The 574,229-nt window shown below is 46.0% G+C and overlaps 5 protein-coding genes and 1 long non-coding RNA gene across 25 annotated transcripts in view; 3 read left to right on the top strand and 3 right to left on the bottom strand.

The window, feature by feature from the left end:
• The first annotated feature begins 3,837 nt into the window (after nucleotides 1-3,837).
• On the top strand, nucleotides 3,838-138,002 carry EXTL3 (exostosin like glycosyltransferase 3). Of its 5 annotated transcripts, XM_027733463.2 has the most exons (10): nucleotides 24,576-24,777; nucleotides 42,411-42,597; nucleotides 45,093-45,167; nucleotides 86,776-86,875; nucleotides 104,193-104,317; nucleotides 108,588-111,204; nucleotides 129,556-129,683; nucleotides 132,461-132,605; nucleotides 133,051-133,179; nucleotides 134,641-138,002. In XM_027733463.2, exons 6-10 carry the CDS (start codon nucleotides 109,057-109,059, stop codon nucleotides 134,848-134,850), a joined length of 2,760 nt encoding a protein of 919 aa, XP_027589264.1. In that variant the 5' UTR covers nucleotides 24,576-24,777; nucleotides 42,411-42,597; nucleotides 45,093-45,167; nucleotides 86,776-86,875; nucleotides 104,193-104,317; nucleotides 108,588-109,056; the 3' UTR covers nucleotides 134,851-138,002. The 5 variants fall into 5 exon arrangements, with proteins under 5 accessions (XP_027589265.1, XP_027589266.1, XP_027589264.1 ...); XM_027733464.2 differs by lacking the exons at nucleotides 24,576-24,777; nucleotides 42,411-42,597 and adding an exon at nucleotides 3,838-3,918; XM_027733465.2 differs by lacking the exons at nucleotides 24,576-24,777; nucleotides 42,411-42,597 and adding an exon at nucleotides 4,602-4,654.
• A 3,612-nt stretch (nucleotides 138,003-141,614) lies between these two features.
• INTS9 (integrator complex subunit 9) lies at nucleotides 141,615-204,180 on the bottom strand. 3 transcript variants are annotated; one of them, XM_039383385.1, is made up of 17 exons: nucleotides 204,122-204,180; nucleotides 199,480-199,607; nucleotides 195,125-195,185; nucleotides 192,855-192,917; nucleotides 189,069-189,208; nucleotides 187,331-187,417; nucleotides 183,030-183,150; nucleotides 181,230-181,364; nucleotides 177,965-178,076; nucleotides 172,098-172,278; nucleotides 169,844-169,904; nucleotides 162,567-162,738; nucleotides 157,620-157,744; nucleotides 156,259-156,450; nucleotides 145,579-145,677; nucleotides 144,208-144,345; nucleotides 141,615-143,252 (listed from the first exon to the last, which is right to left on the bottom strand). In XM_039383385.1, exons 1-17 carry the CDS (start codon nucleotides 204,128-204,130, stop codon nucleotides 143,076-143,078), a joined length of 2,001 nt encoding a protein of 666 aa, XP_039239319.1. In that variant the 5' UTR covers nucleotides 204,131-204,180; the 3' UTR covers nucleotides 141,615-143,075. The 3 variants fall into 3 exon arrangements, with proteins under 3 accessions (XP_039239319.1, XP_027589277.1, XP_039239320.1); XM_027733476.2 differs by having other exon boundaries at nucleotides 156,259-156,426; XM_039383386.1 differs by lacking the exon at nucleotides 192,855-192,917 and having other exon boundaries at nucleotides 156,259-156,426.
• Nucleotides 204,181-204,662: 482 nt separating this feature from the next.
• HMBOX1 (homeobox containing 1) lies at nucleotides 204,663-320,728 on the top strand. 10 transcript variants are annotated; one of them, XM_039383376.1, is made up of 12 exons: nucleotides 209,638-209,733; nucleotides 210,319-210,462; nucleotides 252,101-252,184; nucleotides 264,701-265,180; nucleotides 267,406-267,491; nucleotides 276,123-276,233; nucleotides 283,559-283,712; nucleotides 304,559-304,641; nucleotides 306,875-306,970; nucleotides 308,403-308,497; nucleotides 308,654-308,785; nucleotides 311,689-320,728. In XM_039383376.1, exons 3-12 carry the CDS (start codon nucleotides 252,162-252,164, stop codon nucleotides 311,824-311,826), a joined length of 1,398 nt encoding a protein of 465 aa, XP_039239310.1. In that variant the 5' UTR covers nucleotides 209,638-209,733; nucleotides 210,319-210,462; nucleotides 252,101-252,161; the 3' UTR covers nucleotides 311,827-320,728. The 10 variants fall into 10 exon arrangements, with proteins under 10 accessions (XP_039239318.1, XP_039239312.1, XP_039239317.1 ...); XM_039383384.1 differs by lacking the exons at nucleotides 209,638-209,733; nucleotides 210,319-210,462 and adding an exon at nucleotides 204,663-204,767 and having other exon boundaries at nucleotides 308,409-308,497; nucleotides 308,654-308,722; XM_039383378.1 differs by lacking the exons at nucleotides 209,638-209,733; nucleotides 210,319-210,462 and adding an exon at nucleotides 204,663-204,767 and having other exon boundaries at nucleotides 308,409-308,497.
• An 8,885-nt stretch (nucleotides 320,729-329,613) lies between these two features.
• On the bottom strand, nucleotides 329,614-457,818 carry KIF13B (kinesin family member 13B). Of its 4 annotated transcripts, none has more exons than XM_039383370.1 (41): nucleotides 457,736-457,818; nucleotides 447,165-447,258; nucleotides 408,688-408,703; nucleotides 407,124-407,184; nucleotides 405,428-405,520; nucleotides 404,625-404,805; nucleotides 404,151-404,238; nucleotides 402,710-402,844; nucleotides 400,909-401,021; nucleotides 400,168-400,279; nucleotides 395,698-395,910; nucleotides 391,741-391,851; nucleotides 387,459-387,593; nucleotides 385,195-385,325; nucleotides 384,045-384,131; nucleotides 383,461-383,651; nucleotides 381,783-381,993; nucleotides 378,555-378,717; nucleotides 377,418-377,564; nucleotides 376,789-376,938; nucleotides 376,015-376,143; nucleotides 374,553-374,723; nucleotides 373,470-373,627; nucleotides 372,368-372,500; nucleotides 371,223-371,357; nucleotides 368,307-368,336; nucleotides 367,179-367,278; nucleotides 366,768-366,894; nucleotides 365,293-365,348; nucleotides 364,145-364,269; nucleotides 362,892-363,068; nucleotides 361,266-361,358; nucleotides 359,940-360,092; nucleotides 358,684-358,761; nucleotides 358,010-358,063; nucleotides 357,127-357,147; nucleotides 350,151-350,268; nucleotides 349,755-349,888; nucleotides 339,022-339,084; nucleotides 336,534-337,554; nucleotides 329,614-334,102 (listed from the first exon to the last, which is right to left on the bottom strand). In XM_039383370.1, exons 1-41 carry the CDS (start codon nucleotides 457,788-457,790, stop codon nucleotides 333,810-333,812), a joined length of 5,856 nt encoding a protein of 1,951 aa, XP_039239304.1. In that variant the 5' UTR covers nucleotides 457,791-457,818; the 3' UTR covers nucleotides 329,614-333,809. The 4 variants fall into 4 exon arrangements, with proteins under 4 accessions (XP_039239304.1, XP_039239305.1, XP_027568236.1 ...); XM_039383371.1 differs by having other exon boundaries at nucleotides 408,688-408,700; XM_027712435.2 differs by lacking the exon at nucleotides 357,127-357,147.
• A 26,681-nt stretch (nucleotides 457,819-484,499) lies between these two features.
• Nucleotides 484,500-487,612, bottom strand: LOC113983377. 2 transcript variants are annotated; one of them, XR_003539068.2, is made up of 2 exons: nucleotides 487,253-487,612; nucleotides 484,500-484,718 (listed from the first exon to the last, which is right to left on the bottom strand). It is a non-coding gene; the product is annotated as an uncharacterized LOC113983377 (long non-coding RNA). The 2 variants fall into 2 exon arrangements; XR_003539066.2 differs by lacking the exon at nucleotides 487,253-487,612 and adding an exon at nucleotides 486,549-487,142.
• Nucleotides 487,613-550,017: 62,405 nt separating this feature from the next.
• LOC113983382 (mitochondrial peptide methionine sulfoxide reductase-like) overlaps nucleotides 550,018-574,229 on the top strand; it is a 163,623-nt gene continuing 139,411 nt past the window's right edge. Inside the window, exon 1 of the mRNA XM_027712439.2 lies at nucleotides 550,018-550,156. Coding sequence (XP_027568240.1) covers nucleotides 550,018-550,156 — 139 coding nt within the window. The remainder of the gene's footprint in view (nucleotides 550,157-574,229) is intronic.

Below are 574,229 nucleotides of genomic sequence, written 5' to 3'. Positions count from 1 at the left end.
GGGCTCCCTCCTGGTGGCCGGGAGGGCTGCGGGAATTCATCCCAGAAAAAGCAGCGTCCCCAGAGGCCGGCTGGGATTTTTGGTGCAATAGTGCCCCCCCGTGCACCGTGCGAGCCCCGCGCTCCCGGCGCCGGCGACAAGGGACACCGCTGGTCCAGGTGGCCTTGGCAGGGACACGGATGGGTGACAGGCAGGATGGGGGTGGCACTGGGGGTCAAAAGCATCCGGGGATGGGGAGACACCCATGGGCTCCACCCCCGTGGGTAGGGGTGGCACCACTACGGGAATCCCTCATTCCTAGGGCAGTTGGGATCCTGCCAAAATGCCTGTGGTTTGCATGGACACCACCAGAGCTGGAGAAACATGGGATGTGCAGAAATCACATCAAACTGAGTGATTTGTCGAGCTGCAAACGGGAGGTTTGTGCTGGTTTATGCTCTTTGTCTTTGCTGGTGCCCCACACCAGTGAGCAGCACCTGGACCACACAGTCCCTCTGCTCCATGTCCTGCCCTGGAGGGAGACGTGGGGGACAGACATGGGAATATCCAACCTCTGACCCTGCAAGAGGAGTCCTGTGTCTCCAGCCATTCCCAGAGAAACCTCACCTGGGATGTCTGGGATTATTTTGTTGCCCATAGGAGGGCTGAAGGGGAAACAATTGTTTTGTGTCTCCTGGACACCCCAGGGACCAAAACCACTCCAGTGGGTGTCTTCCTGACATCCCAGGGACCCAAAGATGCCTCAAGGTGCAGCTCAGCTCGTGTGAGATGAGCACCCAGGAGGAGGGAGCAGAGCCCTATCCCCCATTTCAGCTCCCCAAAATTCCTTGTCACGGGAGATTTCCATGCACCATCGCACCCCAACTCCCTCCATGCCCATATAGGCCATGTTTCAGGGCATCAAATGGGGACAAGAAGCTTTTGGGACAGGACCTCTGCTTCTGAGCGTTTTTAGGGTCAGGCCTTGTTGTTCTATGCACACACATAAGGGCACACGTGCAAATCCACAGGCCTGGCCTGTTGGGATGACACCCCCCATCCTACAGGGTCCATATGGGATCATGGTGCCCCTCAGGCTGGTGCAGGGATTTATAGGACAGAGGGGTGGAAGGAAGGAGCCCCTGGGCTGTGCAAATAAATAACAGAGGGGCAGGGGGGGATTGGGGAGCCAGTTTTGCAGGTGATTGCTGACGTGACACGCCCCCCCAGCAAGGCTTGAGGGGCAGCCACCTCCCTCCATTGGGATCAAAAAGGCTAATCCTTCGGGAATAATAGACCTAAGCCTCTTAGCCAGCCCTGCTGTCAGTGCCTGTCGCTGATGAGCTGATTAAAATGGAATGGAAAAGATTAAACTCCCCCTCCGGGTACCCCGGGAGCTGCCCCGGGGGCAGGAGATGGAGAGGGGATGTTCTTTGGTGGCTTCACTCTTCCCTGTCTGTCTGTCCAGACCTGGATGCTCCATAAGCAGGAGGAGTGTTTGAAGGCTTTGTAATCTCCACAAATCCTCTGCTCCGTGGGGACGTCCCGGCACAACCGGCCCCTTTGAAGACATTGGATTATCTGTGTCCAAGCTGCCACCTGGAGCCAGAGGAAACTGTGCCAGAAAAATCAGTTACAGGTAAAATTTCCCGTAAGGAACCCCCTGTCCCAGTCCTTGGCCAGTTCCAGGGAACATCCACAGTGTTCTATTTTATTTAAGCAGTTGTTCCAAATGGCCATTGCTGCTCTGGACACGAGACTTGGCAAACACACCGTGTTATAGCAGGAAAACAGGGGATTTCCTTGGATTTGAGACGTTTCTGCAGCCCTCCCCAGAGCCTGGCCAAGTGTTGGTTGGGAAAGGGACCCTGATCTCCCCAGAGTCACATCCCTGCTCCTGGGAAGCAACGGGAACATGTGGAAAGACATCACGGGAACAGAGCCTGTGGAATGGGAAATTTGGTTGAAAAAGAGGCTTTTTGAGTCAGAGTGAGCTATTGGTGGGTCTGAAATGTCACTTCCCACCTGCAGCAGACACAGGGTGGCATCAGAAGAACCTGCAAGGCCGCCCATGGTCACTCAGCTGCTCTTGCCATGGAAAAGAAGGGAGACAAGTGGAGTTCCAGCTGTGCACACAGCTGGATTGCTCGTGCCTCTGGTCCTTTGGCAATTCTCTGTTGTCACTGGTGGCTCTTTTCCAGGCTCCTTGTCCATGACCTGCAGTTGCTTCTGCTGTTAGGAAGGAAACAGGAATTATATTAGAGGAGCCCACTGTGAATTTGGGAGGTGAATCAAAGCATGTGAGGGCTCCTGCTGACCCTCTTTCAGAGCAGTATTTGGGATTTCACCCCATTTTTGGAGTGGATCCCACCCTGGCTGAGTGTGAGATCATCATCCCTTAGGGATCTCTTTCCTTGAGGGTTTTGCTGGATTATTGGTTGCCCTTTGAGCAGGATCCCACTGGGCCCAGCAGAGCAAAGCTCCTCCAGAGGTGACCCAGGGAGGTCAAGCCACGAATTCTCATTAATATTTAGTTGATCCTGATACAGAGATGCATTAATTACCCACCTGAGCTGCATTAATTACCCACCTGAGCTGCATTAATTACCCATTAATGAGCAGCCTGGGCACAGAAGAGAGGAGATGCCTGAGGGGAAAAGCAGGGTAGAAGAGTCGGGGCTGGGCCCCAGAGCCCCCAGATTCACGCTGACCCCACACCCTCCTGAAACACCCCTGGGGTACATACAGGACATCAATCTCCACATTTCCAGTACATCAGACTGTACATTTCTATAGCTACAGGCCACTCTGTGTTTGTGTCTAGTCAGCTCTCGCAAGGGGAATGCTCTGAACCTCACACTTCCAGCCACAAGTTACGCCCCAAAAGCTGATGTTCCCCAACATCTGCCCCTTCCTCCCCAAAGCAGCGCTTCCCACCTCCTTTCTAGAGATGTTTCAAGGCACCTTTTTGTGGGGCTGCCTGGGAACAGGTATGGAAAAGAGAAAGCTCCAGGGAGACCTTGGAGCCCCTTCCAGAGCCTAAAGGGTTCCAAGAGAGCTGAAGAGGGCCTTGGGACAAGGGATGGAGGGACAGGACACAGGGAATGGCTTCCCACTGCCAGAGGGTTAGATGGGATATTGGGAAAGAATTCTTGGCTGGGAGGGTGGGAAGGGGCTGGACTGGAATTCCCAGAGAAGCTGTGGCTGCCCCTGGATCCCTGGAAGTGTCCAAGGCTGGGTTGGACAGGGTTTGGAGCAACCTGGGACAGTGGAAGGTGTCCCTGCCCACGGGACAGGGGGTTGGGACAGGATGAGCTTTAAGGTCTCTTCCAACCCAAACCATTCTGGGATTCTGTGTCTCCATATCTATCTATAGCTATTAAAAAAATACACCTCTCCCATATATATCTATAATATAAATAATGTATATATAAAAATATATATGCATGTACATGTATATATATGTATATATCTATATATCTCTCTATATACATATATATACATATATACATATATATATACACACACACATATATATATACATATACACACATACATATATATTTTTATATATATATACATATATATACATATACACACATACATATATATTTTTATATATATATATACATATACACACATACATACATACATACATACATATATATATATATATATATATATATATATATTTATATATATATTTATACACCCCATCAGAACCCCAAACCAGCCCCATACCCCAGTGACCCCCCCGCCCCTTCCCACCCCAGGGAGCCCCAGGCAGGCGATGCCAGCAGAGGGCACTTCGCCCCCATTTTTGGGAGCCGCTTCCCAGAATGCAGCGAGCCGGGCCGGGGGCTCCGCGGGCTCCGCACGCCGGGCTGCGGCCGCAGGGACAGCGCCGAGGGGGCTCCCGGGGCAGCGCAGCCCCGCCAGGTAAGGGGGCTGGATGCTTTGGAAGGGGGGGAGGGGGGGAATATATTGTTTAATTTCATTTTACGCTATGTTATTTTATTTTATTTTCGTTTTAAAAAAAAATTATTTTCTCGTATCTCGTTTTTCTTAGATTTCTTATGTATCTTGTATTTCTTATGTTTTAGTATTGTATCTAATGGATTTGTGTCATTTCACTTTATAACCGCTTCCCCCTCCCCACCACACGGGAGGGGTGCCCCGGACTCACCCCGGGGAGCAGCACCAGCCCCTCCCGGGATGGGTCCGGCTTGGAGGGGACCCATCACTCCCTATCCCCTTTCCCCTCCCTATCCCTATCCCGAGATGTCCTCGGGGCTGGGGGTGTCCCTGAGCCTGGCGGTGTCCCCGGGGCTGGGGGATTTTTTTCCGTGGGATGACCCCTGGCTGAGCTGGCGGCTCGGTGGTTGGGATTTCACCCAGATCCCTAAAGTTTGGGGGAAAGTCGCGCCGGTGGCCCTGGGGGTGGCACTGGCTCGTCTCCCGCAGCGCCGGGATGGTGCAACATAAATTAGGTTTAATGTGACGGCGGCGTTTGAGCGGCGGGCGGGGGCTCCTCTGCCCCCGCTGGAAGTTGCTTTCGAGTTTGGCAATTTGGGCCATGGGGGGATGCGAGGAGAATTGGCGGCTGTGAAAGGTTTCCTGTGCCACGAGGAGAAATCCCTGCTGGGAGGGAGAGCCTGGAATGGTCAGAGAGGAGGTGAGTGGCCCCCAAAAGCAGAGGAGTGGGTTTGGCTCGCCCTTAGAGAGGCATCTCGGGATCCCCGGTGTAGGGATCCCTCTCCGGGGTTTGGTGATGGCTGCGTTCACTCCTCGTCCTGGGATGTGAACCAGGAGACAGCAGGGAGAGCAAAAGGACTTGGAGAAGTCAGGATGCTCCGGTCTCAGCTCCGTGCTCAGGTCCCCCTTCGTGTCATAGATCTGGGGGGTGCTCAGGACTCACCATCTCCCTCGCGTTGTGTTTTGGTCGGTCAGCTGGTTAAAAGCCTGTTTTGGCAGAAAAGCCCCCCAGACAGAGCAGCATTAAAGACGTTTTCCTGGGCCAGGGAGGGAAGTTGGCCCCGGGCTAAAGCAAATAAACTTGTATTTCATCATGCTGGGCTGGGTTTCTTTGTGTTCCGCTCTGCTCTGGGCAGTCTGGGCTCCCAGATGTTTCCACGTCCAGCCTTCACCTTCAAACGCGTCTCGGGGGCCGAGCGAAGAAACTTCTGCTCCTTTCTGCAAACCTGGCTCCCCTGCGGGGGCCGCTCGGTGCTCTGCCTTCCCCCCGAGCTCTTCCTTTGGGTGTCTCTGCCCCGGGGCTGCTGCGGGAAGGGGGTTTGCAGGGTTTCTTTTGCCGGGAGATGCTGCGGCCGTGGGAAGAGGGAGCATGGCTGAGCTGCGGCAGCCGGAGCAGCGAGCTCTGCCAGGGATGTGTGGCCAGAGCTGCTGGGCGGGGGGGGGGGGGGGGGGTAAAGGATGCTGCAAAGGAGGGAAAACTCTGTTATTTTTGTCCCTGGGAGGGGTGTTGAAAACAAAAGGTGCTGAGATATCTCTCTGCCCATCCCCGCTGCTGCAGACCTGGCCGGGTCCGGGAGCTGGAGCTCAGATGTGTCCCGGCGATGGTGGGAATGTGCCCCTCCAGAGCAGGACTGAGGGGTGAGGTGACTGGCACTTATCATTTATATGGAGCCGTAAATGTTCCCGATTGCCCGTGAAGAAACCTCGAGCAGGAGCTTTCTCCTTGCTGGGAGAGCCTGTGTGGTCTCAGGGATGCAGGAGATGCAGCCCAGTGCCATCCAGGCAGACGGCAAAGACCAGGAGTGGGGAAAGTGGGGTATTGGTAGGGGAAAAAAATAAGGAAAGATCAAAATGAAGTGATGTGTCGTGCCCTGATGTGCTCTGCTGAGGGGGGTGTGAGCCTGCTGATCCCATAGGAATGGGCCTGGAGAACCTGTGGCTTCTTCGCTGCGGCGCTGCGGGCGCAGAATCTACGGCTGAGACTGAAAATCAGTGTGATTTGTTAAATTATTCCATCTTCTCCTGAGAAAACAGGTGAAACGTAGGTGCCAACGTCTCAAGTGCCTGTGAAATGTTGTTACATCGGGAGGGAGGGAAGATTCTGACACACTGAGCAGGTTCCATCCATTACAATATTTCCAGCACTCAGAGGGGGTTTTAAACCACACGTGCCCTCGCATTTCCGTATAAATGGATGCATGGGAAGCAAACTCTGAGGTGACACGAGGCAGTGGAGAAACCCAGGTGGGTTTTTCCCCATCAAGAAGACCCTTTGTTGGGTCCTTTGAGAGGGCCCTCCAGCTCCAGTCCGTTTGTGGCCGGTGGAGGTGATGCTTTCTCATCTCCAGTACATTTTTGGCTTCCTTGTACCAGTCTTCGTGCTTTTGGGGGGAGGGAGGATGGAAATGTTGGAATTCCTGCTGAAAAGTTTGACATTTCACAGCAGATAATGCCAAATGTAGACAGTTGCTTGGATTTGGCTCTTTTTTGCTGAGTTTAAGGGAAGGCAGGATGGGATTCAGGCTGGAGGTGGAGGGAGGAGGTGGCACATACACCCCTCGTGTCACGGTGACATCCAGCTCTGGGGTTTTTAGCAGACATACAGCTCTGGGAACAGGCTCTTTACAAGTTGTTTTGTGCCCAGAAACTTGAGTCAGTCGTATCCAGCAAAAATATGGAGGTGAGAGAACCTCTGCTCCCGTGTCACCGACATCAGTTTCTGTGGCAGCTGTGATTTGGTCACTGGGGATCCCAAAAACCATTTTGTGCTTGTTGGGTGAGTTGGAATTGAAGGTTCACTTTGCTTCCTCCATCTCTTCTGTTTCTCTGGGAAGGAGGAAAGGGTTTCCAGTGCCATGTACCTAATTGTCTTTATTATACCTGTAGTTGATCTCTGGTGGGTGCCGGGAGCAGCTGCCTGGAAATGGTCAAACAGAAGGTTTTATGATCCTTGTGGCAGGACCAGGACAGGGTCCTGGTGACCCTCCAAGTGATGGAGGAGTGGTGGGCACTGGTGGCTTGCATGTGATGCACACATCTGCTGACTGCTCCCACCCAGGGATGGCTCTTTCCAGATGTGCCATTTTTTTTTTTTTTGGATTTCTTTCCCAAACACCCACTGGATTTTCCCAGAGGAGTGGTATTGGGATGTCCAGTTGCAGAAGGAGATGGTGGCACTTTGCCCAGCTGCTCTCTGGGCTGTGTGCTGTCTCCCTGCCCTTTCTGCATTCCCCTGGAAAAACCAGAGGGTTTGCCATGGAACGTGGCCTGGGGATGCTTTTTCCTCCAAAACGGGCCTGAACTTGCCCAGTTCTGCTGCAAAACCTCCAGCTGCTTGCGTGGGCTGTTCTTCAAAAACAAAGGCACTTAAAAACCTACTCTTTTCCCCCAAAATAGCGTTGGTGGCTGGGACTCTCCCTGGGTTGCATTCCTGACGGTTAAAGAGTGGGTGTATTAGTTAATAAGGCAGTAATCATTGATGAAAATCACCCAGCAATCCTGACCCACTGGGAACAAAAGGGATCCACCTCCAGAGGCTGCTACAGGGAGCACTGGATTTGCACCTTGCAGTGCTCTGTACCTGGCTGAGTTCTACAGGTTTGAGTAACTCCCTGTGGGGATCATATTTTGTATGAAAATGGTGAAAAAAGAGATGTTCCTGGATGCTCTGAGTGCTGCTGACCTCGTGCTCTGGGGTCCTTTTGCTAAGTCCTGGCTCTGGCCTTGGTTTGTGAATCCGAGATTTCTTACAGCCAAAAGTCTGAAAATTTTCAAACAGTTCTTTCCTCTGGCAGCTTTCATTTCACAGTTCACCTTTCCTTCCAGCTGTAATTCCTGCTGAGGCTTCCTAGAGAAAGGGTGGGGGGGGGGAAGAAAAAAAAGAGAAAAAAAGCAAGCAGGCATTTAATAATAGATCAAAAATGAGATTATGCAGTAAGTCAGCCCTCCCCTTCCCAAAATGCAGCCAAAGAAATTGCAAATCACCTTGAAAAAAAAGGAGAAGAAAACAGCAAAGATCAAACCTGGTGTTAAGAATAGATGAGGTGTTTATATTTAATTTAATGGCTGTGTACTGCCACTGTCCTAGAACAGCCTCCCGGCCCTGAATTCCTGTTTGTGATTAATTAAACAGTGGAGACGAACTGGGGTGGGGGAAATTCAGTGGAGCTCTGAATGTGAATGCAGTGAGGCCCGGGGAGGGTTTGCTGCTTGGTTCACCTGAAGGTCTGGGCACACCTGGGCACGTCGGTGGCGTAGTTGGAGGCAGCTCCCAAAAAATGGGAGGATTAAGGAGAGATGCTCCTTGTTGTCCATCCCTAGATCGATTCTGACCATGTTTGGCAGAGAGGTGGGGTCTCAGAGGGGAGGGAGCCCAGCGGGGAAGTGCCACGGTGGAGGGAAGAGGTGAGCTCATGTTATTAACGGGAAGAGCCTTTGGCAAGACTGGGACAGTGCTCAGTCAAGGCTTGATGAGACACGACTTCCCTGGAAAGGAGGCTCAGTCCTGGCTCTGGGCGCTGAGCCTGCCAACCCCAGGCCTGTTCTTGTTTGCTGTAACTCCTCTGGCTCTTCCAGGTCCTGGTTTTGGCGGGGCCGCTGCCACAGCCCGGGCGGGAGGTTGGGAGCTGAGGCTTGGTGTGGCCTCGGCTGCCTCACCAGCCTGTGGGGATGTTCCTCTCCTGGCTCATCCCAGAGGTTCCAGAGCCGGCGTGGACGTTGTGTTTGTGAGCTGGGTGGGCTCCAGGGAGCCAGGCTGGGAGGATTTGCGAGGGGAAAGGTCTCGCTCTTGCGCGGTGTCTCCACTTGGTGTGACCCACCCTGAGGTCCTGTTGGCACCCTCAGGGAATGAAATACCAGGAGGGACACGGGGCATAGACAGTCCTGTCCCATATTACCTTTGTCCAACACAGATGACCCAACCTGGGTCATGCCATGGGGATAGAGACCCACACAAGGCCACATTGGAGCAACCAGGATCTGCTCCGTGGGGCTTGGAGCAACCTGGTCTAGTGAAAGGTGTCCTTGGCCACATCAGGGGGTTGGAACGAGAGGATCTTTCAGGTCCCTTCCAACCCAAATTATTCCCTGTACTTGTGGAGTTGGAGGAGAATCTGTTTCATTACTTGCTGGGCTGCTGCTCTTCTTGTTTATTCCCCAAAAGGAAGAAAGCGAGGTGTGCCAGAGCTGAAACTCAGTAAAATAAATAAATTCAGACTTTGGAAACAACTGCTTGGAGGTAGAATGAGCCTCAACAAGAAAATGTTTGTCTTCCAGCTTTCTCCTGAGGCTGGCTGGGAATAAAGTGCCAGGAGAAGACAGGGCAAGGTTGACTTTCTTTTAATTTCAAATATATTCCGAAAGCGGAGCAGTTGGAATTTCTTTTTTTTCCTCTGAGTTGCTTTGCCAAGTTAGGGTGGAGAAAACCAGCTGAAAGCCTTGCCCTGGTGGATGTGGGATGGAGGCAGGAACGCATTTATTTTCTTTATTTACCTGTTTTTTACCGGCGAGGCCCCGAGGCGAGGAGCGGAGCCGCGGCTTTTCCCTCCAAATCCCTTCTCCCAGCACCAACAAGATCAGCACAGGAGATAGGGGATTGAGTCAGCAATGCAGATGCCATCAAATGTCTGCTTTATTCCAGTGGATGAATCAGAGCAGTGTCAGAGCCTCATATCCTGCATCTCCTGATAACAGTGCAGTTACTTCCAAGGGAACAGGACACGGTGAGATCCCATTATCCTGCCTGTTGTGAGCACCTCTGACTCCCTGGCACCAGCAGTGCTTGTTTGAGTGCAGCTCTTGCAGCAGCACGTGGAGATGGTTATTTTTTTAAATCCTGCATCCTGGAGCCATATAAGATGTTGTGGGGTTTTCTTTATATTTGCATTAAAAGCGACCCGACATCTCTACAGGCACAGGCACATGCATGTGAATATATAAATCTGAATATATATATATGAATAATTATATAAATCTGAGTGTGTTCTGCCACTAGTCCAGGTACTGGTTGCTCACTCCACAGGCTTTTCCAATGTTCCATCTCCTCGGAGAGGAAGAGGGATCGGCTTCATTTGACTTTCCAACCATGTGTTTACCTCCAAAACCAGCTGAATTTCCAGGCTTTAAATTTTTCCCTTTCGTTTCGCTGCGAGAATCACAAGCAGGAGTGAAACCCGTTGTCCTCAGAAGTTCTCTGCTTCTCCCTTGCCAGGCTTTTCCATCCCCAGCTCCTGGGTTGGGAAGCCCAGGCCACAGCCAGCCCAGGGACAGCTTCCTGCTATTGTTCCATGGGGACAGGCTCTGGCTCCCTCACAAGGGTTACGTGGGGCCACCGCCTTTTGCATCACTTGCCTCTTCTCTCCTGGTTCCAGGGGACCATCTGTGTCCTGTTCCTGCTGCAATCCCAATTCTGGAGCCGGTCTGGAAAGCCTCAGTGGGATGGAAGGAGGCTTGCAACATCCCCTAAAAACAGATAAACAGTGAAATTTTGCAAAGTTCTGGCTATATTTCCCCCAAGGGACATGTGGAGCTGTTTAAAAAAAGACATTTCCACCACTGTGGTGCTGGAAGAGGCAGAGAAGGACAATTTTCATCCCAGATTCCTCTTTTGAGGGGCTTGTTTATTCCTTGGGGTTTTTCTGCACCGGAGATTCCAGAAGTTGAGGGGATAAAAAACCACTTCTGTGGATTCCCATCTGTAGATTTGAGGGAAAACCAGTTGAAATCCACCACCCTGAGCTACCTCATAAATCTCACTGCAGAAATACAGACATTAATAATTAGGAGCTTGCACAATAAAGCACTGGAATATTTCACAAATGACACAACATCTTTGGATCCAGCTGATGCTGTGCAGAGATCTGTGTGAAAGTTTTGTGCAGCCAAGGTGGAGAAGCTTTTTGCTTCCATTTTTGCCTTTGGAAGGACAAGAAAATGGGGAGGAGCAGTCAAGTTGCACCCCAGAAGTGTTTGCTGAGGCTCGAGCGTGGGGGTTTTAAGGTGCTCCCCTATTAGAAAGTGTTTGTGTGTGCTGAGAGAAAATGATGCCAATTAATAGTTATCCTTTCCCTGCTTCCCACATCTTGAAATCCTTCCCAGTCAGCCAAGCTGCTTCCTATCAAACTTTCACACACACACACACAAAAAAAAAGGATCTGCTGGGCTGTGACAGAACAGGAGCAGTGTTGGTCCCCAGGGGTCCGTGTCCCTGAGGTTTGAGGGCTGCATGATAAGGGCTCTGGGCCGTGAGATGACAAATGTAACTCCACAGTTGCTCCTTCACGCTCCAGCAAAGGTTTGGTTTGGGTGTAGACATCTCCCAGCAACGAGATCTCACCAGCTCTTACAAGAAAGAATATTCTTCACCTTGTTTTTTCTTTTCTTTTTTTTTTTTTTTTTTTGGAAGTAATTGGAGGGCTGGTGATATTTTGAACAATTTATCCACCTGGGAAATTACAACCTTGGATTTATGCAATCAAATATTATCAAGATTAGGAGGGGAAATAGCTGAGCTTGTCAGTCACAAGGAATTGTGTTGCAGCCTGGGCTCAGATCCATCACCTGGAATCAGGAGGCTCTGGCAGGATATTCTTCATTCATCAGCAAGGGGCATCACAGCTAGATCATTTAACTGTAATTCATCAATTTGCCAGGCTGCTCAATTAAGAGAGGATGAAGGGAGTGATTCTGCCTGTTATAATGAATCTTTGACCACCTGAGGACTTTTTTTTTTGCTCATTGTTTGGTTGTGTTTCATGTTGCCTTGAAGGCCTCGTTAAAAGGCAGACATAATCACAATTCCTAAAGACTTGAAGGTGCTAATGAGTTACAGCTTTTATTCCACCTGCTTTGTGGGCCTGACAACTGTAGTCTGAGGAGATCCTGGAGAATCTTGGGGGGATACCTGCAAAAAAATGACTGAAGTAAAACTTGGAGCAGCCTGGAGGAAAGGGATGGGATTTCACAGGTCCATCTCAGCTCTGTTCTTCCCATGTCTGTGGCCCAACCCCAGAGCTGTTGGTGAAGCAGTTTGGGAGTGTGGTGCAACCTCTGCTTGTGCAGTGAGTGGTCCTGTCTGTGTCCTTGGCAGTGTCACACCAGTGCTGGCTGATGCCCTTCATTGGTCTTGAAGAAGCTGAGCTATGGATGTCTTTATGAACGTGTTATTTTAGACCTTTGCCTGTTCCTAAGTACATCCAAATACCGATTTTTCCCTGTGGCTACACACGAATCTTTGAGTTGCTGAGCTGTGGATACCTCAGTGCTTGGGATCTCTGCTGAGATCCACGACAAGACCCCCTTTTTTTGCCCCCACAATCAACACATCTGTGTTGTGTTCTTACAAAATGAGCCTCAGCCTCATCCACCCACCCGTGTGTCTGTTTTCACCACCCCAACAAGTTCTGAAGGGTTATTAGGGTTGCATAAGTTCATGAGGCACAAGGGATAGCCCAGGTACTCCCTGAGCCTGGGGCAGAGGTGCAGCTCCAGTTTGCCTGAGTGGATACCAGACAGTCCCCGTGAGGGAGAGAGATCTTCCAGCTGCTTTGGGAGCTCTATCAACCGGAGCCAGAGCTTTGTTGCCCTGGTGGACCTCAGGCCCGTGGATGCCGGTCCCTATTTGCAGTAAAACTGGTTTTTAGTTGAAGTGCAGTGTCAGTTTGGGCAAAAGTAGCCCCGGGAGAGGTGTAGCTGCTTGTCTGCTTTCTGCAGAGACACAGCAAAAGGCGTTCAGCAAGTCCAAGCACTCCAGATCAGGAAGCATTTCCTCCTGCGTGGGTTTCTCCCGCGTCCTATTGTTTTCTTTCAATAAAAGCAGAAGAAAAGGAGAATTCATTTGAATTTAATGCTAAAATACCTCCAAGGAGATGAAGCCAAAGGAACTGTTAGCCAGAGGAGTAGGTGGAGATTAAAAACACATTCTTTCTCTTGTTGTCCCTTGCACACACATTACACACATACTGATCCCTTCTCCTTGTGCAGTGTGGGAAAACTAAATTGTAAAGGAGACGATACAAATCAGGATGAAAGGGGGGGGGAGAAGAGGATGAGTCAGGTCTGCTCCTGCTTATCAAGACCGAGGGGGAGCCTGCCTGGTGCTCATGACAGATTTGTGCAGGGAAGATAATGCATCAGGTTGACTTATGAGATAGACCACGAGGTAGGAAAATTGCTGGTAGGTGCTCGAATGGCTCTGAGTGCTCGGGATGAATTGGAGTCACAACAATTTCCCTAAAGCTGTGTAGATTAACATAAAAATACCAAGGAAGTCCAATCTTTGAATTTTTATCTGCTTCAGCTGGAGAGTCAAACAGGGGCACTACAGAAGTGCCATCCATTTGAATCAATTGTCGCTGCAGCTTTTGTGGAAAGGCTGCATCTGGGTTTATTGATAACGTCCTTGAGGTGCTTAGAAACACAAGTGTGTTGGGTTTATTTTCCCTTTAGGAACTTATTCTTGTTTCTGGCACTTGGTTAAAATGTGTTTTTTAGTTCTAGTCTCCTCTGGAGATCTCTGCTCAGCGGAGCATTGGTAACAGAGATGCTCTGTGTGCCCGTATCATCTTCCCTCCAAGAGTTTGCTGTAAAACTGAATTTCTGTCGTAGCTTTCTTGTTAATTTTAAGGTAATTTTATTTGTTGGAGGAAAGACAGATGGAGGAGAGAATCGAGGAGTTGTGATTTACTATCCTTTAGTGACAGGCTTTGCTAGGTGCTATTTTTTTTTTTTCACTTTGTTAAACCACATCAGCTGAAGTGCAAGTTTAGTGGCCAAAAGTTCCTGTTGATCTCCATCGTGCCGCCACTTCACCCGTTTTACTTCCTCTGCTGCTCTGCTGATTGCGCAGAGAAGATACCAAACCAGTCTTGAGAAGTAAACCCACTTGAGAAGTCACTTAATATATGAGGTTTCGGGTTTGGGGGCAAGTGTTTTAGATTGTAGAGGTCTCCTGATGTGAGAGAAACCCAAGGGAAATTGCACCCAGCCAGGGGGCTGTGTCTGGGAACCCTGAATTTGAGCCTGGTTTTAAAATCTGCTTTTTAGGAGCTGTGGCCAATGACTTCACCAGTTTGCCTTTGTTCTCATCTCTATAAACAGCTCCTGCACCTAAGGAGGTGGTTGTGAGGATTAGTCATTGGGTTTGGAGCTCTTTGAAGGTGGCAAGTGGCGTATAACAGCTCCATGTTTATTAATGGCATGGCTTAGTATGATGAGGAATTTTTACAGCTGAGTTCTGGTACTTCATTGATCTCACCCAGCTGTGCCAGCTGCCAGTTCCCTGGCCCACCATCCCTGATCCAGGGAGCCTTCCCTCTCCTTCCTCCTCCAGCAGGTTCTGCTTCCACTGGCCTCCTGCCACAGCATACGCCGAGTTTAAATCTGGTTCTGTGCTTTTGGCTTCGTTCCCCCTAAATGTTTTCAATTTTCTTGGCTTTAACTGATCCCAGTGGCATCTTTTTATGATGCACTTTATTCTACTGCTTCAAGTGCAACAACACTCCTAAAGTTCAGCCTATTTTTAATTACCAAAAAAAAAAAAAAAAAAAGGCAGAGTGTAGTATTGTTCTGTCAGTGGTGGGAGAAAGGGAGGATTTTTCTTTGCCTTTAAATGTGGTTGAATTTAAAACTCGACACACGTAGTGGTTTTAGTGGAACTTTGCTGTAATTGGAGGGGCAGATTGTTGTATGTTCTTTCTCTCTTGGGAGCCAGGACTGGTATTGATTAAACACAAATATTGCCACGTGTTGGAAGGTCTGAAGGTACCTGAGGACCTGGTGATTGAGGAAGACTTGGAGAAGATCTTGATGAGGAAGCTGAAGCAGCTTCCTAAGGCTCAGACGGAGGTAACATTTACTGGGGACGATTCCTGATCCACAGGATGTATGTTCTGCCCCAGGTCAAATCCCTCACCACTCCAGCTGGAGGGATTTCCCTGTTTATTCTCCAGTTTGTCCCTCTTACTGTCTCCGTGAAGCTGCACTTTCACCAGGAAAAGCCTCCCTGCCTGGTTCTGTGGCCGATGGGATTTCAAACCGATGTGGTGGTGGAATTCCTGTGTGCAGGAATTTCTGGGGAGGGAGGGAAGGGATGGGAGGAGGACAGTGAGTGTGCTTGGGGTTGTGTGAGTGCCCTCTCTTTCACAGGTGGGTCAAAGAAAGTGTTTAATGAAGTGGGTTTTGCCACTTTTCATTTCACTGGAGCATCAGCTCTTCCTTTGCATGAGAATAGAACCTAATTTTGTTTCAAGTTCTGAAAACCTGCAGACGGTGCTGAGTAGAGAGAAATTGGTTCTATTTATAGGCTGCAGAATTCCTTTGTACAATAAACCAGTTTGTTTTAATTTAAACTATGTATTCAGCACATTTAGCTTTATTTTATTTAACTACAAGCCTGACATGCCTTTTTCCTGCATTCTAATTGTTTTTTCAAATTTGTGACATAAACCCTGAGTACAATTAAAAAGTCAGACGAGTCATTAAGAAACTTCATTTACCGTTTTTAACATCAAATGTGTTGACTTGCATAGTTTATTAATTTTTACAAGTGCCCAACTGTAAAAATGGGACAGCTTTGCAGTTCAGGGAAAGACCTGATTTATGGAGGAATAAGCCTGTGTTGTTCTCCACCAGCAAAAATCAGCCTTTCATTAAGAAAAAAAACCAAAAAACCCAAAAAAAGATGCAAAGTAAGAGAGTTTAAATCAATCAGAGTTGAAGTATTTTGCTCTGTTTTGCATCAATAAATCCTGTATTCACGGGAGAAAAGGTGGGATGGTTGAAGAAGGATTGGCAGGCAAGTTAGCAATGGTGTTCCTCAAGGCATAAAGAGCAGTGTTAATCAAGGTATTCACTAATGACAGAGCAGAAATTATGGGATTTGGAGATGTCATCAAAAGAGGAATAACTGGAGATCCCAGGAGAAGAATGGCTGACTTGAGGACTATTTGTCTCAAAGCAAATGTGAGTCCTTGTAATGCAAACTCTGATGGAAAGTTGGGGTTTCTGTGCGGGAATTGGAATGTCTTAATCAATCACAGCATAATTCTGATGTCCTGGTGATAAAGACACACACCAGGATCACATTTGTCAATGGAGTTATTTCCGTGAGTGCCAAGGAAATGCCACTGCAACAGGTTTTAGTGAGGCACTGCTTAAAATGCACTCTGCATTCCTTGTCCCCAGGACAAGGATTGATTTCAGCTTTGCAAGGGGCAGGGGAGGGTATCTGCTAGAAATGATCTGGAGAACAGGGAATCTGGTTCCCAAAATGGTTACAGGAGCCTGCCTGGTAAGGTGGTGACAAAAAAAGGCAGAGAAAAGTTATATTCCTTTCTCTATAAATACACTGGCGTAACCAGCAGAGAGGGAGAAGAGTTATTTAAATTAAACGACAAATCTGGCACAGCAACAAAAGGCTCTGAAAAAGTTGAGGCTGGAAAAGAGCAGAAAAGACCTAAACTAAGGGAGGTGCTTGAAAAGCCTTCTAATGGGAATTGTGTAAAGGGCTAAAAACCTGATTACTGTGAAGATGGAGCCTGATAAATGTATTAATGGGATTATGCAATGTGGTTGACTTCAGTATTAAGGGATCAGACTCCGGATTTCCGGTCCTGTGCTTTTGCAAATACTCTTAAGAATCCTGCAGGTAGGAGAGAAAAAAACACAGAGGGTTTTATTTTAAGGAATATTTTCGTTATGATTCAGCTTGGAGCCGGTTTCTCTGTTTCTAATGCACTAATAACTGAATTGAGAAAGGAGGAAATATCCTTCTGCACTGGGAAAAAGCAGCAGCTGGCACTTGTTTCCCTGTTTCAGTGGTGGGTTTTGGCAGCAGGCCTGTACCTCTTAGATATATATTTTTTAAATCTGAAAGCCCTTTGGTACATTGCAGTGAAGTGAGGCCTGGAAATAGATGGTGCTCAAAAAGCTGGCAATTATTTGTTATTATTTCCCTTTGTAACGACGCTTTTTAAGAAACCTGCGGCACTTAAAAGCACACGAGTGTTTATTATCGATCTCCTTATTGATCCCCATTTCCCCCCTTTACAAATAGTCCCCGGATTCCTTGTTGCATTGCTAAAATCCCAATAAATAAGACCAACTGCCTTTGTGGCAGAAGGCAGCAGTTACTTTATCAAAGCCGGGTGCCGAGGTGTTTTAGCACAGCGTAACTTTGATCTCACGGGGCACTTTCTGCTCCGTCTTTCCAGGCCTTTTATGATTTGATTCCGCCTCTGTTCTCAAGCCTTGGCTGAGATCAATAGCTGGGCCTTCCCTCCATCCTTAAGCAGAGATGTTTTGCGTGGAGGTCTCCGTGATTCCGGAGGGATGCTGGTCGGAATTGGCTGGTATTGACATGGTGCCATGTGGGGACAGGAGGACATCAGATGCACATTGGCACTTCCAAACACAGGGATGAAGAGGCTCATTCCAGCACTTCTAAGCTTTTATTATGAAGGTTTCCGAATTTTAGTTGAGGGACTGTGTGGATCTCTTAGAAATCCTTGCTAGGACTTGACTTTCAGCAACCTGGAAGAGGATGGAGAAAGTCAGTCGGCTTTTCCCTGGCGGGGGAGGTTGGAGACAGGTTTTTTTGGAGCCCACCCTGCCTTCACTCCAGCATTCTCTGCTCTCCTTGTTGCTCAAAGGCCTCACCTGTACCAGCAATAGTGTGACCATCAGGACCAGGGCAGTGATTCTGCCCCTGTGCTGAGCACTGCTGAGGCCACACCTCGAGTGCTGTGTCCAGTTCTGGGCCCCTCAGTTCAGGAAGGACATTGAGGGGCTGGAGCGTGTCCAGAGAAGGGAACGGAGCTGGGGAAGGGACTGGAGCAGCAGGAGCGGCTGAGGGAGCTGGGGGGGCTCAGCCTGGAGAAAAGAGGGATCAGAGGGGACCTTCTTGATCTCTGCAACTCCCTGACAGGAGGGTGGAACCAGGGGGGGTTGGGCTCTGCTCCCAGAGAACAAGGGACACGACAAGAAGACATAGTCTTAAGAGGTTTAGGACATAGGAAAAAATTTCTTCACTGAAAAAGTGATTAGACATTGGAAGGGGGTGCCCAGGGAGGTGGTCAAGTGCCCATCCCTGGAGGTGTCCAAGGAATGACTGGATGTGGCACTCAGTGCTCTGGGCTGGGTGACAAGGTGGGGGTTGGTCACAGATTGGGCTCTAATCTTGGAGGTCTTTTCCAACCTGGATGATTCTGTGATTCTCTGATCTCTATTCCGTCTGGGGGCTTGGCCATGACTATCTCCAATCTCCAGCATGTTCTCATTGCTTCCCACGTGCTTTTTATTCACTTTCTCCATTCAGGACGCAAATGGCAGATGGTTTTGCTTGTTTGCTTTCAAGGCCCTCTCATTGGAGCCTTTCAGCTTTTAAAACTAGTTCACTTTATCACCTCAACTTTCCTTTTTGGGACTGAAAACCTTGCGGACCTGCTTTTATTTTGCTTAAACCAGTTTGGGGCCAATAGGCTCGAATGGAGTGATCCCAAGCAGCTTTTATTACAACATCCTCACTATTTGCCAAAAGTCCACAGCAGAATCACCTCTGGTTTGCTCAGTGCCTACTTTGTGAAGAGGTCAGTCGGTGAAACATCCCAGACTTACAGGGCCCCGCTGCTGGGATTTTATCTTCCTTCTATAGCTGGAATTTAGGGCTCCCTAATCAGCCAATTCCTGGGTGTATTTCTTTCTCTCTCTCTAGTCGTTTCTAAAAGCTCTCTGCACACATCCAAATCCAATGGTGGGGTCTCCAGCGGACCTCTAACACGATCCCAGCAGACAGCCCTTTACAGGCTTTTCCCAGGGTGACTCTAATCCAGAACGACCGTTTCATGCCCGCCATCGCTTCGGATTTCCAGCAAACACGGATGATTCACTCAGCTCACAGAGAGAACCGTGGAACAGCGTCCCAGAAGATTATTTAAAGAGAGTTTGGGGAGTGGATTTGGGGCGACCATGGGTACTGTGCATGCTCGGGGCTGACTCTGTCTGTGGGCTCTGGGGGTGGGTTTTTTTCCCCTTACATGTTTCCCAGCTGCCTGTACTACATGGTGATGATAATGTCTAACAGATTGTTTTCCTGACGAGGAAGAATTATCCCTGGTTTACATTGCGGTAACTGAACCCGGGGACAAATGGAACAGCTGGCTTAAGCACAGGTCTGTGTGAGCCGAGCCCGCGCTCCCTGAAGTCTTCTGTCTTTTCAAGCACTCTCAGCGACCTGGCAGGTTGTCAAGGCCCCTCAGATCGTGTGGACTCGAGGGTGAGCTGAAGTGCTGGAGACTCGCAGCCTGCAACAAAAGACACGCTGAAAATGCTGCTTTTCTGTTCTACTGAACTGCTTGGTTTGCAGTCACTTTTAATTTAAGTTCAGACAGCGCTGGATGCTTAATTAAAAAAAAAAAATAAAAAAAAAAAGGCGCTTTTGGTAGATGAGAGTGTAATGCCCAAGCTCTGCTGCAGTTACAACATGTACATGTTTGAGGATTATGTTATATACAAGAGAAATGATTGGGTTTTAACTCCTCTTTAAATATAGTTCAAATTATGGAATATTTAGTGGAGCGGAATAAGCTGTTGCCTGCCAGCTTTTTCATACCAGTGGTTACCAGATGTGTCTGCGTGTAGAACCTCACCATCTGCTCCAGAGTGGAATTTGGGGCTAGTCTAGGTATGTGGATGTGTCTTTTTCCTTGGGTATCTCTGGAAAACTTCAAAGCATCTGTTTTGAGGTGAAGGGGAGGCATGGTTAGCTGTAATACTCAAGGAATTCCAGGGAATTTTACAGAAATGCAGCTGATTCCTCAGTGAGCAGGGTTTGGAAGGGGAAGGAGCCTTAAGCAAAGAGGTAGTGCTGGTATTTTGTGCCGTTACTCGGCCATTGCCAAGATCCCCTCGGAGTTTTCCTTGGCTGTCACCAGGCTGGGCTGCTGCTTCCTGCTTTGGATCGCGTCTTTCTGAAGAGAAACTCCGAAATGTCCGAAATTTCCAAGGCTGTTGCAGGGTGGAAGTCTCTCACGGGATTTTTTTGTAACTATTTCTGTAGATAAAATTTATTTAGGTAATTTCTTGTGCTGCTGGATTGGTGTAGAATTGCTGTGAGCTGTTACAGACAGAAGAGGAAGGAAACCTTTACCCACACACACCACATGGAGCTCCACCAAAGCCAGGAATTACCTGTCCTACTGAAACTCATTTGCTGGTGATTTTTGGGGATGGGGAAAACCGTATTTTGGTCAACAAACTACTTGTGGAAAATGTTCACCCAGTGCTAATAACAGCCTTTGGTTGCTAATGAACTGGGACATACTGGGGGAGGAGGGAACGCTCCATGTGTCTCTACCCACCCAGTATCTCATGGTTTATTTGTCACCGCTGCCCTAAGCTCTCAAAACTTTACTTCCATGTTGCTGAAATATGAAAATGACCCTTTTTGGGCGTTGTGGTTCTTATGAAGAAAAGAACATGGTGTTGTTATGGTTTTATAAACAAAGCACGGTGGCAGGGGGGTGGAAAGAGGTGATCTTTGATGTCCCTTCCAACCCAAACCATTCTGTGACTCTGTGGTAATACAGCCATTTGATTAATTTATCCGGAATGTTTGTTTTTAGTCAAACATCTGGTGGGGCAACCCGACGTGCTTCAAGGGTGACCCATAATATTCCACCCCGAACAAAACCTTCCACCCCATTTCTTGCCTCATGATTTTTCTTTTATATAGCCAGGTAAAATAAAAACACCAGCTGTGCCCTCATTAATAAGGGAACAGGCGTTTCTTTCCCTCTCCCCATGTAACCCCCACGCAGTGTCCTCCAGCATCTTGCCAAAAGCTTCCACTGCTTTTATAGAGTTATTTTCTTCTGCCACGAGGATCTGGTTCCCCCGTGCAGGATGCTGATAGTTCTTTGTGTTTGCTCTTTGGATCCCAGCTGGGGCCGCACCGGCTCCAAACCAGAATTAGGATTTGGGATGGAAGAGCCTTTATGTCTGTGTGTCCATTCCTCTGGTAACTTTTCCTTTTCTGGTTGGCACTGAGTGTTTGATTTTATGTTCCAGCCCTCGCTCTGCTTTATGGCCAGCAGTGGGTGTATTGTTACAACACTCCTTGTGCCCAGGGGTCTTCAAAAGCGCCTTATTTAACTGTCCTGAGATGCCTTCACCTACCCCTGAAATGCAGCTACTTCAGCTGCAAAGCCTGGCAGCTGCTCCAACAGCAGGAGCACGGCCAGGCCGCTGCTTTTAAGACATAAAGTAAGGAAAGGAGAAAAAAACCTAAATGCCGTATCCATTAAAAAACTGTAGGGAGAATGCAAATTGTCAGAATGCAATTACCTAAACTGGAGTTTGGCCAGCACTCCAGATTAACATTTCCTCCCGGAGCATGCCCTGGGATACCTGATGGCCAAAAGAAGTCGGAGTCTCAGCAGGATTAAAAATTGAGCTTTGCTGTGTAGTCCTCCAGTAGTGGCTGAGAGATGTAGATAATCTATTTAGCACCTACAGCACCCTGGGGCTAAAAAGTGGCTGAATCCTCTGAAATCCGATAGGAGTGTCTGAGGTTAAGAGTGCGGTCTGAAAACATTCCGTGGAACTTGTAAAATCCACAGATGGTCCAGCCTTGGAACTGTCTCCTGTGAAAGGGAGGAGAAAGAGGTTAAAAAAGATGTACCAAAAGGATTGCAGCAGAGAAAAGATTAAAGCTAAGGGTCCTCTCCCCCCAGACTGTTGTTCCATGTTTTTCCGAGGTTTATTTCAGGCCATGGAAGCGTGCCACGGAAATGTGCATTACCTGGCTCTGAAGCTCCTTAATACCTGCTTGAAATGACTCAAGGTAATTTAGAGCAGATTGGAGGCACCAGGATGCAAGACATGCTTAGGAGGAAGTGGGATGAGGAGCAGGGAATTCGATGTGGGTAAGGAAAAGAGGGAAAGTGGGGACCTTTTCGAGCAGAGGAGGAGGACACAAAGGTGTGATGGCATTCACTGTGTTCAGTTGCAGCTGCCAACTCTAGAGCTACTTAAAATGCAATATAAGGAAGATTCCCAGCATGAAATAATACAGGGATGTCTAAAGAAGTGGTTCTGTGAGCAGAATCCCTGAACAGTTTGGGTGGGAAGGGACCTTAAAGCTCATCCAGTTCCACCCCCTTCCATGGGCAGAGACACCTTCCACTATCCCAGGTTGCTCCAAGCCCCGTCCAACTTGGCCTTGGACACTTCCAGGGATGGGACAGCCACAGCTTCTCTGGGCAACCTTTGCCAGGGCCTCACCACCCTCACAGGGAAGAATTTCTTCCTAAAGGTCAAACAGAAGGGGCAAGATCTGAACTGCAGCTGGTTTTCAGTTGGCTTTGCGTTGCACCTGCACCCTCCCGTACAGCAGGATTAGTATTTCCAGACCTCCAAATCCAACTAAAAGTCAGTAAGGAGTTTCAAAGTCTTAACCAGGACTGGCACTATGCATTGAGTCTGTTTCTTTGGGAAAACAGGTTGAGAAGCTGGTAGGAGTAAAAAGCTTCTCCTTGCCAGGAAGGAATCAGGCAGCTTTCTCTGCAACTTATTTTCTTCTTTAAACTATTATTCATCATAGCTTATAGACTGTGTCCTTTAGGATCCACTTCTGATGTGGAAATTTTATGTGTGTTCTTGAATACTGTGTAGGAAAAAGCAAAAGCCCAGATAGCAGAAGAGGTGGGAAATGAGGGTGTTTGAACATGGCAGTTTTTCTGTTGGGATATACAGAAGGCAGCGGAGCAGTGGATTTTTCGCTTGGTAGAAGGGAAGCTGAGAACTCCCCTTTAATACTGATCTCCTATTAGAGTAAGAAGGGTAAGCACACAGAGAAGGGGATTAAATCTGAAGGTGTCTTCGTCAATATAATCTGTAATAGTCTTGATAGTGCTTTCTGAAAGAGAGACTTGCCAGACCGGCTGCTGATCCTGACAGCTTGTTTTCTTTAGGGAGCGGGGAGAAGAATTGGTCTCTTCAGTTGTGTCCTGAAGTGCACGTTCTCCACTGGTATTTCTTCCTCAGTGAGGTCCTGAAGGGAATTATTGTCTCCCCGTTTCCTCCTGCAGAGCTGCAGGTAGATCTCAGGGTGGAATACAACACCCCGAGCCCGAGTGGGAGCAGATGTGTGTGGTAGGACAACGTGGGTGTGTTCAATGATTCGGATGTTAATTTTGTCTTTATACTGGGCGATGCAGTCATAGGCTTTTTTTTTTTTTTCCCCGAAAAAATATGAAAGTATTGTTTCTTAGAGCCTTTGAACCTGCAGTACCTATTCCTGCCCTTCGGAACAGCACGTTCCCTGCAAGGGAAATTGGATTTTGTATTGTTTATCAAAGGGTAGACCTGTGCCCCCGCCTTACCCCTCGCTGCTTTTTCATCTCAGGATAAAAGTTAGTTTCTCCTTGCATTCTTTACACATGTGTAAATGACTGTTAAAAAGTGCAGAGAGATGGAAAAAGTGGGGGTTTTTCGCTGTTTTGAAGTGCTCATGTTTTATTAAAGCTGAGATTCCCGGAGCTTTGTGGCCAGAAATGCACCACCCGCTCTGCTCCTGGAGAGAAAACCTTGTTTCTTCCCGTGAAAAACTCTCTAATTTCCCCAAAGTTGTCAAGTTTGTGTGGCTTGGGGTGGGATTTGATTCCCATAGATATGACTGCCTTTCATGGAGCCCCTATAATATAAAATTAAAGCGCATAAACAGAGGATTGAATGTGTTTGACGTGGTTTTGTTGTGTGAAGATGCTGGCACCATTACTTGCTTTTTTTTAAAATCCCCTTTATTTCACTGTAGCATTTTTTTTTCTCTTTTGCTTCAGTCACCATCTGTTCCATGTTATGTTTGGTACTTGTCGCTGATTTTTACATAGATGCTGTGACTTAACAATGTCTAACCAATGATAGCATTTAACACACATATTTTAAGATACTTTGTTCAGAGTAAGAAGCATTTGTGCCCTTCACTCAAACCCTCCAGGTTGGATCTGGGTAGTATTTCGTAACAAACTCCAAGCCATTAGGGGTATTTTACTATCTTCAGATCAGCTTCCAGCAAGCTCAAGGGGTATTTGGGGGACACACAGTGCTCTGTGGCCGACCAAACTCCACGGGGGCACCCTCACAGGAGTTTTGTGGAACACACAGGGCTGCGTGGCCAGACTGAGCTCCATGGGGGCACCCTTATGGGGTTTTGAAGGACACACAGGGCTGCGTTGCCACAGGGCTGGGCTGTGGCCGCCCCTTCAAGGCGGCATCGAGCACTGACAACATGGCGGCTCCTCCCTGAGGGGCGGGGGGGTGTGAGGGACAGCGCGCCTTTTAGGCGGGAAAAACGCCTCGGCGCGGCGCGCGTGCGCAGTGGCGGGAGCGGAGCCGGGGGAGCTTCGGCTCTTCTCGGCAGGTTCCGGAGGCGGGAGTCTCCCCGCCCCTCAGGCCTTCGGCATTCTCCGCCCCTCAGGCCTTCGGCATTCTCCGCCCCCGCTTCGGTAGTCTCCGCCCCTCCTTCGGTAATCTCCGCCCCCGCTTCGGCTACCTCCGCCCTCCTTTCGGGTATCTCCGCCCCCCCTTCGTTAAGTTCCGCCACCACTTCGGCAACTTCCGCCGGTTCGGTCGGAAATGGCCGAAGACGTGCGAGACCCAGCGGTTTAAGGGGAGAAGACCGGCCGGCTTCTCGGAACAAACCAACTGTGTCCGGCCCGGAGGGGGGGGAGCAGGGGAGGGCGGACGGAGCGGGAAGACGAGGCAGCGGCTATGGCTCCCCCCCCAGCCCCTCGCGGCTCCGCCGGGAGGGCGAAGTGAGGGCGCCGAGAGGTGAGGGCGGACCGTACCGCGGACGGGGAGCGGGGGAGGGAGGGGGGAGAGCGGTAACACCACCCCCCCGGCACCCCCCCCGGCGGCCCGTGGGGCCAGGTGGGTGCGGGAGTGGTACAGTCCGGGGGAAGCCCCCTGAGTCGGCCGGGGGGGTGGGGGAGGCTCGGCTGGGGCGGCCCTGAGGGGCAGGAAGGGGTGGTGGGCTGTGAGGGGGTCTCTCAGGGTTGGGGGCACGGTGAGGGAGGTCCTTCAGGGCTGGGGAGGCTTTAAGGGGGATCCGTCAGGACGGGGGGGCATGGTGGGGGGCGTTCCTGAAGGCTGGGAGGGGGCTTTGAGGGGGAACCCTCAGGGCTGGGGGGGGCTGTGATGGAGGTCCCTCATGGCTTAGGCGACTGTGAGGGGGGTCCCTTAGGGCTGAGGGGCTGTGAGGGAGTCTCACAGAGCGAGGGACACTGCAGGGGGAAAAGGGTCCCCACAAGGCTGGGGGGGTTGCCCCTCAGGGTTGGGGAGGCTGTGAGTGGGTCCCTCACAGCGTGAGGGGCGTTGTGAGGGTCCCTCAGAGCGAGGGATCTGCGTGCGAGAGGGTCCCCCCACAAGGCTGGCGGGGGCTGAGAGGCGTCGTGGGCGTCTCACAGAGCGAGGGACACTGAGTGTGGGGGGGAGGATCCCCACAGGGATGGGGACCCTCATGGCAGGAGGGCTGTGATGGCCCCTGGTGCCCAGGAGCTGCTGATGGGCTCCAGCTTTCCTGCCTGCCTTCCCTCCTGCTTCCCTCAAGGATCCGGAGACTCCCTTGTCCTGCTTGCCCGTGCTTTGGGGGGCTCTTGTGTCGCCCCAGGAGTGCAGCCCCTCAGTCCCTGAGTCGTACTCCCTGCGGCTCTTGCTGGGGCTTTGCAAAGGACGAGGCTGTCGCCTCTCTGGGCTTCTCAGCACTGCTGGTGTTGTGCTCCCCGCGAGTTGTTTGCTGAAGTTGAGGTTCGTGTTATTCTTTTTTTTTCCAGCTGTTTTCCCCCACATGAGGTCTCTTCTTGCTCAAAAAAAAAACATCAGGGGCTTAACTCTACCAAAAATTTTACTAGTGTGGGGTTAATACATTACTGCTGACAGTGTAACACCCCTGTTATGCTGGTCCAAACCCAAACAATTTGGAGCCTGGAGGAGCTGGATATGGTTCAGAGAGTGTTTAGGATTCAGAGAGATGCTGGAAAAGCACTTAGATATGCTGTTCTGTGTTTAAATCCAAACACTGAGAACCTCAATGACCACTCTGTGACCTCTTGTTGCCTTTGCATGCACCTGATAAATCCTGTGTGTTGATATCAGGATACAATAACTTGCTTTTAAAATGTCTGGGTTTCTGTGCTGCAAGTCTCACATGTGTGTGAAGGAGATTAAATAACTTTGTTTCCTGACGGGGGTGTCACATGCAGGTGATTATCTTACAGATATTTCTGTTCTCGTGGAGGAATCTGTGATATCTGAGATAGTAACGTCTCTGAAGGTGGGGTGTGTTTTGCACGGCTTGTATCAAGCACTGAGTAACGTTCAGCTCGTTTCTATGCAGAAATAGCATCAGAAATGAGCCACAGCCTGATAATGTGATGATGGGGAGAGAGATTTGTCTCCCTCTGACAAATCCCTTAACTTCATGTAGCATCTGAGAGCCCAGTTGTTACGTGCAGCGTCATCTGTACCCACTCCTGGCTTTGGGAATGCCTCTTCTTTTCCGTTTTTCATTCCAGAATGGGGAGTTTGCATGGGTTCAGCTCAGTGTTCAGGGATTCTGGAGCAGGGCTAATTGACTTGTCTTCCCTGAGCAAATTTTTCCAGCAGCCCAGCTGTGGTACAGACAGTTCTTGAACTCCTTGATGCCTTGTTTTCAGGAGGGAAGTCCAAAACAGTCCTCTGGAATTCTCTGATTTTTTCAAGTGGGGACTGTTAGCTCTCGTGTTTGTTTACACGTGGGGATGGATTTTGGCAGTTGTCAAGTCAGAGCAAAAGCAGCAAATGCAGAGAACAGGAAAACCATGATTGTTGAATTGCCTTCACTTAGGCTGTGTCTCTACCAGACATGGCAAAATTGGAGGGTTGTTTTTGTGCTGCTCAGGTGGGATGGGAAATATCACCATCATCTTCTTCCCTTGGATATTTGTAGCGTGGATCTCTGGGATTGTCCAGCTGATGAGCTGAATGTTGTTGATGTATTCCCAGATTTTGCTTGCCCCTCCTGAGCCTGCTTTTCATCACTGTTACATCTTGAAATGCCACGACACCTTAATCTTAAGTTTTTAGAGTTTGGCTCTCTCCTTTTGGCTGTGTTTTGTACATATTTGTTCTTTTTTCCCTTCCATTCTTCAATGCCTGATTTTTTTCTCCTTGCTCTTTGACTCCCATCACCTCTCCCAGTTGCCTTGCCTGTTTTCCCAGGGCATTCCTCCTGCTGCCCACACTAATGATTTCACCAGGGTGGGAATACACCACCGTGGCAGGTGGTGGGAAAGGATAATCTTTAAGGTCCCTTGCAACCTAAACCATCCTGGAATTCTGGGATCTCTCCCAGTAAATGGACATCAGTTTCTCAGGACTCTGTTGACATAACCAATAGCACCACAAAGTGACCCGTCCCTCATTGCTAGAATCCAGTGAAATACAGAAAATTGAGATTTATAAAGCAACCAAATCAATCCTTTATGTTTTTTGGGTGTGATGAAACCCCAGCACTCCAAACCAACAGATTATCTGTGGCCACTAATGGATGTAAAGGACTTGGGTTTTTTTTAAGACACGTGTTTTAATGAGTCTTATAATTTCTTAGTTCTTACAATCAGTTTCTCAAATGGTTGCAGTCTTGTTGCCTGCAGTTGGGGGTGTGTGTTTTCTCTGCCTACCTCTGCCTTCCCCCCTCCCTGTGAATTTTGAAAATGTGTCACTTTTCTAATGCAAATGGCTACCCAAGAATAGTATCAGAAAATGGGATTAACCCACGAACTCTTAAGAAACCCTCTCAAGTTTCTTCTAATAGAAAATCTTAATAACATTTCCCAGTGCACAAATAACATTTTTATTCCCTTATTTTGCACGGTGTCCAGCTGGTTATTCCTTTCCCCGTCAGAGTCTCATAAAATGCTTTCTTTTATGATTCAAAATACTTCCAGGTATCTTCTCATCTGACTTTCATCTCAGGGACAGTGACAGTGCAGGGAGCCTGAGGTTTGTTGTTGTTCCTGCTGTGTTTTGGTACCAGCGTTGCCTGAGGTGTGGATTCCAGCACCTGGCTCTGTGGGATGATGAGCTGTCCTGCCTTTGGTGCTGCCCCTCAGTGGGACCCAGTCACCTCAGATCTGTGCCGGAGTACTGGTCATCTGGGGAGTCATTTGGAAGGGAATTGTGTTTATTTGAAAGCCAAATTGCCAAGGAGCAGGAAATCCTTTGCTCTACGCACGTGTCGCCTTCCTTAAGGAACGTTTCTTGACAGGTTGAGTAAATCCAGTCAAACAGATGATAAATTCAAGTTTGGACACTTAATGTAGGAATTGACTTCTCTGCATCCAACATCCTCCATTACGTTGTCCCACCAACACCTCTCCGTTTCCAACGTGAGGAGAAGCTTTTCTTTTCCCCATCCCATCCATGTGCATCCCACCTTCTGGGCCCAGATTGGAGTGTGATGGAATTCAGCGCGTCACTGGACGTGGGAAAAGACTCCTTTTATCTTCCCCACCCGTGACTCAAAGCCCCCCCATCGTATGTAAGGCAGGGCTGGGATTCGTGCACGTCTTTTAGCGTTTCTATTCCGGGCACGAGGAAGTCATTATGCTGCTGCAGGGCTGCTCTGTGTGGGCACTTAGTGGGAAGTGATGTGTTCTGGATTGTGGAGGAGATGCTGTGGAGCTCTGCTGACATGCAGATGATGCCTGGAAAAGGTTGGCATGGAAGCGTTGGAGCTTGTGACAGGGAGAGCTGCCAGCCGAGTGCGGAGCCTCGGAGTTGAGAGCAGAGCCTGAATATACAGAGCAGCGCTGGGAGCCTCTTGCTGAAGGGTCTGTAAAGTCTGAGCAGAGCAGTCCTGAATTCCCTACCAGAGCCTTTCTGTCTGCAGGGAAACTTGTAAAGGTCTGCAAGTAAAATAGGCCAGAAACCTTTGATAAAAGTGGAGGAGTGACATCAAAGCTGGGACGTGTAAGCAGCAGGTGGGCAGAAGTCAGGACAGTGTGATCCTGTGCTCCTCATTTCGAGCTAATTTGCTGGCCAGGGATAACACTGACTCCCAGAAAAGCATTGTACATCTTTAATACATGCCAGGGAACAGGTTAACATCGTTCTCAGATAATTAATAAAGATAGCAGTTCCATAGCAAATGGGAAGGGGAAAAAAACAACCCATGCATTGTTTAGGAGAGATATTTCTTTCCTTAGGCATCTCTCCTGGGAAGACCTTGGTACTTGTAAATGATTCTGCCGCCTACCTTGTGTACCTTCATTTTAATGTGGGGATGGGGGAGGAGCCAGTATCGGAAAACCAGCCAGAATGGATGCCTTGGAAAGCTGCCACTAATTACTGTGGCGTCTGACAATTAGCTGTTGTTAAGCCTTTCCTTGCAGGTTCTCCACGGTGCATCCCGAAACAAAAACAAGGACCTGGAGAAAGGAAAGGCGAGAGCTGTCCTTGTAATGATCTCGTAGGGTGGTTGTTGTTTCAGAGCAGAAGATGGAGTTGATTCTGACGTGGTTCCCTTCCAGCAGAGCCGGTCAGATTTGATGGATCCAGGAGCTCTTTGGTTGTTTGCTGCTGGGCTCTGTCGTAGCCTGCAAACTTCTTACACCTCCTCCCTCTAAAACAGCTTTGGGGCTGCCTTTCTGCATGGGAAAGCTGCACATCAGTAACGTCTGCAAAGCGTTATTGGTGGTGTTAATTGAAGAATTCTTAACGAAAATCGAGACAGATGAAAGAGATTCGAAGAAATCCTGCAGGTGGTTTCTCGCATTTTGCCTCCAGGGTCTTCTGACTTTGGTTTCACTTTGTGGCAGCGATGAATCGCACCGAGCCTTTTGCAAGTGTCTCAGGGGTGTCGTTAGTTGGGAGTAACGACTGAGCTGGAACTGGCAGGTATCTCAAGGCTTCTGTACTGAGCTGATTTCCTCCCCCCCCACCCCTCAGAGATCAGCCCTGCTCTTTCTCTGGAAAGAGGAAGAGGGGACCGTGGTGATTTTGATTAGAAAGGCCAAGCCAGGCAATTATTTCCTCCTTGTCCAAGGAGGTGTTTTTGCATCAGTCGAGTGTTTTACCGAGCTGCTGTTTCAGATGACATCGCTCAGGTGACCGTGCCCAGAGCATCTTCCAGGGTACTTTATACCAGCATGAGCCAGGCTTTGCACCGACTTCCATCTCTGCATAATTCCATTGCCTTGGAAGGAGTGACAGGTAATCTCCAGCCAGATCTGGAGCCTGTTTTAATGTGCACCCCTGGTCTCTGAGCCTTTGGGGTCCCACCAGGAGCAGCTCTGGCTGGGACAGAACGTGGCAGCTGTTTGACAAATGGAGTGGAGAAGGAGTTATAAAAAACAGCCAAAGTGAATTTCCTCCTCTCAAAACTGATTAAAGCAAGAGCAGCAGCATTGCAAATGTTTCTTGTGAGCTTTGGTGTTGCTTTTCAGGGGAGTCTTGCTTGGGCACTTTGCTGTCCCTGTGCCTATTCTTAGCCTGTTTACCAGGAGCTGTTGTGTGTGTGCATGGAGGGAGCTCCCTGTTAGCTCGTGCTGTGTACAGACTGTTTGTGTGGAGCCTTGTGAGGAGAGAGGGGATTATGTGTGAGCTTTTCTGTCACCTCCTCCTGCTCGTGTGCTTTATAACTGCTGAGGAAATGCAGGTTAAGGTTTCCATAGTATCTGAGTGTATCTCAGAGCGTGTGTGATGTGGGGAAGTGCTGCCTGGTCCTTGCTTGACACTGACCTTTCAATCTGAGATTGGTGACATGGTTGAACTGGTTTCATGGCTTGCTGCTAGAAGGGATGGCCTTGGTCCCTCTCCCAGCTCTGCAGTCCCTGTCACTTATATGATGCCTCAGTGAAGTGATTCAGTTTGATAATCCAAGAGCAAACTTGCTGCTTGTGGGGTTTGTAGGGGGTGTTGGGGGGGTTTCCTTAGTAGTAGCATGGTGGTGGTGGGAGTTTCTAGGCTCTCCTTCTCCCCTTTTCTACTTAGTTCATTGTCTTAATGCTCCTGCATTAGGATATTGCTTCCAACCTGGCTCTCTCAAGATGAGATACATGAACCCTGGCAGTGCCTGAGGAGGATCCACTCACATGGCAGGGACTATCTGCATTTAGATATTTTTACCCAGCTCTGGTGCTCTGAATTTTGCTGTCCTGAGGGGGAGATGGTCGGGTCCTGTCACTCAGGAAGGCAAAGTGAGAGGCAGAGGAGTGAGAAACTGGGCTTGGTGCTCCTTGGCTGCTGGAGGGAGGGGTACCTGCTGCTTGGCGTGGGCAGTGCCAACACAGAGTCAGAATTTGATAAGGCTGGAAAAGACCTCCAAAATCCAAACATTAACCCAGCACTGCCAAGGCCACACGTGCCACATTCACATACTTTTTGAACACTTCCAGGGATGGGGACTCCACCACCTCCCTGGGCAGCCCCTTCCAATGCTTGACCACCCTTTTGGGAAAGAAATTGTTCCTAATATCCAATCTAAAGCTCCCCTGGTACAGCTTGAGGCCGTTTCCTCTTGTCCTGTCCCTTGTTCCCTGAGAGCAGAGCCTGATTCCCCCCCGGCTCCCTCCTCCTGTCAGGGAGTTGCAGAGAGCAAGAAGGTCCCCCCTGAGCCTCCTTTTCTCCAGGCTGAGCCCCCCCAGCTCCTTCATCTTCACCTGCTGCTCCAGCCCCTTCCCAGCTCCTGGACACGCTCCAGCCCCTCCATGTCTCTCTTGTCTGAGGGGCCCAGAGCTGCCCCCAGGGCTGGAGGTGCCCCAGCAGTGCCAGCACAGGGACGGGCACTGCCCTGGGGCTGTGACACACCAGGGCTGGTCCAAACCAGGTACCACTGGCCTCTTATCACCTGGGCACAGCTGGCCCATGTCCAGGAGGGGAATTAATGGAGTGGGGAGGGGGGATTGTTCCAGCTGAAGGTGCTGAATGGACGGGAATAGTTGGCTGTTGTTTGTGACTGTGAAGGTCACCATCGTTTTTCAGCTCCCCGTTGCTGCTGGGTGAGCAGAGGTTTGTGCTGACACTCACAGTTCCTCTCAGTGGGGCCTGGACTGGCACTGAAGGAAGAAAATGCCCCGTTTTGAAGGCTCTTGGTAGCAAGACAGCAAGAAAAAGGTGCAACGGTACAAATCTTTTCAGGCTCTGGGGCTTCTTTTTATTGCCTGACTTTTTATTTTGAAGTCTTCTCGCTATGACTTCTGTTCTTGCTGTTGTAAGAAGTGAAATTAATAATCTCCTTTAGTTCCCATACATGGGAAGGAATGTTCTTCATCCTGGCCCAAGTTGAGTTGCAGATGGGATCTGTTTTTGGGAACTGTGTTATGCAAAAGCAGAGGAAGAGGAAACAAATAGTTTCCTACCCTCTTTGAAATGCAGTTTTAATGGTTCCTTGGTATTTATGTAATTATTTAATCTGCTGCCTGATCCTTGGGATTATTATTCTTTCCAAGTTGTAACTGGAGCAGTAAAGTTATCTTGTAAATTGGAAAAAAAAAAAAAAAAGAACTGGCATATGTTGTTTGCAGAATTGCATTTTAGTAATTGTTTGCAGTGACCTATTGGAATCTCGGAGAGAAAATTTGTTTGCTTGACCTTCTCCCAGATCTGCTCCTGGCTATCTCAGGATAGAGCAGAATTGAGTTGGTTTGGATGTTTTTTAATTACATTCTGACAGCAAAGCCTATTTTTCTGCGTGTGTTACAGTTGTGGCTTTTTTAAAGGTTAAGCTGTATTTAAACAGAACTTCCAGAGATGTAGTTTGCTGAAACTTGTTGGGTTTGTTTTTTTCCTTTTTGAGCCAGAATTCCTTGTCCTGGCTATTATTATGAAATAATGATTTGTTTATTGATTTATTTTTTTTTTTAATCTAAGGAGAAAATTCACATGTTGTTTTTGAATGTCTAGAAGTGATGGTGAAAGGACTGTGGGGTTTTTGTTGGTTTTATTTAGGGCATGGTTTTTGTTTCATGGTTTTTTGTTTATTTGTACTTTGTTTGCTTTTTTTAATTGGGTGGGTTTTTTTTTTTTTAGCTTTAGAGATTGTGAAGTGATTAGATCATAGAACCTTGCCAGATTTGGGGGGAGAAATATCCTTTTTTATTTTTTTTTTTACAAATTTGTAGCAGAAGTCTTTTGAGATCTCGTTCCTTGATGTCACTGGGTTGTGGTCAGAGCCCACTGTGGGTTTGGTGTGCAGGAAAATACCCAATATCTGAGGGCCTCACTCCCCACAAACTGTGTGTGAAACCTGCTTTTCTGTGGATGAGACCGATGGTTCTTCCTTTCACCCTTCCAAAATCCTGGCACTCTTCCTCCTTCCTCTCCAAAATCTGACAACTCTGGAGAGCTGAGGGTCAGAAAAACAGGTTGTGGGAAATCTCTCCCATCAACTCGGCGCTGGGAAGAGTTTCCACGGGAGAGCCCCTTGCACCGTGGGTTGTCTGGAGCTGCTCTTGGAGGGGCTGTGAGAGCCTGGTCCTTCAAACACACCAAAGAGAACTCCATGAAACCCTCACCAAGGAGCAGGTGCTGCAAAATTCGGGTTCTGCCAGGTTTGGAGAGAATTGCACTGATGGAGCTCTGAGCCTCTCAAGGGAAAATCAGCCTCCAAAATCAGTGTCCAAGCTGGAACAAGTGAGCAGACGCTGAAAAGTCCCTCCAGTAGCTCAGTTTGCAGCTGAGGCTGTTTCCCTTCCTCTCAGTCTGATCCCTTAAAGTATCCCGAAGGACTGAAACGCTGGAGTTATTTGCATAAGTCACAAAAGAGGGGAGGAATCAAATGGGATCCGGCCACGTCTCCTTAAATCCACACTGACCTGGAGCTGGGTGAGCAGGAGCCTGTGTGATGTCAGCCCCGTAATCAGGCTGGTTTTGCACATCCCAACTTGAAAAAGTGGGGTTTTTTTTTCATCCCTGAATCTTTATAGACAAACCTGAGGGGCACTTCGTGTTTCCTGCTAAATTCCAGATAAGATCTCTTGCTGTTTGAACTTGCAAAGCAGTTTAGGTGTGTGCTTTCCTGCAAAAAAGTTTGACCCACCCCTTCATTGAGTTGAGTCTGTTGGGAGTGAACAATGTTCCTCAAGCTGTGAACACAAGAATGGTTTAGCTTTTTTAAAAAAAAATAAAATACAAAAATCCCCCGCAAACAGATGATGTAATGCCCGAGCTCCTTGTTTAAACAGTAGCTAATTTGCCAGGGGATAAACCAGGGTGAAATCTGTCAGGCTTTCTAATTTCCCACATTCACCAGAGCTTTGTTCTTTGTGCTTTCAAATGCAGGGTACGTTTGTGTGTCCGCGGTTTTCTTCAGCTCCCGTAGCCAAAGACTTTGTCCAGGGGCGAGGGAAAAACCTTGCTGTAAACCTTGTGCTCCCATAAACCTCGATATGTATCTTTTTGTTCTTAAGTTTTAACTTTGTGACTGAATTAAAATCACAAACCGGCCCTTTGATGAGCTGCAGCGCTGCAAGACGGGGTTTATTCTGAATTTGGAGCTGGTGGCTTTGCTGCACCTTCCTTTGCTCGGGCAGGATTCACTCCCTGCAAGGTCCCCGGGGCGCTGCTGGGTGGGAGGCTCCGCTTTCTGCAGCTGGTTTGGCCTCACGTGGACTGTTTACTGGTGTTTGAACTCTCCTCTCCCTGCCAGTTCTGTCCAAAACAAGGAATACTTCGTTTTCTCACTTGTAATTTTGGCTTTTTATGGGCTGTCTCTGCTCAGGGCAGCTCTGACCCGTGTAAAGGTTCGGATCTGCTGACAGGCAGGGACTGACTCTGGCTGGTTGTGTAAGAGGGAGATTTGGATCAACACTCCTCCCCCTCCTCCCCGGGATGGGCTGTTTATTGGGATTTTTCACTGACCTATTCATTTAATCTTCAGTTTTGGCACCGTTTCCCTGGGCTCTTGTAAGCAAAGGGCTTTGCCAGCCAGCAGGATGAACCAGCACATGCAGCAGGGTTGGAGGGATCCAGAGGCTTTAGTACCTGCCTGTGGTGCTGGAGGAGGGAGGAAGGTGTGACATGAGAGATTGAAGTGACACTTCAAGGAATCGCTTCCAGCTTCGGCTTTTTACACTGAGAAGCAAAAAACTTCCATCCTCTAACTTGGAGCAGCTTCGTGTGAAAAGCTGACACAGTCTGGGGTAAACCTGTTTCTTGGGGGGGTGTCATCAACCAACCTGGCATTCTGGGTGGCTTCAGCAGTTTTTTCTTCCTCTAAACCGAGCTGGCAGAAAGCTCCGAGGGCGAGTTGTGCTGACGCCGCTCCTGGTCTGGAGATGCTGCTCTGGAAAACAGGCACCTGGGGGAGAGATCCCATCTGTGGGAGACGGCGCTGACTCACGGCATGGAGACCTGCTGGGATGTGCTGCTTTGAGGCAGCTGGATTTTGGGAGCTTAGGAAAATTGTGTAAGGGGTGGGAAGCTCAGGGACCGCCCTGCAACCGATGGGTTGTTTTATCCCGTGGTTCAAAACTTGAGCAGTGGGTGAGTTGCAGTTTGTGGTGAAGTTGTGCTTGATCTATTTATTATGATTCTATTCCTCACGCTCTGCTGATTTGACTCCTTCCTCTTTGGCATTGTTTGCACATAAATAATTGTCCTCAGAGTTTCCCTGGTCTGTGCCAGCCCTGGAGCAGCTGGGAAGGTACCAGCAAACACGGACTGCTCTGAAGGGCTGGTTTGGCCATGGAGACTGGGTTTAGCTGGAGCTGCTGGGATGGGGCTGCCCTGCCCCATCCCAGCAGTGATGGGGACGTGTTGAGAAGCCGTGGGCTGCACACAACGAGCCTTTTGTTTGCTTGCCTTAGCAGCCCTCCCTCTGAAAGCTGACATGTTCTCACTCACGGTGTTGTTCACTGGTTGTTTCTCAGGAAGCCTCCCTGGTTTGGAGGGCTGATCTCAGGAGACAGTGGTCCCTCTATCCCTCTACCCCTTTAGGAGGTCTCCTAAAGAAGCCTAAAGCAGCCTGTGGTTATCTCATGTTTCCCCCCAAGCAGCGTGTCCTGCTGACTCTCATCCTGAATTTAAATAAATTGTAGTCCTTGCTAAATATCTGTCAAATATTGACTTAGTCTGTAGGGTGAGCTGACTAAGCTGAAATTAATGGTCTAATTCCAGCTTGTTTGGCACGGGTGTTTAGGCAGTTTTATTGCAGATGGTAGAGGAAATGAAGAACTTACCTTGACTCCATCTCAAGGAGAGGAAAGAGAAGCCTCAGGCTTATATGGCATTAAGGAAAGACTTGGTGGAGACATAGAGGGGGGAGTGTTTGTAAAGATATTATTTGAGGGTGATAACAACTCTTCCTAGTTAATGAGTGAGGTCATAAGACAAGAATTGAGGAGCTGTTGTTAACTGGGTGCTGTTACAGATGCCATGAAATGATCTCCTGCCTTCTGGTCCCTTGCCATACCCCTGGGATAATTTTCCTAAATCTGTTGAAAATGAGATCCAAAAAAAAAAAAAGACAGACAATTTGGCTGGTTGAGGTTTTGGCACAGTATCTGCTGGCTTCGTGTGCTCACCCTCTGCAGGGATAAGGGTGTCTGTTTTGGCATCTCCTTTCCTGGGGCTCAGGACATGTGGACAACTCCATGTGTTCCTGAGGTGCTGCTGCAAAATGACAAAGCCCTGACACCTCCAAGCAGGCACAGAAAGGGAGCTGCAAAGATGTGTCTGGAGTGATCCCAGTGAGCTGGTGGCAGAACTGGAGCTAAAACACACAGCTTCCCTCGTGTTTCAGAGCCTCCACATGCAGCCTGTGCTTCACACTCCTGGGAAACCTGAGGGGTTTTGAGATTATTTTTGAGAGGTTCGTTGCTGGCATAAGGGAATTTTGGGATTCCAGACAATAAAGATGCAGCTTCAGGGCCAGTCCTGCCTGAGTGACTGCAGGGATCTCATTGTTGGAACAGGGAGTCTGGTGGAAGTTGATGTAAATGCTGAGCTCAGGAGTTGGTTTTTTTTTTTCTGAAAACACCTTTTTTCTCTCCACCCCCCCAAGTTTTTGCTGCAGGAAGGGAGATCTCCGTTGTGGCTTTGGGGTTTATGGGAGCTTTGTGCCTCCAATTGATCTGCTCCTGGCTGATCCTCAGTGGCCCGGAGAGCAAATGTAATGCAGCAGATTCATTATATGCTGAAATATTTATTGTGTTACTGTAAAGGTCATTGATGGCAGTGGAGGATACAGTCCTGAGTCTGTCACCACTCTCTTTGGAGAGCAGTGTCTCATAAAGTCCCTGGAATAACTTACCCTTGGCACATGCTTTTTGAGGTGCATTCCTGGATCTTCCATAGGTTAACAAATGACTGGGATAATGCATCGGAAAGCAAACAGCTGCATTTAATTTGCTGTGTGTTCTCTCACAGGCAGAGCAGGAAAGGAGCCTTAATTTAACCTTGTACCTTTTTGCCTGATTTAAGTAATTTGCAGAGTTGTACAATAAAATCTCCACAATCTCATTTCTATTCCTATTATAGTAACCTGGAACTGTTATTAATGCCCAAGGGCATTTTTGCTCCTACACGTGTGCCAGTTAATATTACCTGTTGCATAACATGATTTGGAAAGGTAGCAATGGAAAAGCTTCTGGGCAACGAGGTGGGCTGTGCCTTCCCTTGCCCTGCACCACAGAATGAGGTGTCCCTTGGCAACTGGAACCTCTCAGAGCCTTGTCAGGGGTGCAGGAGTGGTGGTGTTTGACAGCTCCCCGTTGGAGGGCCCTGGATGGTGTGGGATCCATGACTGACCTATTTGCTGGCAGTTTTAGCATCTGGCTGGGATTAGTTCAGCCAGCTGATACCCAATTCCGTGTGATAATGGTGTGACTTTAAGCATGGGTTGGATGATTGGATGATGAGGAGCATTTTGGAGTCTGGCCTTGCAAATGCAGCTTGTTAATTGACTCTCTGTCAGAGCTGCCTTTTGAAGCTGTGCTGTCTGTCCTCCTGATGATGTTCCAGCCTCCCTGCCTGCAGTCTGCAGCTCCTCTGCCAAGCAGAGGCTGCTGTTGTGCACATTTGTCACCTGTGGCCACTCCTCTGGCTCTGAGGGGCTCTTTCCCTGTCACACCGAGAGTTTTCCTAATTGGAAGTGAGCTCTGGAGGGGCCGCTCTCATTGTGGGGTGTCACGAGTGAGTTCTTCACCGGAGCGTGTTTCAGGCAGCTGCAGGAGGTTCAACAGCCCTGTCTGTCATGATCAGACAGATCTCTGCATAATCTAGCAAACCTCTTGATTATGAGGGTGGAAAATAATGTGCTTTGATTTTACAGATGTTGCAGCACAAAAAGTGCTGCTGTGAATTCTCTGAGTGGCGATATCTGGGGGGGGTGTTTGGCATCCTCAGTTTCTGAGTGCACCCATTTTCTGAACATATCCCGAATTTCTGCAGACTTCTCTGGACACTGCTGTTTTACAGACAGGCAGATTATTAATTACTCTTCAGTAGCATTTTAAGCCAAATTAAGGGATTAAAGTGGGTCAACAGTCCTTGAAGTTTTAGGTAAAAAAGACAAAAGGTAATAAGAGGCTGTTGCATTCCGGCTGATTTTACAGGCAGGGTTGGAAAGGGGAGGGAATGAAGCATGATTTTAATTAAATCCTCTAAACACCTTTTCCTTCTGTCCTTCAGGAAGCCGTAGTGAGTTTTGAAAACCGTTTTGCAGTGCCTGTACCTTGTGAGCAGTGGGAGGGGGAAGATGCAGGAGACACAGATCTCACCTGGGATGGCTCAGTGGCGAGGGAGCAGCAGGTGTTTGTGAAGGGGTTTTGAAGTGTTTCCTCCTTTTGGGCACATAAACTCTCTTGGTTACAGACTGGCAGATCTGCAGATTAGGAGAGGTTTTCGCAATCCCTCGAAGCTGTGGTACTCTGGAAGGAGGAGGAGTTCCTGTGGTCTGTCTCCTGGTTGCGTGGCAGACCAGTTTGGGAAGTGCCGAGATTGAATCTGAGCTCAGTTCTTGTTTGTGAGGTTTGTTGTCTCAGTGGGACAGGGGAGAGCAGACATGACAGGAGGGTAGAAATAAACTTGTTTTGGTCTGAAGAACTCATGGATTTATGGTGGTGGCTTCTTTTCTGTTTAAGGGAAGGGCACCATTTAGAGCAGGATACATTTATTTACATTGGGACTTCTACAGATCTGATTGCTTGCAAAGTGGTTTCATTTTTTTTCTTTCTCTGCTTTATAATCAGCAGTGAAAACCAACTATTTTTGCAGCACAGTTCACCTTGTCCTAAGCAGACATCCTGAACCAATCCAGTTTTCTGTGCTCCAGCAGTGCCTGCTGCTTTTGCTGCCTGCAAAGAGAGCCAGAGCAGCCGGTTCAGGTGTGATGGGAATCACATTTCTCAGTGGGAATTGGCCTATCCAAGGCCAAACCTTGGGTGCTGGGTGCTTTTGGACACTGTACCAGCTCCTTGTAGTTGCAACTTCCTCCTCCTTGGAAGGAGGAAGAGCTGATGTGGGCACTGGATCTGATTATACCCCGTGCTGGCAGGTCTGAGGTTTGAAGTGTGTTTCTGACCACGTTAGGGAGAGTCATTGTGTGATAGTTCAAATATCAGTGAAGAAATCTGAAGGGCTTTGTTTCTCTCCTGACCCTGGGAAGGTTGGCCAGTTTGTCAGCTGGGATCCATCCACAAAGGGAAAGCTCCAGCCAGCCAGGATGAAGTCCTGGTATCAATGTGGGTTTTACTGCGCCAGCAGAGGAGGGAATGAGATGGTGCAAAGGGTCTTTTCCCAGTGATTTTGGTATCTCTGATCAGACGTGCTCTGGTGGAGGAAATCCCACTGAAAACGACCACAGAGCTTTGAGTTTTAACTCCCAAACTCGAGCCTGGATCATACAAAGCAAACCCTCCGAGCCCGTGAAGGGGGTTTTGTGGAGGAATAAAGCTCATTGTCAGCTGCCGTGTTCAGACCCTTGGGAAATTGTGACCATTGTCTGGGCTATTATGGCTTAATAAAAGCTTTGCATTTCCTCATTCAGGGGCTTGAGAATCTGGTTCTGTGCTTTTAAAAATAACTCAGCGTGAGCCACAATTGGGAGCATTCACAGAGGAAATTCTTCAGCCGTTTAAAACAAAGTGAAGGGAGGGAAAAAAGCTCTCCTTAAAGTGCTTTTATACTTGTCCGTGAAGAGCGAGTGTGTCCCGGCCGTGCTTCTGGAGGAACCACAGTGAGGTTGGAGCCCGGTCCTGCTCCTGCTGAAGGTTTGTTTGCTTCCAGCCTTCAAGGATTTGGGGGATCTGCCCTGGATGCATCCTCCTGGGATGGAGGGATGGTCTGCCTCTCGTGGGTGAGCAGCTCTGGGCAGGTGGGACCAGCAGTCACTGGTGGGGTTTGAAGCATTTTGTTCTCGATGCAAAAGGCAGGAAAATGTTTCTCTTTGCTTCTTGTGCCAGAGTCTCAGCAGGAAGGGTCACTTTAGGCAAATGGAAACGTGGCCACGGGCTGAAGGATGTGCAGGATTTAGGGCACCCACTCGGCAGGCTCTGGGGAAACATCCCAAAGCTGTGCTGGAGTGGGGATGGGGACAGAGGAGGGGGTGCTTTGAGGTGTTCACCACCCTCAGCTTGGCTTATCTGTAGAGTTTTTTTGTGCTGGGAGGTCGTAGCCCAGCACAGAAGCCCTGAACTATTTTACAAATCAGCTTTGGAGGTTTGTTTCTCTCCCTTTGTGTGTTCTTGGGTTTATTTTCCTTCTCCAGCAGAAATAATTATATTGCTTGTTTCCCATGTTCTGGCTCTCGATGAGGAGGAATGTACTCGGGTTTTTTTGTGTTGTGGTGATGTTTTGTTTTGTTTGTTGTTGGTTTTTTTTTCCCAGTGCAGTTTGTGCTGTTAAAATATCCCAGACAGCAGTAGGTGCCCACGTACAGCACAGAAACGTGTGTTTAGTGGTTGCAAGACATGCTTGCTCTGGGCGTGCCACCCTGTTTCGTTCAGTGCCTGTGTGATTGGCCATCATTTATTGTTCCATCAGGCTCAGGAGGTATCATTTACATTAGTAATTTGTGCTCTGTGCAGGCCAGAGTTACATTTGATTTTGAAATAAGTTTTGCCTCGGAGCTGCCTGTTTCTTGCAGGATGGAGAAGATGAAGTGTTGTAGAAGACACTTGGTAGTGAGGGGGCTGATGGCTGGGATGTTGTCTTGGTTTTATTTGTGACAGCACATGAATTTAGGCAGAATACTCCTCTTCCATGCCTCACTTTCTCCACTGGAAAATAAAACCAGCATGACTTTTTCATTAGGAGCGAGCAGGAATTACTCTCCTCCCTCTTTGTGTCTCCAGTAGCATCTGTGATATGCACAGTCTGGGGACAAGCCACAGCCCTGCAGTAATTCTGCAGTAAATTCAGTCACACCTTTGTGTGGTTTGGTGTTGCTTGAAATTTTATAGGTCATGTGCCCCATTGAAATGATTTCCATGCCTGTGTTTGGACGATCTGCTGTGCCCGTTTTCCTTTGTATCCGTGTGACTGATCCGGGGCCATATGTTAACAATATAACTGCTTTTAATTTATTTTTTTTTTAAACCCGTTGGTGTCTAAATATATCTAATAAAAATGCAGACTGGAGCTCTTTAATGAGGCGTAAGTCATCCCTGCCTCTCTTTTTTTTTTTTTATGAGACAAAACCACCTCACACCCTGGCTGCTTTTTGTGGGGACTTCTGCTTTGCATTTCTACACATCCATCATCGAGTGAAGCCTCTCACAAAGGGAAATAAGAAAAGGCAGTTTAAGAGAGCGATTTGCTGTGCTTAAACCTGAACTCTTGCAAAGTGAAAACGCTGTGCTGTAGCCGGGGAATCACAGGCTGTGTGTGAGGATGCAAAGCGTTTTGGGGAGGAGAAAAACACAAAAATCGTGTAAGTTCAGCGCGATCGTGAATTGTGCAGGGGAGAACAGGAGACAGGGAGCAGTTTGCAAATGGAAAAATGTCCTTCCTTTGGCAAAGTGGCAAAATTTTCGAAGTGAGCGTTGGAAGTTTTTTTTTGCCACCCAAAGGAGAAAATCTTTATATTGTTGCTTGGCATAGCCAGGGGTCGGGCACTGGTGTACCGGATGCACGGTCTCCAGTTTCGGGTGTTTGGGGAGGAAATATTTTTCCTGCAGGAACAGCTCTGGTTTGCAAAGTGCCTCGTGCAGCAGCTGTGGCTGCGGTTTGACAGCTGAAGTCGGAGCAGGGTTGTGAAATCAGACTCCTCTCGCACGCGGTGGCCGGGTGGGAAATCCCGGGAGGCCGAGTGGCACCAGCGCCCGCTCCGGGTGGAGAGGTCTCCCAGAGCTGCCACGAACGCTCCTTCTGGCTGCTCCTGCCAGGACAGCTGTTCGTGGGATTGTGCTGGGAAATGTCTGCGTTGGAAAAAAAAAGGAGAGAGGTCGTGCTTGTTTTGGAAGGGCCTTTTCCCTTTCTCACAGGTTGATCCCGTGGTCGGTGTGGTGACAAACCCAGAGTTGGAACCCCAGTCTCCTTTTGCTGGAGAGGACACCAAGACTTGCCTCACTGGGCTTGAGAAGGAAGAGAAGCAGGAGAAGGGAGCCTTAGCAACTCCAAACTGTGAACAAGGACTGCAAACCAGTGTTTTGTGTATAAAACAATAGATCTGTGAGTAATTGCTTAACGATGAAGTAAGACAGAACAGATGGCAAAGAAGTGGATGAGTTTTCTGAAATGCCGGCCCACGTGAAGAGTTTCTGAGAGGGAGGGTAGTCAAGGTTGTGGTTTTTAATTAAATGACCTCTTTTCACGGGCAGTCAAACTTTCAGACTTAGCAAAGCCTTGCATAACAGGAGGTGCTTTATTTACAGGCTGCGCATTCCCTCGTGGACACAGGGGCACAAGGATAAATTATTTAATTGTAGATATCCAAAGGAGTGAGCCAGGCGCCTGCTGGGCCCTGTTGTCCCTGTGGTTTCCCAGCTCTGCCTGTTCCCTCTCTGGCTAATTCCCAAAATCCAGCCGTTTGCCCGAGTGGGCTCTCGGTTATTAATGTTAATTAACGAGGTTCTGCTCTATGAATATTCCTGTAGCTTTCCAAACACACCAAGTGCTCAGCTCCTCACCCGTGTAACGAGCTTGTACACAGCTCTGGTGGTAATTAGCTGCATCCCTCCAAGGACATGTGCCCCTCTTGGGGATGGGAGTTTTGTGGTAGTTACAGCAAGTCCCTGCTGAGACTCACTCGCAGACTTGTGCCAGGGTCGGGTTTTCAGCTTTTTTGCCCTCTGTTTTAATCATTAGTTTCTCCTCTGTGCATTCTACTTGCTGGGCAGCGTGGCTGTAGTATTAGTTCTTTTCAGATTTGCCATTGGTACCTTGTTTGAATCAGTGCTGGCAAAGTCCTGACTGGATCCGTGCTCCAGGTAGGGGTCGGATTTAAGTGTCCTTCAAAAAGCTTTTGTGCTGCAGGAACGGTGCTCCTTGTGCTGACAACAGTTTTGTATCTCTGCCACCTAATAACCAGCACCTTCTTCCCCCAGCAACTGTATTCGAGGGAGAAATTTCCCCATAAAAATGTGGAAGTGCTGTTTGTTCTGCCAAATCCAATTAGGGCTTTAGTATCTCTCTGATTTAATGTTCTCGCTGAGGGGCTGCTCCTGCTGTGGGTGAATCATGGAATGGTTTGGATTGGAAGGGACGTGAAAAATCATCCAGTTCCACCCCCTGCCATGGGCAGGGACACCTTCCATTATCCCAGGTTGCTCCAAGCCCTGTCCAACCTGGCCTTGGACACTTCCAGGGATGGAGCAACCACAGCTTCTCTGGGCAACCTGTGGCAGTTTGAAACATCTCTGAGAGGTGATTCTCTCTATAGCTTGGTAGAAGAACATTCTCCTCCTTTTTTAACACCCAGGGCAATAGAAGGGAAGAAGGTGGTTCTCTCTTGCTGTACAAATAAATAATATGACCGTAAATGAGAACCAAATTATATTTTAATTTTTCTATGTGTTCAGGATGGAACAGCGTTGTGAGATCAGCAGGTTTTTCCAGAAGAGGAGGGTTGTTCTCCAATATCTCTGCTTTGTCCCTGGTTTTATGTGTTCAGTATCATCCAGAAAACTCTTGGTTTGATTGTAATTTGCATTTAGATTGGCTGCCTGAAGGGAGTCGCTTTTGAGGGGAGATGGGGCTCTGTGGCTTCACTCTCTTGCAGATCTGGCTGAAAGTAGTGGCATTTACATAAAAACCATTAGCTCTGTTATTGATAAACATGAAAGGCATCTATTTCATTTAATTTTCTGATGAGGAGCCTTTAATATAAGCACACAATAGCACTGAGGTAGTAACATTCCTGCCCCCCATCCCTCCCTACTGACCTCTTGTTTTAAGGGCAAGTTTTGATTGGGATTTTGTTGGTGGGGAGATGGGAAATCATTTCTGTTCCAATTTCCTGAAGTAGCCAGTTGTCTGGCTACATTGTAGGGAATTATTTAATGCTCATTTTAAGAGGTGTCTCTATTAATTGAACGGGGATTTAATGTCTCCCTGAAGCACAATTGGTCTGTGTTTGATGTATAACCAACATGTACGTCTGGCAATTCTATGGATAATCTTTCCCTTAATCAAAATGGGTTTAAGCACAACTTCAGTGACTCCTTATTAAGGGGATAAAGTGTGTTGAAACAACAAATCTATTAAAGGGAACTTGTGTGGTGCCTGGCAGATCACAGCCCATGTCTGCACTAACATTTATGTAGCGCTGCATCGGTGACCAGGATGTGCCACCAGGAGCTGGGATTCACTGGCTCTGTAGTAACTGGCTTTGTGGAGCTCTTGCTGCTGCTCTCACACATGAATCTCTTGCTTTTCTCCTGGGCTGGGCCAGGGCTGACCTCGGGAGCCTCCAGAGGCAGCGGGTGCCACGGTTGTTTTTAAGCATCACAGCATTTGCTGGAGAGACCTTGCTGTGAGCTTTGTGAGCTCTTTCAGTTCTTGACCTCAGAGCTGAGGGGGGGTGTGTTTCTCTCTGTTTTGCATTCCTTACCTGGCCTGCTTCTTGATTTTTTTTTTAAATTTTTTTCCCCCTAAATTTTAAAAACGCTTCAAAATCTTTTTTTGTTGCTTTGTCCGTAGTTAAAACTCTTTTTCCTCTCTAACAGGCTCCAGACAGATGAGTAGGGAGCTGGCTACAGAAGAGGAACAGATTCCAGTTTTCCAGCTGGTCACCCTGTACAGTGAGTACCTTAATATTTCAAGAATAAAACTTTCTGCAGTGCCTGATGTTGGCCTAAAACTGCCTCCAGAGGGGCACAGCATTCACTCTGCCTGCTTGGACAGCGTTGTCTTGGAGATACAGGCATCCTTGGCTTAACTCTTGTTCTGGGAGAAGTGTTGCTCCAGCTCCTTTTGTCTGAGGTGGTAAATTGTATCCATATCCCACTTCCAGTAGCCTGAGCGGTGAAGTTATATCTTGGACCTGCTCAGGGCTGTGAGGAATCCACACCAAGGGTGTCCTGTGCTGCAGGATCAGGAGTGGAAATGGTCTCCAAGGCTGTTCCAGCCTCGTTGGAGGTGTGGGATGAGCGAGGAGGGTGGATGAGGGACCTGCCCCGGCACGTGTCGGGGTTACTCATAAAGGCTGCTGTGAAATCAGGCAAACGAGGCTTGGCCGGACTGGTGGGCGGAAAAAAAAGCCCTGGAAAGTGTCTCCTAGTTCATGGTGAGGATGGCAGGTTTTCCCTGGAAGTGGAGGAGAAAATCAGTGTTTCACGGGGGATTCTTGCCCATTAAAATGTCTCGCACGCGTGTTAATGGGCTGCAGTAACGAGCCTGTGCTTTATGAGGTGTCTGCCAACATATTCGGATGTGCAGGTTGTAAATGCTGGGTAATCAGAACATCTTGGCCCATCTGGTGCCAGACTGGAAGGGTTAATTGCCTTGCAGGTGTCTGCAAGCCAGGAGGATGCTCTGCTCCTGGGTGTAAAATGCAGGGGAGCGTGGGAGCTGCACCCACTGACTGAGACCACTGCTCAGTTCAGTTCATTGTGGCAGCCCTGGCAGGTGATTCCCAAAGGATACCACGGGATCATGAGTTTTGACATTGAAGGTGTTTGTTAATGAGAATCAAGGACGAAATAATACACTCTGAGACTCTGGGTTGTGTCATCAGGTTGGTGTGGATATATCCAGGGAAAAGGGCAGAGAATTCCTGTGCTTCTGGGAAAGAAGGGGAGAGAGAGGTGTGCTGATTTGTGGCTTCCTCACTGCTCCTGTATCCAACCAGTACATTGTGATGTGCAGGATGCCCTTGGTTCAGGTGTGTTACATATGGATGTAGCTTGTTGTACTTCTGGATTCAGGACAGCCTGTCTTCCCTAATTTTGTGCCAAAGACAGCAGCAGGGACTCTCCTCAGCTGATCCATCGCTCCTGTGAAAAACTCCAGGGTGAATAATAGCCCTGGAAGGAGCAGAGAGGTCACCTGAAGGACAAACAATGCTATTATTGACCAGCTGTGCCACCGTGCCGCGATCCTCATCGACAGCTCTAATCCCAGACTGTGCTCCCAGGCAGATCTGCTGACTCCAGGAGCTGGAACATCGATACCATTGAATTCTCCTTCCCTTTTGCATATCTTAGGGAGAAGGTGGTGAGTTGCAAGCCTGACAGCTGTGCAGTCTGCACAAGGCCAGGAGGCTGCACAGGCTTCCCCCAGGACATAATTTGGGCTGCACGACATTTATTGCGCTGGCGTCGTGTGCAGCAGGCTCAGCACTGACCTTCAGGAGCTGTTTGGGGGCCCATGGCTGGGGGAAGGAGTGTAGGAGACGAGGATTTCAGGCTTGGAGTCCTTTTTAGGGTGGAGGACAGTGATTAAAGCAAGAAGGCTGCCTGTGTGAATTTAGGTCAGTGGGAGATAGCTGAGCAAAGGGCTGCTCTTGGCAGGGAGCTGGAACAGAGGAGATGCTGGAAACAGCCCGTGGTTGCCGTTGGAACAGAGTGGGAAAACAACCTGTTTCAAGGGAGTCCTTAACAAGTCATTTTTGTGCAAGACTCCGTGGCTCTGGTTATCTGAATAACCAGGCTGGCACTGGAATCTAAAAATATTTTCAGGAGACTCCTCTTCAAACACGACCTGAGGCTTCCTGGCTCGGCAGCAAAGCCAAGAACTGCGGGGGGTCGTGTCACAGGCCCCTTCCTCTGAGGATGTGGCATCATCCCCGTGAACATGAGCGTGGGCCTGGTGCTTCCTGTGCACCACGTGGGCCTGTGTGGTCTGTCAGCTCACAACTGCAGTTAAGAAGGATAAGGGAGAGCAGTTAATTGGGCAAGGAGGATTTGTGCTGCCTGTACCTCCTACCTGCAGTTCTCCCAGGAGCTCTGGGCAGTGAAGGGGTGGAATTCCTGCTTCTTGGATGCAGGGCACTGGGGGAGTGGAATTCCTGCTTCTTGCTGCTCTTCTTCTCAGAAGATGCTGTAGACTCTTGTCAGCTTCTTTAACACCTCAGAACATGGGAGGCCACAGGTCCATCCTGTCTCCAACCATGGCAGGTAGGAATGTCCTTCATCTCACATCCATTTGTTTGTCTCAAGTGTGTTTTCAGGCTCTGTCCTGTCACCAGGCATTTCAAAGTTCACCTCTGTGTGATGAACCACTTCCTTTTGGTGACTGCACCAAAAGCCAGCCCATTTGACTGCAGTGAGCTCCTGCTTGGGGAATTGTTGTTTGCACATTTGCTGGTAAAATTCTGTCAATCCCTCCCATGTCCCCTGTCAGAGGCCTCTTTTCCAGACTAAAATGTCCTGATTAATTGACTGGTCCCTACAGAGTCTTTGACCTCCATGGCCTTTGGTCCCTCTTGTCTTTGTCCATCTTCACTATTATTTTGTCCTCTTGATGGGTAACTTTTGGTCATGGTGCACATCTCTTTTATTTGTTTTTTCTCCTCCTGAATGTCCTTACTAGAAGCCTGACAGAACCTTTGGGTTTCTGAGGGCCTGCCCTTTTCCTGCAGTTCTCTCTAGGTACAACCCTGGAAAAGAAACCAGGAATTTTGATGCTCCACGTAACAATAAGCCACAGACATTTTTTTTTTTTCTCTAAAAAGTGGAAGTTTATGTGCCTAATCTAAGAACTCTATCAGAAAAGCCATGAATGAAGCTGATAACATTCCAGTGCACTGAATCACTAGAACAATACAGTGTTCAACAAGGAGCTCTGGCTCCTTGTTCACACAAGGTTGTGTGAAGCTGTCAGCCAGGATATGGGATGTCTCTCTGGATCCTGCAGTGATTCTGTGGAACTAAATGGCTGCTGGTGTCTACTGCATCTTCTAAAAGGGGGACAGGAAACACTCTGGGTGTTAAACCTGCTTGGTTAAGAAATGAAATCAAAAGAGAGAGTTAGATATTAGGGCTTATTTAGTTAAATATAAATCGGTGTCATCAAACAGGTTCTGCAGGGGCAAGGCCTGGCCCTCCATCCCCTCTGCTTTGCATGAGTGATATTTGTTTTATCAGTGCTGTGGCTTCCCAAAAGTAGAACTGGAATGTGACGTGAGTGAGCTGTTACCTCACAGGGTTGCAGTCTCAGCTGCAGGGAAGCTCTGCAGCCTGACCTGCCTGGGGCTGGGACAGGCCTGTGGTTCTCACCATCTGCCCTGACTCACATCTGTGGCTTTTGTGCTGCCCTGGGGTGAGTCAGGGCTCCCACAGGGCTGATTAAAGCCCTGCCCTGTGGGCAGCCTGGGAAACCTGGGTCTCCCTTCAGCTGAATCAGAGCTCCAAGGACCATCCAGAGCAGTTTTCCCAAGTGTTGAGGCTTTTTCTTCCACGTCTTCAAGCTCCAGTGCTCTTTCTGCCACTTGGCTTTTCTTCTTTCCTCTCTGCTGCCTTCCCCAGTGCTTCCTTCCTGCCTTTAAAAGCAAAGAACCCCCAGAGCCACCCAGACCTGTCTGGGCTTTTTTGGTGGCTTCTGTTCTGCCCAGAGGAGCCAAAGGACCAAATTCTGGTGTCAGTTTTCTCCCCGGTGTGTGTCAGCAAATGCACCATCATTTCACTGCACAGATTTGTCCAGACACTGGTAATAAAACACCAGCTCCCTAAAGCCTCTCCTGACCTGCCAGGATGTGTCACCCCACTCACACAGTCCTGAATCCAAGGACTGTGGAGTCCTCCTGGACAGAGAACAGGAGGAGGAGGAGAGAGGGAGAGAAATACATCCAGAAATTATAGGATGGTTTCAAGTCTATCACTGCTCAGGGTGTCTCAGCCCCTGCTTGTTGGTGAAGACTGGAGGCTTTTTCTTTCCTTGCCTTCATATATATATATATATATAAAGATATATATGTATATAAAATATATATTTATGGTTCTTTCTCATTCTTCTTTTTACATTTCTGGGGAGCTGCACAGAGCCAGCTCAGCAGCCCACAGACATCCCACTATAAGAATTTAGCAAGATAGTAAATTAAGAGTAATTTCTAATCTGACTGGGAGGAGAGCAGCCAAACTGGCTGTTTCTCCTGTTGGTTTCAGCATTATTTTTGGCCAGGCAATCCTTGGAGGGTGTAAATGCACCAGACACGGATCTCTCTGCAGGAGGGATCAGCTCTTCCTGGACAGCACTGGAACACTGCAGCTCTTTATTTATATTTTACTCTTTTTTTTCAGTGCACTGGGTGAATAATACATCCAGTGTGGAAAGGGCTTGTAAAATGCTGAGTTGTGTGTTGGAATTTTGCTCTGCCCAGGAAAATCTCTTGTGATGAGAGAGTCTCCATGCAGGGGAAGCTTGGGGCGAGGGAAGGTTTGGAGACCTCGCCGGGATCCCTGCTGGGATCCAGCCACACCGGGGAAACGTTGTGCTATAAATGGGGAACTGGGAGAATCCAGCCCTTGCTGGGGACTTTTCCATTTAATGCAGCCATTGAAAGTGGGACTGGAGGCTGTGTGGGACAATGCTGTGGTGGAGGAGCTGGAACAGGCGGCCTTTGTGGCACCATCACAAAGCCACCAGTATGTGCTGGAGGGCTCCTGCTTGCTGAGCCTGTAATATCAGCCCAGGTCCTGTTCTCCTCCCCTCCCTGCCAGGAACTGGGTTGTATTTGGGGACAATAAGTCCCTGTTTGTGTGTTTATTTCTTTTCTGCTCACAGTTCTTCTTGGATCACGTGGGGGTTAGAGGAAAAGAGCTCAAGGGAGGAGAAAACCTCGAGGTGAGATCCGTCCCAGAGTGTTAGGGCAGGGCTGCAATGCTCCATCCCTCCTCCTGCTCTCCACAGCTCCCTGGCAGGAGGTTGTAGGGAGGTGGGGATCAGTCCTTCTCCCAGGGAACAAGGGGCAGGACAAGAGGAAACAGCCTCAAGTTGTGCCAGAGGAGGTTCAGGTTGGATATTCGGAAAAACTTCTCTGTGGAAAGGGTTGTCAGGAGTTGGAACAGGTGGAGACACCTGGAAATGTTCAAAAAACGTGTGGATGTGGCACTTGAGGACATGGTTTAGTGGTGAACATGGTGGGGGTGCTGGGTTGACAGTTGGACTTGGTGATCTTGGAGGTCTTTTCCAACTGTAACAATTCCATGATTCTTCTCTCGGTGTTTCTATTTTTTTTTTCATTATTAAATAACAAAGATTCTGTCCCAAGAATGGGGTTTGTAACCCTGGGGACTGGCCAGGTTTTGGTTTGATTTAGGAACTTCAAGGGCGTGTAGTGATAGACTCTGAGGAGGCTGTAAAGCACTTTCCAGAACCTAAAGGGGCTCCAGGAGAGCTGGAGAGGGACTTGAGACAAGGGCATGGAGAGACAGGACAAGGGGGAATGGCTTCCCACTGCCAGAGGGCAGGGAGAGATGGGAGATTGGGAAGGAATTCCTGGCTGGGAGGCTGGTGAGGCCCTGGCACAGGTTGCCCAGAGAAGCTGTGGCTGCCCCTGGATCCCTGGAAGTGTCCCAGGCCAGGTTGGACGGGGCTTGGAGCAACCTGGGCTAGTGGGAGGTGTCCCTGCCCATGGCAGGGGGTTGGAATGAGATGATCTTTAAGGTCCCTTCCCACCCAAACCATTCCATGACTCTCCTGGCTTCATTTATCCAGGAGCAGGTACTGGGAGCACTCTCAGCTGGGATTTTAAGTGTATCTGGACTTGGACACCTGGGAAGGGAACGTTGTTGAGACGAGAGTGCTGCAAGGTGCAAAGGCTGAGAACAGATGAAAACTTCTTTGTGATATGAAACTATTGCAGTAATTATTTCCTGAAATAAAGCTCTTTCAGAGCAGTTGAAGAGGTATTAAAGGGACTCTCCAGGAGGTTTGCATTACTGTGGCAATGGCTGGGAAGTTGGGAGCAATGTGCCAGTGGCACTGATTTGTTTCTCTTGAGTAAAAAAATCTAGAGACAGCCGGATGTAAACGCTTTCTAGATCCCCTCAGACTTGATAAAAACTTGACTAGGGAAACTTCAGTTTGGATAAAAGTGAACTGGCTCACTGAAGGTTTTTCTACACTGAGGCTTCACGTGGTACTTCGGAGGGAGGCCCTCGGGAGCAGCTGTGGGAAGCACAAGTGAAATCCTCCTGGCTTTTATGTGAACGAGGAAGTTTCCAGTGCAACTTGATCGCAGAAGGCCCTGATATGAAAAGGCTTTACACTGTGGAATTGTTCAGTCATCACTCAGCAGGATAATTGGTTTCTGATTAGGAAGAAAGTATGGCTGAAGGTTGGTGTTTGAGGTTCTGAAGTCCTCTTGAAAAGGCAAAGCTCTTGCTCGGTGCCAGAGCGGGATGCCGGAGACTCCTCCTACGGGCATGGATGTGACAGCTGTTGTTGTTTAAACAGCTCTTTTCTCCCTCCTTCACACCCCTTCCTCCTCTTCAAAGGTAGAGTGGGAATCAGTGGTGTTGTTTGCTCAAAATTAATAGCGAGGTTATTAAACCTTTGGCTGCTGGAGGTGTTTCTGTCACGTGTTTCCTGTGCTTGGTGGCTCTCGGACCTGTTGCTCCCTGGGTGTTTTTAGCTGGTGGTGCTGGTGACTGCAGGGGACTTATTTCTTCTCTTCCCACCTCCAAAGTGACTCAGGAGCCAAAAGCAAGCCAAAATTTGTGCCTCCCACAGGCAGCAGAAAGGCTGATGGGGAAGTCACGGGCATCTCGCTGTGGGGATGATGCTGAAAATCTTAGGAGAGGAATTCCAGGTCCAGAGCAGGGGGTGCAGCTTTGCCTCTCTGGGAAGGCTCCTGGGCAGAACAGGATTCACTTCTGCCTCTGCCAACAGGACAGCCTGGACCTGCATTAGACAGTGCTGCACAAAAACCTACCAGAGGCTTGGAATTCAGGAATATCCTGAGTTGGAAGGGACTCATAAGGAGTCCCAACTCCTGGCCCTGCCCAGGACACCCCAACAATCCCACCCTGTCCCTGAGAGCGTTGTCCAAACGCTCCTGGAGCTCTGGCAGCCTTGGAACTGTGGCCACTACCCTGGGGAAGTGGGACTTGAATCTTTGTTAGCAAACTATGAGGGGTCAGATTGTTATTTTCCATATTAGTATTGAAAAGAGAGGGGGAAGATTTTGGAAGCTGGTGCTGTCAGGCTGGATCAGGAATGAGATCAGTCGTTGCCTGGTGCCTCAGCCAGGGGTGGCTGCTCTTTGGACAGGATGGATCTTCCAAGACCTGAGCTATAGCCTGTGAGGAAGTTTCTAGGAAAGCATTTTGGGAGGAGAGATTGAAGCTGGGAGGGGTGGAGGGGGATTATGGTGCTGCACTGAAACTGCCCCTAAGGAAAGGAGGATGCACTTCTTCCCTATTCCCTACTTTCTATGTGGAGCCACCTGGATCCTCTGCTTCATCCTGCTGATCCAGCTGCTGCCTTTCCCTGTGGACAGATTTGGAGTCCTTTTAATTCTGTCTGGAGTGCTCACTGTGAGGCATCAGAGAGCTGATGCCTTTGAGGAGGGAAGGGAGCCTTCCTCAGGTCTCCAGGGAGCTCATTTATACGGATACTCCTGGGTTCACCAGCCGAGTGTGGCTTTGTTTCCACGTGCTTTTCCCTCTGAGATGGAATCCAAAGAGCAAGGCCAAGTGTCAGCCTGCTGCTGGGCTGCAAAATTCATCCTTTTGGAGCTTTAGCACGAAAAGGAGGGAGAATTGACAAAATATTTGAGCTGAATGGGATTTTTTTAGCCTTTCTGGTCAAGGTTGGGTTTTGTTGCTCTCTCTCAGCAAGTTGTGGATTCTTTCAACCTTTAACTTTTAGACTAAAGCACTTTTTAATAATTAGGTTGTTTTATCAGTGATACCAGCAGAAGATCAGAAAGGTGTGTGGGAAAAGAGTGATCTCACCCTTTCCAGCTCCGATGGGTATTACTGTGAGCTTGGAATTTATTTCAAGACAGTAAAAAATTGTAAATATTTAAAGAAGTAAAGTGTGTCACAGCTGCATTTTTTTTCCAAGCCATGATTAGAAGAGGAAAAAAACCATTGAGACAGAAATTGGCTCCTTGCTGTTGAACTGAGCTTTGCCTAATGGCCAAAATTAAAAGTTTTACCTGTGAGCCTTGAGCACGGTTCAGTCTCTCCAGAAACTTCTCGGAACAGAGCACAGCCCGACTGGGAAAGCTTTTAAAAAGCCTGTTGGAAATCCCAAATCAGCAGGGGGTAGATGGAAATATCAACAGGAGAAAACAGCCACATCTTCTGCCTGGATTTGTTTTGGGAGAGGTTTTCCCTTCTGTGGAGAAGGTGGATGCAGTGACAGAGGAGCGAGTGCTGAAACCTGATGCCACTGCTGGGTCTCCTGATGGTTTTTCTTGCTCAAATGAAGGCCCCAGCTTTATTTTTTCTCTTTCCTTCTGTTCATTTTATTCAGAGTAAGTGTTCCCATTAGACAGTGTGTGTGTGAAGGGCTCCTGGCTCCTGTCTGAGCTGGATAATAAAGGGAACAAGCCAAGAGCAGCATAATTTATTACATGTGAAGTGATTCTCTTCAGAGCACTAATGAGCGCTGACCCAAGCACAGGTAAATTGTCTGTAGGGTTTTTCCCCCCCCCCTTTCCTCTGAAACCTCTGATCATTTCCCTCCCCAGGCAACCTGTCTTTCACCACCATTAACCTTGTCTCAGTTTTTGTCTACATTCCAAAGTTGAACCACTTTCTCCACAATTGATATGTGCTCCCGTCGGGCGGAGAGCGCGACGCTGCTATAAAAGCATTTATAATAGAATGGCTCATTCCTGCCTTGGAGAGGGATAATGGACGTGGGATAGAGCTCTGGAGTTAGAAAGCTCTCTAAATTTAGAGTGAGGTCGTGCATTGTAGCTGAACTGATCTCAAACTGGTGCTGCAAGGAAGGGTTTTGCTCCCAGCCTTGTGCTCTCGCTGATCTTTTTGCGCTGATACGTCTTTGATTCCTTCCCTCTCAGTCCAGAGTTTCCTTCCAGCTTAACTCCCTGATCCAGCTCACTGTGGATCACTTGGAAGCTGGGGAAGAGATCCCTCCTTTCAGCAGCATCAGGCCATTAGAGCAGCTGAACAGCAACGTGAAACCACATCCTAAATGAAGCCTCTGTGCCAGGAGCGTGTCAGTCTTTGAAAGTTGTTTGCAGCCGTTCTGTTTTCTCCTCTGTGGCAAGTGCTGTGTGGGGCAGCCACGGTAAAAGCAGTGCTTTCCTGCTGCTTGGGTTATCCTGAGGGAAGTTACTCCTCCTGGAAACAGCTGCATTTGCTCACAGCCCCCAAAAGAAGTGCAGAGAACTGTGGGCAGGTCACGTGCTCTGAGATGTTTTGTCTGTTACAGCCAACTTGGAAAATAATTTAAAAAAAACAAAAGGTTTGGCTGTTGTTTTTTTTTTTTGCTGGATGTTGTTGGATAGTTAATGGAGTTAATTCCTGGAAGTGTTCCTTCCCCAGGGATCTTTCCAGAGTCATTAAACTGAGTGAAGGATGATCTGGAATAGTCTGCTGCTTGTCTGGAACACTTGCTGGACGTGGGAGCTGCAAAAAGGGCCCTGAGGGCTGCAGGGTGAAAACAGAGGTGAGGGGCAGCAGAAAGGTTACTGTAAATATGAAATACAGATGATGTGTGATTCTGTAAATATGAAATACAGATGATGCTGTGGTGCTGAAAATCCCCCAACCTTTAACTTCAAGGACAGCATTGAACCCCAAAAGGACAATGATATTATAAGGCCACAAATAAGCAGTGACCGAGAGTGTTAAAAGGTGATTTTTAGTCATGAGATGTGCAGCTTCCAAACAGTGGGGAAAAAAAAAAAGGGGAATTAGTTCAACAGCTGTTGGGCTCTTTCTAAAACATTTCAGGGAGGGCTTTGAGGTGGTGACTGCAGCAGGTTGTACTTGATGTAGGAGGTTTGGAGTTTGTTTATACTCCCTGGCAAGGTTCAAGGCTGAGCAATACCTGTTTTGTGTGATCTGTGTGTGTGGTGTTTGCCTCCCACGAGGGCAGGAGAGGGGGAGCACAGGAGGGATACTCGTGTCTAGAAGCTCATGACAAGAGCTGCAAGGTGGCCTTTACAAAGTCCTTCACCTTCAAAAGGATGTGGGGCAAAAATCTGCTGTGTTTTGCTCATTTGGGGCTTTGCCTTGTAAAACACTTTGGTTGAGGATTTAAATGCAATTTCCAGATGTCAGTGTGATAGTGTTTTTTAGTGCTGTGTTTGGAGGGGGCAGCATTTGCTGAACATAACCTTGGGCAAAGTTTAAAACAAACAAACAATCAAAAATAAAAAAAGCTAAATGGGAAGCGATGAAGAGTTGGCAGGGACACAACTATGGATTTGTGTGGGAAGGCCAAAGATGTGCTCTGGCTCTTATCTTAATGTGTGGAATAACAAGGCCTGGCCCCTGCCCCTTGCCTAGAGAGGCAGAAAAGGAGTCCCTGCTAGTGCTGCTCCTCCTGCAGCCTCGAGTCTGAGCCTCAAACCTCTCCTTGGGTTTAAGAACAGATGGCAAAGGGGCAGGAGAAGGCCAGAACCAGTCCAAACCCAGGAAATGTTTGTGGGCAGGACCCCAGAATATCAACCAGGAAAGGTCAGCACAGCTGCCTTGGATGGCACTGTGTGTTAGAACACAGCCACAGTTCTCAGCTGGAGCTGCTCCAATTCCAGGCTTGTCACCAAGGTGAAGTGGACTGCAAATACACCCGTTTCTGTGGGAATTGCTCTGAATGCAGAGCACCTTTAATAATGTCTCAATATCTACCTCACTGTGTGCACTCTTAATATAACCAGAAGCCAAGGGCACAGGTGGAATTATGAGCTAAAATGCTTTGACTTGGTCACTAGAAACTATTAAGTGTTGTTGAGAGGCATTATTTTAACCCCTGAGTGAGCAGGTTGGAGAAGCAGCTCTGAGCTGGATGGCAAAGAATCATGGAATATCCAGAGCTGGAAGGGACCACAGGGATCATCCAGTCCAACCCCTGGCCCTGCACAGGACACCTCAAAATCCCACCCTGTCCCTGAGAGTGTTGTCCAAACACTCCTTGAGCTCTGGCAGCCTTGGGGCCGTGCCCACTGCCCTGGGGAGCCTGTTCAGCACCCAACCACCCTCTGGGGGAAGAACCTTTTCCTGAAACCTCTGCATGGGAAGAGCACGAGGTGAATCTGGCACGTTGGGCTGGGTGGAGAGAGCATTTTGGGTCCTGCCTCCCTGGAGAGGTCAGACAGGGGGTAACTAAATGCAACAGCAAACACCTGCTGGCTTTACCCCAAACGTTTCCAATGTGTCCTGGCTGTGCCAGGTTACAGCAGCATTTGTAATACTGGGATTGCACATCCTGGTTCCCTGGTGAGGTTTCAGCTTTTCCTGGGTCTTTGGAGCTGCCTCTACCTTGGATTAGCAGGGAGATGGTGCCCCTGGGTGGGGCAGTGACAGAGAGCTGAGTTGCCAGTGATGCTGTGTCATGGTTTTGCAAGCCATACCTTCCATCTCCTGTGGAAAGTTGTTGTGACCATGGAAGCTCCCAGGTGAGGCACTGGATTAATCCAGGGAAAGCTTTCCACCTTCTCCTTTTGGTCTGAACTCTGCCTGCAGCCCTGGACAGTCCCCTGCTTTACTGAGCACAGTGACCAGATGGTGGGGAAGCCTGTGCTGTGCCCTTGAAGTTACACTCTAAACATACATGGAATATAAGTGCTACATCCATAAAAAGCATCATTAAATCTATTTCCAGCTGAAATAGATACTAAAATCAGCTGCTTCAGGGCTTGGGGTTTTTTTGAGCAGGGAAGAACTCCAAATATGCTTATTTTCATGGTAAGATCACAGGCACCGACCCCCACTGTGTATTTTGGTGCTTTAGTTCACATGTGTGTTTATGCATTTTCTTCCTGACCTTGCAGATGTTCTCAGCTACTCTTTGTAGATCCAACAAACTGACCCTTCCCCTTTTAAATACAGAATGTTCCATGTCAATTTAGCAAATAATTGAGTGGTTTTCTTTAGAGGAAAGGCTTTTTTTTTTTTTTACAGGACACAGTTCTGCCCTGCCAGTGCAAGTGCCTCAAATACTTGGAGGCTACAAAGTGGTGAAGGGTCTGGAGGGGCCCTACAAGGAGGGACTGAGGTCACTGGTGTGTTCAGCTGGAGAAGAGGAGACTGAGGGGACACTCTTTGGGGTCTCCAACATCCTCCCGAGGGGCAGCTCCCATCCCTGCTCCACGTGAGCGGTGCCAGGACCTGAGGGAGCAGCTGGAGCTGTGTCAGGGGAGGGTTAGGTTGGATCTCAGGAAAAGGTTCTCTCCCCAGAGGGTGGTTGGGCACTGAACAGGCTCCCTGTGGAATGGTCACTTCCCAAGGCTGCCAGAGCTCCAGGAGCGTTTGGACAACGCTCTGAGGGACAGGGTGGGATTGTTGGGGTGTCTGTGCAGGGCCAGGGGTTGGACTTGATCCTCGTGGGTCCATTCCATCTCAGGATATTCCATGATTCTAAGGCAGTATGGAAAGACTGAGTCACCTTTGAAGAGGAAAACCAAAGGAAGAGCAGCTGAACTGGGGTTTTTTTACAACTCACCAAGGGATGGTGTTGCTTTATAGTTTGTTTGTAGTTTACCCTTATTCATTTCTTATTACCCTCGTGGCCAGAAGTGGTTTGATGGTTTTTTTTTCTTCAGAGTCAAGAGTTCTGTTGGTCAGAGGGGAACAAGAAGGATCAGCTCCATCCTGGCCCTGTGCTCTGGAAAACTGCTGGACTGGGAAGGCTGATCTGTGTTTTTAACGGTGCATCCATGGGACGCTTCCTAAGCAGGAAGAGCAGATACCTGATGTTAAAAGTGCCTGAAAAAATTCACCCCTTTCTCTGCAGAACAAGGATAAATACTTCTTGATCCACCAAGAGGGGCTGTGTGGGTTTAATTAACGTTTGCCAAGTGCTTGTGGATCACATCTTTCATCTGAGAATCTGAAGGCAAAATATCTTCTCACTCAGCGTCGCAATTATTCCTCCAGCTGTCACGAGCTGTGCCAACAAAAACCACTCTCCTGTCATCAAGGCACTGGTGATGCCTTGTGACTTGTTTGGATTTTGATACTCTCTCTCCCCCTGCTTCTTCTCCTCACACAAAATACAGCGTGTCCTCCAGATTTCGGGGGCCACAAACTATTTGCGTCTCGTGTTCTGTTCGTTCTTGTGCCCCTTTTTTTTGTCTCTCAAAATATTTTTGATCTTGGTTTTGTTTTTTTTTTTTTTTGGCATCTTTTTTGAAATATTCCCATGATTTATAAAATCCCTACTGTGTTTTATTTTAAAGTGGATGTCAAATACAAGATGAATTCCTCCACTCCCCGGGCTCAGCTTTCCCCGAGTTCCTGCTCGTGGCATTTTGGGTGTGAAGACCTCCAGCTTTTTTCTCCCCAAATGCTCCTTTTATTGCCAGCAGTGCTTTGTGAGAGCCTCTTAAAAACCGATATTTCTCAATTTTAGTTTTAAAGGAAGGTTTGTACATGTATATTCTCCCAGAAAATAATGTTACACCTGCAATTTATAAATTAAATAATTACAGATTCTGTTGAGGTTCAGCCTCTCTACAAGACCAGAAGCACATCTGAGCCCCCCCACAAGTCTGTGGCTCAGGTAACTGTGGCTGTAACTGTTATCCTGGTGAGGATTCATTAATCTTGACTTAAAAAGCAGATGAGATTTAAAATCTAATTTTTTTTCTTTTATTTTTTTTTTTTACTTGAAGAAAGCTCAAACCATCATTTGAAGTCTTGGAACCTTTAAGCTCGTAATTATCTGTGGGAGTGACGACTACAAAGGAGTGACTTCAAGAGCAGCTGCTCTGGGCTGCTTTCATCAACCTGTGTGTTAAAGCTGGGTCTGTTTGCTTTAGCACTTAAACCCTCGCTCCTGTTTGCCCTTCACATGGAATAATGTGGGAGAAGGAGCTGGGGTCTGTCCCACCTCCCCTGGAAAGGGAGCTGGTTCTCTGTGACATTCCCTTGTGGTTTGCAAAGGGTTTTAGAGCCACAAAAATCAAATGGCAGCGCGGTAACTCCTTTCCTCCCCTTCAAATTCCGAGTCGTAAATCACAAAGTGTGGTCGTTCTCTGCCCTGTGCTTTTGGCTCGAGGGGTTTGATGCTCCAAATTGGAATTAATCTCCCTGGTTCCCACTAAGGGTGGGGGGAGTCGCGCGGCTTCTCCGAGATTTGTGTCCGTGTGTGTCGGTGTGAACTGCGCCGTGGGAGGGGAGACGTCTGACTCCCCCTTAAAGTGGGGCAAGTTCCTGCTTCCCAGAAGGGAATTCTGAATTCTGCCAAGTGTGTCGTTGATGGTTTGTAAAATCATAAATCTGACCATGGTGCATTCACTTCCCTCCTGCCCGGGGACTCGGATGTGTGGGGTGAGGACAGCGGGAGCTGGGATGGGATCCCCGTGGGATCCCCCACTGCCTCCCCGTGCTTTGGGGCTTGAGGGGGAATGGAAAATCTTTGACTTAACCAACAACTTTGATTAAAAAAGCTGAGATGAGCCCATCTGAGCACCCCAGTAATCCTTTGCTCTTTATGCAGCTGCTGAGGTCCGAGCTGTGGCAGCACATTCCCTGCTGCCCCTGGGCTGTGTCCTCCAGGGAAGTGCTGTTCCAAGAGGGGCATTCCCAGTGCTGCTTTCAGCTGGGGGAGGTTTTCTTGTTACTTTTTGGTAAAGAGCTCCTGATGTTTCCATGAGAAATGTCAGGAAGTGTTGCCTGGTGTTCAGAAATCAATTTGCCTTCGCTGTCTGTTTAGGAAGGGTTGGATTTTCCTGTCTCCCTTTGCCATCTGATGATTGTGGGCCCCATTTGTGGCAGTGCACTTGTCTTTTGTGGCAGCTTGGTTGTTCCTGACCAGCAGCTGTGAGTGGGGGAATCCCAGAATGGTTTGGGTTCAAAGGGACTTTAAAGCTCCTCTCATTCCACCCATGGGCAGGAACACCTTCCACCACTATCCCAGGTTGCTCCAAGCCCGTCCAACCTGGCCTTGGACAATTCCAGGGATGGGGCAGCCACAGCTTCTCTGGAGACAAGTGGCTTTGAGGAGAGACTTGGAAAAGGAAAAGAAGACAGATATAGGAGCTGTGTGTGCAGAGTTTGTTTCTGTAACCCCCAGCTCAGGTGATGGATGAGCAGAGTGAGAGGAGCCACCAGGGAGGCTGCAGAGCTGCACCCCTGGATCGGGAGCCAAACTGCTGCTCCACCTTGTGTCATCCTGCGGCTTTACTGCTGAAAACTGGGACTCCCACTGCTCTTAAAGGACTTTGTCGTGTTCCAGTAGCGCTTCATCACCCGAGGAGAGCTCAAAATCACATCTCTGAAACTGCAGTTCTGTCCTTTGAAGCACAGCCTGGCGTGTCCTCGACAGACGTTTCCTTTCTCTGCAGACACAGGGAGCCGTCATCACATGGTCCTGTTTTAGCTGCTCTGGGGCTCCTCTGTTCCTGGAGCAGAGGAGATCAACAAGAAACTTTGTCATCATTTGTTTCCTTCTGTGTTCCTTAATCACAGCACCTGAGAGGAAGGATTTTTCCCCACTCTCCCTCTTGTTCAGTTTATCTCATCGAAAGCCTTTTTGGGGTGGAATTAATTGGCGAGCCGTGTCTCGGGAGCTTCAGCTGGAATTTTAGCCATCCCTCCCTTTAAAAATTGGGTGGAAATCCATTTCTCCTGTCAGCCCTCTCCGCTGTGTGCCTGCCCCAGTGGCCTTTTCCCAGCACACTGGCATTTCTGAAGCCGGGTGAGTTATTCCCTTCCACCGCTGTGCCGTGTTCTCCCTAAACTGCTGTGATCGATTCCGTTCATTCCCTCCGAGCAGCCTTTCTCACTTAACACAGTCAACACACTGAAACAGGCTTGGAAAACAGATTTGTTATTCCTTAATATTTTCAAACTCCCCAGTCTCCCATTTTTATTTTATTTTAGCAGAAACCTCCTGTTGAAATCTTTTGTCAGAGCTTCGTATCTCGCCGTTTAACAACTGGCTCTGGGCTCCAGCACACGAGTAGCGACCTTAAGCATCACATAATGCTTCCCATTCCCAGGATCTCTGAGCCCTGGACACCTATACATTCCCAGCTCTGGAATTACAGCTGTTTGGGAGGTGGAAAGATGGTTCTCAACTGGAAGAGCAGCACCACGCTTCTGGCTGGGAGGAATGGCTGGGAGGTTCATGACTCATCTGCACGTGGATACACAGGCAAAATAATCACAGTTCAGCTCCTTGGGTTCAGTTGTTTGAAGTTTATGAAATTCAGTTCTTGCTCTGAATGAAATTTGCCTGGAGGTTTGTCTTAATTTACTTCCAGAGTCAAAATTAAGGTAATTCGAGCGAAGGTCACTTCTGCAAAGAGAGGGTTTGTGTGGTTGGACTAATTGACTTGGATTAATACCCTTTTAGTTAAAATAGAGTCATTTGCACAGAGCTGGGGGAGGACCCAGGACTTCTTGCTGCTGTCAAGGAGTTCTAAATTACCTTTTATTTTATTTCTTCCCTATTTCTGTGCCTTTGCTTCTGTATTTCTTTGTTGGGCACTGGGTGTTTGTATCACTGACCATGAGATCATGTAGGTTGTGCACAACAAATCCACCCCATCATCAAAAGAAATCTGCCCTTCCCTCTGCAATAAAATGTCTTAAGTTGAGTAGAGCAGCATTAATTTGAAATTTATTTTAAAGCCAGTCATGTTTTTTTTTTCTCCAGCGCAGTAAGAGGTAAAAACATCCTGGATACTTTTAGGAAATCACAATTTTGGCTTACATTCTTTTTAAAATGTACAATGAAAACAACGTTTGTGTGGAATGTAAAGGTCTTAAAGATGGTCCAAAGTGAAAAACGGTCCAAAACTCTACACTGGGCAGCTCAGGGATCTGTTTTCCCATGGAAAATGCTTGTGGATCTAGTAAAGGCTGGATAATCTCACTTAGAACTTGATTCTCAGATTTCAGGACAAGTCTGCTTTGACCCTCTTGAATCTGCACCCATAATTCATCCTTCCAGGCAAACAGGTGCTGATTTTCCTTGTAAAATCCATAAATGGAGATAAAGGAGAAAAACAAGTGCTGGGATCTCGGAGCAGGGGGCAGAGCTGCTGCTTCTGCAGGTCCCTGGGAGAAAGGACATTTCAGGCCATTTCCTCCTCTCAAGCTGCTGTTCTTTCTGTGCACATCAACTTGTAAATCTTGTTCCTTCTCCAGTTCCTGCAAGGAAAGGCTTTGCACGGAGCGGACGGCGTTGGGAAGTGTGAGCAGGAGAGAAGGGACCAACCAGTGCTCTCAAGCACCACAACTTAAATACAATTTCTCTCCACAAAAGCCACTCTTTAACATTAGAACTTGTGTGTTTTACCTGGAGTAGTCATCCTTTCCCCTGAATTATGGTGCTGCATTTTAATTGTAGTAAATAACCCAGCTGGGGTTTTCTTGGGGCTGTTTGGTGACCTGGGATCTCTCCTGCCTGACATTTGTATGGACAGCTTTGATTGGCATCAGGGGTTTTTGTCCTGGCATTGATGCCAGCCTGTGAGGAAGGACATGAAGCTTCTGAGAGTTGGACTTTTATGTGCTGGGTCCCTTTTTGCCAGGAACAGACACAAGGCAAGAGCCCCCCCCCCCAGCCAAAATCCAGGGTGAGCCTCTGGAGGAAGTACCGATTCCCGACTGCAGGAGCTGCAGGAACACGTGGTTTTGCCTCCTCTCCCCTCATGCTCATCTGCAAGCACTTAATAATAAATACAGTGGTCTGGTCTCCTGGATCTGCTGTTTTTCAGGGCTTTCAGAGTCTGCTCCAAGGCAGGGGAGACCAGGCTTGGTGTTGGCAGCACTTCCTGAAGGGAAGTGGAGGTGGAAGGCTGAGAACTGTGGATAATTCCATAAAATCATAGAATGGTTTGGGTTGGAAGGGACCTTAAAGCTCACCCTGTTCCAACCCCTGCCATGGGCAGGGACACCTTCCACTAGCCCAGGTTGCTCCAAGACCCATCCAACCTGGCCTTGGACACTTCCAGGGATCCAGGGGCAGCCACAGCTTCTCTGGGAATTCCAGCCCAGCCCCTTCCCACCCTCCCAGCCAAGAATTCCTTCCCAACATCCCATCTAAACCTACCCTCTTTCAGCCCAGAGCCATTCCCCCTTTATCCTATTACTCCATGCCCTTGTCCCAAGTCCTTCTCCAGCCTTCCTGGAAGGCCCCCTTTAGGTCCTGGCACTGGATAAGGGCATGGAGAGTGCGGTGGTTCCACACACTTCAGTTTGATGTGTTGGTTTCAGAGCAGTCTGGGAGAGAAGCATTAGCTTCATTTATTTTATTTTATTTTATTTATTTTATTTTATTTTTTTTATTCCTTAAGCCAGGGGTTTTCTTGGCCCCACAGGTCAAGGGTTTTCCCTGGGCAAGAGGAATTATCATCCAGAAGCCCAAAGCTCTCGGGACCAGGAGCACTTGTTCCCTTGGAGCTGAGGTGATGCTGGAATGTGCAGTGTAGAGAGAGCTTGAAGAGTCTCCAGAACTGCTCAAAGAAAGAGATTTCTCAGATCTTCTGTTGTACAAAGTGCATTTTAGTCATCCATGGTGGTCTGTTGGCAGGACCTTTGCAGTGAGAGCTCTTCCTTCTCCTCCTGGTGGGGTCAGAGTGTGACAGGCAGGACAGGGAGTCCTTCTAATCCCAGGGAGAGCAGTTGCTGTCCATGAGAGAGGATGGGAAAGAACTTCATTTTCTCTGTTTGGAGGAGTGTTTGTGTTCAGGGTTACACGTGCCCATGTTTATTTACCCACTTGTTTTTCCTTCTGTCACCTGATTCCTTCCAGGTGAGGGACACTCTTCCATGGGGACCATGTTCCAGAGACCATCTCTTGATGCACAATAATATTGTCATTAAATTTGCTGATAATGGTTGGTCTTTCCATGGCAGGATTGTCCCTGGTCCAGTTTTTTCGTGTCTGGCTTGACTGTAGGTGATACCTGATTGACTGTGCTGCTTCATCCCATGGCTTAAAACTTCAGACTTCACAAAAACTGGTTGATTTGGTTTGGGAATTATTTTTTTTAGGAGGAACTCAAGACTGAAACCTCTTCGATATTCATGTCTGAGGCACGTCAGACATCTAATGTTGGCAGAGCCAGACACAGCTAAAAGCTAAAAATGTAATAAAATGGATATTTTACTCTTGCCTGCTGTTACTATGAAATTCCCATTTCGGCTTCCTAGTCTGAGCAAAACGTTGCCTCTTTTTTTTATCCATAAGAGAGTTTTCAACCTTCAGATCCACCTTTCTTGGATGGGATTTCTCCTTCTAAGGATGTGAGACTCCCCAGGCTGTGACAGTGGGAGCAAATCAGTGGTTTTACTCTCTTTAAGTGCTCCTTCACAGTTTCTGCAGGCTGGAAGAGCTTCCTGCTAAAATCAAAAGGAGATCTGAGCCTTTTCAGCCTTGTGGTTCTTCTTTGCACAGCAGCAGAGATGTCTCAGATGGTGAAGTTAAACCCTCCAGCTTTTATCTGTGGGACAGTGTGTGTTGATGGCTTGAGGTATTGCAAATTCCCAACTAGTTCAGTGAAATTACCAGGAAATTCCCATTATTTAGGTCAGGTAAATGCCTTTGAGTTGCCCTTGGTGTGTATCTGTCTCTTCAGGAAAAATTATGGCTGAAGGAGTGAAGTGCTGGGTATGGATATGTGATAGAATCTTGGAATGGTTTGGATGGAGAGGGACCTCAAAGGTCATCTCATTCCAACCCCCTGCCCTGGGCAGGGACACCTTTCACTGTTCCAGGTTGATCCAAGCCCAGCATGGCCTTGGACACTTCCAGGGATCCAGGGGCAGCCACAGCTTCTCTGGGCAACCTGTGCCTCTCAGCCAGGAATTCCTTCCCAATCTCCCATCTCTCCCTGCCCTCTGGCAGTGCAAAGCCATTCCCTGTGTCCTCTCCCTCCAGCTCTTGTCCCAGTCCCTCTTCAGCTCTCCTGGAGCCCCTTTAGGCTCTGGAAGGGGCTCTGAGGTCTCCCTGGATCCTTCTCTTCTCCAGGTGAACCCCCCCAGCTCTCCCAGCCTGGCTCCAGAGCAGAGGGGCTCCAGCCCCCGGAGCATCTCCGTGGCCTCCTCTGGACTTGTTCCAACAGGTCAACATCTTTCTTGTGTTGGGGGCCCTCAACACTTCTTGTCCATGAGCACCCTTTGGAGCTGCTTATGGGAAGGGGACTGTTTGGAATAGCTTTGCTTGGGGGGAGGTCCCTGTGCCCAGTTTCCAGTGAGGGCCATGTGCAGGTGGTTCAGCTTTTCTGTTTACTTGACCCCGTTGGATCCTCTGTGGAGATTGTCAAGATTTGCAGCAGAAGAAATGGTTGCATGGAAGTCAAAGCACGAGGGTTGAACCTCCTCCTTGGGAATCCCAGTTTCTTTGTGGGGATCAGGTCTGGATGTGGGTTTGTTGTCCCCTGTTTGAACAAAGGTGAAGTTTGAGTTTGGGTTTGAGTGTATGTTGATCCAGTTCCCACCATCCTCAACACAACTGTAAAGTTTCCCAGGTACTGTTTTTCTTCAGGGCAAGGGAAACAGCCTCGAGTTGCACCAGGGGAGGTTTAGATTAGATATTAGGAAAGCATTTCTTGATGCTTGGGGTGGTTTGGAGCTGGAGGGGTTGGATCTCGATTTAAATGTTGTGGCGTTCGTTGGATTTTGCCTTAAGTGTTGTTGGTTTATTGGATCTTGACTTAAGTCAACTGTGTCCAGCTCTGGGCCCCTCAGCTCAGGAAGGACATGGAGGGGCTGGAGCAGGGGCAGAGAAGAGCAACAAGGCTGGGAAGGGACTGGAGCACATTTCCCATGAGGAGAGGCTGAGGGAGCTGGGGGGGCCTCAGCCTGGAGAGGAGGAGGCTCAGGGGAGACCTCATCCCTCTGCACAACTCCCTGCCAGGAGGGGGGAGCCGGGTGGGATCGGGCTCTGCTCCCAGGAAGCAACAGTAGGACAAGAGGGCTTGGCCTCCAGCTGTGCCAGGGGAGGGTTAGGTTGGATATTAGAGAGGAATTCTTTCCAGAGAGTGATCAACCCTTGGAATGGGCTGCCCAGGGAGGGGGTGGATTCTCCATCCCTGGAGGTGTTTAAGTTGAGACTGGATGTGGCATCAGTGCCGTGGGCTGGGAACCACAGTGGGGTTGGATTGAGCATTGGGCTCGGTGATCTCAGAGGTCTTTTCCAACCCAGCTGGAGTTCTGTGATTCTAAGTGCTGTGGATTTATTGGATTTTGACTTAAGCATTGTGGATTAATAGTATATGCTGAGTCAGCGTTGTGGTGGAACATTTTGTCCAGCTTGTGTGGTGTCCTGCTGAATTTGACCAAGTCCCCTTATTTGCTCCCCTAAATTAATAAAGAAATTCCTTGGGAACAAGCCTGTGGCTTATTCTGTTGATGCAGTCCCAAGGTATTACAGACCCCTAAATCTATAATTAAAACAAAACAGAGCCAAGGCCGTGGGCCGGCGGCTCCCGGGGCTTGGAGTCTTACAGATGTGTGTAGTGCTGGTTCCCCAGCTTAGGGCTTGCTCTGAGATGAGGCAGAACAGCTCCCTGGGGCTGGGATTTAAAAATCCAGGACTGAGAGAAGCTCTGAAGACTCCAGTTGTGCCTCCCTGGCTTGGAGTGATCCCAAGGCCGCGTCTCCCTGCTGGGCTGAGCGGCAGCTCCGTGGAGGAGGCTGAACAAATGGCTCATTTGCATGGTGGGTTCACATGTTTGCAGAGTCTTTTCGGGCTCTGAAGTGCTTGGCTTCACTTCTGAGGAGCAGGTGTTTGGCAAGGGAAGAGCCATCACACCCTCAGCTGGGATAGAGCAGGAATCTGCTCCCGGAGCGCGGATTCAGGAGTCGTGGCTGGTGTTCAGGAAACTTTCATTTGGAAGAGTTTTCTGAAGTTCTTTCCTTGCAAGTGAAATGAGGAGCTTGCTGGGCTCCCACTCCTGTGTTTGTGAATGGTGCCGGGCAGCAGGATCCGTTTCCAGGAATTCCTGGGAAGAGGTTGGTGATATGGTTAGCTGAGCATGTGTGAGGAGGGGGCGAGTCCTGGGTCGGCTCAGCTTCGTGTGCCACTGCTGCCCTGCAAACCTGTGGAATTGTTAAGGTTGGAAAAGGCTTTTAAGATCATCAAGCCCGACCGTCAAGCAGCACCACCACCATGGTCACCGTGAAACCACGTCCTCAAGTGCCACATCCACGTGTTTTTCGAACACTTCCAGGGACAGGGACTCCACCACTGCCCTGGGCAGCCCCTTCCAATGCTTGACCACCCTTTCCATGAAGGAATTGTTCCCAGTATCCAACCCCACCCTCCCCTGGCACAGCTGGAGGCCATTTCCCCTTGTCCTGTCCCTTGTTCCCTGGGAGCAGAGCCCGACCCTTCCCTGGGTCCATCAGGGAGTTGCAGAGAGCCAGAAGGTTCTCCCCTGATCCCTCTTTTCTCCAGGCTGAGTCCCCCCAGCTCCCTCAGCCGCTCCTGCTGCTCCAGCCCCTTCCCCAGCTCCATTCTCTTCCCTGGACACACTCCAGGCCCTCAGTGTCTCTCTTGTTGGGAGTGTCCTCAACCTGCCCCCAGGATTTGAGGTGCCCCAGCAGTGCCAGCACAGGGGGACAATCCCTTCCCTGGTCTTGATGGCCACATTATTAAATTAATTAAATTAATCAGTATCTCCTTGGCTCTTCATTATTATGGAACTGTCATGAGGCTCTTTTGCTCTCCAGAAGGATGCAGTTTTCCCTGAATCCATGTACAGGTGGCTCAGGTGATGGCTCTGCCTGGAGCAGGTGGGGCTGTGGGACTGTGGGATGCCACTCACTGTGTGGGCTGTTCCTCTCCAGCATTCCCATGTCCTCGTGTGTGGGTTTGTGTTTGGATTGGCGAGTGTGAATGATCACTTTTGGAATCACTCCTGCAGATTTCTGCATGCTTTCATCCTGAAAAAAACGAAGCCTGTCTGCCCTTTCCTCCTGGAATGGTTACAGAGGGGTTTGAACATTAGGGACATGCTGGACAAAAGATGCTGTTGGCAGGCAAAGGTGCAAATGGGATTTCCCTAAACTTGGCCTTGCTCTGGCTCTGGCCCTGCATAACGCAGTGGCAAAAATAGCAATTATTTTTGTGAAAACTGGAGCACCCTTGCAAGGTCCCACCCGCTCTCTGCTCTTTACAGTGCATTTTCCAGAGGGATTTTGGCTCTGTGGGATCTGGGCACGGCAGCAGCCGAGGAGATGGGGTTGTTGCCTGTCTGTGTGGCCCTTTTGTGGGGATAAGTAGGTCAGAGTCAGCGAGTGCTGCTCGTGACGCCTCACCCTGAAAGCAGAGCAGAGCTTTTGGGCTGGTTTTTGGCCACTCCCTTGATTCAGCGTTACGTGTTCCGCCTTCAAACGGGCACGTGGTGACTTCAGCCTGTTGCTGTGACACTGCCTTTCTCCCAGGGCTCTGAGCCACTAATCCCCCAGCACAGACTGATGAACTGCCTGGATCCCTGTGCTGCTGCTGGGCCTGGATAGGGAAAAAGAGCTGGGAGAAGATGCTGACAAGGGGTTCCCATCTCTACCCCAGCTTTTCATTCCAGATTACCCCACGTGGCTCCTCCGGTGTTGAAGCCCCTCTGAGGAGTTAACACATCATCTCAACAATTCACAGTTGATGTGGAGAGAGAGCTTTGGACTGGAAAGTGTATTATTAATTAATTTTGGCCCTCTTTTTGAGGACCTCAGAGCATTTTAGAAAGAACTACCCTTGCCCAGCAGGGTACTAGAACACATTCATTTCCAAACAACCCCCAAACTTCAGAGCTACAGGACTAAAGGGTCAGCAATGAGCACCCTTTCCTCCTTTTATTCTTGTGTTTAACTCCTGGGGGTTCACTCCCCTTTTTTGTTTTTATGTTTTTGAAGCTCAGGTTTGAGTTCTTGTGTGTTCCTGGCGTTTCCCATTCCCGTGCTCAGATGTTCTTTCAGAGCCAGAGCCGTGATGTGATTTAAGCCAGAGCAGCACAAGGTGATTCGTTTTTCCTGTCTCCCAAGATTATCTTTTGAGACTCTCAAGACATATGTCCTCAAATAAATTCCCTGGGAGTGTGGGGCTGTGGCTCAGCATGGCTGTTCCCTTTCCTTCCTATAAAAGTGGGATGGTCGGAAGGCGCCGATCCATCAATTTTGTGTCGTTACATCTTTTCCGTGGCCTTACAAACAAACGCGTGAGATGCTTTTGCGTCCCTCTTGCCAGGAAGTTGCTCTCGATCATATTTCTACTCTCAGTTGCTATTTGTGACCCGTGAGATCCCTGGTGAATTCCCAAGGAATGCTGCAAGCCAGGGAACCGGAGCAGATGAAGCGAATTCCCTGAGGTTGCGCAGAAGGTCTGAGGCACAGCTGGGAATCAAACCCCAGTCACCCGACACCCGGCCCTGGCTTTAACTCCTGTACAGGAATTCCCTCCTACTGTGCCTCTAATAGAAACTGCAGGGCCAAATTAAGAGGACAGATTGTAATCACTGCTGCTGAGTTATCCCAGCTGTGGAATTACTGCTCTTTGCTACTAATTTGGAAAGTTCGCTGCCTCTTCCCCCCCTCCTTCCAGCGCTCCACCTTGCCACATTCCAGGCTCTGCCCTTGTGGGAAAAGAGCCTGAGTGACCATAAAGAGCCCAGATGTTGTGTCCGGGGGCAGGAAGCACAAGTCAGCTCCCCCTGATTTGTGAGGCTAAAAATAGTGGGAGCATTAATAGGAATCTCTGCCTTCGGCTCTCTGGGCAGAGCGGCCTCTCCGGAGGCGTCTTCCTTGTGGGAGCCACACGGCACCGGGAGCGGGCAAGGCAGCTTTGGTAGATTAATTCCTCAGTGCTTTGGTTTAATTGTTTTATTTGCATGGCAGGAGTGCCTGCAGGCCTGAGTGGAGTTTAGACCCCCCCTCCACCCCCGAGTTAGGCGTGGCAGGCGATGATTCGAGCCTAAAGATGCTCTAGATGAGTTTCAGAGTAAACAAGTGTAGCGAGGTAGGAAGGGAACAGGAGCTGCAGCCACGTGGCACCGACCGGCCATAAACCCCGGGGTGAGTTGTTTGTTTGTTGTTACCAGCACAATTAGTGTCCTCAGCCGCGCGGAATTTCCCCTTCCTAAACCAGCACAGGAGGGTGGTGTGTGGAGGGCGGTTGCTTGGGACAGTCTGCCTGGACGGTGGATGCGCTGAACAACCTCTCAAAGTCGCTTTGAATCCCCTTTTCAGTAATTTCATGTCAGGGATAGCGAGTGGGAGAGCTCATGAAGGCATTTGGAGGGGCTGGAGGGTGTCTGGATGGCATTATCCAGCCTTAAGGGTGGGGTTGGGAGAGTGGGAACAGCACGATCAAAGTGGCTTTTGTTCCCTGCAGCATTGATTATAGTAATGTTGCTATGGCCACAAATCCCCCTCCAATTGCTTCAGCCAATTCATGAATTTCCTTTTTTATTACATCCTAACGCTGCCAGAAACCTCTCCCGGGGAAATCTGTCCCACTGGAGATGTCAAGAGCTGCAGGAGGGGTTGGAGTACAGGAGGTGTAAGTATTGCTGTACTGGGGGATGCTGTACAGAGAATCTCTTGTTGCTTGAACTTGGGGGTGCTTGTGAGGTGAAGTAATTAAATTAATCCTAAATATCTAGCTGCTCACTTAGATCCCATGGCTCCTTATTAATTAGCTATTCCTGTCTCCAGGGTAACTGGAGTATCAGGATACCTGAATTGTAGCCAGTCCAGTCCTGTAAGCTTGATCCTGCTCTTCTCCCTGCAGTGCTTTCCCAAGGAATCCGTGTGGTCAGGGAGCCTCACCGTCCCCAGGTGCCCTGAGCGCTGGGGTTCAGGGACTCCTGCTTGGGTTTCTCTCTGTTTTAAGTCAAGTTGTGCGTCTTGCCTGAAGTCACTCAGCCAGCACAACCCTTGTCTCTGTGGGCAGAGAGGGAGGGAATGGGGAGGAAGGTGGTTTTGGTGCCATCGCTTTGTCCCGGCGGCCCCCACGTGAATCGGTGTTGTGGGGGTTCTGTCAGGGCTGGAAACAAGACTCCTAAACACCACTCATTTCTCTGCCTTCTATGGCCCTTCTGGGCAAGTCATTTAGCTCTGCCTTGCCTTAATTGGCCTAATTACTGCCTTCAGGTAGCTCAGAGTTCTGGTGATTGGTGCTGCTGGTTGTGCACTGAGGTGATGCCAGGGGAGCAGGGGGGACACGTTCAGAGAGGTTCCCTGTTGGTCTGTACCCAAATAAACATCAAAACTCCTGTTTCCTGTGTTTAATGCAACAACTTGGAGGTGATGGCTGAGCTTAGAAACACAGAATCCCAAGTGGTTTGGGTTGGAAGGGACCTTAAAGCTCATCTCATTCCAACCCCCTGCCAGGGGCAGGGACACCTCCCACTGTCCCAGGTTGCTCCAAGCCCTGTCCAACCTGGCCTGGAACACTTCCAGGGATGGGGCAACCACAGCTTAACCCAGGGTTTAGCTGTGACCATTCCAGCACACAGGTTGTGCTGGTGTGACCTTATTGTCTTGAAACCTGATGTTCTTTGGATCAGTTTGTGAACTCTGTGCTCATTGAAACACATCCTTGGTGCTCGTCCCCTGCTGGATCTGTGGGTAGAGTTTGCTGTGGTTTCCTGTGACAGAGCACAAGCTTTAGTGCATGAAACTTTGTTCTTTGCACGAGCTTAGACTCATATTTTGGGTGTCTACAGTGCATGTTATTTGAGAAACTGTGAGATTTATGGTTATTAAACGTGGTGGAGCCTTTCTGCCCAAGAGGAGAAATCCTAGAATCACAGAATGGTTTGGGTTTGCAGAGACCTTAAAGATCATGTTGTTCCAACCCCCTGCCACGGCCAGGTTGTGCCTTCCAAGTGTCTGGGTTAAGCTTAGCCAGTGTTTTGGATCTTTTATGTTTATTGCTTGATTTTGTCAGGCTGCCTTGTTTTTGTGGGTATTGGGGGTCTCCTGTGTAGTGTCTCAGCAAGGATGAGCATTTTGGGGTGACTCTGCACAAAGAAGGAGGAAATCCTAATGCATCTAATGGAGCCTCTTGGAGCACTTTTGTGATGAGAGAGAGGACAAATCTGCATGGAAATGTCTAAGAAATGAAACGAGGATTGTGGTGGAGCTGGAAGCAAAGGAGGGAAGTGTCCTGGGCAAGGAATGGTGGTTGAGGAGACAGGTTCAGTTTGTGGGTAGAGTCCATGCACCCTGATCTCATTCCTTTTTTTTTTCCTTTTTTTTTATTTTTTACTACTTCTCGTGCCATTTGCACTCACCCCACTGACTCTTTCAGTTAATTTTGAAGAAAAGAAAAAAAAAAAAAAAAAGGAACAGTTTCTGCAGCTTCAAAAGCAGGAAATCCACATCACTGCAGTGTGGCCTTATCAGCCCGTGTCACGCTGGCAGCCTGAGCTCTGCCACCCTCCAGGCCCTTCCTGGGCTGCTGTGGGTCTCTGAGCTGTGTGTGTGGCTGGAGGAATCAAGGTTATCCCCAATGGATAGGCTTGGACAGCTCCAGCACCTGCTGGCCTGGTCAGTGGGATGGTTTGTTGTCCCATATCTGTGGGGAGTTCTCATGTGCACCCCACAAACCATCAATAGTCTTGTGACTGATTTGGAGAGAGGTTTGTCACCAGGGGAAGTCGTAAATAACCCCTTTCCCCACCACTCAGTGTCCTGAATGTTAGTGTGAGGTTTTTCTTCCTCCAGAACTGGAGTCCTTGGCATAAGGAAGATGCAGATCTGTTAGAGCAAGCCCAGAGGAGGCCACGGAGATGCTCCCAGGGCTGGAGCCCCTCTGCTCTGGAGACAGGCTGGGAGAGCTGGGGGCGTTCTCCTGGAGAGGAGAAGGATCCAGGGAGACCTTAGAACCCCTTCCAGAGCCTAAAGGGGCTCCAGGAGAGCTGGAGAGGGACTGGGACAAGGGCTGGAGGGACAGGACACAGGGAATGGCTTCCCACTGGCAGAGGGCAGGGAGAGATGGGAGATGGGGAAGGAATTGTTGGCTGTGAGGGTGGGGAGGGACTAGTCTGGAATTCCCAGGGAAACTGTGGCTGCCCCTGAATCCCTGGAAGTGTCCAAAGCCAGGTTGAATGGAGCTTGGAGTGACCTGGGCTAGTGAGAGGTGTCCTTGCCCATGGCAGGGGTTGGAACTGGATGATCTTTAAGGTCTCTTCCAACCCAAACCATTCCATGATGGATCCAAGTGTCCCAAATGTGTGTTGAGTGGGTCCTTCACAGCTGTTTGATGTCCTTCTGCAGAGGGCACAGCATGGAGCAAACAGCACACGTGATTCCAGGTATTCCCCACGAGAGGGATGGATCTGTTCCTCTAGGGCAGGTGATTCTCTCTCAGCAGCAGGTGGGATGTGCTGCTTCCCACCCAGGACTTGCTGCTTATTCCCTTCATTTGCTGCAAGACCCTCTCACTGCCCTCCTGCCTCCGAATAATATCAAGCTCAGGAGCTTTGGTATAAAAAGCTTCCAGCTCTAATCCCTCTGTGTGCCATCAAAACATAGATAACAAATACCCTGGGTCTCCTGTTGGAGCCAGAGGGGCTGGAGAATGTTTGTTTTTTTTTTTTGAGGAAGAACTGTGTGGAAATCTGGAAATCTTTGTTCTGTGCTTCAGCCCCTCACCTCTAACTCGGCTGTTTTGAGATTCCTTATCTGAGAGAGATGGAGGTTCATTATGTTAATTGGCTCTGAAATTACTACATCAAATGTCTGTAATTGGTGTTATTATTCTGGTCCTGTTGTGTCCCAGGGATTTCAGGGGGCAGAAATGAATATGGAAGCCTGTGCTTTGTGCTGTGGTTGCTGGCAGAGCCTCACGTGAGGTTGGGGTTTAAAGAGCCTGTTCTGGGATTTTTGTGGGTTTGGTGATGTGAGGAGGGTTTGTAAAATCCCTGCTTGGAGATGGCTGTGCTGAATCCCAGTTCCAGGGACAGCTCTCTGCTCCTGCTGAGGTAAGGACTGTGAATACAGGGAAGATGCAGCCACTTGGAAGGTGAAATATGACTGTGTGGTTGGAAAATCAATTTTAGGAGGGAGCAAGTGTGGGATAAGCTGATGTTGCCACTCCTGACTGCACTGCCTGAAATTGTTAGGCTGGATATCAGGAAAAGGTTCTTCCCCCAGAGGGTGGTCGGGCACTGCAACAGGATCCCCAGGGAATGGTCACTTCCAAGGCTGCCAGAGCTCCAGGAGCGTTTGGACAATGCTCTGAGGGACAGGATGGGATTGTTGGGGTGTCCTGGGCAGGACCAGGAGTTGGACTCGATGATCCCTGTGGGTCCCTTCCCCCTCAGGATCTTCTGTGATCCTGTAATGGATGAGGAATTTAAGAGGGTTGGAGTAGGAGCCAGGAACTGGAGCAAGGGCAGCATGAACAGGTAGGAGATGAGGTGCACGGGGAGGAAACGAGGAGAGGAAAGGGGAGGGAATTTGAATCTACTTCCAGTTCCTCCCAAGCATTTCTTTCTAAGCACATGGATTTGTTTCTGCTCTGTTCCCTGGTGATCCTGAGGGAACTGGCTCTGGCAGAGCTCCTGTAACCAAACCACTCCTAAGTTTGTCCTCACCAAATTATAAATACCTGTGGTCTGCAATACCCGGGAGGTGCAGATCCAGCCAGGTGCTCGTTGCACTTCTGCCCTCATGTGCTACAGGAATACAGCTCCAAAGATCCTGGTTTTATTTCCTCTGCCTTCTCCTGTTCTCTGCTTTTCCAAATATTACTTTCTGTGACAAAAATGGTTGGATCTGCTTCACCTCCCCAGCACCAGAATTGGAGAGGAGCTGGACCATCCTCCACTGATCCACGTTGAAAGTTAAATTCAAGCTCCGGAGGTTGTTTGTTGTGAAGGTGCTATGAGTTGGAAGGAGCATTAGAGCCATGTTAGAGCTGTATGGGATACTTAAAAATAATGGTAAATATCAATTTGCAGAAGGAAAACTTCTTGGAGGCACTGGATAAGAACACCAAGGGCAAGGGAATCCTTTTCCCACTCCAGCTGCCTCACGGGCGCCTGGAGCTTTGTAAAGAAATTTTCCACAGTCTGATGCACACATTGTGGAATTAAGGACAAACTTTGCTGCCACCATTTTGCAACTATTTCCTTATTATTTGAATCTTTTGCTCCAAAAAAAAAAGAGGAAAAAAAAACAACTCAAGGCTTTTTTTCACCATCCCTCCCAGTCCTCCCTGAGCAACACCAAACACTGTCGACCTTTCTGTGGAGTCAGATTTTCTGAAGCTTTGCCTCTATTTTTTTTTTTTTAATATTTTTTAAAATGAAATATTCTTTAGATTTGAAGTAGGAATGATACAGCTTCCATCTGGGAACTGTTTTAGGTTTAATTTGAAAAAACAGACTGTAAAACACACACTCGTAAAAACAGTTTGTCCTTCCCAATGTACTAGAAAATGACTCTCAGCAGCCTCCTAAGGCCCGGTGTTTAAGCTCCAGGAGATGCTCAGAGACATAGTTACAGTGGATTTTAATACAGGGTCAGACATAAATTTCCAGTATGGATCATTTGGGGAAGAATAATGAGGGGAATGTGTTAATGGGAAAGAATTTGAAGTCGTCGCAGATTTTGCAGCGCTCGGTGATGCCCGAGGAGCTCGGTGGCCGTGATGTCACTGTCCAGCTTTGCTTGAAAACGAGATGAACTCAAAAAATGTGCTTTGTAACTTGGGGAATCAAGTGTGCCTGGGGTTGTGCAGACACGCTCCTGCCTTGGAATCGCCGAATCCCAGAATGGTTTGGGTTGGAAGGGACCTTAAAGATCATCCGGTCTACGGGCAGGGACACCTTCCACTAGCCCAGGTTGCTCCAAGCCCCATCCAGCCTGACCTTGGACACTTCCAGGGATCCAGGGGCAGTCACAGCTTCTCTAGGAATTCCAGCCCAGCCCCTCACCGGCCTCCCAGCCAACAGTCCCTTCCCAGTCTCCCATCTCTCCCTGCCCTCTGCCAGTGGGAAGCCATTCCCTGTGTCCTGTCCCTCCAGCCCTTGTCCCAAGTCCTTCTCCAGCTCTCCTGGAGCCCCTTCAGGCACTGGAAGGGGCTCCAAGGTCTCCCTGGATCCTTCTCTTCTCCAGGAGAACCCCCCCAGCTCTCCCAGCCTGTCTCCAGAGCAGAGGGGCTCCAGCCCTTGGAGCATCTCCGTGCCCTCCTCTGGACTCGCTCCAGCACTTCCATGTCTCTCCTGTGCTGAGGATCCCCGAGCTGGACAGAGCACGGCAGCACCTCCCTGTGGAAGGGCAGTGCCATGTCTGAGCTGTTGCCCGTGGGCTGGCAGTGCTTCAACCTGCTCCTCCATCCCCTCCTGCCCCTCTGCTGGTGACTCCTTGGCACCTGCAGGGTTGGTGATCCCGGAGTTCACCCGCTCCGCACCAGCACAGCTCTGGCCAAAGGCGGTGGATCAGTTTTCCGCAGACTTCTGGAAACCCCTCCAATTTTGCCTTTTTAGCATTCCCTGTGCCTCCAGCTCTGCTCAGGGCAATTGGGTTTGTGGGATGAGGCAGGAGCGAGGCTTTCCACTTAACAGCATCAGGATTTACCAGCTGATCCCCTCAATTTTCCTTAGGGTGCCACTGATTTCCCAGCTCTGATTTCATGCTGTTATTCATGAGCATCTCCCTCACCCCTTGGAGAGTCCCTTGATTGAGCCATTCCTGCTTCATGGGACCTCCTGGGGAGCCCCTGCTGCCAAAAGTAATGAGCTGCAAAGCCTGGCAGTGTCAGATTTTATCTCCCTCCCTTCTGATTCCTCGTTATTCCTGGTGGGCTTGGTTACGGAGCCATCTGATTTTTGGGATAGGGGATTGTTTTGCAGCGTGGATGTGGAGAAGCAGAGTTGGGCAAGGATCATGTAAAACATCAAGGTGTCTGGCTGTGTTTGACCAGCCCATCTTCTCCTTCATCCCCAGCTTCGGGGTTTGCTGGAGACCTTAAAAAAACCCCAAACCCAAACCCCAAATTGCTTCTGAGGAACGTGAAATCCTGATTATGGAAATGTTAATTGTCATGGATTTGTGTTCTGCCTGCTCAGAAATCCTGCTGGTGGTCTCTGCCTGGACTGAAGGGCATCTAAGGAGAATTTGGATTAAAATGCACTTTTCAGGGTGTCTGTGTGAAACCAAGACCTAAAACCAGGACCTAAAATCCATGTTTTGGGGTGCAAAGCACCACTGGTGTGCTGAGTTTTATGGGCAACTAAAATATTGAGGTATTTTCCCAGTGTAGCTAAATTGGGTATTGCAGCAAGACAAACCAGCAGAGAAAGGTGAGTAAAGAGCCCTGAGAGGGGATTGATGGAGTTTTTTATCTGGGAGAGGGGAATTCCTAAGCTTTGCTTGTGTTCGAAAATCCCGTTTTCAGCTGCCTATATTTTGTCAAAACTCAGCTAGAACTTTCCAGCTGCAGCTGGGAGATGTGCTTTTTGGGGAGGTTCTAATGCAAACCATTCAGCTGATTTAGAGAAGGGGACTGAGAAAATAACCTTTTTTTTTAACAATGAAAAAGAAATACGAATAAAGGCCCAGTGACCATTTCAAGTCACGGTACCCCTGCCCCTGGGAGCAGTGATTTGATGTTTGGCAGATGTCTCTTTTGCAGTTCCCATAAAAATCCACCAAAGCTGGGCCAATTTGGAAACAAGTGAGGGAACAGGGGGCAGGGAATTAGAAGAGGGGGAGGAGGGAGAAAAGCTGTGTTGCTGAAGCATCCCTGGATACCGCCCTCGGGTTGGATCCTGTCCTTGCTGTTCCCACAGAGTGCGTCATTTTGGGGAAGCTGCTGGAAAACAGTCTCTTCAGAAATGCCATTCCTAGAGCAGTGTGTGTTTTTGGAGACCCTGGATCTCGTTTTTTTGGGTCCTCTGTGTGTGTGAAAATATCTATGTGTGTATGGTGGTGAAGGTGATAAAATATAACTACACTGAGACGTGGGAGTGTTCAGGGACAGGTTGGATGGGGCTTGGAGCAACCTGGGCTAGTGGAAGGTGTCCCTGCCCATGGCAGGGGGTGGGACCTTGGACACTTCCAGGGATCCAGGGGCAGCCACAGCTTCTCTGGGAATTCCAGCCCAGCCTCTCCCCACCCTTCCAGCCAGGAATTCCTTCCCAGTCTCCCATCTCTCCCTGCCCTCTGCCAGTGGGAAGCCATTCCCTATGTCCTCTCCCTCCAGCCCTTGTCCTAAGTCCCTCTCCAGCCCTCCTGGAGCCCCTTTAGGCTCTAGAAGGGGCTCCAAGGTCTCCTTGGATCCTTCTCTTCTCCAGGTGAACCCCCCCCAGCTCTCCCAGCCTGGCTCCAGAGCAGAGGAGCTCCAGCCCTTGGAGCATCCCCGGGGCCTCCTCTGAACTCACTCCAGCAGCTCCATGTTCTCCTCATATTGGGATTCCCAGGGCTGGAGGCAGCTCTGCAGGTGAGGTCTCACCTGAGTGGGGCAGAGGGGCAGAATTTTGTGCCCATCTTCCCCATAAAATAACCCTTTAACCCCAGGATGCCTGAGATGAACAGATCCCTCTGCAAAACTCACCCAGCAGGAATCAGTAATTGCATGAGGTGTTCCCGTGTAACAAAACAAACCAGCAAACAACCTGCTTGACTGAAAGATGGAAGTGGTGTCAAAATGCAGCAGGACTCTGGACTTTAAGGACCTTGTAATAAAGCTCTTGCACTTGTTGAAGTTACAGAGTTGAGCATCCTTGCTGGTGGCACCAGGCATTGTACATGTGGTGCCAAAGGGCAGTTTTTCAGGTAATTTTTGTCTGATAGGTGGTGGATAAGCAGATTCATTTTTTCTAAGGACCACTTCTGCTTAATCAGTTTTCTCTTGTCCGTAGTGAAAAGCAGCTGAGGGTGAGATTTGTGCTGAGAGGGGGGAGCAGGTTCTCCCTGAGCTGCTCCGAGAGGACCCACTTTTGTGTGACTGGGCAGCATCAAAGCTGTCGTGAGGGTTGTGTGAGCCCCTGTCTCTGCTCTCTTTCCATCAGGAGAGGAAATAAAAGTCATGCAAAGGCTGTGGTAAAGCTGTGGGGCTGTAAATGTGATCCTGGGAGTTCCTGGGAGTAGCACATCCCGGCTGCTGTTGGGCTTTTCCTCAAGCACCGAGGCCTTGCCAAGGAAATCTGTGGAGCTCCCAGATCTGATGGAGTAATAAATCCTTACAAGAATATGATAAATGACTTGGAGTACTAATCCAGATGAGTTGTAAGCTGGAGGGGGAGGATTGAGCAGAGTGGGCTGTGCCTGAGGAAGAGGCAGAAAAACAGTCCAGAAAAACCCCTGGAACAGTCGCTGTGGAAAGGTCCTTGTGGCTGCACCGAGCAGCCACTCACTGCTTGAACTCCCAGAATAAGAAGTGTTTGATGCCATCTATGGACATGTGAACTGGGAAATAGGAGCAAAGGATGTTTTGACTTCCAAAAAACTGCATTTTTGAAAATACTGGTGGAAAAAGCTTATTTAGCTCCCGTGTTGGAATTCTAAAATAGACGTGGGAAAAGCTACAGATCCCAGGGAAGAAGCAGCAGGGCAGTGATTGAATCAGAGGGAAAATATCTAGGCTTGAACTTTGGAATTCTCCCAGTTTGTATGGGTCAGGAGAGAGACTGGGACACGAGTCCCTGCTGTGGGAAGAGGGTGCTGGATCCTGCCGAGTCCTTCGGAGGGGACGGGGAGAAGCACCAACCACCTGGAAGGGACATTGAAAAGTAGACGTGGGCTGTGATTAATCATTGGAGCAAATTCCCAGGAAGGGATGGATCTGCTGCCTCTTTGGATGCATCTTTGGAAGTTGTACTTTATGTGGAAGCAGGCAACTAGATTTCCTGGGAATTCCCATTCCCTTTCCTGAAGGCACCGTTTTTGCTGTGAAAGCAAAGTGCCATCAGGACACAGAGGGTGGTTTTGCACCGTAAAATGCTGGAGGTTCTTGCTTGGACCACTTCCTTCTGAATGAATTTTGGCAGCAGGCATTTTTCTGGAAGGAAATTGTTGCTCCTCTTTGTGTTCTCCCTGTGGGAGAGGGAAGAGCTGTGCCTGTGGTGCCTCTTTGCAGCAGTTAGTTTGCCCGTGCTGAGCATCCCTCACTTCATGCTAATTCTTTGTGCCACTCAAGTGATTTAAGGTGAAAAGAGTTTGTAATATTCCCAACTGTGGCCTTCAGGGAAAGAGGGAGAACCTCAGTTTGAAGGTCCACTTTTTATCCCTGAACATCTTGAGCCTCCAAAGCCTGTGGGAAGTGGCTTCTTAATGAAAGCGTTTCTGAGCTATATAAGGGGGAAAAAACCTCCTTCTTTCCCTTCCTTCCCCTCAAAAGTAAGAATTATTTAGGTTGGGAAAGCCCTCTGGGATCACTGAGTCCAGCTGTTCCCCCAGCACCGCCAAGGCCACCACTAATTCGTGTCCCCAAACGCCACATCCACAGGGGTTTTAAATCCCTCCAGAGATGGGAACTCCACCACTGCCCTGGGCAGGACAACCCTTTCCAGGAAGGAATTGTTCCTAACATCCAGTCTAAATTTTGTCTTGTTACTCCTTGTTGATAAATGGTAGGAGTAACAGTGGCACAGTAAATGTCCTGTGTTCCTTGTCCATCCTCACTTGGATGGACATCCCTGTGCATTCCTCCTTTTCTGATGCCAAGCCCCACTCCCTATACAAAGCCCTCACTGTCACATCAGCTTGATTGGCAGGCTGAGGGTATTTAGGGATTTTTAAAGAGGCTCCTCATCCCTTTGGGGTTGAGATGTCCCTTGGCCATCCAAAGGCACGTGGTCAGGAGACATCAAAGGGAAGTGGTGGCTTCTGGAGTTGGTGGCTGAGGACACCCAAACCTTTCAGAAGAAAGTCTCCAGCGTGAGCTGCACCCTGCCTGGGGTGCTGGCAAGCTCCCAGTCCTCTGCCAGGTAAATTATTAGCTCAAATCCCTTTCCCTTCCGGTGAATCAGCAGCTTTTGGGGCCCCTCCAACCTGCCTGACTTTGGATCAGGAGTCTGAGCCCAGCCTGGCAAAGCCTGTGCAGGTAAAGGTTAAGGAGAAGGCAGGAGAAACTAATCCTTTGCTGGCAGGCTTGGACTTGACTCTTGAAGGGGGGGGGAGGTGGATAATTTCCCAATTTGTTTCTGGGAAATCAATTGTTTGTATTCAGGTTTAGGGAAGAAACTTAATGGTTTATCCTTCACAAGCCTTTTAAAATTCCTTTCTCGCAGCAGGATCTTAAACTCTTGGATTTTCTCTCAGCTTGCAGCGACAGGTTTTAATTTCCCTGTTTGTGGGATTTTGTTTGCTGAAGTGGAAGGGAGGAAGGAGCTCTCTGGGGTTTTCTTCTGGGGTTTTCTCCCCTTACAGGCCCCTCCTGCCTTATCCCACTCTGGCATAACAACGGGATCCCCAAACACTCCTTCATTTCCAGCTCTTTTCCATGTTCTTTTCCAGAGTATTGGTGTGCTGGGTACCCTCTGCAGAAACAATCCTACAGAGCAAGTGCAGTTAATGGGCCCAGGTGGGTTTATTCCCAGTTTTATGGGATATGTTGCCTGTATTAGCCTGGGAAACTTTCTGCTCTTCGTATTGCTCTTTTATTTATTTAATGTTTTGTGTTGTCCAAACTTCTGCTGGACTTAATGGCACTTGATATGGGGGTGCCAGGAATTCTTTTGGGAGCTCTGGATCTGAGCTTGTGTTGTTCCCATGTCTTGCTTGGGTTGGGTGAGGGTGTTGCATCCCAGGAATGATTTCCATGGGCATATTCCTGTGTTAGGCTGCAATATTTGTCTGCCTTAGTGCAGGACAACGAGCTTAAATAACCCACTGAAAACAAATTTTAGATATGGAGTAGCCCAGTGGGAAAAATCATGATGGGGCAGGCAGGGGAGGGGAAGAAAAACCAACCTGGATAAGAGCCTTGAAAAAAGAGAAAATAGGGAAGCAAGTGGAGATAATTGTCAGGAAAGGGTGAGATGGAAGCAGATTGGGATGTTTTTGTGACCAGGGGGTAAAGGAAAAAGCTTTTTGGTGGACACTGTGAGGAGAGCAGGAGAAAATGGACAAATTTCTGTGGCTGGTGAAGAGCTGAGGCCAGAAAAGAAAAGTGAGATGTTTAAATATCCCAAGATGCCCTTCAGTTCTGCCTGTTCCACCCTTGGCCTTCCCCAGCCCCCAAGAACATGGATTGCTCCAGGACACCTGGGGCTGCAAATCCCCCATCCCCGTTTCCTGCAGGGCAGGGGGAGATCTGTGTCAGTGTCTGAGGTGCCAGGTTTAATTTCCAGGAGGATGTAGGTCTTACCTGTTTATGTTGGAGCAGCGAGCTGGGGGGGCCAAGAGGAGACCAAGTGTTTGAGAGCAGGGCTGGATTCCCCAGGGAGCAGAGGAGCCTTCCTGGGCATCTCTCCATGGCTGCTCTCTGCATCAGACATGAAAAAAAAAAAAGCAATTTAAATGTTCTTTAAAAAAATGTAGCAACAGCAAACTTCTGTTTCAGAGGGTGGGGGGGTCCTTATGCTCCAAACACGTGATCCCTGTGATCTCCAGGCACCTTTGGGAGTCCAGCTCACCACATCAAAGGAGTGTCCGTGGGGCTTGGAGTCCAAACACGGGATGTGCAGATGGCACAGGGAGTTCACAGGGCTTGGAGCCCGTTCCCAGGGAACAGACACTCCCTTGCTGAGGCACCATCTGACACCTCCCCCTTCCAGACAACTCTGCAGCAAAGGTGACCTGGAAAACTTCTGTTAATGCATTCAAAGGGAAAGCTCCCAAACCTGAAAATCCCAGCGAGTCCAGAGGAGGCCACGGAGCTGCTCCAAGGGCTGGAGCCCCTCTGCTCTGGAGCCAGGCTGGGAGAGCTGGGGGGGGTTCTCCTGGAGAAGAGAAGGATTCAGGGAGACCTTGGAGCCCTTTCCAGAGCCTAAAGGATCTCCAGGAGAGCTGGAGAGGGACTTGAGACAAGGGCCTGGAGGGAGAGGACACAGGGAACGGCTTCCCACTGGCAGAGGGCAGGGAGAGATGGGAGATTGGGAAGGGATTCCTGGCTGGGAGGGTGGGGAGGCCCTGGCCCAGGTTGCCCAGAGAAGCTGTGACTGCCCCTGGATCCCTGGAAGTGTCCAAGGCCAGGTTGGTTGGGGCTTGGAGCAACCTGGGATAGTGGTGGAAGGTGTCCCTGCAGGGACAGATGGGAGATTGAGAAGGAATTGTTGGCTGTGAGGGGCTGGGCTGGAATTCCCAGAGAAGCTGTGGCTGCCCCTGGATCCTTGGAAGTGTCCAAGGCCAGGTTGGAGCAACCTGGGGTAGTAGAAGGTGTCCCTGCCCATGACAGGGCTTGGACTGGATGATCTTTAAGGTCCCTTCCGACCCAAACCCTCGGTGGTTCTGTCACCTGAGCTGGGTTTGGGGTCGTGCTGTTTGACCAAGAACGGCCCCGTTTGTTCCACCCTCCCACAAAGTAACAGCCCCCTCTGTTTTTCCGGGTCAGTTTTCCCAGTGGGATCTGGAATTGAGTCCTTTCCTGGCAGGCACCTCAGCAGTGGGATGTTCTCCCCTCTCCAGCCCTGACATGTCCAGGGCAGCTGGATGAGGATGGAGACCAGCACTTCTTCCCAGCTTGGCGTGGTGAGGGGAAGGGCTGATGTGAATTAAATGGCTTTTTGATCCGTGGAGGAGTCCAGCAGAACCCCAGGATGCTGCTGGGATGGAAAGCAGATGGGAATCTTTAAACATTCCTCCTCTGGCCAGCACTGTTTGGGGCTTTCCTGGCTTGGCTCAGCTCCAACCACGCTGTGCTCTGCTCCTCTGCTTGTCACCTGCAGACGTGGGACAGAGCCCTGCTGGCTCCCAGTGCTCTGTGTGTGTGTTCCTGTGGTTTGGCAGAGCTGCAAAAATCAGCATTTCCCCCATTTTACAGAGCCACTCTGCCGGGTGGGAATCACATTTAAAGTGTCCCCGCGAGGGAACGATTTGGTGGCAGCCAGGAGGTGCTGAGTCTTCAACAGCTTCTGCTGGTCCAGCCAGCTCTTTGGAAATTGGGGGCTTGGGGTATTTTGTTTTTGTGTTTAAATGGCAGCTTGTGATGGCCCAGATCCTGTTGTGACAGCGCCTCTGAAATCCTTAAGCTGCTCGAATCACTCCGAGGAGCCAAGCAATAAAAGAGCTGGAATCAAATGTATCCCACAATGTCCTTCACTTCTGCTGACAAGTGCAGTTTAAATTACTGGTGCAACCTTTTAGCATGGCTGGCTTGTAAAAACTAATAAAATATGAAATGAAGTTATAACAGCTGCTTGCCACTGCTTCTCTGATGGGGAGCAGGGAGAAGGCACCTTTTTTTTTTTTTTGGGTGAGCCTGTGCTGGGTTGCTGTCATTGCTGTCAGTGACAGTGGTCAGAATGAAATATGAAATACAATATTAGTAAATAAAATAAATATTAAATAAAATGTGCTGGAATTTTTGACATCCTATAAGTTATATGGTGTTTATTAGAGAAAAGGCTTTGCTTTTATCATAAGGTGGCATTTATCCCATGAGCAGCCTGAGGGTTTCCAGAGCTTACATTAGAATTAGGCTTTTAAAAAAAACCCAACCTGGATTCCCTGGGAAATCTTCTCCATGCCTTCTAGTGGAAGGTGTCCCTGCCCATGGCAGGGGATTGGAACTGGATGATCTTTGAGGTCTCTTCCATCCCAAACCATCCTGTGGTTCTCAGGGGAGTGGTTCCTTTGGCTGGTGCAAATTTGGGCATCCCATTTCCAGATGCTCTGATTCCTTGGGTCCTTTACCTGGAGTGGCTGAAGTTTCAGGGACTCAGAATAACTGGTGGCTTTGGAAAAAAAAACCCCATAATTTAATTACTATAAATATTTATTTTATAAACTGTAAGCATTCAGAGCTTGCAATGAAACCTTTCCAGACCTCGAGGGGTGGGAGCAGGTGCCGGGTCTGCGTGGCGTGCGAGAGTTTTGAAGTGTGTGTTTTTGCAGGTCATGTTGAAGTGAAATCCTCAGCTGGAATGAAATACTCAGGGGCTCTTGAGTAACATCTTCACTCCTGGTTTCTGGAGAACTCTGGGAAAAGCTTTACAGTCTGGGATAGAAGGGTCGTGGCTGTTGTTGTTCCTACAAACATCCTGTAGCCGAGTGCGGGTGGAAATCACCTCCCGCAGCCAGGAGAGCAGAGCCACCATCACCATGTGCTTCCTTGTTGCTGTCCTAGGGATGTGGGCACTTGGGAAACGTTTTGCCAGCTGGAGTGAGAGGCTTGGGAGCAGCACTTTATAACCAGCCCCAGCCCTAAGGATCAAGCCCCAGCTCCGTGCCGGGAGCGACGGCAGAGCCGGGATTGTGGGGGAGGCTGAGTATGGAACACATTAGTGAGAGTGGGGTGGGAACAGGGAGCTTGGGATGCTCCACTTGTGCCGCCTGCCAACACTGTGGCTGTCCAAGGGGCTGTGGAGGAGGATGGAGGCAGGGTGGGGATGGTCCTTTTTGTTCTGGAACAAAAGGAAATCCCACCAGTGGCAGCGCTGAAGGATGATCCCGGAGCCTTGGGCTTCTCTTAGCAAAAGGCATCTTATTTTCTTTTAATTTTTTTATCTGTTTGGTTTCTGAGTTCAGGCAGTTGTTTGCAGCAGAGAGAGGATTTGAGCCAGGGAAAAAGCTGGATGAAAAACTCCCTCTGAGTTAGTGGGTTTGAGGCTGGACCTGGCGGGTGGAGCTGGTGGTGTGTCACATAACGGGTCAGACCGGGTGGCTTTCAGTGGGTCCTCTCTGACCTTGGCACTTACAGACAATGGAGTTAATAATATTATTTAATCTTTTGTGGGAAATGATCCCAGGGATACAACCTGAGAGCTGTCAATTAATTGCCAGGTGTTGTAGAGGAGGGGTTTTCTGTGCAGGGAGCTGAGAACACCTTCAAGCTGGCTCAGAGCTGATGGAGCAGGGAACTGGGGACCCACATCTCATCCCTTTGAGATCTGAAACATCCCTTCTCCGGGTTGTCCCACCTGGGCCTGTGTCCTCACTAGTGTCCTCCAGCCTCTCACACTCAGACTGTCAAACCTCTGGGAGCTTCACAGGCCGACTGTGCCATTAATCATTGAATCCCAGAATGGTTTGGGAGGGAAGGGACCTTAAAGCTCATCCCATTCCACCCCCTGCCATGTGCAGGGACACCTTCCACTAGCCCAGGTTGCTCAATCCCTCAGCTGTTTGGAGAAGTCTGGAAGGAGTGTTTGTATCCATGTGCTGTTCCACGGCCTCTCCTGCACGATGCCTCGAGGCCATGCATGAAATGTTTCTTAAGTACATGTGGTTTTGTCTGTGTTTTTATATTAAACAGGAGAAAAACCCTCGAGATCAAAGCTGGGAGAAAGAAGACAAGTGGTGGAGGAGTCAATGTGTGACATGGAACAGGTCTGAGCCGAGGAGCTGAGGGACAGGTAAAGCACAAACGAGCCCTGCAGTGTCACTCCGTCCCATGCCTGGTGTTTGGTTGCCTCTTCCTTTGCTGTATTTGAACATGTTTTACCAAAATATATCATCACCCTTCTGGCAACACTCTCCTCCTCCCATAGTCCAGTTAAAGTAATGGTGAGATGAGGAAAACTTGTAAAACTAGGGCAGGACCACTGCAGCGTCACCCCCAGGGCATTAATCAAGCCCCTTACATATTTTTTTGGCCATCAGCTCTTCTGTTTAATCATCTATTATTTGTTGAAAGTTTTAGCCAAATTCATTTGGCAGAACTTCAGGGGAAGAAGTGACATTTCCCAAGGATCTGATTTCAGCAGTTTTCAATTCTGATTTTCAGGGCAGTGTGGAATGTCACTGATGGTCTGAGCTCTCCAGCTCAGTGTCTTGGGATCCAAATCCCTGCTCGTGGCTCAGGGGGAAGTCGAGCTCCAAATATTTTCTTCTTTAGCATCATTCCTTGGGCAGACTCATGTCCCAAAGCTCTTTGGAATGGAGGTTGTTTCACCCTGTGAGGATTAGTCCAGGGTGCTCTCACACAGCTCTTGAGGGGGTGTGTGGCTGACTGGGAGCCAAGCTCGCTGCAGAGGCTGGAATTGCTGCCAGCAGCACATTTCTCCCTCTCCAGTTTTCCTCTCACTCCGGTAAGGAAGCCAGAAGATGAGATTTTGTGCCCTGTGCTGAGCTCCTTCAGGCAAACTCAGGCTCTGGAGTGTTGTCAAAACTGCTGATGGGTTTGGGCTTGGGCAAAGGTGTCAAGAGCGAAGGGAAGTGGCTGGAGCTCGGAGCCACTTGTGCCTCTTCCAGGGAACGGTGTTTCCTGGCAAGGGACACCAGGACACCCACAGGAGGTGTAACATCCTACACAAAGCCTCTCTGCCAGCCCAAATTTTGGGGTGGAAGTAGCTTCCACGATGGATTCTTACCGGGAGCCACCATAGTTAATTCAAGTTGGGATTTGGCTGCCAGGTCAGACTCCTGCTCCTGGGAAAACTTGGATGAGATGGAATGGGCTGTGGTACAGCACAAGCAGAGCAGGTGCTCTCCAGGTCCCTTCTGGCCTTGGACTCTGCTAATCTGTGAAGAAATGCCAGCTGCATCTCCAGTGCCACAGCACCAGGTCAAGCCCCTGCTTTGACTTGCTGTCAGAAGGTTTCTCCAGGAGCTCCATGTCCTTGTGTGCTGTGTTTGGAGCATCTGCTCCATCTGTTCTTGGGCTGAACCTCTTCCAGCAGGTTTAGCAACTGTGCTGCTGATTTCCTCCAGGAAATCCAGCCATGCAGGACGGTGTTCAGCTTGTGGGACCGTAACAAGCCATCAAGGCCCTCTTAATTTGCCTTTTTTATTATTTTTTTTTGCTGCCTCCTCACCCTCAGCCTCGTATCTGTGCATCTGAGGAGTTTTTTTTTTTTTCCTGCCTCGTTCAAGGGAAAGAGTAAATCGTTTTTGATTTATTCCAGAGCAGCCCTCGAGCTCAGCTCCTGTGAGATCCTGCTGACTTGGAGTTCAAAAGATCTCTCGGCTTTGAGGCCAGGCTGTGCTCTTCCATCTTTGCCTCAAAGTTAAACTGAAAGAGAAAATTCCTTTTTTTTTTTTCTTAGAGAGAAAATCAGCCTGCTGGGTGAGGGAATCAGATTTACCTGCAGCAGCAGAGGATGCCAACAATGCAGAATTCCAGGTTAAAATCTGGTTGTTTAGCAAGGCTTTATTTTCAAGGACCGAGCGTGTTGTTCAGTGAAGTGTTCCATGGAGATAAATACTTCCTTTTAAAGCAGGGCTGTTGCCTGGCTGGGATCCAGCCTGTGATCCTACATTAAAGCATATTTTTTTTTGGTGTTTAAACCACTACATCACCGTGGTGGCTAGAAATGGTAGCTCTGGTCCCTAATCTCCTCCAGATCTGCTGGTTTAAATTAGATATTGGGAGGAGATTCTTTACTGTAAGAGTGGTGAGGCCCTGGCACGGGTTGCCCAGAGAGGCTGTGGGCTCCCAGTCCATGGAAGTGTCCAAGGTCAGGTTGGACAGGGCTTGGAGCAACCTGGGATAGTGGGAGGTGTCCCTGCCCATGGCAGGGGTGGAACTGGATGAGCTTTGAGGTCTCTTCCCTCCCAAACCATTCTGTGATTCAATAAGAGGTGCAGTGGCAGTCTGGCATATTTATATGTGCTCTCCCAGACTTGCTTGGATGGAATATAAACCTGGGAGGTGTTTTATCTATATTTTTCTAAAAAGCTCCACTGTTGGTATGACATTCTGGGGAGAAAATCAGCTTTTTCTCCTGCCTCCAAGCAGCACAGTGATCTGGTGACAGCTCAGGTGGCCCTCACGGGTGTGCTGAAAGTCTCAGGTCATGTTTTTTACCCAGCCTTTCTCATCAGAATTCTTCCAGAAACCCTTTCTTTCCAAGTTTTAGGGCCCTTGTTCCCATGAACACCTTGGTGTTTATACTCCCCTTCTGGGAAAAAACCACATCTGGAAAGCCGTGCGGGAATTCTTTGGCGTGTCTGTGCAGTGAACCCCCTCAGCTCAGGTGACAATAAAGGACAGGGAATAGTTTGACTCCTCTTCTGTCCCCACCTCTCCTGCTCTTCCTTCAGCACAGAAAACCCCCACACCCACCTTGTCTTCTGAGCCAGCAATGAAATAGGAAAATGGTTTTTTTTTCCCCCCAAATGTAATTTGAAACGTGATGACTGGACCGTTCTTAAGCAGCTTCCAACTTAACAATAAAGAAACTTCACCGAGTGCTTGGCAGGAGCCTCTGTACATAATTTAGATCATAATCAGATGCATTAACACATCTCATATGGATCTCCTGGGGGCCGAGGAGACGAGGTGTGCTGGGTAATTTCTTCCCAGATTTCTTCACCTGATTGTTTATTACTCTGGGGGACTTCACTCGTGGCCCAAATGTCACCGGCGGGGTCCTGCTGCTCCCTGTGCCTGCACTGAGTGACTGAAGTGCTGGGTTGTCATCAGTCCTTCCTCCTGGGGCTGTCAAAGGGAGGGTGGAGAAGGGTGTGGGGAGGGAGAGGAACAAAAGCACAGGCCCGACCCTGTGAACTGCTGAGCTCCCCCCGTGCCTGGAGTCGAGAGTGTTCCCCACCCAGCTGGAGAGCTGCAAGGGGGAGGCGCTTCCTCTGCCCCCCTTCCCATCTGAGCTGTTCCACGTGAGCAGCTCGGGTTTTATGAAGCCTCTGAAAGGTTTTTGACTCTCCCATGAGGAGAAAAGGCCGTGTGTCGTTTGCATCCCTTCGTTGTTTCGCCAGGAATCCGCCCATGCCAGAAACATCTTTGTGAAACCTCTCCTTTGACAGAGAACTCTGTGGCTGCTTTGATAACCGATGTTTTGGATGTCTCTGTGCTCTGCTGGTTTGTGTTATCCCCACAAAAGGTGGGAAGGGAAGTTGCCTGTCACTCCAGTGTCTCCTTTTATAGGTGCTGGAGGCAATAACCCTCCCCCTGTGGTTCCTGGGAGTTGATTCATTGGTGAGTGCTGTGAACTAGTGGGACACTGGGATTCCCAATCCTTCCCCAGCCAGGGCTCTGCTCCCAGGTGGATGCACAGCTCAGGAACAGGAGCCTGGTCACTGGGGCCTGAGGGGACACTCCTGGGCCCAGGGTGTAACACCCAGCAGTGACCTTGGCCCGCTGCCCCTGACCCACATGATTCTGGAGGTTGGCACCACCAGGAATCACATCCCCAGGGCAGGTCAGGTGTGGTCAGAGTGTTTGGGAAGGTGAGGAAGGGCATGGAAGTGGCTGGATTACACCTGCTGGACTTGGGGCAGAGAACAGGCCTGGGGGCCATGGCAGCCCATCCCAAAACCACAGAGCCTCTCTTTCCCCTTTTCCAGTGATAATGACACTGAAAACCGGCCCAGACCAGAGGAGAAGCACAGATCTATCTACCTCTTTCTTTCTTTCTTCCTTCCTTTCTTCCTTCCTTCCTTCCTTTCTTCCTTCCTTTCTTCCTTTCTTCCTTCCTTTCTTCCTTTCTTCCTTCCTTCCTTCCTTCCTTCCTTCCTTTCTTTCTTTCTTTCTTTCTTTCTTTCTTTCTTTCTTTCTTTCTTTCTTTCTTTCTTTCTCTCTTTCTCTCTCTCTCTCTCTCTCTCTCTCTCTCCCCCTTCCTTCCTTTCTTCCTTCCTTCCTCCCTTCTCCTTCCTTTCCTTCCCTCCTTCCCTCCTTCCCTCCCTCCCTCTCTTTCTCTCTTTTCTTCCTTTTCTTTCTTCCTTTTTTTTTTCCTTTCAGCCAGCCCAGATTGGCTGATACTGTAAAGCGAGACTTTTACCACAGAACATAATGATGATGAAGAAATGAGTATCCTTAAAAATCAGAGTTGATTGAGTTGTTGAATTGCCATTCCTGTCCCAGCAGGTCCCTGTGTCTCACCCCTGTCACACCAATGCCTTGTGCTGTCAGAATGTCGGCAGGGAGAGTCACCTGGGGCCTCTTCCACGAACACCTGCCTTTCCCTGGGTTTTCCAGCTAAATGCTGAGGAATGGCATTACTTGCAGGATAAAAGGTATAAAAGTTAGGGTCGTTGGGCTCTCCTGAGCAAATCCTTTCACCTCCACCTCACGATTCCAAACAAGCAGGAGAGCGTCGGCGCCGGCTCATCCCGGCTCCGAAGGGTTTGTGTGAGCAGGGCAGGCGGAACGCACAGGAGGGAGAAAATATCCCAATCCCTTTGCTATTTACAGCCAGTTCACCAGCAATTTCCTTGCTCCCAGTGGCCAAGTTGCCAGCTGTGACTGATGAATTCTCCTTAGGAGCTGATGGATTCTCCTTGGGTCAGCGACACGACTTGTCTGGACACACTTGGGGGGTTCTGCCTCCGGCTGATGGAGCTCACCCAGAGCATTCCCAGCAGCTCTGTCACCCTCTGGATTGGCTGGAGCAGGGACATGCTGGGCTGGGCTCTGGCAGTCTGAGCTTGCCAGGGTGGAGAAGGAAAAGGAGTGTTTTGTTTCCTATTTGCTTAAGATCTGCTTGAGCTGGACTTGAGAGTTATTGATGTTCACCCTGTCTCTGTACTGAAACTCTGTGACTGTTCAAACAGTTCTCAGCTGAAAATATTGGGTTGCCTCTTGCTAAAGCCTTATTTGATTTGGCTTGTTTTGTCAAACCTCCCAAAACAGTGGCTTGTTTTAGCCTTTTGTCTCCAGATAACATGCAAGGATCAGGAGGGAATGCACTGCTGTCTTCTGGGAATTAGAGGCACCATGGATCACCTGGAAGTGTCCAAGGCCAGGTTGGATGGGGCTTGGAGCAACCTGGGCTAGTGGAAGGTGTCTCTGCCCATGGCAGGGGGGTGGAACTGGATGAGCTTTAAGGTCCCTTCCAACCCAGACCAATTTATGATTCTATTTGGGGTTGCTCTTTAAATGTCACAAGGAAGGGAATAGACATAAATAAGGCAGAATGGGAAAGATAAAGCAGCTCTTGTGGTGGTTGGAAATGGGAATAAAGTGCCTTTTTTGTCTGCATCAGGCAGGAGGAGGATGCCTGTTGTGAACAGGTGTGGTTGCCCTCCACTGGTTGATGTTAGAATGACCTCCCTTAGATCAGAGCTGGTTTTGGGGGGTCAGATCATTGTGTTTCCTCAGACTGAAGAGAGTCAGGAGCGTTTTAGATGCTGAGAATCGATCAGGGCAACTCCTCAGCCTTGGTCTGCAAAGCCACCCTGGGCAAGAGGCGAATTCTGAGCTGCTGAAGGAGGACGAGTTGTCCAGAGCCAAGGGATGCACCAGAGTGGGTCACTAAACACGCCAGGGTTTGCAGAGGGCTGCAGGAACCTGCAGCAGGGCTTGGAGAGGCTACAAAACACAAGATGTGGCTCTGAGGAATCTGTCACTGAGGCCTGATGATCCCACAGCACATCCCAAAACCAGCAGCTCAGCCCTTGCCTCCTGCTCTGCTCAGCAGAGTAGGCTTGAGTTGTTCATCAGGCCTAATTATGTGACAGATTTAATTACCAAATCACTTGCTGGCCTTCAGCTTTATGAGAAGAGTCTAAAAGTGAGTTTATCAGCCCAGCAGAGGAGCAGAGGCTTAGAGGACTGAAGGGAGCTGCATCCAGCACTGGTGATTTCCACTCGGGTGCTTGTGCCGTGTCCTTGAAGGTTTTGCTGATGCTAAGCCAGGTAATCTGGTCAGCAAAAAACACTGACTTGTGCTTTGGGGTTTTTTTTATTTTATTTTCCATTTGGATCAGGACCAGCAAAGTCAGGGAGAAAGCTGTGGCAGCTGCACTAAAGGTGAAACCTTTGCTCTGCGTTTGGAACCGTTTCAAAATGCGAATCCTAGGAACTATGGATTTTTGTCTTCTATGGATTTTGGCAAGGCAGCAGCTGGAGCAGCTGAAAGGGAAATGAACCTGAGAGGGAACTTTTGACTTTGGTGAAACTCAATAGTTACACTTTCCAGTAACAGCAGAAGGCATTTCTAAAAAGAAGAAGAAAAAAAAAAAAGCCAGGCCTGGTGACACCTGGAATTCAGGCAGCACCTGCTCCATACTTTTTTTTCCCACTACAGCAACCAGACAGGATCCAGTGTGGGATGTGCACAGCCCGTGTGTTGGATACACGAAAGGATTTGGGGAAATGATTGTGTAGTGGCTGAGCGGGAGAGTCCTTAAAAGGATGTCCCTTAAAATGTTTTTTAGTGTCAGCCCAGCCCATTTAATCTCCCAGTGTTGCTCTTTTTAATGTTTTATCACCTCCTACAAGGATAAAGTCCTACAATGCCACTAAAACACCTTGAATTTTAGTGTGAAAGTGGTACATGTGTCTTAATTGTGCAGATTTATTCCTCTGTCCAGGGGGAAATGTTGGAGAGAAGGAAGCCCAGTGTGCTGGGAGTTGCCAGGTCATCCCGTCAATGACAAGCTTACAAAGAGTTACTTTTATTATCCATTGCAGCTTTATCCAGTCAGATACCTCCAGGAAAGGCTTTCACCTTCTCTTTGGCATTCCTTTGCATTGTAGAATAAGTGAGGTTGGGAGGGATCTCTGGGGGTCTCTCATCCAGTGTCCTGCCTGGGGTAAAGGCAGAGGAAGATGAGGTGGCTCAAGGCTTTGAGCTTTGACTCGTTGCTGGGGTGGAGGGTCCGCCAGCTCCATGGGCTCCTGTTCCAGTCACTTGTTTTCCTACTGGATATCCACGTAGGAGACCACATCAGGAACCTGGCTGATGTCAGGGTAACCAAGCAGGTCACTTGGGTTCAGAAGACAGTCGATGAGGGACAATTTGCCCGAGGTTCATCTGTGCTGCTCCCAGTCACCTTCCTGGGTAAGAAGGATTCACTCCATCCATGGCTGCCCACAGACTTCTGCTGGCAGCAAGGTGTTGCTTTCCTCTTTATTCCCACCTCTGAGGGACAGATTTTCTCCAGAGCTGGTTTGTGTTGTCAGAGTTAATGCTTGGACTGCAGGTAACCTTGGCTTCCTCTTGACTTGGCTGCTCCAGGGCTTTCACTGCCTTTGCTAATAAAGCCTTTACAATTGCTCAGAGACGCTTCAGGTTGTTAATGTTGAAATAAAGGGATTAATTCCGGGCCTCCCGCTGCTCAACTCGCACGTCTGGATTTTGAGGGAGCGCGTTTTCCCGGCGAGGCGCGAACAGGCTCCGGAAAACGGTTCCCTTTGATCAGCTCAGTGGGCTGGAACATCTCAGGAGGAGCTGTTGGACTCCTCAGCATCGATTTCCACTTGCCAGGCAATGGGAACAATTACCTTGGCTCCGTGAGGAACGAGCAGAGAGGGATCTCAGGGCAGGAATGCGGGCAGGGACGTCAGGAGCGCCTGCCCTTCAAACCTGCTCCTGCTGTTGGTTTTCCTGATGACTGAGTCACTATTTTAACCTTGTTTTCCCCACCTATGAATTACCTGTGCCTTCCTTTTGGGTTGCTGAGCACTGCTTGGCTGTCATGTAGAAAACTGTCAAGGTGGGGTGCCAAGCCCATACAAACCATTTTATTTTTAGTGCCTTTTGAAACCTTGGACATTTTGTTCTCCCTTTTATCCGTCCCTTTAATCACACGAAATGGAAATAAATTCAATCACAGCTGGTGCTGGAGAAGAATCATTAGGCCCATCCAGCTGGCTGTCTCGGGGCCAGTGTGGGATTGTTCCCTGCACTGCACTTCCAAAGTATTTTATCACCCCTAGTCTTGTGTGTGTGGAGTGATGAGAACCTTCCGCTCCTGTCAGCTCTGCTCATCGATCCCAACGGGAAGGGCTATTTTTAGGTGGCTGGAAGTAAATGGGCATCAGGCACCGCGGGAAGGGAGCGGGGTTATTTTTGGAAAGCCATCAGCAGCACTTCTGGCAGGTCCTGCTGCAAGTTTTGTCCTCGGTTGGGCTGGCTCAGGTTGTGGTATCAGTTCCCAGGGTTGTGAACCTGCTTTCCCGGGTGTGACTTGCAATCCAAGTCGGGAATTAGCAGCTGCTGGAGATTGATGGCATCGGTTTCTGGGATTTAATTCCCCCTCACCCCCCTAGGCTGGGTTGGATGGGACCCTGAGCAACCTGATCTGGTGAGTGGCACCGCTGCCCACGGCAGGGGGTTGGAACAGGGTGATCTTTAAGGTCCCTTCCAACCCAAACTGGTCTGTGGTTGTGTGATTCCAAGCCAGCCTGGCTCGGAGGGATGCAGGGTGGTGGTTGAGCTGGAGATTTTGGGGCAGAAGGTGAGATTGGCTGAGGGGCAACATGTGAAATACACCCCGAGTGGAGACAAACCCGTGGAGACAAACACACGGCTCCGGGTGAACATGCAGAAAACTTGGCATCTGTGGCCACACAGCAGGTTGGGTGTGCTCCTGGGAGTTTCCTTGGGATTGTTCTGCTCCTGTGGATTGCAGAAGGATGATGTTTCTTGCTTTTGCTTAGTCTTTCTCATAAAGAATTCTGTCATTTGGGGACGTGGTTCGGTGGTGGGACTGGCAGTGCTGGGGTGACGGTTGGACTCCATGATCTTAGAGGGCTTTTCCAGCCTGAATAATGCTGGGATTCCATGATTCCCTAAGCATTTTGGGACAGCTGTGCCACGGTTTGTGTGTGGAGCTGATGCTGCCTGGAACCATTAGGCCCTCCTGTTCCTTGGCTGTGAGTTGGAGCGGTGACCAAGCCTCAAAAAGCCCGAGCAGAAAACACTGGGAGTGTGATTTAGCTGCACATTATCTTCCCTCTCTCTCAGCAAAGTCTAATTTCAAAGGTCACAACATGCTCTCACCTGGGTGCTCCCAGCCTTTTATAGAGCAGTTAAAGGCCATTTCCTAAAATTAGCTTATGCTGGGGAAAGCTGATACTTGGCTCCCTGTTAGGACTCTTTCCAAAGCTCTGGATGGTCATTTACTTGATGGGCTCCTGTTGAAACTCACGGATACAAGGTAGGAAATGGAAAAAAACCAGCACCTGATGCTGCTTCCTAACTGAGAAGTAAAGTCAGGTGGGTTTTTTTGACAGAATTCCTCTTCTAGGTTGGTTTTGGAGGTGGTTTTTTTGGTTTTTAAGAATCTCTACTGAAGCTTCCCAGTGGGCTGCCTTTAGAGTCAGACTTACTTGTATTTTCCTCAAACTTCCCGGTGATCCAAACATGCTGGGGAGCTCTGGGGAGGGGGACACGTGGTTCTGAAGGAGACTGGGATGGCAAAGCACAGTCAGATCTGCTAAGCAACAGCATTGACACGTTTAAATAACTCTGCTGTTGACTAATGTGGAGTGACATATTGAGAGCAATTAAAAAAAAAAAAATGAAACTAGGCACAAATTTGGGAAATGAGTGGAATGGAAAGGGAACAAAGATGTTGGAGAGGAGGTTGGATAAAAGGGAGGGAGGGCTGCTCCACAAAGGAAGAGCCAGGGTGTCCATCAGGAAGGGGGAGACAATAGCAGAAGTGCAGATTTGTGCTGAAATTATCCCTTGGCAGTGGGATCCTGGTATTTCTGCTTCCCTGCCAGCACTGCTGGTTGCCAGGATTGGGAAGATTTATAGTGCCTGGTGCAGAGAGGAGCCTGCACCAGGGGGGAGTGTCAGGCAGCTCAGGGAAGGGAAGGTGGCTCTGGGAATGTTGTTCCTCTGGGTCTCTGTGGCGAGTTGGGTGTGAATCCTGTTGTGCCCACCCGTGTAAAGGTGTGGAATTAGGAGGGTTTGGATTTGTAGCTGGGAAAAAAATCACTTAGAAACATAAAACCATTAAATGGTTTGGGTGGGAAGGGACCTTAAAGCTCATCCTGTTCCACCCCCTGCCATTGGCAGGGACACCTTCCACTAGCCCTGGTTGCTCCATCCAACCTGGCCTTGGACACTTCCAGGGATGGAGCATCCACAACTTCTCTGGGCAGCTTGCAGAGCTCACCTGTGGAATTTGCTGCTGCAGGAAGCTGTGAAACCAAGTGCTGGATGTGGTTTTCCTTCTATTATCCCCCCCCCTTTTTTTATTAACAATTCAGACTTCGTACGATTGAGAATGTCTGTGATTGATTGCTTAAAAAAACCAGTATTTTTGTGGACAGCTTCTGTTCTTCAAGGGCTCATCCAGCTCCTGTTCGCTAACGATTCGGGGGAAATGGTTCCCAATAAGCTGCTCTGTGATTTATGATTATTTTGCACCAAAGCAGCTGGAAAGGAGCACTCAGGAGCGAGGGGCTGGGGGAGAACGGATCATTGGGTTGATCTGATATAGCCATCCTGGTGCTTTCTTATTATTTTTATTGGATTCTGTGCAGTGGTCAAATTGAGTTGTGAATTTTGTGCCTGTCTTAATTGACTCGGTTCCGGGCCGGTGCCTTCGTGGCTCTGCGTGGAGCTGGTGGCTGTGTCACTGAGCCCTTCGGAGCCCTGTGCTCACCAGCACGACTTTCCCAGCCCCTGGGAATGTGCCCCCCCTTTTTCCTGGCTGGGCATCAGGTGTTTGCTCTGGCAACAGTTGGCTCACACACTCTCCAGCCTCTGAAAGGGAGAGAGCTGTGCCGCCCCTCGGGCTGTTTTTGTGGGATCAGAGCCACTTATGAGGTGGCAGAGCAGGAGATGCTGGGCCTTGCTCTTCTGTCCGTGGTGACCGATGTGAGTGGCCAGAAGAGGCGTTTGTGGCTTCCTCATCCATTAGGAACTCTCAGCATCTGCTGTCTCCGTGTGATCCCTGCAGCTGGCATGGGCTGGAACCAGTCTGATCTTCGGGATGATGGCTGGGAGATGGATTGGAAGCAGTTGCTCCATCTGCAGGAGCCTTGTGCTGGCACAGTGTCCCACTGCCTGTCTTTGAGCCACTCTGAGGACACTTGGCCCCTCTTCCCCACAAAAATAGCTGCTGTGTGTGGGAGATTCCTGCCTGGAGTGTTTTTAAGCCAAAGTAGCTCCAACCTTCCCAAACACACCCCTTCTGCTAACATTTGGATTCCCTCCACCTCCTGTTGTGAGCAGGCAGGTGGGACTGAGTGCTGAGGATTACTGGACAGTCTCTGGAGTGCAGAGTGTATCCACGATATCCACAGCACGTGCTTTCTCTGGGAATTTTCCCTCCTGGCCACGAAAGTGCATCAGTGATGTGAGCTGTTGAAAGCTACGGACCAGCTCTGTCCTGCACATCCTGCTGCCAATCCAGGGAAGCTGTTAATCCATTAACTTGACAGAAACCTGCCTGGTTTTAGCTGCTCAGGAATAGCACCAGTGTGGCCACTCGTGGCTGAAGCGTTTGGGCTTCGGATGGTTGTGTCAGGCAGATTGTCTCAAAGCCACAAGGTATTGAGCTGGCTTGTGTGTTTGACACCAGTCCATAAAGATGTCTTTAAAAAGACACTGTTGTTGGCATTAGATGCTCTTTAATGTTGTCAGAGTGTCCTAATAAAGCAGGGCTTTGGCATCTGGGCTTGTCCGTTAGTCTTCCAATAACCATTGAATCCATCAGCTGTTTGCACTCAAATTAGAGGGATAGAGCTCACCAAAGCATTAACTCCCTATAAACAGTCTGAAAATAGGGAACTGAGGCTCTTTATGGAGTGCTGAAGACCGAAGGCATCAAACAGTAGGAATTCAGGCTTCCTTTGTGCTGCTGTTCCCAGCAGAACTTGGGGGGGTGCGTTGACCCAGCAGGTGACATTTTTCTGACCAAATAATCATTCCAGCTGTTTCTCCAGCTAGCTCAGAGGACGCCATTAGGCTCAGGAAAGCAGCTGGGAAGCGCCTTTGGACCAGGCTTGACTTGGTTTTGGGTTTCAAAGGCAGAGGACTTAAAAAATACCAACCCAACTCGCACAAGGAGTTGTGTGTCGATGCCTTGGCCTGGAAGGCGGCATTGGAGCTGGAAGATCTACTGGAGGGTGTCAATTTACTCAGGCTGAATCCTTCCCTGAGGATTGCTCTTGTTCTCTGGAATTAGAGGATAATGTTTTATTCCTTGATGTCTCCCTTTTGCAGTTCCTTGGCGTGAGCAGGGAACAAACTCCGGCAGAGACCGGAGTGGCACGAGAGTGATCCAGGGCTCTGTTGGACCAGGAGGTGTATGGAGGGTGCAGTGAAGCAGCAGAGCTGTGGGAGAGGGAGGACGGGAGAGACTCAAAGTGGGGAAAGTGGGATTTGGGCAGCAGAGGAGAAAGGTGGTGAGAGAGGGGAAGGATCTCAGCAGCTGCGTTTTACGCGGCCACTCCTGGATCCTGCAGCTGTTCATTAGGAATTCTGTTTATGCCACAGGGAGTTTTGGAGGCTCTGAAGCTGACACAGTTTTAATAGACAAAGGCATTTTGAGTGCAGCACATCTGCTCTGGGATGCTGAGGAAGAGGCTCCATGCGGCAGTGCCACTGGTCGGGGCGTTTTGTTCCTCCTTTTTTTTTATTTTAAGACCTCTCTTTTATCCTGAAAAGTGATGTTTGAGGTCAGAAGAAGTGCTGTGTTTGCTCATTAAGTTTGCAGCCCCTAAACAGCCCTGCCATGCTATTCCTAATATCCCTGAGTTCCCAACCCTAAGAGCTGGCAGAGTCACTTCTGGCATGGAAGGATCCCGAAGCATTTCCCAAAGGTGGCCATCGTGGAGGTGTCAGGCACAGGTTTGGGAATGGAGGAGAGGCCTCCCTTGGTCCATGCTGCATTATTAAAAATCTGGTGAGTAGGTCTTAAATGGATCAATTTATTTCCAGGCAGACTCAGTCTAACCCTTCAGCTTAGCTTTTATAACCCGTGGCTTTCCAAAGCCCATCTCATCTTGCTCGGTGATTGAATCCACCTCGTGCAGCTGGATAGTTAATTCCTTCCTTCACCTCCAGCTCTGGCCAAGTTCCTCGGATCCCTCTTTCCCTGACCTCTCTCTAGGGCCTCCAATAAACAGAACAGTGTCACTTTGCCCTTCCTAACTGGTCTGTTATTGCTACATCTGCCCTGCAGTGATTTTGGAATGTTTCCACCTCCCCATTCCGGTCGGAGAGCTCTCTGTGCCGGGCACGGGTGCTGAGTGGAATTTGCCGTCTCCCATCCTGCCTTTTCCAAGGACTGGGTGTTGTTAGTCTTTTCCAGCCACACAGCTTGAGAGGAGCTTTGTTTTTTATGTCTCTCTCCCTGCTATCCTGCAAGCAAAGCACTGGGCACCGGTGACAAGACAGCGCTCAGCGTGTGTCAAATTATCCGGCGTTCCAAACCCGGGCGGCAGCGCCGCTTTGTAGGAATTTAATTACCATGGATTCTGCTGGTGCTTATCTGCTATCATACACTCCTCTGCTGCTTAATGACTTCATTAAACACTCCCACAAACCTCAGGCACTGGGGTTTGTCCTCTCTGTGTGTTTTGAGGTGATGTATTTGTCCCTGTCCACACTGGCACGTCCTCACCTGGGCACTGCGAGGGTCCTGCAGGACCTTTGTTGGCTTTTCATAGAATCCCAGAATGGTTTGGATTGGAAAGGACCTTAAAGACCATCTTGTTCGACCCCCCTGCCACGGGCAGGGACAACTCCCACTATCCCAGGTTGCTCCAAGCCCCGTCCAGTCTGGCCTTGGACACTTCCAGGGATCCAGGGGCAGCCACAGCTTCTCTGGGCAACCTGTGCCAGGGCCTCCCCACCGTCACAGGGAAGAATCTCTCCCAAACATCCATTTTTATTATCCAATAATATTTTATTTCTTTATTTCATAGCAATGCCTGGGCTGGCAGAGCTCTTACCTGTGGTGCCTCTTGGTTTCAGGTGGGGGCTTTCTCTGACACGGGGCCTGGGCCAGCAGCAGTTTTACAGCACAGATGCTTCATGTTGTGCCAGTTCTGGGTGTCTGTGGGTGCCTGGAACAGGAGGGAGATCTTAGATACACAGAGATTCTCCGAGGGCTGGAGCTCTGGACCCAGGCTGGGAGAGCTGGGGGGGTTCACCTGGAGAAAAGAAGGCTCCAGGGAGACCTTGGAGCTCCTTCTACAGCCTAAAGGGGCTCCAGGAGACCTGGAGAGGGACTTGGGACAAGGGCTGGAGGGACAGGATACAGGGAATGGCTTCCCACTGCCAGAGGGCAGGGAGAGATGGGAGACTGGGAAGGAATTGTTGGCTTGGGAGGGTGGTGAGGCCCTGGCACAGGTTGCCCAGAGCAGCTGTGGCTGCCCCTGGATCCCTGGAAGTGTCCACGGCCAGATTGGACAGGGCTTGGAGCAACCTGGGCTAGTGGAAGGTGTCCCTGCCCGTGGCAGGGGATGGAATGAGATGACTTTAAGGTTCCTTCCAACCCAAACCATTCTGTGATCCGCATTTCCAGCTTGCTTGGCAATGGACTGTGTGGGATAAGAACCCTCCTGCTGTATAAATACGGGTGATTACAGCACATCAGGTGATTTAGTTATTTGGGGTGATCCATTGACCTTCTCTGAGGCAGAACAGCCCCATTTACTGTGATGAAGCTTCTCCCAAAAGTGCAGGTGACCGTCAGCTGTTAATGAGGCCGCGGGCGGCTGCCCATCCCACACTTCCCAGAGGGGAGGGAAAAGCTGATGTTGGACACACAGCAGCACGGACACACCCGGGGGAGCAGGTGAAGGAGCTGTTACAGGGAGGGAAGGCACACTTGGAGTTGTTTAACATGGTTCATTTGGCCACGGGGCGTCGATGAATGGAGTGTCACTGCACCTCGTTCAGATGTAGCAACTGGGGCTTCCCTGTTTCTTTAGGCTTTCCTTGGATATAAACTCCCCATCAGGACTCACTGCTGACCTGTCTCCTTGGCCTCTGAGGTCCATGAGAAACCATCCATGTGATTTTGTGCTTGTTAGAGGCCCCTTGATGGAGATGTTCATTCTCCAGCACTGGTTCATTCCCTGCATGTGGGAAATGGGCGAACTTTCCATAAAACCCCTGTAGAGGGATCATTCTCCACAGGGACCCTCCCTGCTGAGTGAGATGCTGTTAAACACCCTTTGTGTTTCTGTGCTCTTCAGGCAATATTTCCTTTTTCTTATAACCTTTCCAGGTCAGCAGAAAATTTAGATTTATGCTTAATTACGACCTGCAGGTTCTGTCAGAGGGCAGGAACCCGAACCTGCCACGGGGTTATTTCCTGCCGCGGAAGCAGCACCGAGGGTGTTTTAGGGACATGAGAGAGGTTTGTGGTTTTGCCTTGGGGAAAATAACCTGGCAACCACAAAGAATTCCAAGGACTTGAGCTGTCTCATGGAGTCAGCGTTTGGGGAATCAACCCTGTCTGGAGTTGACCTCTCCAGGCTTCTCTGGTGTGATGTGGAGCACCCGGCTCTTCACTGTGGTTTTACCTCAAGACTGCTCTTGTTCATTAATTAGTTCAAGGTAAAAGCCTCCCACACCCAATCTATCCCTTTTAGAAGTGTCTAAAAGCTCGCGCCGCTGCACGATGGAGAACCCTCGGTTTGCTTCCCGCATCCCAAAACACCTGAACTGGGAATGTGGTGAGCGCTCCCAACGCCAGCCACCGTGTGGTTGTATGGGTTTCCCAGCCTGCTCCTAAAGCTCTGCCCTGTGATCTCTTTCTCTGAGATTTGGGGAGGAGAGGAGTGAACCTTGAATCCAGGATTCTCTGCCGCCCAATCCCGCGGGACGCAGATGGATTTGCTCGTAAGCTGGATGTTCCTCTGAGCGGAGAAGTGCTTGTGTGCAGCCCGGGGGGAAAAAAATAAAACACTGTGACTGGTTTATTACCAGAAAACAACACTAAATAATAAATTTAAGAACTAAAAGCTCTATATGTAAAGTAGATTTCAGGATGCATTATGCAAACAGCAGAAAGGCACCAGAGGAGGGAACGGGCTGGGAAAAGGCAGGCTGGGAAGATGGATGATCTTGAGGACGGGACAATTGGATGTGGAGTGAATCCCAATCTGGGGTGACCTTGGGCAGGTTGTTTCTCCATTACCTGCTCTCTGAAAGCTGGAGGAGGTTTTCCTGTGGTGTTCAGGATTCCATCAGAATAAAGGAATGTTTATGGAGCACTTAGTTGAGCTGAGCAGGACAGGGCAAAGCATCAGGTACCTGGGAGCACCTGGGGGGGAGGTTTCTGCACCTTCTCACCACAATACTGAGCATCTCCTGGAGCAGGATCCTGTCCCTGTGCCCCAGGTGGGAACACAAAGCTGGGAGCCAGTGGCAGTTCTTCGCTTGTCTGCCTTGGAGCAGTTTGAGTTCACCTTTGCTGTGGAAAGAGGGAGAGGGAGGCCTGGAGGGTCCGTGATTTCCTCTGGTTGGTGGAGAGAGGCTGTGCCAGAGCAAGCACAGGAAGGAGCTCTTGGATGATTGTCCAGGACCCCTTTATCCCACACGTGCCCACGGGGATGGGCAGCACAGCTGGAAGCAGGTTTGGCTTCGCGTGGAGCTGCAAACACAGTGAATGTTGCTTGGTTTAGATAAAAGCTCCCTAAAGCTGGGGATGCAGTTTATCCCCAGAATTTACAGATTACAGGACCTTTTACCAGTGTGTTGATCTCAGCCTGGGAGAATTTCTCTGGGCCCCTGAGCTCTGGAGAAGGTACAAATCCCTCATGACAATCCCGAGGCTGCCGCATGTGGAGCGTTTCAGAGCAAATTTTCCATCTGCTCCTTTCAAAGAGCTGCTCTCAAATGTACCTTAAAGCACACACCTAATAGATTTATTCTCCTTGTTCAACTGCTCCTGTTCCCAAAGCAGTTGGAGATTTGGGGTGTAATCCTTTCCTTTGAGAGCTTTAGGAAGCAGAAAGTTATCGTTGCTGAAGGGCTGTTTGCTGCTCGTTTCTTTTCCATTACACCTGTTCTGAAAAGGGGGGGGGGAATATCCTGTATTTTTATTTTCTTTCTTGGATTTTATTTCTAGTGCTGGTCAGAGAGACTTGGCAGCAGAAACTGTCTATCCAAGCCTTCAGAGATAAAGCACAGGAGTCACTGACACACTCCCTGACGTCCTTCTCCGTTTGTCAGGAGGGAGCCAGCGGGACACAGGTGGGTTCATTCTCCACAGAAAAGGCCATCAAAGCAGGACTTTGTGAGGGTGACACAGCAGCAGTAGCACTGCAGAGCCATCATTTCATAAGGAAAGGCAGTAAGGATGGGTATGGATGTGTGCAGACGAGAGTTTGGGAGCTCTAATTTAGCAGATGCAGGATCCCCGTGGATTTTCCTCCCCACAGTGCAGTCTGTGCTCCGTGTTGTGCCTGATGGTTATGGATTGCTCTGCTAAGCCCTTAAAGACCACAAGTTTAAATTTTCCAGGCTCTGCTTGCAAATGTGCTGAGGAAGGAACAGCATTTCCCTAATTTTATCAGGAGATGGATAAATGGAGGTGCAAGCAGGGAGGAATAGTTGTTGCTCAGGTGTTTGCAAGAGGACTTGGAACATTTGCAGGGAAACGACTCCACGAGCACCCACAGATCAGACCAGCCTGGCACCTTCTAGAAATGCAAAATGAGGGACAACCTCGGGTATTCCCATAACTTCACCTGCTGTGGAGCTGGGGAAAGCTGGGAATGCAGCCTGAGCTTTGACAACGTGCTGGAACAGCAGTTTAGTTTCACAGCCCCGTTCCCTGGGAGAAGGAACTGCGGAGAGCAGACCTGTTGTGCCTGAGAAATCACTCGGGTTGGCATTTGGGAAGAGTCTCTGGTAATTATTGATCTCCTGATTTTCTAAGAGCTCTTCTTGCCTTTTTTTTTTTGGTGTGTGTAATTAGCTCCATCAGGCAGTGAAATCATGCTATAACATCGACAAGAGTTTTCAGTGTTGGGCTGGATTAAAGAACTAAATAGTACTTGGCAAAACCCAGCAACCAACCTGTTTCTCCTCCTCCCAGATTTCTTTTGGGGAATGACAGAAATCAGCAGCCTTTTTTCCCTGGTGCTGCTTGTTGCTGTTAAACACAACACTGAAGTCTCTCTAAGTGAAACCATGAATTGAGTTTTTTTACTTTGCCTTTTTTTCTTTTGAAGTCCTAATGACAGCGTGTTACAACCTCAGGCTCTGTTGAGTTGATGAGAAATAAAGTCTTAATAATGAAGAAGAGTCCAAGAGTGTGTCTAAAGCACTCACTTTATCACCAGCACTTATTTCATAGTGACAGTCAATACTTTTAACCGATCCCAAGCCACACATGGTGCATTTTAAATCCCTACTCAGCCTCCTCTGGTCTTTCCCATGTGGTGTTTTCCAAGAGAGCGACAGAGTCACTTTGTCAGCCTCAGCTTTCTGAGCACAAGGATGGTTTTAATTCACAACTCGCATTTTTAGGCCAAGAGGATAAAGTTTGTTCTGTGTCAAGGAAGGGAAGGACCAGGGGAGCCACTGGAAGGGTTGGGTGGCAGAGCAGCTGCTGAGGGTCATGTGTGGGGTGATGGATTTAGCTTTCCAAGGACCCCAGCTGCCATTTTAGGGAGTCCAGTTTACCATTTCATTACTGTTTATGGCTTATAAATGGCCAAAGTGGCCACAAAGGAATAAAATTTAGATGCAGTCTCACCTTCTGGGGATTCCTTTACCGCCTGTGGAGCTGCAGCTCTCTCTGACCAGCCCACAGCAACATCTCCATGTGCCCTCTCATTCTTTTTTTGGCCACATTTACGATTCCCTTATTTCTCTGTTGTCTCAACACCCTGCAGGGTTTGGCCCCACTTATCCCATGGCACCCCCAAACAAAAAATAACCAGCAGGGCTCGTTTTCCCCACGTGTGCCTTGAAGTTAAGCTGATTTTTAGATCAAGTGAGTGTGTGCTCTGGCATTTCCCTCAGGAAAAGCACTAATAGGGCAGCTCATCTCCTGGCCAGCTGTTTGCAGAAAACTGGTGGCAATTCCAGGATCTTTGCAGCCCCCGGGAGAGCAGGTGGAAATAGCAGAGAATGCCCGACTGGCACACACAGACACACAGCACGAGCTCCACTTGCTGCAGAGAGCTTAAAAAGGGGGGGAGAAGAAAGGGAAATAGACTTTAAAAGCCTTTTTTAATTAGTATTATTATTATTTTTGCCTTCAGTTGCCTGGGTTGTGCAGTGGCTCCTGCTGAAACCCTGCTGCTGTGGACCAGCAGTCCCGGAGCTGATCCCGGAGGCTGGAGCCTCCCCCAAGCCCTGCCAAATCCAAGAAAGCTGATTTAGCCTTTTGCTGACTTTTTAGCCTCTTTATCCTCCCAGCTTTCCAAGATTTACACCAGTGCTGTTTGCCAATGCCACGATTTTCAAATCTGCCTCAGTTTGAAGCATCCATTCTGCTGTGCTGCTCAATTTTGGGTCACGTTGGCAGGGGGTGGAAATCCCCTTTAATCGTGGGGTGTTAAATTACTGCCAGCAAACGGCCATGTAGCAATAGCCCTAAGAACTGTGCTTTATTACTCCACATATTCCCCCTTCCACGATGATTTTTCCTGTTTAAAATCAAATTTTCCATGTATTTTCCCCGACACTCGAGTACTGTGCTGAAAATTCCTCCTGACTTCTCCCTGCTCCTTTAAGGTGAACTTTTTTTTTTGCTTTGGCCCGTTTCCAGATCTTTCAGCTGAGATTTGCTTCCTTTCTGCTAATTCTTGATGAGGAGCTGAGAGGGGCATTAAATAGATTTAGTGAGAAATGACCGTCACCAGCGTGGATGACTTTCCTCTAATTAAAAATTGAAGTGGAAATGAAAAAGCTCCTCTTGAGGCCGTGCAGGAGCCCAGCACTGAATCCATCAGTGACGTGGCAAGTCCAGTGTGTGGAAGAATATCCCAGAAACTTCAGTGTCTTGGAGGATGCCAGTAAAAGGGAAGGGAGAGTTTCTAGTGGCAGAAGATTGATGTGGCCTAGATTTGAATCTGTTGGCCCAGGGCTAGAACTTGGAGCTGGGTTCCAGAGAATCAATGGTTTGGGTGGGAAAGGGCCTTAAAGGTCATCCTGTTCCACCCCCCTGCCACAGGCAGGGACACCTTCCGCTATCCAGAGTTGCTCCAAACCGTGTCCAGCCTGGCCTTGGACACTTCCAGGGATCCAGGGGCAGCCACGGCTTCTCTGGGCAACCTGTGCCAGGGCCTCCCCACCCTCACAACCAAACAATTCCTTCCCAGTATCCCACCTAAACCTGCCCTCTGGCAGTGGGAAGCCATTCCCCCTTGTCCTGTTCCTCCAGGTCCTTGTCCAAGGTCCCTCTCCAGCTCTCTTGGAGCCCCTTTAGGCTCTGGAAGAAGCTCCAAGGTCTCCCTGGAGCCTTCTCTTTTCCAGGTGTCCTCATGGATCCAGTGTGGAAAGGGACCTTAAAGACCAGCTCATTCCAGCCCTGACACCTTCTGCTATCCCAGGTTGCTCCAAGCCCCGTCCAGCCTGGCCTTGGACACTTCCAGGGATCCAGGGACAGCCACAGCTGCTCTGGGCAACCTGTGCCAGGGCCTCCCCACCCTCACAGCCAACAATTCCTTCCTAACATCTCATCTAAACCCAATCTCCTTCAGTTTAAGGCCGTTCCCACCACATGCCCTTGTGAAAACTCCCTCTCCAGGGACCTGTGCCATGTCCTTGATTTTTTATGCCTGTGCTAGGTAGGCACTCAGTGCCAGAGCAGAGTTTTCCAAGCTGATACCACCTGGGTGACAGGATACCCAGCAGATGCTGAATTCAGCACCTTTGCTTCGATGTGCAGTGTGGACTCTTCCAGTGTTGCCCAGGAACCCCCTCATCCGCAGCCAGCAGAGTTAATCACAGCCAACAGCCAGAGCGTTCCCTTTAAACTTCCTCCTGCAATGAATCAAAATTTTCCAGCAGGAAATGAAAGCAAAACACTTCATCTAAAAATTCCTCATCAGCTCTAGTCACTGGAGCAGAACAATGGTGATTACACTCAGCTGTGCAGTACAAATTCCCGGCGCTGCCGCGTCCCGGGATCCCAGCAGGGCGGGCAGGGACGGCAGGTGTGTGTTAATGTCTCCGTTTCCTACGTGAGGAGACGGGGCCTTGCAGGTGTTGAGCAGCTTCTGTGGAGCTACACAGCAGGACAGGGGCAGAAACAGGGATCCAGGTCCAGGGCTGGGGTGGTTGTGGGCTGGCAGTGAAGGAAGCGACCCTAATGAAGGGCAGAGTGCCTGGACAAAGCCACATCTGATGGATCCCATCACCTCCTCGGGTGTTCTGGTGTTAACCCCAGAGGTGTTGGCCATGTACAAAGGTTGTTCTTTTGAGACAGAGCAGTTGCTTTTAAATCTTGACGATGTTTTGGGTCATTTTGTTTGCATTGCCTGACCGGGTGGTTGTTCTCCTGCAGGAATGGCAGAGCGTCATCCCCGCAGCAGCGATGACAGAGACTGACGTTCCTACGAGTCTCTCCTGGCTCCTTCTCCACAATGGCCGGTGCATATTCATGGGACGGTAATGCAGGATGTCGGGAGCAGCGGTAGAGTTTGGCTCCGTCCCACTGCGTTTTCCTTCTGCCAGCTGGGACTTTGGATCGCCATGACGACGCCGTGACACTCCTGGCAAAGGTTGCCCGCTGAAAGGGTGGGCTGGGGGTGGGTGAGAAGGTCGATGACCGACTCCAGCGGGATCAAAAGTCGCGCCTGCAGCAAAACGACCGTGGAAGAGCCGTCGGCACGGCAAGAAGATGAAATTCCCCTTCCATTGGCTTCTCGCTGAGCAGGCACAATAACAGTTTTATCCAGGAGACTCGCTATACAAACTCTTTTGGTTATGGCTACTGATCCAACGTGATTGGGCGCGCGGCGACTCTGGAACTCATGACTGGATATACGATGTTGCGGAATGGGGGAGTGGGGAATGGAGGCCAGCCCTGGGTGTTGAGGTGGTCCAGTCGGATCCGGCTCACCTGGCTCAGCTTCACCCTCTTCATCATCCTCGTCTTCTTCCCCCTCATCGCCCACTACTACCTGACCACCATCGACGACGCGGACGACGCCGGCAAGCGCATCTTCGGGCCCCGGACCGGCAACGAGCTGTGCGAGGTGAAGCACGTGCAGGACCTGTGCCGCATCCGCGAGTCGGTCAGCGAGGAGCTGCTCCAGCTGGAGGCCAAGCGGCAGGAGCTCAACAGCGAGATCGCCAAGCTCAACCTCAAGATCGAGGCCTGCAAGAAGAGCATTGAAAATGCCAAGCAGGACCTGCTGCAGCTGAAGAACGTCATCAGCCAGACCGAGCACTCCTACAAGGAGCTGATGGCGCAGAACCAGCCCAAGCTCTCCCTGCCCATCCGGCTGCTGCCCGACAAGGATGATGTGACCTTCCCCCTGCCAAAATCCAACAGGAACTGCAGGCTGCACAACTGCTTCGACTACTCACGCTGCCCCTTGACATCTGGCTTCCCAGTCTACGTCTACAACAGTGACGATTACCCCTTTGGTAGCTCCTTGGACCCTTTAATTAAACAAGCCTTTGAGGCGACCGTCAGAACTAATGTTTATGTTACTGAAAATGCAAATATTGCTTGTGTGTACATAGTTTTAGCGGGGGAGATGCAAGAGCCCGTAATGCCAAAACCTACTGAACTAGAGCAACAGTTGCACTCTTTGCCGTATTGGAGGACTGATGGACACAACCATCTCATCATCAACTTGTCGAGGAAATCAGAGACTCAGAACTTCCTCTACAACATCAGCACGGGGCGTGCCATGGTCGCCCAGTCCACCTTCTACGACGCGCAGTATCGCCCGGGCTTCGACATCGTGGTGTCGCCCCTGGTCCACGCCATGTCCGAACCCAACTTCCTGGAAATCCCGCCCCAGGTGCCGGTCAAGCGTAAATACCTGTTCAGTTTCCAGGGGGAGAAGATCGAGTCTCTGAGGTCCAGCCTGCAGGAGGTTCGCTCTTTCGAGGAGGAGATCGAAGGCAACGCCCCGGCTGACTACGACGACCGGATCATCACCACCCTGAAGGCCGTCCAGGACAGCAAGCTGGACTTCGTTCTGGTGGAGTTCACGTGTAAGAACCAGCCCAAGGCGAGTCTGCCCACTGAGTGGGCTCTGTGTGGAGAAAGGGACGACAGACTAGAGCTACTGAAGCTTTCTACTTTTGCACTGATCATCACCCCCGGGGACACCCGTTTGGTGATCTCCGCCGGGTGCACCATGAGACTGTTTGAGGCTCTGGAAGTTGGAGCCATCCCGGTGGTTCTCGGAGAGCAGGTCCAGCTTCCCTACAACGACGTGATCCGGTGGAACGAGGCAGCCTTAATCATACCAAAGCCACGTATCACAGAAGTGCACTTCCTTCTGAGAAGCATTTCTGACAACGATCTCCTTGCCATGAGGAGGCAGGGCCGCTTCCTGTGGGAGACCTACTTCTCCACCTCGGACAACGTCTTCAGCACGGTCTTAGCCGTCATAAGGACTCGAATCCAAATCCCGGCCGCTCCCATCCGAGAAGAACCCGCCGTGGAGATCCCCCACCGCTCTGGCAAAGCTGCTGGTACAGACCCCAACATGGCCGACAACGGTGACCTGGACTTGGGGCCTGTGGAGACAGAACCCCCCTATGCATCCCCCAAATATCTCCGCAACTTCACCCTCACCGCGATGGATATCTACAGGAATTGGAACTCTGCTCCGGGGCCTTTCCACCTCTTCCCCTACACTCCCTTTGACCCTGTTTTACCCTCAGAAGCAAAGTTTCTGGGGTCCGGGACTGGGTTTCGGCCGATCGGTGGAGGAGCGGGTGGCTCTGGGAAGGAGTTCCAGGCTGCTCTGGGTGGCAACGTGCCCCGGGAGCAGTTCACGGTGGTGATGTTGACTTACGAGCGGGAGGAGGTGCTGATGAATTCCCTGGAAAGGCTCAATGGTCTCCCCTACTTAAATAAGGTGGTGGTGGTGTGGAACTCTCCCAAGCTTCCCTCCGAGGATCTCCTGTGGCCGGACATCGGTGTCCCAATCATGGTAAGGCAGATGGAGCTGTGCTGGTCTTGTTCCCTGGTGGGGTTTGTGTGTTGAAGTGGCTTTTCTGTAGTGTATCAGCTCAGCTTCGGTCCTGTGGGATGGTTGGAGGTGTCTGAACCTCATCTGGGTGTTGGAGAAAAACGAGAAGTTCCAGGTGTTTGGCACTCCTGGAACGGGAGTTGCTTGAGAGGAGCCCAGTGTGAGTCTCAAGGCTAAAAGCCAGGGATTCCTGCTCATTGGAAATCTTTCCTCAGGCTCCTGAAGTTCCTCGCTGCGAGGACCGTTGACACCTTATAAATACCTAAGTAGTAACTGTTTCTGCACTTCACCAGATGAATTTTTTATCAAAACAAAAGAGGGACCCACTGAATCCGTGTCGACTGCGAAGACCTCGGAACTCATCTCTCACTTTATATTACAAGGGATGGCAGGGAAGGAATTACAAGGCAAGGCCGACGTGGCTGCCAGAGCTTCCATGCTCCAAAGGTTGTAGCTGAGTTTTCCATAGGTTTGGGTTGGTTCTTTTTTTCCCCAGCCAAGCTGAAGGAGCGACACCTTCAAAGCCCAACGTTCATTTTCACACCCGGCTACTCACACATCGAGTTTGTAAGGGGTTAATTCTTAAATTATTATTTATGTATTAATTTTAGGACTTCTGTGTTGTCCCTGCATAACTTCCTGCCTGGCCATTGTTAACAATCAATATTAAATATAAATCTCCACTAAAGCACAGACACAGAACCACTGAGCCCACTGTGTGGGCTGAATCCGGCCGTGTTTGGAGGACAAATGGAAGGATAATGCCTCACAAATTAGGGAAAGGAAAAATAAAAGAGGGAGATGGTACTTAAGCAGGCAAACTGCGTGTGGTTTATGTGACAGGACACCACTGGGCTTAACAGCAACGTGAGCTTTATGCTGCGTGCAAAGAGATTCATTGATTTAATATTTCCTTTTATTATTATTGGGATGAATAAATCCTTCTGCTTGCATTTAAGAACCCTTATAGTCCAGGGACAATGAGGAGAGAAAATTGCTTGGATAATTGGGAAATAATCTTCCACATTAGTCCCCTTGAAGGTCTGAATTCCACGGAATCTTTGCATTGTGTCCGCTGGAAAACTGCGTCCTCCTTCGGAGCGCAGATTGTTCTCCTTGGAGTCGCTGATGGGTGTTATTTGTGAAGAAAAAAGATGTTTCTGTTGATGGAGGATAATGGCTTTTTGTGCCTTGCTCTCATCTGTTGTGTTGGAGCCCCAGTGGCTTTTTGGGGACTTGGACATAGGAGTTGTTGTTGCCTTTGAGGGGTCCGTGTGCTCTGGGGGATGTGCCGTGGGGAATGTTCGGTTCCGGGGAGGGAATTGTCCTGCGTCCTCTTGGGGATGTTGGATGGTAACACTGTGCTCGTGGCCAAGTGCCAGGGAATGGCTGGAGCACAGAGAGCTTCTACTGTGTCCTTTCTCAAGGTGTGATCATGTCTGCTTTCTTCCCATTTTTCTAAATCCCAGTTATTTTAAGAGCCGAAGTCTCCCGGGATCTCTCACAGGGAGAGGTTAACCCTGTGCAGCCTCCAGGCATCCATCCCACTCCTGTGCTTGTTGCTGAGTCTGTCTCCAGGCTGGATGTTTAACCCATGTTGTATTCATCTACATGGATGGTTTGGTGCAGGAATGGTGGAAAACTTACCTGGCCTTCATCAGGCAGCGACAAATCCTAAGATCTGCCGTGGAAAAGGGCACAAGAACTTGGGGAGCAGATGTGCTGGCCGAGGGAAGAGGCAGGTGGGGACGTGGGGTTGGAAGAAAGACAAGCCAGTGTCAAAAGAACCTGCAGAGCTGTGGATCTGATTTCCTTATGGGGAAAAAAAAAGCACCTTTTGATGGGGAATATCCAATTCTCTCAGATCTGGGAGCAGTGCTGAAAGATGTTTCAGTAACACTGGGATGCAGGGAATTGTCCTATGATCGGGTCCCAAAGCACAGAGCTTTGGGGGGAAGAGAAGGGAATGGGGGCAGATTTGGGGGCCCCTCCTTGTGATTGAAGTGTGTCCAGGCACCTCTGACTCCCAGGAACAACACAACAGCAGCACATGTGCCAGCATGATCCGTGATCAAAGCACCTGGAGCCGGAAGGTTACTGGTGAAAATCCAACAGCAGAAGGATGAGGAGCTGCTGGAGTGAGTCCAGAGGAGGCCCTGGAGATGCTCCGGGGGCTGGAGCCCCTCTACTCTGGAGCCAGGCTGGGAGAGCTGGGGAGGGTTCACCTGGAGAGGAGGAGGCTCCAGGGAGACCTTGGAGCCCCTTCCAGAGCCTAAAGGATCTCCAGGAGAGCTGGAGAGGAACTTGGGACAAGACCTGAAGGGACGGGACCAGGTGGAATGACTTCCCACTGCCAGAGGGCAGGGTTATTTGGGATATTGGGAAGGAATTGTTGGCTGGGAGGGTGGGGAGGTCCTGGCACGGGTTGCCCAGAGAAGCTGTGGCTGCCCCTGGATCCCTGGAAGTGTCCAAAGCCAGGCTAGACTTGGAACCACCTGGGCTAGTGGGAGGTGTCCCTGCCTCTGGCAGGGGGTGGGATGAGATAATCTTTAAGGTCCCTTCCAACCCAAACCATTCCATGATTCCATGTAAATCCCAGCCTAATGAGACAAACAAAGTGTGCAGCACATCTAGGGCTGAAAGAACCTTTGGAAGCAGAATAGAGTCCTGAGTCCCACCCGGGGGCTGCTGGTGACAAGAGCTTCAGAGTTCCTTGGTGGGACATTGAACTACATTCCAGCTGTGTTGCTCTGGGCTGGCAGAATTCCCTAAGGGAGAGTTGAGCTTCCTCCTGCAGCCTCACTGCATGGATTGACCTTATTTATTGATCAGTTCCTTGGAACTTCAGTTGCTTGGCTCTGGTTTGGTCCTCCAGAGCAGGTTATGTGGTTCCTTTTCCCTGGTGGGCTGGGAATTAATCAAGAGCAGAGCTCAAAGCTGCCTTCAAGTCTTTCATGGATAATGAGACAAACAGGGCTGCAGAATATATCTGATCTTTGGAAAAACTTTTACTTAAATACAGATTTCCTGTGATGGCATAATTTACTATAAAATCAGCGAGATTCCTGAGCTGCACAGGGGTCTGGTCAAACATTCTGACCCTCTACCCAGCCTGAGGGGACTCTGTGCAAACATAACCTGATGTGAAGTTGGTGTAACCACTCAGGGCTGCCCCTGGAACAGCTGTAGGTCTGTTACCCTCACTTTTAAAGTGCCTTTGTGCCAAAGCTGAGCTGTAAAAACCCGTTGCGGCAAAAAGCAAAGGCTGGGAACGAGAAGCCTTGTTTGTGTAACAAACACCCCCCTGTCCATCCCAGTGCTGTGGATGCTGCAGTGGTGCTGCTCACCCCTCACCAGCGACTGCTGCTGCTTTTCCACGTTTGTGGGGAAGAAAAGGGGGAAGGAGTTTGGATGAAACGCTGCTCTGAACAGCTGGGAAGGCTGCGGCAGGGTCGGAGTGAGTTTGGCTGTTTCTCCTTGCACATGCATTAATCTTGGAAAGGTTTCTGGCAGCAGAGCAAAGCAGGAGTCATTAAGGAGAAGGTCTGGCTCAATTTTGGGATGGAGGCTTCCAGCCTCCCCTTCCAGCCTCGCTGTGCTCAGGATTTCTAACCAGCAGTGACAGGAGGAACCTCACCCGTTCCTCTGCAATTCCTCCACAGCATTTTCATCCACGTGAGTAAAAGCAAAGGGAAACAAATGAAACAGAAACACTGAGGCAGCCACGGATCCAGTCCCCAAAGGTGGAATTCAGATGCACCCAGGAAGATTCAGATCCTGCTGTGCTTTGCCTGTTTCTGCTCTGCTTTTAATCCTAAGAGCCTAAAAAAATGAGTTGAGCTTGAACAGCCAGAGTTACCTGAAGGGAGTTTGTTTTTAATATGTTTAAGTGAGTCCAGTGGAGGCCACTAAGTTGATCACAGGGCTGGAATATCTCTGAGAGAGCTGGAGGTGTTCAACCCCTTCCAGTGCCTAGAGGGGCTCCAGGAGAGCTGGAGAGGAACTTGGGACGAGGGGTGGAGGGACAGGATACAGGGAGTGGCTTCCCACTGCCAGAGGGCAGGATTAGATGGGATACTGGGAGGGAATTCTTTACTGTGAGGGTGGTGAGGGGCTGGACTGGAATTCCCAGAGAAGTTGTGGCTGTCTCATTCCTGGAAGTGTCCAAGACCAGCTTGGATTGGTGTTGGATCAACCTGGGCTAGTGGAAGGTGTCCCTGCCCATGGCAGGGCTGTGGAATGAGATGACCTTTAAGGTCCCTTCCAACCCAAACCATTTTGTGATTTGGGGCTAAACCTTATTTATCCCAAACCAGTATTTTCACAACCTCTGCTCACGTTCTAAGTGACAGCCTGAACTTCCAGCTCCTCTCTCTCCCAGGTGAGTGCAGGTCCCTCTCTCGTGGCTGGAGTTTCCTTTCTCCTTCCTCAGGATGAGGTGGAGTGTGTTGTGCTGGAGCCATTCCTGAGGTGGTGTGTGTGTGCTGCAGCATTCCTGAGGATTTTGGCCGGGTTCAGTGCCAGCAGCAGCTCCTGTGGCTGTGGCAGTGACTAATCCTTCCCTCCAGCTTTGTCCCAGAATAAGGGGCTGGCTTTGATCTCTGCAGCCAGTCCAGTGGTGTGATGTCCTTTCCTGCCGACCTGGTGGCCGGCTCAGGGAGCTCATTCAGTTCAGCTGCTTGTTTGAAGAGGAATAATCTTTGGAAAATGTCTAATCCGGAAGCGTTGCTGGGTCAGCAGAGCTGTTTGGATGCCACGGGATCCCTTGAAATGCCATTTATTCATCGGGAGCAGGCTGAGGAGGGAATGCTGTCCTGACTTTCCCTGCTGTTGGGCCAGTGGCTGAGCTGGCTCTGCAGGGCCGGTGCCTGAGATTTTCACGTCCTGCCCAGCACAAACACTCCAAGGTGCTTTGGTATCTCCATTTTCAGGAGCACAACAGGATCCCCAGGTGGTGGTTCTGGATAAGAGAAGGGCAGAACCTGGTCAGTCTGTGACCTAGAGCTTTTCTGCTTGTCCTTCAACAAGGAGCAGGATCTCTAAGCTTGGTTTTCTGATAAGAGCAGCAGCAGTCACAAGGAGCTCGAGATAAACTGGAGTGGTGGGTGTGATCCAGGGTGAAATCCTCACCCTGGCCATGAGTTAAAAAAGGGAATAAAACCCTCTGTGCTGACCACAGCACCATTCCAATGCATCCCTTTCCCTCCTGGGAGCTTTGCATAAATACCAGCTCAGGGTCTGGCTCAACCAGGTAATTCAGCATCTCCCAAACCCTCCCTTGGTGACCTGTGCTTTTCTGGACCAGCTCACCTGCAGCAGCTCTTTGGTGAGTCACAGCTTTACACTGGGAATTCCCACTTCTCCCTGTGGGGAATTCACAGCCCTTGTGTACCAAATCAGGGGGAACCCAAACCAAACTTTCAGGTCCAGGGTTGCACGTGGGAGTGGGGAAGCTCCAGCTTTGCTTCCAGAAGGAGCAGTTCAGCAAATCAACCGAGGAGATCCCCTTGTTCCTTAGCACTGAGTCACTTCACACAAGAGATCCATGGGTTGAGCGGGTCCCACCCGCTGCACCAGCGTTCCCAGGAGCGCATCCCAGGTTTAGGAGTTCCATTTCTCCATGGGAGCAGTTTTACAAGGCAGGAGGTGTCACACAGAAGTGCCTGGTGCTGCTGTCGGGTTCGCAGCACCACCTGCTGCCGGCGGAGCCGGAGCTGCCCGTGACTTCCCACATCCCTGCCAGTTTTGCCATCTCAAGATGTATTTTTCCTGCTGTGCAGCAGGAGAGGAAGGAACAAATCCTCTGCTTAGTTTACCTGAAATCCTAAAATCCAGATGCTTGTCACTGCAGGGCCTAAGCAGAGGTGCAGCCGTGCGTGAACGTGGGATGATAATGTAACAAGCAGTGCCGGCTCCTCGGGGATTTGCACTGGGAATATTAACTCCAGCACCCTCACAATCCTCCCTGCTATTGCCTAAACCCAGCCCTTAATTCTCTCCTGTGCCATATGCTGGTTTCTAATGGCTTTTCCACAGACAAAACGTTGCTGCAGCCTCAGCTCTCGGAATTCCCTCGGCTCAGGATGCGGCAAATGGGGTTGGTGACCAGAAGGAAGGAGTATTTGGGGCACTGGGAAGGAAAACAAGGCAGGGAAGCATCCTGGCACACTGCTGTGGACATCACTGGGTGGGGTTTGTCACACATGAGAGCTTGGAGGTGTCACAGGGACCATTCCCCCGTGTTGAAGCACAAAAAACCCCCCCATCACCACAAAATCTGTCAGGGCATCTCAAACACTCTCAAGCAGCAGCAAAACACCAGTTTGTCCAGGGCTGGATTCTTTCTACTTTTAGGGTCTGTATCCTGGCCTGTTTAAATAACAACAGAGTTGTAATGTCCCCAAATTATTCCACAAGCATGGGGGGAGCTGAGAGTGTGGATGCATTTCCTCTCTTTTTTTCCTTTGGTTTTTTACCTTCCTTTTGTTCTCTGTGACTTTGTTATTGCAGCTCTTCCTTGGTTCTTATGGAATCACGTGCTGACATCCCTTTCACTGCAAAGCTACATCCTTCTCCTGATAAAATCCCAGAGCCTGGGTATCCATGTTTCCTTTCTTCCCGTGCTTTTATGTGTCCTGGTGGGGTGGTTTTGCTGTGTAAAACCACTTGGTTGTGCATTCTGGGCAGGCTGCCTCATTTTTGGAGGCAGCCTTGTCTCGCAGAGGAGCCATAACTTGGTGCTGTGCCACAAGGAAGGGATGGTTCCCCTGGCACAGGCGGGAAGGAGTGAGCTGGAGTCACCAGAACTTGGCTTTGTGAGATATTTGGGATGAAAAAAGTCTGTGATTGCTGGAACAGGAGGGACCCGTGGCATTGGGACATCAAAGAGGGGCATGAGAAGGTTGTGAAGAGGAAGGTACCTCTTGGATATGAGGCTGGAGAAGGAGGTGAGAAGCCAGAGGGAGGTTTTAATCACTGTTTGTCACGTGTTTGATGTAGCTCACAGATGCCTGTGGGTCGATCAGCAAAGACATTGCAGCTCTCAGGTAGAAGGGGGTGACTTACTCCCAGGTTTTCCAGAGGGCTGGGAACAGTATCAGTTGCTGTTCATACTAAAAATGTTCATTCTTTACCTCAAGATTATCCTCAAAACTTTCCCTACCTGTCCACCACTAAGCACCTCATTTTTACCTCAGAATACTCGTTCTCTACCACGGGGATTAGATCAGATGGTTCCCCCCAAAATTTCCCGACCTGCCCACCACCAATTGCCTCATTCACCTCAGAATGTTCATTCTCTCCCCTAGGAATTACCTCACATTCTACCCACAGAATTTTCCCTGTCCACCTCCCTCATTTTTACTTCAAAATACTCATTCTCTACCATGGGGATTACGTGAGGTGGTTCCCCCCAAAATTTCCCAACCTGCCCTCCACTGATTACCTCGAGATGTTCCTTCTCTCTGCTACAGATCACCCCAAGTTTACTCCCAAAATTTTCCCTGCGTGACCACTACTGATATAACATCATCTTCACCTCAAAATATTCATTCTCTACCCTTGAGTTCACTCTCAAAACTCCCCCTACCTGTCCCCCACTTCATTTTTAGGTTGTATTGGTCACCCCCTGGACAGTCCCTTACCCCTTTTTCCCAGAGGACCTTCCTGGATCTGGTGAGGAAGCAGATGCTGCTCTCCCTTATCCAACTGATGGATGCTTTTCCTTCCATTTTCGTGGAATCAAACTGTGCTTAGTGATAAAGCCTGACCTGGTCACTAAAGCACCCACTTGCACATCTCCTTATTAGCTCCCCGAAATGCTGTTTTCTCTTATTCCCAGATTTATGAGCAGCAGGAAGATGGGCAATCTGTTGAAGCTGCCTCTAAGGCTTCCCAGATAACACTTCCAGATCCAAATAGTTCAGCAAAGCCTTCAAGTTTCTGAATGCTTATCTGGATTGAACTCTGAGGGGGTTCCAGGTTCCTGTAGGGAAGGGAAATGGGTTTTGTTCTTGACGCTGAACTCTGAAAGCATTTTGGGTGGAGAGATTCAGTTTCCAACCTGGATGTGGAAGGGCTAATCATGGCTTTGATCTCTGAGCTGCCAAAGCCTGGCTGCTGAAAGCCTGGCTTATCTCTGCAGCAGGGGACAGCCCCATGTTTTACTGGGACAAAAAAAGAGCTGAGGGGGAGCAAGAAAAGCCTCAGAACAGCTCTGAGTTGGATAATTCTTTCCAATAAGGCTCGTTTTCCTCTGGCTCTGAGTGCAGGTGACAAAGCAATTTCGTTTCAAAACACTGCTATTAATTAGGTTGATTTTATCAGAAATTTATAGCAGGAATTGTTTTTAATTATCCCTCATTTATGTGAAGTGTGTAATTTCTAACACATGCTGCTCCTCAGTTCCCAGCCCATCCTGTGGGTTGTGGGAGGTGGGTCTGGTGGTCTGGATTCATCCCAGCCACGTGTTTGGCAGGAATGTATTCCCTGCCTCTTGGTGAAAGCATTTTTTTCCTGCTGGATTTTGTTTAACCAAGTATTAAAAGCCTTGGGATAAGCCAGGCTTTGAAGAACATGACATGGGGATGGTTGTCCTCTGCTCCTCTGGGTGGGAGATGATGGGGTGATGTGAGACAGGGATCAGGGCAAGCAGGATTCAGCCAAGGGATCCAGCAATTAGGATCCAGAAACTGAAGCCCAGGAGCAAAGGGAATTCCTCAGAAATCCATCTGGGACTTGTGTCCTGGTTTTTGTCATGATCTGGCTCAGCCACATCGAAGGAGAAGGAGCTGTGCTCTGCTGGAACAACAGGGACAACAGGGATAAAATTCCAATTAGAGGATCATGATATGGATTTCTTAGTTCTTTTATTCCAACATTACATAAGTAGCTCTCATCTCTAGGTAGTGGGTTTGAGGACAGACAGAAAGCTGTTTTCATTTCATCCAGGACTTTCCCAGTGAGATCTCTGCCTTCTCATCTAGGAGGTCCCCGAAAAGCTTCCAGTCTGGAATAAACCTGGAAGCCAAGAGTGAGTCTGTGTGCCTGAGAGCTTTATGGCTGCTGCTTCCAGCCACATAAACATTAATAAATCCTCTGTCCTCTTCCCATCAAAAAAATGACCCACCTGCAAACTTGATGGCTCTGCCTGTATCCAGGTTTATATTCCAGCTTTTTTAGTAGCTGCTCAGTGAGTTAACAGTCTGCCTCCAATTCCTGCCTCCCTTGGCTGGGATATAATGTTCATTTGGATGCCCTCAGCCCCCAGGTATTAATGCCTGAACTGAAGCTCTTGTGGGGTGGGTCAGAACAGCTTTGAAATGCTGCCCTACTCCATTGGGTGTGATGTGTTTGTGACACATTCCAAACCCTGGGATGCACCAATCTTAACAAATTCACAGAGAATGGCACCTGCTCTGCCAGGTGCTTTATTTTCCTGCTGCAGTGGAAATCCCTCCCATCTGACAGATCCCGAGGAGGAACCTGCTGGAGAGGTAATTGCGCAACAATCCAGAGGATTTGCACCACCAAAGCCTCTGTTAATTAAAGCAGCTGGGCTGGAGGCCAAGGAGCAAAGTGTGGAAAGATAAGCTCAGCCTCACTCAGTGAGCAGCAGCAAGGTATTCCCAATAATCCCCCGGGACCGCAGCCCTTGGCTTTCCAGCATTTTCTTCTTCTCTGTCTCTGTGCTGCACATTTCCCTGTCTCTGGGATGGATGTTCCTGTGTTTCCACGTTTCCTCCCCGTCCATGCTGGGATTGCACAGCAGCTGATGGCTTGGCCAGGGGAGGAGACCTCAGGGGTGCTCCTGACCTGCCTTCCTGGCTTTTCCATCTCCCTGTCTGGCAGATGGGATGTGACAGCCCTTCTCAGATCCGTCCCTGAGCTCCCAGGCCATTTGCTGCCAGCCCTGTCAGCACGGCCCAGGGACTGGCAACGTGCCTTTCCCAGGGAAATCAGAACTGCAGGAATTGGCTGCTGGAGTCTGAGGAGTGACAGGCTGAGGGAGGTCTGGGCTTTAACACTGCAGGAGTTTGGGGGGTTTGCTTGTTTGTTTAAAGGAGGTCGGGGAGCTGCAGTCTGTGAGTGGTTCTTCAGGCTCTCCTGTGGCTTTTCCAAGGATAACAAGGTACCGAGGTTGAACCTGGCCTGACACATCTTCTGACACATCTCTGAGTGCTCCACTGATCCTGCAGGCGGGGAAGCTGAATATTTTTGCCAAAATAAGGCCAGGGTCTCCCAGGCAGTTCCTTGTGCAGCTCTGCCCTGCCTGGTGCAGTGCCAGCTTCCCTGTGATTCCCAAAACAGACCTAGGAGACAGGAGCAGTGGTCACTTTAATCTGATGGGCTCCTCAGGCTCTGTGTGTCTCCAGGATGCTGCAGGATCTGAACCAAAGTCCTGCTGAATCCCAGGGGTCTGAGCTGGGTTCCGAAGGGTGGGATCTGTTCCCAGGCTCGCTGGCAGTGCTCACATCCATTCCTGAGCCGTCTGGGAAGTTTTTGTTACCCCCAAGTGGTTTGAATCCCTCATCCCTGAGCTGCAGGCAGTAACACTCCACCTTTTGAGTGGAGTTAAAAGCTGCTGCCTTGCCCTCCTCCTGTCTCTTCGTGTTCTCACCAGCGAGGGCTGGTCACAGATGGCATCTCTGTGACTTACCGGGTACAACAAAGTGGTTTTCGTGCAGACAGGGCAGGGCAGGTGTCCCCATTTCATCAGAACACGCTGCTGGATCCTGGCTGGAGAGAGCTCAGGCACCTGGATTGGGTGGAGACAGGGAGCTGGAGAAGGGATGCTGTGGAGACAGTGGGAAAAAGCTTCCCCTTGGGTTCAGTTTATAATCCATCAGGGATGGAAATGGGGGGGCTGATAAAGGCCTGGTATTTTTTCCTGTATTAAGTGATACAAAGCTGGGCTTCTCCAGCCTGGAGCTCCTGGGTCTCATCCTTATCCACCCCACACTCCTGTGTCACAGCTCCATTGGCGCTGCTCTGTCAGGTGTTGGGTGAAACTTGTCAGGATTTGTGACTTTGAATCTGAAAGGGGAACATTCCCGTTGTGTGGGAGCGACCTTTGAAAATCCTGGAATGGGATTTTTCCATCCAGAGGTCTTGGAGCTCTTAGGAGGCACTTGCCAATGGAACAGCTGCCCGGGGAGATTAGGGAAGGGAAGAAGATTTGCCAGGTGAGAGGAGGTTTGTGATGTTCATCCAGCAGCAGCTTGAAAGAGCATTGATAAGGAACCGTGGCACGTGTTGGAACATCACACTTGGCACGTGCTGACACTGCTGGGGCACCTCCAATCCTGGGGGCACTTCTGGGCCCCTCATGGCAAGAGAGACATGGAAGGGCTGGAGCATGTCCAGGGAAGGGAATGGAGCTGGGGAAGGGGCTGGGGCAGCAGGAGCAGCTGAGGGAGCTGGGGGGGCTCAGCCTGGAGAAAAGAGGGATCAGGAGGGACCTTCTGGCTCTGCAACTCCCTGACAGGAGGGGGGAGCCGAGGGAAGCTGGGCTCTGCTCCCAGGGAACATGGGGCAGGATGAGAGGGAATGGCCTCAAGTTGCACCAGGCAAGGTTTAGATTGGATACTGGGAACAATTCCTTCATGGAAAGGGCTGTCAGGCATTGGAATGAACTTCCCAGGGCAGTGGTGGAGTCCCCATCCCTGGAGGGATTTAAAATCCCTATGGATGTGGCAGCTGGTGACATGGGTCAGTGGTGGCCTTGGCAGTGCTGGGAATGGTTGGACTTGATCTTAGAGGGCTTTTCCAACCTAAACAATTCTACAGTTCCATGACCACACCTTTGGATATTCCCTATTTCACTGCAAAAATACCCCACCGAGCCCAAAATTGGAGTTATCAGGATCAAACCCCTGAGCAGGAGCTCTTTCCTCTTCCGGTGACTTTCCCTGGTTTCACAGCAAAGCAGGACTGTGATCCCAGATGTGCCAGTGGAAGCTGGATCCCTCTCCAGCTTTCCTGTCCCTCCATGCTCTGCAGCTTTTCCCTGTGAGCCTTCATGGAAAGCACAGAGCGGAGTTTTGGGAAGCTGAGGAGGGGGTGGGCTGCAGCAGTGGGAGATGAAGTATTTAAACCTGACAGTGTGTTATCCCAGGGACGTTCTTTGGAGCCAAATAATTACAGTTAATTGTAAAATAAATCCAATCGGACAACAACTCAACGTGCAGCTTTAATTGCACAGCCCCCAACAGCAGCACCCAGAGAGAGTGAAAATAAGGGAGTATCTGGATGCCTTTTAATGCTAAAATAGGAATTCTTCTCCTTTAGTTACTCTAGAAAGATGCAACAGCTGCTCCTGTCTGAAAATGAATAAATAATCAGCTTTATTTGTATCACAAGCTGTTTGCTCCTCTCGGAGATGAGCGACCCACTGATCACAGTTGAGGACTTTAAAGGGGGACCAAGTGTTTCCACATTTTACATTCATGGACACAGTGTCAGTTTAAAAATAAGCTTTTCCACTGGTATCTTCCTGTGTGGTTTTGTTCTCAGCGGGGGATAATTTATGCCGGGTTTTATGTTGCATTATTTAATTACACGTATTTTAAAAATGCATCTGTTTTGCCAATTTATATTCAGCCTGCGCTGCCTTTGGAGCTAAATACCCTTCCAGTGAAACACTTTCCATACCTCTGGAGATGAGTCTTAAAATAGTCTATAAATCCTTTTAATTCTGATTTTGAAAACGCTTGAAGTTGGAGGTGGAAAAGCGCGGGAGTCTGGAGGTTCAGGGTGTAAAGGAGCTGTTTCAAGGTGAAGAGGAGCAGGAGAATAATTAATACCTGAGAAAAGGGATAAAGGTAACTTCCCAATCCGTCTTTACAAGCAAAGATTAAAGGAAAAACCAGAAGGTGAAGAATTGCCGGGGGAACCACTAAAATCCAGGGAGCCACTAAAATCCAGGGACGTCTCAACAGGCAGTGGGTGACTGAAGGCACATCCCACTAAAAGTGTCTGGTTTGGGGTGGGAGTTCAGATAAATGACTCTTTTTGGTGCAAGTGCCATCAAATCAAGCAAGAGAGCACATTCCAGGGGATACAAAAGGGATGGGTGAGGGCTGATGTGGAAGAGGGTTGGGAATGAGCATGGGTGTCTCCTTTCTCCTGCCTGCTCTGCCCCTTTCCTGGATGCAGCAGGTGCTGCTGCAGCACCATCCGCACCAGGCATGTCCTGGGACTCATCCAGGCTGGCTGGAGTGGAACTGGGAAAGGCTGGGAATGGCTGGTGGGGAGAGACCAGTCAGGAGAGGAACACAGTCCCTTAGGGCTGCGCCTCGGAGGCAGGAGGATCCGAACACCCTGCATCCAAACAGCCTGGATCTCTCTCCAGGATGGCTTTGGACATGGGGACAGGGTTCTTTTAGGAGCTGTGGTCACATCCACGCCCATTTATCCATATCTTCTGGATCTGGGTGTGTAAACCCCGGGATAATGTCAGGATTGTCTTTGTCTTAACAAACACCTCGAGGAGCTGCTCTGTGCATCCGATTTTCCCTGTGCATCCCGAGTTTCTCAAACATTAATTATCACAAACACAGTCAAAAGAACATCCATTTTTTTTTTTGACATAATGCTCAGCACTGGCAGCATTTCTGGAAGGAGCTTTGACACCCTGTTTACACACGTGTCAAAACTGCAGGGCTGCCATTCCCCCTGGATCTGCAGCTCATCCGGAGCTGTCAGGAACACTCCGGAGTCCCACGTTGTGCTGGACTCATTTCCTCGAGTTTTTGGGTCTGAACTGGGAGTGAGAGTGTTGTTGTGAGGAGAAAAGGCATCATCCCAGGGGCTTGGTTATGGGGGAAACGCCGTGCTGGCATCCCATCTCCTGCCTGCCCACACAGCCTGGAAAAGTGCCGGGAAGAGCCTCGTGTTGTGTCGAGAGACGCCAGGTTTTTTTGTTTCTCAGGAGGTGAAGAATTGCTGGCTGAGCCAAAGGCTTGGATCTGTGCTTCTGGCTCTGGAAAGCAGGGTGCTGGCCAGTGGGAACTGGGTGGATTGCCATCCTCTGAGGGTTGTGTCGTGGTGGGAGTTGGGATTGGCGGGAGGGAACAGTTGTGCGTGGGCGGGGCGGGACACGGCGGAGCGATGCTGCTCTTTGAGGAGGCACTGGATGGTCTTCAATAAGCACCACCGTAGGTGTCCTTGGAAAGGGCAGTCAGGGAGATCTGAGGTCTGGGCTGAGGGCCATGGTGACCCTGCCAGGTTTTGTGGAGCATCTCAGCTCCCCCAGGAGCAGGCAGGGATAAAACGTGGAGAAAACGGAAGAAAAATTGTGGACTTGGTGAGACTTGTGTGATTTGCACCAATGCCACCTCACTGGGAAGGGGTGAGGGCTGCAGGGATTTTGGGTGGCATCTGTAGCCATGGCAACAGGTTCTTTGGCTCCTCCTTGGCAGCTCCTTGGCTTCTTGTCCTGGAGCCAGTGCAGTGCCTGCCTTGGGGTCGACCTCGTCTCCCTTCAGCTCCGACATGGGAAACAGGGGGAAGGTAACACAGAGGACAGAGAAATCAGGATCAAAGTCATCTTTGTGAGAAAATGAACTTCAGGTGTGTAGTTTCCATATGGGTCCTCTCCTAGTGCTAAAATCCCTGCTGTAGCTGGGATGTTTAGAGAATCATGGAATCATTTAGGGTGGAAAAGACCTCCAAGGTCATGGAGTCCACCCTGTGCCCAATCCCCACCTTGTCCCCCAGCCCAGAGTACTCAGTGCCACGTCTAGTCCCTTCTTGGACACCTCCAGGGATGGGGACTCCAAACTTCCCTGGGCAGTCCTTTCAATACCTGACCACCCCTTCCATGAAGAAATTCCTCCTGATACCCCCGGGACAGTGTGCTTTGTCCCTGTCTGACATCCCAAACTTGTCCAGACGGTCAGCGCAAACCCATTGACAGCTTCACTCCCAAAAAACATGGAGCTTCCAGGAGGATGGTGGTTGATGGGACCAGGCAGACTTGTTGTCTTCCTCATCCACATCCCTGGCAGAGAAGCAAGTGCCAGTCTGATCCAACAGCGTGGTTCCAGAGGGAGCAGGGAACGGAGTTGGCCGTGGTGATGAAGGATGTGATTGATCCTGCTTATGGATATTGAATCTGCACATGCTTCCCTCCTTCCAAGGAGTCTTGGAAATAATCCCAGCACTTGGACCTGATGTGTAGAGGGAAGGGACCCTGGTGTTTCTGAGTCTGTGGGTCTTAAGGGCTGATCTGGGCAACTTCCTTATCAAAAGGTGTCTGAATTTGTCCGAACTGGGAGCTGAAAATGAGTGTGGTGGATTCAGGGATACTTGGAACCTGTCGTTCCCTTTTCCTAGAGTTTGCCAGCTCCCAGAGTCCTCCAGCAGAGCCCTCCCTGACCCCTATTAAGCCTAGATTGGCTGATTTTAATTGATTCCTTTTCCACATTAGCAGCCACATGTGCACATGGGAGAGATGGAGAAGCCTTGGCTCCCCACGTGCTTTCCCCAGAAATAGAGGTGGATGGGAAGCAGCTCAGCTTGAAACAGGGATGGGATGAAGCTCATCAGCTCCCAGATGTGCCAATCTTACCTTCCTTGATGGGTGGGAGCAATGGTGGCACCTCTGGAGCCAAGTCCCAAGTTTTGGATGGTCGGAGTGGTCAGCCACCATCTGGGAGACGTGATATCCCTTTTCTTCATGGAAACTGAACTCCTGCCTGTTCCTCCTGGGAAGGAGCTTTGCCCCAGGTGAGGCTCTGGGCAGATCCCACCCCTGAGGTCAGTGCTGAGCTGAGTTTTGTTCCGGCCCAGTCCTTGGGACAGGGAACAGGACACATCCCTGGAGCAGCTCTGGAGCGTCACCCTGACTTCCTTCGCTTATTAACAAACTGTCTGAGCTGGTGCCAAGAAAAGGGATTGACAGGGCTGTAAATCCACATCCTCCCTGGAGGGCTGTGCTGGCAGGAGCTCCCTGCTTTCCCCTTCCAAGTGCAGATCCAGGTCAGCTCCTCAGAGTCGTTTGTCTCCGGCGTCTCCAGCCCCGTAATTCCCAGCTGGGCGGTCAGGGGGAGCGCGGGGTGTCCCCATCCCCCTCTGCTATTCCCCCCCAGCCCATCTGGCTTCAATTGGCACATCTTTGGGAATGATGGAGGCAGATCCTTCCCCTGAGAGCCTGTCATCTCCCCAAATTACCCTGCTCTCCTCAGGGCATCCTCCTGGCTTTTATTCCTCCCAAAAACCTGACAGGATCAATGAGGTTCCCGATTTCTTGCAGAGTTTGCTCTTTGCCCAGAAACCCAGTTCCCTTAAGCTGAGCCACCAAAACTTCTCCAAGGGCACAGACACTCTTCATGTTTTCACCCTCAAATTATAAGTAGCACTTAATTTAAAGCCTAAGTGTGAAGCCTCACTAGCAAGGAGATTGCTGGAAGATACTGATTTTCCTGCATTTTTTTTGTATTTATGTATAAAAACGCACTATAAAGTATCAGTTAAGGACATTACTGCTGGGCAGACTCGAGATTTATGCTCTGCTTTAGTTCTCTTGAAGGTTTTTTAAGATCCATTCGTCCAACGTGGCTGTGAGCGACAAAAACTGGGAGCAGATGGGCTTTGTGGAGTTGTGGGGCTTGAGTCAAAAAATCCCATGTGGTGGAACTGAATCACCTTGAGTTTGTCTCAAAAACCTGCAGACTGCTCAGGAGGTTCATGGTTTTGATCTCTGGGCCATTTAACTGATGGCAAAGTGTTTTAAAGGGAATTATTCCCAAGGAAAAGCCCAAAACAAGACAGGCAGAAGGACACAATCCGGGATGCCTTTGAGTCTGGAGGGGTCGGAGTTTGTGTGCGGGTCCTACCACTGGTGCTCTGCTCCATGTTTGGAGCCTTGAGGTTTGCTGTGAGGGAAGGTGGGATTTTTGGTAGGTGTGCTGGGGCCTCTGTTGTTGTCCTCTGGCTGATTTTGTGTCTTCCTCACTGTCTGAATCTCCCTGGAGAGGGAAACCCCCGACTCTGTTTTGCCGGAGCGCAGCATTTTCAGATCTGCTGAGGGAACATCTTTTGCTGGGTTTTCACAGAGCTCTTGGCTTGGGATTGTTCAGAAACAAGACTGTGGCAAAACCCATCCTTAAAATGATGGAAAAGTGGGAGAAACAGCCCTGGGTGAGGGATTGAGACCTCAGAGAGTGTTGGGAGCTGAAGGGGATGAGTCATGAGGAGCAGCATTAACGTTTGAGAGGGAACATCCCAGAGGAAAGGTGGATTCTCCCACTCTCAGTGTCTTCAAGGGGAGACAGGATCCCTTCCTGGCCTCCCCCAGTGACAGCTCAGCTCCCTGTGACCTGGAGCACACAGCAGGTTTGTGTAGGTGACTTATGGAATCCCAGGATGGTTTGGGTTGGAAGGGACCCTAAAGCTCATCCTCTTCCACTCCCTGCCGTGGGCAGGGACACTTCCCACTATCCCAGGTTGCTCCGAGCCCCGTCCAACCCGGCCTTGGACACTTCCAGGGACGGAAGGTCATTTCTCACCCGGCCTAATCAGCTCCTGAGTTGTGTTTGTGCCCATTTCATGCCCGAGAAATCCGGTGCTTTTGAGAGGCTCATTGAAATGTAAAAACTTTTTGGAGAGGGAGAAACGTTTCAAGCCCCTGAATTGAATTCTCTTCCCATTGCCCCTAACCTGTTTTTCCAAGGTTAGTTGCTTGTATTAAAGCGTAAAAGTTTCCCAAAAATTCACTTTTATCTTCCTCAAGAGTTCTGTTTTCTGGAACATGATACCCTCATTTCCAGAGCCCTGGGTGTGGTGTCGGGATCAGAACCCGGCCTGTAATCCCTGTAAGAGGGAGAGGAAGGGTGTGAAGCTGTGCCAGGGGAGGTTTGGGATGGATATCAGGAAAAAGTTCTTCCCCCCGAGGGTGGTCGGACCCTGAACAGGCTCCCCATGGAATGGTCACTTCCCAAGGCTGCCAGAGCTCAAGGAATGTTTGGACAACACTCTCAGGGACAGGGTGGGACTGTTGGGGTGTCTGTGCAGGGCCAGGGGTTGGACTGGATGATCCCTGGGGGTCCCTCCCAGTTCTGCATTCTAATTCTATTCTGTGATTCTAAGAGGAGGGAGAAATCCAGTAGGATTTGACAGCGGGATAAGGGGAATTCCTGGAGCTGATGGCAGAGTGAGCTGGTGCCTTTTGGTTGGAAAGAATTCCCCACCATGGGGGCTTTGAAGCGGCGCCGGAATGCGGCACCGCCACACTCGGAATGCACAACCCCAGCCCCCAGATCCCACCCCTGGGCACGGACACCCACCATAACTCCACGTTCCCCCTGCCAGGTTGTCCGTACGGAGAAGAACAGCCTGAACAACCGGTTCCTGCCCTGGGACGAGATCGAGACCGAGGCCATCCTGTCCATCGACGACGACGCCCACCTGCGCCACGACGAGATCATGTTCGGCTTCCGGTGAGACACCCTGGCACACACAGCCCTGGCACCCAAACTGGGGCTCTCCACATCCCGGGGAGGGCTTTCCACATTGCCAAAGGCAGGGCCAGAGTCAGGACCAGCACATCCCTTCCCATGGCTCTCCAGCTCCATTGCTGTGGAGGAACTCGCCTTCTGGGGCGGTTTAACCAGTGCAGGTTGTCCAGGGAACTCCAGTTCTCCCATTTAACCTCAACTCCTTGGCTTTGGCTGTGCTGAGAATGGGCCCTGAGCGGATTTCGGGGTCTGTGCCTCCCTAGGGTGGACGGGAACCAGAAAACAAATCCCAGAGGCTGTTGTGTTGCACTCCGTCCTTCACGGGCCGTAGGCAAGGCCAGGGCATTCCCGGCCACTCCAGGACGTGCTGCTCCTGTGCTGCCATCCCCTGCTCCATGGGACCCTGGGCTGGGATTTGGGCTATTTGGGCCTTTCATTCTGCAGAACATGGAAAAAGGAGATGTTCCCCAGCGAAGGCTGGTGCTGGTTGCTCTCATTCCCACTCCCCTTCTGCTCCAGCCTCTCCGTTTTCCCCTTGACTTTTCCCTGGCAAAAGGCTTTTCCTGAGCGGGGGGGCTGAGGGAGAAATGAGTTCCATGGGTTCCTGCTGTGGGAGGTTTGTGGCAGCTGCTCCTGCAGCTCCCACAGCCAAACCTCCCTGCCAAAAATGATGGGAGCAAGGATGGCACGAGGAGCGAGGACGGCACGAGGAGCAGCGGCCGCGATCCCGAATCCGGGAACACCCGACAGCTGCCCGGGGGTGGGAAACAGGGACCAGCTCTCACCAAAACACACTGGCTCGTGTCTGGGAGGAGGATTAAAGGGCACAAAGCACCTGGAAACCCACCAAGCTCCCTCAAAGGGATGAGGAACGAGGTGTCAGAGGGATGAAAGCACTGGAGGAGGCGTCAGGACTCCTGGCTTCCCTTCCCTGCCCCATTCCAGGCTCTTTGTCTCAACTGGGCTGGTTCCCCCCCCAATCCCCCCTTTGGAATCTGTTTTCCTTTGCCTGGAGAGCATCAAATGAAGATTGTAAGTGCTGTGTGTTATTCCCACTCATACCCCTGCTTACAGACACCTTGTTCCCACAAAGCCTCCCTGTTCCCACCCTCAGCCAAGGAGGAGCCGGAGTCTTGGCCGGAGTGACCCCACAACAAGTGTGTTTTGTCAAAGCTTTCCTTCAGGCTCTGGTTTTTGGGGCCAAAAGCCTCGTTTTTCCCGGTTTGAGGCTCGGGAAGGAGCTGGAGGCAGGAACCCTGAGCACACCCAGAACCATTCTCCGGAGAAATCCTGATTTTTGTGGCTGAGCCGGGAAAGAAAACGTGTCACGTTGGAAGGAGAGCGAGACGTGGGAGGAGTGAAAGGGAATAAGCGGTTTCGACTTCCAGCTTTTCAAAACAATCCCACTGGATTGACAGGAACAGCAGCAAACAAGGGCTGGGGGGGGAGGATGGAGCTGGGGAAGCTGCTGGTGATGTTAATTACTCAGGATTCATTTCCAGGTTATTTTGGAGTTTCATTAATTGGGGCAGAGGACTGAACAATGAAGGAAAACTCAGGGAATCTTGGTCTCCTCAGCAGCTCTCCCATGGCTCTCCAGGAACCTGGGTTGTGGGAGGAATTCACATCAACACAAGGGAAAAAACCCCCAAAAGGCCACTTTCTGCCCTGTTCTGTGCCTAGGGAAAGGGAAGAAACCCTTCTGTGTCCCACAGGGAGTTTGCTCTTGCAATCTGGAGTCACTGGGTTTGGAGGGAGATGGGATGGGATGATCCAAAGGCAGCCCTCACCCCTGCCTTGGAAGCTGGATTTATTTCCCAGATCAGGCCTTAGGCACTGACTTTTTCCTTATTTATTCCTGCCAGAGTTGCAGCTCCTGTGGGATTTCTCTCGAGGAGCTTCAGATGAGAGCAGAATGTTAAGCAATCCCACACTCCCACTCTCAGTCCTCGGGATTTAATTCCCTGTGGCTCCACCGTGAGTGTGTGTCGGAGTGAGGGACGTGCTTGTGGCCCCAGAGGATTTTCCTGTATGGCCAAAACTGGGGAGCTGCCAGGGGCTGGTCTGGGATGGGGAGCAGTTCCAGCTGGAGAAACCAGGCCCAGCATCTCAACAGCTTTCACAGAATCATGGAATCACAGAGCCCTGGAATGGTTTGGGTGGGAAGGGACCTTAAAGCTCATCTCAGTCCATCCCCTGCCATGGGCAGGGACACCTTCCATTATCCCAGGTTCCTCCAAGCCCTGTCCAACCTGGCCTTGGAGCTTTCCTAAAGGGAAGGTGATTTCTCCTAAAAACTGATTTCCTAAAAATTGGTTTCCTAAACATGGAATTTTTGCTCAAGGGAGATGGATTGACGTTATCTCGGCCCCACAGAGCAGGAACCTGAGCTGTGGGAGATGGAAAGCTGCAGGGATTTGGGGAGGAGGCCAGGAGACACTGGGCTTCTACCTTGGCTGCTCCCTACTTAAGTTTTCCTTTAAACCTCCACAACAGCCCTCGTGAGACAGAAAACCCCTGATTTATGGATTGGGAACTCTTTCCCTGTGCACAAACAACTCAAAGCCCATTTTAACAACGTTTATCCCTTCTGGACATCCAGTGGATGAGCAGCTGCCCAACGTTTTGATGCATCAGCTCCTCCACCTCTTGCTTCCCTCAGGAACCTCTGCTGGCCTCAAGGGCAGAGTCCCAAGTCGTGCCCAGCCCTGGATGGGCTTCCCAGGGCGGTGCCTCACCCCCAACTCTTGTGTTTGCAGGGTCTGGAGGGAGGCCCGGGATCGGATCGTGGGCTTCCCGGGGCGCTACCACGCGTGGGACATCCCCCACCAGTCCTGGCTCTACAACTCCAACTATTCCTGCGAGCTCTCCATGGTGCTCACTGGTGCTGCCTTCTTCCACAAGGTGAGACCCCCCCGGCTGCAACCACCTCTTCCTCCTCACAGGAGCTTCTTGGGAGGGGTGGAGTTCTTTTAAGGATGAATTTTGGAGCTCTCTGCTCATCTTCCCTCACTTCCTTCAAACTGGTCCTGAGCCATCCCAGTGCTGACTCCCCAGCAACAGAGACAGCAAGGTCTGGGGGGGGGACAAAACCCCCATTCCTCGGTTTCTGAGGTTCCAGGATTCAGAGAGGGTGGTGGCTGGGGGGTCAATTTGCTGCTGCAGGATTAACTCCATTACTGGGAATCTCCCCACTGGTTTCCTTCAGTTTTGAGTCAAACACGTCCCAACATGTCCCATAACTTGATAATTATGGAGCCATGAGGTGGCACCAGCAGGGGTTGGGCACTTCCCGCTGGGACCACCCTGACCGAGGCTGTGCCTTTCCCTGTTTCCCTGTTTTCCATAGTACTATGCCTACCTGTATTCCTACGTGATGCCCCAGGCCATCCGGGACATGGTGGACGAGTACATCAACTGCGAGGACATCGCCATGAACTTCCTGGTCTCCCACCTCACCAGGAAACCTCCCATCAAGGTAAAAGCACTGGGAAGGGTCTGTCCTGGGCTCGGCGTTGCCGGAGGAGCTGTGGTGGGAAAGGGGAAATCCAGCTCCAGGCGTGGAAGCTCAGCCCATGGAATTGGCCAAATCCCGCCATGGTGAGCGGGGGGATTGAGGTTTGATGTTACCAGACCAAACCAGACCAAGTTCCTGGTCTAGTGGAAGGTTCCCTGCCTTGGATTTATGGCAAGGGGTTGGAACAAGATGATCTTTGATGTTTCCCTCCGACCCAAACCATTCCCTGATTCTCTGACTTGTGCTGCAGCTCAGCCTGGAGTTTTCCTGGCTCAGCAAAGAGCAGCTGATCCCAAACCCACAGATTTCCTTCTTTCCAGCACAAGTCCCGCTGATTCCTTGCTGATTTTGTGAGGCTTTCCAGAGGCATTCAGGCTCATCTGTGTTTGGCCCAAATGCTGCAGCCGAGCTGGAATTCCCCTGCCCTGGGATAGCAAATGAGTGTCACAGTTCTGAGCATGGATTTGGGATGCAGATCATCCTGCTCTTCATCCCTGCTGGCAAAGGGCTCCCCCAGCCCTGCCAGTGTCACTGCCTTGGGCTGGGTGTGGCTGTGTTTTCCTGCGTGGCGTTCCCAGCTGGAGCTGCTGGGAAGTGGAGGCTGTGGGGTTTGGTGCAGCTGAGAGGAGAATCCTGAACCTGTTTGGTTCAGGACAGACAAAGAGACCCTTTAGTCAGTGAGTGACCCCTCAGCACCTCCTGGAAACTGGAGCCCTTTCCAGAGATCTTACTCTGGGTGCCTAAAACAAGGGGTGCCCCAAATTGCTGATTCTTCTGTGGCAACTTTGGGCAACAGTGAGGGGGATTCTACCCCTCTGCCCCCTCAGGTGAGACCCCCCTGCAGAGCTGCCTCCAGCCCTGGGGAACAACAGCACAAGGACGTGGAGCTGCTGGAGCGAGTCCAGAGGAGGCCATGGAGATGCTCCAAGGGCTGGAGCCCCTCTGCTCTGGAGCCAGGCTGGGAGAGCTGGGGGGGTTCACCTGGAGAAGAGAAGGATCCAGGGAGACCTTGGAGCCCCTTCCAGAGCCTAAAGGGGCTCCAGGAGAGCTGGAGAGGGACTTGGGACAAGGGCTGGAGGGACAGGACACAGGGAATGGCTTCCCACTGGCAGAGGGCAGGGATAGAGGGGAGATTGGGAAGGAATTCTTTGCTGTGAGGGTGGGGAGGGTCTGGACTGGAATTCCCAGAGAAGCCGTGGCTGCCCCTGGATCCCTGGAAGTGTCCAAGGCCAGGTTAGACGGGGCTTGGAGCAACCTGGGATAGTGGAAGATGTCGGGGTTGGAACTGGATAATCTTTAAGGTCCCTTCCCACCCAAACCATTCCATGATTCCCCCATATCCAAGCGCCCCCTCCAATACCTCGGGCACGGTCGGGGCATTCTGGGCAGCGCGACACTGCCCACCTCTGTCCCTCCCTGCAGGTGACCTCCCGCTGGACGTTCCGCTGCCCCGGGTGCCCCCAGGCCCTTTCCCACGACGATTCCCACTTCCACGAGCGGCACAAGTGCATCAACTTCTTCGTGCGGGTGTACGGGTACATGCCCCTGCTCTACACCCAGTTCCGCGTCGACTCCGTGCTCTTCAAGACCCGCCTGCCCCACGACAAGACCAAGTGCTTCAAGTTCATCTAAAGGGGAGCAGCCGGAGGTTCTCCGGCTCCCACCTCCGGCGGGAAGGGCGGAGAGGGGCTGGTGGCTGGGGCTGGGAGCGCAAAACGCCCTTCGCTGCGGATTCCGGCCCCGCTTCCCGCCGGGAATGTGGGACGGCCTGGATTGGGACGGGCACGTCCCGCCCCTCCTTTCCCGCTCTCCCCGCAACGACTCGACCGAGTGACGGGGAACGGGATCCCTCGATGGGGAATGGGATCCCTCGGCTCCTGTGAGGACACTCCCTGGGATTGTACACTGAGGAATGGCCCGTTGGCCGCCGGCTCTGCCCCTTCCCTGGCCGAGGGCGGCCGTTCTTTTTAATTATAATTATTGTTATTTAAAATGAAAGTGTTTTAGATTTGCCTCGTGAGGCGCTTTTTTTGTTTTCTTTTCTTCCCCCCCTCATCCCCTTTTCCCCTCAGGACCCCTCGTCCCACTCGAGGGGGTCGTAGCAAGGCCAGGTTGGAGGTGTTTGAGTGCAGCAGCGAGGTCACCACTGTTGTCCCCATCCCTTCATCCCTTTCCAGCCCTTCCCACTCACCACATCCCGGCTCCTCTTTCCCTGTGGCTGCTCCTGAGGACTCCCAGGTGTTGGCTGGTGGTGAGCCCTGGGCTCTGCTCTGCTCAGCACCCTGAGCCCTTGGGAGGGCTGAGGTTGGCCTGGGTGACCCTTCCCAGCTCCAGGACCTGCCATTCCCATGCCACAGCCCTGGGATGTTCAGTTGCTGTGCTCTTGTTCTCCATGTCCTTTTCCACCCCGTCCTGCTAATCCTCTAAAGACAGGGAGCGTGTTTGGGGCTTGGGGAAGATCCCCCTGCAGCACAGGCTGGGCTGGCAGTGCCCTAGGCTGGTGGAGCCCTGATCCTGATCCGTGCTCAGCCCAGCCGGGATGTGCCGGAGCCGCGGCTGCACCGTGGCCACAATTCCCGCTCTGCCTCGTCCCTCATTCCCTGTCCCAGAGCGAACCCTGCCCATGCTGGGTTGGCCGTGGGCCTCAGCATAACTGCCTTAACCCCATCCCATCCTCACCCCCTGGCTTTGGGCTGCATCCCAGGGTTAATCCCAGCAGGAGCTTCCCGTCCTGTGAACCAGGAGGCGCCGCTGGGATCGCGTTCATGGAGTGGTTTTGGAGCTGGTTTCCTGCCCCCCCAGAGCAAAATGCTGTGACACCTGTGACCACCCGACCTCCGAGCTCAGCTCCCTACTCCATCCTGCACCCATCCCAGCCGGCAGGAGGGAAGGACGCAGCATTCCCCTCGTGTGATGTTCTCCCTCGGCGCATCCCAGAGGGCTACGAGCAGCCTGGAGAAGGTTTTTCTGGGTAGGGGGGAAGGTGACACTTGTGTGATTCACCTCCATGTCCCTGCTTTTCCTGGCTCAGGTTGCAGCTCGGGATCCCAGCACCCAGCAGGACATCACCCCCTGGCTGTGTCCCTGGTGTGTCCCGGAACGGGAGCAGGGATGGTCCGTCGCTCCGAAGGTGAGCCCTGTCCATGCTCCTCCTGCACCACGTGGTGGGGATTCTGTGCTCTCTCCAGACACCTCCCAACCAGTTTTTCCTGTCAGCCCTGTGGATGGGGGTCACCAATATTCCTCCCTGGGAAGGGGAGGGAAGGAGCAGCCTGTTCCCAGCAGAGCCCACAGCTCGTGCCTTCACCAGCACCGTCGAGCGCAGCGAAATCCAGATCAAGGAATCTTTTCCTTTCTATGGTTTTTCTTTTTCTTTCCATCCCCTTTTTGCTTTAACATCAGATGCTCCAAAGGGAGCACGGGAAGGTTCACAGTCTCCTTAAAATTTCCATGGGAGACTCCTGCGAGGCTCTGAAACACCTGGAAGGACTTTCTGTGCTCCTGCTCGGAGTGGGAATGTGGCACTTTGTCAGGAGCTGCTCCAGCCCCAGCATCCCGAGGGGCCTGAGCTTTAATTCCGCCCTCATTAGGAGGTGGTTCATTAGCTCAGGTCCAGCCCAGCCTTGGAGTCGGCTCTGCCTTCCCAGCCCTCCCGGCCAGGCGGGAGCACGGAATGGGAATGGTTGGGCGTGGATTGCACTTTATACAGACACAGACCCTGCTCAGCAACTGATTTCCCAAAATCTGAAGGGAAATGTTGTCCTTCCTGTGCTGCAGGAGCCTGGGGAAGGCGGACAGGCTGGGAAGTGTTGGTGTTCCATGAGCTCTGTCGGCACTGTCAGAGCCCCAGGATGGGAATTCCGCCTTCCTTCGGAGTGTTTCTGTTCAAAGCCAGTCGAGATCAGGGATCAGTGGAGCAAATCCAACTGTTCCTCCCCCCGGGCTCTTTGGCCTGTTGCCCCAGTGTTGTTTTGTTAAAAGGATCTCCCTGTGCACTGTGGCTGAGCAGGGTTGGGATGTGTGTGGATGGGATCACTGTGGATATCGGGGGATGGATCCCAACTTCCTGAGCCCCCCGAAGGGGAAGGATTTGGGGGTGAAGGGATGAAGTGGCTGCTCCGGGGGGGGACATCCCAGGGAGGGATGGAATTCTGTGAGGAAAAGAAATGCCAGCAAGAACATCTGCTGGTGCTGTCCCTCCCATCCTGCTGCTGTTTCCCTCTTTCCCAAGTAACCACCAAACCCCCTGGAGCACTGACTTGGGATTCACAGCTCCTGAGACATCCCAGGATCTGAGCTGTCCCTGGACTTTTCCTCCACCACCAGGGAGCAGAGGGGCTTTCCTGGAGCGGTTCCACCATCCCAAACATCCTCCCTTGCTACCCCCCATCGTTCTCCCGGCATTTCCAGGGGGTCCCAGGCTCACTGCAAAGCTCAGGTTTGGTTGTAGGATCCATCCCAGCTCCCGGAGCCACTCTGGCCCCGAGGAGACGGGAAGGGCTCTCGGCGGCCGCCCCTTTCCCGAGGGAAAGGCCTTTTTCCCCTTCCCAGAGTTTTCCTGCTGCTTCCCCCGGGCGTGGAGCGAGGCCTTTCCCGCTGTAAATAGGATCGTCTGTCCCACGGCCCTGCCCCCCCACCCCGTGCCGCGGTTGTTGCTGCAGCTCCGCGAGCGCCAGGATTTAAAAATCCAACGAAAACGGAGGGACGAGAAACACTCCTTCGACACGAGCACAAATGTTGAGGTTTTTGTAAAAGGATCCAATAAAATGGAGAGTTTAACTTGGGAGCGGCTCGGCGCCTCTTTGCTGGGGTCGGGACAGGGGAGGGACCAGGATTGGGGCGGCTCCGGGCCCCTGGAGCATCCCAAAAATAAGCACCTCCCAGGCTTGGAATTCCCAAGGGAGCAGGAGCAAAGGGCTGCTCCGGAATGGTGGAAACTCCTCATGGTGCTAAACCCCCTCTCGTCCCTCAGGGAGCTCGTGGCCGGGCCACGGGAGCCCCCGCAGGGGTTGGACCCCTCTGTAGCTTCCCGGGATATCCCATCCCAGTGCCACGGTGGCACAGGGCTCCTGGTGGCATCGGGGACACCCCCCAGGGGGCTGGAAACCCCTGGATTTCTGCATCACCAACTGTACCCACCGAAGGGCACCTGACCCTGAGCCCACTCCACTGGCGGGATACAGCCATGGAATCTCTGCCCTGCGGGGACAGGGGGATGTTGGGAGCCACCTCGGGAAGAGTTGTCTGGAGATTTCCAGGCTGGGATTGCAAACCTGCCCAGCCCTGCCCAGGGATCCTGAGAAATCCTTTAGGGGCCGTTCCTATGGCATGGCCGGCTCGGGGGATGCTCCCGCTCCCTCTCCTGTGCCAGAGGCTGAGGTGGAAAACACAAACAGATCCATGGGATTTGTAAACAGATTTCCAGCTTCAAATCTGCAGAGGGGACAAACAGAGGTGGCTGGGCCACAAGCCATGGGCTGGAAATCCCACAGGATTTCCTGCATGTGCCTGGGTTCCCTCTCTTTTCCTTCCTGCTGGTTTTTTCTTTGCCTTCCCTCCCAAGCAGCCTCTTCCTCCGTGGTCACTTGTTCCCTCTGTTCCTGCCCTTGCTGCTGCTCCCCTGGGAAATGTGCCCTTTCTTTTCCCTGCTTCCTTGGGGTAGGGATTTGTTCGTGCCCGGCTTTATTTCCAGGAGAGGTTTCAGGGAACCCCCACATTATTTTGGTCCCGGAAGGCAGGAGGTGGATGCTCAGTCCAGGACCTGCCTCCCAAATTCCTGAGGTCTCTACCCAGAATATTGCAGGGAAGCTGAAATGTCGCTGGCAGTGAAGGGCACAGAAATACTGGTTCCAGGGAATTGGCCTGGTTGGGAAGCTGGTTTGGGATCTGGCTCCCCAGGGAGCCCCAACAGCATCTTGGGCACGGGCTCAGCTGAAGCCGATTTGATCCGGAGGCTTTTCCAGCCCTGGGGCAGCAGATAAAAATCTCTTGGAACTGCTGTGCCTGGTGAGAGGAGCCACAGCACCGGGGCTCTTGTTCCATTTCCTTTTTGCCTGGATGAGGGATTGTACCTTGGGATGAGGAAGCAGGCACTGGGGAGAGGAGGAAGCCATCAATCCCATTAATGATTCATTCCCTGCTCCCGGGAGGGAGGGCGGTGAGAAGTGCTTTACACTCCACTCCTCTGCACTACAAAGTGCCCTCGATGTTCCCCTTGGGATCACACATTCCTTGATAAAAAGCAGTTTCACTGGAATTGTCCTGTTCTGCCCATCAGTGCCATAAAATCCAGCAGCTCCTGCCAGAGCCCAGGAAAGGACCTGCTCGTCCCTTCCCAGCTGAGATGGGCAGCAAGAGGGAAATTACTGGGTTTGGTTTTTTTTTTTCCCCAGCTGGAAATGCAGGAAAACACTCCTGTGGGCCCCAAGCCCACACCGGGTCTGTCATTCCCAGGTGGATTTGGATGAGTGTTTTCCACCCACGAGCTGGAGCAGCAGCATCACTTTCCTGGTACAAGTGTTTGGGAATGGGATTGGCAGGGAAGGGGGAGCACTGGGGCTGCAGGGGCACAGAAATCCCAACATCCAGGCCCTTTTCCAGAGGGCCTGTGCTGGGCCTGTGCTGAGCCATGTCTGGGCTGTGCAGGATTTACACCTCGGGCTGGGAAGGGCTTTAGGGAGAAAAATGGGATTTTATCCCTGGTGTTTTAAGAAGTTTATCTGGAATTCGTTGCCAGGCTGGAAAGCAAAAGGGCTGCTGTGTTTCCATGGGTGGGGAAGTGGGGAAGGAGAAGGGAAGGGGAGATGAAAGAATGGGATCCTCAAGGGAGGGGTCACAGTTCATGGATCCTCAAGGGATTTGAGTCACAGTTCATGGATCCTCAAGGGATGGGGTCACAGTTCATGGATCCTCAAGGGATTTGAGTCACAGTTCATGGATCCTCAAGGGATGGGGTCACAGTTCATGGATCCTCAAGGAATGGGGTCACAGTTCATGGATCCTCAAGGGATTCAAGGGATGGGGTCACAGTTCATGGATCCTCAAGGGATGGGGTCACAGTTCATGGATCCTCAAGGGATGGGGTCACAGTTCATGGATCCTCAAGGAATGGGGTCACAGTTCATGGATCCTCAAGGAATGGGGTCACAGTTCATGGATCCTCAAGGAATGGGTGACAGTTCACAGCTCCCAGGTGACAGGCAACTGGGACCTGTTTGATCCCACCTTTCCCACCCTGACCCTGCCCAGGCACGGACGTGCAGCCAAACCCAAATCCCTCTGCTCCCATGTTCCCACATCTCCCCAAAGCTGAGTTGCTGACGGGACACAAATCCCCCAGTTTGCTCCAGCTTCCCCCTGCTCACCATGTCCAAGTGCCCACAGAGGTGACAGATCCCAGGGACAGATCCCTGGGTGACAGATCCCAGGGACTGTGTCTGGATATGAACCTGGAATTAAACAACTTGCTCCATCAACGGAGAGAAAACAGGAATATCTGTTCCATAAAAGCCATCTGAGTGCAGAAAGCTGATTTTAACCTTCCCTCCCCGTTTCTCCTGAGCCCTGGCTGTGCTGTGGGAGCACAGGGTTGGGAATCTCACTGGGAATTAATCCCCTGCCCAGCTGCAAACACCCCCCGCTATTTGTGTTTCATTTGGGGAGCAGCAGAGAGAGGCAGGAGGAGCTCAGGGTGGGATGTGGGATCCATGGAACAATGGAACAGGGGCCAAGGGCATTTTTTTTTCCCCTTTCTGGAAGAAAGAGAGTGAAACCAAGAACCTTTGCTGTTCTTTTCCCAGTAAACTGAGCATCTCTGGATAAACCCATCCCCACTCCTCCCCCTGCCTGGGCTGCCATGGTTACTCTGCAGGACTGACCCAGCACGAAGAAATGCTGCTGCTTTCCCTTCCTCTGTGCAGAAGGAACAAGCCCTTCCTTTTGCTGCTGTAATCCTGATTTTCCATTAAGGATTCCCCCCTCCCCAGGATGTTTATTTTTCCAGCAGGCACGACCCTCCTGTTCAGAACAAAACAATCCACTTTCACGTGCTGGGCTGATGGAACAGCAAGAAGTTTCCCTGCTCAAAAGGACAAGAAGAAAAATGTAAAAAAAAATCTTCTCATTTTTACTTTTTCCTTCTCAGGAAGGTGGGAAAGCCTTGGGAAAGCCGTGAAGACCATGGCAACCTGGGATAGTGGAAGGTTCCCCACCCATGGCAGGGAGTGGAACGGGACGAGCTTTAATGTCCCTTCCAACCCAAATCATTCCATGATTCTATGAAAACAAAGGCTCTGGGGCAGTGGGATCAACACTGGAGGTAAAAGGCAGAAAGATGAATTTATCCCATGGCCTCTGTGGGTTGGGAATAATCCCTTTGGAGATTTAATCACCAGGTGAAATATTCCCAATTCTTTTATTCCATCTTTAAGTGACAGTGAAGAAGCTGAGCTGCTGCAAATGCTGCAAAACCCTCAGGAGGATTCATGTTACTGCAACAAGTGTTTTATCCCATTCATGATCCTGTTTCTCACACACAAAGTGAAGGTGTGGATGCTGGGATCTGTGCATCCAGTCCACCAGAAATCCTTAATGGGATGTGGGAATTCCAGTGGCAAAAGGGTTTTATTGCAGGGCTGTTCTTGCCCTGCCCCAACCACCCCAAAGCCATCGACTGAAGGAGCAGTTGTGTTTCACAGGACACAGTGGATGTGGAATGGGCATGGAGATGCTTTTACAAACCCTGGGATGTGCTTCCCCCTTGGCAGTCTCACTAATGCTTTTTATTTTTTTGACACCAAATAAATACAAAACAACCCAATAAAAACCAAACAGCCGTAAATCCCAGAAATCGGTCGCCTGTGAAAGCAAAACTATTGACTAAGTTTAGGCCCCCAAAATATGTGATTTGGGGAGGGAAAACCCTCCCCAGGTCTGCAGTACAGGTGGCTTTGTGTGAATGACTCAGTGTTCCACCCAGGATTTGGGATGTGGGGGCTGGAAGGACAGTTTTTTGGAAGGTAGAAACAAGAGGCACTTAAATCTCCAAGGTTTTTTATGAGCACTAGGAATGTAACCACTTTATGGACTCCCCTAAGTGTCTTCCTGAGGTATTTCCTCCCCTGATGATGGAGGAAACCAGCAGGAACCAGCTTTAGTTTGGCTCAGTGAAGAGCTTGGAGCTCCGTGGACAGATGTGGTTATAAGAGGTGAAGCTGCAGCATCAACAAACACCTGGAATTCCTAAAGGATAAAGCTTTTCCAACATCCCTCTGCTTGTGCAGGGAATGGCCAGGCCCTTCCCATATTCCACATGTCCATCAGACCCCCCTTTTCTGCTTTTATTTCTACAATCTTTGCCTCACCAGCTTTCTGATCCTCCTCGTGCCAGTGCAGTACACGTGTCCAATGTGGATGGAGGACAGGAAAAACTGGATCTGGTGACTGGGAAGAAACAGTGGGAGGAAAAACAAATCTCTCAGGCCATTGTTTCCATATTCCTACAGAGTTTTGTCAGGGGAAGGACGGGGGCAGACACTGCTGAGGGTCACACAGAGGAGCAGCAGTTTACCCTGGTGCTGTTCACACGCACTGGAGTTAATTCACTCTGCAGTTCGTGGCTCCTGGAATATTCCAACTCCCAATTTTACACAACAGGGATCTCCTCCAAAGTATTCCAAAACAGCTTGAAAATAAGATTTAAAAAATAGGCAAATATTAAAAATACTTCCTTGCTTCTCCATGAAGGGGAAGGTGGTTTCTTGTTCTCTTTGAATCCCCAAATCCAATCTCTCACCAGAGAGCTCTGAGTCTCCCCGCTCTGGGCTCTCTCCTTGCAGGAGCAGTGGGATGTCCAGGAGCTAAAACTTCTGCAGGAATTTGAGGACCAGGTCTCTCAGTTTGACCCTCAGAGGCTCATCATTGTCACAGATGATGTGTGTGGAGTCCTCCTCGAGCTGGATGAGGGTCTCGGCCTCCTGCAGCAGGACAATGTGGCCCTTGGCCGTGTCCTCCACCTTCACGTCGCTGAACCCGTGCTGGGGTGGGGAGGGGGGAAGAGAGGGATGTTACCACAGCTCAGGAAAACAGGGAGAGATGAAAACCCAGGGCACAGGGGAGAGGATGAATTTCATGGGATCATGGAATGGTCTGGGTTGGAAGGGAGCTTAAAGCTCAGCCAGTTCCAACCCCGACCTTCCACTAGCCCAGGTTGCTCCAAGCCCCGTCCAACCTGGCCTTGGACACTCCCAGGGATGGGGCAGCCACAGCTTCTCTGGGAATTCTATTCCAACCCCTCACCACCCTCACAGGGAAGAATTTCTTCCCAATATCCCATCTATCCCTGTCCTCTGTCAGTGTGATCCATTCCCCCTTGTCCTGTCCCTCCATCCCTCGTCCAAAGTCCCTCTCCATTTTTCTTGTAGCCCCTTCAGGTACAGGAAGGCCACAGTCCTGCCCTTTTTCCTGCTATTTTTCTCCCAGAAGTCATTCAGACAAGGACAAGGCTCCTCAGAGCAGCAACCAACTGCCTGTAAGCTCAGCCACTAAATCCCCCATCCTGCAGCTCCCCAGAAAGCTGCTCCACCAGTGGAGACATTCCCAGGATCTCTTCTTCACTTGGTCACCTCCCTCTCACAGAACTTGTGGAAATGTAAATGCTTTTGAGAATTCCTCCCCACTGTTGAAGTTTACTGGAAATCAGCTGCTGAATCCAAAAAGTTACGTGGGGAAATTCACCCACCCAGAGTGACCCAAAAGCTCTGCTTCCATGGGAAAGCAGGAGGGAATGACTGACATGAAACCTCTATAATCAGGACACGACTCCACGGGGGACTATTCCCTCCAGGCACTTTCCATGGAATACTTTGCTAACCCAGCCCTTCTCCACTGCAAGCTACACTAGAATTATTTCCCCCCTCTCTGCCACCAAAGCAGCACATCTGAGATTAACAGAAATCTGCTGGATCCTCCCTTGCCACCAACAATCCTCACCTTTTCCAGAGTCTGCACAAACTGGTCCACAGGAATGGAGCCGCTCAGCAACGACTTCAGAGCTTTACACTCCGGCACATCATCACTCACTCGCTTCCTCTTCTTGCTGGCAGGAGGTTGGGGAGGCTTTGGAGGGAGCTGATGGATGAGAAGGTGCACAGGGGAAAAAAAAAAATCACACTCTGAAGGATGCAACAGGTTGAGAAATGGGCAAGTTCAGAGAAATACTCAGGGAAGGAGAAAAAAGGGATGTCAAGAGAATGCTGGCCTTGGAAAATGAGTCTTCAGGAAGAAGTTGGACAGACAGGGAGGGGGTGGCAGCTGCTGCAGTGACTGGAGTCACTTCACCAATCCCACCATTTCCCTGTTGGCTGGTGGGACTGTGTGCTTGGATCATGTCATTTGGGAATTAATCACTCAGATGATGCTGGGATCATAAACTGAGTTTTGGGGCTTGCCTACACAGGGGCTCTGCCTAACTCCAGAGCTCCCAGGCTCAGCCAGTCCTGACAGGTACCACTGGGCTGGCTCAGCTCCAGCCATTTATGAGGGCTCTGGCATTTTAAGGCCAGGTCTAAGTTTATTTGGCAGAAGGAATCTGAGTAAATGAACAACACAAAGGACAAAGCAGGCTCAGACCAATTCCACTGCAACAATTCCATTTTCCCAGCGCTGCTCGGTGTTTCTAGGGAACAGACTTGGAAAGAGAAGGACAGTCTGTCTGCTGTGCACTGACACAAATCCTGAACCCAGCTCTCTGTCCCTGCATTAAAGACAATTCCATCCTGGGCCCTCTTCCCAAGCATGCTGGGCCCAGGAGGAGAAGGGCTCTTCACTGAGTCCCTGCAGGCTCGTGTATCCAAGGAGAAAGGGGATCAGGACATCACCTCCTCCTGAGGAGCACTAATGCCAGGAATTCCACTGCCAGCCTGAGGGAGGTGGCAGGAAGGGATGTAACACGTTGTACAAGGATGTACAACCTGCCTCCTGGGGAACAGGACAACTGAAGGCACAGTCCCTTCCCAGGTCTGATGTTCCAGGTCATCTCTCTCCTCTGACCCTCAGCTCAGAGTCCACAGGAGACTGACTGATGCTGCTCCTGGTTATGGAAGAGAGCAGGATGATTTGTAGCCTCCCTTCAGGAATAATCTCACTTCCCCTTTTATCTCAGCCAGGCACATGGCCAAGGAAAAGAGGGCAGAGAGATTTATTTGCATCCCACTCCCCACTCCACGTGTAATTCCTCACTGGCACAGCCTCGGACAAGGATCTGCTCCGGTGGGGAAGGAGCTCCTCATGAGGACAGCTGAGATCCCAGATGGCAGGAGAGCCAGGTAAGGATATTTTTCCCCCTTTCCCACTGTCCTGTACCTGCAGCACGTGCTTGTTGTCCTTGGTGTGCAGCACAGCAGAGACTGTTGCCAAGGAAATGCCAGGCTTGATCTCCAAGGGCACGAGGGAATCTGCAAGCTGGAGCAAAAGGAGATTTTGGTCAGCAGGTGAGAAGCTCAGAATGTGCCTGAGCCCAGCTGTGATTTAAACTGGCAGCAAGGTGTTTTTAAACATGGACTAGTGAACTGTGAACACAAACCCACTGATACAGTGACAGAGGGCTCCTCTTACCTGCCCAGCTCTCCTTCCAGCTCCTAAAACTATGGATTTCATAGTGGGATCAGAGGTTTTCAGTGACCAGGGCTGGTCTCAGAAACCAGAAAAAAATAAAGAGAATCCTTGTTTAAAAAGGCAACTTCATTAATAATTTTAATTGGTGAAGTTAATGATCTAACTCAGCATCATTTATTATGTTTGTTACGTGGATGGGCAATGAAAAACCAAAGAGAGTTTCCTTCAGTTCCTGACTGCTGAATACCTGGAAGCAAAGGATTTGTCCTTAAAAACCCAATGGCTCTGTTGATTACTTTGAAATTATTCCTTACAATGCTGCACAAAAACCCTTCCACTGCCTTTTACACAATTCTTCCCTGAAAGACATAAAATTTAGTCTTGGCTACACCTTTGGATCCAGTGGCAACGTCCCAGACCTGGCTCTTCAGGTACCAAAACGCTGCTGAGCTCCCTGGTCTGCTGCAAATTCCAACCATGCAGGTGATCACTCAGTCACTGCAAACCTCTAATCCTTGTGGATACAGAACCAACTGAACTTGACTTCAGAACACCCCACTTCTGGTCTGATCCTTTTGCTATCAGAGCACTGAGAAGGTTTTCCTGTTGGCTTTCGTTGTGGCAAAGCTCAGCTACTTTTAATGACTTCTGAAAATCTCACCCACCACTATTTAAGGCTGCAGGAACGTTTTGAGAGCACCTCCTTGCAATAACCCAGTTGGTGTGTTGGAAAAAACGCAGGCTGCATTAAAAATCCCTCAATTTTGTACATATTCAGACCTGGTGAACCTTAGAAATCCAAATTTCAGGGATTGCTGTCACTCTGGGACTCTTCACAACGTTTAAAGCAGGCCATTTTAGTACAGCCTTCACAGTTTGTTGTTGAAGGCTGAGAGAATGAAAATATAATGATAATCATTGCTTCAGATTTCTCCTGGGACCTAAAAATAGCAACACTTGCAGCAGTGTGTGTTCTGCACTTGGCTGTGGTCGAAGGCACTTCCCATTCCCACCACATCCCAGAGGGAGATCGATACAAAGTGGGATCTAATGAAGAGCAAAGTGACAAACACTGTGAAGGGAAAGATCTTTAAAAAACAGGGAGCTGCTCAGAATCGAAGTCTGCTGCCACTGAAATATCTGGATATGAACGTCTGTGCAGGTTTTAACCACGCAGTTGCTAAACAGCAACACTTAAATTATTAACATCAGAAAGCCAGTGAGACAGACACTGGTTTTTATTTCCTCCAAGATGCTGCTGCAGCCCACAGCCCTCTCCGTGTGCCAGCCAATCCTTTTATTATAGAAACTCACTGACCCAAACCAAAAGGGTCATTTAATCACATCCAGTAATTCACCCTCCAAGGCCAGACAGCTCTGCTGCACTCCTTTCTGCACTCCTTTCAGCTGACCTCCTGCACACAGAAATCACAGAACTCTTCCCAAAATGCTGCATTAAAGGAACCCTTTTCACAGGGACAGCAAGTCTTGCCTGCACTCCAAGCTACAGCCACTCCACGTCTCCCCTCACAAGCTGTTTCAAACTTTAATTCCCCCTTTTGCAGCCAGGAAACCGTGGCTTATTTCAGGGTTGAATTTGTCCAACTTGCAGCTGCTGGATCTCGTTCTGCCTTTGTGTGTGAGATTGAAAAGCCCCCCACCACGCAGCAATAAATGAGTCTTCCTTGCAGTCATTATCACGAGCCTGGTGTCACATGCTGGCACCAGGAAAGGCACAAAAGCAGGGACACTGAGAACTAACAGCACATTAATCAGTCCCCTGCCTATGGATGAGCACTTGGACTGCCTTAAGACAAACTTGTGTGTGCACTGTTTCATTTTTTAGCTCGTCCACCCATGCTAAACCAGAGTAAAGGCATTTTTACTGTTGAATCTTTGCTGGAGGGATTGTGTTTTCCTCAACAAAATGGGATTTGACACACACCATGTGAGCCCAAACACCATTGTTGGCCAAACTACAGTTGTTGAGAAAGAAGAACACGGGTTAGGCCACTCCTAAGTCTCTACTAAGGCCTTCAACAGGGACAGGTTTAAGTTTGCAAGCTGTCTTCAGTCATCAGCCAAAAATCCTCCTGTTGGCAATGAGGGGCTGAACAAGGGCTGGGGATGGACCTGAAACTCTTACAGTAGAAAATAAAACTGAGGCTGAAAAATCAGTGAATAAAATCAGGGGAAGACCAGAATTTTAGCACATGTGAGGGATTTTCCCAGGGACAGACAACCAGTATTTTAATGGCCAAGTTGCAGTGATTTCTTCCTAGATTTTGGGGACACCTCTCCAAACTTCACCTCTGGGGAAGGTGCAGGAAGCCTGACCCAGCAGGGAGAGGCAAAGTTTGAGCTGAGTGGGGTGAGCTGGATCTTCACCCTCCAGGACCAGAACAAAGAGGGAGCACAGCAAAGTTCACCAGGAATTAAAACCCCCTCAACTTTCAGGATCTGAAATCACCGATGTGTCCATCAGATTACAGCACGTGTATTCAGAGAGGGACCCAGCTGGGTCTTTACATCAACACTTAATGTGCTTTTTTCCCAGGTTTGCAAACTGCACAAATGTGTGATCTCTGCATTAGAGGTGGGAGCCAGAGCTGCTGCTCTGGGTCAAACCAGAGAAACCAAAGCCATGAAACAGAGCTGTGACACCACTGGGCAGGACAGACCCCAGTTTGGACTCAACACCCTGCAAATCCTCAGGAAAAATAAGGCAAAAAAGGAAGTTGTGATACATTCCTTGGGCAGGGATCAGTTTTGTTCAGCTTGTGCAGTGCCCAGTCTTGAGGCTATTCCCAGTTTTTATTAATGACCTCAGCAGAGGTCGAGGAGAGTGTTCAGAAGGTCCCACTGGAGCTGGTAGAGGCACCTTCAACAGATGAGTTGAAGAACTGGAGTGAGAAAAACAAGCTGAAATTCAACAGCATGAAATGCCAGGCCAGAGACTGGGCTGATACAGAGAATTTCAGCTGCTGGAAAGGACAGAGGTGAGGGGTCCAGGTTTATTAGTCCATCCCATAAGAACTGGGAGTGACACAGCCAAATTAAACCGTGGAAAAGCCAAATTAAACCTCAGAAAATATCAGGTAATTCTTGCAGAGATGAGCCATCACTATTATATTGAGCCCAGCAAGATCCCATCTGAACTACCTGGAAATTGTGGGTAATTTCAGCTCAAGTAAGATATTCTGAAGGGTAGACTGGGGCAGGAGAAGCTGCCTGGTAAGAGGGAACTAAATGTCTTGGCAAAAAGAAAGCCCAAAGGGAGAATTTGATTATTCTAAATGAACACCACAGGGAAAATACCAACAAAAGGGGAAATGTATTTATGCTAAAACATGGTGTTAAGAATAAATGTGTGCAGGCCAGCAGCGAGTATGTGTGGGCTGGAAATGAGGAGGTTTCTGGCCATCAGAGACAGTGGGGGTCTGAACAGCATCGAGTGGGAACAGCAGGGGCAAAAGTCTCTGTAATTTGGAGCCAGAGTTTTACATTTTTTGAGGCACATTATAAAGACTATTAGTAAGTGCAGCTGGGTTCTGGCCAGGTAATCCCTGAGGGCACTTCCATTTCCAGGTGGGAATGGTGGCTCACAACCTGAGGGCTTGCCAGATTTGAAGAGATTCTTACCCACATCCCAGGCCCTAAACAGGATGGAAGTTGGATGAGACAGAAAAATATCCTCTCCCAATTATTAGAGAAACCCAAGGATTTTAAGATCCTGATTTCAGGAAAAGCCTGACTTCAGATATAGCCCACCAAGCCCTGGAGATCAGAGTTTATTCATAGAGGGTTTTATAAAAGCTAGTCCTCAACAAAACCTAAAAAGAGAAAAACCTGCTTTACCTCCATCCCTCCGCTCCCCTTGCTCCTCACACACACCAGATCCAGTTTCTGGAGGCAGAAAAGCATCTTCCCACTGTATCTCTGATTGGAAAAGATTGCCCAAATATTCCACCTGTTCAAATGCAGTGCAGCAGCCCTTTCACAAGCAGGGAGGATCTGTAGAGTCAGTTTTGTAAAACAAAAAGAAAAACCATGGTCTTCATCCTGTCAGTTAAATTTGGGTGGTGATGTGAGGAGGGGAAGACAATTTACCTCATCTCCTACCTCCCTGCCTCCTCTTATGCTTTCACTTTTTAAGAACCAGGAGCTCTGTTGTCCAGCCCCTTGTAACCAGACAGAAGAGATTTTAGTGTGGGCAGGAGAATCCAACAGATCCAGCCCTGGCTTTCTTTATACCCCCCCCTGCTAAATCCGGGTCTGAGTGCAGGAATTCTGCAAGTATCAGATCCTGCAGGGGGAACAAAAGACGTGTGGTCAAACACATGGAGCCAAGGGGAAAGGGCTGGAGATTTAAATATTCCTGTGGCTTCCTGACCAGCAAGCATATGGAACACGCTGCAGGCAGGATGGGAGCTGGGGAATCTTGCTAATGAGACTTAAAGGAAGAAAGGCTTTTCCAACAGAGAAGAGCATCCCAGAACTAAGGGCATCTGTCTGATCATCAGTGGGCGATCTGAGTCACATCTTGTTGGGGTTTCAGCCTCACATTTTACACAATCCAAGTGGTTTTAGTGGGATAATTCAGTTGTTAAACAAAGCCCAACTTAATGGATCTGCCAGTTGCTGTGGATCTCCCAAAATTCTCTGTGGAGCAGATTTTGAAGTCTCATTAACTTCAGTGGATGAAGAATCGTGCCATAAATAGCCAAGGGTTTGGCTATTACTGCTTGCAAATCTTAACTTTGGGCTTCCCCAGAGCTGATATCCAGTGGAGAAATAAAAGGCAGAAGGGGTAATCTGCAGTTTTGAGCAAGGAAACAAACCTCTTCTTTTCCATGTAAATGTTCCATGTGCAGCTAATGGACCAGGGCTCTGGATCAGCACGAGGAACTTTGTCCCCAGAGCCTGGAAACCAAACCAGTACTGAGCAACCAACAGGGAATAATCCCAGTTGGGAGTCCAAGCAGTAGACTCAGGACTACCACTGTGGCTTTTTGCCAAGCCTGTGCCAAAAGACAGTTGAAGGAGGTATTTAAGAAGTGTAATGAAGCAGATTTATGGCTGTTTAATGAAGCTCTTCCCCAGTAGCTCGGGAGCAGGGAACAGTTGTTTGAAGAACTTACAAGGGGATAGTGGAAAACAGAACCAGCAGAGGCAGAAAACAGCCTCAGACTGGAATGAAAAATGACAGGTAGGGGAAGCAAGGACATGAAATATCTTCAAAGTAAAGGCAGGCAGCTTGCAGATGCAAAAGATGAGTCATTTGAAAGATATAAAAATGGCATAAATCAAAATATTCAAAATACAGTAACCAGTTTATGGGTCAGAATGTCAAGTCAGGATGTGATGTTGTTGTTGAAGCTGGTTGGGAAGAGAGAGGTGACTGCCTGGCTAGAAAGGAGTGTTATTTTAAAGCCAGCCATCAAAAATGAAAGGAAAAACAAATCCAGACATTAATGTAGGCAGGCAAAGGCAGGCTGGGAGCAGGAAAGCAGATCCCAGTTTCATCTAACTAAACAGGACAATCTGTGGATAAGAGCAACCAGAGAAATGGTACAGCAAAAAAAAAAAGGGCAAAGGAAATGAAGGATAACACATTCCAAGCCCACAAAAGAGGGGAGGAAGGAGCAGAATTCCCCAAGGCTGAATGGCCAGGAGAGAAGAGACATGGGAATGAGGTGGGAGACAATTTGAGGAAGAAAATGAGGGCTGATTGCTCTGAACACCAATGATGTAAATCAGGAGGACAACAGACTGCTCTGGGGTCTGCCTTTGTCCAGGAAAAGGTTGGTAAAAGCTGGGACAAGAGCAGTTGTGGTGGAATGTTAAAAGGAGAGGTCAGTTGTGGTGGAATGTCAAAAGGAGAGGTTGAACTGCTAGAAAAAAGGAGAGACCCAGACAATTTTACAGTGGATTCAGTGAGCTTGGGGCTGCAGGGAGGGATGAGCAGCAAACAGGCAGGTTGTGTTTAATTTACTTTGTGTGAGATTGTGGCACAGGGACACCAGGGGGAATAGTCAGGGGGAAAGGAACAGAGAGGTCGGGAGATTGGACAATGTCAGCGATTATTGGCAATATTGGTGACTCCCTTATTTTGGGGTCACCAAAATAAGCTGAGGGTCAGAAGAAAGTCATAAATTAAAACTCCTCAGTCCCTGAAACCCGAAGGACATTGGAGAAGTAAGATAAAAGCATAAAAAGAGAAGTCAAGACAAGGGAATGGGGAGGGTGGAGTGAAAGCTCCATAACTCTAACAGAGCCGAGTGCTGCTTCCCTAATTCCCTCTGCAGTTTCCCTCCATGCCAGGCTGTGCCTTGCACATTCACAGCCTCCCATACTGGGCTGTGTCCTGAAGAACTTGCAAATAGAGTATTTTAAAAACACAGAGCCCTCGGTGAAGTGTCTGCTGCCACACCAAGTGATCCGCACCATTGTTCAGCTGTAATTAAACTGCAGGCACATTATTTGCTCAAACACTACTGTTTAATTTTATCTTTTTGCTCCAGAAGGTGTTTTCCATTTTCCCATCGTTGTGCCGTGAATAGACAATGCCTAACCAATTTCCAGGAAGCAGTCTTTTCTTTTTTTTTTCTTTTTATTATTATTATTTTTTAAAGTGAAAGGCAGATGCTGGGAAGAACAAATTAGTTCAAGTGTAAAGGTTTCCACAATCCCTCTGAGAGCCATTCCAGCCTGATGCCTTGGGACTGTTAAAACCTCTCTCCAAACAAAGGCTGCTGTGAGTGTAAATCTCATTATCATACAACAGCCCTGCTTGACCTGCCTTTGCTCCTCGGTGAAGTGATTGAAATGTAGACAAGCTCCAGCAGTAAAAGTAAATTTACATTAGTCTGACAGGCCAGAATCTGAATCACTGCAACAGTTTTGCAAAGGGAATTTCACACCACCAAACCCTCAGTCTGAACTGACTTGAAGCCACTCTGAGCCAATTCTTTGGTTTCCAGAAACTGGAAGAATCCAGACAGAAGTTGGAGCACATCCCCGCTGGGAAGGGGCTGTGGATTCAGGAGAGGGCTCTGATCAGGACTTCACTGCAACAGCCTTTCTTTTATGAGTGTAAATAAACACAAATCCTTGCCCTGGAGCAGATCTACCAATGACTTGTTTTTCCAGGGCGGATTTCATAATTCCACGTTGAGCTGACATGGTTTTGACAAATAACAAGCCACTGCAAGGTTCACTGGGAGCTATAAAATACCCTTTTCAGTTGCCACTTGAGCCTTCCCTGAACCCCAGGGCTGGTGGCAGCCTGAATGAAACAAATGCCCTTTCCTTGTAGTGTAGAAATTCCCGTATGTTTAGGAACCCTAAAGAGTCTTCCTGGATAAAACTACTGAAAAGGGGACATTAAGCAACAAATACTCCCCACCAGGGAGCCTCATGTCCTATCTGCAATCCTGTCTTGCACACCCCACTCAGTAGAAAGGGAGATTACACTGAGGTTTTGCCATGACCAGGTAGATCCCTGAAAAAGAACCAACAAGATCCCTCTTTGAGGGTGATTTGTAAATCCTGGAGCTGGGGAATGGCCCCAGTCTTGCTCTCAGGAGGGTCTTTTCAGGAGCATCATTACAGACCAAGGAGTTTTTGCAACATGTTGTTCAGTGTAGCTTTGGAACCAGGGAAAATGATGGAAGGGTTTGGGTGGGAAGGAACCTTAAAACTCATCTTGTTCCAATCTCCTGCCCTGGGCAGGGACACCTTCCACTATTCCAGGTTGCTCCAAGATCCATCCAACCTGGCCTTGGACACTTCCAGGGATCCAGGGGCAGCCACAGCTTCTCTGGGCAACCTGTGCCAGGGCCTTCCCACCCTCCCAGCCAGGAATCCCTTCCCAATCTCCCATCTCTCCCTGCCCCCTGGCAGTGGGAAGCCATTCCCTGTGTCCTGTCCTCCATCCCTTGTCCCAAGTCCCTCCCAAGCTCTCCTACAGGCCCCCCTGAAGTACTGAAAGGCCACAATAAGGTCATTCCAGAGCTTTCTCTTCTCTGGGCTGAACACTCAGCCTGGAGAACACCTGGACATGGAAAATTACAGGAGCTGTTTCTTCTTCCTGAGCACAGATTGCTTGGAAATTAGGTTGTTAGGGTAAAACAAAAAAGGCAGTTTCTGGGAATATTCCTGCCTGTGCAGGTTTCTGCTCAAACTCTCCAAGACAAAGTGAAAGCAACAGAAACCAGCCCTCATTTCCTTTGTGCTTCTTTTCCCAGGTTGGTGACTACCACATTCCCTACAGAGCATCCCCTCTCCCAGCAGTTTTGGGAAGTGCAGGAAGAGCTGGTATCCACCCCCTTCAGAGGTATGACACAAGGGACAGGCTCACAAGGGCTCATTTTCACTCTCACAGCTCAGGGGAAAACCCAAAGCTTCAGTGAAATCTAAATAAGAGCTGAGCCACCGGCTGCTGGATTGAGGATTTGTTTTGGTCGTGCTGGCTTAGGTTTCATAGGATCCAATAAAGATGCAAATTTCCCAAACAATTAAATATCCAGGCCATGATGGAGCTGCATCCAAGCATATTTGCCAATTAACCCCCCCTCCTTGTCTCCAAGCAGTGGGCTGGGCAGGCTCCCAGCAGAACGGGTGTGAAATGGTGGGAATGGGGGTCGGGGGCTGGCTGAGGGATTTGTCACCAGAGTCCCAGTTCTGTACTTCATATTTAGCTCAACTAAGAGTCCCTCCTCCCTCTGCTCTCTGAGGAAAAGCAGACTCACTATTCGAGTTTCCAAACCTGCTTGCAAAAAGCCACTGTCACCTTTGATCCAAGGACACATTTGTGCTGATTGGATTGTCAAAAAAATATTTTAAGCTCGTGTCTGTCGGAATGTGGGTCAGCCTTTGTGAGATGGGTACATTTGGATTTGATTTATGGGGTTAATGAATCATTAATAGATGTTGTGGGGATAAGTAATCCACATTTTAGATGCCTACAAGCAATCCATTAACCTGCTGGACTTCTGCAGCCTGTAGGAATTAACCATTTGTTGAAATTGTTGAAATACAAATGAGCCTTTTCACTGCTTCTTTAACATATGGCTGAACACTGCTCCTCACAGGGAAGGGTATTTGCAAGGAAGGAGAAAGACACCTCCTGACTACCAAGTCCCAGATTCCTGGGATCCTTTCCATGACTCTGGGGCACTAATTCAAACTAATTCACACCCATATTTAAACTGGAGGTGACCGGTTGCCTCACCTGTGGCTTGCAGTGATCACCCTTTGAATTGTGAGATGTGATATCCTTGCAAAGGACAATTCACCTGAACATATTTTTGCTTGCCCACTATCACAGAATCCCAGAATGGTTTGGGTTGGAAGGGACTTTAAAGATCATCCCATCCCACTGCCTGCCATGGGCAGGGTCACCTTCCACTATCCCAGCTTGCTCCAAGCCCTGTCCAACCGGGCCTGGAACACTTCCAGGGATCCAGGGGCAGCCACAGCTTCTCTGGGCAAGCTGTGCCAGGGCCTCCTCCCCCTCCCAGCCAACAATTCCTTCCCAATATCCCAAATAACCTTGCCCTGTGGCAGCGAGAAGCCATTCCTGTCCTGTCCCTCCATCCCTTGTCCTAAGTCCCTCCCCAGCTCTCCTGGAGCACCTTTAGGCACTGGAAGGGGCTCCAAGGTCCCTTTTCCAGGCTTAAGAGCCCCATCTCTCTCAGCCAGCCAGTTTTCAATTCCCATTAGCTGACACACTGAAATTCTCTCTCAAAAATGCTTTTTTCTTAGCCCTGCATTTGACAGAACGTGCTTTACAAGATCACAGTCACCAGTAAACCCCAGCCACAAGATTCCTTTAGTCAAAGGCTGCAAATATCTTCAGAACAAACATCTGTAGTTGTGAGGCTGCACCTCCAGGGCTGGGGGCAGTTCTGGGCCCCTCAGACAAGAGAGACATGGAGGGGTTGGAGATTGTCCAGGGAAGGGAATGGAGCTGGAGAAGGGGCTGGAGCAGCAAAAGAGTCTGAGAGAGCTGGGGGGGCTCAGCCTGGAGAAAAGGAGGCTCAGGGGGGACCTTCTGGTTCTCTGCAACTCCCTGACAGGAGGGGGGAGCCGAGGGAAGTTGGGCTCTGCTCCCAGGGAACATGGGGCAGGATGAGAGGGAACGGCCTCAAGTTGCACCAGGCAAGGTTTAGATTGGATACTGGGAACAATTCCTTCATGGAAAGGGTGGTCAGGCATTGGAAGGGGCTGCCCTTGGAAGGGGCAGTGGTGGCGCTTGAGGACACGGCTTAGTGCTGACCGTGGTGGTGCTGCAGGTTGACCGACGGACTCGACGCTCTTAAAGGTCTTTTCCAACCTTAACAATCCCGTGATTCCTACAGGGGCTGCCGAAGCAGCAGCTGGGCTTTGCAGCCCCCTCTCTGTCCCCCCGGCGCAGCCACTCACGTCTGGCATGATCTCGATCTTCTCGTAGCGGCGCTTGTAGGGCAGGGTGAGCACCTCGGCGCGGCGGTAGGACATGGCCGGGGGCTGGCAGTCCACCATCAGGTCCGTGCGGTGCGACTGGGTGGGCGGGGGCTGCGTGTACTGCTCCGGGCACACCACGTGCAGGGGCTGCAAAACAGGAGGAGCCGTGTCCTTTTGGCATCAGTAGTTGCCATAAGGAGAGAAAAAAAATGAGAAGCTCGAGTAGCTTTTTCTTCCAAATCCTTTGTCGTCTACGCTGGGAAGTAAATGGCTGTAGTGGTGAAGGCCATCCCAAAATTGTCATGGAGATGTGTTAACATGCAAGGGAGGGCACTTGGTGTGTTCAGCTGTAGAAGAGGAGACTGAGGGGAGACCTCACTGCAGTTACAGCTTCCTCGGGAGGCAAAGAGGAGGGGCGGGCCCTGAGCTCTGTGGGGACCAGTGACAGGACCAAGGGAATGGACTGGAGTTGTGCCAGGGCAGGTTTAGGTTGGATCTCAGGGAAAGGTTCTTCCCCCAGAGGGTGGTTGGGCACTGAACAGGCTCCCCAGGGCAGTGGGCACAGCACCAAGGCTGCCAGAGCTCAAGGAGCATTTGGATGATACTCTGGGGCACAGGGTGTGACTCTTGGGGTTGGACTTGATGATCCTTGAGGGTCCCTTCCAGCTCAGCATATCCTGTGGGTCTGTGAAAAACATCAGCACAACAAGCAGCTCTTTGAGCTTTCATGACCTGTCAGAGATATGTTGACAGAGCAGAACCAGGCTGGTGGCCCCAAGGATCACTGCAGGATTTAAGGAAGGCAAAGGAGAAGACAAGTGATTCTGCAAAGTGTTTTGGAGACGGCATAACACACCAGGAAAAACATGGGAGAAGATGCTTATCCAAAAGCAGGCTGTGGCAATTCTATCAGTTGTGCAGTGACAAGGCAGAACAATGAGAGAAAATGATCCAGGAGGTTTGGAAGAATATGTGTGAAGTATCTCTGAGTTCAACAAGCTGAGGGCAAAACACAGGGAAAAACTCAGCCAGAAAAAAAATCTGGGTATTACTTTAATTATGTCATGAGTCAGAAAGCAAATTTCAGTAGAAACAAGTGAGATGGACAAGGAGAGGCCACTAAAGCCCAAAAGAGTCAAGGGGGGAATGCAGAGACTCCAAGAACCCTCTGGCCTTTTTCCCAGACCTTTCCCAAAGGAGAGCTCAATGCTCTGTGATGTCTCATGGAAAAAAAAAAGGTGGTGTCCTGATTTTTGTTTAATGTATCAGTTGTTCACAGTTGATTTATTTATTACAAGTGTGTGAAGAAACATAGGAAAAGGCAAGAGAAAAACCCTTACCTGGACTTCTTTGAGTAATTTAGACACCTGAATAAAATTGAGCCTTGTGTCAATGGGACAGTAAACACATTTCATTGCCAAGGGCTGATACGGAGCCAGAGCATCCAGGTAAGAGAAATCAGGCTCTGGAAAGAGAAATGTTGGAAACACTGAATGTTTATTAACAACAAACATGGCCCAATCCCTCTTGGATTCCACATTCAGGAATTAAAGGAGCTGTTGTTCAGCAATGTTAATTCTGTTACACATCTCTCTTCCCTTCCTCCTCCCCTCACCCATTATTTTCAATTAATTTGATGAAAATTACGCCCACAATTAGTCTTCCCTTAATCAAGCAACAGAGCAACACTATTCCATTTGAACATGTTACTGCATGATTTTTAAAGCAAATTTAATCATGACAAAAACACCACCTCTTCTTTTTAATCAGATCCTGTAAAAGAAGGCAAGATGTGTCATTTTGGGTCTCATAAGGTAACCCAAATGGCAGCCTGGTTTTCACTATGATAAAAATGCAGCATAAAGATCATATTGTTGTGTATATATATATATATATATATATATATATATATATCTTCTTCTGAATCTAAGTGCCAGGTTTAGACTGGTGGAAAAGCAAAGGGCCTTTCATTACTGACTTTTAAAAATCAGATGAGAGGTTTGCCAGGGAAAAGTCATGCACTGAATGGGCTCTTACTCACACAGAGAGAAATAAAACATTGACAATATTACAGAAAAAGACAATTTTTTTGGGGTGGATGACAAATGCAGATCTCAGGTGACCCCGTGTAGGGTACATGTAACCTCTTGATTCTGGGGGTCACCAACTAATGATGTGGAAATGCTTATGCCAGCACCATCTACCTGATAATTGTGGGATAGAGGACACAAAGGGAATGCTGGAGAAAGGCAAACTGGTATTAGCTTGATAAGGACAGAATGGGAAAAAGGGAAAGGGATGCATGAAAGCCTTATCTGCTGGATTATCCTGAACCAAAGGACACCCTGCAGGGTGAAGTGCAGTTCAAGCCTTGCTGGAGGCTTTTCTCTGGTACCTGCTCAGGCTGTGAAAGGAGGAACTTAAAGGAGACTGAAATTCAGAGACTTCACTCTGGATTTAACCAGATGTTCTTCCATCACCCTGAGCAGAGCACGGGGCTGGATTTCTCCTGGAGACAGCAAGGGAAAATCTTCAAATTTCAGCACCCAGCAGGACATCCAACATAAAGACAAGTTAATTGCTCTCCCAAAAATCTGCTGCTGGCTGAGCACCAGTGAGTGATGGGAGGATATTTACCCTGGGAGAGCAGAATATGGAGCCAGCCAAGGATACAGGAGTTTGGAGCTGTTAAAGGGATCATTTTCCCAGATTTAAAGCAATTGTCTGGGAACATTAAAGTGAGAAATATTAACGAGGACATCTTACAAGATGCCCCAAAAGCCATGAATCCACAAACATGAAATACAAATTGTGCTGGGCAAAAAGCCACGTTAGTTAAAAGCAGATGTGGTGGTGGCAGTGAAACAAAGCCTAAAAATATCCATGTAAAAATGGCATTTAGTGTCAGTTAAATTTAATAGCAGTGAGCAGAAGTTTAAAAATAGGAATACTGGGAAGGTAGCTAGTTGAAGAATGATCAGTGATCAATTAGGGTTAAATCAGAAGACATTTTAAAAGTCATAAGGGGAAAACAAAGTTTAAGTCAGGTCGAGCTCCTCCGTTAGAGATGTGACATGAAACAGAAAAAAGTAAGTTAAAAAAGTTATCAGAAGGAAGTTTTTCCATCCCATCTGAGGAGATTTGAGGCAGCACCTGCTCAGATTGAGTATTTCTGAGTCAGAGGCTCAGATAATGCACAGACATGGATTTTTGATCCTGCAATCCCAAACGGCTTCCAGCCCATAGTGTGTCTCTAGGAATGTAAGAGCCTTGGAAAAGTGAGAAATTCTAACAAGGGAATTCTAACACAGGACTTGGAAAATCTTCACATGTGAAAAACGTAACTTGAGCTGGTCTCAGCTCCTGTGACCCACAGGAACTGCTGTTCTGAAACCACCACAAATCCAAAGTCACCCGTCCGATGGCAAACTGTGCTTGTCAAGGACACACAGTGACTCTTCCTGACAGAATCACAGTTTTTTTCCCCAAGACTCCTGATTCACTGCTGTGTTGACACCGAGTTATAAAACCTTCCCCTGCACAGCACTGATGTGCCATGAGCTGGTTTAAGATGTCCAAGGGAGTTGGTTTTTAAGGCACTGCTGTGACTAGAGCAAGAAGCAGCTTCTTTGTACCGTGTCTCCTTCCAGAATTTCTTTGTGGCTCAGTGGTGTTCAATATTTTTAATCAATAATCTCCTCAATACTGCTCCAGCAGGGATGTTTGCAATGACAGGAGCCAGCAGAGCAGCACCACAGCTCACTCACAGCTGGGGTCCTGCTGCTGCTGCTTTAATCCATATTCTTGTAGTTGTTTTTTACATCACAGATTGGAAAGGTGGAGACTACCTGGCTCCTGTGGACTGAACAAGCAGTGTCATCGTTAACAATGCTGGATGGCCTGTAGTTTAAAGGTCTTAATTATTAGAAACCAGCTGAAATGTCATCTGCTCTCACAACTGCTTCAGTGGTTCTTTCATAACCACAGATTTTAGCTTAAACCAGAAAAATAATAAAATAATAAATTAACATTAATTTAGTATTAATGTAATTTTATTGGGTATCAATGCTTCAGATTTTCACTGGAGTTACCAAGAACAGAAGAATTTAATCTGCTGGGAATTTCTACAGACATAGATCACAGAATATTTTAGGTTGGAAAAAACCTCTAAGGTCACTGGGTCCAGCTGCCAAGCCCACCACTAAACCACGTGGTTTTGTTCCAGCTGAGGCATCTTTTCTTGAGGGAAGCCAAAAGTCTTTAAAACTGAGGTTGCAGAAGTAGTTTAATTTGGGTAAACTGGAAGAAAGGGACAATTTCTACTTCAAATATTAAATGGAAAAAGTAGGACTAGGAGTAGAGAGTCAGAAGGAAGTAGGAACATCCTGCCCAGTGGATGTGCCTCCAGACAGAGACAAAAGCCACGGACAGATGAATTTAGGAAACGAACCACCCGGAATCGCTGTGCACTCCAAGGTCACCCTATCAAAGCAGCTCTCAACTGGTGCTTTATTTGAAGTATAAAGTGGGAAAAAAATCTCCCAAGACCATGACCTGATGCACCCACGGGTTGTTAGGACTGACATTCCAATGCCTTTAACAACCTGCCAGGCTCTGACAGAAGTGCTCGACCGCCTCGATCCACAGAGGATTAGGATTTAATACAGAAAGGTCAACTGCCTCTTCCCTTCAAGAAGACACAGAATGAGAGTTCCTGCCATTAAAGGCCAGTTTCTGACACCCTGGGCAGCACACTCAGAACATGATTAATGCCACTGATTCCCCAGGGATTCATGAAGTGCACACCCCAGCAAAGGCTCTGCACACTCGGAATGGAAGTTCCAGCCAGAGCAGAATTCACTATTTCCAAGACAATGCAGATCTATTTTGCAATTTTACCAATTACAGTAATTAGGGCTTGTCTCCTGAACTACCTCCAGGGTCAGGAGGGATGGCATTGCAGCAGCTGTGGGACCACACAACATTTCAGCACAAACAGAGTCTACATTGAAGTGCCCAGCAGGAGCCCCCTCAAATCTCCCCTCCCCTTGCACAGGGCTAATTATACACTTTTAATCTCCCCAAATTGGTTCAGCAGTATCATGATATTGTGACACTTTTTGGTGTCAATATTATGAAAGACTTAAAGGGACTTGCTTAAAGAAGTTAGAAGGAAGGAAATAACCCTTTCCCAGCCCTCTTTGCTTTAGGACATTTTGTGCTTTCCAGCAGTTTTCCTATTCACTAAAAAGAGAAGGAAAAGAAGCTTAACAGCAGGACTCCATCCCACCCTTGCTGTGGGAGTAGTTTGATCCATTACTCAGGATTCTCCTCCCCATCACTCTGTCCAAGTCCCAAATCCACACCTTTCTTACCTGGATAAGTTAAATATAACACACCTCCCATCACACCAGAGCTGGTTAGACACAAAATCAGTAGCAACAGCCTAAAGGATTATTATTTGCCTTCTCAGATCTGAAGAATTCCCACTGTGGGTCCTGTTTGGATGACACACCAGGTATAAATACACCTGGACATCAGTTTGAGGGAAGGCCTGGAAGTATTTTTGAGCAGGGCCAGCACTAGAAGCAGACTGAGGGAAGTGGAGGAACTTCAAAGACCTGTTGTGCTTCTGAGGCGTTGGGAAAAAACAGCTGCCAAGGCATCAGCCAGAGCTGCACCTTCAGCTTCAGCTACAGAGGTGTCTGCCAGCCAAAAAGCATCCAAGGAAAAGCTCAACCAAAAGGGAGGAACAGCCCAGACCCCACTGCCAGGTCTGTGTGGGGGGCACACTTCTGAAGCAGCAGAGACGACAGAAACCTCTCCAGAAACACTCTCTGGTTGCCTGAGGTTTTGATGAAAGGGCAGGAGAAGGGAGGAGGAAAGGTTTGTGGTTCCAGTGGAATATGGAAAAGAAGTGTTTCTCTTTCCTGACGAGCATCAATTAGGTCTTGCCTGGGTTTAACTTGCAGCCAGCTGCTTTTAATTCAAAACTTCATTTCCTGTAGGCATTTTACTGCTGAGCAGAACAAAGCTCTTGCTCAGACGTGGCAGGAACGGGCTCTTGCAAGGCAAAGGTTGGCTCTGCAGGGCCACAGAGAATTAAATGGCACAATAATTACATTTGGCCCTAAGGTCAGTCCTGGGGTCTTAATTTAGATAAGCTGCTGCTGAAGTCAGAAACTTCTGCCCCAGAATAAATGAGTAAAGCCCCAGGGATGTGGCCACACTTAACCAGAGAGCACAACCTACTGTTAATTTGATAATGAGATCAGCATTTTACTTACCTGTGAAGATGACAGTGTTCAAGCTGGATTTTCCCCACAACTCCATGAAATGCACCACGTCCCCAAACCTCAGAGAGGGATGCCCAGTGAACACAACACAGGGCTGCTTGAAGTCATTGCTAAAGTCCCCATGGATGCTGGGATAATGCTTCAATTTGTTTGTCTGAATGAGCTGAAATAAAAACAAAAACCCAGACATGACCAGCTTTTCAGGCCTGTGTGCTTCAGTGTGTTTATTTACATGAGATTACAAATATCCTACAGTTTATTTCTAACTCGATCACAGAGTCCTTTCCTGCATATCCCTTCCATTTTCCAACAAATTCGGTCATGACTGTCCTAAATGTTATGAAAAGGAAGTCAGAGCATGGGGCCAGGTGCCTCCAAGTCCTTGCTCTCATTTCTTTGGTACCAGCAGTTGGTGACTGAGAGGAAACTCTGCAAACACTCCCTTGCTTAGAGTTTCCTGGAGTGAACAGAGAGCTCAGCTGCCAAATTCAAAATAAGCTGCTTTCTCCTCTTTGCCATGCCTGCAAAGAGCTCCAGGCACATGTTTAACCTGCTTTTCTTCCATCCCAGCAGTACCAGGCACTTGTGCCTTCAGCAGAATGTTGCCACGAGCTTTGCTGGTCTAAAGGGTTCCCACAAAGTCAAATCTGCTGAAAAAGAACAGACTGACTTGCCCTTCCTTAACTATCTCTGAAAATAGTGATAAAAATGAATTAGGAGCAATAAGATGTCTAGCAAACAGTGCAATCAGCTCTGCAGGTGGAACAGATTTCTTTACTGAGATGGAGTTTATTTATCAAGGCACTTTTCAAAGAGTTTTGCTTTATTTCTCCTGCCACTGTTTTCTAATCTGCAAAACAAGCTGCAACTTAAAAGCAATTTAATAAACCAGACTGGGAAGCACTTTCAGGCAATATTTGGAAGTTTTTTTCTCGGTAGGTTTATGCTTCCATCTCCAGCTGGAAAATAAGTGTAAATACAGTTTTCTTAAAAGGCATGTAATTTAACACAGGAAATCACACACTGAGCAACTGAGAACAGACACAGAGATAAAGAGTGGGAACGAGGGGAATGGGGCTTCCTTTGGGAGCCAGTGTTTAAAGGAGGTTGGACTGGTCATGGAATCCCAGAATGGTTTGGGTTGGAAATGCTGGAAAGGACCTTAAAAAGCTCATCCAGTTCCACCCCCTGCCATGGGCAGGGACACCTTCCACTGTCCCAGGTTGCTCCAAGCCCCGTCCAACCTGGCCTTGGACATTTCCAGGGCTGGGGAGTCCACACCCTCTCTGGGCAACCCGTGCCAGGGCCTCCCCACCCTCCCAGCCAAGAATTCCTTCCCAATATCCCACCTAAACACTCCCTCCTTCAGCTTAAGGCCATTTCCTCTTGTTCTGTGTTATTTTTTACCATGGCAGACCTAACTCAGGATAATGTGCTTACTTGGAAATGAAGAGAAACTGAGAATTCTGATGATTCTCTAAGTCTCTTATCTTCTGTGTTATTTTTTACCATGGCAGACCTAACTCAGGATAATGTGCCTACTTGGAAATGAAGAGAAACTGAGAATTCTGATGATTCTCTAAGTCTCTTATCAACTTATGCACTCCAGAACTTATGGTTATCACACAATTCTCTGCAGGTGGACACAGCCTGTGATCTCCATGGGTCATGGAGGATGTAGAAAGGGGACTATACTTCACTACAGTTTACAAGTAATAGCTAATTCCTATTTAAACTTCAAGAGGGAGATTGGAAAAAAACCATCCAGCAACTGCTCTGGCAGTTGATATGCACTGAATCTCAAAAACATTCCTGCAATTAAGGCTGGTAAAGATTTCTGATTAACACATCTGGCAGGCAGGATTTAGAATCTAAACTTAGCTTCAGTAACACAAACTGCAGTTTAGCAGACAATGGGCCAACTGAATTTGAATCCATAAAATCCTGGCATTTAAATGAACTTGTGAGAAATGACCCCAAGAAGCTTTTCCGTGGTTTGGTTGGATTTTTTGGGGGGAAGACAAAAGTCTTTAAACTGCAGTTGCAAAAGTAGTTTAATTTGGGTAAACTGGAAGAAGGGGACAATTTGTACTTCAAATATTAAATGGGATATGTGACATTCCAGGGCAAAACTTTGCCAGGGACAGGCAGACAGTGAAGTGAAAGACATTTCTACAGCTACTATTTATGTAACACACTCCTGATAATCACAAAGTGTTCTTCCTCTTTCACAGGCTCCTTCAAATGATATATATTTGTGTGCAGCATTCAAATCTTTGTGAAGATGTGAGAGCAGCACTCCATGTACAAAAGCACTGAACAGCTTATTTCCCTGCTGTACCTACACAAATGTTCACTGCTTAGCAACATAAAAGCTGGATTCTCTTCAAAGAATTATGGAAGCTTCAAATTCCCTCCTATTACTTTGGAAGAGAGACACAGGGTCTCTAATCCACTTTTCACGGCCTCACTGGTGATGATTTTTTTTTTTCTTTATCTTTTCTTTTTACCTTGAAAGATCTTTCCTGAGAAGTCCAGTGAAGCTCCATAGTTTAGCTCCCAATCTCTGGCTCTCACAGGTAGACAGAGCAGGGGTGAAAGGCTGCAAAACCAACTTTGGAGACATTCTGTCCACTGCAGTGATAAAGCAGCTGGTGGATTTTAGTGCCTACAGCAAAGCCTTCCCTAATTACCCCATCCAAAAAATATGAGGCTGAAATGCAGGACAGGCCCAACAAAATTTCACAAATCATTAAAGGGACTGAATCTGTAATGATTTGTACTGTTTTTTTTTTCTCTGTGCAGATGAGCTGGGGTGTGTAAGCACAACAGCCACGGTCAGATCTCCAACCTGGGCCAAAAGCAATGCCTGGCATTGAGCCAGCCAGGATTTCCACAAGCTGGAAAGCAGGAGCAACACTCAGAGCATCTCTGCACAGAAAGAACCACTGCTGACTGAGAGCTTAAGAGACAGAGGCTGGTAAAGCACTGAAGCAAGACTGAGAGCTGTGTTTTTTCTGAAAATCCCAAATGGTTCTGCTTCCCTTTAAAGCTGTGGGCTTGATTTACAGGGTCAGCAACTGCTGCTATAAACAGGATAAATCTCCAGAGCCTTTGTGTACCCTTTGTTGAAGTGAGCCAAAACACACTGCTATTTACTCTGTGTGTGTGTGTGTGTGTGTGTGTGCTCTGGAGCCAGAATTTGGAACAAATGTGGTTCCTATCAGGGAATGATACGTTTATTATTTCACCTCCCTCACTCCCTCCATAAAATCAACACTAACAGGGGCCTAATTCTATCAGAGAATATCCAGAGTGGGAAGGGACCCACAAGGATCATTGAGTCCAACTCCTCTATAATAATTATTCATATTACAATTCTCTATAGAACTATAAACCAAACTATAATACTATACAATCACCTGATTCCAGGTATTTACTGAAATGTGTGTTACACAGGAACTGGTAGATGGGGGAGGGAACCAAAGCTGAAGAAGAAAAATGCTGGTATTTAAGACCACAGAATCAATATTACTCCCACTCTGGCTCATCTTTGAGTCAGAAAAAAAAGGATTTTTTGTAGCCATTTCTCTTAGATGTTGCTCACAGAATCCTTAATAAGAGCACAGTAAATCCAAATTCTTCCTCCACTGGCAAATACTGATCAATATAAATTACCTCTCAAATTTTATTGTTGCAGACATTTACAGAAGTCTGGAGTCACTTATCTCAGTGCCTGAAATTGTCCGTGGAAAGATCGACCAGAGAGGAAAAGGAGTTGAAAGCTCCTCATTTTGCCTTGCTGGAACAATTCAGCCATTAATGTACAAAGTCAAAAAAGGATGTTATGAAGTCAAAAAATCCATGGTTCCTGGTAAAATGGTCAGGGGGATGGCTAATTCCTCAGCTGTGCCTGTGTTGGGATGGGACATTCCCAGGTGGAATTTGATAAAAAAACCACAAGTTGGTTCTGGAATACCACAATAACATTTCTAAACAGAACAAATTACTGATTTATGGTCCAGAGCATTTCACCAAGGAATTGTGGAGCTGAAATCTGAGCCTATTTAGACAGTGGATCCTTGGATATAACTGATACAGAGGTTTGGAAGTGAAAGCCTCCCTGCCCCCCCCAACCTGCTGTATCCACAAACATTTGGGATCTCCAGTTTTTAACTTTGCAACATTTTCCCAGTTTGAGCTCCTTCTCCTCCTTTCCCCATCCCAGTAACTGCTGGTGAAAAACTGAATTTCCACTTCTGTTCCAGCACAGGGGAGAGCCACCCACAGAGCCACCCATCCCTTCCCTAACCATTCCTCCACTCTCCTGCTTTTCCTCCTGGGAAATGTCTGGCTGGAATGCACAGGAGTCTTGACCCATATCTTAAGTCCCTCCAACACAGTCACAGCAACTCTTCCCTCAGAAATGCCTTTAAAAAGAAGCTTTCTTTGGTTTGTGCACTGCTAAAAGGCTGCAGGTGGGACTTCACCAGCTTGTGTGCAAGAATCTGGACACTCCATTCATACCAATTTCAGCAGGAATTGATATCCAAATCCATCCCTACAAACCTGAAGCACTTTAACCCACGTGCCTCGCTCAGAGGGAAAGTATATTTATTCCCTCTTCATTCAGACTGGATGTTGGGAAACAAATTTCCACCTCAAAAACTGCACCAGTGACTGTGTAGGAGGAGATGGATGAGCACCTACTACTACAGTAAAGTGGCACTAACAAGGAGGGAGAAGTGTTTTGGGTCCTCTGCAGAGCTGAACACGTGTGCTGGTTTTATTCAGCACAGCAGAACAAGGAATGAGCTCAAAACATGCAAGAGAAACCATAAACCTGGAAAATTTCCACGCGAAGAGAAGGAAAAAGCTTCAAACAACTCAGTGGGGAGAGGGAGGAGAAATAAAAATAGTAATTGTAGAGACAATGAAGATGCTTTTATTTATCCTCTTGTGACAATAATAAAGGGGTAGTTAAGTGAAATGCCAAATACAATCCCAGCTGATTAAAGGAAGCAATTATTCTGTTATAATACACTGGAACTCATTGCTGCAAGAGACCACAACAAGGATTTGGGGGAATTTTTGCCTTGTTTGCTTTTAAATCTTGCTGTTTATACAACTAAGCAGGAACATCAAATTTCAGGATCAGCATTGCACTGGGCTGGGCTTGTTCTGGAGATAATTAGAAACTTATTTCCTGGCCTGTCCCTCTCTGATGTATCATGCCAGGCATGTTATTAATGCTTCCTAAGAACTAAGAGACATGTCTGAGTAATTCCCTATTTTCCTCCAACAACTGAGCAGTTAAAGCACATCTTTTCATGATGGGCAATTTCTGTGCAGGTTACACTGCACAACCCACCATTACTTTGAGAAAAGTAAAGCAATTCCCCACTAACAACCTGTCCAGTAGAAACCATCACTCACTGTCTGCTTCTCGTGCTCATTAAAAACCCCCTGAAGTGCCAGTAAGCAAAAGCTCCTGACTGGGAGGTTGTGGAGCCACAGGAAAAGTGGTTATATAGATGTTTTATATCCTGTGAGGTACACACACAGTGTCAGCTGCAAGATTTTGCAGATTTAACAAGGAATCCAAGGCATGTGCTGAGCACTGGGGCCCTGACATGGACATCTTGTGGATGGTCCCTGGAACAGGCACGTCCCTGAGCTGATCTGTGATCCCCTGCTGGGAGGCCTTTCCTGCATAATCACCTTGATCTCCACCTGAAGCACAGAGCAGTTTTTGCAAAGCTGCTTCAACAGCCACACAATAATTTGGCAAAATCTCATCATCAACAGGCCTCTGGAGAATATAAAACACCCTAAGAATGAGAGGACACCGTTATCACTCTATAATCACAAAGGCCCATCATAGAAGATGGGTTAATTAATCCAGTCTGTGACAGCTGCATGTTTGGCTTCTCTTTTTTTTGATGGGTTCTCACTTCAATCTGCCCGTTCCAGAGCATATTGTGAACTAGAATATGGGCTGTCAGTGAAAGCAACGACACTGTGGAACATCAAGGACACCCCAGAAAGCAGAGACGGAGGGGAGGAGAGTCTTGTACTCAGGGATCAGCCTTTGGAATTGATATATCAGTGGGAATAAATTTTTTTTGGTTAGAAAATAAGTGGTGAGCAGGTGGCTTGCCCTGCAGTCCACATTATTTCTGGTAACAGATTATACATAATTCACTGCACATCCTGCTTGAAATACGTTCAAGCATCTGGAAAGAGTGAGGGCTCCTGGTCAGATCCTGCTTCCAACAATGCCTTTGAAGCACCTACAGATGATAGATGTGATGGGTAATGGCAATTTCCAGAACAAATCCCTGGATGACACATTTTCAGATGGAAAAAAAACCCCAAACACGTCTGTAAAAGGATTTAATTTCTGGGCTCTTAAATCTGCAGTGACCACCCTGGATATCTCATGAAACAGTTTGGACCACAGCAACTAGAAGAGACAGTTTTCTGCACGCCTCAAATGGAGGAGGATTTAGCTAAAATTATTTCTCAGTCCTGTTTCTTCTTTTCCCAACCTGCCTCTCGTTTCCTTCAGAGGGAAAACCGCCTGTTCCCAGTGGAGAATTTCCTTCCTTGATACGTGAGATACCTCTGAAGGCACGAGCTCCTCCACATTTATTTAATGTCTGGTTGGCTAAAACCTCCCCTCAAATTCTTATTTTGTTGCAGGGAAGATCCTCCAAAGCCAGGAACCTCATTCCTCTTTGCTTCACTGCGATGCTCAAGTAATTCCATTTAAAATTGCCAGTGACAGCACCCAGTGCTGCAAGCTTGAACTTTTTATATAGAAACTCTCTTCCAAGGTACCACTTCTCCTGCAGCAAACAGGGTGCCTGTTCCAGGGAGGCAGGAGCTGGGATGACTAAACTGTCTCTGGTGACAAGTTCTTAGTTTTAGACTTTGGAATGAACTGCTTGGACACTGGGAATACTTGTGGTTGCAGTGGGATAAGAGCAAACACCCAACCATGTGTACATGGATCACATTCTGAGGGGAATGTGAGATACTGTGTGTGAGATACTGAAATAAAGATGGGAATTTTGGAGTTGAGGGAACACCATCATTCCTTCCTCCCCCACGCTCCCAAATTCATCACAGAAAGAAAAGGAAAAAGAAAACCACTTGTGTGAATAATGACACAAAACTTAAGGAGCTGTACAAGGGTTCACCCAAAAAACAACAGCCACACAGGACTGTGATCCAGAAACTAAACAAGACCATGGTTTACTTACCTCAGCATGGGGAAAAGGAGGTTCTGGAAGATACACCTTTGTTTGTTTGTTATGACACAACCTGTAAAAGCAAAGGAAACCAGCTGGGTTAGAGGTGCAGAACATCCTGCAGCATCTGCTGCCATCTACTGACACACTTTTTTTTTTGGAGAAAACCACGTTGGATTTCTGGCATCAGGTGCAAAATCACTGATTTGTTTTGTTGCTTCCAGTCTTTCTAGTTAGAGGATCAACACCCACATGGAACAACAACTCAATCACAGTGAGATCACGCAGAGAAGGTGCAAGACAGCTGAAGGTAATTCTGTACACACTGTAACAGATCCTTTGCTGCTGAAGGCAAATCTGTAACTCAACATGCCCATTTCCCAGTCCAGACCTCAGCAGTTTTTGCAAAGCCAAATCATCTGTCAACAGAAAAATTCCACTTGCCTCATCCCACTTCTCATCGGTGACTTGGTCCTTTTGTTCCTTGTAAACTCATTCTCCTGTGTATTTTGTTTTTGTAGCTGCAGTGTCAGTAAAATGCCTCTCACCACGGCCCAACACTCACAGGGACCTGCTATTTTACATCATTTATCTTTAAAACACAGATATTGAGAGCTGTTGATGAGCTCTATCCAGGCTCCTGATTCATCCTATTACAGAAGCTAAAGGAAGTTGTTTGTCAGAGGTCTGGGTGACAATTATCTGCAGTGACAATGTCCTAGTGGCTTTTTCTGGGAAACACTGCCTGCCTCATACTTTCACTTTATTAAAAAGCAATCAGCCTGGGTCAAACTCATTTTGATAAAGTCTAGGAGGTATTAAGAGCAGGACATTTTCTTCAGCTGACTAAAGGGTAGAACTGGAGGCTGGAATCCCTGAATATCAATCCCAGCTCTGCCCCCAAACCTCTGTTTTACAGATGGTTTTATCTCTGCCTCCATTCCACGTAAATTCACCAGATTTCAATCCTCTTTACAATTCTCCTGAGGGATCAAATCACACGGGATTTCCAGGGCCTCCAGACTTAAAATATCTGGAGAGGAAGAAAGAAAGGAAAAGCTACCTAACCCTAATAATCTAGAGCATGTCTCCATTTGTAAAAATTTGGAAAGAGTTCCAGGTGGTTGGGCTCTCCTCTCCAAGGCTCAGAATCACAGAATGGTTGAGGTTGGAAGGGATCTCTTGGGATCCAGTCCAAACCCCTGCTCAAGCATTCCCACATACAACAGGTCATCCAGGACCGTGTCCAGTTGGGTTTTGGTGTCTCCATAGAAAACTCTCCATGCCCTCTCTGCACAACCTGTTCCAGTGTTCCACAGAATCACAGAATCATGGAATGGTTTGGGTTGGAAGGGGCCTTGAAGCTCATCTTTTTTCAACCTCCTGCCATGGGCAGGGACACCTTCCACTATTCCAGGTTGCTCCAACCTGGCCTTGGACACTTCCAGGGATGGGGCAGCCACAGCTGCTCTGGGCAACCTGTGCCAGGGTCTCACCATCCTTTTAGTAAAGAATTCCTTCCCAATATCCCATCTGACCCTGCCCTCTGGCAGTTTATGCCATCACCCTGTTGGAATTTCATGTTTCAGTTTGTGCCTCTTGTTCTGTCAGTGGGCCCTGCTGAGGAGAGTCTGATCCCTCATCCTTACCTCTTCCCATCAGGTGTTTCTACACATAGAAAAGATTCCCCTGGGCCTTCTGCTCTCCAGGCTCCTCACCTCTGTGGCCCTGTGCTGGCCTTACTCCAGTAATCCCATATTCTTCCTGTACTGGAGACAGAACACTCTCCATGTGGCCTCAGCAGGGCTGAGCAGAGGAAGATCCCTTCTCCTGACCCAAGTGCTCTGCCTCATCCAGCCCAGGATACTCCTGCCCTTTTTTTTTTTTCCATGAAAATACATTGCTGGCTAAGCAAAATTACACCTGAAAAATCTATTTTGCTTATCTAGGGACACCATGGTAGAGTTTTGAGGGAGTAAAACACAGAAGCAGGGACAGCTAAAACTCCCTCAAGTCAGGAACATCATTTAATCATCAGCACAAGTACCAAAAAGCAGAGATTATTTCAGTTTGTACATTCTATAGGAAATGATCCTTCCCTAATTATAGAACATCTACTTACACCCACACCCACACCCCCCTGTGACTCCAGAAACGCCTCCACAATTCTAATCAAGTGTAAATTAGAACATGTCAGGCAGAGAGAACAATTTCTCAGGGCTGAGGGTGAGAACTGGGGCTGGTGGAGCAGCCCCTGGACACCTACCACTCGGCAAAGATCTGGGAGAACTCCAGGGAGCTGTTGGCAACAGGTGAGATGAAATAAAAAGGGACATTGGAGAGCCCTGCAGAGTCAATGTACTGGTACAGGCACTCCAGCAGGTCGTAGATCACTCCAGAGGGATAACAGGGAACCAGCACGTTCCCTCCGTTCCGGACAGTCATCGCTGCGGGGGAGCAAAATGACAGAAATCAATTACCAGGGTTCAAATTTAAACTTTTGAATACTTTAATCCAGCTGTTACATAAAAAGAAGCATGAATTAGCAGAGCACGTTGTGAACTGAGATGAACACTTCTGATCGTTAATTACATTTATTTACTGCCTCCTCCAGGTTTAGATCTCCATCTACAGCCTGAGCACATGGAAAACTCCCGACAGGAGAGGGCGGCCTTGCACAGGCACAGGAGGATAAATGAGGGACACAAACCACCTCCCCACCCAAATATTTGCTATCCAGCTCTTTGCTGTCCACCAGAGCGGAAGGACAGCAGCTCACAGGTCTCAGCCAAAAGCACAACACGTGGGGAACTGTTCTGTGCTCTGTTTTCAGCTGAAAGGCTGAAGATGTGGTTATTTCAAACAGAAACGGGTGATGGAGTGTTTCCCCTTTTTAAAAACTAAACATTTCCGTCCTTTCCACGTAACAAGAACAATTTAAAACTTGCAGACAGCATGGGACTGGAAAAAAATGAGGAAAAGGAAAAAGAAAAATAGGTTTACTCTGTAATTGAGACAGATCTGAGCACGACAGCAAAAGCAAGCACTGAGCAAGCACCAGTGTTCCTCTGGCAGAATGAATTACAAATTTCCCAGAACTTCTTTCTGGGAAAGGGGAAATACTTTGTCCAGCTCACTGAGCAATTCCTGCCTCACTAGGATTTCACCTGTGGACATGGGATAAACCCACCTACAGCTGTTAATTCCACTGCAGCAGCAGTAACATCATGCATCAAACATTCCACAGAAAAGCTGTGGAAGAGCCTGAAAACACAGGTGTTACATCCCAACATGATCACTTCCCTGACTTCAATTCCTTGACAAGCTCTGGGGGATAAATCTAGCATATTAAGGGTGTTTTTTCCCCACCTACATGCTCAGGAAAGACTTTTATGGCTGAATGTTTGCAAGTTTTATGGAGTCTAGGGAACTTCAAAGATTCCAGTGGGATCCTTCCCATGTATTTAGGTGCTTTATTCCTTGCAGCAGTCAGTGCCTATGACATGCTGGTGGTTAAAAGCACCATTTATATCTCTTATAACACAATTGTAGTGCAGTGGATTTATTTCTCCAGGTCACAAACAAACTACACCATCAAAATATTTGTGATTATGAATAGTAATACCTCACATTTGTCTAAAACTGGAGATGCCACCAAACATGCCAGCAATGTGGTACACTATGGGTAAGTCTAAACTATCCCAGCTGTAAACAGGATGTGAAGGGAGGAATGAGGAGATTAAGAACAACATTTCCAAAGCCATCTGGGGGTGGGAGTCAAGGCTCTGGTTCCAGGACCAGAACTTGCACTGTGTCATTACACACCCAGAAATTCTGCAGAGAGCAAAGGAAAGCACCCACAGCCAGAGCAGCAGGAATGCTGCACACACCAGCTGGGATCAGAGTGCAGGTTAAAGAATGTGTCCAGGCCACAGAAAAATGTGAGTTTCATTCCTTTGTGGTGGGTTGACCCAGGCTGGAGGAAATGTAACAAAAGGCTTGTGGGGAGAGTTAAAGACAGGGAAGGATCAGTCACTGATTGCCATCGTGGGCAAAACGGACTTGACTTGGGGAAATTAGTTTATTACCAATCAAATCAGAGTAGGGTTATAAGAAATAAAACCAAATTTTGAAAAAACACCTTTCCCCCCCCCTTCTTCCTGGGCTCAACATCAATTCTGATTTCTCTGTCTCCCCCCACCAGTGGTGCAGGGAATGGGGGCTGTGGTCAGTTCATCACATGCTGCCTCTGCTGCTCCTTCCTCCTCTGGAGAGGGCTCCTCACACTCTTCCCTGCTCCAGTGTGAGGTCCTTCCCACAGGAGCCAGTCCTCCAGGAACTTCTCCAGTGTGAGCCCTTTCCATGGGTTGTAGTTCTTCCTGAACTGCTCCAGTGTGGGTCCCTTCCATGGGGTCAATCCTTCAAGAACAGGCTGATCCAGTGTGGGATCCCTTTCCATGGGGTCAGTCCTTCAAGAACAGGCTGCTCCAGTGTGGGATCCCTTCCATGGGGTCAGTCCTTCAGGAATAGGCTGCTCCAGTGTGGGTCCCTTCCATGGGGTCAGTCCTTCAGGAACAGGCTGCTCCAGTGGGATCTGTCCCCCGTGGGGTCCCAAGTCCTGCCAGCAAACCTGCTCCAGCGTGGGCTCCTCTCTCCATGGGGACACAGGTCCTGCCAGGAGCTGCTCCAGCCTGGGCTTCCCACAGGTCACAGCCTCCTTTGGACATCCCCTTGCTCTGGTGTGGGGTCTCCAGGGGCTGCAGGTGGATCTCTGCTCCCTCATGGACCTCCCTGGGCTGCAGGGGCACAACTGCCTCTCCATGGGCTGCACCTCAGACTGCAGGGGACCCTCAGCTCCGGTGCCTGGAGCACCTCCTGCCCCTCCTGCTGCACTGCCCTGAGAGTCTGCAGGGTTGGTTCTCTCACATATTCTCACTCCTCTTTTCTCTGCCTGCAGTTGTGCAGGATTTTTTCCCCTTCTTAACTCTGTTATCCCAGAGGCTCCACCACCATCACTGATGTGCTCAGCCTTGGCCAGCAGTGGGTCCATCCTGGAGCTGGAATTGGCTCTGTTGGACCTGGGAAAGCTTCTGGCAGCTCCTCACAGAAGCCACCCCTGCAGCCCCCTCAGCTGCCAGAACCTGGCCATGCAAACCCAACACAGCCCGAATTCACAGCTCTCCCTCCCCACTCTGGGAACCTCAAGCCTTTTCTGGTGAAAACAAGCAGAAGTTCAGGATTCCTGAGGCCACAGGGGAAATAACATAAGGAATATGAAATCCCAATCCAGGGAGTGGAGCACCCTTCCAGCCAGCTGCCCACCAGGCCAGGGACCCAGGGTTGCTGTCCCATCAAATCCCATGTTCCTGGTGGCACAGGATGCACCCTTGAAACCAGCCTGGTGAATATTCCTATTCCTCCTAAGGGATGAAAACCTTTCCAAGCAAGCAGCAGGTCCAGTCTGGCTCCCTGCACAACTACAACAACTTTCTAGAGCTGTCAGTAAGAGGACACGTCTATTTGAAAGCTCTTTAAAGCCCAATTTATCTCCGGGAATGATGGATGCACCCTCTTGATAAAAAGTTGTATAATAATCTCAGCATTTCAAATTTAGTCTCCTTCAGTGGCTCCATCTCAAGTTGTTCAATTCACAACTCCCAAAGAGATCCTTGCTTTTCCAACAGCTGCCACCACAAGGTCAAGCTGGCACCTAAAAAGCAAACTTTGGGGTTTTTTCTGCTTTATTTAAACCAACACTCACACAAAATGTCCCAAACTGTCCCCACAGACAGTTTTCTGATGATGCCCAAGGCAATGTGAAAATGCAACTGCTCTCCCTGAGCTGCAGAACGTTGGTGCTGAGCATGGAAAAGAAGGGTTTGGAACAAACTGAGAGGGATTTGGAGACGGGACAAGGTGTGGTTTCAGTGCTGCACACACCACGTGGAGAGGAAATCATGGATGTGACTTGGGAATCATGAGAATCAGCCTCTACAACTCCACATGCTGGGATGAGAACAGGGATCAAGGTGCAGTTTTCACACTTCCACTTCTGTGCCTCATGACCCTTCTCCCCAACATGCTGTTACCTCCTCACACCCATTTTTGGTGAGTTTTGGTCTGCTTTAGAGCTTTCACCAAGTGAATTCTCAGCTGCTTCTGCACTCCCCTGAACATTTTGGAAATGGGAAAAACAGATGAAAACTACTGTGCTCAGTTTGCCTACTCTTGTTTTTCCCAGTAACCCACTGCTTTTTTCACTTTTTTACACATTTGAAAGTAAACTGACTCTCTGTTTTCTTCTCCTGATGTTGGGTAGATGTGTAACTGCTGCTGGTATCATGTAAATACTGTATTAATATAGAATTACTTAATTTCTTCAGATTGCTGGTTTTTGGCTAATACAAGTCCCATTCCAGATTCTTCCAATGGCATTATTTTAGGCGTGGAGTTTCCTTTGGTTTTTAACGACTTTCTCATTTCTCTGAGTTTGTCTCATTCAAGACAGAAGCTGGAAGACCTTCTGCAAACTCCTTAAAATAGTTCAGAGTGTTCCTGTCAACCAGAACAGCTTGTGGAGACAAACCCACCTGTACCAACATATGTAACAGGTTTATTTATACACATTCAACTTCTGGATTTTGCTGCGGCCCAACTGCATCTCTAAGACTTTAACTTGTAAAAGCATTTTAATTAGCAATGAGTAATTAAAATGAAAGGGTTTACTCAGCACGATGGGAGGTGATCATGCCACCATGACCTCCCCTAAAGGTCCAGGAGGGACAAATAAGTGGTAGCACATCTGGATCTACCACAGCAAGGTCACCAAAGCTGACCACAGGGTACTAAAATTACCAACAGTGCTTAAAACCAGTGAAAACACAGGTGGAATACACACATGTAAAACACACAGCATTTAGGAAAGGTGTTAGGAGTTAACACAGCTTTGAGGGAGGTGGAACAAATGCACTGAACTTCACTAACTACACAAAAGCCATGCTGGATTCAGGAAATTCCTGAAATAAAAACACTTGAAGGTTATGAGAGGAAAGTATCCTTTAATCTCACTCTGTTCTACTCTTCTCCAGGTATCTGCTCATGGATCCTGTTGGAGCCAGGATATTGGCAGAAGGATCTTTGGTAAAACCCTTGATTCTCACACTTACAAAATGCCAAAACGTGCTTTATTAAGAGAATCACTGAATGGGTTGGTTTGGAAGGAACATTAAAAATCACCCAGTTCCAACCCCCTGCCATGGGCAGAGAAACTTCCACTAGACCAGGAATTCAGTTTGATTTAGTCTTGTCATGTCTTTTGGTAACTTTTGTAAGGATCCTCCCCTCACAAACTTTTTAGTTTTCTTCACAAAAAGTGGTGAATTTAAAAAAAAAAGGGAAGATCTCAGGCAACATCCAGCAGGGCAGACACAAGAAAGTGGTTTGATGGAAGAAGGGTGAAAGCACAGAGGAACTGAGGTGGGGGAAGGGGAGAAAAGGAGAGAGCAGCACTGGATGTGACATTCCAAACAGGCTGGAAAATGCTGTCATTCACACTGTTATCACAGCTTTGCAATTATCAGCTTTTCCAGCTGTGAAAGCATCTGATTAGACTTTATATTTTTGGGGGGTCTATAAATATATCTTGACTTTTTTTTTTTTTTTAAACAGAGATTGTGCTGTTTGGTTTCGATATATTTAAAAATCAGGTGTAAGAAGGGAAGCAGATGTGCTTGTTTTCAAAACTGAAAGTCATAAAAAGGCACGTTAAGATTTTCACACTGGCTGATATACAGGAAGGAAATAGTAATATTTCAGCTGGGAACAATATCCAAAGCCCAGGCCACACGTAGCCTGTTGGCAGCCAAGTGACATACTTAGCAAACCAGGAGCAGCAGATGATTAAATCTCATTATACCTGTTCCATTCCAAAACATTTTAGGGACAACTTGTGTCTCTCCAAGCACTTACTGTATTAATGACATCAGGAGCACCTCGTAAAATCCAAACAGGTAGTTTAATGCCAGCAGCTATAGCTGGACAACTGACTCAATTCCAGGAATCTCAGAATTATTTCCCCCCCAAAGCCATGAATAAGATGATAAAACAGGCAGAAGATTTCTCTCTGTGACCTACCCAAGTTGCTGCAGAACTCTCCCACCATTCCATCGGGGTTGGCGGTGGGGATTTGGGTCAGACCCGTCAGGATGAGAACATCACTGTTTTTAAGAGAAGCCTGGTCCATGGGCTGGAACAGAGCACAGGGAAATAACATCAGGAATGGGAAGTTATAACACAGCTTTCTCTGGGCAGGACAGAATAGATACAGTGACCAAGAAGGAGAACACATGGAACACTTTAAACTTAACGTTCCTCCATCTGTGGAAACCTGACTGGAGTTAATAAAAACAGGGACAACGGTTCACCTGCATCCCAGAGCCCAAACAAACAGCGGAATTAGAACTGGATCCATCCCAGAGAATTCCCTGTAGTCTAATCAGTTCATGGCCTCAGAAGCTGAGCACTGAGAAGGCCATAATTTGCTGAGGATGTGGCAGTGAGTCAGGAAGGTTTGACACGTGCATTCTGAGCTCTGGCTGCTCTAGTTTCCAACTTACTTCCCTTTGCAAATCCAGGTGTCAGCTTTGATTTCCAGGGCTCTACAGGGGCAGCACCATTGTCCTCAGCCCTTCAGTGGATTCTCTTTGGAAGAGGTGAGATCAGGAAAGGCCTTTGGGCTTGAAGCTCTCAGTTTTGGGTATGAATCTGAATCATAGGATCACGGCATCATAGACTATCCTGAGTTGGAAGGAACCCCCAAGGATCATCCTTCACCCTTTTTTCACTGAAGTCTATTAATTAACGTGTTTTATACTGGTATTTTCCTAAAGCAGAATGAAAATGCAAACCCATTTCCTCCATTAGCAAACAGAGAGTAGATACTCTTTGCAGCCTCACCAACCAGGAAAGATTTCTGCCAGAAGAGACTGATGAAGAGATCACTAAACCTTGAAGACCACTGTGAGGTTAATTCCCCTGATTACAGTTCCCAGAGCCATTCTGAAGCAGTTGAGAAGGACCTTGCTCTGTTAAACAAACAGGGGAATTTCACATCAACTTTGACAGAAGTTTACACTGTGCACCCCCTTGTAGGATCAGACCTGACACCTGAGATTTATCCCCATCTCCGACTCGCCGTGGTGTGTCCATGAAAATGAAATGCCAATAATGGCAATAAAAAATAATATGGAATGTGCCTGTGATAATGTACATAATGATTATGCCATATTAGATCCACATAATTTCACATGCCATTGCACTGAGAGGGCCTGCATTGATTTTTGTGGGTTAATGTAAAGAATACGTCTTAAAAAGCTTTTAGTGACACGTCTGAACCTGTGCTGTCAACTCCTGTTCTCCACTTCAGTGGCAACGGTGTCAATTCGAGCCTCAGGAGAGGGGGAGGCAAAATTTCAGTAGAAACCATCTGCCAGAAGACAGAAAAGGGAACAATTAATGGTGCCAGGCCTAACTCCCAACTCGCTGGAGAAGTGCTCAGGTTTTGCTGCTGCTCAAAAAGCCCCGGATGTGCTTAAAGGATACCCCTTTTAACACAAAATGCAGCGACTGTTTTCACACACTGCTCAAAGACTGGGGATTTCATGATGAACTGCTCACCACCATTCTGTGGAGAAACAGGTCAGACAAACAACGTTGATCTGCTGAACACAATTCTGCCTCTGTGCCACTCAAGATACTGTTATCATTACATGTTGTCTGTCAAACATCAGAGGGATGAAGAGCTGGTTGGCAGCTCCCAAAAGCCACTAGTTATTACAGAATCCATATTGGAGCAGCCTGTGCTGGTGTTCACAGGGATGAACCTCAGGAGAAAAACTACCCATTGCCTTCAAAAAGCATCTGGGAGCAAATACAAGATGATGCTGATCTCTGGTAACGTCTGTGATGTGGCAAATGACAGGAAAAGTGCAAACTGAATGTTATTTTCATTATCTGGTAAAATATTCCTTCAAACTATGTGTTAGTGTAAAATTAAGCAAAGTGCAAGGTAAAAAATGGTAAAAAATGAGACCCTGGAAAGCATGTGGGACAAGCAGCACTGTCAGCAGTGAATAATCCCAGTTCCATCTCTTGTTGGAACAGGTCCCTCGGGTTTCAGGGAGGCTCCCAGAACCTTCTCCTGCACTTTTTAAGCTCCAACAGCCCTGTCTGATGCTCCCACTTCTGCTGCAGGTTGCAGTGAGTGCAGATCACAGCTCATGGGCTGTGCTCCTCCCAGGCAGTTCACTCACACCCCATTCCCTGCCACTGGGAGTTAATTTCCATAAAAACAAGGCTTTTACCAGGAGTTTCCAGAGAAATGTTCACCTTTGGAAAATGAAGGATGGCCAATCTGACCTGATAAAACTGAATCACCCCTTCACATCAACAAAGGCAAAACATTCCCAGTTACCAAACTACTTCCTACAGAAGCTTCTCCTCACAGAAATATTCCTTTTATACCTTGTCAAATATTGCTGCTCCTTCACTAGGAGGAGATGAGAGAGCACAACCCAAGATGGAACGAGGCTGAGGAGAAAAAGGGGTTTAGGGGCTCTTATACATTTTGTGCAGCTGAAGAATGGGCCAGACTATTAAGGATCCTTTCTCTACTGCAGCTGCTCAGCTCCTGAGAACAAGCTTTTAAGTGAAGGATGCTCAGAAGCAAAGCACTCCACAGATCCCCACCTTGGGGGAAATCACTTACTGATCATCAACCTGACACATCTGCTAAAATTATTTTTAAATACCTCCTCCTAATAATGCTTTTAACTATTTTGACAACTTCTGAAGCACACGGCCCCACCAAACTTCAAACCATTCTTTGCACTAAGAATTTATGGATCTGGAGAGAATTAATTTACTGGAAATTACATCTACAGCACTATAAAGACTTTGCCCTTAGCAGAGCAGGGTGGAAGAGTTGGCAGGCAGTTAGCCATCATTTCTCCCAAGGAAGGATGTTTCAGAAGTGATATAGAAGCAGTCTGTGAGCTGTCTGTGAAGACTCGTTGGTGAAATATGGATTTAAAAAAAATTCACTAATGCTCTATTGTTTAACTCTGTTGAAAATTTCCTGTTTAAAGAGAATTTCACTGTTATAAGTGAACATCAAATCACCAATAACACAGAATTTTAGTTATGTTTCCCTCATAACTACTGATACCTGTCACTTATCAGGGTGTGTCTTATCAATGCCCACTAAGCCCAGCCATTGATAACAGAATTACCTTAGGATGGCTTCTATCCTAAACTGGATCCCTGCTGGAATAAGCCCCTTTTTTGTTTTTAGCAAAGACATTTCCTTCTAAAGAAGACTAACAGAAGTGAGGGGCTGTACCTGAGGGTGTGTTGTAAGTAGAGAAGATCCTGAAACGTAGGAAACCTTCTCATAGTGCGACTGGATGATCCAGTTGGAACTTCCCAGAGCGTAGCCCGAGCTCAGGGGGGTGACCTGCACAGCACCAAACAGCTCCTGGAACACACAGCAAGACACATTAACTTGGGTGAGCCCCAAAACAGGTCATTTTGTCATCAGTGATGTGAATTTTAAAAGCAGTTCTGCTACTCAAAGCCTTTATGAAGCTGAGAATCACTCATGTCTAACAGGACACACTCTGACAGGTGCTTTTCCTGAGGCAGGGCCTCCATGAAGTCTCTTTTCCATGTGAATCCTGTGACATCTAACTGAGCTCAAACTTAACCATACCTCAAAAGGAAGGAATCACCCAGGGTCTTGGTTCTCTGCCTGCCTTTGCTGTATTAAAAAAGTTTGTAGGGGCTTTAAATCTTTGAAAACTCTCTTCTCCTTTAGCCAAATTAAACTGGTATTGGCCAGCAGGAGAGAAGGAAGGACAAGCACTTCTCCACTGACAAAAAACTCTGCTTGGGTTGCAAATTTTACTGTGGAAAACAAACTTAACCTCAAACTCACTCACTTTCTAACTTTACTTCTTTTTAGATGCTGTCTACTGGTGATTTAGAAACACCACCCTGCAAACTCAATCCACATTTTAGTTTCAGCACGAGCAGCCTGACAGTTGTCTCCTTCCCAGGTGTCATTAGAAACCTGCACACAGCAATGTGTTACCCTTGTTTGGAGAGAGGAAAATCAGCCTCCACGAACACCTCCCTAATGTGATCTGCTTTCTGGTTACTGAATAATGGAACAAGCACCCGATTCCTGCAATACTAATGATTTTTCTACCATCTCAATACACATTTGGATGCCTTGGAGAACAAGGCAGGGCCTCCATCCCTCAGAGCGTATAAACTAAGGCTCTAAAGTCTGGTTATAATTTTAGAAGTTAGCTTTGGGAGGAGATAAAATATGTTTGTTTTTTTTCCCATGGTAACTGTAAAAGAATGATTGGCTCAGATGCACAGAGGTAAAATTAGGAGTGCATCCACACCGTGAGGGTGGTTGAAAATGAAGAGTAACAACCATGGATACTGAGGAGTCACAACTTACTTTAACCCATTTTTTTATTTCTTATGGCCCTGAGCAACAAAAACAGGTACCATGACCCACACAGGAGCAGGGATCATGGCCATGTGCTGCCTGCAAACCACAAGGATCTGCAGACTATGGAATTGTTGGTTCAGTTCATTCTGGAAACTACAGTGGATTATAGTCAACAACATTACAGACAATGAGTGTTATCTGGGAGCTCTGGGAAGGGAGTTTCTGCAGTTCATGTTGAACCATTAGGTTTTGTTTACAATCCCTAATTTACAGCATGGAAGAAAGTGGAGGCTGAAGCACTCAAAAGACTCCCAGAAGTGAGATACGGTAACTCAGGAGGGGATGTGGCTTTACAGAGAGGATCCATCCATTCTCTGCATCCTCCCAGCTCTCAGTGGGCCGGCCATCAACTCCAAATTTGAAGGTACACTGCCTTAAAATTGGCCTCCCCAAGGAAGAGGAGAAACAAATGGATATTCCCTGATTTCACTGAACCCTTCCTGGGAGGCAGAGACTGTGGGACATTCCTTATAATCCAGTCTTGCTTTCCTAGGCTACGGTAACTAGATCTTACACAGGAGCAGGAGGGGAAAGAGAAAAGGGAGGGCATTTCCAGGGAAAAGATGGGAGACAAGTTGTTGGTGTTGACCTGAGGGCAGCTTTAGAGGTACTCACAATTTTCTGGGAATACCCCACGAGCTGGATCTTACTGAGGGCTGCATTCACTTCTGGCATGGTGTAGCACTTCCTCCACATGGACACCTCCACCGCGTCCTTCAGCGGCGCCGGCAGCAACCTGCACACACCAACACCTTCAGAATGTCCTGGTGGACATTTTACACCCCTCTCTGTTCTCCAGATCTTAGATTTCACTCTTTTTGTTTTCAATATGCCTGGTGCTTCTAAGTCAGGGCTCCTGTGGAGGAGCAGCCCATTCCACCCCACCCCAAGGACTGCTGTCCTTCAGCTCCTCGTTGCTGTTCTATCCAGCCTTTGCATCAAAGAAGGAGCTGTGACTGAGGTGTCATCACAACTCTTGTGGTGTTTTCATCACTGAAAAATGAGATGTCAACATGAAATGCACCACCAGCACTGGTAGAGATGACTGGGATCTTGGATCAGTGTCTATTTTGCACATCCTAATAAGCTGAAAACATATGAATAATCTAATACCCTAATAATCTGAGACAGTCCTGTGATTAAAATCAGGTACCAGACCATGACCAGGGGTGGCCCTGCTCTGATTTTTGTCACTGGTCTCTTCCAAGAGGACGTGTTCCTGCAGCTCAGCCTCCCTGCCTTCACCCCCCAGTGCACTGGCAAGGATACATGAGCTGACACTGCAGAGCTCTTTGAAATCCCCTACACGGAAGTATTTAAGATGTTTTACACCAAAGTAAAATCCATCCATTCTGCCCCTCACAGACATTGCAAGTGAGCTGGACAGCGCTGTCAAGGGAAGAAGTGAACTATAATGTCACAGGCTCTAAGAGGGATGGCTAACTCCTGGGAAATAAATCTTCCTTAGGAACACGGACTGAGGCAGGAAGCAGCACAGCTGCCAAATGCGTAAGAAGAATAGGATATTTTTTTTTTTTGTATATTAAACCAATGCTAAATCAAAGGCTAATTCAAACCAATTTCCAAAGATTTATGGAAATTGGTCAAGTTTCTTTGATCAATTTGTTTAAAGGAATTTAATTTATTGTTATATCTACTAGGTCAGTGAACTCCTCCATAATTTAAGATACTGAAGAAAGGATTAAGGGCAGCTCTTGCCAAGACCACTGCACAGGTCTGGAGCGATAACTGTAATTCCAGCACACGCTGGCTGAAAGCTCATTGTGCTTCAGGAAACAAACAAAGCCTTCAAGGTCTTTTTTTGGGAAGTCAAGCAACAAAAGGCCAAACAATGTGGATAGTTGTCCACCACTGCACTGAAGCAAATTGCCTGTAAAAGCCTTTAACCCACCATAAGAGGCATTTAGTGTTGGATGCTTTCAGGAGCTTCTCTTCTGGGAAGAGGAGAATATTTCTCCAGGTAATGGAGAAAGTGGGGAATTGTCCTTGTTGATAGAAGGAAGTTTCTATCAGCCTTGACTCTGTGTCTATGCTGTAAAAATACTCTGATCCCTGGCAGAGACCAGTGGCACCAGTCTCCAGTGGTTTCATTTGGGTGAGTGGCACAGGACGAAGTGCTGGTCCCTCAGATGTGCCCCCTGCTGCCACTCAGTCTGTCCCCCTTTAAAATCTGTAAAACCACTTTTAAAATCTGTACAGAGTTACTAGAGGATACTTTACAGCCTGGAGTAAATCTACTAAAATCATGGCAACACCCTGTTACGGATCATCTCCCAGCAACCAGATGTGTGTGGGCAGATGCTGGGACAGCCACAAGCAGGAGGGTACCATGAAGCAGCACCATCAAGGACACAAAATTTAGGCTTGAGAAACTCAGAGGTTTGTTTTTTTAACTGGGCATCTGCACAGAGACAGTCCCACCTGGTCCATGCAAAGGGTGATATTCAACATATGACATAAAAAAGAGAATTGTTTGAAGGGAGAGGAGGATGCAGCAGCAAACTAGATCAGAACTTGTCCCCCATTCAGCCTCAGGAAACAGCCTGTTTCAGATATTTTAGAGAAAGATATCAGAAAGCATCAAACAAGAAGTCAACAAAGTGCTTTTCATAAGGCAAACTTCCTCTTTGCCCCCTGAATCCCAATCAGTGTGAAAGATATCCTGGCTGACATCTACAGAGCTCATCTCAAATAAAACCCACTGGCAATAAAGCTGGCTAAGCTACTAGTTCAGATTGGATATGATAATGGAAAAATGTAAACCACTCTAATGAACTTATTATTACATTTTATACAGTGTTTGCATTTAAAATGCTCCAGTGCTTTATCTAATGGAGATGACAACACTTTGTGTTCTATACTAACTGTTCAGAGTGGGACCAGCTGAACTGCAAAGCAGTAATGGGGATTGATCAGCCTGAGAAACTCAAGTTACACTCAGAAGTAATAAATATTCTGTCCTAGCAACAGCCTGAGTATTAAAAAACCCCAATTCCTCAAGGATCACATTTGCTTAACTAACGGATGTCAGCCCAACCCTGCCTGTGCCATTAGCCAGGTGCTGATTTGTGGAGCAGTGGAGGTTTGCTCACATGCTCTAATAATCAGTTCCATTCACTCCTGCCTGACACTTGTCACCAGGAGCCTCAAAACACTTTGCAAACATTAATTAAGTCCCTGTGTGCCCTCTGGGGTGGGTGGGAGCTCTGTGTTACAGAAGCACAGGGAGGTGAAGAGGGGAACTCAGGGCAAAGGTGGAAAGGGAATTCAGATTTGTCTCCAGACAACACTGGTTTGTGGCCTCATGGCAGAGTTTCTGATATACAAATTTATGTTACTAAATAGCTGTTTAGTACCTCCCTGGTACCCCCTCAGAACAGCTACATGATGGGACCCAGGAAGAACATTAATTTTGAGGTACTTCCTCAGAAATACGAGAGAGGAAAATGTATTTTAAATACCACTTCAACAAGAAAAGACTGCAGCCTCCTCCAGCAGCTGGATCAGAACAAAGATTCCCTCTCTGTGCTTGCCTCTGGAATAGTCAGCAGCATGTGAAGTGCCAGGCAGCACTTTTCCTAAAATACGACCACCAGGCAAGTGACATTCTCTGAGCTCCGAGATATATGACCCTCCTTTAAACTGTGCATACAAAACATGCCACGGTGGGATGGGAATAATGGCTCCAGAACTCCCTCTTGGTGTGGTGGGAATAACAGCTCCAGAACTCCAGAACTCCCTCTCCACACACTGGGAGCTGTCTGGGGGTGTGATGGGAATAATGGCTCCAGAACTCCCCCTCCACACACCGGGAGCTGCAGGAGAGGGTCTGCTCAGGCCAGCAAAACTCCAAAATTATAAAAAAAAACCCACCACTATTCTGAGAATCCTGATAAACTTTACTTTCCTTTACATCCAAGTTTTACTTGCCTTCTTCAGAAGAGTGAGAGTGACAGTGCAAAGGCTGCTCCTAAGCTCAGCAGGGGAACACAATATACAGCTAAAAACACGGCAATTGGGATTTTTAATTTCTTTGCTTTGTGGTACCGGAAAATATCAAGACGACTTTTACAACATACGAAATAATTCCTTCTTAGGGAACTTTTCAATCAAGCCACCTTAAGAATTAGTGGTAGAAAATGGGAGATCAATTAAAAATGCACAAAGCAGCCTTTAAAAATAACTTTCTAATCAACCAACCCTATCTTTAAAATGTGCTAAAAACGAAAGTCTCTCCTCCAAAGAACATGTTGTGCACCTAAAATTGGTTTTATTTCCAAGGAAAGCATTATCTGCAATTAGTAAACTGTATGGATAATTTTTAGATTCCACAGGTTTTCAAAATGTTAGATGTAGAAGCCCTCAATTTTGAGCACCTTGTTTTGATGAACAGCTGGAATAATGGACATGGTGTTTCCAAATAACCTTTTTTATTCGGGTTTTGATTTGGTCTGAAGCTTTGGAAAGCCAAAAATCTCACTTCTGCTGTTCAGGTGTAAAAGAAGATGGTAAGAAAGGTAACACTGCTCTGTTACCTCCAACAGCTGTGTCTTGACTTTCTTAGTATTTCAGCGAACATGAACGTTAATATCATTTTAAATTTAAATTATTCCAATACAATATAATTAAGTTTAAATAGCCTGCTAATTTCAACAATTTTTTATGATGTTAATACAAAAATGTGCTGGTTTTATCCACCACCATGGAGCTAAACTAAATCAAGCTTGTGAGGTTGGAAGCCCAACAACGTGCAAATGATTTAGAGAAAGAACCGGCCCAAGTGAACCTTTTTCCTGGAAATCTCAAAGGGTGGGAGCTGACCCATCATTCCAGTGAATCCTACACTCTGGTTAGTGTTTTAGGACAGCCACCTTTCTCGGTGACTTGTTCCTTACCTCTGCACCTCCTTGTTCTTCCACATGGAGGCAGACTGAGCCTTTGGCACGCGTTCAATGGAGTTCACCAGTTCTTCCATGAGGAGTCTGAAAAGGTGATCAGGACTAAATTAGTACTGCAGCTTCTCACACAGGAGAGAGTTGAGAGCTTTGTCCCAAATCTTTCCAAAATACCCCACAAGCTGTTAACACTGTCAGGCAGTTTTAAAGAGGGATCTTCCCACAGAGCCATCGCAGCAATCACCCGACAACCAACACTATCCCTCTTTCTCCACAGAGCATTCCCAATTCCATCTGCCTGGCTGTGGCAGCACAGGATCTGGCCCATCGGGTTATGGGTTATTTGGAAAGGGCCAGATAATTCCTTCATTACTGACATAACCTGTCATATGGAATGAGACAAAATACACACGGAAAGCTCATTAGCTGGTGCCCGTTTATCACCTGGAGAAGCCAAGCACATCGTCAGAGGGAACTCTCCTCCTCTACCAGGGCACATTTGAGACAGAGAAATATGTCAGGCATTAGAAATTCTCCCTGCAGATTTCACTGCATCTGTAGCTGTGTGCAGGCTTGAAGGGAGGAAGTCACAGATTTACCTGCAGAATGGCATTTGGAATTACTTGGGATGGGGAGAACCACACCAGTACATTATCTTCAACTCTGGACCAACCCCAGAGCTCTATTTCTAGTTCATATTCATACAATTCCTTTCACCTACAAGGGCATTCAGTTTGTTTGTTTTCACACAATGAGGGAATTACTCTGGCATGGGAAGTTTGCACAGGACCTTTAACAGCCAAAGATTCCTGCTCTGAAGTGCTTACAGAGTAGTCCAGATACCAGGGTCTAAAGTGGGTCCTAATTACTGAACACAGCAGCTGCTCTGCATGAGGGAGGCAGAGACCACAAGGCCAGTCAGGCCTCATCAAGGGACAAACCTGCAGGGTTTGGTGTTGACCTATTCAACCAACAAGACAATTTTGTAAGAATACACTGGCAAGTTTGGTGACTGTTATGGGTTTGACCACATTGTCGGGTCTTAGATTTTCTATTTCAGTCTCCTGTTGCTGCTGTTTTCCTCAGTGCTTCTCTCTGGAGTTCAGAGCTTATGGATCTCCACTGCCATTTGAGGTGAAGTCTGCTTAAATTCCCTTCCATGGAGTGGAGGAAAGTGTGGTTATATGGAATCATAGAATCCTAGAATGGTTTGGCTTGGAAGGGACCTTAAAGCTCACGAGTTCCAACCCCCCACCATGGGCAGGGACACCTTCCACTAGCCCAGGTTGCTCCAAGCCCCATCCAGTCTGGCCTTGGACACTTCCAGGGATGGGGCAGCCACAGCTTCTCTGGGCAACCTTTTCCAGTTTTCTTACTGAAAAGACTCCTTTTGTTTAAGGGGATCAGAGAGGAGCAGGAGAAATCCCTAATCCATGGGGTTCAAAGTTGGCTATATGGCAATTGCTGCTCCAGGTGTCTCAGCCCACTCCAGATCTACTGTCCCACATCAACTGCCTGGATTCAACACCAAGCACCTGCTGTAAGTGTTGAAGATGGTTCCAGAGGTTGGGAAGCATTGAGTTAACACATTTGCAGCACTAAGGACTTGGCTGGTGTTCAGCTCCTGCCTAAGAGCCTCTTGGGAACATGAGACACCCCTGCTCTCCCCATGTTGTCCTTCACACCTTCTCCTGAGCAGTGAAGAAAGAGGAGTGGAGAACATTAAGGGGCTCTTTACCTGCCAATTTGAACAGTGGGCTCGGTGGCATAGACTGTGCCAGTGAACCCTGTGTACTCTGTGATGTAGGGCAGTGCCATCATGCAGTGATAGTTGGAGATCAAGATCACATCCACTGTGGAGAGGTCAAGCAGTTCAGTCTGAAAGGAGAGCAGAGAGATAAGCAACATGTAACCCTTTCATGCAGTTTAAGCAATGGCAGAAAAACTTCTTATTCTGTTTTGGGTGGTTTTTATTAATTTATAGTGCAGGAATGTAACCAGTTTATATAAAAAAAGTCTGTCTCGTGCCATGCCTCAGCTGTGGCAAAGATTAATATTTCCTTCAAACTAACAAGTTTTATTTAAAAGCCCCCTAAAAGGAAACCATGTCCTGGGTTTGTCTGTGTTTCATACATGGAAATGGCTGCTGTTATGAGATCCATGGTGATCACACTTTTATCAAAGAACTCATATGTGCACTTCCTCAGGGAGGAACAGACGCCAAAACTTCTGCAGCACTGATTTAGCAGGGTGGCTCATATTTTTTTTATGCAGCACATCCTACTGTACCCCAGGAGAGTGAGAGAGATGAATGAAGACTGTATTTATTCCTACACTTAAAATAATTCTATTTTCCCCAAGTAAACTCTTGGCATCTTTATCATTCACGTTTTCTACAGCAGGAGATGAAGCTCATTCATAAGCTACAACAAAACAGTTGGGTGGGTCTAATTTGTTTTGATGTGACAGTTTAGACAAGAGTTCTGAGAGCAACAGAAGATTTCACACGTTGTTAAAAGAATTTTAATTAGAAATATTTACTGGTAATGCTATAACACAAACGGTGTCAAGTCAGGAATTCACAAGATGTATGACCTCTAACTCAGTTATTATAGAGCAGCTAATGGAATTCAACACTCATCAAGCACATATTATCTGATTACAAGGCTTGGTCCAGCAATTTGAATAAAAAAGGCAGGAAAGTAGGTCACTCTGCTTTTCAGAGGGCTGACACAGTGCTCTGGTGACAAGCTGCTTAACTCCTCTCTAAGCACTCATGGTTTCAGTCCATGATCACAGCTAATGTTGGAGCCACGATCTCCAAGCTGGGAACAGGAGGTGAAACACCATCCTGGGATCCCTGACAGGGCACCTTTTATCTCACTGAGCTTCCAGGCAGAGACACACTCACTGTGTGGTATCAACGGATCCGCTGACGCCTCCTCCTGCCAAGGCCTGGTTCCTTCATGAACTGGTTTTCAGCTTGTCCAGAATCAAATTCTAGAGTGGTTTGAGCAGGAAGGGACCTTAAAACTCATCTCATTCCACACCCTGTCATGGCCAGGGACACCTTCCGCTAGCCCAGGTTGCTCCAAGCCCCATCCAACCTGGCCTTGGACACTTTCAGGGATGGGGCAGCCACAGCTTCTCTGGGCAACCTGTGCCAGGGCCTCCCCACCCTCACAGGAAACAATTTTTTCCCAATATCCCATCTCTCCCTGCCCTCTGGCAGTGGGAAGCCATTCCCCTTGTCCTGTCCCTCCATCCCTTGTCTCAAGTCCCTCTCCAGCTCTCTTGGAGCCCCTTTAGGCACTGGAAGGGTTTCAGAGGTCTCCCTGGAGCCTTCTCCTCTCCAGGTTGAGCCCCCCCAGCTCGCCCAGCCCATCTCTCAGAGATGCTCCAGCCCTGAGCTGAACCCCAGCCCAGGTGAGCCCTCGGGAGGATACACACCACCACTTTCCAGCCTTCAGCATCCCACATCTCAGAAGCATTTACTGAAAGGATGAAAAGGGTGTCAAAACCAAAACAAAGTCAAATCTTCCCTGGGACTTGCGGCGATCTCACCGAAGTGCCTTTGAACTAAAGAGGTTTCAAAATGTTCCTTGAAATGTGAAGTGAAAGAGCAGAAGGTTGCCAAGCAAAGAGAGGGCTGCACCCTGCACTCTGACATGTGTGAGTGTACTCTGCTGCCCAGACAGCCTTTAGCACCTTGTGGCTGCTGGATTAGATCCAAATCTTGGCTTGCTTTGGCAATGGTGTTCCTGGAAGCGATACGTGATTCTCCCACTAACTGCTTTTGCAGACAAGTTTCTTCAAAAGAAGTGGCGTGGAAGGAGACAAAGGGAAAGACAAAGCCTCTTTCACACGAGCTCCTTCTTATCCTGTGCTGCCAAACAGCAGCAACATTCCCACTGTGCTGATGCTTTCAGCTGACCGTGACACCCGAAACTCCTGCAGGCAGGTGAGCTCGAGGGGTAAGCTGGGTATCACCAGCACATCTCTTCCTGGTGCTCACAGAGACTTGGCATCTGTTGGGAACTTTGGAAAACATCTGGGAGGCCAATTTTTAAAGTCCCTGCAACGGTGACAAGTGCAGCTGGTTGTTGTAACATGGACTGCCGGGAAGCAGCTCCATGCAGTGGTAACACGGGTAAAATGAAGCAGCGACTCCCCGTCTGTCCTATGTGGGTGTTTTCCAGTCCAAAAAAGTAACCAGAAAGCCTGGCTGAAGCATCCTAAACCCCAGCAGATTATCCTTCCTGCACATGGTCTCAATTCCAAAGGGAATCCAGCACATAAAACTCTATCCTTCCCCAGATCTGAGCCACAATGGCATTTTCTACACATACAGATGCTTCCCATATTCCTTCCATAGCACAGTAACCAAAGAGATCACAAGCACCCTGTACTATTAGGGTTTTGGGTTGGGTTTTTTTTTGGTGTGATTGGATTATAACCATTCCAGATGGGATGGAATGGTTATAATCTGTTGGAATCACTTGCCAAAGCCAGTACCAGAGCTGCAAACTTGCTTGAAGAATCAAAGTGACAAGGGTCAGGAGCTGCCAGAGGTGAGTTACATGGGATCCACAGACAGAAACAGTATTGCCAGAGCCCCAGCAAGCTGACAACAACCTTCCAGGAGTGTTTTGTGCCTCCTGCCAACAAGGTCAGGCAGAAGGGGAAAAAAAAATTGCTGCCCAAAAGCAATTGTCTGTCTTTGAATGACAGAGAAAACATCCCAACATGAAATGAAAGAACTGATGTTATCACAGTCTGAACACACTGAGGGAAGAGGATACTATTCCCAGACCATTCCCCATCATTCACCTCCATCTCTCTCTGCTCAGCTTTTGACTCCTACATAGAGCATTACCCTGATCAGCCAGGTGACCTCGGGCAATCCAAACATCTTCAACAGTCTTGCTTTCTTTTTTTTCTTTTAAATCCATGAATTCTTGTAAAAACCAGCTTGAGAAGCAGCCACTTGCAGCCACGTCAGTGGATTTGAAGGCAGAGTTCTTCCCTCAAAGAGGCAGAGATGGGCAGCAAAGAAGGCAGCAAAAGTTTTTAACCTAAATGTGCTGCTGGCAGAAATGCAGCCCAGAAGAATCCAAACCTGGCTTAACCACACATTTAGCTCCCCAGAGAGCTCCACTGGGCAGGTCCTGAATCCATGGTTAGAGACAAACAGCATTCCTTGTCTTCATTCCCTGCCCTTATCTGGATCAGCACATGTATCCTGTCATATTCCAGCCCAGCTCAGTCAGATTGTCTTTGGAAGGCCCATAAAAAGGGACAGTTAAGTCTTATTCTTGTGTGAGATACAGATCTGCTCAAGGAAACCTTCCACACCTCCCAAAACCTCTGTTGAAAAGGGCTGTTTCCATCCTTTTCCCAAGTTTTAGCAGTGTTATTTACTGAGCAGTAATTAAATAGCAATAATCTGGTAATAATAATAATAATTTAGCAATTTTCTCCCACATGATTGAACAGAGCCAGATTTTCAGCAAAATAAACTCACCTCTGGCAAGCAGAACTCAGGCACCGAGTCCACAAACACGTGGCCAGAGCACTCCTTGAGCTCCTGTAAAAACCACACCAACAGAGAAGACACAAAAATACAACCCAGTGTTACTCCAGTGCAGCACATTTTGCACTTTCCAAACAGGTAATTTCCAGCCTGTTATTACATCATGTTTATGCCCCTTCTAGACACAATTTGGTGTAAGGCAGATCTGCTGAAATTCCTTTCATGCCAGATGAGGCTGCTTGGTGTCTGAAGGGATCAGATCCTTGTTGGGAGAACGGAAGGAGCACTTTGGTAGGTCAGGAAGGAGCCCTGGGAATCACTGCTGGGTGGTTTGGAAGGCAAGTTTGCAATTTAGTTTTGGTTTCAAACAACATCCAACCTCTTCTGTCTTATTAGGACCAGAATGCAATTTTTAGCCCCTTTCTCAGAGTATTTGATGAAGCAACTTTTGGGGATCTATGCTCCACATGGAACTTTTTATTAGATTTAGCTCCACCGGATCTCTAGTCCTCTGTTTTCTTCCTCTTTTTCCAAGGCTGACATCAAAAAGCTTTGTCACATAAAAAGTCAGGGCTATGTGTGGAACAAAAATATTCCCAACTCCACTCCTAAACACACCTCACAAGGTATCTCCCACCCACTCTCCTCTCCTGGATGCTTCCCTTGTCCCACAGCGAGGGGTCTCAGCCAGAGTCAGCCTGACAGAATTAAAGATTGAATCCAGTTGTTAATAATTACAGTGCACCTGCCAACTCCTAACGAATGAGCAATTACAGCTCGTGGCAGAAGTCTCCCACCCTCATCTCCAGGGAGTTCAAAATGATTAAAAGGAGATCTCAGCACATTTCAGTGCCTCTCCAGGACTGAAGTTTTATAACTGTCACTGGAACAGGAATGTCCACCCCACATGATGAAACACCCCCCTTTGACTCCTTCCCTTGCCTTTTTCCAGCAGGGGTCACAGAATTGACCATTCCAGGCAGTCCCAGTGGTCAAGGTGAAGGGAAGAGATGCTGCATTTGAATTTCTAACACATGATTTCCATTGGCACTGGGTGAGTTTGGAGGTTTCTCTCGAGCACATAACGCAGCAGCAGCACCCCAGAAATGGAAATACATCCCATCTAAAACTATACTGACAGTGAGTCCATTCTTTGGGAGCTCTGAGACCCAGGCTGGGGTTCAGGAGAAACATATTCCAGGGAATTCAAACTGAGCAACTCCGTTCCTTGTCCCTGAGCCTTTGCAGCCTGTGACTGCCAGAGAACAAGTGCTCTGAATAGAGCTGGTACTATTTTACCAACACAAATGCTGCCTGTACAGTTTCTTTTGTCTCCAATGAGAAGAAAAATCAGGTCTTTAATCTATGATCTTCAGCTCCCTTGCCTGTAAAAATCAGATCAATCCATTTTGTCCACCTCAAAGTCCCCTACATAACCAACTATTATCAGTGTTTCCTTTAATGTTCACATAGTCAGAGAACAGTCTATTAAAACACTATTTTCTCCACTGGTACCTATTGCTGCCCACATCTGAAATGTACCTGCCTATTTTACTAACTTCTGACATATTTTTCTGTTCATTGTTCCCCCCGTGGCAGATCAAGCTGGAGGCTGCAGTGCCAAGTTCTGGTTGAAGCCCCAGATAAATTCTGCCTACAAAACTGATGTAATGAAAAGAAGAGGGAAAAAAAAAAAGAGAAATTCTGTGTCTCTCATGTAGCTGAGGAAGTTCTGTGTCTTAGAATTAGGAGGCTGGAGATAAAATCCTCCCTGCTATGTCCAGCAGCAGAACACATGTTGACTTCAGAGGCCAAAGACAAGCTTTTCCTCTCTGAGGGACCTCCCATAGGCAAACCATTCACTCTCTCAGAGTCCTCCTGCCTCACAAAAGGTACAGTACCAACCTCATTTATAAGCATACTCTGAAGCTTCAGTGTCAGAAAAGTGAGACTGGGGAATAAAAGGCACTCTAAGAAGGCAAGGCACTATTATTTATGGAGCTCCATGAAATACAAAAATATTCATTCTGATGACTTCTGCATTTTAAAGAGGATTTTTTATAATCTAGGCTACCTCTGAAGACTGAGAGCCTGGAGTTGCTATTAGCATTTTGTTTCAAACCCTTCTGCTCTACAAGGACACTCTGGCTGGTAAAGGTACACACAGAAACCTTCAGGATGAGTCAGTGTGGAATATTGTTCCTGCTCCTAACCTGTCAGGGAGCTTTTGGCCTGGCAAGAAAATTCCAGAAGTACAGTACCTTGTCCAGAAAAGTGCTTCCATCTTTCAAAACCCAACCAGGAAGTTTGGACAGCCTGGGGCTGTAGAAAAAAAAAGAAGAGAAATTATTGGAATATGAACTGGCTCATGATCAGTGGCCAAGCACAGACCTCCTGTTTGGTGTCACACAGGCAGAGAACAGCATTCCTGTCTCAGGGAAGTAACAGTCTCAATAAAACAGACAGACAGTTTCACTGTGGGTAAGTGTTCACCAAAATGACTTTTACAAATCATGATTATGACACTTCCAAGTAAAAAGAATAAGAGGATGGGGCCTGCAGGGAGTTTGTAGTCATTTATGAGGAGAATTTCAAAAAGGCTCAGTGCTGCTCAGTTGCCCTGTGGTAAAACTGGATGAATAAACAGAAGCTGGGGCAGCAACAAACTCTGGGCTTGAAACAACACAAAAGCACCATAAAACTGCTCTGGGACAGAGGACAACAGACAAATATTCCCATTAGCCATGGCAGGGGAAGACTGGTGCTCTGGACAAAGTGTTTGTAGTCACAGGTTGGGATTTTAGATCACATAAAACACGGTTTCCTGCTTAGTTCTCACCCTGAGCAGCCACACCAAGAGCTGCACAGAGCATTCACCTCTGCTGAAGGACAAAGGGGCAAGGAGGTTTTGCTGGGAAGTGCATGTTCTAAGCAACAGCAGAGACCCTTTTTTTAATAGTCTCAAATGCTAATAAAGAAATTCCAAGGTGGACATTGTAAGCCTGAGTTTACAGTAGTACTTGCTGCAGCATTTCTTGCTGCCTTAACTGAGAGACTTATTCCACACTTCACTAACATTTGATTTTTGTGGGAGCCTCCAACTTAGCTCTAAAACCACTGTGTGCCCAGACTCAAGCACATCTACAGAAATCCAAAAAAAGTGGAGGTAACAAGAGAACTGAACCCGCCTGGAAACAAGCCCTGCAACAACCTCAGATCTGGAACCTGGTTGCAATGAAATCTGGAAGTGCTGGGCACTAAGTTCTACAGACAAACATGTTTATAGCCTACAAGGGCTTTCAAATGAAACATCTTGAAAATAGGAAGTGATTCGAGGGCTCAGAGGAATGTTGTGTTCAGATTAATGTGGATATGAAAGAACAAATTCTAACTGACACCCCAGAAAGTCCCAAGGAAGGAAAAAAAGGAAATCCAAGACTCAAGCAGTGAAGACAGAAGGTATGAGGGGAGAGAAGAAAGATCTGTCGTGGAAAAGCTGTGCCAGAGAAGTGCGTCCCATTTTGAGGATTAAGTCTGAAGAAGTCTGATGATGGAAAAGATGAAGTGGCCTAATGTACTCCACACCAACACGTTCAAAAGCACAATTTAGGAGCAGTAATTTGGAGATTGAGGAGGCTGAGGATAATTGGTGCAGTGAGACTAAAAGAGTTATGGAAAAAGCAAGGAAAAAGCAGGAACAAACCACTCTGATATGCAACAGCTTTGACAGATACAGGAGGAGAGGACAGAAAACTTGGCTGGAAGGGACATCTGGAGGTCTGCAGTCCAATGTCTCGATGACTAGGTCAGGTCGGTCTGGCTTTGTCCAGCTGTCCCTTGCAAATCCCTGGATCTTTCTGTGGGATCACCAGCACGAGGCAGAGCAGAATAAACTTCCCCTGATATTCTTGCCCTCATAATTTAGCCTCGTGTGAGTTTTGCTTTATTCACAGCGAAAGAGCAACTATTGACTGGTACTAAACTGGCATCCACTGAGGAGGGTAAGGCCTTGTCAGGGGAGGCAAAATCAGCAGCTGGATCTTGTGTGTGGCTGGAAGTGGAATGAGCAACACAGGACAGAAAGGACTCTTTACCTTGAAGCCAAGAAGCAACACAGCTCCTGCCGACACAGTTTTGACATTGTAATAGAGTGATTGATTAATCCAAAATAGCTGGAACTGTCCCATAAATAATGTGAGCAAGTGTGTCATGGCTAGACAGGAAAGGTTAAGAGCTTCCCACATGTTCATTTTACCGCTTTGCATTTGACTTTGGCGCAGGGGAGAAAACTCCCGTTGACAAACCTCCTTTGAAGTACATAAAGAGAGGGCACAAAGGGTTTGGCAACTGCAGGTGCCCTGCACGTGCTCCACGGGCTGGAGAGAACAAGGACTGCCACTGCCAGGGCAAGGGGGAATCTAAGTACCTTTGGATGGGCTTTTTTTTTGGAGAGCAAAGAACTCTAAAAAATGCCCAGTCCCTTTTGTGCCACAAACACTGCAGCACTTTCCTCTCTTGGAGATTAAAGCACAGGCTCTCAAAGTGTTTGCTCAAGGAGGGTCCCATGCCAGGTGTGACACAGGACTGAGCTGCATAGCAATGATCCTCTGTAATATCATTCCTTAGTGCTCTGCAGAGGTAAAAATTAGGGCTCACACTTGCAGAGCCCAAGCAGTTCCTGGGTCATTCTTTGGGGATCTCTGGATTAGAGGCAGCAGAGAGAAGTGTGGTTCCTCTCTGATGAAGATTTCACACGGGTCCGTCTCAGATTAGCACACCTGGTTCTGAGAGGACACACAGCTCAGATCTGACTGACCTGTGCTAAAATTCCTCAGGCAGCCAGTCTCTCCTGTCATCTCTCACCTGGCAACTGATTGCAATGTCACCCCTCTGTCACCTGCCCATGTCGTGTTGATAATGCACATTTGAATTTCAGAGGTGTTTAGACACAGACACCTGATCTATGAAGGTACAACTCCGAGCACTGCAGAGAGATAAGGGCTTTCCAGTGGCAGCCACATTCCTCCTCGAGTTTCTAACTCATTTCCACCCACTCTCTGCAGGACACCTGGTTTGTAGAGCACTGGAGAGATCAATTACTCGCCCAAGTCCATGTGCTCAGGCCAATCCCTGCTGGAAAGGCTGTTCAATCACCTCACCGACAAGATTGATTGGATTTAAATCCAACTGTTTGCTCCGATTCCACTGGGCCATCAGGGGTCAAATCTGACATCCTTTCTTATTGAGTTTGAGTCATTTTAGTGCCGACATTCTGGAGGTACTTGGGGAATTCCAGGTTGTGACCTGCAATTTGGCTGTTCATTCCCAGGGTCTGCTATCAGCAGACAGAGCTGGCATATCCCCAGGGAGTGCTGATTCCTGCCGTTCGAAAGAACCTCTTAAGCCTTTGTTCAATCACCTCATTTTGCTACTTGTTCCTCTCTCCACTTCCTTTTTATTTGGGGGGTGGGTGAAAGCTAATGCAAGGCAATTCTGCCTGTACCTGGATTTCCCAAATTTTCTGGATCCCTTCAAACTCTACTTCTGCCCCAGCAGCAGATGTTGCAGCCAACAACTGCATTATGGAATGGGACAAAAAAATCAGCTATCACACTGATCCCTCTTAAGGCATCTGTTGCCTCTCTGCAGCAGATCCTGAACTCCACGTTCTTGCAGAACAATGCAGACATTGTCTATTCTTTTCCTCTCCTCTCTGAAAAATAACAAATCATAGGAAGTGCTGGACACACTGCTTTAACCTCATTAGGTCACTTAGGAAACTCCCTTTCCCAATCATATTTTCCCCCCTCCATCAAGCCTCCTCTGAACCCAGAACATTCCTCACTTGTTTCCTCGTGGATCAGTTACTGAATGGCTTTTGAGAAAACTCCCACTGCTTCCCATCACTAAGAGTTACTCATTCCCACCTTTTCAGCTGTTAATTTTTGCCACTGATTCCATTTACTCAAGACATAAGTCATCCTAGCTGAATATCCAAATTAATCTAAAAACCTGGGGAAATACAACTTTGTAGTAGGGCATGGAAGGAGCCTTGATCTCAGGATTGTCTTCTAGACTCCTTTTCCCTGCTGTTCCAACCCTGTGCCCAGCTGCACTGCCCTTTTATTTATTTCATTTTTAAAAGGGAACAATTATGCCAAGGAGGCAACTAACAAGGACTGCTAAGTGCTATTTTCCTTTGCATTAGTCTGTGCTCCAAGAAAAGCCTGAGAAGATGGTGGTTGAACAGAACTGGGCTCCACACACTCCATCTCTGTTACCCATTTATCTCATCTTGCATGAAGAAGCCAGAAAGATGACAGATATGTGACCTCACTTGTGCTGAGCAGTTGCAGCAATACTTTACTGAAGCTTAGAATAAATTATCTAGAAAAACCAATCAATAAATCCATAAAATGTCTTCCGTCTACAGAGCCAAAGGACGTTATTTTGATAAAGAGAATTTTTAAGTGAACAAAGTCTATTTATGATATCAGATGATGCTGTTCATTTGTACCCATCTCCTCCCTCCTTCCAAAACCCCATTTCAGGCAGAGCACTCCAACTGCAACCCAAGAAGACAGAGACTTAAGTGCTGACAGGCCACAGAACTCACCTCTGGACCAGAGGCAACGGCAGGAAGTTGAGGGTGGACGTCATGTCCAGCCCACAGTCCAGCATGATGGTGGTGGATTTGAACTTGAGCACGTTGCATGGCAAGGTGGGATGTCCTGACAGGCAGTACTGAAAAAGAATGAGGAGTTAGTCCTGACCTTTACCAGCATGACCTTCTTCCCCTCCATCTGGGCACTGGGGAAGACACACCTCAAATCCTGTGTCCAGCTCTGGGCCCCTCGCTGCAAGAAAGACATGGAGGGGCTGGAGCGTGTCCAGGAAAGGGAACGGAGCTGGGGAAGGGGCTGGAGCAGCAGGAGCTGCTGAAGGAGCTGGGGGGGCTTAGTCTGGAGAAAAGAGGGATCAGGGGGGACCTTCTGGCTCTCTGCAACTCCCTGACAGGAGGGGGGAGCTGGGGGGGGATGGTCGGGCTCTGCTCCCAGGGAACAAGGGACAGAACAAGGGGAAATGGCCTCAAGCTGTGCCAGGGGAGGTTCAGGTTGGACATCAGGAGCAATTTCTTCATGGAAAGGCTGGTCAGACATTGGAAGGGGCTGCCCAGGGAGGTGGTGGAGTCCCCATCTCTGGAGGTGTCCAAGGAATGACTGGACGTGGCACTCAGTGCTCTGGGCTGGGTGACAAGGTGGGGATGGGTCACAAGTTGGACTCGATGATCCTGGAGGCCTTTTCCAACCTCAGTGATTCTGTGAACAGAGTGAACACCACTCCCCCAAACGTCTTTTTCCCCTTGTTCTTACACACAAGTTTCATACACACCAGAACAAAATCCCACTTCCCATGAATCCGTCTCACAGCCTGAGTGCTCCCTGAGATTTCCCCCTGGCAGGGTATCAAAGGGGCAGATTTTCTTCAGGCAGTTCTTCTGATCCCAAGGGTTGAGCGGATGGCAAAGCTCCCCTCTCTGATTTAGGACACATGTGGAATCTCTTTTTTTCTAGCAATCACCTATTTTCCCCCCAAATCCCAGGAAATCAGTTTCTTCAAAATTCAGTCCTCCTGGCAAAACCTGGCTAGAAAATTTGAAAACTGCTCGGAGTGCACAGGCAGGGAGAGAATCCCTGCAGGAACACAAGGGTTTTTCCTGTAAGAAACCTGCCTAAAAACAACCAGCACAGGTGCAGCAGCTCTGGGGCAAGTTCTCACCTGCTTTTTGTCTTGCTAAACACAAACAGGAAGCAGAAGGGACTGGACAACCCCACCTGAATGGAAGGGTTTGTGTAGCCAAATCCTAAAGGCTTTGGAAGCTTAATGAGCCGGTGAGCAGGTTATGTAGGGGGCACTTGAGCATCATTGAGATGCAGCCACCTCCTGTCTGGAGTGACAAACATTTAACGAGGCGCAGGAGCTCTGAATAAGAAGAGAACAGAAAGGTCGGCTTTAAAATGCAGGATTAGAAACCTAAAGGTCTGAGCAGAGCGTGGCCACCCCTGCGGGAGGGTTTCTCTGCTTGGAGGAGGGAATTTTCACCTGGAATCTCCCAGGTCTGGCCATCTGGCAGCTCAGCCACAGCTCAGGCAGTCAAACTTTAGCTTTTAAATTCAAGTTTTGGTCAATTAAGATGAAAAATACCACTTGTTTGGCCATGTAAGTGCACTACAAACAGACTCAGTCTTTTTCTAAGTCATTTATCCCACAGGCTTGTGTTCTGTACTTCCCTCTACCAACTGGAAAGAAGGGAGATTAATCATTTCATTTTGCACCTCTGCTCACAATAACCCAGGACTGCAACTGTCTGGATTAACAGCTCCCGAGGAGTCTATTTACATACATTCCACAAAAAACCTGCTTTAAATGATATTTAAATATTAAAAAGCTAAGTCCCGTATATTAAATTTCAAATATCACAAAGATTTTCCCTTTAAATTCACAAAGCCTTAATTATTAAGGAGCTACAGCACATTTTGCCTTTCTTTCAGCAAAGTTTAAAAATAACAAGCTGGTGAAGGAGTGAGGATACAAGGAAGGAATTCAGTTGGTTTAGTCACAAATGTAATATGCTCCTGTGAAATTAAGTTCTCACCAGAGCAGAACTTTGACAACTGAAGCTCTAAATCCAAGTAAATAGAAAGAAATGGAGGGAAAAATAAGGTCTATTTTTGCAGCTTTTAAACTATTGGTAATTAAAAAAGGCAATCAAATATCACCTCTTTTATCAGCAAAACATTTTCTTGCCTTTTTTTAAAAATCATGAGTAGGTTCACAACCCTGACACCTACGAACTAACTGGGAAATCTCCCTTTTTTCTTCTTTACAAGCAGCTAAAATCATCTCAATCTGTGGCTGTCAGGCTGTGGTAAATGGATTCCTGGGAATCAATGGACTCTTCCCACCAGCTTCAAGCAAACTGACAGAAAAATAAAAAAGCAATTCATATTTTCTATCCAGCTGTTTGCACAGCTGACATTTCTGGGCCTGCACCTCTGTTAGAATTTTAGATTAGGAACCCAAGAATTGGAGTGTTTGCACTCTGTATGTCCCCTATACACATTATAAATGTGGTTATTTCCACTCAGTTTGTACTTGTTACTGTTTAAAACAGATCCAGAGATCCCAGTCGTGTTCCTGACTGGATTAAAATCCAAGCTCTTTTTGCTCCAGGAGTTGTGTGCTTCCAGCTTTATTCCCTTACAGCTAAAGGCTGGTGCAGCCAACACATAAATGCCTCATCTCCTAACTAAAAAAAGTCATGCAAAAAAAGACACAAACCAGGCAAAACATGCCCAGCTCAGCTCAGAACTTTCCCGGCAGGGTTTGTAAATTGGATGGAAGTTTGACAGTGGGGCACAAGGAGCACAAATTGAGGGGTTAATTCCAGATGCTCAGGCCCTTGGAGGGGCAGGTCCTCCACAGAAATCTGGTTCCCACAGAGCATCCCTGGTGATCTCCTGCAGGTTAAAGCCAGTGCTCTGAATTCCAGCTGAAGGCAACAGATCCTGCAGTGCATTCCTCCAGTATTAGTGTCACGTGCCAGCTTAAAATCCGGGAGGAAATTAGGATCTGGAATTGCCCGAGCCAAAGCACGTTGGAATTTTTGGGAGTCTGACACTTTCACTGGATTCTGAATCAGGTCTGGAGTCACAAAAATCCCATGATGGTTTGGGTTGGAAGGGACCTTAAAGATCCTCTTGTTCCAGCCATGGACAGAGAATATTCCAGTAATCCATCACCTCTATATCTACCCTGATATTCCAAATTCAACCCAAATCTATGAGAAAAGAGGATGAAGACATCTATTCCTCCTCACACAATCCCGAGATTCAGACGCATCTCTGGAAAAATATAAGGTGAAGAATCTGATCTTATAATTCCCAGCCCCTAAATTGACACACAGGTCTAAAAATGCTCCAATACAGACTCCAGACAAGGCTGTAATTCCCTTCCCAACCCCTTCCCTCTCTCTGCCCCGATGTAAGACTCTAAATGTTAAAAGAACTCTGCATTTCCACTATGGTTTTTATTTAAAGATTTCCCACTTTGCTTTTTCCCACTGAATTATATCAGACTCTACAATCACATCCAGAGGGGTTTGGTTTTGCAGTGTTTGTGATATTCACCCATACCTTTATCCCACAGGTAAGATTATGCAGGATCAAGCTCTTTGCCCACCTGCCCATGGAATTAATTGTACACATTTCCACAGACAGTGATTTCCTGGAAGTCTCAAAACAGCCCAGAATCCAAGTTCACTTCTACGAGGCTTTGTCAAAACACACTGTGCAGCCTCGAAACCAAGAGACAATTTTTTACATTGAATAACGGTGTAATTTCAGGTTAAATAAATCAAGTGTTATCGTATTTTGAAACCTGCTAGGATTTTCACCTCCAGACCAAGAATTGCAGCACATTATGTGAAAGAGAAATTCGTCCTGAAAAATAAAGTGGTGTCTGAATCCAAGGTCTGTAGGAAGATTAAACAGTTAAAGAGGGAAATCTCGAGATACACCAATAACACGGGTAATGTATTTTCTGACAGAAGACTGCAATATCAGAACCAAAATCCTTGTCAGGAGCAAAGTGCACCCCTGGCAAAGCAGTTCCAGGCTGATTTTTTTTTTTTTATTACCTACTACCTGTACTATCACAGCGCCGATGGAAAACGACTTTATTAAGAACCACGAGGTTTTATTCCCATGGCTGGAGGAGCCCAGCACAAGCCACACGTGGAAAGCTCCACGCCAGGCTCGTATTTAAGGGCAGGAAGGCTGACAAACACCTTCTTCTCCTCCTGAATCCCACTGATATTTGATTCCATCCAACATCCTCGTCCCTCAGCCCCCTCCCCGCTTCCTCAACATCCCCCAGCTTCAGGATCGCCTCCCCCTCCGTCAGCCTCTCCCCTCCCCTCAGGATCACCCTCCCCCCTCCCCTCAGGATCATATCCCTCCTTCCTCAGCCTCTCCCCTCCCCTCAGGATCACCCCCTCCTCACCTCAGCCTCTCCCCTCCCCTCATTATCGCCCCCCCCAATCCCTCAGGGCCGCCTCCCCCCGGACCTCAGTTTCCCCTCACGCCCGGCGGGGTTGAGGCTGCGCAGCCCAGAGGCGACCCCGGTTCCTCCCTCGCCGCTGGGGGAAGGCCGAGCCCCCCTCCCTGCCCTCGCTGCCCCCCGCTCCAGGCACTCACCAGCTTCATCGCGTCCCCCGGTTCTATTTACCGGGACAATCCTGCCCCCCCCTTCCTGCCCGCCCTGCCGCGCCCCGCGGCATCATGGGAGACGTAGTCCCGCCGCCCTCCTCGCCCTGCATAACGTCATGGCCTCACCCCGAGGCACGCCGGGAGTTGTAGTCCGCCCCGCGCTCAGCCCCGCCGCCCCATTGGCGCTCCGCGCGCCCGCGGCACGCTGGGAGTTGTAGTCCCGGCGCCGCGGGTCTCCCCGTCACCCTGGGGAGGGGGGAACTACAAGTCCCAGGGTCTCACAGCTGCAGCAGGTGGGGGCTCGGATGTTGATATCAACATGGCGCTTGTCAGACAGACAAAGACAGTCGGTCTGGTGTGATTGAGCCAAAAAAAAAAAAAAAACCCCAGGAAAAAAAAAAAAAGAGGAGGGAGCGGGTTAGGAGGAGGGAGCGGCAGGAGGAGCGCCGGGCGGGGAGGGGGCCGTGTCCTCGGGGGGGGGGGGGCGGGGGGCCGAGGGATTTCCTCCCCCCTATTGTTCTCGCCCCTCAGCGCCCCCCGTTAATCCCCCCTCAATCTGGGGCGGGGGCGGGCGGGGGGACCCCCCCAGTCCCGCCGGTCCATGGTGAGGCGGCGGCGCCGGCAGCACCCAGAGGTGAGTGTGGACGGGGGGAGATGAGGGGGGGGGAGCGGCGGTGGCGAGGGGAGGGGGCGGGCGGGTGGGTGGGCTGGAGGGAGGGAGGGAGGGAGGGCAGCGGGAAGGGGTCCCCCCTCCCCGGCACCGCCGGGAGTCGCGCCGAGCCGGAGAGCGGGATGTGCGTGAGGGGGGCACCCGGGGGCGGCCGCGGGTGGGCAGGGGCAGCCCCTCAGCTCGGGCGGCGGAGTTGGAGCCGCGGCTTTGGGGGGCTCCGCGGAGAAGGAGGAGGAGAAGGGTGTCCCCGGGAAGCTGCTGCGGGAGGGCAGGGCAGCTTTGGGGGTTCGCTGTTCCTGCCGCTTATTTATTTATTCGAATTCCTCCCATCTCCTCCTGGGTGTGGGGGGCACGGGGCGGCGGCGGCTGAGCCCTCCCGGCCTGGGTGGGTGCTGGGGCTTGGGGGGTGTCCGGGGGTTTGTTCGCCGCGGAGTTTGGGGCCGGGCTGGTGCGACCCCCGGCGCTCCCCGTGCCCGGGACCCCCGGGGGCGGCAGGGGAAGGAGGGAGAGGCTCCGACCCTGCGGGGATGGAGCCCTGGCTGGGGGCGTGCGAAGGCTCGGGGGGCTCCTTTTGGGAGTTTTGTGGAGGTGGATGGACGGGGGGTCGGGGCTGCCCCAAACCCCGCTGGTTGCGGGATCTGTTGCAGCTCCCGAGGCTTTGGGGAGGGTTTTCGGGGAGGGCGAAGGCGTGAACCCGAAAAGGGTGTCTGGTTGCTGGAGAGTTTTAACGTGGGGACGGGTTGGAGGGGGGGAGGAGGAGGACCCGGAGGGAAGTCATTCCCAAAATGTGCGAGGAGAGCTTGGGTGGGGTGTCAGACGCTTGTTTATTTTGCACTCCTTGGGAAGAGGTGAGGGGGGGGGGTGGTAAAATGCTTTTCTAGCCGTGCCTGGGATCTTTTTTTTGGGGGGGGGCGGGGAGGGGGAGAGGCAGAACAGTGTGTTTGACCGCAGGAGCGGTCGGGGGAAGCGGCTGGGAATTCTGCTGGAAGTGTTTTCCTCTGCTCCGGGGTTAAAACTAAACAAGAGCCGAGCGTATTTAGGTGCAGAACACACACCCGAGCCAGACCCCGCCGAGTTCTTCGACCTCAGTTTTGTCTGATGGGTTCTTTTTTTCCCGGTTGTTAGAGCGTTTCTTGGTATGTTTGCAAAGCACTTCTTCGGAAGCATTTCGTTCTTTGCGATAGGTCTGGAAAAGGCTTGCTTGCATGTGCTGGTTTTTTTTCCCAGTTCCTTCGTGCTGGGGACAAAAAAAAAATGCTCTTTTGGGGGGTGGGGAAGGAAGAAGGAAGAGGAAATGAAGGTTTAAGCATGTTTGTGGAGTCAGGTCTCTCTCAATTTGTTCTGCTCAAGTAACAACTGGGAGTGTGACTCGGTGGCTTTTAAGTGCAGAACGTTTATGAACAAAAACTGCGAGGATTTAAACTTTATAGGGAGGAAAGTGTTAAACTGATGGGAAGGCACGCGTTTGAGAGAGCGGATCTCAGAGACACTACCTACGTGCCCCTGCTTCAAACTAGTGGGGATGGAGGGGAAAAAAAAAAAAGAAAACCGGTGGGGAAAAAAACCCAAAACAACAACCCTACAATTTGCATGAATGATGCCACGTAAAATACCGGAGCGAGGAATTGTGCTCTGCAGACGAAAGCCTGAAGTCCCGTGATATGACTCGCTCATTTCTGCAGGGCTCATCAGGTACAGGCTCTGCTTCCTTCCTGGGATGGTGCAGCTGGCATTTGATTTCCTCCATGGATGGTAGAGGAGGAGTCCTGTGCAGGTTTTTTTCCCCGAGATGATTGCATTTTCCTTGGCCTTGCTGTACCCGGCCTCATTAGTAGGAGCTGCATCTATATTTATTTACCATTATACCGTGTCCCTTGGGAAGTGGGGTGTAGTTTGGAGTAGGTATATATGGATTTATCACTCCTAACGTTTTTTTTTTTCCCTCCTGTCGTGGTAGGACCAAATCTGTCAACAGCGGAGAACAAACTTAATTTATTTCTGCGTTTTGCGTCTCCCTTTTTGCCATTTCTCTCCCAAATTGCTGGAGAAAACATCTCGGAGATGCAGACAGGGGAGAAGGAAGGAAGGGATGGAAAATGTTATCTGTGCAGGGATGTGTTTGTTGTCTGCATGTCCTGAGAGCAGCGGGCTCGGAAAGGGCAGGGTTTGATTCTGCAGGCGAAAACGGGGGTTTGGGAGAGCTCTTTTTTCCCCTTTTTGTGAGGATTATTCTTCACCCCCACGACGGCCACAACTTTTTGTGTCTGGTTGACAGAATTACCCAACGAGCCTGGGCATGAGGCTGGGAACGAGGAAACTCGAGTTTCACTCAGCCTGTGCTTCCTCCCCTTCTCACCAGAACAGGCATCAGCGTTTTTCCTCCTGTGTCATCCCACTGTTGGGAGCAGGTCTAGACGACATTGTGGTGTGCAGGCTGCCAGCTGGGCTCCAGGAATGCTATCCTAGGTGAAACAGCAGGATTTTTAGGGAGGGGTAAGGAAACCTAGAAGAAAACCCCGCGTGGATGAGGCCTGGTTATCTCCAGAACTGCTTTGCTGAGCAGTCTCAAGCGGTTCCTTTCATTTGTTGACCTTTCTAGACAACGTGCATCTCTCTGGAATTGTGATTCTAATAATTCCATGGAATTTGTGCCCGGTGTCAGCTGCAGAAAGCTTTTTTTTAAGGCAGTTTCAGCGTGAGTCTTACTGGTCTCTTTTAAAAGGATATTAAAAGTTCAAGGCTATCCAGTGTTTTGAAAATTAAATTATTGTGAAGTGTTTACTTTATAGTGATAATCCGTAAGTTCATGGGAGTGTTTGGTATGTTTTCTCATCGCTGTCTGGAGCTGGGAAAACAGTGGGGTTCTGACATTCACTTTTAAAGCTAATTTAATTTTTAATAAAATGAATTTTTAATGAGCATGACTGTCAGGAATTGTTCTGTCGTTAACTTCTGGGACTGCTCTTTTTTTTTTTTTGTTGTGTGTCAGTGGGGCAGTGGTGAAATTTGGGTCTTTGGGCGGGGAACTGGAAGAATTAATGAAACTGAGCCACGAGAAAGGAGGAGGCTGTGCTGTCCCTTTCACCAAGGGATCTCTGAAGATGTTTGGTTTAATGTGCTAGAAAATCAATCAATTTTCATGGAACAACAGCTCATTTTAATCTAAAGAAAGCAGCTTGAGCTTCACAGTGATTTCTGTGCAGAGCTTTTAGGGACATTGCAGGATGACACGTTACAGTGTTGGGATTCTGTGGCAAATATTTTTCTTCTTCTTCAAAGTTTAGGATTTGAAATCAAAATGCTGTCAGGTTAGGAGTTTTACTGCAGAAAAAAGATGCCTTTGTTCCTCCTGTCGATAACTTTGTGCAGCTCTGACAGTTCTAAAGTCCCTGAAGTTGATTCCATGTTATACTGATTTTAGCGGAGCAGGGATTGGATTTTGCATCCACGTCCTTGTGGGATTGAGCTTTAATTATACCTGTGCTGATAACTTGATCTTGTGGGTTATCAATGCAGTGAGACTGATACTGTGATTACAGCGGGATTTTTGGGAGGTAAGGAGGAGAATTTGATTTTTTGGGGCGTCTAACTCATATCTCTAAAGCTGGTTTCATACATAAGGTTAGTAATAAACTGTGTTTATCATTCTAATATTCCCATATTGAGTAAAGCTCCCTTCTGACTCCTGTTAAATGAGGATGGCTGGGGAGCAAAGTGTAGGAAGAGTTTGTATGTGAGCACTCAGTCATGCAAAGGGGCGTGTGGAGGCTGTGAATGCAATTCCCAGTGTTAATGCTAAAGATAAGTGTTTTGACAAATGCTTTTAATTTGGGGAACAATGCAAGCAGGAATGACAGGATATGAAAGGAAAGTGTTATTTTTCATCTGGCAGGTGGCAAACCAAGGTGTAGAGGGATTAACTTGCCCAGGCTCCTGCACGGAGTCAGCAGCAGAACTCGTAATCAGTCTCTGATCTCAGGGGTTTGCCAGGGCTTAAATCAGGGTTTTTCTTCCTCCTCTCATTAATTGGCCAACTTTCACATTTTGCAAATAACATCTAGAGATTATTTCTCTTTCCTCCAGTTTCAAACTTTAGAGCCTGGAGGGTTGTGGGTTTGTTTTTTTTTTTTTTTTTGTTGTTTCGTTTGGTTGTTTTTTTTTTCATTTTCACCGAAGCCTTGAAAACACAAGGTTGGAGAACTTGATCTGAGCAGCACCTCCCTGCCATATGACACTATCTCGAAACAGCCCCTGACAAATGAACCCTCTCATTGAAATCATGTGAGGAATTTTATTACTCAACTCTGAAGATCTTCTGGAGGAAAGGAGGTTGCAAACTATTAACTCCGTGGTCTTCATTGCAGGCTGGCAGATAAAATGTTCTTATGTGTTGGGGCAGTCATGTGGTTCCACAGCGAGGAGCAGTTGCTGACCAACTGAAAATCTCCTCTTGTCACTCTGAGAAACACATCTATTTTTGTGTTGTGCCTGCTAAAAAAGAGATATATTCACTTGAAATCTGGTCTTTTTTTAAACATGCAAGCGGTCGATTCCCTTCCCCTCTCGACCGGGCGCTTGCACGGCGCTAGCCCGTGACCGTAAAAGCACGTGGGGAAGATTTTCTCATAGACAGCCTCAAATTTTTGTGGGTTTGGGGTGCTTCTGTTCTTTGCTGCTGCAGTTGGGTTTGCCAGGGGCTTCTTGTTGCTACAGGCTGAGCAAAGGGCTCGTGTCACAGTTGTGGAGCTGCTGCCGTGACGGTTACGGCGTCACAAAACCAAAACTCATTTATGGCCGTAACTCCTGTGCTGGCTGGTTGAATATGGGTCTGCTGGTTCTCAGTCCATCACTGTGGCAGAGCCACTGTCCACTTTGGCTATTCCATGATAAAACAATGCTCTGTACCTTGGTTTGGAAGTGCTTGGCTGAGGTATTGACGTTTTAGAAACAGAAACCAGGGCAGAAGGGCCAAGTGACTCACAGAGGCCACGAACTGAGTCAGTGGCAGTTGGACACAGATGTCCCTTCCCCATCTATTCCACTTTATGATATATTGATATATATATATATATATATATATTAACTTTATAAGGAATTTATTGACTGGTCACTTAATGTGCTCATTAAGAGTACCTAAGTCAATGAGATTTTTTTACAGCGATGGGAGGATTTCTAATATTCCATTGACTTCTGTGGATTGACACTTCTCATCCTCAGTTATTCAGTTAATTTTTTTGCTTTTAAATCCATTATTATCCCCCCCATCAGGTCAAAAGCACTATGGGGTAAACTTTCTCCCAAGACTGTAAGGGATGCCCCCCTCTTTCTTCTGCTTCATTTAATAGGATTTTTTCAGTGTTGGGCTTCAGATCTATCTCAGGAATGCACATACATATTTATCATCTGTTTTGATTCAGACACCAAAAGGTTGAACAATCACTGTTTCAACTTGCTTCAAGAATTAAAAAAAAAGAAAAATCATCTCTAACTGGTTATTCTCCCTGTCTGTGTGCAGATTTCCCTTTCCCAGTTCTTAATCAAAGCTGCAGGCAGAGTCTGAAGTGAAAGTGTGCTCTTAAAACTGGGAACTGCTGTAGTGCTTCTGACAGAGTGTGCTCTGCTTTATCTTCCCTGTGCAGCCAACCAGGAGGTGTGGAAGGTCAGTTCACTTTTTCCTACAGAATTCCTCTCTAATGTTCACTTCATCATCTCCTCTTGGTTTCAGGGCAATTACCAGCCTGAAACTTATTACCAGGCAGAGCCCTTGGTCAGGTTGTACCTGTGAATACCCCTAAATCAGTTCTGTGATACCCCTGGAAAAGATCCGACTTCATGTGTACATCCATGGAATTCAGGCAGGTGGTGCTTCCAGTCTCTTTGTCCAATGGGTGGAGTGTTGCTTCTTGTGGAAGGGTTTCTTCCAGCCTGAGGAAACAAATTTTAACACCTGCTTCATGCACAGAGGTGGCATTTTTTTTCGTTCTCCATATGTACAGTATGTTTATTTAGGTTATATAAATTTATGAGAAACCCATTCATGAAAACCATGAGGTTTTAACTTGGGTGAAGGAAGGAATTTATAAGCCAGGTATAAAAAAATACATTAATTATGTTTGCCTGAATCTCAGTTGGTCTGAGTTCCTGGTGTTGGTCTTCTCCTCACTTTTGAACTTAATATTCAAAACCCTTCTTTCCTTTCCACTTCCTTACAGTTTTCAAGTTCAGCAGTAGAATAACTGCCACTGAAACAATACTGTGGGCACTCTTTCAGTGGCCTTGTGAACAGCCAGTTTTGTTCTCCTGATAAGCCCTTGTCCTATCAATTGGGAAGTGCAGCATATAGTCATTTCCTGCATTTCGAGCTGCCTGTTCCCTCCGAGCCCTGAACCAAGCACTGAATCTGCTTTTTGTTCTTCCCCGTGACTCTGATGGCAGAAAGCACTTAGTTAGTTCATCAAATACAAGAGCTGTTTCTACTTGGGTGTTTATTCTGACCTTTATTTTGGACACTTTCTCTCTGCCATGATCAGATTCTCTGATTACAATGTCAGCTTTCACCAGAAACCTCTCTGTGATTTCACTGCCAGGGTTTGGGGTGTGCAGCAGCTCTGACATGTAAGTGGTGCTCCAGTGTTGGAAAGGGAAGTTCCTGGCAAGGGAATTTCATTTCTAGGCTCTGCCTTAGGTCTTCTGTCATGACCCAGGGCAAACTTCTTGACTTGCTGATGTTCCAGTGTGTAATATGAAAATAATCCTTTTCAGGGCTGTCGAGGTGCTTTCACATTCACAAAGTATGTGGAGATTCTTGGCTGGATAGCAGAGTATAATAAACATCAGGAGTATAAACATGAGTGTCAGATTGTGGTTGAGAACTAATTATTGAAGCTAATACTGATTTTTCATGCCACAGCTGGGAGAGGTAAGTGGCTGATCAGAGTTTTCCCAAGTAAATTGTGTTCCACGTGGTTCCCAGGCATCGTAGTGGGTCATTCCCTGGCTGTTTGTATTTCATGGGAGCTCCATCTGTTTGATGGAGTGGTGCTGTTTAGTGATAAGTCTGAAAAAGAGGGAACTTGCTGAACTTGAAACTTATTCCTCCCTCTTTAATTTCCTGGTCCACAGAAGTCGAGTGATGTTAACATATTGGAGATTCATAAAATTTAAGGCGAGAACAGATAATTAAATTGCCTTCCCTGATACGTTTTATATGCTTTGTATCACAGGCCTTTAAATTTTAATCATTTACTCTGAAACTGAGACCAGTAAATGATGTTTGGCTAAAAACAATTTGAAAGCTTTCCAGCCCTGAAGTGTCCATCACTGGTAATTTCAGGCTCATCACTTCTCTTGGTAGTTATAAGTGGCTGATTTCTAATTTGAATTAGTCCAAGTTCTGCTGCTGGTTCTTGTTAGGATTTTCCTGACAAGATTAGAGCCCTTTAGTATCCAGGACTTTCTTGCCATGAAGGTACTTACACTCTGTAATCAAGTTACTTGATAGATAAGGGAAGAGAGTTGAGCTTTTAAGTCTCACTCTGAGGCATTTTCTCCAGCACTCAGATCATCCGGTGATTCTCCATGGCCTCTGTTTATTTTTAACATTGTGGAAACCAAAAAAGGTGCCTGTTCCGGCCTGTGCCTGATCCAGACCAAATTCCGAGGTGCCTTTATAGCCCTTTTTTGCTGCACAGCCATTTCAAAGGTTCCAGGGAAATGCTGTTCCTGAGCCTCCCTGCTCCAGCACTGACATTCTTTACTTCAGCAGTTCCAGTCTGCGTTTCTTAGATTATAAATTGGCCTTTGTATTCCGCCGTGTTTTGCTTCCCTGAGCTGACTCAAGGCAGGTATTCAGCCTCCTTTTTCCTGCCAGCCTTCCCTCCTGTTGTTCTACAGCCCTGGTGTCACTCACAGATTTTTATCTGCAGTGATAAAAACGTTGAGCTGCATCAGACCTTAAATTTAGTGACAACAACAACAAAAAATAAAAAAAAAAATGAGCATGATGCAATGCCAGGAAGTGGATGAAGAACTGGCTGACTGACAGCTCTCGGATACCGAGCGGCCGGCGAGGGTTTCCCCCAGAACCAGGGTACACTCTGTGCATGTACTTTCTCCTGTTCAACTACATTTGTAATCTCAGAGAACAAAGTTAGTCCTTTATCAAGACATTTGCCATTAGAACGTGCTGACTGGCACTGCTGCTGTCCTTGTTCTCCCGATTCTTCACTGGGAAAATCCGTGGTTTTCTTTGCCTGTTCTCTGCCTGGGTGGATTTACAGCTTTGCAGATTTGCTCCATCCCCTTTCTGGGCGTTGGCAGGACATGGACATCCACCAGGCCTGGGGGAAAGGCCCTCCTCAGGTTTTAGGCTGATTTAAAATGTTTCCCTGCTAATGGATTTGCTGGAAATCATCTTTTATTACTGGTGAATTTAGAAGGTTCCTCACATGACAAGGGCATGTTGCCCCAGTGTAACAGCAAACTGTTCCCAGTACTTTCAGTGGTTTTCCCTTCCACTGGAAAGTCACTGGGTCCTAAATTTTCTTTCTCTTATTATATTTGGGTTTTATATCTTGAATCTTGCACTTTGCTTGCTAAGAGGAACATCCCAAGAGCTTTTGTTCCTGGATGTCTGCAAGTATAACATGGCAGTGCTTTTTGGGTGGCTGAGGTGGGTCTCCTGCCAGATTCCATGGAAGTGAAGACCTTCCCAACCTTTACAAGTGTCCACTTCTGAAGACACTTGTGAATTATCCTACAGTTCGTGGGCATTATTCTTGTAAATGGTGGTGTCACTCCTGTGTCACACTCCAGTAAATTCTGATTTATTCAGAGCACTGTGCCTCCTTGCTTTTTGTTGAAAATGCAGCTGCCTTCGCTCGCTGGCTTGTTCCCTTGGATTTCCCTTTTCCTGTCCCAAACTGATTTAGCTTTTACTCCCTGGGTGTTGCAGCTGTAATCAGCAGTGCACAGGAATGCCTTTTTCTGTAGGACAGGCAGTATTTTTGCCATGGCTTTTTAGGATCCCGGATAATATGGGATCGGGCAACCAAACCTCATTTAAATACCTACTGGCAGGAGGAAGCGAAGTGTGTTGTGTTTTAGGTTAGTTGTTTGGGTTTTTTTCGGGGTGGGTGTTTTTAAGGACTTGCTCCCTTAGAAAGTCTCTGTTTTGAAACCTGCAAATTGCAGGCAGAGAGTACCTAAAGTTTGGGATGGGTGATTCCTTTGTGGCTTAAACAGGGAAGCCTGTTAAGGGCGATAGGCTTTGAGGAAAGGTGAGGAAAGGGGAAGAAAGGGAGGAGGACGGGGGCACAGGATCTCTGGGGAAGGCACTGTGGAAGAAGTCGTGCCATTTGTGCTCCTGCAGTTTGAGGTGTGGAAGTTTTGAGTGATGGAGACCCAAACCTGTGCAGTTTTGGTGGACGTGGATATTTCTTGCCATGGAAGCCTCAGAGCTCAGCCAGTGGCTCTCCTGCCTGCTGCCTAAGCCAGGATCTGATTTTTCTGCTCCTCTGCTGCCTTTTGCAGGAGTTGTTTATTGACTGAAATTGTTTCCATATGGCTGCAATGTAGAGCTTGATTACATTAAACGTGGCCCTTTTCCTGTGGCATTGCAGTGTTATGGAAAATCCATCCCTCTCTCTCACCTTCCAACCTCCCTTTCCTCCATAAAACCTTGGGTTTGGAACATGTAACCTCTTGAGGTATGATCTTCTTTCCCCTCTGAGGCTTGTAGAACTGGAAAACTGGGATTCAGATCTTTTTTGGGTCGTTGTGTTTGCTTGCTTAGGTGGATATAAATGACTCATAAAATAGTTAAAATGAAGATTAAAGTGGTTGGAAGTTGGGAGCATTACTAGATCTGGGGCTCCGGGGTGTTCAACAATGAACATGTGGAGTCTTTGCTTCGGGACAGTCCATTTAGATTGTATTTGTTTACAATAATCAATTTAAATAAATACTGCTCCAGGAAGGTCTTAAAATTCCTGTACTTGGAGCTTTGGGATGCTACAGGGCCAGATTCCCTACTTATCTGGAGCCCGGAGGCCATGTCTAGTTTGTGGGAAACAGATCTGTTTAGTGGCAAATGCATCTGTATCTTTGATAAGAATAAAAGCTGATTGTTGGCTGAGTTAGCTGATAAACCCAGCAGCGAAGCATCTCTACCTTCACTCTGTAATTACACCTAAACTCGAGTTCGTAACCTGAATTCGAAATTTGGCTTTTGCTAGAAATGTTTTCCGTTTCAATAGGTTAAAATATATCAGTACCTTTTTTTTTTTTTTTAAGCCTGTAAATTTGCTGTAATGCCTCCCTTTCTTGTGGACTCCAGCAGAACCTGGGCAATGTTTTTTTACTGCCAATGTCTCAAATCAAGTCAAACCAGTGGAGTGGTGGTTGTCACTCTTGGCTGAGCACATGAAACCAGAAGCTGGTGAACTAGGAAACCTGTATTTTTTTTTTGGACAGAAGAAGCCTCTTCTGCATATGCACAGAGAATATTTTCTTCATTTCTGTGTATTCAGATAGTTCATATCACAGACTACTTAATTCAAAACTGAGAAACCATTTGGGAGCCGTAAATGCCGAAATCCTTGTTTTCCTCCCCTAACATAAGGTGGAAAAAAGAACAATGAGGGAAGAGATTCAGTAATACTGAAATCTTTCCGTGGAGGACACAGCAAGGTTCAGTTCATTTAATAAAGAGAATTCATTTGTTTTCACTAAAGCGTTTTAAAATGCAAACCATGTTTCCGTAACCCTTTTATGCGTCCTGCACCTATGATGTATCATTCAAGATTAATAAAACTGTAATACATAAAAGCTGGCATTTAAAAATTGTTTTCTAAACAGTCTGGCTAATAACCCAGGGTGGAAACTGGAATGCAGGTAGGCTGCTCTTCGGGCCTTGGCCTGGCTGAGAGGGGGAAGCTCCAGGGTTTTTAGTGAGTTTAATGGAAAATGAAAGCTTTGAGAGGAGAAATAAATATTCCTTGTAGATTGGGGGTGTCCAACTAGTGAGCTGGCAGGTAAAAGGGAGACAGTGACCATTCCTCCGCTTGTCCTTAAAGGACTTGCTGCTGCCCAGTGCTTGGAGCAAAGGATGTGGGCACCTTTTCCCAGCTGGGATATCGTAAGGCTTAAAATTGTGCTCCGTGGAGCTGCCTCCCTTCAGCCCACACCGAGGGTGAATTTAAAACCTTTCCTTCTGCTTTGGGTTTCAAGGTGGCCATTTGTCCAGCATTTCCAACATCAGGAGGAATTTTTTTCATGGAAAGGGTTGTCAAGCATTGGAAGGGGCTGCCCAGGGAGGGGGTGGAGTCCCCATCCCTGGAAGTGTCCAAGGAATGACTGGACGTGGCACTCAGTGCTCTGGGCTGGGTGACAGGGTGGGGATGGGTCACAGGTTGGACTGGATGATCTTGGAGGTCTTTTCCAACCTAAATGATTCTGTGATTTTGGTTTTTGTGGATCCCTTGATAGGTTGGTTGCACACACTGTGAGGATAGAACTTCTGAAAGGTTGTGGGTCCTGCAGTGCAGGAGGATCCCTACAGATCCTGATTTATCTTGAAGATCTGCCCACTCCCTGCTTTGCAAAACGCTGTGGGAAAGGTGGGCTGGAGAAACCTTAGTTTTCTTCTGTCCCTCACAAAACACCCTGGCTAAGTGGGAGCAGAAATCAAGACAAGCACGTTCAGTTTTCAGCGTTGTCACTTCACAGGAAGGGAGAGGAAAAGAGGAGTTGTGACCGTCGCAGACATTCTGTTCTGCTGCTCACACATCAGAGCTGCTTTCTGCTTCTTTAGCTGGGTGACCAGCTAAAACAAAAATGAAACTTCACCCCTTTGAACCCCTCCAGAGCTGCCTTCAAGGAGCTCTTTTCCAGGGCTGAAGTTTAGCTGGTTTGCCGGTTACTTTTCGGTGATTTCCAGAACTGTCGGAAGGAGTTGATAAAGACTCTCTTGTGTATTTTGTGTGAGCTCAGATATTTGAATATGGAAGAGAAGGACTGAATATCTGCAGTTTCCGTTACATTTCAGTGCCTTTAAGGATGAGTCCTTAAAACAAGCTGTAACTAATGTTAGAGGGGGTGGGATTGCTCTCTGTTGGCTCTCCCAAGAACTGAACTGGAACTATATTGAGGATATTTCGTGGTTTTAATTAGCAGATCACTGAGTTCTAGGTCCTTTATACTTAAGAATAATTAATGCTCCATTGTTTTTGCTTCTGACAGACTTCTACTGTCAGTTTTCCAAAGGAGACATTGGCCCTTCCTCCAATTATTTGGCAAAACAATTTACAGTGAGCAGCCTTTCCCCCACCCCTCATGGTAGGAATTTGCCTCTGGTGTCCTCCTGAGTGCTGCTTTCCAGCTCTGCTTTGTGCTCTCCACTTCTTCCAGAGAAAACCTGCCCAGTGAAGGGGTCGAAACACTTAAACTCTCCTCGCCCACTCTTGAAAAACTCCATAGCTCTGCCCTTCCAGTGTTAAATGTCCTGCAAATAACTGGATAAAGAGGATGATCCTTTGGTTTTCCTCTAATGAGAATGACTTCTGAGAAGGCTGCAGGCTCAGGGCCATGCTGCCATTGCAGTATTATCAGTACATTTTGGCTGCAAATGCTACATCTTTTTTTTTTTTTCTTTAATATTAAAGGGAGGGGTTATGACTTCTGAGCTATAATTGTGTGGAGACATTACTTGGGGAGACCTCCTAAACTCTCCTGCATTAATTTGGATGTGCTGGATACGAGCTCTGTGCTCTTAGAGCTGCTGAGGAGAGTCTTGGACCGTGCCTGGGGCCTGCAGGAAGCAGAGAAATTGCAAATAATGGCTCTTGTTATTCGGTTTTGAGTCTCTCTTGCCTGATTTCTCTGCTCCTGTTGATGGTCTCGCTTTTGTACCTCCTCCTGTGCCATTTGCAGTCGTAGTTCCCAGTTGTAAACTTAACTTAAACCCAGTTTGAACTGACTTTTGAGTTTGGCCTAAGTCAGCCATGAAGCAAAAGGGATTTAGCAACGTTCTCTTGGGTTTCAGAAACCGTCAGGCTCAACCATCCCGACCCCACAGCTCTGAGACTGCTGGGCTTTGTAGGAAAACGTATTTTTTTAATCCAGTTGTAATCCAGGCACAGCCTAAATCCAGGTGGATCCATCATGTGCCTTCACAGGGATTTTTTTGGAGGAAGTTGCACCAGAAAAATTGCATTTACGGGGTGTTTAAACCTGGCCAGCTCAAGGGATGCTCTCCAACCTCTGCAGGTCTGTGCTATGTACAAAGAGGGAAATTAAACCAATAATTTCCACACTGATACATCCTTGTGGTTTTCATCCTGCCCCCTGTTCTTTCTCCCACCTGATTTTTGAAAAGTGGAGCTTTTGAAGTGTTTTGTGGTAGTTCTTAGAGACAGGCAGCTCTTACTGGGTTGGCACAGGGGAGAGGTAGAAGCCAGTTGTTTAGTTGGTGTTTTACATGGTAGACTTTGAAATTGGGGGTTCAGGGAGGTTCCTGCTCTCTTTCTGTAGAGCAGCAGTGGTGCACCCGCAGCACCGCTAAAAATAAAGAATAAAAAATTAAAAAATAAAAAGGAAGTAAAATAAAAATGAATAAAATAAAATATGAAATGAAAAAAATAAAATAACGTGCCCTGGAAAAGAATTAAAAATGTATTAATAATACGTGTGTATTATAATGTATAATTAATAAAATAAAAATATGTCCTCAAAGTGTTACTTCAAACTGGGCTCTGCTTTGCACCAACAAAGAGCTACGTTGGTTTGTACCTCTGGATATGGGCAGCTATAAAGTAATGTTTATGTGAGAGCTGCAAAACACAACATAAAGACTGAGTTCAGTTAAAACTGGGTTTAATAAATGAGTGGTCAGATCAGAAGTTTGCCTTCTCTCTGGCTCAAGGCTGGATAAAGGGGTAGATGCTGAGGAGAGCCTGGAAAAACAAGGCAAATATCCCTGGAAATACCCTCACAGTGTGCTGCAGGTATTCTTTGTATCCCACCTTTTCCAGCCAGAGAGGGGTCCAGGCATGTTAAATCCCCAGCCACGTGTCCATGATAATGTTTTCCACCTGCTGAATGTCACATTCCTGGGGCTTGTGAAGGGGGATGCTGTTTTTAGTTCAGTTCCTGGCGAGCAAATGCCCTTAATATCTAAATTAACTCACCTTTTTTTAGTTGGTTTGTTTGTTTTAGTCTTTTTGGGTGGTGGTGGTGGGTTTTTTTGTCAGTGCCTGTTGTCTTGTCCTGTGCCACTTAAGTCATGACAAATACAATATTTTAAACTGTCTACTGGAGAGTAAATCCCTCCTGTTACTGACAGGGCTGTTTAATAACTCTCTTATTTGCTTCACATGGAATTGGTTGGGATAACATGGACCTGTGTGTGACTTCATGCTTGATCCAACTGGAATAGTTTGGTTCCAAGGGGTTCAGGGAGTGCTCCAGGTTCCGAGCCAGCAGGAAGGACTCTCCAGGTGCTTCACCCTGGCAGGACACGCCCAGCTTGGATTTCTGACGTCCCTGCATCCAGGAAAACACACCTGTCCGTGTCCAGAGCAGCTGGAAAACCTCAGAGTGAGGGCAGGGAACGATTTCTCTCCATTTTAGGGCCTCTCCAAACATCTGTAGGGCTCTCAGTTACTGTTTAACTCCAGCTCTGTGTACCCTTCATGTGTAAGGACTGACTCTGCTGTCATTTAGGAAATGAGGGGAGTTTTTTTCTGCCTTGTCAGTCCCTTTTTGGTGTGGTGTGATTGCTATTTGGCTGTCATTTCTCCAACTTGTAAAGCTGTCTCCAGTGTATGCAGTTTTATATCCCATTAGCTCACTCTTCTTCATCATATCATACAGCCCTGTAATCATCTGGCCTCTTTTCTACCCCCAAATACTGTTTTCTAAAAAATCTTCCTCCTCTAAAATGCCTCTGTGTGAGACTTTCCTTTTTATTTCATATTTATTTTATTTAGGTTTTTTTTCCCTAGATAAGTATTTGATAATTGCAGCTTTTTGGAGCCTCCTAGTTTCCCTAAAAGGTTATTTTTTTTTAATAGGGTGTGTGTGAACACACTGTTTCAAACACAACAGGGGTAATTCCTTAGTAGGGGGAAGGAGCTGAAAAGCAGATTAAATTCCTGTGAGTTGCATCACTGAAAGCACAAGGGTTAATGTTTCTGTCACCAGATGTTCCTCTGTTTCCTGCTTTTACTTTAATGTCTGCATATAAAAAGATTTTGGTTTCTTTGTCCCTTTGCACTTGAACTAGAAACTGTAATCTATTTGTGGTGCATCGGAGAGAAGTTATTTTTTTAGTACTTTTGGTTTAACAGTTTCTCTGTGGAGGAAGAAAAAAAACCAACCAGATAGAGGCATCTTCCAGTGAAATATAAAATGAGGGGACTGTGATGTCTGAACTTCACCAATGTCTCTGCTAACAGGACCAAAGATGACAAACCAGCTTGAATGGTCCCTCATCCCTCTGTTTTGGAGAGAGCCAAGTTGAGGGAAATAATCTCCAGGTTAATGGCTGGGAATGACATTTGCATTTCTGCTGGCTGAGAAGTTGGTAACAGTTCTGCAAGGAATGGCTTGGGAATGGGTTTTCTTAACCCGAAATGAGTAGCAAGCTTAAATTTCATTGCTGCTGAGCATTTCTAGCCCAAGATTTCTGTTTTACAGCTGCTATTAAAAATTTATGGGGCAACTTGAGATCAAAGCAAATATATATTCTCTTTATTATGTAAGCTCAGTTTTGTGCAACATATGCATTGCATCTCTATGGTTTATGCAGGAATTCTTGTTGTAGTGAAAGGAAACAGCCTTTACATGGTACAGTTAGACCTGAGCTGTGGGAAAACAGGGTTATATCCCAGTGTTAGTGGTGATTTGATTGTCTCTCTTCTTTCCTCATCTCCCAAGTAACTCCTTAGGAACAGGAAGGTCTCTCCTGAGGTGCAGCACTTGCCTGGTTGCTGTTGAAATGTTCTGTGCTGTGCTTCATACTGAGGTTTTGTTGCACCTTTTTTTTGTGTTCCACATAACCCAGGTTTCCCACTGGTGTGCTGAAGGACTTCCTTGGACTACCTTTCACTTACAGCCCAGACCTAAAATACATTTATAGAGATACTTAACCTTATATGAGGGATCAGAATCTCACAGTTGGGGCTTTAGACTACAAGAACTTTCTGGGGAAGGGGGTGGCCTGTATTTCATGCCCAAGACAGCCCTCACTCAGGTTCTGGGCTCCTTATAAAACTCCAGGCTCCTTATAAATGCCTTCTGTTCGTTCATATTTCTCTGAATATCTTCTCCTTGCCCTCCATTCCCACCTTGCTGCATAGAAAAGCAGGCTGGCAATATTAGCATCTTTTATCAGATTTTTAGGGTGTGGGTTTTTTTTTTTTTCTTAAAGAATCTATTTGTTGTCAAACAATCTCAAATTTTACCAGGGCCTACGATATCAGTTTTGCAGAGAAAAGCTTAGATGTGAGCCCTCATGGTTCCAGTTGGAGAAGATTCCTGGAAAACTTATAATCATGGACTCATTTAGGTTGGAAAAGACCTCCAAGATCATCCAGTCCAGCCTTTGACCAATCCCCCCCCTTGTCACCCAGCCCAGAGCACTGAGTTCCACGTCCAGTTGTTCCTTGAACACCTCCAGGGATGGGGATTCCACCAGCTCCCTGGGCAGTTCCAGTGCTTAACAACCCTTTCCATGAAGAAATTCTTGCTGATGTCCAACCTGACCCTCCCCTGGCACAACTTGAGGCTGTTCCCCCATGTCCTGTCATGGTTTCTGAAGGGCTGTGCTTGCTGTGTTCAGGCAGCTCTTCGAGATCCACACGTGCCACTTCTTTTTTTGGTTTATATTCCACTTCTGTCCTGTTTTTGCAGCTGCCTGGTGGTCTCTGAGCTCTCACACGAGCTGCTGCTTTTGCACTTGGTGGGATTTGTGGGCCCAGTCCAGGGTGTAGCTTAGCCCTTGGTGTGCTGTTACTTTAAAGCGCTGATAAAAAAACTGGTAAATTGGGGGAGGGAGGGAAGGCAAAAATCTGAAAAGCTGCCGGATCTTAAAGATTAATCAGCCTGGTTCAAATAACAAGCAAAGCTACAGACATTCTTTTCTACACAGTGTGTTTTCTCCCATTCTGCTCTTGCAAAGTTGTTTCTCCAGGGGAAGATTTCAAGCTCCATAAGATTGTGCTCCTGTATTAGTGTCAGGACACGGGCTGAGATTATTTGTGTGAATATGTAGAAACAGTCCCATTACCTGGGGTTCCTTTCACGCTTTCTGACCCGGTGGAATTATGGCCTCATATTGCACTGTTGTGGATCTATTGCTGTTTATCCACATCTGTATTTACAAACTCAGCCCTGGGAGCTCTTGTGCATGAGCTGAGAAAAAGAGAAGTGCAAATAACAGCAACTTCCTACCCTGTGTAATGATAAAACCAGCCCTATTTATAAATACAGTGAAGAATATACAGCAGTGCTCTCACAAGAGGGGTGCAGTCACACCAAGGGTTGCTCTAATTTAGTTGGTTTGTGGGGGTTTTTTGGCTTTTTTTTTCATTTGAAGAGTACATACCCCCAGGTCTGCAGAGAGCTTCCTGCACCCTCATAACACACATAGATTTGTTTCAGTTCTGCTGCGAGGAAAGAGGTGATATGAGCAACCTGAAAGATGGGGCAGTTCCTAAAACACATCATCCCTCAAACTCTGCAGCCTGAAAGATGGGAGCAGTTCCTAAAACACACCATCCCCCAAACTCTGCAGCCTGAAAGATGGGGCAGTTCCTAAAACACATCATCCCCCAAACTCTGCAGCCTGAAAGATGGGGCAGTTCCTAAAACACATCATCCCTCAAACTCTGCAGCCTGAAAGATGGAGGCAGGTCCTAAAACACACCATCCCCCAAACTCTGCAGCCTGAAAGATGGGGCAGTTCCTATCCCCCAAACTCTGCACTGAAAGATGGGGACAGTTCCTAAAACACATCATCCCCCAAACTCTGCAGCCTGAAAGATGGGAGGCAGTTCCTAAAACACACCATCCCCCAAACTCTGCAACCTGAAAGATGGAGGCAGGTTCTAAAACACTATTGGCAGATCTGGCAGCCACTTATCCTGGTTTTCCTGGGACTTTTGACCTCCTCTGCTCTCCTGGGTTGACTTTTTGCCTGAGTAGCTTCAAAGAAGGGTTGTAAAGCTATGATGGGGGGCAGAGAATGGGTAGAAATGATAATTTATTCCTATACATTTTCTCCTCTCTTCCAAATTGATTACCAGTTGTGCTTACGAAGCACCATTTGCAACACAGATCAAAACCTGAGGAGGTCTTGTTTAAATCTGGATCAAACAGCAAATTTTCATATTGGTGTTAGTGACTTTCTGACTCTTGGTGGTCTGTGAGGTATTAGAAGGGGGGGGCCCTGAAATAATTGCAGCAAATTTAAATGTCCTGTCTCCTGGGCATGTCTGGTGTTGCTGAGAAGCAGAAGCTGAAGGGATGCAGAGTTTTATCAATATTTGTAATTAGGAAAATGTTTTGGCAGAAAGGTTAGTGGTTTTATGACTCTGCCACTTCTTTGTATCATAGGTGTTAGTGGGATACACAGGGTGGCCCTTGGAGTTGTTTCAAAAAAGTTGGACTTTTTTAAGGTAAGAAATGTGATGCTCTGGGCCCGAGGCAAAGGGAGGCAGTTGTGTAGAGCAGCCAGGTTGGCCAGCACACCTGAGGTGGTTGTCAAACCTCTGTGTGTGTCCTCCTGCACTGGACCATCTGTAAAGTTGATGTGTTTTGCCACCATCGAGGGTTGTGATGAGAATTAATAGTTTTCAGTGTGCTCTGGTGATAAAAATATATATATATGTGACATAACTGTAAGTGTCTGTTCATTTATAGAAGAGCATTTGATGCAAGATCAGAGTTTATATTTATGCAGCAGCTTCTTTTATCTCACCCCATGAAAAGCAGAGAGAGATGGGTAAGAGGGCAGGTGTGGATCACAGGGAGCAGGTAGACACTGGTCTGAGCAGATGGAAGCTGGACTGGGAGCACTGGGGAGACTGGTCGTGGTCCTTCATAGGCAGCACATCCCAGGATAGTGGTGCTCCAGCAGCCCGACCCTGTGGCAAAGCAGAACATCAGGGGTGATAAGTGGTGGGTGTGATATTTGGGCATTTATTAGGAAGGATTTTTCCCTCAGAGAGACTTAACTCTTGATATCCATCACAGAGTGATTCTCAGATCCCCTGGCAAGCAAGAGAAAACAAGGAAAAACAAGAAATCGTGTTTTCTAGCACCCACTGTCCTGTTGCTTCCCTAGACAGGATTTTTTTTGTTGACATTTCTTTTGCTGGACACTGGACTCACAGATCAGGCAGTTAAGGAAAAATAAGAGCGTTGGTTTTATTTGAAACGTCTCGGAAAGGAAACAGTCTTAAAGGCAACAATAAATGCTCTGGCATAATGCAGACTAAACCATCCTTAAAACAAGTCTATATCCATCACTCTGATATACTGAAGTCCCAATCTGCTGATTTGATGTCAGGATGATGAATTATGACCTTTTATTATTTATTTATTTTAAAGGTTTAGTTGCAGACTTTATAAAAACATAAAGTGTGTCTGGCTCTGGCTGTGAGGTTTATGGAGTGGCTGGGAGAAGCTTTTAGATTTGGAGCACAAGTGGTGGCTTGTTTTCCTGTATTTGTGTGTATTTTCGATGCACGCAAATGCATTTGTGTGCACATAAAATTGATGTTTATGTCTGTAACTTCCAATGGGTAAAATCACAAGCAGGTGTAAATCACTTTTATTCAGGTGCATGGCAGTGGTTAGAGGTCAATTTGTGGGTGTTGCCTCCTGTGCTTGGGAGAACTCCCACGTGTGGAGACACAAATTTAAGCTGGTAGGGAACCAATTTAAGATGGAGCAGTGTAAGACACTCACAGGGTTGTGCAGATTTATTTAAATTGCTCTGAGGTCTAGTTCAGTCCTCCCAGTTTGTGCAGACAAGGCCTTTGGAGAACATGGCTTTGCACAGCAAACACTCTACTGGGCTGCTCGTGGACCACTCCAGGGTACCCATGGGATGTGTTCAAACCCCAGTGACTGCTCTGTGTCCCAGCAAATGTGGCTCTTGAACACAAGTCCTGCAGTGTTCCATTGTGCAGGGCTGTAGAATCATGGAATGGATTGGGTTGGAAGGAACCTTAAAGCCCTTGTTTCACTCCCTGCCATGGGCAGGGACACCTTCCACTTTCTCAGGTTGCTCCAAGCCCTGTCCAGCCTGGCCTTGGACACTTCCAGGAATCCAGGGGCAGCCACAGCTTCTCTGGGCAACCTGTGCCAGGGCCTCACCACTCTCACAGCCAACAATTCCTTCCCAGTCTCCCATCTCTCCCTGCCCTCTGGCAGTGGGAAGCCATTCCCTGTGTCCTGTCCCTCCAGCCCTTGTCCCAAGTCCCTCTCCAGCTCTCCTGGAGCCCCTTTAGACTCTGGAAGAGGCTCTAAGGTCTCCCTGGGGCCTTCTGCTCTCCAGGTGAACCCCCTCAACTCTCCCAGCCTGGCTCCAGAGCAGAGGGCCTCCAGCCCCCGGAGCATCTCCGGGGCCTCCTCTGGACTCGCTCCAGCAGCTCCACGTCCTTGTGCTGTTGTTCCCCAGGGCTGGAGGCAGCTCTGCAGGTGGGGTCTCACCTGAAGGGGCAGAGGGGCAGAATCCCCCCTCCCCTGCTGCCCAGGCTGTGGGATGAGCCCAGAACACAGGGGTTGCACATGGACAGCCTCTCACTCACCAGCACCCCCAAATCCTTCTCCCCAGGCCTGCTTCCTATTTAATCAGGTGTGGATGGAAAGGTTACATATTACTGGTCCTTTGTTTTAAAATAAACCCCTCTGAAACAGCTCCAGTTGTTCATCCACGGGGTGTTTGCCATGTGGTTGTTGGACATCTCTGGCACCCTCATTTTCCTTGGCTTGTGACAGTTAAGGGCTTATCTTGGTGTCTTGAATGGATCTGATATGAAATGTCATCAACTGCCTTTTTCCTCATTTAGACTAAAACCTTCTCTGCTTCTTGACAGCGAGTAAATTGTCCCCTAAAATTTTGGACGTTGCTTTTGCTGCTTCCTGGCATGGGAGTGACCAACTCTACTTGCTCAAAGCACAGCTTAATAATTTGTAAACAACTTTTTACATCCGTTGGAGCATTTCCTTTATATCCCCTGTGATACAAAACTCACAGCCCCAGCCCCTTCATGCTCAAGGTGGCAGAAAAGGTGGTTTAATTTTCATTTGGATGTTCTTCCCAAAGGAATGGTGCATTTGTTTGCCCAAATTTTGCATTTTGAACAGTGAGGCCCAAATTCCTGTCCCAGTTGTCTTCCAGAATTTCTTTTGCTCCCCTTCCCTTACCTGCTTGGGGCAGAAGTAGGGCTGCCTCCCAGGGAGGTGATGATCCATGAGATCCATCCCAGAAGTTCTCTTACCTCCAGTAAATGGATCCCATGGATGCTGGATGAACCTGAACGTGGCTTCAGAGGGTGGTTGGACAAAGTCAGCGCTGCAAGGACGTGGGGCGATTGAAATGAAAGTGGTTTAAAGAGCAGGCAGGAAACTTTGGATTTGAATAACTGCTCCTTAGTTGTGTTTTGCACTTGTATTTCTTGGGTTCTGCTGAGAACTTCAGGGCTTTGCAGCAAGTGTGACCTCAAGCAGTGGCATTGCTTCCTATACATTTATTCCGTGCTGAATTAGAACATGGTTAATCCTGCATATTTCCCAGCTGATTCTTATTTAAAGTCATGTCAAGCTCCATTTGGATGGAAACTAATTCAATTGAAAGTGCAGTTTTACTTGATGTTAAGGCTGTGTTACACTTATGTCAAAATGCAGCTTCCCTTTTAAAATACGTTTTTTAAATACAGTGAATCTTGTCTCGATGAGCTAAATTTCACCTAATTTCTGGTTACCTTGTCCTTCAAAAACACAGAGCTGGCAGAGCTCATCAACCCACCTTATTTTTATTCCTCATTTAAAAGCGAGAAACTGTTTTCCCTGCTTTCTGAATTCCCAGCTGATTCCTCAACTTTGAAAGCAGCAGTCATTGAACTGAGCTAAATAAGCAAAGTAAAAAGAAAATGTTTGTTCTTTTGTACTTGCAGACAAGGATTTTGCTTGAAAGATGGGTTGGCACTTCATCAGACACTAGTTCCCAGTGCTTACCAAGTGACTTCCACTGCTTCACTGCCTTGATAGCATTTTCCCCTGGAAAATTTTTTCGCAAAAAAACATGCATCTTAATCGTTTTTCCAATTTAAATTGTTTTCAATTAGGAAGTCATTTTAAAGCTCTTTATTTTTAAACTGCATGACTCTGCAGTGATGCAGATGCACCTTTGCTTGTGAGTGTTGCAGCTGTGTTTGTGGAGTCAAGGGCACGTGTTGTGGCAGCCCCTTGGATCTCCTTCGGGTGGGAGTGGGCTCGACGTCGTGCCGCTGGCTGGGGATCTCGTGTGCTCCCAGCCCAGCACTGCCATGGCTTTGCTCCAGGGCCTCATATCCCACATTTGGGGGCGGCCTGTCGGTGGGATGTGGGGCCAGGGACCAGGAAATCTCAGAATCGTAGAATCAGAGAATCAACCCGGTTGGAAAGGACCTCTGAGATCATCAAGTCCAACCCTTGATCCAACCCCACCGTGGTTCCCAGCCCATGGCACTGATGCCACATCCAGTCTGTCCTTAAACACCTCCAGGGATGGAGAATCCACCACTTCCCTGGGCAGCCCATTCCAATGCCTGATTACCCTCTCTGCAAAGAATTTCTTCCTAATATCCAACCTGAACCTCCCCTGGCAGAGCTTAAGACTGTGAGGGACTGTGCCCTCTTTTCTTACTGAGAGTTGCCTGGGAGAAGAGACCGATCCCACTGGCTCCAGCCTCCTGGCAGGGCGTTGTGGAGAGGGATGAGGTCTCCCCTGAGCCTCCTCCTCTCCAGGCTGAACAACTGTGGAATCACAGAATAGGTTGAGTTGGAAGGGACCTTAAAGCTCATCTCATTCCACTCCTTGCCATGGGCAGGGACACCTTCCACTGTCCCAGGTTGCTCCAAGCCCCATCCAACCTGACCTTAGACACTTCCAGGGATGGGGAGTCCATAATCTCACTGGGCAACCTGTGCCAGGGCCTCCCCACCCTCACAGGGAAAAAGTGATGTAGTCCTGGAGCTGCAGAGGGGGAATATCCCCTGCTAGAAACTCTGTTACAGGGTCTTTCCCCCAGAGGAAAATCCTTGGAGTAGACTTAAAGCTGGACAATACTCTGAGCCTGAGAACGTGTGTTCATGGCATGTCTGGGCTCAGAAGAGAAGTGATCACTGCTGAGTGAGCTCTTCCCTTAAGGTGGTGCCCACATGAAGACCTTCAGCTGTTTAAATGATAGGATTTGGTTTTACTTCTCTGTTGTGCCTGCTCCTGAGTTTTCAGGATGACTCTGGAAGATTATTGGAAAGGAGCTGCTTAAATTGCTGCTCTTGAAGGATCTATGTTAGGGCAGGATGCTCACTGCTAACAGGGCTCTGCTGGCTATTTTGAGCTCGTTTATCTTTATAGATAATGCTTGTCCTGGCATCATTTGTTGTACTCCTTTAACTTTTAAAGGCTTTAAATGCAAGTTAAACATAGACTATCTACTTCTAAATCCTTCTTTCGAGCTCATATGAGATATTGAAGATGGCATCAGTATGGAACCATAAATCACAGATGGTTTGGATGGGAAGGGACCTTAAAGATCATCCCATTCCACTCCCTGCCATGGGCAGGGACACCTTCCACTAGCCCAGGTTGCTTCAAGCCCAGTCCAACCTGGCCTTAGACACTCCAGGGATGGGGCAGCCACAGCTTCTCTTGGCAACCTGTGCCAGGGCCTCCCCACCCTCCCAGCCAACAATTCCTTCCCAATCTCCCATCTCTCCCTGCCCTCTGGCAGTGGGAACCATTCCCTGTGTCCTGTCCCTCCATCCCTTGTCTCAAGTCCCTCTCCAGCTCTCCTGGAGCCCCTTTAGGCACTGGAAGGGGCTCTAATGTCTTCCTGGACCCTTCTCCAGGCGTCCTCATGGATCTGGTGTGGGAAGGGGACCTTAAAAACCCATCCAGTCCCACCCCCTGCCGTGGGCAGGGACACCTTCCACTGGCCCAGGTTGCTCCAAGCCATGTCCCACCTGGCCTTGGACACTTCCAGGGATCCAGGGGCAGCCACAGCTTCTCTGGGCGTGTCCTTTCCCTGACAAACAGTGGGACTTGGGTGGGTGGCAGAGCTGTGGCCTGTAAAGGTTAAAGTTGGGATCGGTGTGTAGAAGAATCATTTCTTATTCACAGATGGTTTAACTCTGCTGAAGGCAAGGCAGGCAAGTCTCCCTGCAGTCTCTAGAGCAGGAGCTCTGTTTGCAAAGAGAGCATCCTTGACAGATGCAGCTTCTGTGCAGCAGTTAAAAATAAACTGTAAGGAGTTTAATAAGGGGAAAAAAAAAAAGGTTGGGAAACAAATCTGGGCATCGGTTTAAGACAACTCTAGTTTTCTGAGTGTATTGGGGAATTAATTTCTGAGATCTTGAGGCAGGAAATGTCTGTGTGCAGCTGTAATAGCTTCTTTTGCTCTCCTTTTGGGATATTAACTTTTCCTGTTCCTTAGGCCTGGGCTGTTTGCTCTCCTGAAGTGAACTAAGCTCCATCTGCTTTCTAAAAATGAGAAAAACGGGGTTTTGCCACGTGGAATGTACAAATTGAAAGAGAGGAAATTTAGGTTGGGTATTAAGAAGAAATTTTTCCCTCTGGGGGGGTGGTTGGACCCTGGAACAGGTTGACCAGGGAGGTGGTGGGTGTCCCAACCCTGGGAGTGTTCAAAGCCAGGTGGGATAAGGCCTTGAGCAACCTGGGATCGTGGAAGGTGTTCCTGTCCGTGGCAGAGGGGGTTGGAACAAGATTATTAAGTCCATTCCAGCCTCTTAATGTTCTATGATTCTGTGTAGGGATCTGAGGTAGGGTTTTCTGGTGGTTTGTCCAGCAAGGACAGCATAATAATTTAATATTTATAAAGTTTGGTTTTTTGTTCAGTCTTGAACCAGTAAGTGCCTCTAGTATGATCTGAGTTTTGTCATCTAAAAATGTTCTCTCTTCCTGTTGCATATTTTGTTTTATTTACCAGTTAGTGACAGCTGAATAGATTATAAATACATGGATTCAGATAAAACTCTTTTAGTAAAACACAGACTATTTGTTTTCATTCCTTCCCTCTTAGTTTGGAGTCAAAAGCATAAAGCTCCTTAGGATGGATAGCTCCCTGGTTTTCTTAGGAACAGATTTCCTTTTCCTCCAGTTTCCCCCCCCCTCCCCCCATGTGTGTGTTGGAGATACCATTTAGGCTCTGATCCCAAAAATGCTGAAGTCTGCTGGTAATCCTGCTAAATCCACTTTGAATCTCCCAAGTGGAAAAGCTCCTGCAGTCGGGGCCGTGCGTTCTCTACCCAAGAACTTTTCAGTGTGGTAACTTTAGATGGGGAGCTGCAGCTCTATTTAATCTTTAAAAGTACTGTAATACTTTCAAATGTATTGTAATTGGATCAAAGTGACCAGGATAAAGTTATTGGCTTTCTGCTGTTGCCTTGAAATGTTTGCTTTTAAAAAAACCTGCTCAGTACTTGAGACTATCTTGGTTTTTTGTGTGTGCCAGTAAAATAGGTGAAAGCACTCAATGGTTATTCATCGTTTTTGAGAGCTGTAGGTTGGGCAAAATGTGGGAGCAAAGCATCCTTTGGATTCTTAGGAGATTCCTGTGCTGTCCCAGTGTGCTTGGTAGTTCATGGAATCCCAGAATGGTTTGGGTGGGAAGGGACCTTAGAGTTGTTCCACCCCCTGCCATGGGCAGGGACACCTTCCACTGTCCCAGGTTGCTCCAAGCCCCGTCCAACCTGACCTTGGACACTTGGGGAGTCCACACCCTCTCTGGGCAACCTGTGCCAGGGCCTCCCCACCCTCACAATAGTTGTTTGACTACAATTATGTCTGTATCATCCTGACATCCTTTGTGTTCTCACCTCCTTCCAGTTTCTCCACCATTCCCTTTCCTTGTTGTACTTTGAACCAGAGCCTGTTGGAGCAAAGGCAGAACCACAGAGAAGAGTTGGTGTGTTGAAGGGTGTCTTAGAAAAGGGTTTGGGCACTGTTAGAATGACTTGAAAGCTCAGATGAAGAGTCTGAGGGTGAAGGAACCGAAGCAAAAATGATGGTAACTGGGAAAAATCTATACACATCAGGAATAGTTTCTGTAGGAAAGACCAAAGCAAGCCAGGGAGAACTGGAAGGAAAATTCAGCTTTCAGAAGCACCAAGATGAATAGAATCATATTATGGAATGGTTTGGGTTGGAAGGGACCTTAAAGCTCATCTTGTTCTGCCTCCTGCTGTGGGCAGGGACACCTTCAACTATCCCAGGATGCTCCAAACCCTGTCTCCAGCCTGGCCTTAGACACTTCTAGGGATGGGGCAATCTGTAGGCTCTGGCAAACCTTTGTGTTGCCTTCAGAAGAGGCAAGTTTTTGTAGAATCCCAGAATCAGCTGGGTTGGAAAAGACCTCCGAGATCATCGAGCCCAACCCTGGATCCAACCCCGCCGTGGTTCCCAGCCCATGGCACTGATGCCACATCCAGTCTGTCCTTAAACACCTTCAGGAACAGTGACTCCACCTCTCCCTGGGCAGCCCATTCCAGGGTCTGATCATTCTCTCTGGAAAGAATTCCCCCCTAATATCCAACCTGCCCCTCCCCTGGCACAGCTGGAGGCCGAGCCCTCTTGTCCTACTGCTGGTTCCTGGGAGCAGAGCCCGATCCCACCCGGCTCCCCCCTCCTGGCAGGGAGTTGTGGGGTGGGAAAAGGTCCCTCCCGATCCCTCTTTTCTCCGGGATGAGCCCCCCAGCTCCCTCAGCCTCTCCTCATGGGAATTGTGCTCCAGTCCCTTCCCAGCCTCGTTGCTCTTCTCTGGCCCTGCTCCAGCCCCTCCATGTCCTTCCTGAGCTGAGATCCCAGAGCTGGACACAGTCTCCAGTAAGGAAGGAGCTCCTCCACGATGTTAATCCTGCTTTGCTCCCATGATCAATGCAGGAAAAGAGCCTGCTGTGAAAATTCACCCCCGTGGATCAATAACCCCTGGATACCCAACTGTATTACAGGGAATTGATGGGCTGAGGGATCTTGTAAACACTTGTTTGTCCCCTCAGCATGTTTGTGTGTTTGTTGATGGTCAGGACATCTCCAGAGCCCTGTCAGCTGGGATGTGGCTCCAGTTGCACTTGGGATTACAGCAGAATGTACATTCCATACATCCCTTTATCCTTTAAACCCCTTCAGCAGCCCAGGTATGATTAGACATCAGTAATGGAAGTGTTTGAGTTGATAGCAAATTTTATTCATTTTTAAGTAAGAGCACAAAAGCTTTGTTTATGCTGGATGAGTTGAGACTGAGAGAAACACCCAACTAACTTTGGCCCCTGGATGACATTTTAAGGGATAAACGATCAATGTGATGCAAATGAGTGAATTGATCAAAACTGGTGATTTAAATCACTTTGATTTACATCAGCAAGAGGGAAGCTTTGATTTAAAATCATTGATTTTAATCTTGTTTTGGGATTGTACTTTCATTATTTTCCTGAAGACAGGTTGATTTTCATTGGCCGGTGACTATTTGAAGCGTGCTTATTTGCAAACAGGTTGAGCTCTTCAGTTAATTCCTTAATTTCTTTCTTTGGGCAGGAGCAGGAATGCTTAGCTGGTAGGGAAGTGGGCAGGAATGTGTCCTGGAGTAGGTACATAATTCAAGAAATCCTCATTTAAATTCTTCAACATTTACATTTATAAATGAGCACGTTATTCCCTGTATCTGCCAAAGTGCTTGAGCATTTGACTCTCCTTCCCAGTGCTCCTGCTGTAGTTTTCACCAGTTCAGGACTGGGATTTACTTCCCTTCCTTTCCAGCCTCCCCAAAAGACAGCAATAACTAATGCTGCTAAATATTTTATGTGTAATTTTAAATAACATTATTGCAAGTTTGTGTTTTGGAATAGTTGATCAGAATTTTAATGGAACTTTGAAAAAAGCCAATTAAAATAGAATTCAAACACTTCTTTTTTTTTTTTTTTACCTCTTCCCTTATGAATTCTAATATGAATTCAGGTAGTTCCCCAGCATTTTTTTTTGATGGTGAATGCAACCCTGGTTTGATAATCAAGGTGAAAAATGTATTAAGGTGGTTTTCAGCACGGAATACATATTGAATTTCTTATTTCCTCTCTGAAGGAGTTCAGCAGCAGGTTTTTTTAATTTTGTGTCTGTCTCGCAGATGAGTTCAAGTGGTTTGGTCACTGTTTAAATTCCCCAGGCTAACAAGGGAGGCAGACACTGCTCTGTGTTCTTGGGATTAAAACCAAAACTCCTTCACACTTATATTTCTTTGTCCCTGGGCCACAAGACTTGTTGCAGCCACAGAACAGTTACAGTGAGGTTTGAATAAGCTCAGACAAGGGATACTGCTCTGCTCGGATTTTCTGTTCCTATTTGCTGAACATTCATGGGATGGTGATAGTTTTGTCTCAGCTCTAAAGAACACCTTAAATCCTTTGGTAATTTACTATTTGCTTATTGCTCTGCATCCTCAGCACTGTGTGAGGGTATATGGTGTGGGTATATATATATATATATATATATATAAAGTAGAAAGGCAACAGTTTTAGGATGAAGCTGATCATACCTTCCCTTCTCCAGTATCAACCCCACAATGCTTCTTACAGCCCAGTGCTTATACTCTGCTGAAAGCTGGCAGGATTTGGGTAGAAGATGCTTCAAGGCCTCCCTTTCCTCCTCTGCCCCCCCCTAAAAAAAATTAAAATTATTTCTTCAGGATGTGCTTTTTTGACTTTTGTGCTGCCTTAAAAACAAATTCCTCACCACGCTGACGTGCCAGCACTCCAGTGCTGGAGGTGCTGTGCTGTAAATCAGGGCAAAAGTGAGGTCCCAGCCTTCTGTCACTCTGGATTTCGCTGGAATTTTGTATTGTCAGGTCGTTCATTTGCTGCTGGTTGTGTTCCTGGGCGATGCTGTGATAAATAAGTGTCCCTGCCATCACTCAAGGGGCTGCTGCTGGAAATGGCAGAGCGCTCGCCAGGTTCTTGCAGATGTTAAGCTCTGCTTAATAAGTTAGAAAATGCTTAATTTCTTTTTCTGATGAGGGAAGGAGAGCGTTTGTACTTATTCAAAATGCTGCTGCTGCTCAGATCTGTGGAACTGGAAGGAGAAACTAATGGTACATATGACCTTACACCCTTGGGTGCTTCTGTCCCACATGCTGGATCAGATTTTTAATTCTGTCTCGAATTTTGCACATATAAAGCATAAGTTGGGGGCCAATACAACTTGCTGGGATGGTTTATATGTGTTGGAACATCCATTTGGATGAAAAACAAATCGAGTTTGAACAGAAATAACAAATTGTAAAGAGAAATTAAGTGGTAACTGCTGTTTACCCACAGTCATAATACAGGGAGTGGTAGGTGTGAAATGAAAGGGAAAGGAAATCCTTCAGGATATGTGCCAGCCTTGATAAAACAGGAGGATTTCTTGCCTAGTGCTGTCAAACACTTGATTCTTGGTACTGTTTTATGTCTGGTCCCTCAGAAACGTGGACATGGGAGTGGGTGTACAGATGTGCAGCCTTGTATTCCTGTTTATCAGTCCCCATGGATCCAGCTGTAGCAGGTACCTCCCCTTGGACAAGCAAGGAAAGATGGGAATGTGGGGCAGGAACAGGACTGGAAACAAGATGTGAAATTAATGTGGAAGCTGAGAATGTGGCAGGTAAAAGGAGGGAGAGATGAGTTCTGAGAGGATTCCTGCAGTGGGGGGAAAGGGCAGGGACCTTTCAGGTGAACCCACCCACTTGCCGAGAGTTGTGCAAACCCAACGTGGAAGTTTCTTGTAGGGAAATGAGGAATAGGACGTTTTCTCATCTGCTGTGGGGAGTACAAAGAGGAGTGGACCTATTTTCAGCAAAAAAATTGATACTAGGAAAATAATTTCTGTGCTGGCCTCCTGAAAGAGCTCACTGGGGGGGGGGGAGTCTTAATATTCTGGTTGCTCTTCCCCGAGTTGCCCTAAGCTTTTCCTGCCAGTAACTTCATCTCAATGCAGCAACAGTTATCTGTAAAGTCTTAAGTGATCCTGCAATAAAAGGGCCTTCTTAATCAAAGATGGTAAAGTCTGAGACAGTCAGTGCTTTCAGCATTGGCATCCTGTTCTGCTCAGGCCATCCCACGTAGGAGGAAGACGGACACAAAAAGTGATTTGGCTGTAATGCAGCAAAACAAATTCTGGCCAAATTGTGGACTTGGAGTTAATGGGTACACAGTGTTACTCTGCAGGCCTGCAATGCTGACTGGAAATCCTGGGGAGCTCTGTAGCCTGTTAACTACTCAGGGCTGCTTTGTTATTTCAAGTTTGGCTTCAGCTCGTGAAAAATGGGGCACTTTCATGTCTTATATTTCAAAAATAAAAACGTTTTAAGAATATTAAGGGCGAGTCTTACCGTGGCTCTGAAGCACTCCAGTGAGGCTGTGATCTAATCCATTTATATGCTTGTGTGTGTCATCCCTCTTTCTCTCCCCAGCCAACTGGATGGTGACTTATGGTGTCGGTTTTCTCCTTGTGGCCGTGGAGCGAGTCCTTCCCGACGCTCCCGTGTTTTACAACACCTTCACGCGCTCCCGGCTCTCGGAATGGCTGCACATAAATCGTGCCCGGGCCATTTAGGAACATCAGATCCCTGCAGGGTGAGACTGAGGGGCAGCCCAGCCCAGTAGCCAGTGTCTGATTGCGGTAAAACACGAATTGCAGACGCTCAGCCTTTCTCTGGCGGCTGAAGAAGTGGCAGAAACCAGGAGCAGCTTCAGTCTTGTCCCGGGGAACAAGGGACAGGCCTCAAACTGTACCAGGGGAGGTTCAGGATGAACATCAGGAAGAATTTCTTCCTGGAAAGGGTTATTAAGCGTTGGAAAGGGCTGCCCATCCCCATCCCTGGAGGTGTCCAAGGAATGACTGGACATGGCACTCAGTGCTCTGGGCTGGGTGACAAGGTGAGGATCGGGCACAGGTTGGACTTGATGATCTTGGGGGTCTTTTCCAAGCTAAATAATTATGTGATTCATAGTTTATGGCTGACAAAATTTGGGCCATCAGGAGTCCTTTCTCTGCCCCAAATCTCTCCATTACCAGTTTTCCCCAAAAGCTCCTTGACCCTCTTTCTGGAGCTCAGCTGCTGTGAGCTCTTCTCAACAAGGGCACTTGCTGATTCAGTCTCAGTCACAGGTAAAAGTGGCTCCCAACTAAATTTTTACAAGTTAAGAAAGCTTTTTAGACACAATCCTGTTTGTTTTTTCCCCCAAACCTTTACATTCCAAAGCGTTAAGGCTGAGCAGTCTTTTGAAATTACCTGTTTGTTATTTACAGCATCAAATATACAAAAAAAAAGTTTATAAATCAGGATTTGGTAACATGAAGGGCTTAATTCTGTTCTAGGGGTATAAGATTCACTTTACTCAGCTGTTTTTTCCCCCCTTTTCCTTCCAGTCATTTGACTCTGAGAACTGGAACTTAAAGAAGAGCAAATGTGAACTTTGAGTGTGAGGACAGTGAGAGAATGGATGAGAATTTTTACTTTCTGATTTGGATTCTAAAGAAAGTCCTAAAAAAAGAGACTGTCAGAGTTACTCCACTTCTCCTTTTCTTTTTCAGATCCTTAAATGGTTTTGTTAGTGCAAATCCTTGGTGGGAACTGAATGGAATCAACTAGTTCTCTCTAATTGTTAACCTTTTCCAGTGATCCAAGCATTTCACTGTAATCATCACACTTCTCTTGGAGAGCTCACTCTGTGTAATCCAGTCACTCCAGTGCCAGTTTTCCCAGAGAAACTGTGGCTGCCTCATCCCTGGAAGTGTCCAAGGCCAAATTGGACAGGGCTTGCAGCACCCTGGGACAGTGGAAGGTGTCCCTGCCCATGGCAGGGGGTTGGAACTCATGAGCTTTAAGGTCCTTTCCAACCCAAACCATTCTGTGATAATCAGATTCTTTTAAAATTCAGAATGACTCTAGGAAGATCCATCTGTTTTTTGCTGCTAAATGAGAGAGAACTCATAAACAATGTATGCACATCCCAAAAAAAATGGCTTTGATACTTGTTTAGAAAGGTGGAAATGGAGGGTGAGATGTAATTCATGGTCTCCAAATACCCTCAGAGACTCCTGTCCTGCTCTGTTCTCTGGAGGTTCTTGCAGCAGTCTTAGCGTGGTAACTTTGGAATGTCTTCCAGGAGTTGTTTAAATTTGATGAGTGACCTCAGCCGTGGGAATTTGGCTGTGTTTTGAGTGGTAAGTCGTGTTTAAACAGGGGTTAAAGTGGCTCAACAAATAGTATCCTTGTGTGGGTGGGAGCAGGGATTTATATAGCAGATAAATGTGCCAATGCATTGTCAGCTGGGTGTAAAGAATCATAAAGAACTAAGTAATATCTGAAGTTGAAATTCCCCCTTTATGTAAGTCAGTGTTTTGGATAATATTCTTAGAACTAACTAAAGAGAAAAAAAAGTCATCCTCCCGTCTCCTGTGCTTGGCAGCAGAACTGTTGGTCAGCAGGAATGTTCAGAACTTGGTGAAAAATTGTTTTTTAGATAATTGCCTGTTGCAGACTGTCTAGAGGAACTCACATTTTATTTTTTGGCATATTGCATTAAACAGTAGCTCTTACATTTGGGGAGTGATATGTTGATTTATATATCCTTCAGTGCCCTGGTGGACATCCAATTTCCAAACTTGGAGACCTCTGTTGAATAACCAGAGTCAAAATTTTTAGTCCTCAGATGAGAAGATTTAACTTTCCAAGGTGGTGTCTGTCCAGCTCCAAGGAAAAGGGGAAGGTGATGAATGGGACAGGTCTAAAAGCTTCCATAAGAAAGGCTTAACACTCATTCCCACCTGGATTTTGGTGTGTATGTGGGTTTGAATGACCCTTGAAGCAGATTTTTGAAGGGTGCTGGTGGCTCATCTGTGATATCCCAGCAGCTGGAAATCCAGGGATAGAAGCATCCATACTAAGAAGTCTTAAAACTCTCTTAATTGGCAACCAACTTCATTAACATCTGAATTACACTTGTGTAGAGCTGTCCTGGCCCTCGGTTTGTCTCTTGGTTTTGGGAAGTTTTTGGCTGAATGGGATGAGATTAACGGACTCCATCATTTATTTGGGTTTAAAATAAAATGTATGTGTAAAAATATATAAATACAACCCCACCCCCCCCAGAAGTTTGAATGGCAAATTATAAAGAATCTTCCCTAATCTTTGTAACAGAGGGTTTGGAGGCAGAGTAACAGAAAGACACGTCTGGAAATGAAAGTCAGGGCTGGAATATGAAATGTCTGAATGTGAGGAATAAATTAATGGTTTTTAGCTATTATTTTGGCCACTTTCCTGCTGCTTCCCTCAGCACCAGCCTGGGCCCTGTGTTAAAGCTAAGCCCAAATGTTTGGTCCAAAACCAGCTCTAGTGGATAATGCATTTTCTGCTTGTTTCTGGAAGTGGGAAACCCTCCATAATCAATCAGCTTCGAGAATAAATTGATGGCAACTCTGCCTGTCTTCAGTAGAGATGATGTGTTCCTAATTCCTCCCATCCCTTTCCCTCCTGTCTGTCTCTCAGTTACCAGGTTTCCTGCAGACATTGCCTGTATCCAGTTGCATTATATCTGGGCAAAAGGAAAGTTTTCAGAGGAGTTGGGAAGTGAAAATGGAGGATGTGATGGCAGCCAGAACTGCAGCCTTTGCTGCCAGTGACAGCTATAATTATATATGGGGCACGTACGTTCCAGCAGGTTTAAACCACACTGGTTTAAGCACAGCCCAAATTTAGGATCTGAGCCTGGTGGCCATGGCACTCACTAAATCTCTCATTCCATCTTCTGCCATTTACTGTCTCTCTCAAATTCTCAGTGAGGCTTTTTTTTCCTGGTTGTTCTATGGAACAGCTTTGATTTTTCTCACTTTGTGGTTATTTTAAGCTTCAGAAAACAATAAGAATGTACTTTTCTCTTATTTTTTTTTTCCTCCCTCCCTTCTTTCCTCTGTGCTTTTATGAAAGCAGAATCTGTGTAGATAAAGCACAGTTGATCTGTTAGGGATTACTGTTTCTCAGTTATTCTTTTGCTCTTGCATATCAGGCCTTTATGTAGAAGAATATTTAAAGGTGCCGAGTAGAACAGCGAGATGAAAGATTCTTTGTGCGCTGAAGAATCCTGGTGTCACAGGAGTCCACCTGTTCTCCCCTAACTTTTTTTTTTATTTTATTTTATATTTTTCAAACTGAAGTTTATTTAAAGTGATTTTCAGTGCTTGGAAAAGCTGCTGGGTTTTGACAGCCTTCAAGATTGAAAGCCTCGTCCCCACAGGTGGTGGCAGCGGCACCGTGGCCTGGAATTCAGGGCACAGGAGTGGGAATCAGAAGATCCACGTTCTGTTCTCATCTTGACCTTGAGCCAAGTAGCTGAGGCTCAGTTTTCCATGGAGAATTTAACCCCTGGCTCATGAGGACGTTGCAAAGATTTATCCTTAAAAAAAAGGATAAAAATCTTCTTGCATCATCATCAGGCAACGGAGCTCATCTCCAGTCGACCAGCCAGGAGGATAATTGGCACTTTTCAGGAGAAGGTATATCCAGCAGCCCATGGAAAACCTTGGAATAAGTGGGAATTCTTTTTCTCTGTGCTGAATTGTCCAGGAGGAGCCAGCAAAACCACGCTGGCTTCATGCAGGTCCAAAAAATCTGTTTCTGTTGGTGTCCTACATGAAATTGTGGTGATTTTTGTGGAGACTCGAGCTGGGTCAATCCAGGGGTCCATTTGATGTAACTTTGTGTGTCACAACCTGGCCAGTGCTGGACCATTAATGCACCCATCCAGCTTGCAAAGCTGTTCCTCTGATTAAGCACCAGAGGAGTTTTCTTTTTGACCCTTTCAGGCCATCAGCTTAATTCCCAGAAGCTTCAGATTTAATTACCCATATCATTACCACAGCATGCATAGCTGCAGATTTTATTAATGACCATAAAATTACTGAATCCTCTTTAAAATGAGTGTGGATTCCCAGCCAGAAGGTCCTTTCCCACCTCAGCTCTGGCACAGCTGAATCCACAGGTTGGTGCAGCTCCTCTCCTGTGTTTTTCCAAGTGCCAAGCTTTGCTCATCCCCCTTTCTGCACCCGATTCCCTCCTGATTTACTACACTAGTAATACCCTTGTGCAGTTTTGCCACCAAACTCAGGTATTCTTGTCTCTAAACTGATAGCTGGGCTGATGTTTTATTCTTCTCAGAGCCTGTTTTTATGCCTTTTAGCAGCAGCCTGACCTTTACACCTCTCTGTTTCAGATTCCTTCCGCTCACTCTGTTGCCTTTGCTCCTATCCCTAAAATGTTCTTTTAATCCATTTCAGTTCCTTCTGCCTGCACAATACTTTATGACTTTGTAAATCAGCCTGAGTGGTACAAAATCAAATGCTTTCCTGAGATCCTGATAACTTATGTCCACTGTTTCGCTCTTGTCTAACCTAACGATTTGGTCGTATAATAAAAAGGATTTCAGCAGATTTGTCAGGCATGACCTTCCTTTTATGAATCTGTACTGGATGTCCTCTACTAAATTATGCATTTCCAAATGTTCTGCAATTTTGGCTTTTATCAACACTTCCAATACATTCCCCCAGCTGAAGCTGGATTTTCTGTTCAGAGATTCAGCAAAACTCAGTCACAGCCCGAGGAAATTCATCTGGTTTTCAGAATTCTCCATAACACAACTCCTGCTTTTTGTCCTGTTCTTATTGAATGACTCTCTCTGAGAGAGAGGAGGGTTAGATGGGATATTGGGAAGAGATTCTTCCCTGTGAGGGTGGTGAGGCCGTGGCAGAGGTTGCCCAGAGAAGCTGTGGCTGTCCCATCCCTGGAAGTGTCCAAGACCAGTTTGGACTGGGCTTGGAACAACCTGGGATAGTGGAAGGTGTTGAGGTTGGAACTGGATGAGCTTTAAGGTCCTTTCCAACCCGAACCATTCTGGAATTCTGGAATTCTTGACACTGGAATCAGTATTTTGTTTCATAGCTCTGTCAGTACCGTGTGCTCAGGAAATAAGTGGCTCCCCATCTGCAGTTCAGGTCTGGTGTCACACATGGGATGAGTTGCTGAGTCTCAGCCCTGTCACAGGTGAGAGGGTGTAGGCTGGTAGCTCAATCTCAATATAGTTCCAAGCTGCCTAAATAATTCCACTTGAGATTGGAGGTCAGTTCACCTCTCTGTGCATCCATTTATTTTTCTTGCCCGTTTCCTAAAGAGTATTTTCTATTTTCCACTGCAGGCTCGTGTTGTGCTTTTGGCTGGTTTTATATATGTGAGGGGGGAAGGGAAACTCCAAATCCTTCAAGTGTTCTTACTTAAAGCCTTTATGCTTGTGCTTATACCTCCTTTGAACATATAGCTTCCCACTTGGGCTGTGCTTCCAAATATGGATTTCTCTTGGAGGTATGTTCTGACCCACCTACTTTGCACTGCTGATATATTTAGCAAAGTTTTGCCGTAATAGTCCAGTGGTGCTGTCCCAAAGCTGTCACCTGCTCCTCTGCCTCCCTCCTTCCCACTTCTCTTCCATGCAGCAAAAGCCACCTGCTGGAGTTCCATATAGGATAAGGGGGAATGGCTTTAACTGAAAGAGAGTGGGGTTAGGTGGGATATTGGGAAGGAATTCTTGGCTGGGAGGGTGGGGAGGCCCTGGCAGAGGTTGCCCCTGGATCCCTGGAAGTGTTCAGAGTCAGGTTGGATTGGGCTTGGAGCAACCTGGGCTAGTGGAAGGTTGGGGGTTGGGCCTGGATAGTATTTGGGGTCCCTTCCAACCAAAGCCATTCTGTGATTCCATGACTTCTTTCCCTCAAGCCTGACTTGTGCAAAGCCAAACCTGGTTGAGTTGAGAGCAGCCCAGGAGGATCCCACTTAGACCTACAAGTCCCTGACAGGAGGGTGGAGCCAGGTGGGGATGGGCCTCTTCTCCCAAGTAAAAAGTGAGAGGACGAGAGACCAGAGCCTCAAGCTGTGCCAGGGGAGGTTCAGGTTGGACATCAGGAGGAATTTCTTCATGGAAAGGCTGGTCAGGCACTGGAAGGGGCTGCCCAGGGAGGTGGTGGAGTCCCCATCCCCGGAGGTGTCCAAGGAAGGACTGGCCGTGTCACTCAGTGCTCTGGGCTGGGGGACAAGGTGGGGATCGGGCACAGATTGGACTCAATCTTGGAGGTCTTTTCCAACCTAAATAGTCCCGTGATTCTGTGACCACGATGCCAGAGCAGACCATTTGTATGGAGTATGTCCTAAGAGCACCAGGTCTTAAAAGCACCAGGCTCTTTTTTTGGCCTGGACCCAGCTTAGAGCAAAAATATCACTGGAGCACTGGCTGGGTGTGTGTCTGCCCTGTATCTGCTGTTTACTGCAGGAGGACATACCGCAGTTATGGAATTATTTAACTTACAAGAGAATTTGGGAAGATGCTGCGTGTAACGGGCTGGCTTTTCTTTAGGAAGCCGCGTTCTGCCTCCCTCCTCCACTCTTCCTGTTAGATGTCATCCAAGATGGATTCCAAGTGCAAAAAAAAAAAAAGAAAAAGAAGAAATAAATAACTAAAGCAAGCAAACCTGCACCGAGTGATTCATTCCTACTAAATTTAAACCACTTATTATGAGGAGGGAAAAAAAAAAAAGAAAAGAAAGAGGGAACTGGGCTTACAGGTTTAGCGAGCGTGAGCACATACTTCAGCATGGATTGCTGGATTTGCAATTGCCAAACTACTGATTTCTTGGAACTAACTCTGCTGTTAGCATTGTTAAGCACTGTTCCAGACAGTCACTCCTATAAATCCCTGGTAATATGTTAAGCAGAAGGCCTTTGCAGGAATAATTAGCCAGCGAGTGATCCTCGTTTGGGGGGTGCGGTCTGGGAGAAGGGGATGGATCAGGGAAGTGACTGTGCTTGCTGTGGGAATGTCCTGGTTGAGCATCCAGTTGATGTTTGGCCTGAATGTTATTGCCACTTTTTATAGGTGCTTAGGAATATTTTATTCATTTATTTGGATAAAAGTGTTGAAGAGGGTGTATGAAGGGGCCTACAGAAAGCTGGAAAGGGACTTTGGACAAGGAGGGATGAGACAAGTGGGAATGGCTTCCCACTGCCACAGGGCAGGGATAGATGGGATATTGGGAAGGAATTATTTGCTATGAGGGTGGGGAGGCCCTGGCACCTGGATCAGTGGAAGTTCCAAGGCCAGTTTGGACAGGGCTTGGAGCAACCTGGGATAGCGGAAGGTGTCCCTGCCCATGGCAGGGGGGTTGGACTAGATGACCTTTAAGGTCCCTTCCAACCCAAATCATTCTGTACTACTGTGATTCTGCAGGCAAATAATGAAGTGCCTCAGGCCCTGAAATTATGAAAACACGTTGCTAAACATCTTTTTTAAAGAAAAGTTTATTTTCATAACACCAGTATAAGCAACACATTTTTGTCACCGCCAGTCCGTTCACCAAAGTCATCTCTGTCTCTTCCGAACTAGTCAGTGGGCAGAAAGAAGATGAAGTGTCTGTGGTCCAAAATCACCAGAGTACAGCTTTACCTTGGACAAAAGGCTTGTCCTCCCCCCTTGCATCTGCTGCTCCACGTCCCTCTGCAGGGGTGGGAGAGCCCCACGGGCTTTCTGGCAAAACGTGGGAGAAAAGACAACTTTGCTCGGCCTGTTTGCGTGACACCGATGATCCCTTTGGAGGTGACACTGATGGAAGTCGGGGTCAGCCGGGAGGAAGAAGAGGGGAAAGCAGGAAAGGGGAGGGCAGAGGCCACGGATCAATATTTGAAGCAGAACAGGTTGACAAGGGCAGGGGGATGGAGAGGGCCAAGGGGGCTTGTTTGATGTGCTGCTGCAGCGAGGACACGTCTCCCAGCTCCCACCCCGGTTCCGACACACGGATCCTCTGATAACTCCCCCTGTTCTGAAGTGAATGACAGATGGGTGCCCTGTGCCCGGGCATCAAACCTCCAGCAGTTGGGAGCAGAGGGCAAACACCGGTCTCCTTTCATGGCACAATTTCACACAGGCTTTTGGGGGGGTGGAAAAGGGCTGCGTTCCTGTTTTTATTTTATTACGAGTAACTGAGAGCTTTTTAGAACAACAATTTCTATGTTTTGTAAAGTTCCTGACAAGTTTATTGTTTGTACAGCATTTTATCACGATACTCCCTGGGAAAAGGGGGAGGATGATCTTAAATCCAAAACATATTTTAAAACAGACAATACTTAAATTTTATGCAGAGAATTTGCTATTTTCAAGCGATACCATTTTCCTCTTATTACTTTTTTGTGCCACAGAGCAGAGCAAAAATAAAGGATTGTGTGGCATTACTTATTTCTCTGCTATGCTTGTTCCTGGTCCTAGTGGTGGCAGATATAATTCTGGTTTCTTTTCTTGGGTCGACAGCTGGGAGTAGGTTCTTCAGCTGAATGTGCATCTTGTATTAGGCATCTTCATACTCACCTAGGATTGTGTAGTAGCTGTTCTCTGTTCCTGCCAAGGGTTTTACATCCATGCAGATGTAACTTCCAAGCTTTGTGGACCACTCTGTGGAAAAATGCAGCTTTTAGAAGTGTTGCCCCGGTTTGGCAAAGGAAAAGTTCAAATCTGGTCAAATAAAAAGAAGATCAGCTTTGATTCATCTGACACGTTTCAAAGCCCCTGCCTTGCAATTAATCTCCCTCTCTCAAGTGACCTGATGCCAGGTACAGTTTCTGGGATTCTGCTAGAGAAGGTTTGGTGGCACTCACTAAGGTGAGTAGGGCTTCCCTGGAGAGTCACGGATGCAGGAAGGGCCCTGCCTGCCCAGGCAGGTGAACACTCTGATTTCTTAGAGCTGTTGTATATTCTGCAGTGCCTCTTGTTTTCCTGCTCTTGGCACTGCCTGACCTACATGGAATCTGAGGGTTAGCCTTCACAGTGAGCTCTGGAATCCTCTCTGGGACAAGCCAACTGCAGTGGAGGTGGATTCCCAGTTATGCTTGGCACTACAGAACCTCGTTCCAGTTGGCATGGCCAGTGCTACTGTGTCACCGTGTTCCTCGCAGAAAACCGTCCAGGTAATTTGTGTTAATTGGGATGTTTTCTGAACGAGCCTCTCACTTATTGTATGTTTGGCCCAGGCTGGGACTCCAGGACTTGGCAGTGTCCCATCTGCAGCTTTGCCCAGATGAAGGGTTGTGCCTTAGGGTGTCCCTGGAGTTCAGGGGGTCATGTGGAGGCTTTAAAGCTCAGTTCTGCTTCAGGGCATGTCCTGCCTGGTGTAACTCTGTAGGAGTCAGCTGGTGATGAGCTGCTGGACTGATCTCATCCTTATCCATTCCAGTGCTCAAACTGATCTGAGTGGATTGGGATAACCTGTTTGATCCCTAAGGAAGTGGCTGTTGCAGCAGTCATGTGCTATCCCTGCTAGTCAGGAATTTGTGCCTTGCTGTCTGTCTTCCACTGTCGACATTCACGTGTAATTTTAGCCAGAAAAGCAAATTCAAGTCTGGCCTTTGATCCAGGCAAGTTTTTAGACATGATTAGAGGGGACAGCATGGAGCAATTGAAGAGATACACCAGCAATGTTAGAGTTGGAAGCTCATTTGTAAGCAACAGTGAAAATACCACCCGGGCTCTCTGCTGAAATGTCTCTGCAGATGGAACTTGGTGACAGCATTTCATTTTCCAGCTGCCATTAAGGACAAAGCAATACTAAATTACATCCTTTTACTGGGATTGCATTGCCTTTTATGTATCTCTGGGACTTCTGGAGTAATTTGGGGTCCTTTCCAGTGAAATACAGATGAACTTTTCTGCCTTTCTGGAAGCCTTGGGTGAGTTTGGGAAACTTCAGGATTTTGTAACCTCAGTTTTTCGGTACAAAGGCTCCATTGCCAGTCTGCTTCAAAATGGAGCCCAGCCTCTGCTTTGCACTGGAGGCAATTCCACTAAATTTAGGTAAGGAGGTTTGTTTTGCATGGAATTGAAGAGGGAAAAGGAGAGAAACAGTTTTACCTGCAGTCCTTGGCTGATTGTTCTGGGGAGATCTGTGGGGCACACGGAAGCAATGATTTACTGACTTGCTTTTTTTACATTTACCAGCTGTGGCTTTATCCTGAGATTGAGGTGTGTTTTCTAAAGGAGAAAGGCTTCTGTCCATAGCTTTCCTTCACTTAGAGAGTTCTGAGAAAGAAGAGGGTCCCATAAAAATATTATAGGCTTGTAAAGGTGACAAGGTGCTGCTGCTCACCATGATCCCTCACCATGATCCCAAAATACGGCTTTCTCTTGGGTTGTACAGTGAAGGGTCTGGTGAAAACACAGTCACAGTAAGAATGAAAACAGCACTGGTTGGAGGGGACTTCTGAGCAGTTTTTTGAAGGATTTTTGTGTTCATAAAAAGTATGATCTCTTGCTCCTTTCGCTTCACAGGTTGCTCAGGGAACTGATGGAATCTTAAATCTTGGAGACACTCGAAAGGCATCTGGACACGGTCCTGGGTTTTGGAGGCCTTGCTTGAGCAGAGGGCTTGGATAAAAGGGCCTCCAGAGGCCCCTTCCAACCTCAGTGTGACTCTTAGGGGTGGTCCTGTGCAGGGCTGAGGGTTGGACTCTGATCCTTGTGGGTCCCTTCCAGCTCAGCATATTCTGGGATTCTGTGAACCTCAACTGCCTCGTTCTGTGCTGGGAAGGTCACAACCTGTCCCTTAAGGTGTTTACTGTAGCAGTTCACACCTTTTATTCCCTTCACCTGGTCTGCAAGGAACACTTGAGGTAGAACCTGCAGCAAGTGCAGTGACCTTTGTTCAGCAGTGGCTTCTGGCAGGAGTTTCCTGAGGGTCTGCACAAGACCTTGCTCAAGGTACAGCTCAATGAACTGACTTAAAAATCACAAAACATCCGGCACTGGAAGGGACCCACAAGGATCATCGAGTCCAACTCCTGGCTCTGCCCAGGACACCCCAGCAATCCCACCACGGGCCTGAGAACATTGTCCAAGCGCTTCTTGAGCTCTGTGATGTTTAAATACCTAAAGCAGTGATATTTAGATAACTTGGAGCCCAAAGACTCAAGAACCAGCTCTTCTCTTTGTGGTGCAGTGCAGTGACTGCACAGATCTGCTCAGGAGGTGGCAGTGCTTTAGGGAAGGTTCCTGACCTTCCTAGAGAAGGTTCCTAACCTTGCTTCCCAGGGCACAAGTGAAACACATCCTCAAGTCATATGGCAGAGCTTTTTTTCTTTTTTTTTTTTTTTTTTTTTTTTTTATTTTCCCAATAGGCCTATTTTGGGAAAATGGGCTAAAGAGTCCTAGATTAGCTTTAGTATTTTGGACACCAGTCCTACTTTTGTGCGTGCACCCAGATGAATTTATCTTTAAGTTTGGATACAAATGCAGTACCTGGAGCTTTAAAAGCACTGGGTAAATAACAGCCTGTCTGAACAGCTCCCAGGAATAAAGGACTTGGAGCTGGCAAAGGAAGGCTGCTGTCTGGAATCTGGAGCCAGACACATTCAGAGTAGAAATCAAGTACAAATTTGTAATGGAGAGGGTGATTAATCACCAGGATGAACTAGAGCTGGATGGATGGATCATTGGTCTCTTGCTGATTTTGAGGCAGGATGTCCTCTGGACAGAAGTTAAGCCAGGTGACTGTTTTACTTCAGTGTAAGAGAAGCCCATGGAATCCAGAATCATTTAGATTGGAAAAGACCTCCAAGATCATCCAGCTGGAATGAGTCCAACCTGTGAGTGATCCCCACCAGAGCACTGAGTGCCACGTCCAGTCGTTCCTTGGACACCTCCAGGGTTGGGGACACCACCACCACCCTGGGCAGCCCCTTCCAGTGCCTGACCACCCTTTCCATGAAGGAGTTCATCCTGATGTCCAGCCTGAACCTCCCCTGGCACATGTTTATAGACACACGTGTCCACACACATGAACACCCCTGCACAGAGCCCACCCAGAGGACCTGGCAGTTCCTACAGACCTTGAGCTGCACGTGCAGCAGAAGACTTGAACTTTGAATTATTTTTTTTTTTTGCTATTTCTAGGAGAGGATTGGTTTGTAATTCTGCATGAGTCGGGAATCTGGCCTTTACTTCGAGTTCAGCAGTGGTAGAACTTCATTCTTTGGGCTTAATTTCTCGGCCATCCAACAGATCAGGTTTGTCAGCAAGGCTGGAACTTGGGGGTTTGCATTTCTGGCATGACAATTGTAGTGGTGGGCCCATGTCCTCAGGCAGATTCCATGTTCAACCACTGATCCTGCCCTGTGTGGCTTTAAGCCAAGAATTCAGCCCCTCTCTTCATGTTTTCCTTATGTCAAAATGATGATGTTTGTCTTCCCCAAGGACAAAAGCTTAAGAACTTACCAGGGAAGGTATTAGTGAAATACAAAGTGATGGCTTTTTTTTTTTTTTTTTTGACTAGGTGAGTCACTCAGAAATTAAAAGAGAAAATGAATTTCTCTTCCAAATAAGTGATATCAGCCTCATCTTTACCAAGTGACTTTCTCCTTGCTTCTGCAGGGCATTGTGGATCAGGGTGAACTCTACTTCAAAACATTTAATTGCACACAGTGAGAAATGAAGAAAACTGAAGTGGATCCCAAGAATGTATTAAAAAAATCAGAACTAAAATGAGAATGATTTCATGTCAAGTGAGACAAATGCAGAGTTGATACTCCAGTGCTTCACACTTCCACTTGTCCTTGGCACTGAGAAAATGAGATTTTTAATATCTGAAAAACAGATTGCCATGAGGACTCATCCATTGTCAATTTAAGCTGCCTTTATAGCAAACTTAAGCTGGGGACAAGATTGTTCATTACATCTGATTCTACAACTGCAGCCACGATTTCCATATTAATAGTGACTTTTTTTTTTTTTATTATTATTGTCTGTACCAGCCCTGGGAAAGGGGAGCTGGTTGTGTTTTCTCTGGGTTAGCAGATCATTTATTTAATGAATAATGCCAAGAGGGCAAAGGTTTGTGAGCTCTTACCTGCCTATCACTACAGACAGTGGTGACACCTGCCTTTGCTGCTGTCTCAGGGCGGGTTTGGTGCTTTGGTTTGTGCTAAAAGGGAAAGAGAGATGTTGAGTCGTGGTTTCGGGGTCATAATTTGTTGGTGACTGAAGTGATGTTGGTTGGGATGGAATTTTTTTGACTAAAATTACAGGTGAGGTGTTGATTGTTTCCTGTCTGAGGTGCCCTTAAATGACAAAAACATTTCAGCTTCAGACTTGACGCGTGTCTGGGGGTGGGGAAGGTGTTTCTGTGCCCCTGAACTTTGGACCAATGTGGAGTCAAAGACTGTTTGTGCCCCTTTTCAGCAGCAGCCACTCTGTGCTGGCAGCAGCCTTAGGAAGCACCAGCTTCCTCCCCTTTCTCTGGAACTCCATTTGCTGTCAGAGCTGAGGATTCCCTGTCCTTCCTTGGTGCTTGGCTCAGTCTGGGACAGTTTGGGATTGCATTCTGAGTGCAATAAAAACCAACTCAGCCTTTAACATAGCAAAAACGAAGATCTTTTTCCTATTTTCCCATGAACTCCCTGCTGAAATCCCACCATCCTCTGTCTGCACTCACAGATCTGGAATCTCTTGGAAAAACTCCTCTTCCTCCGCTGTTCACATCCCAAATTTGGTCTAGATCCTAATGGCTCTTCACTTACATTTGAGGTCCATACCGTTTTTTTTCCTCTTCCATTACTATTACTAATATCACCCTCCTGCCTGTGTCATCTCAAAAACTGAGTTACTGCAGCCTTTTCTTTGCCTCTGTTATCTCATCTCCTCATGTTCCAGTTTTAATCCCGCGTTTCATGATGATGGAAAGTGATCTTTCCTTTCTGGGTTTCCTTCTTTGCTTCTTCCACGCTCCTCACCCTGGAAGCAAACCCTTCTGTGACGAATCCATTTCTCTATCATTAGCCTCTCTGACCTTCAGAAAGTTTGTATATATTTAAGTCTAATTTGTTCCTCTTTGGAAAACAAACCAGCTCTCTGTATTAAAATTTGGCAAGAAGTCAACAGCATGATCTCATATTTTTTTGTGACTGCCTCGGGGAACATGTTTAAAATGCACTTAAGAGCTATAACAGGGGAGGGGTTTGGTGTAGAAGTCTTTCTAAAAGGTTTGGGGTGGGTGACTGTGAGGGACCTGGGGGTTTGTCCCTCCCATCCATCAGTGGTTTGGTGCCACCGTTTCACTCCCAGGCCACAGGACATGACCTGTCACGGTCTGCCAGGACCGCTCTTCGTGTCTGTGACCTCTCTCTGGGTGACCTCCTTTCCTGGAGAGGAAGAGGCAGCTCCATGTGGGCCAAATGACTTGTTTTGGAAGTGGCAGCAGCCAGCTCTGAGCAGCTCCCCTCCCTGGGAACACCCAGCTTTCCTTGGCCGTGTCTGGGTGGGAGAAGGCACGTGTGGACAGGCTGGAACCTCCCAGGAAAGCTGGTGGCCAAAGCCGAGTGCTGCTGCCCCTGGGAATGCTCAGCCAGCCCAGCCTTTTGTCCTGAGAGTTCAGGAGTTTTTTCATGAGGGGCAAAGAAAGGAAAAACAATAAAACACAGGAACGATGGTGTCACCATTCCTGGAGAGCTTTAAAAGCCATGTGGATGTGGCACTTGGGGACATGGGTTAGTGGTGGCCTTGGAAGTGATGGGGAGAGGATTGGACTCGATCTCAAGGGAGGTGATTCTCCTCCTCTGCTCTGCTTTTTTGAGACCCCACCTGCAGAGCTGCCTCCAGCTCTGGAGCCCTCAGCACAGGAAAGGCATGGAGCTGCTGGAGTGGGTCCAGAGGAGGTCACCGGTGCTCCAAGGGCTGGAGCCCCTCTGCTCTGGAGACAGGCTGGGAGAGCTGGGGGGGTTCACCTGGAGAAGGATCCAGAGAGACCTTAGAGCCCCTTCGAGTGCCTAAAGGGGCTCCAGGAGAGGTGGAGAGGGACCTGGGACAAGGCATGGAGGGACAGGACACAGGGAATGGCTTCCCACTGCCAGAGGGCAGGGAGAGATGGGAGATTGGGAAGAAATTGTTTTCTGTGAGGGTGGGGAGGCCCTGGAACAGGTTGCCCAGAGAAGCTGTGGCTGCCCCTGGATCCCTGGAAGTGTCCAAGGCCAGGTTGGACTGGACTTGGAGCAACCTGGGCTAGTGGAAGGTGTCCCTGCCCCTGGCAGGGGGTTGGAACAAAATGATCTTTAAGGATCCTTCCAACCCAAACCATTCTGAGATTCCATGATCTTAGGGGGCTTTTCCAACCTAAACAATTCTGTGGTTCTGTGGTCTGTGTATGCCCAGTGGACTCCATCTGGGATAGGTGCAGTTCTTCTCGAAGCCTCCAGCAGATGTGATAAAAGAAGAGTCGTTCTGTAGTATCTGGACCACCTTTAACCACTTGGAAGAGGCAAGATGTGTCCATCCATGATTGCTGCCCCTGGATAGCAATCCATGAGTGCTAATATTGGACATCTCTTTATGGAGCAGAGGAAATCATCCCGTTGCAAATCCATGTGCTGCTCTATCCACTTGTTTTCTCTCCTGCCTCACCCATAGCCTGAAGTGTAAATATTGTCCCTAGTTCTTTCTACATATCCCTGGATGGAGCATCCTGCCTTTTCTCTTTCCCTTTGGTTAATAGGTTGACTTTTGGAGCACTTTCAGTCCATGTTTGTGGAGAAAAACGTGAGCAGTATTAGCTAAAGAAAACTCTATTAGGTCATTCCTCCTCAGAACACAGTACCTGTCTCTGAGCTCTCTGAGGATGTTGGCCAAATAATCCTTTTAATAGCTTTTGTGAGTTAAAAGGGTAGGTAACTGTCATAAGGCTAAATGATTGCATAGATTAATTTACTTGTGGCCGAAAGAAATCAATTGTAATTTAAATTTTTGTGTCTGGACTGATGACACCACCAGACTTTCTCCTGAGGAATGCACCACATGCACTGAAGTCCATGAGCCTCTGTGGGTCTGGATTAGTGACAGGTTATCCAGAATAATGGGATTGAGTCTCTTTGCCTTTCACAGACATCTCTAATTTGTCTTTTCCTTGTGTCTTACAGAATGGTGAATAACACTGAAGACCCTCAAGAGGCTTTATAACGTCCCATCCCCATGTAAAGTATGCTCAGAACTTTTCCAGTAGTGTAAGTACAAGCTGAAGAAGCCCAGAACAATTAAGATCATTTGATGGTATTTTTTTCTGTTAATTTGTCTAAAAAGAGCAGAGAAGTGGTTACATTGATTATGAGCAGTTGGCTGGAGAGTTCCACTCCTTTGGTGGAACATTTAAACCAGGGAATAGTAAAATAACCAGACATTTAAATCAGGGAATAGTAACTTTTAATTGCTCACTTGGTCTGGCTGATGTATTGTTTCTATTTCTACTTTTCTGTCTCTGAAAGAGAAAGAAAACCATACAGTTCTTTGAAACTTGGCCTTGATCAGAGAAAAATTAGTGTTAAAAGAGAGATCTTCATACATCTACTGAACATACTGGAGAGATACTAAAGGGATACCTGAGCTGGGCAAGAGTTTAGCACCCCTCCAGACTTGGCAAAAGGGATGAGAACACCATCATAATTCAGTGTTACATGGCAAAGGCAGAAAACCTGGGGCACCTCACCTCGCCTTAGAATTGGATGGGCTATTCCAAGCAGTGCTTGAATCCCAGGTGGAATTGAAGTTGTCTAAATCTCATCCTTGAAGCCTGTCAATTTTTTTTTCCTTTTTTTTAAATGGCTTCTGTCGTAAATCTTCAATGTCATTGGTCTCCATGCTGTTTCTTCAGTAAGTAAGCAGATGGATTCAATTGTTGAAGCTGAAAGGCTGAAAGGAAAGGCTTGACCTGTCCCTGTGCTGTCCCTCAGCTCCCACTGGCCAGTCCTGTTTTGCTGTTCCCAATATCCCTCTTGCTGGCACGACCAAATGCTTGTCCCCAGCAATCAGATTCCTGAGATACTTTGACCTCTTGGCTTTGGATTGTTCCTTCTGTCAGACTGAGCTGGGAAGAGAAGCCAGGTCTGCAGAATAGGTGGGAAGGAACTGGGCTGCTGTGAATGCAGCCACCTTTTCCCAGATGGATTATTTCAAGGATGAAGATTTATCCTTGTCACAGTGCAAGTGGCAGTGCAGTCACAGGCTTCTGTAGAGGGAGCCACAGCAAAAATAAGGCTGCCAGGGATTTTTTGTTGGAAACCAAACTCCAATGAATTTCCAAAAGACTTCTTGATACAACCCTTAATTAGTTATTTTCTGTTGCTGGTGGCTTTAGTCTGTATTCAAAACTAGTGGTTTCCTGCTTTGTTGCCAGTCCCTTGAGCTGGAAATATGTTGGATTTCAGTATTAAAATCACCACTTGAAATTGTAAAGATCTAGTTCACAGCAGGAGAGGAGGCAGGAGGTAAGGCCACGTTGCCCTGTGCATCTTCATTGTTCTGGTTAATCCAGAGTTTGCAGAGGGATCTCAGATCACTTTGTGTGAGCACAGGGACAGTCTGACAGCTTTGGCTTTGTGTCAGGCTTTCACCATAAATTTCCAAAGTGGGAATTGCATGGTGTGAGTTTGCTGTGCTTTGATTTCAGTCCCGTTCTGCCCCTGTGCAGTTTTCTGCCCTTTCATCAGCTGCCACCTCCCAGCAGAGCAGCAGCAGCAGCTTTTATTTATTCCAGTGTAGGTGCAGTTAATAGGATGCAGTGGAAGTAGAGGTAAACAATTTTTGACTGGGGGGAAACCAGGATGAACCTATTTGGAGGGGATTAGAGAGTATTAAATTAGAGCAAATGGGCCAAGATGATCCATTAAGGTGTAAAATTTCCAGATTAGACCATAGATATCTTTAAAAAAAGGGTAAGTGGGATCGAGAAGGGGAAAGAAGAAAATGGAGCCTTAAAAAAAAATTTAAATTTTGAACTTAAATTCTGAATAAGATAAAGATTGAACAGTTAAAACTACTGGTAAGGGAGGAGTTGGGTTATCCCTACACACAGAGCAGCCAAGTAGGAACCTGGCTGCAGTTACCATTTCTCCTGCCTAAGTTTTGTCCACAGTTGGATGGGAGTCAGTACTTGAGAGGAGTTTGGGGCACAGTGTGAACACAGAACTCTTGATTTTGGTCTCACAAGAATTTGTCATTTATCTGAAACTAAACCCTGTAGCCAACACAAGTTTATCTCTCTTGGGTTCTCCATAAATATAATGGGAGTAATTATTTGTGCTTCATGGGCTCATGGCAGTACTGATTAATTAATATGTGTTGGGAGCGAGCTGTGACCATCAGGATGTTTTGCATCCCTCAAAATATGAGTTCTGAGGGAACCAGGCAGTTGCAACGTTGTCACCTGAAGTTTACCTGAATTATCAGGCTGGTGCTTGTGAATCTTAATTGCCAGCAATGACAGGGCTGTCTGGGGAGTGAATAAAAGCCTTCAGAGTGGGAAGAGAATCAGGGTGAGTAATGCAGATGGAAAAGGACTGGGTTTTGAAGCCTTGTCATCATTTAGGGAAAACAACAGAAGGAGAAAAACCGAGGCTGTGGATGCTCCCAAGTCAGCACACGCTGAACTCCAGGCACTGGAGTTACAGTGGCTTAGAAAATAAAATCACAGGTTGAGCTGTAACTGTCCAGTGCCCTTGAAATGTGGCACAAACCACGTTAATTAAACTTGGGAGAAAGAGGACTCAGCTCATTTTCTCTTTTTGTCTTGCTTGAAAAGGTATCCTGTAAATAGTTGGTGGCTGTAGGAATATTCAGCTGGCTTTTTAAGCTTCCTTGGCTGAAACAATGCCCTGCCTGAGCCTGTGGTTTTACTTTAGGATAAACCAGATGAGTTAAGTCCTGATTTCACAGCCACTCTGAAAGGGTCCTTAAAAAAAAAAAAAAAAATCTTATTGAATGGAAAAATTTCTTCCCCAAAATTTCTTCCAGTGATGGATTGCCCTCCCTGGAGGGATTTAAAAGCCCTGTGGATGTGGCAATTGGGGAGGTGGGTTAGTGGTGGCCATGGCAGTGTAGGATGTAGATGGGTCTTCTCTATATCATGCAAAAGGAAATTTCCCTAGTTCAGGTCTAGACTACACAAAAAATTGTTGCTTTAAGAGCATTAATTAGGACATTTCTTTCTTTCTGAAACGCTTTTAACTAAAATAAAACTCTAATATGGAGGCAGCTGTGGCCAAAAGCCCATGTTTTTGCCATTATGATTTATATTCTTCAAGGAGACACCGTTATCTATTCCTGAGTTGTTCTCCAAGTGGAGTCTCTGTCCTCATTAAGGCTGTGCCAGTGAAACTACACTTGCAAACTCTTTTCCTAGTGGAAAATTATTTGCTTTGTAGTTAAGCACAAAATCAGGAGTAGGTGAGGTTCAGCTGTTTGCTGGGTTTCCATTTTAGTTTTCTGAACCAACAAATTTCTCTTTTAAGGAAGTGTTTTGGTTGTTCCTGCTGGGGATGGATCCTGAGGGAGAATGAAGGGGCCTGAAATACTTCAGGATATCTCTTTTCCTTCCTGTGTGGAAGAGGTGGTGGAAATCCTGGTGATGGCCTTGCTTGAAACTTGTCCTACACCTTGTCGTGTCTGGTGCTGTAGATGGACCCTGTAGGATTCCTTTGAAAAAACACTCAGAGTTTGGCCAGACACTGGCTCTGCCTTCTTGCAGAATTCCTGTGGAACTTTGAACAACTCATTCGGACTTGTCTGAAGTCCAGCCCCTCTCTGGGAGCTCTTGGTCGCAAAAATTAGTGTAGTTTTACTTCTCTGCCTCACAGGGATCTTCTGCAGAAAGATGTGTTTGAAGTATTTAGGTACTCCAGCTGGCAGAGTTAATGGAGAAGAGTTTGGAGATGCTGTCTGGATTTTAGTAAAGGATTGGTCAAGTTTTGAAGTGAAATGGAGGAGGCAGAACGCAGCACTAGGCCTGTGATCTTGACAGCTGAAAATATGTGACTTATCAAACAGTCCTGGAATGGTTTGGGTGGGAAGGGACCTTCAAGCTCATCTCATTCCATCCCCTGCCATGGGCAGGGACACCTTGCACTAGACCAGGTTGCTCCAAAACTCATCCAGCCTGGCCTGGAACACTTCCAGGAGTGGGGCCAGTCTGGTGTTTAGGTCAGGCCCACATTTCAGTTTTATTGTCCTTGACTCTTTGTGTTTTTTCACGTGGGTTAAAGGCAGTATTTCAGTGTGTTGATGAGATTTGCTGTAATTCAAGCACACAAGTCCTGCCCTGATTCTGTTACAGAGCTGATATATCCAAAGTTTAGTCTTTGGCTCCCGAATCCAAGAGCTCCTCCTTGCTCTTGGCACAGGTTTGGGCTTTGGGCCCTGGTTCAGCACTCAGCTGCCACCACAGCTTTTCTCTCTGTTTGTTAGTCCTTCTGATCCCTCAATCTGCCCTTGAATCCAGCCTCAGAGTTTGAATTCCTGCCTTGTTGCTGTAGAATTGCAACAATAGCAGGAAACCCAGATTTTGGAAGTGGGGAAGGTTAGGGTTAGACAGATAAGGTGTCAGTGTGAATCAGTCTGTGCCTCGAGTAGAATTCACAAGTGTCTGGCTGCAAGCCCTGTGCTTAGTCAGAGGTCAGTCCGTTTTGTAAGACTTGGATTATGATGATAATTGGCATTTATATTGTATTTTTGCCTTGTAAGATCAATCTCAAGTTCTCTCTCTCTTTCCCAAAGATGTAGAGCAGAGCGAGTTACTCACCCGAGCGGAATCAGTGGCAAAACCGCTGGGGTTTTCTCACTGTCAGTAAAAAAACCTTATCAGCAGAGAATTTCAGAGACTGGGGTGGGGAAGAACAGCTTCTGTGGAAGTGGTGACTGTGGGTTTGGGGCTCTTTAACTGACTGAGGATCTCAGAGCCTCCTGAAGGAATGATATGTTGATATTCCACTCTCAGCTCTGCCTCCCCTAATTTGTGGAGCGGGGAGTGTTTGATTACGCCGGATTTATTTTCAGAAGTTTCAGGCTGCTCTTATTAATTGTCCCCGTTCTGCTGGAAAGCGAGTGGCAGAGCTCTGCATTCCCGAGCCGGTGTTTTGCATTCCTAAACAGACCCTGTGATGCTGAACCTCCACGGATCAGCTTGGAGCCTGATTTCCCTCCTCGCTGCAGCGCCAGGCTTTCATTTCCCTGGGATGAGAGCAGTCATTACAGGGATTACATTTTGTTTGTGAATCAGGGTGAATGGGAGTAGAGTCCTTTTGGAAAATCAGAGCCCAGAGATGCCACTGCAGGAGATGATTATGGGATCGTATGGATAAGTCTGTGTGTTCATTGACGTGATGAGCACTTCAGGCCTGAGGTTTTTTCCTCTCTTGGAAGCTGGTGAAACTCCACTGAAAACACTGGAGTTGCAGCTGATGAGTGTAAGTGATGAGTCAGATCCTTAATCCTTTGTTGCTCCCCAGAATTCATAGCATCAACTCCTGTTTTAAGGGTAGCTTTGCTTAATGTGGTGCAAAGCTTTGAGCTGTCCTGAAATATTTGTGTTGGCTGTGAATCATAAAATCACAGAATGGTTTGGTTTGAGGGGACCTTAAAGGTCATCTCATTCCAACCCCTCTGCCATGTCAGGATGAATGGGAGTAAAGTCCTTTTGGAAAATCAGAGCCCAGAGATGCCACTGCAGGAGATGATTACGGGATCATGTGGATAAGTCTGTGTGTTCATTGACATGATGAGCACTTCAGGCCTGAGGTTTTTTCCTCTCTTGAAAGCTGGTGCAACTCCACTGAAAACACTGGAGTTGCAGCTGATGAGTGTAAGTGATGAGTCAGATCCTTAATCCTTTGTTGCTCCCCAGAATTTGTGGCATCAACTTCTGTTTTAGAGGCAGCTTCGCAAAGCTTTGAGCTGTCCTGAAATATTTGTGTTGGCTGTGAATCATAAAATCACAGAATGGTTTGGGTTGAGGGGACCTTAAAGACCATCTCATTGCAACCCCCCTGCCATGACAGGGATGCCACTCACTGGATCAGGCTGCTCCAAGTCCCATCTAACCTGGCCTTGGAGACTTCCAGGGATGGGGCAACCACAGCTTCTCTGGGCAACCTGTGCCAGGGCCTCACCACCCTCTGAATTAAAGGAGATTCACTTGTTCAGTAAGAACAGAAAAGGCCAAAGCTTGAATTTCAGAAGGCTGGGTAGTGTTATGACCCTAAGAGTCCCAATTGTCTTCCAGCAGTGCCTTAGGGGTGCACTGGAAGGGTCACAATCTTCGAACGTGTGTGTAGCATTTATTTTGTGATACATGTCAGCAGCTCTGTTTGTGCAACAGCTGGAGCTCAATTAAGGTCCTTCTCCTGAGCATCTTGTAAGAACCAGCTGCATCCTTTGGAATGGGTAAAGCTGGGTGAGACATAAGGCCAGGTTGGATGGGGCCCTGAGCAACCTCACCTAGTGAGTGGCATCCCTGGGGCTGGAACGAGATGATCTTCAAGGTCCCTTCCGACCCAAACCATTCTGAGATCCTGTGCAGAAAAGGAAGGAGCACTGAATGGAACTTTGCTTGGGTCCTTGGATCTTGTAAATACGTTTGGAGAGAGAAACAAGCTTGCATAACATAAAGCATGGTTTGAAAATCAACAGAATGGGCAGCTGGAGGTGAAGTTTCTTTGCAGTCCCTGGTTATGATTGGAAGCTTCCAGAGCGGTGCTTCCTGTGGTGAATTAGGTGGTCGGATGTCAGACTGGTTGATTAGCAAGTTATATTGCTTTGGGAATAGCAATGCCATCCTTAATACCCATTTTTGCCTCCTGCCTGGATCAGACCTCACAGAGAAGGGGTCCTGCCCTGTGCCATATCTCAGAGAAGGGTAGAAGTTGGCATCTCTCCCCGTCCTCTTCGCCCCAGTTGATGGGACTTTATCAGAATCATTCTTAAAGCAATTACCAGACTTAGGATCCTGTTCTGAACGCTTTGGCTCTTGCCCACATCCATATTATGCAGATTATATCAAACACAGGTCTTATATCAAAAAGCACAACTGGTTTTGTAAGTCTTGAGCTTTGCTTATTAGATAAAGCAGTGAATTTTAATGGAAGTTGGAGAAGGACCTCTGCGGAAGAGCATCTCCTCAGTGACGCTGGAGTAGTTCCTACTCATCTACAGCGAGTAGAAGAGTGGAAAAAGTGATTTCTTGTGATCATTAAAGAGTCCAGAGCCATTTTCTCAAGTGTTAGAGGTGTTAAGGCTGGTGTCTGGCCTTATTCCCAAACGGGTAATTGAATTGCTTTGAACTTCTGCAAGTTCAATTGGACATGGACTTAGCTCGTAGCTGTTTTTATGGGATTATTCTGCTGTGTTCCATCATCTAGAAAGTTAAGTGCTGGGTAAATGATTCCTGTGTCTGCGTGGGCTGGGGCTGTGAGAGCAGGTGAGAAACCCTTGATGTGTTTGTCCTTACTTTTCTCTGAGAGATGCAGGAAAATAAGGGAAGAGAAAATGTCTGTGTCTGGCCATGTGCCCCCACTTGAGATCAGGACTGTCAGAGCAGGGGAGCCCCATATCTGAAGGGTGAAATTAATAAAAAAAGAGGGTGAAATTCATTAAAAAAATCGGGTAAATGAATCTTGGTGGGATGACAAGGAAAAGCAAAGCTATTGAGAGCCCCTAAACAGCCTCCGCTCCTTGAAGTCCCTTTAGAAGTGAAGGAGTGAAGCTGCATCTGGTTGAGACCTGCTGGATATTTTATATCTGTGGATTTGGGAGGGCTAATAAATTCTTTTTTTATTTAGCCTCTTATAGTTCTCCCTTCAATCTGATGTTCAGGTACCTCATGTTCCTTCTGGATGAGCCATGAAAGATAAGCATGAAGGTTTAATGCTTTAGAGGTAGCAAGAGGCAGTGAGTGGGATCGGGTCCCTTTTCCCATCTTCCTTGGGGCGTGACTGCCAACTTAATGTAAGGAATGTAAATAACTTTAATACTTTCAGCTATCTTTTTTTTTTGCCTTTTCTTTTTTTCCTGTCAGGACCTAAAAAAACTTTCATTTTACGGGCAGGATTCATTTGTTAAAAAATCAGTCACTTGAATTTCGAGCTGAATCAGTCCTTTGCGGGGGTCTTGCTTGCAGAATTTCAGAGAGGAAAAAAAAAACCACATGGCCATTCTCGGGTGGTTGGTTCTGTTTTTCAGGTATCTCCCCAAGGAAATTTGGCAGCCCATGGTGAGAGTTTTGCTGTCTGATCAGCAGATAAAGCATGTGATTATACACGGAGATCTGCTGGGGTAGAGGATATTCTGCTCCACCAGCAGCAGAGTTTGCCTGCAGCAAAGCTGTTGGTCCATGGTCTGTGTTCTCAGGGAAAGTGTTTGCCATCCTTATTTCCTCCTGCACCCCCCAGTCGTTCTGCTTGTCTCTGTTTCGTTTTAATCCTTGTTACTTTTGCAGTTGATTGTATTTCACAAGGAAAAAGAGGGGCAAACAAATTGAATTATAGGCAGCCAGAGGAGCGCAGGAGGATAAGAGGCTCTTCCAGCAGTGTGGGGGGGATGAAGTGGTGGAGAATATCCACTCATTAATGAAATTATGATGATTCTAAAACATCTGTTTTACTTAACTACTTTGTAAATTGATCTTTAAACAGGGTAAGTTTATTAAAATGTTTCAAAAAGAGAAAGTAACTGAAGCCCTCCTGGAGTAACAGTTTGAAAAAGTGTTGCTGTAGTTACTCATTAAAAAGTCGTAGATAGTTGGCAATGTTGGAACATGTTCAGTAATTCCACGTTTTGCAATGTTTGTTTGGGGTTTTTAATGGAAAATTCCAAGTTTCTGCAGTTGTTTTAAATGCATAAAAACCACTCCAGGTGTCTTAAATACACAAAAGCATTATTTCCAGATCTCATGGTTGGGTATAAAAGCACAGGAAAATGGGAATTGGAGTCCCAAATAAGTAGAGCAATAAAAAGTGTGTCTGATGCAATATATGCTGAGTGTGTAAATATAAGCAAGGCAGTTTGGACATCTGTATATGACATTAGTGAGACCAGCAGGGACATACTCTGATTTTGGTGTTCTTATCTTTTTAACATTGAGAAATTACCCAGAAGTTCCCTAAAGGGGTTGGAGGGCTGGAAGAATACTTTGCATGGACAGACAGACAGATCATTGATGTTAGTTCAGGGTTTTTTTTTCAAATTTTCCAATAATTGTGTTAAACGCAGGAGAAGGGCCTGACTTTGCCAGTGGGTTTGTTGCTCTTAGATGACTTTCTGAACAAGATTCTGAGAAACAAGTTAGAAATCCCTGAATATCTTATTTTTAGGGCACAGGGTGGCCTTGTCCAGCAGCCTTTGCATGCCTGTGAATTGAAATTCCTGCACATGCACATCCCTGCTGCATCAAAGTGGGACAAATTGAGGCCAGAGCACTTTCCCCCATCCAGCCACGTGCGACAGAAGGTCACCCAGTGCTCGTGCATCTGAGAACACTGCAGTTCATTAGCTGTAATTCACTAAAGGATACTTGGGATTCACTAAATGATTATGTGTAATTCACTAAAGGAGATTAATTTGGCCTGGGAACCCAGATCCAGAAGCTGAGCCCTGGCACTTTTCAGACAAATTAGGAATCACACCCAGATTTCAAAGGGAATCACTGGCCATGGCCACCAACTGCTGCAGGAGGGTGGGGAGGCCCTGGCACAGCTTTCCCAGAGAAGCTGTGGCTGCCTCTGGATCCCTGGAAGTGTCCAAGGCCAGGTTAGACAGGGCTTGGAGCAACCTGGGATAGTGGAAAGTGTCCCTGCCCATGGCAGGGGGTGGAACTGGATGATCTTTAAGTTCCCGTCAACCCGAACCATTCTGTAATTCCGTGATTGTGTGAAATAAGTTCTGTGTTGCTGGACATTTTTGAACCATCTGGAAGGTCTTGTTTCTGTCAGATGTGAATTTTTTAGTTCACAGGGCTAGAAGGACAAAAGTTCTGGGTTTCTACATCTGTGACAAATGGGAGATTAAACTGAATAATACATGTTTTAGTATTAAACCTTGAAGAGTCTGTAAAGTAGGAATTTTGAGTAGAGGTAATTCTGGATGGAGGCTCTGGCTCATTAAATTCTCCAGTTCAACCTAGTACTTGAACACATGAAACTTGATGTTGGCAGATAAATGATTCAGGAAATGGTGACATTAGAAATACAGGTAAGAAATGCCCAAACCAGGTTTATCTCTAAGGAAAGGTGAGTTGGCATATCCAGTGAAAACCGTCTCAAGGCCAGATGTTTAAAGAGATTTTCTGTTTGAAAATGAGCTGTCACAGGGCCTTGCAGGCTGTGATGAGTCAGTAAGTCAGTGTGACACTTCTCCCAAAGCTTGGAGGAAAAGATTGAGCAGCCCTGCCTCCCCCAGAGGCCAAAGCTAGAACACAGAACACAGTGTCTGCTTCCAAATGCTCCTTGTCAAGCTGGGAACACCTCAGTCTGAGATGCCACTTCCAAATTGTAGTTGTTACAATTCCAGTCAGTTGCTGGTCCATTCCTGCCCTGCCTGCCCTGCCCTTCTTGAGCTGAATAATTTGGGTACTTGTCTTCTCAAATTTAAAATGGCCTGAATGGTTCCAGTAATCAGTTGTCCAAAGGACAGCACATTCCCGTTGGAGCCAAGCACTTATATGGATGTGGTCCGTCTGTCTTCTCAGTCATTTTCTTGGATGGGAGTCATCCCCTTGCCTTGTCCTCCTGCTTCCTTCTCCCTTGGATGGGAGTCATCCCCTTGCCTTGTCCTCCTGCTTCCTTCTCCCTTGGATGGGAGTCATCCCCTTACCTTTTCCTCTTGCTTCCTTCTCCCTTGGATGGGAGTCATCCCCTTGCCTTGTCCTCCCTCCTGCTTCCTTCTCCCTTGGATGGGAGTCATCCCCTTGCCTTGTCCTCCTGCTTCCTTCTCCCTTGGATGGGAGTCATCCCCTTACCTTTTCCTCCTGCTTCCTTCTCCCTTGGATAGGAGTCATCCCCTTGCCTTGTCCTCCTGCTTCCTTCTCCCTTGGATGGGAGTCATCCCCTTGCCTTGTCCTCCTGCTTCCTTCTCCCTTGGATGGGAGTCATCCCCTTGCCTTTTCCTCCTGCTTCCTTTTCTCTTGGATGGGAGTCATCCCCTTGCCTTGTCCTCCTGTTTCCTTCTCCCACGAAACAATGAAAGGGGCTCAGTAGTCGATGGATGAGGCCAAAGATGGGACCATCTCCTCATTTCCCTATTTCCCAGACTGCAAAAGGCATTTTTGTGGATTTGTGCATCTTGGGTGTGTAGGACCATAGCTGTACAGTTACACTCCAACTCCAGCTCTCAGTGTTCTTCAGCCCATATTACAGATCTCTAGTCACCCCCTGTCTCCTGTTGGGAACTTCTTTGTGCCAGTACAAAAATGGACATGAGGAGTCATCTTCAAAATCCGTGGACAGGAATAGGCAGCCCTGTCCCTGGAAGGTCCCACAGCCATCATCCCTCTCTTGGTTTTCACGGGGTCCTTGGAATCCTTATTTGACTTTTCTGAGTGCTCACAGGGATGGTACATTAGCTCTGTCACGTCTCCTGGAGTTTGAGTGATCTCCTCACCCTGCTCTCCTGCAGGAATGGTAATAAACCCTTGACTCATAAGAAGATTCACGAGAAGGATGGAAAATGCCTTGTTCTCCTTGCCAAGTTCTGTCTGCCCTCCATCTGCCATCCCTTCTTCTCAAGATCTAGAGCTCTGAAGGAGGTGATCTTGTTGTTTGTGTGCCAGTTGGATCTGTAGTGAGGAGACTTGGGAAAGAAAAGAGATTGAGGGAGCATATTGTGATTTTTTTCTTTTCGGTTCCGTGTCTGGGCTTTGCAGCAAATCCATGTTCATTGTTCTGGCACCTTGGGAAGTTTAGGAGTTAAAAATGCTTTTGATGAGCCACCAGGATGATTGAGTTACATGAGAGGGCTGCCTTTGGAGGGGAAAAGGCTGAAGACTTATTTCTTTAAATGAAAGCTCAGGAGTAATTGGATGTGCTGCACTTTCCTTGTCAGGGCAGGCGATCCGTGACAGCGTTCCAGGTTCAAAAGTTCCCAACTTCAGAAATCCAGCTTCAGAAACGGGACTTCAGTCAAATCAACTTAGGTCCTACAGGCCACTAGAATTTCCGTTAGGTTTGTTTTTATCTTCTTTTCTTTTTTTTTTTTTTCCAAGGTTGCAGCAAAAGTTAGGGCAACTTGAACTCTTTGTAGTTAAGATTTGAAAGAGTCGAGACTGATAAATCTCACGTCACAGCCGGTTAAAACTTCTGCAGAAAAACTCAACCGCTGGCCTTGACCGAACAGTTTTGGAATGTGGGATTTCTGCCTGGTGGGTAAATGGGGGCAAAATTTTGTGTGAAATCAAGTTGCAGCCTTAATAACTGAGCAACCACTGTCTCTGTAGCAGTGGTTTGTCCAAAGCAAAAGGGTACAAACTGCAGGTGTAGGGGATACCAGGAGAAGAGGGAAATGCTGTTGGAGCACTCCGAAGAAAATAAGCATTTTTGGGAGATTGCCTGCTGAGGTGGTTTGGAGGTGCACTTTTGTGCTGCCAGTTCTGTCGTGTGTGTGTCTTAAAGTTTTGGACCAGGATTGATCTTTGAGGCGTGTAAAGTACTTCCCGTGTGCCACAGTTGACCTGCAGTATTTGGTTTCCTGTTTTCCCTCGTTTTCAGCCTGCTGGAAACCATGTCTCACTACACGGACGAGCCAAGATTTACCATAGAGCAGATAGACCTTCTGCAGCGCCTGAGACGCACGGGAATGACCAGGCATGAGATCCTCCACGCTCTGGAAACCTTGGATCGCCTCGACCAAGAGCATAGCGACAAATTCGGGAGAAGGTCTGGCTACGGGGGCGGTTCCTACGGCAACAGCACCAACAACGTGCCGGCCTCCTCCTCCACGGCCACAGCCTCCACGCAGACCCAGCACTGTGGGATGTCCCCCTCGCCCAGCAACAGTTACGACACCTCCCCGCAGCCTTGCACTACGAATCAGAACGGGAGGGAGAGTAACGACAGGTTGTCCGCCTTCAACGGGAAGATGTCGCCCACCCGGTACCCCCTGGCCAACAGCCTGGCCCAGAGGTCCTACAGCTTCGAGGCCTCCGAGGAGGACCTGGACATCGACGACAAGGTGGAGGAGCTGATGAGGTTAGTGGAGGTCTTGTCGCTTGGATCTGTAGCGGGGGAGATTTAGGAGAGCAAAGAGGTTAAGGGAGCGTGTTGGGATTTTTTTTTCGGTTCCGTTTCTGGGCTTTGCAGCAAATCCGTGTTCGTTGTTCTGGCACCTTGGGAAGTTCGGGAGTTAAAAATGCTTTTGATGAGCCACCATGGAGTTTGGAAGGGCAGAGTGAGAAGTGCCTCAGAGGAGGTGTGTGTGTTGGAGGAGCGCTGTGATAGCCACAGAGGGTGGGAAAACGCTAGCCCAGGTTGCCCAGAGAGGTGGTGGATGCCCCATTGCTCCAAACATTCAAGGGCGAGTTGGTCTGAACTCTCAGCAACCTGATTTAACTGAAGATATCTCTGTTTATTGCAGGCCTTTAAAGGTCTCTTCCAGCCCAAACCATTCCATTGGGATTCAGTGATTATCAGGAGAGCAGGAGCTGCTTCAGAGCTGTTCCCTGCCAGTTCCCCAAGGGTCACTATCCCAGAACCTCTCATCTGCCTCTCAGCCTTGTGCAGGCAGCCCTGTGGGTATCCCACAGTCTTGCTATTGGAATATTTTTGCCCATGCTGTGCCAAAAAGTGGGATGGCACTAATTTTTCATCCTGCTTTTATTCAGAAGAATTCTGACTGAGTGTCAACTCCCATGACTCCTCCTCTACTGCTTCATACCCCTTGTAATTCCTTCCATATAGAGGGAGAGTAGGGAATCCTGCTTGGATTGGTCAGTGCTTTCCAGTGGGATCTGCAGAGGATGGATGTTTCCTGTTTGTAATTTGTGGCAGGGATTTGCAGAGGCTGCAGGGTTGGTGTAGGGAAATGCAAACAGTAAAGAAGAACAGAAGTTTTCAGTCAGAGCCAGTTGTTGGGTTTTTTCCCCAGCCTGACCTTCCTTTACTTTTGGCAGCTTCTTTTTCAGGCAAAGATGAAAGGAGGGGATTATACTCCTGAGGATGAAAGTCAGAGTCAGTGGGCTTTGAGAGCACAAAAAAAAATAAGAGGAAAGGCCAAATGTCTCAAAACAATTTTGGTCATAATACTGGACTATCTTTCCCCCCCCACCCCGAAATTGCAACATTCACAAAGTACCTGTGTGAGAACTGGGGTTTGTAAGCTCCAGGATGGAAATATGTTTGGAGATTTAGGGTAAAGGTATGGCTTTTGAGGAAGAAGATTAGAGATGAGCAGTGAGAAAAGCTGATCACCCTCATTCCCTGCTGGATGAGGGAAGGTACGTGCAGCAGAGAGCCAGGTTCCCATGGCTGAGGTTTAATCATCCCATTGAGTTTTGGGTTCCTATGCAGTAAGTCTCAGGTAATGCTTTTAGTGCTTATTTAAACCGAAATTACGTTTATTTGCAGGCATATGGAAGATGAGTGTTGGGTACAGAAATAAAAATGAACCCACAACATGACATTTATTTTGCATTTAGATTTGCAAGCTCGAGTCTGCCTTGAATGCTGCTGTGAGGGGAGAAGGGAAATGACCAAATAATAAAGGCTAATAAAGGCTGGTTTTAATTGTCTGCCCTTCTCAGGAAGGGAGGGAGGAAGAGAAAGGCAAAATATGTGTTTAATGCAATTGAAATTTGCTGTATATCACAGTCCCTGTGCAGCCCCCAATTTATTTGCTTTTTAGCACAGTTTTAGCCCCTTCTGAGCTACCTGTGCAGACCTTGTAAAAATCATACAAATACCTCAGTTCATTCAGTGCAAAATCAGGACTAAAGTGGAGGACTAGGGGGGTTCAGTGAGGGGACAGAGGTTGCAAAATCTCTTTTCCTTCAGATCTTTTCCTTGAAAGGCTGGAGGAGGTTGGTGTGTGCAAATTCATTTGGGTAACTAACCATGCAGCCCCTGCTATCCTTTATTTTTTATTTTTTGTGCCTCATTTTTATGACTGAGGTTTTTATGCTGGTGTGAGAGATTTATTCATCCCTGTGTAATGAAACTTTGTACATTCCATATGGCAGTGCTGCACCTAATATGAATTATATGGGACATGAGTCATCCATTCTCCTGCTCCTGTGCTCGGATCAAACGTGACACTTGTTAAAAGAAGTGTCCATTGCTGAGGCACTTGGGCTGTTTTGATGGCAGCCTTCCCCACTCCTGATCCCCTAAATAAAGGAAATAAAGCTGTTTTCCACCTTCACGGTGCCCTTTGGCCTGTCCCTCTTTTTGTGTGTCCTGTTGTTGTTTTGTTTTGGTAGGAGGGACAGCAGTGTGATAAAGGAGGAAATCAAAGCCTTCCTGGCCAACCGGAGAATCTCCCAAGCAGTTGTTGCACAGGTAACAGGTAAGAGCTCGGGGGGGATCCTTTCTGAATTTTGGGAAGCTGTGTCTAAACTGCCTCTCAGAGCACGGTGCAGATGTTGGAATATCACTTGGCTTTCTGCATTGCAGTGCAGATCTGTCAGCTTAGTCATGATAATGTATGCCTTTGATTTAAGACCCATTGTCCTGCACATCATGGAACTTCCCCAGTGAATCACTTTTTCCCTTTTTTTCCCCATTTTTTTTTCCTGTGGCTTGTGCTTGGAGATTTTATTTTACAGCATTAAAATAAGCCCGAAGTTCTTATCTTAAAATGAAAACGGTTTTCCTTAATTCTTAAATTGTTTGTTGAGTGCAGCAAATAGATGCCTATCTGCATCTCTGTGTATGGAGAGGGAGAGAGATAATATGCATTTATATTCTAAAAAGTATATGAATAGTCAGGAGATGCAGCTGTAACTGGTATCACTGCAGCCAGCAGTCGGATTATGAGAGTTGGAAGTTTTCTCCATCACTTACCTTTGAGTCACAGTTAAAATAAGATCTGAGTTTGAGGGGTGACCAGACCAGCTTTGATTTTACACAGGAGTAGTGTTTGTGCCCCCTGCCCTGAGCCTTCTCTCTTTCACATGCAGGATGAGTGAACACACTGCAGTGATATCCCACCTTCCCTGGGTGTGTTCCCAGAGCTTTACACAAAGAGTGACAGAGTCCTGCTGCTCCTCCATGGGGTGGGGTGTTATTAGTTCTTCTTTGCAGGCTCACACTGCTTATCCAGAACATCTGGTGACATCTTCAGAATTAGTTTGGTTGGAAAAACCCTCCAAGACCATCAAGTCCAACCATACTCCCAGCACTGCCGAGGCCACCACATGTCCCCAGTTGCCACATCCACACGGCTTTTAAATCCCTCCTGGGATGGGGACTCCACCACTGCCCCGGGCAGCTTCTTTTCCATGAAGGAATTGTTCCCAGTATCCAACCTAAACATGCCTTGGTGCAGCTTGGGGCTGTTTCTTCTCGTCCTGTCCCTTGTTCCCTGGGAGCAGAGCCCGACACCCCCCTGGCTCCCCCCTCCTGTCAGGGAGTTGCAGAGCCAGAAGGTCCCCCCTGAGCCTCCTTTTCTCCAGGCTGAGCCCCCCCAGCTCCCTCAGCTGCTCCTGCTGCTCCAGCCCCTTCTTCAGCTCCATTCCCTTCCCTGGACTTGCTCAAGCCCCTCAATGTCTGAGGAGGAAAACTTGATAAAATCCCAAAGCTCAATCCCATGTTACACCTCTAAGACTTAGTAATTTTTTAACCCAAGCTTGGATGAAGATCTTGAAATAGATAATTTTTAAGGTTCCTTGGTGACTGGAAATGCCAAATCAGCAGGAGGGAAGTTGTTTTCTTATATTTCCAGTATTTGAAATGTCATAAGAGCCCATCTGTCTGGGAGCTCTGGATTTGCAGACAGTTGAGGTGGGCAGGCAGGAACAAGTCTGGAGCCACGGAGCCTGGAATTCCTTCCACGTCTCCAACTCTTCTCTGTGATCTTGGGCAAAATTCCTTGTCCTTCCCTGCTTTCAATTTCATCTGGAAAATCATGAGATTAACATTTTGTGTAAATGTAAGGGATGTTTTCAGCCTTATCAGATGTTAGCACTAGTATTTCAATAGTTAAACTATAAGTCAAGTTGCTTAAATTGTGCCTGAACTTGGAAATTTTGGTAGTTAGTGGGTCAGTCTCCTGCTTTTGTGCATTCCCTGCCTGAGTATAGTCCTGGAATAACCCATCTCTGAATTAAGCTCTGTACAGCACCCTTCATGTCTGCCAGCAAGTCAGACCATCTTCCCCTGCAGGAGGAGTAATGCACAGAGGGAAAAACTGTAGGAAAGGACTCTTTCCAAAGCAAGCCAATATTTCTTCTGGTCAGTGGGGCCACTGAATCAGAATCACCACACCAAAACTAATGTATTGATGGAAGGAATGGATCTAATTATAATTAACTAGGTGGGCACATGTCTCTGATACCCCTGGGTCAGGCTGTAGGAAAGTCAAGCCCAGTCTCTTCACAGCTGGTGGTTTTTCTCCTCCCATCCTGAGCTGTCTCTCTTGGATTTCAGTTGGCATGAGGTTGGCATGTAGCCTTTGGGAGCTCAGATTGTTTCCTCCTGTGAATAAACGACTCCATCCACTTCAGACATGGCTGACTAAATTTCACACCCATCCCACTCAACTCGAGGGGAATCCAGGATGAGCTCCCACAGTGATCAGAGAATTATTGGAAGATGTCACTGGAGAGAAGGAGGACTGAGCTAATGGCACTGTGTTATTATCCTGTTGTCAGGCCAAATCAATGGGAAACCATGTAGATCTTTGCAGTTGATCTGTGTCATCCTCTGTGGGAAGGTTCCAGGAGCTGATTGATTACAAATATGACCTACAGCCCTGTGTAAGCAGATGTGTAGTACTTGCACGCCACCATCAAGTACATAGGGCTCTCACTTCCAGAGTTTTTTAGGCCTGATGAGTGCTGATTGACTTGTGTGTTCTTCAGATGTCTCCAGCATCCAAGAGGCTCCCGAGGAATGCCTGGAAAACCGCTTTTGGTTCATTAAAATAACAGTTTGTATAGACAGAGGCAATGCTTTGCAGAATATGTGATCCCAAATGGCATCATCTCAGTATTTACAGCCTTAGTCTTACTGGTAAAGGTGTTCTGTAAATAGTTACTTATACAAGAGGCAAATGAATAAATTAGCTTTTAGGCTTCAGCCCTTCTGCTCCAGGAAGAGGCAAGAAAGAAAAGAGAAATGTATGGCTGGCTCTGAACTCTCTCAGGAAAGTTATTTGGCTTGGCTGCCCCTGCTGCCAACTTTGTCCTTTCCCTCTCCACCAATTCCTTTAGTACTCTAAAAAATTCCGTGTGTGTGTGTAATGGGAGGGGATGATGGTATGGGGAAGGGGAAAGCAATAACAGTGAATCTGAACAGTGATATTGGACCTTTAGCTTGGAGCCCAGAACTTGGCTGCCTTGTCTTGATTGTGACTGGGTTTGAACCAGCCAGATTGGACATACAAGTGATAAACTTGAGCTGAACCAATGTGTTTGGACGTCTTCAGGCTGCAGATTTCTGATCAGCTCCTCAGAGGCTGTGATGTTTCCCCAGTGCTTACGACCTTATTTATCCCCACTCTGTAACTTGCTGTGCTCTGCCCTTGGGGCAGAAACCTGCACTGCAACTTGGACCCCTTGAAACTTCCATTTTGCCTTATTTTGCTAATTCTTCGAGCTCCTCTTTCATTCAGAAATCTATTTCTCCTTTTTCTCGTCTTAATTCTCATATTGCAAAGCACTTAACAGAATCCACGTTCCTACCCCAGCCTCTGCATCAGTAAACAGCTTTTCCTTTTGTTTTTCCTGCTGTAGCACAAGGGAAGTGATGGAGAGGGAGGATACATGACAGAGGAACGTGGAGCTGAAGGTTAAAGTCAGCTGTTGCAGTAGAACAATTTTTTAGGCTCCCTAAGTCCATTTAAAATTACCAGAAACTTTAAAAATGATTTAAATAATGAATCTGACGGGAAAAAATTAAACCTGGAAGACGTTCTATGGTGTACTGAGAGGGGAGGGCAGGTTGGAAAATAGTAACAGAGTATTAAATGGTGACTTGAAAATAAAGGAATGATTGATAAGAAGCGAAACCTTAACATAACACTTATTAGTGCTGGTCCTAAAAACAGGAGCTGCTTTTTATAGAAACTTTTTTAATGGTGTCTGTAATAAGATAAACAAGAAGCACTTGGGTTGGGCTCTGTATAAATAATCTCCTACTGATAAGAAAAATGACAGTATAAACAGGAGCTAATAATAGTTCCTGCGGAATTTCCTATCTTGGATTTGGAGCTGCTTTTACCAGGAGCTGCAGCTTTGCTCAGGGTGGGGGTTCAGCCCCATGTGGGGCAGGTGAGGGGCCAAATTTTTATCAGCCATAATTTGAAGTCTTGTGCTGCAATTTGCCCTAATTGCCACTGGGCATTTATTGAGTTCTGGTCAGAAGGCAAAGGGTAAAAGGAGAAATGTAAACTTGCTAAGAGATGCTGCCTGAGCTTCCAAATGGGGCTGGAAAGTGGGGGAAATGTTTTCAGGGACTGTCTGTTCTGTGCTACAGTAAAGGAGAGAGGGAGGAGTATTCAGGGATGAGCCCTTTGCAGGTGGGAATAAATATTTTGATGGATGATGCCTCTGCAAGGTTTGGAAATACTACCCTTCCCATTTTTTACACATAGGGAGTGAAGGAACACAAAAAATAAAAAAATCCTTATTTTCCTGAGGTTGCAGAGCAGAAATTTCAATTCAGATTTTTTTAAAAACCAAACCATTTAAAAAACCAAAACAAAACCCAGGAATAAAAACACAGAGGTCATTCTTTGTTGTTGTTTTTAAATACACATAGAGCTTTGCAGGGTGCAGTTCTGCTCACCTTCCCAATTATTCTGCTGGTACAGCCCAGCCCTGTCCTACTGTCTCTGTCTTAACTGAGATGAGAACTCCAGGAGTTGGCTTTCCATTATGCTAAACACACACAGCATCCAGTGCAGTGGAGGGCAGCCTTGGAGCACTGCTGGAACAAATAAAACCCCTAAAGGTTTGGAACCTACACACAGGGATGCTGAGCAAATGCAAATACAAAGGGAAACTTAACTAGTCCTGGTGTGTGAAGAGAATTTAGAAAGTTACTGAGTTACTGATCATCTGAAATGGCATGCCACTGGATTTTGAAAAACATTTTCCTTCCTTCCTTCTTTTTTTAAACTCATGACAACACAGGCAAAGCTTTTTTTTCCCCCCTATGATTTTGATCTTTGCAGGTTTTCTGTAAACAAGCTTTGCTAATCTCCTTAAATTGATAGGTGTCCTTTGCAAGCACTTGTTCTGTGGATGTAGGACTTTGCTTACAAAGTGAAGAATTAAAACACAGTCAGTTACTTTCTTCTCCGGGTCTGACGTGTTCCAGGTGCTTCTAAAAACCTCTCCTGAAAGAAACATGAAAGAAATGCAAAGCAGAGCCGCTGAACAAATCTGTGAAGGTGAAAACCAGTTCCCAAAGACTCGCTGAGTAGCAGCGTTGAGGGTTATGAGGAGATTGGTACTGCAGATACCAGTTGCCTCCTCTTGATGCTGTGTTTTGCCATTTCTTTTATATATTTGAAAGGGAAACTCTTTCCCCAGGTAGCTTGTGTAGCAGCCAGCAGGGCTGGCCAGAGGAGTGAGCGCGACCTGCCACCTCCATGGGGTTTATTATTAGGAAGCATAACCTGCCATGGGAAGGAGTGATGTGTGACACAAGAAGTCAGCATTTAAATTGCAACAGCCCTTTGTGAACACCACTTTTCTTCAGTGTTTTCAGTGGGAAAACTCATTGTGCTCACAGCCACGTGTTCGTGGCCCTGCTGTTGCTGGGCCCAGAGGATGACAGTCTTCCCCATTCAGTTTGGGAGTGAATTTCCTCAACACAGCTGGATTTTCAGTACTCCAGAGAAACTTATTTCATTAAGCTGCTTCTGGCAGCAGGAGGATTTCTTTTTTTCCTGCCAGTGCAATTTCCTAGAGAGCAATGATTAAAGACAACGTGCCGGCGCGGTCCCGGTGGCAGTACCTGGCCCTGGCCCTGAGGCACTTGAGATGCAACAAACTCTGACGTGACAGTTTGAGGGGGGTTGTTTTTTTAATTGAATAGAGTGAAGGATGGATTTGGATTAGAACACTGAGATCCAGAAGGTCCTGGATCAGTTCTGCTACGGACTTCACACGTGACCTTGATCAGTGAAGCCGTTGAAATGTGGTTTTTGGGCCTCTAAACCGAGCTGAGGTACAGATAAGTTTTATGCCTTAAGAACATTTTGCAGAAGCAGCTTTGTGAACTGTGAGGACTCCCAGTGAGTCGAAGGATCAGCTGCTGTGGCTAAATGACACCAGTTATTTTGCCACAGAAGGAGTCCAGCAGAGATACAGCTCTGTATTAGAGGACTTTGGTGCAGTTCGGTACCTTGTGACAGTGCAGAGTTGCTGGTAAGACAGATACAGGTTAAAAGATGGGGAAAGACATCGGAGCAAATCCAGAGAAGGACCATGGAGGTGATTAGAAGGATGGGGCACCTCTCCTGTGAGAACAGGCTGAAGGGATTGGGGTTGTTCAGCCTGGAGAAGAGAAGGCTCTGGGGAGATCTTATTGTGGCCTATAAGAAAGATGGGACAAACTTAGCAGGACCTGTTATGACAAGGGGTAATGTTTTTAAACTGAAGGTAGATCAGTTTAGATTAGATAGAAGAAAGAAGCTTTTTACAATGAGAACAGCCAAACCCTGGCACAGGTTGCTCAGAAAGTTGTTGGATGCCCCATCCTTGGAAACGTTCAAGGTCAGGTTGGATGGGGCTCTGAACAACCTGACCTAGTCGATGATGTCCTGCTCATTGCAGGGGGTGTTGGACTAGATGACCTTTAAAGGTCTTTTCCAACTCAAATTTTTCTGTGATTCTACGAAAGTGGACGTGGCAACACCCAGCTTGAGTCTTTTGGCTCCTTCCCCTTTGTGCTGTCCCAAGCACATGGTCTGGAGTGGTCACGTCTGTACCACGTTGTGACCGTGTCAGGCAGCCTTGTGAGGAGAATTCGGATTTTCCACTTGCCGAGGACATCTAATCTCTTATTTATAATTTTTATCTAACAGTGCTCTGTGTTTATGTCTTAGTTTGTTATCCAAGCACTCAGCACACACTAATTCACTGCAGTAAGTGTAAGTGGACTGTAGTAAACAAGTAAATGTGTGGTGCTGTTACCCAGTGATTGATGGGAGCCGGGCAGCCAAACCTTCGTGTCCCACAGCACAGTGTTCAAAAAATGGCTTTTATAAATCATAAGAGTAGGTCAAGAGCTGCAAATTTTCGAAACTTGGTCCTTTCACCGGTGATCAAGCATCTAGATGGCAGGATTTCAACTAGGCTCTTGAAGCTTTGGTCTGGGCCAGAGGATATCACCAACTTGAATTGACTTCTTTTGGTATTAACTTGTAACTTCCACTGTTACTTGATGTAAACTTGGCAGGATCTAAGATTTCTGCTTGGTTGAATAATTCCACTTCCCTTGTAATATAAACTCAGTTTTAGATCTCAGTGTGGGCCCTGGGGGTAGGCAACTCTTGGCTGCCCCAGCTGTTCCTGAGCTCTTTCAGTTGTGGGCAAGGCAGTCTCTGGGAATGGGTTTTAAGAAAATCAGGGTCTGTTTTGTGGGCACAGCCCTGGTGAATAGCAGTAAACTTCTGCCTCCGAAACAAAACATTCCTACCCCTTTTCCCCAGGATAATTAAAACTTCATAGCCTCCAGAATTCCGTTTAAGGAAGAACAATTAAGAGTATAAACCCCGTGATTTTAAAAATCTGGTTGGAGTAAACCCACCTGAATATGGTACCTGAGAGTCAAGTTGAGACATTCTGAACTTAACTACCTTCGGTGTTCAACACAGGAAAAAAGCACAGTAAAACCCCCAGATTGGAAGCAGTAAAACTACAGGGGGTTGTTTTTCATGAGTTAAATATGATTATGAGATCTTACAAAACCTTGATGCATCTCAAGAGGGAACAGGGAGTTTGGTTTCTGTGTGAGAACCAGCCTCTACCTGCCTGGGCATTATCACCAAGCAGGTGGTGGCACAGGTGGTGTTGGCAGTATATTGTTACTTGGAGCACCTCCTAAAACTTCACTTCTCAGGAGAGTCGAGATGTTGTTAACCCTTCCTGGTGGCTGAAGAGCCTTGTGGAAAGCACAGGGAGTTGTTCTGCCTGAAGTTCTGCTGCAGTTATTCAGCAAACTGTATACATTTGTTGATGTTGCCAAGTGAACCTACAGTTCACCTCCTGGTGCACTTTTAAACCTCTTGTTTTGTTTAGTTTCCCTCCTAATCACTTTTTGCCCTTTCTGCATTGATCCTTCATTTGCTGTCAGGCTTTGGAAATAACTGTATTACCTTCTATGATTTTTTCCCCCTTTTTACTCTTAGAAATCTTGCTATAAAAAGTGGAATATTTTGTCCCTAATCATACCTGGATACCTGGAACTTGACTCCTGCTTTGCTGGCAGACAGCTGCCCTTCCTGGGTTGTTTTCTGGCCGTTGTTCCAGCTGCTGACAGTTGGTTTGCTCCATTTCTGGGCTGATTTGATCTGTATCACACAGACTGTTTCTGTGTTTATCTCCCTCATTCAAGCATCGAGTGATAACGATCTCTTAACTATGTTATATGTGTGTAACAGTGGGGAAGGGACTTGTTCCCATTTCACAGATGAAGAAGTTTAAGAATCGGGGAAGTTGTGGACAATTCGAGTCGCTGGTAGATTTGGCTTCCCACTTTTGCACCCTTTTTACCTGTGGGTCGATTGGGCAGATTCCAGGATGTCCCTTGAGTAAGGATGAACAAAAAACACCAGGGGGAAGTTAAGGCAGTTTGGGGCAGGGCAGGGAGTCTTCAGCTCTGCTTTTCCTGGGATCCAAGCACTGCAGGTTCCTGGGCTTTGTGAGGCAACACCTTTTGTCAGTATAAAAACCACCTAAAAATGTTTTATATATAACAAGTTTTCTCCTTCTCCTTTTTTTGTGTTTTGTTCTGGTTTTTCCAGGGATCAGTCAGAGCCGGATCTCCCATTGGCTGTTGCAGCAGGGGTCGGACCTGAGTGAACAGAAGAAAAGGGCATTTTACAGATGGTACCAGCTTGAGAAGACAAATCCTGGTAAACAAATACAGCCTAAACATCTCCTGCTGTTTATTTATGGAATGGAAACCTTTTGTCACTGTTATGTCACTGATAATTTACTCCTTGTCTGGGGTACTCCAGAGGTTCTTCCTCTGACCGGTGTAATTTTTGGGAGGGTGGGAACAGATCTTCACTTCTCAACAAATGATCCAGAGCTGACTCATCCAGGTCTGTCTCATCCATAGCTGTCTGTCCAGCTCCTCAGTCATGGATACTTGCCTTGCCCTCCCACCACTAACTAAATCTGGGAATCAGAAGCAGTCAATGGAGTTACAGTCAGTTAATTAATGAAATACCTGCTGAGGCTCTTCAGAATGAACAATTAGAAAACATTAATAATGGCTGCATAATACAGAGTTGCAGCAAAAAATCCACAGTTTGGCAGAGAGGATCTTTGGGATAACTTCAGAGGGTTTTGAGTTGGATCTCCTGGATGGGATGTTGATAGTTCCAGTGATAAACTGGAGATGTGTCTTTCAAATCCCACCTGCCTCTCCAAATCTCAAAATAGATCTTGAATATAAAAGGAGAAGTAAAGCTCCTCATTATCTTTAACTAACCAGCAATCTTCAGCATCACAGTTTAATTAATTTCCTCACATTGTTCTTCTCCACAGATTTTGTTTGACCACAGTTCTTTTTTTTTTCCCTTTAGCAGTTTTATTGTAAAGATCAAAATATTTACGTTTAATTTCCTTTAAACAATGGCGTGATTAAATTAACTGTGTAATTGTTTTAAGGAATTTAAAACTCAGGCTCTCTAATGCGAGCTTGGCTTCAATACCCAGAACTCTATTAAGAAAAATTCCAGTGAAAACAAGAGTCTCAAAACCCCTGCTTTGTGTGTGAGCTGAAAATCAAGAGGCTCCAGCTGCCAATTGGCCTGAGACTGCCTCAGATTTAAGTTGGGTGGGTTCAGAGTGACAGCTGAGCCTGTTTCTTCTGTTAAGCATCTAGAAATTTGTTTTAAAGAATGAAAGTGCCAAGGAGCCTTGGTTTTTGCACTGGCTGGAATTGTGACACTCAGGATCAGCAAAGTTCCTGGGTACAACCATCCAGTATCAGCTCCGTGGAGAAGCTGCCCTGCAAAGTGACTCCCAGACATTTCCCTTTGATGGAAGGTGTTGCCTCCAAAGTAGTGGAGAAACTTAGAGGGTTTTGGAAAGTGTATTTTGGGGAAAAAAACCCACAAAAATCTGCTCCAGATGAAACCTGTTGTGTGGATCTTTCCTGTCACTTTGCATCTTTTCTTGCCAGTGTCACATGAAGCTGTTTAAGAAATCACATTCTGTGCTGGGATAAGAGAAATCTTGTCCAATTCAGCACTAAAATCTTTATTTCTTAACCTTCTTTCTTTCCCCATATCCACGAGCTCACATCTCCTTTGTCCTTTTGCTCTTGAGAAGTGTCTTAAGGAAGGAAGACTTCCAACACTGAAGGATGTGGCTTAAATTGAAATGAGTCCACGTGAACCTCTGCTTTTCTTTATGCACACATGGAAAACCTCCTGGAAGAGAGGTTGTTTGAGTGTAACCTTTTTCCCAATAAGAAATCTTAAACAGCATTTTCAAGAAGTGTAAAAGGCAAATTGTTTCCTCTGCCTAAGCAAAGGGACTATTTGGATGCACTTAAATTCCTTTTAGAACCAAATAACATTTGGTTTCTTTTAAGGCACTGAGGTAAAGGGAGGAACCTTCAGCTTTCCTGCAGCTGTGGGGAAAGTCTGCTTGAGGAAAATGGGGTTGTATTTATTTATTTATTGTAGGATCATCCACTGCTTTGAATTACTGCCATCTACTTTATTGCAGGTCAGAGCAGGTAGCCAGGAGATAATTAACAAGTGTCTTCTGGAAGGTACCAACCTTGTCCAAAGAATCCTGGATTTAAATCACTGTTACAAAATCAATTTGGAGCCAAAGTTTTGGATCCTACTTGGAGTATCCTGTGATTAGTAGACAAACCAATACATTCTGCTGCCTCCTCTAAAGCCAGAAAATGAGGAATTCAGTGGAACTTCCTGCCACGTTCCCAAAGAAGTGATGCCATCACTGCACTCTCTGTAGAGTGTGAAAGATTGTCCTCCTTGGAGGAAACTTGAGAGATTAAATGACTGGCATGTGCTTTTTTCTGTTTGCTTGCTTGCTGAGAAGTGGCATTTGGCTTTCTGTTCTCAGAATTCCCAACTTTTCCAATTCCAGCTGCTGGGGACAAAACCTCAGTCCTTTGAGTGACAGTGTCAGGTCTCTGTGCAGAACACCTGCACGTTTGAGTTACCAGTGGGCACAGTGAGGTCTTTGGGAACTAATTAGTTCCCCAATTTCTTTAATTCCTTATCTTGCAAAGCTCAGAGTAAGTCCAGACTGAATTTGTGTAATGGAAAAAAACCTTTCACTTGAAATTGAACCAGTTTTGAAGGACTAGGACAGCAGATAAAATCACTTTATAAACTGGGAAGGAGGAATAGTTGTTTTGTGTGGTAAGGACTGGAGATCTCTTGGCAGGCCTGCAGCCTTCCCTTGGCTCTGCCAGTTTTTCTGTACAATTTGTAGAATTCACCTTTCACTTTCCCATCTCCTCAACAAAGGTGAGCCCCATTCCCTGAGTGTGACACCCCTGCTTCGCCTCACAGCAGGACCTGTCTTTTACTGTGCTTATATAAGCAAAAGATAACTTATAAATATATTAAAAGAGATTTTATTTTAGTTTTTTTTTCAAATGTAGAATGGTCCTATATAATGCTTTAAATCATCCACAAGCTTTCCTGCATCTGCCAACCAAAGAATTTCATGTTGGGGAGCCTTAAGGCAGTTTCAGGACACTGCTGCTGTTCAGATGTTGCTCCTTTGTGGAAGAGACTCAGCAATTCCATCACTTCCATTCTTTTCCAGGTTTCTCTGACCTCTTGAATGTGCTGTTTGTTCCTTGCTTGGGTTTGACTGCTGGTTTGCATGGGCAGTTTCTGTATTTCTCCTGTCTCTGGTGGTGGGTGTTCAGACAGCAGCAGGCTGGAACGTTGCAAGAGAGACTGAAATCTCATGGACCAGGGGGAAAAAACCCACCCACTTATCCTACTGTTTGCAATAATCTTGCTCAAAAATGTCTTAACCAACGTTTTCCTGGTAGGAGTGATGTCGGAGTTAATGGCAATGCTGTGAATTCCAGTGTTCTACTGGTTGTAAATTTTTCTGGGAGGAGTTGCCATTTAGGGTGAAAGGTGGTTTTTTTGTTGAAGGGGAGAAGTCAGTGCTAAATGCAAGTATTTGAAAGGTCTTTAATCCAATTAATGGGGATGCTTTTCATTTAGGTGGCGCTTTTTTCAGACAGGCACCACTTGTCCTGTGGTTTGTGGAGGACTGAGAGCATTTTGGCAATAGATAAATAGTATATATTTCAGAAGCCAGTATATGAGTGCAGAGAGTCCTGCAACGTTCTGACTGATTTTTTTCAGAGCCCATGGGTTTTAACTAAATAAATATTTCTTTTTAGATTGGTAGTTGTTTCCCTGATTAGTTTGCCTGACACTGGGTCTTGGACAATGTGGAAAGTTTGTTATAGAGTAACTTTAACTTGTCTCTTGCCTCTTGTAGTGCAAAGTGAAGCTGGCACCCAGAAATGATGTGTTAAAGTTACAGATGGGTACAGACTGCTTCCATTTAGGCTGGGTATTTATTTCTGCCAGTCTTCTGTAATAGGAAGGCAGCTGTGGTCACCTTGAAGAGAACCCTCTGCTCTTGCTCCTTGAACAAAAGGGAAAAGGAGAGGTAGTTATTGACAAGATGTAGCATCTCTTGTGTTATTCCCACAGCAGTTCTTGTTGAGCTCTAAAAGAAAAGCCAACCCAAAATCAGGGGGTTTGCACTGGGAATGGATTGTTGATGATGTGCTGTTTCCCAGAGCAAACAGTCCCTGCTCTGATCCTTTTCATCCAGGGCAGGAGCTCTGGAGGGAACCTTTTGCTGTGCTGCTGCTGATCCAAATCTGCCCTGGCTCGGGAGGAACTGAGAGGTGTTTATTGTGTGATCTGGGGTCAGCCTGGCTAAAAATACAGTGAGACATCTGTTCTTATCAGTGCAGTGGAAGAGAGGTACTTGCTGCAAAGGCTTGCCAGGAAATGGTTCCTTGGAGCTGGGAGATGCCTGAGGCTCCGAGTTACCATCCTGTGCCTCGCCCCTGTGTCAGGGCCTCAGTGGGGCACGTGATGGGGATCAACAACTGCATGTGATGCTCTTACAGCAACTCCCTTTCTTCAGGATGGTGTCTGGGATGTGCCAAGAGGAGGCAGCCCTTCTCCATGAGGAATTCTGAATATAGAGAGAGCTGCATTCCAGTGGGGAAGCACCAATCTTGCCTCCTCTCCCCAGAAACCCACCTGCAGGATCCCCGAAGTCATACCTTGCGTTTGAGGGAATTCAGGTTTGCACAGAGAAAACCCAGCACTGCAGGAAAAGGTGCTCAGCACTGGCAGGGAGTGAGAGATGCCACTTTTGCTTTCCCTCTGTGAAGGCAGTTCTTCCCAGACAGTTCACCTCTACACCCCTGAGAGATGTCTGGCTGTTTGATGCATATACTGAGATGAAAATCTCATGCTGCATTTTCTCCACTCTTGTCTGCTCAGGAGAGAAGTTTCACTTCTTCTTCTTAAAAGCTGTTTGAGGGGTTTATAAAAAGATTCTGAACTGGTGACTGGGATGTAACTTAGTAAGTTATAAAGAAGTGGAGCTGGGTGGTGAGAAGGTTGGGATGAAGCTTTAGAACAGCAGAATAAATAGGATCCCCAAGTGCTCACTGAATTGAGGGGGATGAGGAAAAGCTCCAGAGTTACCCTACCAAATGTGGCAGCAGTGCATGTCAGGAATCCTAAATGGTTTGGGTTCCAGATCACCTTGTTCCACCCCTGCCATGGGCAGGGACACCTCCCACTGTCCCAGGTTGCTCTAAGCCCCATCCAGCCTGGCCTTGGACACTTCCAGGGATCCAGGGGCAGCCACAGCTTCTCTGGGCAACCTGTGCCAGGGCCTCCCCACCCTCCCAGCCAACAATTCCTTCCCAATCTCCCATCTCTCCCTGCCCTCTGGCAGTGGAAAGCCATTCCCTGTGTCCTGTCCCTCCATCCTTTGTCCCAAGTCCCTCTCCAGCTCTCCTGGAGCCCCTTTAGGCTCTGGAAGGTGCTGGAAGGTCTCCCTGGATCCTTCTCTTCTCCAGTTGAACCCCCCCAGCTCTCCCAGCCTGCATCCATGGCACAGGGGCTCCAGCCCTTGGTGCATCCCGTGTCCACTCTTTCCACACATACATCCAAGCTCATTTTGGGTCTCTTTATGCATTCAGATCCTTCCCTCTCTGTTTGTGGTACTTGCTTGTAATTCTCAGCATATTTTTCTCTTATCTGCTGCTGATATTGATGTTACCCCATAGAAAAGAGAAATAGGTAAATTGATCCAGCAGGGCTACTAAAACAAAAAAAGTACGTTATATTCAGTATGTGAACATATCAGTAGCAGCAGCAGCAGCAAATTTATGCATTCAATGCAGATTTTTTTCAGCCTCTGTCTGAAAAATCTCAGAAAAATTTCATGGAAGGACTTACCTTGATGTTGGTCATCACTGATTTTCCTATACTCTCCCTGTGAAATTAAACCTTCAAGTAGGGAAAGTATATTGCTAAGACAATGCAGGGAAAGTGAATTTCTTTTCCTGTTCTTCCCTGTCTCTTTTTAAATTTTTTTTTTTTAAAGAGGGACGTTTTGTGGTTTTTTGTTTGTTTTTCAATTTTTGAAGTGTATTTAAAGCTTGGCAACTTGACACCCACCCAGCCCCCTAAAGTGTGCAAGTACTAGAAAAACCAGATAAGGAGCTTTCCTTGAAATGGCCTCCCAGTAAAATTGGCACTATAGGAAATATTTCATGTTTCAATAAAACCCAAGTAATCTGTGTGGGCTCGTTAGCTGGGAATTAGTGAGAGGCACCGTGTGTTGTGTGTGCAAGGCAGAGATTGTGGGGCTTCACTTCCTACAGGCTCCTCCTGGGTAACATTTGTAAATTGTTTGGAGCTCCACTACCTGCCACGGATGCAGTGAGGAAAATACTCCGTGTGCATTTCTGGGAGGGAGCACAGCCAAGTGCCTAAATAGCTCATTTCTTGCTTTTTAGCTGCAGGAATTTGTTTATTGGTTAAACTCTTAAGTTCCCTTGACCCTTTTACCCCACTGTGTATTAGAGGAGCAGTGTTGTTTCACTACCACAGTCTTTTTGGATGATTAAATCCCAACCCAGAGGGGTTTGCTGTCTGTGTGTGCACAATTCTGTGAGCAGAGCTGCTCCTCCTGGATCTGCCCGGTGCAGGAATTCCGGTGGAGCTCAGAATGCTTGTGGGATAGAGGTGGTGATTTATCTTTTCATACACCTTTTTTTTTTTTCCTTTCTGTTTTGCACACAAGAGCAGCTCTTCCCTCCCTGTGGGGGAAGTCACTGAGCACAAAGCTGTCCTTCAGAACGTGCCCTGCTTTCCGTCCTCGTGTCCTGTCCCAGGTTCCCGTCCTCACCCGGGGATGTATGAAAGATCGATCTCCCAGTGTGTGCCTTGATTTATCTTGATTTATTAACTGAGAGGCTCCTGTGGAAAGAATCAGGGGTGAGTTTCAAAGGGGCCTTTCCTGAAGGCATCTTGCCAAGTCCCGTCTCGTGCTTGATGCTTTCCAGCTCAGAGCTATTGAAAGGAGAAATACCTCCACAGAAGGGGAGCAGAAGAGGAAAGTTGTGGTGTTAATCTGCTTTCAGTGACTTTTCCAGGCCCCCTGGCACCCGTGAGCCCATGTTTGCACAGGCCACAGGTTGTGCTTCTGTTGGTGGAGCTGCTTCAGGTGTTCCCTCAGCTCTTTGGACGCGCTGAAATACCGTTGGTATAAATTTTCCATTTTGTTTCCTGACACTGCTGTAAAATTAAACAGAACTTGCTGTTTCCCGTTTTGTGACAGACCAGGTGGCAGCACAGCCTAAATAAATCCCAGCTGGGGCACAGCTCACCTTTTCTTTACAACCCCTTTCCTCTTGATGAAGACAGGACAGCTCTTCTTAAGTGCCTGTCAGCTCAGTTATGTCTCCTTAGACTTCCATGGTCAGCTGGTACCTCTCTGGCTTGGAGGCTGGGGATGGCAACTCTTAGTGTATCTTTAAGGTGTCTCTGTTGGACAATGCTTTACTTTTTTAGTGTGAATGAATCTGTCCTGTCTTTTTTCCCACGAACAGGAATGAGAGGATGGGCATGACTTTTAACCCTCTAAACCCCACAATATTTGTTATTCTTAGGGGCCACACTAAGCATGAGACCAGCTCCTATCCCAGTAGAAGAGCCAGAATGGAGACAGACGCCTCCCCCAGTCACAGCTACCTCTGGGACCTTCAGACTACGGCGAGGCAGTCGGTTCACGTGGAGAAAGGAGTGCCTGGCAGTCATGGAAAGGTAGGTCACTCTGGGGCTTTGGAGGTGGGTGTTTTAAACCCAACTCAAGTGTCCTTTTGCCCGCTCTGGTGAACAGCAGCACTGTTTTCCTGGGTGTGTTTTAGCATCATGCAAGCCTGTAATTGATTCTAGAGAGTAGGAGGAGCTGTTTTACCTCTTGTGTTGTTTAAAAAAATGTAGCACTGCTCTGGACAATCTCTCTTTTTTTTTTCGTAGCCCCCAGGACATCATGTCTTTAGCTCAGTATTGGTGTTCAGCTCTTCCTTTGCTTTTGCAGAAACCTTTCCACTTAGCCTAATCCAGGCTCCCTCTTGGTTGGGGTCTGCACTCTCTTTACACTCTGCATTTCTCCTTTCCCGCTTTCCTCATTTCCCCTCATGGTGTATCCGGGTATTTTATAGTTGGTACTGGCATTTGGACAGCACTGTGATTGCTCAGGATGCAGAAGCAGTAGATTCCTTGTCCAAAAAGGCTCTTACAACCCTTTTGTATGAGCTGGGAGCAGCACAGAGCAAAGTGGGTCTTTCAAACACATCTGCAGAGGGGGAGGTGATCATTAGAGCTCCCAGCCCTCCAGTCCTGCAGAGACAGAGCACTCTGAGCCTGGGTGTGCTTTGCCTTTCCCTCTGCTCGCAGTAATGTCTCTTTTGTGGATAATGTTGTATAACAGGAAAGGGCCAGTGAACTCAGATGTAGTTTAGGGATGAATTCTTGTTTCTGTTCAGGGCTAAATGGCTGGGAAGAGTTTTCTCCCCTCTGAGGGCAGGAGGAGCTTCCTTTCCATGGAAGCACCATGTGTGTGCTGCACTCCTCTGGTTTGCAGTTCCAGTGAGACCTCGGCCAGCAGATCTGTGGGATGTGCTTTTACCATTTCTATGATGCTCCTCTTCCCTCCTGCTTGCACAAGGGCCTGGGGAACTGATTAGGAGCAGGAGCTGAGGTCGAGCTAAGACTGAAATCCTGAACTCCCTTGGGAACACACAGGATAGACACACTTCTGTGTGGTCACAGGCCATCACAGAGTCTTTGCAGGACTGGAACCACTAACTAAGTGTTTGTTTCCCTGTTCTGGCCTGGCACTGCATTGATGTTTTCAGCTTAGGCTAGATGTTTCCCCGAAGGAAATATTTGAAATCTGTTCTGCTTTGCTGGACTAAGCTAATGCAAAGTCCTGGGATCTGATTGTACAGGACTGTGTTTTTCTGGTGTCCCCCTCCACAGAGGCAGTACAGGATGTTTAGCACTTTAAAATGCTTGTATTACTGTCCTGATGTGTAAAATGACAAACCACCACAGCTCTGTGTGCCTTCAGGACAGCACCATCTCCTGATAAACCCTCTGTGTGTGAAATAGTTATGCTTGACGTAGAATTAGAGCTCTTTGGACGTGGCTGTTTTCATTTTTTGGTTTCTATCTGGCCTGTAGTGCAATAACTGCTGTGATTTGCTGTTTGAATCCTGTTTGTGCCTCAGACACCTCTGTGGGGGAACACAGAGCAGAGGAAGAGCTGAGCAAACCAGCACTACCCTTTCCTCCTCCACACCTCTCCTCAAGCCTGTCTCTGCTGAGACACTCTCAGAGAACCTGTGGTGGTTTGATGTGCCTGTTAGAAAGGTGTGAGATTTGGGTTTGGCTATGGAAAGAAGCAAATCAGTGCTGAGTTTGAAATCACCCAGTTGTGAATGCAGATACATAATCGCTCGATCTTAATTTTTCATTAACTTCTTTTCTTCTTGGTTGTTCTTGGTTTTGTTCTCTGTGTCTTGTGCTCTGTAAGGTCTTTGCTGCTGGGGTTTTCTTCTTATTCTGCTGCTGCCACATCGCCTTAATCCTGCCTTTAATGTTAATTTACCAAGCCCTTGGTAGGTCACCGTGAGCACTGAGTTTCCCAGCCTTGTGTGGGGGTACTGGAAATCAGGGCTGAGGAGTTTCATTCAAGGCAGGACCACAGTAAAAGTGCTGTATGGCAATAAAACTACACCATAAAGCAAGCTGGGAATATGGTTGTTAAACTGTTGTGCTTTAGTAGGCCTAGTGAGCTGGAGGGATGAGCTGTTTTATGTGACAGGTTCTGAAAGAGTGGGAGAAAAATGCTCTTCTGGGAGCCCCAGGAAGAAAGGAACTAATTTCACTTACAAGTCACTGGAGTCTTCCAGGCTTGTCCATAATGTGGCTCATAACAGCAGCAGGATAGGGAGGTAACCAGATCCCTGGCTGTCTGGCCCAAGAGGTTGGATTTCCTCCATGCCATAGGGTCAGGAATAAGCATTTGGCCACTAAAATGGTGGTTGGCATTGCCTGTGGGCTGGTGCTGTTTGTTGGGTAATTTGCATTTTCCTCCCAAGGATTAAATTTTGACTGGGAATGGAGGCATCTCACTTTAATGGGCTGTTTTCCTCCAGGAGGTGCAAGTTCCACTGCATTGTGTTTGTATGTCCTGCTGCTTTGGGACCCTCAGCTGATAACTGTCCAGCAAGGAGGAACAGAGATGCAGGAGAGACAATTCCATCCAACTCATAGGAGGGTTGTAGGCACTTCCCTCTCTAATTGCCTTCTGCACTTAGAACTGACTTTGGTCATTTAGTTTAAAGCCTGAAGATAAGAGGGTTGAATCTAAACCTTACTGGAAACTCTTGTGTAGGTAATGCAGAACTTCTTCCTTCTGGATGTTACTGGAAAGCTGCATAAACAATTTTTGGGTGAGGGTGGGGGTGTTGACCTGCTCTGTCAGTTAATTGTGTGCTTTTGAGTTGTATTCAGTTGGTGAGAACTGCCATCACTAAAAGTCGATGTGTCAAACCAGCTGAGAGCACTTCAGGGGAAGGACCTGAATTTGGTTGCAAAAATTAGAGGGATTTGCTTCCTGGAGCACTGAAAATGCACAGCACCAGTCAGGATTTGGCCCATGAGCTGAATGAGAAGGGTGAGGGTAGAAGGGCTCACTTCTCTTTTTTATTTTTTAAATATTGAAATCAACAAGAATTCCAGTGCAATTAATTATTATATTGGTGCCAACCTGATAGGATTAAGATTAGAGTTAGGGCCATATACTTAGATGTCTGATGTACCTAAGTGTCTGTGTACAGGATATGTGTATTAAAGAAACTAATTGGTTTATACTGGATTTCCAGAATGCTGCTTGTGGTTTGTGTAATTCAATTCTCCAGTCTTCCCTGCTTTTTTGGAATCCTCCCAGAGTAGTTTATTAGTCTCTGGGCTTAGATTTCGGACAATGGATTCGGGTCTCTTTTCTCCTTTTATTTATTTATTTATTTTTATTTTTTTTAAACATCTCTCTCAATATTTATGCTGTGAAGGTTAAGAGGAGCAGTAGTTCCAGAAAGTAAAGCTCTATATTTAACTGCAGACTAGGTGTGGTTCAGACAACTGCAGTGCAAAGCTCCTTCTCTCTGCTGTGCTACTGATACCAACCTTGACCTGTTCCCTCCTGGAGCCTCCTGCCCGTGGAATATGCTGAGTTTTGAGTGTGTCAGTGTTGTCGTGTGGCTCTGCCCTCCTTTGGGAACAGAGCTAAGACTGCAAGAGTCCTTTCTGTGCAAACCTCAGGTTAAACTTGAAAGCCTGTTTCTGCTTCACTTTCCTGTTCTTTTTCTGTTACTTTTTGTCCCACAGATAATTTTTCTTTTTCTTTTCTCTGCTTTACCTCTTCTTTTCAACCCCTCTTGTTAGAACCACAAAATAGAAAATTCCCTCAGGGTTTTCTCTTTTTTTTCTTTTTTTAAACAAAGCTGTGTTGTCTTGTTGTTTTATTTTCTTTATTATTTTTTTTTTCCCCAAGTGATTCGTGCTTCTCCTCTAATCATGTGTTGGAGTTGAGGTTTATCTTCTTTTTCAGGCAAACAGAATAACTAAGATTGGCAGCAGAATCAGTGACTTTATACCCGTTTTAAGGCACTTTTGTCGAGTGCCATTAAAGACTGGAGGGGGGGTTGAGTGTTGTTTTTTAAGTATACACTTTATCCAAAGATTAAATTAAAAAAACTGTAAATTCTGCCCTAAACAAAAATGAATAATTCATCAGTTGAACGTATTTCAGTTTGTCTGGGGAGCAGAGACTTTGCTTTCTGGTTGAGGGTTATTTGGTTTGATTTTATAGGTCTGATTTTTTTTATTTTAACACTTGTCTGTGCTTGTGAAACTCCTTTTGTAAAGGGTGTATTTAGATTAAATAAGACTAAGATGATATAGATACCCATTATCCCCATTTCATAGGTGGCAAAACAGAGTCAGGTGTTTCACTTGGCTTTATTCCCGAGAGAAATGGGTTTAGATTTCTCGAGATAGGAGGGTATAGTTTCATGCTATAGCTGAGCTGAATTAACAGTTTGTCACCAGCTCATCCTTAGGTGTTATCCTGCCTCACCACCCTTCTCAATTCCCCCTCCTCCTCAGTTTCCCTGCTCCTGCCCCCCTGCACTGTGCCAGATATGTTTCTTGTCTGATGGAAATAGCAGCCAGTTCATCTCAGTTCGGGGAAAATAAATCCTTTTTGTTCCCCCCCCCCCTGCATTTTCCTGAATTGGTTCATCTTGCTGTGCAGGGAGGGGGTGCCAGAGCTGTCCCAGGGCAGAGGACAGGGATGCACAGCTGGGAGCACAAGGAAGGGGAAGTTTAACAAAAGATGGATGGATTATCCATGGTGGTTTTTTGATCTGCTTGGTTTTGTTCTGGTTTTGTTTGGTTTGAGTTGGGTGAGTTCCTGGTTTCATTAAAAGCGTGGCCATACTGGCACTTGTGCTGGCATCATGGAAGAGGGGTCTTTTGATTTTTCCAAGGAGCAGGAATGGATTAGTTCCATGAGGATTAGAGAGATGGAGCACCTGTCCTCTGAGGAAAGGCTGGGAGAGCTGGGGGGGTTCACCTGGGGAAGAGAAGGATCCAGGGAGACCTGAGAGCCCCTTCCAGTGCCTAAAGGGGCTCCAGGAGAGCTGGAGATGGACTTGGGACAAGGGATGGAGGGACAGGACAAGGGGGAATGGCTTCCCACTGCCAGAGGGCAGGGTTAGATGGGATATTGGGAAGGAATTCTTCCCTGTAAGGGTGGTGAGGAACTGAAATAGAATTCCTAGAGAAGCTGTGGCTGCCCCTGGATCCCTGGAAGTGTCCCAGGCCAGGTTGGACAGGGCTTGGAGCACCCTGGGCTAGTGGAAGGTGTCACTGCCCCTGGCAGGGGGTTGGAACAAAATGATCTTTAAGGTCCCTTCCAACCCAAACCATTCCGTGATTCTACACTGTGGAAGTTTTACCCTCCTGAAAGAGGCACCTCCATCCCTGTTCCCGACGAAGTGGTACCGGGATGGGCCCAAGGAGTCCTGGCCATGGTCCTGGCCCTGGGCAATGTCAGCCCTGACATGGGTTATTAGAAATCCTTCCGATTGTGAAAGCTCTATTACTGCAGCTCTCCCGAGCGCCGGGGCTTCCACGGCTTCCCTGGGGAAAACGAGAGCTCTATTAGCTCCTGAAATCCAGTTAGGAAATTTTCTTAGTTAATTTTATCCCATTACTCTTAGTTATGTCTTCTAGCAGAACCTTAATACCGGCCCCATAGGGGATCTAAGTTTCCTGTGCAAGGCTTTGGAGGAGATTGAAGTTTGGGATTCATTGCGTCTCTCCCTTTCCAAGCTGCCAACAGAGCAGGAAGTCGTGTCCTTCGGCCTCTTCCATTAGGCTGGTACATTGTTAGGAACAGAACATCAGTTTCTCATCAATATAACGATGTCCACGGAGTGCTGCTGGTCTTTCTTGGCCTTGCTGGGAGGTTTGGAGTGCTGGGAATTGTGCTCTGCCGTCCCTGTGACCCTCAGATGTCCTTGAACCTTTTGGTGACTCGCTGTTCTCACTATAAAATATCTCCTACCTTCTCTGGAGCTGAGCCAGTCCGAAGGAAGGGTGAGCAAGGTGCTAAAAGCCTCCAGTTTTTGGGTTGCCAAGAAATATTTGGGTTAGGAAAGACTTCCTGACTTCAGGAATGGTGGAGCATTAAGCAGGTTGCAGGAATTATAGAACATTTCTCAGGAGCAAATCAGCTGAAATCTGTCAGGATGGTTCTGAGACACTTGATCTTAATGCAGAGGAAAACATCAGGTGATTTCTTTACATTATTTTCCAGCTCTTTCTACTCTGTCATAAGGTGTTTGTTAGTCAGCAACTTGCAGTGGGAGGTTCAACTTCATTAAGTCCTTTGAGACTCAGGGAGTGTGGTTTTTTGTTTGTTTTTTGGGTTTTTTTTAGGATCTTTGCAGTTCTTGCCTGTGAAATGCTTTGAGATCTGAGCGAGGGCACTTTGCAAAGGCATCCAGCAAAGTTCACTTTGCTGATCAGACCCAGGCAAGATCTTTTTATTGCCTGAAAGTTCAAGTGGTTTGGCTCAGGGTCATTGCTGTATGTCTTCATAAAATGCAAGAGCAGCCATTTTCTGCTTGACACAGGATCTTCCTTATTTTGCATCAGATCAAGCTCTGTTCCCTCTCAGACATGCATAATATACAAGCTTCCTATTCTAATCAGCTGTAAGCAAATCCCAGTTGTTGGGCAGATTGCAGGCAGTAAAATAGAATGCAAGGATGCCTGTCCAAAGTCTCACCAGACTGGTTTCCTCAAGGATCCAGCACTTAATGAGTTATTTTCCTTTTTAGAGAGCTCAGGTGCTTTTTCTTTCTTTGTGTTCTCTCTTTTTTTTTTTTTTTTTTTTTTTTTTTAATAATAAAAGAGATGATCTGTGGGAGGGGCAGCTTCTTGCAGCAGACTCTAGATAAAATTTTTGTATCTGCCAAGGTCAGAATAACTGAAATCAACATTTACAAAAAGGAACTTTGTCAGTCTGACCTGTAACAGCAGTGCCTGGTGCTGTAAACCCACATTTTAGGGATGGGAATTCTTCTCTAGTCCAGATACTCTCCTGCATTTCTGCAGGACCAGTTGAGATACTCGGTGTTCACACCTGGATAGCTGGTGTGGCTGTGGACAAAAGCTCTTATCTCTTATCCTGTATATATTTTTTTTTTTAATCCTGCTATTGTAGCTCTGGGCATTCTTATTATTCACATAAATATGTAATTCCTTCTAAATCCTGCCAAGGTCTTCAGGGTACTTCTGGAGAACTAATTATACCTGGTTTCATTTTAAATGCTAAAATGTGTTTAAAAAGTCCAAGGTCCCTTTGGCCTGAGTATCATGAGAAAGAACAAGGCAGAACATTGCATTTATCCCTCACCATTTGCAGTATGTGCTGCTATCAATGTGCTGCTCATTTATCTCCTCTCTGAACTCTCTTATCTCTTCTCAGATGCCAAGGCTTCCCTTGCCTTTAATAATATTAATTGTCAGTCTTCTCTGGACCTTTTCTATTCCTACATTCAATTTTTAGTGACCCGGGGCAGGTGAGCAGGGACCCGAGCAGAACTGATTTCCATATTTCCAGGGTGAATATTCCAGCTTATACAACCAGCTGCATCTGATTCCTGTTGTTCTCTGACCTCCAACCCAGCATCTGTATTTTTTGCTGATCACTTTTGTGTATTGACTGAGAGTATCTTTTCTCTGAACAGTCTTTCCTGAAGGATTACAATAATTTGGATGCACTCGTATATGTGAGGGGTTGGAATTTGTTCCTTTCTGTGTGCATTACCCTAAGGCAGCAAATAAAGTTGAATCATGGGAGTGTTAATTGCTGTGAATTTCAAAAATACCTGCTTTATTTATATCCAGTATAAATAATTCACCTTCCAGAACATTATTAACTGTTAATGCCAGTCATTTTAGGGCACAACTTCTCTGAGCCAAGGGCCTGTGCTCTGTCCATGCACAGAGCCCAGTGCTCTTTACAATCATGCTGAGACCTCTAGATGCTGTTTGCTGTAAGGACACTGTGAAAATCCAAGTCTGGTGCTGTGATTTCTCTCTCTTTGAGGTTTTTTTCTTTGCCAGCACTTGCTGTAATCCCTCATGGTGTTCTTCTCCCTGTGTGACTGCTCTGTTCAAAAGATGCAGAAGGAATTGGTAACAAAAAGCTCATATTAATCGTTATTAATTGCTGTTTTCTTAGCTGTTACCATGAATTCAGGAGGCAGGGCAAGCCAGGACATCCTTGTCACACAGACTGTGTGAGGTGGCCCCTGACACCTTCAGGTTGCATTTTGTGTGGCTGTTTTATAATGACTTTGTTAAGTCACTGTGACCAACAGTCACAATGCAACAAAAGCACCAAAAAGGCAAAGCCTGACAGGGCTGGGGATGCTGCTCTTCCCAGTCCTGGAGAAAAAGCATTTGAAAAAGCATTTGCCTATGGAGATAGGCTGGGAGAGCTGGGGGTGTCCAGCCTGGAGAAGAGAAGGATCCAGGGAGACCCTTCCAGTGCCTAAAGGGGCTCCAGGAGAGCTGGAGAGTGACTTGGGACAAGGGCTGGAGGGACAGGACAAGGGGGAATGGCCTTGACCTGAAGGAGAGCAGGGTTAGATGGGATATTGGGCTGTCCAGGTCCGAGTTTAGCTGAAGGAACAGCCATCCCTCACTGCGGGACCCACCTGACCTGTAACTTAACCCGTGGAAAAACCCACTGGAGTGAATGACAGGATTAAATCCTGAGGGATCTGGAAAGCATTCAGAAGGAATCAGTGATCAGGTTGGCACCTTGTCCCCTCTGCCTGTGCTGCATCCAGCTGTCAGCAAGGAGGATCCAGGAGCACCATCCAGCCCGAGGCACGGCTGGATTTGCCCATTCCTGGTTTCTGGAACTGTGCAGAGTGTTCCTGCTGACTCTCACTGCAGCTCCTCTCTGAACAGAGTCCAAACCTACCTCGGTGAAGGGAAATTCTCTGCCATCCAGTAACAGATGTGAGGTCTTTATGCAAGTAATAAACAGAGTAATTACAAGGAGAAGTGAGGGAGGAAAATTCCTAAGTAAAACTCCTTAAGTGTGTTGCATCATGTATTTATGGGCTCCTTGGTCAGGCTGTGGAGCACTTTAAAGAGACTAAAAAGAATGTTCTCTCAGAGAACTGTATGGGCTTTACCCACAGAAGTCACTGCCACATCCTAGATTCTTTTTTATTCCTTTTTTTAAATTTTTTTTTTTGGTGATCCAGGGTAGCACAACTGACCTTTTTTATGGTTGATATTCCTTTGGAACATGCATAAGTTTTAATTTGTTTTGAATATTGTGCTGTCTGTGAGGAACTCCATCAACAGAGTAGAAGACATGGACCTGGTCTGAGGAGGTTTTTTTAATATGAAAAAGAATGAGAAAATAGGGCATATAAGTACACAATATATAGAAAAAAGTCATCTGATTTGTTGCTTATTATGTACATGGGCTGGTGCTTTTTCAGTTGCTTAATGCCCCTTGGACAGGAACATTGGACTGAGACTTCCAGTTTCATGTTCAGCTTCTCTTGTTTCCCTGAGCCTTTATTACATCCTTTTCAGAACCTGATTAAATTCTCTGTCTTTGAGGCAAATACAGCCAAGGGCACAACAGCTTGATGGGGGGTGGCTGCCCAGCAGGCTCTTTGACGAGGAAAGAGTAGCACAGAATCCCAGAATGGTTTGGGTTGGGAGGGACCTTAAAGATCAGCCAGTTCCACCTCCCTGCCATGGGCAGGGACACCTTCCCCCTATCCCAGGTTGCTCCAATCCCCGTCCAACCTGGCCTTGGACAGTTCCAGGGATCCAGGGGCAGCCACAGCTTCTCTGGGCAACCTGTGCCAGGGCCTCCCCACCCTCCCAGCCAAGAATTCCTTCCCAGTATTCCATCTAACCCTGCCCTCTGGCAGTGGGAAGCCATTCCCTGTGTCCTGTCCCTCCATCCCTTGTCCCAAGTCCCTCTCCAGCTCTCCTGGAGCCCCTTTAGGCTCTGGAATGTGCTGGAAAGTCTCCCTGGATCCTCTGTTCTCCAGTTGAACCCCCCCAGCTCCCCCAGCCTGTCTCCATAGGCGAATGCTTTTTTTAATGCTTTTCCTTATGCTTTTCCTCCTGGATTGGGAATAGCAGCATCCTCTGCTCTTGTCAGGCTTTGCCTTTTTGGTGTTTTTGTTGAACTTTGTCTTTTGGTCACAGGACCTTCACAGAAAACAGTCTTTCCAGCCAATGATCTTTCTGTGTCTGTGGAGTTGTTCTTCCCTAAGTGGGTGACCTTGGAAGCTGCACCATTACATTTCTCTTTAGTTCTTGCCTCAGGATTGTCCATTACCTTTTATGGTGCTTGAATTCACTGTATTGACGTGGCTTCTGACTTTGTCATCAGCAGGTTTCACTGCCATGTGCACACTTTGTGGCGAGATCATTGAGTGTTTTCCTTCTTAAGGTGCTCCAAAGATGATACTTGAGGGGTATCACTGATCACTGCCCTCCAAGCCATTAGCTTCATTTTTTAGTCTTCTTCTTGTTTATATGTTTCTTTCTACCCTATCTCATAGTTGTACTCACCTTTATCTTTTCCAAAATTAGGAATAGTTCCCCGTTTGTCACTTCATCAAATACTTCACTGGAGCCCAAAAACGACAGGAATAATTAATTTTTCTAGACATACAGTCAACAACTCCTGAGTTGTTTTTGGAGCATCACTACCAGCATTGTTCAAATCAGGCCTCCCAGAAGGACTATTCCAAAGGAACTTGGCTGATCTGGAGAGTGACAATGACACTTCAGAGGAAACACGTGGAAAAAACCATGAGGGGACACAAATCTTGGGGTCAGGAGCTGTGGGTTGGTTTCTCAGCTCTGTGGCTGCTTTCTTGGGTCTGTATCTCTTAACTTTGCTGCTCTTCTACCTGTAGAATATTACCTTCTAATAATATTAATAAGATGAAAGAAGACAATTCCAGAACACTTTTGAAGGAGCTGATGGTCTGGGTATGGAAAGCACTCTTGGAATACAAAGCATGAAGGGTGTTGGTAAATGAAGTAACCTGTTGTAGTCCTTGGAGCTTAGCATTTCTGAGGTAATTCACAGTCTTATAGGCAAAAAAAAAAAAAGTAAAAAGTTGAATAAACCCAGCTATTTCCTCCCTATGGATGGTGAATGGCCACTGAATAATCTCTAGGAAATAAATAAAAATAAATGACAAGATGTTGCTGCTGCCCGACCTGAGAAGTGCTCTTCAAGGATCCCAGAGGTACCTGATGGCTTAAAACTTCCCTTAAATCTCCTCCTTTGCTGTGTTGTCTGCAAAGAACCCCAGGAAGTTGGTCTTGGCACCAAAGTAGTTCAATCAACTGGCATTGCTGGCCTGTGTTCATTCATTATTTCTCATTCTCAGTTGCTCAGATCCATCTGTTGTGTTGCATTCAGGTTGCAAGGCAGACAATAGATTGATATTAAAAAATTAAATACCTTTTCCTGCTTTCTGTCTGTACAGCAGTTAATGGGATAACAGTTCTAGCCCAGATCTTGGAGGTACCAGGCATTAAAAATACATGTAATAAACCCAAAATCAGATTTAATCCTGAGCCTCTTGACTTCAGGTGCTGGATATCCTGCAGGAATTTGCCTTGTCTTTGGAATCCTGTAGGATCCTCCTTTTTATTTTCTGAAAATGCAGCAGCAGTGATGACTGTCAGTGCTCTTCTGAGCTGAGCTGAGCTGAGTCTGGTCCAAGCCTGAAAATTGAAAATAAAAACTCGTGGATCTTTGAGGGGAAATGCTGGTGATGATGTTGGAAGCTGTCAGCTCAAGCCAAGCTTTATCACAAATCTCAGGACTGGGATTTTTCCCCTCCTGGAGGCTTAGGACAAAGGGAGACTTCAAGTTTCCCAGCCTGGAGGACTATAAAATTTTGGAAAACAAGACCTTACTGAGGCTAAACTAAGAATAACCTGAGGGGCCTTGCTGACATTATGTACACACATTTTTTGTTATCCAGTCCTGAACTTCCCATTAAAGCACAATTTTGAGGGAAGGATAGGCTGTTCTCCTGGGAATACTTAACTTCAGATGAGCTGAAAACTGAGTTCTGGCTCTGGTGAGTGTAAAATTTTCTTCAGGAGAGCAGAAAAAGATAGTTTGTGTTGAGCAGTGTAAAATCCAAGTTTTGCCATTTGTTCATGTGTCCATATAAAGCCTTGGAATCCTCTGTTGGCCTGCAAATGGTATCTCTGATAACCACGGCGTCAATCAGGGGACCTCTGGCTGGAATGGTGGGTCACCAACAGCCCTTCCCAGCAGGTGGGAACCAGCCAGGGCTGGTTTCTGCAGGGCCTCATCCCTTTGGAGATGTTTCTTCCATGGGCTGACCCTGCCTGAGCTCTGCTTGCCTCAGGAGAACCAGATAATCCAGAGGATGCAACTAAAATAACACTTCCCCTGCCCCAAGTCAAAAAATAAAGATGAGATGTTTGTCCCACAGTTGTTTTCATAAAGGCCTTGTTTATCAGTCACTGAGTCCAGAGGATTTAATGCACATAAATATCCCTGTAGCATGTAGGTCTCAATTTAAATATTGCCAGTAAATAAAAGAGAGGAAGAGATCCCATTATTCATGCTTGGATGCCTTGTTAGGAAGAGCTTTGAAGGTGCTGTTCGCTCACACCAACCTCCTGTTGAAATATTATAGAACAGTTCTCACTTTATCATGTTGGTTTCTTGCTGGCTTCAAAAAAATTCCCCTTGTCCTTTTGTTTTAGGAACAATTTAGTGAACACTGTTGACTTTGGGGGTCTGTGATGCCTCTAAATTTGAGGATAGTCCAAATTGTAGCTGTTGTCTGCTGTCAGGGCCTTCAAGGTGCCTTAAGCAGGAGGTACCTGTGTGTTACAAATTGCTCCAAACTCCAGATCTCTCTGTTCAGAAGAGGCCTGTTGTGTCATTTCAAAAATACTCTTATCACCAAATCCAATTACAAGGAAGAGTAAATCACCACCTCCGATGTCTCAACTATTCTTTTTTTTTAATTGTTAATTATCTCGACAGTAGGGTGCTGGAGATTAGGAGGCACAGATTATCTGCTGCAAGTGTGAGGCTTTCAGAGCTATTATCAATTAATTCTGTTTTTAAACAAATTCTAGGATAATATTAACAGCTTGATAGGATTGTGGTCCTTGAGACCGCTGTCAAAATACTGAGAAAGTGATGTTTAAAAATGAAAAGCTTGTTGTTGCATTAGCTCTGAAGGTCATACAGCTTCTCCACTCCGGCGCAAGGTGTATTTTTGGCATTTTAATCTACATTGTAGAGTAGATTCCTGCTAAGAAACATCAGTAAAATGATTGTCTTGGAGTTCAGGCACTGATTTGTAAAACCAGAATAGAGCCAGCTCTATTGTATGAAGTTTTGTAATGCATACTGACTGACATTGTGGAATTTGCACACACAAACACATCCTGACATGGGAAATAATTTATTTAAGTGCTCTAAGTGATCTAGTCCTGTTGATCTCCTCCAGATTTGCACTTGCCATGAAAAGAAGTACAGGAATGAAACATTTCTTACAATGAGAGGCTTAAAAACTGTGCTGTCCCTGGCAATACCTTGGGCTTGAAAGCTCGAGCTGGGAATGAGATGCAGGTTTTAAAAAAACGAGGTTTTTTACAGTTTAGTTTCAAAGGTGATTTAAAGTTATGGTAAAGGTTCTACATTGGATAAAACCCCAATTTTTCACGTAGGGGCTGGATATCTCTGTAGGTCAGACAGAAGATCTGGGCTTAATGCCAGAATAGCTGAGAAACCTCTGGTCAGAGCTGTAGAAGGTCGGGTGGTTTCTCCAGTCCTGTGGATCCGTGGAAGTGTGGAATCCATTAGCTAAGGGATAGTGCTGTGGGGAAAACAGCAGAGAACCGTAGGCACCGTGTTCAGCAGTGGGTTTTTCTGGGCTGGGGATTTGTTCTTAGGTTTGTTTTGCTGCAGGAATGGCAGAATTGCATCCAGAGAGCTGCACTTCCCAGCCTTGCCTGGTTGTTTTGCAGTCCTGGGGGAAGGAGAGGACGGTGCCTTCGGTGCAGTTCTCGGCTCCATCAGAGTTTATCTGTGCAGGGTGTTATCTCCGAGCTTTAATTTTGCTGTCACAAATAGAAATGACTTTATATTGTGGGGTGAACTCTTCAGTTGACACCCCTGTCGTTATTACAGGATCTGTAGAAATATCAGTAGATGAAACGGATGGTGTCATCTGCTGACCTCTCTGGAAATGGCATTAGGGATATTCTTGGCCAGTATTTACTGGGAAATAAACTAGTCATTACACTTTCTGATGAGATTATGCTTTGAATGTCACTCCTCTGACAGTCTGTCTCGTGCCACGTGGAGATAAGATCTGAGGCACAGATGACAGACCAACTTCAGAAATATTTCCATTGATTTGACAGCCTGAATAATAGTTCTGTTAAAAGCCACAAAGACTCAAACAGTGACCTCTGGCTGCTGGGTGATACTGGGCTGATAAATCTACTAATGAGAGATAAATAGGTAAGTGAGTAGTTTCTGTGACTTGTCAGTGGAAAGCAGAAGAAGCCTTTGGAGGGAAACTGGATAGGGAGCTGGAATTACAGCTGGAATTATCAGAGATAAAGGAGCAGCTTGGACTCTCTTGTGTATTTTCAGACAGCAGAGGGTTTGGCAGGGAGCTCCATTCCTGGGGACAGCAGGATCTTCTGTTCATCAGCAGGGGTCAGCTGGGGAAAACGGGCTGATCCATTTTTCCATCCATCCATCCCTGGAGCCCGTCGCTCAGGCTTTGCTTCCAGCATCAGTTGAGGAGGATGTGTGGGAGCTGCTGTGGGAGGAGCTGGTCCCAGCTGCCTGTTCCAGCCATCTCCTGCCTCCCTTGGCTGCACAACTGCTGCTCTTGGCACGGGTGGGAAGCTGGACCAGGGAAACAGCCGGGCAGAAAACATTCCCACAGAAAGGGAATGAAGGAGAGGATGGGATCGTTCTTTGGTCTGTGCTTGAATTGTGTTAAGCTGAACTGCAGCCTGAGTTTCAGGGAAGATGGACTTCCCATCCCTGGAAGTGTTCCAGGCCAGGCTGGATGGGGATTGGAGCAACCTGGGCTAGTGGAAGGTGTCCCTGCCCATGGCAGGGGGGTGGAAGGAGATGATCTTTAAGGTCCCTTCCAACCCAAACCATTCCATGATTCAGTAATTCTGTCTGGGATCCCAACAAGAGTGCTGGGAGGTGAAACTCCCACATGGATGGAAGTGGGAGCCCAGGGATGCAAACACAGAATTCAGGGAGGGACTGAGCCTGCAGCACATCTGCTGTTGTCCATTAAATACCCATCTGTGTATTCCTGCCTCCTGTTATTTGCAAGGTAAATCATCCTTGTTCCAGGGACAGTGCCCTGTGTGCACACACCTGGATGAGCTCACCTGAGAGCATCGCCGACGTGAATTGTTACCCTGCAACACATTTGAGCCTCTCCACTTTAAATCACTCCCCCAGTTGGCAGCTTAACCACTCTGTCATGCTGTAAACTAAGCATTTCCCCAGCTGGGGGGTCCGTGGGTCAATTCTGGGGAGTTTATCTGGTTGGAAAAGCTCCGAACCTGCCCATCCTTCCGCCGCTCCGTAGCTTGGGTTGTTTCAGACCTTTCCCTGGCGGCTGCAGAGCTGACACAAACCAGCAAAACTTCCACTGTGGATTATCAGGAACATGCTTAATGCATCTGATAACTCAGCCTGGAGAACAGAAGCAACAGAAAGAAAGATTGGCAGCTATTGCAGGAATTCAGAGAGGGGCACCTTGGAAAAGAGGGGAGGGGAGGTGTTTGCTTCCATTACAGAGCCCGGGGCTGAGATGGATTCCCTCTCCATCATTGTCCTAAGCACATTATCCCTGAAAGAAAGAGGGTTTCTCTGAATCTGCAATTTTTCTGGGCTTCAGTGTTATTGAAATGAAACCGCTTCAAGGATATCTACATTCTTTACCATCATCTGGATTCTCATCTCATGTAAATTATTTGGCCACTTTTCATTTTAATCCTCCACTGTCATTTTCTACAAAAGAGATCATTTGGTTTCTTCATGGAAGGTATTCAGCTGACAGCTGCCCTTTGTCTAGAAAGCAGTGTGCCTTTGCAGAGTTACTTGTGCCTGCTCTTTTTTCCCCTTCCTTTTAAGTTCATATCTCTTCAAATTTTTCATCTGTAGCTTTCAGGAACTTTTCAGACTGTGAGCAGGCTGAGGTTTGTAGCTGTGAAGAGAAATTCAGACATCCTGCATTCTTCCCCTGTCTACCTGGCTGATAAGAAAGAGGACTGGAGGCAGATTAATTAATTTACTGCCTGCAAGAAGAACTGTAGTCAAAAGAATTCACAATGTTTTCACAACCTCTACATGAGCAAACAGAATAGTCAGTGATGAAGTCTTGAATTTTTTTTCCAGGACTTTTCTATCTTGAAAACTCAGTTATTCTCTCCTACTTTCCAGAAACTGTAGGATCATAGAACTATAGAATTGTTAAGGCTGGAAAAGACCTTTAAGATCAAGTCTAACCATCAGCCCAGCATCATGTTCCTCACTAAACCATGTCCTCAAGTGCCACATGTTGAGAGGTTTTAAATGTTGTACTTTGTTTCCTGGTGGATCACCCACAAGACCCATTAAGACCTTGAAGGGATGGGAATGAACTGGGATGCTTTGGTAGGTGGGTGTGCAGAGAATTTGGGGGCTGAGGCTGCAAATCAGCAATTGGGGCTGAGGGTTGTATATTTTTGGTTACCTGTAGCTGTGAGACCTTTTCCTTTAAGAGTGGGAGCTCCTGAGTGTGATCTCTGGTAAAGCAGCTTGCACCCCATCAGAGGGTAAAAGCAGGATATGGTCATGGAGAAAAATATTATAGCCTTAATAATTTAGGTTAGATTAGGAAGAGATTCTTCCCTGGGAGGGTGGGGAGGCTCTGGCACAGATTTCCCAGAGAAGCTGTGGCTGCCCCATCCCTGGAAGTGTCCAAGGCCAGGTTGGCTGGGGCTTGGAGCAAGTGGAAGGTGTCCCTGCCCATGGCAGGGGGTGGAATGGGATGATCTTTAAGGTCCCTTCCCACCCAAACCAGTCTGGAAGGTGCCTTTCCAGCTCAGTTCTGGTACCCACTTGGGTTTGTGATCTCCGTGAAAACACCTTACTGGCCACAGGAGCTGCCTGAAAACCTCTCCAATTTTTTTTTTAGAACAGGAATTTAGGATGAAAAAAAATTTCAGATTTTCAAGTGGGAATCGTTTCTCTTGTAAAAACGTTTAGTTAAGAAATTTATGTTAGAATTTGAAGAAGATGTTTCAGAATACCAAAAAATACGTCTTGATCTAATCAAATAAGTTTTGCTTCAGCTGTAAAATGTTTAGAGGTAAGAATTACTGTTTTCAGCGGTTTCTAAATCAAAAAAAAATGATTGGACTGCACAAAACTTCCTCGTTTGCCAGCAGAGGTGCCTCGTTCATGGCCCAGTTCTGAAATTTAGTTCCATCATGGGGAGATTTCCTGTTGTCCCAGAGAATCTGTAAGTGTGAGCCTAAGTTTTGTTGTGGTTGGAAAACATGAGCTGCTTTGCTGGAGCCAGGGAAAGCCTGGCTGTGGCTTGCAAAAGGGATGGTGTTGAGTTATGTGCCAAGAGAAGGATCACTCTTGGCTCTTGTGTTGTCTTTGCTGTGTTAATTGATGTCTCACGTTCTTGCATCAACATAAGAAAGGGCAGTTCAAGTACAAACTGATTCTTAATTTTATGTATTTTGTAATTTTTTTCCCATCAATATTAGGCATTGTCCAGCAGCTTTGTGACCACAGATGATCTCGAGCCATAATATCAGATGATATCAGGGCTTCACCTTCTGTTTTTAGGGCATCTTTGTGTAGATCCATCATGTTTTCTAGTTTTGTGGGGTTTCCTTTGTGGTGTTTGCTCTTGGCTTTTGACAGGTACCTCTAAGTAAAATAAATAACATTCACAGAATGGTTGGGGTTGGAGAGGACCCCTGGAATCATCTGGTCCAGTTTCCCTGCTAAAGCAGGTTCAGTAGAACAGTTTGCACAGGATCATGTCCAGGTGGGGTTTGAACATCTCCAGAGAAGGAGACTCCACAGCTTCTCCGTTCAGCAAAGGGAGTCCATAAAACTGCTGTTATGGCTCCCAAAATGGGCTGAGTTGATTTTTGTACACATGGTGTTGACCTGGATTCCTGATTAGGAGTCAAGATCATACAATATATTCATGTAAATAATAGTACAGCAGTTTTCAGCTGTGATGTCTTAATGTTCCTTTATCCCACAGCACTTCCAAGAGGAAATTATTCTTGGCTCTGGACAGAGAGTGGAGTGCTCTGTAGGTGTGAGAGCTGAGATTCTGTCATGAGACAGTTGAACTGGGATCCTGAGCTTCTGTTCCATCACTGACTACTGCAAAAAGCATTTTCTACTCTGTTTTCCAAGTTCTTCATTCTCCAAAAAATGCACCTTTGTGCAGAACACGACCCCTTTGAACAGAAATTTGCACTTTCAGATAGACCCACACATCACTTCAAAGGCTGAAATCAGGGAAGGATGATGGATATGGAAGAGGGGAGAATGTAGTTTAAAAAATGACCATGTCCAGAGGGTGTGATGTTTGTTACAAGTTCCCCTCTGGTCGAACAAAGACACCAGTCCATGTGTCAGGGAACTCATCCTTTTGTTAGATAATCACTTTAATTCCAGCCACTATCCCACTCTGTAATAGTAGAAGCATTGGCTGGCAAGTTCTCAAACTTTACAAATAACTTCAACAAAATTTTAACAAGTTCCCAACTCCCACAACAAACTCCAGGTCTCAGAAGTGCTGGCTGACAAGCTCTCAACTCTTACAGCTTCATCAAGCTCCCAGTCCTTAGAGCAAACCTGGCCTTGGACACTTCCAAGGATGGGGCAACCACAGCTTCTCCGGGTAACCTGTGCCAGGGCCTCCCCACCCTCCCAGCCAACAATTCCTTCCCAATCTCCCATCTCTCCCTGCCCTCTGGCAGTGGGAAGCCATTCCCTGTGTCCTGTCCCTCCAGCCCTTGTCCCAAGTCCCTCTCCAGCTCTCCTGAAGCCCCTTTTTAGGCACTGAAAGGTGCTGGAAGGTCTCCCTGGATCCTTCTCTTCTCCAGTTGAACACCCCCAGATCTCCCAGCTTGTGTCCAGAGCCTGAGACTGGATCCAGCCTCATCCAACTCCTCTCTGAGAAGGAGTTTAGGAAACAAGGGGGTTCACTCTGAATCACATCCCCAACTTCCATAAAAATCCCTCTAAATGGATTCCAATTGTCCCTTATCACAGAATTCCAGAATGGTTTGGGTTGGAGGGGACCTTAAAGCTTATCCTTCTACTATCCCAGGTTGCTCCAAGCCCATCCAACCTGGCCTTGGACACTTCCAGGGATCCAGGGGCAGCCACAACTTCTCTGGGAAACCCGTGCCTCCAAATTCCCTTCCCAAGAGCAGCTCAGAGGTGCAGGGAAGGAGCAGTGGGTGTTCCTGTGGAAATGTGTTGCCTCCAAGGCCCATGTAAGTCATATGGACATGACCTGCCCTCCATTTAGAGAAGGTGGAGCTATTCCTGTGGTTCCATTTGCTCCCTAAGCCAGCAAATCCCCTGGAATTACATTAATGCAGCAACTCACTGGGTAATGTGGGATTTCTCGTTCTCGCTGAGCAGCAACTTTGGAATAGGCCCCTGTTTGTGGGGATAGCTGGGAGTGTAAATAACCCTGGGAGCAGTGGGATGAAGAAGCAGTGCCTGAAATCCAAACTGAGTGTTCAGAAAGTGGGACAGAAGCAGTTGCTGTGTGGAACAGAATCCAGATTTCCATAGAAAGTGACTGGGCTGGGGCCAATCCACTGGAGGAGAAATATGAGCATGGAAAATAATAATTGCCTCAATATGCCTGAATCTCCTGCTACCAAATGATCCACAATTAAAGGAAATATCTGATTTTCCTAATCTGGAGCAGCTGTCCAACAGCTGAACCTGCTGCTGATCAAAGCTGATGAAAGAATTCCTAGGATTATGTGTTATGGATAACCTACAGGAAAAAAACAGTGGTAGTCCCTGCTTGTGGTGTGATTATCAGAGTCCACTGAAGTAAACAGGATGTTTTGTTGTTTTTAGTGCAGATCTGATAAGCTCTGTGGAATGTAAATCAGTTCATTAAAATTTGTAAAGCAGTTAAATGAAGTGAAAGAGGAAACAGTTTTAACTTCTGTGGGATGTTTACTGCACATGAAGTACAATAAAATCACAATTATTCTGGAAAAAAATACTATTGGAAACGTGCTGTATGTACTCAGTGTGGTGTTCTGAGGAAGATTTAAAAATTTTAAATCGTGGTTTTTAAAACACATAACCTGACTCTGGAAACCTTCCTGTGTCAATTTTGTGCCATCTGCACACTGAAGTATTGCAGTATTTGTGTGTTTGTGGGTCATACATATTGATAAGTATGTATGGATTAACCCAGGGATGGAAATAAATGGTGAACATTTATTTTCACCATATTCGTGAATCCTTCTACCTAAGCTGGGGTATGGCAGGGGGAAAAAAAGTTACAATAAACAAAAACCATACTTTGTGGTGTCTAAGACATGATGCTTCACTGGATAGTCTTAAATCTGATACCCATTGAATTGTCTAAGTTGTTTTATCTCCATATGCTGAGGTGACACTGCACATGCTGAGATAATCTTAATTTATTTGAGGCATTTGGGAAGTTTCCTCCACTCCACGTGGATGCAAGTGCAAGCTGATGTTACCTTATGCATAAAATTTACTGTATCTGTGGTACCTCTCTAAGACTGGTGTATAAATTAGCAGTTTACACCTTTTAGTGGAGCTGCTTTGGAACCTTCACGCTCTGATTTCTGAAAAAAACTTGTTTTTTTTCCCCTCCTTGCAGTTACTTCAATGAGAATCAATATCCAGACGAGGCAAAGAGAGAAGAAATTGCCAATGCCTGTAATGCAGTTATCCAGAAACCAGGTGAGGAGCTGCTCCTGGTGTCCTTCCCAAAAAGCAATTTGATTTCAACGCCTTGGGTTCAGACTGATGTTTGCAGGAGATCATACATAAAATCATAGAATTATTGAGTTGGAAAAGACCTCCCAAGATCATCGAGCCCAACCTGATAGAGCAGGTCCTTGAAAGGAGCTCATCTTTCCTGGATTTCAGTTTTCTTCACAGCTTCCAGACAGGGATCTCGGATTAGAACGTGGATATTAATTGAGGACGTTGTATTTGGGTCAACAAGCTGCATTTTCCCTGTTCCTGGAGAAGTCAGACTGGGAGAGGAGCATGAATATTCAGTGTGGTGTTAGTGGATGCACCTGCCTTTGCTTAGGTTTGCTAACCAAACATTTACATAGATGTCAGACCTTGTGTTTTGGATATATTTAGATTTTATATAACCAGAATAAAAATTAATGAACGGAAAGCTAAAGCTTGAGTCATGAACATAAACCCACAGAAATATTTAGGATGGAAAAGCTCTCTGAGATCATCCAGTCCAACCATCCCCCCACACTGCCAAGGCCACCCCTGCCCCGTGTCCCCAAGTGCCACATCCACACGGCTTTTAAATCCCTCCAGGGGTGGGGACTCCACCCCTGCCCTGGGCAGCTGTGCCAGGGCTGGACAACCCTCTTGGTGAAGAAATAGTTCCCAATATCCAACCTAAACCTCTCATGGTGGAACTTGAGGACGTTTCCTCCCATCCCATCACGTGTTACCTGGGAGGAGAGAGTGATCCCCACCTCGTTATCCTTTCAGGTCGTTGTAGAGAGATGGGACAGTCCCAGGATAGCACTGAATCAGACCAGTTTAGGCTGGAAGTGACCTCTGGAGGTCATCTGCTCAGGCAGGACCAAGGTTGTTCAGGGCTTTTCCTAGTTCAGTATCTCCAAAACTGGAGGTTTTCCTGACTCTGGCCCCTATTCCACAAGGTTGAGCACTCTCATGGCAAAGTACTTTTTCCTAATACCTATTGAAAAATTCCCTTCTTGCAGCTTTTATGTCTTTTGGCTGTGGGAGCAGAAAGATCTGTTGGGTAGAGCACCAAAGAGGTTAGGATTTGGTTTGTGGAGCAGCTTGGAACAAGCTGCTGAAACACAGTCCTGTCTCAGGAGCAGTGAAATACTGTCAGTGGTGCTGATGCACCAGCATAGCTATCAGTTTCCAGATTTTTCTTTCTTTCAGTTGTCTCATCTCTCCTAACTTACTTAAGTGTGCAGATTGCTGCAATTACACAGGTGCTTTGTATGCTGAATAAATAAACTTTGAGAAAGACTCAGAAGCAGGGGAGTCTCATCCCTAAGGAGCCTGCAGAGCACTGATGCAGCTACATGGAGTATTTTATACAGGGACAAGGCCAACTGAAGAGGCCAACTGTGATACTGAACCCCTCCAGTCTCCCCTCTTTTATACTGATGACCAGAAAAAGGAATAGTTTTCCATAGGTCCCTTGTGGTTGTCGGGAATTTTTTTGCTGATTTAAGGGTAAAAATCCAGTGATCTGGTTTCCAGCATCCACCCCTCATTCTCCCAAAAGATCATGAGTGTCCTGGCACATCTGGGAGGGTGTGATGAGTGCTGGGGGTTGAGAGAAAGGAAAGCAGATTGCAGGGGGATGCCAAAAAAAAAATCTCTTAGTTCATTTTTCTGCTGAAGAAAACATGTCATTGAACTGGATCCTCGTGGCACAGAGTAAGAGAAGGAGCCCAAGGGAAGGGGGTTTGTGGCAGGGCTGTGAATTGAATTTGAGTTTTGGAATCTCAGTTTTGTGCTTGAACTAGAAAAGCAGCCCTCCCTTCTCCCACACCACTGGACTTAGTTGGTTGAAGCTTCAAAGAAATTCCTGTATTTCAGATTTTAAAAAGAAGAAAAAGAAAGGCTCTTTTGTTTTTAGGGAGATATTTGGCATTTAGTGCCGTAACACCTGGACACACAGGACTTTGATTCACATAAAATTCACTTTATTCTCAGTTACAATAACTTTTCAGTGCTGCCTGTGTTTCAGGGGTTTATCTCTTGGAATCACAGAATGGTTTGAGTTGGAAGGGACATTAAAGCCCATCTCATTCCAATTCCCTGCCATGGGCAGGGACACTTTCCACTGTCCCAGGTTGCTCCAGGCCCCCTCCAACCTGGCCTCGGGCACTTCCAGGGATGGGGGGCAAATGTCTGAGGGTCTTTATTTTTACTTCTGTTCCTTTCCTAGGAAAAAAGTTGTCGGATTTGGAGCGAGTCACCTCCCTCAAAGTGTACAATTGGTTTGCCAACAGGAGGAAGGAGATCAAGAGAAGAGCCAATATCGGTAATGTATCACAGAGCCTCTTTGCAGGGGCTGCACTTGCTCAGGAGAGGTGGCAATTACATCAGAATATATTAGTGGGAACACTGGAGGTTCTGACAGTCTCTGTAGAAGTGTGGAGGAATTATGAAAATCAGCCCCTTGCTGTTCCAGATTTTTTGTGAAATACGTGCAGGAGTTTAGTTTGTGGAAGCCCGTCATCAGTGCAGGAAAAGTGGTGCTTTTACAAAGTTTTACTGGAAGATCAGCTTTAAAAAGCAAAGTGAGAAGTCTGCTGTTGGAGTTGTATTTCCCTATGCTCAGGTTCCTTTGGGTGTCCAGAAAATCTAAAATAAAACCTCAAAATTGTAAATAAGGGAGATTGAAACGTTGGTGGGTTCACAGCCTTGCCATGCTGTTTATTCTGGTTATACCTCTGCTCCTTCCAGCTTGCCAAGGTTTTCCACAGTGACAAGTGGCTGGAACAAAGTAATTTTTTTTTTTTCTTGATGATCAGGACAAAACAAAAGTCACTTCAGAGTGAACTCTGCAGGTTTTTAGTGTGAGGAGTTGATCGTAAGGAAATTAGAAGTGACTCTGAACTTGTAAGAAGGATACCTTCTAATGTGGAAAAGACATTCCAAGGAGAATAAACTCACCTCAGTGGCCAGGATTAAACAAACTCCTGGCATTTATGCCAAATTTTATGCCCTTACTTTATGCAGAGTTACTTTTGCAGCACATGGATGAACAGAGATCCATACCTGCCTATTACCAGGATTTTTATTTCTTTCAAATGCTCTTTATTTTTGCTTTTTTTCTGAGTAAGAAAAAATTCTTTTTACATGATTTAATGTATTACTGAAATTTAACCTGAATTTATTTTTTTAAATGAGAAATTGCTTCTAGAAAAGACTGGAGGGAACAAAGCAAACTTAGTCCAAGGTGGGTGGAGTGGGAGTTGTATCTGTGCTGTTTGGGCAGAAGGACTGGAAAGAGATTTAAAAGAACCAGAGGAAGCTTTAGATGCATGGATCCTACTAGAAGATGGATATGTTTGTTTTTAAATCCCTTAAGTGCCTTCAAAAATTTCTCCATCTATTTGCAGACACTCCCTGCCCCCCTCAAGCCCTGCCAGTCCAAAGTATGTGGGAAGAGCTACAGGGAATTCTTTTGCCACTCCAGTACATTAGAAATCAAGCTAATTTCTAGTAGGACTGGCTGGAAAACAGGGATTCTCACTCTCCAACAAATCTGTTAATTGGCAGGGAAGGATTTCAGGCTAACCAGTGTTTGTACATGTGCTCCCAAATACTGGAGAGTGAAGAGGAAGAGGCTGAGAACTAACTCTGTTCCTCCAGTTATTCCAGCTCCTTGAAAAAAAAAAAACCACCTAGTTACTTTAAATTACCCCAATGCATCAGATAAATTAGGGATCCATTTGCTTTTTTCGAAGAAGCAGCAATCCTGGAGAGCCATGGAATAGATGTACAGAGTCCGGGAGGCCATTCCAACAGCGACGACGTGGATGGCAACGACTACTCAGAGCAGGTGAGAACCAGGGCTGAGCCACGGGGCCCAAAAAGGGAGATTCACTCACACCTCAGGAGGCCCTTGACCTCTTGAAAGTTATCTCTTGGTTTTAATTTGGTTTTATGTCATTTTAATGGGGAAATTCACCCCCGTGGATTTGTTGCCTCCCCACAGGACGCTTGGCAAGTACGCAACGGGGAGGAGGAGGGAAGATGTTCAGAGGGAGGCAGAGAAGCAGAGAAGGTAGAAGAAGACAGGAGGATCTGCTCCAAACAAGCAAGTTACACCCCTCAAACCACAGGCAGTGTATGATACACGTGGGGAGAGTGTCAGCTCACCCAGTGCCCACCACACCTTGTGCCCTCCTTGGCTCTGTTATAGTTACCCTCCCTCAGGAGAGGATGTACAGGTCTTTAAACAGTTGCTCCTGTAGATCAGGCACCAACAAGCTTCCCTGAAAACTGGGGATCTCTTGCACCTATTCTTTATTTCTGCAAGAAATGCCCTGTTCTGACCTGGGCTACAGCTGCTGTGAGCGGCTGATCTGCCCCCAGACACTGTGCCCAGGACATTTTACATTCCCTGTGTCAGCCTTCCCCGGCAAGAAAATGAGCACTGAGCACCCTCCTGGAAGGTCCTGAGCTCCCTCTGCTTGTTTTGTGGGGGAACCTTTCAGGAGCATCTCAGGATCCATCCCTAAGACACTGACAGACAAAGGGTGAAGGGTGGGGGGAAAGGATTTGATTAAGTTTGACCTTTATTTGGCCTATTCCCTATTGTTCTGCAGCAATGTGCCACTATTTGGATTGTTTACATATTACCTGTCTTCTTTTTTTTTGTTCGTTTTTGCATTTTAATTCTTGCCTATTCTCTCCTTTCTTGGTTATTTTTAACCCTTGACAGCAACTTCTTTTTTAAATTCTCTAGCAAAAGAATACCCCTTCCCGCACTCTGAGCCCTCACCTACCCTAAAGTTGGTGACCCTTCCTTCACACACCTTCCTGACAGGTATTGCACCCCCTTCCCAATTTTCCTCCAGTGTTGGCCAAACCCCCCCAGGGCTGTGTGTGTGCTTGGCACCAGTGGATTCCACTAGTTCTCTCTTGGTTTTGATTTGAGATGATTCTGTGCTGCCCCAGCATCTGGGGTGGGCACATCACTTCCCATTGACTCTTTTGGGGAGAATTAAGTAGCTCTCCCTCTCCAAAAGCTGCTGGTGGAGTGTAATTGCTGCTGAGTGTCCTGGAATGAGTCCCTCACACACTTGGCTGTGGCCCAGTACAAGGAATATCTGGCACAGGCATCCCCAGCTGCTCTGCTGCTGATGGGTATTAAGGCCTTTTTTATAGGTCATCACCAGCAGATTTGGTGGAACCAACTTTTCTGGCTCTGGATGAGGAGAAGCTGCTCTGTGACTGTCATGAAATATTTAGAAAGTGCTCTGAGCACAGATAATTCCCTGTCAGTCAGAAACAGGACTGGAATGCTGAGGTGAAACGTGGTGTAAACTCCCCAGCTGTGTTTTTCTTCTGTGCATTAACCAAAATACTTTGAAAAGAGTGATAAATTGGTTATTAAAATTTAAAGATCTTTGTTTAGAGGCCTTAAAAATGACATTTCTCAGTAATCTGGCTGGGCTCCTCTGTGAGCCGTAATTGGGCATTAGCAGCAAAGAGGATTAAATGGAAGTTCTCCCGATGACCATTTAACATCCCTGAGCTGTTAAAACCAGAAATTCTGTTTTCCACAACAACACTGAAACTCTAATAAAATTTAAAACACAAAATTCATTCAAATCCTAACAAAGTGCCTTAAAGTCCAGAATTAAGGGCTCTGTATTTCTGCAGATTACTGAGAGGCCCTTAAACACATCACAGTGTTTACCAGACACTTGTTGTAAATTAATGCATTCTTTTAAATAACCTCAGGATTTTACCAAATCCTGGGGTTTTTTTGTCCTCCTCAACATTTGCCATCTGTCATCTTCATTTAAAGATGCTTTATGCATTTTATTTTAAATCTCACAAGTTCACCACTTAAAGGCTGTTGGGAGACTGAGAAACGTTTATCATTTCCTTTCTGTAATTAATAGTAATTTTAAAACTGTGTGATAACTATTAGTATCCTGTTTTAAAAAGGGGAAAACATGATTTTGCCCTAAGTGCCATATTTGAATTATGGTGGTTCCAGTCCCCCACAGTCATTCCCTTTGTTTTCTTGGCAGCCCAGGAGTTTTTCAGCATCTTTTTCCTTATACCTGTGAGAATTCAGTGTCTTCACAGGATACTGGCTTAGGCTGGGTTTGTATCCTGGCTCTGAGCAAGATCAGTAGTAACATTTAAAGAAAAGGTACTCTTAAAGTACATGTAGAATTATTTCTTTATAGTAGCTTCGAGCTTGTGGAAGTCAGTACTTTTGAGAGGCTTCCTGAACCAGGCCATGCATCCACTTTCATTTTTCCTACTTTTTAGTAGACTAATTTTCCCTGGATCTTTTTTAATCCCTGCCTTTTAAAGCCAGTTTTACTTGTGTCTGACCTGAAAATGAGTGAATCCCAAGCTGAACTAAGTGAAGCAGTGCTTTGGAACACATTCCAGCGGGTGCCTTTGCTTATGAAATCATAACGAAGCCATGAACAATTGTTCTCTGTTTCCCAGTTGTTTGTAATAAACATTTACCATATCAACCATCAGCCATTTCTTTCCCAAACTGGAGGACCTGAGTCTGTTCAACCTCTCCTCATAAGGAAACCTCTTCCCTGGGATGTTCTTCTCTCTGCCTTTCTGGTTCTTTTGTGTCCTCTAAATAGAATCCGAGAGTCCCAGAATGGTTTGGGTTGGAAGGAACCCTAAAGCTTCTCTTGTTCCAACCCCTGCCATGGGCAGGGATGCCCTTGGGGTGACCAGAACTGTCTGTTCCATGAATTTGTGCAGTGCCTAATGATTCCTGTCTTAATTTGGTTTCCTGACTTACTCCGTGTATCACTTCTATCTTTATCATCTAATATTTTCTTTGAAAGGTGGGTCCCCCACTCCTTTGTCTGCACAGTGAGGGAAATCAATCCTAAACCCCCTTTGTAAATTCACTTTCTGCCCCCATAACCACCAGTCCCCTGCCCCGTAGCTCATTACTGGACACACTCATTTTACCCACCGATTTCCTACCTGTGGAATAACCCTGCTTCTCTCTCCTCCTTCCCACATTCCCAGGATGACAGCACTAGCCATAGTGACCACCAAGACCCCATTTCCTTAGCTGTGGAGATGGCAGCAGTCAACCACACCATCCTGGCACTGGCCCGGCAAGGAGCCAACGAGATCAAGACAGAGGCTCTCGACGACGACTGATACAAAGAGAGGGGAGGGTCAAAGCAAGAAGTAACTTAGTTTTAGACGTAGCACCTTAGCAGACTTTCCTCGGTCCTTAATATGTGTTCTTACAGTATAACTTTGCAGTTTCTTGTACGTCAGTTTAGCTGTTAGGGTCTTGTTCTGTGAAGATGGCATGGTGCCCTCAGCCTTTGCATATACTCTCTCAGTATTAATTCCCAATAAATAATCAATCAACCAACCAACCTCCCCTCTCCCGGCCCCAAGTGGCTAGAAAAAAAAAAAAAAATCAAAAAAAAAAATCTTGCTGCTCTGTCTTAGCATTCAAAGTGCTTCCAGGTATTTTAGACAGCCCTCGATTCCAAGTCTTAGGCTACACTTAAAAACCTTGGATAACCTTAGAGATCGTGTTGAAACAATAGTCCGTACGCTTTCCCTTCCCTGAGACTGAAAGGATGCAAGCTGAGGTAGTGGCACAGGGTCGATGGACACCACACTGGGAGCATCAACAGAGAGTAAAAAGAACACTTAGAACCCCCACTTCAGCCTGGGAATAAATGATTTCCAGCTGCAATAAGCCGTGCCTCACTGGTCATACAGTGACTTGATCTACTTTTGGGTGCTGTGCTGAGAGTGTCCATTGGAAACACATTCCCATATTTTCCGTTGGCGTTCACATATTCAACACAGACATCCTCTGCTCTCACAAGCTGCGTGGCTTAGTGGAGAAGTGCTGCCTTCTGCCTCTGGGACCATGGGTTGAAGCCCAGCCTGGGATCAAATGACAAATGAGCTGAATGTCTAATGGACAACAGTCCACTTCTCAGAACCACTATTCCTTTTTGGCATGGCTGGCAGTGCCTGCTCAGAAGAGGTCTAGACTCTTATTGATCTGTCATTAACTATTTCACCTTTTGTTCCTCCTCTCTCGCCTTCTCTGTCCCCACCCTCCTCCCCTCTCCACTTTGCCACTTTCGAAAGCAATGTTTTCCAGGAAGGTTGTTAAGGTCATAAAATGGGTGAGTGGATTTTTACACGTCTGTGTAACCGATGCCTACGTCCTGAGTAGCCTGAAAGGTTGTTGGAGAACTTTGACACCTGACCTTTGCTAGAGAAACCATCAGAGCATAAATATTCTCCTAAATATGAACTTTTTTGTTTGTTTAAAGGCAGGAGGATCTCTTACCTGAGAAATGGGGTGTGAATGTTTTGTGTTCTCTTTACTCTGTCTTTGTTAAGGTGTGAGAAAGCTATACTGCTACGAGCAATTTAATTAATAATTGGAAGCCATACTGATAATGGATGTGGTAATATTTGTAAAGCAAACCTACTTTAAGTAGCAGGAACTAATGGAATTGTTTTCCTTGATCATATGTAGCACTTTTGTTACTTTTTTCTTAAAGATATTTATATTTGATAAGTCTTTTTTTTATCATTTGAGAATTCCAAATACCAAACAGCAAACTTGCATTGCAGAGTCACCCTGCGATCACCTTGTCATCTTAGTATCTAAATGATGAACTGTGTGTGCATCTAAGAAAATTACATCTGCTAGCATTGTGTGGAAATGATCTCCTGGCATCCTGATAAAATGATATGTTGCTGCCGGTAAGAGGAAACATTTTGATGGAAACAGCACGGGAAGTGTTAGAGACGGGCAAGAAAAACGTTAACAAGGAAAAAAAATTTAAAAACCCGTGGAAATTTTTGTACGAGAGATGTATAAAAATCTCCACAGCGTTTCCTCGACATTCCATTTTACCTTCCCAGTTTATGTGGGAATAGCTTAAAAAAGAGGAGAACAGCTCAGTCTGAGGGATGGGCTTCCCTTTTCTCTCCCACTTTGGAGGCAGAGGGAACGAAGGGAAGTTGCTGTTACTCACCTTGTTCTCATCCCTTCCTCACTCTGAACTCTCAGAGAGCATCGTGAACCCCTAAAATGTGGCTGCTCAGCAGGTTTTTGGCCAGTCCAAACCCCTCCAGGCACAGGCTGACGAGATCAGCTTTACATCTGTTAATCTGGGGAAAACTGCTGACCCGAGTGTGGAGGAGATTTTGTGCTTTCAGAGGGCACCGGGTTGGCACCTCTTTGTCTCTGTACCTTTGAAGATATATAGGTAGGGCTTGGCCTCGACTCTCACTTATGGATTTCATTGGAAAATTTATGTGCTTTCCTTGGATATAGATCACTGAAGCAGAATGAAGCCGTCTTTTTTTTTTTTTTTCTGTTTTATTGCATTTCTCGAGTAGGCAAATTCATAAGTAGCACCGGGGCGGACTCAGGAAAGGCAGGACTGGGATCAGCAACGTTGCACCACTGCAGTTCTTTTCTCACTGCTTTGTATGAATGTTTTGGTACTAAGGAGCAAAAGGACGGGGAGAGCTTTTATTTCTATTTTTGCACAGCAGAATGATCGAGCAAACTCGAGCCTTAGTGGAATTTTACCTACTTATTCATTCCACAGTCACACACCGAGCTGACAAGCAACATCCACGATTTATAGTAAGGAGATTTTAATAATCGATGACCTCTTTACGTTGGTCTTGCCACCACCATTTGTTCTGGCTGTTTCATTTTAAAAAGAACAGACTCAAAGTGTTGGACAGCTGCAATTTTGAAAGAAATATTGCTTACTATAGTATCTGTAAAAGAAAAAAAAAAGTCGTTGTTTGAGGCGTTGCCTTTTTAAAGCAATAGGGGAGAATGAAAATAGTATTAGGACTTGTGTATCCTGGTTATAGGTTCATGTGATGCAGGATCAAAGTAGCACCACTGGAACTGTATGTCTGTACCATCAAATGTAGAATTATTTGGTCTTAATTCTGTTTGTCACTGTCAGGAAGCCGCTGACATGATGCACCAATATCCTCTCTGAAGGTTAAACAGGTAAACAAACCCCTGGTGAGCGACTGGAGAGGAGCAGATCCTCCTTGGCTGCAGCTTCCTGGTAAATCCCAGTTTTCTGCTTTCCCACATTTCCCTCTTACCAGAGGAAATAGCAAATAACTGGGGAATCAGACACTTGGTTCTGTGGTGTCAGTGTTTGGGTGTTTCTGTCTGCTTTGGCTTTTCTTTATGCGTCAAGAGGTACGAGGCAGGAGTGAGAGCTCGGCTGTTCCCGGGGTCTTTGTGGAAGGCTGTTTTCTTGATTTTGGAAAATTGCAGTGAGCAATTTGCAGTTAGTGAATTACCTTTTGGTTTGACATTAATTAGCCATGATGGAACAGATGCTGGTGTGATGGTACCAGGAGAAGTGAATGTGATCTGGAGTAAGTGAAAGAATTGGTGGAGGGTGTCTCCTGGAATTTAGCCTTTCTTCTGGTTTTTTTCCATGTTATGGGACTCTTCTTTGTCTTTCTGTCTCTGGACTTCCTTGGAAATTAAGCCTCGTTTTTATAGCATTGCAGTTCAGTTGTGGTTTGTTGTAGCCAGTCTGGAGTTACTGCAATTTGTTCTTGTGTGGGTTCCCTTGAAGTGGGTCTGGTGGCAGACCAGATCTACCTTTTTGTTCTGTGAATAGAGAAGAAATTATTTAAGATGCTCCTCCTCTGTGGTGGGCACAGGTTGCTTTTAACTTCATAGGGTAAGTTCTGGCTGTTACTTTTTCCCTCATAAAGTCCTTATACTTGAGTTGTTGTCTCTTGCCGTCTTCTTAAAACAACAATTTCTACCTCCACTTTTTTTATGGATTGTTTTTTTAATTCCCCCACCTTTTTCTCCTGAAGTATGAGATCCCAAACGTTTGCAAAAGCATTATGAATTGATAAAAATCAGCAGACTTGTTTCTGTTGATCTTCTGAATGCTCTATAAACATACATGTGATTATAATGAAATCCCATTACTCACGTGTTGGCTTTGAGTCAGCAGTGCACTCTTGTAGCAATTAAGGGACCTCATTAAGAGTCTTCAGCAGGTTGTGGAAAGGGATTAGACCTTTCTGTCCAGCATTTGTGGGACCCTTGTGTGGGCAGGAGGTGTGAGGGTTGGAGCACAAATTACGTGGAGGGAGATCGTAAGAGCTGGGTTTGTCCAGGCTGGCTCTGGGGACGTCCCGTATTTTGGTTTTTGACTGTCTTATAGGTTGGTTTTAATTGGGGGGGCCTGTGCAGGGTCAGGAGTTGGACTTCAGTGATCCTCATGGGTCCCTTCCAACTCAGGATACTCTGTGGTTCCAGGGGAGGCAGAGCCAGGCTCTTCTCAGAGGGGCACGGCGAAGATGTGAGGGACAGTGGGCTAAAGCTGCGTCAAAGAAAATCCCAGATGAATATAAAGAGAAATATTTTCCTTCTCAGAGGGGCAGAACAACAATCTGAAAAGGCAGTAGAATTCCCATCCTTGGGGATATTCAAAACTCAACTGGACAGGGTTGGATTAGAGACCTCCAGAGGTCTCTTCTGACCAAAATTATTCTATGATTCTGTAACAGAGCTGCTCAGGTTGGGCTGTTCCCTAGTTCTGATTTATACATGTTGACTTGTTAAAAGAAATCCTCTTAATTTGTTGGGGTTTTTTTCTGTTTTGCTGTTCATAAAAGTTAACTTTTCTAGTTTACTAATAGAGAGGAGCTTTATTTACAGGGTCTGGCTCCAGGCTCCAGTCAAGCCATAAGTTAGAACTTTCATTAATTATTTGCTCTGTTTACACAGTTCTTCAGGGATATTTGACTTAACTCTGTTTCATTGCCTAACATAAGACTGGTAAGTTTTTCATGTTTTTGTGACATTTGTGATTTGTAGATCAGTTTTTGCCTTCATTTGTGAGGGTTCATCCTTGTCTTGCTGCTGAAAAATTCCACATATTGGAGGAGAAATCGTGGTTCATTTAAGCCCACTGGTGACTACTGTGATAAGCTACAAATTCTGGGTCAGTAAATCACAAATTGATCATTATCAGAAGCTGAAAGGGTTTGATGGGGAAAAAGTCACATTATAATTACTTGGATCCTCTTTCCTTAAGTGTTTGCTGTTGGCCACTGCTAGAAAAAAGAAACCCATGGTACTTGTAACGGGGTTTCATAAAGAAAAAGGTTTGATTTTTCATATAGATAAAAGCACTGAAATTGGTGTAAGAATTTCCAAAACTCAAAATTAATTGCTGCCTTAATGCAGGATTGTGGTTCCCTGGGTGTGAGCTTAACTCCAGTCCAAAGCTGGAGTCACACTTTTCCCTGCAAATTACTAAGATTCAGTGTGAGATTTTGCCCATAATCCTGAGCTGTGGATGTTCAGTTGGAAAAGATCACTCTCCCCCCCCCTTTTTATCCCTGGAATTGAGCTTGTTTTAATTAATAATTTTCTTAGCAGAAGGTTTATGTTCCTCCTCCCAGCCCAGCTCATCATAGTGCAGCCCTCACCTCCCAGTGCTCATCAGCTTCTTTCAAACTCACTGAATAATTAACCAGCAGATTTTAGGAGTTTTTGTTAAAATAAACTTTACTCTTATTTCAAGCCTTGCACTCTGAAGTTATTTAACTTGATAATGTTATTTCAATCAAAGTCTTAAGCTTTGATTTGGCAATAATCTTTGGTTTGGGGTAGCTTTTGGCAGGACTCTTTGGTGGCAGGATTGGTCTTAAAACTGTGTTCCGTGTCAGTGACCTTAATATGTGTTGATGGCCCAGATTTGGTGTGTGTTTGTGGCAGCAGTCAGGGCTGTATCCTGATCCCAGACATTTTAATGGAGTTTTGTGGAGTTGGGAGTTTTCACTGTGATCCCTTGGAAGGGAATGTTGATGACCTGACCAGAAAGTACCTCGCAGTTCCCAAAAAGAGTTACAGAGACATTTCAAACTAGAGCATTCCCTGTTGGGCTTTTTAGCAGCTGGGATATTTACTCAGGATATTGGAGCAGTTCTTGGCCAACAGGCATTTGGCACAGCCCTAAAACCTTCGTTTTAGCCTCTCCTACTGTTGTCAAATTTATGGGGTTTAAACTGTCTGACTGAAGATGTTGCACATTGATGAAAACCAGAGGCTTTCTGGAGATGGCAGCTACAAATCCAAATTTGAAATACACAGAAATGATCTTCTTTGTGAGAAATGTGTTATAACCAGAAGAGCTGGGTTGGGTGTTTTGAGGACTGTCAATAACATGACAGTGATTTGATGTTGGTTTTTGTCCAACAAATATAAATCAAATCAGACCAATGGAAGTTATGTCAGTGGCACCAGTGAGACAGAGGCCTTGTCACTTAAAAATAGCCTGGATTTGTTTGTTCCTGCCTGTTTTCATGTGGCTTTCATCCAAGAATTGTGGTTTGGGTGTGAAGAGACCTTAAAGACCTTAAAGGCCGTCTCATTCCACCGCCCTGCCATGGGCAGGGACACCTTCCACTATCCCAGATTGTTCCAAGTGCCATCCAACATGGTCTTGGACACTTCCAGGAATGGGTCAGCCACAACTGTCATGGAGATAGAAAAGGATTTGCTATTTGGAGTGCAGGGGGAAAATTCACAAAACACTCTAAACGCCCCTTTTAATGAGGCTGAACCAGAAAATGAACTAATGGGTTGGATGGCTGCAGTGCTGGGCTCTATCCCATTCTTTCAGGAAGGTCTGGAGTGCTCCAGCCAACAGCTTAAGCAGGAATGAACCAAAAGCATTGAACTGGAGTGAGCTGGTGATGGGCCTTTGATGTTTCTGTATGTACAGTGCATCTCCTCCTCAGATGGCTTGGCAGGAGCCTCTCCCTGCCATTTATTCCCTCTCAGTTCCATGGCAGCGGGTGTATCCTGCTGATCAAAACACCCAGCACACTTGTGCTAAATCCTTTCAAACTGCAGCCAGGGTAATTGGGATGGGCAGGATAAATGCATGGGAGTATGGCAGGAGAAGTGATGGCAGCTCCTTTGAATGACTGGGTGTCCCTGACGTGTAATTAGCTGCTTTAGAACGCTGGGGATTGGCATGGTCACGATTAAAAGGATTTCTGTCTTTTCTGTGACTGAAAACAGGAGATCCTCCGCCCCCTAATTCTCTTTAATACCACTGTTATTAGTGACACTTGGAACACAGACCCTCTGTAAACTTAAATAATGACCTAAATGAATGGTGACTTACAACAGCAGGGGCTGAGCTGAGGCCAGTTTTCTATGCAAAGCTGCTTCTCCTGGTTTTCCGTTCCCCACTCCATGTACGTGTCGCTTCTCAGTGAGTTTTGGAGACAAAAAGGATGTTTAGATATGTGACAGATTGCCCAGGGGCTGGTTTAGCTCTCCTCGTTGTTTTGGGGTTGTAGAGGTGAGGAAGGTGAGCCATGAACTCCACTGAACTCATCTCATGTTCTCACCTCTGCACCGTTTGGTCTCCGGTCCCTTGGAGCAGGGAATGGAACTGGCTCTTGTGTCCTCCTCCAAATTCCCCTTCCTGGTGTCTCTTTGGAAGCCTCACCAGAACTTGTTGCCACGGTGTCCTCGAGCTCTCTGCTGTCCCAATTAACATGCTGTAGGGACAGGAGCTAACTCCCCTTTTCCTTAAAAAACCTCAGAATATCCTGCACCTGCAGGTTTGGCTGGACACCATCCCTGCCATTCACCAGCGGTGTGTGGTGGTGACCCAAAATGACACCATCATTTTTCCCTGACAAGTTGCTAGATTCTCAAAAAACATCTGCCAGAGGGTTTTCTGTGCCTTTTAATTCTGTTTCTGTGAATATTTGTTGGCCCTTGAGCACTGCAGAGCCTGAGCTCCATTTTTACCCTCAAGTTGACCAGATTTTTCCATAGTGCTGTTCTCCCACTGCAGTCACTTATCAGACAGGTTTCTGGGGTTTTTTGGTATGTGAAGAGATTCTTAGTCAAACTTACTAAAATGAGCACCATCAAAAAAGAATTTAGGAACTTCCTCAAGCTCTTATTTGAATCTTCCAGTTACTTCTCAGCTTCTTTTCACTGAAATCCTGGTGTGACTCTCACCCAGTGTCACTGTGGTTCAGAGCAGAGCTGTGGGTACTTCAGTTCTTCCAGCACTACACTCACAGTACCAATGGGAACAACTTCTTTTCGAGAATATACATTTTTAGGTGTTCACTTGCTGCTGTCACCGGCCTCAATTCAGCTTCCTGCCCTCCTCTCCCCTCTCCTCGACTAATTAAAGTCTTCCATGTAACGCTGAGATGGCACATGGAGCTTAAATAACCCACCTCTTTAATTAAGAGGTTGAATTCAGCCTTCTGAGATATATTTGACATCATTTGAGATTTAAAAATACATTTTACTTACACAGTTTATCCATCAGATCGCTCGAGGAGGGCAAAGAGATAATGAAAGTAAATTATTAATTAATATCTCTCACCCAGTATATTCCATTAAGATTATTAAGCATATATTCCATTCCTCAAAGCACATTTGACTTTGGATATATTTTTTTTTTTAAGTCTGCTGGTGAAGTTTCTGCCTCTCTCTTTGACAGGGCTGTAGTGACAGGGCTGAAAACATCCTTCAGGAGCAAACCAGAGCCAGGAATTCTGAGTATCAACTCATTGACCAGGTTTTCCATTTCATTTCTACATTATGGCAGGTGAGCAGATCTGAGCCCAGAGTGACATGGACTCTGCCTGACACATTCAGGCTGTTCTTCTCTTTAAAAGGTTTGATGGAATTTTGGAGTGGAACCAGCAGCAGGAGCATCTCACCTTTCAGCGTGTTGGATGGAGGGGGCTGAGTTTAGGTGGAGGTACATTAGGTCAGAGTGGTGAAGAGGAAATTCCACATATTGTTGGGAAAGACCCAGCACAAAATCTGTAACTGCTCCTTGAGAAGAGGAAACATCCTGGAATCTTTATTGATGTGGTAATTGAAGCAGTTGAGGAGTTGTCATGGGAATTTGAGCCATGCTCTTGTTCAGTTTGTTGCAGGGGCAGTTCCCAGAATCCCAGAATGGTTTGGATTGGAAGGGACCTTAAAGATCATCTCATCCCACCCCCTGCCATGGGCAGGGACACCTTCCACTAGCCCAGGTTACTCCAAGCCCTGTCCAGCCAGACCTTGGACACTTCCAGGGATCCAGGGGCAGCCACAACTTCTCTGGGCAACCTGTGCCAGGGCCTCCCCACCCTCACGGCCAAGAATTCCTTCCCCATATCCCATCTCTCCCTGCCCTCTGGCAGTGGGAAGCCATTCCCTGTGTGCTGTCCCTCCAGCCCTTGTCCCAAGTCCCTCTCCAGCTCTCCTGGAGCCCCTTTAGGCACTGGAAGGTGCTAGAAGGTCTCCCAGAGAGAGAGTTGCCTTTCAGTTTAACTAAACATTTCCGTCTTGGCACAGCTGCTCATTGGGCAGGAACTGGTTAATTCTACACCACTTCCTTCCTTTCGAGCTTTTTAAGTCACAGTCCTCTTTCTCCAGGTGCTTGGAGAAGATAAATGCTCTTGAGATGAGGGAATGTTTATAAATCCATTGGATATATATGGCCAAGTTTTAAAGAATGATGTGAAAAAGGCAGAAACTTCAATTAGGGGATTTTTATTTCTTCGTCGTCGTATTTGGAAGGGCAGGACGGTTTGTTCATCCCCTTGGATGAAGTTTATGGAACAGGGAGTTTGCATGAGGATTGTGGGAGGCCACCTGACATTCAGGGTCTCCTTGTAGGTGACAGACTGGTCCCTTCTGGCCTTAATTGTGTAAATCTGTGACTCCAAAGAGGTGGATCTGTCTTTTACCTTTATAACTTGTTCGTTACATTGAGTAATTTGTAGAGATTCGAGTTCTGCAGGGGTTCTGTGCAGCAAGAACTTTCCATCAGAGAACATGTTGTGCCTTATGTCTGTAACCCAAGTTCCAGTTCTGTTGATAAATCTCTTTTACCCAAAACCATTCAACATGAACCAAGTTTGATCAGTCACCACCGTTTCTTTCCAGCTGCAGTGCCTCAAGCAACCGGTTTCCACAAATCCTTTCATCAATTGCCAGAGTGCTTCAGAAATATCTCACAAGTCCTCTTGCTAAACTGATGTCTCCTTTCTTTCCTTCGTGGGGCCTGTATTTCCTTGAAGGAATTCCAGTGGAGTGTTCTGAGCTGTCCCTCCTCCAACATTCACTTTCAAGTTGATTCTTGGTCCTGAATTTGTCACATGTTATTTGCCCAGACTTCAATGCTTCTTCCACAGGTAGTTTCTTTTTATCTTCCATCCAAGCTCCTTCACATCCTGATCATCCTATTTTTTCCTGGTTTACCAATGGTTTTTTCCATACTGAAGTACTCTGACCTGAACCTGTTGTTTTTACAGTCCCCAAATACAGGATATATACTGTTTCCACCCTAATAAAAAGCAATCCAGTGTAGGGCTGAAGCTTAGGTTTGATCCAGCCTTATGAAATCTTCCTGACTTTCTGCTCCAGGGTTTTCCCAGCATGGAAAACTAGCAACTCTCCCTTCCCTCACTGCAGTTTGGATACCTAGATAAGAAAATCAGGGAAATAGTGACTTCTAAGTATAATAATTTAAATTATTTCTTGGACTTCCATGCCTTCTGTCCCCTTTCACTGTCTTGGTGACTTGTGCCATCTTCTTTCTCACAGAATCCCAGAATGGTTTGGGTTGGAAGGACCTTAAAAACCATCTTTTTCCACCCCCTGGTGTGGGCAGGGACACCTTCCACTATCCCAGCTTGCTCCAAGCACCATCCAGCCTGGTCTTCTCCTTCTGTTTTCCCTGTACAGGCACTTTATTACCTTCAAACAGTGTATTTCTGGTTAAACCTCTTTGAATTGCTTTAATATTTCCTCAGTCCAAGTTTAGAGACATTCACCTTTCCTTTGGCCTTTCAGGTGGTGCTGTATCCATTACTTAATTGAAGTCTAAATTTATATTGTCCACAGCAGAGAGTAAATATGACCAGTTTTGCCTACTTTCACCATTAAAACAAAAATTAGCTCATAAATTCAGCCAATTTACAACAGGTTCTTCACTTGCAGCCTCCTGTGTGAGAGAAGGTGGTTGGACCATGGAAGAGGGACAAGGTGGGAGCATTTTTTTCATGGAATCATGGAATGGTTTGGGTTGGAAGGGACCTTAAAGCTCGTCTCATTCCCACCCCTACCATAGGCAGAGACAACTTCCATAGACCAGGTTGCTCCAAACCTTTCTTGTTCCATTTTATTTTGTCTTGCTTGCTCTTAGTATTGGAACCTGTTTTAAATTGGAGTGGATTTTCCTGGTTCAGGTGCTGTTGCCTGCTTTAAATAGGAGAATTTGGGACAGGATGCTTGGATTTGCACAGCTTTCCCAGGAGTGTGGTGGTTCCCTTTGTCACTTCGTTCACCCAGGGTTTGGGATCACTTTTTGCAACCAGAGTAGCTTATTATTATTGTTGTTATTAAGTTATTTTAGATTTGAAGATGATTGGAAAAACTTGAAGTTACTTTTCCAAATGAAAAAGTAGAAAAAGCAGAGTTTGGATTTTGAGCTTCCCATCTTTCAGTGGATAACACTGAATTTTCTACTTCTTTTTTTGGGCTTCTGCCTGAATTTGAGTGTCATCTTGAGAAACTTATGCTGAACTGAAGGTGGTGACTCGTTTTTAATTGCTGTGGGACCAGAGCCCTGTTTGGTCTTTCCTGAGGGACAGATTTTCCATCCCATCACCCGTTGCAATACAAACCCAAAAGCAAAAACCCTTTTTGCCTTGATTTTGGCTCCGGGAATGTCTCAGCAAAGCCGACCCTCCTTAATTTTGCTGCCAGAGTTGTCCTGGGTGGTTCCAGGCAGCACTTCTCCCACCAGTGCTGCTGGCTTAGACTGGGAAAGCCCCATATCCCTCTGGAAGTCAGATGTCAGATCCAGTAGGATGAAGCCACAGAACCCCCCCGTGGGAAAGGCTCTTACCTTAAAGATAATCCAGGAATAACAGGTTTAAACTCCATGTAGTTCCATAGCAGTTCTGTCAAAGGGTGACAAGTACAAGTCAGTTGTGGCCATGGAGAGCACTATTTTCCTGACAAATTGCCTTGGCTGTCTTCCTCTTGGTCTTTATGATCTTCCCAAGGCCGCCGAAAGCCCGGGAAGTGTGAAATATGTGCAGTACTTTTTGAATTTTAGGGTTTTTTAGTTAGTGTCAATTTTAAAAGTGCCTAAGTGAGGAACAGGACTCCAGAGTGAGCTGGAGGAATAGGATTAGACCTCATTTCCCTCTTAAGAAAAGAACCCTCCCTGCATCCCTCCACACATCCCTCCAGATGAGTCCAGAGCCCGGCAGAATCTGGCTGGAAAAAACTCTGCTCCTTCCTCCTCTTGATTTTCAGTCTGGTGGGGGATGGGATCTCATTTCTCAACCAAACCTTTGCAATCTCTGATTTGGAGTGGATGGCAAAGAGGGGGGAAGCTTGGATAGGATTCAGTAGGAAACTGCCTCTTGGATTGCAGATCCAAAGGGCCTTGTGTGTTAAAAATCCACCTCTGGATAACCAGACTCTGGATGGAAAAACCTGAAATGCATCTTTAATCTCTCATTTTGGAATCATGGAATGGTTTGGGTTGGAAGGGACCTTAAAGATCATCCAGTCCCACCTCATGCCATGGGCAGGAACATCTTCCACTATCCCAGGTTGCTCCAAGCCCCGTCCAACCTGGCCTTGGACACTTCCAGGGATGGGGCAGCCAAAACCTCTCTGGAATCCCAGAGGCAGTTTCTTCCTATATTTTGAATTATTTCTAGGTTTATCATAGTGGCACCTGCTAAACATTTTATCAAAATAATCCTGACTGTTGGCAGGTGGTTATAATTTTGTAAAGGTGAGAATTTTATGTGGGTTTTAAAGAAAAAAAAAAAAAGATATCGATGGTAGTTTAAAAATTTATGTTAAAGGAGAATTTCTTCTGACCAGAGTGAAAGGAGATAACAGAACACTATGAAGGTGTTTTAGTACCACTTAAGGGTTCAGCAAATGAAAGCAATCCATATGTAGATGTTTTATTTTTCATTAGGAACAAAATGTTTTCACTCTGACAACTGAACATGCGAGGTGGGAAAGCCTGGGGAATGTCTGTTGGCAAGGAAAGCTGTGAGGACTCTTCTGCAGAGAGCAGAAAATCAGCCTGTAGGGTGTGGATGGGAGTTGATATAAGCAATGATCCTGTGGGGATCCTAATGGGAATCAAGAGTCTGTGGAGCCTGTGGCACACACGGACCCTTCCCCTGCTCTGAGATGCCTTTTTGAACTGATACTCTTCTCTGAACCAAGTGATTGTCACGGACAGTGGGTGACAACAGATCAGTGTAGGGAGTGTCTCAAACCTAGAAGCGAAAGGGTGGTGGAACAGCATCAGAGCCACACAAAAATGGACCAAACCCCCAGCAGAGCATGGGGGGAGGGTCATGTTCCTCCTGTCCATGTTTGTGTGTCTTGGTTTTGTCCCACTGATCTTGGCTTGGGGGTCGTGCCAGCCGTGTCTCCGGGCCGTGGAGGGGCGTGTGGGATGGCTCCAGTCGCCTCCTGTCACTCCACGTGTCACCAGATCAGTGATCCAAGAGTGTCCCATCCCTGCTGGTCGCTCCAGCGGGTCCTTTCCTGTCCATCCCTTCCTCTGTTGGCATCTCCCACCTTCCTGTTTGTTTGCCCCGACCAAACTGGCCCCTGTGTCTCATCTGCTGTAGGTGTCCCACCTACCTCAAGAGGCAAAACATGGGATCCTGGAGTGGTGTGTTCCCACTCTGGGCTGTTTTCCATGAGCACTCGCACACACACACACACACACACACTGGAATGTATATTCTCCTCTCCCTCGCCCCCAAATAACCTCTTGACCCGATCCTTGCTGTAGCCACCACCAACTCCTCTTGCAAATTGGATGCTGCTTTAAATGTGAAAACAAATGTTCAAGAAGCTATAAAACCTGAATGAAAGCTAAAGCTGAATTTATAAAGCCTTGTTGCATATGAGCCAAAAGTGCAAAAAGCTCTATATAATGAACTAACCTGCCACTCATATAAATATAAATATATATAAATATATTAAAATCAGACTGTTCTACAAAATTGTGTATTTGTATTTTTGTGTACGTACAATTTTCTGCTAAGCAGAAGGAGGATGTAGTATAGGATGATGTGAGAAGAGATTTTGTTTAATCATATTTCTTTGTTACTTATTTTTGTTAACATCCAGATGCCTGTCTTTGTCTTATGTGTATGACACTGTTCCAAAGGTGCAGTATCCCTCTCCCGCTCCGCCTTCAGCCTCCTCCACCGGGAACGAGTCAGGTGATGCTGCTCATCATCATCATCTTCATCATCATCAAACCCTTCAGGTACACCCCGGTCTTGATCTTAAGGGCTGCTTGTTCAGCTTAAAGACAAGATATTTCATGTTGCTCATCATCATCAAGTCAAATATTCCTGTGCTGGTTGATTCCTTTTCGTGTGGTTGTTCTCTGAGCACCATCCCCAGTCCGTGGTGTCCTTGCTGGCCCTCAACCTGACATTTCGGGGGGGAAAAACATGAAGTCGGATAAATGTGGGGGGAGGATGAACAGATCCTCGTGGTGGGAAGTTGTTTATGGATAAAGAGGTACCAGAGAAGCAGTGGGGTGTCCCGGGGGGTGGATCTCTGGCAACACCATGAAGGGGGTGATGGAGGAAGGGGCCACGGGGAGGTTTGTTCCCCACAGTTGGCTGCTGAGGGGGAGCTTTGCTTTCAGGAAGGCAGGTTGGAGAGGTGATGGGTTGTAACTCTCCCTGTGCTGCCTCAGGAACATCCTTCCATCCCAGGGGCATCTCTGGTGGCTTTGGGGGAGTTTGGGCCTCTGATTCAAGGACAGTTGGAGCAGCCTTGTGAGACAGGGTCCATCTGCTCACGATGCCCTTGCAGTGAAGACACTGATGGTTAAGAATATTCCAAAAACCTTCTCCAAATCACTGCCTTTACCTGCAAGGTGCCAATGGCTCGTTGCAAGGAGAGAAGGAATAGTTTAGAAAACTTGAGACCCCTTGGTGTGTTTGGGAATTGTTATTTATCCAGGGAAAGAAAGGGTCAGAGGAGAACTGGATAAAACAGGATGCAGTGAAATAACTAATGCAGAGCTTTGGGCACGAGGTGATGGAAGTTCCCCTTCAGTTCCACCCCAGACCCTTGAGGAAACCAGCCCAAGTGTTCCCACCCGAAATGCAGGTGAGGGTTTATGTCCATCACACACCTTCCTCTGCTGGCAGGTGCTGCGAAAACCCCAAGTATCAACCTCTTCCCTTGTGTCCTTTCCTGTTTTTTTTCTTTTTTAATTTAATGAGAATCATTCATTGTTTGAACCGACCCGCGGCCCAGGGAGAGCGATACTGCACCTTTACACGTAGGGCTCATATTTATAACAATGTGTAATGACTGTAGCAAAAGTCCTTGTTTCTGTATGTGAATGGACAGAGAAACAAGTGCTCTATTGTATTGATTAAAATAGTTCAAATGAGTCCTGTATCATTGTATCTCCTATTCTGGATTAGTGCCTTTTGGACAGTAGACTGTTCTGTAATTAAAATGTAGTATAACTGCTTTTTTGTACAGTTTTGTTTTAATAAAACTTTTTTTTAATTTGTGTTTATTTTAGTATTGTACCTATTAGAAAATAAAAATGTATAACTCAACACTGACACGTTTCTTCTGTTGTGCTTTCTGTGCAGAGCTAGTGCTTTCTGTGCAGAGCTAGTTTGGGGTGGGAGCCAAGACTGGGTGCAAGTGAGACCTAAAATGTGTCATGAGAACTTAGTGAATGGAGAAAATATTGACTTGTTTGCTCAAGGAGCTGTTGAAGGTCTGGAGGGAGCAGATTTCGGTAATAAAACAAAAAAATATGTTAATTATTGAGTACAGGTGTAATTTTGAGACGCCAAAGGCAAGGGGGGGCTGCAGTTGCCATTTTGTCCTGGCCTGGTTGGGCTCAGCATCTCGGGGGTCTCAAGCTCCCCCCCCCATCATCAGCTGCCAGACCTCCTGTGTTTGCTGGGAGGGTGGTTCTGAAGGGACCAGGATGGGGATCATGGACTCATGGAATGGAATTGGTTGGAAGGGACATTAAAGCTCAGTTCCAACCCCCTGCCATGGGCAGGGACACCTTCCACTGTCCCAGGTTGTTCCAAGTCCAGTCTAACCTGGCCTTGAACGCTTCCAGGGATGGGGACCATGGGCTTGTCATCACCTGTCTGCCCCTCCTGCCCCCCAGCTTTCCAAAGGGCACATGGAAAATAACAAAAAAACCAGGCCCTGCTGTAAATCAGTGCTGGCTCAAGATCTGGAATCAAAGGCTAAGCCCCCAGAACTGTTGGGTTTTGAGCCATTTTTATCATTGGATATGTTTTTTTTTCTTTACAAGTTAATCCCCAAACTGTTTCTAAGAAATTGCCATTATAAGGAACAACTTGGCCATTATGATGGAGCTCTTGCCCACCAGGGCTGGTTCTCCCAGCTCATTTTCTTGGGAGAAGGGGAATGTGGAAGGACTTGGACAGCAGGGATCGTGACAGGACCTTTCCCAGCATGGCTGGGTGCACATGGAGCCCCTTCCCAGGGAGAGCACTTTCTGTTGCTGCCATGGGCTGAGGATGAGGGATGAAACCCTCTCCTTGCTTCACAAATGAAAACTGGGAATACAGAAAAGCTCCATTTGGAGATCTTTTAAAAATCAAATAAAAAAAGATGAACAAACCCACCCTGGAGGCCTGTGCTTTGCAAAAAAGCTCCAGTCCAGCCCATTTTGTGCCTTTTTTCCCATGAGGAACTGGTTGATGAGGGCAGAGAGTTGGAAAAAAACAATAATTCATCAGAGTTTAGTGTCCAAAGGTGAGCAAAACCCCTTGTGAAATCCGCCCAGCTCATGCCTGGACAGTTCCTCACCAGGCTCCTCCTTCCCTCAGGGGCTGCTGAAGGCAAACAAGGTCGATGGAAGTGGCATTAAATTGAAGTAAAATGGGAAAAAGGTGAGTTGGTTTGTCTTTTTTTAATATTATTTTCCTGCTTGTTTTGATCGGTGCCTTTTCAAACCAGCTTTGGCTGAAGAACAGAACGTTGGCAGCACAGGGAAGGTGTTACAACCACCTTCCAGGAAGAGCAGGGTTTGAACAAAGTGATGCCACTTCAAACAGCTCCTGTGTTTCAGCCAAAAAGTGGTTTTTTTCTGGTTTTTTATTTTTTGTTGTTGTTTTTTTTTTTTTTTTCAGAAGGTAAAACATTAAAGGGAAGTGGCTTTAAAGGAGAAAAAAAAAAAAAAAAAGCCGTGTTTTCGTGTGCTGATTGCAAGACAACACCGATAAAAATACTTCTTTGCTCCCCGACTTCCAGTGGGGATGGTGGGATCAACGCGGTGTTTGTTGCCTAAAAAAAGAGCCAAGATAAAATAAAACCACCCCTCAAGAAAAAAATCAGTCAAACCCTGCCAGGTGTTTCCAACATCAAGCTGTATTCGGGAGAAAAATGGTGCCAACGAGAAAGGGAATAATGTGCCCCAGGGAGGGGTTTTAAGATCATCTCAGTGCCCTGGAATATTGAAGAGGGGACTTGTCACCCCGAGGCCTTTTTGACCCACAGGGTTGGTTCTGGCAGTTCCCTGAAGCAGCAACCTCCTCCCCTGCAGCTGTGCCCAGACTCCCACCTTGCCATGGATATGAGGAAAAATTTCTTCATGGAAAGGGTTGTCCAGCCCTGGCACAGCTGCCCAAGGGTGGAGTCCCCGTTCCTGGAGGGATTCAAAATCCTTGTGGATGTGGCACCTGGGGAATGGCTCTGTGGTGGCCTGGGAATAGCTGAACTGCATCTTGGAGGACTTTTCCTACCTAAACTATCCCTGATTCTAAACACTTTGGTGACACAGACTGGCCCAACAAAGCACAGACTTCCCAGCTCTAAAGAAGACGTTTATTCAGGTCCTGCAGGCGGCATCGCACGTATATAATACAATATTACAGTCATTTAGTTTTGTACAGATACAATTAAAAACTTTACAGCTCATTACAAAGTCTCTTTGGATTTCAGCTCATTTAAAGTACACAGAGCCCCCCCCTCAGTGGCAGTGACCCCTTGGTATGTACAGACCCCCGACACGGACACACGAGCTGGGACCGGCTCCCCTGGGGGGACAAGGGACATGGGTGGGGGCTGCAGGGAACCCCAGCGGTCCCTGGGTTAGGAGGAGGGTGGAGAGGGCAGAAAAAGAGAGGAGATGGAGGAACAAGACACTTATTCATGACCCCAGCTCAGGGTGTCGTGTAGTGTGACCAGCCTGCACCGTTCCCTATCGCCACCGTCCTTCCCTAAAATCCAGGCAGTCCAAGGCTGGGAGACCACCCGGCCTCTCCCCTCTGGCTGCTGCTCCAGGGATAAGGCACTGGGAAACAACGTCTTGTGCAAAGAACTGGCAGTGCCAGTGGAAGGACAACGCGGGCACCGACACGGACACAGCTCTGGCAGCTCCGAGACGGCACCAACTGGGATGTGTAACACCCAGGCTCTGTTCCTACAGGGATTCACCACTGGGTGGGAACAAGGGGGTTCTTGGTTTGTAGGAGAGCACAGGGGGGTTGAATATCCCACTTCCCAGGAGCTTCCACCTCAACCACGGACAAAACTCTGCTTAAGGACTCGGGAGGCGTTTCCACACAGAATCTGTTTCCATCAGTTTTCCTCAACTAAACCACATCATCAGCCACCAGAGAGCCAAGGCCCTTGGAGAAAACAGGCAGGATTTTGGACACGGAGATCAAAAAACCTCAAGAGCTGAACATAACACAGGAACAAGCCTTGGTTTGGAAAAAAACCCCCAAAAAGTCCCTCTGAGTGGCCTCCTCTACGACACCCCACATCCCATGGGGAAGAAGGGACCCACGTGGGGAGGAGAGGACCCCCCTGTGGACACAGGAATGGATGGTGCCTTTCCAACCCACCAACAATTTTCCACACCAGAATCCGAGACCCTGCAGTTCAGGGACACAGCCAAGATTGAACCCCCAAGGAGACACCAGAGATGAGACACTCACAACAAATTACACTTTCCTGCATTAAATATTCTCCTTCCCTGTATAAAGTGCATGAAAATCTTGGAAAATATGCATAGCTATTCACACAGCAGCCTCAGTGCTGGGCGGTTCCAGTTAAGAGCACCTCCTCCTTTAGGCTGAGAGTAGAGATTTTCTAATGTTAACAATAAAAAATATGTATTGTTACCTTCATGATGGTTTTTAACTGTTGTTTCTGGTTAGTTGGCTTAGCTGGTGTGAAATAACAGATGGCTTTGAGCAGAGGAATGTGCACTCACCGTGCCAAAATCTTGGAAAATATCTTTAGGAGAAACCTTGTGTGCCCAGGAAAGCTGCGGGGGAGCAGGAGGGAGTCAGGGAAGTCCTCCAGGAACATCCTCATGGCTGAATTTGATGAGTTTGGCTTTCTTGTGCTGCATCGGGGTGATTTTAGAGTGGAATTTGAGGAGAGGTTTAGTTTCAGAAGTCCAAGAAGATGGTGAAACCCAAGAGAGCTCTGAGACTCTCCCTCCACAAAGGCATCGAGGGCTCTGGTGGCAGAGCCGCTCGTGCTCATCACCCACTGATGCCTGGAAACATCTCAGCCCTACTGAAGACTTTTGCTTCCAGGACAAGTTATCCCAGAGGAGGCAGCAAGGATGGTCTGTTAAACCATCCTTCACACCCCTCTCCATGGTTCTGTAACATGATAGAGGGCAGGAGGAAGGCAATCCAGCCTGGATCAGTCGGGTGCAGCCTCCAACCACGTGCCCCAGGTGTGCAAACACCAAAATACGTCCTCACGTGGTCGGAGCTGGGGCACAAACAGGCCAGAGGAATTTATAGTGGGCAGCAAAGCCAGTGAAATATTAACCCAGCTGCCTTTGCTCGGGCCCTTCCCTCCTGCAACCTGGACACCTTTCCGTGGGTCCCACAGAACTCCTGGTTGCACAGACAGCGGCGCAAGAAAAGAGGCTTCAAAAGGACTTGGGCAGGTTCTTCCCTTCATACCTCCCCCAAAGGGGACACCAGACAAACATGGAGGAGTTTTAAAGACACCCCTAAATCCAGTAACTGAAATGCTGAGACTAAACCCACACAACTACAGGGGAGGGGCTGTTTCACGTCAGCTACTTCCAGCAGCCCATCGGAACAAAGTGCATCAGAAACGTGGTCAGGGTGGAGTTCAGGGAACTGACCAGGCAGTGTTTAAGAGGCATTGAATTCATTAGAGGGTGGTCTTTCACCAGCAAGACTCATCAGACCCCAGAGTTGCATCTATAAAACCAGTTTTAATTTTAAAACCCGGGATTTTAGCATCTGAATTCTTTACTCCCAAATTCCTGCCGTTTGCGGCTTGGATGCACAGGAGCTTCGTGCAAAGGAAAAGGAGGGAAAAACTGTACACTAAAAATATCTTTAAAAGCTGCTCTGTACATTTTATATTAAGATTTCTTGAGGAAAATTTAGGAAACACTGAAAAGTAGTTACACCAAGCTGGAAGGATACACAAATCCCTGGAAGTCCTATGCAGGCTGCATCGGAACCCAGCTCACTTATTTCAGCTACAGATTAGTTTCTATTTTAATTTTATTCCTTCTGCATAAATGATATTAATTACAGTAAATCAGCATAATTAGCTCCTTCTCTGAGCATCCCTATCTCCTCTGATGACAATGTAGCTTTCCCTTGGACCTCAGAACCAGATGGTTTAAGGCACTTGGATACCCACGGGCAGCGGCTGGATCGATATTAGAGTTTAATCATTGATTTAACGTCCTAAATAGTCCCCACACAGCTAAAACATCTATTGCTCAAGCTCTCCAGTCCCCCCAGGATGACTAAACAAGACACAAACAGCTCAGAATAGTAAAATCTGTGGCTTTTCCATGATTTGTTGGAAAATCAGTGTGTGCAGGTTGATCTGTGCACAGGTATGGACACACCTACGGACGTCACCTGTGCCACAGGCAGTTAAAAACCAGCCACAGTTACCACAAATAAAATCAAGTTTTATAAAAACTCCCACTTTAAAGAGGGAGCTGGGTTTTGGGGACGAGCTGGCGACGGAGGCACCTCCTCTTTGGACCGGTGCTTGGGATGGTGCTGGGAGAGGCTCCTCTGCGGATGATTGTAAAGCGCAAAACATTTCGTGTTTTAAAACAATAAATAAAAATAAATAGACTGGATTAACCCCGTTGTGAGGACAGAGATCCCCTGCTTTGCTTGACTGGTAAAATTTCAAGGGTCTCCAAAGGTTGGGTGGGAACATGGAAGCACTTGAGTGCTGATATCTCTGCAAAAATCCTCTTGGCCCACTGGGAAGAACCAAGGGGAAGGTCCTGCCACTCTGGGGAAAGTAAGAGGGGATCCTGGCACGGTGAGAGTGCACATTAAATGGATCAAAAATATTACAGAGCACATCATGGGCCTTCTCCCATTCCCACCAAACCAGGTGGAAAGACTGTGCTGATTTCCACAGGAGAGTGGGACAATGGGACAGTAACCCACACAGGCACTGGTTCCACTCACAAAACCCATGGGTTTTTTTAAATATAAGGGGTTTGAGGGTTCTTTATTTCCCAAAAAGTTCTCTGTTCACTTCCCTGCCTGTCTGGAATCATCCCAACTTCACCCTTTCACTGTGGATTCTGCCACAGAGACGCAGCTCTTACGGAACTGGAAAACAACTGTTGTTTTGGGGAGGTTTTTTAGAATCGCCCTGTACACCGAGGGCGGTATTTTGTAGCTGCTGGGAAGCCACGCCACGGTCTGAACAATTTACCTCTGGAAGTTGGAAGACAGGGAGGTCACACCCACCCACCGCCACGCGCCATCACCGGCCGTCATCGGTCACCCCCCGGAGCGCCACGATTTGTAACAGGAAACGAAGGATGGAGATCCAGCACCATGACAAGGCAAGGAATTATCGTGTCAATCACCCAAAGCAGAGAGAAGAAACCCTTCATTAGTGTTTGCCATCAACTGGGAGTTCGGATAGGTCGGTTTTCCCTTCCCAGAGCCGTCGGCTCTGCCGGCTGCGCCCCGCGGCCTTCGCCGCGTCGGGTTGGGCTGCCTCAGTTTGCCCAGGATTTCCTGTTCTCCGCGTTCTTCTGGCTCTTCTCCAGCCGTAGTGTGGATCCTCCCTCTGCCTTGGCCAGGGCTGTGAGGGAGGCCAGGTTGGAGGCTGAGCCGGAGAAGTTGCCGCTCCGCCTGTTCTCGGCGGCGGTTCCTCCCTGCAGCCTCAGCCCGGTGCTCCGCCGGCGCGTCGGGCCCGTGGCCCTTCTGACTCTGCCCGGTTTCACCAGCAATCCGTACCCTGGGTTGCACCTGAAGTACTGCTTCCCTCCGATGGAGCCGTCGTTCTTCCCTGTGGCAAGAGAACCAGAGAATCACGGAATGGTTTGGCTTGGAAGGGACCTAAAACATCACCTCATTCCAACCTCGACACCGTCCACTATCCCAGGTTGCTCCAAGCCCTGTCCAACCTGGCTTTGGACACTTCCAGGAGTGGGGCAGCCACAGCTTTCTCTGGGCAACCTGTGTCAGGACCCTCACAGGGAAGGATTTTCTTCCTAGAAAATGGGTTTTATTCTGTGTAAATGCAAGGAGGAGGCAAGGAGAACATTCTGGAAGGAGAAATGATTGTTCCCTAAAAATACAGCCCGGAGGTAAAACTTCTCTGCTGAACAACAGCAAAGCCACTGCACAGAGACAGTGACTCAGAACAGGACACTCCATCTTGTCCTTCCCTCCCCACTTGCTATTCAGAGGAATTCTTTGATTTCCCCAAAATTGGTAAATAATCTGTTCCATTAGCAAAGGAGCAGGAAGGAAGGGAAAAAGACATTTAAAAGAGCATTTGGCTTTCTGAGTTGATGTTTGTAGTTGAGAAGAGTCACTGTTTCCATGTCATAAACCCTCCACAGAACAGGAAGAAATCAAAAATCTCAGTTTCCCCCAGGACAGGGACCACTCCCATCCATAAAGAGAATGGGGAAAAAATCCAACAGCTCTTTAAATGACATAAAGTCACCCCATTTATTTTAGGGGTGTTTCCTTCTTTCTATCACCATCACCACATTGGATGTACCCTCATGTGGCCAGGACTTGGACTTCTATCCCTCTTTGCAGTGTGACAAAGACACCAGTTTTGTGACTGTATTTCCCAAGTGAAGCTCCAGATGTGCCAGAAGCCATTTAAGCTCCAACAAATCAGGGTCTTAATCCTTGTGGAAACAGAAGGGGGAAAAAAAAATCCAGTAACATCAGCAGTTGAGTTCTCAGCAGGTCAAAAATCTCACAACTCTTCCATGGAAGCTGATGCTTCTTGGGATGTGCAAATGGAATTAGCACCATGGGCTGGAGCAGCCTGACGGGGAAGGAAGGTGACCTTCCAAAATTGAAGTAAATCTGTAAATACATATATAAGTTTTATTTTTTTTTTTTTAATAAGGTACAAATTCAGGACTGAGAAACAGGACTAGAGCTTTCAAAGGGATCAGAGCTCCAGTTTGCTTTCCAGGATGGCAAACTCAGGAGGGTGTTCTGAAAGCAGCTGGAAACACACGGCCCAGTTTAGCTTTGATGAGCACACCGTGCACAGGGAAGATAACTGCTCCTTTCATGGGAGCTCTGGATCCTGGACACAGTGTTTATCTGGGTGAACAGCTCCCATCCCAGGGAAATGTGCAGCCTTGGGCACCCTGGGATGTGCTGATTCACCAAACAGAGCTGCACTGTAGACTGGGAATACTGCAGACTGGGAATGCTGCAGACTGGGAATGTTGCAGACTGACTAAAAGGATGGAAATAAGAAGCTTTACGTGCCCTGGGTAACCCAAACCCTCTCACTATCAAAGGCAGCTGCTGCCTGTCTCTTGGATTTTCCACTGTCTTTCCCAAATCCTGCCTGCTCCTGGAGAAAAAAAATGCCAGGAAAGCAGACAGGAACCTGCAGAGGAAAGGGGTTGGGAAGCCTGGGGCTCCAGCAGAAATCACATCCCAGCCATCATCTTCCTTTCCTCTTGTGCTGGAGACACTATTTTTCCACAACAGCACAGAGGAACAGGAACAGCCTCCCCAGGAACTGCACCCTGGTTTCCAAAAATCATGTATTACAGCCTAAATTCTGGGAATTCCACAATTGCACAGGTAAGAGTCAGACTGGGATGATAAATGAGAAGGTGAAAGAAACTTCAAATTACCTGTATGACCTGGTGGGCAGTGTATGATTATTTCCCACTGGTTTTCCCACATATAGGGGTGTGTATACACACATACAGAAATAGTCTTTTGCAATTTTACAGCTTATTTTAAAATAGATTATTAAGAGACCTATTATCTCTTAATACCTATTAAGAGACTTTGCAACTCATTTAGCCTAAAAGTCCCTTTTCTCAGTTAAATCCCACAACTCCTGCTGTGTTTGGACACCTTCATCCTCAGAGTAGAAGCCCAGAAGGGAATTCTATGGACACAAGGCCTGTCTCCTGCAGCTATTACTTCCCAAACTCCATGGAAAAGCAATCCTGGTTCCTACTTCCACTGCAAGAAGCCAAAGAAATGACTGAAAAGGGACAGTGAGGGTAGTGAATCATAGGTTGGTTTGGGTAGAAGAGGTTGGAAGTGAGAGCTGGTTTGGAAGAAGGTTACAGCAGGGAAAACCTTTTATATTTCCCTTCTCAAAATCCCCCCAGCAGTGGGTAATGAACCCCCCACCCCAAAAAAGCAGCCTTGGGATGAGCACAGTCAGCATGGACACACCGGCTGCTTCCCACCTGCTCCAGAAAACATTTTACCTGAAGGCAAATCCAGTTCGACACCAACCCACGTTCCCTCCTGGAAGTCTGTGGGCCCAACATATCTAACAATGCCTGTCTTATTGGTGCCAACTGTGACATATTCTCCCTCTTTCAGCCACTCGGGAATTTCATTGGCGTCTTCGGAGTCGGAAATCACCTCCAGCTTTTCCTCTTCCGGCTCTGATCCGTTGTGGTTCAGCCCACGGGAAGCAGACGCGCTCTTCCCTCCTTCTCGCTGCTCTTCTGTGTTTAGGGAACACGTGGGATCTGATCCCAACATGCTTGTGAAGGACTTCAGCTCCGATGTCTTGACTTTCTGGATTTTGAAGGGGGAGGCTGCAGTGCCAGGCTGGGACAACTGGTCAGGATGAACCTGTGCCTTGGGAAACCCCCAACCTTCTGAAGCCCCAGAAGCCACTTCTTTTTTCCTAGCTTGTCCTGCTGACTCCACTGATTGTTTGGACAACGACTCCTTCTTTGGAGTGGAGGTAGAGAGAAAGGGTTTTGCATCAGTGGCTACAGAGGCGTCGTGTCCCTGCTCGCTCGGAGTCCCAGGAGATGTGCAAGATTTTGATTTCAAACTGTTTCCATTCACCTCAGGGCCGTCTCTGGGTCTTGGGTGAGCACTTTGAAGGCTGAAGGCGGGTGGGCTCTCCCTCTTTGTACCGAAACAGCTCTCGGAAGCACCGTCCGAGTGTCCTGGAATGTCAGAGGAGACCTGAGCCACCGCGGGAGCCGGGAAGTCACTCCCTGCAGGGATTTGACCCCCTGGCTGAGCCCCAGCGTCACTTCCCGCTGCGAGGGCCTCCGAGAGGGTGGCTGTGGACACACTGTGGGAGAAGTACCCACTGGAGGCTTCACTCAGAGGGCTTGGAGGCCCCTCCTGGGAGTCCTGTGCTTGGGAATCTCCCATGGGCTGCTGCAAAGGCACTTTGGGTGTCTTTTCCGGGCTCTTGTCCACCTCGGGCGCCTGCACCGTGGTTTGGAATGGCTGTTTCCCTACTTCCTCTTGGTTCATCTGAAACAAAGAGCACAGGGAACGTGGGGCTCTGTTATCCAAAATATGTGGGCTAAAAGCACACGTACAAGACCTGTGGGAAGTCCCAAGGCCTTCAGCTTCTCTAAATCCCCGTGCAGCTGCAACTTGCAGAAGATGGAAGCTGATCCCAAGTCAGCTCTGCAAACCTGGGAGGATTGTCAGCTCATTCCTTCCATTAATAAGAAAAGTGTCAACCCCAAGAAATACGTCCCCCAATATTTACTGAGAAATTATTTATATTACAGGAATGGTCATTTGCTGTTTGAACAGCAGGATTTATATGGAATGGGAACCAGCCATGATCTATAAGTCTCTCACAGTTATTTGGCTTAATTCTCTGGATTGATAAATCACGTCTCTCCCCCTAAACTGTCATTTATGTCCCTGTTTCCAAATGCCATTCCCACCTCAACGCTGCCGGCACCACGCACTCCCAGAGTATGAAATTAACTGCCCCTCATGAGATTAACAGCCCATTTCAGTGATGTATTTCTTGGCTGTAAAGTTTACTAAATCTGATAGATCAATATCTTTTGCCAGCACATGTACTCTAAAAGATTAGGATGTCTCTAAATCTCTTTGGGAGGGAGGAGACTGGAGGGGGGTGGGGAAGAGAGATTGGAGGATGGCAGATTTGGACATACCCTGTCTCAGGTGGGCATTGTTGTTTATTATTCAAAATATTGTGATTTTTATAGTGGTTAAGTGTCCCAAACTACAGGATTTTCCTCTTATTCTCAAGTGTCTTTTCCACTGGAAGTGTAAGCAGCGTTTGGAGAAAGAGGGATTTGATTGGATTACAGGAATTTCAGAACCAAAGGCTGGCTATTGCTAAGTGAAACTTAATATAGAAAGGGGTTTTTTAAAAATATTCCTGCAGATTAAAGACATTTTTAGCTCTTCTATGGCCAGAGTGGTGTCTACATGGATTTGGGAGCCCTGCTCTCCCTTTGGGTTTTCCCTTCAGATATCACACAATTTTTTAAGACAATAAAAGCCCAGTGGGAGGAAGCTGAGAGAGAACTTCATGAGGCTGAAGTTCTGCTGAAAAGTGGGAGATCACAGGCTCTATCTTCTCTCCATCTTAGCAAGAGTACTTTTTCCACATTTTATCATGGTAAAATCGAGAATTAACTCCACACTTGGAAAAACAGACATGTTCTGTTTATGGACAGTGTCAGAGCCTAGAAATTTAGCCTTTAAAGCAGCAAAGCAGCTAAATTTTAGCTAATTAACTGCTAATTCTTTTAAGTATAAAAGTGTAACCAACAACAGAAGGGGAGATTTTAACAGGACCTAAAAAATTTCAGCAACACTCCCTGCATTTCACTGTGAGGCAACAGCAGAAGTGCAACAGGTTTTAAGCAGCTGATGCAGGAGTTGCTTTTGCCACCTCTGGAAGGTGAATGTAAAAAATTCCATCATCACATCCTGGGATGTGCTTACCTGTCTTATCCTGGCAGCACTGGCATCCACACTGGCTGACTGAACCATAATTCGTGGGACAGCCTGTGGGAAGGAAAAAAAAAGAGAATCAGTCAGTTAAAGGATTAAATATTGTCAAACTGGTGAAGACTAAAGCTTGTATTTGAAATTTTGGAAACATAAGTAAACCTCTGTCTTGAGATGATGGAGAACTAAACAAGACTTTCAGTATTGAAAAGGGAGTCCCTAAAAAAAGAGGGAGAGGGAATTTTTACATGGGTAGAGGGAAGAGTTTTGAGCTAAAAGAGATTTAGATGAGATATTGGGATGAAATTGTTCCCTCTGAGGGTTGGTGAGGCCCTGGCACAGGTTGCCCAGAGAAGCTGTGGCTGCCCCATCCCTGGAAGTGTCCAAAGCCAGGTTGGACAGGGTTTGGAGCAACCTGGGCTAGTGGAAGGTGTCCCTATGCATGGCAGGGGGTGGAATGGGATGATCTTTAAGGTCCCTTCCAACCCAAACCATTCCATGATTCTATAACTATTTTACTGCATTTTGGTGACACACTCTGAAGAGGTAAAATCCTTAACCAAAGCATCCCTGCACTGTAACACACAAACACCTGCAAGGACAAAATTCACAGTGGACAAAGTTTTCTTTCATGCAGCTGCTCAAAGGCAGATCCCTGAGCAACCAGATGACAGAGGGAGCTGAGGTGACCCTGGTCTGGCAGTGAAATCCTCAGCTTTAGTCCATCAAACACTGGAACAGCATCTTGCCTTTCATGGCACAGGCTTTGATATGAAGGCATTGACAAGGAATGTCCCTCACTTGCTCCATATTCAGGTTTTTATGTTAAAGATCTGAAATAATCACCCTCCTAAGACTAGAACAGCACAGTGTGACACTTGACTATAAATCTGAGGCTGTCAACTTGGGCTGTCGTGACACAGGAGGGAAAGGGACACCAGTGCAATGGAGAACCTTGGGAAAGGGAAGCATGAAGAAAAGGAGAAAGAAGAAAGAGGCAGAAACATCTCTCTAGCACTGTTAAATAACATCCTACAGGTGCAGGTGCACTTTCAGGGACAGAGTTCTTTAAGGGAGGCATATTAGACAATCTGGGAGCAGTTTGCTTTTATTCTCTTTTCTCCAAGTGACTCAAGAACTCCTTCTCTACAAATACACAGGCAGTGCCATCTCCCAGACAAGTGATTTCCAGAATTCAACAATCTATTTAAAGAACCAAAACCTTCCAGCTGAAGAGTAAGAAATCTTCTCTTGCATCCCTTCAAGTACAGGAAAGCAGGAATCTGACTAATCTTATCCCCAAGAGAAATAAACATGGCAGAAAAAAACAGCTATTATTTATACAGAGATTGCCAGGCATTAAAATAAAACATGGCAAAAAATATAAAGACAAAAGGTGGACAAAACTCCAACAGGGTCATAGGGGATCCAAACATTTTTTTTTTTTAAGGCATAAAAGCTTCATTTCAATAAAAGAAAGGAGGGAAGGGGTTTGCCTGTCATTAAACCTGCTAAATGGAAGTTCACCACTGAAATTGGATTCAGAGAAAACTGGCTCAATTTTGGGGGCACAAGGTATGAGCATTTTGAGGTCCTCACTGGGACAGGACCTGGGGCTCCAGGAAGCAAATGATGACTTGAATCTTAAAATAAACACAGTTTTGGGGCTCATGACCCAGGGGTTTTCACACACCTCCGTACTCCAGATCTTCACCTTCCTTTGGAATGAAGTGTTAATCTTCTAAGACAAAAGAATTAACCTGGAAACAACTGTAGGGCTGACTTGTGACCAAGCCCAGAGATAGTTTAGAGCAATAAAAGGTGCAGGTACTCAGACTCATCCTAAGCAGTGACTCAGACACACAAGGATAACTTGATTATTGTAAAAGCCAAGTCTTTCACTTTAATGAAGACCAGAGAGGAGAGGGATTAACTTCCCTATGAGAAAATCCTGCAAATTTTGGTTTAAGAGAGGCTTATCAGGGTGTTAAAGGGAGCAGAGTGTTTGGCAGAGCACTTATTCTCTCCTCTTCCACCACCTCTGAGCCATGGGTTGGTCCATTTTGGGAGTGTTATTAAATATCACCTTTAATGTCAAAAATATCCATAGTCACAAGGCTTTAGGGCTAATCCCTGGGTAGGCACTGACACAGCACTTTAAACCTCTGGCTGAACCCCAGTGAGGAGCCAAGGCTCTTGAATTCAAATTATCCTGGTTAAATATCTCCATGGCCCAGTACTAAAAACAGCATTTTGGCAGCTCACAAAGGAGGGGGAAAGGAAAAGCACTGTCTGTGTTGTTTCCACATCACTGTGTGTGACCTGACACAGGGACCAGGAGCTCCAGCCAGCTCCAGGCTCTCCCACTGGCACCAGAACTTGCTCTTTTTCTCCCATTTTCTCCCAGTAAATGTGCCACCTCCAGGATCTGCTCCAAGGTCCAGCATTATTATTCAGAGATAAGCACTCAGAACTGGAATAAGAAAAAGTATTTAAAGCCATTTCTCAGTTCCTTTGATTTCCATTTCTCCCTTTAAAACAAATAAAATGGAGAAAAAGTGGTTTTTTGGGGTTTTTTTATCTCTCAAACCCCCTCAGTCTTACAGCCTGCAAATCCACAAAAATCTAAAACTCCAGTTGGTATCAAATAGCAAAAGAGAGAAAATAGCAAAAGAGAAAAACTCTTCAATCACTCCCCATCAAGTTCTCCTCCTGAAAGGATGACAAATCTCCAAACTACAGCAACTTTGCCAAGCAACGTTTAGAAAAACACGGAGAAAAAAAGCAATTATGAGAAGTGGCACCTGCCCAACTTCGGTGTTGACAAGAAGCAGATGGGCAGAAACACCCTCAGTGGGGCAGGAAGGGCACCAAACCAGATCCAGGGGATGAAATGGAGTCAAGTTTCTGGGTGGGAAGGCTGAAAACAAAGTGTTTGACTTTCTGTGAAGGCATTACTGGATGAAAAATATTTCTGAATCGAGAGCCAAATTCTATCATTAAATGTTTGTAGACTGCTAAACGAGACATATATATATTTATCCATTGGCAAAACATGACCCTTTTACAGTGATAATTTTTGGCACAATTTCCTCAACCAAGCTGACAAAACATGGACTAAGAGGGACCATGAAAGCAATTCACTTTAAAGCATCTTTGAATCTTTGTAGAACAAAAATTGGCTTTTTCCTCAGAGCTGCAGTGAGTTTATGAGGATATAAAGGAGCTCAACTGGCAGCCCCAAAACCCTCCATGTCCTGGGGCTGATCCCACAGCGTGGGCAGCAGGGGAGGGGGGGATTCTGCCCCTCTGCCCCCTCAGCTGAGACCCCACCTGCAGAGCTGCCTCCAGCCCTGGGGAACAACAGCACAAGGACGTGGAGCTGCTGGAGTCAGTCCAGAGGAGGCCCCGGAGATGCTCCAGGGGCTGGAGCCCCTCTGCTCTGGAGCCAGGCTGGGAGAGCTGGGGGGTTCACCTGGAGAGGAGAAGGATCCAGGGAGGCCTTTCAGCACCTTCCAGTGCCTAAAGAGGCTCCAGGAGAGCTGCAGAGGGACTTTGGACAAGGGATGGAGGGACAGGACAAAGGGAATGTCTTCCCACTGCCAGAGGGCAGGGAGAGATGGGAGATTGGGAAGGGATTCTTGGCTGTGAGGGTGGTGAGGAGCTGGAATAGACTGCCCAGAGAAGCTGTGGCTGCCCCTGGATCCCTGGAAGTGTCCAAGGCCTGGTTGGATGGGGCTTGGAGCAACCTGGACTAGTGGGTGGTGTCCCTGCCCATGGCGGGGGGTGGGATGAGATGATCTTTAAGGTCCCTTCCCACTCAAACCATTCCATGATGATTCATAAATTTTTGATTTCTGAGTGCACATTTTCTGGTCAGATGAGAGGTCACTTTGCACATACTTTGAGGTGACCAAAAGAGAGACCAACCTGGTCTCTCTTGCTGAGCTTGAACAGGAAAAGCAATTGTGCATCTCACCCCACTTACAGAGGCACCAAAATTAATCCTGAATGAACTCTTTTTCATACCATTTTTACATATTTACAAGGGACACCTCTTCTAGGAGCTCAGAACACATCTGGTATTTCTGTGCCATTAAACATTTTGTAAAACACCTCTGGCAATTGTGACTGATGACTTCAGTACAAAGCCTTTGATTTCATGTCACTGGATGAAAATCCTTCCGTGTTAACACCCACTGTGGACAAAGTTCAGTGGCAGTGACAGAACAGATCAGGCCAGAGCATCCAAGAATTATCCTCCAAGCTCCAGAAATGGTTTAGCCAAGGTTTTAGCTGATGCAATCCTAAAAGGGGATTATCCAAAACTTCCACTGCTTTTTTCCTGTGCTTTCCCGTCCACAGACAGGAGTGACTGAGCTCAGGGACCCTCACACTGACTTATGATCACATAATTTTTTAACAGCATCTACTGGAAACTTCTGCAGTGGGACATAACAGTTCATTAAACACATTTAAATCAGTTTTGAGCACTCTGGGTAAAATACTTGCACAAGACATCCACAGAAATGCAGGATGAATTCCAAATCCCATAGGGCACAGCCAGAAAAAGTTGAATCCATTTTAAAAAGGTCCTCCCCCAACAATATTCCTCTCTAAATTATTTTAAAATTGAGGGGAAAGTCAATTATCACTCAAATAGAAATTCTCCTGCCTTCCAAAAGGTGATCTGGAACCCAGTACAAGTTGGTTTGATGATTTTTTTGGTGTTTGTTCATTTTATTCTCTAAAGACATTTAAATACCAACCCAAACAAACCCCTCTTATTCCACTCTCCATATGTGGAACATTTCAGCCTGTGACTTCTGAATTCCCCATTTCTGGTATATTTTATGCAAAATTAACCGTACCATCTTCTGTGCAGCTAAATTACTTCATTTCTAGGTCCTGGCAGATTAAAAGGGTAACTCATCACCATTTTTAAGTTGGTTCTTAAAGAAGTTTGAGTGGTTTGAAGCTTTCAGAGCCACTTTTCCATCCTCATTCTCATTAAAAACTATTTGTATGAGGATGAGAGCGAAAACTGAGCTCAGAAAGAAATCAAAACACCAACAACTGAGTCACAAGAAGGGGACACATATGAGCTCAGCTGGCCACAGAGGATCTGGTGAGCTATGCTGATTATAGCATTCAAATGAGTTTCTTTTTGAAACTCTGGAAAAAAAAGGGCCTTCAAGATGTTAAAGAAGGTTCTCCAAGGCCACATTATTTAGATTTGATTAAGGAATGTCAGTTCTAGCAATTATACTGTGCACCATGCCCATCCATGAAACTGTTATTTTTTTTAATGGACTGCCAGAAAAGGGGTTTTGTCTATTTAGAAAGCTTTTCATTAACTGCATTTCATTAGTTTTTAAGATTAATTACTGTGGCTGCATGAGAAGGTGAAAGAGAAAAGAACTGACAGCTGCCCTCCCTCTCTGTGTATCTACACCACATTTCTACACCATGAAACAAAAATGAATTACATTAGCACATGGATATTCAAGGAGTTTATTATTATTTTTTTTTAAAGATAGCTGTGATTTAAGATCTCTCATTTAGGCCACGTGCCAGCAAAAAGACATTTGAGCATCCAACGTGGTTCTTGAGTACGAAGGTGACCAAAATCCACTCACCAAACTGCTCACAGGAATTTTGCTCCTGCCACGGCAATGTCAAAATCCAGAAGCTGAATTTAATATGTACATTTTTAATGTTGGCACCCAGTGATGTCCTAAAATGTAATTACACGGGCAGTTCCTGGAGATCAACGGGGTCATAAGGGAAAGACCAGGAATTCTGCTTGGTGCACACCAGGAAAGCCTCAGCACCTCAGTAAAAAAAGGAACTTCAGTTCCTACATCATACAATTAAGCACAGAGAGGTGAAACCCTGATTCCTCACCCACCTGCGTATTTTACACAAGTATTTTGCACTTTTCCCCATCAGCAATGAGGGTCAGAAGGCTCTAAATCTCACACTCTGTGAGCTTTTTAAAGAACAAGTTGGGAAATAAAAAGCAATTCCAGCCATGGAAAAAGGTTTAAATATTTGGCTTTTTTTAAAATTTATTTACAGACTACTGGCAATTAATTTAAAGGCATCAGATAAGGGAGAAAATAGGCAATAGGCATTTTCTAACTTTAAAGTATATAAACAGCTTCATCAGAAACCAATCTTTTAGGTACATAAACAGCTTCATCGGAAGCCATTCTGCCAGTTACATAAAGAATCCTATTATGCCAAATTAATTCAATCTAACTAATTAGAGAGCAGGAAGTTCTTTCAATTATTTTATGTGCTGTCTGAGAAACACACTTGAATACGAGAGCAGATTTCATTAATTGCGGTTCATTATTCTCCAGATTAGTTACTAAACTTGCTTCAGAAGGTCAAAGACAGCAATTTTGTTCACTGCCACCACCTTGACTGGAATGTCTCTGCTTTTTTTTTTTTTTTTTTTAAACTTAAGCAACCACTACAAACAAAAACAGCACCAGGAAAGATCATTTTGTGAAGGTAATTCGGTGTGTGCTCGCTCGCTTTAAGGTTGATGCCAGTCTGAGCAATGACACAACTGAAATAAAAAGCTGGCAAAATAATAAAAATAAAATAATAAAAAAGGTATTTTGTATTTTCTCTGCTTCTTTTTGAAACTCAAGCAACCAGTACAAACACAAACAGCACCAGGAAAGATCATTTTGTGAAGGTAATTCGGTGTGTGCTCACTTGCTTCAAGACTGATGCCAGTCTGAGCAATGGCACAACTGAAATAAAAAGCAGCTAAAATAATGAAAAAAAATAATAAAAAAGGGTATTTTCAATTTCCTCTGCTTTTTTTCAAACTGAAGCAACCACTACAAACAAAAACAGCACCAGGAAAGATCATTTTGTGAAGGTAATTTGGTGTGTGCTCACTTGCTTCAAGGTTGATGCCAGTCTGAGCAGTGGTACAACTGAAATAAAAAGCAGCTAAAATAAAATAAATAAAATAATAAAAAAGGGTATTTTCTATTTTCTCTGCTTTTTTTTTTTTGAAACTGAAGCAACCAGTACAAACACAAACAGCACCAGGAAAGATCATTTTGTGAAGGTAATTCGGTGTGTGCTCACTTGCTTCAAGGTTGATGCCAGTCTGAGCAATGGCACAACTGAAATAAAAAACAGCTAAAATAATAAAATAATAAAAAAAGGGTATTTTCTCAATGACTGATCAGAACTGATCTCTTGTTTACTCACACAGAATCAGAGATTTGGCATCACATCCACTTGGAATATTGCTTGGTCATGATGAACTTCAGTTATAAACCTGGGAAAGGTGAAGTCCTGCTCCCTTGGAAATGATGCTCAGAAGCATTAAAATCACCTTAGCCATAAGATCCTGCTTACAAGGAGCACCAAAATGCATCTGAGGCTTTCTGCAGAGCTGTACAGCCACCTAACCCTGATAATTCAATTATACCATGTTGGAAATTTAATTCAACATCTGGGCCAGTCAGTTCACGATGGTTCACCAGCATTTTTCCAGAACAGGTTTAAATGACATTAGACAATTAAGTACCATCAAATAATGTATCAAAACATGCACTGAAAAAGGAGCTTGACAAGAACTTTGGACCTTCTCTTTCACTGTAGTTGTTTGAGGAATCAGGGGAAAGTACTAAATGGATCCACTTAGATTTTTGGTATTTATGCTCAAAAACCTGTTGTTACATATCAGCTCATTTGCTTTTCATAGAATCAGAGAATATCCTGCTATGGAAGGGACCCACAGGGATCACTCAGTTCAACTCCTGGCCCTGCACAGACACCCCAGCAATCCCACCCTGTCCCTGAGAGCGTTGTCCAAACGCTCCTTGAGCTCTGGCAGCCTCAGGGCTGTGACCACTTCTCTGGAGATCCTGCTCCAGTGCCCAACCACCCCCTGGGTGAAAAACTGATAACTAACCTAAACCTCCCCCCAGATCTCAGCTTTTAGCCAGGAAAGGATGATTTAGATCCTTCCATTTGCTTTGTCATTTCTATTCCCGAACCTTCCTCTCCCAGTTTGTTGTTTACAGCAAGAAAACTCCATCACTTCCCAGTTAGGGGTCAGATTCCTTTGCAATTAAAGCTGAAAAATCCTTTTAGGTTCTCCTTCCCTTTATACTTTTGTAGTTCATCACTCACCCACTCCCACCTTGCACATTCATTTATGTCCCCTGCCACTGTGCATTGAAGTTTTATCCTTCCATAGCACACATGATGCCCTGTTCTGTATTCTCTGAGACCCAGAAAGATCATTTTTGTGTCCTCTCCGTGGCACAGTTTCCTACAGCTGCCCAGGAACTCCTGGCTGGCTGCCCTGCCGTGGCAGGTAAGCGATGAGGTGTTAACTCTGCCTGCCCAGCAGTGACCCCCAGAGCCCCCACGTCCCCCCAGGCACCAGGGCCATCCATCACCCCCTCCAGCTCAATTCCTCTGCCCACATTTGCATCCTCAGGCCATTAGAAAGGAACAGCAAGAAAGATTATGAGAGGGGATATTTATGATCTTCCAGCCGGCCCTGCTGCAACAGCACCTCTTTATTTCTGTGCTGCACAAATTCTTCGCTAATTCTGGAGCAGTTCCTTCTGATTTTGCTCTCTCTTCTTTCCTTAGGTTGGGATTAGGGAAATATTCTTCCCCCAGAGGGTGGTTGGGCACTGAACAGGCTCCCCAGGGCAGTGGGGACAGCACCAAACCTGGCAGAGCTCAAGGAGGGTTTGGAAAACGCTCTCAGAGACAGGGGGGGATTTTGGGGTGTCTGTGCAGAGCCAGGAGCTGGACTTTGATCCTTGTGGGTCTTTTCCAACTCAGGATATCCAGTGACTCACTGGGATTTCTAACAAAGAGTGAAGAAACCATGTTTCCTTACTGACAGAGCTCCAAAGAATACGTAGAAACCTCTCAAACCACTGGATTTGTAATACAACTGATTTGTTCTATTACAAAACTAGAGAATAATTTTACCATTTCATTATGTTATACAGATCCAGTGGTCATGGAAAAACCTGGTTTGCTCCCCAGTGCAACCAAGCATTAAAGCATCACACTCCTCTTTATAGATCAGCTTTTATCTTTTTAAAAACCAAAGCATTTATAGCATTTTCCCTCCTATTAAAAAGTGTTGAGATCACGATCTGACTGACTTTCCTTAGTAATCCATAACAGAAATTAAAATCTCTTTAAAGAGATGTCTCTGTAGCTTAAAAAGTGACTTCCAGACAAACAATACATGACTGATCTTGAACAGTAAAGGAGTGGGAACAGGTGGTTAGACTAGAGACAGGAAATTAGGCCTCATTTCTCATCTCAACTCTCATTGGTTCAGTAGGAATTCAAGAAGGTGTGAAAGGCTCTCACTGCAATTGTAAAGAGCATCTATTTGCATCTTTTGATACCCAAATACCTGTAAAGAAAGCCACTGTCTTCATTTTAATTCCCTACATTTCATAAATGAGTAGGTTTATATGATTCCAGTCTCAACACCAAGCAAAAGGCAACATGAGAAGGCAAAGCATTAAATTAGATAAGTAAAATTTGCTCCTTTTGTTACTTTGTAGAGAATAAATCCCCAGTCAAACCAAAAATATTTTAAATCTGCCTTATTCTCATTTGTGCTACATGTGTAATAAGTTACTTCTAAAAATACTTAAGTGCTAGTGGATTTATTTTTGCTCTATTTACTTAATATTTACTGTACTTTTATGATGCCAAAACAACTTCCTGCAGTCCTGGGATGTTCTTGCAACGGTAAGTTTAGCTGTAGCAAAAATGCAACAGAATGCCTGGATACAACCACAAAAAAGAGTTTTTCTGAGGATTTCAGGGCTTACTCTGCTTTGTTTTGAGAAAGATACTCTTTAAAACATTTTGTCTGCATGGTAAGGGGTGAGGAGAGGTCTAAGTTAACAAGTTAGGAGTTTCCAGAACTTCAGACAAGTTGACAGCAGAATGACCTGGGTGGTTTAACATGAGATCTGGCTCCAGATTTATCTTCCCAACAGTTTGTTAAACCTTCCAGAGTTACACTACAGAGAACTATTGCTTTATAAATAAACCAGAACCTTGCAAATAAAGGAGATAATATTATTTATAATGGGATTCTGTGTTTCATCTGATGTTTTTTCAAAGACAGGAGCTTTATTTTTAGTCAGCTTGACCATGCATTAACTCAGAGCACAGAAGCCACATCTGGAGCAGGTGGAGCTTTGCTGCCCAACATCCAAAACAATAAGGGAATCAAGTATTTCCCTGACACGTGGAACAGATGAGAATGAACAAAAGCAACTGCCCAAAGTACAGAGTAGAAGATGGTAAAAGGTGACACGAGCTGGGGTAAGGGGTGGGAGGGAAGGGCATATGAAACAACAAATTAAAAATAGAATTACATTTCCCTCTTGGCAATACCCAAACAACACTAAGTGCACTTCATAAATTTTACTATTGTTGCTGCGAGTGGGAGCCCCATAAATCACCCTGGGAGTGGAGCTGGCACTTGTAAAAAGCCAAGTGGGCAGAGTGTATCAATAAGTTCAAACAGCTCCACTATCTCTGGACAGTGGAGGGGAAATGCATCACGAGGCTTTGCTGTGACTAAAAGCTTGGTTTGCTCTGCAACAACATATAAAACAGCACTTTGCCAGCAAGTCTAACAGCACTCACCAAGATTGCTGCAGAGCCTGGGTGATTTAATGCTTTACCTGCTGTGCAAGGGGAGAGGTTTGCCTGCCCTTTTTCTCATCTCTAACAGGAAAGAGAGACTTCAGCAGCTTTGGCATCTGAGGCACGAAGGACTTGACAGGATTCAGGTAGGAAGCAGCCAGGCTACCAATACCTGTTGGAAAAAAATAACATTACAAAATTACAATAGTTATTATTTGGGGAAAGAAAAAAAAAATAAATAACCAAACCCAACCCAACCCCCCCCTAACAAAATTTATCACACTATTATCTTTTTAGTCTGTGATGACATCTTCCAGTGGTCAAAGGATTAGCCAAGGAAAAGCACTCTCTGAGAGCAGCTCAGCTTTATCTGGCACTGCAGTAGCTTCACCTCACTTTCAGGGAAGTTCTCTTAGCTGTAAGAATTTCTTTACCTGGATCAGGAGAGTGGTTTTGCTGCCCAGAGCCCGGCAGGGAGGTACGAGATGGACTAATGCCTCTACTGGAATTTGTGGCACCTTGGGACACATCTTGCTGACTCTCCCATCGACCCTAGAGGGGGAAAAAAAGTTGTATTTTTCCAAGATGGCACCCCCAGCAAGAGCACAGCAATACTGAGACCCCACACCAGCCTGCACAGCCCCTTTGCAAAGGTCAGAATTCCAGAGCTGAGGAAAGACCCTTCCGCGGAGGCACTTTGAGGTGGAAGACCCAGCCCTGCAAAGATGGAGCACCCTCAGCATAAAGGCACAGGAAAAGTTTATTTATAGACCTCAAAGTGTTGATATTTCACTCAGCTGTGTTTTGGAAGTTGAGAATGTTACAACCAGGTGAAAATATAATACTCTCTACCCAAAATTCCTGAATATTTTGCGTATCTACTCATGAGTGGGGTCTGGATGTAGTGTCAGAGAGGGGTGAGGACACACAGAGCTCTGAACAGGACAAGAAATATAAGACCTAAAGGCTGCATGTTTGTGCCTGGAGTCAGAGAAAGGATGAGCTCAAGATGAACAGGAAGCAACTGGAGTACTGCAAGTTTTCTAACAGCCTGGAAAAGAGAGAGACGGAATATAAAAGAACAAGCTGTAGACATCAGAAGCCAGGAAAAAGATCCATCAAAGACAGGTTAGAGTTTTGACATGGTTAGTGAAGATGAAACATGATTTCAGACCTAGAAGAGGCTGAGTGGAGATGAGGTAGGGAGAAACAGAGACTGAGAAGCAGCAGGTCATCTGCCTTCCCAAGATCCCAGGGTTCTCTAGTTGGGTTTTCCCATGGATCCCAAGGGAGGTGCACACCATTCTGCACATGTGGGGGGATTTCTCTAGCTTTTACAAAGGTCCACTGTGGTTTTCATCTCAACCTTAGAGCCAGAAACTGGCTCAATGACAAAGATCTTGGCTAACAGGGAGAATCCCCAAGCACTATTTCACATCAGCACACGGGTGTCAAGAATCCACGTGGCCAAATCCATTTTTCCCCAACTCTATCATCCTTAATAGGTAAAATTTATCTGCAATGATTACACCAAGTGACTGTCCAGAGTGTGTCTCTGCTGGAAGTTTCATGTGGATACAGGACAGTGAATTCCTTCACCAATCTGAGCACATTAGTTGTGCAGAGGCACCAAAATCCACGTGGTTGTCCTGCAAACTTTTGATGGGAGGCACACATGCAATGCCTGCCAAAGCAGCTCCTTCTAATTTACTTAATTTATAGGAGACCTTGAGGCAATTCAACATCCATTTATGAGTCTAGGGGTCAAAAGCATCCAGTCTCAAGTGCTACAAGAAATCTCAGTGTCTCGTGGAAAAAGTCCTCTCAGGAAAAACTTGGAAAGTTTCACCTTTCCAGAAAACAGAGGTTGCAAGGACAGGATGGTGCAGTCAAACTGATTTTATCCCATTTTTTCAAAGAGTTTTTCTATGGCTGGTACAACATCTCTACTCATCTGGGTTATACTGTACCTAAACTTTGATTGTTTTTTAAAAGACATAACAGAAATAAAAATACTTTTGCAGTGAGATGGTACAGTGAACATACTCAAAAGGAGTAACAAGGGATGGATGGACCTGCTGCATCCCAGAGCAGAAGTTTAATATATTTTTTTCCTGGAGGAAGAGGGGGGGAAAGTGCCTTTTCAAGAAGCTTCACACTGTTGGATGCAAGGAATTAATCTGACCTTGAATGGAGAGACGACAGGCAGTTAAACTATTCCTAACTGTAACTCCAAGCCATGAATGTTTCACAAATAATAAATAAGCCAGGATAGGAGGAATAGATTTCTCCAATGGGTTGAAGGTCACAGTGAGCAGCCCAGGGCAAAAATCATTTCCATTTGGATCTATAGGTTAGTCCCATCAAAGCTCCCCTGCTTTGAATAGCAAGTAACTTGCACTTTGGCAGGACTTCAGACCTCGACCAGGACTCACATCCCTCCTGCTGGATGCAGAGACAGGGGCTGCATCTGGAAAGTAAAATTTGGGATAACTAAAGGCTGATGGATGTCTGAGTTCTGAGCCATCCTGAATGTCCAACTGAGAGAACCCAGGCTGGAACCAGCAGTGACACACCAGGGGTTTATTTAGTCTTGTGTTTTTGAGGACTTGGGTGTTTAAGCCCTTCCTGCTCTACCAGCACAGATGGCAGAGCTGTTCTACCCACACCTTCAGCCCCCAACTTCAGCACTGTCTTTGACCTGCAACTCATTCATGTCTTACATCAAAAAGTCTGGAAAATTCCACCAAATGCTTCTGTGAAACAGTCTCTCCTACTCCTCATCCACAAACTCCTTTTAGGCTTTTGCAGTCTTGTGTTTCTATGAGTGCAGGTTTCTTTCAGGTGGCCTCACCACGTGCAGCCTTGTCCCACTTCTATCCATTCCAAATACTGCTTCAGAGACTGCTTTTCTCATCCTGATATTTTAATAATTTCACGTGCAGACATTGAGAGCCAGCCTGGAAACAGCCAGCAACTTCAGACTGTGCTCAACCTGTCTTTTCTTTTTGGGATGTGAAATATTTCCTGAAGTCTCTGGCTCCCATTGGTGAATTAGTTTGCAAGAGAAGAGTCAAAACCATGAGAAAATGGTTCATACTCTCTGCAGACCGGGAAAATATCTCATATAATTCAGTATTTTTTAGAGGCACCAGCTCAGTGGTGCTGGTGGAGTTTAATAAAAAAATACAAGACTCAAAACAAACCTCAAAAGACTCAAAACAATCCTGAAATACCACTTGGTTTTGTTGCCTTCTGGTCTGTTCTGCCACCAGCCTGGCAGATGTTGGCATTGGATTAAGAAAAAGAACTATGGAAGAGTGAAAAGCATCTGAAAGCTTTGGTTTCGGAGGACATAACAAAGCTTGATTAGTGTTCCTTTTGTATCTCAGACAAATGGATAAAGGTGACATGTCTGAAGCCAAGTCTAAGTGCTTCTGGAGACCACAGAGACATAAGAAACAGCAAGGATATTACAAATACTAAGAATATTCCAGCTTACTAGGACATGGACTCAGTGCAGGTAAGGAGCAACTAAATCATTTCCTGAATCATGATTTGTTGAGTCAGAAGTGCCCTTCACTGACTGTACCAAGAAAAATTAGTTCAGGCAAGTCTCTTGACTTTCTACCCTGTTTGGGAAGGATGAAAAAAAAAATGGAGTAGGTAAAAATCAGCAAAACACTTTCAGAATATTCATTTCAGAATGGCAATGTTTAGTGTTTAGTGTTATGTTTAGGGACTTTTTCCTTAGGAAAAGCCTTTTTTCTCAAGATCTTTTGGAAATTTTGCTTTAGCTTTAATCCATGGATGACTACATTTTCTACATGATTTTAAGTATTTTTCCAGGTTAAATAAAATGAAGACAGGAATATGCCTCGAGAAAAGGACTTCTCTGATCATATACTTTAAGCATGTTGAGTTTTCAAATAACACTTGCTTTGGAGAGAATGGAAAGATCACCATTTTGGACTGAAGGTCAGATTTGAGAGGCTCAACTCCACGACGAAAGCAAACCATTAAAATCAGGTCAACCAGGGCAACAGATGCAGAAAGATTTGCAAAAGAAAACACTGGAGACAACTGAAAGGGTCAACTGTTGTGCACAGAATCTGCAGAGGCAAGAGGTAGTTCATGAATGACTGATTTTACTAAGTTGGGTTGAAAGATAATCCATCTCAAAAAAAAAAAAAAAAAAGAATTATTAACTATATTAACTTGATGAAGTTCCCAAGTTTTCCACCCGCACTGAAAGACTTAAAACTTTAAATCTAAGCAATGACTATTATTTAAGTGCTGTGAATCTTTCCTCCATCAAGAAGGGTGGTGAGAGAAAGAAAGGAAGCTTGTAAATCATTTGCCCAGAGGAGCCATCACTTCATGAATATATTTGGTCTCTGCCAAGTGACCAAACAGAGGTCAAGTGACTTAAATTAACAAATCAAAAATAGCCACCAGAAGAATGTGTGTCCCTTGATGTACTTTAAAGCAGAGCTGTTTATAAAGGGGTTTGTTTCTCTAATGCCTTCTCCTTCTTCTCCTCTGCCTTCCCTTCTTTCACACATCCCCACGAAAACCCCCAGGGAATTTATTCCAGGTCACCCCCAACATGCACAAAATCTTTAGGGCAAACAGGGGTGATCACTACCTGAGAAATCTGTAAGCTTTACCTGACAAATCTTTTCTTGAGGTTGACAGACCATTAAAAATGCAGGCACTGGGTAAGAGAAATGAATAGTTCTTGTGTTTTTATTATTTTAGCAGTTCAGCAAAGGCTTAGGAAAAGGTGACCATGTAGCACTTAAACACAAGCACAGAGCTGGGACACACAGCTGGGACAAAGGCACTTGTTCTCACGAACAGCAAGATTATTCAAATTCAATCTACCTGGTATCAATTTGCTGAAAAAAACTCTGGTTCCCAGAAGAACCTGAAGGTTAAGTGGCACAATCTTGTCTTATTTGGCTTTTGAGCTACATATACTGGACATTTTGGAAAGGAGGGATGATTGTCCAAGACAGGATGGCTCTTTGTGTAAAGGTGTTTTAACAACAACTCATGAAATTTTTCATCAGTATGTGATTTAGTCTGAAGAAGACCTGTAAAACAAGTCAGAGGTGCCTTCCATTCTTTGTGCATCTGATTCATCCAGCTAAGTCAACTCAGTTTTTAAATTCGGTTTCCAAGTAAATTTAATTAACTTAAATTTCCAACGCGAGCGCCCTGGAACACAAAAATTCATCTCTGTATCTTATATCACTACTGAGACACTCTGTGCTCCTGCATCACTGACATGTGCTGATGTGCAAGAAGGAATCAAATTCATCTCACTGTCCTGTAACCATATCTGTGGTGATAACAGGAGTAAAAATTGGCTTTTTCTCATTTAAGCAAGCAGATGGAACTTAAAAGGTGGGACCACATGGAGTCCTGTTAACAGAATATGAATAGTCCATCAGACTGTCTTCTGAAGTGAATTTCAAAGGTATCTCCTTGCCTTCTCAGCCAGGTAAGCAGCTTAATTTTATGAGTTATTATTTAAAAAAAAATCCCAGTGGAAGCTCTCTGTGGTGTCAGCACACAGAGATATCCTTTCATGTTTTTCTTCCAAAATGTGCCAAACCCACACCTCTGTTCCAGCCCTGGAGAAGGGCTTTTCCAGCTCTTCATGGAGGTGTGATCATCCATCTATGTTTTTAGAAAAAATCAGTCAATTGTGTCTGCAAGATGAATCCAGGCCATAATTCTGGAAACTTCCAAGCTGCCTGTTTTAGTTGCACAAACACCATCTTTACTTCTTATCCCAAACTGTTCAATATTCTTGTAGTTTAGGGGAATGAGTCCTGGCTCTTCACAGTGCTGGAGAATGAAGCAGCATCCACATTCCAAACTTTACCAGCATGGATGGTGCTTCATGTAAGAGGAATGAGACTCAAGAGCCCCTTCCACAAAGCTAAAAATCCATGGTAAAGGCAGCAGGAATGCAAGGAACAACCATGTTAAAAATAGAGAGAGAAATGAAGTCATGGAATAAAAGTTAAGGAGAGGAATAATCTGGAACATGTTGAGGCCTCCCACTAATATGAAATAATTAATTAATATTAAGTACACAGGTTTGACACATTAGTTCTGCACCCAATTCTAGGTGCTGTTACTACCCTGTGACTGGTGTTTCTTATGATATAATATATCCCTTGTTTAGATTAACTTCTCATAGTTATTTGTAAACAACACCAAATTCCTGGGAAAATAACCATACATGAATATTGGAGAAGACTTCTTTTCTAACCAACTCTCTCACCAAGTGACAAAGACACCCATCTTAGCCAGAGCTCTGCCTATCAAGCCATTCTCAGGTCCTTTATGCTACAACAGACAGGACTGGTATCACCAGGGAGCTTTATGATGTCTGTGTGCTACAGGAACATTTAAGAACTTGTTTAATATTTCACTGTGATTACAAAAGCTTTTGTTCATCTCCCTATGGAAACTGGACCATTGAATCACAGAATGGTTTGGGTTGGAAGGGACCTTAAAGACCATCTCATTCCACTCTCCTGCCATGGGCAGGGACACCTCCACTAGACCAGGTTGCTCCAAGCCCTGTCCAACCTGGCCTTGGAACCAGAGATCCATTTGAAACCACAAATTTCCAGCTGAGGAGTTTGTACCCTCCATGTCCTGAGTAACAAGTGCCTTGAACTGAAGCTCATTGCAAGCAAAGGGATGATCCCCACCACCCCAGCTCCACGTTCCTGCCGTACAACAGTGTCTGTCAGCACCTACAACCACGGGAAGAGCTGCCAAACCTCATGCAAGCCACTACCAGCTAACTCCAGTTAACCAAAACTTGGGACAAAGAGTCATTGCTCCGGGAGCATTAACATGAAACTAAGGATAAACGTGTTTTCCATTGGCCCAGTGTTACTTTTAAATCATTAGTTCATAGAAACCAAGAGCTGTTCACACTGAACTACAAAAGCCATAAAGCTTGAGAAGGATTTGGAAGGAAGTGTTAGGGTTTATCTTATCTCCAGGCCAATGTCCACATGACTGGCAGATATTTATATATTTGCTTGCTTTCATGTCTATTTTTTTTAGCTGAGATGGGGCCATTTCCAAAATAACTTCACCATGTCCAAAAATCTGGGCGAAATGGCACTAAACAGCTCCAGCTCTGTAACAAACCACCAGATGCACCCAAGGAGAAACTTCTCTGCTTTGTACCAGTTCACTCTGCATTAATGACCAGCTTTTCAAAGGAAAAACTCCTTTGCTGTGCACTATGCAAAGGAGACACCACCAGCAGCATCTTCAAAGCAGGAAAATAAAAGCACGTGAGTGAGCAAAATAAACTTTATAGTGAGATAAAATTATTATCCCACTCATTAGGTGGACCTAATGCATTACCTCTGCTGGGACCTTTGGACTCTGAAACATGCAATGAGAGAAATCATTGAGGGGAAGGGAGGAGAAAAACAGAAATCATTAAGAGCTCTGCCCTTTAAGTTTTGGCTTTCCAAACCTACAATATTGAAGCATCCCAGAGTTGTCTCCAAATAGAAGTTGCTATAAGCACTTTATCACCTGCACATGTTTTAGCATTCCCTACATGGATCAGATGTAGCAGATTTAGCAACCAAAGCTGGAGCACTACATCAAAATTCTATTATTCCATGCAACTGCATTATGCATTAAAATGCCTTGTCACCACCAGATTCTCCCCTTTAAAATGACTACAAGCTTGCTGGGCAGAATATCTATCAGGAGGGGACCTTTCAGTTTATCTAGGATTTGGAAAATAAGTTTAAATTTAATCTTTCCCCTTTTAAAGAAATACTTTGGATCTATCCTGGTGATTTTACAGAGTGGGATGGGCTGAATTATCACCCACCACAAGTTTAAGGCCACTGGAAGGTCAGAGACTCTCCTCATAGGACTTTTCTGTCCTGGATGTTGACCTGAACTTATATATGAACCCAAATCTGTCCCATACTCCCAGAAGATTTGCATCCACAGAGGTGACAGTTTTAGAAGAGCTCTTTAGCTTGACAATGCCCTTGTACATCCCACAGTGCTTGGGATGACAAAGACCTGGGAATTTTCCCAGAAAGGTCTAGTGCAGCACATCCAGACCTATTTACATCCTAGGAACAGTCCCAAGGATACGGGAGCACATGGATGTTGCCCCTGTTTTTTACAGATATTTCCCACTTAAGCCCCTGTAACTGGTGTAGTGGAGTCACTTCCTTTTTCCTACTGAAGATTCCCAAGATTTCCTGCAGGTACTCACCCGGTTACTGCTCAGGTTGTAAGGGGGTGCTAAATCTTGGCGGCTTGCAGAGAGCTGAAATAGTTAAGAAAAGTCAAATTATTTCTTAACAAGAACTTAAAGAACTCATAAATATTCCTCTTGACTAATAAGGCTGAAAAGAAATAGTTTTGTGGTTAAAGCAGAACTGAAATCCAAGAGAGAAAAGGTGAAATCTCAGTTATTGACCTGGGAGGAGCCACAATTTTAGACTAGTTTGATTACCAGTTCTATCAAAGGACTTATTTCCAAATTTTGGACAGCAGAAGACTCATTTTTCTTATGCACAATGCTGTTACAAACTCTAAGTTCAGTAAACACTCGTAACTTCAAATCTTCTAAAGAAAAAGGGAAAAAAATTCTTCAACTTGGCAAGTAAATGAAAAATCTCTGGTGTTCAGAAAAAAAAGATGCAAAGTTCTTTTTATGTCGCTTTTTCAGATATTCCAGATTTAGGGAGGTGCTTCCAAGCACACTTGCCTGTATGATGAAAGCAGGATTATGTGCAGGTTTTGTCTGCACTTTGATCTCAATCACAAATAGCACAGAAGGGTCAAAAAGAAGGAAATTCATTGCTATAGTCCATGACTTTGGCATCATAAGGACCTGGAATTGAAAGAGTGGACCTGGTGTAGATTCCAGCATGGAATACTCACCCTGTTCACGTTGGGAGAGCTCAGGCTCCTGCGGTAGAGTTTTCCTTTTCCCATTAGCTGCTCTTTCACAGCAACTTCCTGCCAATCACAGAGAAGCAACACAAAGAAAATATGATGTTTTGCAAGAATTTAAGCCCTGATCATCCCAGGATAGTTTTGTCTGTATGAGACAAATACTTCTAAACTGCCTTTTTTGCCCAGGTTCCTGCCCGTAAAATTTACTGTAATACAAAATCTGTATATAAAGTGGCTAAAATTTTAAGAGTGGATAAACTTTAACATCTAGTATTTTGCTGACTGGTACATGCAGGATTTTACAGCTAGTCCTGATTCTAGGAGATGACAGAGATGCAAAGACTGACTTCCTTTTCCAAGATGAGCTCCTATTTTAATCCTTTAAACTAATTATAAATGACACGAAACTTGCTTTCAGTATTTAGAGTGCATCACACTTCACCATGAATTTATAGCGGGCAGGCACAAGCTGGAGCTTGTTTTGCATAACTTTTCTTTTGTGCTTGCATAATTCATACCCAGAACAATTTTCCATAAATGTTTTTCTCTCCTGCATTTTTCCTGGTAAACAGATCGAGTTATAGTACCTAAAATTAACCCAATCAGTGTCTTTTTTTATTGACAGAATGGGGAAAAATGACAAGAAATCTACTGGTAACTTCAGAACTGCTACTAAAGCCTCAGAAAGCAAAAGCTAATGCCACACAAGTACTTTTTCTGAACCATAATGCAAAGACTGAAAACCAAACCAAGAATCCCATAACAGTGCATCCAATATAAAACTCCCAGACCTATCTGTGCTGCAGGGAGTTCAATGAGGACATCTCTGCAAAGAGATGCTTCCTGGGATATTTGCCACAGGCCCACTTTGGGACAGAATGGGTTTGGTTACTACAAGGTAAGATGTGGGGAAAAATGACAAGAATTCTACTGGTAATTTCAGAACTGCTACTAAAGCCTCAGAAAGCAAAAGCTAATGCCACACAAGTATTTTTCCTGAACAATAATGCACAGACTGAAAACCAAACCAAGCATTCAATATAAAGCCCCATCCATCCTGCAGGGGGTTGAGTGAGGGCATCTCTGCAAAGAGGAGCTACATTTGCTTCCTTGGATGTTTGCCACAGGCCCACTTTGGGAGGCTGAGGTGGGGTTTTTGGGTTGGTTGTTAGCCACTGTGAGCACTTAGGAGAACACTTGTGCTGCCATAGTGTTTCCTCTGCTCCAGCCCTAAGCCAGACCTGGCGCAGCCGATCCAGGGTGAGGATGTTCTCCACGGCCAGGACGCTCCGCAGGTACTTCTCAATATAGGCCTCAGAGTCGGCCGAGGCTGCATCTTCCACGTTTGCTGCCATCCTGGCCAGTGCCTCCCTCTCTTCAGCTCCCTGAGCATCCTGGGAAGGTGAAAAGAAATGACGGCTTTTAAAATAAAACAAAAAAATCTCCCACATCGGCCCCGAAAAAAATGTGTTTTTAAACCACGCGGCACCGATTTAACATCGCTTGCACTTAGGCTCTGGGGCAGATTAGAATCACAGAATCAGAGAATCAGAGAATCACAGAATGGTTTGGGTTTGAAGGAACCTTATAGTTCATCCAGTTCCACCACCTGCCATGGGCAGGGACAACTTCCACTATCCCAGGTTTCTCCAAGCCCTGTCCAACCTGGCCTTGAACACTTCCAGGGATGGGGAGTCCATAATGTGTTCCACGGCCTCACCACCCTTACAGCTAAGAATGTCTTCCTAATATCTATTCTAAATTTCTTCCTAATACCTAATCTAAGATTCTGATCTAAAAATAAGCCTTGTGCCACGGAACCTGCACGGCTGCTCCTACCCCTGTCGCAGACATCTCAAGCAATACCTGGTTATTGTTGGAGTTTTTTGGGGTATTTTAATCTGAGTCTCACAGCAAGACGTTGCTATTAATTAGCAAAAGGGCTGCATTCAGATATTTCATAATTAAAAAGTGCTCAAGCATTTTGGGGAGTTATCTAAACTGAGAGGAAAACAGAATTTCGAGTGTGTTGCAAGAAAAAAATAGAACGTTGCTAGAGAAACATTTCAACAGAGTGCAAATTGCAGCAGAACACAAAAGAGTCAGGCAGCAATCAGAGTTTTGGCTCTTCATGTGTTAATGTTTTTCCAAGTGCTCTGATAGAGCATCTCTTTGGAAGGAAAGGATTAGCATCTAACTAGGAACACGCTCAGGAATCAAGAGTTGCATAAAGACATCACGGAGAAAAAAAGCCACTTTGTCATGTTTTACAGATTCTCGTGCTCCCTACAGCAGGCACTTCACCCCCCCAGTTTTACTTCCTCTTTTTCCCCCCTCTCTTTAAAATGTTTCTTCAAGGAGCTGAGCAAATAGATGCTCAGTCAACAAAATACACAGTGACACTGATAAGACAGAGGTTGCTGCTAAGTCACAGCGTGTGAAGGAATATGCTTCAACTTTTACAAACCACAGTTGCAGCAGCAAGAGCCAGCACACTCAAAATAAGGGGAAAAGCAGAAAGGTAGAGGCTCTTAGCCCAGTTTCAGACACTCTGGTTTATTATTCACCTCTGGAATGTTTGAGACTATCTCAAAAGTGACACCACAGCCAGGAATGGAGCTTCGGGGGGACATCCTTCGGAGGAAACTCTGTGCAAAGCCCTGTGGGGAGGCAACCAAAGGAAAGCATGGGTTTAACAGATTTCAGCTGAAATAAACACAGTTTGCAATGAGAGAAGTCCAAGTGGAAAAGTGTAACCAATAAATATGTAAGAGTCAAAGATTTTAACTTGGAGAAAACGATTTGCTTGTTTGTATTTTAGATACACAGAAAATATTCACTCGCTTCCCTGCAAGGTGACTGCTTCACCAGCACACAAAGCATCTGCTAGTTTGAGAGGTGGGGTTTTTTTCCCTCTAACAGAGCCCTAGGTGACTTGTCTTGAATATTGACAAGTACAGACATTAAATTCTTGACCAAAGAGATCGTTATGAAGAATGATTTAAGGGGCATGGTCATTGTTTATGCTGACTTGGCGCCTTGCAGGGTTAAGAACTGGCCTGGTGAATTAATGCAGAGATGAGTCATTCAAAGATGCTGCTGAGAACAACACCCGGGAAAGGTTATTGAGGGAGAGTTTCAGAAAAACAGCCAGAAAGCCAAAGATTCTATGTCAAATGAAGGCAAAACCCAGCATTGACTAAACCTGTAGAAACCAGAATTGATGAAGACTTAACACAATTGGAATTATTGGCACGGTCAATTTATCTGTTCGATACTCTCCCCCAGTTCTAGATGACAAAAATTCACTGGTCCCTTGCTGAGAAAAAGCTTCTGCCTGGTCAAAACACCAAGAACTGTAGTTTTCTTCCCAGCACTGGGAGCAGTTTGGAGTTGCTTACAGGGTTTCTGGGTGTGACCGCACCTCTTCTCTTTGCTCTTGCTTCACATTTTAACTACACCTGTGCAACCAGAATAACAATTCAGGCTTTCTGCTTTGTCATTATCACTGCCAGGGGATTCTGAGACAATGCTGAACCAACTCTTCCTCCCCATCTTTCTCAGGATTTATGCATTTTTCAGGACATGATGCTGCAAATGGAATGACAACCTTGCTGCGTTCCATTTATCAAACACCCTGCTCTCACCTACACATTGCTGTAAGAGCACAAACCAACTGGAAAACATAAAAAGACCAAGAGCAATTAACTTTTGACAAATTAGCACAAAGAGATTTCTCCTCCAGCTATTCCTAGTTTATCTCTAAATACCTGGATGCACGAATAGAAATAGTCAGCAATGTGTGAACATGCTGCAGGAGCAGGGAAACACACACGTTTCTTCTGATGCAGTTTTGGCAAAATATGAACTTGTGAGAAATTAACTCTTCCTGCTTTAGTTTTTTGCAAAACATGAACTCCGAGCTCATGAGAAATTAACTCTTCCTACCTTTTCCAGTGATGGGGGATAAAACACTTAGGACTTAGCACAAATATGACAAAATTTCTCACTCTTAGGTGCCTTTAAAACCAAACTGCATGATCATCCACAATATAAGAGAGACTATGAAAATGACTTGGCAGCTCAGCGTCTCCATGGATGCCACGGACACGGTGCTTCCATTCGGGCAGAGAGGAAGGGAAAGACAGGAAAATGAGAGTCCTAGCAAGTGGCAAGGACTGGAAAAGCTCTACCTGTCTGCCATAGACGTTGACACAAATGCGCTTGCGCAGCACCAGCTGCATCTCTGCAGGGTGGCTGAGCTGGACAGTGGCTCTGACAATCAGATAAACCCTCTCATCCGCTGCCGTTCCCTTGCTGAGCTGGATACAGTCGTGGACTGTGGAGTCCCAGGAGGCTTCTGCTTTCACCTGCAAAGGGGAAAAAAAAAAAATGCATCCTCTAATAAGCATAATTAGGTGTATAATTAACTATAATTAATTAAGCATAATTAGGAAAAATACATAATACATAAATTTTGAGAGTCGGCTTCTCCGTTTCGCTCCCTATGAAGAAAAAATCCCCTGCACTTTAGAAGAGGCCATTTAAAAATCAAGATTAGTTCGCCAAGTGAAGACGTTGGGATTAAAAATGCCAACTTGCTCAAACTCTGGAACATTTCCTCTTGAAAAAAGAGCTTTGAATACCCAGGATCATTGCAAATAAATTATAAAATATGCAGAACTGCAGGACCATTTGGCCTAATTTATTAAGATAAACCAGAGAGCAACAGAGATTGCAGTGAAAATCTTCCATCACACCACAAAAATTCTCCTGTTTGTATTTGAGAAGTAACTTTGCTGAAACATTTCTAGCAATACAGCAAAAGCTGGATTTTTTCTTTCTGAATGTTAAAATACATATATGACTGAAGATTTAAGTGGTTTATTTTTAAGCCATAAGAAAAATAGCTTAGTAGCCATCTTTCCAGACTTTAAAAACAAACCAGAACAAAAAAACCTACCAAAACCACCAGGAATAAAGCTCCTGTAAAAATATAAGAAAAAATAAGTTTCAGAGAAAGGACCAAAATTTTAAGGAAAAAAAGTAAATCAGAGATTCTAAACCTAACAGCAAAAAATTCTAAACCAACAATTGTAAAGCTGTAAAACCAAGAGTTATGTGGCAAAATGGAGGACAACGAGTGTAACACTGCAGAGGTTCGTATGTTAACAATTAAGGTTGTTTGTTTTTTTCAGCTGGGGCTCCTGTACTCTAATTTGCTCAGGGGTTTTGGTTTGTTAAACACATATTGAATCTCAAGCTTTTGGAACGCTTGGATTTACTATTTTTCAAATCATGATTATGCTCCTAGTGATTATTCCCTAAAAACACAAAGTCACTCATATAAGAAACATCTTTGCTGCACTGCTTTCACAGGTGAATGTATAAAGAGAACAATTAAAAGACTCCTAAACTAAAGACACTGGTCTGTATCTTCACTTACCTCACTGTCATGATGCTTCACAATCTGCAGCTCAAAGAATTCCTCCTCCTCTTCTGCAACAAGAGTAGCATCCCACCCTCCAGCTTCTGGGTCATCCAGGTTGTCCTGGGAGCTGAAGTCATCAGCTACAAACAGAAGGGAATGTGGAAGGTGAGGAGACACAAAGCAATTATCCCCCTTTAAAAGCATCCGGTAAGCCACGAATTCACATTTTCGTCACCAACTCCCCAGCTTGGCTGTTTCCACTCCACCTACGAAAGAAAAGCTCCTGCATTGTTCCACTTCAAAAAGAGTCTCATTTCTATACAGAAAGTGTGCACAAAGATTTGGGGACACAGACTCAAACATGCCTTTTAAAGTCCTCTATTATGTGAGGACTCTCAGTTGCAAACATCCCCTCCTTGCCTGCAGGTATATATAAATATATATATATATACATACACATTAAATACATTGGTCATTTGCCATAAGCTAGGTGGTGTGGGATTTTTAACTAAAGATAAGTGGCTGGTTGAACAAGTGAAAACACAGTACTTTTAGATCATGACTAAACAAAACCTTAAATCTGGGGTTTGAGAAGCTTAACCTGTCCTAGCTTGAGTCCCTCCCCATGAATGAATTATTAACCAGCTCCTCTCTGAAGCCATTGGATCTGTGGATGCACTTTCCAAGGTGGACAAACCATCAGTGTCAGGAGATTGCAGCACAGATCTCCTCCCAACGGGCTGAATGCCACCTCCCCACTCTCACCTGACACTTCTCATCCAAATATTAACCCTCTTTTAAAAATCCTAACAAGGTTTTGTTTGACTGATTAGGCCCTGTTGGCTCCCTGGACTTGTTTTGGGGTTGCTGGTTTCTTGGTTCCAATTTCCCATTTTTGGTAGAAGTATCTGGCTAATACATTGTTCAAATTGGATCTTGTATTGGGATGTATTGAAACATGGGATTATTAAAACCTTCCATATATAATACTGTGTGTTTTGAAGCATTAAACAATATGTTTCAGTGAAAAATGTGCACTCTGCAGTTAATCTACCTGCCATCCCAGGCATTTCTTAATTTTATTAGTTTGCTGAAATTCCATAACGTCATTGGTTTATATAAAGTTTGTTTTGAAGTACTCTGTCATTTTAAGAGCCACTTACCATTCAAATCAAGGAATATAACAGGAATGTGAGTTTCCATACCAGCCACAGGAGTCCTAAAATGCAAGACAGGGACAATGGTGGCATTTAAAGTAAGAGATTTACCCAGCACACGTCTGTGATGATACAAACCCACGGGACATTACATTCGGTACAACTATAATTTGTAGCCAGACCACTGATAACCTTGGCAAACAGCTTTATTTTAATTTACTGTTGCTGAGTCTGAGAGACTCAAATAAATTGGTGTTTCTTTTATACCAGCTCTCTTAGAATTATGATCTTCTTTGGCCTCTTGCTTTCCGAAAAATCTTTTCCCCCCTCTTAAATGCTAATAGCAAAATTAAGTTTATTTACTTTGACACACACATTTATTAAATTCAAACTCCCCTGCATTAGTGATGGAAGACAGCAGAGAGAGAATCAGAAAAGCCAGTCTTAAAGTTTTCAAACTGACATTGATGCTGCCACTCCACACAGTTATTACTCATTCTTACAAAACACATATTTAAGAGCCAAACCCGCTATTTAAGGCATCTTTTATGTCACGGAAGAAGAGGTTACAGAAGTGGTGTTTTGTTTGTTTTTAGAATGAAAAACTAAGCCACACAGTATTAATAAGGTACTGGAAATGTAACATGGGGCACAAAAGAGTTTTGGGCTTTTCACGATAAACTTGATGAATTTATGGTGAACAGGAGCAGGTTGAAGTCTTATGTAACATAGAAGGTGCTTGAATCATACTGAATATTTCATTGTTTTCAACCAACACTTTGATGTGAAGGTTGATTTGTTTCCAACAAGAATTTGCTGGTTTTAGGTTTTAGCAGCACTGGCTTTAACAAACTCCAGCTTAAAACTCCACAACACTCAATTCCATCAATAAATACTGTTAAAGGTTTGCTCAGGAAAGATATTCAGGAAGTTGAAAGCAACTGAAGACAAGAGGTTTGAGGTGAAATAACCCCAAATCCTTATCTGCAGTTGTTCTTCACAGCTGATACAGCTCAGCAGTTACAGTCAAGTGTTCTCTACTATTTTTAAAGTTTAGAAAATTACATGGAACACTTGCTGACTAAACAGAGTTTGTTCTCAAACCAGCAGCACAACAAAATGCTCCTGGAGATGCAGTTTTATTAGGAGTGAGCAGCCTTTTAAGTGAATGAACTAGGTAATTAACATATTAGCTAATTTTTTAAAATAGTAAGTGCAGTGGTAATAAATATTGATTCGGTTTTTTCCAGAAGGTTATAATTACACCCTGATCAATAGCAGGATCCTTTACCAAACAGCATTTCTGCATTTCGGATACATAACCCAATAAAATAATTTAAGCAAGAAGCCTAATTTTAACAGCTTTGCTCATACAGTGTACAGGGGCCAGATTGAGGAAAGCAAAAAACTGGCCACAGTCCAAGGCAGGAATGCTCAGTGCATCATCTTTACATTCCTCCCATGGCAATGTGTGCTCATACCACTCTGCTGGAGCTCCAGGGATCCCACTGCCAGCAGAAGGGACCATCACAGCATTCCTTTCCTCTGTGAGGGTCAACCTCATCTCCAAGAGCTGAGCCTCCCGATCTGCATCATCTTCTGTTTTATCTGGAGAAGCAGGATGGCAACAGAGAGCAGCTCTTAGTGCCTCTATCACATACTGATGCTTTTATACCACCCAGAACAGAATAAATCCCATTCTGCTCAGAATTCAGCACACAAAGGAACACACAACAACCAATTTTATACAGGCTTCTCTAACTTTAGTTTCACTGAAGGCAAATTACCGAGTTCAGAGATTTAACTTGTTTTCTAAATTTTACACTCTATCAGGATAAAAAGCTGTATGCACATGTCTATCACATTATTACCCTGAACAGCATTTTCCTTACCAGGCTTCCCAACAAGTTTCTGCAGCTGCTGATCCAGGTACTCCTGGCGCTTCGTTAAGGCACAGAGCCATTTCCGACGGAGCCTCTCCAAGTCCCTGTCCTGCAAAGGGGGGAAAGGAATCATCTTAAATACTGACCCAGGAAAGCCAAGGTTTCCTCTCTGTGGCTTACACATTCCCCCAGCCCTTATGCTAATCCTGCACTCAAAAAGAGGATCAGGAAGACAGAGCAGACCCCCGATTAATCCCCTTGCTCTTCCCTATTTTCCTTGGCATGGAAACACAAGAGAAGCTGAGGTTGGAAGGGATCTCTGGAGATTGTCTAGTCCAACCCTCCTGTGCCCAAAGCAGGGTCAACCACAGCAGCTTGCTCAGGGGCTGTGTCCAGTTGGGATTTGAAAATCCCCAAGGTTGGAAACTCTATAACCTCTCCTGGCAACATGTACTAGTGTTTGACCACCACCATGGTAAAACAAAAAATAAATAACTGAAGTTTCCAATGTGGAGATTCCTTGCCTCCTGCCCTTTCCCTGGATTCCACAGAAAAGAGCCTGGCTCTGCCTTCTTTACCCCTTCCCACTTACACAGACAAGATCCCACCTGAGCCTTGTCTTTTCCTCGAGGTTAAACAACCCCAGTTCTCTTAGTCTTTCTTCACAAATCCCAACACTTTAACTTTCCACATCTTATTTGAAGTACTTTTTGCTTGCCAGCCCAAGACACCTCTTTCTCTAATTGTTTTTCTGTGCTACCCAGACGAAAAAAATTTCTTTTTATACAGTTCTTTGCCCCCAAACTACTCCCAAACTCACTAACCACCACCTTGTGGCAAAGCTGGAAACCTCAGTCCTTAACCATGACACACCACTCTCACTGATTCCTCCTATTAGGAATCCATCCCTGCCCCAGCAGTTCCCCCCAAAACCCTCAAACCAAAAAACAATTGGATTTTGGACTGGAAATACACATTATGGCATCTCTCTCATCCACCATAGGCTTTGGAGTATAACAATCTAACCAGTTCCCAAGTTTTTTGTCTCTTCTGCATATCAAGAAAATGCTGATCCTCCTCTAACATGTTTTAATCTGAAAATGCCTGCAATTTTAAGACAGAATTTAAGATTTTTACCTGATAACTGTCCATTTCATCCTCTTCTTCCTAGGCCAAAACATACAAAACCATGCCATTAATTTTTTTTTTTTGATAGCAGGAAACTACACTGAATGCAAAAGGTGTAACAATTTTAAGCAATTTTAGCTGTCTTACATAAAAGTGTGAACTTAGCAATGGCATGATCACAGAATTAAAACACACTGACATTTGCTGCTATCAGCTCATCTAAACCCAAACTAGAGCAATCCAATGATTACAGTGGAGAAATTCAGAGTAATAAAATTATTAGAAGTCTTAATAATTGAAAGCAAGTGGAATGCTTAAATTGCATCAAGAAAATACAAGACTTGTAGTGAAACAGCTTGAAACCTGTAGATCCTGGACAGGCAGGAGAAATGTGAATGTTACAGTAAGTGCTGAAAAATCAGAGTCTGGTGTAGAATCAGAGAATCATGGAATCGTTAAGGCTGGAAAAGATCTTTAAGATCCAGTCCAACCATCAAACAGCACCACCATCATGTTCACCAATAAACCACGTCCTAAAGTGTCACAGTTGCAACTTTTTGACCATTTCCAGGGATGGGGACTCCAACAAGGCCCTGGGCAGCTTTGCCAGGGCTGGATAACCCTTTCCATGAAGGAATTGTTCCCAATATCCAACCTGAATCTCCCCTGGCACAGCCTGAGGCTGCTTCCCCTTGTCCTGTCTCTTGTTCCCCGGGAGCAGAGCCTGACCCACCCCCGGCTCCCCCTTCCTGTCAGGGAATTGTGGAGAGGGGAAAGGTCCCCCCTGAGCCTCCTTTTCTCCAGGCTGAGCCCCCTCAGCTGCTCCTGCTGCTCCAGCCCCTTTCCCAGCTCCGTTCCCTTCCCTGGACAATCTCCAGCCCCTCTGTGTCTCTCTTGTCTGAGGGGCCCAAAACTGCCCCCAGGATTCAAGGTGTGCACAAAGGATTTGTGAGGCAAGTTTGATGCAGCATTTAAAGAAGAACTTTGATGCAAACATCTTTGTGAATTATCAGGGAATTGGGATGACAGCCACAGCAGGAGTCACAATGTAGACCTTCAACATTTTATTTCCCTTATTTTCTGATGCCAGACACCACCTTTAATCCTCGACCTTCACCACAAGCAGAGCCACTTGCACTGAGCACAACTGCCCCTCCTCACAGTGAATGGAGAAGGAATGAGGGCTCCAATCCTCATGGAGTTATCACTTATCTATTTAAGTAATAACGAGCCCCTGGAGTCTACTTTTGTATCTTAATAATGAAAGCAAAAACTTCGCTAAGCTAAAATTAAAAAGCCATATAGAAGAGGCATTTCCTCAGTTCAAGGTCTTTAGAAAATCTTTCACATTCCATAGATACTGATTTACTTGAGATAAGAGAAATGCTAATAAGGGGACTAAAAATCCAGGTGCTCAGGTCTGAAGGCCATTGTGAACAGCAGGGCTAATGAAACTTGGCTTTCAGTTGCCCTTTCCCATGGGGGTTATCAGTGTCAGGCACAACTCACTAGTCTCTCTCTCTCAAGTGGAGTTTAAGTCTTTCTTTTTTGAAAGAATGTACTATTTTGGGGATTGGCAGCTCTGTGGGATAAGATTGAAACTGGTCAATGGATCAGGAATTCACAGGGTGAGGCAGAGGGGATGCTCACCTGGGACCTGTCCTTACAAACCAGGCTAAAAGGGGCCCTTGTACATTGTGGGTCTGTGAGAGCTTTCAAGGAAAATTTGGAAGAATCAATCATCTTGTCTCAGGAGGGAAACATGCTCCATTCAGGAGTTTCCTTACTTTATAGGAAGGAAATGTGGGTATGAGGGACTGCTGTGATGCAAAGGCTGCAAGCAGAGTCACTAGGAGAAGAATAATGGGGAACAACAGCAAGAATTTGCCCAGGATGCTGCTGGAAAGGGAGATTTCTGCAAAAGTAGGAAAAAATTCCCCTTTTTGCACCCTGACACATAAGGGGAGGGGAACACTCAGGTTAATAGACAACAAAAAACCCCAAGTACCAATCTGAAAGGAAAAGCCATAATAATTCAGCAAAAAAAAGGGGAGCAGACATAGATTGAATCATGCTCTGTCAAAAGTGTAACCATTTTGGGACATCTCCTGGTTTTCCATAAACTACTTGACATTTAGTTGGCCTTGTCTCAAGCAGGGCTGTTAATCAAACAAGCCCAAAGACTTGCTCGTTCTGTTGCACCAGATTCTGGCTTGTTACCTCTGAAAAGCGATGGAATTTTAATTTATTTGTTGGGGAAAAAAATCAAACTGCACCAAAAAAACCGATGGGAGCACTGCAAGAGGACAATCCCTAAAAATAGATCCATATATTTGCTGTTTAACATGAGGTGCAGTTGTGTGTGAGGTTGTCAAACAACCTGGCCAACACATACTGTGGGCCACAACTGGCTCATGTAATTCTAACATTTGTAACTGGACACTATTTGAATATATGTTCAACTGGTTTATTTTAATTTGAATACTTACTTAAAATTGCTGCCATGTCTAATATTTTAAGTAAAAACTACAGGACAAACTCCTAATGAATTTTAGGAACACTGGCATTTCCTTTTCTTCTTTGAGTGGTGTGTTAAGGCTGTGGTGTTTAAGGATAGGGAAAAAAATCCAGCCAAAACCAGAAAAGACACAGAAGGTGGTCTTAAAAATATTCTTTTTGCCAGGGAAAATGATTCTTGATTAAGAGGAAGATCTTCCATAACACTTTCTGAAGGACAGAGGTTTAAACTGATAATTCATCTTGACCTTGATTTATATATTCAAGTAGGTTCAAAAAATATTCCCCCAAACCAACCCAAAACTTGAAATATATGGAGTTGACTTCAACTGCAGCAAACAGAACATCAGTTTATGGCTTTACATGTCTCAGAAATAGCCAGAACTGACATGAAATATTCACTCTTACCTGATAATTTTGTGACTTGACATGTTTTATTTGAACACAGCCAATGCCAACAGACAGTATTGATTCCTCCATCAGTGGCAAGGTCCCAGATTCCTGCACAGATCTCACTTCGACCTGAATCCGTCGAGATTGTCCCTGCCCAAAAGAACAATTTGAAATGCTTGGAAAAAAAGGCTTATAAAGTGCTGAAAGCTTAATTCCAGAGAGACCCCTACTGGCAGCCACTGGCAAGCAACATTATATTTTTATTTTGGGAAGAACAAAGTGGTGAGTTTGGGAATCCCAATGACCCAGTGTTCAAGAGATCCCCCTTCTGTTGCAAGGATTTATGTTTACAGGATTTATGTATTCACAGAAAAAAAAGCAATAGTTCAGCATTCAGCTGAACTCCCCAGTTTACTCTTCTGAAGGGTTTTCAAACACACACTTAAAGGAATCTATTTTTAATACTTCTGAAGGTGGAAAATAGGATCTCTTCCCCAACTACAAAAGAGGAGTGTAAATAATTTGGTGAGCTACTGGAATTTCAGTGAACTTTTCCTGACTCTGGTCTCCCTGACTGAAAATTCTGACCCACTGATGCTATCAGTGCAGCAAAGCAACTGCTCTGCAGTAAAACCATAAAGAAAAAAAAAAGAAATAATAATAATAATAATAAAAAAGAAAATAAAGATCTAAGGAGTTGGCAAGGTCAGAGGTGCAGCCTGTATCTAACTTTTACTAATTCCCTGTGTTCTCTGGGCAATGGCTTATCATTTAAAAATGTCAACTATTCAGTTAAGCATTAACAATTTAATGCATGTAGAACTCAAAGAACAAAGGAGTGCTTGGCTGGAAGGATCAAATAAAGGGGAACTCTGGACCTCTTTAAAAAATAATTAAGTTCAGTGGAGATTGGTGTCCTTTCTACCAGGTGCTATCACAGAACAGGGCAAAAAGATTCCAGGGAAGCCTTTGATCACCTTTACAGTGGAATTTTTCACACTGGCAGAGGGACTCCACTTTCTTGCACCTCATATGTGTTTTACACAATCTCATATTTTGTACCTGAGCTTGGACACGACCCTTTCACCACGCAAAATAAAAAGTTTCTTTGCTTTTTCTGTGCTTTTCCCACAGCTGAAATCCTCCCCGTGCCACCTTACCTGCCTGAGCTGGAAGATGCCTCCTGTGCTGACATCCTTGGCAGGAGTCACCTCCACTGGGCAATATTCCCCATTCTCATTCAGCTCCAGAATTTGAACCCACAGTTCTACTTTGCGGGTCACTTCACTCCACCTGCAGAACACATCAAATAGTGTTTCTTTTGGGTTCTCTTTCCCCAAATTAAAAAGGAAGAAAAACCCCAAAGCATTAGCTCAGGTTGCAGATTGAAGCAGCAAAGGACCACTGCAATAGATGCACCACTTATATGTAGGATTACTCATAAATTTTACTGATAGATATTTTAGTCAAACATCAGAATTAAGCCTTTTCTTGATTCCAACACGAACCCCAATCCCACATTTAAGTTCTGGTCTCAACTCCAGCCACAGAAGCCCAGTGTTGTCAGGGCAATCAGATTTACACAGAAGACAGCAGAGTGAAATATGACATTGTCTCACAAGTTTTCAAGATTCAGAGCACTTTCCTGAACTTCATCATATCACTGCCTTCTCTCCAATTCTTCCAAGAGCTCAAAGAAGAAATGGCCACTTCTGTAGAACTTCAAAATTTGAAAGGACAGAGGTACTCATTGCTCAGCTGCCAAACATAACTCACTATTTTACGGCATGTTTTCCCATCTTTTCTTTGCCATATATTCCTGACTTTTCTTTTAAACTTCCCCATATACAGCTTAATACTCAACATGCTCAACACAAGCTGGAAGTAAAAAGAGAAATAACTACCAATAAATTAAGATGCTGAGCTGCCTTCTAATCGGAGAGGCAAAACAACTCACTTTTAAGAAAATGCTACTATAAGTTTATTTTTGGGACAACAAATGGCTGCCAGCAAACAAGCAATCCCCTCTTTCAGGTTGAATTACCATATTGTTTGCATATTTATTTCAATTGAGATAATAAGCAATACAACTATTCCAAAGGAAGCACTACAGGGATGGCATTTCACGGCCAAGAATTAATGGATTCACAGTGGTCTTCAGTTCAACATTTGATTACTTCCCCCAAACCTGTTTCAAAACTGGGCACCTCAGACAGTGATTTTTCCACAGTTCCAACCTAAGGATCCATTTTCCATATTTACCTGTCACGAAGGCTGCGTGTTTTGGCCTGAATTATTCCCAAATCCCACAGGGCTGGATTTTTGCGGTCACCACTCTGCTTGTGCCCATAAACCTCGATGGCCAAAGCACCATCATAGAGGTGTTCCATGAAGTCTTCAGAAATATTGACAGAAACTTCCTGTGAGGGACAAATGGGGTTGATGACTGTGACTACACGACTTAAAGGCTGTGAGATTTACTGCCTTGACTTTAATATAAGCATTTAACAAAGTCACCCTGGTCCCCAAGACACAATTTAGAGGAAAGGAAGAGCTGCCAGCTCGGTTTGTAAAATCAGGAGGCAAAGTAAAGGTACGTGATTTTCTAAAGATTAAAGTCTATAAAGAGCTGACAAATGACCATAGGCTTTTCCAAGCCTTGATCCAGTGGTTCAAAAATAACGAAATCATATGTTCTAATGTTCAGAATCTGAAAATCAAAACTCCTCAGAAGGTGTTATATCTATTTCATGAATGATAAGTGGAATAAATTGCTCACTGTAATGAGGAATGATAGAACATGATGAGAACCGAGGTGATTTGGCTGGGATTCATCCAACTTGACTTTAGATGTCTCTGTTAAAGACACCTCCACTCAGCTGCTCCAAAGGCAATGGGAAGAAATAGTCTGTTCTAAAAATCCAACTTCAACATCTACATCAGGATAACAGGGATCATGTCCCAGGACTTGGACGTTTCTCTCCATTACATCAGTGTAGAGTGATCAGCTCAGCTATAGACATCAAATGGACTCACATGAATATCTCCTTCAATCACACTGAATTTTTACTGTGGGTAAACTTTAACCTAAGTCTCTCTGCTGAACAGATGTCTTCCTTTATTAATTCACTTCACCTCTGAGTTTTGTACAGGTGAACAGTGTAGAAGAATCAAACTTAAATGGACTCTGAACATGTTTAAGTCCTTATTAAAAACGGTATTAGTAAGGTACCAACCTCCTGAAATATTACAATGTGAGCAAAGAGGCAACTAAAACTGTTACAGAAGCATAAAACTGCTTTGCCTGCCTTAGAGTTTCATTAATAAAACAGAAAATTTAATTACATTGCAGTGATCAAAGACCACCATGCACCGTGGCTCCTTGCTGATGGAAGATTGGGAAGGATCCACCTCAGGTGCAACACTGACAGGCTCCAGTTGATCCCAGAATGTGTATTTGCAGAACACAAAGTTGGAGAGGTGCTGTGGCAAACCTGTAGCTTGAAGTATTTTAATCTAGAAAAGCGATGAGAAACACGGGAAAAGCATTTATTCATTAGGTACGGAATGAAAAATATCTCCTGGTAGAACAGTGTTAGTCTGTTCCACTGCAAAGGATAACAAAAAAATAAAAGCAGCAAGGCAGAAGATATTAGAAAATAGAATTTCTGCATTGAAACTCATTGGAGACAATATTTGAGTGCAGCAGTTGAACACTGTCACTAGATGTCACCAGACATTCATTCATATTTCTTGGGAGTAGAAACCAAGGGGATGAATTTTACAAACACACCAAAACATTTTGTTCATTTTTAATGGTGAAATATACACCAAAAACATTGTAATAGAAGAGGAATACATTAAAAATCTCATACTTCCACCACAATTGGCTCCGCTATTCTCCAAAAATCCTTGTTATAAAATACTGCTTGTCCTTATTCTGTGATGCAGGAAACAACACAAAACCAACCCCAACAATGCAAAAGTAGCCTGTCCCCTCTTTTTCAAAATCAAAGCCAAACAGAAACAAAAGGTTTTGAATACTCATTCTGATCTAAACAAAGTCATCAAATTAACCATGTATTTAATAAGCCTCTATTCTCCATTTGTCAAATTAAGATCAAATTAGTTAGACTTCAACAGTAAGGCAGCACTCAGGATCCTCAGGGGAATGTTTCCTGCCACAATGTCCCATCTTGCTTGTAAGGACATGGAGTTCTATGGAACAGGATAAACAAATGGGAAAAAAAAGTACAATTTCTCCCAAACTGTTCATATTGTCCAGAAGTCAGCAAGGTTGGGGACCACTCCCTCTAATTCTTTTGGCCTTTTGCTTTTTTTTACCTGTAGCTTGGTCTACCTTGTGTTTTACTACAGCACAGAACTGCTAGTAAATACTTCCTACTAATTTTCTTTTTATTATTAACAGTAATAAACACACTACATATATTTCACAGAATATTTAATATATAGAGAAAGAAATATTGAGAGAATGATTCACAAAATGATGGGAGTTTATTACATTCTGTGACTCCTTTTCAATTAACTGTTATGGCACTAATCCTAACACACAGATCTTCCAAGGCTTCCAAGACAGCAATAAACTTCCTGGGGTGAGACTTTGGCATTTAAACACAGTTAATGAAAGGACCAAAACCTACCTAATTATCTTGTATTATTTCAGCCTCCCCAGAAACAAAACGAGGTTACAAAGAGACATCCAAGAGCCAGAAGCCAAGAAGTTCTTTAAGACTTGGGATGGAAAGAGAGAAGGTTGCTCAGAGGTTGGGATACTCCTGGAACTCACCCTGCAGACAAGTTTTCTCTCCTGAACATCGTTTTCACTGGAACAGTCAGGACCGTCCTCACCTCCCACCAGCCTGTCGTCGATCTCTCCACTCACTCGAACAACTTCAACGTGGAGACGACCTGATACCTGGTAAGAAAGGAGAAAAAAATTACTTGTGTGCCAGAAAACAGTGACAAGTTCATCCCCTTCTACAACTACTGCTGCTTGTAGTCTGTAAGCAGCCAATATTTTATCCTTTTTTTATTGCTCTTGTTCTTGGCATTTGTTGCACCACACGAAGAACTTGCTTTGGAGCAAGAATCAAAGAGCCTTTGTTGTAAAAACCATGAAGAAATCAGCAACTGGAGTGACTTTGGGAACAATCTCACCTTCCAACCAGTCTCTAGAGAGTCTGCAAAGTGCACACATGAGGCACAGCACAGAGGATGTTGCCTGGGATGCTCTGCTGCCTCTGAAGTTGTTCTCACAGTATATATTTAAAAACTCTTGATGCCAGTCAGTGAAACCAGTGGAGCTATAGCTCATACTTGTTCTACTTATTTATTTTGGGCTATTTCACTCAAAAAGATGTTCACAAAGCCTTCTCCTTTCACAATCACTGTGCTGGGATTCAGAGCAACAGTCAGGTATTATGGGACTTGCATAATTCCACATTGTTAGCAAAGAGCTTGTGCACACGAAACTGGAAAGTATCTACCATAAACTGGTAATAAGACCCACAGGCTGTAATTAAACAGTTGAGTAATGATAGATTATAGGAGAATGACAAACCTCTCCCTTCTGATTGATGATTGGAACTGCATATTGTAGCTTCACATCATAGAACAGGCACTCAAGGAAAACATTGGCTACTCCAATAAGGCTGTGGTTTTCCTGCTCGTCGTAGAACGGGTCAGCTCTCCTGAAGTAAGATCTCATCACCTGCAAGCAAGTTCACAACAATGCAAGGAAATCAAACTTCCCATGAAGCACTTTCCTAAGTCTTGCACAACCAGCCTGGTGAAAGAAAAAGGGACTCAAAAGCAAGAGGACAGATTAGGTCACAGGAAGAATGGAAAAGAATTTGACTTTGGATTAGGCCCTTTTACTTTGGATAAGGCCCATCCTCAGCAAGTTCTCCTTAACTTTGTCAGATTCCTGAACATTAACTGCTGTTGTAGTACTTACTGCTTCTTATTATATGATTTGTTCTGTCACCAAACTATGCATGCAAACAGGCATCAAAGTGACAAGATAAGTGTTAATGAAATGCTGAAGATCCCCTCTCTATTAGGAAAAGCAAAACCTCAGGAAAACGTAGCTCTTTCCATATTCACTCCTCACCTCCACCCAACCCCCCTCTTGAAAATTTAACAGGATGTAATTCCATAAGAACAATGACTGGAGTAATTTCTACTTACTGGGTTGTCTTCCTCACAGTCTTTCCACTCCTGGTAAAGATCCCTCATATCCACCAATCGATTCTCCAGCTTTTCCAGTGACCAAATCTGTTTGCCTTTCCCCTTCCTTCTCACCTGGATAGCAGGCTCGCTGAGAATTGCACCTCTCTGGGAAGCAATTAAAGAGATATCACTGAGGCATTTGTGTCACAACAAGGAAAAAATAGTTTAAAATTAACACAAAGTTGAGAATATCTTTGGGAAAAGTCTGTTCTTTTTTTGTTCTGGCTTGAGCAACCAAATCCAAGCGTGACAGACTCTGAGTTCAGCTGTCACAGTGTATTTGTGTTCAGTTTAACTGGGAATCTAATCACAGCTACAGGCACTCGTTTTCCTGGATTTTCACCTTGCATAAGTGTTAGAAATGGGAACATTTAAGCATTTCACAAATATCCTCAAGTTACAGCAGGCCTGGAGTTCCAGCTAAAGTTACTACTGCCTGCAACTTTCAATTAGTGCAGACACTTAACCCCCTTCATCATCCTGTTTCTGGATGTGTCTTCTCCAGAGGACTGTGAGAAAAACTTCTAAAACAACTGATAAAAATTTTACACCTGGAATAAAATCCACGTACTGTACTAACAATGGCCTGAGTATCACCCAAATATTAACTTGAAGGACAGAAATAACACCAGCTTAGGTAGCCAGCCTGAGACAGGGAAGTCTGGGTTCAGCTCCCTCCTTCCAAAATTTCTGAGATGACTGAGAACAAATAATCCAAATCCTCTCTGCTCCAGGTGCTCCCTCCACAATGGGGGTGGCAGCATTTTCACAGCTCACTGGGATGATGCAAATGATGGTAAATACTTGAAATAGATGGTACCCAACCTGCACAGATTTTGTCACTCTGCAACAGAAGCAAGTGTGAACTTCAACACCAGTGGAAAGGTCTTGCACCAAAACATGTACCATTTATGGCACATTATAGGATTTTCATGGTATAAAATAAGATAAGGATGTAGCATGGTCTAACAGAGCCATACTTAATGCACGTGACTGGCAAAACATCTTGACCATTAAATTCAAAATAAAAGAAATATGAACACTGAGAGGCAAATTTACTAAAACAACAATATAATCCCATCAGGGTGACCTTACCTTACTGTTGGCATTAAGGCTTGAAGCTGGGATCTGGAGGGTCACTTTGTACTCTGTCCTCTTGTCCAGCTCCTCTCCGATAAAATTGGCTTCTCTCACGTACAAATTGGCTTTAACAATCTGCTCTCGCAGCTTCCTCAGGCTGTGGGTCAGCATTTCTTCTCTGAAAGAAGGGGAGTGGGAGGGGGAGACAGGAAAAATCATGATATTTAAGTACTGAGACTGAGTGCAAAACAAAGGCATGAGGGGCCAACTGGGAGCTTATTGGTTAGGATTAAAGGGAGGGAAGGGACAGGTGACATTACAGTGGGGGGAATTCAACCACCCCGGTATCTGTTGGAGGGAAAACACAACAGAACATAAGCAATCCAGGAAGTTTCCGGAATGTCTTGGTGATAACTTCTTTCTCCCAATGACAGAGGAGCCAAGGAGAAGTGCCATGCTGGACCTTGTTCTCATCAGTAAGGAGAGGCTGGTGGGGAGTGTGAAGCTCAAGGGCAGCCTGGGCTGCAGTGACCATGAAATAGGGGAGTTCCAGATCCTCAGGGAAGCAGGGAGGGCACACAGCAAGCTCGTGACCCTGGGCTTTAGGAGAGAAAACTTTGTCCTCTTTAGGAATCTGCTTGGTAGAGTCACATGGGATAACGCCCTGGAGGGAAAAGGGGCCCAAGGAAGCTGGTTGATATTCAAGGATTGTCTCCTCCAAGCTCAGGAGTGACCAATCCCTATGAAGATGCAGTCAGGCAAAAATGCCAGGAGGGCTGTGTGGATGAACAAGGAGCTTCTGGACCAACTCAAACATAAAATCAATTCTACAGAGGGTGAAAGCAAGGACAAGTAGCCTGGGAGGAATATAGAGAACCTGTCCAAGCAGACAGGAATCAGGCTAGGAAAGCTGAAGTCCTGACAGAATTAAACCTGGCCAAGGATGTCAAGGACAAGAAAAGCTCCTGTGTAGAGGAAAACTAAGGAAAATGTGGGCCCTCTTGGAAAGAAACAGGAGACCTGGTTACCCAGGACATGGAGAAGGCTCAGGTACTCAACAGCTTTTCTGCCTTGGTCTTCACCATCAAGTGTTCCATCCAAGTTATAGAAGGTGAAAGCAGGGATTGGGAGAATGATGAACCACCCACTGCAGGAGAAGATCAGGTTTGAGACCATCTAAGGAACATAAAGGAGCACAAATCCATGGGATCTGATGAAATCCACCTGTGGGTCCTGAGGGAACTGATGGATTTAGTGGCTCAGACACTGTCCATTATATTTGAGAAGCTGTAGCAGTCTGGTGAAGTTCCCACTGACTGGAAAAGCGGAAACATAATTCCCAATTTTAAAAAGGGAAATAAGGAAGACCCAGAGAACTGCAGCCTGGCCAGTCCCACCTCCATGGCCATCAAGATCATGGAGCAGATCCTCCTGGAAGCTGTGCTAAGGCACATGGAAGATAAGGAGGTGACTGGTGACAGCCAGTGTGGCTTCACTAAGGGCAAATCATGCCTTAAAAATTTGGTGGCACTGTACAGTGGAATATGGAGGTGAGGGATGAGAGAAGAGCAACTGATGTCATCCACCTGAACTCGTGCAAAGCATTTGACACTCTCCTGTAAAACATCCTGGTGTCCAGCTCTGGGACCCTCAACATCACAAGGACATGGAGCTGCTGGAGGAAATCCAGAGGAGGCCACGGAGATGCTCCAAGGGCTGGGAACTCTCTGCTCTGGAGACAGGCTGGGAGAGCTGAGGGTGTCCACCAGGAGAAGAGAAGGCTCCAGGGAGATCTGAGAGCCCCTTCCAGCACCTAAAGGGGCTTCAAAAGAGCCAGAGAGGGACTTGGGATAAGGGATGGAGGACAGGACAAGGGGGAATGGATTCCCACTGGAATAGGACAGGGTTAGATGGGATAATGGGAAGAAATCCTTCCCTGTGAGGGCACTGAGGCCCTGGCAGAGGTTGCCCAGAGAAACTGTGGCTGCCCCATCCCTGGAAGTGTCCAAGGCCAGGATGGATGGGGCTTGGAGCAACCTGGGATAGTGGAAGGTGACCCTGCCCATGGCAGGGGGTTGGAATGAGATGAGCTTTAAGGTCCCTTCCCACCCAAACCATTCTATGACTTTTAACACAAAAATCAGGTGAATTAAATTAAATTTCTTCTGGAAAAAAAAAATTATCACTATGAATTTAGCAGTATGAAAATTAGGATACTGCTGGCTTTGGAGACCTCTCCATGCATCTGCTGAACAGTCAGCTATTGTGTGGCTCATTCCAGAGCTTTCCCACCACAGCTGTGGATGTTCCATCTTACAGAGAAAGGTTTATTCAGACAACATGACCCACTTGCTCACTGGGCTTCCTGGCAAGTGTGAGAGAGAGAGTCAACTGTGCAGCACAGGAACCTGGAACCACAAAATATTCCAGCCACGCACCTCGCTAGACTGTCTCAAATATTTTCTACTTCAAAAGTTGCTTTTCTAACCCCACATATTAGATTTGTATTTTCTCATGACAATGTCTTTTTCATACTCATTGATTTAGGGTTAAGTTTCATCTTCCTCCCACTGCTGCTCTTTTTGACAGCAACACTGGAGAACATCATGGAGGGGCTGAAGTAAAAAACCTCAGGAAGAGGCAGAGAGGACAGTGACCCCTCTGTGGTTATTAAATTGCTTTTGCAATGCTCTGGTTTAAAATTCTTTGTACCATCCTCTTACTCCCTTTTCTTTCTGCACTCCTGTGGTTGTCAGGTCTGTCAGATCCAAGTCAAGAGGAAAAACAACCTTCCAGCAGCTGAATCATGATCCACAGAACAAACTCATACAGGAGTCTCAAAATTTCTTTCAATCACCTCATCTTTAGTCAAATTTGTTGCTGAACAGGATAGAGTTTATCCTTAAGAACAAAGCAGGAACTCATTCTTTCTCAGCTTTTCCACCATTATAAATCTGATTATTCTGAAGGTGTTGTATGGGGCTTGGAGCTGCTCTAGTGGAAGGTGTCCCTGCTCATGGCAGGGCGTTGGAATGAGATGAGCTTTAAGGTGCCCTCTAACCTAAACTATTCAATCATTCTACAATTCTTAGACTAATATTTCGGCCGTGTCCTCCCCAAGCTCTCCAGGAGTCCTGCCAGAAACCCATCAGAGCTTTGCAACACAATTAAAACCTTCCAAAATTCAGAAGCGCTGGAGAAACTTTGCCTGAATGCTGCTGCTGGTGAGATGTGCTGACCCACCTCTCCTCGGCCCACTGCCTCAGGCGCTGCTGGGCGCTGGGGGAGTGGAAGGAGAACCGGTCCATGCTGCGGAAATGCTGCTTCTCCGGCGACAGCCGCCTCCGGAGCTGCTCCAGCTCGTGCTCGTACATCAGCCTCTGCCTCTCCAGGGCAGATCTCTTCTCCTCCTCGTGCTGCTGCTCCAGGCTCTGCAGGATCGACTGCATCGGATCTGAGCAGACGTGGGAGATAAAGAAGGTGGCACAGTGAAATCCGTGTCAAGGAGTGTCCTTGTGATGTGTGGTGGAAACACAGTTATCACGGAAAAAGGGACTATATTTTTGTTGCAACTTCTCTTAAAATATTTAAAACATTTATGTGTTTTACTTATGGTTATATATTTAATATATAGTATTTATTTTATACATTAACATATAATATATTACACCTACTATATATTATATGTTTCTTATATATTATATATTTTTATATATTATATGTGTCATATATGTTATATTTTATACATTATCAGTTTCTTATATATATTTATATATTTCACATGTAGTTATATATTTTACATATCGTATTAATATATGTTTACTTCATATATTAACATATATTATATATTTTATATAATATATTTCTTATGGATTAAATATTTATTCATATTTTTCTTATATATTTATAGAGTATATATTTCTTATATATTTATATATTTTATATATTATATAGTTCTTACATATATTTATATATTTTACATATAGTATTAATATATATTTATTTTATATATCAGCTTATATATTATATTATATTATATATTTTTACATAATATATTTCTTATTACATTTTTATTTCTTATATTTTCTTATATATTTATACATTTTATATAGTATATACTTCTTATATATTTTTATATTTTACATATAGTTATATATTTAATATATAATATGTATTTTATATATTAGCATACATTCTACATATACTATATATTTTATATATTTCTTATCTGTATTTTTATGTCTTTATAGATTATATATTTCTTCTATATATCTATACATTTATAGATTTACATATTGATACGTAAAATGTAATAAAATACATTTTGTTATTTACTTATTTAATGTTTATGTTTTTAAACTTTAATATGTAAAGTATAATAAAATGTGTTTTATTTATATTTAAATGTATTTTTAAAAATATTTTAAAAATGCTGCTGAACTGTGGAGCAGAACAAACATCTACAGAACACACTGGACAGATGATTTAAGAGAATTAAGAAAAGGGACAGACCAAGTTGAAAAAAACCCTTCCTCCTGTTTCCCAAAATAATCCCATTCTGAGACAGCTACATAAGACCACAAAAATTAAAGAACATGCTTTCAGAGACAGAAATCCCCGCAGTTAATGCCTGAGTGAGACATAACACAAGAAAAATAAACAACAAAGAGAAAACACTTTGATTTGAGGCTGCAGTTCCACCAGTATTCCAGCTTTGGCTTTTCCCTCCACAAGAACTGCCAAAGCAAACAGGCTGCCATGGACATTTTTCCTCCTCAAGTACAAAGATGGCTGTGATGAGTCGCTCACAAGGAAAATTCTCCAGTGGGAAGTTATGAGGGGAAACGTTCGTGGTTGAGAGTCCCTGAAGATGGAACCTCATATTCTGTTCATATTCCCAATAATTTCTGGTGCTTCTTACCATTACTACCCAGGGCCTTCATAGTGACTTCCATCTGGGCATATTCATAGCTGAAGTTGATCTCACTGGACACTTCACTGGAATTGTCTCCATCTACATCCAGCTGCTCCACACTGTTACTGCACTTCATGGAGTTGTCCCGCTCCTCATCCTCATGATCTGTCTTCTTTTTCTTCTTTGGCAAATTCAGCCTTTAAATAAGAGGGAAATTGTTAAAGAACCATTAATTGCTCAACTCTGAAACACAGATCTGAAACCCAAATCAGTAGATTCTTCCCTTTCAAAATTTGTTGATCTCCAGTGAGTGTAGTTTGGGAGTAGAAGGCAAACTAACCAATCCATTCTGTACTCTATTAATAATAGAGTACCTGATATTATCAATTATGCATCATGAAATTTTTCAGTTGTTCCACATCCAAACAATTTAGAGGCAATAATGAACCGATATCTTGCTTTTTATGCAGATTCTTCTTTCAAGCATAAAAAAAACCAACGAAGTTTTAGGTTATCATTTAAATCCACTGATCTTTAAGGTATTTCAGAGGGTTGGTGCAAACATACAACTCCTTTGATATCTTTTGTACCTGAAGAAGTGGTTGTTTCCCCACAGGATCCTGTCTCCATGATGGAGCTGGATTGGACACACGACGGCAGAACCATTTACAAATGTCCTGTGAAAAGGAAAAAATCTAAAGCAAATGCATCTATATAAGGCTTAATTTTTTCCCCTCCCCATACTATTTTCTTTACTGGAACAAGTAAGGGTAGGAGAACAGGTTTATGTCTTGCAAACAGACAAAATATCCCCAGAAAGTTCACTGATCTACCCAGTTTCATACACTCCTCAAACTCAGCTTGTTTTGACCTCTTAAGCTTATGAATTTCAGTATATTTAGACAGATATTATGACACTGTGTCTGAGGAGTAAAATTAGAGCTTAAAAAAGAAGGGCCTGAAAAAAAAAATGTCACTAGAAAGAAACACTTTCACACTACTTCGAAATACAGACACAAAGCAGAAATTTTTGAATAAGATATTAGACACCTTTGCTACTGAAACAGCTTAAAGACAATAAACTAATTAAAATAATCAGAAACTACTTTTATTTCAGAGTCAGATTAAGTTTGAAAATAGGATTGTAGGATAACTCAAATTTGAAGGGAATCTCAGGGTGCCATCCACTCCAATCTGCTCCAAGCAGGATCAGCTACAGCTCAGGGTAAATGTGAAAAGGGTGAATTTTGTGTGTTAACAAGAAATTACTGGAGATGCTGACACTGCATGTCATCTTGTGATCAATTTGAATGTACCATCTGCTTCTCAAGTAGTGCTACTTAATCAAATAAAGTAACAAATGCTTCAGCAGCTCTTTGCATATCAAGAGATTTCCTAGAAAATTAATTCAAACTTGGATAGAGTTACATCTCTGCAGCTGCAAATCAGGGAGTATCTACTTGTTGAAAGCACATGAATTTACTCATCCCCTCTTTGAAAACTCGGGCTACAAACACCATCTCTGAGAGAAATCTCATTAGAATGAAGCACATGAATTGAGAACTGAGAGAGAGGCAGATGACAATTAAAATGTAAAATCAGGATACAAGAAGTAGAATTTTCTTGCTTCAGAACAGATAGAAAAGCTTATTTTCCAAGTATCTTTTTGCACCACTAATCATACTATACTAAATAAAATGACAATTATTATAAAACTGGAGCTGTATTTTTTAACTTTACCTAGTATTTTTTTGAGGAGTTAACATAACCTGGCCTTCTGGGGTGATGTCTATGATGCAGTGCTCAGGAAGAATTCCCATTCCACACAGCTGGATATCTTGGGAGTTGTCTGAGCCTATTAACGTGTGCTCCTGGGGAGAAATTAATTTAGACTTTAGCAAGGGATTGCAAAAGTTCACTAGTTCTATCTCCTTCTGGATGTATCTTGTCATCTAGTTCCAAAATTTGACAGCTCTTTAATACTTCCCTTAGAGGGAAAAAGAAGGAAGCATTGGAAGCAAATCAATGCTTTGTCTTACAGTAGCAAGCAGGGAGCACTCAGGAAAGTTTACAGGCAACAGTTAAATCCAAAAATGAAGAGGGTTTTATAATTTAATTGTGGAATTCAGTGCCTTGGGACGTTGTAGAAGCTAAAGGTATAAAGAATTCCAAAGAGGAATTAAGGGAGGTTCACAGATCCATGGCTATTGCACAGGTTCCATCCGGATCAGCAACTCCTTAGGAAAGAAATCCCTGAGGTACTAGAGGCAGGAGGGATTTGGCAGATGAAGGATCACTCCACACACAGAATTATAGAATAATTTAGGTTGGAAAAGACCTTGAACATCAAGTTCCAAGTGTTCCCCCAGCACTGCCAAGGCCACCACTGACCCATGTCCCCAGGTGCTACATCCACACAGCTTTTAAATCCCTCCAGGGATGGCGACTCCACCACGGCCCTGGGCAGCTTTGCCAGGGCTGGACAATCCTTTTGGGGCTGAAATTTCTTTTTTAGGCATCTCTAAGTAATTTTTAGGGAACAGATGCAACAGACAGGCCAGCTCAAGTTGTTCTTCAGTAGTTGTCAGACCCAGTGCATACACAGTTCAACACTGAAGGGAATGTGGGCAGCATACTCTGAGTTTAATCTCAGGATTTTAGGAAAACCAGGCCTAAGTCACTTTATCAAAAGAATTTCAAAGCAAGGGAGTTTCTACACCAAGATGCTCAACCAAAATTGAGTTGTTAAAAAAAAAATAATAAAGATTAACTGAAGCAGACAAAATCTACTCCAAGGAGTTTTCCCTAGAAAAGGAAAGCAGCCCAGAACCACCTGAGACTTTCTTGCTGGTACTGGTGGGCCAAGGCCTGTTTTCTGAGCAGGCTTTGCCTTTGGAGGGTCTTGTTCTGTGTTCCCAGTGACCACTGGGAGAACTGGGCTCTGCCTCAACATCTGCCACTGTCCAGGCTGAATTAGCAGCTGAGTCCCACTGTGGACATTTATGGGCAAGGTATCTCAGAAAGATTCCACTCTTCTCCCAGAACCTCAGCTCTTCTGTCCTTTTTAAAGTTTTTTTAGCAGCTACAACACTGAAAAAGTGTTTTTCCTCATTTTTATTGAGATATCACAGAGCCAGGATGAGTGATCTAAAAGAGGATCATGTACTTCCCAAGACTAACTAAACCAAAACCATCTTTCAGCCTAATTGCTGATTTTGTGGCTGTTTTGAGAGTTACTACAGACCACTTCAAAGGGAAGAGAACGATTTAATGTGAAGCTCAAACTGCTGATGTTCACTGCTAAATTTTTAGAACTTGCACTCCAAAATGTGACTTAAAAATTTCTCCTCCTGAGTCCTACACCTGTAATTTGTAAAAACCAGAATAAACCACCCAAATGTTTCAGCACAGAGTCCAAAAGTCACGTGTTTCATGTTTAATATCAGAAACAGGGGCTGCACATCAACAGAAGTGCTGAGCAGAACAGAGCTTGATTTTTACTCCTGGCAAGTTGCATGAAGAGGATTAAAAAAGGCATTTTATAAATTGAAGACAGGACTCAGAATTTGGACTACAAATGCAGAAGCTGATTACTGATATGCCCAATCTCTCTATAAAACAATTTTATGGGAAAAGGCTTGTGGAAGTTGGCACAAAAAAAACAACCAACAAAAAACCCCACATCCCAAAACAGGAGACAGTTTCTCAAAAAGAACATGTCTAGATTTCTTTCAAAAACACCCAAACAGAAACAAAACAAAAACATAAATCCCCGAACTTTCCTCTGCCATGAAGAATTAAATTTGAAATAAAAAGGTTGTACTCATATCAATTTTAATATGCACATATTTTGAATATATTTACTTATACTGTTTTTATAAAACTCTCGAAGTACACCTCTGCCAATGGCATTAGAGGCCCACTTCTACCATTAAAAATATATTTAAAATTATATTATAATAAACATTATTTAAATCATATTTATAATAAATACACATATTTACCTTTAAATAGTACACCAGAAGTTCATTGAGAGCTGGATCTGCATTCAAATTGACCAGGAAGCACTTATTATCCCCAACTTTTATTCCAGAAGACTGAAGGGATATGCCAAGGCTTTCCAGCTGTTTCTGACGCTCCTGCAAGAAAGCAGCCATCAAAATTGGGCTGACTGATGTACAACCCTCCGGAATTCCATTCCCATCTGCCAGAGCAACGGGACAAAAATGATGGATTGATGCTTCTACGACAGGTAGTTCTTTCTTCTGAGATAGATTAGACACAAAAGCCTCAGTTCTACCAAGGTTTGATCAGGATTATCCTTAATTTCTCCTGTCCTTCCACCTCTGGTCTCGGAGGGCTCCGTGCTGGGGTCTCACACAGTCCCATATTCCCAGTGGAAAAGGAAAGCAGCCGAGAGAGCAACACACTGCAGCTCTGTGGAGCTTCTCCATGACCTCACTGGGACAGCAAAATGCTACCACAAAGACATCTCTAGAGCCCTTTATTTTCTCTTTGGAGCTAAAAAGCAACAAGTTAAGTTAAATCCCTGCCAAGTCAAGCTCCATGTCTGTCTTTTGTTGCAGAGTAATCAAAATGACAAAAAACTGGCAACCTGCTATTTAAGTAATGCAAAGAACACTTCCTGCTGAACAAGAATAGCAGCGTTTTGGATGGTGTTTTGTTCTTGTCAATGGACTTCATAGAAATGCACAACAAAGCATTACTGTGCAAAAATGTCCATCTTTCAAAGGGAAGTGTTTGGGTGAGACCAGAGCAGTGAAAGAGGAACATTAAACGTTTCTGACTTAGGAACAGAAAGGGATTCTTCTACAAAAAAACACATTGGGATAGAAACCTCGAGGATTGTTCCCAGGATCAGACAGAAACTGAAGTGAGACTCACTGTCTACAAAAAAATTAAAAGTAAATATGGGAGGCTTCTCACAGGATTCCTAAGGGGAAGCAGAAACAGGAGAGGGTGAAACTAGTTAGTAAAAAAAATACAAGATACCTACAGTGCTTTGCCTGTGCTGCTGAGACTTCCTAAAAAATACAAAATTAGCAAAGATATGTAGGAATAATGCTGGAATGCTTATTAAAGTTCTGATCTTTGCCTACCAGTGTGTTTTGTATTTAAAAACTGAGTATGAATACTGCCGAGTGTAATTCTCTGTTCAGCACTGGAGTTGTACCAGGTCTAATGAAGATTAAATTGCAAAGAATAGCACAACCTGCTCTTGATTTTCTCTTCTCTGTCTCCCCACAGGCTCACAAAACCAACATAATGTCCTTGTAAGGAAAAGTCATGTGTGTGAGAGAGAGAAAACAAAGAACAGAGGAAAAACTGCAGGGTGATGTCAAAGATCCCTCTTCCGATCAGCAGTGCCAGGCTCCGAAGTTCACAGAATTCCTTATTATCTACAGAGATAAAGAACGTGATGCCCAAAGGAGAACTTGGCCCACAGTCTAAATCTCACAGGATTAACTGAAAGAAAACGAGCCAGTTTCTGTTAATTTTTGCTCAAGACATAAGTTAATAAACCTAAACACTCAAAAACACATTAAAAGTGTGTCAAATATTCACTGAAAATGTGAAAAATTGCCTGTTGTTCTTTGAGGCTGTGGAGCCTTATTGTCACTCCATCACTACAAACTGCCTCTTTGATGGTGTTTTATGAGGAATCATCCTTTCATCAAAGATTTACAATTATCTCCCCGTCCTACCTGCTGCAATTTGACAGACAGACGTTGGTGGATGCTGGCCAGAAACAAAATCACTCAACAAGCCATGGTATAAATGTCTTTAGCCTTAGACCTGCCTAAGTCTGCAGTATTGGGTTTGCATGGCCAGGTTTTGATAGCAGTGGGGCTGCAGGGGTGGCTTCTTGTGAGGAGCTGCCAGAAACTTCCCCAGGTCCAACAGAACCAATTCCAGCTCCAAGACACACCTACCACTGGCCAAGGCTGAGCCCATCAGTGATGGTGGTGATGAAGGGGAAAAAATCCTGCACAACTGCAGGCAGAGAAAAGAGGAGTGAGAATATGTGAGAGAACCAACCCTGCAGACTCTCAGGGCAGTGCAGCAGGAGGGGCAGGAGGTGCTCCAGGCACCGGAGCTGAGGGTCCCCTGCAGCCTGAGGTGCAGCCCATGGAGAGGCAGCTGTGCCCCTGCAGCCCAGGGAGGTCCATGGGGGAGCAGAGATCCACCTGCAGCCCCTGGAGACCCCACACCAGAGCAAGGGGATGCCCAAAGGAGGCTGTGACCTGTGGGAAGCCCAGGCTGGAGCAGCTCCTGGCAGGACCTGTGTCCCCATGGAGAGAGGAGCCCACGCTGGAGCAGGTTTGCTGGCAGGACTTGGGACCCCACGGGGGACAGATCCCACTGGAGCAGCCTGTTCCTGAAGGACTGACCCCATGGAAGGGACCCACACTGGAGCAGCCTGTCCCTGAAGGACTGACCCCATGGAAGGGACCCACACTGGAGCAGCCTGCTCCTGAAGGACTGACCCCATGGAAAGGATCCCACACTGGAGCAGCCTGTTCCTGAAGGACTGACCCCGTGGAAGGGACCCACACTGGAGCAGCCTGTTCCAGAGGGGCTGCACCTCATGGAAAGGGTCCCAGGCTGGAGCAGTTCGGGAAGAACTGTAGTCTGTGGGAAGGACCCACTCTGGAGAAGTTCCTGGAGGACTCTCCCGTGGAATAGACCCCTGGAGTAGGGAAGAGTGTGAGGAGTCCAACCCCTGAGGAGGAAGGAGCGGCAAAGAAAACGTGTGATGAACTGAGCACAGCCCCCATTCCCTGTCCCCCTGCACCACTCAGGGGAGGAGGCAGAGAAAATCATAAGTGAAGTTAAGCCAGTGAAGAAGGGAAGGGTAGGGGGAAGGTGTTTTAAGATTTATTTTTATTTCTCATTACCCTACTTTGATCTGATTGCTAATAAATTAAACTAATTTTCCCAAGTCAAACCAGTTTTGCCCATGACAATAATTGGTGAGTGATCTCTCCCTGTCCTTATCTCACCCCGTGAGCCTTTTGTTACATTTTCTCTCCCCTGTCCAGCTAAAGAGGGCAGTGACAGAAGAGCTTTGGTGGGCACTTGGCATCCAGCCCAACCCACCAAACCCGCTGAAGATGTCAGAAGGTTCCTTTATTGTCTTCCAACCAGTCCTGAATCAGCCTGTGCTGTACAGTCCTTACCCCCCTCTAGAAAAAAAAATCACTTTTCCAAGGCTTGTAAAACTCCAAGATCCAAAATATCCTATCAGGCTGGGAATTTAGAGACAGAGAGGACAAGAGCTAGAGCACACAGCAACATGCAAACATCAAGGAACATTTAATCTGTAGAGCTGAGCCCACTACTTCAGTTTTTCAGCCTCCTCACACACTCAGGATTTCTAGAAACTATTGTGTAGGATGAGAGCAGAAATTTTTTATTATTTTTGATTTTATTTTTTTACACAGGGAGGAAAATCCACGGTACCAATCTGCACTGAAAGCCAGGAAACCCTCAGAGTCACAAGCAGCACCTCTTACAATGGATCTTTAAAACCAAAGTCAACACAGTTTATTCTGATTGTGGCATCTACAAGAGGGCTTTGTACCAGAGGCTCCCTTCTCTCCTTATTTATTACACACTATTTATCACCTTCCAACCAGTCCTCCCCCTCCAGAGCTCCCCTCTGCAAATATCTACATCAGCATTTGTGTGGGAAGAACTAGAAGTGTCATGGAATCATCGTGGTGACCTGTGTCATTTTTCAACATAATCATCTTCAATTATGGTCTGAGGCCCTAAATATCAGTTTAAGAGCTATTAAAACACAGAGATGTTAAATCAGTTTAATATCAGTTTAAGAGCTATTAAAACACAGAGATCCTGGACAGCTCTAATTTTTAATATTCTGGATGTCCTTTGCCTTGTGCATTGAGCCTGTCAGCTCACAACCTTGCACTGAATGCTCCTGTCCCTCATCACAAACAATTTTACTGCCTGAAGAATATAAAATCCTTGTAATCCTCTCATCCCTGGATTATTATTTTTTTAAATAACTTCTCCATTTGCATACAGTGACAATTTACTATTGTCACTGCAATAGTAATCTGGGAGGCACCCATCTATCACAGGAATTAAGTGAAGCTTTTCAAAAGGGCAGCAAGCTTGACCTACTTACCCATAAATGTGGGGAGAGACTCAGACAACCCCTATGAACTGACAGACAAAGAAAACAAACCTATTTTTCATAAAAAATGGGGGCAGGGGAGAGGAAAGAAAGTAGCAAACCTGAGCTATCTCCTCAGTTTTTCGTAATTTTTCTTCCCAGGTCACAGTCATCTCCTGAATCAACTTCTCAGATTCCTCCAATCGTTCTTTTAATTCGGGTGATTTCATAGCCTGCAGGAATAAAAGGAAATGAAAGAAGAAAGCTTGTTGTGCTTCGTGTTTTTTCACATCAGTGTCACACAGATGGGGGGAAAAAAGGCAACATGACTCATTTTGCAGGGCAGACTTAGCAGTAAGTAAAGGGGTTTTTTAAATACATATTTCAAGTAATTGAGAATCCATCAGAAAGTTACTTTAATTAGTTTCAAGAACAAATATTAATGTGGAGTTTATAGACTTCAACACAAACCAATTAAATGATACTGGTAGATTTGCACAAAGATACTCAAACACAAACTAATCTCTTTTCTATCCCAATGTGAGTGTCCCAAATGACTCATATCAAAATCAATCTGGTTTCTCAAGATTCTGGTGATCTGGCTTGGCACCATCCTCTCAGCTGTCATACCCTCAAAATGACACTTCCCTTCTCAGTAAACTGCCATGCCACCAAAATATTTTTATTGTTCACTTCTATATGGCCTGATTGGTGTGATTTTTCTTTTCTATAGCAAATGTCCAGGTACCTGAGGTGTTCTAGTTGTCCACCTCTGCATTTAGAAATGCAGTTTAAAGGGTGAACATCAAAACAAGCTTAAAGTGTGCTTCAAGGCACCAAAATTCAATTTTCTTGCTAATCCATCACAGCTCTAATGTTATTTTGTGAAATATTTAAAGGCAAGAGTTTTTGTCCAAGGACTAACTTAAGAATAAGAGGATCCCCCCCACTGCCACCCATCAGACACTTCAAAAACATTGCCCCATCCCTGGAAGTGCTCAAGGACAGGGCTTGGAGCAAACTGGGATAGTGGAAGGTGTTCCTGCCCATGGCAGAGGGTTGGACTAGAAGAGCTTTAAAAGGTCCCTTCCAACTCAAACTACTGTATGATTTTTCTATTACATGTATTCTCTTCCTTCATTCTCAGTAATGGCATTTCCTCCTCGACTACCTTGATCCAAAAGCCTGTGGACTTTCTTATCTCATCATTTCATTACTGCTAATGATGAAAATGGTTTTGGCTGGTAGGTGTTTATGCGAAGCCAATTAAATAATGTAAGCATCGTTCTCCGTCAGATATTCCATTACCACAAAACCAAAACTCCTCACAGGAATCCAGATCAAAGAGTGGCCTCATTACACTGCAGTTTGTTCAAGAAAAGGAGCAAGTGCCAGGATTGGAAAATCCTGTTTTGAGACAGGAGTTTCCTCTGCCTCAAGACACAACAGTCTAGGAACTGTCAGCTGATGTGTCCTGTGTGGGTTTTTTCTGCTTCAAATGCCCAAATATGGGGTAAAAGGGAGAGGGGCTTTGGACAAGGGCCTGGAGGAACAGGACAAGGGGGAATGGATTCCCACTGCCATTAGTGGGAAGGAACTGTTGGTTGTGAGGGTGGTAAGGCCCTGGCACAGGTTGCCCAGAGAAGCTGTGGCTGCTCCTGGATCCCTGGAAGTGTCCAAGGCCAGGTTGGATGGGGCTTGGAGCAACCTGGGCTAGTGGAAGGTGTCTCTGTCCATGGCAGGAGGGTTGGAACGAGATGATCTTTAAGGTCCCTTCCAACCCAAACCACTCTGTGATTCTATGAATTCCACACAGGCAGGAAAGGGAAGCCAAGCCAATCTCCAGAACAAAGATGCATCATCACAGACAAAACATGATCAGTGCAAAGGGGCTGGACCCCACAGAGCAGGACAGGAAGATGAAGCCCAGATACTCTCAAGGTTTAAGTCTTGTCTGTCCATTTATTTGGACCCAGGGCAAAATCAGTGAGCATTTTCACATGCTTCAACTGTACAATGACCTGGGCAACTCTCCTCCCTCCCTGCAATTCTCATATAAACCCCAGAGATATGGGCTCAGGCTGACATCAGACCCACAGATGTGCTGCTCCACTGAAAACAGGTACATTCCCAGCTTAGGGAGGACAAGCTGGTGGTCTTGGCTCAGATAAATTAAAACATGTGATATTAATTTCAACAAGAAAATATCTAAATGTGTGGATTGAAAAAGAAAAAGGGAAAACAGGATAATGCCATACTCTTCAAGGGGGGGAAAAGTCAACTGTCAAGTTCTGTTCTGCCTTGGCTGTTCAAGAGAGAAAAGGCTACTGACACCAAAGGGTAAAAAAACCCAAACCCACAACTTGGCATCCTCTATATTTGGAAATGAGCTTGGAGAATGTAACCTGTCATAATGAGTCAGTGTTTTTGTTCACTTAAGGAAGTTATTTATGCACATTTCTGTAAGAACAATTAGATGGGCAACAAATGTAATGAACTGAAAGGAGCACAAGGCTGTGAATGTGGGGTTTGACCTTTACTGTGCAGACTTGTAACAGCAAATTGCTCTGGTTTTTCCCTGCTCTTTGTCAATGCCACTGAGATGACAACTAGGGTGGGATTTTAATACTTGGGAAAGGAAATATTTATTACTTCATCTTTAGGAAACATTACTTCATTATTTTGGAAAGCTGCCATTATTTGGGCACTAATGTTGGAAAATTAAACAAATGGGGGTTACTTGCAGCTCTCAGAGTACTGTTAAGTCCGTGATTGATATTTTAGAGGAATTTTTAGATATTTAATATTTAGATATTTGAGATACCTCAAAGAAACTGATATGCACATATTGGATGCTTAGGATATTAGGCAGCTCAAGTGAGAACAGTCCAAAATTCACTAGTCATTTGTAGTATCACAGCCAGCATTCCCTGCATACCTCATGAGGCAAATCCTGTAATCATAATTTTTCTGAACAGCAAAGCAGAGGGATTACATCACCACTGCTTTGCCCCATTTGAGAACAGGACTCAGAATTACACTAGTTCTTGGCCTTCATCTAACAGGTCATCTCAAAATTTCACTGAGGAAGCAATGCAGATATTAAAAATATTGTCTAGTGCCTCTAAGAGATTCAACTGAGAACAGTTACAGCTTGTGAACGAGCAAGAAAACTCCATTTAACTGAATTCACATCTCCCAGGCTACACTGTGTCTACACTGAATTCTTAAAGGCAAAGCTCTGCCCACAAACTACCCAGTCTTAAGAATCCACCCCTATTCCTGTCTCCATGTCCTCTGCAATACACCATAAAAACAAGATTGCTCACGGTGTTCAAACTGAACCTGGTATCTCATTTTTTAAGGTATCAGAGAGTGTCCAAAGGAGGCAACAAAGATGGTGAAGGGTCTTGAGGGGAAACCGTGTGAGGAGTGGCTGAGGGCACTTGGTGTGTTCAGCTGGAGAAGAGGAGACTGAGGGGAGACCTCACTGCAGTTACAGCTTCCTCAGGAGGGGAAGAGGAGGGGCAGGCACTGAGCTCTGCTCTGTGTGACCAGTGACAGGACCCCAGGGAATGGGCTGGAGTTGTGTCAGGGCAGGTTTAGGTTGGATATTAGAAATAGGTTCTTCCCCCAGAGGGTGGTTGGGCACTGAACAGGCTCCCCAGGGCAGTGGGCACAGCACCAAGGCTGCCAGAGCTCAAGGAGCTTTTGGATGATCCTCTCAGGCACAGGGTGCGACTCCTGGGGCTGGTCCTGTGCAGGGCCAGGAGCTGGGACTCGATGATCCTTGTGGGGCCCTTCCAACTCAGCATATTCTGTGATTGAACACCCACGTTTCAAGACCGACACAGAGAAAGGTGGAAAAAAAATCATATTAAGGAAGATTTCTCATGGGTACCCTGTAGCAGTATTATTATTATAAATATTTCACATATATATATATATATATATATATAATTATATAGCATCATGTAGTAGCATTGCCTTGGGGTATCTGCTTTCTAGAGCCGGGTAAGACGGCGCTGACCACGGGCTTCACAGGAACTCCTGGCTTAGTTCAAGGCTCAAATTTGTACCTCAGCTTTCGTGAGCTGCTCCCGCAGCTTCTCCACCTCCTCCCGGAGCTCCCGGATGATGCGAGCGTTGGGGTCCTCGTTGACCACGGCGTGGTTGACGATGTTCTTGGCCCTGTCCGCGTATCTCAGGGTGGAAAGGGTCTCATCATAGTTATCCGCTGCTGGGCTCACCGTTGCCACCATGGCAGTCTTGCTGTTCCCACCAAGGCTATCCTGGAAGGTGGGAGAGGTCATGGAATTAAAACAGCAGGCTTCTTTTGCTTTACGCAGTCAATAAACTCAGGCAGCGAATAATAACCCAAAGTTTGGAGTAGATGGGTGCAGACAAAAGCAGAAATACTGTTGGCAGTTCAAAATTAAATGATGTGTAAATCGAGAAAAAGTTGTAATTTTCAATATGATTTTTTTAAAGTACATTTAGGAAATGCCGTTCTTGGCTTTCAGAATCAGTTTTACTTGCAACAGGAATGAAAAAAAAAGTCCCTTTTTTGGGCTTTACAGTGCCTAGAAAGGGCTTCAAAAGTTTAATTCAATGTTTTCTGTGTAGGTTTATAAACTAGAAACATAAGCACTCCATCATTAAACTTCTTAGATACTGCCGAGGGAGCTCAGGAAAGATCATGATGAACTCAAAATATCTTATTTTAAAGACTAGAAGAGAGACCTCTCCAATAAATACTTAAATTACTAAAAGATCTCCTCATAAACAATACAGCTGATTCTATTCCTATAAACATTTCAGGATGGGGCTCTTCCCTTCCTCCCACTGACACAGCTCACAAACCTAAATCAAGTTACATAAGAAATTACCCTCCCGGAATTTGGTTGACAGAGAAGAAGGGCGTGAAACCACATTCCTGCAAGGCAGAGTGTCAGGGGCAGAGGAGGAAGGAAAAATGAAGGAAGGAAGGGTTCAATCTTTTTATTGATCATAAAATCGTGGTTTACAATTTTGGCCAGTCTAAAAGATAAAATATCCTGTTTTTTTAAATTTTGCAGCAGATTTTTTTTTTCGTTGGTTGGTTGGGTTTTTTTTTTTCATTTGTTTGGATTTTTGGGGGGGTTGTTTTGGTTTTTTTACCCGATATCCCTTCCTGAGATGAACCATGCTATTAATTTTCATCTCCAATAACCCATGAAATCTAGGTCAGGCATTGCCATTAGAACAATCTGACTGCATTAGCTGCCTGTTCAACCATTTCGATTACACAGCACACGTGCAGCTTTCCCCAGAAATCATTAAAACACCCCTTTAAGTATTTCCCCAAGACACTTTTTGGCTGGATGATGCCTAAAACACTTTGACAGCTGTCTGGCTGCTCCAGAGGTCAGACAAGCACTGGGCACACAGCCTGATGAGTTGGTAGCACTTTGCTGTCTCTTCTCATGCAAAAGCCCATGAAATTCACATAAATATAAATATATATATATGTATTTATAGTGTTCAGCACACTGAGATGCACCAGCGTGGTTAGCATGTGCAGGTAAGAATATTTATAAAGAAGTCAACTGCAAAAACCAGTTTGCTGTCTGATCCCACCGTGGGCTTTTTTCTCATCTGAGGAGCAACTAACATTTACTCCAATAAATACATGGCTTGGGAGGGTCCACTCTGTACCACAGAAGAATTTTTCCAAGGCAGCCACTGAAAACATGAAGACCAACAACAGCACATGTCTCATTTGATGGGATTTCTGGGCCAAAAATTAGGAATGACACCCTGCAACTGCAATCCCTGTTCTGCATAAAAAGGTGAAGTTTGGCAGGGAGCTGGCCAGGTACTCCCCTTCCAAACCCAACCTTAACAGCCTGTTAAGGGAATACTTGGGAATACTACTTGGGAATGCCCTTCACTGCACTAATTAGCTCCAAAATAGGATTAATTCATTATCTGAATTGCAACTCTGCTGTACAGGCAGCTGAGAACGCTGTAAGAGTGATACACCAGAATCCACAATACACCCTTTATAAGTTGGGTAAAGTCCCTCTTGTAGCAATTCAAGCCAATGCCAGACTGTCTGATAAAGTTTTATGTATAAAACCCTTGTGCTGATTTCACTGGTTTCTTTAATGCTAATCAAGAAAGGTGGACAAATAGTAAATCAGCCTCTCATTAGCAAAGACAGTGCCTGTAAACGACCCCAGCAAGGCTGGGCCTGCATGTGCTAGAGAGACAGAGTGGAAATAAGTAAGTTTAGTTATTTCTAAGCCTAAACCAGCCCACAGTCTTCTCTAACACCAAGATTACTGTGACAACAACTCAAAATGTCGAGATCAGAAATGATATTTTCAATAGCAGCCATCAGTAAGCCACGCAGGGCTTCTGATTATCAGGGGAAAACAAGATGTTTGTGCCAATATTTTGCTAAAAACAAGAAGTTAAAGGACTGACAAGCTATTTTGCTTCCTACACATAACCTGATGCTACTCCTCAAGCAAGAATATTTTTCACCCGGTACTTCTGCCTAAAGATCCTCAACAAAATTAAGCAAAAACCGTTAGATCTTGAGGTCTCCTGAACTCTACTGGTTTCTCAGATTTGTGAGAGACACTTTATGACAGATATTCTTACAACTAAAATACATATATTCTTACAGCTAAAATACATCAATGTATTTTTGATGCTTTGGTATCATAATTAAAAGCTGAAAGCTACAGAGAAAGACACCCTATCTCATGGCTTCTCCAAACAGGCCTCTTTACAAATAAATCTCTCCTTTGATCTTTAATTAAAAAAAAAAAAAAGTTTAAATTTTCCCCCTTTCAAAATAAAGCTTCAGTGAGCTTGTTTGTAAGAAATCCAAAAGCCCCAACCCTTTTGTTTGCACTTAACATGGCTGGATGTTGGACACAAAGAAGGTTTGCCTGAAAGAAGGCGGAACAAAAGTGAGCTCCCATTTCTGAGCCATTGGCATCGTGGCCACAATGCCTTGGACAGGTGCTAAACAGGAATTGCAGTCTGCTCCCTGGATTTGTTTAGCAATGGGGCAGCATAACTAATTCTAACAACACTAGAAATTCCTTAGGAAAGTTTCCACTCTGCTTGCTCGGGGTGTTACAGCCACATCGGGAACCTGAGCACACACGGCACTGGTTTTGTTCCCATCTCTGCAGAGAGCCAAAAAATCACTTGTTTATTATTAATTAGAGGAAAAACTCGGTGTAAATACACAGAGGTAAAAATATACTTAAAAACTAAAAAAGTCTTAGGGCAAGGGACACTGTGATATGAGGACTTATTTTACTCAGACACTATTTCTGTTGTGCCAGTTGGATTTTTACGTGGCCCTCGTGACTATTTGATGTCCAGTATTTGTGCTGTTCACACCAGGGAGTAGAGATAAATTGTTTCACAAGTCATGCTAAAAGGTTTATTAAAAGGCAGCATTGAGAAAAATGAAGGTTTGTGGTGTCAAGAGATTACAAGAGCAGAGATTTTATGTTACTTAAGCACTGAAGTCAACTTTGTTTTCAAATCTCCTTAAGAAAAATGTCTTTTTTTATCTCCACACCTCTGTATAACCTTCAAGTAACTTTGTATTTTTCTTTTCACACGTGCAGTTAAATCACAGGGACATGAAATTCAAACAACATCTAAAAATATTGCTAAGAATGGATGGGGAAGCCAAGCAGAGTAGTCAGGACAACAAAATGTAGCCAGAGCACCTACAAAAGAGGACAACAAAAGGCAGGTGGTGGCAAAAATCAGTTTCTTCCCAGATTACCTCTTTCTACTAACAAATAGTTGCTCCTGGATAACAATTAAACAGAGCACAAGGGAAAAAAAAGAAATTTGACATACATAAATCTCATATTTAACAATTTGGTTTTTTCATTTAGACCTTACAGGTTTTCAGCCAACTGCCATCAGGATATGTTCTTTTTTCCCCCCAAAATAATAACAGATAGAGCCCTATGCAGCTCAGAAAATGACTTAACTGCTCGTTTCACATGAATAGCATGTCTAAAGTCTTCTGATCTGTTCCTCAGACTGTTAACTGAGACAATGTTCTGCAATTATACTCTGCTGACAAAAGTATATTAACAAATATATGAGACAATCAGGAAAAGGTAATAATCTTCATAAAAATCTTTGAAGTTGATTCAAGTTGATTTCAAGTATGTAAAATTCAGCTGCGTGCAGAAACAGCCCAAATTAAATTAGCCCTGAGGTTGTGTGTGAAGCTGTACATACAGTGACCCATAAAAAACCACTGCTTTTAATTTTATTCCTAAAGTTCCTTAGTCTTTAGGCCACTGCAGGTCATAGCAGAAGACAGGGAACATATTTAGTCTGTAGAGATACTGATGGCTTCCATCCAGCTCATTTGCCAAAGACACTTATGGTTAACATCAAAGCCAGAAAATAAGGCAAAAAGAACAGAATTTCATTTCATTAAATGAGAATCTTTTCCCCTTTTTCTCTCTTTTATTTCACTTAAAAAAAAAAAAAACAAACAACTTACTTACTTTAAGTAACCAAGTGAGCACAGAATCACGATATGGAACAAATTTGTTCTTGTTCTTGCCAGCAGCCTGATCTGCCAGGGCAGAAATAACCAACCCAAGAGTTGTGAGGGATCTGCCCAGAGAACACAAGAAGTCATTAACGAGGGTAAATATTCATAAGCCAAATGCATATTTAGACAGTGACTTTCTCTCCAAAAGTGTGCTCCCAGGGAAAAGTTCCTAGTACAAAAGCTCCACTCCTTTATTTTCAGTATGTTTTCACCCTTAATAATCAGGTTTTCATGATGACATTTGTGGTAGTTGCAAGAACACAAGTATTTTTTAAATACTTATGGAGACCTCATTCAACTATCAAAGAGTACTGCATGTCAAAAAGAGAAACAGAGAGAAAGAGAGAAAGAAAGAGAGAAACAGAGAAAGAAAGAGAGAAAGAAAAAGAAAGAAAGAAAAAGAAAGGGAGGGAGGGAGGAAGAGAGGGAGGGAAGGAGGTAGGGAGGGAAGAAGGAAGGAAGGAAGGAAGGAAGGAAGGAAGGAAGGAAGGAAGGAAGGAAGGAAGGAAGGAAGGAAGGAAGGAAGGAAGGAAGAAAGGAAGAAAGAAAAAAAAGAAAAAGAAAGAAGAAAAAAGAAAGAAAACTGACTACAAGAGCTTATATTGACTTCAGCCTATTTTCCAAGGAGGCTGTGTTTAACAGCCATGATTGTACTGATAAAAAAGGAAAATAAATAATCTCAAAGCCTTACTTATTAATGTTGCTTCCTTCTTTCAGTCTGTCCCCTGCAGCACCAGTCTTAGTTGCCCTTTCACTCCCTGCTAAGTCCACCAGGCTCAGCTTGCCCACCTTCTCACCTGATGTCTGTGGAAGGAACCAGAGAACAGCCACTGTTAGTTTACTTATTTTAAGTCACATAGTTTGATGTATTTTCCAACAAGAATCAAGCATAATTTTTTGGTGTAAACTTTTGTTCCAACACCTTTGAGAACTGTTGGGATTGAACAGTGGCCTGTGCTAACTCATCACCTGCTGCTTCAGAAACCACTGAATGATCTGAAGCCAAGTCTGGGACACCAATATCTTCAAAACACCTCAGAAATCTCCAGAGGAGAGGTACACAGGGCACTTTAGTGAAGTGTTCAACCGTGAAAAATGCAGTTACTACAGGAAAAGGAGTCATAACCAGGGATGTGGGGTTTACAATCCCACCTTGAAAACAGTCTCCTAAAAATCTCAGATTTTATACCAGTTTTCTTCTGTTTTCCAGAGACTAAGAATGACCACGACAAGCAGCAATAATCTATGAAAATTATTACAATTGCAAAGTCTCTTATATCCTTCTCAGCCTCCTGGAATGCAATCCAAGCTACGAGAGTATTTAAACCTGTAATGCAGATTTTGTTACAAATCCTTTTATCTCATTTGACCCAAAATGACACTGTGAAACACTCCATGAATTTCCTACGTCAATCTGAAGAGCCAACTGCCTTTGAGAACAGCTTGCTCACATCATGTTCTTCTGCAGCATCTGCAACTTCAGCATCTCAGTATCACAAATGAATGGGATAATCAGAATCAATGTGCTTTCAAAAATGTTACCCTGAGCCTCTCAAAATATGGTGTGATCATCAAGCCACAGGGAAATGTGTCATTTCCAGGGCTGAAAGGACCAGCAGGTGGAAAAACAGAGAAATCTGTCCCAGAAGCTCACACAGTGGTCACTGGAAGATGTAGAAAAGATGGACAGTCAGGACGTCGACCACCTCGCATCCAGGCTGAGCAGGGCCACCCAAAAACTAAGTGTGATGAGCCTGCAGCACAGCCACAGAAAAACTGGAGTGACAAACCATGGAAAATCCAGGAGTTCAGCACAGTATGATGCTGATTTGAAGCGCAAAGGGGAAAAAAAATCCAAATAAAGAACGAGGGAAATGATGCAGATAAGAAGATCAGTGGAAACTGAGAAACAAGGAGGAAAAAAGTCCAAATGCTCATTATGTTTTTCCAATATATTCAATATTCAGGCACATACATGCCTTAGATTTGCTCCATGGACACTCGAATTTTCTCCAAGGCTTTGAAAGTATTAAAGAATTGCCCAAGAACAGAACCTATCAACAAAGTTTAAAGATACTTATTTCAATTGAATTTTATCAGCATGTTCTGTGAGGGACTAAATAATATTGACATTATGTATTTCACACATCACTGTGAGGCATATTTTTTTATAAGGAAACATAAAGAAAAATATTCTCACATTTAAATGTCTTTTAGATATTTAATACATACACATAAAATATTAATGGCATACAATGCAAAATGTTTGAAATCAGTAATTGTTTTTCTATTTAGAAAGTTGAAGATTTATATGTATTTGCATGAAATAACCTGAGGGACACTCAGGTGTTTTTCTATTTTTCCATCTACACATTCTGTCTTCCATATGTCCTACACACTGCTTCCTAAAAGGAAGTGTTTCTTTTCTATGAAATACATTAAAGAAACATATCCATGCTTGACATTTGGACCTTGTAAGTTGTTTTTCTTACCCCTGATTGTACGTCATAGAGCGTGTGGGTGAGGATAATCTTGAACACTGCGTGGGACCGACTGCTCTCCTCGTTCATGTTGGTTGCAGCCACTGTTCGGGATTTGTTGCCCTCAGACATCAAGGACTCGATGTCCTAGAGACAATTTTCACAGCCAGGAGAATATCTGCATTAACACTCTTCTCAATTATCCACGAAAATAATCTCATTTTGGTAAAATATAGCATTTTCTCATGGGTTTCCCACTGTTTATTCATAAAGTATGAGGGGTAAAATGTTGTGATCTCTCCTTTAAAGCCTAGAAATTACAGAGTCATGACACTCCCCGACATAGATATTAAATTATCATCAAAATTATGCACCTGCCTGCAGACAGAAACACTCAAAAGCAAAGAAAGGAATGAAGAATCAGCAATCCACATTTGAACCCTGTAACATTTTAGCCTCGGTTGTCAGACACGTGTTCTTGGAATCTGGAGGCTCAAAGGGTTATAAAACAGAACCAGGTTGAACAGGTCATTATATTCCTCCAAGTTTTAAAAGTTATCGAGTTTTTAGATGTGTTAAGCTGTGATACTTGAGGAAGGTGCAGGCCCCTCCTTCAGGGTTTTACAGTTAAAACTTCAGAGTCTTGGGCTTAACTTTTGTTTCTGCATCTCTACCTGGGTGATGCTAAAACAACTCAAAAAACAGTCAAACAACAGACCACCACAGACCATTTTGACTCCAAATGCTGGATTACACAAAGCTGCTGGGCAACATGGAAAGGCAAAGCATGAAATGTGTCTTGATTTAGCAGAAACCACCAAGGAGTGGTAAATGAACACCTGGAGAAACTGCAATAGGAGGGATTGCACCATTTTGGTGACAATTCAATTTCATGACAGAATTGCATCCCTTATTTATCCATTTTTCCCACAGTACATTGATGCTTCTTAAAAAATAGGGTGTTTTTTGAATGCATATATAAACATTTACTATCCAGCAAGCAAGTTCAGTGTGATGTTCTCAAATATTTGCTTTGTAAACAACCATTAGTTTATAATTCCACTGTGTGCTACTGGGAGGGGAAATTATTAGACTAGAGCACGACAGCCAAAAAGTGACACAGTGGGTACTGAGAGCCGGTCTCTGCTAAATCCTGGCTCTGTAATTAATCACAGAACACTTTCCCATGACAGCATACACTCATCTTAAGTCTGGGAGGAAATGTGTTTCATTAAACAGCTGAACTACTTCCAGAATTATTGAATAGTACAGGATGAAGTGAGTTTCTGCTCTTAACCCTGTTCTCCCCAGGGATCACAACACGACAATCCTCAGCTCTCTTGCTCTAAAATCCACAGTGATGAGGAGCAGCTTGACAGTTCTGTCCTGCTTAGGGGACAGTACCCTGGTGTTTAGGATGTCAGCACAAGCCTTTCATAAAATTGATCCTTACCTTGTAGCTAGCAACAGCTAGTTTGGATAGGCCATCTACGTAAGGGCCATAAACACTGTGTTCTCTAACCTTTAATGACTGACGGCTTCTGGTTGGGGAAAAAAAAGGTATTTATAAGCACATGACTGACTTGAGACAACATTTACACAAAGTCAATTCTCACTGACAGATCTCAAACAGGATGGTCTCGCAGATACTATAATAAAGCACAGAACATGGACTATAATGCAAACAAAAAAGCCTTATGTCTACACGTAAAAAGCTGGCACAGACAGTTTTGTCACTTCATAAAAGGTGGCATTAGGGCAAATTTACTCCAAGCTTTTAGTCCTACTACTTTATTTTGTTTTAAAATGAGAGGATGCTGAGATCAGGAAGCAGCAAATGCCTTATATGGGATCCATTAAGGCAAACTGGTTATGGAAAGAGAGTGGGACAACATTCTACAGTGCTGATCACACACAGGTTACTTACCCTTTTGGGTCAAGGAGATCTCTGACTTTCTCATTGTATATCTCCATGTAGGATACTTCCACTTTGAAACTCTGCTCTTCATTTTCCTCTTTCTGTGCTCTTTCAAAGAGTCCACTGCAAAGTTTAGGGATTAATCCAGGCTGGTCAGCAGTCCCCATCATTGTGTATGATTTTCCAGATCCTGTGTGAGGGAATCTATGATTAGTGTACATGCAACAAGGGTTCTTGCTGGGCAGAACATTGATAGGAAACAGAAGAGGTTAAAAAGTTAATTAATATCATTCAGTGAAAGATTATTTGTTCACTTTTCTACTTTAAATTAACCAAAATGCCACTGAGCTAAAGGCTATTTAATTAAAAGGAAAACAAGAAATTTAGTTCCAACTGCTGGAGAAGACTTTTTCAGGTAGATAAAGTAAATCACAGCCCACTAACATCCACAGATGGGCCATGATGAGAAAACTCTTCATGTTACTCTTTAAATATTACATTTCAAATGACAATTCAAGATCATTCCAACTGCAGAGGCAGAAAATCTGAGCGATGCTCCGAACTCAAGGACAACCAGGGTCATTCCAAAGATCATAATCTAAACTGTGAGAAATAAGGGTAGCCAGCAGCAACAAAATCTTATTTCTCATCCTGCCCACTTCATATCTGATGCTAGAGGAGAGAAAAACATTTCTTATCTACATTAGAAAGCATTTCTCCTGGAACAATGTCACAACAGGCATGAAAAGAGTCCTCAGTCAGGACAGTAACACCTTTTGAGGGAAGAATAATTTTGCTTATCTGGGACTTACCCGTTTGCCCGTAGGCAAAGATACAAGCGTTGTAGCCTTCAAAGGCATTCTGAAGAATATTCTCCCCAAGGCACTTGAAAACAACATCTTGACCTAAAAAATAAAACACACAGGCGAACACTGTAACACAGCAAGAGGTATTTGTCCCTTGGTTTGGAATCTTCAAGGATTATGTAAAAGCAGTTGGTGTTTTCCTGCTGTTGTTGCCTAAATAATATCCAGTGTTTGCTCCCTGGACAGGAGCAAGTCCATCAGCACCACAAGATGCTTCTGTAAAAATCTGGGATTATCATGCCCATACCTGTATGTGTTTAAAGCAACATCCTATCGATGTTATACTCCAGAGTTTTATCAGCAGAGAATCTGCTGCCACCTGCAGAATTTAATCCACTGGTGAATGATACCCTCTCAAAATATACTCTACCTGTACATTTTAACAACAGTCAGTTGATTTTAATCTAAGGGAATCACTAGAGCACTGGATAATTTTACTGTATCAGATATTAAATAACACCATGAGGAGATTTTTGCAGAGAAAGAATCACAACTATGTGGAAGATATGGACAAGTACAAGATATGCATTAGCAAAATACAGGGTGTATCACTTCTTTTGTAATGGAAATTTGAGCTTTTCAGTTCCTTTTCCACTCATAGGAAGAAAGGCTTAAAATGTTTGAGTAATATCTATTTAAAAAAAAAAAAAATCTCTATTTTGAGAATTTCTTTTATAAGCAGAACAAGACATGGTAGAACTTTATGGACTGAAAGTCCTCTCAAATAAGTTAGTGTTCCTTTAAGCTCTTCTTTTTCTCTCATTGAAGTTCATATCTTTATAGATCACTAATACCTGGGCCAAGCTAAGCACAGTGAAATGGTTTTGGACCAAACCCTTCCACTGTATAACAGACCATATTATAAGTTATATAGGCACCTCCACCAGTTTGAGAAACAAAATATATACCTGCCTATGTAATTTGTATGGTTGAAAGTGTCACATTTTTCTCAGTTCCTTGATTAATTATTATTCATTAGCTATTTGTTAAAGAAATAAAAATCAAGAATTGGATGTTCCTTTGATTTTTCTTGTGATTTTTTTGAAAATAAACAGTAACAAGTTCAACTGATCCCAAATTTTAAAAGATAACAAGTGTGAAAGGAACAGATGTCAGGAGTGTTGTCATATTTTACCATAATTATTTGCCAAAAGGAGTTAAAATAATACATAGAAAACTTTTCATTAAATACATTGCACACTCTCACCTGAGCATCTGAATTCACATTGTCTATATTAAATTAGGTTTTTATTAATATTTCATTATTAAGTTGTACTGTGATGCCAAACTCCCATCAGCACTGTGAAACCTGAAACTACACATAACAGTGCTCCTCAAATACTGAAAATAAATGGTTTTGATGCTTTTACAACGATGGACTTGGAAAAGTACTTTAAATAAAGGTGTAAATATGAGTAACCCATCAAGGTGATGGATTTCTCCATTCCCTACACTGCAAATGGGTGGCAGTGCCCGTTGCTGTTGTCAGAAACAGAAGTGACTGAAGATTTCCCTTTTCCTTTTGACAACAAACAGCCATACAGGGGACAGCACCTTGTGCCATATGGCCTGTGCCCTGTAGCAAAGACTATTTTAATTAGATCATTCCCACTTGGAGACAAGAAGCCACAATTAATATTACCTGCATATTTTTCTTTGACAGATTCATCCATAGACCAAAAGCAGTGATCATAAGCAAACACCTGTAGGGAGACAACCAGGACACCTCATAAAATCCGCTGCCAAATCAAACACATTATCCAAATTTTGACATTCTGAACACAATACACATTCCCACAGAATTACTCATTTTCTTGAAGCCTAAACAAACACTTCATCTTCCTGTGTGCTTCTCTTTGCTCCTTGTTTGTGTTTCTGCCTTTCTGTGCCAAACCCATTCCCTGCTCTCCAAAAGCTCTCCATGTGCCAACCGAGAGGATATCAAGGAGCACTGAGTATCTCCCTTTAAACCCATCCTTGCAATTCATTTCTCACAAGAGTTTCTATTTTGCAAACTGACAGATGTCCTCAAGCTGTTTCTGCCTCCCATCTCCCCCGTGCCTCTTGTCTGCATAAATTAAAAACAAGCCTTAGGGTTGGAACCTCTTTCCAATACAAGAGGAGCGTGTATTTATTCATATACCATGACAAAGCAGTCATCACAGCCTAATATTTGTAAAGAATAATATAAAACAAATTAGTTTTATCATGAGAGGAGTAGCACTATAATCTCCTTCAACAGAAAAGTTTTGATTTTGTGGTAAATCCATCGAAAGCTCCACAGGCACCTTTCATCCTAAAAGCTGACCTGAAACAAGACAATGCATATTTTGGGACAGATGTTTGCCAAAACAGCTCCTCTGGGTATGCATTTGCAAGGAAAAAAATTAATTAGGGTAATGTCTGACCTACATTCACATAGGCAAAATTTACTCTGTAGGATGCAGGAAAAGGGAAGTGAAATGTGGGGCTCTTTTGCTGTGGATTTCCCCTCTAAGCTCAATGGGAGCTGCTCTTTCCCCTTTGGATGTCCTGCATTGCAACTCACATTTATGAAAATGCTTACTGTAGCCAAATCCTTGAAATTTAAATAACTTATCTTCAAAAATACATTGTTTTTTTTCCCCATACTACACGATGTCCCAGCACCAAGAGATAAAAGTGGTTATTTTATATCCTCTAACTGAGGAGACAACAGCTCGTTTAGTTAAAATTAAGGCTTTTTTTTTTAACTTTGAATTTATTTTACAAATAAATGTATTATTTAAACATTTCATGCCTTCAGAACATTTAGTGAAACATCCTTGGCTACATGACCACATCAATAAAGTGAATCCTGATATGCCAGGGCAGGGAGAGACGTCTTCAAACCAAATACAAGTGATGGGATCGTAAGGAAAAAAAACCGAGTTTGCTTTAACACAAACACCAGAAAATGCTTTTAAAAGCCTACAAAGAACAAGTATCTTCCATTCACAGCCTGCAATGCTGAGTGTGGATGTTCTCATTTGTTCCTCTGACTCATTTTTTGGCACAGGCTGTTCAGAGCTTTTCCGCAGCAAGGAGATGCTTCGAGTTTCTTACTCAACAGTTGATCAACGGCAGAGCTGGTTTTCAAAATGCTTCTAATATTTGGATAACCCAAGAATAAATAAGAGATAGGACAATTTTCACACATTGATATAACCTGCAATAAAAGCCCTTACCTTTGGGTGGCTCCTACTGTTCCCCAATGCATCAGGAGCAGAAAGGATTTGGTACAAGGTCAGGGGAAGAAAAGAAAAAACAGAAACAAGGTCTGTTAGTTGTGATTTTAACTTAATTATGCTTTCACTAATCACTGAAATGCTGCATTTTAAAAGTTCATATTTCTCCTCAGATCTCTCCTTGCTTACAGACCCCAAGTCATTTTATAAACCTTTTTAGGAGGAAGATTTGAGATCCTGCTCTAAGGTGGCTTTAAATTCAAACCAACTAATTTTCCTCATGCTGCCACCACCTCTTCCTTGTTCTCTCCCAGGTTTATTTTTGTTGTGACAGCTCTCTCTCTCTCTCTGTCACTGCCTCTTAAAAAACAAAGTACCCAAGCAACATAAAAATTTCTAAAACCACTTGAACAGGAACTTCAGGAGTGTTATTCAAGAGGAAATTTCAGAGTCCAACCCTTGGCCTTGCCCAGCTCAGCTCTCTCACGGTTGCTCAGACAGCAGAGCAAACATTTGCTTCCCTAAAAGAATGAGCAGAGAACAGCAATTCCTCTCATTTGTTCTGTGCAGAATTTAAAAGTTTGGGGGTTTTTTGTTTGTTTTTGAACAAACAAATACAAAATCACTGGAGTGACCTTTCACAGCATCAGTCAGTGCCCTGACCCAGGTTAGGCATGTCAGAGACTGGAAAAAAAGCAGTAAACACACAACAAACCACTGATATTTTCCTTGTCCTGGACATTCCACGTGACATTAGGAAACTCTTGACATCAGTAACGAGTAAAGTCTTGTGACAAGCAACACTGATTCCTTTTGAACAGAGTAGGAGAAAGACGTGGGAGCCATACAAGATTACCCTCAGAAGTCTTGCTGCTCACATGGGTTGAGAAGCGAGCTTAAAAATAGTAATTTCATCATTGCCTCTCAAAAATAATTATTTATTAAACCCACCACCTCTCTTTACTCATGCCTGGATCTACTGTGTGTATGTGTGTGACAGACCAGGAACGAAAGTGGCCTTGGAAAGCTGTCGGCATGACCTGCTCTGCAGGATGATTATTTAAGTCAAGGTCACCCCCTGTCTCAGGGTCATTCATGTCAGCAGTAACAGCATGTCCCCTTTTCCCCTGCCATCTGGATCAGTTGGAATAAAAGCTCTCCCAAGGTCCTTGGCAGCACGTTTGGTGTGGACTGTTATGTTGCTCCTGGGGGGGACGTAGATAAGGAGGTGTATTGAGGGAATCTCCTCCACCAGGGCTTTGATCCAGACACAGGAGACATCAGAGAGCCCTTCTGGATTCTTCTATGAGAGACACGAGAGCATTTTCATGGTTTTCTGTGCTCCACTAAGCATTTTGCTGAAGGACTTTGCTGGAAACTGCTAAGTGGCTTTTCGGGGAGCTCCTGCTGACAGGGCAGGCTAATTCCTATTCCTACAGGATGAGCATTCTTGTTGTAAAATAAAGAGAATAACGAGCCTGGATTCAGAGTTTGAGTTTAGCACTCAGATATGACTCTGCTTTTCATTCAAGCAGCTGTGCTCACATTCCCCAGCCCAATTCCAAGGCGGGATTATATTGTGACAATGCAGTTGATCTTTCCAGCCCCCAGTAGGGGACGTATTATTGAGTATTTGGGTTAAAACAGCAATAAGGATCTAATCTGAGAAGTTCTATCACATATCCAGTTTTAAGAGGATGGATTATACTGGGCTATGTATCATCGAGCTTAATTTAAGGCATTTAGTCTGAACTAAGTATCTCATTTTCTCTAGAGCAGCACAAACACATAAAACCACGTCCCTGGTCTTGCTTAATCCAAACGTGAGCCCTAAGAAACCCAGAGCACAGAATTCAGGATACAGCACAGCTACACAGAGCTGTGTTCTGTGCACTTTTGACCACGAAGAGAATAAATGGGACAAATGTTTCCCCAAGGAAAGCATTAAGGGTGCAGCCTGCATGGCACAGCATTGTGCTGTGCACACACCAACCCATTAACGCTGCAGCTGCGTGCTGGGCCCACAAACCCATGAAAAGATTTCCAGCCTGATCCTAAATCCCTTGGGAAATGAACAGATAGGGAAATAGGGCACCCAGAGCAGGCTCTTTAGCTACAAGGACACACTGGGAGCGCTGGGTGTTTGTGCCCAAGTGCATCACCACAGTCCATGCCACGGGTGATGAAAAGGTAAAGACTAAGAACAGCATCACCTACAGAGCAGGGAAGTGTCTCCTACAAAAACCATGGATAACAGCAATGTTTGTAAAGAACAGGGAGGTGATTCTTCCCCCCTACTCTGCTCTTGTAAGACCCCACTTGGAGTCCTGTGTACAGTTCTGGTGCCCCCCACATAAGGAGGACATGGAACTGTTGGAGCAAGTCCAGAGGAGGCCACGAAGTTGATAAGAGGACTGGGGTACCTCCCCTATGGAAACAGGCTGAGAAAGTTCAGGCTGTTCAGCCTGGAGAAGAGAAGGTTGTGTGGAGACCTCAGAGCAACTTTCCAGAATCTGAAGGGGCCTCAAGGGAAGCCAGAGAGGGACCCTTTGTCAGGAACTGCAGGGAGAGGAAAAGGAGTAATGGGTTCAAATGGAAGAGGGGAAAGTTAGGTTAGATATATGGAAGAAATTCTTGGTTGTGAGGGTGGGGAGGCCCTGGCACAGGTTGCCCAGAGAAGCTGTGGCTGCCCCATCCCTGGAAGTGTTTAAGGAAAGGTCGGATGGGGCTTGGAGCAACTTGGGATAGTGGAAGGTGTCCCTGCCTATGGCAGGGGGTTGGAATGAGACAATCTTTCAGGCCCTTTCCAACCCAAACCATTCTGTGATTCCATGATTTCCTATGGATAAGGCTGGCATTAGCAAGAAACCCCAGAGAATCCCAACCCTGACAACTTGTAATGAATAGCAAAGAACCATGAGTAAGTAGTTTTAAAGCAGCAAAGGTCACTACAGTTGTGTCCCTGCAAACTGCTCACACCAGAGCCACGTCCAAACCAGTGTCTGCAGGGCAGGGAGGGAAAAGGAGCACATCAGGACTGTGATGGTCCCCAAGGATGCTGCCATTCCAAGGGACAGGCAGGACTCACTGTGGTTCCTTGGCTGACAGCCAACAATTCACATCTATCTCGAGTGCAGCAGAAACAGCCAGGACAGGAAGGGAAAACTTATCTTTTAGCTACTGAGGGATGTCACTGAGATGTTTTCAGCTACTTGTTTTCACCTGGATCCAGACTGACAGGGCTCTCTTTTGCCAGCTCCCCTCTTTTATCTCTTCTCAGCTCAATGTCAAACAGAAGCAGGGGGAGTCTAATGTATCTGATTTGATTCTAAAATTAAAAAGGGAGAAAGAACACTCTAAAACAACTGCCTCCATTTAACACTATTTTAGTTGTTGCAGCCAATGGTAGGGGGTTGGAACAAGATGGTCTTTAAGGTCCCTTCCAACTCAAACCCTTCCGTGATTCCATGAATATATCTGCTGTTTTGAGATTAAATTGAAGACTGACTAAGCATTTCTTTTTAAACTATCTCTTACACTGTGTAAATGTGTCCAGATCAAGTTTTTTGATCAGGACACATTTGTTTTCCTATAAACATGCTGGTGGCTCCACAAATCTTAGGCACAGTTTAAAAAGATGGATAAAATGAGAGCAGGTCCCAGCTGAGACCATCAGTATATGTGCAATATGCTCCTGTTTCTTTAAAGAAGAGAATAATTAAATTATATATTCAAACACAATAAACTCCTCTGTTCAATAACAGTGATTAGTGGCATTTTAATAAAACACCAGATCAGTTTTTCCCTGTTCAAAAGGGGAAGGAAGGTATAATGAGCTTAAGTACATCTGAGATTTTGCAAATCTCATGGGGAAAACACTCCAGCAGATGAGCAGAGGTGAACCAAGCCTGGGAAGAGGCAAGGACAGCTCAGCCCTTATCTCTTCTGTCTGGCTGACCCCACAGCTCCCAGATAGCAGCCAGCTGGCAAATCAGCACATGCTCTAAATCAGTCACAGCACATTTCCCTTCTTGTCTAAATCAGAAACGGGCAGATGGGGCAAAGGGAGGAAAAAGGTGGGAGGTGGCAAGGCAGGAAGCAGGGAAAAGAGGTACAGAGGCTGTAGGACATGAGCTGACACGCCAGGCATGGGTTTTCTCCTCTGTATTTTGTTGAAAAAGAACGTTTCCTGTGCCAACAGCGACTGCAACAACATCCAAACTATACATTTGGTTGATACTGCCCAGTGGCACAAGGTTATGATGGATTTATGGAGCTGAAACATAACCTTTTGTCATTTTCAGAAGGTTCTGGAATAGTAAAATATAACATGAATTTGAAGGTTAAAAAAAAAAAAAAAGAGAGAGGGAACAATTCCAACTATGAAAATCTCAGCAAATCTCCAAAAATTCTTATTGCCTTCCACTTTCAATCTTCCATAACCATTGCAAAAACAAGCATATCAAATTCCAGTGTAATTAGTGCTATTTTATGCCCTTCAGCAGGAGCTGCTTGGCAAAAACTCTACAAAGTAGCTAAAAATACAACTAGAAAAACACACTGAGGGGCAAAAACTCCTTGGGGCTCAGCAGGGAAAGGTGTTGGTGTCTCCCAGAGATCACTCCATAAAGCCACATCTTTCTGCTCCCAGCTGAGTTAGTTTGCCTTAAATCAACTCATATTCACACACATTTTATTTAAAGTAAAGTTGGCATCCTGTGTCACAGTAATTTACCCTTCAGATTCAGGAACAGCTCCACTTTGTAGGAAGTTCATTCTTTTGAAGTTTGTACGGATATAGTCCAAACCACTGCGCTTCTGATAGTTTTAAATCCAGGATCTGGTGGACTGTTCATACCCCACAGATCCTGTTATAACACTCACACCCATGATGCCTGCTCCATGCTTCCAGGGGAATTTGGAAGGCAAGTGCCATGTTGCAACTGCACCTATGTGCCCATGGGAATTGTAACACAAAAGGAAAAGCAGCCTCAGATTTGCTCTTGGTATCAAATCAAAGGAAAAACTCCAGTGCAGCACCTAAAGGACAAACGTCTCATGGTCTCCAGAGGTCCCTTCCAACCTCAGCCCTTCGGGAATTCTGGGATTTTATTGATTATATGTTGCAGATAGAAGGAGCACAACAACTACACCAGGTTCTGACACACACAACTTTATCATATATCAAGTATTCCCTGAAAGCAAAGAACTGCTGCTACACTGGGCAGATTTAGTTGTTCCTTGGCTAAGTATGGCCCAAAATAGTACCTGCATGGAAAACCATAATGTTTCACTGCTTTTGTGGCTCCTGTACACTGTTTTCATGGAATCACAGACTGCAAGGGACCTTAAAACTCATCTTGTTCCAACCTCCACCGTACTACAGGAGCTTCCAAGGCCAGAGAAGTTGGTAAGTGCAGCAGGAATTACTGAAGAGCTCTAGCACCAGCAAGTCTCAAGGCCAACAACTCAGGCACACAAAAAAAACATCAGGAAGATTCTGCATTTGTCTAAAGTTTGGCAGCCCAGTTATTTTTCTGAAGCAGATCCTTTAATTAGCAGTTCGTGTTTTGGTTTTATTCTGTATGAATAAAGAATCCAGAATAAGGTATTTCAAAGACCCAGCAGTTAGAAAAGCCACTGCAATGGTCAGAGTTTTATTGTTTAAATTTCAGCAGCAGAATTTCTTTCCTGGTATAAAAAAAAAAAAAAAAAAGCCAGCCAACGGTGAAATAAAATGTAGACAATAAATTTCATTATTTTACGAACACAGACATAACTGAAAGACAGTGGTTTGACAGCTGATAAGGAATAGTAGAATTAATTGAGAGGCTGTTTCCTCTCTTTCTGCATATCACACAAATACAACTTGTACCACATTTTGCTGCTGCCAGGTGTACAATGAGAGGAAAAGCCAACTAAATCAAGTTTGATCACTTCAAGCTTCTAGAAATCCATTTTCCCAGAATATTTCAGACTGTAAAGTGCTTCAGAGTATTGGGTTTAACAGTTTATAAATGCTCTTTCCCCAGTTTTACACCTAGGCCAAGTGGTAGCAAAATGCTGAGTCCCAGCAGACTCCAATTTTGGAGGATACCCTGCAATTAATACTATTCTTAGGGAGTCTCAGTTTTACTTCCACAGCAACACTGAGCTCTCTGGGAAAAAAACCTATTTGAGCATGAGATTTTTTGCAATCAAAACCAGCCTCTTTAAAACAAAATCCCAAAACACATTAAAAAAATAAAAAAAAAAGCAGCATGTGAAAAAGCATACACAGTTCAAAGCCTAAACTTGTGTAGCTCAAAGGAACAAAGGTAATCACTGTTCCTTGGAAAATTCCTCCAGAGCTCCAAGGCATTCCAGGCGTAGTTGGCGGTTACTTAGTTTCTACTGACAAAACTTAATTTTTGCCAGCTCACTCAAAACAACACAAAACAAAACAAACAAAAAAAAGGCCCTAAACCCCCCAAGAACTCGGGCTGAGCAGCAGCTTTGTGGGTTTGGGGTATTTTGTACCGGGAGCTAAATTTTCTGTATTGTTGGTACAATAATCTGCTTAGGCCCGACCACATTCAAGCGGTGCATGGATCCCATAAAGCTGCTGTTATGACAAGGGGATTACAACTTTATCCTTTTGTTTGTAAATACTTGGATGTCGGGATACTATTGTGCTCTAGAGAATGTTTGGTGAACAGCCAGTCCCCAAACTTTCAATTGCTATTGTGAATTCCAATATTTTTTAATAGAGGAGGATGTGGCCACCTTTTTATAACCACGGGAGGGAGAGGGGGAAAAAATGCCCCCTCATGATGTGGCAGCTGATTAACTCCTCCAGTAGATCCCAAATGGAAAACAACGGCAGGTGGAGCAGCACATGTGTGTCTGGAATATACAGGTGTCCAGGAAAATACATGATAATCTATATATGATAATCTTGTCCTCCAGCATCAACACACACAGCGTTTCACATCCAGGATATCCTTTAGCCGAGCCACTGTCACACAGCATTAATCCCAGAATTATCTGCTGGGCACTGTGGAAAGCAAAGGGTTGGCACTAAAAGGAATTATTAAAATACCCACCCAAGGCACAGGATAAATATAAAGTTGGAGAACTCAGAAAGGAGAGTTCTATTTCAGGCTACCAAATTATGGGGAAGCATTTTGGAGAAAATCCTCCACACCTGGTTGGATAACCAGTGGGATAACTGTGCAGAAAAGCCTTCTGATGTGGATATAATTACAAGCTGTAAAGATCCTTTCAGTATTTTACAGAAATTTGTATTTTACAGAAGAAAACTGTGTTTTCCCAAGGTTTTTTTTTTCAGTGGCACAACGGAGTCTGTACAGTGGCTGTGTGAGGATATCTGTGCCATTAGAATTAGTCATCATACTTATAATTAGGAAAAAAAAACCCAAACCCTTAATGGTGTGGCTGTAAGAAGGAGGAAACAAGCTCGAGAGGCCAGAGTTTGACATCTTATTCTGAATTCTTCAGGACTATCATCAGAGCTACCCTGAACACCCACCACAGCACCCAGCACCCAATAGCTGATTCTGTAGTTCCCTTCTCCCACAAAAAAATCCCACAGAAAACTCTTTTGGTTGTGATATTAGGATCTAGTTGCTGATTTTTATTTCTTACTAAACCAATCCAAGGTTTTGTGAACCCTGGTTCCAGGCAATAGAGAGAATTAACGTGCAATTAATACAGAAACAGTGTTAGGAACCCCAAATTTGAGAACAGGTACAATGCTGAATTTTAAGGGTTTTTTTAGGTTTTTTTGTAGGTAAGTTGATAATTCCTCATGCAACACAAGCTGCAACTTGTCTTAAGGCAAAGTTACAAGTTACAAACATTACTACAAGGACTCTTCAACTCAGGGAAACAAATGGTTCACCGAGAGCATTCAGAAAATTTTGGTGATGTTTTCTATTTCTTTTAAATAGGCACCAATTCCCTCTAAAACACAGTGTGTAGAAGAGGTGTCTCCTCTGCTCAAGTGTCTCTGCCTACTCTCCTTCCACTGAATTATTTACACCATGAAGAAGCTCTGTAGTACAACATCTACAAACAGACATTTTTTGACATCCCCAAAGAACTTTCAGTCATTTATCTCACGACCGTCCGTGCAATTTGTGTTAGATAATCACACACACCACAACTCAGGAGTCACCTTCCAGCTTGGAGGCCTAAATAATAAGTCAAATTACTTCCTTCACCATCTTTTTTGGTTCCACAAGTCTGCCTTGTCTCCAAGTGAAGAACAACACCCTCTTCTCTTTGGAAAGGGTGATGCCTCTTTGAGGAGACTTGGACTCAGTTCTCTGACTTCTTTAACACATCCACCAGGCATTAAAGCAAGTAGAAAATGTTTGAAGTGGCTGCAGTTCAAAAGAGAACATTGTTGTGGCCGCATTTTGTAAAGGAATCAATCCTAATGGGGGGTTTGTATATGCACAGTGTATTTATGAGATTGGGAATTTCACTGGATGGAGGATCCAGTCACTCTCTGAATCTCAGCGCAGTTTCAGCACCACTGGGTCTTCAGCTGATGAAGAGGGAAGGTCTGGGCACATGCATGGGGCCAAAATTTATATATCTGAGCTATTTTTGGTGTGTCCAGAACCAGGAGAGTGTTATTTTTATGTGGTAGGTCTATTCACAGCCTGTTTTGGATCCAGTTCCAAATGAGGGACTCCAACAGTATTTAAAAGCCCTCACACACTGGAAACCACAAATGATGTTGGTCTAATGGTGCACAGGGAAGAGGGAGAAGATAAGAGCCATAGGCAAGAAGGGTTGCTCATTAGCATAAAAAAAGTGATTTGTCTTGGCTCCTAAGTTCAGTAACTGCCTGAATTTCCTCACTTCAGCACAGACACATTCCATGATCGCAGGGATAACCCAGAGGTTGTTGCACAATATCTATGTGCTCTCAACTCAAACCTTCCATCAACTGCCAAGGAGCCTGGGAGGGTGAAAGAAGAGCACAACTCATCTGAACCACTCCAGTAAAAAGGGAGTCCAAGAATGGCAGCTTGTCGAGGCACTGTCATCTCAAAAAAAGCACTTCAAAAAAATCCTGACATATATTAGAAGCCTCAAACATTCTGTTGTAGTAAAAGTAGTGTTTATATCTCTCAAAAAAGGATAATGTGTCACTCTGTTTTTTGCTCTTCCCCAAGAGCACAGACTCCCCCTCCCCAATCAACTCTTTCAATGCTGTTTATATTCCTCCACCCATTTAAGACAATCTGACTGATAACACCAAGATAAGAAGGCAGGCAGCAATCAATAGCCTTATCACCATCCCTGGAGGGATTTAAAAGATGCATAGATGTGGTGCTCAGGGACAGGGTTAAGTGGTGGGCTTGGCAGAGCAGGGGGAAGGGTTGGACTCGATGATTTTAAAGTTCTTTTCCAACCTAAACAGTTCTACAATGCTGTGATTCCAATATCCATGTGACATCTCCCATATGTTGAATGTCAACAGAAATTTGAAGCATTTTGGCATACACTGATACATTACTTTTTCTTCGGGAAGGTTTCAAGCCCTTTTACTCAGCACCCTACTTATGCCAACGCCCTCAGCAGTTGCAAGATCATGGTTCTGCCAATCCCAAGAAGGGATTGTTTTCCTCACCTGCCCAGATCACGGAATCCTAGAAAACATTTGGCTTGAAAGGGACTTTAAAGATTATCCCACTTCAACCCCCTGCCATGGGCAGGAACACCTTCCACTAGCCCAGGTTGCTCCAAGTCCTGTCCAACCCGGCCTTGGACATTTCCAGGGACAGGGGAGCCACAGCTTCTCTGGGCAACCTGTGCCAGGACCTCACTACTCTCCCAGCCAAAAATTCCTTCCCAATATCCCATCTAACCCTGCCCTCTGGCAGTGGGAAGCCATTCCCTGTGTCCTGTCCCTCCAGCCCTTGTCCCAAGTCCCTCTCCAGCTCTCCTGGAGCCCCTTTAGGCACTGGAAAGGGCTCTAAGGTCTCCCTGGATCCTCCTCTCCAGAAGTCCTCATGGATCCAGTGTGGGAAGGGATCATAAATTCTGTCTCATTCCAACCCCCTGCCATGGGCAGGGACACCTTCCACTATTCCAGGGTGCTCCAAGCCCCATCCAACCTGGCCTTGGGCACTTCCAGGGATGGAGCAGCCACAGCTTCTCTGGGCAACCTGTGCCAGAGCCTCAGTGCCCTCACAGGGAAGGATTTCTTCCCAATTTCCCATCTAACTCTGCCCTTACGGCTGAAATCTTACCACTGGAGTACCTGGCATGAGGAAATAATTACAGACTTTGTCCCAAAGAAACGTAGGGTAGAAAGAACTGCTTTTCACGGCAACATTTTTGCACCAAGCTCTCTTCTGCCTGACCTAGAAAAGAAATCCTTATCCTCAGTCTCCCATTCCAATCAGCCCTTTTTCCTTCCCAGCAGGAAGATGAGAAATAAGCCATAATTGACCTGTTTGCTGAGAAGCAAGAGGAAAATACAGCATATTATGAAAATTACAGGCAAGCCTTCACCATGACAGCTCAGCTCCCATGGCCTGGCTCTGCCCTGCTAATGGCTCTGGACCGCTGAAGAAATGTCACAGTGCTCTAGGCAGAATTAAATATTTGCTTAAACCTAGAATTGCATGAAAGCACACAGATCTGCATCAGGAACTTGCTCTGAAGACAAAAAAAATAGCATTTTCGGAGTGAAAAGGAAAGTGAGACTCCAGGCACTGAAAAAATACTGAAGAAACATCTATTTCTTCAGTTTTTGGTGGTAAAAGCCAAGTTATTTCTTCCTAAATAGGTGCTGCTGATTCAGTGTAGCCCCTAAATTTCCTAAATTCGTCTTTTGGCCATATGATCTTACCCATCTGTTTGGTCTATTCTTCTCCCTCCCACCTCAGCAAATCACTGTGGTCATTTTTAAGTGCAGGAAATATTTGGTGAACTATTCTTGAGTCAACACACACCCCAGAACTATTTCAAAGCACTGCAGTTCTTTCAGGCCCATCGTGTTCCAACTGAAAGCTCTCATTTGGGGAATCAGATCATCCACTATTTAATGAGGAAGATCATTTTGAATAAGATCCTTCCTGTTCCAGCGGTATTTATTTATTCTTACGTACAAAAAATTCTTTCACTAAACACTTGCACCCAACACCCATCACCCCCAAAACCAACGTGGCAACTGCTTAAAGGCTTGTGCATTGCTGTTGGTAATTTATTCATGCTGGGGAAAAAATAGGAATGAGTAACAGGCATTAGCAGAAGAGTGTGACCAGTGGGACCAAATGCTGAAGCTACAGCGTAGAAAGTGTAAAAGAATCTGGCCACAAATTAATTCAGAAGTGACTTGGCTGGAATAGGCACTGAAACTGGGGTTGGTGAAGCCATACATCACTTTTGGCTGCCAAACATTCCTCCAGAGCCTGTGGCCTGCAGTGCTGTAAGAAGCAATCAGGGATTAAGTTATCACTTCATGCTCTGGCAAGAGAATGCAGATATTTAGCAAGGTGGAACACGCACCGCACCCCATCAGTTATCCCTTTTATCCAAATAAATTGTGTCAGCCTAAATCCCACCATGTACTTCCCTGCCAACCAACCTCCTGGGCTCTGGATTCCGGCCAGGGACTCGCTGGCTCCTGCCAACTCTCCTGTTGTCCCACGGCTGGGGCAGAGAAGTGTTTGGAAAGAGGATACAAATCCCACCCTACAGCAGAGGCCGGGAGATTGCTCCTGGTACTCTGGAATTAGATGAGGCATCTAAAAAGTGCAAAGACGAGGCCTCCAGCCTATCACCAACTTCTATCACATGTTGAGCAGTGCCTGAAGAAGGGATGCAAGGCCTCGGGCCACGTGATGAGAAGTTACACCCTGCAGGTTGTCAGCAAATTTCACTGAGTTTTTCCAAGGGAATTCAGGTAAACCTTTCCCCAGCAGCCTCAAAGCACCTACAGGCCAAGGTCAGAGGCTCTGCTGAATGTGCTGCAGCTGCCAACCAGATTTCCTCCTGCTCACTCTTATCACTAATTACTTCTAAGAGTTTCCCAGGAGCAACACCATCGACTCGCTTCCTGTGCTGCTCGGAGACACGGAGCTGTTTATCTCCCCAGCACGCCTTCTCTTTTGAAATCCCTTTCAACACCTCTCCCTCAAAAAAAAAAAACCCACCCCAAAAGGAGACTTAAACCCTTCCACAGCAGCAAAAAGCTGTTTGTAATCGTAGGTATTTTAAAAAGTCCTTTTCAGGACATTACACATGTGCTGTATTAATTTGTCAGTTAGAAGTTCATTGTGTGGTCAAGTGTCCTGTGCTGTAAGAAAGCAGCTCTGCAGTTATTTAGTGCCTACCCCTTACTTGTACAATATAAAGGGGCTGAAAATAGGGAAAATAGCACACAGAACAGGGAATCACAGGGTTGGATAACAAGAAATGATGCCCCAGGGCTGCGTGTGAACGAGTCTTCATGTAGCCACTGTGAACAGAGTCATAGAATGGTTTGGAAGGGACCTTTTAAAGGTCATCCAGTCCAATCTCCCTGCAGTGAGCAGGGACAGCTTCAACCAGATCTGGTTGTTCTGAGCCCTGTCCAACCTTGAATGTTTCCAGGGACGGGGCAGCCACAGCTTCTCTGGGCAACCTGTGCCAGGGCCTCCCCACCCTCTTTGTAAAAAACCTCTTAGATCTAATCTAAATGACCTTCCTCCAACTGCAGGACAGACCTTATGTTGTGAACTCAAAGCTCCAAACCTTTTTCTGGAGTAAAGCACCCATGATGTCCATCCTGCATGATGACACAATACTTGTCTGGCTTTTCTGTGAACTTCACCACAATAAACTGCTTTCATAGAAAGTTCCAGTGAACAGAGCAATCCACCACCCAGAAACTGAGACCTGGTTCCCACTGCCAGGAATGATTAATACAAAATGATTCCTTAGGTATTGAGGAAAATGTAGAGATATCTCTGTTCTCATCACTGACCATGTGCTGTAGACCTGTAAAATATTAGTTAAAGCTGTGGCACTGCTCTGGAGGAATCTGCACTTGGAATAGCTCGTGGCCTTTGGTACAGGGATGGCTTTCACCTTCATTAAACTTACAGAGGAAGTTTCTGTTGAGTGACATCAGTCAGTTCTGCCACAAAGCATGGTAATTAAAGAGAGAAAAAAAAATCCTAATAACCCAGAAAAGCAATCACATTTCCTTGCTGGAATCTGATGAAATTTCTTGTTTATACTTCTAAATTCTTCACCTAAATATGGAATCATAGAATCATAAAGGTTGGAAAAGACCTCTAAAGATCATCGAGCCCAACTGTCAGCCAGCACCACCACCGTGTTCACCACTAAACCACATCCTCAAGTGCCACATCCACACACTTTTTGAACACCTCCAGGGATGGCGACTCCACCAGTTCCCTGGGCAGCCTGTTCCAGTGCTTGCCAATCCTTTCTATGAGGAAATTTTCCCTAAGACTTCATCTAAACCTCCCCTGGTACAATTTAAGGCCATTTCCTCTCATCCTGTCACTTGTTACCTGGGAAGAGAGACTGACACCCACCTCCCCACAACCTCCTCTCAGGGAGCTGGGCAACTTTTGCAACCTTTAAAAAATAATCTGCCCTCACTAAAAGACCACAGTTATAAGCAAATGCTGTGTCATTTCTTTATGAAGGAAATGAAGCTTCCATGAGGGTTCTGTTACATTTTGGGCACAACACTCTCTGCAAAAGGTTGAAACTCTGGAAGCGTAAAAACCTAAAACAAGATAAAGAAAACAAATCAACTCCAACCCAAATTCTGAACTAATATTTACCTCCTCACACTGTTCTTTTGTTCCACAGTAGCCACCAGCACCAGATACTTGCTGGCAGCCGGTTTCACTCAAACTTCTCTCTTCCTTTTCCAAAGATCTGTTTGGGAGACAAATTGTGGTACGTGCCATGTGGAAGAGTTTAATATTTTGTGGTCTCAGTGACTAGATATTCTGATAACTCACACACACAGCTAAGGAGCTATTTATTTCCCTGAAAAATGCAACACAGAAAGGTGATATCAAATAAACTTTTCAGCTCCCGTTGCCAAGTTTGCACTGCAAAGGAGTTATTTTTAGCCTGCAAGTGTAGCTGCTGGTGTTCATAAACAGGGATGAGATGTAAGGCTTTCATGTGCACTGAACGGAGCCAAAGGATGGTTCCTGCTGGATTCTAACTTTGAACTCCCAGATTGCCTCCCTTCTCATTGCAACATCTTGCTTTTAGATGCAACTTGTTGCCTGCTTGACTGCAATTCATATGGGACAGCACATGCAAAAGCACTTTATATGACACGATCGTGATTTAGCATCGCACACAGCAATGCCCTAAAACAAGGACAAAAGCAGATGTTTCTACTTGTATCTTGAGGACCTCTTTTAATTAATTTAAACATACACATCACCAAGGAAAGCATCATCTTTGTCACTGCTAAATGAAATTTAGAGGTTGCTCAACGGTACCTGCAGCTAATCTGGAATTACAAAGAGCTTCTGTTCATATTGATGAACAGGGGGATATTGGAATTTTCACAGATGAACAGGACTTATTCTCAGTCTGAAGCAACTGCCCTCATAACCACCCACACCTTGACCCTCTAAATCCAAAAGACATCAGCCCATTTTGAGAAGCTGAAAGCCAAATAATAAAATTTCCATTAGTTTAAGATTATTCATCTAATGCTAAACACACAACTTTTCACACAGGATGACAAAGCAAAAATCATTAATCAAATGTGCTCCACTAAAACTTGTCGCTGCTGGACTCCCTGGTAGCTGAATGATCCACTCAGAGTCACTAAACAGCTTCTCAGTCACTGAAAAAACCCAACAGTCCAACTGGGAACACAACATGGAATTTGAGGGTTGGCTCTTCTCCTTCCTTATAAATACCTTATAAAATGTTTTGTAAGAAGAAACAAACCCAAAAGATTAACATCCTTTCCTAGTGAAATAGGGGGATGTCATTCAAGCTTCAAGGCCACAAGATACAAGCAGAGAAATCCAATGGGCAGCAGTCCCAACTCTTTACCACATAAATCAGTTAAACTCAATCATTGTCATTCCCAATTAGACATTTTCCTGACTGTAACTCCCCCAAACTGTGCAGATGTATCAACTCAGTTACTTCCTTACAAAACAAAACCCACCCACACATACAAGCTGCTAAAGGAAACATTATTTTCAATGGGTAACCTCTATTTTGGTGGGGGTTAAGGGTGGGAAAATGGGAAGGAGAGGAAGGAAAGTTATTGCATGAAAACGGGCCAGTGGTCTCAGTAAAAATAAACTGTGGAGTATTTGTGGATTAGCTGTTCCACAGAGCTCACACTTTGCCCACCACAATAAACCACCACATATTTATAAAAGCAATAACCGAGGGGAAAAAATAATAACCCCCCAACTGATGACTTCACAAAGCAGTTTGCTGGACACTGCCAGTTAGAATGTATTTAAAGAGGCAAACTGAAGAGATGCAGCACAAGGGAAAGCACAGACATGCAGCCAATATTTCCTAACTGAGCAGGGAGAGGGGGAAGAATCAACAGCCAAAATTATCTCCCAGTCACCACATTGTCTGTTCATCTGGAGCACAGAGCTGAGAGCAGGGAGATGTGCAGACAACATGGAAAAATCACTTTAAACAGCCTTGCACACACTTTCCTTTTTCACATTCCCTGCTCTTGCTGGCAAGAACACAACCCATGGTGGCAATGGCTGGAGAAAGAAGTCAAGTTTTTTAGCTGTTAAACCATCTACATCCTTTTTCTCTCCACTTAATAGAATCATAACAATTTTCTAAAGGGCCTGCAAGGCCAAAAATGAACAAATTTACATTTACAGAGAGCAGACTTCCTACTGCAGACCCTTCAGTGACAGTGCAAGACACTCATACCCCCCTCTCACAGCCTCCTAAAAACACAGGTTGAAACCAAGTCCTTTGGATGTGTCAGGCTATCCCCTCCTCCTCCTGCCAACAGGAAACAAAAAAGAAAAAGTCCTTAGTTTGCAGGAAGGTTGGGAGACTATCCAAGGTCAGCAGCTCTAGGATGAAGCCTGGGTTGCGAAAGAAACAGTTTGTTAACAGTTGTTTTCCCCAAAACACAGCCCTGAAAGTGGTGGGTAGAAGTTTCCCTCCCTCAGCACTTTTTTTGCAAAGGGAAAGAACTTGTAGCTTCTTTTGATCAAAAAAAAAAAAAATACTTAACACAAGGGAATTGAGTATCAGACTTTCAGATAAAAGCCCATGGACACCGTAGGAACTAAATATAAGGAGCTGACACATGAGAGGAAAGAGAAGTAAAGGGATATTCATGTAAAGATCAGATCACATGTTCAGCTCAGAATGTTCCTCAAAAATCAGCCTTTAACTCATTGCTTTGCTGTCCCCAGTTACTGCTATCAGTTCTTTCTGAACACAGGCTTGATTTTTACTCAATTTTTACCCAATTTACCTAATTTTGGTGTTATTCAACTGGTTATTTGGTTGCTGTTTTTTTTTTTATTTTTAGAAGCACCTCTAATTTCGAGCATCAAATTCTCAGCCGTGTAAATACCATTATTTTTCTTTAGAGAAAACCAATCTTATGACAGTTGTGCCCACATTTAGCAAAGCCCATATAAAAGTCCCTGGCATTCCTAAGCAGCAATGCCCTAAAAACTTCCCCATTTCTCTATTGTGTTCAGCTTTCTGCAATATTAAATCCATGTTTGCCACGCTCAGTAGAAAGAGAGATGATGAATTTCTAGAACCATTACAGATGACCCATTGTATAAAATTAGAGATTGTCAAGTCACTTGACAGCATTTAAAAGATACAAACTCTGAGAACTAATAAGCTGAAGCAGCTTCCACACCACACATTTGACCCATTCAGCCTATTCTCTCTCTCTAAATGTCATGAAATTACACGTATGCAGAAAAAACATCCTAAAATCAAAGTATTTAGATAGACACAGCAGAAAACGGACAGATTTTAGGTAAGACAGTCTAGTACCTTCATCACCTTGACAGTATTCCTTTAACCTCATTATTGTCCTGCAGCCAGGATAACAAAATAGACAAGATGTGTAATTACCATAATTTGGGCATTCTGGCTTATAAAATCCTCAAATGCTCATTCATGCAGCTGATTGAATGAGACTGTCCAAGCATAACAACAAACACGGAAAAGATGCTGGATATTCAGTTTGGTCATTTGATGCTACAAGAAAACAAGGACACAGTGAGAAAATTCCACTCTACAGGTACTGCAGCAACAGTTACTTGTTACTTGTTAGAATTGTCCATGCTCTTGGAACAAACAATCTGTGATTTCTGAACTAGTTCCCATAAAAATAAAGCCATACAGAAATTTAAGGGGCTATTTTAAGCACAGGAGGAAGAAAGGATGTTTAAAGATGGAGTGTCACTGCCAAGTCATCACACCCAATTTCTTTTGCTTAATTAATTAAGCAGCCTCCTACCAAACTTTGCTGAACAGCAGGACAAAGGGGAGTTTGCTCTCCTCATCTGCACTGTCCATGAGAGTTATTGCTACTACAACACGTACAGAATGAGCAAAGGCTGTTTATCCTTGCTGGAAACCTGTCCTGCCTCCAGGACAGCAGTGCTGGACTGAGGGATGACAGCAACTGCTGCTGTTGTGCTGGTTCCAGTGTCCAGGGAATCAGTCTCCAGGGAATAAAGCACTTTATTTAAGTGGTACAATTATAAACCAAAGGGATGGAGGGGGAGCATCTGCACAGTTCTCTCCCTCCTCCCCCAACATACAATCCATAAATTAGCATTTATGCAAGACTGGAGCAGCATGTTGGGATGCAGCTTCACCTTCTTGGCTGACAGGACTGTCCAGGCACTCAGTGCCATCTGGTTTTGGGCAGAACTGACACCAAAAGGAGACAGGTTTTGGAAACGCTCGAGAATCAGAGCTGGAAAGAATTCTGATACTTGGCCCACACAGAAGAGCTTCAAAACACAGTTTGGGTTTGGTTGTATGTTAAAAGCAAGTACCTGAAGACACCATTCCTTGCCTACACCTCCCTCCTTACACCTCTGCTTTTACCCTTGAACTTCAATTTTCCCATCAGCAATTTAATGACCGAATGCTCCCGGGGGAAGAGTTGGGTCGAGCAACTCCAAACACACAAGTTTCCATTTATTGTTTCACAGAATAAGAGGAAAGTCCAGCCTCTCCAAGCACAACAGAGCATTTCAAACATTACATTTGCCTTCCAGGGTTGAAAGGGAAAGAAATGTGCTCAAAACATGACTTGCAAAAAGAAAGGAAGAGAAAATATGTTACAGGCATAAAGATGCATTGTAGGAGGCTCCTTGAAAGGCTGCCAGTGCTGCAATTCCCCACAGCTCCTTTGTAATGCATACACATTACAAACTCAAGGAATACCTAATATGATTTTCTTTTTTAAGTTGAAGTGGGTCAGATACCAAAAGAGTGATTTTTAAACTCTCAGACTCTTTTGTGAGACTTTCAAAGGGTCCTGGCTTGTGTCAAGTCCAAGGCTCCTTTCAGAAATCAGGCAATGGACTTGGCCTGCCTAAAAATCACTGAGCAAACCCAATAGAAATTAGCAGGGGGAAAAAAAATCAGATCTCTCAGCATCCTCCCCAAGCTGTTTATTCTTCTTCAACTGAAACTTTTTAAGTTCAAGTGCTAAACGTACTTTTGTGATTTGAGTGCTTAAAAGAAAGGTTCAATACTAAAATCCTTCAAATAGCACAACCCTTCATAGCACAAGTTCATTAGAAAGAAAATTATGGACAAGCACACACATAAACATCCCTGTATTTGAAGCAAATAAAATAAAATAAAAATAACCCTGTTTAGTTTAACTAATGAGCCCAGAGATCTATCAATGACCAATATACAACGAAGCAGGCAGGCAGTATTTCAACCCAGTGAGTTCACTCGCTTTACAATTTTAAACATGTCCTATTGAATTATCACAGCATGTAGTTATGATGTTAAAAAATACCTACACTCAAATGTTATAAACCTTAGATCAGACAACGTTTGGGTTCTTGAATGCATTTGTCCACTGGTTCAATGGCATTAACTCAGCTACCTGTGCTATCAACACACAGATGATTCAAAAACCAGATTATTTAAAAGTGAAGCTTTATTTCTTTTTAAATAACAGAAAAGCACCACAAGTGTCTTGATGCCTCTTGCCTTTTTCCCACTGTGTGGATATGAGAAAGGGGAACAGTAACTTATCCAAGGCTGTGTGGGTTGGCAGCAGGGGCTGAGCTCAGCGTTCCTTATCCCTCCTCCCCTCTCCATGTTTTATTGCCTGTCATGACAACATAAGGAAGAGAATTTCAGAGCACAAGTCATTCTGTCCAGCATTTCAGGCTTTCAGAAAAAAGGCTAAAGGAAGGAGGTTGTATTTCTTAAGACCTGGTAACAATGTGTTGCCCTGCCTTTCCCCAGAGGAAGCCTTTCCTTCAACTGAGGTTTGTTCATGGAGCTCCTCCTGTCAACATAACCAGCCCCTTCCAGTGCCTAAAGGGGCTCCAAGAAAGCTGGAGAGGTTCTTTGGACAAGGGATGGAGGGACAGGACAAGGGGGAGTGGATTCCCATTGCCAGAGGGCACATTTAGATGGGATATTGGGAAGGAATTCTTGGCTCTGAGGGTGGGGAGGCCCTGGCACAGGTTGCCCAGTGAAGCTGTGGTTGCCCCTGGATCCCTGGAAGTGTCCAGGGCCAAGCTGGATGGGGCTGGAGCAGCCTGGGATAGTGGAAGGTGTCCCTGCCCATGGCAGGGGGTGGAACTAGTTGATCTTTCAGCCCAAACCATTCTGGGATTCCAGGACTCAAGGAGGTTATCAGACACTCCCACACGGCCCGTGTAAAACTTGTCGTAGTTGGTCCCAATAATTCCTAACCTTTGCAGTTTAAAATGCTTCAGATAAATTCCTAATTTCTATTTCTCTAGTTTTAGGCTTTCATACACTTAGACTTTCTGATACCCTTCCCTTCCTACAATGCAAGTTTCCAAGATGATGACAGCACTTTGTGTCAAGCACTGAAGTCCTGTGGTAGCTCCAGCACGTGAAACACTTCATGATTTATGATCCTTCAGCCTCTAAAGCCTGTGGTGTGAAGAGGTATTTGAGCAAAACAAAGTAATTTTAGTAATGAGACAATTACATCTTATCAGCATCTTACACTCAAGATTCCAGGTTTAACCTCAGTGCCAAGGTGTCTTCCACTTCCAAACCTTTTTATGAGCTCTCCACATCAACAAGTAAATCTAAAGAACCAAGAAACAAAGGATAAGCAGACAAAGGCACTCCATACTCCTGGACTAAAGCTATGTGACAAAGACTATCTGCTTTATATCATGGGAACAGATATTTTACTGTATTATTCCAATAAAATCCCAGGATGAAAAATGCCATGGCAAAGAGCAAACATGCAAGGCCACAGCACATAAAATGGCCTTGCTTTTGCAGAAGAGACCTTTTACAAGCCCTGTGCTTTCTGCAAAAAAAACCAAACCAAAACATAAAAAGTCGAATTTTCAAATACCAAAGGGTAGAAACCTATTTTTCTGTCTTTAGCTAAATAGAAAGCAATAGTCTATTAACATGTACTTCACATTTCTGCCAAGGAAGGTGCCCCAACACTCCACTTAAAGAGGAATCCCCAAATGAGAGCAGCACATACCCTCAGCCAAAATCTCTATAGTGTCAGAACAGTCTTGGGTGCCAGCAGATAAGCAGACAATATGAGTAAACAAGTGGGACAGAAAGTAGAACACAGAATAATTAATCACTCAGACTGTTAGAAAATATCTTTGTCATTTCAAACAACTCCATTGCCCCCTGTTTGCCCTGCAGGATTCAGAGTTGAAGTGAGCAGTGTTAGACCAGCACCACTTTGCTGCTGACACCACAGCAGTTACCAGCAGTACATCTCTCACTGCAATATGCAGTCTTAGATGATCAAAAATATTTTGATCTGCATCAGATCCTCAACCACTGCTAATTAAAAACCTGATGAAACAGAATAAACTATTTTGAAGCAGTGATTCATGAGATAAACATATTATATATGCATTGTTAGTTCTGTGTGCAAGGCCCATGAGTAATTACCAGGAATAAAAAAAAGGTATAGCACGTAGAAACATTAAAAAAAAAAAAATAAAAAAAAATCCAATTCAATCCACCCTTTCCAACTTTTTAAGGACATGGAAAGATTAGTTTAGTTCCCCACAGCACAACCCAGGAGGAACATACACACTGTCAAACTGCAGGACACAGCATTAAAAGGTGATTCTTAATAAAGATGCTTTTAAAGAATTCGAGCCGTGGAAAGTGAGTGTTTACAGGAAGGAACCTACTCTGCCTGTGGAGGCAAAGTCACTTTGAAGTTCCCTGTGGCTGGATTGTTTCAAGTGATAAATGGCAAAGTAAATCTTCTAAGAGGGCTAAAATAAAACCCCAGGACTTGCAGCTATTTTACAGCTCCAGGGAGAATTGTCAGCCAGCAGACAATTGTAGTTGTTTCTGTCCACTGATTCCATCAAATACTTCAAGTGCTTGGTGAAGTAATTCATGGCTCTGTGATACTTCAAAATTAATAAAACATTAATAGCATCTGTGGTTACAGGGGCAGGAACATCAGGCCAGAGACACTGCGCTTCCAAAAAGGGAGGTTCACCCAAGAGGACAAAAGATGCTGCTTTCTGATGCCTCCTAGGAAGTGCTCAAGTTTGGGGTTGGCCTTCTGGAACTTAAATAAAGACCCTGCATTCAGCAGCTCAGGGGTGGAAAAGTGCTACTCACACTCAGCACAGGACTAAGAACACACCAGTTACAACTACTCTGCTGAATTCAACAACTGATTGTAACCCATAAAATCAGTAACTCATCTCACTCAGCTGCCTTGGCAGCAAACTCATCTGCCAGACAAGAACTCTGTCTCAGCAGGAATGAAAACTGTGCTCCCCAAAAAACTTCAGAATTGGCTGCCCGGAGAAGCTGCAGCTGCCCCATCCCTGGCAGTGTCCATGGTCAGGTTGGACAGGGCTTGGAGCAACCTGGGCTAGTGGAAGGTGTCCCTGCCCATGGCAGGGGGTGGAACAAGATGAGCTTTAAGATCCCTTCCAACCCAAACCATTCTGGGATTCTGTTCCATGATTTCTCTTGAAATACGAATTTTCTGTTTAATTTTTACTGAGGGCAGCAATAGTCCTACTGAGGTTTCTAAACGGATTTCCCTACCCCTTTTTCTGTTAAATAATACTTAAAAATAATACCTAAACATGGTGTGGATCTTCTATGGATGTTCTAGGAAGAAATTCTTGGCTGTGAGGGTGGTGAGGCCCTGGCACAGGTTGCTCAGTGAAGCTGTGGCTGCCCCATCCCTGGAAGTGTCCCAGGTCAGGTTGATTGGGGCTTGGAGCAACCTGGGATAGTGGAAGGTGTCCCTGCCCATGGAAGGGGGTGAAACTGGATGAGCTTTCAGGTCCCTTCCAACCCAAACCATTCCATAATTCAATATATTCCACTCTGATCCAGCTCAGTTTGCTTACCCATGTTTGCACATCACATCCCCTGGGTAAAAGGGAAAGGAGAAGACTGGGAAAGGGGAAAAAAGAGGCACCTCCTGAACAAGCCTCCAACTTGCAAGCACAAAAACCACTTCCAATGGATTTTTCTTTATCCTTTGTGACGACTCCAGGTCCTCCATCCCTACAAATCATGCAGCAACAGATAACTGTCCATTTGGACAAATCTGCTTTTTGCTGAGAGCACGTCTCGGGCACTGGGCTCTTCCTGGGCAGAGGCAACACCATGGCAACAGCACAAGGTCACTCTAAAGGGAGTTCTCAAGGCCATTTCGGGGTCCCTTCCCATCTGCCACTCAAAAAAACCTTAAAGAGGAAGGTTTGAGACATAGAGGAAACCATCCCTCCCCCAAATTCAGATGCACCATTGGTATGATTTTTTTTTCCTTACATTAACTAATAGAAAAAAAGCTGCAAAGGAGTCTCACAGGAGAAGCCATAATTTGAATATATTCAGTTGGTTTAGCAAAGAAAAAGATTCCCTAAAGCATCAGTGGCAAAAGACTCCCATAAGAACAGGCTCCAGCGACTTGGAATTCAAATAATAAACTCAAGATCTCCTTTTAAGGGAGAACAAGCATCTTATACTGTACTCCTGCCATTATTACTCATTTTCCATACTGCCTTTGGTGCTGTATGCTAAGAGAATCTGATTTATAAATAGGTTTTAAAAGGCCTTCAAATGACATGCTTCAAATCACAATAAAAAATGTAGTAATTGTTTCAGCATAAGATTTTTCCTCCTTTTTCAGTAGATTTTCAAGTCTGAATATAAACTCATTATATTTCATTACAATCCTGTGCAAATGCAGATTAAAAACTTGCTCAAAAACTCCAGTCCTAATTCCAAGCACAGTCATTTGCAAAACAGCAAAGATTTTTCAATTTATAGCCATTTCATCCATTTTTATAATATTTTATAAACTACTGTATCCAGATGGGACAACAGCAGGAGAAACCACAATTATGCTGTAATTAGTTGCTTGTTGGCCTAAAGATGCCAGGACAGACTAAGTTGTCAAGTTACTTTCTTTTGTGATAAAAATTAACTTCATTTTTCTGCAAGGATGGATTTCAATACTTTTCCCTAAGGAATCAAGCTCTTGCTAAGCATTAATCCTGACAATAAACAAGGCTTAATGACTTTTATGCAACTTGGCAACAGCTTTAGAACTTGTTAGTGCCAGTGAAGCCTTTGGAATTATATCTGGCAAAATTCACAGCAAGTCTAAGGCACAGGCATGACCATGAGCTCCTCAACACTCACCTTCCTACCTTACCTGCAGTGTCTATGTTCAAATTATGCCTTCTCTTATCTAACATTTTTCCTTATATGATTTTTATAATACAAGATTTTGGAGGTGTGGATTTCACTCTGCAAGCATCCTTCCAAATACTCAGCAAAAAGATCTAAGCATTTATGCCTCTGGATACTATGAGAAGCAACTATTATGGGGCACACTATGTTTTTTTTTTAGGATGCAGTTCATCCAATAAATACCAGTATATTTTAGAAAGTGTAAAATTCTGTATAAATCACCTCTGGATTGGTTGTGCAATGGAAGTTGTTTCGATCCATCACGTGGGGTGATGAATTTGTTACTTATGCAGGTCTGGATCACTTAAAAGCCACTTTACCAACATCTGCCATTGTCAAGGTTCAAGGATCCAAGTAGTAGTTCATGTTCAAAATGTAAGGAAAAATGTTGTTTCAAAATCCACGGTAACGTGGAGTGTGTCTGGCAAATTTTAGTAAAGGTTGTAACCAATAATGTGCTGAAGACCAGCCCAGAATTACCCCAAAACTCAGGCAAGATCTTCCCCAAATGGCTGAAGGAAAGTAAAAATAATTTTAAAAATCCATGATTTTTCAGGACAAAGGACAACCTTCAAAGCTTGTGTCCCCAGAAGCCAAAGCAGCCAACATCCAAAACACAAGAAATACTCAGCACTGCTTAAAGTGGAATTTCTCTGGGTATCTCTTCAACATGAGGTCTCAGCTAAGTTTTCATTTAGAAAAGTATTCAAGATGAACACTGGGTAACTGTGATTAATTTTTATAGTTTCTGGATGGATGTTCTGTTAAATATAATTTACCAAAAGGTACAGACTTGTAGCCAAATAATCTCTTGCAAATGAAGCTACAATTAACTGCTGACATCACCACTGCCTTGAAAACGAACCTGTCTCTCACTTTCAAACATATTAATTATGGCCACAATTACACAGTGACAGCTGGTATTTATATTGAGTTCTGTCAGCTTAGTTCCCACATTTCAGCAAGGCAGGTGTATTCCAAATGGTACCACTCGGAATCAGGTCACCCCTCAACAGTATACAAACAACTTGGGGTTTTATTAATGTACAGAGAGCTACATAAATTGACTCTGAAGATATTAAAAAAAACATCTGGACATAATCTTGGATAAACAGCTCCAGGAGACCCTGCCTGAGCAGGAAGGTTTGGAGCAGATACCTTCAGAGGCCCTTCCAGCCTCAACTCGTCTGACTCCACATCACTGTGTTTAAGAGTGCCATGAGTAAGCCTGCCAGCACTACAGCAGCAACTCCAAAATATTCCAGGACTCCACTGCCTCTCAGATCTCCAACCTGGAGGCAGCCACCTGACCTCCCTGCTCAACAAAACAGCCTGTGCTGAGTGAGCAGAACATCAGCAACATCTTCTGGAAGGGGGTTGTTGGCATGACCTGACCTGGGAAAGTATCACCTAAGAAACCTGAACAGGGACTAGAAGACAAGGAAAATAAATGTATGAGGAAATGTTTGATTACAAGTAAGACTACAAAGTAAGATTACAAAGTAAGCCAACTGCATCCTGGGATGCATCCAAAGGAGTGGGACCAGCAAGTCAAGGGAGGGGATTCTGCTCCTCTGCCCTGTTCAGATGAGATCCCATCTGCAGAGCTGCCTCCAGCCCTGGGAATCCCAACACAAGAAGGATGTGGAGCTGCTGGAGTGAGTCCAGAGGAGGTCCTGGAGATGCTCCAAGGACTGGAGCCCCTCTGCTCTGGAGCCAGGCTGGGAGAGTTGGGGGTGTTCACCTGGAGCAGAGAAGGCTCCAGGGAGACCTTAGAGAACCTTCCAGTGCCTAAAGGGGCTCCAGGAGAGCTGGAGAGGAACTTTGGACAAGGGATGGAGGGACAGGACAAGGGGGAATGGATTCTCACTGCCAGAGGGCAGGGACAGATGGGATATTGGGAAGGAATTCTTGACTCTGAGCGTGGTGAGGCCCTGGCACAGGTTCCCCAGAGAAACTGTGGCTGCCCCATCCCTGGAAATGTCCAAGGCCAGGTTGGTTGGGGCTTGGAGCAACCTGGGATGGTGGAAGGTGTCCTGGACTGTGGCAGGGGGTTGGAAAGGGATGATCTTTAAGGTCCCTTCCAGGTAAAACCATTCCATGATTCAAAAGGCTCACAGCAATTGGCAAGAAGTTGTAGCAGGATATACATCACACACTATCAGAGAGCTCTACCAGCTTCACCTTGTGTCACCTTCACAAGTAAAATGCCTCACTACTTATCCATGAGAATTATTGTCACCAGAGATTGGGTCCTGGAGGACCATCCTATGCCTCCTTCCAAACCTGTGTCCAAGTGCTGCAGGAATTATTCAGCAAGCAGAATTGAGCTTGCTCTGTATCACTCACAGTCCACGTGAACCTGCCACAGTTCCCTAATTCCTGCACTGGGAACTTGCCAGAGCTCCTCCTGCAATTCAATTAAACTCTTAGCAGCAGCAAAGAAAGATATCTCAGTGGTGACAGGAAGAGATAATAACCACGTGTGAAAACTCTGCAGAGAGCAGTTGCACAGGCTGGAGTGGAGCAAGGATGGAAGGTTTTAGCACAAAGTTACTGCACAATCTATTTACTGTTGTGGGCAGAGCAGGTACTGAGACAATTTGCAGGCAGTAGAGATGTTTGTAGCCTCATCTGGTATATATGTGGTTTCAGCACATAAGTAAAACAACCAGATAATTGTTTCTTCCCAGAACCATCTTTATGTCTCTCTTCTCTGCCACAAAACCTGCATTGTGCTTTTTCTTTGTCTTTTGGGTTTTTATCCCCTCACGCCTCTGAAGTGTTTCTGTTCCTGCTCAGCACATTGTAATTTTTCCTTCCTGTGGTACCATGGCTGCAAACTCTGCAAAGTCATTACCTTTAGGTGCATTTTTGAGAAGAAACAAGAAATATGTGGGCTATCAGACAAAGGCTGGTGACAAATACCAAAGAGCTCAGAGGAGCAGGGAGAAGAGCCTTTATACCAAGAAAATATTGGACAGAAGAATAAAACTATGGATAATGTCACTGCCATAGAATCCTAAAATGGTTTGGGTGGGAAGGGACCTTAAAGCTCACCCTGTTCCAACCCCCTGCTATGGGCAGGAACACCTTCCACTATTCCAGGTTGCTCCAAGCCCCAACCAACCTGGCCTTGGACACTTCCAGGGATGGGGCTGTCGCAGCTTCTCTGGGCAACCTGTGCCAGGGCCTCATCACCCTCAGAGCCAAGAAGTTCTTCCCAATATCCCATGCCCTCAGTTTGATCAGAGGTAAATTTTGGTCAGAGTTGTTCATATTACATAATTTTTTAAAAGTAATAACATTTGTTACCAAGTATAAATAAAATTCAGATCATAAACACAGGCAAGTAACGCTTTAAAAAATTCAGAGAGCTGGAAGTGCTTGTCACTGCAGGAGTGTTCAGATAAAGCTGGGTGGATATCCTGTTCCTTCAGTTCATTTATCTGATCAGCACAGTGAGGCTGCAACTGCTGAAAGACAGAACAAAATGCTGGCAGGAGTCTACAAACCCTGAGGAGAAAGGAAGAAAATGCTATTGTGCTTTCCAAAAGGCTGAAAATTCAAGTAAGTGGAGCAGCCTAAGAACCTCAGACAATACACATTAAGATATAGGGTTTCCTTACGTCACCACCACAATATAGGGGCCCTGAGTTCTGGTCCCACTAAGTGATGTGACCTGATTAATTATACACCAGCACAGGAAGCTTCTTGCTGAAGGGAGACCAAAAAAAACCCCAAACACAAAAACCCCCAAGACAACAACGACAAAGAACAAACCAAAAACCACCCTACTCAAACAATAAAAAGCCACCATTCCAAACAATAAAACCCTTCTTGGACTAGATATCAACCAAAAAAATGGAAAAAATGCTAGATTTATTTTAGAAGCTCGAAATGGAAGAGAGGAATCTGCAGTGATTGTCCCACATTCAGATAAGAAGGATATGGTAGAGCTGAGGCAAAACCTAAATCCCCTTGTGCAGCCACTGCTCTCAGTGAAGTCCATCCTTCCTCTCCTGATATCTTGCAAATCCAACCCTCTTCCTTTGCAGTCATTTAGCCAAAAAATCACTACTTTACCTGATTGCTTCTCTCCTCAAAGGAGCACTGATCCAATAATTAGGCTTTGCAGCTTTGTAAGATGGCCTATGCTTATCAAAGCCTATGCTTATCAAAGTTTATGCCATGAACTTTAAAGCACTAATTAAAATGTTATTTTATTTCACGTACTCCCACAGCACAGGATGCAACACTTATCCCACAGCACTGCACAGGAAGCCAAATTTATATCCTCACTTTGTCCTGCTCCACACCAAATGAACAGATAAAGATACAAGTTATTTTAATGCAAATTACAACCAGGGGAGGATAGTTTGGTGATTTGGTGCGTCTAAATCTGCAACACCATCAACAAAAAGATTTAGTGCTCCTTTTAGGAGGAGGCCATACACAGCCATACTTCCAGAGCTTCTTTCCAGGAAGGACAGACATTCCAAGCCAGAGGGAAGGGTGCTGCCCATGCAAGAACAGCAGATGCTGCATTCCTGCAGCCCCAGCTCATGCAAGACAAAAACCAAAATACCTACAAGATGTTGAGGATTGATTTCTCCTCAGAGAAGGAGGAGAACAAACAGGCCTGTTACGTTTTCCCCATCTACTGAAATTCAAATAGGTAAAAGAGTATCAAATATTGAAGCAAATCTTGAGCTGCTACAGCATTTTCAACGTTCTCACCTTACTGCAACAAAGACACACAGAAACAAGTTCCTCTTGTTTCATTAGTTTATCATTAGTTTACTTATTCAGTAGTTTTATTTCAGACTTTACAGAGCTGGTGGCAGAGTCGGAATAATCCCCTTAAATGTAAGGAAGCATCAAGTGCAACAGTGCCATCCCAAAAATCAACATCACCACAACAAAAAAAAAGACAAATTACCTCAAACTGATGCGCTCAAGTAACTCCAAAAACTTGTTCTAAGTTCCTCAGGACAATGAATGTAAGACACCAAGATGTACAAGGTTTCTCCTTTATTTGTTTTCCATAATAAATTATAAATAATTTAGGAGACAAACCCTGGCAGTTTTATATTCCATTTTCAAAACCTAAGGAAATTAGAAGACTATATGTGATATTTTCTACCTGTGTATTCTATTTGAGCATAAAATCACTGGTAATATGATGAGGCATTTATCCATCTCCTCAAGAAAGCATCAAACCATGTCCTGCCACACATGCTCAGCCCTGAACATTCAGATTATTTTATTTCAAATTAGCTTGAGGGACACATCAAAGCAAAGGGCATTAGAATTGTTCAGCACAGACGAAGTTATTCTGGTTATTACCAATCAATCACATTGGATGGCAAGAAATACCCTCTTGTATCTTGTTCTGTTCTCACAATCACATTAGTCTGAGATCAAGATTTTGGTGTTTAACCTCAAATACCCTCAAAACAAGATTGGTGGGCATAAAACCAGTCTAATATATATATATAAATTTTAAGTTCTGTTCTAAAAATTGATGTGAACTTACTTGACAGGGATGAGAGCTCCCTGAAGGTGCCACATACTCACTGACAGTGCCAGGTACTCCCTGACACTCCAAACGCCTTCCAGCGCCGAGGTTTTAAAAGCTGTTCCTGAACTGCATCTATGCCCTTCCACAGAATCCAGCAGCTCCAGCCACTGAAATAATCCTTCAGCCTGCAGCAGAATTATTCAACACCATTCTGACAGCCAAATCCCTTTTATAGTCTTACCTCAACAAGCATTATTATTCCGGAGTTGGAAATTAGGATGAAATAACTTCACATAAACACTCACAGCTACAACATTCCCTTCAGAATATTTTTCCTCTGTCCTTGTGTACTTCTCCCACAGCTGATGGTCATGAGGTCAGTCCCCTATCTTTCTTGATTTGATATAATTAAATATACTTTAATGACTCTAGGTCTTCTGTTAACATATTAGATCAACACAGAAAAGAAATATTTCAAACTTAAAGCTCAGCTTTCATTGCCTCTCTTCAGCTCATGCTCTCACAGTAGCACAGAGTAATTTGTTGGGCATAATTTCCTTATTTTCATACATTCAGAGTTTTGACTTGATTTCAAACAATTACTACAATCAAATCAAATGTTATGCCCTTTTAAATTATTTTCACAAGAGATAAAGCTAAATTGCAGCAAAGTTTAAAAAGCCATTGGGCTGAACTAGAAAGCACTGGGTCAAATCCTAATTCCACTGGAAGCCAAGTCCAGGAAAAGATTGACACTGAGCCAAATTCCAAGCGACTCTTCTTAAAGCAAATGGATTTGTCTGTTTTAGCTTGTAGGTTTAACAAGCCAAGGAAACAATTAACACATTGAAGCTTCTCCTTGAAGCTTCAAGGACCTGCTACTGGAAGCTTCAGATACAGGTTGGCTTGAAAACCAAAACTGTTGACAGTTCTCTCAACATTGCTACAGAGAGTTAAATAAAAGCTACATTCCACCCAAAACCTAAACATGTTCATCCTAATGTCTTCAATATGCCACCAAGAGGGTTTTGGTTTTGTTTTGTGGTTGTGTTGGGGGTTTTTCCAAGGAAACAACCCAACTCTGGGAACTGGCCCCTGCTGCTGATACCACTTAGAGGTGGGAAGGAACTACAGATGACTTTCTGTTTGGAGAAGTCCAGTCCTCAGATAACTCCCAGTGAAAAGCCTTTGCCAAATCCAGAGGAGTTTTCCTGAAGGACAGGCTGCTTAGCAACTATCACCACCCAACTTCCAAGTGCTGTCTGCAAGCAGGTCAACGATGCTAAGGGTGCACAGTCTATTAAAAGCTTTCAAATCAATGAAGATTTACGGCTGCAGGTACTTCACAAATGTTTTGGGTTTTAAGGAGAAAAAGTACCAGAGGTTAGCAATCAATAGAGCACAAGCTGAAGGTTCTACTTCAGATCACATGACACATGAACCAAATTAATTTTTCATTTGTTTGCTCTTCCTCTCAAATTAGCAGGTTATTAACGACTTGGTCAAACCAGCAACAAGATCAAAAATGCTTCTTTGATGTTCAGCCAAGGAATATGAGGGGTCCAAGGATGATTCCTACTAATGAGGTGGCCACCCAGTTCTCATTTCAAGGGGATATGGCTCGTGTTAAAAGAGTAGTTTTCATTTGCCACATGGGCACAGAGTTTATAAAAAAACAGATAATCCTAATTAGCCATGACTATGTTTGCCATAAAAAAGGTAGAATTAAATAGGTGTGACCCAGCTGGTGGGAAGGGAATCGGCTATAAAAGAAACTGTTAACACAAGTCTCACTATTTGTTTTCTTGAGCAATACAAAATGGGCTACAGGTCTTTTTTTTTTTAAGCACATTGACACAGGCAAGCAGAATTCAAAGTTCTGTTTACTTTTTGTCCACCACAAAAATTAGTGGAGGGTTTCTATCTTGCATTTTCGCTTTCACTCCAGGCAAAGCACACGAGCTGTAGCAAACACACTTCCTCAAAAGCACAACTTGGAAGTGCAGCAACCCCCTTCTCTCCTGGCAGAACTCCCACTTCTCCATTTTACACCAGATAAATATTTTATATGACAAGCATTCACCTCCTTGAGCAAATTAATTCCTCCCTTGTGCAACCAAAGCCTCTGGAGGTGCAGTAACAGAGCCCCGTCCTTGGGACATCAACTCCATGCTTTGTCTGTCCTGACTCCTCCTTGATTTAAGATCTTACCAGGACAAACAGATGACCTTCACACTTCCAACAAAATGATTTCTAGGTACTGCAGCAACTCAGAGCTATTTACTAATATAATTTTTATATCAGAAGGCATTTTTGAGTAAAATAGATGACTGGCAGCTGGATGCAGTCTGGCTTTAATGCACAAGGAATCATAGAATTATTTAGGTTGGAAAAGCCCTCTGAGCTCATCAAGTCCAACCATCCTCCAGCACTGCCAAGGCCACCACTAACCCATGTCCCCAAGTGCCACATCCACATGGCTTTTAAATGCCTCCAGGGATGGAGACTTCACCACTGCCCTGGGCAGCTGTGCCATGGCTGGACAACCCTTCTAGAGAAGAAAATGTTCCCAATATTCAACCTAAACCTCCCCTGGCACAAATTTATAGAGTATACTCCATCATATAGGTTTAATACAACTTCCTACAAAAAAAAGTCTGATAACATACTGAAAAAGCAATGTTTTTAACATAATTTCTTTCACACATTTAAATTACTTTAAATTACTCCATCCATTTTAAATTACGCCTATTTTCTCCCTCTCTTCTAACTTATTTAGCCTGTTCAGTCACCTGATCAATAAAAACAAGAAATACCTACTTGAGGGAGCTCTTCAGAAACAATTATAATTTTAATGAACAAGTGAAACAAGAGTTGTACACAGAGATGCAAAAGAGCTGTGCAGGAAAATCTCAAGGCACTGTTTTTGCAAATATGAACTTCCTGTGAGCTGGTTTGTGCCCACAAAACACCAGTTTGGATATTCAGAGGGGCAAACTTCCCTTTCTTCTGGATGTCAGCTGCCAGTCTTGGGAATATAAACACATTCCCTCCCCCTATGACTTCCTGGAACTGCATTATGAAATGCTGCATAAATGTGTCCGCTGGAAGACAACGCTGAGGGAACATCTAACCCAGAAATTTAATTCTCAGAGTTTTATGTGTTAGAATGCACCCTCACCCCTGCAGGGAGCCAGTCCCCCTCAGTGCAAGGAGGTAACACAGTGTGTCCTCCCCACACATCCTAATCTGAATTGTTCCCATCCCAAGCAGTCCAGCACAGCAGGAATTAACACAATGCCAGGAAAGATAGGGAGAAGCAAAGGCACGTGCAGGGCAACCAGTTTGCACCCAACTTCAAAGACAATAATATTTCTTTCCTTAAAATTGCTTTGCTGTCAAACAGCAAGTGTACCACAGCCTGCAAACGGTTCACTGAGCTCAATATTCAATTTCTGGCTGAGTCCAACAGCTGATACTTCTCAGTAAAATGCACGAACAGCTGGGGACACACAGAAAACACGGCCTAAGACGAGGCAGCTCTCCAAGTGGCTCTTGCCTAACATCAGGCAGGATCCTGGGGCATTTTCAAGAAAATGTGGGCATTTTTCCATGACTATATACACCAGTAATTGCCTCTTGCTGTTTTCTTGGGGGGTGGATTTCAGCAGATTAATTCCATATATAGCACCGCCTTCACAGATCTGCCTCGTTTTCTGATGATGCACATTCTTTCCTGGGGTAGAACTGAAGTGTGCACTCCTGCATGCTCCTGCTACCATATTTTAAAACTCAAAATTTTCCTGGTTACTCCCACCAATCAGCTTCTCCAGTTCATATCTGTCTGCATATACAATAACCCCTATATCATGTCAGCATTTCCTCTCCAGGCACCTTGACTCCCTGCATGCTGCTTTGGAAGATATGAGAACTGACTCATTGTGCAAAAATTGTAAGATACCATAACACAGATAAACAGGATTATGATGTTTTCAACTTTTGCCAAACCTTCCTTTAACTGGGATTTTTGCCTGCCACTCCATATATATTACTTGTACAGTTCACTAAAATATGTGATATATACGCTTTGTCACGTCACAAAGAGATACTTTTAATTTATAATTAAGTTTTTCACTTAATACACACTTTCCCCAACCAACACACTCCCTTATTTATAATTTTGGCAAAAGAAATCAATTTACATGCACGCTTTACCACCTCATTATTCAGTCACTTCCACACTAAAATTAGCATTTTCCATTCTTATCAAGGGAGCACAAGGTCTGCAACGCTCCCCACAGCAAGACCTGGTAAGTCAGGACTTATTTTCAGCTTTTAGGCAGCTTTAAGGGAAGTCCTTGAGTCACGCTAAGGAGTCTCCCACACATCCCAGGCAGGTGAAAGGCGGCTTCACCTTGCTCTGTGCAGCCCCAACCTTGTGTAACTGCCCAGGCTGTGCCAAGCAGGAGCTTATCCTGCCTCTCCACATGCTCCTGCCTCCACATCACAAGATTCCAGGCTAGAGGGGAGCAGGGAGCTCGTGTGGGCTTGCAAGGACACCCCGTTCTATTTGTTTTAAAATTTAAAATTCCATGTGTTTGCTACCATTTGTTCACTTCACACTTAACCCTTCAAAACAAGTGAACGAAGGTTGCTTAGTCCTTGAGACTCCAATACTTGTTTTCTGGCAGCATTTTTTCAATACCTAAATCTTTGCCAGAATTGGTCCTAATCTTCATTTCTTCTTTAAAAGGATTAAAAGGTTCTTTGTAAGAAGAAAAAACTTCAGTCCAAAGACAAACTATGGAAAGTTTTAACACACTGGGTTGTTCACTTCAACCCAACCACTCCCTGAATTCCAGCACTCACCTGAAATCAGCAATTTATTATCTGCTTGAATCCTGGAATGGTTTGGGTGGGAGGGGTCCTTAAAGCTCATCCCATTCCACCCCCCTGCCATGGGCAGGGAGACCTTCCACTATCCCAGGTTGCTCCATCTCCCCACAACCTTCTCCATTTGTCTTGGAAAGAATATGGGAACTGGAATGGCAGAGGAATCTTATAAAAATATTCCTTTTTAAGTAAAATATACTTGGACTTCATCCAGTTCCTCCTCAAAGCAGGAATCATCAAGCTCAGCTGCTGCAAGGCTACAAAAATCCTCAAGTCTAAGATAATAACAAACCCCTTCTCCATTTCCAGAACTCCTTAAAAACAACCAAATTGAGTTTAAACATCACAGCTTCACAACCAAAAACATTGTCTGTGTGGGTACACAAAAGCAAACCGGTTTAAATCCAGAAACAGATACCTTAAAAGCAAATCTTCAATAAATATCCTCATTTATTGAATTATCTACTACAAAGCAGTAATTATAAAGACATTACAATAGCTGAAAAGGAAAAACCCAGCCTGGTTTAACACACTTGTCAGCTTCATTTAGCTGCACTCACTCCTTGGAAGAGTTTTTACCCTGTGCCAGTCTTTGGAATCTCTGTTCTGCAAAACAAGAGGGAAAGCAGCTAGAAACCTCCAAGTGCAACAAAAGTACAGTGAAGTCAGCCCTTGTTTCATTTTTATGCATTTTCTCTTAATAAAAAGGCTCAGAGGTGGTTTGTTGGGCAGATTTAATGAATGCTTTGCTTTACAAATATCAAGGCTGATTCATAGGCCTGTGCCAGACTAATACACAACTGATCTCTGAGCTCATATCACTTACACATCAATTACAGTTATGCCTGCAAGATATAATAAAACTTCTTTGTCTGACCTGTCAAAAAAAAAAAAAAAAATTCAAGTCTTTTTATGAGGTTTTGTTTGGGAAATACAAAATTACAGCACAAGCAAATTGATAGTTAAAAAAAAAAAAATGGCTGTAAAGGAACCTGGAGTAATTAGAGTCTGTTTGGAGGTTTTCCAAAAAAATGAATTCCTATAAACATTCCAATTGTTGCCCAGGACTTATCTATTCACTTCAATCAAAATGAGTTCACACCCTCTCCCAAGCCCCAGCCACCGAGCAATAATGCTGTGAGTAATCTTTGCAGCACAGAGTAAACCCTGAGTTGATAAAGGAACTTTAGCCTTGACCTTTGCAACAGGGAGAGCAGAGAACAGACAGCTCAGCAAGGGCAAACAAAAGAGGGGACAAGTCATGCTAATGATATTATCCATCCTGGAGGTTCACACATCCTCAAGAGGGGATATTTTCATTTACATCAAAGGTCATCTGGGGAAAATTGTGACAAAACTCGAAGCTCTGTCACAAATAATTTTGTGAAAGCAGCTAAAGAAAAGCCTGACCGTTTCCACACAGTGTAATTTTAATTTTCACTCAGCTCAACCAAACCCACCCCCCAATAGGCCAAGGTTAGTGGCAACACCTGGAGGTCATACACAGATTTAAAAATTGATCTTTTGTACGTGATCAGGTTACTGAAACCTGCACAAGCCCATCAAGGATTGCTCAATAAAATAACTGCTGCCTTGCTCTACCTCAGGAAAGGTCATTTCTTGGTTAAGGAATAACAAGAGAATGCCAGGTTTTTGAAGCCATATGAAAAGGGACTTCTTTTTTAAGAGTGTTTTACATCTACTTACTAACCCTCAAGTCTCTAGAGAAATGTGTAAATAATATATTCAGTTCATAGAGAAAATGAGGTCCATCAGTTACCACCTGGATTTTCAGAACATTCCTTAATTTTTAACGCCACATCTGAAACAGTGGAGACACTTTTCTGAAGACCTGAAAACGTTTCAGTGGTAATTATATCGACACAATTTGCTACCTCCAGCAGTCAGGCCCCAAACACCCCAAGCTGGGGTATTTATTTACACCCACCCATCTCCCAGACTTGGTTTCTCCCAGAAAGGATGGAAGTGGGGGAAAAAAAACCCCCACGTATTTCCAAAAGTCATGGGTTGTTTTTCCAAATGTCACTCCCTGCCAGAGCACGGCTGAGTCATGACAAGTGGGGATGTGACAGCACAGAGTTCTGTTTCTAAAATTCTTTTCCCAATTCCCAAATTGACTTTGGCATCTTAATGAGAAACACAGGAAAGCTCTTAAGGTTTTCAAACCTGTCCTGCCTTGCGAGCACCTAAACAGTGTATTTACAGTAGTATTTACTTTTCTTTTCCCTGTGAAGAGCACTCTGTGTTTGCCAGAACTCCTCCAGCTCACTTTAGACACTAAAACAGTCTGAAATCAGAAGGAATGATTTTGTAATGCAAGGAAAAGTAGTTGATGGATCTGGAAACAGAAGCAGAACCTGAAGGTGAATTCACCCCCAAAACTTAGAAAACCTGTAACTAAGACTAACCTTTTCCTTGAGCTGATATTTAAGACTGCTCTGACTGAGCTGCAGAAGCCAAGACAATTCAGCAGCAGCCTCCCAAGGGTATGATGTGCTGGATAGGACCCTGTTCCAAACCCAACTGTGTTTCTGAGATTATATTTTTGAGATATGTCGTCCCACCATTTGCAGGCAAACCTTTAGTGCAGTTCATGGGCCTCCACGTTTCCCTCTGCTGTTAAATCACCCCATATAACTTTCCTATGCTTCCTGCCTAGATTAGCAATGGCTATTTGTGAGGATGCAAATGAAGTATTCTTTGCTCTCCCAGGCTGGATTCTCACACTGAGCTCACCACCTTGTCTGGGACCTCAACACCACTGCCAACCCATCCCTCCCTTGCCAAGGGGCATGATTTGCATGATGTGTTTGCTCTATGAACATTTTTAAACACACATTAGGGAGGATAAACCATGCATTTGACTGGTTGCCACGTTTTAGAGAAACTATGAGTAACATTTTTAATCCAGCTGTGGCCGACTCAGCTTCTGAGAATCTCAATTTCCTGCCATTTTTAGCTGGTTTAAAGGCTCAAATCAACGCAGGTTTTTGGCAGCTGAACAATACACGTGTTTCTGGAGGAGGTGGATACCGACACAAACAAAAACACCCCCCCCACACACACACAGAGCCTGTTTGATTTTAAGTAACTTATTAAAGCTCCAGTCCCACTGTCTGTAATAAATCTCTCAGCTAATGACAATAGAAAGTAAATATTTCACCTGATGATCTCTTTGCTTTTCCATTTACTACCACTTGGGTTTGAGAACCTTAAATTATCAGAGATCAGTTAATGAATACTTCTACTGACAACTGATATACAGTTCAGCTTCACATGAAAATTTAAACACAGCTCTTCTATGTGTTTAACTGGGGGTTTTTTCTCCTTTCTGTTACCCTTACTTTTTACTTTTACCCTTACCTCTTCCTTTTTTTCCCCAGAAAACAGATGATTGTAGATATCCAGTAACAGGTTTTGCCTTTTCCTGCACCCCTGTTATTTTGTTTCATGCACACATTTTTTCATTTCCTCCCCTGGCATCAAGCAATAAATTAAACAGCCACAACCTTAACTCTATCAATTATTACATGACTTTTCAGTTTCACAGTAGTTTAACGGATTTGTTCCGACACGAACTGATCCCTACCCTTACTCACTTTTCCAAGGATTTTTGATGCATGGAATGCCCCACTGTCAAGAAACTCCTGGAGCTAAACCTCTCCAGCGTGTTCCCATTCCCCTTCTTACACCATGACCCATTATGAGAAAATAACTGTGAAAATTAATTTCATCCCAAAATGACAAACTGGGCCCCGCTCAAATTCTTTTGCAGATTTAAATTTCTCCTGTTTTTCATAACAGCATTAGGAGAAAAAAAGTTAAATAGTTCATGGACCCATAACCACTAAAACATTGTGGAGAACAGGAAGCAAATGCAGAAAGCACAAGGTTTTCAAAGCAACTTCCCAGCGTGACAAAATCAGCCTTATTTTATGGATGATGGCAATTACACTGCAGAAAGAATATATATTATTTTTTAAACTGAAAGCTTTCTATCAAGGCCTACATTTCCTAGTTGTTAGGCTCATATTTAATTTACGAAACCCGACCTTCCTAATTCAAAAAATCTTACCTGGCATCTCCTTTTGAAAGGTTGGTGTTTACAGGATGAAGAATAACCTTGTTTGCATCCACATCCACCACACATTTTGTATGCAGATCAAGCTCTATAAAGAAATGAGAGAGTGTCAAGTGCTGCTCCTAAAGCACTGGGATTATATACACCATTACTTCCTCCAGACACCAAATTTATTCATGCAGTCTGACAGCCACCCATCAGCTAGAGAATAGAAACAGGACTATTGCCAAATTCCACTTCTAGGCATATTCTGATGGGATGGATCCTGTCCAGCTTTAAAGCAAGCACTCTTTTCAAAACAAGAAAGAGCACTTAGGTTTCACTGAAGGACAATCAGCATATACAAGGGCAGTATGAAATTTCTTCTGGGGGAAAAGAACCATTTAGGCATGGTACCACTTTGACAGCTCTTCTTATTGCTCCCTCAATGCCTCCCAGCTCGCAGGGGAAAGCTGCCCCTGCCATCTGCAGCACATTTTCCCCGGCCACTGTTGTGATACCGCGGCGTGTGGTGCCAGCTGTCAGTCCTGGGGCACCTGCTCCGAGAAATTCAAGTCCCATCAAAAATAATTTAGGTGTGAGCACGTAGAAAAAGGGCTTGTCCTTCCCCCCACGGGCTCCCAGTCAGCTGGAAAGCCCAGCTTTTCCAAAGGACGCTCAGCAATGGGATGTGGACGATGAGTAATAAGGATATTTGGTGGGTATGAGAATTCTCGGCCGTAGAGGCGGGGAAAGCAAAATAAAAGGTTCAGATAACACTGACAACAGTCCAAAGTATCCACCCAGTGACAAATGCAGTTAGATATGAAATGAAGCACACGCCGCTTGCCCACAGACAGCCAGGACAGAGGGCCTGGACACCAAAAAGTCAGGCCTTATGACACAGACCCTGGAAAGTGCATCCAAGTGCTGATTCCAATGAACACACAACGACACTGCTCACACCCCGCCAGGATGACGAGGGGCTACGCTGAACAACCTCCACACAGGGTTCAACACCTCAGCTGAATCACCAAAATGAGCTCGTGTCTAATCATGTTAATTATAATCCTCATCCTCCTTCATCTCTGCTCTTTCCTCCTCTGTGTCACCTGTACTTGCTCTTTCACCTTACGGCACCTTATAAACTCAGACTGAAAATCTCCCAGGCAAAGACTGCAGATCTTGATTATTGCACAGCACCTTTTTTGCTCCTGCTAAAAAACATAATCAGAGGGAGTTTCTTGCATGGCAATTTTTTGAAAGAAACGTTACAGCTTTTTGCTGCTTGACACTCAACAAAGAAAGGCAAAGCTCGAGGTTACTGGTCATAGCAGGCAGTCACATGGAACTGAAATCCTTCTGAGCAAAACTGCTCCTCTGTTATTACCCTGTGCTTTTGCAGAAGGAAGAGCCAGACAAGTTCCAGAAGGCAGTGTTTATTTTAATTTCTCTCCACACCCTGAAAGCCAATTTACCCATCATTAATATGCAATACATGCTTGCTTAGATGAAACCATACTCCTCGTACGTCCCATATCCGACAAGGCACTTTATCTCGGGCTGGCTGGTTAGTGATTAACATTCTGTGTTGCACTGACCTGCTTTTCCCAGCTACTGAGGGAGGTTTTTACCTGCCTCATGCAAAGCGTAAGGTCTGCACACGCTGCCTGTAAGCAGCATGGTCTCTGTCACGTTTTTAATCCATCTCCTGAGATGCCCATGGCAGGTTTTGCATCCATGACTGCCCAGTGAACTCACGGTCTTACTTACCTGTATTCTTTGGGAAATACCCTTAAGGAAGCACACAGGCAGGATATGAGACTTCCTTCAAGTCAAATGTCCTCACAGGAAAAGAAGGAAAGATTCAAAGCCAATTTGTCTTGTGCAACACACCTTGTCTGATTATCACCCTGACACAGGTAACGTTCAAATCCCTCACCTTGGTGTGACAGACAGCACAGCTTGACAAAGATGGGGTGAGCCAAACTAACAGCTATTGCCAAACACAGAGGTCTCAGCCCTTCCTTCCTGTGCCTGTGGCTCAGCAGACTCCTCTGCAAGTCACTTCAAGTTGCTTCAACAGCAGAAAACTACCCAACATGAAAATGGATGTGGAAAGCTCCATCAGCCCAGTGACAGCTCAGAAGGACAAAGGCCATGCAAACAGTGGGTAGACCTGTACAGAGGGAAGAGACCTTGTCCCAGCAGGGTTGAACTGCTCCATCAGTTCATGGTGTCACATGAAATAAACCCCTAAGAAACAGTTATATTGAGCCTCTAAGCTGGGTCGTGCATCCAGACAGCCTTAAGGCTGCTTATCCCAGTTACCCTGGCCAAAGGCTCACATGGCAACTCTCCTTTTAGCCGAGGAAACAGTTTAAATCCTGATTTAATAGCACATCACACACTTTCTACAAATTCTGGCTCTATTACAAACCATGTTCTTTGACAGGTTTCTGATTTCTTTAATGCTTCCAGTAAATTGAGAGATGAATCTTACATTAGCCACTGCTGAAACTTATATCATCATAATTTCCACCTCATTAAGTTTTTAATATCACTTAAGCAGGTTGGCCTTATAGTCAAATTATCTGCCTGCTCTTTTGGATATGATCACACAAGGAACTCCACCCTTACTTTTACTAGTTTCAGTGTCTCCCAGGTAAGCTGTGTACCTGCTGCTCCTGAACAAGGAAAATCAGGATGCACCAAGATAAGATGATAACCATGCACATCAAAAAAACCCAATTAATTCATCCTGTAGTAAGGACTCACTTGTTGAAGCATGGTATTATTATTTTTTCCACCTATAATACAGGTGTTTTTTCAGGCAGCACAAAATTTAGGAGAAGTTAAAAGATGACAGAAGTGGCTCACTGTCAAACTTTGGACATTTATCCCAAATCCTGCCTCTCAAACAAAAATAAAATCTCCCCCATTATTACTGCCAACCTGTTCCTACCTTCAGTCATGAGCAAACACAATCAACTCCTCATTTGCTTCAGCAAATCAAGCAACTAATCAGCTAATTGCTCTTTGAAGAATTAAAACTCCAACTCCCAACATCAAGAAACATTTATTGCAGGGAATGAAAGTCTCTCTTTCACAGCTTTGGAGTAAGAGAGCTGTGACATCCATAATAAAAGGGTAACACGTATCATTTACATTTCACAGCCATGGAAGTGTTAAGCAAAGCTGGGCTGAGTGCAGGAATAATTGTTAAGTCCTGTGTGTCCAAGCTACTCACAGAGAGTCTCTTGGATGAGTTTTTATTTTACTTGTAAAACTGGAAGGTGGGGGTTGAAGGAAGCCACTCTCCCTTGATTTTTCAACTCCCCACAAGACTTTTCTAGGATGATAAAAACTGGGATTCGGGCAATGTAGATCTCAGCTGAAACCACTCTTGTGTAAATCCAAAATTACTATTATGCCTTTGGATAAAAGCCTTATGGGTGTTGCAAAAATAATTCATTCTACCCATATGACTCTGGGCTTTTTCACTGGCCTAAGAAATTCGGTGTGTTTCAAACAGGGTGGAAAAGTCAGCAAGCGAGAGAGAGCTGGAAAAGCAAAGCCAGGAGCAGCCTAACACCACATGGAATGGATTCAGCAGGCACTGGTCCATCCCCACAACAGGTAGGAGTTTAAATTCCCTCTGTAATAGCAGTCACGAGGCTGGTAATCATAAACTCACCCCAGCAGATTTTCCACAACAGGGTTAGGAAACACCAGCAAAGGTGCAACTTTAAAATGAACCAAGCAGGTTTGGGGCAGGGACAAGGAGGGGATGTGAATCCTGGGGGAAGGGGAGAGAAGTATTTTGGAAAATGTCAGCTGTTTTGACCTCTGAGAAATCTCTATCTTTGCTTATGGATCAGGTAGGGAACTGTTTTCAAAGATGAGCTGCACAGGCTGGATAATGTTACACCCAACTCACTCCAGTAAGACACGGATCAAACTCAGGCTGCATCACAAAAAAACCCACACTTGAACTGCCACCTTTTTCAGCCACTACCCTAAAAACCCATCCCATTTTAAGGTTACTGTATTTCAGAACCAAACAAAATGATCCTAACAGAGAGCTTTTACAGGGCAGCATGAAACAGTCTTAAAATGAAAGATGACACAGTAAATAAGTCAGCCTGCAATGGTTTAAACTGGAGTCTGGAACTAAAGGTTTTTAGTATCACAGCCAGGAAAGATGAAAAGTCTGTTACAACTTATGTGACCTTCCATATTTTCCTCTTTATATACCCATTTTTTCACATTTTATATGATGATGGCAGCCTTCCAGAGCCTAAAGGGGCTCCAAGAGAGATGGAGAGGGATTTGGACAAGGGATGGAGGGACAGGACAAGGGGGAATGGGTTCACACTGTCAGAGGGCAGGGAGAGACGGGATATTGGGAAGGAATTCTTGGCTAGGAGGGTGGGGAGGTCCTGGCACAGGTTGCCCAGAGAAGCTGTGGCTGCCCCATCCCTGGAAGTGTCCAAGGCCAGGTTGGATGGGGATTGGAGCAACCTGGGCTAGAGGAAGGTGTTCCTGCCCATGGCAGGGAGTGGAACAAGATGAGCTTTAAGGTCCCTTCCCACCCAAACCATTCTGGGATTCTATGAATTAAGGGAAAGCACTTCCCAATTAATCAAGAGCTTTTATTGCCATATGAATTTTCCCATTAGATCTCAATTTAACAAGCTGGTTTACGAAGGTTGACAGTTTTTCAGCCCTTTCAAATACCATTTGATCCTAAACCCCAATGAAACAAAGATCTGAACCTGGTGTTACAACACAGGTCAAATAAAAGCTGTGACAGATTCCCCCTGGTTCCACTACGAGGTTTAGGGCAGCACTGACACCCCAGGACCCCTTGGAGATGGACATCCAGCTCTGTAGAGTCACTGGGAACCAGCACAACAGCTCTTGTCGAGTTTCACAAAAGCTAGGGAAGCCAACTGAAGTATAAAAAATAAAATGTGAAAGGTTTAAAGTGCATGTACTAAGCTCATAAGCCAAAATTGGCCCCAGATACAAAAGCTCAGAATAATCTCCTGTAAAGACAGACGATAGAAATTTTATATTTTAAATTGCCAGTAGATTTTCAGGAGATTAACATTCCCTTGAAGGTTAGAACTGGAATGTTGTGGCCTGAGCCTTCAAGTTGCACTGAATAAGAAATTACAGTTGGTTCCTTGTACTTTTCTTGGTCTCCAAAAGCAAATGGCAATAACGCTGAGATGTTTAAATAGTAATCGAAAAATATTTAAAAGTTTGTTTATCACACAAATTAAATAAATGCCAACTAAAAAAAAAAAAAGAGAAGCTGTTGTTTGGGGGGTGGTTTTATTTTGTTGGGTTTTTTTGGGGGGGGGGTTAGATTTTTGTTTTTGTTTGAAAAAGACATGTGAAAGTAAGTTCAAAGGCAAGTCCTCAAGATTCCCTGCCAACATTTGTTTCCTAGGAGTGACTTTTCTCTTTGCCCTTTGCTACGTAGGAGCCAACACAAATAAATGAAAAACTGACTATATGAGTGAAAATAACTTGCATCCACATGACAACGCTAAGAGCTTATATAGAAAAAACAGTGTAAAAGCACTTTTAGGGCATTAATTACACGACATAATGATGATAAATTCTGACAGAAATACAGCAACTTGATTTGTCCCTTACATCTCCCCTACACAGGCATCTTTCAAGCTCCTCTGCTGCATGAAAACTGCACAAATATAAGTCATGAAAATTTCAGTTTGCAGCAATTAGAGCCCATTAAATATGTATGAGAGCATCTGGAAGGGCACACAATGCTTGTCGATGAGGTGGAAGTCAACTCAAGCTCATGAGCACATGAAATCAAGCCGCCCTCACACGTTAACGCTACGTTGTCCGAACGCTAAAAAATAAGTTTGATCCTTTGCTGTTTCATTCTCTGCAAGAAAAATGCTTCCCAAACAGCTTTAGTAAAAGGCCCTCGGTGTATCTTTACATGAACCTTACTCACAGTCAGCTCTGCTGCTGCTCAGCTCTTGGGGACTGAGTGAGTAACTCAGTCCAGTGACTCTCTGGTGCAGCTCAGAGAGCTGAGGAAGTTCAACACACAACTCCAGGCTGCTGCTTTCTTTCAGGCTTTGGAGTTCACAGGGATGAAATGCAAACCCGAAAGCCAAGGCAGAACTATTCAAAGCGTGTCCACCTGATCTTCTGTTGACTCGAGGAGGAGCAAGCTGCTGTGAAACCAGAGCAGCCAGGTAATCTCATCCTGCACTTCAGCTGTAATTAGCACTACAATTGTTTGCCTTTGTGGCTTCCACCTTGGGCTGCCTGGGAGTCTCTGGCTGTGGGGAGGAAGCTTGTAGCACCTTAGGAGTTTTTAAAATACAATTGCCTCACTGAGGAAGACAAGATGAAACATTAACTCTGCATCCTTTACCCTTTTGGCACCGTATCTCGAGCTTAATCCTGCTCGTACCACAAACACTTTTATAGGTTATCAGCAATCACCAGGAAATATTCCAAACTCTAGGCACTCGTGATAATGGTAAAGTCTTGTGGTTTCCATGTTGCCATCAGGATACAACAGGTGCCATTCCACTCACTCTAATACCATAATTAATCTTATAAGCCGGCTTGCACAAACTCCAGTTTATAGATAAATTGTTTCTGTTGTCATCTCCAAACAAACAAAAACATAGGAACAACCTCCACCTCCTCACCTCAACCCTAAAAACATTTCAAGTGGCTGGAAATGCAACCTCCTCCAAAGAGTGGGAGGACATAAAATTACCACCTGACACCATGGTCAGAAGCTTGTGCAGACAGAGAAGCAAATTCCTTCCTTACAAGCACTGGAAACAGAACCTGGGTCACCAAAGCATGAGAAAACCCCTGTCTGAACACAGAAACTAGCCTGGATAAATATACATGTTAACATAATAGATACCTGAATGCAAATTTACAGGCAATCCAGACGTTTAAACTGGAGCTGTAGGTCTTACACTACAATCCTAGAACAGTTTAATCCTGCCAGGACACAGGCAGTTCGTTTCCTGCCTTTTTTTTAAACAGAAAGGTATTAACCCAAGTGAGATGTAGCAACACAACAGCAGCTTGGACTGGCTTAAGGTGCCATTGACCATATCCTTGAGTGTAAATTGCAGTCTTTTAAAATGTAACATCTTTTATCAGCACTAATTAATGCTACACTGAATTGATTCAAAGGCACAAGGAAACCCAAGGACTTAAACGTACTTATGTGATGCCTATACCCCAACATCACCTGAAAACAAAGTGTTCAGTAAGAAGAATCTTAATTAAAAAGCCTCCAGCTGTCATTTGCTTTGCTTCATGGTATGGTTTGCACAGCATTTGCCTGAAGTATAATGAATATCTGCTAAGAGAAGCCAAACATCACATTCATAAAAGGAAATCCAGTGCAACTCTGAAATAAAACAGCAAAAGAACTTCCTGATTGTTATCAAGATCCCATCTGAATAAAGCAGTGCACTAGGAAATACTTCAGTGAATTACAGAGCCAAGAAAATAGAAGACTGTCTTATCTAACAAAACAGTGCTGGATTATTTAATTCATAAAAGCCTGTTAATCAAGATCCCAGTTTGCCAAGGAGAAAGGATGGAAAAAAAAGAGCCTCTGTCGATAACCAACAGAGCCTCCAACTTCAGACGTGGTGCTGCAACCACATTGACACAGCAATGGCTTTCCAAAGCAAGGCTTCCATGCAGGCTTTGTAGGATTGGGTCTAATTTGAAGCAAGATGCAAAAAAAAGTAGCCTAGATGCAAAAAAAACCCAAACACCAAAACCAGGAAACCCAAGTACAATTACAAATCCCTCCCCTCCCTAAAAATGAGTACTATAAACTTAATTTATAGATACCACACTGAGCGTAAGAATGATGCAGGACCCTCAGTATAAACACCCTGAAATGTGAGTGCTATAAATAACCAACTATTTGATAGAGAAATCCCTTCCACATGCATGGAAGGAACCCATTATACTTTTATGAGCTGTAAAAACGAGTAACAGTTAAGCACACCACTTTTATTAACCTAATAAGCCCTTGCCTGAAGAAATTCATAATTCAAACACCAAAGACAACCACCACCACCACCACAAGTAAACACTGAGAATATTTCAAAGCTTAAGTTTCCACAGTCTGACAGGTTTGCAATGTTAAGCCCTTTGGTGCAGAGGGAAGGAAAGAACATTACTCGTGATCCTGAAGAAAACAAATACTTGCTTCAGGTCCAAAGCCCCAGAACTTCATACAAATACTGCTCAGAACAAAGTATGCATGAGAGAGCTTCCAGGAAAGCTGCCTCTGGCCTCAAAGCCTGTTAAAAAAGCAGAGCCACGGAAGCCTCAAAAGTGGATGACTCTTCAGAGAATCAGTTGCACAAATTCTTAAATTTCAGATTAAACGGGTAAGAAAAATAGTAGCCTTGATATCAGTGTTTATTTGTATAAATTCTAGGAGCATCAGAAATACTACATGGAGCTAACAGTTGTTAAGACCTGACTGTGACAATCTGCTGGGAAAAAACTCAGTTCCAGGACATTTTGGTTGTTTGAGAGAGAAAAAGACATTGATCTTTTAGGCTAGACTTAAATGGATTTAGGTATCACTTACAAATAACAGGATGATTAATAGCTGCAAACTGCCAAGAAATGTGCCAAGAGTGAAGGGTTCATGTCCCTCTTCCCTCTGATGAGCACCAAGGACTGATACACAAATGTCTCTCCCTCCTGGATCAACCTCCTAACAACCAGGGCTCAGCCATCCCCTCCAGCCCATAACATTGTTAAGTTTAGAGAGAATAAAACAGAGCCAGAAGTTGGACTTCAATGGTCCTTGTAGGTCTCTTTCAATTCAGGATATTCTCTGATTCCATGAAATAGCTCAGATAACAAGATACAATCTTCCCTTCTCCCAGATTCCTTTACTTCCCTTACTTCTTGCCCACATATATTTCCTGCAGAACTGAGTCCCTGGCTGGAATCAGACACATGGACAAACTCAGGATGGAACAGATGTAGGATATACTTGGGAGGGAGAGGTGCATTAGTCATCCCTGGGGATTCACAGCTCCAGTGAAGGAGGCCCTGTGCAACCTCATCTCATTTGGCCTGCTCTGAGCAGTGCGTTGGACCAGAGACCTCCAGAGGTCCCTTCCCACTGGAATTACTGTCTAATCCCGGGGGTAAACCAGTCAGAAGGTGCCTGGGGCACAGCCAAGGAAATGACCTATGACAGGAAAGGGACATGAGCAAGAGGAAAGCCCACGTCTGTCACTGAAACCAGGCACCACCTTCCAGCTGCTCTCCCAGCTTCCACCAACTCTTCCACGCTGTCACTCCACTTCCTCCAAGCAATTCTCCACAAGGATGGGTCCCTCCTCAGTTTTGAGAGCTGAGACTTGAGGTTTAACAAAATGCAGGTTTTGGTCAAAATATCCCTAACCCACCAGACTGTAAAGACATCAACTCCATCTTTTTTTCTGGAAGTGGGACTCCAGAGCTCTTGTGAACTCCAAGAACGTTCCCCTGCTGTCGTTTTGTAAGGTATGGAAACTCTGTATTCAATATTTAACCTTTTTTTTTTTTTTCCCAATTGAAAAGAATTAAAAAGTTACTTTGTTTCAGATCACGTAGAAGATAAAGGGTTTCCCCCCTCCCTCCTGTTTTTTGCTTCAGCTATTAAACTGACTTCACTGGATTCCCTTTCCCCAAAAGGAATTATTGGCATACTCCTGTGAGAATAGGGGGGGGAAGCCACCCTACACGTTTCTTGGATTTTTGCCTTCTTCACCTTCCCATTCCTTGGCTGAAGCTGCCTTTTCATACTCACTTCCCCATCATCCAGAGCAAGTTTTTCTAATTAAGACAAGTAATAAACATTTAAACAGCTGCCCAGACCACGGTCTGATTAACATAACCCTTAGGCAAGTTTCGTGGAGGGGGGGGGGGGGAAAAACCACCAACAACCCAGCAACAACAACAAAAAAATATTCTCTTGTCAATTCACGCTTCCTTTTCTCCATTTTCCTTCTTGTTTTTGCCCCTGTGTCACTGTCATCGGGTTAAATCCGTCCCACTCAAGCGCCGAGGGGCAGGAATAGGGGCTGGAGAGCGACGGGATGGATTAACACGGGGCAAAATACAGAAAAAGAGGAATTTTTCCCCCAAAACCCCAAAGCAGGAAGAAGGAAGGGCTTTCCCAGCGGGAACCGGGCACAGCCCGGCTGTAAAGCAGGTGCAGGAGGTGTGGAGAAGGGGTGAAGTGCGCAAGGAGAGAAAAGAAAAGCCACAAAACTATGAAGATTTAAGAGAAGGGACGGCAGGAGAGGGGGGCGAGCGCAGCGCGGCTTCGCTCACGGACCCACCCGTGCCTATACAGGGTGTATTTATTTATAATGAACAAATAAATACACATGCTCACACCCCGATACACCCACCCTCGGGCACACCTGTCCCTACGGACACCTGTCCCTATGGATTGGCACCCCCGGGTCCCGCGTTGCTCTCGGGAAGGAGAAGGGAACGGGGGGTTCGCTGAGGAAGGAGGGTCTCACCTCGCCGGTTCATGGGGCGGACGCGCACCGCCACCTTCACTTTGGAGTCCCCCATCCTGCCGCTCCAGCTTTCCCGGCTCCCTCGTCCCTGCCCGGCTTCCGTCTGCGGAGGGAGAGCCGGGCACGGGGAGGAGCGGCGCGGAGGGAGGTGCCGCGCCGGGCCAATTCCGCCGGGACTACAACTCCCGGCGTGCACCGGGCCGCGCCACGCCTCCCTGCTCCCGGCGGGCCGCCGCGGTGCGCGCTGGGAGATGTAGTTCTTCCCTGTGTCCCCGCCTGGGTGGGAAGCAGACTGGCTGCGTCCCAGAATCAGTCAGGTTGGAAAAGCCCTCTGAGGTAATCGAGTCCAACCTGTGACCGATCACCACCTTGTCAACTCCACTGTGGCACTAAATGCCACGTCCAGTCATTCCTTGAACAACTCCAGGGATGGGGACTCCACCACCTCCCTGGGCAGCCCCTTCCGATGTCTGATCAGAGAATCAGAGAATCCCAGAATCGGTCAGTTTGGAAGGGGCAAGAGGGGGTCATCTGGTCCAACTTCCCTGCTCAAGCAGATTCATCTTAGGACACACAGCACAGGATTATGTCCAGACGGTTCTGGAATATCATAGAATCACAGAATGGTTTGGGTTGGAAGGGACCTTAAAGATCATCCAGTTCCAACCGCCTGCAATGGACAAGGACACCTTCCACTAGCCCAGGTTGCTCCAAGCCCCATCCAACCTGGCCTTGAGCACTTCCAGGGATGGGGCAGCCACAGCTTCTCTGGGCAATCTCTGCCAGGGCCTCACCAGCCAAGAATTCCTTCCCAGTATTCCATCCAACCCCACCTTTTGTCAATGTGAAGCCATTCCCCCTTGTCCTGTCCCTCCAGGCCCTTGTCCAAAGTCCCTCTCCAGCTCTCCTGGGGCCCCTTTAGGCACTGGAAGGGGCTCTGAGGTCTCCCTGTATCCTTCTCTTCTCCAGGTGAACCCCCCCAGCTCTCCCAGCCTGGCTCCAGAGCAGAGGGGCTCCAGCCCTCGGAGCATCTCCGGGGCCTCCTCTGGTTTTGCTCCAATAGGTCCATGACCTTCCTGTGCTGAGGACCCCAGAGAACCCTCACAGACCATAACCCAACATACAGATGTGGGTTTTGGTGATATCTGGCTCTGGTTTCACAGAGCCACCCCTGACTATCATTGACGTGTCTGGTGCTATTCACTCAGCAAAGACAGCTCGCTAAAAAAGCTCAACAGGAATAATCTGAGACAGTTTGAACAATAAACAATATTACCATTTATCCCCATTAGACAGATCAACAGTTCAACCACAGCAAAGACCGAGAACGAAACCGTAATGCAAAGATGCAAAAAAACCCCAAACCCTCATTTAAATGGTCATGGTTGAAAAGCCTTGCAGCTGCTATTTTAGTTCAAAACAAGGATTCTCTCTATGTTATTTTGAAAGGCCAGATTCCAGCAAGGACAGGAAATAAAACAAATTCAGAATTGTAGCCCTTTGGCCTTTCAATGTCCAACGAGGTTTTGTGACAGAAGTAAAAAAAATAACACATTTCCAATGGTTTTGAGATAAGATTTCGGCAGGTAGCACTTTTTGCCCAGGGGAACTGCACTTAATATTTATCATTTCATTCCTGCCCGGCCTGAAGAGTATCTTGTCAAGGCAGAGAGAAAACAAATATTAAGCTGGCATTTAAGTCACACTGAGATTAATGTCCATGTTCTTAAGAGCATCTCAAGTGAGCAGGAGGGTTGGGAAGATGTCTTGAAGTTTAAAAAAAAATTAAATAATAGGTCAGACCAAGCAGAGTGGCAAAAGCTTGAAGCAGAAAATGTGTTTTTATCTGTAGCAGGAGAAAGAATCTGCTCTCCAGCCCCACAGCCCCAAGCTGTGGAGGGTTTCTTGTTGGGAGTGGGAACATCCCGCTTCCAGGCTGCACAGTTGGTCCTTGCACTTGTGAACTTGAGGATCCAATTACAGGATGAAACCCAGCTTTGAACTTCTTGTGGTATTTTCCAGCTGGGGCCTCCACAAACTTCACCAACGTTTTCTGAAACCCAGTTATTCTCAGGGGAGATAAATATAGTTCCCGTTTCACAGCTGGACACCACCAGCAGCAAGGGGAGGGTGGGTCTCTTTTACAGAAGGTTGAGTCACCTGGAATTTGATTTAAAGACATGGGATAAAACCCATTGCCAGATGTGGGTACAGCTGGGCAGAGCAGGTGTCACCCAAATCCAGTTCTTCCTCCTGCATCTCCTCTCTTGTCTCAGTTATCATTGATTTTATGTAAAATTTAACAGTAAATCTTTCAGGGAATGTATTTTATATAACCTTTTTATTTATTCCAAAGAAGCTGTTTTAAGTGGACAGTAACAAATGCAATTATACAATTCTTACAAGTTTTGCTCCAGTTTTCTACTTGGAATGAAGAATTAATTTTTCTACCTGGAATGAAGAATTAATCTTTCTGCCTGGAATGAAGAATTTATTTTAAGATCCAAAAAATCACCCTTTGAGCCTTCCTTCAGTTCTAGCAGCCAGAGAGAAACCAGATTCACGTGTAATCGTTGCTACTTTCTGCAAACTTCTTCAAAGATCGAGACATCCTTAGGGCCCAAGGAACCATCTCAGTTTTGATACTTTTGATGGGATCTCTGGGAAGATGTGCAGGAGCAATAAATTCTGCTGGCTCTCTGCAGTCCTGCCTCTGGACTCCTCCTCTATTCAAGGCCCTGCTTCCTGCAATGAATTACAGCAATGCAGCTTCTCTTGCACTGGCACAAGGTACCTCAGTGTAATTACCCCACTGTGAATTCCCCGACAAGCCCTTTCCCTGGCTCAGGGTTTCACAATCTGTGGGAAGCATCTCCCTGGAGGGGCACAGCTTGGAGGGAGGATATTGTTTCCATTCACAGCACTGGAACATGCTAATTATGCTGGGAGGAAAGAGAGGGGGGGTGGCAGCTTTCACTTGGGAGGGACAGGCTGGGCAAATAGTTTGTGAAACGCCAACTTAACCCCATCTTGTAGGGAATTGTCTCCGGCTCTTTTCCCCCTTCCTAGTTACTGTAATGAGGGGCTGACTTCCCAGATTAGCTCTGGCTATTTAAATGCTAATTTAATTAACAAAACATCCTTGGGGGGGAGGCACTGCTTGTCCCTCCCATTCATTTATCGAGTTTCTGAATGCAACACTGTTTTCATCGGGTTGATGCCACAGTTATTGCTGTACCCACCTGGTCGCAGCATCGATTAAACGGGGACGTGGAGGAGAGAAAAACAGGTCCTTCATCTCATTATTTTTTTTAAGCAACTGATTTTTGAATGATTTTGTTTAGAAATAACCAAGCCAAAGTGATTTCACGTGTCCTGGGATGCCCGGGATGTGTGGATCACCAGCCTGTCGAGGAGGGAGTTGACTTCTGTTTTTCTCTGGATGAAGATATGAATGTTTTAGCTCTCACGTCATCCAGATAGAATTGTATCTCAGGACAAGCCAGAAAACATGACGGTCTTTTGAATGTCTCTTCTTCCAAACAACAAATCCAGTGTGTTCTAAATCCATTTTTCCATTTGTTTGACTGCGCATCAGAAGAGACGCATCAATTATGAATTTGCTGCAGACCTACTTTCTGCCCATGAATCATTCAGGCCTCACAAAGCTAAAAGAGTATCTTACAATTATTTAGTTAGTTGTATCCAAACTCTTAACTCCTTTGCAAGAAGCTGAGCATCGCTGGGACGGTCCCACTCACAAACTGGGAAGGATTCAGGGCATCCAGCAGCTCTTTGGCACCTTCAGTGCTCAGATCCTTGATATGAAAATGTTTGGTGAAGCATTTAAAAAAGAAAACCTGTTGCTGCTGTACATTTTCCAGAGATTTTTGTTTTGTCCAGTCCCTGGGGTAACGAGTTTTATTCTGATATGTGAATTTTGTCTTCAGTTTTATCTCGCTTTTCAACCTAAAGATATGAATATATAAATGTATTTCTATATACAGAAATTTGTAGGCACTTATAGGCCAAAACAGAAGACAAGTTTGTCATAAAATTATTTCAACTGTAATTGAGGAAGAAAGCACCGAGGGAAATCAATATTAAGAACAGGCCAAAAAAAATCTGGATAAAGCAGCAAATCAATTTCTCCAAATCAGTTGTGTCAAAATTCTGCTTGGTATTAAAATTTTATTTATTTATTTGTTTATTTTTAAAGAAATTGCTGAAATTTCTCACACAACTCTTTGTGCAAATGTGCAGGTTTGGGAAACTCACATTAATATTTGCAAAGCGCTTTCTGGGCTTTCTTATTTTAGTGGGAACTTTGTAAAATGGAAGGATTGATTGTTTCCAAGGTAATTTGTAGCTGTGAAATTTCCTGATCCCGAGATGGATTTTTGAAGGAATTTGTACGTGACCTCCTGCCCTCACTGTGAACAGGTAAACAAATGAAGCCTTGACATCCTCTTGTAGTAGATTATAACAGAGTAAAGCCTAAACCAAACTTTTTCTAGACATCTCTACATTTTTAAAGTCATTCCAAAGTTCAAAGTCCTCGTCATTAATTTCACAGGACATGATGCTCTTCCCTATAGTATCCAGAGGGGATCCCAAATGGATAACCAGGCTCTGAGTTCCCCATAAATCCCATGTGCCCTGTTTATAGCAGTGAAATTCCTTATTATTATAGCTGTAGGATTTCAGTACAAATTCCTACCTCTGGCAGCAATACAGGGCCAGGTAATATTAGCAATTTACGTGGTGGCAGAATGAGGCCCCTGATGAGAATTTTCTCATTTTATTGACTAAAAATCTGTATTATTCTTATCATGTGTTCAGTTTGCTGATACAGCGAAAGCGACTGGTTTTACCCGTTCATGTTGCATTTTATTGGTGTGGGTTTTTTTCCTCAGATAAACATTCAACACTGGATTTCATTTGTATGAAAACAAAATAGATTTTCTGTCTTTTGGAGCAAATGGAGAATCTCTAGAGAACCTGAAAAATACACCTTCAGCAGGAGAGTACCTTTAGCAGTTGCAGGACAAGTTTGTTATCTTAGAAAAGCAAAAACCCCCAACACAATGGTAATCACTGATACTCTGAAAAATGCATATTTAGAGACTTGTGTAATGTTTGCAGCCTTTATCACCTCACTTTATCTCCTGGTACTTCTGAGACTCAGGATCTGCCTTGACTTCAAAGCCTGGAATGTGTTACAGCTTCACCTGCTGAATAATGTTCTTCCTGCTCTCCTGCAAAAACCACATTTTTGGGCTTTTTCACCCATCCACACTTTCTGTCTTCACCTTCCCTCTCTCCAGAAGCTTCAAGGCATGTCCTAGTGATCCAGAAACCGGCCAAGCTCCTAATCCAAACCCAGATCTAAATTTTCTAGCTGCATTTACACTAATGCTAATAAAAATAATTTAATATGTTTTGCCTGTGTTTAGCAAATAACACCTCAGGCTAAAATGCCAGTTCCAGGTCCCCCCGGATTTAATGAGTTGGTGATGATTTGACGTGGAAACCTGGGAAATTATGATAAACAGGGATGATGCTGTCACCACTGGGAGCTGCAGGATTATTGATGAAATGGGGATTTTATCAGCGACCAAAAATTCCTTTCTGTCTCCACAGGCGAGAGTGACACCCGGTGGCTATGGAGCAAAACAAAATCAGCTCTAATTGTCATGGTCCCTTTTTCTCTCCTTATTTCCTACTTTTCTCCTGCTGCTTTTAAGGGTAGAGCTGGGCACAGGGGGGTACTTCTGCCTCCTGCATGAGCACCCGTCGCCTGGTGGCATCGGTTCCCCTGGACCAGCTCCTTCGGGGTGCAACTGGGAGAGCAAAGGGATGCTCTCAACTTTCCCATGGCTCCCAAAACACTGGAGACACAGATGGGGTACTGACACCCTGAATTTGGGCAAAGGATTCCCACTGATCCTGTCACAACCCTCACTTGGCCCTTCCCAGGGTTTTGTCTGGGCTCGGGGCTTGTGGTTGTTAGGAGAGGAGATGGGATTTCTTTTAAGCATATTTTATCTAAAATGGCAAGAAACTCATTAGCACAGGTTATCAGAGAGAGGGGAATACCTGGGAGCTCCTTTTTGCTTTGTGCCTACTAGGTATTGTTTATCATACACTAAAAATTACGGGACAAAAAGAACAAAACAGCATTTTTGGCGACTTTGTGGATGTAACCCGAGTACCTTCAGCTAAGTGGTTATTGAAGTGTGCTATGAATGGTTAAGCACTTCTCAAAGGAAGTGCTAAAAAAAGAAATAAATTAGTAATCTTTGGTGAAAAAAATTTACTTTATTTAGGCTTTACTTTGGACTTGCTGAAAATGAAAATGGAAATGCCCAGGTGATTACATCACTCGCTGAGCTGTGGCTTTAATAAATGTCAAGTGTTGGCAGAGCCCTGCTAAGAGCTGGTGTCATGGGCCTCACTGAACAAACAAACCGGTTTGGCTTCTAAATCAAAGTCCCTGTGGTATTTCTGTGTGGGTGAGCCTTGATATTCCGTGTTCCCTAAGGTACCCATCCACATCTCAGTGTGCAAATAGAGGGAACTCCTGTGTCTAAGCGTTCCAGTTCAGTTTACTGGGAAAATGAAGCTCAGCTCTAATACCTGGACCTTGCTGCTGACTCTGCTTCCAGTCCTCTGCTTCACTGGTGCTGCTGGTACCTGGATTTAGGAGCTTGGTGCTGCTGTTTCTAATGGAAAACATGGAGCAGGGGAGGACTTTTGGAGATACAGGTCAATGTGCTCTGGGCCCTCACTCATGGATGGCTGCAAACCTAAGAAACCACAAAAATCCTTTCTTTTAAAATTTGAGAGCCTCTCTCCTGAAATTCTCTCTTGAATGCAATAGGAAGGAGCATCATTTTTGTGTCAACAAGTTTTTAGAGTTTTCAGCAGGCAAAGAACCACATTATTACAAACAATAAGCACAAAGGAGAGGATGTTTCACAGCACAAGGCCATCCCAGCCAGAGAAACAAGGAGCAGTGTGTAGCTGCCAGAAGGACCAAACCACCTCTTCTGCCACTCCTCAGCTCCAAGATCCATCTCTTTGCAGAGACATCCCCCTGGCACAGAGTTGCACTGCATAGATGTTGTCTCTCAAGAGGCTCTTAGAATTGCAGAATCATTTAGGTTAGAAAAGACCTTTAAGGTCATTGAGTCCAGCATTGCCAAGGCCACCACTGAGCCATGTCCCCAAGTGCCACATCCACATGGCTTTTAAATCCCTTCAGGGATGAGGACTCCACCACTGCCCTGGGCAGCTGTGCCAGGGCTGGACAACCCTTTCCATGAAGGAATTGTTCCCAATATCCAACCTAAACCTCCCCTGGCACAACTTGAGACCATTTCCTCTCATCCTGTCCCTTGTTCCCTGGGAGCAGAGCTCAACTCCCCCCTGACTCCTCCCTCCTGTCAGGGAGTTGCAGAGAACCAGAAGGTCCCCCCTGAGCCTCCTTTTCTCCAGGCTGAGCCCCCCCAGCTCCCTCAGCCTCTCCTGCTGCTCCAGCCCCTTCCCCAGCTCCGTTCCCTTCCCTGGACACGCTCCAGCCCCTCCATGTCTCTCTTGTCTGAGGGACCCAGAACTGCCTCCAGGACTTGAGGTGCCTCAAACATCCAAACATCCTTCTGCCATTGTCAAACATCTTCACAGCTACAACACCGCTCCTAATATTTGGCAAATATTGGATCAAAAAAGGTGTGTCTGGAGAAAGTGGCTCCAGAGTGAAAATGTCCCCCAAGTTCTTCTGTGACAGGCTGCCCTTTGGCTTTTGCTTCTTAACCATTCCCTTCTCCATCTCCATTTTCCCTTCATGAATCATTGGTACTGGTGAGGATGCAGCAAAATGGGAGTTTTCTGAATCTTCAGCTCAGAAATCCCCAGAAATCCTTGCTCAGACTCAGTGCAGAACCTCAGCTCTCTGGGTTTCTCTGTTTCTTTCTCTCCCTTGTGAAATTAAAATAATGAAAAGCCAAATAAAGGCATCAAAATGTAAAGCATCAGGAAGAATCAACCAAGCTAACAAGTCCTAAGGCTGATACAGATGTCTCACGACAGTTGTGTTTGGGGACTCCCATGGAAATGATGTGCCCAGGGCTTTGCCAGATGCAGCCAACCTTCACTGCCTCCAATTATCTGAGACATCTCATGTAACATTAAACATCTCACTGTACGTGCTCCGAGTGCTAAATCACTGCTAATCTGTGGTCAAAGAATGAATTACCAGTATTAAAAAATGAGGAAAAGCTGTGGTGCAAACCAAGAGGCGAGTGGGATCTTTTCCTACTGCCTTCCACGGGAGGTCTTCTACTTCCAGCTTTGCACACCCCTCTCTTGACCACTTTTTGACTGTTCTGATGTGCGGGAAGTGACCAGTTCATGGGTGATGCTGGGGCAGCACTTGGGTCAAAATAGACTCCTACAAGTTGAATATTCACATGAATTAGCTAAACAAATTACCCTGCACAAGGAGCACACTTTAATTCACAGAAGAACCAGAAATACTGGAGTGGTGGATTCTAGGCTTGCCAGGGCACTCCTAGATTTATCCCATATCAGGATTTGCCTTTAGTGATATGTCCTAGAGCCAGGAGAGACCGCTGAGGTCTCTGACCCCTTCATTCCTTAAATCTTCGATTATTCCTTAAATCTTCAATTTCTTTCATAATCAGAGCTTCTGGTGCTTTATCTCCACTTTCAGTCAGTTTGGGGATTTTTTCTTCCAGTCTTCATATCATTCTGCCCTCATGATCCAAATCGTATATAAATAGATGAGATTGTTTGCTTCCCACTCCATCCTTTTTTTTCCTCTTTAATTACAGGAATGCTCTGAAGCTTGCTGAAGGCTTGGGTGGGAAATGGAGAGTACCTTTCAAACCTACTTCAGCTCCTAAAAATACAGTATCCAATCACAGAAAGGGTTGTCAAGCCCTGGAACAGGCTGCCCAGGGAAGTGGTGGAGTCACCATCCCTGGAAATGCTCAAAAAACATGTGGATACAGCATTTAAGGACGTGGTTTAGTGATGAACATGGTGCTGGGCTGATGGTTGGACTTGATGATCTCAGAGGTCTCTTCCAACCTTAACAATTCCGTGATCCTGTGACATTGGTTATCTCCCCTCCTTGCAGCTGGAAGAGAGAAGGAGAGAAGCACCTGGAAGAAAATTTTTTGTTTCTAAAACAGATGCCAAAGATCCAGGGGATGAACCCTTTGCTGGTACTGGTCTCTCTCCAGGGGTGACCTGCCTAGTGAAGATTTAGAGGACTTAAATTATAATCCGGTAATAATTTGGAATTTGGACTCCCGCTGCAAACAACGTGGTGGCCCTTTCTCCATGTGTGGGTTGCAGATCCGCAGTGTTTGCCATTGCAGAAATCAGTGGAGCTGCTTTTCCTCTGCCCTGCCAGCACCAATATGATTATCAAAATGTGTGGCTCTGGGAACAGGCTGATCCAGCCTCTCAGAGATGCTCAGCACGCTTCCTGATGTATTTTACAGGAACTTGGCACTTCAGAAAGTCATCCTGGCCCTTCTTTACAAGGGCTTGTAGTGACAGGACAAGGGGGAATGGCTTCAAACTGCCAGAGGGCAGGGAGAGATGGAATTTAGGGAAGGAATTCTTCCCTGTGAGGGTGATGAGGCCCTGGTACAGATTGTCCAGAGAAACTGTGGCTGCCCCATCCCTGGAAGTGTTCCAGACCAGGTTGGACAGGGCTTGGAGCAACCTGGGCTAGTGGAAGGTGTCCCTGCCCATGGTAGGGGGTTGGAATAAGATGAACTTTAATGTCTCTTCCAACCCAAACCATTCCATCTATCTACAGCTCTTTTCCATGCACTGATGTTCTCGGGCAGAAGGGGGAGCCCATACATTATTTTTAGTGTGTAATCATCTCAAAATAGTGACACAAACCCATCAGAGCAGTAGGGTTTTGAACAGGAGAACTGCTTGGTTGATTTTACAGCCACACACGACCAGGGGAAGTCGGCTCTCAGGGCCCCGACTGCCGTTATCTCTTCCTCTGCAACAATGAGAAATCAGGGAAGATTTGAATTCTAAACAACCTCATCTTGTGTCATCACGTTAGTTCAACTGCTAGAAAACAGAATTTAATTAAGAACTTGTTAAACAAACAAAAATACAGAGGGAAAACAGAGCCTTTAGAACTGGAGTAAGTCACAGCCGCATGACATTTATTTTTTGCTAATTTACTTACACACCCACTGGGAAACCAAATAAGTCATCTGTACAGCACTGCTGTGGTTATTTGTACAGAAACAGTGTGTCAGATGCTTCCTAAGGATGAATGTTAAACTGTTAAACAAGCTTTGGGCTTCTGTTGGGCATTTCTATCCAGATGAGCTGCTAAATAAAGGCACCGTGGAGGGTTTTTCATCCCTGCCCAAACCCCCTCCAAATCCTTTCTCAGCACAGAAACTCCCAGGCATGTCTTTAGTCACAGACCCTTCTCCAGACTATAACCAACATTTTGGTCCATGGATGTGCATCCAAGGAAACTTGTGAGTCTATTTTAGCTCTGAGAATCTCCACGGTTCATCCCCTGGGATGGTTTTCTTGTTAATTTTCTCCAGTAAAAGGTCTGATTGCTCTTTCTGATGAGTTGGAAAGCAAGCAGGTTCTACTGACTCATGGCTTTAACATCATCTGTACTATCCTTCACAGAATCCCAGAATCATTTAGACTGGAAAAGATCTCCAAGGACATCAAGTCCAACCTGTGACTGATCCCCACCTTGTCACCCAGCCCAGAGCACTCAGGGCCACGTCCAGTCATTCCTTGGACACTTCCAGGGATGGGGACTCCACCACCTCCCTGGGCAGCCCCTTCCAATGCCTGACCACCCTTTCCATGAAGAAATCCTTCCTGAAAAGATATTCTTCCTGAAAGATGGAATTAGTGGCATTACCCACCTGCTGGTGGCCATTGATACTTTTGAGAATGACACAAGGAAAGATTTTGGCCCTAAAACCTGTGACTACATGAAGTTATATGAATATAAACTCAGGCTACATTTAACCCACATCATATGTAAAAGTAGCTTTTTTTTCCAACCCAGTTAATTGATTTTGTGCTGGATTTTACATCCACCATGGGGTTTTTCTGGCTTAGATTTATTGATCAGAACTGTGGTTTTGCCCCATTTTTCTGGCTGTGCAAATAAACCTGCAGAGATGCAGCTGGACCATTAAATCATTTCTTTTGCTCGTGTAGCTCCTTGTCCTCATGGAATCGCTACAAAACACCCAATATGTATTGAGCTGGACTGGAAGTGCTCACACAATCTGCTTGATGATTCTCAATTTCTATGAGCTCTGAAGGAGATGAACTTCATTACCAGCTTCATCTTGTGCAGGTTTTCAGCCTCAAACAGTGCCCAGGTCTCATCTTGCCAAAGACAACATCAAGGATCTTTTGGGAATGATTCTGTGGTCCCTGTAAGGAAGGAGCCTGAGAGTTTTCTCCTGCCTGATATCCTCACCAGAGAAGAAGGATGGAACCAAGAGAGAACCACCAGGACCATGCCCATGGACTGCTTTGAACACTTTGTGCAGCTCAGAGAGCTCTGTGTGTTTGCTCTGCCCCCTTCAGTGGATAATCAAGGAAGAATTCACAGCAGCATGGACAAAGCCAAAATCCCCAGAAGGGGAACGTCCAAGCAATAATCTCATCTTTTCCAGAAGGAAAATGGTGCTGCTGAAACAGATGACGAGGAAAAATATTGTCACTAATTTAAAAAAAAAAATCACATGTCTGAGGAATTAGATTTGTTTTCATTTAAATGAAGAAGAGAAAGTTGGAGTGAGCCCAGAAGAATGCACAGAGATGTTCTAAGGGCTGGAGTCCTTCTGCTCTGGAGACAGGCTGGGAGAGCTGAGGGTGTTCACCTGGAGAAGAGAAGGCTCCGGGGAGATCTTAGAGCCCCTTCCAGAGCCTAAAGGGGCTCCAGGAGAGCTGGAGAGGGACTTGGGATAAGGGATGGAGAGACAGGACAAGGGGGAATGGCTTCCCACTGCCAGAGGGCAGGCTTAGATAGGATATTAGGAAGAAGTTGTTGGCTGGGAGGGTGGTGAGGCCCTGGCATAGGTTGCCCAGAGAAGCTGTGGCTGCCCCATCCCTGAAAGTGTCCAAGGCCAGGTTGGGCTTGGATCAACCTGGTCTAGTTTAAGATGTTCCTGCCCATGGCAGGGTGTTGGAATGGGATGATCTTTAAGGTCCTTTCCAGTCAAAACCATTCCATGATTCTCTGATTCTCAGTTGTGCTGCAGATCTGCAATGAGAACATATCCCTGGAAGGAGTGAAACTCCTAAAAGACATAAATTCTGTGTCAGAAATTTGGTTCATGGTAAGAAATTTGAGACTGTGAAATTAATGTGCAGGTTTGAAGGGTTAAAGGAATCCATGGTTGTAGTGGCAGCTGGAGCTGAAAGTCTCAGCTAAAGGCTTTTAGGAGATCCCTTAAAACTAGAAGTGATAATTTGGAGAATACAGAATATAATCAGCCCAAGAATAGAAATTTCAATCTTAATATAGAATTATAGGATCATAGAATGGTTTGGGTTAGAAGGGACCTTAAAGATGAACTATTTACATTATTAAATATGACTTGGATACTGGGGTATAAATTAATTTTCACTTGAATCTTCAGCTTAAGCTTTGCCAAGAAAAACCTCATCCCACTGTGCAGGGACAGGTTTCAGCCTATATGGTGGAGAGATCCTTCCTAGTTCTGGTGTTTCTGCAACTGATGTAAAGATAAACCCAAAAAGATAAACTGGAAATTGTTTCAGGAAATGGTGTGTCTGTTCAAAGGATGAAAATCTGTCAGAGTCTGTTGCACTGATGGGGATGATGTTCAGATAACAGGATTTCAGAGATGGAAAGTGAAAAATATAAATGAAAAGGAATCCTACATGGAATTAGAGAAATGGCAAAGGAAAGGCAACATTTTGAAAAGAAAAATGCCACAAATAAAAATTTAGGACATAAAAGTTTAGCATAGAGGAGCTCCATTGAAAGCGAGAGCGTGGTCCTGAAAAAAGTATTCCTCTTAGTAGTTTGATGGAAAGGAAAACAGATTTTCCCATAAAAATTAATGTAATAGAGCAATTCAAATGCACAGGGATATTATCCTGCAGCTTAAAAGCATTCCCATCCAAACCCTGTCCCTGAACAAAGGCACAAGATGGTAGTGTTGGTGTGATACTTAAATAACATAATGTTGAATTACTTACAACGTTGCACTGTGAACAACCGGGTGTTTGTAGGTATTTTAATGCAAAATAAATATTATCTCTTAAAAAAAATTGCTTTCACCACAATAATTTGGTGGCAGGAGGGTGAAGGACAGAAAAACAGTCTAATGACAGCATTTAGCAGAGCAGGGTATCAAATGATTGACAGTGAATCTGTAAAACACTGGATAGGTAAGTGATGGAGAGCAGGGTGTTACTGTGCTATTAAAGAGCTTCCTCCTTTCAGGAGAAATATGAAAAATTGTAGCATGGGAAAAAAACAGACAGAAGAGAAGAGGTTTATGTGTAAAGGTAAATATATTTAAGAAATCTGTAGGCTTTTGGCCTGAAGTGGCATAAATTTATTTGCTTATGCTGCTAGAAAATGCTCTGGATTAGAAACACAGATGCTGGGGATTCACATAAACAAAATTAAAGAGTTTACTCTGAGGGGACTGCGTGGTTTAAAGCCTTTGCAGCCTCAGAATAATGTATCTATGGCATTAAAATGTAGATAAATAGAGAAGCAGCCCATAGGGAAGTTGCTCCTCACTCCAGCGAGGAACTAGACAAGGGTAGATCTCTACATCCCAAGAATGACTGTCCTGGAGGAGGCTCAAAGTCCATCTAGCCCAGGATCCTGTCTCCAAGTGTGGTGGGAAAATGGTGTCTAGGGACAAGCAGAAGAACAGGGGGAGTGTACACGATCCTACTTCCCAGTCTGGAGATGGGATTTCCACGCACAGACTTCAGGGAGTTGGGAAAGTGGGAGGTACCTTCTGCATGGAGGGGAAAAAAGAGGAGGATTTTTCAATATTCAAGCAAAAAAACTGGAAAAACTCAGGCTGTGGAGCACCTGGACAATATTCCCAGCTGAGCATTTTCTTGGACATGGAGATGTCATGTTTTGAACTGTGTGGGCTGTATTGAGAGTTTTCCCTGCCTGTGTCCTTGCAACAGGTCACAGCAGCAGAGCTCTCCAGGAATAACTGAAGGAAATTCGGATTTGCTTGGCAAAACTATAATCTAGCCCAACAAAGCTGTACAGACTATTTTTTAAGAGTGGCTCTAAGTGATTTAGAAGATCCCCTCCCCAGATATGTTCTTTTATCCAGGTGCTGCTCTGGTAGTGGAGTTGCCAGCAGTACTTCCCAACCATGGCTCTCCAGCTGGAGCTGGGCTTCCCTGTCCCACTGCTCCTGGGGATGTCCCAGGACCTAATTTCTTGGTTGACCTTGGTTTGTACCCTCATGGCATGTGTGTCCAGAGCTGGTGTGTTTGGGACCAGCTGGGCTTGGACTACTGCCCCATGGGATAATCAAGGAATGTAGCTGAGCTCCCACAGTGGAGCATCACTGGATGCAGGTGCCAAAGCAGAGCAGGGTGTTTCCTTGTGGTTTTTGGGGCATCAGGGCATCCTACAAGTCTGGGTGTGCTGTCACATCACTGAAAAAATTTCTTCAATGCCAGAGTGGTCAGGCTTTGGAACAGGCTGCCCAGGAAGTCGTGGAATCACCATCCCTGGAAGTGTTCAAAGTGCACGTGGATGTGGCACTTGGGGATACGGTTTAGTGGTGGACTGGGCAGTGCTGGGTTAAGAGTTGGACTGGATCATCTTAGAGGGTTTTTCCAACCTTTAAATTTCCACGATTCTATGATAAGTGTCACAAATCTTTTGGGAGCAAGGTCTGGGTGCTCTGGGGTAACTCAGTGTATGGCCCCACAAACAACAGTAGCAACGTCCCTTCCTTTCTCCAGCTCCCACGTTCCCTCTCCAGTGCTGAGAAGTTGCTAAGCAACCTCAATCCATGTAGCAACCAGCAGCAGCAGCACCACCAGGAGGGTACCATGGTGTGGATGCTTGGGTACCATTTTGTCCTGCAGCAATTATTCCACCTGGGAAAGCCCCATCCTTCCCTTCCCAGCCCAGAGCAACCCCAGGACTGCCACAGCTTTGCAGACACACATGGGCAGACAAACAGATGGGAGATGGACAGACCTGATCTCTATATGGAGCACCTCACAGGGAGGCGTTTAGGGATGGATGGATTTTCATCAGCATGAGCAAAATGGGGCACTTGTAGGTCCTGCTCTTTGCTGGCACCCAGGTGTTGTGTGATCACAGAATCACAGAACAGTCTGGGTTGAAAATGACCTTTAAAATTCATCTACTCCAACCCCTTGCAATAGGCAAGGACATCTTCAAGAAGATCAGATTGCTCAAAGCTTCATCCAACCTGGCCCTGAATGTTTGGGGCATCTACTGCCTCTCTGGGAATCCCATGTCTGTGCCTCACCGCCCTCACCATAAAAAATGTCTTCCTTATATCAAGTTTAAATCAACCTCTTTTAGTTTAAAACCACCACTCCTGTCCTATGGCAACAAACCCTAATAAAATTTTGTCCCTATCTTGCTTATAAGCCCAGTTTGAAGTGATGGAAATTGCATGGGGCAGGTCAGTCAGGGGACAGGATGGGTGCAGGATCCAGAGAGACCTCAGGAGTGACTAACTGAGATGTTAGATATGTCCATCAGCCATCCCTGCAGCTTTAGCATCCTGAGCATGTGGCTTCCCTTTCAACTCTCCACTGATGAGATTTGTTTTCTCATGAAAAGTAAAAAGCTTGACTACAGGGGTGTAGCCACAGATATTTATGGCAGCTTACTTTAAAACCAGCAAATTGTCACTGTGTTTCTCTGACTTGTTAAAAAAATTGGCCATTTTTTCTCCTTGTGCTGCCTCCTTCCAGCTGCGCAGCTGTGCTGTAAGAAGGGTATCACTTCCACATGAATATTTAACAAATGGATGGATTGCTCTGAGACAGCACAATGGGGAACCACACACAGGCATTTTGGTGTGGATTCCTCTGTGCATCACTTGCTTCCATCCTTCTCCAAGCCTTTCTTCTCACAGAGTTTTGAGTTGCTCTTTCTTCCCAAAGGCTGCGAGGATTTTCCGAGTCCCACTCTTGGACTGAGCTTGTGGCTGTACAGCCCTGAACCCCCCTCTAGTGGCTGCTGCTCTGGAATGCTGAGGGATGCACTGCACATTCCAGCTAATCTCTGCTCAGGAATGGTCAGAAGAGCCAAAATCAGGTCCTCTGCCAGAGGTTGGTGGTTCTTTCAGCCCCACACAGCACCCCTCCCTTGTGCCGTGCCCTGGCTGCATTGTGTGGGATTTGGCCACATCAATGAGATTCCTGCTGTTCCTTGACTGAGATGAGCTATTTGCAATGCAGGATTTGTCCTCCTGATCCGCAGGGAGGGGTGTGAATGGGAAGAGCTGTGTCAGGCTTCCTGTCTGGGGCTCGCAGTGCGTCTGGTCAAGGGCGCTCCTCCTTCACGTGGGCTTTGCCCTGCGAACGATTTGGATTTATCCAGTCCAGACATGCCAGGGGAAAAGCTGGCTTCACTTGAAATCTCATTAAGGTTCCTCTGCGTTTCATCATCCTGCAGACACTCTGTTTGCTGCAGCATCACTCCTTGCAGCAGGAGGAATTGCAGTGAAATCCTCCATGGCTGGTGGGGAGGGAAAGGTACTGCAGGACTCCCAGCGAGTTCCCTACTTCTCCATCACTGTGGAGCTCAGCCAACAGGACTGTAGAGCCATTCTCAGGGTTAAATCACCAAATCTGGTACCAGCAGTTTATGGGTGGGGGTTTCTGTTGGAAAAAAAAGAGGTGGGTTTTTCTCTCCGACTGGGAGATGTTATGGAGGTGTTGGAAGACACAGATCCTGCAGGGGTGCAGGGCAGCATCTCCTCCTGCTTGGGTACCCAGAACAGCACATCTGACACTCCCTGGTATGTCTATACCAGTCTGGGTCCCCCAGAGGTGGGTACAGTATTGCTCATCTCACAGAGTCATAGATCCAGACCTGTCAAAGCAGGAATGGCTTGGAAACCCCAGGATGACCATTGAAACACAAACATCTCTAAACCTTCTGTTGATAGTTTTAACAAAACCCATCCAGACTGAAGGGGGCAATCAGTCTTGGTATCTATCCCCAAAACTCCTCTCCCAAAAAGCAGCACATGTGGCCATGCTGATAAATGCCAAGAATGATTTCTGCCCGCTGAAAACTTTGGTTATGGCTATTTTTTTACGATCATCGATCTTCCCTGGGTTATTTTTATTCCAATCTCAGTCTCAGGGCTGTTCCTTTTGCTAAATAAAGGACAACCATTTGTAATGACTGACCAAATTTTTCAGCACTCCTTGAGATATTTTGCAGCTTGACTGTTAAAATAAACTTGAAAATTTCCCAGTTGTTGCTTGCTGACTCCCAGGCACCGGCACAGAGCTGTGCTCAGGTATCTGTTGCTGCAGGGAACAAAAAGATTTGAAAGAAAGTCACCTCTCTCCTCTCCTAACAAGGTAGTTTCATCCAAATTGTCCCTTGGGAACAGTCCCATGCCTGTGCTGACCCTGTTGTCCCTGCACGGGAACTGCTTTTTATTGTCTGTACAAGAAAACGTTTGGATTTCCCTTCTCCTGCTGCTCGTGGAGCCTCTCTTGCATCTCCCAGCCTTTCCCTGCTGTGCTGCTGACTGGAAACTTTAGAAAAGAAAACCAGAGAATCCCTTGAATCCAGGAACTGGGTTTATGATGGTACCTGCACAGAGTGAGCCCGTCCTTGCAGAGCCTCTGGAGACACCTCTGAAGCTGGACATGCCCTGAAACCTCCATGTCCTGGGCTCATCCCCAGAGGAGGCCACAGAGATGCTCCAAGGGCCGGAGCCCCTCTGCTCTGGAGCCAGGCTGGGAGAGCTGGGGGTGCTCACCTGGAGAAGAAAAGGCTCCAGGGAGACCGGAGAGCCCCTTCCAGTGCCTGAAGGGGCTCCAGGAGAGGTGGAGAGGGACTTGGGACAAGGGCTGGAGGGACAGGACAAGGAGCAATGGCTTCCCCCCCCCAGAGGGCAGGGACAGATGAGATATCGGGAAGGATTTCTTGGCTGGGAGGGTGGGCAGGCCCTGGCACATGGTGCCCAGAGAAGCTGTGGCTGCCCCTGGAAGTGTCCAAGGCCAGGTTGGTTGGGGCTTGGAGTAACCTGGTGTATTGGAAGGTGTCCCTGCCCATGGCAGGGGTTGGAACTGGATGGGCTTTAAGGTCCCTTCCAACCAAAGCATTCCGTGATTCTATGCTATATATGGTGGAGTGTATTACAGGAGGTGTTATATCTGCTCCAGGCTGGAGTGAGCTGAGGCTCAGGGTGTTTGAGGTGTGATACAAAACATGACCATATTCAGATTAGCTGTGGAAACCTCTCTCTCAACACTGAAATACGTTAATAGCAGCACATTTGCCACCAAGGAGCCCCTCTGCCTTCCTTCGTGCTCCCCGTCTCCAGTGATGTTGGTACCGCCCAGCATCAACAGCAGGTCAGTCATTTCCCTGCACCAGGGTCAGGTATTTATTTATAGGCAGCAGATCTGGGCAGTAATTAGGCTGTAGGATAATTTCAACTTGCACTGGGACTGCTGAGCACTGCTGAGGGGAGCAGGAGATCCCTTTGGAAGGGACCCAAACCCCCTTCGAGATGTGTCACTCCTCAGATGGAGCAGAAGACCCCAGGTCGATGTGTCTGGTGACAATCCCTCCCCACTCATCCCTCTTGAAGGTCACTGGGGACACACAATGGGTAGAGAACAGTTCCTTTTATGCCATGTGAGATATTTATATAGCTAAAGGCTGCTGGTCACTGGGAAGCTGCCCAAGGCTTTAATGGTTTAATTGCTGTTTCCTGTACGTTCCCCTCTCTGTTGTTCATCACAGATGACAATTGTGGTTTCATGTCCGTGAGTCTGGGCTGGGTCTCCCTGGGAATCTCATCTCCTTGTGCAATTAGTGCTGCTGGATGTCTCTGCCGGTCTGGGTATGTCCTTGAAGTCTCCCCCCAATTAAGATCATCCATAAAGACTTTATTTCATAGTGGGAACTCCTACCAGATGATGTTGGTTCCTTTTTCTTACCCTGAGGGACAAGTGAGGCCAATTTGGGTATCCCCAAAATAATCCATAAAACCTCTGTGCAGGATGGGGTAAGACCAGGATGGACTGGAAACACAACAAAAAACAAGGGAGGACTGGAAAACAAGCACATTTTGGGTACTCTGGTACTCTCTGGTGGTGCCACAGAGCTGCATTAGTGTAAAACAAGGCACAATTAGATCTTTTAAGCCTTGTGTGTGCTGGCAGATAAATACACCATTTGCTCCACCCTGATATTGATCCTGAAATAAAACCATCCCGCCCTCCGCTCCCAGTTCCATTATCTCCAACCCCAAACGCCCAGAAATCACAGCAAGAAACCCCCAGATCACAAAATTGGTTCCAATTTCTTGATTGTATTTTTAGTCCTCTCTCTAATGTGCTTCGAATTTGCCTTCTGGATTTTTAGCTGCTCATGGCTCAGACATTTTGAAGGTTGGGGCTTTTAAAAAATGGGTTTTGCCCATTTGGGCCTGGGGCTGTAAGAAAAACAACACGTATGTATGTATATGTTTTCCTACAGATATTTATGCCTTCATAAAATGAGATGCATGGTAGAATTACATGAGCTGGTGACACAAGGATCTCTTTGAAAGGGTGACAAACCACCTACACCCAGCGCTCCGGGGTTTGTCTGCTTGGGATCGAGATGAGAGGGCAAATGTTGGCTGGGCTAAATCAGGCCCTGTCAGCCCTGATCCTTCATGTCACCAGCCTATGGGTTTCACATATGCACCTCCTTTCCATGCCTTGAAACACTAAGATATCTCCCTGACTTTGGACTGGGCTACAGCCAAGGACTGGATGTTTGCTCTAAATCACCAAGGTCTTCTCTGCCGCGCTTGAAAAACTGATCCTGGGCTGAAGAAGTGCCAGGAGGAGTTTTATCGGTGATAGGAGGGAGAACCTGACAAAGATTGCTATAAATCTTTCAGGGCATCAAAAAATAAAAAAATAAAAAAAAAAAGAAAAAGAAAAAGAAGGGTTGTTCTCCCATGGGCATTTCAACAAAGCGAGTTGCCCTGGGATTGAGCCGGTGCCCACCGTGTGCCCCCGCACGTGCCTCTGGTTAATTCATCTCCTGGCACCTTCTCCTCTCTCCAAAGCTGCCATTGGCACTGGCACTCAGCAAATCTGCTGGAAAAAGCTGCTGGGGAAGTGTGTGAGAGTGTTTGTGCGTGCGGGGACGGTGCCACCTCTGCCGTGGGCATTGCCAACCCTGCGGGGAGCTGCTCAACAGGCTGATCTTTGGGGAAAGGTCACAGCACCAGGACTGCTGCCAGGTAATCCCAGCCCAGGGACCTGCTCTCCTGCCTGCCCTGGCATCACAGGAAGGCTCTGAGCCTTCATATTTAATGCAAGAGGAGCGCCTGGATGATCTTTTTATAGGTGGTGCTCTCAGACTTCATTTTATTTTAATTGTTGGGCAATAAGCGCTTTGAAATTAGGGGTTTGGCCCCCCAGGTTGGAAGGAGGCATCTGTAGGATCAAAATCTGGAGCTAGAGCTTTGCTGGAGCCTATTCCTCATCCTGAGGATCAGGGGTCACCGGGGACCCCTGGTCCATGGATCATAGAATCACAGAATGGTTTGGGTCAGAAGGGACCTTTAAAGGTCATTTAATCCAACTCCCTGTGGTGAGCAGGGACATCTTCAACTAGAGCTTGGCTGCTGGTCTGGAATACACTGCTAAGCCAGGCAGGGAATGATGATGGAATGGTGGATTCGAGCTCCTTTTTTAAGCTGAGTTCACCCCAACTTCCCTTTCCTTGAAACTAAGGAAGATAATTTTTGCTCAAACTCTGATTTTATGCCATTGGGTTTTGCTTTAGAAGAATGGGAATCTGGAGATCTGGATCATACACTCTGTTTTGCTGATTTTGGTCTTGCTAATTTTAAGAGAAATCCTTGAATCCAATACAGTGCACCTGGATTTTAACCCCTGGCTCATGGAAGGCTGCCGGGTTGGAATAGGCTGCAAGACAGCTCTTATTATACAGATATTTTCAACGTCATGCAAATGAGGCAAAAAAACCAAGAGACAGAAATTAGGAGTTAATGTTAAGGGCATCTCAGCTGTAACCTGTCTTTTCCATTGGCTGCCAGCGATGGGAGTGGTACACAAAGAGCCTCTGGGATTTTAATCCTGATTTACAGGTCATCTGGATTCATGGACTAATGTCAGGTTGGAACAAGAACCTTGGATGTTACTTGGTCCAGCCCCAGCTGGTCCTTAGCTATTTTTTTAAAGCAATTTACTGTTTTTTCCAAGAATGATGGGAAATGCTGGGCTCTAACCCATGCCCTTGTTCCGAGGTGGGATCAAGTATTTTCTGCTGTCATTCCCAACACTTTTTTTTTCCTTGATATTAAAATCCCCCTGGAGCAGGGACTCCATCCTGGCTGCAGGGAACCCATCCCTGTGATGAACTAAGCTCAAGAGGATAAACTTTCCTAGTAGCAGGATACGAAACAGTCACAATATCAAATGAATCAAGCAACATCTATTTTACTGACTGTATCAGCAGCTGACCCTGGTTTTGTCTGGGATATTGGGATCATTAACTCTGGGATAACGAGGGCAGCATTGAGAGGATGCTGCACTGAGGAGTGATAAGGAGAGAGGATGGAGAGGTAAATTCAGGTACAGAGTTAATTCCTGCTATATGGCCCATTCCCACTACCCATCACATCCCATCACATCACCCCACGTTAAGCAACCCCGGGGCATTTGCCCTCTCTCCAGGAAAATCTGACCAGATAAATTCCTCGCTATCCAGCGGAGCTCAAAGCAGTGGGGGAAAGGAGGAGAAAAAGCAATATACCAGGCCACAATGTAGTGCTATCTATAAATATTTCACCAGGAAAGGTATGCAACTGGTATTTTGAACAAATCCCCAGCCACAGTTTTAATAAAGTGCCTTTAGCATGCCACTCTGCCGTGTTTAAATCTAATTCCAGTTGTCAGTCAAATCGCTGTGTGTTATTAACCTATGGGCATAATTGCCTATTCCAAGTCTGCAGCTCTAAGAGGCTTTATGTATGATTGTAATAAATGAAATAACTTTTATGATTCCGACTCATCGCCGAACACATTGACATTGAAAATTACACGTGCACAGGCATTACTTTTGTCTTTCCCTGCGTGAGACATTTATCGGAGCGGCTGCGGCTGCGGAGGAAGACCCGTGTTTCAGCAGGGAAATGACTGAGCTCCGCATTAGCTCATCTCCACAGCTGCTGCCACACGGAAACACTCGGGTTGAAAGGCAAAAAAATCTCCATGAAAATGAGCCAGCGTTCATAAAATTGCCACCGCGCGCATCCGAGGCGGAGAATTCCTCGTACCCTGCCGTGGCCGGGGCGATTTGTATCAAATTTAGGCACTGATGGATGTTGGTTCTCCATCCCCAACCTCCTCCCTCTCACCCATCATGTCGTATTTTGTGCCTCTAGGAGGAACTGATGCTGCAGGGGTGATTGGCTTGTTGGTTTATCTTTCATTTCTTGCCACTGGGGCAAAGTGAACATGGAATTCAAAGGGCAGAGACGGCGTTTTCCAGACTTTTTGTGCTGCCAGAAACCACAGCAGAAGTGAAGGGTCAGTGACTACCAAAGGATCTAGGTGCTGTGAGCAACAGATCCCCAAAAATATCATCTCGGCCGCTCTTGAGGGACTTTACAAGAGCAGTGATTTGTTGTGCAGTCTGGAGAGGAGAAGGCTCCAGGGAGACCTTGGAGCTCCTTCCAATGCCTAAAGGGGCTCCAGGAGAGATGGAGAGGGACTTTGGACAAGGGCCTGGAAGGACAGGACAAGGGGGAATGGCTTCCCACTGTCAGAGGGCAGGGTTAGATGGGATATTGGGAAGGAATTCTTGGCTGTGAGGGTGGTGACACCCTGGCACAGGTTGCCCAGAGAAGCTGTGGTTGCCTCTGGATCCCTGGAAGTGTCCAAGGCCAGGTTGGATGGCGCTTGGAGCAACCTGGTCTAGTGGAAAGTTTCCCTGTCCTGAGGTGATCTTTAATAGTCCCTTCTAACCCAAACCATGGGATTCTGGAGTTGTATTATTTTATAATCTTGGCCTGCTGAACTGTTTCCTGGGTTGGCAGAGAGATGGGAGTGTCTAGGGAGTGGTTTGTTTTGGAGACAATGGGCATAACACAATGGGATTCTCAAGTATGAAAGAATCTTTGGGCAGCTGAGATTTGACAGGGTGAATCCCCTCTCTGCAACTTCTCTGCCTCCCAAACCTAAAGGCTGTTGAAGAGTGATTGGGGCACTTGGAAAATACTTGCTGAGGACTGGACTTTGCTTACAGTACTGCTTACAATACTTAAATCCTCTAGCCAGGCTGCTTAGGCCTTGCCTTGGGTTTGGGGACAGGTTGTGCTGCTGGTCACCTCCAGTGACCAACCACTGGGGCATTTTATCCTCTTATTATCCAGTATTTTAACTTAAACAATCCCAAAATACTCTGAGAGAGACTCAGTGCAGCTTTCTCACTCGAACACACAGTGCAGGGCAGAAAGGGTCTGGGCTCCTGCTAACGTGGTTTTTAGTGCTGGGACAGGTTCAAGTCCTAAAATGAGGATGTTTACACTGAACAGTAGGATGGACATTTTATGGATGAGGGTTCCTGGGGCCAGCATAGGTGTGTTATTGTATCACAATCTGTAGGTTCACATGAGTGAGTGCTACCACTCAATCTCTCCTGGCATTGATAATGATTAAAGAACTGTGATTTCACTGGGCATTATGTCACCCTTGGATGAGGGTCCAGGTAGTGTCTGAATGCTCCATGCCTCTTAAGATCCTCTTATTAAACTGTAGTCCCGTCCCTAGAATGGTACACCCCATCCCTGGGAGTGTCCAAGGACAGGTTGGACAAGGCTTGGAGCAAACTGGGAAGGTGCCCCTTCCCATGGCAGGGGGTTGGAATTGGATGAGATTTAAGGCCCTTCAAACCCAAAACATTCTGGGATTGTATAAGTCTAAGAATCCATCTGACCTCATTGAGGAGGTTGGGATCTGCCCCTCCAACTGCAATGCAATGGGAGCCATGGGAAGCCCTCTTCTTTCCTCATCCTCTGGAACACAGGACCTCTTGCTTCAAATCAGCCCCATTCCCACCTCAGGACTCAGCCCTAGCTCCCTTTTCCCAATGTGCAGTGATTTTTGGCTCTGGGCAAAGCACACAGGGAGCATTGCAGGTCCTGGGATCCCACAGCATCACCACCATCCCGTAATCACAGAGACGGGGGACCGAACACACACACAACTGTGCAAGTACCATGGAAACGGTGTATCCTCCATCACCACCAGCCAGCAGGGAATGCTGGACACGCCTTCCAGCCCCGAGGTGGCAGGAATTGCCTCTCTCTCAGCCTCTGCTCCGGGCAAAGCTCATGGGCTTTGCTCCTTTGGTTTCTCCTCTCCCGGTCACGCCGTGCATCCCGGCAGCGCTGATCCTCTGGAGCCCCACGGCCTTTTCAGCGCAGCTCCTGATGGGAATTATTCTATTGACTGCTCAATTCTGGGCATTTTGGGTGATGGGAAAAATACATTTTGAGGGGTTGCTTTGAGATGTCATAACAGGGGAAACAGGGTGGCTGCTCAGGGTGTCCCCGCTCCTCAGGGAGCCGCCTTCGGCTTCCCTGTTTGACCCCTTAATTTCCAACAGTGATGTCACTGAAATGCCTGTTCGTGGTCTCGCTGCCGGGCTAAATTTAGAGTGTTTGAGATGATTTGTGACTCTGTTGCTGGGGGGAGGCGGGGCAGGGGGGGATGTCGGGGAATGACATGTGAGTCCTGTGTCATCGAGGCTTGTTTGGGCTTTGAAGACCGTGGAGTGGTGTGTGGAGATGACGGTGCTGTCCAGGAAGAGCAGAGAGGAAAAAGAATACGGGACTCTCTGCCCTTTTTGTAGTCTAAACAATTTAATCGAGCTCGTTGCTTAGCTGAGACGTTCAGAAAGGATTTTCCCCTCGAAACCTGATTAGATTTCCCAATAAAACGCCCACTTTGGCTGCTGCTGCTGGGGGATATGTTAGTTTGTGGTTCAAGGAGGCACATGGCGTAAAAATAAATGGAAAAAAGGAGCTGGATGTTGTGGGGATGTGGAGGAAAAGACCTTTCTGCTGGGAGACCATCATCCTTCATGGCTGGGTGAAGAGCAGAGCTGGATGGGGCTGACACTCAGTGGAGAGCTGGGAAATGAGGGAAATAGAGGAATTTCCCACATCTACCATTCCACCTCCCCGCTGGAGCCAGAGCATCTCAGAGCCCAGGCAGTGCTGCAGTGGCGAGCGAGTCGGTCAGGGGTGGGCGTGGGCAGGAGAAATAAAAGTGGCATAAAACCGCAGATGGAAGGATCTGCACGTCCCACTTCCCCGCTCCATCCATCCCTTCCCTCTCCCCACATCCTGGGTACCTGAGGGTCCCTGTCCCCAGCCCTGCCAGCCCCTTACAGTGCACGACCTTGAGGCCAGACGCCTGAAGGTTATTTGGGGGCATCCCTATGTTAATCAAACCTCCTCACAAGCTGCTTAATTCCCCCCTATAATCCAACTGGGGATGGAGCCTGGCAGGTTTCGAGCCGTTATGTTTACATCGGACTGCGGGTGGAGGGAGGAAGGAGGGGACAGGGAGGGAGGGGGGAGCTGACGTGCCTGGAATAAAATCGTGCCACCTCCTCCTCCAGCCCTCAGTGAAAAAATCAAACGCATCTGTCCACCCCCCTCCCTCCACACCATTTCCATTTCCCTTCCCAAAGTGTCCACCCAGAAGAGGAGGGGCCGTGCTGCAGCTCCTCTCAAGGGGGCAAAGGTCTTCGAGAAACCCCCAGCCTGATTTATTCAGGGCATAGCAATATTTCTTGGGATTAGTATTAATAAGAGCCTCCTGCCCCCTCCTCTCCATCCCCCTGGGCCGAGCCCGAGGGAGGGAGCCGGGCCCCGGAGGGGTCCCAGGCCTCCGGCCTTCGGATGCGCAGTGATGGTGTCTCCTCATCCCAACCATTTTTGCAAGACATGAACAGGTTGTTTATTTATTTGCGGTTATTTAGGTCTTGTTTTTCTCTCCCATGCTGCAGCTTTAGAGGAAAATCCATTCTGCTGGAGAGGGCCGGGTGCTGCCGGGGCCGGCGGTGCAGCAGCAGGATGCTCGGCGCATAGTGCGGCGGGGCAGGGATCTGCCTGTGATCCCAGACAGAAGGCACCCCAAAGCTCTTTCTTTTTTCCCCTTTTACTCATTAAACAGGAACCCTCTGGCAATTCAGACTCTCCTGGAGGTCCAGGATGTGGAGGCACCCGCCCAGGGTCGAACAGGCGACCGTGGTGCTGCCGAATTGAAAGGCTGAGGTTTTTTATTTTGGGGCGGATTTTAATATTCATCCCCCACCTGGTGCTGAGTGCGGGTCCTTCAGGGGGGTCCTGCCTCCGCTGCCGGAAAGAGACGGGCGAGAAACCTCCGCGAACAAAGGAGAGGATGCGGGAACCCGCGAGGAAAGAGCTTTATTGGCACGGCACGGCACGACCCGACGGGCTCCTTGCGGCATCCGCACCCGGCGGGAGGAGAGCCCAGGGAGGGCTGTCCCGAAATACCTGCAGCACCCCGCGGGGGGGAGCAAAGAGGCGTCCCAGGGACCCCGAGCCGCTGTCAGTGTTCCCAAGGGCACCATTCCGTAGGTGAGGGTCCGTGCGCGGAGCTGCAAAGAGAGATGGACCCCCCGCGCCGTCACCGAGGGCCCCCCAAACCCGGAATAGCTCCGAGGGGTGGGGGATTGTCCCCTCTGTAAGGCCCGTCCTCCCCCAGTGCGAGGCACCTGCTGGGAGCGCTGGGATGGGCCGGGATGAAGGGATGCGGGGCGGGTTGGCCTCCAGCTGCAGAGAGAAGGGAAGGAAGGAGAGGGATGGGAGAAGGGCAAGGAGGTGAAGGGGCCCAGCGGGGAGCAGGGCAGAGGGGTGGCGATGGCTAAAAAGGTGGAGAAAAAAAAATGAAATAAAAATAAAAGCGTGAAAAAGGAGGAGGGGAAATAAACCAGTGGGGTATGGGGGGGTGAGGGGGGAGCAGCCCCTGCGCTGCGGGAGGCTCTGGGGGGCACCTGCTCCGTGTTAGGCCGCGGGGTCACAGCATCCCTCCGGGGTCGCAGCATCCCTCCGTCCTCCTCCCTCCCGCCGCCTCCCGTTTCTTGAATTTTATTTTATTTTCTGAATAATTCAGGTGCTGTTTCACCCCCCTTCATCCCCCCCTTCCCCTCGGCTCCTCGCACACACACGCCTCTCGCCGGGGCTGTGTAAGGAGTATAATGAGGCAGCCGATGGGTAATTGGGATCTTTTGTAGGAAGGATGTATGGCCGGGGCAGCTGCTGGGGGGTGGGGGGGCAGCTGGGGGGGGACAGCATTACCATACAAAGGGAACAAATGACATGTTTATCCCTCCAAGAGATTTACGCCCGGCCTCGCCCTGCAGACACAGCGCTCCCCCCCTTCTTCTCCCCGGCACTTTTGATTTAAATTATAAGGATTAAAAGGAGAGGGAGGGTGGAGGGGAAAGACACACAAACAGCCACCGGAAAAAAATAATATATCATAATAAAGCTTTAAAAAATAAAGAAATAAAGCGGCTTTGCCTCAGCCTCCTCCCCCTCCTTCCCTCGCCGGGGGAGCAGCGTGAGCCCCGGTGACCCCAAGACCTGCCATTGCTTTTAGCAGGGGAAAAAACCCCATCGCTCTGCGGAGAAAAGGCGAAAGAAAAGGCAAAGCACAAAGCGGCGGCAGCGGAGCAGCCTCGGGGGCAGCAGCCGCGACCCCCCCCGGGGGCAGCAGCCGCGTCCCCCCGAGGCCCACCCGCGGGGCACCCCCGGGTGACAGCTCCAGATTCCGCACCCCGGGCGCCTGTAAGACCAAGGAACCCCTCTCCTTCATGCCGGGGACCCCCGCAAAAGCTGCCTTGTCCCCTCATCCCATCCCATCGCATCCCATCCCATCCATCCCTCTCCGCCCCCTCCCCGCGCTGCGGTGCTACCTGCGCCGGAGCGCAGCGCTGCCTGCGCGCCCCGCGGCCGAGCTCAGGGGGGTATTTGGGGAGGGCTTAGGGGGTCTGGGGGGGCGTGGGGGGTTCCGCGGGTGCGGGGGAGCCGCGGAGCCGCCTCCGGCCTCGATGCTGGTCAGCCTCGTTCTTGGCATTCACCGCGTGCCTTAATTGTATGGACATTTAAATCAAGGTCCGCTGTGAACACGGAGAGAGGGGCCTTTCCTCGGGAGCAAGAAAATGCATAGAAGAAGAAGGGGAAATGGGAAAAGAAAAGGAAAAAAAGGGGAGGGGGGGAAGGAGGGGAGGGGGGAGAGGGACCCCGCGGAGCCCAGCCTTTGTTCTCCGCGCCCCGCGGAGGCTCCGGCGCGCCCTTCCCCATGGGCGGGGGGGGGGGGGGGGGGAATAAAACCCAACCGAACCCCCCCTTCGGAAAAAACCCTCAATGAAATCAAAGAACCCCCGGGCTGTGGGGTTGGGGGGGCGGCGGGGGGGCCCCGTTACCTGCCCTCCGTCTCTGCCCGCCGCTGCCCGCTCTCTGCCGCCTGCCCCGAGCCCCGCCGCGCTGCTATAAACGGGGGGGTCTGGAGGAGCGCAATAAACCTTCCCCCGTTCGCCTGCTGCAGTCAATCCTTTCGCTCAGATCCCAAGTGGTGCAAAAAAAAGAGGAGAGGGGCCCATCTGGCTTCTCATCAGCTTTGTCAAGTCTTGCATACGCTAAAATGCTAATGACCTAGATAGCTCATGCAAAATGCAGCAGAGAGAGAGAGAGAGAGGGAGGGAGCAGCGAGGGAGGGAGGAGGGAGGAGGGAGGGAGGGAGGGGGAAAGGCAGAGGGAGGGGGAGAGCCCGGGTGCATCACCCCCCCTCCCCATCACCCCCCCCAGCCCTTGCTGCCCAGTGCACCTTGGTAGGTACGAGCCGGGCTTTGATTTGAAAGGTCACCCGGGTACGATGCGGGGGGGGGCGGGCAGAGCCCATGGATAAACCGCCCTGGCTTCATCCTTCATCCTTCATCCCCCCCGCCTCAGCCCTCCAGGGGGGAAGAAAGGGCGCGGGGAGGGTGAGGGGCGACCTCAGCCCCCACTGCATCCCCCCTCCCCCGGGGGGTGCTGAGGGGTGTCTTGTCTATCCACTCCCCCCCCCGCCTTCCCGGCCCGACCCCAACCCCAACCCGCCCCCCCCCAAGAAGAGCAGCGAAGGAAATACCCCCTGTGGCAGCCCCGCCGTGGTCCCTCCGTCCTGCAGCCGGTGCGGAGCGCGTAATCCCGCGGAGGATGCTCGGGGAGGCGGGGTGTGGGATGCGGCCCCCCCGCGCTATGCGGCGGGAGGTGGAAATTATATCTATATATATAGATATATAGATATATAAAATATATATATAGAAAAGAAAAGGGAAGGGGGGAGGAGGGGGCTGGAGCCAGGCCGGCGGGTTGGAGAGGAGCGGGCGGCCGGAGGGTGCGGAGGGAGCGCGGAGCAGCCGGGCGGGCGCTGCGCGGAGCGCGGAGCTGTCAGCGGCGCCTTCTCATTTATCATTAGCCAGCCCTAATCTTGCTCGCTGTCCTCCTTCGGTGATGTTGATCCACTTTCCCTCCCTCCTCCCCCAGCTCCCCCCCCCCCCTTTCCCCGCACACCCCCTCCCCGTAAAGGATTATTCAGCCAAAAAAAAAAAAAAAATCCCAGCTGCTGACTCCGTGCGCCGCAAACAAGGCGGCTGCAGCCCTCGCCCCCAGCCCCGCTCCCGCAGAGATGCTCCGGGTGTTGTCCGCAGAAATGCTGCCTTTTAAAACAAGCAGCGACCCGCGGGGAAAGAGCCTCCAGCCCTGCCCAGCTCCCCCCGCACCCTCCACCCGCTTTGGGGGGGATGCCGGGGGGGAACCCCCTGCTCTGACTCCCCCAAACCCCACTGCAGAGAAAGGATGCTGCAGAGCTGGGTGCAGCTTTGCAGGGGGAGAGAGAGAGAGAAAAAAAAAAAAAAGATATTAAAAAAAAAATTAAAGCACCAATTTTGGATGAGGCTTCGCTCTCTCCCCCCTCCCCACCCCCAGCACTGCTGGTTTCATGGCTACGCTACTGTAATTATGAATTCTTCTTCTTGCACTCGCGTGTGTGCAGGGGCTGGGGGTGGCAGTGGCTGTGGCTGCGGGCTGACATCACTGCAGTGGCGTGGGGCTGACAGCTCCCAGCGCTGCGCAGCCTGCAGTGCCTCCTCGGCTTTTTTTGCAGCCTCTCTGCTGATAATTGTGGGGGGAAAGGGGTGGCGAATAATAATAATAATAAAAAAAGCCCCAAACCAACCCCAACCGGCAAACCCACCCCGTCTCACCGCGTTCAAGGTGAATTTCAAGGAGAGGAGCGCGCTTTTTGTTTACGGTGAGGTCCTGCCGGTGAGGAGCGCACGCCGTGGCTACCTCAACATCTACACCAGGGATATCTGTGCGTTCCCGGCATCAGCGCCCTGTTAGACCCTGTAACCTTGTCAGGGCGCTGCGCAGCCTAACCCAGGCTAAACCCCCGGCTCAAGCAGGCTCTGAAGGCAGGAAATCCTTTATTACTCGCCGGGTGATTTCGTGTCAAGGGCATGTGCCCGCTCCTGGGATCTCTCCGCACAAGCCGCAGCTCCGGTGCCGCTGAGCTCATTCCAGCGACGCACCCGCGCCGCAGCGCACGGATATTCCTTCCCATTGCACGGAGACAAATACAACCCTCTTTTCTTTTTTTTTTTTTTTCCCTCCCCAGTCGAGGCCTAGAAGTTGCTGAGAAAAACCTGCATGGGAGCAGGAGCAGGCGGCTCCTACCCCGAGAGTGTGTCTGTGTGTTCAGGGCTGGGTGGGAGCGTCCGGTTCTGAATAAGCACAAGAGCACATTGGGCCCCCCCAGATGTGGTTGGGAGCCTTGGCCCTTTCTCCTTAGTGTTTCCCATTGCTATTAATGACATTTCATCTGATGCACCAAATCAGAGGAGTTTTCAAAAAAATTCGATGTCAAAAACTGTCCCTGAGAGCACAACAATCTCCCCGCCTGCCCTTTTTAATATCACCCCCCCCTTCCAAGGGTGACACAATATTAGCTTAAAAAAAAGCAACCCAACCCTATTTACTCCTCATATACCTCCTTTGAGCTGTTTGCAATGCAAATAAGGAATCGTAAGGAGCAGATTTGAAGGTCTGGCTGACAGAAGCCAACAGCCAGAGCATCCCTCTGAGACCGCCGCGCTTCCAACCGCAGCTGGAGCCACGGGCCACGGGAGCCTCCGTCCCTGCCCGGCAGGCAGCTGCCCGATGGGGAGCAGGGATGGGGTCACAGCGGCACGTAATTCATCTCCTCCTTGGTTCCCTGCCTTGGAGATTTATGGAGAGCCGAGCTGTGTTATTTAGAAATAAATAGATGCGTTTCATGGGAGGTTGGAGGTGAAAAGTCGTCATTTCAATACCCCTCCAAAATTGCTTCTCTGTATTTTTTTGTAAGTAACAGGGTTTTACCTCTCGGTAAAACCTTCCTTTGGAGGATCCCAAAGTGCTTTGGGAATGTGGATAAGCACCAATCCCAGTGGCAATTTGAAGGAAGGAAATGCAATGCCCTCTTTAAGCGGGGAAACTGAGGATCAGGGGCCTTGGGGACATTTTGCCGCTCATCCTTCCTGGCTTCAAATGGAAGTGGGATGCCTGAGCTGAGCCATGGAGTCGGACCCATGGATGGAAGGCATGAGGGATGTAGACCCAGGACAGGGATTGCACAGCCTGGAGCCCTCAGCACTGGGCAAAATGGCTTTGCCAAATGGACACGGGGATTTTCTCCCTGAATTTCAGCTCACACGGAGCTGGATGCCGTGTTATAAACCTGCACTGGATTAAAGCTCAAAGGGATCTTCCAGGGTCTTTTCCAGCTCACCCTCCTGCCCATCGCGTTGGCCAGGGATATTTAAAGCCCACTCTGACCCGCTCAAAAATACATTACGCTCCCTTAAAAACATAAATCCTTGGACTTAACTGATGATCCATCCCCTCCCTCTGCACTATTAGCACATTAAGAAATTAAACTCCCAAAGATCCGATTGACCAGGATCGCGCCGCTCCATATGGCACGGCATATGTGTCCGGCCCTCCTGCGCATCCCAGCCGGGATCGCCTGGATTCTCACTCAGGCAGGCTGGGATGGGAAAAGGGTTTCCAGGCAAATTCGGATGGATTTAGACTTACTTTTTTTTTTTTTTTTTTTTTTTTTTTTCTTCACGACATTTCACTTCCCTGCTCCACCCCCAGCGCCAGAGGAAAAGCTGTGGAGGTGATGTATGTCCCTAAATAAGGATGCAGAGCTTGGCTCTGCTGGAGGAGGTCAGGTGAGGCTATTTAACACTTTGCAGGCTCCTCCAGGATGATGGGCTTTAGAAAACAACTCCAAACCCCAAAGGTACATCCCCACAATCAGCTGGAGCCGATGGCAGAGGTGACACCGAGGGAATGGGTCCCTGCAGGTGGGTGCTGAGCACCCGGCTTGGGGGGAAAAAAATTCCCTTTCCTGCGCTCCCCGCTCCCTGATAAATCCCATTGCAGCAAACAAAAGGCTCTGGGCCTCACTGAGAGTTTTCCCTGAGCCACAACGCAGGGTTTCTAAAAGGCTTTATGAGCTTTTTCCCCGCTTTGGTGGAATCTAAACCTCGTTTTTTGAATTTCTCTCAAGGGTTCACCTGAATTTTTAAGTGCTGGGAGGTGAGATGGGAGCTTGGTTCATCCCTGTGCCCGGCACTGTGGGATGGACGGACACAGCCTGTACCACAAAACTTTAACTCTAAACATGACCTAAACCAGCTTAGCAGGGATCTACATGAAGGAAGGGATTAACCCTCCTCGCCCCCCAACCAGGAGCAGCAAATCCCATTAACACCCCATCCCTGGGAGGGAAAACTCTGCATCCCCTGGTCCCCGAAATAGGGACCCGTTGCATTTGTTGAGTTATTTATTTCAAATAAAGATCCCATCCCGTGGCAATGTCTCCTGGAGAAGCTCTGTAGTGAGAATTAGGGATTTTTTTAGTGGGAAGCATTGGCGTCGCTGCGAACCAGCCTGGCCGTGTTATCCCGGAGCGACGCCTGTGTCGGCTGCTCACCTCCTAAATAGTTAATTCCTGGAGACTGCAACAAGGTTAAACATCGGGATCAGATGCAGTCACCTATAGCTCCCCTTCCTGCAGGATTTCTCGGGGTTATCAGGAGCAAAATTCAGCAAGAGGGGGATGAAAAATCTCCCTCTGCTTGAAAATCCCGGCTCGCTCCCAAGCCATTTGCTTTAGAGCAGGAGAATTACTCACCGAGGTGATAGGTAGGAACCGTGCAAAATACAGTGGGGGGAGAAAGAAGCTGTTCGAGACAACAGCAGGAGAAGAACTCTGTTATCTATGGAAACAGTCTGGAGACTGATTTATCCAGCGTATAAATAGAGCGGGAGAGGCTTCCGCGATGGAGACGCTCCGATGGGGAAGCGAGTGTTGATTTTACCCTCCCTTTCGCGTTCGGCTTGATATGAAAATTTCCCATTGATGTGGCAGCTCCGTGGAGTGAGACATCGCACCGAATTCCGTAGGAAATGGGCCCAAACTTTCTCCTATTGACGCTGGGCAGACACGGGATGTGATTCCAGCAGTCCCCCCCTTCCCATTCATCTCGACCAACATCCCACCTCCCCCCAGAGCTGCCCACTGTGAGCCCCCAGATATTATTGCTTTGTTTGCTACTGGGTTGTATGGAGGATGAAAGACCAGATCCCTATTCCAAGGGTTTTTTTTTTCCCTTCCACAGTTTAAATACTATTATTTCATCTACTGGCTGTAGAAGAAAAGAAGAATCCAACAAACAAAACACCCCAAATCTCTTGTACTCCGTGATTTATTTCTGAATTTTCCTCGAGGGGAGAAAAATTCTCTGAAGGTCTCTAAGCTTTAAGTTTAAAATAATGCATCAAATTTGAGGAAATTCTATTGGAATGAGCACAAGGAAAAGAAGAAAAATGCAGTGTTGGGCTGAAGCCTTGTTAAACCATTTGAGGAACATAACACATATTTTAGAGAATAAAATGTGGGAGTAGAAGGGAGGTTACACGGCTTGTCTCAACTATACCTGGAATGTTGGACTTTGGGAGCCACAAACCCCATCTTGTCATTTGTCCCCTTCATGTTTTGTGCCTCTATCAATTTTATGACTATTTGCAAAACTGATTAAACCCCAAAACCCTCCTTGCCTTGCTGGAATTCTCCCTCTATTTTCCAAGCTGCCACAGCAGCAACGGCCTTGAATTCCCGCTGCTCCCGTTTTCCGCAGACATCTCCCGGTGTCTGTGTTATCCCGGCTCCCATTGTTCCAGAGGTCAGCCCTGAATCAGGTAAAAGCCCTTTCCCAGTCCCTTTTGTGCCGTATCCCACACTATCAATGTCTGCTTAGTGTGTGTTTCCCATACGCAGATTCCAGTGCCATGGAGCAGCAGATGGCTCAGGTAGCGGATTTAAAAGCTGTCCCAACCCACCCCCAGGCCTGACCTATATCCAGGATGAACGGATGGATGCCAGGAATACCTTTGCTTTCCCCTACGTCCATCATATATCTCCAGGATTTTTTTTTTTTTCCCCTCCCCGTCATCTGTCCAAAAAACAAAAAAAATTAAAAAAAAAAAGAAGAGAAAGGATAAAAAAAAAAGGAAAAAAAAAAGCATTACCTTCCTGCCTGATATTTACACAAGTAAATATTTTTTATGTATATACAGCCAGTATGAAATGATTTTTAATGAATTATCTGTGAGTGAAAACAGTTCTGTAAATCAGCAGGGCTGCAGGCAATTTTTACCATATGTCGGCTCGCATTTGTGTCACGGAATTTGTTGTGGCGAGGACGGAATATCTGCTCTTCTTGCCTTGCTGATGTGCTAGAACTGGGATCTACATAACTCAAAGCATTTAAGCAGGAATATTGTCTGGTTTTATTGGACTATTATTAATGCAAAGGCGGCTGCTCCCTATACTGAACGCCCAGGCAGCGAGAGCTGCACGGTTGCAGGGAGAAGCCTGAATTACATCAAAAATCCCTTTTTTTCCCCCCATAAAGCTTCCTTGAAACCTTTCTCCGGGAGGTTTCTTACAGTTAATCAGCAACTTGCACAGCAAAAACAGGATATATGTAAAATATAAGCTGTGCTCTGCACATATCCATCCTCCCTTCCCCCTCCGTAATATAACATCTGAATTCCTAATGGCAATAAGGATGAATTACTTAATGTATGGAGGGGGGAGATCAGGCTAAAAACACATCCCAGAATAATGCTGGGCTTTAATATCACTATATTTACCCCTAAAGCAAGGAGGTAAAACAGAAATCAGAGCCCGAAATGAGGAACTGCCACTGTAACACCCTGCAAAATGCAGGTTGAAACTTCTGCCTGATCCAGGGTAGGAATAAATGGCTCCTAAATTCAGGTGTGGAACCAAGATAAAAAGTAAGGGGGGGGTTTGGACACAAAATCAAACCAAAATTGGTATAGAAATCAGTTATTCCTGCTTTATTCCTGAATTCTGGGGATTCTATTCCGGAGCTGGTAACACCAAGGAGATGTTTCAATTCTATTTTATAAAACAGTGTCGCAGTAAAAATCCAAAGCCAGGTTCTCCATCGTTTCTCCAGGGCTGAATGGGAGGGCAGGGGGATGTCAGCCAGGTTGCTCTGATGCTGGGAGGGAGGGAAGGCCTTTGGAAAGAGTGGTCCTGGATCTGCACCCCAAACAAAGAGAGGTCTCCCCTATTTGCATCCAAGCCCTGTCCCTCGAGCGATTCGCTGACTTCCATGGGAACAAAATGATTCCCTTTGCCCACAGGGATGTTTCTCGAGCAAAGGAAAGAGAGAGAGGTTGAAATTTTTTTTTTTTTTTCCCCCGAGAGAATAAAAATAACAAATAACAAAATATTTAAAAATCCCAATTTTTTTCTTTCTGCCCCCGTCCTCACCCCCTCCCCTCTCCCTCTCTCCCAGGCCAGGACGCAGCCGCAGGGCAGAGGCCTCTAATGACGTAATGCTTAGATGGAAAATGTCATAACCATTTGTCACCAAACGCCCCACGTCCCCAGGATGAAGCAAACAGTATGAGACTGACAGGGCTGATGAAAAACAGCACTTAAGCTAATTTTTTTTTCCCCCGCTAAACTCTGTTGTGCACTATGCAAATCTGATTGCGAAAAGTGGGACATTATCAACACTTTACCGCTAGTTAACTTTGGGAGCTGCTACTCAGAGCAATCAACATAAACTTAGCATACAGTAACTTAAATAACAAAAATGTTTCCCTGCTCCGGCGGCGCTGGCATTTGGTTCCAGCCATGTGATGGATTGTGCCGTGCCTGGGAACAAATTAAAAATACAGCGCTTCAGATCACTTGTGGCAGCAGCGCAGAGGAACTGGGTTTAAACCGGAATAACAATAATAGCAATTAGATCCCAATCTGCCCTGAATCATCTCGCCCTGATAGCAGTTATTGATTATTAATGGGGTCATATTTGCAGGGACCTCATCCCTCATCCTGCACCAGAAAGAACTGACTCGCTCCCAAAAAATCCAGCAGCTCTTAAATTTATCAAGCTCCTCAACAGCCTCTTTTTCCCCTAAAGGTCCAATTCCTACTGCCATGAGGGAATCGCAGCTTCCCATTCCTTTTTCCCCTGGAAAATAAATTTCTCTTTATCCCTCCGAGCTGTGCATGAAAACCCTAAAGGTCATCCTCCCAAAGAAAGGAAGGATAACCCACAATTTGTTATTTTTAAAAGCTCTCAGCGGTGGGGAGAGAGAGATGAACCGATTTAGAGGAGAGGACGGGACATGCATCTCCCTCGGTAAGCATTCGCCCCGTTCCCCCGCAGCAACGGGGAATGATAATAATACCTTAATATCTCCCAGCGGGGTTCAAAGGAGCTGGAAAAATAGGATTTAGAGGTGTGAGCCGGGAAGAGAAACAACAACAAAAAAAACCCCCACCACATCCCTCGCTAGAGCTGAAAAGTTGAAGCTGAATTTTCTGTCGTGGTGTTATTGATTGGGATGTTAACAAACCCGGAGCGTGGGGAGCAGGGGGAGGTTGGAGCACAGCCAGCTGCTGCTGCTGGCCCAGACCTGGAAGGATGCCTGCTCAGATACAGCAACAGCCACTTCCCCGGCCTAGGTCTTCCCAGGGTTTCTTCAAAAATGTTAATTAAGACTCACACACTGAGTAAATTACAGGGAATTAGCTCTATTTTGCATATGCAGAATAAACGTGTGGGGAGAAGCACCTGGATGAGGGTGGCCCAGGGAGTCCATCAAGGATTGAGCTCTGTCTTCATGGTCTGAGCCTCATCTGGTCCCCTTAGTTGATCAAATCCAGTTCATTAATGAAACACAAAAACTCATAGGAATTATTATAGACTGGCAGAAAAAAAAAAAAAGGCTGCTTTTCCAAAATTTGGGAGACGTGTCAACACACAGAGTCGTGGCAGAGGTTAGAGGCAAGCAGAGCACCAATCTACCATGGGAGGTCTGGCCAAGGAAATAGTTGTATCCAAGGAAAATTCCTCCTCCTTGTCTCGAGGGATGGCTGGTTGCAGAGATGCACCAAAGTGCAGGGGTTTGCTCCTTTTGGAGATTAGGGAAGGCATTTTATGGGTGAGGAAACCAAGAAGGATTCTGCTGGATTTGGGGGGTCAGCTCTGAGTTGACACCAGCTCCATGGAGCATGGGCAAGCCTTGCTGCTGACAGCTTACCACCAGGGAGCAGAGAAAACCCTGGTTGGACCCTTCTTCATGACCTAATTTATTAAAAAAAAGTAAAATGTGCTTTGATTCTTTGATAGAGCTGAAGAACAAGGCTTACACATCACCCAGGTCTTCCTGCTCATGGTGGGGTGGGATTCACCTCTCCAAACCCCAGGAATTTGCTGCCCAGTGTCAAGATCTTCTCCAAGGTGTCTCTGAAGCCAGAAACAAATTGAGGGCACCAAAGAAAGGCTGAGACTTACATGTGCATCCCATGGTCAAAGCTGCCCCACCACAAAGACGTGGCCTCATAGCCAAGGAAACAGGCTCTGGAACTGGTTTATTTATTCCTGTAATTTATACACCCCTGGAAGTGTCCAAGGCCAGGTTGAACAGGGCTTGGAGAAACCTGGTCCAGTGGAAGGTGTCCCTGCCCATGGCAGTGGATTGGAACCAGATGAGCTTTAAGGTCCCTTCCCACCCAGACCATTCCATGATTAATAAATGCATAGTTAAATTCTGCAATTTATCCCAAAGGATCTGCAAATCTGCTCTGGTACTGACCAGGGTTGAATGAGAGATGAAAAGCAGAGCGGTCCAGCTTTTTTGGGTCAGGGATGGGGCATTTTTGGTTCATCAGCTGTGCTACCTCACCTTGATGCTTTACTCTGTTTCAGCTCCTTATGCTGTGCTGGAAGGACATCAACAAAGTGGTCACTGAAACCAGGGTCTTGCAACCCCCAAGGTACCCCCAGGGCAGCTCCTTCCACCTTCCCCCATGTCCAAGTGAGACTTCACTCACCATCTCTTTGGAGCTCCAACCTCCAAAGGGATGTAAAGGGATGCCTGACCCTGGGACAGAGGAGAATGGGCAATGAGATGCTGGAAAACAGTGCCATGGAAAGGGCCCTGGGGGTCCTGGTCAGTGGTCAGTTGGCCATGAGTCAGCAGTGCCCTGGCAGCCAGGAGGGCCAACTGTGCCCGGGGGGGCATCAGGCCCAGCATCGCTGGCCGGGCCAGGAAGGGGATTGTCCCGCCCTGCTCTGACCTGGGGTGGCCTCACCTGGGATATTGGGGCAGTTTTGGGCACCACAATGCAAGAAAGATATGAAGCCATTAGAGAGCATTCAAAGGAGGGCAACAGAGATGGTGAAGGGTCTCAAGAGGCCATACAAGGAGTGGTTGAGGGCACTTGGTCTGTTCAGCTGGAGAAGAAGAGAATGAGGTCAGATCTCGTCATGGTCTGCAGATCCCTCACAAGGGGCAGAGGAGGGGCAGCTCTGATCTCTGCTCTGGGTGACCAGAGACAAGACCCAGGGAACAGCTGGAGTTGTGCCAGGGGAGGGGTAAGTTGGATATCAGGAAAAAGTTCTTCCCCCAGAGGGTGGTTGGGCACTGAACAGGCTCCCCAGGGCAGTGGTCACGGCCCCAAGGCTGCCAGAGTTCCAGGAATGTTTAGACAACGCTCTCAGGGACAGAGTGGGATTCTTGGGGTGTCTGTGCAGGGCCAGAGGTTGGACTGGATGATCCTGGTGGATCCCTTCCAACTCAGGATATTCTGTGATTCTATGACCCTGGGAAGTAACTGGAGACCACCTCCCGGTGGCAGGAATGTTCTCCTGTTGCCGTGGCTGCTCCGGAGGGGAACTGAGGTGAACCAGCACACAGAGCTCTCCTCGTTCTCACCCAGCACAGAGGCACTTCACCACTGCAGTTCTGAGGCTGTAACAAGCCCCGTTTCAGTCCCCAGCTGCCTCTCACGGCCATCGGCAGGTCCTGGAGTGAGAGCATAAATGCACTCGTTCCGCCTCCCTAAGTGCAAGGAAACTGTCTCAACAAAGAGGATGAAACATTTCTTGTGGTTTTCTGTAAATGGAGGGAGAGAGAGTGAGGAGACGGCAGCCACCCCAGCCACTCCACCCGGGGTTTGAAGCCTACAAGAGCTTTGTGGGAATGCTGGGACAAGGCTTTTCTGCCGTGGATGAACCCGCTGCCTTATCATCTCTGCCCAGATTCTCTTCCCTGCTCTTCCAGCTCTTGGTTTCATAATAAATTGAAGTATTTGAATGATCCTCTGAGGCACATGGTGTGACTCTTGGGGATGGTCCGGTACAGGGCCAGGAGCTGGACTCAGTGATCCTTGTGGGTCCCTTCCAACTCAGCATATTCTGTGAAGGATGAGCAAGAACAGTCCCCCAGGGCCTCTTGCTCTGCTCTTCATTGTACCCCTGAAATCCATGTCACTCTCTGCAATGGATTTCTGCATTGCCAGGAGCAGCTGGATGCAGGAGACCACCACCACCATTAACCCAAAAATCAAGAACTGTGCTATTGGGGTTGCCTTGGGCCTCATTTTCAATAAGGCAGAGATTTGGACACAATGGGGTTGTGTCCTCCACCAAGTCCACCCCAAAGAACCTCTTTCAAAGTCCCTTCCTGCACTTGAAATGGAGGCCAAGAAAACATCCCAATTGCTGTCACATCATCTCAAATCACTGCTGGGTTTTTTGTCACTTTAAACGACCAGGATCCTCTCTCGTCCTGTGTTTTATACACAGTCAGCAAGAGCCAATCTCCTTCATAACAGGGCAGGAGCACATCCAATTAAACTGGCAAACAATATTACATTTTCCTATTACTTTGTGTAGAACATCCTTTCTGGTAAAGAGAAGCCCAGAGGTTATAGAAATTTTAAGGATTTCTTTTTCAGCCTCTTGCACAGCTGAATCTGTGATCTCAATTTGAATGAGCTGGTACCTGCTGCTGGGGCTGTTTGTTGTTAGATGTCACCAGAGATGGTGATGCCAGAGAGGCTGGAACACAATAGACTCAAAAGGACCTGAGGTCAAGGGCAATGAAGTTTAAAATACAATCTCTTCTTGCTCGCAGATATTTTTGCACGCATATATATATATATATATATATATATATCTCCTGAACAGAAAATTCGGGAGAATAGTGCTTTCAAGCACAATCTGAATGAAGTCACAGGGAAAAAGGCAATATATTTTGTAATGAATTCGTTTAAACAACTCAGGTGATATTGTTGATTTGCTGCTCCCTGGATTGTAATTTATTAGAAATTGCTTCTGATGTTTACAGGATGCATAAAGAGCAGCTCAATGTAAATAAGGTGCTGCTGGATGGTTAAGTGTCCCTTCTGGTGAATTAAATAACTTGGTGAAAAGACTTCTTGCTTATATTTATTCCACTTCCTACTTCAATGTCATCTTGGCTCAGTTAACTGGAGGAGAAAATCCAGATTTTCCCATTTTTGACAAAGCCATACTTAGATGTGGTTTGGAAACCCCCAAATTGCCCTGAGTGTTCTGCTGTGCTACTCAAGCCCTCAGCCTGATCACCCCAGGGACATTTTTGGAGGGCAAGATGCTTCTGTTGAAGCAGGAATGGTCCCTCCCCTCCTATGACACTGAGCCAGCACCAAAATGCTGAGTCCAGCAGACAAAAACCTGCTGCTGCCAAAGCAGGGGGGATGTAGCACAAGGCCTCTACAAGACAGCTCCTGAGAACATTCCAGAGTCACCTTTTTGGTGGAATGATTTGCTTCATTTGAGGCTTTCTTTCCATGTAGAAATAAATCTGAAAATCTATATATACAACTGTCTCCGATTGATCAGGCAAATCTTGCATAGCCAAGGCCAATCAGAAGGAGTTATAATGCATGGATTCCTTAAAGCACCTGGAAATTAATGCCAGGATCTATCCCAGAGCTAGGATTTTTTTCAGAGTGCTTAAAGGGCGTTATGCAGACATAATTTAGCTGGATCAAACAGCCTAATCTGAGATTTACATGATTGGCAGTGCTCACTTCTCCAGTAATCAATCCAGGAAGGAGCTCTGGAATGTGCAGCCTTGGTGGAAAGTGCATCCATTCTTCCCAACAGGTTTATTCCTCCACCAGTTGTATGTTGAACATGACTTTGCTTTACATCCTCTCAGACAAACCCAACAGAGCAGCTCTGTTTGTTTAACTGATTTATAGTCAAACTTTAAATACCAGCACTTGCTTCTATTATTAACCACCCCTCCTCTTCATGCAGGAACACCTTACAAGCCCCCAGCCAGCTTTTATTCCACAGCATCCCATGTTTTCTCCCAGCAGTGGTGCCAGGCTTCTTGGACAAGTTCTGATCTTGTTGTACATGGTGATCATCCTCCTCTTGGCTCAGCACAAGCTCTACACCCCTCACTGTCTTCAAAACATAGATTTTTTGATTCATTTCCCAGTGTCACCCCAATATTACTGAAAGCCCTTTAGCAAACATGAAACCATCTCTCCTTCAGCTCAGTGTGTGATTAACTTTTTCCTGGTGCTTTACTTGCCCTGAAGGATTTGGGCAGATATGGAAGCTGAATTTGCTGAGGCTGCTCTTGGAGTCATAGAATGATAGAATGGTTTGAGCTGGAAGGGATGTTCAAGACCATCTTGTTCCAACTCCCTGTCATAGGCAGAGACACCTTCCACTATCCCAGGTTGCTCCAAGCCCCATCCAACCTGGCCTTGGACACTTGAAGGGATGGGGAAGCCACAGCTTCTTTTTCCACAGCCATGTCCTGTGTCTCATGTTGCTTCTGTCAGTGGGAAGAAGACAGAGCTGCTGGCAAAAAAAAAATAAATTAAAAAAATTAGCTACAGATGGGGGTAATGTTGTAAACTTGGTCTAAAAGAGGGGAGATTCAGACTAGAAGTAAAGAAAACATTTTTTATGATGAGGGTGGTGAGGCCCTGGCACAGGCTGCCCAGAGAAGCTGTGGCTGCCCCTGGATCCCTGCAAATGTCCAAGGCCAGGTTGGATGGGGCTTGGAGCAACCTGGGCTAGTGGAAGGTGTCCCTGCCCACAGCAAGGGGGTTGGAATTAGATGGTCTTTAAGGTCCCTCCCAACCCAAGCCATTCTGTGATTCTGTGAAATCAAAATCTCTTCTCTTTCTTCCTCTTCCATCCTCTGTGACCATATGCTGTGTTTGGCTGTCAGAATTCAATCCCCAGTGCTGGTTCCTGAAGCAGAAGAGACTGTAACTTATTCTTCCTCCTGTATCCAGGCAAAGAGATGCTTGTCACACAAGCTGACTTAGAATTAGACTTAATCATATTCTCATTTTTTTATGAGTAGAAGCATAACATTCCTCAGGTTTGAATTTGCAAAATGCTGGTTGCTTGGTCCTGATCTGTGATCAGAAACCATGCAGGGTAACTTGTAGCGTAACTGGAGGACGTTTGCAATGTGCATATAAATTCTGGAAAATACAAGATGTGCTGTTAACAAGAAGGAGTTTGTTCTAGTGCCAATGCTGGGTCAAAACACAGAATCACAGAACCACAGAATCACAGAACTGGGTTGGAAGGGACCTTAAAGATCATCCAACCCCTGCCACAGGCAGGGACACCTTGAGCAGGAGCTCTGTCCAACCAAGGAAGTACCGTGTCCATGAAAGGTGCTGTGCTTGTGGAAGAAGGAATGTCCAAGTGAGTCATGTGAGCTGTGAAGAAAGAGGAAAGATGGTGTTTGCCTCTGTTGATGCTGCTGACAAACACAGCCTCCTTCGTATGAAATTAGGGCTCTGGTGTGACTTTGTAAGTGATTTGCTGTGACACGGAAAGTGGTGCCATCCCAACAGGATCACAGAATGATAGAATGCTTTGGGGGGGAAGAGACCTGAAAGCTCATCTCATTCCAACCCCCTGCCATGGGCAGGGGTGCCACCCACTAGAACAGGTTGCTCAGGATGGGGACATGCACTTGGACCTTGCTGTCTCTCCAGGTCCTCATCTTCTGTCCTGCTACTGGAGCCGTGTTGAATGGCAAGAGGCATCATCTTTTTGCAGTTCAAATGCTCTTAGATTTGGCTCTTCTGGATTCTGGTGGCCCAGGAGAGAAGAAAGCAGAGATGAGATCAGAGGGGGAAGGAGCTCATTAGTGGACAGAGTGCTCCTGCTCTCTCCTTTCTTCTGATGTCTGATGAACGCCACAAATAGGAGAAAAAAAATTCCGAAATCAGCTCTGGGAGTTGGGCTGGGATCCTGCCATCCCACAGCTGAGCTGTGGCACCATGGAGCACAGACCTGCAAATGAAGACCCCCCTGCTATGCTGAGCTGGTTCAACTGAGCTGAAAGTTCCAGCAGGCAGCACGGAAAGTTTAATATTTATAACCTGATTTGACCACTAATATATTCAGCCTATTTTTAAGCTGCCTGGCTCTGCGTGGAGAGACAGCTCATGTATGGAAAGTTCCTGGCTCCTGGAGGCACGTGGAGGAGATTTGCAGCTGATGGTCACACTTGAAGGACAAAGTTTCCCTCTTTGCTTTGGCTTTCCAGCAGTGGGAGAGGAATGGTGCCAGTTTATGGATATGGGATGCCTGGGAATGGCACAGGCTCTGACAGGGCAGGGCTGGATGAAGTCACATCAGATGTGTTCACACAAGTTTGCTCTGGTTTGTGTTATCTTGGAAAAATTTTGGTGTTGCTTTAGGAAGAATTTCTCCTGGAAGAAATTCCCAACAACAGGTCAGTTTATTTACATGAAGGATTCAGATAATGAGAAAACACCACTGTGAGCCCAAATAAGCATGAAATCAAGTATTTGAAGCAGGAAATCATCTCCCTGCAAACCAACTAGCTAAAATTCAGGTTCTAGTGAGAGACCAGAAGGTAAATTTGTAGTGAGAGAAGCTGAAACCTGTCTTGTCTGGATTATGTGATTAGAAGTTTTACTATTTTCAGTATCACTAATCTGAAAAAGTAAGCAATGTCAGCAGAAAATTAGTCAACGTGGGAGGAAAATTTGGGTGAGTATTTTGGGGTTTATTTCTGCGTTGGAAATCAGCTGTTGGCTGAAAAACACACAGGGAAATTCAAGCAGTTGATGTTTCACTTCTGTTGCAGTCAGAGCTGGGAGGAACCTGTGGCTTTTTGGGAAGGACTTTGCAGGGGACATGACAGCATTTCCTTTCACTTGAATCCTTTTGTCTTCAAATATGGATTATTTTTTTTTTTAATGAAATTTTGGGGCTTGAGAATTATTCATCATCAAGTGTGTCAAAGAGAAGTGGTTGGTTTAGAGGAGGCCAAACTTCATGTCCTCAAACCAGCCTAAGTGAGATTTGTGCCTACACAGACCTTCACAAGTACCTGTGTGTTATTCAATAAGTGAATAAACGATCCCAAACTTCTCAGACAGTGAACAGGACAGTGAGAGGTGCCCAAATCTGGGGTTAAGCCAAAAATTTGTGTTTAACCCAAAATTATTAATAGTTCAGGATGGATTTTGAGATCAGTGATTTTTCTTTATAATTAATTCTTTCCCATCTCAACAACAATGTAAACCAGGCTTAAAACGACTGTGCAGTATCAAATCCTTCCCTGATTTGCCCAGCGGTGCAGAGGTCTCTAAGGACAAACCCTGTGGGTGACTGTGCTGGGAAAGGGCTGAAGAAGAGTTGTGGATTTAGGAAATAGTATTTCAATGCACCATCCCAAGTGAGCACAGCCAGAGCTGCCGAGGGGTCGGCGATTTCCTCAGCAAACCTCAGGAACAGGTGGAACACTTGGAGCATCATTCAGCCAAACTTTTAAAATAGAAATCTCCATAATAGGATTAAAAGGTGCCAACCAACAGGGGAAAGGCTTGGAGAGATTAGGAGGAGTATCGGGAGGAAGGATTAGCGGGAGATCCAGCAAAAACGGAAGCCAGGGGAGCACTTGGAGCTAAGGATGAGCAGTGCCACGTGCCACACATGCCTGGGGTTAGTCAGGCAGCCTGGAGTCACCCTCCTCATCCTCAAGAACAATCCCTGTGCTGTGCCTCATTTCCCATCCTCATCTGGCCACCAGCTCGTGCCCTACACTGGTCCAACATGGTCCAGAGTTCCTGAGGACTGAAGGTTGTTGGGAGAGTGGACGGATATATGAAGAAAAATATAGGATTTAAGGCCACTTCTCTGCCCTTTTGCAGCCTGGGAGCCATGGAGGGAGGGTTCTCTCAACTACTCTTATTTCTCATCCCAAAATGCCCAGATTGGTGTGACAGCAAGTTCAAGCACCAAAAATAGCCATGAGAGTGTGGCCCTAAATTCAGGCTTTTGTTCTCCTTGAAAAATGAATCTGTCAAGGTATTTCTTCCCCACATGATGCTCTCAATAAACTGGGTGGGAAATACCTTTTCCCCAGCCCCCCTCATGAGATTTACATCCTCTCCTGGTCATGTTTTAGCCACAAACACTGGACTGGAGAAAGAAATGTGGAAAATACTTGTTTCGGTAGAAATTTATTCTTCAGTGAAGAGACTGAGGAAAAAGAGAAAGGGAAACTGCATTTGAAAAACCTCCTAAATCAATCCTTTTTTTTTTTTTTTTTTTTTTTTTTTGGTAGAAAAAGCCTAAAATGCTGGTTGAAAAATTATATAGAATTATACTTTTTTTTTGTTTCTTTCCTTTTTACAATGTCTTTGCAAATATGCCTTCAAGCATTTCTGACAGGCTCTGAAAATAAACATAGTCAAACAAAGCCTAAGTCAGCCATCCATAGAGACATGGATATGTCAGGATTGCTCTGTCTAGACCCAAATTTCACATTTTTTTTACCTAATACCATTCAGATTCCTATGCTGACCCATTAATATAATACATGAGCTTCAGTCTGTTTCTGAATAGGAGCTGCTCCATCACTTCTGGGGATAAAAGGAAGAGCTCTACAGGTGAACACTGACATCCTTCTTAGGAATGTATTCAAAAAATGTAATTTTGAGGGAAGAGGAAGAGAGCTCCAAGAGGAGAGCACCAGCTTTTGGAAGCTCCTGCTCTGCTGACTCAGAGAATTGCACACTCACAGAATCAACCAGGTTGGAAAAGACCTCTGAGATCATCGAGGCCAACTTTTGACTCCCACCTCTGAATGTCCTGAACCTATCCAATATAGGGGATTTCTTGCCTCCCAGCAGAGGCATCCCAGCAACACTCTCTATCCTCATGACATGTAAAAAAGGATTTCTGCACCATATGGGTCTCCAGCTGCTGGGCTGGGTTGAGGGCCAGTGCCAGCCTCTACATCCTTCAATCCTGTGCTGAATTTCAGAGCGTGATGTCCCCAAGTGCTCCTCATCTGTGGCTGAATTTCCTTGCAGATGATCAGGTAGGGACATTCTGTAACATGAGATAATAAGAGCTTGACAAAGGCTGAAGGGCAGCCACGTTTTCACTGGCCCTCATTTAAATTTAAACCTGGTCAAGTGGAAGTTGTCCCTGCCCATGGCGGGGAGTTGGAATGAGATGAACTTTAAGGTCCTTTCCAACCCAAACTATTCCATGATTATGTGATTGCTGCACACCCCATTAGCAAACAGCTCCAACTGATGATTCTCTTGTTTTACCCAAGACTGAGTTTTGGCCAGAGAGGTGGCAAGTAGCCAGCCCTGGTCAGGTTGATGACTCTGGTGAAGCCTTGACAGACCAAGACCCTCCCATTGCTGCTGAAGTGGGTGATCCCACATAGCTGCACTGAGATCCTTATGGATCCTGTTAAAACTGGCTATACCACGGTCTCCTTGGCAAATCTAGGTTGGGCACAAGAGATATCACATAACCCTTCACCTCTCAAGGAGCTGCATATCCTGGTTGGCTGAGTGTGGATGCAGCTGGTGAGCCCTCGTGGTGTGCTGTGGGTTATTTTTGGAGGAAGAATCACGGAAAAATGCTGAGGACCCTTGTTTTGATCACTGCTGCTGTCCCTTGATGGTCTCAACAAGTTCTGATTTGCATCCACAAGCGCTGTCCCATACTCAGAAAGCACAAAGATGTTTTCCACTGTGTCTGTTTTGCTTAAAACCCCACAGAGGTGGCTTATAGGGGATCATATCAGGTTCAGGCTCCTCATCCCCATCTTAAAGGCTTGTTAATTGCTGTTCTGCTCTCCATTCTACTCTGCTCTCCTAAAACCCCACCTGGAGTACTGAGTTCACCTCTGGGGTCCTCAGCATACAAAAACATGGATCTGTTGGAGTGAGTTAAGAGGAGACCATGGAGATGCTCCCAGGGCTGGAGCCCCTCTGCTCTGGAGACAGGCTGGGAGAGCTGGGGGTGTTCACCTGGAGAAGAGAAGGATCCAGGGAGACCTGAGAACCCCTCCCAGTGCCTAAAGGGGCTCCAGTAGAGCTGGAGAGGGACTTGGGACAAGGGCCTGGAGAGATAGGACACAGGCAATGGTTTCCCACTGCCAGAGGGCAGGGTTAGAAGGGATATTGGGAAGGAATTGTTGGCTGTGAGGGTGTTGAGGCCCTGGCACAGGTTGTCCAGAGAGGTGGTAGATGCTCCGTCCCTGGAAACATTTAAATGGTTGTTGGTCTAATTTAAGATGTCCCTGCCCATGGCAGGGAGTTGGAAGGAACCTTTAAAGGTCCCTTTCAACCCAAACTGTTCTATGATTCTCCAATGCACTTTCCATGTCACTGCAGGCTCTCTGTGTGGCTATGGAATCATGGAATCATAGAACGGTTTGGGTCAGAAGGGACCTTAAAGATCATCTTGTTCCAATGTCCTACCATGGGCAGGGACACCTTCCACTGGCCCAGGTTGCTCCAAGCCCTGTCCAACCTGGTCTTGGACACTTCCAGGGATGGGGTAGCCACAGCTCCTCTGGGTAACCTGTGCCAGGGCCTCACCATCCTCACAGGGAAGAATTTTTTCCTGATATCTAAATCTAAAATCTCTCCCCTTTCCATCTAAAGGCATTTCCCCTTGTCCTGTCTTATACTTTAAACACATCCCAAATATCAGTATAGCAAATCAGAAGAGAACAGGAGCTGAGAAGTTGCACATCTACCAGTGACTTTAAAAACCTTCTTAAAGGACTGCATTGGACTTTTTTTTTTAAAGGATGGAGCCCCTCCTTTGGGACCTGCTCTTGGTATAAACTTTGTGCTGGTACAATCCAACACCTAAAAGAAGTCTGAAATAAATCTGAAGTTGATGCAATCCTTTCAAGCTTATTCTTACAAAACTCCAAGTACCATCCCCACCTGGAATTATTGTGTTGTTTTATTCCACCTCTGGGTGCAGCAGAGGATCTTACTGACCTTTCTTATAGGGCTGAACACTGTGTTCCCATCTAAAGAATGTTCCTGTTGTGAACCTTGAAGGTGGTTCTGACACTTCACTTTTCCCTCGTGAGAAACATGGGCTACAAGATCGTCCTGAACATTCTCTTCATATTAAAAAAACCCAAAACATTTCTTCAATAAATTCCCTGAAAATGTGGCAAAGTAATCTCATCTGTTTACTGAAGTGTATATCATGTTATCCACACCAACATTAATGTATAACTTACATGGGGGCAACCTGGATCCAGCCCACTCCTACCAGTTTGATGCCAGGGGCAGCAAGGGATGCCTGGAGAGGGATCACAGGTCAGCAGGAGAACACCTGAAGAGCAGCACAAATGAATTCCAGCCACTCCAGGCAGGAAATCAGCTTTACTGGGGGCCCAACTTCAGTGCTATGGGGAATAAAAAAGAGGAGTTAGAGACGTGCACACACCTGAAGGTCTAAAATCTTATTGGCGTCATGGATGGGGTGAGATGGCTCCTGTGACTGGAGTGATGGAATGGAGGGATACAGGCTCTTTAGGAAGGGCAGGCAGGGGAGACAAGCAGGTAGTGTTGTTCCTCTCTATCAGAGAGTTCTGCCTGGAGATGGATGAGGAGCCAATGGAGAGCACAGGAGTCAGGACTAAAGGGGACAGAAGGGCGGGGACAGGTGACATAATGGGGAGATGCCACAGGTTGTCCAAACAGGATGACTGAGGGGATGAGCCCCTCCATAGACAAGAACAGCATCATGTTCACAAGCCCTGGTCCTCATGGGAGGCTTTAACCACTCCACCATCTGTTGGATGGACAACACAGCCGGGTACAGGCAATCCAGGGGGTTCCTGGAATGTGTTGATGACAATTTTCTTCTCCAAGTGACAGAGGAACCAAGGAGAAGTGCCATGCTTGTTGTCACCAACACGGAGGGGCTGGTGGGGAATGTGAAGCTCAAGGGCAGCCTGGGCTGCAGTGACCATGAAATAGGGGAGTTCCAGATCCTCAGGGCAGCAGGGAGGGCACACAGCAAGCTCAAGGTCCTGGGCTTTAGGAGAGAAAACTTTGTTCTCTTCAGGGATCTGCTTGCTGGAGTCACATGAGATAATGCCCTGGAGGGACAAGGAGCCCAGGAAAGCTGGTTGATATTCAAGGATCACCTTCTCTAAGCTCTGTTTCCACTGTCTTCTGCCTCATTGGAAGCAAGACCCAAACTTCCCATCCTTGGGCACCAATATTCATCTCACAGAAGGTTCTGTCAGAAATCGTGCATTTAAAGTCTTTTGGAGCCCAACAGTCACTGGCAGCAGGACCCTGGAATGTTTTTGGCCTGGGATAAGTAGTGCTGAGCTAAGGGGCTCTGAAGATGTCCCTGCTCATGGCAGGGGGTTTGGACTAGATGACCTTTAAGGATCCCTTCCAACCCAAACCATTCCGTGATTTGATGACTCCATGGAATAGTCCCCAAACCTGGATTAGCACAGATTGTTCTTGACAGTTTCTCTGGGTGAAACCACCCTGTTTAGGGGCAGTTTGGATGTGGCCACATCACCTCAGCCATGCTGGGGCCAAAGAACAGACCCTGGCACTGTTTCTTTTACCAGGACAAATGTCCTGGCATCCCAGCCTGTCTTTAGAGCAGCCATCTTTCAGTGCTAGTGTGGATTTATTTTATCATGGGCTTGATCTGTATTTTCCAAAGCTGTGCTGTGAGAAAGAGAAAGTTGCAGTTGGAGTCTTGAAATTTAATTTAGTGGTTGCCTGGTTGTCGGGCAGCTTTTCTGCCCATCGTATGCCAGACGTAATCATATTCCATCAGAGGCAAAATGAGCCAGGATGTCCTTCACTGCTAAGTGCAGCACAGGTTTATTGCCTGCTGGGTTTCCTTGGGTTTAGGTCTGTTGTTTTGCTGGTTTTTTTTTTGTTTTTTTCTCCCATGACACGTACATATTTGTTATTGTGACTCTTGTCTGTGGACCTTGGAGCGTTGAGTAAGGACAGTAAACGGGGAAAGCAAAAAGGAATGGTGAATATATCAAGGTGGAAAGGCCAAGCAGTGGTTTAGGTAACATAAAATAACAGACAACCTCAGCCCTGTGGTTGTCATATTGCAAATAATATATATTGTGCCAGGACTGGGAGAGGGACAGAGCAGAGTGAGGGAATGGATGGGAGCTCATGTTAGAACTGAGACTGGACCAGAAACCAAGGGATTTAGTGTCTGAGTGCAGGATCTTCACTTTGCCTGCACTCCTGAGATAAGATCAGCTCCAGGGGATGTGGCAGCCTGGGTAGAAGTGGGACACAGTCACCTCCTCTGGCTGTCCTGGCACATCCATAGCCAGGCTCCCTGCCCAGCTGGATCAGCTCAGGGCAGTGGTGAATCTCTCTGCACCCATTTCTGCTGAAATCCCCATAGAAACCCCAAACAGCCAGAAAGTGAAGTTATCTGGGCTAAGGTTCATTTTCCAAACCTTCATGGAATGTTTGAAGCACAGGGAAAACCCACATATTTAGGTCGTTTCTGCTTTTATTACGTAGCTGTAAATTCAAACAGATAAATCTGAAGGATTAAAAGGAGCAATCACAGATCCTGACACATTCAACACAAATGCCTTTAAGAGAAAGCCATCTGAAATTAAAAATTAATTCATGGCTATCCCTATCACAGCTTAAATTTATTAATAACCACTGAAATTATGAAGTGACAACCCTATCACAGTTTAAATTTATTAATAACCACTGAAATTATGAAGTGACAACCAACAGCAGCATTTAAGCTGTGCCTATTTGTGAGCTGCTGCTGGGGAGCCTGACCCAGGTACGGGGGAAAAGTTGATTCAGGTTTTGACAAAAAAAATATTATTATTCTGTGGATGCAGACAGCATATTTTGTCTGGTCACTGATGTCAGCACTGGAACACGACGTGGGGATGCTCCCTGCTGGAGGGCTGCTGGGAAGTTTGTGGAAGATGCCCAGATCCCTTGGAGAAACTCAGCTGTGGTCCCCTGGCAGCCGCCTGTGCCTGCCAGTGGTCCTCAGTTGACATTATCTCCTGGCTTCACCTCTCAGTGCTTCTCTGTCCTCTTTTGCTCCCTGTTGGAAGCCCTTTCCCTCTGGCAGATTGGTGGTGTTATGGGGGGTGTCCCCAGTGGCTGTGCTGCCATCTGTCCCCCCTCCCGCTGGCACAATCCAGACGCACCATCACTTCGGGATGGCTTCCCTGAGCGCTTCCAGAGGCCAGGTTCTCCCTCTAATGATTGCTGAGTGGAGCAAATATCTCTTGGTGGGATGCAAGCACCTCAAAACTATGTCCAAGCACGGGATAGACGAGCATCCTGCCTAGTGAAGACACAGCAGAGGCATTATAAAAATAACTTATTCCAAGACAATCCACTCCCAGGAGGGAGCAGAAGTCCTGGTTGCTCTTCTGGCTTCATCTTTTATCCATCCCTGTGGCTTTTCCCTCCCCTGCCTGCTGCTAATCAGCATTCCTTGCAAAGAGCAGCTGCTAATCTGCGGCAGGAGTTGGTGTGTGCGGCGCACGGGGAGGTGGTCGGGGCGATGAAGCGACTCCCTCCCGGCAGCTCCTGCTCCAGCATCACCAAAACACCCCCTTCCCAAAACCATCGTGGCTAAAACGGACTCAACCTGGTGCACTGAGCCCCGAAAGAAAAGCTGTTTTGTAGCACTTGATTTCAGGAAGGAAAATAAACGCATTTGTCTGTGTGTGTTTGTGTGCGAGCCCGTGTGTATATATAAATACATATATATATTTTCCCCTCTGAAACAACTCGCTTCCCTTTGGGAATAAAAAGGGGATCTTTAAAAATGCAAAAAATTTCCTTCCAGACAGTTTGTCATGTCTTACTAGAAACAGCAGACCCTATTAGCAATTTAAATGATGTCTCCTATTAGCATAATTTTTAATGAAGCAGAGCACGTGTTCCACAGTTGTGTTTCCAATGCTTTGGGGAGGAGGCACTTGGACACTCAATGAAAGTCATAGGAATTGGCTTTGAGAAGACAAGAGTGATGCTGCACATGTGATTTCTGGTCCGGACATATTTTAGATTGTTTTCTGCAGGTGGGTTTGCCTTGAAGTAATTTTCCTGGAATTTCAGAATGGTTGGGGTTGGAAGACACCTTAGAGATCAACTCGTCCCAATTCCAGCACCTTCCACTATCCCAGGTTGCTCCAGGCCCCATCCAACCTAGCCTGGAACACTTCCAGGGATTGAACAGCCACAGCTTCCCTGGGCAACCTGTTCCACCACCCTCAGAGTGAAGATTTGCTTCCTAATATCTCATATTTTCTCCAAATTCTATGTATAATTCAGTGGAGAAACTTCACTGACAAAAAAGACCATGGGAATAAACCACCATTGCAGTGGAATATTTTTAGGATTCAGAAAAGGTTCCGAAGTGCCCATTGTAGAATGTGCACAAAGAAATGGTGGGTTTCATTTAATTTTTATTTATTTTCCCAAAATCCTGGGAGTAGAAGGACTTTTCTTCTCCGTTGTCATTCCTAAAGTCTTTGATAGCTTTTAATCATGATCCAGAATCTTCCTCAGGCTGTTGCCCTCCAAGCCAGGCTATGATTGCAACCCTAAGTCCTCCTTATCCATCTGGAAGTCCCAAAGGCTTTAGCAAACCCGGAGTGACTGATGGCAATAAATGCTAAATAAACCCACTTTGCCATCCCAGATGTGTTATTATTATTCCAAATTTTCATTTGCTTTACAGCACCCCCCTGGCAGCGCGCGGGAAGGGAACGCCGATGGGTTTTCAACTTGATCAAACATCAGCTAAAACAGGGCTGGGGTTGGGTTTTACTGCTGAAAATTGACATGACGAAATAGTAACTGAAATTTTTCCACCTTTTTTTCTCTGTTTTCCCCCTGTTTTTCCCATTTCTCCCTGCAATGCTGGGCCGTCGCACTATGCCAGGTCCTCGCGCACGAGCCATTTGCGACGTTAGAAGGGAAATTGTGCGTGGGTGTGAAATCTTGTGTGCACACATGTTCCACATTTTGTTTGCTTAAAAGCCCGTGCAAAGCTTTGATTTTTTTTTTTTTCCCCTTTCCTTTTCCTAATGGGAAAATACTCCTGGGACCTGAAGTTACACAGGCAATAACACACGACAGAAACCGGTAACCGATCCTTCCGGGAAGGGCAGGAATGCCCTTGTGCTGGGCCACCCTTTGGGAAAGCAGAAGGTCACTTGGACCAACCTCTCCCCCTGCTCCAGCCTCCCTGTCTTGTGTGTGGATGGTCTGCCACGACACAGAAACATCCTCATTAGGATAATAGGCAGATTTCCAGGATCCACTTCTGATTCCCTCGTCCTGGAACGGTCCCAAATATCACAGATGTTTTGACGGCTCTCCCAGAGGGCGGCAGCAGCTCGTCCTCCACTTTCGGCACGCTGAGCCCTGGCATGCCGGGAGCAGCTGATGCCCTGCTCTCTGCTGGGCATGGCAGTCACCCCAGTGCTCCCAGTGAACACAACACCTTCAGCCCAGCAGAACGAGGTCTCCCAAACTGGGGCAGTGCCCAGCTGGGCTTCTTGAAGCCCTGTGGATTCCTCGACCCGCAGTCTCTGGCCTGTGCACGTTGCAAGAGCTTCTGGGGAAAAATATGTCTTTTTAGGGCAGGAAGTGCTGCTTTTGGAGTGGGACGTTGCTTTAAGAAAGATGCAGAGGAGATGAGAAGGATTGAATGCAGGTTGATGCTTCTTTTCCACAGGAAAGCAAAGCACTGAATTCCTATAAGGTCAGTTTGAGCATTAGGGAAAAGCAGGGAATGAACCTTCAGCATCGAAATTCTTTTCCACATCAGGGGGACTTTCCTTAGTCTCCCCCAGCCCCCAGCAAACACAGCCCTGATTTCCATGCCTTGTCCCATCCTGAGAGCAGGAGGATGAGACAGTGAGTTCAGAGAGAAGAAACCACATTTTGATTTGCTGAAACCTCAGGAAATTATTTCCCTCCCGTCTCCCCTCCCGTCCTCCCTACCTGCTGCAGGAGAGGCTGTGAAGCTCGTTTCACTCAGGATTGCAAAGTGCTTGGGAAAGTTCAAGTGAAAGGCAGCACAGAGCTTTTATTGTTGCTGATGTTTTATTTTCCTCTGCCAGTCAATTTAGGGGGCAAATGTGGCAATCAGAAGTTATTCATTGCTCTATATAACAGCCTCTTGTAGGATATATCTTCCTTGGGAAGAAAACAAGAGCTCCATGTTTATGAGAAGACTGGAAATACCAGAAAGTAAAAGAGAAGCATCTTTTTTCCCTCTATTCATTGGAAAGAAGTTAAAAAAAAATCTGGGGCCACTCAGCTTTGCTGCACTTAGTTGAATGTGTCCTACTCAATGAGATGGCTGTGGATTTTGTGGCATGGCAACAAACCAAAGTTCAAGATAAAATTAACAGATAACTGGGAGAATAACCATCCTTAGTGTCATCAAGGCCAGACTGGATGGGGCTTGGAGCAACTTGGGATAGAGGAAGGTGTCCCTGCCCACGGCAGGGGGTTGGAACTAGGGGAGCTTTAAGGTCCCTTCCAACCCAAACCACTCTATGATTCCATGATTAGTGCTTGCACACCTCATAACCTTTGCTGTGCCTTTATTCAAAGCCCTTTATGATTATTAATCCAATAAAATGCATTGAAAGACTCCGTGCATTAAGTTAGGGAGATCAGGGTTGTATCTTTGATGCTGGCTCTCAGGCCAAAGGACCACCCATCCCTGGGGCTGTCACCAGAGTGATCCTGCTGGTGCTTCTGGGAGGTGTCATTTGTGGTCCTCAGGTTGTCCTCTCACCTACACTCTCACGGCTCCTGGACCTCGAGCTCATCCTGCATTTATGGAGTGAGAAAGTGATTCAGCAAGTGGTGTGTGATACACCAGGGCAGGCACATGGTGGGATGCTTGGGGCTGTCCTGGGCAGGGCCAGGAGTTGGACTTTGATGATCCTTGTGGGTTCCTTCCAACTCAGGATCTTCTGTGATTCAGTGATTCTGTGATTCCATTGTCATGGAGATAGGCATAAAGATTCACTGCTACCTCAGGGCTAAAATACAGCTCTCTCCCTACCTTCCCCAGGTAGATTTTTCCTTAGAAAGAAAGCCTATGGCCACTGATGGTGGAGAGGTATCCATGAACGGCCATGAGACGGGATCCCACGTGCCCATGATGAAGACCCCCCTCCTTAGGGCACCAAGCTGAATTCAAGTCTCAGAGAGAAATTCCAGGACAGACTATAATTATTCAAGTTAGAGCTTCACCAGAGCATTGGAGTTAACTCTGATAAGAAAAAGATGTGCTGGCACCATAAGTGATTACAATGGTTACAAGCCAAGCTTGACACCTCTGGAGGCTGTTGCCATCGGCAGCACAGACCTACCCAGGGCCATTCCAGCACAGACAGGAAAAGTCACCTGCAATGTTTGGAGTCAGCTGGAGGCTGCAGATCCCAATGTTGTGCAGCCAGGATTTTTGGGAATGTCTGTAGAATAAGGAATGTCCACCCAATACAAACCAACCAAGTGACAGAACTGCCTCTTCCTTCTCAGAAGACCAGTTGTCCTGAAAGGATGTGGATCCAGCCAACACAGGGTTCTCCATATGAAAGGAATTTAGGAAATGCGTTCTGTCCAAAAGGGGTCTTTAAACTGGAAAACATCTTTGATACTCACACTGCTACCTCTATAACAGTTCTTACTGAAACCAATGATAGGAGTCTTCCTTTTCCCCCACAGAGGGGGGAAATCTGTCTGTCACAAAATTTCATTTATTTTATTGTCCTCATTTATCTGCCAGGTGGACGTCAAGAGGAAATATTCTATTTTCTTTTGGATTTTAATTTAGAAATATCTGAGTTATCTTATCTGATTGAAGTTGACCCCTGCTTAATATTTCAGAGGAAGGAGCAAAGCAGCCATTAGTGAGTGAGGACAAAATTCCTCGCTTGTCAGTAAAGTTTCTGCAAACCTTTCAATCAAAACCTTTGATTTTGCAGCTGAATGATTACTTGGGTGGGGGCTGTAACTAAGACAGTGGTGCAAGAATATATTTGTCCTACTGTTAGGATTCCCTGGTGCTCTCCACTTTCTCCAAGTGGTTGCTTGTTCCTGCTGCATTTTGCCGTCATCTGGAACACAAACTGATGGTAATTGGCCTTTTAATAACACCAGCTCATTGTCCAGCATGACCAAGTGCCAGGACTGATTTGGGCTTTATTATCATGCAGTCTTCCAGAAAATTAATTGCTATCTCTGTTAGTGACAATCCAGACTCTTTAAGATGAGTAACTCCTCCTGGTTTGAATAGTAAACCTGTTGAAGGAGTGGTTGCCTTTTGCTTCCTTTTTTTTTTGTTTAAACAAGATTTAATTTGCACTAAGGAAGATTAATGCAAATGAGAATTTAACTTCAGAGGCTGAAACTTGGGTTTTGATATGAGTTTTCCTTCCTTTCTTCTTTCCTTCCTTCCTTCCTTCCCTCCCTCCCTTCCATCCATCCATCTCTTCCATCTTGTCCATCTAAAAGCAACAAGACTCCCAGCGATGGGGAGACTCCAGGGAGCAAAGAAAAGGTTTCATTCCAACTCCTGCCAATGTTTGGATCTCTCACCCAGCAGGCAGCTCCTGCATGTAGGTTTTTCCACCGGGCAGTTTGTTAAATGCACATAAAATGCCTTTTGCAAATGTGCTGCAGAGTAAATGTTTTTTCCTGCTCATTTGTCGCCGGGCTAATGTTGTGAAGCAGCAGAACAGGCCATTTGCAAGTGTAATGCTGAGCAGCCAAGCACAAGCATGTTTCCATCTAATGGGGGCTGCAGGGCCCGAGGATTGGCAGCTCACACTTGAGGTATAGCCCTTAAAGCTTATTAAATTGATCAGTCTTTGGAGTTTAAGATCTTTCCTACAGCGTCATATTTATGGGCGCTTGTGCCAACCGGTTGCTCTGCAGGGATTAGTTGGCCTGCCTTTGTGAGGTCTTAAATTTTGAGCCAATTGCCATCTTCACAAAGTCTTCTGAAAGGATCTTTGCAATCATAGAATCACAGAATGGTTTGGGTTGGCAGGGACCTTAAATCTCACCTTATTCCACCCCCTCCCCGCCATGGGCAGGGATACCACTCAGTAGATCAGCTTGCTCAGGGTCTCATCCAGTAAATCCAATAAAGAAACCAATTTTGTTACAAATTCCTATTGTTGACCTCTCTTGCACAGCCACAAAGAGGGAGGGACTGGGTCAGGACATTTCCATTGGCTGTGAATCCAAGAACTTTAAACCTCCAAGCCAAAGCTTCAAAGTCAGAGCCAAGTCAATGGGAACCAAATTTTGCACTGAGAAATCCTAACGGAACAAAATGTGAGAAAAAAGATGGTGAAGAAGCAATTCCTTCAACAGATAAGTGCCCACAGTCCCAGACTGCCAGGGCAAAAGCACTGTGCCAATAACCCACTTTCAGAAAGACTTTCCTAACTTTAAATGAATCCCAGTTGGAGATCCATCCAAACCTGAGAGCTTCACGCAATATGGAGTGTTGGTGTCTCTCCTTGGATCACAGAGACACCCTGACTTACAGCTCACAATGAGCACCACGATGGTGGTGCTCCAGAACATTTGGCCCATTTCTTGTCATGAGAGGACAACAGGTCTTAAAGTTTGATCTACATTTGCTTTTCTTGGTGATACGATATAATAATGCCCTTAATGCCTTTAAAAAGACATCCTTGTATTCTCTAGACTTCCACTGAAGCACACTAAGCTTTTTAAGAACCACAGTTACACTTTGTCTCCTTTCTCAGCAAAGGGAAGTTATTTCACTTTATTTTTCTTGTTTCACTCTGCTGTGGCCCAGGAAGAGGAAATTCATTGGGCTCTTATGATGTTTGCAAGGGGTTGCCTTGGCACTGTGGGGTTTGGAGAAGCGATGGGAGGATTCAGCAGCCCCACCTGACGTTGTTCATGGAGGGGACAGTGCATGGATTTACTGTCCTGTGCAAACTGCTTGGCAGGAGCACAACTTCTCCCCCACAGGGATGGTGGGAGGTGCATCATCTTCCTCTCTGCAGAAATTAATGTGACCATATGGAAGTAGGCTGCAGATCTTGACTGTCTAACACACTGCACTTTCCAAAATCATGCTCCCAACACAACAGCATCCATAGGTTGCTCCAAACCCAAGGCTCGTGGCAAAAAGACAATTTTGCACCTCTGCATCAGCCAAGGTACCCTCGGGTGTGAAGGATATAGGTCTCAAGCAGTTTATAACTGCTAATGTTCTGGCCCTGAAATAATCATGGGAGACATTTGATTTTCTGTTTATTCCTCCTGCCTTGAAGTGAATCAACTTCTGAGCTCGCACCATGTGACGGTGGCAGTGGCTCATGTGTTTTCTGTGCCAGGAGAGTATCCAGGCAACTAGACCAGATATCAAAATCTTGTCAGATCTTTCCCACCCTGTATTTTGTCTGTTTTACAGCCCTTATTACCACTGAATTTGGGACCCGTTGATCTCTAATGAATTAATCTCACAGCTGCCTTTTTCAGACAGAGCGACGCCTCCGTTCTGCAGGTGGATCCTGGAGACACGGACAGTGTTGGAAAGTCAGCTGAAGTAGGGATTGAAGTGGGATATTCCAGGTCATTAACTAGTACCAGAGACCCTTGTTTAAAGGTGGGAATAGTTCTGAGTGTGAGAGGTTCAAGCCAAAGAAGGGAAATTACCAACAAAGTGTTGTCTTACTGAACCGTAGGAAGAGGACTTAGGAAGTCTTTGGTCCAACCTCCTCTTCAAAGCAGGGTCAGCCCTGGGTTTAGACCAGGCTGCTCATCCACTTGGGTCTTGAACACATCCAGGGACTCAGAGTGCACAAATGGAACCATCCTTGGAAGTATTCACGAGTCATGTGGATGTGGCACTGGGGGATGTAGTTTAGTGGTGGGCTTGGAAGTGCTGGGTTAACAGTTGGACTCGAACTTGGAGGTCTTTTCCAACCTAAATGATTTTATGATTCTACTCTGATGACCTCTCCAAGAAGATTCTTAGACTGTCCATAACTTCTCTGCACTTGTCACCCATCCCTGGGCAGGAAAACCAGATCAATTCACCTGTCATTGTAATTCCTTCCCTGTGAGTGAGACACAAAAGCCGAATCCTACAGCGTTAACTTTCAGTGCTGATCGGTTTTGTTCCTGCTTTTTGTTCAGCACTTCATTGTCAAGAGGAGAAATTGAGGAAGACAGGCATCATTTCTTGAATGACCAAACAGCCAGAACCAAGATGGAACACCTGACTTTTTTTTCCTGCTGTACAGTTAGGAATGTGGAAGTCAGTCATGGACATTGTCATGGCACAACAGTGGCTGGATACTGCACTAAATTAGACTTTAACTAAGTGGAATTTTGAAACCTGAGAATTATTTGTTATGTTGCAGAGATTCACCACCCTGTCAGGAAAATAATAAAGTTTCTTCTCTTATAAGTTAAAAAAAGTGATGCCAATGACCCAACAATCTCAAAATGATCTGGAAGGGGTACAGGAAAATCATATACATTTTTAACTCCTTGTCATTTTATTTTAATTTCTTTAGCAATTCTTAAATGTGCTTGTTCCAAAGCCTGTGTCCTAATTAAAAAGCCCAGTGCCCTGAAATAAAAGAAGGCACACATAAGTGTCCCAAATGAAGAAAAAGAAATGAATAAAGGGTCTGTTAAATTTTCTCCATAATGCCCATGAATGAGGAAGCATCCCCCTCTTCCTTTCTGACCTATGGATATCATTAATATGGACTGTTCCAGCACAATGAACTGGAAAGAATGGTAATATTTTTAATTTCCTCTCTTTGGGAGAAATAGATGCTTTACCACAGTGATGTTCACATGGGTAATACACTGACATGGAATGGGCCTTTATCTCAGATTTTGTGGGGATGGTAGAATGCAGTCTGATTATTCTGGGAAACAATGTTCATGCTGCAAATTCTAATCAGTCTTCCAGAGACAACTCATGGAGGCTCCTCCTGAGTGACCTAGAGTGGAAAACAACTCAAATACTCCTATAGGTAGCTTGGCCACCCTTAGGTATAAAGTCAGGGGCTTGGCTAACAAATCTCCACTTGGTAGCAAAATTATGATTTTGCAGTAAGTTACAGGTGTAATTCAGCCTTCATGAGTTTGGGAGGAGAGTACACAGAAAGTCCTGTGCACTTTCTGCTGCTGCAGGAGTAAAGACAAAGGGAAAGGGAGAAAAAACATAGACTTGGGGTTTTTTTGCTACCAAACAAAAAATACAATGATGTGGCATGAGAAGATCATGCACTTGTGAAAGGCTGTTCTGGAGCACAGGTTGTTCCCCAGGAAAAGGACTGGAAGAAATAGGCTTTATTTGGGGCATGAAGATTTAGTCTAGATATTAGGAAACCTGTTCCAGTCTGGGAGTGGAAGAAAACTTTTTCCAACATCTTGGAAAAAAACCAATCACAGAATTGCAGAATTTGCTGCGTTGGAAGGGACCCACAAGGATCATCCAGTCCAACCCTTAGCCCTGCACAGGACCATCCCCAAGAGTCACACCATGTGCCCCAGTGTATCATCCAAACGCTCCTTGAGCTCTGTCAGCCTTGGTCCTGTGACCATTTCTCTAGAGAGCCTTTTCCAGTGCCCAGCTACCTTCTGGGTGAAGCACCTTTTCCTAATATCCAACCTAAAACTCCTCCAACACAACTTCAGGCCGTTGCATTGGTATGGTTGTGACCTCTTCAACAAGAGCAGCTTTGGCTGGGATGGGGAACTTCCCAGATCTAACACAACTCACGTCATGTTTCATCCATGTCCTGGTTGTAGGGAATCACTGTCCTATGTTTTTGTGTTGGTGTGTGGGAAGGACCCTGAGAGCCCTCGTTGGGATGAGTCAAATATCTGCTGAGCCCGTTTCTTTCCACCTTGGTGCAAGCGGAGGCTGGGCAGTGGCTGGGAAACTTTTGGACGCCCATCCATCCCTCCATCCTTCTGTCTCCCAGCCCTTGGAGCAGCACTGAGCATTCCCCCTCGCCGCACAAAGCTCGGGAGATGGAACACGCACACGCAGGAGGGGGCACGGCTGCAGCATAAATGATCAAAGGGCAGAGCAGGCTGATGTGCATAAACACTCTGTGATACAGCAGAAGAGATCCCCTCCAGCCCTCACTGATGCTAATGCATATATTTACCTCCTGATTGACTTCATAATTAATTGACTACATGGGGCAGATCCTTCTCTGGTTCAGGAGCAGAGAGACACGGGTGTAAAACGGAGCCACGCAAGGCATGAACAAGGCCTTTTGTCTTCATTTTCTCTGCAAGTGCACAGAATCCATAAGGAGCCTGTAAGGATAGAAATGAGGGCAAAAATGTATTTCTTTCCATCCCTAAACTGCAGCAGGAGAAATCAGCACAGAGAAGGGCTTAGGCAGCGGTTAAAAAGAAGAAGAGATTGTATTTTCATATCTAAGGTGGATAGATTTTTTAAAAATACAGCAGAAAAGTAGGGGAAATTAATACTTCCATCCCAACCAGAAGAAGGAGAAGGAGCATTTGTTATGCAAATCTTTTCATTATTGCAAATCCCGAGTGCTGATAAGAGATAAGCGTTGTTGTAGCTTTATTTCAAGTAGCTCCTGCACAGACGCGGGGACGTGATTGTGTTGCCGCGAGAGAAAGAAACAAACACGCACATTTCCCCCTGTTACATTTATTTCTGTTACTGGAACACGAATTCTGGAGCCCGCCTGAAAAGGCATTTGGTCCATTGAGGCTTGTTCATTTTACTGCTTTGTTTTCTGCTAAGGTGACATCTGCTCCTGAATGACCTTCGCATCTTTTCTCTCCGCAGCCTGGCCCGGGTGGCCGCTCCTTTTATGCGCATACATTAACGTTCGGGTGAATCGCAGCTTCATGAGGTCTGTTCTTTATCCTTTTCATTTTCCCTAATCCCGAAGTCTGCGGGGAACAAAGGGCTGGATCCTCGGCGGTGTAAACGGCCAGACCCCACCGTAGGGATTTACATCCGCTACGGCGTGACACCGGTTATCTCCAAAACCCATTCGCTGCTTTACCATCCCCGCCATCAAATTCCTTGTCCTTGTTATCGTTTATTGCTTTTTCCCCCCCTTTTTTGTCTGTCTAGGAGGCAGCTGGAAAATCTGTGTGCGGCAGTGACAGCTCCCACCCCAGGTACCCCAGTCCTGGTCGGACATGATCCCGCTGCTGGAGCTTGTTTATGAGCCCCATGAATGGCACTTTCTGCTTTCGTCCCCATCGCTGCGCTCCATATTTCTGTAGTCCCTGTCCAGGATCTCTCCCCATCCACTGCTACCTTCTTTGGAAATCAATGAGGTTTGCTCAGCCCTCCATTTAGCTGAGCCTCATCTCTCTGTCTGCCTCGCTATTAAATTACTTTTCCACGTGACAACAGAGCTTCCAAAGTTTGCAGCATATTTTCAGCCTCACATGCAGCTCTTTGAGCCATTTTCCCCCCTCTCCCATTGTTTTCCCGCTCTCTCCCCATCCAGTGGCTCGATGTTGCAACAGGAATATTCCATTTGCCCCATCTCCCTTTATCTGGCACCTTTGCTTTTTCTGCATCACCACCAAACAAAATCAATTTTAGAACTGATTTCTCTGCCCTGGCACGGCAATGACATGCCGACAGTTTCTGCTACAAATTCTCCTTGCTGTCCATAATAAGTTACTTAACCATTCCATTATTTCATGCCGGCTCCCGGTGGGTTTTAGCTGCACAAGGCGTCTTTCTGATGAAATTGGCACCGGCTTTTAAAAAATCCAAATCAATTATATCTCCTGGGCCTCGCTCAAGACTTTAAAAGAGGTTAGTTAGGCAGCATCTTCATTTTGCACATCTGGGTGGAAAATGCACAGGCATTTTTTTCTGGTTTTGCACTGTTTTTTTGTATAAAATTGTTTATCATTGGGAGAGTCAGGAGCTCACTCCGGGAGGAAATTTGGCTGATTTTTATGGCAGGGTTCCAATGGCTTTAATGAAGGCAATGTTGATCACTCGAACAACAGGATCAGCAATATGGCACGGCTGCGATAGCCCTTTTTTTCAATCCTGGATATAAAGTACCAGATAACACCGTGGTGTCAGAGGGCAGCTCCCAACGGAGCGGAGGAACCATGATCTGGGTGTCAGATCTGGTTTCTTCTCCCATCTCCAACAGGAGTTGGAATTAGGTGATCCTTAAGGTCCTTTCCAACCCAAGCCTGGGTCTTCTCCCTAGCAAGACTATCTCTGGAGCTAATCCAATTCTTTTTCCATCCAGAGGGTTATTGAAATCCAATATTACCTATCCTGGCAAGCTTTCTGGTGACAATTGGAAACAATCCCAATGAACTTTTTAAACACCAGTTTCACTACATTCCTCAACCTTCTCAAGCAAGTCTTACTTGATCTATTTTCTAAATGAATACTGAAATGTTCATTTAGGGAAAATAAATCGACTCCCTCACTTCTTCGAGGTCATGTCGTTATGCAAAAACCCACATGTGCACAACTTCCCACCTTTTTAAAAAATCAAACCTAAATTTGACTTGTTCTAAGTACCTAATGGGAGCTGCAATTTCTTGCTAATTATATAATTACTCCAGATTGTTATGTAGCACTGGCAATCAAACACTCAAAATACTTTTAGCTTGAAGAAAGTAATTACGTAATTCCAGCGAATCCGTGCAAGAGAAGCTCCATTAGTTGCTGCTCCCTTTCCCCTATGACTTCATGTCCACGTGGAAGATGCAACAGTGAATTCCTGAGCTGCTGCAGCACAACAGAGCTCAGCCAATCTTGGTACATCACTTTATAGCACCTATAAGGTGCTGTAAAGACCAAGCTGGGTATGAAGTAAGGGCTTAATGTGAAAAAAATACCTTATTTATATAAACAAAGTGATATGGCTGTGTGTATACAGATATATATGTATATATATGTATTATATTCTGGTTTTAGAAGCCTTTTTCTTTTTAGAGGCTAACAGGGCCACTCCCAAGGGAGCATCCCAGGAGACCTCCCTGTCACACTGTCTGATATGGTCCCAGTCCTTGGACTTTCAGTGGATATTTTCACAGGAAGTGTTTGCTCAGACCCAAAATGGAGTGTATTTCGTGGCGTGCGACAGCTCAAGTGTGGCCTGACTGCTGTTCACCCCTTCCTTCTGTGCACCTGGAGCAGGGCCCCACAGCTATAGATGTCTGAGTAACCCAGGAAGAAAAATTCCCTTGTCTCCAATACCTCAGGGTAATGTCCCTTGACACCAAAAGCTTTTAATTCAGGTGATATTTCTGTCTCTGGGGTCTCCACAGTCCCTGCTCTCTATGACAAGGTGCTCAAAAGATGCTTTAGTCTTCCATCCTATCAATTCCTCCCTTTTCACTGCAACCCTTGTGGAGAACGAAGCTGTGTTTGAGTAAGAGGTGGATGAGATTTCAACATTGCATTAACTTCCTGGTTCAGACTTCTAGTAACTTTTGAAGACGATTGTCAGGTTTCTTATAAGGAGAAGGGGAAAGTAAACACAACCTAAAAATAAAGAATAAAACTAAGAATAGTTAAACAACAGGCTGACTATTTAACAGAAAGAAAAAAGGCTGGGACTTGATGCCAATCAGTTGAGAAGAACTCATTGATGTCCACTGATTTCAACAAGAACCTCCCTGCTGTATTGCTTATATGGAATTTATCATGACACAGACACCAGGGTTTATAATGGATTTTGTTTCTGTCTCTGTTTATATTTCATGGTCCCAATGACTCTTCCTTCTTGCTTGATTTCATTTCGGTTATTTGTTGTTGTGGTTTTAGGGTTTTTCTTCACAGGAATAAAGACTGAGAGCAGACCCTCTAATTACAGAGTCACAGAATGGTTGGGGTTGACAGGGGCTTCTAGAGACCATCTAGTTCAACCACCCTGCCAAATCAGGTTCAATAGGGCAGGTTGCACAGGATCGCATCCAGGTGGATTTGTAGTATTTCCAGAGAAGGAGACTCCACAAACTCTCTGGGTAGCCTGTCCCAGCGCGGTCACCCTCAAAGTAAAGAGGTTTTTCCTCAAATTCAGATGGAACTTCCTGAGTTTCAGTTTGTGTTTGTTGTCCATTGTCTTGTCACTGGACACCACAGAAAAGACTCTGACCCCATTCTATTGACACTTGCCCTTAAGATATTTGTGTGCATTGATAAGATCCCATTTCAGTCATGAGGCTGAACAGGCCCAGCTCCCTCATACTTTCCTCCTAAGCGAGATGCTTCATAGAATCATATAGAATCTAGAATGGTTTGGTTGGAAGAGACCTTAAGGTTCATCTTATTTCAACCCCCTGCCATGGGTAGGGACATTGTTCACTATCCCAGGTGGCTCCAAGCCCTGTCCAGCCTGGTCTTGGACACTTCCAGGGATCCAGAGGCAGCCACAGCTTCTCTGGGAATTCTATCCCAGCCCCTCACCACACTCACAGTCAAGAATTTCTCCCATCTCTCCCTGCCCTCTGGCAGTGGGAAGCCATTCCCTGTGTCCTGTCCCTCCATCCCTTGTCCCAAGTCCCTCTCCAGCTCTCCTGGAGCCCCTTTAGGCACTGGAAGAGGCTTTAAGGTCTCCCCAGAGCTGCCTCCTCTCCAGGTGAACACCCCCAGCTCTCCCAGCCTGGCTCCAGAGCAGAGGGGCTCCAGCCCCTGGAGCATCTCCGTGGCCTCCTCTGGACTCGCTCCAGCAGCTCCACGTCCTTGTGCTGTTGTTCCCCAGGGCTGGAGGCAGCTCTGCAGGTGGGGTCTCACCTGAGGGGGCAGAGGGGCAGAATCCCCCCTCCCCTGCTGCCCACGCTGTGGGATGAACCCAGGACACGGGGGGTTTCTGGGCTGGGAGCACCCACGGCCGAGGCACGTCCAGCTTTCCCTCCACCATCACTCGGTGGCTCCCTGTGCCCTCCCCGCGTCCCCCTCACGATCCTCGCCGTCACCGTGTGCCCGCCCTGTTCCACCCTCCCTGAGGCGGAGCCGCCGCTCCCCAGTGCTGAGGGCTGAGGAGGGCTGAGGAGGGCTGAGGAGGGCTGAGGAGGGCTGAGGAGGGCTGAGGAGGAGGGCTGAGGAGGGCTGAGGAGGGCTGAGGAGGGCTGAGGGCTGATGAGGGCTGAGGGCTGATGGCTGATGAGGGCTGAGGGCTTTCTGCCCAGGGTGCGGCTCCATCTCCTCTCCGAGCGCTTTCCCTTTCAGTGTTGCTGCTTCCGGAGAAGTCCCTCGCCCCAGAGAACAACTTCAGAGGGTTTCACCTCGGACTTCCAGCCCACCTCGAACTCCCAGTCCCCTCATCGTCTCCATAGCATTTCTCTGGACCCGCTCCAGGAGCAACATGTCTATTTTGTACTGGGAAGCCCAGAACTGGGCACAGCATTCCAAATGTGGCTGAGCAGAGGGGAAGGATCACCTCCCTGACCTACTGGCAAAGCTCTTCCTAATGCGCCCCAGGGCACTATTGGCCTCTTGGTCCCCAAGGGACACTGTTGGCTCCTGTTTAATCCCTAATTCTTGGACACTCTTGCAAGAAGGCAGCATGAGCTTGTACACTCCCTGAGGCTACTTTGCTGCAGAAACTTTGTCAGATCCCTTCCTCTCTATGCCACCCTCATGAAAGGAGAAGGCTCTGGGGAGACCTTAGAGCCCCTTCCAGTGCCCAAAGGGGCTTCAAAAGAGCTGGAGAGGGACTTTGGACAAGGGCCTGGAGGGACAAGACAAGAGGGAATGGCTTCCCAATGCCAGAGGGCAGGGTTAGATGGAATATTGGGAAGGAATTCTTGTTTGGGAGGGTGGTGAGGCCCTGGCACAGGTTGCCCAGAGAAGCTGTGGCTGCCCCATCCCTGGAAATGTCCAAGGCCAGGTTGGACAGGGCTTGGAGCAAGCTGGGATAGTGGAAGGTGTCCCTGCCTATGGCAGGAGGGTTGGAACAAGATGAACCTTAAGGTCCCTTCTAACCCAAACCATTGTAGGATTCTATGTGAATCTACTGCCTCTCTCCTCTGGGAAACGAAAACTCAGGCAATGCCTTTCTAGGCCTGGAGACTGGGGCAGTGACCCAACCTCTGCAGGGAAAATCTCATCTCACCCTTGAAGCCTTGATGTGATGCTCTCCCATGTGTATTACAGGGACCACAAAAAGGTTTTGCAAAGGTAACTGGAGATCTCCATGCCAAACTTACTTCACTGATGGAAATGTTTGTCTTGGCTTGACTCCAGCAGTCTTGCTAGTCTCTGGATTTTACATGTGTACATATAGATAGATGTATATGTACACACCACTGTAGAGTATTTATAAATCTTAATACCACGGATAATTTCAGGGCTGTGTCATGATGGCCTGATGAAAATAAACCCCTGACTGAAGTAGACAGGGCTTTTACTTGCATGAAAACCAACAAGTTTAGCCCTCACTTTGCTAGAAAGCATTTCCATCTAACCCAGTGAGTGCAAATCGACCTGGAAAAAATACCTCTGTCACAGAAACGATCAGAGATGATCTGTTTTGACTTGACAGAGAAAACCCCCATACATACATATATATATAACTTCTTTCATTTTCCTTGCCCCTCCTAAGCTGGGGGCAGTCCTCTGTTTAGTCATTCCTGGGGCTGAAACCAGCATGGAATGCTAAATGGATTAATTAGTACTACATCACTCTAAATTTAGACAGCTTCCTTTCAGAATTAGATTTCTTCAGGTTTATGCCATTACATTTCTTAAATGTACATTCTCAATCACATTAGCAATTATGAATACATTACATTTATTTTCTTTTCTGAAATATTTTACTGTTGTACCTTTAGGATATGAAACACTCACAACGTCCTACCCAGGCAGAAAGGTGAAGTCACTGCCGCCCATGATTTCATTGCAAATCTCATGATTTTAAAGATAATCCTGAGACCTTCTCCCAGGAACTACCAAGTATCTCCCTGTATGAGAAAACCAACTTTCATTTTTGATGCTAGTTTTTATCTCCTGGACTTGCAGGGATATTGCAGCTGTCCCTGCCCATGCCAGCGGGGCAGGAACTAGGTGGTCTTTGAGATCCCTTCCAACACAAACCCCTCTAGGGTTCTTGGAGTCTTGAAAAACATGGAGCATCTGCAAAAACCAGGAGGTGAATAAAAACATTTGCCATTCAAATTAAAACTCTTGTTACCAAAGGTCATCACCTAATTCTGGGGACTCATCCATTGGAAGGTAACATTGCTGAAAGTACTATAAATTGATATAAAACCAAATAATCCAACAAAAACTCCAGAGGGAAGGAGCAAGCGCATCACCCTGGAAGCAGCGATAGGGCAATTTCTGTGCCTCTGCATTGACTTTGCAGTTCTGCCCTCACGCTGGAGAGTTTTTCTCTGCTCTCCATTCCATGGGGAGACAACTGTGGACAACAAGAACAGGGTTTTGTCACATCAAGGCCAAAGGCAATGTAGTTCTGTGCTGTGAGCTGTTGGAGTTTGAGATTTTGTGTAGAAAATGAACTTTTTCGGGAATGTTTAGCATCTGGTTCTTGATGTGGAATCTGGTGTTCAAAGCAGGGAGAGTATATCCAAGAGAGGTTCTGCCCACTTGAACCTTTACAATTGTGGAGCTCTCCTGGCAGTTCTGGGCATAGTGATTCCATGGATGTCAATGAGCTGTTCTGGAGAAAATCTGGGGATTATAAGAAATAGTGTCTGAACCAGATTGAAAATCTGTGAAACTGTTGCAGAAATTGAGGCTGGGTAGCCAGCGATTAAAAAAAAAAAAAAAAAAAAAAAGAGGGCATTTCCCATTCCCTGGCATGAGGAGAACAGCAAAAGGAAACAAGGAGCTTGGCATATCAGAAAAGACCAACTGTGCAGTGCTGTAGGAGACAGGGTGTGCAGCAAATCAGGGTGTGGGGTTATAGAAAGTGAATTCAGAAATGATTTCAGGGAAAAAGGAAGAAGATCCTTGAAGAGGCTCAAGTCAGGTCTCCTGAAATCCACAGTTCTAATCTTACTCACTGCCCTGCTTTCTCCTCGCCTGATCCTGAACTCCACAATCCCATGGTCACTGCAGCCAAGGCTGCCCCCAAACCTCCCATCTTCAACAAGGAGAAGGTCTCATCCACGCCCTGCTCCTTCTCCGGTAGCCTGGAGAAAACACCCACAGCAGTGGCCCCATTCCCAGTCTGCCCTTTGATCCTGACCCAGCAATTCCTGACTTGCTCATCCTCCACCCCAAGACAGAGCTTGATACATTCCAAGTGTTGCCTCCCAGAGATCTATGGATGATGTCTCCCTGGACTTCTGTGAGGCCTTGGATATGGTCTCCCAGCACATTCTTCTCTCTCCCTTAGGGCAGGCAGAGCTGGGGGCTTATTGCCCCTCTCCAGTGCTGACCAGGGCAGGCTGGAGGAGCCATGTCTCGGGCTGCAATGGGGTGACTGGGGACATGGTGGGGTCACTGGGAGCAGGTGGAACATCCTGATAAAGCCCTAGGGTGGCAGGATGGTGCCCAGGGCATGCCCAGGGTTGCTTTTGGCCTGAGGCCGTGTCCGTGAATCCTGCGCGGACTTCTCTGTCCTGGCTCCCGTGCCAAAGGGCTGCTTCCCCTGGGGATGGCTTGGTGCCTTTGGGGGCTTGGTGAATCTGCTTTGGTGCCATATCCTGGTGCCCCCTGCACTCCCTCCCCCTTCCATGCAGACACAGAGAGTTTATGGATTAAAATCTTTTAATTGAAAACCAGAAGAAAACAATCAACCACATCTACATCTACATCTTCACTACATCTACATCTACATCTTCACTAGACAATGAAGACCCTCCCTCCCTTGCTTCCCAAACGATCTGATCCCTCAACAGGCCTAATCCCACCCTCCTGCCCCGGCTCTGGCTGTGGGAGCCTTGTGCTTGCTGCCAGTTCTTGGCACAGAGTCCTTCTTCCGCTTCTTCCCTCCCCTTTCCAGCCTGATGCCACACAGGGACACACTGCCCTGGGGTGGTGGCAGGTCTGTTACCACATCCTGCTGTGGATCCTGAGGTTTCCTGCTGGTGGTGTTGCACTGCTCCATGCTCAGGATGGCTTTGGAAGTCTTGGGGACACTGTGGACAGTGGAGGGCATCTTCTTGGGCAGCCAGAGCAAGGTGATCTTGTGCTGCGGGTTGGTGGCACCTGTGGCACCTGTGGCATGGGGGCACTGCTGGGATCATCCTGGCTGATCCTCACGGCCCCTGGGGAGCAATCCAAGTGCCTCAGAGTCTCTTTGAGCAGCAATTTCTCATGCAGTATGTTGTCAGTGGCTGGAGTCACCACAGGGTCCCTGATGGCTTGGACATGGAGCACTGCAGAGTGGCTGGGGGATGTGACTGGGTAGGGAGGTGTCACCCCTCAGGAAGGTGCCCCCATCCATGGGGACATCACTGCCCAGACTGATGTCCCCACCTGGGTGGTGTCCAAATTCATGGGGCTGTTGGTGTCTGGGGGGCTGCCACTGCCCAGGGGTGCCCCTGAGGGGTTGGCTGTGCTGGCCAGGCTGTGCTGGGTGTCCTGCACTGGTGGGACCGGGACCACTGCTCTCCCCTGATGGCTGTAGGGCTGTGGATGATCCCGGGGTCATCCACATTGGTCTGCCCAGGCCAGGGGGTTCCTGCAGCCCCAGGCCCCCCCCAGAGCAGTGCTTGGTGGAGGAGCAACGCTGTGGCCTCTTGCCAAGGGGGCTGGTGGAGGCAGGTCAGGGCTGGGGGGCACCTGATGAGCCCCCCCCAACACAGACATCCCCCTGCTCTTTGCCAGGGGAGCAGGAGTTTGTGTCAGGGACCATCCCCGTGGGGTGAGCTGCTGTGCCAGGGGCATGGGGTGGAACAGAGGAAGGTGAAGTGGGAGACATGGCTCCAAGACCCTGGAAAATGATCTCTTTTAAAAGACTTTCCCTTGGGCAGATGTGGCCCAGGCAATGCCAGCTCTGCTCACTATGCCATGCTTAGCCCACATGTCACACCTGGCAGGTGGACAGGGGTGCTGGGGGTGCTGGAGGAGCCAGGGCAGACCTGGAGGGGTTGGGAGGTCTGGGGGGCCGGGAATGCCAAGGGGCCAGGGCAGGTGGGGCTGCCATACCTGTCTGGGGGGCACAGGGAGCAGGGAAGGGCTGCTGCTCCTGCCCAGGCTGTTGGCAGAGATTGGCTGATCCTGCGAGAAAGAGCAAATGCTGGAGGTCACATCCCAGTCTGGGGGGGCTCAGATGCTGACAGAACTGAGGAGGAGCAGGGAGAGCTTCAGGGAAGGAAGGGCTGTGAATGTCCCCACAGAGCATCCCTGGGCTGCCGGGGTCAGGGTCAGTCCTCACCTGTGGTGCAGGAGGTTTTGGGGGAGATGAAGGGCTGCAGGAGCTGGGCCATGGGTGAGCTCCAGCGGGCACAGCAGTGCCACAGAGCTGGCAGGGCCATGGGCAGTCAGGGTCAGTGGCTGGTCAGTGCTGTGGACTGGACACAGCTGTGGACGCTTCTCTTGGAGCATTTCCAGAGATGGAATGCTGGGGCTCCTCTTGTTCTGTGCCACTCCCAACAGCTTTGCCAGCTCTTCATGGAGAGAGAAAGGGCAATCCACAGAGTGAGAATTACAGAAATCCTGAGCTGGGAGGGACCCACCAGGATCATCCAGTCCAACTCCTGGCCCTGCACAGGACACCCCAACAATCCCACCATGTTGTCCAAACGCTCCTTGAGCTCTGGCAGCCTTGGGGCTGTGATCACTGCCCTGGGGAGCCTTTTCAGTGCCCCACCACCCTCTGGGGAAAGAATCTTTCTCTGATATCCAACCTAACCCTCCCTTGACACAGCTCCAGCCCTTCCCTGCTCACACAGAGTAGAGATCAGAGCTGGCCCTCCACTGCAGGGGGTGGAACGAGATGATCTTTAAGGTTCCTTCCCACCCAAACTATTCTGGGATTCTGTGATAACTGAGAGAGAGGCTGAAGCTCTTGCTCAGCTTTATCTCACCCAGTGGATGGACTCACCAGTGTGTGATGGGTGGGATCATCTCCTTCTACCATGATGTAACTCACACCACACATCCAGCAACTTAATAATGTCCGTGAGTGCCAGAAAGGAATGTTGTTCTCTGAGTAAACACAATGTCCTTGGACTTCAGCAAAGCATTTAAATTAGCCCCATCCAACACCACAATGTCAGTGAAATCTCCTTTAATGGATTCAGCCCAGGAAGATCTCGCAGAGGAGAACTGCTGTCAAAAGGAGGGATGTTTATGAAAGTTTGACGTAGATCAAAACAAGGTCTGACACTCTTCCACATTCTTCTTAGTCACTGGAAATAAATTTAGAAGCACTGCTGATGGATGGCCCAGGTATCCCTCAGATTTACTGCGGTCACAGCTGGGAGGGGACAGCTGGTTTTATTGCACCCTAATTCAAAATTAAATGTATTAGGGACAAACCCCACAATTTGAACCTACAAAAAAGTGACTTGCTCTTGGAAATCCAAGACTCTGGAGAGGTGTTTGAGGTTTAATAGATGGGGAGTGAGCAGGGGTTGTTGTGGGATACACCACTGTGATAATCACAAACATGATGCCTGGAGGCACACACAAAGGAGGTGTGAGGGATCAGCTTCTCCCAGTCCCTCTGCATGCAGGAAACCTGGACATTTGGGAGAGCCAGAGGTTTTCCTTGTCACTGTTGTATCCCTGCTACATTGCAATGCTCAGTTTTAAGTGCAAGGAATAATCATGACTTTTTTTTGATACTATTTCAAAGGCATGACGTGGGTGGATTTCAAACTTGGGGTCATGGATTCCAAACTTGGGGTCATGTGAGGCTCCAGGAAATTAATGTTTTTACTTTTTAAACAAAACCCAGCATGTTAATGATCTTGGGGTGCATTTTCAGTGCAAAGGCATTTCTCCATGGCACATCCCAATGTCCCAGTGCCACAATCCCAGTCCCCCCAGTGTTCCTGTGTTCTCTCCCCTGATATGGAGATGCAGGAGCTCTCCCTGCTGAACAGGGTGTCAGAAGTCCCTCTCTGAGCTGCAATGCCTTGAAAAGGGTGGAAAAAGAGGCACTTTGCTGCAGGGAGACTGTGTGGAATTTGGGAACAGGACAGACCTGGAGAAGGCCACTTCTACAAGCCCTCAGCAGCCACCAATCCCATGTCTTTATTTTTGTGCCTCTAATCTGGGTGGGGAGTGGGGAGGTGTGAGACTCTTTCCACAGGCAGGAAAATGAGGCAGAGAGAGACACTAAAAGCGAGACTCACAAAGGGATTTGGGCAGAACTCATGGATCTAATGGTTGCATTAGGTGTGCTGTTCCTAGATCTGGTTTATCAAAGTCATGACCAGGTTGCTGTATAACCTTGGAGGTCACTGGTGGTTAGAGATGCTCAAGTTTTGAAGTTATAGAATATTTGCATCCCCAAATATTCTCTACCGGTGTGTTAAACAGCACTGGGGGATGCTATTGGGCACTGAACCTGTCATGATTCATGTTTTAGGTTCCTCCATCAATCTCATTTCAAAGGTTCCATCTGGTAGGAAAGTTTCAGCAGGTCAGGACCAGCACAAAACAGAGAATCAGAGGACTGATTTTATTTCATTAATTCTGGGACTGGGTTTCTCTGGCAGGATCCTGGATACCAGGGATTTATGCCCTCCTTTCTCTGAAGAGTTTGAGCCCCCATCTCTCTGCAAAACTCTTTGGCTGTGATCCCAGGGTGGGGTGTGGGGGCATTAGCTTCCTTCACTGAAAGATTTTCAGCTTTACTTGGCATTTAAATGTTAAATTAGAGGAAACATGACCCTTTACCCTGGGGGGCGAAGGCCCAGGTTATGCCTGTGCTGCTGGGCAGTGTTAAATTGTCAGCAAGTTCCCTGGCCTAGTTTTGGGCTGTGCCAACTGACATTGACCCAAAAAAATCCCCAGGCACAGCAAAGGGCATAACAGGAACCAGGGGCCATTCCCAGTGAATGGTGTGGACATGGCCACCCTTGTTTTGGGACAGGCAGTGCTTGGTCTCAGGGCAAAGAGCCATTCCCTCACCTCTGCTCACCCCGTTCAGTTTGTCAGTGTGAGGGAAGGTGAGGGATTAATTGAAGGAACAAGGTCTGGGTCACGGGGCTCCCCCAGCAGCTCCAGGAACATATGGCACATTAGAGACCCATCTCAACAGCTTCAGCAGAAGGAAGTAAAGCCATTCCCTTCCTGAGAGGGAGAAATGTGAGGACAAACCTGCTCCACACAGGAAAGGTCTTGCTTGTCCATCCCATGAATGCTCTGAGAAGTGGATGTGTTGTAACAGTTTGAAAAGAAAAACCCATTGTTTTTCATGAAAGCAAAGTCTCAAATACCTGGACTTTGAAATCTGTAAGAGGGAGGATCCTTATGTATTATATGGAGAAATAAGTGTCCTTTTGATGCCGTGGAAAGGCTGCAGAGGCTGGTGCTGCCTGTCCCACCTCTGCCCCAGTGCAGGGGTACGAGGTATTGTGGCTCTCACTGAGGTGCTGAGACAGCTCTTGCTCATGGCATTTTGGTCCTAAGACATGCCAAGCCTCCTTTGAAAATTTAGTCCTGATCCTACAAATTTAGTCACAGGTCTGTGGTCAGAGGAGGTCGTGGCCTGGCAAGGAAATGAGTTCCGTGCCTGTGTCCCCATCGTGCTGTTCAGGTCTCTTTTGTGATAAAGCTGTATATACAGGTAGAGATGGATGTGAGTACATGAATTATTTATACAAATATTTACACATATTTTTATCTGACTGTAAGTAAGCACATCTATATAAACTCATTTTCACCCCCAAAAAATCATTGAAATTTTAAAGTCAATTCACAATAACAGTAAATAGGGAACAGTGTCTTTTTCAAAGGATTTATTATACAAGAAACTTGAGGATGCAGCAACTTGCTGTGGCTTCACTTGACTCATACCCGCCTTGTGACTAGAGGTGGAAATGGAGCCCAACACCCTGCCAGAATCGTGTGTCACATGTTAAACACACCCACAACACCCCATTTTTTCCAGTCTTGCACTTGCTGTTTTATATCTCATGTTTAGGGTCATCTTTCTGGTCAAGCTTAGCAAGGGTTGAAACCTCACTTGCCACTTGAGATTTAGTTTTCTGCCTCTTTCTCACATCAGCAAGTGAACCTTTGATGTTCTCTCTGCCTTCCTGCAGCTTTATCTTTGGCTGGGTTGTACTACCTTGGGAACACGACTGTCTTGGAACAGAACAGCATTGATGCAGGGACTGTCAGTCAGGGAGAAGTCAATCTCGTTCTTCTTTTAATCATGTGGGCTTTCCCCTTTCCAATACTTGGTGACTTTCCTCCTACAGGAAATGAGTAGGATCTTCTGGCTCTGACTATTATAACATTTTACCACGTGTTCTCTTTTGTTCCTAATTTCTCTTCAGAAGTGACTGCCTGGATTGCTTTTGCCATGTTAACGCTGGTGAAAAAAATAGATTTTAATTTCTCCTTCAGCAGCTTGTGACAGATCTTGAAACCTGTGCTCATTGTGCAGTTACCCATTGTAGTGGGTATCTTTACTATTTCAGGCACTAATAAATTTTATTTATCCTCTCAACACCTCTTGCTTTTCCAAGAGGAAAAAATACTGTGTGTGCTTGTCCCCACTTCAAGTGGTGTTTTATAGAGTCACAGAATGGTTTGGGTTGAAAGGGACCTCAAAGATCAGCCAGTTCCACCTCCCTGCCATGGGCAGGGATACCTTCCACTAGAGCAGGTTGCTCCAAGCCCCATCCAACCTTCCACAGTTCCATGGATGAGGCAGCCACAGCTTCTCTGGGCATCCTCTTGGGCATGGAGAATTGGGAATCACCCAAGAAAACATTGGAGAGGCATTTTCACAATGCCACCAAACACACACACGGTGGCTCCAGCACCCCCTTGGGCTTTCACCCCAAGATCTTCTTCTTCTTCCTCCATGGGTGCCTATGTGGCATTAACCAGAAACCCTCCCCGAACAAGGGCACAGAATCACAGAGTCATTTAGGTTGGAAAAGACCTCCAAGATCATCAAGTCCAACCTGTGCCCGAGATCCCCCTTGTCACCCAGCCCAGAGCACTGAGTGCCACGTCCATTCATTCCCGGGGAGGGGACTCCACCACCTCCCCGGGCAGCCCCTTCCAATGTCTAACCACCTTTTCCACAAAGAAATTCTTCCTGCTGTCCAACCTGAACCTCCCCTGGCTCCACCTGAGGCCACGTCCGCTCATCCTGTCTCTTACCCGGAACACGGCACGGAGCATTATCCATAATCCTTTACATGGCTGCGTGGTTTGAGCAGCTCATCATCTTCCAACTGCTGCTCAGTGCTCATGTCAGAGCCATAATCAAGGTAGAATTCTGCTTTTAATTATACCCTTTGCAACACGTTGAAATCGGCGGCGGCGCACGGCCACGTCGGAATGCTCAAACGAGGAAACCGGGAAAATGTAAGCGAAAGGAATTTGGTAAAACTCTCCTGTTCTGCTGGAGGTTCAGAAATTGAGTTTGGCTTTAAGGAATTTTTGCTGAGGGGAAAATTTGGCCTTTTTGCTCTCTTTTCTTGTCTTTTCTAATTACTTTTTTATCTCTTTGTTCCACAGGACATGCTGGTTAAAAAAAACCCAACAAAGACTGAATGTCAAAACTACTAAAAGCTAACTTTGAAAAAGCAAGTAATAATTCATTTAAAATCAGCATCAAACCCGTGCCTCTCCCTAGTGTTCTCCATAAACTCCTCCAAAAATTAGGTGTTTCAACAAGAGCAGTTAATTATACAGACATAATGTGGAGCAAGACACTTATAAAATCCCCCAATGGCTGATGGAATGATCAGAGCATCACACAGCATTTGCAATTAAACAGAGAAAGATTCTGGATTTCTGGTTGTGCATTGCACTGTTGGTGGCAATCCTACAGTGGCAAATAATAAAACTGTCGGAAAAGGAAAGAAACCCCCCTGGAAGATCAGGTGATGAGAAAACACATTGTGATCCTGGGATAATAGAAACCTACCCTGATTCTTAATCACTATCAGGTGAATTAATTAGTTCTACACTGTCCCGTTTCTCAGTGAGACAACTGCATATTGTCAAACAACTGCTCAGCTTAATCGAAGATAAAAACATCCAGCAATTATTTTTATCCACAAGAAACCTGGATTAGAGTAAAGGCACGAAGTAAGAGACCTGTCCCACTTGAAAAGAATTGTGGCTTTTGCATACAGAAATGTGTCTTTTCCTTTGAAAAACACGTGGCCTGGGTAATATCTGAGGAAATATTCATGCCCCTTTCTTGTTTGTTTGGTGGACGATCCCACATATTCTCCAGGCAGGTCTATGAGTCCCATGTTAATGTCAACACAGATAAAAGGTGACTCTGAAAATGTGTGGAAAACTTCTGGGAGCTCAGAAGGAACCTTCCTTGTTTCTACAGGCTTGAGCAGAAGTTGAAAAGCTTTCCCAGTATCCAATGGAGACACAGAATTTGTATTCAGAACAGGCTGCAGAAGCGACAGCAAGATTTTCCATCGGAGATTTCCTCAATTAACCCCAAGGCATGCAAATTGGCATTTTTACTAATATTCTCCAAGGTCTCAGGCTCGTGATGAGCAGAGCTCTGTCTCTCATTAGCACACCTGTACGGGCTCTGCAGCAAGCACAGGCACCTCCCAGCATCGGAATGTTTTCCAGCTCCATTTCCAAATCAGCAGCTCCACTCTCATGGGATGGAGAAGATGATGCCCAGATCCCACCAGAGCCTTGAGCTGCTCCAGGACGTGCAGATGGACAATGCCACTGGGTTTTGGTGGCAGTCACCTCCAAAGAGTAGGACTGAGGAAAGATTTAGCCTCCCGCCAAACATGAAAAAATGCATCTATCAAATCAAATGTATATATAAAAATAATATATTAATATAAATATATAAATATATATAAGTAACATAAAATACATAATATATAATGTGTATGATATAATATCATGGATCATGGAGTGGTTTGGGTTGGAAGGGACCTAAAAGCTCATCTCATTCCACCCTCCTGCCATGGGCAGGGACAGCTTCCACTATCCCAGGTTGTTCCAAGCCCCATCCAACTCAGCCTAGGACACTTCCAGGGATCCAGGGGCAGCCACAGCTTCTCTGGGCAGCCTGTGCCAGGGCCTCACCACCTTCTCAGTAAACAATTTCTTCCTAACATATAATACATAATCTACAATATATATTAAATAATATCTAACATTTAACAGAGGAAAATAAATAATATATTAAATATAAATTATGTTATAATAAATTTTACATTAAAAACATATTCGTAGGGGTTATTTTTTCCAGTTTTGTGGTCTGCTCAACCCATGGCCATGCAAAGGTTTGGGGTGGTGTAAAGGGAGGAATGATGCCTGCAAGGAACAGCCTGGTGGAGCAGCTTTGGTAAATATTATGATGATTATGATGATTTAAAGTGTCTTTTGCAGGGCTGATTTGCTCAACACCTTTCTTGTGTTTGAATCCCACAAGGACTAGGGACAAAAGGATTTCTGTGTTCTCCCAGTGGAGATCACCTCATTCCAGCTCCTGGCCTGGGCAGGGACACCTTCCACTATCCCAGGTTGCTCAGAGCCCAGTTTTAAGGGTCATTAAATTAAGTGTATTAGAAACAGGAGCTCCCACCCTCCAGGCAAAGTCCTTTCCTTGCCAAGAGTCCAAACTCCAGCTCCCAGCTGTGGAGTTGCTCTCCTGACCTTCAGCTCATCCCTCCTGGCTGTACAAGTGTCCCGGTGTGAGTGTAAAGGATGGTGGTTGTCTGGAAGCTGAATCCTGGCCAAGAATTTTGTGTTCTGCAATGAAGGGTAGGAGGGAAGGTGAGAAAGATACAGTTGGAAGCAGTGAAGATCTCTCTGGGCAAGAGCCAAAGAGCAGGACAACACAGAGTTACTCCTCAGTGGCTTGGCCAGGGTAGTGCCATTGCCTGAGGTGTCCTAAAGGAGACAGAGATCCTGTGGGTCCAGTAAAAAGTGGGAAAGTCATGTAAGCTGGATAAATACAATGGATGCTAAATGAACCCATGGACTCCTTGGAGATGCAGTCACTGAAGAAGGAGCTCCTTGTGCAGCGCAGGATCATCATGATGTTATCAAAGAGATACTCTGTAGAAAAAGCCATAATGTGCTGAGCTTCAGCACAGTCATAGGAACAAGGAAGCCAAAAATATCCCCAGCACAGCCTTGGGTTTGAAAAGGAGCCCTGTGAAAAGTGAGGTGACTTGTTAAAAGGAAATTAGAGCCATGGCTGGGTGAAATGTTTGCAAGCAGCAGAGATATTGTTTAAAGACACCATATTAGAGGCTCAGAGAAGGTACTTCAAGTGTATCAAAAAAGACTTTAAAAAGACCAGAAGAAAGCTACTGTAATTAAAGATCAGAGCGAAGGAGGCTATTACAAGGAAGAAGACTTCGTGTTCAAACACGGAGAAAATAGAGAGCACACATTCTATTAAAAGGTAGACTAAAAGATTTGAAGAACTGCTTCCTAAGAGAATGAACAAATTATCAATCCTTCTCCAAACAGGAGTGGATTAAGCAGTGTGGGGGGCCGAGAGAGGAGCAGGGTGTAAAATGGATAACTTCTGATCCACAGGCCACAGCGTATGGATCGAGGAGCACCGATGGAACTTGAATTTGAAGTGCCTGTGCAGAGGAATTGCTTGTGATTATAACAGAGAGCAGAAATGGCAAGTATCTGATGCTGGGGATGAGTCCTTATGGGTTTTGGAGGCTGAAGTCTCAACAAAACTGTCAGAGCTCTTCACCAGCACAAAGGACATTAATCTGGTTATGAGTGTACATGGCCCTACCAAAAAACTAAGTAAAACAAGCTGCCATGGGCATGAGATGGTATAAGAAGTAGTCCAGTCACTGGAACATGTTGCTCAGAGAAGCTGTGGCTGCTCCATCTCTTCAAGTGTCCAAGGCCAGGTTGGACGGGGCTTGGAGCAACCTGGGCTAGTGGAAGGTGTCCCTGCCCATGTCAGGGGTGTTGGAATGAGATGAGTTTTAAGGTTCCTTCCAACCCAAACCATTCTAGGATTCTGTGATTTGAGGGGAGGCATCCCGAGGTCCCTTCCATACAAACCCATTTATAATTCTAGGATTGTTTTGCATATCATGGTGCCTCTACACCTTGAAGGATGCAGGGAGGGAGGGATGTCTGCAGACTGACAGGTGCTGTAAGGAGATGAGCAGAGAACTGTGATAATCTCATAGTACAAGCTCCAGGATCTGAGGAAACACCTGAGCTGCAGGTTCACCACAAGCCAAGAGCAGGTTCTGGGGAAGCACAACAGTCCATTTGCCTGAGTCTCCAACTTTTCTACAAGTATTTGTGAGTGGCTTCATCAGAAAGAGGAGACTTCTCAGTGGAGTCCCTGCTGTCCTGCCAAGGCTGGAGCCAAGCACAAAGTGAGGCTGGGGGGAGACTGCAGGAGATCCAGACACAAAAATACCATTGCAAGGCTTGATGCAGCCTTTGTATGAACTAGAATATAAGGGAAATAGAGAGATCAATCCTTCCTCCTGCCTCCAATGACATTTGCATGTGTTAGCAAATGTCTTGTCTGCTGATACTTTTCGGTAGGTGAAGCAAAGATCAGTAAAAGTCTCCAAGATGGAAGCTCAAGGTGGATAACAGGAAAAACTGCTGCCAGTGCTCCTGTGCCTCAGAGCTCTGAAACCTCCTCCCTTCCTCATGTGCTTTTTTAATGGGCAGAGCACTCTGTTTTCATCCAAAGGGTTGGGAAGGGCAGAGGGGGGAGAAGGAGGAGGAGGAGGAGGAGGAGAAGGAGAAATGGTGGGTTTGCAGCAGCGGTTATTCTCTCTAGTGACGAGCTGTATTTGTCTTTGGGGAAAGGTGACTATTGAGCGCCTTCGTGACATCAAGATTGATCTTGGAATGTTTAAAATGATAGGAAAAATGCATTTCCCATTGACTTCTCTGGGAGCAGCTTGCACAGTTCTGCAAGCAGATGGCATGATGTATATTAAATTATCACTTATGTCGGGGGGCTTATTTTAAGGATGGAAGTGTCGTCTCTTGGTATTTGTGCCAGAACTGCTCATCCCCAAATCAGGAGTTTTGTATCCTTCCAGCCGTCCTGGAAAATATTTGAAGGAACATGCCCTTCCCAAAGGGAAGTAAAAACCGCATCTTGTTCTTCTATTATATCTTTTAATGAAAAGGAAAAGCAATTTTAAAAATCTCCTTTATGAAAGAAAAGTCCAGATTGGTGTAAACTGAACAAAAGGCAAATGTCCCCCAGACTTCATTGTAAATCTGCTCCACTGGGGTGAAGGTTCACACTGACAACATGAAATAAGTAGTGCAAACACGACTGGTGAAATCCAAGAAGTCTAAAGCAAATGCTGAGTCATCGACAATATTTATAACCTCCCTCACTCAGAATAGAAAATACCAAGGGACTGCAATTACTGAGATATGACAAATGTTGAATTTTTAATGACACAGCTGGAGGACACTTCCTTGTCCAAGAACGTTGCTGCTGAAAGTCACAACCTTTGTTTAATCCGTGTTTAATCCATGTCCATTGGCTGTAAGTTATGCTCTGTCCACTTTGTCCGTAAAAAGTATCGCTACTGACTACCAAAAAAAGTTATTCCCGGTTTCGCAGCTCTCCAGATCCCACTTTTCCCTGTTCTACTCCTCTCCCTAATCTGGTTTTATAATAGACCACTCCTCTGTGTCGCTTGCAACCCTCTTACACCCATTTTGGTGCCTTATACCTTGCAATTGTTGAAACACTCTTGTGTGGATGATCTGCACTTCAAACCTCTCCAGGCCACTCTTTCTAAACCAGCCTTGTAATTCTACCCCATCACCCTGAAAAAATAAATTCAATAAACAACACCTGCACCAGGTTTATTATGGAATTCACAGAATCAGAATAGTTTGGGTTGGAAAGAACCTGTTTAAAGGTCATCTATACCAACCCCCTGCCATGGGCAGGGACACCTTCCACTAGACCAGGTTGCTCAGAGCCCCACTTTGGAATGTTCTGTCTTGTTTGGAATGTCAGTTCCTGGGAGGCATAAGAGGTGACAGAGTCCCACTGACTCCCCTGGGACTAAAATATCTTGATACCAACAGAGTTTCAATCTGATAATTGGAAGTGTCCAAGGCCAGGTTGGATGGGGCTTGGAGCAGCCTGGGACAGCAGAAGATGTTCCTGCCCATGGCAGGGGGTGGAACTGGATGAGATTTAAGGTCCCTTCCAACCCAAACCATCCTGTGATTCCATGATCCTTCCTGTACACACTGCACAGCAACATCCTGCATAACAATCCCAATAAAGAATGGAATCAAAAGTCAGTTCATCCCATGGATGATTAAAGATAATTTAATGGCCAGTCAGATATACTTTACATATGCTGTTAATTTATTTTCTTCCAAACAGAATATTACCTGGCATTTAATTTCCCTCAAGCATCCAGATGCTGTCAGGAAATGTCCTGATATTTTTGTCTAAAGCCAAGAAGCATTTCAGGTGTCTCTTAATCCACTTTATTACGATTTCTGCAATGAAACCATCTCAAATACACAACCTTTCCATTTACATCAGCACCTGAGTGCATTTTGCCAAGCAGTGACAGGCTGTGCTGCAGATCTATTCCCAGAAGTGCTTTCTGTGTTGCTATTCAATAATCCCTGTTATTGCTGGATGCCAGAGCAAAACCGAGATACCTGTGGTAAAAGCCCTAAAAATTCTCATTGATTTTAATGAAATACTTATCATATTTTATTATTACAACTTTTTTATGCAGGGAGATGAGGAAACAGCTGATGTTTCATAAAGACCATCTTCTTGGAGAACAGTGAATGCCTCGTTTCCAGGACCTGCTGTTGCAGTGGAGGAAGGAGCCCACGAGAGGGCTCAGGGAAGCAGCCCTGGACCAGCATCCCTGGGAAAAGCGGGGCCTTGAGGGAAAGCTCCTCTCTTCAGTCACATTCACCTTAAAACATCTCACCCAGGGCAAGCCAATAAACAAGCAGCCCAAACAACAGCAGCTTTTATTACCACGGGTAGTATCACGCATGCATTTTTAATCTTTTGCCTGTGTCTTCCTCAGAAACTTTATTAATTCCAGGGAATGCTGCTGCAGGGAATATACGAGGGCACTTAGGGCTGATGAAGCTCCCTCTCGGTTTTATGGTGTCGGCACAGCGGGCTCTGCTGAGCATCCACATGAGCACATTTATAAAAAGCTTATTACACCACACAGCACAGGAATTGCTGGGTTTTTTTTCTTTTTTTTTTTTTTTCCTTTTCTTTTTTTCTTTTTTTTTTTTTTTGAAACCAGCACCATTAAATCTGATTGTTTCCTTTAGAGGGGCAGCGTAAACAACTCTGTCATTTGTTTTTATAAAGTCAGCAGTGCCACTGACGAGGCCAAGGCACTGCAAGGCATTGAAAACCACCAGCAGAGCATGGTTATGGTGCATCATTTCCCACCAAAAATGTAATTGATTCTGTTGTCTTATTTTTTAATAATTTTTTGTTATGGGCCATTATAAATGAAACCCAGTTATACACCCTTTCCTTGTTTTTCCTCCTACATCCCCCCAGTATCTCCAGCAGAGTAGTTGCCTTGTTGAAATGTTACTCCAAAATAACAGTTTACATGTTTTCATGCTTATTTCCTCACTAATCTATCACTAATTTAGTGAAATAAATTAAAAAGAAAAAGTACATTTCAATGTTTAAATAAAATAATATTTAAATACTTAAAAGTCATTAATATACTTTAGCCACTTGTTTGGATTTATGTGAATGGGCTTCAGACTTCCAGGGATTTGGAAGGATTTAAAAAAGACAAAAATTTTAGCAAAGAGGGATTTGGGGTTCAAGGATTCTTAGTAAGGGAGGGAATAAATCTTGAGCCTATGAGATCAGTAAGGAAAACCTGGAGAAGGGAATGTTGAATAGTACTTGGGATGGGGAATGTGAAGGATATTGTCCTAAACAATCAATTTCTTTTTGAATCTTTAGTCAAAATGTATTATGAAAAACATTTTTATGGGGTTGGAACTTGCTCAAAAATTCTTCAATTTTTCCTAGGTAAATGAAGGGAAAAAATGTGTTCATAAAGTCTCTCCTGCAAAACCCGAGTTAAGGGTGATAAAAATATAGAAATCCCAAAATGAACTGAACAGAAAATCTTTATTGAGAATTTTTTTACCAAAATTATGGTTTTACCAAAAGTTGTGTCACGATGGCCTCCAAGTAGTGAAATCTGTACCAAAGTTTCAGATTTTAGGCAAAAATGATGCTAATGAGCATCTGACTGATGGAGCAGCACTGGCCACTTGATGTGCCCAGGAATTTGCCCTCTCCTGAACTTGAGTCTGACCTATGGAGTATTTCGGACCACAGTGGGAAATCTTGATTTTAAAGCTCCAGGGGTGAGCCTCAGCTGCTGGGAATTTCTCTTAATTCCAGGGAATTCATGAAGTTGTGATCTACAGATCTGCAAAGCAACCCTAGGACTATAAATGGCTTGGATTGGAAGGGACCTCTGGATGTCTCCACTTGAACCCCAGAATCTCAGAATGGTTTGAGTTGGAAGGGACCTTAAAGACCATCTCATTGCAACCTCTGCCATGGGCAGGGACACCTTCCACTAGCCCAGGTTGCTCCAAGCCCTGTCCAACCTGGCCTTGGACACTTCCAGGGATGCAGGGGCAGCCACAGCTTCTCTGGGCAACCTGTGCCAAGGCCTGACCACCCTCGCAGGGAAGGATTTCTTCCTCATGTCTAATCTAAACCAAATCTCCTTCAGTTTAAGGCCATTTCCACTTTGCAAACAGAATCACTGAATGGTTTGAATTGGAAGAGATCTTAAAGATCATCCAATTCCACCCACTGCCATGGGCAGGGACACCTTCCAGTATCCCAGGTTGCTCCAAGCCCTGTCCAGCCTAGCCTTGAACACTCCCAGGGATGGAGCAGCCACAACCTGGGCTTGTGTGGACATGTGGGGACTGGTGATAACGCTGTACCTTGAGCTCCAGTGAAGGAAAGAGAGAGCCAAAGGTTGGCTCTGCCCTGCCGCATTAGCACTTTTCCCACATAATTGCTGCAGTGCAATGGAAAAATAAAGACCCTGTGTGTAGAGGCCCCTTGTATCCTGCGTTTTCTCCATCTCCCTGGCTCGTATGGTAGTCTGTGTTCTATGAAATTGCCCATTGTTTTTGCCATCCCTCTGTAAATCCCAAATCACTGCATTATTCTGAGGTGCAGTGCTGATGGCTCCCCTATGTCAGCTCCATTTTTAGTATAATTCATGGAGCTTAATCTGCACCTCAGTGCTCATCCAGATCCCAAATGGAAGGCGGATGAGTGACTGATTAATCTTCCCGCCTCTCTAGAAACCGTCTCACATCGATTGCTTTGCTGTGTTATCATCCCTGCTGTCCTGCCAGGGGAACAGATACAGCTGTTGATACAGGAATCCAGGGCTCTTGTTTCCAGAAAGAATTGTGGAGCCTAAATTCTCCAGTTCCCTTGATTGAAAACCCTTAGAAACAGTCCGTGGCCTTTTTGCTGAAATGGGGGAACCAGCGGGTTTGTCCTGATGAAAATTCGGGCATTTTCAGAGATCTCATTACCTGACCAGTCACACAACGGGATTGCAATGAGGGACTTTGACATGAGATCCATGTCTTTACAGTGGTGTCATGTCAGCATTGGTCCTAAGCTCCATTAGGACCTGAGGGAACGGCCGGAGCTGTGCCAGGGGAGGTTTAGGTTGGATCTCAGGAAAAGCTTCTTCCCCCAGAGGGTGGTCAGGCACTGAACAGGCTCTCCAGGGCAGTGGTCACGAGTGGTCACGGCCCCAAGGCTGCCAGAGCTCAAGGAGTGTTTGGACAACACTCTCAGGGACAGGGTGGGATTGCTGGGGTGTCCTGTGCAGGGCCAGGAGTTGGATTCAATGATCCCTGTGGGTCCCTTCGAACTCAGAGTATTGTATGATTCCTTATTTGACATTTTTACCAATTACAGAGAAGAACATGGAAAATGATTTTTAGCTGCCATCAGCTGCAGGAGCAAAGGCAACGAAGACAAGGAACTGGAACGAGTCTATATTAGTGATTTAAATAGTGCCAAGGACTAGGCACAGCACACAAATTTTGTATATATCTGCCATAATCACATCTATATTTCTATACATTGGTAATAAATTCTTTAGGAGTCTTGGGACTCACAGCAATGAATCTCTGAGGCTGAAGATCTAACATTGCCCTTGGACAGGTGAAGGCCAACCCAAGAAATCAGATGGCATCAGCACTTCCTTGGTCTGAGTAGCACCAGAATGCTGCTTCCTTATTCACATCTTCATCAAAGCAGGAAAAAAATCAGGAAATACATCACTTGAAGACCTGGAGAGGGTCCAGAGATGTGCAGTGACTCAAGAGAATTAGAAAATATACTTGACTGTGATGAACTCCCAGAGTCCTGTTTATCTTGCCTCGAGGGATGACTGCAGCCTACAGCAGTAAGTCTGGATAACAAAACCTGGATAAAAGCAATCTCCTCATTGTAGGGAAGATAAGCTAAGCTGTGACGGTTGGGAGCTGAAGCCAACCTAAAAATAAGGTGCATATTTGTAACAGTAATCAAGCACTGAATAATCCACTAAAGCCTGCGGAGGACCTTCTTTCACTGCATGTTTTCAGATAAAAAAGAGATGGTTTTTCCAGGAGATGCAGAGGGAAGCACAAACCTGCCTTCCCAACCCGTGGATTACCACGGAGATGGTCACACGGGGCTTTATCACTTTCAAGATACGGCAGATTTTGTTACGTGGGAAAAGCGCATCTATCCCAAAGCACAAAGACTAGGAAATGTAACTCTGATGGATTATGGACAGGAAATGGCAGGTCCTGGAAAAAAATGATGTATATTTTGAGCAAGTTCCTAGGACTGGACGGGTAGGAATTAGTGCAAAGCCTTGGCTGAAAGGAGACAGGTAAGCCCACATCTCTTTTCTTCCTGCTCTCTCTCTCTCTTTCCTCTCTTTTCCCATCTTCATGCTGGTTTCCCAAAGACTTTTAGCATATGGCATAAAATTGCTGTGCTGGGAATACTGTGATAATTACATGGGAAGGCAAGCACTGTGTAGGTGCCTTAATCCAGGCTTTTTCCTGATATACTTCAATCTATATGTGGGTACATAGAATGTCTATGTGAAGCATAAATAAAGAAATAATCATGTTCTACTTCTTGCTTGGACAGGTAAATCCATATCAAGGAAACTTTAAACAAAGTTAAAATATGACTTTTGGAGTCTGCCCCCCCCCCCCCCCACCTTCTGGAACTAGAGGAGTGGATATCCCACACTTTCCTGAAATACAAGTGGGATTTATCTAATTTAAACAGCATTCTGTTACCATGGAGCCAACAAGCACTAAGTCCTTGTGAAAATCAGCAGTTTTTATTTGTTAAGTGGCACGGTGGTTTATTACCGTTTAATACTTGGAATTCAGTTATCAGGCAGGAACACAGTGTGTGAAGTGCCACACAAACAGGGAATGCCAGCCTATTTCCTGCCCATAATACCCGGAATTTTACAGCATCAGCAGCCCCACTGTCACTGCTCTACCCACTGCTTTTGATTGCAACCCCCCTGCCCTGCTCTGCTGTTTTCAGCCTCACATGTGAAACAGTTCAATGTGATGGGTGACAAAGCACTTTTTCCCAGAAGAATTAATGTACTGGAAAAGACACCTATGATTTAAGAGATAAACACACAGGGACAGCATGTGGAGGATCACCAGGATCGTTGGAGTGGAGGCAAGGCTGGATTTTCAGCACATCAGGGCTCTGGAAGGTCTCAGTCACTTCATCCGCGAGGCTGAGCAGCCAAACCTGGGTCTGTTTTTCTGCCCTTCACCTCTGCCCGACCTCCATTCACACAGAAGAGATGGTGTCATGGTTTGAGATAGTCCCAAAATCCAAACCCCTAGTCTAAGCCCCCTCCCACGTCTCAACCTAATGTGAGATGGGTTTTTCCAGACAAAACACACCAGACTCAATGTGGGGGAAAGGGAATATATTACAATGACTGTACAAATAAATACCATATCACATTCTACACACGATCACAACTATCTCTACCATGACATAAGTATTTACAATGGATCAGATCTCTTCTCCCCTCCAAATAAAAGTCCAGGAGGGAAAGAAGGACAGATCCCTTCCAGTCCTTAAGCAGCAGCATCTTCTAAGGTAGCAGGTTCTGTCTGTCTTGTCCACATGCAGCAGTTGATAGCTGGATTTCTGCCAGCACTCACGAGGGAGGTATCCAAGCTCCCTCGGCCCCCTTGACGCAGGCAAAGGGGGTCTTCCATGGGCTTCGTTCACCCCAGACAAGGTCGTTTCACCACGTCATATCACGAAGACACAGGGAGGTCTTCGTGACGGTCTGGTATCTCCAGGAGATTCAAGCTTGCAGGGCCTCTGTGCCCTGTCTTTCAGGCTGCCACCTTGGCAGCAGTGTGAGGGGGGAGCCAAGGTCAACTCCCCCTGCATTCCATCTGGCCGTCCCGGTCCAGCTCCGGGACGTCTCTTGAGCTTCTCAGCTCCTCTCTCTCTCTCCGGTGCTGCATGTCTAAAACTCTTCTCCTAAATAGGAGTCCATGTCCTCCTTCTCTCTCAGAGGTCACAAAGGAGTTTGGGGGAATCTGGTATCAGTCTTACCCCCAGAACTCTGTCTCTCGGCTGCTGACTCTCTTTTTCCCGGCTCTCCTTCCAGGAGTTCTTTCTGCGGTGCTGCATGTTGTTTCTGTTGCTCCTCCGGTTCAGGTTCTTATCTGTCCTGGCTCTCTGCCACCGTTTCTCTGGTCAGTGCTGGCTGCTGCTCTGCGCCCATGGAGAAAAACATCTCCCGGCATAACTACAGGCACTTAGCCCAGTCTAAGACTGTTCCAAGTCTCTGCAATCCCCCCAGCCGGGGCTGGGAGGGGGCCAGAGGCCCCAAGGGGCTCAGAGCCCCTACCTCGTGGCTCTACAGCATGGTCACCTCTCCCAACAACCAAACTACAACTCCTCTCTTCCGGTGAGCTTGTGATATGTTTACATTTTTGCAGGAGCGCCCATTGGATAGAACTCCAAAACTTCCAGGGGTTTCCACCCCTTGGGGTCTACCACTTTTCTTAGCCTCTGGGGGAAAACCACTACAGATGGTAATGAAAACATAACTGGTCACAAAGAGGCAGAGGATGCTCACAGGAAAAAAATTCAGGCTTACAGGTAGAGACATTAACTCTCAGGGGAAAAGTCCATTGACACCCATCATGACATTAACCAGTGTTTTTTTAGACATTATGGGCAGGTATATGTGGTGCAAGACAAGAGATGGTCAGTATAAAACCAGTGGATCTTGTCATCTTTAGTGGTTTCTTACAAAGAAAGATCTGGGAAATGACAGAGTGACCCTAATGAGAGAGCAGTTAATTAGGTGAACATGCCTTAAATAAAATTCACACTCTGTTATTGAGCATTTCTGGTTCTTACTAACTTGTACTGTCAAAATATCATAGTTATTTATCATATATTCACTCATTATTCAATAGATTTTTTTCAGGTTATTACAAGACTGCTTTGAGGTCACCTGAGGTCCTCTCTAGTCCTGATTTCAATGATTCTAACTATCCAAGTTTCACAAAACTTAAAAAACTGACTGCAATCTTGGGCCTATATGTGCTCAAAGAGGGTGTCATTCGCCTTTCAAGCACGGAACAGTGAATCTCAAAGCAGAGGTGGGACAGTTTGTCTCTCAGATTCCCAAATGGATTTTTAATTTTGAAGAAAGCCTGACTCCTAAAAGATGAATTTTCTGCTTCTCTAGGAGCACCTGGGAATTCTCAATATTGCTATAAATACCCAATGCCGTTATAAATGTGAATTAAATTCTAGGCCTCAAGTGTATTGTATCCAGGTAAAACTCAGATTGATTAAGAGCAGAAAGGAACTGCATCCATCATGGACCATTTCTTGAGAGAATTATATGACTTTCCTCTCAGATTAGGTATTAGTCTGTTGTTCTATCATCATCTATCAATTCGGCCAACAACCCAACTTTTTCAAAACCCTCCAGATGAATTTTGCAATGAATTTCTATCCTGTCCTTTGTATAGTCCAGTGGGAGGTGTCCCTGCCCGCAGCAGGGGATTGGAATGAGATGAGTTTAAGGTCCCTTTCAATCTCAACCACTCCATGATTATATGAATATGTGTGAATATGTATTATCCCCCAAACACAGTGGATATTTTCCACAGGCACTTTTACTCCATTCACTTTTTATTTCTTTACTTTTATTGAAAACATAGGTGCAGACGCTTCTGCCTGAAGATTTATGTTACTCGGAGCATCTTCATGCAAAAAGTACTCAGCAAGATTGGGATGATCCAGTATGTTGGCTAAATGTAACGCAGGAGAATGCTGCGTAAATAGACAACAGAAAAGTCATAGAAAAAAACATATCTAATTGAGGATTGGAGCAAGATGAGTTTTAAGGTCCCTTCCAACCCAAAGCATTCTGTGATTCTATGATTATATTGTACAATAAAGCACATTTGTGAATGAAGAGTCTGTGTAGTGTGTTTCCCTGAATGTATTTGCACAAACACTCCTAAAACCGGGAGCATGGACAAGACAGAGGGTTAATGTGATATAGATGAGGATGAGGTGAATGGGACCGCATGAGGGGCACGTAGACAAAAACCCCTCCCGAGGCTGCAAAATAATACCGGAAACAATACCGCGCATATAGACTCCATAGCAAGGAGCATTCCACACAGGTGTTTGGGAGGACCGTGCAAAGGGATATTTCGGGATAAAGGGTCACGGAGGACATGGACAAGGAGGGGAGGACCCGTGAGGGACCGTCTGAGGGAGGAGAGGGGGGTGCGTTTTGTGCCGCCGCCCGGCAGGGGGCGCTCCCCCCCCCGCCCCTCCCTCCCCGGGGCTCCCCCTGAGCGGGCGATGCCTCCGCGCCGCCTCCTCCTCCTCCTGCTCGCCCGCGCCCTCCGCGGCTCCGCCTTCGCCATGGGCGACTCGGCCTCCCGCCTGCCGCAGGAGGGCGAAGCGCTGCCCGGCAGGACCCAGCGCATGGCGGTGGCAGGTAAGGTCAGACCGCCGTCCCTTCCCTCTGTTCCCGCTCCGCTGCCTCAGCCCGGCGCCCCCTTCCCCCCCGCGCCGCGCGCGTGCGCGGTGCCCTGGCGGAGGGGCGGGGCCGCAGCTGCGCGTGCGCGCTGAGGGGCGGGGGGGGGGGGGAAACATGGCGGAGGGGGCGCGTCCCGTGAGGGGGTGACGGGGAGAGGGGGAGGAAATGTCCGGTGGGAGCGCGTTTGCGTCGTGGATTGTTCGCGTGGTGACGATTCCTTTGTGTCGTAAGAATTAGGAATTAGTGGTTGCTGGAGCAGACAGCGAGTGCTGTCCTTGGTGGTGCTCAGGGAAACTGCGGCTGCCCCGTCCCTGGAAGTGTCCAAGGCCAGTTTGGACGGGCCTTGGAGCAACCTGGGCTAGTGGAAGGTGTCCCTGCCCATGGCACGGGCTTGGAACTGGATGAGCTTTAAGATCCCTTCCCACGCAAACCATCCTGTGATTCTATTCTATGATTTCTCTTGAAATATTGAATTTTCTGTCTAATTTTTACTGAGGGCAGCAATAGTCCTATTGAGGGTTTTAAACAGATTTCTACATCACTTACTTCTACTGCTAAATAAAATAAATACCAAAAAATAATTCCTGATTATAGAGTGGCTCTTCTATGGATGTTCTAGGAAGGAATTCTTGTCTGTGAGGGTGGTGAGGGGCTGGGATGGAATTCCCAGAGAAGCTGTGGCTGCCTCATCCCTGGAAGTGTCCAAGGCCAGGTTGGACGGGCTTTGGAGCAACGTGGGATGGGAGAAGGTGTCCCTGCCCATGGCAGGAGGTTGGAAGGGGATGATCTTGAAGGTCTCTCCCAACCCAAACCATTCTATGGTTCTGTTTGCAAAGTATTTTTAAGTTCTCAATAATTCTTTCAGTGATTTTCCTTTGAGTAAATGTGTGCTGTCAGGTAAGCAAAGTAACAACCCAGAATTAAGCAATTTTGCCTTCTGACAGCCCTCCCAGGAGCTGAAAGTGTTCCAAGATGATTGTCATTGCCATTCTAAAGGAATTACAGTGGCACTGAGGTGCTCTAAGACATGTCTTCAGTATTTCTCCTACAAGGTGTTTATTGTACAAGGTGTTATTTATATGTATCTTTGCTCCAGACTCCTGTAGACCCTGAAAAAGTGTGTGAACTTAGGGAAAAAAAGAAATATTTAAACACATAAAGTATGTAAGTGCTGGTGGGAGGATAATAAATGGATGATGGCATAAGCCCAGTGTTTGAGAGCACAGTAAAATCTTACATTTTATAGATATTTGGTAAAAATCTGAATGTGGTGGTAAAATTAAAGGTAGCAGGAACATTATAATGTCTGATGTGGAGAAAATGGGCTCAAAGGAGGGGTGCAGAGATGGGGTTTATGTCTTTAAAGCAGTGAACTCCAGAGATGATACCAAGAGTAGCACATTGCCTGGATTAAAGTGGCACCTCGTTGATAAAAGCCTGGACAGAAGACACACTAAGCCCCTTTTATGCTCAGTGACTCCACAGATAGAATAATTTATTGTGCTGCTTGTACAAAAAGCATCCTCATAAGGCCAAATATGAAGTTTTTTGGATGTTCTTCTATGGCTAAATGTGGTATTATGTATTTAATAACAGCATGGGCCTCTGGTAATCTGCAAAAGTTAAAATGAGATGTAAACTACTTTCAGAAGAGAATGATAATTTGAATTTTAGGCTGATGGCCAACTGGACTATTGACCTCTCAGACCTTTGCCATTTTATTAAAGTCTCTTTTGAACTGAGAGCCAAAACTGGAGATGGTATTCCAGGTGAATTCTTACCAGTGCAGCCTAGAAGGGAGTTTTTTTCCCCTTTCCTCTGCTGTGCCCACTCCTTGTGATGCAGCCCAGCCCAGTTTGCTGTGTTTGCACTGAGAACACATTTAACCCGGGGTCCAGCAGCCCCACAGCTCCTTCCCAGCAGCTCGGAGATCGTCTGGTGCAGAACTTGCTCTTCTCCTTGTTGACCTCCAGACGGTTTCTGTTGGTTTTTCCAACCTGGAGTTTTCCGAAGTCTCCTTGGACAAACCTCTGCTGTTTGTCGTGTCTGTTTAACGTTGCCCTGAGATTTGCTGAGCGTGTTTTCTGTCACCTCGTTCATGTTACTGTTGCAGATATTGAATGCTCCTGGCCCAGCCTCAGCCCCCGGGGTGACCTGCTGCACACCAGACATCAGGAAATCGATCCCGGCCTTTGGAGGCCGATTTTCCTGCCGATTTCTGACGTGTCCCGTGCCTGGCAGGCTGTTCCTGCAGCCAGCACTTTGTCAGCTTTCACATGCAAATGCTGCAGGGGAGGGTGTCGGAACCCTGCTAAAGCCAACACGTGTCACAGCCGCTGCTTTGCCTTTTGGAAATAATTTCTGAGAGGATTTATTCCATGATCTGTCCCGAGACTGAGGTGAAACGGAGCCCCTCAATCCTCTTTTTGCCTTCATTAAAAGTGACTGTTACTGTAGCCTGTATCTCACCATCAGGGATCTCCCAAAATCACCATGATTTTTCTAGGTACAGATTTTTCTATATCATTATTTCCAGATCTGTCGCAGTGTCCTGGTGGCCCCACCAGCAAGCTTGCCTTGCAGCTCTCAAAAATCTCCATGTGGCTCCTTTAAACACATTTAGCTTCCATTACCCATTTCTCCTCACATTATTTGCTGCTTTTCTTTCTGACTCTGCCAGTGCCTGGAGAGCTTTTGGAGCAGTCCTTGTTTGTGAAGACTTAGGCAAAAGAGCTTTTGAGTGCTTCAGTCTTTTTCTGTAACAACTTCTAGGTTGTGTTCTCTACTCACCAATGCACCTCGATTTTCTCTGAGCTGCTTTTTACTCCTGTCATTTTTGTGGAATTGTTTTTTATTGTCATTTCTGTCCTCAGCTAGTTTGAATTCCAGCTTTGACCTCTCTGATATTGTGCCCAGGCAATGCTGTATAACAAATTTTTTTTTATGCCTCCCGTGCTGTTGTTTCTCCTTCCTGTGTGTTCTCTCTTTGCATTTTAGTCCATTGAGCAGCTCTGTGTTTCTCATGAAGTTCCCAGTTTTCTGCATGATATTTTGTTCCTTAGATCTCATAGAAAGTCAAAATTCAGAGCACCCTGAAGGGCCCTTTCTCCCTCTGGCACTTCTTGGAGGCTTCTCCTGAGCAATTCCCCCCCTCCTGAGGGGCAACTCCAATCTCTGCTCTCTGTGACCAGGGACAGGACCCGAGGGAACAGCTGGAACTCTACCAGGGGAGGTTTAGGTTGGATTTCAGGAAAAGGTTTTCTCCCCACAAGGGTGGTGGGGCACTGAACAGGCTCCCCAGGGCAGTGGGCACGGCCCCAAGGCTGCCAGAGCTCCAGGAGTGTTTGGACAACACTCTCAGGGACAGGGTGGGATTTTTGGGGTATCCTGTGCAGGGCCAGGAGTTGGACTGAAGATCCTTGTGGTCCCTTCCCACTCAGGGTATTCTGTGATTCCATGATAATTCCCTAGATAAACCAGAGCTCTTAAAGCTGAAAATGTTGAATATCTTGGTTACCTTTCCAGCCTTCCTTTGGATCCTGATCTCTGTTGTCTTGTGGTCACTGGCAGGACTTCGGTTTCCCTCTGGAGCTCCCTGCAATCAAGGAATGCATTTCAGCAGGGTGCAGATCCCCATCCTGTTCTTTGGTGCTAGGAAAGATGATTTCTACATAACCTGTCCTGATCCAGGACGTGCTGAAGTTGTGTGTGCTGTGCCAGGTCTCTGATTCTTGTCACATCAGAGGTCTGTGACCACCCTTGGACATCCAAGTTTTCCTGGTGAGCCAAACTCTACCTTAGTCTGCGGACACTTGGGGAAAACGACTGCCAGACCTTTTTTAAGTAGTAACTGATCCCAATCCAGGAACCTGAGGTGTCCATCCTCTTCATCTTCAGTGGTGTTGAGAGCCTCTAACTTTTCTTGGAGCTCCTTCCCTTGTGCTGCAGTGCCTGGGTCTGCCAGGGCAGAGCTCTCAAAGGAGAGGCTGCTGCCACTGCTGAAATCCCTGTGGAGAAGAACCAGGCTCTTCCCACAGCCTGGGACCACTTCAGGAGCTGAACCTGGAGAGAGATTGAAGTACCAGAGGTGTTAGTGCTGCCTGGGTTAGCACTAATGTAGGACCTAAGAAAGTCATGCAGTTAAACCTGAATATTACACAGATTTCTGTGAAGTGTCTGAAGCAGGTTGTGATATAAATGCTTCTGCTTGTAGAACTCAGTTAAATTAGGACAAGCTACAGGAGCTGAAAGCAATACAAACATTGGTAAACTTCACTTTTTTAGCAAACAAGTTGAATTTATCTGATCTCGTCCGAATTTCATAATCTGGGAATTAGAGTTTGTTGTGCTGTTTTCTTTCCTCGAGTAGAGCTGCTGCATTTATTTTTGAAAATTATCTCTTGTCTATTTTTGTATAATGGTGCCATATGATGTCGTGCTTTAAAGACACATATTATTTATTGGTTCTACCTTTCTGGTACAACTCAACTTTTCAGGATTAATTTTAGTTATGTTACTGCTGAAACTTGGCTGTGTTTTCTGAGTGAGTATTTATTGCTTACACTATTTAATGGACTATTTTATTTTATGATGGTGAATGTAGAGTTTGAATAACATTATTTATATACATATATAAATACATATAAATATATACACATACATACTTTTTTCTGCTAGATATCCTGAGATAACAGTGTGTAATAAATTAAAAGAACGTTTTTCCTTCTGATCCCAATGAGTAGTGTCAGGAAATATCTTCTTACACATCTGTAGTGGGCTGACTTTGTTGAGGCAGCAAAAGTACAGCTCCTGGGGAGCCAGACTTATGATTATTTAAATCTATTAAGCCTCTTGGCTTTATATCTGAAGATGAATAGAGCAATAATTACAAATGTGAAGGAGGTCACGGTGAACTTTAGTCTGACCTTCTGTATAAGAAAAGCACAACGTTTCTGTGAATTAATTCTTGCTTGAGTCAGATCACACTCTTTACAGAAAACATTGATTAAAAATGTCGTTTGACAGAGGATCCACTGCCGAATTTCATAGATTGTTCCAATGTTTTGTAACTCTCTGCATTTTAAAAGGTGCCTGTTTTGAATCACTTTATGTTTCAACTTCCAGCCGTTGCAGGTTGGTCCAGTTTTCTTTGTGAAGATGAACAATTTGGTGTTTGCTGGTTCATGAAATACATTTAGATCATAATTAAACTGCTGGTTAGCCTGTTTTTTAAAGAAGTGAAGACTTCAAACAGACACAAACCAAACAAAGTGAATTCTTATTGTCAGCAGAAGGCCCATTTTTCAATAATTTATTAGTTTTTGTTTCTTTACCTTAAATTCTCCTTACTTAATGTCTTCCTCAAGTTTTGAATATCAGATGTAGACACCAGGTTTTCCTAGGGATGGTGCCAACTGCAGTCTAATTCCTGATCAGTATTTTTCTGTCTGTGTATCTAACATTTTAGGTTAAAGTGTTGCTCTGGTTTAAGTGACCATCTCCTTCATACCAAAGTCAGTGATAAAGTGACTGATTCTGCTTTTACCTTTATGAATTGATCTGCATTTGCTTTGACTCTTTGATTTAATTCCAAGTCTGTATAATTTTCCATTAAATTCATACACAGTGAATTTCAGTTCTCTCTGGAATTAGTGCTTTAATTGACCTGCTGAACTCAAGGAGAAGTTGCAGTGGGCTGTGACTCTGTAAATCCTCCCAGCTGGAGCTGTGGTGCTTGCAGGAGTGTCCATCTTTTCTAGGATACTCCAGCAGTTAGAGAATTCCCTCAGGATCTTGATGATCCTCCTCTGATTTATTGCAGGGTGGGGCTTTCCACCTCACTTCTTAACACGTGTTCCAGTTTTCCCCAGGCTGAGTGGAGGGGTAACAGGTTTTCTTCTGAGGTTTCTAGAAGATATGGTGAAGTTTTCCATCAGGGATCATTTCTTCTTCCTTCAGAGGCACTTCTTGACATTGAATTAGTGCGGAACATAAACAGGGATTTTATGGGAACTGCTTTACTCTTCCTGTTCTGTCCCTGCCTGCTGAAGTGGGGCTTATTTTTCTCAAGATACAGATTCACAGAATCATGGAATGGTTTAGGTTGGAAGGGACCTTAAAGCCCATCTCATTCCACCCCCTGCCATGGGCAGGGACACCTTCCACTAGCCCAGATTGCTCCAATGCCCGTCCAACCTGGCCTTGGACACTTCCAGGAATGGGGCAGCCACAGTTTCTCTGGGAATTCCATCCCAACCCCTCACCACCCTCTCAGAGAAGAATTCCTTCCCAGTCTCCCATCTCTCCCTGCCCTCTGGCATGGGAAACCATTCCCCCTTTGTCCTGTCCCTCCATCCCTTGTCCCAGGTCTGTCTCCAGCTCTCTTGGAGCCCCTTTAGGCACTGGAAGGGGCTCCTGGATCCTTCTCTTCTCCCTGGATCCTTCTCTTCTCCAGGTGAACCCCCCCAGCTCTCCCAGCCTGGCTCCAGAGCAGAGGGGCTCCAGCCCTTGGGCTCCAGCCCTTGGAGCAGCTCCGTGGCCTCCTCTGGACTCGCTCCAGCTCCACGTCCTTCTTGTAGCCAGACTGGATTCCTCTCCAGCTGACTGTGTATACATGAAGGATGCTGGACCTTATATTCTTACAGGGAGATTATTTCACAAATTATTTAAAAATGAGATTATTTTAGGTCTCATAAGTGCTGTTCGAAGTCATTTAGTTAATTTCTAATGTTTCGTTCAGTTGGAAATCTTTTGAAGCTGAATGGTTTCCAAACACAACATTCAGAAGGAGAAATAACCCTTGAAGTTGTTTTGCTTCTATACCAGTTGGTTTTAGTGGAATTTCTTTCCATACTGGTCTTGTTTTACTGTTCTTAAAACACCAAACAGAAATTATTGTGGTCAAACCAGTGGCCTGTGCTCTGGTACCTCCATTTGTCTCATCGCATCTGACTGTCAACCATGTTCACCACGAAACCATGTCCTCAAAATAAGGAATAAAATGAAAACTATTAATATCTATTTCCTGTAGCGATTGGAAAAGTTTGTAATCATAGGCAAATATAAAACTGTTTCAGATATGAATTTAATTTCACTGTATTTTAGGTGTAAAATAGGGATTCTTGGGTGAGGTTGTACCTCAGGACAAAACTCAAGGAGCTTTCTCTTAAGGTTTAGGAGGATCAGTTTCTTCAAGTTTTCCACCACTTTATTTACCTGATGCAGTGCTTTACACAACTAATTAACCATTTTTATTGAGTTTAGATGAAATAGGGGCTGAAAAAAATGAGATCTGACTTCCACTGAAGTGCAGCTCAGGAGTGTGTTGAGTAACAACATCATATGTGGTTTAGCATTTCTGAATTGCAATTTACCTTCCTAATTCAGGAGAGTTAATTACTTATTCCTTCATTTTAAGAGACAATCTTTGCCTCAAACACACTCAAGCCATCAATTTCCATACATTATTAATTTTCATTACAATTTTGCTGTGATGCCAAGATTGAAGGCAGAAAGAATGTAAAGCAAAGAAGCCCCTCACCCCTGTAGTTGTTTATTATCTGGAAGAACTTCTCAAATTTGTGGTTCCAACATCCAAGATGAATTTCCTTGGAAAACCTGCCTGTGGGAATGTGTCACATTTTCTTTGCACTTTGCCAGGTAATTATATTTACACACGAAACCCCTCATTTTCAAGCCGAGTGTACAACTGTAAATATTGTTCTGTCATTGGAAAACCAGGATTTACCTTTAACCACCCATTAAATTTACATTTGGGAAGGTGCTGAGAGGAGAAGCAAAGGTTAAGTCAACATAAAGGGATTTTTTTTTTTGGTGTTGTTTGCATTGTGCTTTTTTTGCTCTTGGCAGCTGGAAAACAACAACCAAAAGGAAGTTTTAACATGCACACGCGGGGCTTGAGAGATTAAAAACACACAGGAAATGTGTTTCCAGAGCTGCACATCCATGAAATGCTGCTCCCAATGGAAAAACCCTGGGCTTCCATATCACCTCTCACTCCAGTGCCAGTTTAAAGGGAGGTGTCATTCATCACTAAACCCCTCCAAAACTTAAAAAAGAAGATGGAAAAAAAAAAATAAATCTCCTGTTTGAGTCCCTGGAGTTGCTGGTGGGCTGTTTAACATGCGGCTCACAGCCGGGGGGTGCGGAGGAAGCTCTTCCCAGGGCTTCTCCTGGCAACAGCTCGGGTTGCTGGGAGACAGAATTGCCTAAATGGGGAGCAACTTCACCCAACTGGCAGGCTGTGAATGCAAATAAGGCTTGGGGGAGACTCCTCGTGCTGATACCGTAATTTCCCCGCTCCAAAAGGAAAAATGAAGCCGCAGGATCTTTATTGAGAGCGTTTTGTGGGGATGCTGCTCTGAGGAATCGTTCCAAGTTGGGTAATGAAGGCGGGTAATTGTTCCTGGTGAAAGGTGGTGGTGGGACGTGGATCGAGCAGCTTCTCGTTGCTGCTGTTTTGAAAAGGGATGTGATGTGGGAATTTGTCAAATTTGGGGCGTTAAACAAACCTGTCAGCTCTGAGATTATACACAAGGTTATATTTAGTCAGGTTGTTGTTTTAACTACAGAATATTTTATATGATTCTCTGTTAGTCCAGGGATACATTGAACTTCTTGGGCTGATTGTGTCCATTTATCCTCAGTGCAGGAATGACACTGAATGGATATTTAGGTTCCATTGTGCCCTGGATCCCACGTGTGCCATTGTGACACTCCTTAGGTGAATGTATATCACTTTGGAATCATTTTACCCAGTGCTTCTCCTCTTTCCACACCAGGTGGGAGAGTATGGGACAAACCCCTTGTTCTGGCTTTCCATTGTCCCGGGAACAGAGCTGGGATCGAGCACTTGTCCAGCAGAAAAAGATCCACAAACATCTTTAAATCATTATTTGTTGGAAGGGACCTTAAAGCTCATCTCATCCACCCCCTGCCATGCACAGGGACACCTTCCACTAGCCCAGGTTGCTCCAAGCCCTGTCCACCCTGGCCTTGGACATTTCCAGGGATGGGGCAGCCACAGCTTCTCTGGGAATTCCATCCCAGCCCCTCACCACCCTCACAGGGAAGAATTCCTTCCTAATATCCCATCTCTCCCTGCCCTCTGGCAGTGGGAAACCATTCCCTGTGTCCTGTCCCTCGAGGTCCTTGTCCCCAGTCCCTCTCCAGCTCTCCTGGAGCCCCTTTAGGCTCTGGAAGGGGCTCTCAGGTCTCCCTGGATCCTTCTCTTCTCCCTGAACACCCCCAGCTCTCCCAACTTTTCCTCATGGCAGAGATTTTCCCACTTTCTGCCCATTTTTGTGTCCATAGCCAGATTTTACACAACATTCCATGGCCCTGTGACTTGTATTTCAATTCTTTATTTGTTTGATGTCGTCTAAATCATCGACCAACACGTCTGTCCCAGTCTTCCAGTTGGAATGGTTTTCCAGGAGGGAACTGCTTTGATTAGTTCTAATGTTCTTTGAGTTTTGAACTCATTTATGTTACAATTACTTGGACAGATTAGCTCAATATGATCCAGGTGTGGATTTAGAGCAAAATAACTCCAGGTAACTCTCTCCCTGGATGCCTTTGTTGTGCAGGGAATGCAAAGTTCTCAGTCTTAATTTCATGGAAAAGTAAAATATGTTACATTTACTCCAGGGTGAAGAAGTGCAGTTACCACAAATAGATGCTCTAATATATTGAGATTTTGGATTGTGTTTTTCCCTAGAATAGCACAACCAAAATTAATAGCACAACCAAAATTAATAGCACAACCAAAATTAATTCCCCCCAAAAGGGAATAATGTTATTTAATTCATATTCAGTGTAAAACCTTGAAAACCTTTTCTTGCCTAAAGAGTTATTCTGGTTGCCCTGGGTCAAAAGCTGTTTTTGTTTTTTTTTTTTTTTTTTAATTCTCTTTGTCAAATTCCAGTTCACAGAATCATAGTTTTTTTCCTTTATATTCTTTTCTTTTCTTGGCTAATCTTCATTTAAAACCTTGTCAAAAATAAAGAAAAGCATTTCCAAATGAGAGCAAAGTTGTTCACACATGGAGTTGTAGAGTTGCAGCATCTTTAGTTCCCTCAGAACCCACAGGTAGTAAATAATAAAACTCCTCACCTTAATTGATTTGAGTGAAGGTAAGTAGTACAAAATAGACCATAAGGCAGATTTAAGGTTGATTCAATATTTTAGGTACTAAATTCTTTGTATCTTCGATGCATAGAATTTACTTTGAATTTTTTTCAGCTTAAAAAAGCTTCTTGTGTTTAATTAATGTCAAATTTTTACCTTCAAATTACAGTGGTGCATGTTGCCTTAACTTCAGCTCGATGTAATTCTTATTAAATCTATTTTTACTTTGCAGCCATTGAATTATTTGGCTTGTAATTTGTTGTGTGATAGGTGTTGCTTTATCTTTCCATGCCTATGTTTTATTTATTTTGTTTGGAATTTCAGTGTTGTGGAAACGTTTCTGTATTGCTTTGGTTTTGTTACCTGCGAATTTTTTTAGTGCATACAAAACTTGCATTTGAATTTCCAGTGCAATTAAAATAATGCACATATACAAGTCCATAGTAGAAATCAGATAAAAACCTGTGCAATAAAACCCAGTGCTGTTTAGTGCAGTTTTTGCTCATAACTAATGGCTGTGAAAAATTTGCAAAATTGGAATTAGTGGTGTTCCATCCACCTGGGAGAAGACACTGTTTGGGTCTTCCATTTGAAGAGAATACCTTATTTTCTCTTGAGAAATGTGGCCAAATAGATGATACCTGTATTTTTAGTGTCGTTTGGGCTTGATTTTTCAGGGATTTGACTTCCCAGGAGCCTCTAGAGATGCTTTAAGGACTGCCCAAATTCCAGGAATTGCTGAGAAGCAGAACTTTAGCGGGGACTGATTTTTTTTTTTTTGGTGTATCCCTCAATGTGAGACAGAAAACTCTCAACTTGAGGACAAAAGTTCTTTCTGGGAGCAGGGATTTGGTGCCTGAGACTGGCTGGGAATTTTCAGGACCTCAGTGAGAAATGAGAAGTGTCGTGCAAGGGATATTTGTTCTGGTTGGACGGTGAAAGTGTCTTTGTTTCTGCCATTCCCATTCCCCATTTCCAGGCTCAGAAATGCACTTTTTGGTTCATCAAACATTCAGCTCCTGAAAATTTCCTCCCAGCAGCTGGGGACACATCTGGGCCTTACAAAACAGAAGGACAGGGACTGGTACCTGTGTGCTGCAGAGTGGGATCACAGCACAACCCAGGCTGGGAGGGATTTTGGGAGCTCATTGATTTATGACATCAGTACATTGACAGCTGATCTGCTGGTGTTGAAGGGAAAATGTCTGTAATCATCTGCTCCTTTCAAATGTTGAGCTTACATTTTAAAAAAGGGCAGAATTCCAAGGCAGGGAATCAGTGGATAATTTCCTGATCTGCTTTAGTAAATTGCAATAAGATTTTTTTCTTTTTAAGATTATCAGAAACAAAGTAGCTACACCAGAGATAACATCACAATATTTGTGATCTGTGGGGGCTATTTATGTTACTTTCTTTTGTTCCTGTTCTTCCTTAAGGATTCTTCTCTTCCCTAAACAGGGATATGCAAACCTATTTCTGCACTTACTGAACTTGACCTGATATGTAAAGATGAAATCTCATCTTAAAGAGGTTGCACTCAGACAACTTTTAATAAAACAAACTTCTCACAGAATAATAATTCTTACTTTTAGTAGCACCTTGAGTGACAATTTTTCAAGTTACTACTCAGAAAGGGACCAGGAAGAGAAGAAATGAGCAGGCAACCAAATGCAGAGAGTGGATTCTCAAGTAAAATGTCCTAACATGTCTTTATATGAAAAAAAGAAATACCAGTAAGATGACCCAGAGATCTGTTTGCATGTCATTCTTAAGATATTAATTTCAGAACTTAGGTAATGATCCTTTTATTTTTTTTTTGTGTGTGATTCTTGGATGTTCTGACCCCTCCAATTTGTAAGTATTTCCCATAAATCCAATCATAAATTCATTGAGCTGGGTATAATGGCCCTGGAGTGCAGCTGCATCCTTTGAAATCAAGGAGTAGGACCAAAAAATCCTCTCTTTGCCATGTTCACTTCTGAAGTTCTTCTTCCAAAAGGTGTCTTCTGCTGACATTTTTGCAGCTGAACACGATTCCTCCTTAAAACCCTATTTTGAGCAGGTCAGGGATTTGGGGTAGGAAGGACCTTACACTCTGTCTCTTCCTGCTGACTGGTTTCATGCACTTATTTTCTTACCAGTTGTCTCCATTTCTTGCTGTTTGATTTAATTTGCCCATTCTTAGTCATCCAATTACTTTTCAAACTGTTCCCAGTCAACAGTCAGCCCTTTTTGGGATGAGCTGTGGCTGTGCCTGAGGTTGACAGAGGTCCAGAGGATGGGACACAAAGGATCCATCAGCAGGACTTGGGTGTCTCTCCATCCAGTCCTTGCTGGTGTGGAATTTTAGACTTCCACACTTGCCCTTTTGCATTAAATAACCACATTTCTCCTCAAGTCCTCATTAAGAGTCATCCTTGTGTTAAAGCATTTCACACACCAATTAAGACCTACTCAGCATTTGATTTAATTTACAACAATTAAAGCATGATTTTTGAATGAGAGAGAGGGGAAGAATCATCGAATATGTATTTTATCCGTGTGGATAATTGTACACAGACATTCCTGGGTTCTGCTGTTGTAAAAATATTATTGAGTATAATGAAAGGGAGTAAAATGAGTAAAAAATGGTACTCTCTGGGCTGATGAGGGGATGCAGATGAGGAATTCTGAGACATCTCTGTAGAACCACTGAAAATATTTAATTTGTGAAAATGTAATTACTGAACACGAAGTACCTGAATTTTGCAAAAAATCCCTTGTTTAATGCAAAACAAAGAATATATTCTTATTCCTCACAGCTGAACTGGCAATTATAAGGGTGGAACCTGACCATAGTTTGGATAAATTCTCTTAGTTACTTGATTTTTTTAGAGCCTCCATTTTCATAATAATTGAAGATATTTGAGAATTTCTATCCACACTTCCATTTTCACTCTACCCAGGTTAACTGTGAGTGGATTCCATTATGAGTAACTGCTTTTACCTAAAGTGCTGTGCACATATTTTTCATGTTACACTCTGCAATCACTTTTTAAATCCAGTCCCACCCTCCTGTGGAGCTGCACTCGCAACATTTTGATTTTTGTGAGCACTTGTTTTTCTCCTGAGAGCTAAAAAGAAATTTTAAGCAGTTAAGGGTACAAATAATATTTAAAAATCCAGGTAGCACTTTAGGTTGAAAGTGTTCTGTGTGTACTCGGTGAAGAGAGTGGGGGAAAAACCATTTTAACCTGGGAATGCAAATTCTGTTTGATGTTCCCAAAATTCCATTTGATAACTCCCCAAAGCAGCTGGTCCTCAAAAAAAAAAATGAAGAACAACCCATTTGGTGGAGATTGACCCCTGTATTTTGCAACTTCCAGTTGGAGTGGGATGCCAGCACATGATGAGCAGCTGAAGGATAATCCCACAGCGGAATATTTAAGGAAGTCATTGACAGCTTCCCATAAAGTTTGGACTTGCAATTTATTTGCACTCCCAAGGTCCTTGCAGGTCTAACCCTTCATGTTCAGATCGTTTTTGCATTTATAGGCCTTGATTCTTGTGTTGTTTTATAATTTCCCATTTTTTTTGTTGATTCTTGGAATGTTCAGCTCTTGCTGTCTTCCCTTGCCTCTTCTGTGTGGTTGCAATATTCCTTTCCCCCCCCCTTTTTTTAACCAACTTGCAGTATTCCTTCTCCTTTTTTGTTGGTCTCTGTGTCATAGCTACTTAGAGGTTTTTAGAGCTTCACCAGTGTTTGGCTATTTAATAATAAATAAAACCCCAGAAAAATGGAGACTGATCAGGCAATTCATTGTCATCATCTCTCTGTTCCCCAGGGAAAAGTAGCCTTTTTTCTGCCCCATAATGTACCTTCACTCTTCAATAGTGAATCAGCAAAGCATCTGGCTCCAGAATTAGATTCCTAAAAAACCTCTGGCTTGTTCTCAGAGGAACTGGCTTCAGTTATTTCTAATGGGAATGCCCAGGAATGGTAACAGGAGTGGGATAGAAAGGCTGATTTAGCCCTGGCATGACAAACGTGCCAGTGTGTTTATTCTTAAGAATAAAATGTTTTTGGGGATGTCACATTGCAGTGGGTTGACCCCAGCTGAATGGCAGGTCCCCACTAAAGCCACTCTCTCACTCCCCCCCTGCAAGTGGACAGAGGAGAGAAAAAAAACCAGTGAAGGATTCATGAGTTGAGAGAAGAGCTGGGAGAGGTCACTGACTGATCACCTTCACTGGCAAAACTCACTCAAAGTGGGGATAGTACTTAAATTTATTACTGACAGGATCAGAGCCAAAGAGTGAGAAGTAAAATAATCTTAAAAACACCTTCTCCCCACCCCTCCTTCCTTCCATGTTCTCCCTCCTCCCCCCCAGTGGTGCAGGGGGACGGGAATGGGGGTCACGGGCAGTTGTTTGTGCTGCTGCTCAGGGAGAGGAGTTGGAGTCCTTCCCTTGCTCCTGTGGGATCCCTCCCATGGGAGACAGTCCTGGATGGAGCTCTCCAATGTGAGCCCATCCCATGGGAGACAATCCTGGATGGAGCTCTCCAATGTGAGCCCATCCCATGGGAGACAGTCGTGGATGGACCTCTCTAGTGTGAGCCCATCCCATGGGAGACAGTCGTGGATGGACCTCTCTGGTGTGAGCCCATCCCACAGGAGACAGTCCTGGATGGAGCTCTCCGGTGTGAGCCCATCCCATGGGAGACAATCCTGGATGGAGCTCTCCAATGTGAGCCCATCCCACAGGAGACAGTCCTGGATGGAGCTCTCCGGTGTGAGCCCATCCCATGGGCAGCAGCTCTTCCCAACCTGCTCTCCCATGGGTCACTCCATGGGGTCAGTCCTTCAGGAATGAGCTGTACCGGTGTGGGTCCCCCACAGGGGCCACAAGTCCTACCCGGGAAAAACCTGCTCCGTGTGGGCTTCCATCTCCATGGGCTGCAGGTCTCCGGCAGTTCCTGCTCCATCCTGGGCCTCCCATGGGGTCACGGCCTCCTTCCTGCATCCACCTGATCCAGCATGGGAGCCTCCATGGGCACAGGGGGGTCTCTGCACCCTGATGGTCCCCCATGGGCACAGGGGGGTCTCTGCACCCCAATAGTCCCCCATGGGCTGCAGGGGTGTCTCTGCACCCCAATGGTCCCCCATGGGCACAGGGTGGGTCTGTGCACCCCTGTGACCCTCCATGGGCTGCAGGGGGTCTCTGCACTCTGATGGTCCCCCATGGGCTGCAGGGGGGTCTCTGCACCCCGATGCTCCCCATGGGCACAGAGGCACAGCTGCCCCACCACGTTCTTCCCCATGGGCTGCAGGGGAACCTCAGCTCCGGCGCCTGGAGCTCCTCCTGCCCCTCCTTCTGCCCTGCCCTTGGTGTCCACCTTGTTGTTCCCATGTTCTCACTCTGCTCTTTCCTGGCTGGAATTCTTTCTGTGCCACAACCTTCTGTTTTTAAATATGTTACTCCCGAGTCATTACTATCACTCCTGATTGGCTTGGCCTTGGAAGCCCGTCCTGGAGCAGCTGGAATTGGCTCCACGGGACAGGGGAAGCTTCTGGCAGCTTCCAACAGAAGCCACCCCTACAGCCCCCCCTACTACCAAACCCAAACCACAGAAACCCATTACACACATTCATGCTGATTTTGAACAATATTCTCATATCAGATGGACAGGATGAAGTTTTACATGGATTTCATCAATCCATGGAACTTGGGTGTTCTGTCAAGGAAAATGAAAGGTATCCCTGACATGAAAGCTTAAAAGTAACTATTTGGGGTTATATTCCAAATGGAACAGCTTAAATGAATGAGTTACTTCTATCCCAAAGTTTTCCACTTATGAGGTGGGAAATTGTGCTCGTTTGACAGGAATACTTGGATAAGTATCCAGGTATAGCACGTTGGTGAGACATTGGAGCACTGGAAGAGATGGAAAAATATATGGATGACAGGATTTTGAGAAATAAGGCAGAATAAGGTGACTCAAGGGTTGGACTTGATGATCTCAGAGGTCCCTTCCAACCTGGCTGATTCTATGATTCTATGATTCTATGACATCAGGAGGTTTTCACTGGGAGAATTTTAAATGAACAGATTCTGGGGGCATCCAGGTGAAATCCATAAAAGATCATGGGATCATTAAGGTTGGAAAAGAACTCGAAGATCATTGAGGCCAAGATGGAAAAAAGGATTTCAAATGAGTCATGACCAAGGCACAGATCAATATTAATATGTTCCTAATTCTTAAAAGGACTAATTCTTAAAGAATTCTTAAAATTCTTAAAAGATGAGTGATAGGTAAGATATGGAAAAAGGAGAAAGTTGGGGTTTTTCCATGAGCATGGGGATATAGATGGTGTTGAAGGACAGACCTACATGTTCTGTAATGATAAATAACAAACAGGGTCAAATTTGGACTGGAGATGGGTAGGAGAATACTTGGAGAGACGAGGGATTTGACTCTTTCCATATTCTGTGCTTTGGAAAAGAAACAACAGCAAAGGAATATCGGCTGGAGAGAGAGGAATGTTCAAGAGAAAAAGGTGAGGGTGAAAAAGCACTTTATAGAGTTTCTAGTGCAGAACGTGATGTGAGGTCAAGTCACCTGAGGGTTGAGTCCTGGACTATTGCAGCTTCCCAAGGAAAAAGTCTTTGTGCAGGAAGAAAAGAGGGAAGGACTGACATCAGAACTGTGGCAGATCCAGGTGACAAAGGAAGAGCAAACTGGAGAAGCTGAGGGGAGGTTACGACAAAAAACAGGCAAAAAACATGGAAAATGTCCGGAAACCCAAGGTGTGGAGAAAGCTTTGTGTTTTCTTCCTGTATCTGGAGGATACTGGAATTAAGTGGGACGCTGGATTGCTCTGGGGTGGAAATTTCCTTATGGGAAGGAGGAGAAATGAGTTTCATTGAGAGATTTCAAGAGCTCAAAGTGGCGGGTGATGGATCTTGGAAGGCGTGTGGGAGCAATTCCAGTGGAGTGGGGCAGCCCTGCAATTAGAGCATTTAAGAGGAGGGAGAGGGAATTAGGAGAGCTGCAGGAAACTCCACATTTGAAAAACTGGGAGAATGGAGTCATTTCTGCAAATGAGATCCACTGTCTGTGGAGCAGTTTAGATTGAGAGAGAAAATAAGGCTCTTCATCCTCTTAGCAAGGCTCTTCTTTTCAGGAAAGCTTGGAATTATATTTGTTTTTCCTGCCTTACTTTCGCTCAGAGTAATGAAGGAATGGTTAAAATTGCTCATACCTTCGGAATTAGATATGTTTTTTAATATAGCTGAAATACTCTGTTGTCAATACATCCATTTTTTGAAGGAAAACTAATTAAAAGCTGAGTTTTTCGTAATGACTGCTGGGGCAGTGTGGCCTTTGTGAGGTAATTCCACTGACAGTCATTTCCATGGGATCTTTTTGTTCCCATGTTGTTGCTGATGGTCTTTCTGCAAAGGCAAAGTGACACATTAGAATTTTCTGTCAAGTGCACAAAGAAAAGAAATAGAAAAATTAGACATAGGTGTGTTTTTTCCCAAGCTGGCCTGTCATGATGCTGCTGGGTGCTAATTGAAATGATGGGGTGTGCAATATTTTGAGGCAGAAATGTGATTTTAAAGTTAATGATGTTTCTTCTGGAGTTGAGTGGCTACTGGGATAAACATGGGCGGGTTTGTTACAGTCATTGGAAACAAGGCAAGGGGATTCTTGGGTGGACTCTCATTTACTCACTTGTCTGGAGGTCAGATAATTAACCTGGTTTTTAAAAAATCAGTAGCTAAAATAGCCCAATCACTCACAGAATGTAGCAGTTGTTATCATTAGAAACATAGAGAGTTCTTCTTGGATATTAGGAATTCTTGGCTGTGAGGGTGGTGAGGCCCTGGCACAGGTTGCCCGGAGAAGCTGTGGCTGCCCCTGGATCCCTGGAAGTGTCCAAGGCCAGGTTGGACAGGGCTTGGATCAACCTGGGCTAGTGGAAGGTGTTCCTGTCCATGGCAGGGGATTGGAATGAGATCTTTAAGGTCCCTTCCAACCCAAACCATTCCATGAATCTATGATTCTATGAATTTCTGAGACTCTATATTGAATAAACTTAGAAAAATTACACGCTTAGGGAAGGTTTTTTCCCCTGAATATTCTATTTAGCTCATTAATGTAATGCACGGATTTTAAAAAGTTGGCATTTTGCCTCGGCAAATAGCTGGAAGATAAAGTTTATTCCTGTAATTTTCCTCGCACGAATTCCCGTCATTTAGAATCTCTCGAACGAAGCTCCAAATATAATTTTCTGCCCTTAAAGTCTTCCAACACATCAGGAAATTGCCCACCAGAGTTAACTGTTACTGCTGAGCCACTTCTCCTGTGGGTGCCACAGGAACTTGTGCTTTTGAATTAACAGATGACACCGTTGGCACCTATGGGTGTGAGGAGATTAATGGAGATTTTTTTGTGTATTTTTATGTATAAGCTGGAGATTTTTGTAGTTTCTTTTTAGTTTTCAGCTGATTTTTAATAATGGTGGGATCGAGAAGAACTGGGAGTTTCCGAGCTGGACTTTAAATAAAGTTAAAACGTGCGTGACTTCCGAGTGTGATCCTAATTCCAGTTTATACATCTCCTGCTCCTGGCACCTTCCCATGATTCTGGGGAGGAGGGAATGCAAACATAGTATTTTAAGGAGTATTTGGTGCTTATTAAAATCACACACACGCCCTCCTTTCCCGGGAATGTCGATTTACTGCAGGTTGTTCATGTGTCGCACGCGGACATTTTTTAGCGAACAGATCCCTTATCCCTGCGAACCAGGAACGAACAGGGAATGGCTTCCAGGGAGCAAAAAAAAACAACCCACCCCTCCTATCCATTGTAAAAGGTAGGGAACCATGAAATCCATAAGCCAGCTTGGCACAGGAGGCGGCTGTTGGTGCCAAGATTTGGTTCCTGACCCACAGTTTCCCGTTTTTAAACGTATTAATCGATTCGCCAGGAGCATCCTTTGGAAAACAAGGATTCAGACAGGCTGGCACAGGCTGGAGCTCCGCCAAGGCTGCTCGGGAAGGTTGCCATGCTGGGAGCGAGCGAGCGAGAGAGCGAGAGAGCGAGCGAGCCGAGGGAAGGGAAAAAAAAAAAAAGGCAAGACTTGGCACAGCTCAGTCAAATCAGCTCCTTTTGTCTGATTTCTCGGCTTGAGCTTCGGGAAAGAAAACCCGTCCTGGGGTACAGGAAAAAACTCCCAACTTTTTTTTTTTGGTTTTTTTTTTTTTGGTTTTTTTTTCCTTTGGGTTTGCAAACTTCCAGCGCTTTTTTGGGCTCTCGGGAAGTGGTGGGACGTTAAAGTGATGCCGACTTGCCAGCGAGCAGGGAAATGAAAGCTTTTCATGGAGGCTCCACAATGTGAGTTTGGACATTTGGGGAATGTGATATTTTGTGTTTTTTTGTTTTTTTTTTTTTTTCTCCTCTGTCTGATGAAACTGTGAGGGAGCCGAGAAACTTGGAAGATTTCAGAGGGAACGCTGAAATAAAAGGGAGGATTTTCGTTTTTTTGCAACAACAAAAAAGTTTTCGTCGGCGTGAAGGTGCTTTCCAACCAACCCCGAGCGCCTTCGGAATGTGCTCAGGACGGGAATTCCGGCGTTTCTCTCTTATAATGCCCCAGAAACGAACTTTTAATGGAACCTCCTTAAAGATTTTCATCTGACCCAGCAAGGAAGTGAGAGTAGAGGGAAGAGTTGGGACATCTCAATGGAAAAGTGAGTATGTTCTTAAAGCCACAATGTCTGTTTTTGCTGCTTGGTGCTGCTCTGGCTTCATGTCCTGGTTTTTAGGGACAAACCTGGAGAGCAGCAGGACAAGGAGAAGACACCCAGACTGTGCCTGAAGGGCAAAACCAGAAACCAGAATGTGGTTATTCTACTGCTCTAAAACATTCCCTCCAGTGCAGCTTCCTAGAAAGCATCTGGAACGGCTGCATTTTCTACTTTTGGAGGCGATAAGAGGTGGGAAAATATTGGCTTCTGCCAAGTGAGGAATGTTTGGAGGCGACAGAGCTGGATGCAGAAACTTCAGTTTGTAGTTCCAGGACCTGTTTGCTGCAAACAGTGAAAAAAATCTGCTCTTTCCCCATATGTGGATTGAAAAAACCCCGTGACGAGTGAACCGTGGACGTCTCGTGGTTCCAGTAAAAATTAAGGACCTAAAAAATCCATTGTTTGTTTTCTCCAAGGATTTTCAGGGAGACAGGCTTGTGATTCCTTAGGAGCAAATGTGATCATGCTGCCTATTAGGCCTGGATGTGCTTGGATTATCCTGCTGCTGCTGTGACAATCAGCAGGATTATTCCAGGGAGTAACTGGAAACCGGAGATTTTTCCGGATCGGCTTCACTTGGAGTAAGTATTATCCCATCCTTAAAGACTACACTGCTCAGCCTGTGAGATGTGCAATTCCTGACACGCTGCACATCTCCCTAATTCCTCTGTGCTGAAAGGAAGTAAGAAACAACATTAATGAAAAGCATTTTAAGAGGAATGTGTTTGTATTTTAACTGGGCATCGCTGGCATTTGGATCATTCCACTGCTAAAAATAACTGGTCTTTTTGATCTAAACCAACTTGGGTTGCTTAATATTAACATGAAATTGGTTTTATAGCAAGATATGTCTGATTTTTACTCTGTCAGTGCTGGAGTTAAATAGTGGGTGAGATGCTGCTGTGATTATTATTTGGAGCACTGAAACCTTTTAATATGGTATGGAAGTGATTTTGGAAGAAAAATTCCTATTCTTCGAATTCTCGTCTCTTTTTAAATCCTTAAAAAAATATCCTCAAGAACCATGTGTGAAAATCTGGATTTCCAACTGAAGGAAGTGTTTGGAGGAGTTGGGTTTTGCTTTCTGTGCTCTCTTGTTCCTGCACAGGCAATGACACGGGATGTGCTCAGGAAAACAGGGATATGTGGGTTTGCATCAAGGGGAGTGAGTTTGGAATTCTGTCTGTGTGGAATTCTGGAACCAATTCCCTTTATTTCCCAGGAATTATGTTCAGTCTCAAAGCATGTGCTGTTTTCTTTAATCACCACATGCCAAAACAAACCTTTAATCTGTGCCCCTATTAAAAGTCAGAAAACAATAGGAAACATTTCTCGTGGTGCCTCCAAAGGAAATACTAAAATAACCTTTCAGTTTCTAAGTGATGTATTAAAATAACCCTATTTCTTTCCTGAGAGAAATAATTTCATAAAGTGATTTCATAAATTCAGCTTTAAAACGTGATCAACATGTGGGTCCTTGCGATGCATTTATAAATAGAAATATTTGTACGAATATTTCAACATTTATCGACACTGAAGATATTTTGAAGCAGTTACCACAATGTTGAAAATACTGTTTATCTCTGAAATTTCTAATCAGAGATTTTGGTTTCCTAAATCTCCACTGCACATTTCTTTTGGCCTACATAATAAAGTATTTTTTCTTTCTGCTAAACCCTTCGCTTTTAAAAGTTCATGTAAGTGGCTATTTTTTTGAAAATATCCCAATTTGGCAAGTTAAAATCAAGATTTGAATCACATATTTTAAATGGTTGGAACCCCAACATTAATTGATTGCATACAAGTGAAATTTGGCAGTGGAATTTGACATGGTTTATCATATATATGATACTCAACTATGGAATAATCGGGAGTTTTCTGGATACTTTAATCCAGATTATTCATTACCACCATTCATTTACGACCCTTAATTATTGGTTAGGTTTAATAACTTCATAAATGAACAATTTGTGCTTAATTCTTAATGAATCATTAATGTCTATTTTATATTGGATTGTGGCAGATTTGAGGGTTAGTGGTGAGGGTTTAACTTGATTTTTCTTGTTAAACCACAGAGCCACGATATTATTTAATATCAGAGCATCGTGTTTGATCCCGTAATGGGCCTGTGTCTGATCTCACTTGTATGGATTAATAATAAACCAAGCTTTACCCTTCTGGTTTTATCAGTCTTAAAGTAGTTTGAGATCAAAATGGGACTGGAATGGCTTAGTTATTGCCTTTTATATTGGTAGATATAAACCATTTTTAAATGGCTTACTATGAACTTCTTGTGAACCCACAGTAAGTTCTTAACTGTGGGTTACAATGAACCCATGTGGTTGTTGGGCAAGGAAGAGATGCAAAGTCTCAGTGTCACCATGGATTCTCCCTAAATATGGCTGTAGGATAATAATATAGATGTTTAATTGCAGTGTATGCAGATTTTGCATGTTATTTTTCAGTCTTGTAGGAATATTATCTTCCTATATGGGAGATTACCTTGATATTCTACCTTGGTGTGGTAGAACTCCACATGCAGCCATTGCTGAGTGTCCTTGGCTTCTATAGCCAATATTTTTTAAAAAACTACATCTCTTTTAAAGCTTTTTCCATTTACCATTTACCATTACTCCAGAATAATTTCCTATTTTATTGCCCACTACATTCCGAGGTGTTTTCTCTCTGTGTAGCAATTTTTCTGGCACTGGTGTCATAATTTTCATTATTCCATTTAACTGTAGCATGTTTTCCTTCAGGTCTCACCCAGCTACACAGCAAGGTACATAAAACTTAGTATTTTCCTAAGAAAACTTACTGGTTTTTCCTAATATTTTATTTGGAAGTCCAACCTTGACCAAAGCGGTCTGAGAAAATTCAGAAAGAAGGTTGTAGCATTCCTGTGTTACTTGTCATCTGTACCTTGCCATAATTTAGGGAAGGCCACAGTTTTTATTTGTGCAACAGAAATTTTGAGCAAAATTGATATTATTTTGGCCACTGTAACTGTTGAAACAACATATCAGTGACTTGAGTAACTTTTGTAATCCTGGTGGAGGAATAAACAGCTTTACAAGGTGATTCAGGTGGTTGTCACATCAGTCCCGTGAATCACTCTATTGGCCATTAAAAAAATTGAAAGATAGAATATAAAATTATGAAAATATTAATTTTTAATATTTTTAAGTTCTATTGTCTGCTGTATTCCCATTTATTTTATAGATGAAGAATAGTTCACAGTTGTTGAGGCTCTGACTGATTCTGATAATCTTGTGGAAATTGCAGAAATGATAGAAGCTTGTCCTCTTGAAAATTATGGACATCCATCCCTGTTTTTCCAGTTGTTTCCTTATAATTAAATTATGCCCAGTGTAGAGCTGTTTCTCTGAGTCACTGTGGATGTTTTTCCATATTTGGCGGATGCCATGGAATTTGAGCTGTTTTAAGGGATAAATTAGAAGTTCTACGAGAAATCCCCATTATTGTCCCTTCTTTACATTTATTAAATCACCTGTTTTTTTGATGAGTTTACCAAGATCAAACAGAGTCTTGGTGTCATCTTTTCTCCTAAATTCTTATTCCTGCTGACCTTTCAGCCTTTGTACAACTCTTGGTTTGTCTAAAGTTCCAACCTGGCCTTGGACACTTCCAGGGCTGGGGCAACCACAGCTGCTCTGGACAACCTGTTGTTCCCTGACATGTTTCAGACACCTCCAGGTCCACAGCTTGGGAATTAGATCCCAAGAAGAGTCTCTCTGGTGTGGACACGACACATTTGGTGACTTAAAAAAGAAACTGGAAGGTCTGAAGAAAGGTTTGGTTTGAGTTCACTGAACTGCAGTGAGAAGATCTAGAGCTGTCCTGCAGGTCCTGAAGGAAGCTGTGAGTAAACTCTGGATTTCCCTCACAGAAACTGGGATTGTGTTATCCTTCTGTAGGACAGAGCTGGCCCACCACAAACAGTTCAATAAGGCAAGTTCCTGTCAGTTCCCTGACTTTTTGGAATATTTCAGGATGTGGTTCTTCATGGAGAGCATTGAGGGTGGCTTGGAGTATCTGAGAGTGGGTGTGATTTATATTTAGT

This window comes from Pipra filicauda, unplaced genomic scaffold (assembly GCF_003945595.2).
Source record: "Pipra filicauda isolate LSUMZ 115617 unplaced genomic scaffold, ASM394559v2 scaffold307_size998922_pilon, whole genome shotgun sequence".
NCBI lineage: Eukaryota > Metazoa > Chordata > Aves > Passeriformes > Pipridae > Pipra > Pipra filicauda.
This window is presented reverse-complemented; position numbering and strand designations above follow the sequence as displayed.

Excerpts from the sequence above, each read along its gene's own strand:
- EXTL3 (XM_027733464.2), top strand. The coding sequence starts at position 109,057 with ATGACTGGATATACGATGTTGCGGAATGGGGGAGTGGGGAATGGAGGC. Across the intron at positions 111,205-129,555 it reads ACATCGGTGTCCCAATCATG|GTTGTCCGTACGGAGAAGAA; the intron begins GTAAGGCAGATG and ends TCCCCCTGCCAG. Across the intron at positions 133,180-134,640 it reads CCAGGAAACCTCCCATCAAG|GTGACCTCCCGCTGGACGTT; the intron begins GTAAAAGCACTG and ends CCCTCCCTGCAG.
- INTS9 (XM_039383385.1), bottom strand. Across the intron at positions 183,151-187,330 it reads AAGAACAAGGAGGTGCAGAG|GTTGCTGCCGGCGCCGCTGA; the intron begins GTAAGGAACAAG and ends TGGTGTGTGCAG. Across the intron at positions 156,451-157,619 it reads AATTACTCAAAGAAGTCCAG|GACACGGCTCCTCCTGTTTT; the intron begins GTAAGGGTTTTT and ends TGATGCCAAAAG.
- HMBOX1 (XM_039383375.1), top strand. The coding sequence starts at position 252,162 with ATGCTCAGAACTTTTCCAGTAGT. Across the intron at positions 265,181-267,405 it reads AAGGTGGAGGAGCTGATGAG|GAGGGACAGCAGTGTGATAA; the intron begins GTTAGTGGAGGT and ends TTGTTTTGGTAG. Across the intron at positions 267,492-276,122 it reads AGTTGTTGCACAGGTAACAG|GGATCAGTCAGAGCCGGATC; the intron begins GTAAGAGCTCGG and ends TGGTTTTTCCAG.
- KIF13B (XM_039383370.1), bottom strand. The coding sequence starts at position 457,790 with ATGGGGGACTCCAAAGTGAAGGTGGCGGTGCGCGTCCGCCCCATGAAC. Across the intron at positions 391,852-395,697 it reads AGCAGCTCACGAAAGCTGAG|GCTATGAAATCACCCGAATT; the intron begins GTACAAATTTGA and ends TTATTCCTGCAG. Across the intron at positions 363,069-364,144 it reads TGAAGCATCATGACAGTGAG|GTGAAAGCAGAAGCCTCCTG; the intron begins GTAAGTGAAGAT and ends TCCCCTTTGCAG.